This window comes from Malaya genurostris, chromosome 3 (genome assembly GCF_030247185.1).
Source record: "Malaya genurostris strain Urasoe2022 chromosome 3, Malgen_1.1, whole genome shotgun sequence".
In the NCBI taxonomy this organism is placed as follows: domain Eukaryota; kingdom Metazoa; phylum Arthropoda; class Insecta; order Diptera; family Culicidae; genus Malaya; species Malaya genurostris.
The window spans coordinates 225,323,381-225,888,492 of record NC_080572.1 but is presented as its reverse complement, the minus strand read 5'-3'; the positions used below and the strand labels follow the sequence as shown (position 1 = coordinate 225,888,492).

The window sequence follows — 565,112 nt, the reverse complement described above, 5'->3', positions numbered from 1 at the left end:
TAACAAGTAATATCACTACAGATGTAGCATGAAAAATGTTCAATACTTCGATAACAGCAACTCAAAAAGTCCGGGTCGACAGTTTTTTATCGGTTCTGAATAGTTTCTCTTCGTTTATCTATAAATCATCAGCCACGATAAACTTTCATCTCCTGGTATAAAATGATATTCTCATGGTATGAAATGATACCTTAGGCATTTCGACAGTACTGAAAAACAAACAAAAATAACCAGTGATTAACTGAAATCGGAAGATATAGTTAAAAACGGATCAGGGTCATTTCGCCGAAAGGGCTATTTCGCAGAATGACATTCCGCCGAATGGGCCACTTCGCCGATTGCCATTTCGCCGAATGGGCCACTTCACCGAATGCCATTGCGCCGAAAGCCATTTCGTCGAAAGGGTCATTTCGCCGAATCCTGAAATCGTCTTAAAATTGTAATTAGAACGGATTTAAAATAAAGACAAATGAAAGATGATAGCGTTAACGCCCGTTTTGTTGACCTACACTGTACTTCTTGAATTCTTGTACTCTTGAATAAATATTGATTCATGAACCTCAGAACGGAGTTCCCAAGAAAACTTGTTGATTATTAGGTACTAAGCATCAAAGCAATTGCATAAGTCTACCAGGCAAATGTATGTGGTATTTTCCATTTATTAAGTGAAAGTGGAAAAAATATCTAATGCGGCTTCGCCACATCGTTTTGGTACAAGTGCTGTCCGATCTCGCTACCGCTAACTAAAGCAAAGAAACCTAGCTCTGAGTAGACCGGGCAAACGAGGCGGTTACAGGTTTGAATGCAAGAGGCCGCCGCTTCCTCGACTAATTGGGCGAAAATTTGTCTTTTTCTTATTTGTGGAGGGTTCAAATGGATTACAAGTCAAGAGAGAATAGTAAAGAAGTTCATTTTCAAGCTAATGATATTTAAAAGTGAAATAATGTTTCAAGAAGCGATGTTTAAATTTTGCCCACTGAACTGTATTTTAAGCTCTCTCTATTCTCTATCTATATTGAGGTTAGTGGCATCTGTGCCAAGTGTCACGTCAAAATTTTCGTTAGTGTTTAGTATACATCTGTCTTTCTGTAGTATTAAAATTGCAATCGGCAATTTTTACAATGAGTGAAATTATTCAACAAAGAACTTTCATTAAATGTTGTGTGCGGAATAAAATTTCTGATGCCGAGCAAGTGTTTTTTAATGGTACAAGTTGTTCAAAGACGGTCGAAAACGCGTTGACGACGAACCACACCCAGGACGGCCATCAACATCAACTGATCATCAACGGATAAACACGTCAATAAAATCAAGGAATCTCGGTGCTCAAGAATCGACGATTAACAGTCAGTGACCTTACTGTGATCGTTGGAATATCGAAAGGATCAGTAATAACCATTTTGAAGGATCATTTATGCTGAAAACTCTTGGTTTTTGCACCACGATAATGCACCGTCCCATACTGCATTGATTCTTCGTGATTTTTTCGCCAAAAATTCAAACAATATCGTTTCGCAACCACCGCATTCGCCTGATTAAGCTCCGTGTAACTTCTGGCTACTGAGCAAACTTGAACAACCGCTCCGGGGAAACGGTTTTGAGTCAATGGAAGACATCAAATGTGAATCGCTACGCGCATTGAAGGCTATTCCGGAAATTGAATTCAACAACTGTTTCGAGGATTGAAAAAAAAAACCTGTTTTAATCCACCTAGTGGTGTAATGATGCCTACCTCATTTTCATTTTTTCCTGTATATTACAGCATTATTTGGCCCATTTTGTAAAAATGGCCATCAAATCGAAAAACCCTTCCGCAATAGATAATTTAATATGATTAGCTTCAAATTGATGAAACATGGGTTACTTAACATCGATTAAATCCATAAAGTTTGTTAGGTGGCTTTATGGGATTATCAAATTATCAGACTCTCATGGTCGGTAAACTAGAATTATTAACTAGCAAATATAAAGAGGTAGCTTATGAAAAAAAAATCTTGAACCTGACATTTTTATACTAAGCACTCTACCTCCGGAAGTAGGGGTTTGAGCCGAATGAAAATTGGAATATTTTTATGGTATATTAGAACCTCTCATTTGAATCTAAATCTAAGCTTGTCTAAATCGGTTCAGTCATTTTCGAGAAAAGTGAATGATATTATTTTCACATATTTGATGCATATCACCCTGTAATTCCGGAGCCGGAAGTCGGATCCAAATGAAATTCAGGAACTTTGTATGGAACCATTGGACGTTTCAATTGAATATAAGTTTGTGAAATTCGGTAACGCCTTCTCCGAGAAAAATGAGTGAAATTATTTTCACAGTTTCGGTTCATTATTTTCCCATTTTTGTTGCATATCACCCTGTAATTCTGTAGCCAGAAATCGGATTAAAATGAAAGTCCTTAACTTTGTATGGGTAAGTAAAGACCTTCATTTGAATATAAATTTGTTAAAATCGGTTTAGCCAGAAGAGTGAGTGACGAATCTCTGATCATTTTAATGCACGATTTTCAACATCACCCTGTAATTCCGGAACCGGAAGTTTTTGTTGCATATCACCCTGTAGTTCCGGAGCCGGAAGTGGGATCCAAATGAAATTCAGGAACTTTGTATGGGGCCATGAGACCTTTCACTTGAATCTAAGTTTGTGTAAATTGGTTTAGCCATCTCCGAGAAAAGTGAGTGACATTTTTATCACATTTTTAATACATTATTTCAATATTTTTCGTGCATATCACCCTGTAATTCCGGAACCAAAAGTTGGATTCATATAGAATTATGGAACTTTGTATGGGATTATAAGACCTTTCATTTGAATCATCTCCGCCATCTTCGAGAAAAGTGAGTGACATTTTATCATATTTTAATGCATAATTTCCACATTTTTGGTGCATATCACCCTGTAATTCCGGAACCGGAAAATCGGTTCAGCCATCTTAGAGAAAAGTAAGTAACATTATTTTCACAATTTTGGTGCATATCACCCTGTACTTCGGGAACCGGAAGTCGGAGTCACTTGAATTTAAGTTTGTGTAAATAGCCATCTCCGAGAAAAGTGAGTGACAATATTTGACACACACACATACACACACAGACATTTGCTCAGTTCGTCGAGCTGAGTCGAATGGTATATGACATTCGGCCCTCCGGACCTCGGTTCAATAGTCGGTTTTTGCAGTGATTGTATAGACTTTCTATATGAGAAAGGCAAAAATCATTTCAGATAACATTAGATCTCGATATCTTGTGCATATCTAAGGCATCTATCATCAAAACAAAAAACTTCACGGTTTTGATTCACGCTCCAGTTTTCACATCCCATGTTAAGGATTTAGGCTTTTTGCAAGAGCCGAAAGGTGATGGAAAATGACAAAATTTGTTTTTGCGTGTTACGGATGCAAAAGTGTGTCGAAAATTTCAAGTTGAATATCAAGTTTTTTTTATCGCAGCGTTCCCAAGCAAGTGATTTAGAATATAAGGCACAGATCTCGCCATCCAATTGTGGAATGTTCGAAGCCTATTGTCATGTGTTCGAGTTCTTTTCTCGTTTCCGCTTTATGTTAAACCTAACTCGGTTTCCACTCTAGCTGATGTCTAACCGGAATTTCGCTTTAACTGCGCCGAAACCGGCATCGACTTTTCTATCTACCAGTCCCCAGTAGTTTTCAGTTTCTATGATACGAAATCTCATTAATAATTAAAAAAGTCTGATTTTGGTGCATAAAATGTATGATTTAGGTAAAAATTAATAGAAAAATGCTTATGTTCTACTAACAAAAAATATAGTTTTGACTTGTAGAAGGCTTTTGAAAACAAATCGTACTTAGTACACAATCACGTAAAAAAATAAAAGAATCTATTTTTGTTGCTGTGCATGGCTTGAGTGTACGTTTAAAAATGTTGCGATCAATATATTTCCATGATTATTAATAATCGTATTAATTTTCAAAAAGAGATACCGAGAACAATACTATGAAGTTTTGTTTCACTGTGCGAGAAGTATTGTTTTCGAGTTACCTTGAGTTACAATGAAATTTCATTATTTCTTTATGTGACGGCTATATAACAACTACCTTAGGAACAATAAAAAAACAAGACAATGTGTTCGCAATCGCCTTCATGTATACTCCGTTCGATTCATGCATACTAGAAGGGTAAGCTGCACATTTGTATGCTTCCAAACTCAACAAATTATATGTTAACGAGCATACTGGAGAATTTACTTCGTCTAAAATGCTGTCTTTATGAAACGACTTTTTTGGTTATATTTTATTGAAGGATGTGCTAAAGTAATCGATCCCTTCATCAAATCTAACACCATGGATGGACGGAATTAGTCGTTTGCTCTACCTGGTATCCCAGTTTTTTTTCTTCCTGAAGCCCCACGAAGTCTGACGTTGCACAGTGATGCCTCTCCACACAAAAGTTGGCAAAAACCATAAATACGTCGATAAACGTCAGCTAGATGATTTTTTAATAATAATTTGAGGTCTCTGAATAAATTTCCTTCTTGATAATGCATGAAAAAATATTCGATCCACCTAAAAGTGACAAGATGCACCGTTCACTATACGGACCGTAAAATGACGATTTTTTAATAAATTAAAGTGTGTATTTTTATTTGTTTCGTGATTGATTAGGAGCTTTCACTAATGTTCCTGTGTGGAAAATGTATACTCTTAGAAAACAAACTTTTTCCTTATATCTTGAAAATATCACTTTTCTCCAAAAGAGCTTATCTTAATATTTGTATTTTCTGATATGTTGTAACCTACAACTGATGAAGTTTATTGCACTATGGGTAAAGATGGGAGAGTAACAATCAAAAAAGTTTTATTTCTGTTTTTCACAAAAATATAAATATTTGGAAAATGCTCTGCATTTTGCATTTTTAAGTTTTTCGACTTATGAAAGAACACAAACACAAGCGCCCCGGTAAACGACCAAAATGGTTAAAGCCGGGGTAAAATAAACGATAGAAAAAAAAACAAACACAAGTTTTTATTATGTTAAAGTATCTTATTAAACTATGTAAAATGAAAAATGACGAAAAAAATGACCGCTCAGTGTCATAAAGTGGTTTTCGTTTTTCAAAATTGGGTATTTTTTTATATGGACTACAAGAAAGTTCCGAGCAATAGAAAAGTGCATGTGGTAGGATCAACTGGGCGCTATTTATTATTTATTATAAATTTATTTTTTGGATTTCTGCCACCTTGGCATCACTGTGCCGCTGGTTTGGTCTAATTTAGAATATGAACCAGTGCTAGACTAGTACACAAATAGTAATGTTGTTTTTAAATCTCCGATCACGCCGGAGATTTACCCAATGGAAAATGTTGGGGCATTACGAAAGCAAAATTAGACAAATCTCATGGTGTTAAAGAACGTAACAGTGATTGAAAATAGTGCAATATGTGGGCTAAAATTGAATGGACAGTGCCATGCAAGCACTCTGGTAATTGGATATGGAGAATCGATTCTATTAAGAATTTCTTAAAGCAAACTGAAACAATCGTATCCCCAGTAAGCCGTTTTAGTTTTATTTGGCGTTTACGTACAGAAAAAGGGACGAGAGTTAAATTCATGTGGTTCGCACGAGTTTTCGTCTCTAGTCACTTTTGAGGTAATGTTTGCATTGAACAAATTGACTTTTTTCGGATGGTGATAAAAATTGCTAAGACAGATAATTGCTTTCTATAAATCTGCTATGGGAGTGAATTATTTAAGATTAATTGAAAAAAATCTAGTGTAGGCATGTTTTTGAGTTCTTTTTTCGTTTTATCAATTCTTTTTCATTTTTCGCGATAAAATTTTTGTAGTAGATCTTACGCTTCAGGTTGGCACAGAAATTCTCGACGGGACGCAGCTGGGGACGTTGGGCGAGCGTATCCAGTGTCCACAAAATGCCGCACGATACCCGTTTTCGACGCGGCGGAGTGCCGTTCTTTGAACGCCCACACTTCGGAACGGAGTTGCTTCACTGTTTTTGCCCTCACGGTTAGAGTTCGGACTGATAGTGCTATCAAATTTTGTCTGCTGACTCATGTGTTACTAAGATTGATGTTGCAGGGGTAGTTTCGTGGGTGGGGGTGAAAGTAAACCCATGAAAAATCGACAATTTTGTCCCTTTTTTAATGCAAACGTATTATCAATACACGGCAACGCCATTGGAATGGTTTGCATGTGAAAAAATCGATTTATATATTTTTCATAAGTAAACGATGAGTTTTTCGAGCGCACAATGTTATCTGATTCATGTGTTTAAGGGTTTTGAATACATTATAACTACAAAATTCTATAGTTTAAAGCATACTTAGTTTCCTTTTCATTTAAATAACAGCTTAACATAAATCTAAAATTTTCGAGTGCTGATAAACACATTTTCATACGACAATCGATGGCACAATTTTTGAGTGACAAAGTATTTAAAGTTTTCACAATAATACGCACATTTAGAAAATAGAGCATTCGACCATTGAGAATTTCTAACATACATTGATACATAAATTTTAACATACATTGATACAAAAATCAAATATATGGAGTGATATAAAGGTATCATCTAACTGGCAGATGGATTAAGCATTCTTCCGTCAATTTCATTTGCATGGAAATAGAAGTAATACAAACTTTTATTCTATGCATGTTTCGTTTCTATGCACTTTTTGTATTCGGACCCCAAGATCGTTGTGATTGTTTTCTCAGACGTACAGCATGAGTAGATTTTTTTCAAATGCGTACGATTAAATCAAAATTAGGTTTGATAATTTTTTACGGCGATTAGCAGGATGTCTATTTAAAGATTAGAAATTTAAATAGTATTTTCATACTCATATCCATCGATCGACTCGTTAACGATAACAAATATTCAGACATAAATTAAAACTCGTGTTCATCACAGTAAATACGTAGTCGGATGGTTGAATTTACATGTAAAGTCGCAAATTTTTTGAATGCCGTTTCCAAGGCTAAGGAGATTATTCTTGGAAAGACGATTTTAAAGGCCAATCACCTATATCCGTGAGTGAAAATGTATGCAGGTGGCTAACAAATTCTCTTCTTTTTTTTTTTTAAGAAAACCAGTTTCAACAGCGATAACGGACAGCTTTGATTTTTCATACGCGCGATTTTATTATTTGTGACTTTAAGGAGTGGTCGTACTACCAATTGATCGATCGGTTACTGTAAACCGTAGAACGGACTACACCGAAGTAATAGTGTATGTTTTTTCGGAATCACGGCCAACAACATTTTGGGACACCGATGGCGTGGAAAACGAACTGTTTGTAAAGTGTTACTGCGATTGCACAAGGCTCTAGATCTAGAAACAGAACTAGTTTCGACCACCCGGGCACTTAACACTTCATTGATACCTGCAGGGGTTTCGCAGACTATTTGGACTTGAAATCAGTGGTGTTACACTCGAAACGCTTGGATACAAACAGGTTTTTAGTTTCCGTTTGTCGGCTGGTTGACGCTGGATTGAAGAATTATGAGAAGCTCATAGCAACCGGACCGGATGAAAGATGAATGAATTATGTATTAGTGTAAAGTATTAGTAAATTGTATTGACTGAGACCTGAATGTTGTGCGAATCGATATATCTTGGAAATGGATGTTTATTTCTTTTCGAAAATATGATATGAATATTTTGAATTCTAACGATATTTCAATTTATGAAGGGGCTGGATTCCAATAGAAGGTTGATGGTACTTATTATCTTTCTCCGAATAGGAAACCGTATGGAATTCGCCGGCAAAAAATTGTACTGTGTTCTTTCTCAGATGTAGTGAAAGGTCAAGTTTACAGTTTCTCTTTTTCCTAATTTTACTAGTTACCAGAACACATTTTCATTAAACTATCACAGTGTTTTCATTTATTCCTAATCTGCCCATACTTGCATATCAGTCTCATATGGTAAATCGGCATGTCGTGAAAAAGACGATCAAAATTTTATTTCCGAATTTTTTTGATTTATTGTGATGCCTAATGCTAAATGATGATATTATTACATGAAATATCGGTAATACACCTTTGCTATTCCAATATTGCAATAAATGAAATTATTGAAATTTGCACTGAATGGGACTGATATGCGGGTACTTTGCATATGGGACAGGCATGAATTGATAGTTTTTTCACATTTTACAGCACAGACCCTAAACTTTTATTGCAATTTCTGAAAATATATTGAGGATAGATTTGATTCCTCAAGCTAACTTAAAATTGGCGAAAATCGATATGGGACTGATATGCGAGTATGGGCAGCTTAAAAGTAGCTGCCGGGCTGACTTACAGAAATTTTGCCGTGCCTCTGTACGACTGAAGATTTCCGAAGATCCAAATGTTATAATTCGTTATGACATAAAGTAATCATTCACTTAGCATAACTTTTAATCAATACCCAACGAAAGATTCGCCATAATGAAAATGTACTTTTCAGAGACATGCCTCGAGCTTGCATGCCTTCTCCAATCACTGGAATTGTTTCTACCATTTAACTATCCTGGTATGAGATTAAATAAATCTCACATTAATCTTACTCATATGTCCCTATATCGCAAGCAAGCATCTCCAAGCAATATTTGATGTATTTTCGTTCCTATTGTTTACCCGTTAAAGGTACATGACATGATAGCAGAGCCGAATAAAGGCATAGAATCTTTATTACCTAGTTAGTTTTTTAAATTGAAGTGAAAATGAAAAAGCTTGTTGTAGCTTAATACGAATATCAAATATCGAATATTATTAGATGAAAATGAAATTTATGGCCGTTGACTGTCAGCATATCCCTTCTCATTCATTTTACTTTTGATGCCGAAGCTCCCAGAATTCATCGTCAAATGAATAACCGTACCTAGTCACTTGAAGTTTGGCTTGCTCAGTTTGTAGTGCCAAGTAGTCTGCCTGTGTCATTGTCTTCACTGTGGGTAGTGAACAAGTGCGAATGAAAGGGCATAAACATCAAATCGATAACACGAAACTCTCTCAAACCATGATAAATCGAGGGTGGTGGTTCTCATTTGAGTTTTCAATTATCATCAGTAAGTTAAACTCGATAAATTCGACTGTTTGAAATGCATTGGGATGTGCTTCGAAATATCAAAAAATGAAAACTGAAAGAGGGAATAATTAATTCATGTTTATTTTGTAATTGATATTTCAGTTATCATGACTGGTTTACCTTTCATCCATTATCTTGAACCAATTCGAGTGATTACATGAACCGCACTTAAAGGCCGCTATTTTATTTTTTATCCAAATAAAGTACAATACATTTAGCCTATTCCTTCATTCTCGAATGGATTGAAATATTGGGTCGATGTAACACTAACCAGAAAATTTTGCAAAGTTCACATTCTGATGAAGATATAAACGTCTTGACTAGCTTGCCGATTATTCATCGGATGAAAAATTGACCTGTTGCTAAGAGCTGACGTAGACAAAACCATGCGCAACTTTTACGCATTTTTTGAGTACATCTCCAGTATTCAGGTATTGCATAATAACGATTTTGTGATGTATGCCTGTATAACAAACTAAATTGAAAAAAGTTTTGCAGTATTTTTTTCTTCGAATGAAATAGTTGCCGGACGAGAGATGCATCTGAGGTGGTAGCCCTACTGGAAGATGGTGAGCCCAATTTGTCCGCGTCCTTTGTCTTTTTTTCCAAATACGGCGTTTCATCACCAATTAAACTGTTCTACTAGAGTAATGTGCGTGATTTTATTGATCTAGCACACATATATTCCTACTAAATACGTTGTTTTAATGTTCCGTGTTTGTATGACCAACCAGAAATTTGTCCAAAAAAAAAAACGAATTATACGACTTAAGTAAGCCTTGGATACTTCTAATGGCCGAGACTGAATTCTGCTTGGCTCAGACCTCTTGATTGTCTTAGATATTATAAGTTAAAATTGTCTGAGTATTGACAAATTTAAAATTTGTCTTGGAACTGTTGGAGTGAGAGTAGCTACAGAGCATATAGTTTTATTGTAAGACAAACCGGGGAACACTCAAGTAGAGTAGAAGTCGGCAACCTTTTGAGTCGAAAGAGCCAAAAACGCTATTTACAAAATTTCAAGCTTTTCAAAGAGCCACAAAACAGTTGCTTACCAACAGTAAATAGTATTACATAAAACAAAACTTTTGATACTAATTAACTTCATATGGCTTAAAATGGATGTCGTTAATATTTGTGTTGACAGGATTTACTATAAATGTTAAAGTGGTTTTGTAGGCTAAAATATTTGTTAGCAAATTCATCTTCAATTTTTTTCTGTAACAGTGTTGAAATATTTTGAGTCAACAGTTGCGCTAGCTTTCTCGCAATATTGTTTTATGTATACATTCATACTAGAGTAATTTTCCGCTTCGAATATATTCTTAAAAATATTTAACATTATTTCGAACCTAATCAATTCTTGTGAGGAAACATAGGCTGGGTTTACCTTCCTTGCAGTTTTATGACGGGTTTCCTTGAAGAAAAATTGAACCCAGTTCCGACTGCAACTGCTGTCAAATGTATGGTTCGTTTTCGGTTAATGTAAACCCAGTTTAGGACCGAACTACAATCAAAGCGTTTGTTTGAAGCCAGTTTCGTACCTAGTTTCAACACCGTTGAACTGCAATTTGGATTTGGAACTGATATCAGAAAAACAGGCATATTTACGACTGTGTGTAAAATTTACAATGAGCCGCCCGGCGAGCACTTCCAGATGTCGTCACAATCGACACTACGTTGGAGACTGCATTCCCATGATGATAAATTTTCGTTTTGTTTCGGTTGAATTCACATGTGGCTCAAACTACATTCAAATAAAATAAAAAAAAAGTTTTACACCTGTGAAGATCGAGTGAGACGTGTTCCAAAATGGTAATGTGCAAGAGAACTTTGTTATCATTCCAAAACCAAGTTGAACGGCGAACAGTCGAGTAGGTGGCAGCAGTGAGCTCCTTGTTTCTAACGTTTAGGGAATTTAAAGTTTACACAGGTGTTTCTACAATTTTGTATGAGCCTGTATATCTGTTTTCTGGCATTTTTGCTCACATGTGAACCGGATTCAATGTGAACCGAATTCAATTTCTTGAAAATTGTTTGTTTGATGAAACTATCCATGGCCTGTTCCAGGCTATCGAACGAAAACGATTCAGCTTTAGCTACATTGATTTAATTTCGCAGTTCGGTAATTTGCTTAGCGAAAACTTTCACCGATTTTCACAAATATATATTCATATGAAAGGTTTTATGGTACCATAGCCTTGAATATCATCCCGATCCGACTTCCGGTTCTGGAAACACTGGATAATATGCACCAAAAAAATGGAAAAATAATATGCATTTACTTTTCTCAGTGATGGCTGATCTGATTTCCACGAACTAAGATTCACTTGAAAGGTTTTAAAGTTCTTAGTTCTATAAAAATTTCTAGAATACTAAAAATTTCCGACATTCTGTTCCGGAACTACGGCAAGATTTTCATTTTCAGTAGTATTTTTTCATAAGCGAAAGTTAAAACAAGTACAAGTCCTATAAACTGACTCTAGTGGATTGGATTTAGGCTTGACTCCAAACATCGTTTTTCGATACCTATCCATCAAATCCGTTCCGAAAATATCTATATTGTGAGGATTTTCAAGGAATTTCAAACCGGCATTCGCCATCTTGGATGACGGTTCGACCTCAAACATCATTTTTTGATACCTACGCTTCAAATCCGTTTCGAAAATACTCATATTGTAATGGTTTTCAAGGAATATCAATAAACCGGTACCTACACATCAAATCCATTCCGAAAATATCCATATGATTAGGTTTTAAAACATTCACTGCAAAAACTATTTCGACGAACCAAATCCCAAATAACGTAAACGTTTTTACGAGTAAACTCGATTTACGAACCTAACCCTATTGGAAAAAAGAAGTCTGTGTCTTCGTACAGTGAGTAATCTTGGTTTACTTTATTTATAATTTAATGCAATTTCAATAGTCAAATAAGAATGAGTGGAAAAAGTTTAAATGTTTCATTAGAAATTCAAACAATATCTTTTTTCCAAACCTAATCCACACAAATTACAGAAAGGAAATTTAGGTCCAGGTTCAGAATTCAGAATTAGAATCCACACAGAAAAAAAGTATGAATTTTACTGGTGACAGAATTCTACAAACGATACAATTCACAACTACTTAATTTTTCAAATGGCGCAATATTCCACTCGCACAAAATTTTACAATCTCCAAATGTAATTTGCACTCGGCTACTAAGTGCCACTGTTTGGATTTATATGTATCAATTAATTATTCAACGAACAGATATGAGCTCCGTGGTTCAGTCGAGTAACCGATGTGCTTGTGATCTAATGTTTCTCGGTTCAAGTCGCGATGCTGCTAACGAACTCTTGTTTTTTATTTCGATCGCATTTAAGTCATGTAATTTTCAAATCATATAATTTTACATGTTCTTGAATAAAAATTTGTGTGAAATATGACGCTCCGATTATGTGCATTTTATAAGATGTAAAATTACAAGATTTTTTCGAACTGTGCAGGTATGCCTCGGATCGCTGTTGAATTTCTAGAATTCTAGTCAAAAAACTTGTTCAAATACAGAATTAAGGTCCACAATCCTGCTTGCCGGATCAAAATTTAGGTTCAGATCAAAAATTTCTTCAGAAATTCAGATCCGGAATCTAGAATAAGAAATTATGTCTAAAACTGAAATTCAGATCCATGTTCAGAATTCAGGTCACGGAAATCTATGAATCCCTGTCAGGTGTCCAGGTCTAGAATCCAGGTACAAAACTCAGGCCAAAAATTTGAAACCCGATTTCCTCTCAGGAATCCAGATCCATGTTCTGAAACTAGGCCCAGAATTCTAGTGCAGAGTCAAGGTTCAGGACCTAGTTTCAGGCCCTAAAACTCTGTCAGGAGTTCTGGTCCTGAATCCAAATCCGGAATCAGGATTCAGGAACCTAAATCCAAGTCCATGTTGAGAACCTGTTGTTTCAGAATCCAGATCCAGAAACCAGGCTCAGGTAAAAACTCAGTCAATAATTTTGGTCCAGAATCTGGGTCCAAGTTCAGATTTCATATCCATAGGTCAAGAATTGAGGTCCAGCATCTCGTTTCAGAATCCAGGTTCAGACTAAGAAGTCTGGTCCATAATCGAAGCTCCGAATTTAGATTCAGAATTCAGTTTCTGTACTCAGATCTCAAATTCATATTCAGAGGTTAGGTCAAGTTACAACATTCAGGTCCAGATTCTGAATCCAAACAGAGAATACTGGTTCAGGGTCAGAATATAGATCCAAGGTCAGAGGTTTTATCCAGAATGCAGGTACACAACTTAGATTCAGAATTAAAGTCCTTAATCAGGCTACAAAATTTGGACCTAGAATCCAAGCCCAGAGTTCTGTTCCCGAATCTAGGTACAGGCTCAGAATCCAAAATCAGGATCAAGTTCCAGGTAGACGATTCTGGTGCACGTATCGGATCTCTGTCAGATTGTCAGAGTAAAGAAATCTTGTTTAGAATCCTGAATCCTGAATCCGAATCCATTCTCAGAATCCAAGTGCAGATTTCAGCTTCAGATTCAGAATTTTTATGTTTAAATTTTGGTTCAAGATCCATGTCCAGATTCAGTATTAAGATCCAGAAAACTAGTCGGGCTCTGATGTTCAGAATCCTGGTCTAGGTTTAGAATCTCTGTCAATAAGTCAGGTTCAAGTTTAGAATTGAGGAATTCTAGGGAACTCAGGTCTAGAATCCAGTCCAAATTCAAAGTCCAAGGGCAAAATACTGGTCAAGAATCCAGGCACAGAACTCACGTCCACAGTCTAGGTTCAAAGTTTAGTTCCGGAAATTCTGTCAAAAGTTCGGAAAACAAAATACAGAATCCAAGTCCAAGCCTATGCTCGGAAATCAGGTTCAGGTTCAGAATCTCGGTCCCCGTCTTGAATATAGATAAATGTTCCGAATCCAAGTACTGAATTCTGCTTCAAGTTCATTCAAATCCGGATAAAGAATCTCAAGTCCAGAATCCAGGCTCCGATTCAGTGTTCTGATCCAGACATCTTGCTGGATAACAAGATCCAGTGTTCAGGACCAGAATACAGATCTAGATATCGCTTAATTATTATTGAGTGTAAGGCGAGCTTTCCTAACAATCATAGAACCAAATCCTAACAAAAGTAATAATAATTTACATCTTTATCCCCAACAATTAATGTTTGTCTTTATTTCCTCCGTGCAACCTTGTGGGTCGCAAATAAACCGTTTGATTTCAAATGTTTGTGTTCAGTTCGCTTTCACATCTCATCCAAGTCAGTCGATAAAACAAAACCGCTTACGTTCGGGACGGAAGAAACCAAGTACATTGTGTAGTGAATAATAGAACGATCTCGAAATGAGTGAACCAAACGAACAAAAGCTACCGCCGACATGAAAGAATACAATTGTTGTTGACTTCAGGCAGTGCAAAATTCGACCTTCGATACGAGAACTTGAAGATTTTCTTAAGGAGCAAATGCATCTTGACATTAAACGTGTGCATTTACTTCAATGCAATAAGACTAATAATGTTATTTACATCCAGTTTTATAAAGAGTTGGATGCAATTCAATTCGCAAAAGACAATAACAATGTGCACTATGTGGAGCACGAGAACATTAAGTACAACATTCCAAATATATGGAAGATGCTATAGAAGTGCGTGTGCATGATCTTCCCTCAAGCGTCACCGATTCATATATTCGCAAAACTATGTCCCAACACGGAGAGATTCTCTCTATCGAAAAAGAAAAGTGGAAAATTTTTTTCCCCGGTATTCTAAATGGCGTACGTTTGTTACGCATGCACTTGAGGAGGCCTATACCTTCTTATGTGACATTCGGTCAGGATACAAGAATACCGTGCAAATCACTTGTTACCTACGACAATCAGATGGCTACATGTCAATATTGCCAAAAAGCTGTTCACTACGGTAAGCCATGTGATAAACCGGACAAGGAGACAACTATACCAAAGGACAACGGTGCTTCCTTCACGCCAACCCCAAGCAACCCCAGTACACCAGTGACAGCCACCAACAACAATGTGGCATCCCCTTCAACGAATCCATCATCATCCCCTATAGAACAAAGTACACCAGCTGCAGTTAACAACTTACCCTCCAACCAACCAGCAATTGCAACCAATGTACAACAAGGTGCATCTACAGCAACTAGCAACGAAAAGAATATGGAAATCGACAACAATACCATCGATGCGGCAATGGATGACGAGACGAACGAAGTGCCCCTCAATCCTCGTAGGAGGGAAATGGAAGCTCCCCTCCCCCTAGAAAAAGGGTGACAACGAGATCCAACTCAAAAAAAAATTATTTAAAAAATCGGCTCAATCGGCCACGTAAAGCTTGTACGCAAATAGGCCTGAATAAAAACATCTTTTATATAAAAAAAATGTTTGTGTTCTTACAGAAGTAGAACCAAAACCATGAACGACTCCAAAAGTTACTTTTGGGTGAGTACCTGAAAAAAATTCACAGCGTTGTCCACATACGCCACAAGAAAACATACCTGAGGTAGAACTTTTCTCTATTACCCAACGAAAAGACAGACTGAAATTATGACTGATAAAATGAAAAAAAAAAAAACGAAATCCAAAAACTGACGTCATAAACTCTCAGAAAAAGTTACAAATCGAATCGTTTCGGGGAATCGTTCTGCCAACTGAAATACTGTGGATGTGATGATATACAACTCAGAAGTCTCCGGTAGAAAAGAACTTGGTATTTGATCTGACTGTCCATGCAAAAACTCATCGAACCATTCTTCTACCAGTCGATCGCTCTTTATTTCTCCGGTTGAAGAATTGTATGTTAGATTTCGTTGTCTTTATTAAAATGATGATTCGATTGCCGGAGAATTTCAATATTTTTTTCTACTTGGTGGGCAGTAGAACGAATAATATATTCAAAATGGGCATACGATCAGAAAAGTTTGGGAAGCACTGATTTAGAAGCTGATTTATGTAGACTTGTAACTTTTTTGAGCAGGTCGAACAATCAATCAAAAAAGGCCTAGTCCCACATACTATATCCAAACTCACCTTAATTAATTTTGATATCATCATATCTGAATGACTGTGAGTTAATAAACATTGCGTGTGCGGGATTTTTCACATTAATTTATTGCAGAAAAACAGGTTATAAAGTAGCAACAAACGTATTTTTCCTCTTAAATTTACTAGATTTAAACATTTTAAAAACATGTTCACCTTATTCCATACTAATATAAATCAATTGTAGATATTTTCTTTGAATTTCTTGTAACTTCGGATCAGGGTGGTAAAATATCACTTTTAGATTCAGGTAAGCATATGTATATAACAGTGAAAGCAAACCCATTCTGTAATTGGTTCACGGTTGTTTTCAGCTGATTCGGCTGATTGTCTAATCGACTTCCAGCTTTCGGAAACTGCCGATGATGCCGGTGTCCAGATCACCCCGACAGGTGTCCGTGTAGAGTGAGGAAGTTTTCGTGATTTCGATGTGCATTTCATCCATGGCCAGTAGCTGGGCACGTTTCGCGTGGCATCGCTTCTTGAATTGGCTAATCATGTCCGCAATGGGACCGGCGGTTCCTCCGTATTCCTCCGGCAGAATACGCTTATCCATCTTTGCGGCGAAGTCGTTCACGGTGCGGAAGAGCTGTGGAAGAAAGTGGGAAATATTGTGTCTGTGGTTTTATAGTATTTAGCATCACTTCGACCGGTAAAAGAATATTCGCCATCTAAATTCTTTTAAGGATCAATGTGATTTCGCAAGCAGACCTAAATAATTCACAAAACACACTTACATTGATTCGTTTCTTCAGTTTATCACTCAACAGGGAAACACAGAACTCTAACAGTGTCACAGCCGCTGACGGGAGCCCGATGAAGTTAAACGACCTCATCCGGATTGGAATTCCGTTCTGCATACATTCGGCGACCCGTTTTATATCAATCAGGGACCACAGTCCCATCAACTTCAGTGAAAGCTGTCGCTCGTCTAAGCACTGGGTATAGCCGCAAATTTGTGCCTCTTCGTCATCTGCCAGCACCTCCTGGACCAAATAGTGTGCCCGCGTTAGCAGAACTGAGTTCATTTTGTTTATGTGAATATTGCCAGCCACAGAGAGCACCACCTGGCGACCATTTTCGTCCTTCTGTGGCAATGGCACAATATAACCGCCATCAATGACAGCTTCTAGCTCCGGGTCGTCGATGTTACAATTCTGGAACCATTTTGGGTAGGTCTGACGGATGAAGAGATACTTTTCCAACATTTCACAGGCCTGCGAGACGGAAAATTTTTTCGTTCGAAGAAATCGCAACAGAAACAACGAATCCGTGCGGCATTTCTTGATCTGCGAACTTTTGGCGATCCATTCACGCATTTGAGCCAACGATTGCTCACGAATGGCCTCGGTTTCACGTAGCTCGGCTTTGGCCTTTTTTAGCAGCTTATCGCTCAGACTACACCGGTACGGTTCGTACTTGGCCGGGTTCTTGCAGTTGCTATAGACGACGGTGTCAACGTCCATCGTGAGTACTTCAGGTGATTCTGAAACGAAACCAGACGAGAAACGTTGTCAGTTTGACGTCCTAACATTTGTGTTAGACAACGGTAAATATTGAACCGGGAATGGTAAACAATTATATAATTGTTTCTTGTGTGTTGCATGGAGAGATAATATTTGCTTTAGAGTTTGCAAGTTTATTCCGCAATTATCATACCGTTGAGTTCTAATTTAAAACCTTTTCATGCTGGTTGTCCGTTTCGTAAAGATGAATAAATATAGATAGATAATGATTAATAATAGTTTTCAATGATTTCTAATTGTTTTTTCTTCATACGATATTCCCATACCCACAAATTTTTGAGAAAGTTCCCATGTATAGGAGCCCATAGTATTGCACCCCCCTGGGCTCGAATTTTTTTCACCCGGCAGTGTGGGGCTTCAGGAATCAGGAATCAGAACAAATTGGCTCAAATGGCACGTTCCCCTTGATATTTGGAGATTTGTGCCTTGCCATCAATTTGTTTTTAGCATCATTTTCCCGATATATAAGAGGGAAGGATTGAAAGGAAATGGTAAGGGTTGGACTAGGAGGATGGGAAAAATTGACGACACAAAAACACATAAAAGCAGAAGTAAATTCTGCACCCCTAAGGGATGCTGAACAATCTGCTGAGGATCACATTTAGTGGAAGCAGAAGGAAATTCTGAACCTCTACGAGGTCCATAACAGTCTGCTGTTAATAAAACCTCCAACCCCCGAGAGGACCTAGAGATCTTACAAAAGCGACATCATTCTGCACTCCCGGAAGAATGCAGAACGACTCGCAGTATGTAAAAGCAGAAGTAAATTCGGCACCCCCCAAAGGATGCCAAACAATCCGCTAAACCCTATTTAAGGTGAATACAGAAGGGATTCACTCACTCCAGGAAGAACGATGAAGCCTTCCGACTACAGCTCCCTACCACACCGGGTGAGAAACGAGAGAACATCCTTCAATTTCAGCTCCGCATACACAGACCCATGTACGGAGAACCAAAAACCCGGATACGTAGCTGCGTCAATGCGGGACAGTTACATATCAGATGATATGAAGTACCATAATCGCATTCACACAAATCACACGAATAATACTCAGCACGTTGAACAGTAGCCATGTGATAATTGAGTTTGCAATGTCCAGTCAGAGCTCTGACCAGAATACCTCAATGATACCTGGAGAAATGCAGTAGACACCTTGACATTTTCAGACCCAAATCCGGCAGAAACGCTTCTGTCTGAGCGCAAGTCTGCAAGCTGCGCCAGTAGCCGGCATGTTTGGATACAGCCCAAGAACGTATCTTGTGCTTTATCCAACCAGTTGAAAGTGGTAAAGCTGGTTCAGGACCAACGAAATCATTCGTTGCACCAGCTCTAGCCAACTCATCAGCCCATTCACCTCCAGCAACACCAGAACGGCCGGGTACCCACAAGAAGTAAACAGCATTTGAAATGCTGAGGTCTTCAACTTGAGTTCGACATGCGATCACCAGATTCGACCGTGAGTCATTCGAACTGAGTGCTTCTGAGGCTGCCTGACTGTCGGAACAAACATAAACACGTTTACCACAGATCCTCTGCTGAAGTGCCGATTGTACTCCACACAGAATCGCGTAGATTTCTGCTTGGAACACAGTACAGTATCTACCAAGTGAATGAGACTGCTCCAGCCTCATTTCACGACAGCAGACACCAGCACCAGCACGACCATTCAACAGAGAACCGTCCGTAAAACAAACTATGTGTTCATCAAGTTGTCGTTCCAGACAACCATTCCTAACGAAGAGGATAGCTCACATTGAATGTTTTAAAAGGAAAACTGCATGTGAGAGTTAGGTCACTAGGAGCGAGTAAATACTCATCCCACGTAACCATTTGAGACCACAAGCGAGTGTGGCTGGTAGCATAATCTAAGGGGTTACTGTTCCAAAGCCCTGTAACCCTAAGACGGTATGCACAAGATAATGCTTCTTGTTTTAGGAACACATGTAGTGGTTTAATGCACAGTAGCGCCTCTAGAGCAGCAGTAGGAGTTGTCGTGAATGCTCCTGTCATCGCCATTAGGACCATCCTTTGGAGATGATTTAGCTTTGACTGAACTGTCGCGACTTCTCCTTTCTGCCACCATACAAGACATCCATATGCTAAAATTGGTCTAACAATAGTTGTGTAGATCCAATGAATATATCTGGGTTTGAGTCCCCACGATTTTACAAAAGCTCGTCTGCATTGGCCGAAAGCCATGCAAGCTCTTTCAATACTGAAGTCAATGTGAGCAGACCAATTCAGTTTTGAGTCAAGAATAACCCCGACGTATTTAACTTGATCAACCACAGTGACCCCTGAACCAAAGAACTGCAACGGACGAGCTCCTGTAATTATCCTACGATGAGTGAAAAGCACCATTGATGTTTTGCCCGGATTTACAGATAATCCAACCTGACAACACCATTGTTCAACAGATCGCAGGGCTTGTTGCATTAAATCAAAGAGAGTGTTAATGCTTATACCGGTCATCAATATATGATAATCGTCGGCAAAACCATAAGTCGGAAATCCGAGGTTATTAAGTTTCCTTAACAAACCATCAGTGACTAGGTTCCATAAAAGTGGGGATAGTACACCACCTTGAGGAAAAACCCAAGATATTCCGTTCACGACTGCAATGTTTAACCTCCTGCAGCCATTCAGCCATCGGCACGGAAATACACCTTGACTTAGGAGTTCCTATTTTTGTGGCCTTTTACGACATGGAACAGGAAACCAGTGGATCAATTCTTGGTAAAAAATAATTCCGCCGGATGCCACACGGCTTACCTGTTTGGTGGACTTATACCACCGGTACAGGTGGACCGTAGCGTTATTCTTAGCCAGTTGGGAAACCGCTACCGACACTACACGGCTATCTAGGCTGCTCAGAGAGGGAAGTTAACATTGATGGTCAACTTCCATGGATGGCCGAGCAGACGGGCAAAAAGTAAAGATGAATAAATATAGATAGATAATGATCAATAATAGTTTTCAATGATTTCTAATTGTTTTTTCTTCATACGATATTCCCATACCCACAAATTTTTGAGAAAGTTCCCATGTATAGGAGCCCATAATATTGCACCCCCCTGGGCTCGAATTTTTCTCACCCGGCAGTGTGGGGCTTACAGAATAACCTAGCTCGACCGAAGAGTGATCGATAGATTTCTTCAATCCTTTTCGTTGTTATTTTTTTGATCAATGTTGTCCTAGAAAAACCATCAGACCATTATGTTCGATCGGCTCAGCCTAATGTGGGCTAACTTTGAGGAGAGAGAATTTTAAATACTTTTCAACCCATAATTCCAGAACCAGAGAAGTCGGAAATGAATAAAATTTGTTAACAATGTAAGAGGCAATTAGAGCTTTTGTTTGAGCTCAAGTTTGTGAAAATCGTTTTTTCTATTCCGGAGAAAACGAAGTGAGTTCCGTTTATTTACAGTTCTTGACCAACTTTTCCGGTACTACCGGAAACGGAATCCGAAGGCCGGTATTGATTTGTTCGACCATTAACTGGCGAGATTTATATATTAGAATAGTTTCTTGAAACCTTGTGTCGAATGAACTGTAAAAATTTAAAACATATGAAATTCATAGAAAAATCCACTTAGCTCGTAAAATGAGTGTAAAAACTGTGATGTTCATCCATTTGAAATGCACATAAAAACGACAAGGTTAAAAATCTCGAATGCAAGAACCGGATGAAAGCATTTGTTTCGAATGAACCGGTTACGTTTTTGACCGGGTTTTGCATTTAATATTTTTTTGTCCGGTTCTCGCAAAAAAGATGTTTATTAACCGATTCTTGCATTGCAAAATCCGAGTCATTGAGTTTTTGTTCTCAATGTTTATATAAGTCTTTTGGCATTCAAAAATACTTAAACAGGTTAACTTAGTTGCACCTATCCGGCTTTCGCATTAAGACATTCGATATAAGTTGAACAGTGAATATAAAATAACACATCACTTAATACATCGTGTGACTAACTAAAACATTTTCTTATGCTAAAAATCGATTTTATTAATCAATGTAATCTTCTTCAAACGCAAAAGAATCATTTTAGCACTTATCTTACTTCTCAATGCCGTGCTTATATATTGAAACAGTAGGCAAAATAGTCTTCACATTCAGCAATTGCTTCATTATTTCAGTTTAATGTCTTATCGGCGAACTTTTTTTAGAGTCACAGAGGGCCACATATGGATTATACGGTGCATGATGAGGCATTTCGAACTGTAATTCGATCAATTTAACCATCTTTGCCATCGACTTGCGAATCGGTGCATTGTTTTGGTGAAACAGTGTTTTTTTCTTTGACATATGAGATCATTTTTCCTTGATTCTTTCATTCAAACGATCTAACAATGTTATGTAGTATTCGCTATTGATTGTTTTTCCTTTCGCAAGATAGTCGATGAAAAATAATACCATGTGCATCCCAGAATACTGAAACCATAACCTTCTCGACTCACAGTTGAGTCTTTGAGAGTTTCGGACGTGGTTCACTCAGATGATGATCGTTTTCATTCCGAAGTGAAGTGATGGATCCATGTTTCATCCATTGTCACATGTCGTCGCAAAATATCTGATTTATTACTTGTAAGCATGACCAAACACTGCTCTGAATCATCAACACGTTGTGGCTTTTGATCGCCTGGGAGTGAACGCGGGACCCACTTTGAAAAAAGCTTTCTCATGATCAAATGTTCATGTATAATTGTAAAAACACTGCCTTATGATATATTCAAGGCCGCAGTGAAATTTCAATTTACGATTGGATATAGGGTCAGAATTCGTACAATACCCCAGAAAAACCAGACTAATTTTATTTTTGTTCAAATTTTGATAATTTAGTTCTGTATGATCACTGAAATGACTTTACAAAAGAAATGCAGATTGTTTTGTTCAGAAAGTTATTATAAAATGATTTTTTTTGTCGAATTTTCAACAAAACTATGCCATACTTCAACAAATTAACTGATTTGAATGAAACGTGAACAGATCGCTGATTAAAAAATAAACTTAAACTTATTGCAGAAAAAATACGAAAAAAAAATTCATAAGTTTTGAACAAAATTGGATTTTTTCTATGTTCTGGACCTTTGACAAATCGAAAAAAATAGCGTTATATCTCATTTTGTAGAGACCTTCAATATTTTCCATTGAAATATATGCGGGGTAAAACGCTCGATCATAAAAAATTAAATATCATAAAAAACATAAAAAATTATGCGAAGTCACGTGTATCATAGGATTGTCTATAACAACGTGACAAGATTATTTCTGAGAAGGGAAACACAGGACAACAATGTGGCAAAATTAACCCCCAAAAAGCTTTCTATAAAATTTAAAAAGTTTTAGTCTTCTACTGAAAGAAATACACAAACTTAGATTCGAATGAAAGGTATTATGTTCGCATAAAAAAGAGTCGATTTTTTTCTGCGTCCGGCTTCCGGTTCCGGGCTGGTCAAACAAGCCGATTTCAGCTATTCCGGTTCCCAGTTCTCGGTTCCGGAAATAGTGGTCAAAAACTCCAAAACGGAACTTTCTTTTTTTTTCTCAGAGACAGCTGAATAGATTTTCACAAATTTAGAATCAAATGGAAATCATTGGTCTCATAGACTGCTATTGACTTTTGTTCGGATGCAACTTCCGGCTCCGGGACAACAGGGTGAATTGTGTTCAAAATTTATATCGTTATGTTGCGTGAAAATGCAAAAGACGAAAAATTCCTTTCATTTTTTCTAAATAAATTGCTCAAACAAACTTTTTTGTTCTTATTCAAGATTCAAATAAACGTTTTTTGAAAAGTTTCTTAGTATTATTTATGAATTATGAGTTATATGAATTATTTATGTTTATGTTATTTATGAGAAAGACATCATTGCACCACTAGTTTGATTAAAACAGTTACAGTATAACATTTGTAATACTCTAATCTTGTAATTTCAAAACCCGAAGTCAGATCCGGATGAAAATAAGGAAGTCCGTGTGGAACCGTTGAACCTTTAATTTGAATCAGAGTTTGTGGAAATCGGGCCAACTATGGCCGAGAAAACCTACACAGTTCGAAAAAATCTTGTGATTTTACATCTTATAAGATACACATAAATGGAGCGTCGTATTCCATAAAAATTTTTGTTCAGGAACATGTAAAATTGTGTGATTTGAAAATTACATGTCTTGAGTTCGAATGAAATAAAAAAACAAAAGATTGAACCGAGAAACATTAGATCACAAGCACATCGGTTACTCGACTGAACTGCAGAGCTCATATCTGTTCATTGAATAATTGATAAATATAAATTCATACAGCGGCACGTGGTACACAGATAAAAATATTTTGTGAATTTACATTTATTTTCATGCACATATTTGGAGCAGGTAATTGAATGGAAAGTTACATTACAAAACTAAGCGATGTGTAAATATACAGTCTTATTCAATGAAAAAGTAAATGCATTTCAATGTAATTTTACATCAATCATGGTTTTAAGTCAGATTTTCGTTTCAACTGATGTCTGTTTAATAGTACTATTGGTTTACATGTCGTTTAAGTTTCATCTTTTCTTTCTGTGTAACCGAGTGCAAATTACACTCGGAGCATGTAAAATTCTGTGCAAGTGGAATATTGCGTCATTTAAAAAATTAAGTAGTTGTGAATTGTACCGTTTTTGGAATTCTGTCACCTGTAAAATTCATTTTTTTTCTGTGTAGTGAGATTATTCAACACATACACACACGCCTCGGTTCAAACGTCAGTTTTTACAATGAAAAAACCGACGCTCGAATATATCGGTCTCAATTTGCACATTTTTGCCTTACGTCGTTTTCGCATGTCGTTTAAAGTGAAAAACAAGAAACATTCAAGTTTTCGCAATTAAATTTATCACAACTAAATATTTTTAGAAATTTGAAATTTTGCTTTGGTACTCAGGTATATACATTGTTAGCATGTTAGTCAACACACAAACATATAACCTAATGTTAGTCATAGTTCTTGTGTTATACTAATCAATAACAATAAAGATTGAATTAGGATATATTCAATTTGTTTAATAATTACAAATCCATTACGTCTCTTTGACAAGCCAACAAAACATGTGGTTAGCCTACAGTGCTCAATCACTGAAAATATTCCTGGTTTATATGTGTCGGTTTTGCCTGTTATGCTTTGTGTTACGATTCGTTCAACTTAAGCAGTTAAAATTTTGCGCGCATATTTTGGGACTATATTTCACTTTAAGGCAAAACCGACACATAGAAACCAGGAATATTTTCAATGATTGAGCGCAGTGAGCTTACCTCTTGTAAAAGGAACTCTGATTGATTCGTAATACACTTTTGTGAATCTTGCACACTTTGATTATATCCTAATTCAATCGTTATTGTTATTGATAAGTATTACACTAGGACTATGAACTATTAGTATTTACAATTGACTAACATTAGGTTATATAAGTATTATGCATGATTTACCAGCCAAGCAGATATGTGCTTTTGTGGCTCAGTCGACTAACTGGTGTGCTTTGTGATCTAATGTTTTTCGGTTCAATTCGCGTTGTTGATGTCGACTCTTTTTATTTTTTTCCTTTCGTTTTGAAGCCATGTAATTTTCAAATCACACAATTTTACATGTTCTTGAATATAAATTTGTGTGAAATATGACGCTCCATTTATGTGCATCTGATAAGATGTAAAATCACAAGAATTTTTCGAACTGTGTAGGTAAAATTTTTAGTGTTGCTACAATCTGAATTAATATCTATTATATAGTATCACACAACAAAGCAACATCAACGCATTGAGCTAAATAGTGTGGGACTTTACCAGCATTATAAACGTCAGTTAGCTTAGAAAAGGAACGATTTTGTATAACATCCATTTTATTGTATTCAACTCGTTGTTATTACAACACAAAACCCAATGCATGAATTCGTGTCATTTTTTTATATGAAATTTTTGCTCACGATATAACGCTACCGAACCCACTGTGCATTTCTTACACCCCCACCATACAAAACAGTAGCACGCAACCAATACAGAAAATGATGAAAAGTTTATGAAATTCACTTGAAATATTCTCAAATTTCGGTCAATTTTGGTAAAGTTTTATAATTTTGAGTTACCTTTTCTGATTCTTGTGAAATTTTGTCTCAAACAATATTTTTCACAACAGGTCCACAGGCTTCGGCATCTTCAATCAAAACATCACCGCTTCTTACAAACTCAGTGATCCGGCTTCAGTTTACGTCGCAGAATTAGCTGCTATTCAGTACACCCTTGAGATCATTGAAACTTTGCCCAAAGACCATTACCTCATTGTCACGGACAGTCTAAGCTCAATAGAAGCTCTCCGGGCAATGAAGCCAGGAAAGTATCCCCCATATTTCCTGGGGAAAATACGGGAACACTTGAGAACTTTATCTGGTCGGTCTTATTTATTATCCTTAGTCTGGGTCCCATCACATTGTTCCATTCCAGGCAACGAAGAGGCAGACGCGTTGGCTAAGGTGGGCGCATTAGAAGGTGAAATTTATGAAAGACCAATTTGCTTCAACGAATTTTTCAGTGTATCTCGTCAAAGGACGCTCGAAAGTTGGCAAACTTCATGGAGTAATGGGGAACTGGGACGATGGTTACACTCCATTATCCCAAAGGTATCGACGAAACCTTGGTTCAGAGGGATGAATGTGGGTCGGGATTTCATTCGTGTGATGTCCCGGCTCATGTCTAATCATAACACCTTGGATACGCACCTCCGGCGTATCGGCCTCGTGGAGAGCGGTCTCTGCACTTGCGGTAAGGGTTATCACGACATTGAACATGTTGTCTGGGTATGTACCGAGTATTGTGGCGCCAGATCACAGCTAATTGACTCCCTTCGGGCCCGAGGTATATCACCCATGGTCCCAGTACGAGACGTGTTGGCCCATCGAGACCTTCCCTATATGCTGCTCTTATATCAGTTCATAAAGAACATTAACTTACAAGTCTGATCTGCTGAAGGGTTCCACAACATCCTCCTTCAACCTCGACCCTAACATCCGCTCGAACCTCCCCAACTGCCGTCTGTCCACCATCTTCATCGAAAAACTAACAAGATCTTTCTGCTGTCACTAATTTTTGCTCCCCCGTCCCCGTCTCTTCACCATCTCGATGTCAACTAATTAGATCTTATCGCTGACCTAAGTAGTTTCGCTCCCTTACCACCTTTTTCAACAACATAAGCTTCTCTCTGTTTCTTTCCTTCTCTTCCACAAAATTCACCACCACGGAGAGCCGCTCAAGTCGATGATTATGCGGGCCATCAGCCGGCTCCCCGTAGTCGGGGGTGTTTTCCGCGGACCCACACGAACGAAAAGATGCGACCAACAGTGATGCGTACCAACGTCGTGCCAGTTTACTCCAGCGTACAAGATCCAGCCAGCCACTGCCGACCACCCGTTGAAGACTAGATCTCCCAAAGCTCATATGGTGTGAAAATAAAAAAAAATCTAGTTTAAGTAGTTTAAACATATGCCCTCGGCATCTTATAGCTTAACGCAATGTGCCTTAAAATATGTTATTAAATAAAAAAATATTTTTCAGTTTCAAAATCATCGCCGTGGAACGGAATAGAAACTGTTTATACATTTCAATAAACAATTACGGCTCGGTAACGCGAATACTTTTGCGAGTAGATTTTTTTTCTAACTACTAATTCTCACACTTCCTAAGCAATCAACGATGTTTTTAATTAGTTTTCTAAATTTGCGTATATTACTTGCGGTGTTCTAATTTGCAGAGTAGAAGTAGGAAACGAATGTCTTTCTGAGAAGCAAAATAATAAATTTAAATTATGAATAGAAAATTCCAGGAAAAATCACTTCTATGCAATGTGTCAAATTGTCACAAGTTAAACAATTACTTGTTTTGATTAGTTCGTCATTCGTCAAACCAACTTGCCTTCCATGGGCAAAATGATTTATTATGCGAAGCCGCACCACAAACGTCTGTACCGTATTGAGCACCTATTTCCGATTTTCAATGCATTTCTAATTCCTGGCACGTAAACCACACCATTAAATTTGAATAGCGCTTTTCGACCCATAAAAGTATCTAGACTGTGGCACCATCATAATAACGTTTGTGTTTCTGTATTGCAATTATGTGGTCATTCTAAAACCTTCAACCATTACAGTTACCCCAAATAAAGTAATAATTGAACAGTGCTCTAGGGTGTCCCAATCCTTTTCGTGTGTCCCCAGACTACAATCATCGTACAATCAGATGACAGCTGGAACGTCACCAATCTCGCAATGATGATGAATACGGAAACGTTCAGCAGTTACGATGCTGTCCGGGCTTCCTTTTGTAGAGTCGTAGCGTCGCTAAATTGCGTCGTATCCAGTAGCTTCAATTAGCACGCCGTAGTTTAAAAGGGAACAATCCATACTAGACCAATAAATAATTGAATAACCATCAATCGAGTATGTGCTGATCACCTTGGCAGTCGAATAGGCAGTAATAGATCGTAATTTCTCTAGAGGGTGGAATATGTTTTTCGGTTATAAATAAACATGTTTACAAGCTATCTTCGACCCCGCGTTCGACGATGCCGTCTGGTTCAGTTTCCATTTCGATTACCTTTGAAATTAACGCCATCTGGATGCGTGGTAAGATGGTGATATATATATATTTTTTGCAGTAAACTGTACGAAGTTTCTAGGGCGTCTCAATGAAATCCGTTATATGATCATCCTCAGAACGTGATCCAATTTCGATTCAGCCTTGCTCGATGATCACGGAATTTTTACAATTTCATTATTTGTTTCTAGAGAATCTATGTTTATCGGTATAATTATATATCGGGTGTTAATCACTGTCAGCATTAATTTCTATATTTGCACATTTTATAGTCAACCTGTAATGAACTCAAATTATCAAATTAAGCTTTTACGCAGCCTACCTGTGATAGATTCCTAATTCCGGATAGTGGACCTAAAAACTTACGTGATGACCGCAAGGTTAAAACCTCAATAATTGAAAGAAGGCATTATAAAGGCATGCATTGCGATTGATCTTCAGGATCATGTCATTGGAAGGAAAATATTCTACGTAGTGCATGTAAACAATCTCAATGGACTTCTTTGCAACGTACTAGAGTTCCATTCCCAACCCGACACATACATATCCGAAAGTTTTTGGATAACAGTTATGTTAAATACTGTTTAACTGCTTCACAACACAGATGTTCCATTTTCAATGTGTAGGCGAAGGAGGGGAATTTCAGACAACATTTAGATTCTGACTGATGACCCGGACCCGAAAATCAGAATTTTTCAAAATTGAAGAATTGAACTATTTTTTCTGTGGTATTCCATTTTGCGGACCATGAATCGATCTGGAAAATTTAATCGAGTGAGTAGTCTTTCTAGATTAATGAATTTATCCGTTATTTCAAATGTGAGAAATTTCAAAAGTAATATTATAGGTCACCAAAACGTATTTACACATTTATCGTCATTAAATGATGTTCATCTTAGATCAATTCCAATACGAGCAAAGCAAAGCCGTGGTATTACATTCCTGCAGTGGAATTTGACCTTCTTTTGCAACAGACATCGCAGCCGATTCAGAGTGTACAGAATCAGTGCATGGCTGGTGCTACAATTCTACTGACACTACGAATCCTTCCAGGTCGGGGCTCGAACATACGACAGCTGGCTTGTAAAACCAGCGTCCTATGCATTGGACCGCCAGCCCGGGTCTTCATTCCAATACGATATAAAGATAATTGCACGATCCGAAGAAATGGCTTTCGGCGAGATGACCCTGACCCAGCTGTGCTTCATCAATCATCCGACGGGCATGAAAACTAATAAATATTTATGATTAACAGCCAGAATTTGATATTTTTCAAATTAATAATGATATCCGGCTCTTGTAGTCACTTAAACAAGGACTGTTGTTTCCGCCCGACGTTTCGAACCCATGTTTTGATCTTTATCGAAAGAAATATTTTCACGTTTCTAGTCTGAAAACCACCAAAATCAAAATCCGCAGTCGAAACGTTGATCAGTAATACTGCTGTTGATTTTTTGAAATATCGTTTTTTTTTAATTTTATGATTTATACGATATTTTCAGATGAAAAAATTTTTTCCGGTGAAATTCTTCTTTCGGCGATGTGACCCATTCGGCGAAATGACGCACTCCCAGTGCAGCCACATTACCGAAGCTAAGGTGGCTCGGTGACACAAAGCCGCCGGTTGAGTTGGCTACCAACCCGCTATCGGCGGCTTCTTGCATACTAACTTATGGCATTTTTCATTGAGAAACACTGGTGGCGTGGATTGCTCTGGTCTACAATTTCGAGCAGAAATTGCAATGAAACACCGTCAAAATATTGCATTTCTGCTCGAAAGTGCAAAATCAGAGCAATCCACGCCACCAGTGTTCTTCAATGAAAAACGGCATTATAATCGTCTCAATTGCTCGGTCTACTCAAAGTAAGGTTTCTTTGTTTCAGATAGGCCCGAGCAAGCAGTAGCAAGGGGAAATGAATTTGTCTGTCATTTTAAATAGGAGATATTTCATTCATTGTGAATCAATTCCAATACGAAATTAAGACAATAGTTCGATTTGGCAAAACGTCATCGGCGAAATGACTCTTTCGGTAAAATAAATGCTCGATGAAATGGCTTTCGGCCATTTTTGCAAGTATCAGCAGTTAACAGTTTAGCAGTTGAGTGCTATGTTAATGCCTCATCAGTTAGGTTTCATTGGATTCAGCGATGCCTATGACGTTCACTAGTTGAGCTCTTAATAAAAAGATACTGAATAAGAATTTAGGTTGTATAAGAAAAAGTTTTCGTTAAAAAAAAAAGATATTGAAAAATTTATAACAAATACGACTCTTCATCTTTGGGTGAAGTCTTTCACTAAACTTAGGTTTGTTTATTGAGAATTAAACTTCTCATTTGAATAAATTTAAAAACTATCTGAGATCGATAGAGAAATGATACAGATGTGTCATAAAATTTTGTCAAAAAGTATAAAAAAATACTTCAAATATTTAAAAAAAACATTTGTTAAAAGACTATATTTTTTGCCCATTATTTCTCCATCTTAACCTACTGTGCAATAAATTGCATCATTCGTCAGCTACAAAAATCCAGAAATAATAAGAAATACATTTTTTGAGAAAATTGGTTTTCAATATTTATGTTCGAAATTCAAAAAGAAATCTAGGGGAGACTGGGGCGAAACGGTAAATTGTCGAAATTAATAATCTGCATTATGTTTTGATCGATAATTATCTTGTAGGTGTCTCTAACAAGAGCAGTTGAAGAAAGTTGTGAATCGTTCCCTTGAAAATTGAGAGATACATAACCCAAAGTGTATTTTACATTTTTCGCTGCCTATTGTTTTACCTGTAGACCAAATTTTGCGAACGGATTTCACTGACAGTGAGCTTTCAAGCTAATTTGAGGGAGCTAAGCATGAATATAATGGTATTATCTATCTATTTGTACGCATATTGTATGTATTTGCCATAGTTGCCAAAAAAGTGCCATGGACAAATTGGTATACTTAAACTTATTATTTCATGTCATTAGTTTTTCGTGAATTTCTTAGATGCGCAATGAATGAATCGCCAAATCAACCGACCAAATCAACTGTTTCTGGGAAATATATTTTTTTTAAATCTTCATGAAATTTTTACTGGAGCACTTCTAAAAAAATAGGAGTCAAAATGGCAAACTAATGTTGAAAATTGGCTTATATAAAATATGAGACTGATCATAAAAGTCACAGGTCACTTCTCGGAATATGTCTTCGGTTTGAAAAGCTATTTATCGTCCAACCGAAGACATGTTCCGAAATTGGAATTTGTCATGTTGTTACAGTTAAGTTAGTAACTTAAGGTTCATGAGGGGTTTGTGTTAAGCGTGCACGAAACACTCTGCATTAAAACAGAGACAATAGTAAATTACTCGCTTGAAGAGCGAAACGGTACAGATGATTATTTTGAGTACACCGGCCGGACGGAGGAAGAGAATGACAAGTCAGTTTTTTGGGTGAACACGCGCGCAGTGGACGTGTCGTTCGGGCACAGACCCGTCGGTGAGGAAAAATAAAGAGAGACCGCGTGGGACCCTTCTTGGCCCCCGGAGTGATTGAAACCGTTTAGTCCGGAGTGAGGTCGGTCTCTGCCAATAATTGTCACCCGGAGAAATCCGTGTTCGTCGCACGCCAGCGAAACGGAACGAGGTGCTCGAGGTGGAGATTTCGGGAGGCGAATCAATTCCACGGAAGCACGACAGCACGGCGGAAGAGTCACGAGTGGAGTGGTCCATCGCCCTTAGCCTGTGTGATACTTCGGGCGGAACTTCGCGAATCTCCAGGAGGAGTCCTTTATTCATTGGGGAAGACGACGGTAGTTGAAGGAGAGAGCAGACGGTCAGGCTGGAGTAAAACTACATCGCCAGTCAGTGGGATTGAACCCTCGCAGAAAGGAACAATTGAACAATAAGGAAAGGTGGATTGGTGACTCCCAAGAAGGTCCTCCGGCCTGCTGCGCGGCGATCTCGGAACAACTTTGGCATTGTGACGACAAACCACCGTTGATGGTCTGCTTACATGCTCCACATTTGCCGAGGCGGAGATCATCGAGGCAACCGAAAAGCTACCCGGATTGGTGACTCGCAAGAACGGCGATCTGCTGGAAAAGGTGAGTGCACGGCTTGTTTTACTTTTACCTCTCTTTTAAATGAACCGTTATTATTATTGATTGGTGGGTTATTATCGCTTTGGGCTGAGACACCAATGTCCCCCCAACAGGGACCAATGTTTTTCTAACAATGTTCCATCTCTTTTTTCCGGAACGCTCGTCGTGTATCTAACGGAGCTTGGGTTATTTTTAAAATCCTCTAATTGAAATGTTACGTCACTATCACCTGTTGTCATAGTGGAGTTTCGGCCATTGTCATTGAATTACATTTTAAGAGACAAGCGTTAATAGATACTGGATACAACGAGCCACGATTAGTAAACCATACCATACAGAAGATAACACTTTCAGCGTCGGATGCTCGTGGCATGGTTGGGACGCTGTGAATATATCTAATGATTATAAATAGGGCCACTGGAGTCAGTGCTTTCCAAAAGAAATGAAATAGAACTTCCCTGTAACTTCTGTTTTGATAAGCTTTATACAGTTTCAAACTGTCTAACATTCATCTTCAACGTATAGTACCTATGGAAAGGAAGTAATGGGACTCTTCAGAATAACACATGGGCTGAAATGTCCCGGGCCTAACACATAGATGGCACTAGTTTTATTGCAGTCACCTTTTTCAGTTGATACTAACCTTTGAAAGACAGCTGTTAAAATTTCATGATATTATTTTCATTAGTTTGTGAGTTATTGTGCTAAGAACGACAGTACTTTTGATATTTTCAGAACAATGAATCAAAAACAATTTCGGGTTTTAATTTAACCCTGATTCTTGATGGGACAAAATACCGTTCAGTTCGAGCTCGCATCTCAGCCAACACAGCCGAAAATCGTTTGCGGTCGAAGCAAAAGAAACAAAGACAATACAGTGCAGTGAACAACGGAATGGTCAAATACGATTTAACAAAGCCTGAAACTTGGCCAACAAGGCCAAATTCAATTTGTATAGATTTCAAGCGTTGCAAAGTTAGACCAGCAGCAAATGAAATTGAAATCTTACTTAAAGAACGAATGCATCTAGACGCTAATAATGTAACTGAGATTCAATTCAACAAGGCGTCTAACTGTGTGAACATTATGTTTAAACGTGAAAGCGATGCAATTGCATTCGCTTCGGTTAACAACGAGGTGCACAGCGTTGAGTGTGACAACATTAAATACAAAATTCCTGTGCACATGGTGGACAATGCCATACAAGTACGCGTGCATGACCTTCCCCCGCAGTCCAGCGATGAGTATGTTCGGGAAAGTATGTCGCAGTACGGTGAAGTTCTTTCCATCGAAAGGGAAGTTTGGCGGAATTTTTTTCCGGGTATCCGGAATGGCGTGCGAGTGGTACGTATGCAACTACGTAAAGCAATTCCATCTTACATCATTTGTAATCAAGACGGGAAACATCCGTGTAAAACGCTGATTACGTATGAAAATCAACTGGTTACATGTCAGTTTTGTGAACAACCTGCACACTACGGTAAACCTTGCACTGAAACTGCGAAAAGAACATCTTCAACAAAAGACAAGGTCAACCGTTCAACAACGAAAACTAGTGAGCGTAGTACTCCTGTTTCACCATCAAACCAACCAACAACTGCAACCAATGTACAACAAGGCGCTCCTACAGCAACTAGCACCGAGCTCAAGACTGCGAACAACAAGGAAAACGAAAAGAAGACGGAAATCAACAACAAAACCACCGATGCGGCAATGGAGGACGAGACGAGCCACGAACAAAGTGCCCCTCAACCCTCGCAGGAGGGAAATGGAAGCTCTTCTCCTCCTAGAAAAAGTGTGACAACGAGATCGACTTCGAAAAATTGTTTATTTAAAAAATCGGGTAATTCGGCCACGTAAAGCTTGTACGCAAATAGGCCTGAATAAAAAACATCTTTTAAATAAAAAAAAACCGTTCAAGCGAAGCAATGCCAAAGCACCCGAAAGCACAACAAAGGAATCGGAAAGGTTATGGCCTTGGTATTTTGGGATGTGCATGGTGTAATATTAAACGACTATCTTGAGAAAGGGAATCTTGAAACAAAGGCCTATTCTGAGACAAAAGATAAATCGTTCTGCAAAAGTGATACTGAAATGTTAGAACGGCGCTGGATTGATTGCGAGTACGCAAATTATTTCTCTCTCTCTCTCTCTCTCTCTCTCTCTGTGTGTGTGTCTGTGTATGTGTGTGTATGTGTGTGTGTGTGTGTGTTTTGCAAGAATATGCACTTATTTTTCTCGGAGATGGCTCTACCAATTTTCACTAACTTAAATTCAAATGAAAGATCTTATAGTTCTTCCATAGCCTGCCATTTAATTTCATCCCGATCCGATTTTCGGTTCCGGAGATACAGTGTGCTATGCACAAAAAAAAATGGCAAAACATGTAAACTCTATTTTCTCTGAAACGGCTTAACCGATTTTCACAAACTAAGATTAAACTAATAGGTCTTACAGTTCTTAAAAAAATTTATAGAACATCTAATCCGGATCCAATTTCCGGTTCCGAAACTAAAGCACGATAAGCGGAAAATTTTCAATTTCATAAGTACTTTTTCTCAAACGATGGTCCAAAACAGATACAAATCCCATAAAATTGTCTAATAAATTCTTGTAGTTACCGTTTCCTGTTCCGGAAGTACCGAAAGAAGTGAAGAGAAATTTCAAAAGTTGAACTCACTTCGATTTCTCAGCGATGCTTGAATCGATTTTCAGAAATCTTGATTTAAATTAAAGCTCACATTGTCTCCGAAGCTACCGTAAAATTTCATCCGGGCCGACTTCTGGTTCTTCAATTACGAGGCGATGAGTTTTTAAACTTTCAAACCACCGTCAGCTAAAATGACGATACAAATGATGATGGCACGGAAGAAGAAAACACAATACGCCTTTACGAATGATGCACACAGCGTGCTTTGTTTAACTTCATACACGCTATAACGAAAACCAGCACCGAAGCAAAGCTTAGAAAACACAACCGAGTCCAACAGCACCGTAAACACATGACCAGAAGTTTTCAATCGCGTTAAATAAACCAGAATCACGGTGCTGATACGAATGTTAGCTATTGGTATGTGATTTTGGTAAATCACGGTCCTGCAGTTGGGAAAAATCTCTGTGTGTATGTAACATTTTGATGCACTCACTTTTCTTGGAGATGATAAAACCGCAACTTTAAAATCAAATCAAAAAACTCAAAATGCCACAGAAAATTTCAAAATTTCAAGTTCATTCGATTACCGGTTCCGGAATTACAGGGTGACTTATGTAATAATTCGAATTCTGATTACTTACTCACTATCCTCAGAAAAAATGTGACCGACAAACTTAGCAAAAAAAAAATTATTGTGATTGACCCTTTTGAGACTTAGTTCTGACTTCTACTGCGTCCATTAGTTCATCCAATAGCTAAATATGAATAGAAATGATGTGCTGATACAAACAAACTCGAAATAGTTTATGAAATTATCAACAAAATGTATAAAAATTTCAGCTTATTTTATAATTTATAGCAGTTAATCGTTTATTTCAAATAATATGATATTTGAAAAAATAAGAGCAATATGTTTTATTAAATTCAAATAGTTGTGACTATATGAGAATTATATTAGGATAAGAACTCTATTTAAAAGTGATGCTACGGCGAAGAAAAACTGCTGTAAATTGTTTAAGAAAAAAACTATTCCAATCGTAAGTTATTGTTAGTTGACGACCTATCAAATCAACTATTGGTATCCTGGTTTCCGGTTCCGGAAGCACCGAAAATAGTGTTCAAATTCGTCAAAATGGAAGTCAGTCTATTTTCTCAGAAATGGTTTGACCGATTATCACGAACTTACGTTCAACTAGAAAGTCCCATAAAAAAATTCCTGAATATCAGGTTGAATTACTGGGTTAAACGCTAAAAATTTTATACCGCTACCTAAAGCGACGAAACAAAAGAGGGAAAAATTCAACTTATGATGATATAAATAACATAAGAAAGGCATCATTACACCACTAGATGGATTGAAACAGGGTTTTTATACATTTAAAAAATTATAAAAAAGGTAAAAAGATTTTGTGTAAAATGAATTGCATAAATAGTATACCCTATTGGAGGAATTCAATCTGTCATAAAGACCAACTACCTTGTCTAATGTACAGTAAAATCTATGCACCTCCAATCCAACAGGTGATCGTAAAAGCAGTGATCAGCATCATAAAACTATTTCGCTAGCCACAACGATAGAAAACTGACTAACTGGGGAAAATGATTGATATTTGCGGACATAACCTACCATTCGTGAACCTAGATACATAGTCATACTGTGACAGCTCGAATTTTGAAAGCGTGATGCTCGGTTTGTTGAAATTTGGCAACCAAATGACATTTTCGCAAATTGTTCACTGACTTATTCCTATTCGAGCAAAGATCGCAGTAAAGGAATAAAAAAAAACAAAGCAAACTTGAGATGGCCTTACCGTCATTTCCTCTGTTCAAGAAACTGTTCCTCACTCCAGTCAGTCCGCTTGATTGTGTCCTAAGGAAAAAGACCAACAGAAAACGAAGTCACCAAGTTTTCGGTTCCGATTCGAAGGCTGTTCACTTTTGCTGCTCTCTTGAGCAGCGGCTTATGCAATCGGCTAGCAAACATGCGACTTCATCGCTGCTGGCTGGACAGTGATGGTCATTAGTATAGATGTGCATACAGCATGGCAATACTTTTGAAACACTCACTTAGGAAAGTCGTGTATCTTTGTATGTCCTGTGCAGAATTGTGATGCATTCATAAAAAAAATTTTTTTTGATGCACCGCGTACCACTAATGTTATTGTGGTCGATAAACTAATAAGTAGGTATAAAGATTTAATTTTTTTTCAATAATCCAATAAACTCATTTTATGCTTCGGATTATTGAAAGAATGATTTATTGCTGGTGTCTTTTTGGCAACACTGTTTTTGACAGATCACGCGTGAAATGTTCGTTGTTCAGTTTAGTCTTTAATTTAATCATGAATCGACTGTTGAATCATGAATCATTATTCATGAATCGACTGGACTTTGCCAGCGCCCAGTTGAAGGATGATCCAATTTTTTATCAAAAAATTGTGTTCAGCAACGAAACTCATTTCGTCAACATTGTTTGGTGTAGATTATGGGCCGGTGGCATCATCGGGCCGTACTTCTTCAAAGGCAACGATGGGCGGGACGTTACCGTGAATGGCGATCGCTACCGTGTGATGAACGACAAATTTTTTGCCCAAAATGAAAGAATTTGACATGCGGTTTAAACAAGACGGTGCCACATCCCACACGGCACGTTAAACAATGACCAATTTGAGAGCCGCCTCCGGTAAACAGTTTATCTCACGTTTTGAGCCGTCAAATGGCAGCCTAGATCGTGTGGTATAACGCTTTTGGACTACTTATTTTTCGCGGTTTTTTATGCGGTGTTTACGCGGCATTTTGAGCTGGTTTCCGAAGTTACGCGGTTTTCTTGTTTTGTCTAGGAAATGTATGAAACGTCGAGATCTGGTGTTATCCCGAATTTTTTTTGAAGTCAAACATTTTTAGATTATGACGTTTCATGCATTTTTGATTTCGGAAATCTCAAAATTTTACTGAGTTCCTAAGTCGATTTTTTCAAAAAAATTGTTTTTGGTATTACATCAGATCTAGACGTTTCATGCATTTCTAAGACATATGTCATAAAAAAATTCTTCCATTTTACGGTTTTTTTAACGGGGATTTCCGAAGTTACGCGGTTCCGAAGTCCCAAGGTAAAATTTCCAAAAATATTTTTTTCTTAATTAACATCAGATCTGGACGTTTCGTGCTATTCTAAGTTATTTATTTATTTATTGTAAAATCAACAGACACGATGTGGTCCTAATGATTAATTCTAATACTATGTATGAATTTGGTCCTTGTTTTATGCCGTGAAAGATTGAAGTCGAACTCAGATGACACTTTATCGAATGACCGTTGTAAGCCGATAATCGCACCGTTTATCCCGTAGTTAGTGCGGCGTAAAGGAAGTCGAAGAAAAGCGTTCTTGCGGAGAGCTCGAGGACGAACATTGATGTTGACTTCACGGAGCAAAGTGGGGCAGTCGATCCTGTCGTTCAAAACATCTGCTATCATTAAAGCACGCGATAGCTTCCGTCTTACTTGCAGTGTGTCTAGACCGATTAGCAATCCGCTACTTTCATAGCTCGGTTGATGAGGATTGGTCCAAGGTAAACGGCGAAGAGCGAATCGAACGAATCTATGTTGAATCGACTCGATTCTATTAACGCCATTGAGGTAGTGAGGGTTCCAAACAGCTGAACAATATTCCAAAGTAGAGCGAACGAGTGAACAGTATAGGGATTTCAAGCAGTACGCATCCGTAAAATGCTTAGCCATTCTCATCACGAATTCAAGGCAGCGAGAAGCTTTAGCCACAATGTAGTTGGTGTGTTGGCGGTTCAATGCATAGGACGCGGTCTTACAAGCCAGCTGTCGTATGTTCGAGCCCCGACCTGGAAGGATTCTTAGTGTCAGTAGGATCCATAGTATTAGCCATGCAATGATTCTGTACGCCAAGAATCGGCTGCGAAGTCTGTTGAAACAGAAAGGCCAAATTCCACGAAAACAATGTAATGCCAAGACTTTCACTTTGTGTTGCTTGAATGTTAACTGCTCGTCAAGAAAAACGCCGAGGTCCTTGATGCACGTCGATCTACCAACCATGAATCGCTCAATAAAGTATTCGAATTTCAAAGGCACTTTTTTTCTCGTAAACGTAATGATCGAGCACTTTTCTGGATTAACGGTCATGTGATTCAATTTGCACCAATCCGAAAAGATTGCCATTTGTCGCCGAAGAAACGTCGCATCCTCTGAGGTGCGAATAACACGGTAGATCTTGAGGTCATCTGCAAAAGATATGCGCGGTCCTTCCAGAGAAAAATTGACGTCGTTGAAGTAAAGCAAGAAGATCAAAGGGCCGAGATGGCTCCCATGCGGAATTCCAGATGTTGCAACAAATTCTTCCGAAGCACAATCATCAATTTTAACCACAAGATGACGATTTGACATAAAAGAGAGAGAGAGAGAACCTTGCGCATGGGCCTTATAGAGCAGAATCGCGGTCAACATTTACATGAAATCATTTTCAAACATTAAATTATATTTTTTTGTGTTTTACCTTTCTCATATAGAAAGGTTATGCAATCACTTGAAAACCCGATTAGTAAAACTCATATACCATATGTTTGTGTGTGTATGTGTCAAATAATCACACTAGGTTTTCTCGGAGCTTAGATTCAAATGAAAGGTCTTACGCTCTTATACGGAATCGCTAATTTTCATCCGGTTCCGGAGATATAGGGTAAAGTGTGTTAAATATTGTACACCGTCACTTAAACCGGCGAAACTAAATACGCAAAAAAATCCTAACTGGTCTCTAAACTACACAAATCGATAGCCATTATCAGTAGGCAACTAAACAAACAGATTCCGGCTATCCTGACTCCCGGCCTCCGGTTCCGGAAGCATCGGAAATAGTGGTCATATATTCCAGAATGGATCTCACTCACTTTTCTCAGCGATTTTTCGACCGATTTCCACAAACTTAGATTCAAATTAAAAGTCTCACGGTTCCATACGGAATGGATATTATCTGAATTCGACTTCCGGTTCCGGAGTTATAGAGTAAAGTGTGTTAAATATTATACACCGTCATTTAAACCGGCGAAACAAAAACCGTAAAAAGTTTTCTAAACTGAACTCAAAACCGTTATTCCTAATCTTAGGATCAAATGAAAGGTCTTATGGTCCTACCAAAATTTACTGCATATTTTCGGATACAACGGATACGTTCAGAGTACGATGTCAAAATCGTATGAAAACTTCAAAATTTGAATTAAAATTAGTAGGGTTTGATCTACGCTAGCAAAAGCAATGTTTCATTCTGTAGGTTATACTAGTTAATGCACGAACAATCCCTTGGTTTCTCTCCAGAATCGAAGAGAAACATTTTGAATCGAATACCACAGTATGAAAATATGATCTATATGAAAAAGGCATCATTACACCATTAGGTGGGTTAAAACTATCCATAAAATTGATTTTTGCATATAAAATTACTGTAACTTTTGAACCGGAAGTTCGATTTGGATGAAACTCAGTATCACGCTATGGGACCAAGAGACCTTTTATTTGAATCTATGTTCGTGAAAATCGGTCCAGCCATCTTTGAGAAATGGATATTTTTGTTACTTACACACATACAGACATTTCTCGTTCTCGACGAGTCGTGTCGATCGGTATATGACAATCGGCCCTCCAGGCCTCGGCTCAATAGTAGGTTTTCACAGTGATCACATATGAAAAAGACAAAAACGGGTTGCTTAAAATGTTATTCGTGAATTTCGTAAACAGCTGCTAAAGACAAAACTTTTATCCGTTCTTTTGATTAGTTTTGTAGTTATGTTACTTTGTAAGTATTTTTTCATGTTTTCAAAATGCATATTAGTTTAAGGCCATCGTCCAAGTATCATGCGCGCAGGTGGTTTTAGGAAATTTTCGATGGAAATTTTGAAAAAATTGCCAAAACCAAAAGCATACAGACCTATGAAAAACTTTGATCTATCTGCAGGGCAAAAATGGCTGAAAAATTCGGAGTGTTATCAAAAAATAGCTCTAAAAAGGCGTGTTTTTGTGATCTTTCACAATTACTACACACATTCAAACTGAAGCGGATTTTCATTGCAAAATTGATCTTATTTTGTGGAAAACTTAGAAAGCTTTACAAATCTGACATTATTCAGTTTATAAACTTAATTAGCATCGTTGCGAAATAATTTGTATTTTATTTCGTACTTTCAAATCGTCAAAATACAACGGAATCGGTTATATGAAATTCATTGATTTTCCATGGAAAGAGTGGAAAGCTTTTCCAAAAATGTATCTGAATGTAATCCTTGCGGCCAGAAAAAGGTTTATTCGAAAAAAAATTATCATATCATCGCATTATTTTTCCAAAGCATTGTGAAAGATCACAAAAACACTCATTTTCCCGAGTATTTTTGTTAATAATTGAAAAATCCTACAAATTTTTCAACCATTTTTTTCCCTGCAGATAGATAAAAGTTTTCCGAAGTTCTGTATGTTTTTGGTTTCGGAAAATTTTTCAAAATTGCCATCGAAAATTTCCTAAAATCATCCTTGAACTTGAACGATGGTCTTAAAATACGGCACTTCACATGAACGCTACGAAACGAACCGTTCAAAACTTATTCGAAACAGACAGACTTGGTTTAGGTAACCTAATTACTGGACTAATTTCTTGGCCATTCGATGATGTGTGAAAGTGTGTGTGTCAATACATGGGTTTGTATGGGTATATGTGAATACATGTTCGGTTATTTTGTTTTGAATAACAGTTTGAAGTGACGGGAGGTGATTTTCATTAATTTAGTTTAAGTCTAAAGCCTAGACTCAATTTCAACATTGGTTATACACGTTGCTGTATTTACGAGCGTATAATAGGTACTATGTTATATAGCAATTTGCTATAACCATTTCTTTTTCACGCCAAATGAGATTATGTTTTCAAATAAAAAATTGATATCATGTATGTGTATACGTCAACGTATTTCTGTTTGTTAGAATGTAAAATTATTTTAAATTCAGCATTAAATATTATTTTAAATTTGCGCGTTGGAAAAATTCACTTTGGTATTCGAATCGCAACAGATTTCAATAAACTGTAAAACTATTTTCTTCGCCGTTTTAAGATAGCAACCGTTTCACTGTATCCCCTACATTCCTGCTACGTGGATCTACACCAAGTTTTTGCACATTATCTCACAGGTCACCTGGGTGTTGTCGTTACCGTTCACCGGCGGTGTTGCAAGCCGCATCAGCAGCAGCAACAGTACCTCAGATGCAACTATGCTTTTTTTTTCTTCGATCTTTAGTCCAACGCCACGCATGATTGGCACGGTCTAACTCGGATGCATGCCACCGTGATTCAGTGGCACACTGGAGGTTGGCTTAATTTCATGCGAATCACTATGCAACCACCTATGCCTAGCATGAGAAGACGGGGTAGAGCTAATCATGAACTTAATTGAAGTTTCTGAGTGTGATTAGTGCTGTAGGAAACACTGAACCTTCGGAATAGAATCGATTCTCGCTGACCGTTGTGGGGTCACCAAGTGCCCGGATCGGTGCACTACATATTGCATGGTAAAGTGAAACCAAACATTATTACTGCTGCCGTGGTCGATTATCTAACCCGATCCGTGCTAGTGTTCAGGTGACCAATTTGGACCGTGTATTTTAGGCCAGGTAGATTGCTGTCGGACATACGGTTTTGGTGGGACAAGGCAGGCAGGTAGGTAGGTATCGATATTTAATTACAGTACGCTACATACCAGGTCGAACAGATGCCGTGTAGGTGTACTGAACGGATTTTGGGGGGTGAATCACTTTGTTTGGTAAAGCGAACTCCGCCGTAAAATTACTTTCTGGGTCTGGTTTATAGCTGCCGCTTTGAACCGCCGCTCACTCACTCACTCACTTACTCACTTGTTTAGTTAAGAACCGACCACGTTCTGCATGCAGTTAGGTCTACAACGATTGAAATTGAAGAAACGTTAGTTCTACCGCCGCGAACAGGTTTCTTCTAGCGCCTGAATGCTTCCGATCGTCTTGAAGTGTCGCGCGAGACTAAGCTCCGTGTGGTTTGCCAGATTTTTTTTTCGTCAGCGCTCTTAGCGAGGGAAAATATTGATTGCAAATTTTCAAGCTTTTCAACTCTTTCTACAGTCAACCAAGAGCAACAGCGACCGCAGCTGTTTGCTTGTACCCCGCTAGAGCTCTTACATTAGGAGGACAAACACGATCGTGATCTACGCTTTAGAGAAAGAGAGCTCTGAGCGGACACGTGTTGGTTCTGACTGCCTGTCTGGCTGCCTGCCGCCACGGTCTGTACAGTGGGAGAAATGGTTACGAAAATAGATTAAACCCTCAGTACGATCGATGGTTGTCGCGATTGTATGCTGTTTCGGTTAGTTTCTCAATTTATACTTTGGCCACCACCGTACAGTTTGACGAATAATGTGTGAGTAGGAAATGCGACACGGTGCATTTATTATTGAATTATTACTGTTGTTGTCTCGCAATCGGTTTGGGAATTTGCGATTTTTTTGTCAATGAAAATATTTGTTTTCGCTGTTAAAGACTAATCTTTACACTTCTATAGCGGAGATATTTTTAGATCTAGGGTTTTTCAACGACACAGTCAATCAAATCAATCGACTAAATTTTAGAAAACATATCAGCATCAGTCTCACATCAGAATTGCTAGTAGTAAGGAAAGCTAAGATCTCCCGGGACCCACCTGACAATGTGAGCTGCCGGATTAACGTATATTTTGCCGAGCCGAATAATTTGAAAATATTATCAACAAAGTCATCAAAAAGTGCGATAACTAAGTGCTTACAATTGGTCATATGTAGTAATATTCGAATGATTTATTTTTGCCTACAAAGAAGTCCTAATATTGACGAAATGGAAAACAGTAATCATTTTATCATATTGACTGGTCTCAGGCACGTACCCTGAGGGGAGGGAGGCCAAGGGAACCTGGACCCTCCCGAAATGATGTTTTTATCGATTTGCTCTGATACATATTATTTACACATACATTTTTTATACATGTTAAACTTTATGGAAAAAGGTTTTCGTTCTTATAAAAAACATTGTTGGGAGGCAAAAGTTGAATAAATATTTCGGGATTAGTGCACCTTTTTACTCCGGGTTGGCGGTTCAATGCATAGGGCACTGGTCTTACAAACCAGTTGTCGTATGTTCGAGCCCCGACCTGGAAGGATTCGCAGTGTCAGTAGAATCGTAGCACCAGCCATGCAATGGTTCTGTACACTTTGAATCGGCTGCGAAATCTGTTGTAACAGAAGGTCAAACTCCACTACAGGAATGTATACCAAGGCTATGCTCGCACCTTCCGATTACACCGTGAAATAGTGGTTTCGAGAAAGATGTTCTGCCGATGGGAGCCTCACATGCTTATACTGAAATATAAAGACGAATACGAGCGATCATCGAAAGCATATTTGGAGAGGCTAATGCGGATTCGGTTAAAGAGTTGGTTACTGTTGACGAAACCAGGATCCATAATTATGCGCCAGAGAACAGAGTGATGATTGCCTGACTGGACTGGACTGGACTATAAGGAGTGTATCGAAAATAAGCTATCCACATACATTTGTGTTGTACGCATGTATTTGTAATGGTTTTTCATGCTCAGATCGCAGCATGCTGTGCGTTTGGCTGTCAGCTTTCGATTCTTTACTTGTTTGTGCGGTTGAAATTCTGCGTTTTCAAAATGTTGCGTATTGAAAAGGAAGTGGAAATTAAAGTTTTGGACACATGGCTAAGTGAGAAGGGTATTACTATGCGAAAATTGGCGAAACGGTTTGGAATTCATCATACCAGTGTTAAAACCATCATTAATAAGTTTGGGAAACACTATTCTTTGGATGAGCTGTACAGGAAGAGGCAGAAAACCCGGTTTTTCCAACCCGAAACTGGCCCAGAAAGTGGTATCTCTAATCATGAAGAACAAATCAATGTCAATACGTGATTTTGCCAAAACAGCAGGAACGAGTGTAGGAATGGTCCAGCGTATCAAGAGGCGAAATCGCCTAAAGACCTACAAGAAGCACAACATCTCGGAACAAAGTGTAAAACAGAAGAAGCAAGCAGTAACAAGGGCCCGGAAATTGTATTCGCGTCTTATGCAGGGTCTGGATGCATGCGTTTTGATGGACGATGAGACTTATGTAAAAGAGGACTCAAAAATCCTTCCAGGTCCACAATACTTTACTGTCGTCGTTGGGGAGGATGTGAGCGTTGCAGACAGGTCGATTCAAGTAGAGAAACTCGGTCGAAAGGTACTGGTATGGCAAGCAATATGTTCCTGTGGTTTGAAGTCAACAATTTTTTACACTACCGGAATTATAAATGCAGAAATCTATCGATCTGAGTGTCTCCAAAAGAGATTGCTGCTTTTATATAAGAAGCATAGTACACCTCCACTGTTTTGGCTGGATTTGGCGTCGGCTCAATATGCCAAAACCACTCTCAATTGGCTTGCGGAAAAGGGTATACATTTCGTTGGGAAAAATATCAATCCACCATTTGGCCTCAGCTTCGACCCATCGAACGTTACTGGGCAATCGTGAAGAGGGTCTTCAAGAAGACTGGTTAGGCAGCTGGGAACATGCAGGAGTTCAAAAAAGTTGGGCTTAAGCGCCCAAAATATGCGATGCAACATTTGTCCGGAACTTGATGAATAGCGTTCGATCAAAAGTTCGGAAACTCGTGGAGGAATAATTTAAATTTCATCCGGTTTTCTTTATGCTCAACTTTAACCTCGTACAATAAAGGATCAATTTTTAGTTTGAATAAAATATCGTTTTTTATCATAATTTGAAAGAAAAATTTGTGGATAGCTTATTTTCGATACACTCCTTAGTCGGCACGAGTGCTAAATAGGAGTATAGTTTTCAAGGACTAACTCGAAAAAAAAGAAAGACACCATCGACAGTAAGTATTATTAATGTACACTACTGATGCTATTGAAGATCGAAAAGTTCGTTTTTAGACAATGTCTGTTTATAAGAGCATCGCGTAGGATTCATTCTGTAGTTTTCTATTAGTATTTCTGGAACCTGAACCGTCCAAGTAACTAATATGACATACAAATTAGAATAGTTTTGATGTACGTTAAGGAGACTCTTTCTGTTCTTCAAGAGTCGAATCAAGGAAGCCACTTAGGAACTCTCCTTCTCATGCTATTCGTGAATGATTTATACTGTGAACTGTCGTCATTTGAAGTAATGCATATTGATTTAAGAATATATCACATCATCACAAGCCTTGTGGATTGTTGGGCTCTACAGATGAAACTAGAAGGGCTCTTAATCAGTTTGGTTATGTTACTGCGAATGCTTATGCAGTTTTGGAATACGCAGTATTCTGGCATTCTGAGTAACAATCACTCTCATCAACCTGAAGAATAGATGAGTACACAGAAAAAAATATTGCACATATTTGGAGCAGGAAATTGAATATAAAGTTACTCCTCAGATCTTTACTTTTCAATATACTTCAGAAGCAAAACTAAGCGCGAATTAAAATATGTTGTACATTTCATTTAAAAATCAAGGTATTCTAATTTACTTTTACATCGATGAATCAATTGAAGTCTATTTCAAAAAATCATGGAACTACATGCCGTGTAAATTTTATTATTTTTTTCTGTGTATTTTTTTCGCGGATTTTTGTCTGGTCCACTACCTAATAACATCCATTACTATATGCTATTGAAGAAATGCGTATGCAGTTTTGGGACTCATCTATTGCACCATTCTTTTGGATAAAAATAGTTTTAATGTTTTAATGTACACAGTTGATGTTCGTTTTCACCGTTTCAATAGTCTACATTCACAGATGTAGTATTCTTTTGAGAAAACTGAAACTGACCCATGAAAGTTTTACCAAACAAACACTTTTAACAAAAATACCTTGGGTTTGAACTTAGCAACGAGGATTTGAGCAACCCCAACATAAGAATCAGGTTTCAAACTGACTCGATTTTCAGTTCAACAACGTTCAACCGTTCAAACTGGATTCAAACAAACAATTTGACAGCAATTAGGGTGGAAACTGGGTTAGGTTTGACATCAAGCAAAAACGACAATAGTAAGCTGCACGATAGGCTAATTCTGATCGAAGATAACAGAAGATATGACACATAAAATTTTGGATCTCTCATTATCCTGTTCCGGAAACGGATGATATTGTATAGAAATTCTTACATTTATCAAAATCGTCGTAGTCATCTCTGAGAAATCCTTGTGAGCTTTATTCTAGAGTTTTTGACTGCTACCAAGAAGATTATTCTGTTACTGTATCGGCACTTCTAATGACGAATCAAAACTTTCAACACTCATCAGCCAGTATTTCAAGACCCGAAAGTTGGATTATTAAATTAAATAGGGTCATATTCGTTAAAATCGGTTAAGCTGTCTCCAAGTAATCGATGTGATATTTTATTTCGAAATTTTTTTACCATTCTACTAGGTGCTTTCCAAATCGCTATATTTCATTTAAATTTTCTCGACAAATAATAAACAAATTTGCATACTAGCAAAAACATTAAAAATTTGTTGCTTTTTCTTACAATTTTAAAAAGACACTCTTCAAATTACAATATTTAACACTCATCTTTTTGTAATTTCGGAACCGAAAGCTGAATTCGGACTATGGGAATCACAGAACTTTTTGTTTCAATACTTCATAGTTGCATCAAAAATATGGGACTACTTAATTAAATTGTTAATTTATTTCAACTCGAATTCGAATTCTTTTTGCCTTTCTCATATAGAAAGGTTATGTAATCACTGTGAAAACCGACTGTTGAACCGAGGCCCGAAGGACTGAGTTCGTCGAGTCCCAAAATGTCAGGATGTGTGTGTGCGCGCGTATGTGTGTGTATGTATGTATGTAACATTTTTTTTGCACACACTTTTCTCGGAGATGGCTGAACCAACATGAACTTAGATTCAAATGAAGGGTCTTGTAACCCCACACAAAGTTCCTGAATTTTATTCAAATCCGACTTCCGGTCCGGAATTATAGGGTGATATGTGCAAAAAAAAATTAAAATAAGTGCACTTACTTTTTTCAGAGACGGTTGAATCGATTTTCACAAACCTAGATTCAAATGAAAGGTAAAACTGTCTTATACAAAGTTCCTGAATTTTATTTTGATCAGACGTTCCGGAGTTACAGGGTGATTAGTGAAAAAAATCTTATTTCAAATTACTTCCTTACTACAAACTTAGATTCAAATGAAAGGTATCATGTCCCATACAAAACTTCCAAATTTCATCCGGATCCGACTTCCGGTTTCTGAATTATAAGGTAAAGTGTTTTCAAAATTTGATACCGTCACTTGAGGCAGCGAAACAAAACACGTAAAAAGATTTTTTAACTTGCCTTGAAACTATTCCAATCGGTAGTCATTGTCAATAGACTACCAAACAACCCGATTCTGGCTATGCTGGCTAAGCACCAGAAATAAAAATTTAAATTATTTCTAAACTTGCCTCAAACCTCCAATCGGTAGTCATTGTCAGTAGACGGCTAAACATTAATTTGGCTTTCCTTGTTCTTGGGTATTTGAAGAATGGCCGAAGATTGTAGCCATAGACTCAAAAATGGAATTTACTTTTCTCGAACCAATTTCCGAGCTACCGGTTCCCAGATTCCGGTTTCAGAAGTACCTCTTTTCGTTTCCTCAGAGCACCATGCCAAATTTTAGGTCGATCTGAGAAACTATATTTTCGCGCCCGAGGTTTTTACAAAAAAAAATCCGATGAAGATTAACTTATGAACTCCAAAAATCAATACATAACAGTTCGGTTGAAAAGTTCGTATCGTTTAATAGAATTTTTAATTTTTGCCAAAATTCGTTTTTATTATTCAACATAATTGCCATCAGAGGCGATACAGCGATTATAGCGATCTTCCAACTTTTCGATACCATTTTTGTAGTACGATTTGTCCTTTGCCTCAAAATAGGCCTCAGTTTCAGCGATTACCTCTTCATTGCTTCTAAATTTTTTACCAGCGAGCATTCTCTTGAGGTCTGAGAACAGGAAAAAGTCACTGGGGGTCAAATCTGGAGAATACGGTGGATGAAGGAGCAATTCGAAGCCCAATTCGTTCAATTTCAACATGGTTTTCATCGACTTGTGACACGGTGCATTGTCTTGATGAAACAAAACCTTTTTCTTCTTCAAATGATGCCGTTTTTTTTAAATTTCGTCCTTCAAACGCTCTTATAACGCTATATAATAGTCACTGTTGATGGTTTTTCCCTTTTCAAGGTAGTCGATGAAAATTATACCATGCGAATCCCAAAATACAGACGCCATAACCTTACCGGCCGATTGTTGAGTCTTTCCACGTTTTGAGTTCGGTTCATCGCGTGCAGTCCACTCAGCTGACTGTCGATTGGACTCCGGAGTGAAGTGATGGAGCCATGTTTCGTCCATTGTTATATATCGACGAAAAAAATCGGTTTTATTTAGATATAACAGCTCCAAACACTGCTCAGAATCATCAATTCGTTGTTGTTTTGGATCGATTGTGAGCTCATGCGGCACCCATTTTGCACAAAGCTTTCTCATATCCAAATATTCGTGAATAATATGTCCAACACGTTCCTTTGATATCTTTAGGGTGTCAGCTATCTCGATCAACTTCACTCTACGGTCATTGAAAATCCTTTTGTGGATTTTTTTCACGTTTTCATCGGTAACAGCCTCTTTTGGACGTCCACTGCGTTCATCGTATTCGGTGCTCATATGACCAGTACGAAATTTTGCAAACCACTTACGAATTGTTGCTTCGCCCGGTGCAGAGTCTGGATAACACTCATCAAGCCATTTTTTGGTATCGGCGGCACTTTTTTTCATCAAAAAGTAGTATTTCATCAACACACGAAATTCCTTTTTTCCATTTTTTTCACAATAACAAAAGTAGCTTCACTCAAAATGCAATATCTCACAAACTAATAATCAGACAGCTGTCAAATTTATACACGTATCTTTTGAAACTTGGTACTAACTAAAAATGGTATGGATTTAATTTTAGTGGCGCCCTCTCATAGAAACGATACGAACTTTTCAGCCGATCTGTTACATCGTAGGAAATTCAACGAGATAAAATTATTAAAAAATTATTAAAGGAAAACCTGCTGAAAGTCCGAACAATAGTTCATTTCTTAATATATCTAGCACCACTGCTACCAGTGATGGTAATATGATTTAACTTTTTTTCAATGCGCTAAAACTGTTGATCTTAGTTGTTTGATGTCTTCACGATAGTTCTCAGCTTAGAATGAAGATTCTTTTTAAGTAACAAACCAAATATCCAAACCTTACTGTAAAGACACAAAACAGTCATGTAGATTATCGGCATCTATCGTACATCTTTCGTACAAATTCTCTACTCTTCATTATTTTGTTCAAATTCTTGTTGTTTTTGAAAACGATCTCTGTTTTCCGGAGCTCTTTCTTCTGAATCCCGCAGAATATTTGAGTTAAGCGTCCTTAGATCCTTAAATTATCCCAAACGAGATATGATGATTCTAAATATTTGAAAGTTTCCTACAATGTGCTTATTGATGTGTTGGCGACTTCAGGTCTGGTGTCGCGACCATTAGCATTTATTTAGGAAAGTATGTAATATAATTACTCGATTGATGAGTGCCTCTCTGAATACCAACGAAGCGGTACTTTAATATGCACGCTATTTATGTCTATAGGGTTTGGTCTCTCGCCGTACAAAAAGGTGCTAATAATGTGACTTACAATAGTACCTATCTACCTGAAAGAGACAGACTGGGTTTATGATGCATAAGAACTGTGAAGGTCGGCCGGTGGTCAACTATAACTCGAAAATAATGCACAGTATCATCAAATGTTAAATCGACGTTTCGTTAAAACCTTCGGAATTGAATGTTGACTTTTTTAATTATTCCAGTACAATAAATTTGTATCTCCAATGTATTTGACACTATTCACATTGTTGTGCAGTACAAACAACGTATGTACCTGCTATTGTTAATTTTAGTAATACATAATTGCAATAGATAAAATAATTGATTTTAGGATGACTAATAATACATTTAATTGTGATTATAAAAGTTTTCTGAGTATAAAGTGACAATGAAGAATAAGGATTTATTACCGTAGTAAGTCTATTAAATTGTTTAAATGCAGAATGACCATTTGTTCGATTTTATTTTCATATCAAGATCGTCTTCGACTACATCGAGTTTGAAACCCAAAAATTGAAAAAAAAAAAAAAAACATGCATACCATGTAGTAACTGATTCACTGCATAACAAATATGCGTTCACAGTCATGACCCACGGATGAGCCTGACGAAAAGTTGTTCATTTATTGAGTAGATGAAGCATAAGCATTGTTTGTTTTCATGAAAATTGGTAATATACAGTACAATTATCTGAACCAAAACATGGCCAATTTAACGAATTGAATTGAAAATCGAGAAATCACGTTTTAACCAAGTTACACGGAAGTGAAACAATGACAAATAATGACATAATTGCAATTGAATGAAATATAATATTGCAATGCGGTGGTGCATAATCGAATTCATTCTATACATGAATCGGAAAAACTTTTTTTTATAGTTATTTGGTGCTCTAGAGGCTCTGTATTCAAATACGCCTTAAATTATGCATTGCTATAATTTGGTATTAAGAGTGTTGGACGGTTTTAAAATGTAACGTTGAGTAATGCCAATGCCTAGTAAAAGGCTTAACATCTTTTCATTACATATCAACCTACATACTAGCATGTTGTTTGTTGTGCTGGATAATGTCTTGATTACTACAAATTCGGCTATCAAAACAACTATTTCCACAATCTCAGTAGGGACACTAACATTCAGTGAAACAGGATATGCAAAATATAGGAGATAGGGGCGAAAATAGCTACTCGCAATAATTCGAGTACCAAACGTCACATGCCATGTGGACATGTGGGCCCAAACACTAGCTACAAGTTTCTAGTTCCAGAATTTTTGGGTTGTAGAATATAATCCCAAGAACAAATCATACTCGGTGAGTGGTTTTAGCTAGTTAAGAAGCGCTGAATCGAATGGCATTGGTGGTTTTTATGATTAAAAAATTTTTGTTTATGTTATGACTTCGCACATTCGAAACTTAGCATTGGGACAAAAATGCCCACTAGAATTCGCCTAAGTCGTAAATTAGTGAAGTAAGTGAAGCTCCGTGAGATTGCTGTGATGACAGAGATATCATATGGAAGTGTATTTACTATCCTTCATGAAAAATTGAGCATGAAAAAGGTTTTTTCCAAGTGGGTGCCGCGATTGCTTTCGATGGAACAAAATGCACCCTGCCACAAGTCGATGAAAACAATGGCGAAATTGAACGAATTGAGCTTTGATCTGCTTCCCCACCCCCCATACTCGCCAGATTTAGCCCCCAGTGACTACTGGCTCATTGCTGATCTTAAAAAAATGCTCCAGGGAAAAAGATTTGGCTCAAATGAGGAGGTCATCGCTGAAACTGAAGCTTATTTTGAAACTGAAGCTTATTGATGAATAAAAAAAAAATTTTGCAAAAAAAAATTTGTTTCCATTGTTAGTCTCGGGACTTATTGATCCATGTGTTAGCCATAGGCAAAAAGACTTACTAGCTAGTTGTTTTAGTTCATCGACAATTTACATATTGAAACATATACCATAATATTGAGATGATTGTGTAAACATACATCCAACTGATTACGTCCATCAAGCCAAGCCTTGGTATTACATTCCTGTAGTGGAATTTGACCTTTGACTAAATTGGCAGAGGGTCAACGCCAACCGTGCATTTGCGCGAACCATCTTCGATGGAACACAAAGAATTCCAGAGACGTCATCTGGTAAGTAATCTGAGACTCTCCAGCTTCCAAGCCACAACAAGTTTTATTTGTTTTCATATAAAATTGAATTAATCCACGTTCAGCTGTCGGAAACTTCCGATGACACCGCCTTCAAATTCGGCCACATTCGTTTCCTGCCAACACTGAGACTCTTTGGTAATTTCAATGTCCATATTGTCGTCGTTGAGCAAACGATTGCGTATCTTCTGTAGGTGCAGTTTACAGGCGGAAATACAGTCCGCTTTAGGGATCTTCCCCCCGAATTCCATCGGCAGCAGGTTTTTGTCAACTTTACTGTAAAGAGCATCCCAATTCCGATGGCACTACGGTATAGAACATTTTCATATAGAGCTTATTCACTGTTAAAAAATACCTACAAATACACGTTCCCTCATCTTTTCACTGAGCATCTGCAAGGAAAAGTTTGCTATGGTGAGCGCAGGCCCTGGGGTATTGACGAAGTGTAATTCCTGAAGACGAGCTCCGATGCCTTTGCTTAGGTATTGTGCTAGAAGTTTGATTTCCTTCAACGTTACTAAACTCAGCTGGGCCAGTGTCAAACCAGATAGGTCGTAAACCAGAACCAGACCAGCGCATTGCACCTCTGGGATATTAAATAATGCTTCGTAGATCAACAGATGTAGTCGGATAATATGGGCTGCCGTAAAGCTTGTCGGGTCCAACTGAGCGGTGTCATTGATTATGAGAGTCCGACCTTTACTGTCACGCTCCAGCATCGGAAATAAATATCCGGTTTCGAATAAGGCACCGATATCTGAATCTTCGATGTCCAGTCGGCAAAACCAAAGAGGCTGCAGTACCCGACTGGCCAAGTGTCGTTCTAGGGTTTCTGTTGCACTGCTAATGGAGTACTTCCGACTACGGAGAAACCTTAGTAGAAACTGTGCATCCGTTCGACACTTTTTGATGTACGGATGTTTGGCGATCCATTCACGCATTTGCTGAAGACTTTGTATTCGAACATTATCATTTTCTCGCAGTTCGGCCTCTGCTATTTTCTTGTAAAAATCGTTCATTTCTATGATTCGGTCATCATACTTATTTGGGATCTTCTCTACACTAGGAGTCTCGAATAGGTAATTATCTACTTCATACATCTTGACTATTAACACATCGACACACACTTGAGAATTATTTTAAACATTTGATGATGGGAGTCCGATTCTAACTAACTGCATCAAGTGTGCCAGATTCACTATTTAACGAAAATGCCCTTGTCGTAGAACTCATTCCTACTTCGGTTGATGACATGCAGAATGATTACTTTTCGTCGAGAACAGTTAAACATGACGGACGGTCGTTAAGCAGTGCCACTGTTCGTAAAAAATCTCTGATGTTAAAAGTGTGCCTCATGCAGTTAGACATATCTAACTCTATAATACACGATGATTCTACGAATAAATTCAACTGTTAGAATTTGGCCTTATTAAAACGATAAAGATGGCATTTATTTTTTTTTGATTCTATGGTTTCGACCCACGTTCAAATCTAGCGTTTATTGATGGGATACGTTAGTTTTGTTATGCTTTGATGCAGGATCATCTAGCCACACTAAAAACATAATTAACGAGGCCAGAATGATCCGTACAATACGTACACGATGCAGTAAGTTCGAGCAAGTTAAACTACTGTATGTAATATATTTATTTTCTCATTTATTCAAGAAAATCGGTACCGTAATACTTATTGATACTAAATCCTAACAGAAACAGGAACGAAAGTATGACGAAAAAGATTCAAGTGTCTTCGTGCGTTTATTGGCCTGAATGTAGTGAGTTCGCCTTTTTCATTTGTTCCCACGCAGGTCTTCGAAATACACCCAAACCTCTTTTTACGTAACTCTTTTCACGAACAAAATCCCAAATAACGTTATCTTTTTTTACGAACCAAATCCCAAATATCGAAAACTTTTTTTACGAACCTACTTCGTAAAAAGAGGTTTTTGCATACAATGAAAATCATTTCCAGCTCATTTATATTTAATGGAAATTACTACAATATGGATATTTTCGGAACGGGTTTGATGAGTGGATGTCGGAAAACGATGTTTGAGGTGGTTCTGAATTCCAAGATGGCGACTTCCGGTATATTGGCATTCTTAAAAACCACTTACAATATTCCTCAAAACCCCTACAATAACGGGTTTGATGAGGAGATATCGGGAGCGATGTTTGATGTGGTTTGAGTTCTGATTTAGTTCCTAATATGTAGAATTTCGCTTTATTTGGGGCTCTTGTTCAGCGATTTCAACAGTCTTGATAATCTGAATTGACTGGTATTTTAGTATTTTTTACTAAATCCGGCTATGATTTAGATCTGCCGCAGATATTATACTACTGTTTCAAAAATGTAAATGCCTACTCATGAAAACTGTTCCGAAAATATGCATATTGTGAACGTATTCGAGCAGTTCGAGTTATATCGACACATATTGTAAGGGTTTTCAAGGATTATCAATAAACCGGAAGTCACCATCTTGGAATTCAGAACCACCTCAAACATCGTTTTCCAACATGTACTCATTGAACTCGTTCCAAAAATACCCATATTCTGATGGTTTGTAACGAATATCGATGAACCGGAAGTCGCCATCTTGGAAATTGATGCGATCTAGAACATCATTTTCCTTTTAGTTATCCAGTATATTATACATATCCAATAATATACTTACATAAGGAAAACTTTTTTTACGTTGTAAATTCCAAAAAAAGTAAACTTTTTTTACATTGAAAATTCCAAAAACCGTAAACCGTTTTTACGTCATAATTCGATTTACAAAGTCCCGATTGTTATGTAAATGGAGGGTTGGATGTATATTGTTGTGTCGTTTCATCGTTTCTCGGTGAAAATTACACCGAAACCTCCATTTACGAACTAAACGGGGGTTCGCAAACGGAGATAGTTCCAAGCACGTACCCAGAGGGGGGCCCAAGGAGTCCTGCCCCTTCCCGAAATCGGCCATTTTAATAGATTGCAAAAAATTCACTATTTCTTCATTTGTTTTTTATATCAGGTGTACAACTTTGCTTCCGCCGTCCTCGATAAGGCTTAGTTGTGGTTAGCGTAAAGACTGCCCCAGAAAGTATGGATGCAACCAAAAACCGCTGCCATTCCGCAATGGTTCAGAATCTGTCAATTTTTATGGTTGCGTCCTGATGTTTACACTCTTTTCTAACCACTTGTGCAGTTGTTTATACGTTTTCATTAGTTTGTTTTGAAATGCGTGGACTTTCAGCAGAACAACGTCGAAAAATTGTGTACAAATGGTGCACAGAACGCGGACTGTCACTGAGAAAGATATCAAAAATGGAGGGAGTAAGCCGTGGGAAATGCAATCAGGAAGCTCGGTGAGGATAACACCTTTGAGGATAAACCGATAACGGGTTGAAAAAAAGGTCCTGCTAACCCGCAGTTGGATAAACGTATACTGAAGGCGTTCGAGCAAAAGAAGGAGGTTTCAGTTCGGAATGTGGCCAAAAAAGTGGGCACTTCGAAGTCAGATATTCTTCGTGCTAAAGAACGTTTGAATCTTCGAACCTATAAGAAGCAGAAACAACCAAAACGTAGTCCGAAACAAGAAGCATCGATCAGGCCGAGGGTTCGAAAGGGTTCGAAATACGATTCCTGCTGGAAATTTGAACTGCTTAATAATGGACGACGAAACCTACGTGAAACTCGATTACAAATCCTTGCCGGGACCGAAATATTATACGGTGCGTGAAGGGCAAGTGTTCAACCAGTCCGAGACATCAATTGAAGTCGAAAAATTTGGTAAGAAAGCTATGGTCTGGCAAGCATTTTGTAGCTGCGATAAGATTTCGAAACCCTTCATCACCACTGCTTCAATGAACAGCGAAATATACATCAAGGAATGTTTACAAAAAACGACGTTTTCCCATGATTAGAAGCCACAAGGATTCTGTTGTCTTCTGGCCAGATCTTGCTTCTTACCACTACTCGAAATCAACGATAGAATGGTACACTACCAAAAATGTCACTTTCGTCCCAAAAGACATGAGTCCACCAAATTGGCCATAACTTCGACCAATTGAGAAATTTTGAGTATTAACGAAGGCACATCTTGGGAAACATGTCTCGACAGCCGAAACCATTCAACAGTTCGAAAAAGATTGGAAAAAAGTGTCAAAACTTGTCGCCAAGAAGTCTGTACGGAATTTAATGAGGAACGTTTGCAAGAAGGTGCGCCAGCTAGTCTACAATGGCTAAGTAGCAAATGTTGAGAATAATATTCTGTTGTTGTAGTCTAATATTATCAGTATATCGAATAAAATTTGAATATCTAACACTTGTGAATTATTTACAGCGAAATCAAAGTGCGTCCATACTTTCTGGGACAGTCTTTACATTCAGAATTCCTAATACTCAAAAAAATGCACAAACGATTAGTACGAATTACTAGTTATTTCTAAAGAGTTTGAAGAATGTTTTCTACCTGTTTTACTACCATTATTACAGTGGATATCTGGGTATGGCATGAGCTACACAGATAAAAATATTTCGTGAATTTACATTTATTTTCATGCACATATTTGGAGCAGGCAATGGAATGGAAATTTACATTACAAAACGAAGCGGTTTGTAAATATACAGTCTTGTTCAATGAAAAACTAAATGAATTTTAATGTAATTTTACATCAATCACGGTTTTAAATCAGATTTTCGTTTCAATTGATGTCTATTTAATAGTACTATCGGTTTACATGTCGTGTAAGTTTCATCTTTTCTTTCTGTGTAATCTATAGATATTTACTTGAATATAAAGCTTCTTAACACTTTTATCACCAAATGCGACTGAAGATGGGTTTTATTACTGCCAATGAGATAGATATGGATATTTTAAAATTTCTTAGCGTGGTTCAAATTGAACTTTGGCCACTAAACTTATCGGTGATTCTTGGCATATTTTTCTTCGAGTTCAATTTTAAGGGGGAAATAAACAACAACGTGTGACATAAATAAAAATTCCCTGAATTCTTATTGTTACCTATCCATATTAAATATTGGTAACGACTTTCCTAACTTTGAACATATAACCGAATCCATTATTTTGCAACTTTTTTGCTTACCATGTCATTGATAAAAGATAAAACACTTTTTAACAAGCTAAACCATAGATCCATGTGAACTGCTCCTTAGTATTTTTATTATTAAAATGAAAAGCTTTTTACATTTATTATTAACATGAATATAAACAAAACAAACCTTACGGCACACATACATACAACTAACTCAAACCGCAACGATCACACCTCAATCCACTTCCAATTTTCGGAATGTTCCGATTGCTCCACATTCCAGTTCGGAGTTAGTGGATTCCTTCCAGTATTCGGATCCCTCGGAGATTTCCATATCCATTTCGTCATGGGCCCGCAGTTTCGGGCGTAGCTGCCGACACAATTGCTTATAGTTTTCAATCAACTCCGCCTGCGGAATTTTTCCACCGTACTCCTTCGGTAGCAGATTCTTGTCCACCCTGGTGTAGAGCTCCTCCCAGTTACGATGACACTGCGGTGGGAAAACGGTCAGCGGTAAAGACTACAATCGCCCCGAAGGACGCACTCTGCAAATGTATACTCACAAACACTCGATTCCGTAACTTTTCGTTTGCCAATTGAAGAGCAAAATTGGCCACCGTCAGTGCTGCTGGCGGCGTATTGACGAAGTGTACCTCCTGAGTACGCATCGGAGTTGCGTTGTTGAGCACTCTTGTTAGCATGCGTATCTCGTTGAAGGACACAATATTCATGTGGGCGAGTGTAATCTTGGAAAAATCGTAAATAAGCACGAACCCGGCACACTGAACTTCATTGACATCATGCAGCACCTCAGCGGCCAACATGTGGATTCGGCAGGCATGCGCTCCCGTGAACTTGGCCGGATCGACTCCGGATGACTCACTGAACATCAACGTTCGCCCTTTGCTGTCACGTTCGGCTAACGGGAACAGATAACCGGAATCGACCAGAGCTCCCAGTTCCGGTTCATCGACGTCCAGCCGACTGAACCATTTTTTGTGCAGAACGCGCGCGGCAAGAAACCGTTCCAGCATTTTTGACGAATTGATGAAATTGTATTTTTTGGTTCTTAGGAACCGCAACAGAAACGGAGCATCTGTACGGACCTTCTTGATATGAGGATGCTTGGCGATCCAGTCACGGAATTGTTTCAACGATTGCTCACGAATGTTGTCATCTTCTCGTAGGTATTTTTGCGCTAAATTTTTGAAAAAATCATCCAATTCGTCCAAATTGTCATCGTACTTCTTGGGTGCCTTATCCAGACAGGGAGCCAGCACTTCGCTCGGCATCTTAACAAACACACACACAGAAAAGAAAAACAGTTGATTTCACTCGCCACGCGCGCGTTCCTACAAATTAGCGCTAAATTTATTAAACCGTGTTTAGCACTTCTTTTATTTTTTTTCTCCCGACGCGATCAGCCGTAGATGGGCAATTCACGAAAGCAGCTCCGTACGCGATGAACCTCCAATGCAAACTAAACACCGACAGCGAGATGGTTTTCTTTTTTAATAAATTGATGTATGTACGACTTATTACCGGGCCTTTCAGCATCAATGAGATGGCGACAGTGTATTGAGATTTTGGGCACATGTTCAGCATACAATCTCACGCTTAGGTAATTGCACCAATGGCTCGAAATGTAACAACGAAAATAAACTTCATTGCGCGGTGCGTTCCTTGCAGTTTCGGCACAGTTGGAAGGAGCAGTTTGGCTCGCGGCTCGGACAAAATGAAGTTTTGTTGAACTTTCGAGGATAAAAGTGTTGGTGGTAACAAAAAAATAAAATAACACAATACTCGTAATTCGTGGTGGTTGCAAAAAGTTGCAGTACCACCTCCATACAGCCTCGGTAATTCTTTCACTACGCTAGTTTTCTTTGAACAATTTATTTTCGTTCATACGTTTAGTCAGCTCTTCAGTCGTGGTAGCCGTAAACGAAATTTTACTCTTCGATACGATAAGATCATCTTTCTCCAGTCTCAATACGTCACCACGTCACTAGAAAGTATTTCACACCTTTTTTTTAATCCAACTAGACAACTCGACCTGCTTTAAGGATGATACTATTTTAACTAACTTTTGTGTACATTATAATCCGGTTTGTAGAGATTTCAACGTTCTGAATCTTTAAATCGCTACAATGCTAATGCAAATGCTAATTTCATCGTATTAAATCTTCGAATCGGTTTATATGATGTCGTTAAATTACGGAAAAAGTAGAGATCAAATGCTATGCTATTGATACCTAGTTCCAATCAAGCTGTGAAGTTCTGAATGAGATACAGATAGGGTAGACATAGTGGAACGTGGTTATTTTAAAACCGTAAACTCGTTTTGGATGATAATTTCAGTTTAGCAAACCTTTGAATGTTTGTAGGATTTGAATGACACTCTGATAACTGGTTTGGGCTTTCAAACGGATAGCGATTTTGTTTCGCTTTCATTCGTTGTTATGTTGATGCATCGAGATGTTGATCAATCGAAAAATGCTAAAATTGACCCGTAAAATGTTGTATTTATTTATATTTCTAGTCGACCAGTTGAACTTCGTCCCGCCCAGAAAAAATTCCTCGCTGAATGTTTCCGAATGGGCGTTTAAGCAAGTGATAGTTATTCTTTGTTTACCTTTTCTTTCGATTATTGTGACACGATTTTGTCGATTTTCATTGTCTTTCCAGTACAGACAGAAAGTCAAAGATTACAGGTCCGTCTCATTCAAAGAGTTGTTACGTGAACGTAGGAACGGCTTAGTAATTAATAGCTCAATTTCTTAAATGCTAATTTAAAACATTCGCCAAAAATTGTCATATCCAGATTGATTGCTTTCAGTGGCGTACCGTGGAAGTATGGCACCCGGGGCAGATTTGCCGCTCCCATTGTTGGTATAGTGCGCAAAAAAAAAACTCTCTGGCTAAAACTCCATCTTCGGAGAGATCACTTGGGTAAAAAAAGAGAGGTAAATCTGGAAAAGGGCGCCTCATAGTAATTTACGACAAAATCGGTTGACCGGTCTCCTAGAATTACGAGTGTATTTTTTAAATAGTTATGTACATTTTACCCTGTTACTCCCGAGCCAAAAGTTCGATTTGGATAATATTCAATAACAGATTATGGGACCAAGAGACTTTTCATTGGAATCTTAGATTATGAAAAACGGTTCAGCTTTTTCTAAGCAATTGGAGTGATTTCCGGTTTGGAGTACATGAGCACTTTTTTCGATACTTCCGGAATCTGGACCGAAGATTCGGTGTACCCAAAATCAGTCTATTTGGTCATCAACTAACCAAATCTATCCAACTCCAGAATTATACGGCTATTTGAATTTATTTGATTTAATTTTTCGTGTCATGTATAAAAACACGTCCCTGAAAATAAAATTTTTATACCTATTAGTCTGTAATTCCGGAACCGGAAGTGGTATTCGGATGAAATTTGTTAGGGGTTGTAAGACCTTCCATTTGAACCTACGCTTGTGAAAATTGGATGAGCGGTTCTTGATCGCACGTTTTTAGTACATTTTTGTCATTTTACCAGTACAGACAGAATTTTTGTCATTTTACTTCGTAACTCCCGAACCGAAAATCGGATCCAGATGAAATTCAATAGCAATCTATGGGACTGCAAGGCCTTTGATTTAAATCTCAGTTGAAGAAAATCGGTGGAGCGATCTTTGAGAAAATCGAGTGCACTTTCCATTCATTTTTTGCACTTTTTAACCCGTTACTCCCGAACCGGAAGTCCGATCTAGGAAAAAACCAATAGCACACTGTGGGACCAAGAGAGTTCAATTCTTTTTCGTTTCGATTATAGAGATTTTAACCTTAAGGTCATTCGCCTCTTCGGGCCAGAAATTTTCATACTGGGGACATTTTTTTACATACACACATATCCACACAGACATTTGCTCAGTTCGTTGAGCTGAGTCGAATGGTACGTGATATTCGGCCCTCCGAATATGGTTGAAAAGTCGGTTTTCACAGTAATTGCATAACCTTTCTACATGAGAAAGGCAAAAAATCCCTACTGATTTTATTCCAAGTGATTTTAGCAAAGCCTTGGTATTACATTACTGTAGTGGAATTTGACCTTCTGTTTCAACAGACTTCGCAGCCGATTCAGAGTGTACAGAACCATTGCATCATGGCTAGTGCTACGACTCTACTGACACTACGAATCCTTCCAGGTTGGGACTCGAACATACGACAACTGGTTTGTAAGACCAGTGCCCTATGCATTGAACCACCAACCCGGGACGAATCACAACTGATCGTATTTCTGAATGATTTCGATTTTTGTATGATCATGATCATGTGCAGTCGAGATCAGTTAAGATCTAAATTCTAAAAAAATCAGTAGTGAACCGATTCGATCGGAAATAATTGATGTAGAAAATCATTTCTGATGTGATCAGCAAAAATGCACAGAGTGGCGAGTTAATTAACGAAATTAATAAATTTTGCATGATATGAGTATTGAAAGATGATGCTTTCAAACGGTTGAACTAATGTTATGCATTGATAATGTTAGTCAATTTGGATGCACCAATCGCTGGGAATTGAGAAAAATCGATTGAGAAGAATCATTGACTGGTATAACAGAGAAAAGGAAATAATTTCAATCAGTTTATCAGTCGGTTACATCAGAATTCCATGCTCCGTGATGTGTTTGAAATTTTTTCAGCAATACCGTGTTGGCAGAGTAATGTCATCTTTAAAACCCTGTTCTAATCCACCTAGTGGTGTAATGATGCCTTTCTCATATTACTAATATTTTCAAAAATATCACCAGAAGATCTCAATCTTAAATAAAATATGAAACTTTCTTTGGGTATAAACTAACATAACCTTTTCAAATTGTAAACAGTTATGTCAAGTTGATAAGAATTCTTCTTTATTTTGCATCGTCGCACTAAAAGATTAAACACACTTTACCCTATAGTTCTGAAATCGGAAGTCGAACCCGGATGAAATCAAACAGTAACCTATAAGACTGTAGGAACTTTTATTTGACTATTTTTCACCTGGAGCTGTTAGCGGAATATATTCAACAGTTGCACTATTTATGTACCATTTAATTCCACTATTTCACTGTCACGTTATTACACTTTCACAAAGTCACTATACTTTAATGAAGCATAACAAACGTTACAATACAGATACGCGTATTTCGGAATGTTATTTACATCCTTCTTATAAAACCGATACACTGAAGAAGGATGTAAATAACATTCCGAAATACGCGTATCTGTATTGTAACGTTTGTTATGCTTCATTAAAGTATAGTGACTTTGTGAAAGTGTAATAACGTGACAGTGAAATAGTGGAATTAAATGGTACATAAATAGTGCAACTGTTGACTTTTATTTGAGCCTGTTTGTGGAAATGTGGAAATCATGTGAAAATTGAGCGAGTATCGTTTGAAACCTTTTGACTACTACTTCTGGTACTTCTGGAACCAAGAACTTGGAACCAGTATAACCAAAGTCGGTTCGTTTAGTAAGTAACTAATATAGCCTACAAATTGAATCAGTTTTAAGCCAAATCTAGAAGAATTTTACCCACATACATTGCTCAGCTCGATGAACTGTGTCGAATTATATAGAACACTTAGCCTTTCGGGTCAATTTTTCAAGTGATTGTATAGACTTTCTATATGAGAAAGGCAATAAGTGCACTTTTATTGAATAGCATTGTTATCAAGATTTTGTAATAACTCTAACAAGTAGGTACAAATTGAATAAAGGGATTAGAAATTTACATATATTTCACCTGAAAAATATAAATTTTAATGTGGCAACCCTGCTCGCTATACGAAATTGAACAAAGCACGCTGTTAACGTACCCCGTCGCGTACCAGTTTTGCATCGTCATTTTTTTCGATTATAGAGATTTTAACATTGTTGTCATCCACCTCTTCGGGCCAGTAAAAATTTCTGACCCTATGTGCGGTGTTGGGAATCGAACCCAGGTGGGCAGCGTGAAAGGCATCGACTTACCCATCACGCTATACCCGTTCTCCTGCATCATCATTTTGAATTTAAATGTTTTGACACTCATCGTCCTATAATACCGGAACCGGAAGTCGAATGTGGATCAACGTTTCGAGGAATTTTGAAGAATTTCAAGACCTTTTATTTGATTTTTAGTTTGTGAAAATTGGGCACAAAATTCCGAGAAAATTGATTGCATATTTTTTCATAAATTTTCACATATTTCACCGTTATTTCGGAACCGGAAGTGGGATCCAAATAAAACTTAAGAAAATTGTATAAGACTATAAGACCTTTCATTTAAATCTAAGTTTTTGAAAATCGGCTCAGCTCTTTGAGAAACGTGTGTGACTATTTTTTTCATTTTTTTGGTGCATATCACCGTGTAATTTCGGAACCGGAAGTCGGATCCATATGAAACTCTGGAGCTTTGTATGGGATCTCAAGACCTTTCATTTGAATCCAAGTTTGTGAAAATCGGTTCAGCCATCTCAGAGAAAACTGAGTGACATTATTTGTCACACATATATACATACTGTGCCATACACATACACACACACAAAGACATTTTGTGATCTCGACTAACTGAGTCGAATGGTATATGACACTCGGCCCTCCGTGTCTCGGTTCAAAAGTCGGTTTTCACAGTGATTGCATAACCTTCCTATACGAGAAAGGCAAAACAGCAAATAATATTAACATATATGCTGTGATTAATAATCATTATAATGATAAGAAAAACAGATTAAATCAAAACGCATGTTAGGTAGCTGATTAAGTACCACAGAAGTAGCAGAAGTGCAGGTTTTGCTACACCAATTCAAACGCTGTGTCTGTTGTGTGTTGGAAACATACCAAACCCTGTGCTCCTGTTTCTTCTATAAATAGTATTCATGTCAAATAGCGCTTTATTGGGTTTTTTCAAAATAGTGCATGAACATCATTATCAGTGTTCATTTTATTGCGAATCAAACAACCGGTTGCGGAATGGAATACGGAGTGCATCAAATGAAACCATGTGTTGAAACTACGTAAGCTGTGCCATTCAATTCTGGCGTTAAGAAGTGTTAAAGAAGCATTAATAAAAGTTACAAATTGAAATTTTCACCAATTTGAGTACCTTCATGCATTTAAACTGACGCACATCTTTAATCTACATGCTCCTTTGATATTCCTTATCACTCATCAGTAGATTTCCCAGGGATACAACATTGGCAATTTTCCTTGATTTATTAACTTCTTCAATATATGTTTTCACTCAGTCATTGCAAGAACTTAATTTTCCATGATTTTAAAAATCTAATTGACACGCGTTATCCTTAGTTATAAATTCCTGTAGTACATAATTTTCACACCCTTCATTGGGGTATCAACGATTTTCGTCTTACAGGTTACCATGACTACTCAGCGATCCAGTTTTGACAATCTTAAGTGAAGTGTGCTTAATTCAGTCGAAAGGAGATCCATTGTAGAGATGAATACTTGCACCTTGAAGCGCTGCACCTTGAGAACTTTCGAACACGTGTTCTGCGCTTGAAATCTCGTCATGGAATCGTATTCTCTTTCCTCTTTCGCGTGAGTAACTTTTTTTTGCTCAGATTTCTTTTAAAAAACGACTCGACCATCTGTTCGACAAATAATCAACAAATTGTTGCATCGTCACTTATAAAAACACACCCTTGAATTTCAAGGTTTTACTACTCATCACTCAGTTATTCCGGAATCAGAAGTCGACTCCGAACTATATGATAAGAGCAATATGAAAAAAAAGATCCCTTTCCTTTGACACATAGAACTTCTTGGTTCAATCCTTCATTGTCCAATCCAAAATAAGTTACTATTTACCTAAATTGCATATTACTTGCGCTCACGCATAAAAAAGATACCAAAGGCACACCTACACACTTGAAAAAAGTTACATCTTCATAGATTCACATAAAAGGAGCGTCGCCATTCACTTACATTCACAATACAAAGCATGTATAGATATGTCATATCGTTAAATTTACCGTTAAATAAAGCGAACCTTTCATCGATACAGACGTAAAATTTGTGTTTACATGTTGGTAGATGTAATATTGTGTCATCAACGAAGAAATTACGGCATACTTGAATTTACGTCAAACGTAAATTTCATTTTTTCTAAGAGTGTAGAACTAGACACGTAATGAATCATCAGGTAGATGTGTTATTTCTGATTTATAAGCCTCCCGAAACGAAATCCTGGGTACGGGCCTGTGCATGATGCTTAGTCAATTTAGTTGAGCGTCAATCGCGTTTTTTATATTTTCTGATTTTTTGGGCATATTTGATTTTTGTGCATACACTTTTAGAAAAAATGAAATTTACGCTTGACGTAAATTCAAGTATGCCGTAATTTCTTTGGTGATGACACAATATTACATCTACTAACATGTAAATATAAATTTTGCGTCTGTATCGATGTAAACTACAGTTAAATTAACTGTGAAGTTAATGATATGACTTATCTTTACATGCTATGTATTGTGAATGTAAGTAAATCGCGACGCTCCTTTTATGTGCATCTAAGAAGATGCAACATTTTTTAAGTGTGTAGTAACGACGGTCTGCTTTGCACTGACGAGTCTAAGACGAACCGTAAAGAACAGTAATATTTATATATTTTTTAATTTCAAAATATCATAATGTCCAGTTTAGCCTCGGTTTCCCGATGCGATGATATTTAGTCATAAATACATATCACTCATACTCAAGCAGCTAAGTTTCTGTGTTACTAATCTACTTGAAGTTTTCGGAACGATCCGATCGCTCCATCGTCTAGCTTTCCCGAACCATTGGTCCAGATGTCGTTTTGATTGCTAGTTAACTCTATTTCCAACTCATCCAATCCCAGCAATCGTTTTCGCATTTTTTTACACAATACCTTGTAATTGGCAGCCATTTCGGAAGCGGGAATTTCACCACCAAACTCCTTCGGTAGCATGGATTTATCCACCTTGGAGTGTAGATCTTCCAACGATGAGTGACACTGAAAGTAACATAATTTGTACAAAACATTTCTCACGCTCAAGGATACAACCACCTACAAACACTCGGTTGCGAATTTTCTCACTCATTAACTGCAGTACCAGATTGGCAATCGCTCGGGACACCGCTGGTGTGTTTATGAAGTGCAACTCTCTGATTCGGGCCGCGGCTGCCGTATTCACTATATCAGCTAACGTACGAATGTCCTGGATGGTTAACATTCCCAGCACGTTCATATCAATGTTTTCCATATCAAAAATCCACACACACCCTGCGCAAGAGATCTCCTGAGTTTCATAGTAAATTTCACCCATCATGCAGATTGTTTTGATAGCACTGATAATGGTATTTTTATTGGGATTGAAACCGCTGGAACAACTAAAAAATACTGCACGTCCTTCAGAATCCAGCCTTGGCAAGGGAAACAAATATGAAGCGTTAACGAGATCCGCAATCGGCGGATCGTCAATATCTAAATTGTTGAACCATTCTCTGTGTTTGCTTTTAGCGGTCAAATAAGATTCCAGCGTTTTCGCTGTGTTGATGAAGGAGTATTTTTTTGTCCGCAGAAAGCGCAACAGGAACGGGGCATCCGTTCGACAGCGTTTGATGTGAGGATGTTTTGCTATCCACTCCCGGAGCTGTTGAAGACTTTGTTTCCTGGTGAAATCGGTTTCGCCCAATTGCTTTGCGATGTTTCGACAAAAATCATTCATTTCGTGAACCGTATCATCATACTCATCGGGCACTTTTTCCGCACTGGGCACCGTGAAGTAAAATCCCACTTCTTTCGTCATCACACTATTTGATACAGTAAGTTGCACTACCGGATTCGGACTGAGTCAGTTCCGCAGCTTGGGCCAAATATTTATTGACAATCACTAGCCGCTGCGCCAGACTGAATCTGCATTCGGGTTGGTTTTATTGTGCCAGCATCACAACGTTCTTTCTACTTCTGCTCATACATAGTACTTTTAAATTGTCAAGGTTGGGTATCGGGAAAATTGCATTGACTGCACAGTTTTACTTCCTTCATTTGTGGTGGCTCTGAGTTACCCAGTCATCGGTTCTTTAAAGATTATTCAGGATTTCATCAATTGGGGTGAAAATATGATACGTACATACAAAGGTAGTCGGTCACCCGAAAGCTATAAAATGTACAGCTCTGACAATAATTTTAACACATTTCGAATTAGCATCGTAGCTAAAAATTCATTTGACGCTAATGCAAAATCACGTTAACAATGTAATTTCGAAAATTGTCAATTTTTCGGCCTATATTCTCAGATTAATAAAAAAATTTGTTAACAAACACTGTTTGAAAACTATTTATTGTGTACTATTGTATATTCCAATTTACAAGGACCGCTGCAGACTTACTGAGCTGGAACCGAAGTTTGCTCTCACGAACATTTTTCAACGCTGATTGAATAAAATCACTGCTCTGATTTCCTACGGTTCATAAATCCCGATATTCATCGTTGTAGTCTTCCACAGTTCGAAAAAATCTTGTAATTTTACATCTTCTAAGATGCACATAATCGGAGCGTCATATATCACACAAATTTTTATTCAAGAACATGACAAAATCTTGTGATTTGAAAATTACATGGCTTGAATTCGAACGAAATAAAAACAAAAGTTCGTTAGCAGCATCGCGACTTGAACCGAGAAACATTAGATCACAAGCACATCGGTTACTCGACTGAACCACAGAGCTCATATCTGTTCGTTGAATAATTGATACATATAAATCCAAACAGTGGTACTTGGTAGCCGAATGCAAATTACATTTGGAGCTTGTAAAATTGTATACGAGTGGAATATTGCGTCATTTGATAAATTAAGTAGTTGTGAATTGTATCGTTTGTAGAATTCTGTCGCCAGTAAAATTCATAATTTTTGTGTGTGTCGTTCTCATGCATTTTTACCTGTCATTATGTACACAGTAATTGTGCAAGTAATTGAAACTAAACCGATGAATTTAACCATGGTAGCGACGCTCATGTGCTTCATGTAGAGCCATTTCACATCGATTTCGGTCTTAAATACACACCAAAAAAATCTGAATAACACAGTTGACTTAATTCCTCATACGATGTAATTCATAAAGACCTAATTCGTCAAATGATGGAAAATTTCACTTGTATTGACTTAATGTTAGATTAGCTTGAGTTTTACTGGTTTCGACTGTAACTTGCATTATGCTAGCAGGTGCGACTGTATGAATTTAAATGCACCTTTTACCAACCAAGCAGATGTATGCTTCTGTGGCTCGGTCGATTGACAGACGTACATGCGATCCAATGATTCTCGGTTCAAGTCGCGCCGGTTGCTATCAGTATTCTTTTTTTTATTTCGACGAATTTCATGTCATGGAGTTTTAGACACAATATTAAATGTTCTTCCACGTGAATTTGCGTGAACTGCGACGCTCCATTTATGTGCATCTAATAAGATGTAAAATCACAGGGATTGTTTTAAGTGTGTAGCTTCATTAATGCACGCTAATACTGTCTTTTTTCTGATTTGAGGTAGTCTTCCAAAAGTATGCTATGCCGATCCCAGATATCATGATCTTCATGCCGCTTCGAAATAATCGTGCTGACTTCAGTCTATTGTTGGGTAATTATTCTGTTCTCTGGCGTATAATAATGGACTCAGCCAAACATGTACTCGAAGTGCGCTTGCGCTCGTCTTTCTAGCCTAAATAAGTATGTGTGGGATCCAGCGCAACGATATCTTTTTCATCTGCAGAATCTTGCTTTACTTAGTCATGCTCGCACACTTTCTCTTTCCGGTCGTCCCGTACAATTTTATGTATTATTATTATTGTCATTTATTTTACCAAAGTTTCATCCTCCATTTTATGTGGGTTTGATTCTGTTCTGCTTCGTAGGTCCTGCCGCTGCGTGCTTAATCTCCCGTGGAGTCTTGGCCATCACGGAACTCTTAAAACCTCTATTTCACGGTGTAATTTCCAAAATCTTACAAAAAAAGGTGCGCATATAACGATTTGTAACACCTAAAACTTACAAAAGAGCAACCCATGTAATGCTTCGTAACGCATAAAACTTATTTAAAGTAACGAATGTAACGCGTGTAACACTTCGTCACACCTATAACTTACAATGAAATAACACACGTAACGCTTCGTAACGCCTATAACTTACAAAAAAGTGACGCATGTAACGCTTCGTAACGCTTACAAGTTAAAAGAGAGTAACGCATGTAGCGTTTGGTAACGCCTATAACTTACATAAAAAGTATGTACTGGTTTGTAACACCTATAACTTACACAAAAGTAACGCATGTAAAGCATCGTAACGTCTATAACTTATATAAAAATAACGCATGTAACGCTTCTTAACTTACAAAATAATAACGCATGTAACTCTTCGTAATGCCTACAACTTACAAACAAAGTTTGCACATGCAACTTACAAACAAAGTTTGCACATGCAACGCGTATCGCTTTGCAACGCCTACTACTTACAAAAAAGTAACGCATGTAACGCTTTGTAAGGTTTATAACTTACAAAAAAGTAACGCAAGTAATGCTTCGAAACGCCTATAATTTACAAAAAAGTAACGTATGTAACGCTTCGTAACGCCTATAACTTACAAAAAAGTAACGCATGTAACGCTTCGTAACGCCCATTATTTACAAATATAGTAACGCATGTAACGCTTCGTAATGCCTATAACTTACAAAATAGCAACGCATGTAATGCTTTGTAACGCCTATAACTCACAAAATAGTAACGCATGTATCGCTTTGCAACGCCTATAACTTGCAAAAAACTAACGCATGTGACGCTTCGTAACGCCTATAACTTACAAAAAAGTAACGGAAGTAATGCTTCGTAGCGCCTATAACTATATAACGATTTGTAACACCTAAGACTTACAAAAGAGCAACCCATGTAATGCTTCGCAACGCATAAAACTTATTTAAAGTAACGAATGTAACGCGTTTAACACTTCGTCACACTCATAACTTACAATGAAATAACACACGTCTCGCTTCGTAACGCCTATAACTTACAAAAAAGTGACGCATGTAACGCTTCGTAACGCTTACAAGTTAAAAGAGAGTAACGCATGTAGCGTTTGGTAACGCCTATAACTTACACAAACAGTATGTACTGGTTCGTAACACCTATAACTTACCGAAAAGTAACGCATGTAAAGCATCGTAACGCCTATAACTTATATAAAAATAACGCATGTAACGCTTCCTAACGCCTACAATTTATAAAAAAGTAACGAATGTTACGCTTAGTAACGCCTATAACTTACAAAATAGTAACGCATATCACGCTCCGTAACGCCTATAACTTACAAAATAATAACGCATGTAACTCTTCGTAATGCCTACAACTTACAAACAAAGTTTGCACATGCAACGCTTTGTAACGCCTATAATTTACACAAAAAGTAACGCAAGTAATGCTTTGTAACGCCTATAACTTACAAAATAGTAACGCATGTAATGCTTCGCAACGCCTATTACTTACAAAAAAGTAACGCATGTAACGCTTCGTAATGCCTATAACTTACAAAATAGCAACGCATGTAATGCTTCGCAACACCTATAACTTACAAAAGAGTAACGCAAGTAATGCTTCGTAACGCCTACAACCTACAAAATAGTAACGCATGTAATACTTCGCAACGCCTATAACTTACAAAAAAGTAACGCATGTAACGCTTCGTAATGTTTATAACTTACAAAAAAGTAACGCAAGTAATGCTTCGTAACGCCTATAACTTACAAAATAGTAACGCATATAACGCTCCGTAACGCCTATAACTTACAAAATAATAACGCATGTAAATCTTCGTAATGCCTACAACTTACAAACAAAGTTAGCACATGCAACACTTTGTAACGCCTATAATTTACACAAAAAGTAACGCATGTAATGCTTTGTACCGCCTATAACTTACAAAATAGTAACGCATGTAATGCTTCGCAACGCCTATTACTTACAAAAAAGTAACGCATGTAACGCCCATTACATACAAAAAAAGTATCGCATGTAACGCTACGTAATGCCTATAACTTACAAAATAGCAACGCATGTAATGCTTCGCAACACCTATAACTTACAAAATAGTAACCCATCGAACGATCCGTAACGCCTATAATTTACAAAAGATTGACCTATATTACCCTTCCAACACCTATAACTTCCATCAAAGAGACGCTTCTTAGCTCGTGTACCGCAAGAATCTAACCCTCATAACGGTTTTTAACATTCATAATTTTCACAAAACAACTCTTATAATTAGTAACCCTAAATTTAAGAAAATTATCGTTTCCAACGCTTTCTAGAATCTTTAGTTTAACGTAACGCTCCCCATCTCACGATAATATCGAGTGAAACGCTTCGTCAAATGGAGCATTTTTCCAAATTAGGGACGGGTATAGCGTCATGGGTTAGTCGATGCCTTTCACGCAACCCACCTGGGTTCGATTCCCAACCCCGCACATTGGGCCAGACAATTTTTCTAGCCCGAAGAGGCAAATGACCTTAAAGATAAAACCTCTATAATCGAATCAAAAAAATGTAGGACCTGCCGCTGCGTGTTTAATCGGTAGTGGAGTCTTAACCATCACGTAACACTCAAACCCTTTATCTCACGGTGTAATCTATACGATCAACAGCCCCATAATATTTTTCAAACTTTTTTTATTCGTTTCTGTTTCTGATTTCGGGAGGATCTACACAGGGCCTACATAACATATTTTTACTAGAAAACGTGAATATTCTGGGATTAGACTGAAATGAAAAACAAATCAGATAGGGGACGGTTGTAGTGTGATGGGTTAGTCGATGCCTTTCATGCAGCCCACCTTGGTTCGATTCCCAACTCCCGTGTACATAGGAACAGAGATGTTTTTTTTATTGAAGAGGCGAATGACCTTAAGGTTAAAACCTCCAAATCCAAAGTAACATTTTTAATACTAATAAATATTTGTAGCTGTCTTCAATGCTACATAATAAGTTTTGCATTGAAACTTCAAACTCCATGAAAGCCTACTGAAAACCTTTATAAGAGCATATTCCTGCCAAGTGGACCATTCTTCATAAGGTTTATAACGCCAAGTTAAGAATTAGAACAACCCTGCGTTCGAAATGATTCCAAATTCAAGAAAATTTAGAAACCAGCTTTATGATAAACATTAAATTCGGATGGAATGAATTCCGCAAAGGATAAACTTTGTTGAATATGTGTGTGTCCCGTCGGCTTTTAATGCAATCAGTAATCAAATTCAAACATCAAACTCGAAAATATTCGACACGTATTTTATTATTTCAATACGGTACGTGGATTTTTCGAGATATGATTTTTTGAAGTTTCGCGTTTACAAAAAAAGAGCCTTTTTTAAACAGCCTATACTGTAAAATCTAATAAAGATATAAAAATTCGTCCAAGACATGTAATGTGCGTCTTTTCCTTACCTTTCAAATAAGCAATTCCATAAAACAACCTCTAAAGTAAATTTCTTAAAAAAAATTGAAAATTATTAAACAAATGAAACAGTTTCAAACTTGGGCATTTTTTTAGTTGAAAAAAGAAGCCTTCGGGGTTTAATCTTGGCAAAGCTTCAGAGTGGAAAGATTAATACTTTCGGAACAGTGAATTTTTCAATTACGACCCGCACGCGCATGTCGCGCCACTGGTCGAATCCTAACCTTGACAGTTTATTGTTAGCAACGTTTCAGTTAAGATCGCGGTGTAAACAATAAGTTCAAATATCAAAAACATTCGTTGCGTCGAGTTTCTTCTTCCCTTCTTGAGAAATTCGATTGTTTGTAAGTAAATGATGTTTTGTATGCATCTAATGAAACCGTGTAAAATCGGTTGGCTTTAATTATTATTTCAGGGGAAATTGTTTTTCTGCAAAGTTAAGCAGTAACATTCCTCTTGTGGAATTTGGTCTTTCGGTTTCTGTTGTTTTTAGTTTTTACTTCTTGTTCTCGGAATCGCAATAATCATTTTTTCCCACGAGATTCCCCACTTTGTTACGAATATCTTGTTTTCTTACGAATATCTTGATGTGATCATCGTATGTGCTGTTTTACGAATATTCCAGTTTCTGGCAAAACATATTTTTTTTAATTCAGTAAGATAACCGGAAGGCAAATATAGTTCATTTCAATAAGACAATCGATATTTTAGAATTTGAGAAATGCAATGTTACAATGTAAGTAAATGAAAGAATTACTTCTGTATAGTCGCTGAATATAGACACATTGTCATTAGTCTCAGGGAATTCAAAATCTGTGATCCCTATTCCATCAGCAGAATTTTCCCTCACAGCTGAATAGTGAAAATTGCATCATTTCGCAACTTTTCCAAAACTGTACTGTACAATTTTAATACTCACGTAAATCCTTTGCCCCAATTTTACTCGCTTGCTGCCTACACGGTGCACAAAAAATATATATCATTTGCTTTCAAAAAATCAAATTTAATCAAGTCATAAGTTATGAATTATAATCAGAACCATGAGATTTTCGAATTGTTACTTGGGGTGAGGTTTTGCGACAAAGCGATCCACGTGGTTTGCGACTCTAAACTACAACAAAGAGAGATGACTTTTTCAGTACTTTGGGATCGGCAAACAATTCGTCAGTCGTCAGTACCTGTACTGCAAAAACGATAAGATTTGTTTAGACGATCGTATCTCACCCGTGCATCGAAGCGTAGTATCCAATTAGACATCACTAGCGTTCGTTGTTATGAATCAAGTAAGAATACTAACAAGCTCTGGAACCGTGTCAGCTTCACTCAATCTTTCACAAGGTTGCACTAATGACCGTGGAGTTATAAATTCATAAACATTTCATTGTTAAATTTAATAATGATTCAACATATGTTTGTAAACCATAGTAACAACAACAAATCGAAAGAACAACAATAGAGTAAAGAGTGAAAGCCAAACAAAAATTAATAAACAAATATATATGCAACAAAAAGCCAACTGAATTGTGGTTTTGTATGAATATATAGACTCAAATTAATTGAACGATTACACAATTTAATCGAAAAACTGCAGGAACAACCAATACGATTTGAAGGATTCGGTTATTGCACAGTTCTACTGAACCAAAATAAAACACGTTTTTGATATCAGTATTTATGTTCCGGAAGCAGTATTCATCACTGTAGCACTCAAGGCCTTGTAGAATGGAGGAGCTATGGGCATGCCAGTACACGATGTAATTCAGCGGGGAATGACCAGGTAGGAATAACAAAAAAGTCATCCCCGTTGAACCACAACAAGAAACAGGTTTGTCTTGAAGGCCAAACCGAAAAGTACTTTTCCTTTCTCTCGACTGTACTAAAAGTTAAAGTACGTAATTTGTTATTTTGCAATACACCAAAACCGTGTTCTAAATACAGACTCCTTGTATGAGTGCATCGGTGGATCATACAATCACATGGGACGAGGTGCAATCGAAATAACCCTCAAACCAATCTCTACCAAGGCGAACAATTTCAATACGCATCAACACTTTTGGCAGTTCTCGGATCAGCATGTACTCCTCAGTATTTGGCAACCGAGTGTTCGGTGCCCACCTATTTGCTGCCAACTTATTCCAAAACTTCGCCGCGGTTTGTCTTAATTTTGTACAATCGGTGAGCCGGTATTAGGTCTACTACTTCGTAGCGAGCTTCGTTTGCCAAATCCATTGAACCTTAAAGCTAAGACCGTGATTGCTGTATGTGTTCCGATGACCCAATGGCACAACATAAAAGTATGGTAAAAGTCAAACACTCGTAAATAATTACGCCCAATTTGTCGGTTACAACATTCACTTATTGCCTCTGAAACTTATGGTCGGGGAGGAATCGTCGGTAGGTTGTTGCCAGTGGTCAGCCAGTGGGGAAACCGAATCAATGAGCCAGCAATTGACGAAAAAACGTTTTGTGTTAGGTTAAGATCATGCCGTACTTGCATTCAAACGAAAACGAAAATGTGAATCGGAGAAAAATAAATATTGATGCTGTGATTTGTTACGTCGACAGCGCAATGAGCGGCGGTTTTTCTAGAGCCGCAGCTGTTTGACTTGTCTATGTTGGCTAGAAGCGGGTATTTTTGGTGCCCATGTTGATCTTTGCGGCAGCTAACTATCGGCAGTATTTGCTACATTGAACTGACGTTAGTGTACTGAATAAATTTCGGAGTGGCTTGGCATTGGAAAAGGTGTTGCAACTCTCATAATTACGAAGAACCGAGTATATTGAACTAGTACGGTTGACCCTTTGTTAAATCGATTAAATTAGCTTGAAGGTCATTTCTCACCTTCACGGATGAAATGAAACCTTTTTTGTGCTTCAACCAACACCTGGATCCGAATAAAAAAATAAAACACTATTGAATAAACGGTGTCTGATACTTAGATGCCACCAAAGACATCACATTAAAGGGGATAGGGTCTAAACGATGAAAAAAATCATCATTTTTACGAATTTTTTTCCAGAATTATCGTTCAACAAAATAAATTCCAATATTTTGCATGATAAAAAGCATCATTCGAACAACATTTTGTGATTTTTTCGTGGAGAAATATTGAGAAATAAGTCGGTGAAGAAGTATTTTTGAGGACGCTTCTTGAAAATCATGATTTTCGGTGTCCACTGTATCTCAGCGCAGATTAATCCGAAGTGAACAAATCAAAGTAGCATTGTTAGAGTAGAAGTTTTTCTAGACCTCAAAGTTTCTGTTTGATTTTTTAAAAATATTTTTAATTTTTGGTGGTTGTTCAAATTGAAAATTACGATTTTTCACGAAAAAAACGCGATTTTGTAGCTGTTAAACCACATCAAAGTAACAAACAACGAAAAAGTAAACGTTGAGGTCTGTTTTTTTCTATGTAGAAAGTGTGTGCAAAATTTGAAAAAAATTGGTGCAGTAGTTTTTTGATGACGATGGACACGGTCTTTCAAAACCTGCTTTCGAGAAAAACGCGTTCAAAGTTTTTTGTCTATAAAATCAATTGAAAAAAGTTATTACTACAGGGAGCCCGTAGAGTCTAACATTTTCAAAAAAAATTATTTTTTCTGTTGTAATTTATTATAATGAAACATTTCAAGAATGTTTTGTCATTTGTCAATCGAAGTAGAAATTTTGCGCCTGTGCGCCGAGCTCTTGCTTCTTATAAGAATGAGATATCCATAACTTCCAGAGTTTCGTTCCAATAGGCTTGAAAATTCCACAGAATATTCTTGAAATGTTTTACTGTAAAAATATGAAGAAAATAATAAATGATTTTTCAAAAGTGTTAGACCCTACCCGCACCTTAACAAGATATCCAGTTCTCACATTTCCCGAACAAATCATTGGCAACATCATTTTTTGCGAGCATGGCGCCCTCAAGCGAGCCCGCATCCAATTTCGTACATAGAAGAAGGGGAAAGAAATGTCAAATTCGTTCACGCCAAAATAGCAGCACTGCGCACCCATACAATTGACATGATATGTTGAATGTGCGAATGTGCGATGGCGTTACTGAATTGATTTTGCTTCAAGATGACAGGGTCTGATGCCACGCTAGAGTGGATTTCGAAGATATTCAAACGCACACTGTGATGATTAAAACATTGCTTCAGAAAGTTTTTCATTCATGAAGGCTGTTGTAAATCGCTTAGAAGAATTGATCCTCGTCATCGATGACATGAATCCAAAGCAAGTAATGGTTTAATAAAACATTGAATATTTAAGGGAATGTACATCATACCGGAATCCAATCAATTTCATGCAGTAGATTAGCGTTGCGAGTATCTTTATCCCGTGAGAATGCTCTGCGGGATTTCTTGTCACGAATCAGCGTCGAACATTGAACAAATTTGTTCGAAACATATCGCTATATTAGGATTCAATTTTTAGTTGCAACTGATTCCATGCACTTATTTACATTTAAATTTTCTTCGGTTGTCTAAAAGCTGTTTACTAAGATTCCAGTAAGTTGATATCATTAATTTGCTGCTTTCGCTAAAACGACCAATTGCTGGTAAATACGGTAGTTTACATAACCGAATATCAGTATAACATTTTGAATTGCCGAGTAATCGGAAATAATAAACAGAGTACTTTGGAAAAAGCTATCTTAGCCGAAATTGTAATCTCTCTCTCTCTCTGTCTGTGTGTCTGTGCACTCACTTTTCTCGGAGATGGCTGAATCGATTTTCACAAACTAAGATTCAAATAAAAGGTCCTTTGGTCCCATAGTCTGCTCTTGAATTTCATTTGGATCCGACTTCCGGTTCCGGAGCTACATGGTAATATGTGAAAATTGAAGAAAAAGTGTGCACTCATTTTTCTTTGAAACTGCTCCACCGATATTCACAGATTCAAATAAAAGGTCTTACCTTTTTTTAAATATTTCTAGAACATTTCATCCGGATCCGACTTCTGGTTCCGGAACTAAAGCGTGATAAGTGGAAAATTACCAATTTCATTAATATTTTTCCACAAACGATGGTCAAAAACAGATACAAAACCCATAAAACTGTCTGACAAATTCTTCTAGTTTGCAAAGCTTGTTAATTTGTTGGAATATAAACTTAATTCGGTACTACTGATCCTCCCTTTTCCTATTCCGGAAGCACCGAAAGTGGTGGAGAAAAACTCCAGAAATAGAACTCACTTCGATTTCTCGACTATGTTTGAACCGATTTTCACATGTCTTGATTTGAATTAAAGCTCATATTATCTTTAAGGCTACTGTGAAATTTCATCCGGATCCGACTTCCGATTCCGCAGTTACAGGGCGATGAGTGTCAAAGTTTTCAAACCGCCATATAATATGACAATATGTTCAACACCGGTACGTGCAACGTGGAAGAAGAAAACACAACACGAACGATGCGTGCTTCAGTCGTTCGCAACGCACGCGTATAGCTCTTGGCTCCTGGAAATTTTTTCTGGCTACCTAGAGTTTCATTGATTCAAGGCTTCAGTCTTTTTCAAGGCTACCTGAATCTTTTTAAAGACTAACAATTAGTCAGCCTTTCTCAAGGCTATACAAAGAGTGATATTAGATTGACTAAGTGATACAAAGAGTGATATTAGAGTTACTAAGAAATTAATCAACCGTTTTTAAGGTTAGCTAGGAGTCTAATCGAAGACTAATTTAGCCTAGTTAATTTAATTTAAAATTTCATTCACTTCAAAAATGCCTGCGTCCAACCGGAAAGGCAACAAGGCTAAGGCTAAAAATAATTCAATACGGAGTAAATCACAATCCGTTATTCAACATTTTTCTAATAACATTCACGATCTTATAGAATCTGAATGTAACAATAAAAGACAACGGACGGATTTCCCTTCCGTTGATTCTATGCCGTCTAACAATATTTACGAGATTCTTCCTGAATCCGATTGTAGCAACATAGAAGAAAATTTTTCAAACATTCCCAAAATGAACGCTTGTCGTTCTGGGAAGAAACATCAATCTATGCCACCAGTGACGGTGATGATTTCCGACTTCAAAGCATTCCGTACTGAGCTTTCTACTTTTCTCCCGGAAGTAAAAGTCTCGTTTCAAATCGGACGAAGAGGAGAATGTCGAGTCTTGGTTGATGGATTGGAAGATTACAAACGTCTTATTCGATATTTGTCCGAGAAACTTCATAAATTTTATTTATATGATATAAAATCAGACAGACCCTTCAAGGCTGCCTTGAAAGGCTTATCAAATGATCAAAGTATTGATGAAATTAAAAATGAACTAAAAGAAGTGCTTGGTTTTGCCCCTTCCCAAGTAATACTTATGAAAAAAAAAGCGAATGGTACTTCCAAACCACGCTCTGGAATTTCCCATGAACTTTACCTAATACACTTCAATCGAAGTGATGTAAACAATTTGAAAACTTTAGAAAAAGTACGTTTCATTTCCCACATTAAAATTCATTGGGAACATTATAAACGGCATAATCGTATTGCAAACTTAACGCAATGTCGTCGTTGCCAAGGCTTCGGTCATGGAACCAAAAATTGTCATATGGATATACGGTGTTTGAATTGTGGTAAATCGCATTCGAAAGACGTTTGTCCAATGAATGAAACCACTGATAAATTTTCATGTTCAAATTGCAATGGAAATCATAAATCCAATTATTTGAAATGTCCTGTCAGGGAAAAAATTTTAAACGCTCGTTCGCTTCGACAACAAGTCAAATCAACGACCTTAAATTTACAGAACATACCTGAAAATCAAAAAACCGTTACAAATGCCACGCCTAATTCTTTTAAGGCACTGATTTCTTCGAAACAAAAAACAGGTACGCCTGTCAATTCGTCTTCTAACGAAAACAATTTATTGACAGGTAGATCGACCTCGTCATCATCTTCTTCTAATGTCAGTTATGCGGGTATATTAGGTAGAAATCTATCACCTATTTCTTCTAATGTAAATAATCAAAACACAGGACCGCCTTGCAGTTCTTCTTTTAACGAAAACAATTTATTAATAAGTAGACCGGCCAAATCATCTTCTTCTAATGGCAGTCTACCTACAAATATTCCTTCAATGCCATTCGCTTCTTTAAATGAAGTCGATTTAGGCGATATAACTGAAAATAAAATGATCTACCTACAAGATCAACTTTTTCAAATGATCATCCAAATGAATTCGACTTCATCACTTTTTGAAGCATTTCAAATCGGATGGAAATTTGCAAATAATATTATAATGAATTTAAAATTTAACAGTGATGTTAAATAATTATTTGAATATTTCAAATTGGAACGCTCGATCTTTGAAATCGAGTGAAGATGAATTTTATAATTTTCTCAAAGTTCACAAAATTCATATTGCCATTGTGACAGAAACTTTTCTTAAACCAAATGTAAAATTGAAAAGTAATCCACATTATGTGGTTCATCGATTTGACAGGTTTACTGGAATGGGTGGTGGAGTTGCCATTTTTGTCCAACGGCAAATTAAACATCGAATTTTACCTTCTTTCAATACTAAAGTTATTGAAAGCTTGGGAATCGAAGTTGAAACCATTCATGGAATTTATTTCATCGCTGGAGCATATTTGCCATTCCAATGCACCGGCGAACAATTAAATTTCTTTAAAGGCGATTTGCAAAAACTTACAAGATATCGATCGAAATTTTTCGTAATAGGGGACTTAAATGCTAAGAATGTCCAGTGGAATTGTAGGCAAAATAACAGTAATGGTAAAATACTTCATAATCAACTCTCAGCTGGTTACTTCACAGTTCTTCATCCCAGTAATCCTACTTGTTTCTCTTCCGTGAAAAACCCGTCTACAATTGATCTGGTTCTAACAGATCAAAGTCACATTTGTAGTGAACCGATTACACATGCTGACTTTGACTCAGATCATCTTCCAGTAACATTCAGACTTTCCAACGAAGCTATAATTAACCCAACTAGTTCTATATTCAACTATCATAGAGCTAATTGGTTGGATTACAGATCTCACATTGAAAATCATGTGGATCATGAAACTATTTTAGAAAATTTTGCGGGCATCGACACAGCAATTGATAATTTGAATCATTATATTATCGAAGCTAGAAATCTTTCAGTTCCCAAAGCTCAAACTAAATTAAATTCTCCTATCATCGATGACAATCTTCAACTGCTCATTCGGTTGAAGAATGTTCGTCGACGACAATATCAACGTTCTCGTGATCCTGCTATGAAAAACATAGTTAAGGATTTACAAAAAGAAATTAAAAATAGATTTACTCTTTTGCGGAATGAAAATTTCGATAATGAAGTTGAGCAAATTAAACCATATTCTTAACCTTTCTGGAAACTTTCTAAGGTTCTTAAGAATCCTCAGAAACCAATTCCTGCTCGCAAGGAAGGAAATCAAATACTTCTTACAAATGGCGAAAAAGCTCAAAAACTTGCTCAGCAGTTTGAGAGTGTACACAATTTTAATTTGAACGTTGTGAGTCCTATCGAAAATGAAGTCTCACTGAAATATGATCATATTTCAACCCAAGTGTTATCACAAGATGACATTATTGAGACGAATTTTGATGAAATTAAATCAATTATTAGGAAACTTAAAAACATGAAGGCTCCTGGTAATGATGGAATTTTTAATATTCTTATTAAAAATCTTCCCGATGTTGCCTTGAGACTCCTGGTTAAAATTTTCAACAAGTGTTTTTCATTAACTTACTTCCCAAAAAGATGGAAAAACGCTAAAGTAATTCCTATCCTCAAACCTGATAAAAACCCAGCAGAAACATCAAGTTATCGACTAATTAGCTTACTTTCTTCTATCAGTAAACTTTTTGAAAAAAATATCTTGTTGAGAATGATGTCTCATATAAATGAGAATTCAATATTTTTCCAGAGCAGTTTGGATTTCGTCATGAACATTCAACTACTCATCAACTTGTCAGAGTAACGAACATGATAAAAGCAAATAAATCTTCTGAGTTATCCACTGGAGTTGCTCTTCTAGACATAGAAAAAGCATTCGACAGTGTTTGGCACAAAGGTTTAATAGCAAAAATGTCTGATTTCCAGTTTTCTACTTATTTGAGCAAAATGATTCAAAATTATTTAACTGATCGTACTCTTCAGGTTAGCTATCAGAATTGTAAATCTGAATTGCTAGCCGTACGAGCAGGTGTTCCGCAGGGTTCGAGCGTAGCTCCAATCTTGTATAATATTTTCACTTCTGATCTTCCAAATCTACCCGTTGGTTGTCAGAAATCGCTATTCTGTGACGACACAAGTCTGTTAGCCACAGATAGAAATCTAAGAGTGATCTGCAGTCGCATACAAAGAAGCTTAAATATTTTTAGTGATTATCTGTCAAAATGGGAAATTGAACCAAATGCAGCAAAAACGCAATTAATTATCTTTCCTCATAAGCCAAGAGCTTCTTTTCTTAAACTAAACAATAATCACATTCTCAAATTGAATGGCTTGGAATTGACATGGTCTGATCAAGCTAAATACTTAGGTTTAACGTATGACAAAAAACTCACTTTCAAGGATCACATTGAAGGAATCCAGGCAAAGTGTAATAAATATATTAAATGTTTATATCCTCTTATAAACAGAAATTCTAATCTCTGTCTAAAAAATAAATTGTTAATTTATAAACAAATTTTCAGACCAGCCATGCCTTATGCAGTACCAATTTGGTCAAGTTGTTGTTCCACCAGGAAGAAAACGCTTCAAAGGATTCAGAATAAAATTCTGAAAATGATTTTGAAGCGTCCTCCTTGGTTTAGTACAAATGAGTTACACAGACTCACAAATATAGAACCATTAGATGTAGTGTCACATAATATTATAAGCAAATTCCGATAAAAATCGATGCAATCTTCAATTGAATCAATTCGCTCTCTGTATTAGTTAGTAAGTTAGTATATAAGTTCCTTTTCCCCTTTACACAATACAAGTAGGTTTAGAATTTTCCCTACACAAAAATCTCAGAATTGCGGAAGCAAATGATGTCCTCATGGTATCAACCAAATCATATATATATAATAGGGCTGAAAAGTCACCACTTGTGGCTGAACGCCTAATTTAAATCTTAATAATTTAATTTTAACTCATATTCCAATAAATAGTTATTAAAAAAAACGATGCGTGCTTTGTTCTATTTTGTACACGCTATAAAGAAATCGAAACGGTTAGAGATGTCTGCTACTAGTGTGTAATATTGGTAAAAGACGGTACTGCGGTTGATAAAATTTTTATCTATTCTATGATAAGTGCGGCCGAAAGAATAAACGTATGTCAATGAATTCAAATTTATTTGAAAAAATATGAAATTTTCACAGTCGTTAGTGCAGTAATACCGTGCCGGTGGTTTAGTGATGTCAATTATAACAATATTAATAATAATAATAATCGTATTGCATGTTTTACGCTGTTGATTCATGCTGTTTAACTTGACGTACATATGCAAAAGTTACAGAAACGCAGGTTCGCTTCGTTTGTTAGATTTCGTTTAATTGGTTCAATCGAAATAGAGCATGAGATAGTAAGTCTAAGCTTAACTAGGTTCAAACTGTTAGAAATTTGTAAGTCATATTTGTTGCTGGCAAACAAACCAACTTCGGCTATACCGGTCATCTGAATTCGGTTTTTTTTTATTATGTAATTACAACTGGTTTGTAAGATGTTCACTCAAAATATCTAGTTTGTGAAGTGTATACCATGTCAGTATATAAGTGCAAATATTTCACTATTTTGGTTGATTTTTTTTAAAAAACTATAGATACTTTTTGTCCACGCTTGACGAGTGAATATCAATAATTTTCATTTTAGAAATCTTAGGTTTGTGAATATTCTTTCAAATCGCTATACGATTTGTATTTTCGAGGATTTGACAAGAAAGTTATTGAAATTAATGTCATATTAATTCCGAACTTATATTTAGAAATCCTAGATGGCTTAAAACGATTTGTAGTGGATTTTCCAATTTATGAATGAATTTAAACATTGAATTTTTTATTTATTCGGTCTTATCCCCTACACAACGCCGTAATTTTTTGCTTTCATGTGTTCTGCCTCATATTTGTACCGTTACAATTATGCAAGTGACGTATTAAAAATTTTCAATACTCAAATAATCAATCAGCTAGTACGTGCAATTATCGATATTTGAAAGTGTGGAAAAAGTATGTCAGTTTTATTCGTATTCAACTCATCCAGATATGTCTCTAACATTACCCTCCCGCCTTTACTCTATCTTAATATCGAAATTTTCACATCTTCATTTCCGATAATGTTAGTCTTTTACAAATTTATATTTCTACTAAATGTATAGTGATGGTTACTGAAATTCTTTCTTATTTAGTATTAATTTATTGAAAATTAAAAATACTGTTGAGTTCGGCAAAAGAAATTACATTTTAGAGTACACAGACCATGTCATTAAATGTATTGTAACTTTTACAATGCATTTACCGATATTCAGTAGTTCTTTGACAGATGACAATATTTTAAAAACAACATTTTACAGATCGTAGCTAGCAAAAATAATTACCGAGCACCTAAAGCGAAATTTGTGATGCAAGTAAGGCGGCATATCGAGAACTCAATCAGCAATCCAGAAAATGATGGAATTGTTCCGTAGAGAACAATTTGTTCTGATTAGTACAGAAACTGTGTAAAGTATTAACATATTTTGTATGATAATAAAATAAATAACCGTATAGAACATCGTTCAGGTTTACTGTACCGGATGACAATAGTATTTCCTACGCAATTTTTGCAACACATTTAATTTAATATAATATTTTTTATATTTAAAAAAAATAAAAATAAGTTTGCTGGGTCGTATTACACATTTAATACACTCAGATACTGGAAAAATTGTTGAAGGACTTTTGATAATAGTCTCGACACTTTTGCTTCACGCCATCCACGAGAGGATGCTTTGGGAACATGGAAATATCATCGAATCAAGAGATTTTCAAATACATTATTTCAATAAAATAATTCGCGAGCCAAATTTGCTTTGATTTTTTGTTTTGTTATGAAGAATGAAAAAACAATTTTAAATTTTCGGGCTCCCACAAAAAGTCCGGGCCCGGGGGATTCCTTTCTTCTCCCCTCCTCTCTCGGCGGCCCTATCCATTTATTTTGTTCCGATTTACAGGTTCGAAATTACAACATGTGTGGCGCATTTAAAATCATATACCATTATTTAAAAAAAATTATGCAAAAATTATAAAAAAATTGGAAAAAATGCGAGAGCATGTCTTTTTTACGAACAAATGTAACGATTGGAGAATTTGAATATTAGCACGAATATTTCATGCATGGCAATTTACGAAATGTTACGTCAGTTAAGGAACACAGTCTAATCATTCCGATCACGATATAAATTGTATTGCGATATGCATACATTTTGGCGTAATAAATTTTGTGTAGTGCCATAATAAATAACGCCAATCTGAAAACGGGTTTTATTCAATCTGCAGATAATTCAGTTGAATACTTGATTTACCGATTATGTTGTAAAATTTGCAGAATTCATTTAATGTCTTTACTATTAAATCAGCTGTTTTTCGTTTCGATCGATAAAATTTTTAACATTTTTAACAATATTGGTATCCGACCGCTGTGGTGGATATCCCGATCAGAAGGTCATAACAGAATTGTAACACTCAATCATAACAGAGTTTCAACACTCAGTCTCTGTTGAATACATACACCTACACGAGCTTCGGCGAGTTGTACTGGTTGGGAAGGAAAGAAGCAATAGCATTAGCAATAGCAAGTAACGTTCGTTAGCTTGATGTGTAGGTACATTTGGGTGCCACCTTTAATTTCGTAAAGCAGTAGTGCTAAAAAGTTTAAGAACCTAAAAAAATCCCTATGCAAAATTCGAGCTAAGTCTTGAAAAATCACCATTAAAATTCACGATCTAGAATCACCATGAAATTTGCAAAATAATTTTTTTTTATGCTGAATGCATGAAACGTTAAGATCTAGGTCATCTCGAAAAAAATTTGTTTAAAAAATACGTACTGTAACTAAATGTAAAAATAATAAACTGTTCTGATTTATTGAAAGGTGGATTTTTGGTCAAGTGTTGTTTTACAAAATATTTATTTTGAATGTATTGTTTATTTCAATATGAACCAAATTTAAATAGTTCTGACTGAACAGATGTGGTGGCCCTATTGTGTACATGATTTAGTTATTGCCATTAGGACATCATTTGATTCTGCAATTCTGTGATTGTAAATTGTAAAATTGTAAACCTACTTGGGGGAAAGTAACTTATATACTAACTTAGTAACTAATATAAAGAGCGAATCGGTTCAATTGAAGATAGCATCATCGTTTAGAAGGAATATTTCGTCATCTTCAGAACAACATAAAAGATAAAGATGGAGGAATATTTTGTAAAGCAACACTTTACCAAAAAGCTAACTTAGGATCACTGATGCATCCTACTAAAACTATAAACAGGAAACTGTACATATAAAAAGCTGATTTTTAATCGAGCTCTCGATTTACTTGAAACATGCTCTTTTGCTTCAGAACAAACGATGAAGTTAGTATTCATTCTTGAAAGTATCATAGTAGAGCATACGTTGCTTTCAATTTACACGTAGAAAAACAATTCTTCTAAACACGAAATCGTTGAAATACGGAAGCAAACTATTTGTTGGTTGCAATGACCGGTTTATATATTTTGGACATTTTTTTACAAATCGAATGGATTTCAAGAAAATACTATTTTTGAATTTAAAAATCATAAATTTTTTGGTAGCGTCTTCTCATAAATTTAGTTAACACGTGCATCAGGATTTAAAAAAAAAAAGGTTTTTCGTCGTAGTTGGAATTATTAAAAGCTTTTATGCACACTTAGACTCCGTTGTTCGGTAATTTTTTTGACGAAAGCTTCCGATAATCAATAGAAATAACCGATATTTCGGTACACGGATTTTGTTTAACAAAAGTTATGTAAATTTGACGATCAGTTTCTTGCAAGTTTTCATTACTAAATTCTTTTGATAGGTTTACAATTCATACGGTAAATCAGAATAGTCGCCGAGTACGGTTAAAAACATACCGACCTACATAGGTAGAAAATAATTTCATATCACTATGTCCACTTGCTGCGATATGTGTTGGCTTATATGGTTCGAGAGTAATATCTGGTGGACTCGACGGGTTGTACAGTATTCTCGAAGGCGCTCATAATTTCGGTTTTTTTCTCGACTTTTTTTTTCAATTTTCCTTGATGTATAGTGCAATAAAATCGTTACCACGACTGATTCCAATTTTCTTCACTCGTTTCTGTGACAAATTCGAACAAACTAATCCTAAGTTGAAAATTTGTATTGATTTTTAAATCCGAATTGCATTCAAATTCAGAATTTTATCCAAAAGAAAACTATCACAAAAAATACCGAAGCATTCTTTAGATCCGTTTAGCTTACAGTGTACGGTAGTTGTTTGACAATTCCGCAAAAAATTTATTACCGAACGATCGGTAATCAATTTAATTACCGAACGTTCAGCTATTGAAAATTCGGTAAAAAATTACCGAATTCTGTGAAGTGTGTGGATTCTGATAAAATGCAAAAAGACCTTGTCTTTGGGATTCATTATCTCCAGTTCAACTGGACGGATCAATTCCGGTTTTCACACAATTTTCCTTGTTACAAGAGCTTATGAAATATTTCTGAAGTTGAACCGAAGTCTAAGACAAAACGTAAAGATAACTTATGAAATAGCTATTATAAAAATTTTTAGTCTGTCAATTAACTCATTATAATAATAATTCAATTGTTCAAACAATATTTTGACGTTTGACACAGAGGTATGAGCTGGGTTTTCAACTTATTTCCGCAAATTGGAGACTTTATTAGATCGAAAGATATTTAACATTTCCGGCATAGCGCACTCGACGTGCAACGTAAAAATATTATTCAAAAACCTGTTTTAATCCACCTAGTGGTGTAATGATGCCTTTCTCATATCAATCATGCTATCATATATAATACTGTTGTATTCTTCAAAATAATTTTCTTCTATTCTTAAAAAAATAACCGAAATCGGTTTGTTTGACCGTCTACTGATAAAGACTATCAATTGGAAAAGATTTGAGGTCGATTTAGAAAACTTTTTACGGGTTTTCGCCCTTTTCAGTGATGGTATAAAATTTGTTAACACACTTTACCTTATATTTCCGGATCCGAAAGTCGAATCAGGATGAAATTCAAGAATTACGTATGGGACCATAGGACCTTTCATGTGAATCTAATTTTGTGAAAATCGGTCGCGCCATCTATAAGAAAAGTTAGAACACATATTTTCATTTTTTTTTTGCACATTTAACCCATAACTCTGGAACCGAAAGTCGGATCCAAATAATATTCAGGAATTTTGTATGGGACTTTAAGACCTTTCATTTGAATCTAAGTTAGTGAAAAAAAACGTTACATACACACAGACATTTTGCGTACTCGACGAACTAACCCTCCGGGCTTCGGTTCAAAAGTCGGTTTTTACAGTAATTGCATAACCTTTCTATATGAGAAAGGCAAAAATTTAATTACTATTATGATACGTCAATTACCAAATTAAAAATTGTCATAGTAAGCTCTTGTAATAAAGAAGATTGTGTAAAAAAAATGAAATGACCCGACCACGGTAGAACTGGACAAGGCATTTTTGCATTTTATCTGAATTCATCAAAACTTTATAAAATTTCAACTACAACGAGAATTTTTTTTTTCGAAAATGTCGTGACATACGTGTTTAATGATTTATTATACGGAAGCTGGAAAAAAATTGGAACCGAAGTCTAGTCTCGTTAAGAATTAAATTAACAAAAAATTCCAACATGTTCTGTTGGAGCTGCAACTTTTTGTTTTGGAACACAGCTTTCATTTTTGCAATAACACAATTGCATGCAGCATTGCACCCATATTAGTGACACCTTTCAATCAATTTGCAGCTTCCGAAAACTGCCCACTGCCCCAGCATCCGCCATATCAACACTTCGATGGCTTGGCTCCGCTAGCTGTATTTGCATTTCGTCCAGCGCCAGCAACATTTCTCGCTTTTGCAACAGATGTTTCTTGAAACGCTCGTTCAGCTCTTGCAGTGGGATTATCCCACCGTATTCTTTTGGTAGCAATTTGACGTCTATATTTTGTCGCAATTCGTCCACACTGCGATGGCACTGAGAACGAAAACCGAAAAACTTGTTCCGTGAAACTGGTTAGCATTAGAAGCGCTTCACAACTTACGTAAATTCGTGACTTGAGCTTTTCACTGGCAAACGTCAAGCAGTACTTACTAACTTGACTGGCGAAGCCAGGAACGTTAACGAAATGATTCTGCTTGAGACGCGCCGGAACGCTATTAGTGACACTGCGTAGATATCCGGTCAGGTTGTCCATCGACCAGCAGGTCACGTGCGCCATGCTCATATCACTGTTGTCGAACAGGTGTGTGAAACCGGCAATTTGATTGGCCTCATCATCGAACAGCGATTCCGTAACGAGCATATTCAACCGAATCATAGAATCGGAATTGTGCTTTTGGGCGTTGAAATTCCGCACGATTCCAACTAATACTATTCGACCCTCGCTGTCTCTCGCCACCGGCAGTAAGGCACAGTAATTTATCAACTCTTGCAGATCTTTGTCGAGCGGATCCAAATTCTGACACCATTTCGGATAGGTTTGCCTCATTATCAGGTACTTCTCTAGCATTTCGCATGCTCTAAACACCGAGAACTTTTTGACACGTAGAAATCGCAATAGAAATCGATCATCTGTTCTGCAGTTTTTGATGCGATGATTTTTGGCTACCCAAGCTCGCATCTGTTCCAGAGACTGCTGGCGTACAAGGTCATCTTCGCCAAGTTCTCGTTTCGCCACTTGTACCAAGTGGGATTTTAACTCTGGAAGCTCATACAGATACGCTTCTTCTGTACATTTTTTATCCGCCATGCTGCTCACCGCGATAAACGTACGACCGACACGGAGCTACGAATCACACCGTTCGAGATACACGGATGCCACATTTCAACTGGTTGGATTCCAGTAGTGAATCGAGGATGACGTATAGATAATGTTGATTGTTCTTTAAGTGGAATGAAATGCAGTTCCGAAAGGCGTTAGACCGGTACAAAAATTAACGTTTCTGAAAATAGTGCCCCATCAAAGCACACGCCAGTTATTTGCGATTGTATTATTGTTTATTGTTTATACATTCTAATGACGCTTTCGCTTGTAGCAAAACCTATATCAGTTGTCAAATGTATAGATTTCACAGTAGTTGGGATTGAAACTGGGTTAGTTTTTACTTCAAGCGAAATCGACATAAGAATGTTATAATTTCATTAGCTAAGTAAATTTGTTCGTAACTATAGTAGTATATTAAACAACAGTTTGTGAAGGTTTTAATAAATTTCGGAGACTAACTGCTAAAACGTTAATATCGTACTCAACAAAATCAAAACATTCGCTCCGTTCTAATCCAAACTAGATGACAATCACTTTCAAAACTGGAAACAAACCTAGGCAAAAAAAAAACAATTCTTCTGACAATGCACATTTTACACTACTGAATTGTGGGGAATCTAAAATTATCATTTATTTGTAGTTGTGAAGACATCGGATCAGTATTATTGTTTTTTTTTGTTACTACCTAACCGCAACCACAGTGCAGATCAATTGACTTCAATCATGCTCAAGTGATGTCATATGCTTTCGCATAGGGAATAAAATGTGTGTGTGTTCTGCCTTTCTCATATAGAAAGGTTATGCAATCACTGTGGAAACCGGAGGGCCGAGTGTCATATGCCATTCGACTCAATTCGTCGAGCACGCAAAATGTTTGTACGTGTGTATGTGACATTTTTTTTGCAATCACCGAGAAATGATGGCTGAACCGATTTTCATGAACTTAGATTTAAATGAAAAGTCTTGTAACCCCACACAAAGCTCTTGAATTTTATTCGAATTCGACTTCCGGTTCCGGTATGACAGGGTTATATGTGCAAACCAAATGAAAATAAATGCACTTTTTTTCTCAGAGAAGGCTGAACCGATTCTCAACTTAGAATAAAATAAAAGGTTCAATTGTCCTATACAAAGTTGCCTAAATTTTATTTTGATCCGACTTCCGATTCCGACAGTTTCAGAGTGATTAGTGAAAAAAATCTTATTTCAAATTACTTCCTCACTTTTCTCAGAGATGGCGTGACCAATTCAACAGAATAAGATTCAAATGAAAGGTCTTATGGTACCATACAAAACTTTAAAATTCATCTGTATCCGACATCCGGTTCCGGAATTAAATGGTGAAGTGTGTTAAAAATTGGATAAAGTCACTTGAAGCGGCGAAACAAAACATGTAAAAAATTCTTAACTTACCTCAAAACTATTCCACTCGGTAGTCATTGTCAATAGACAACCAAACAACCCGAATCCGGCTATGCTGGTTCTCGTTTTCTGATTCTGAAAGTGAAATAATTTCTAAAATTGCCTCAAAACTATTCCGATCGGTAGTCATTGTCAGTAGATTGTAGAGATAGACTCAAAACTGGAAGTCACTTTTCTCGAACCAACTTTTGAACTACTGGTTCCCAGATTCCGGTTTCAAAAGTACCTCTTTCGTTTCTTCAAAGATGGCCTAACCGACCTGAGTACTGTTTCACTTTGTTGGTTATACTAGTTTATGGACAAACCATTTTGTTTCTTAAGAATCAAAGAAAGTTATTTTGAAGAACACATTTATAAGTGTAACAATATGTGAGAAATGAGAAAGGCATCAATACACCACCAGGTGCATTGAAACAGGTTTTGTATATTTGCAATACTAGGACTGTTTACTTACGCAGGCAGACAAATGTGATTGTATTAAATTCAAATTTCGCCAAATTACTGAAACTTTGTCAATACACGATATTATTTGATTCATATGTTTTGGTATTTCGACGAGAAGCTCTAGTTGTGGGAACTTGAGTTATTTGCAGTGTATGATCAGATAAATAGAATGAAAAACCTTGTAGTAGGTAATGTTAGAGACATAACCGCGAGATTGACGTAGGACTTTTTAAGTTAATCATTTCAATAGGATTTAAGTTCAATTTGTTTTTAAGTCCTGTAAATTGTTTTGAAAGTATACGAGTACATTTAACAATCACTGGATGATACAAAGAGAAAGCATGAAATCACGAATTGTGATATGGATGAGAATATTGATTTTGTTGATTGTACTTAAGAATAGCACCAAATCTTTGGATATTTCTGTTTGTTAGTATTTTGCTCAAAATGAATATGTTGGATAGTTCAGTTAATAAAGCTGCAACAATTAATTACCCAAAAAATAAGTGTTTTAGGAAAATTTCATTAAACTGTTTCAACTAAACATTTTCTTCAAAACAAGCATCTGATCAAAATGAACCCAGAGCTATATTTTTGACTGATATAACCTTTGTCTAAATGTTTTCATATGATAAATAATTGCATGTTATATGGTGATAAGCCTTAGAGAATTCACTCTACTGGCAATAGCGATCGCGAGGAATGTATTATTTTTAACAGAGAGCAACCGGAATAAAAAGGCGGGTGGGTAATGTCAGAGACATAACTGGATGTCGTGAATACGAAAAGAACTGACATGTTCCCTAACACTTCCGAATATCAATTAGGTGATCAATTGTATAAATTATGCAAGCATTCCCCCTTTTCACATTTTTCGCAAAAATAAGAAGGCTTCACTTGATCTCGATAACTGTGAATTTCACACAGCGAAAAGTGCACAAATCTAACCAAACTGTTCTTGATTTGCACTAAACTGAGAATAATTACCTTCGATTTGCGAACAACAAACCCTAATCGTTCTTTAGAAAACTTTTGAGCCATTTGAACGGCTGATTTTGTGAAATGCTCTCCATCGTTGTTTTTTCACCAATGCTAATGACTGGCAGCTGTGACATAATCGCTCTTGTCGAAAGCGAAACTAGCTGTGCAGACGACACAAAACACATCTGCTCGCAGTGGCGATAGAATCTAAACTGATTCAATTTTTGTTAAGAGGTTTCTTTTTATGTGATTTCGTTTGTAGTTTTTTCACTAATGGGCGGTCCTAACGGCTATAAAAATAGCCGCATACAGAATTTTAATGTCAATTATTTTATTTCGGATTTGCATTTCATTGAAAGAAACTATCAGGGTGCTGTACGGGATTCATTCCTGCCTTTCAGAAGGACCAAATTGTGGAACTCACTACGATATTAAACACTGTTCGGAACATTTTCCTCAAACGATTTATTGTACAGCAGCAGATATTTTGTTCTCTTCCTCAGAACGCGTTCTGATTGGCTGGTGTTGATGTGGGTTAAATGAGACAGGTTTTTCAATAGTGTACTATTGAAATACTTCAATGCTTTTGCTATACACGTTTAAGTTGAAAAATTTTGATTCTATTGGTAGTTAGATTATATAAATCATTTCACAGATCACTGAGCTATGAGCTTTAAAAAAACAAGAAAGGCAAACGCGCCTTATGAATTATCCTCTTTGATACTCGTTTATACCAAACATTTCAGAACAGTTTAATTTTAAATTATTTGAGATTATGTCACAAAACTGAAAATTTTATCATAAAATTGTGATCATATTTCCGATGGCATGTAGCAAAAATTATGTTGATTCGTTAGATACAACAATAGATATTCACGATTCAAAACTTATCACTCTCTCAGAGGGTAAATTTTGAAAAGGCACCCCATAGTAAAGTAAGTCGTATTCACGACAAAAGAGAAATATTTTTCTGGAAAAAGAAGCCAGTTGTCCGGTCCTGTCCTAGGTTCTAAACAGCTTTTAAACAACTGAAATTCGGTGACTCATCATTTTCTTCGGTGCAAAACAGCGATGTGAATTAGTGCATGTGCTCATACCCGCATAGCGTTTTGGCTACCTGGGCAGCCATGGCCACCAGACGGCTACCAAAATTGATTCAGTGACGGTTGTCAATACCAATTTGACAAAACAAAGTCGCCTGTATCTAAGTTAGCCGAGCGTTTTCATCTTCTCACCTTCGCTGAAAATGTCAAATATTTCAATGTGGAAAAATCCTGGTGGATACGGTTGTATCGTTTGAGTTGTATATCTGGCAGCGGTGAGGCAGTCGGTCACCAGAATGTCTGCCAGCCATATTTTTCCAGCTGGCAGCGTTTAGTCAGTCATCTGGCAGCCATGCGTATGCGGGTATGTAGAAGCAGTAACAATTTGTTGAATGTTTGGCGATTATTCGTGACCAGAAATCCCCCAGAAAACGGGATAAAGTTCCTCGTAACGCTAATCTACTGCATGAAATTGATTGGATTCCGGTATGATATATTTCTTTAAATATTCAATGTCTTATTGAGCCTTCACTTCCGTTGTATCATAACATAATGTTGAAATCAATAAATCCATGATAACGGATTTTAACTGGAATGTTTGTTTTATATTTAAAATTTTATTTAAATTAATTGTGTAAAATCTCGGCGAGTTGCAAAAATACCGATAATTTCGGTAAAAGTGAAGAAGATCTCGGTAATTTATAGTCTTCCTGAAACCGAAAATATCGGTAAATGCAAAGTACCTGTCAAATGAAAAATAACTAGAATTTCAGGTCTTGGCAAAGTTTTGCCGAGATTCGGGAAAAATATCTAAGTGTGTATGAAATGTTCACATCGCACTCATTATTGTAGGTCCCTAAACTATACGTAGTCTCAGTGAAATTCAGCTATTGAAGATCTGACTTTCCTGTAAAAAATCTTATAGTGGCACCATCTTTTTCGAAACACTCACTTGTTCGTCTGTGGCACTGGGCTAAAACGAACATACCTTGCTGTGTACAGTAATTTGTATGAGGGTTACAAAGGGTTCAAACGAAGATGTTATTTCCCAACAGTGCACAGTGGAAAAAAACGATCAAAAATGCGACTTAAGAATTTTATAAAAATCTAAGCAATTATTTTCAATGTTTGTATTTCTTATGCAAATTTTTCTGTAGAATTTATGGTAGTTAGAAGATCCGCAAAATTCACTGTCATGCCCGTTTTGTTCCAATTCCTCTTTTTTCCGACTTTACTTCGAAAACTAACTGTGAAATTCTGGAAAAAATTAAATCCGACCAATCGGAAGGTATTCATGTTCATGTTCACCATCTTACATGTTCATAAGTAAGATAAATGGAATGTTTTTAATAAGATTGATTGCAAATAACTGTATTCTGTTTTACCCTTCGTCATCTTCTCCCATGAATTTACAGAAAAGAAGTTCTACTGATCGGTGTTTGGACCAGTTATGGTTAAACAAAGAAGTTCTATGTTTCGCATATAACCTCAAAAAATAATTACCAAATAGTCTCCATGATCGCATGCTTCGCGCTACATCGTTTTACCCCAGTTTTCCCATATATATTGTTGAATTAAGATTTACAATCCCGAAGCAGATCCAATATGACCTACAAATATTGGTTCATATTACGCAGAAAACTTCAGTGATCCAAGTACACATAAGTGGAATGACAGTACTAGTTCGTTTAACCCTCTTTACCCCAATGTATGTCATAAGTTGTATCTATGGGTGAACTCTTTTTCGTATTTCGAACGCAGGCTGATTGCGGTTAATGAAAATTGATTGATATTACGAAGAAAAGCGCAATAATAAGATTACAAATGGATTCAATGACCGCACGAATTCTGTTATACCGTTTTACCCTAATTTTTTTTAATTGATCCGTAATATTTTTTCAATTCCGCCTTTTGATCTACCATTCGGAAGCAGATCGTTAATCGTCACATATTTGAATCCGCAAATGCACGAGAGTCTTCTTTGATTGATCTTTATTAGGAACAAACACCGAACACGCGAACCCAGAATATAGACTCTATTTGTCTGGATTTGTTTTGTAGCAGACGAAATGTATGCATCCCAAATGTATGCAATTTTATGTTTGTACAAGCTTGCGATACGGATATCGATATTTAAGCTTCTCTTAGCCAAGCTTGTGTTCAAGTTTTGTATGCAAGCAGTTATTTTTATAGCGTTTCTATACCATTACTACCATTCTGCGATTTCGGTTGAAGCGATAAACTTTTTCTCATTATCAATCGAGTTCATCTTATATAAATTAGAAATAATTCTTATGCACTCAAAATATACCCTGGGGTAGTTGTTAATTTCTCAGGCGAAACGACATAGGGTAAGGGCTCCCTATTTCATCTCATTTGTAAGGACGTCGCCTTCAAACCCCGATTTAGCCACTAAAATCACTGTAACTATTTCATATTACTGCTTCATTCGCCTTGCTCCACGTTGAAAATTGATTCACATTTCTTGAAAATTGAACTAATATTTATAAAACACCTAAAAACACTAATGATGTTTTCACTACTCTGCTCCTAATTTCATCTCAATGGATTTTTATCCATCCTATCGTTGATCTTTTATTCATCCTATAAATTAGCAATGGCGACAGCAATCAAAACAAAATATTCCACTATTACACTCTCACCCGCATTCGCATGGCTGCCAGATGGCTGACTAAACGCTGCCAGCTGGAAAAATATGGCTTGCAGACATTCTGGTGACCGACTGCCTTACCGCTGCCAGATATACAACTCAAACGATACAACCGTGCCCACCAGGATTTTTCCACATTATTATTATTGGTAAAAAAATTTACTCGTTGAATTATCTTTTTAATGGGGCAATGACTTACGGAGATCTAAAGAACTATCTTTTAACATCATTTTATTAGTGAAAACAGATAGAACAGATATAGACTTTCTATGCAAAGTAATACATATTTTCTATGAGAATACCTGGCATCTCTGTGCACAGCCTATGAAACACACACACTTCACAGCGTTATGTTGACGTATAGCGGAATGAAACCAGTGCTACTAGATTTGCCACAATGATTATTTCATTAGTATTTAACACGCTCTTTCTGGTAATATTCGAAGCCAAACCAGTTTTATTTAAATATTAATATCAATAATTTAATTAAACTAATGTCACGGATACCATAAACATATTTTTTGATAATAATTTGAAGAAGAAAAACAATTTATTTTTTGTAACAATATGAGATAACTTGGCAACTTTGCGAAACCAAATAAGATGAAAACAAAGCGCAATAAAGTGAATTAAGTGAAAAACTTTCATCTCATATTTTTAAAGACTTTTATTGTTTGTCGGGAAATTTTTGAAGTTTTACATCGTTAATTAAACAAGTGGCAAGTGAACATTACTAATTATGAAGTCATCCAGCATTCAATGGTAGTGTAATTGTGCGAAAAAGTGATCATGTTTTGAGACGAATCGATTAGTAGATAATCAGAAACATGACGAACTGTAAATCTTGAGACGAAAATGTGTCCTAAATTGAAAAGTGAGTTTATTTTAAATGAAAAAAACCCAACACGAAGAACTTAAAACCATTTCTTTCAATAGGAAAGTGTGACAATAGTTTTTATAATCATTTTAAAACATTTCACAGTTTGGTTCAGGTAGGTTGTAGAATATTATTCATGTTCAAAGTAATGAGGTGAAGGGATGAGATGGAAATAGGAGCTCAGATGAAATAGGGAGCCGTTGCCCTAATATGGAATTTCATCCGATCTTGCATGACACAAGATCAGAGCATATCAATTAAAGCTTCAAATCGTTTTATGGCACTTTTTGTCTCGCTGTCTAGCAACAACCTACCTCTAGCATGCTACGCGTAGGACTGAAACGTTAGCTATAATTTTGCTTATATATATATATAGCTTCGCGTACTTTCAACAGTTTCGCTTTTGCATCGATTGACCAATCAAAGCGATGCTTTCCCTTTGATATATCGCTTACTCCTTCAAAACCGTCGACTATGGCTGGGAAATCCAGTATGCCGAAGAGTTTTTGCAGGCAAAATAGGATACTGCTAGCTATTAATCAACATTTCAATGATATACAATTAAAAATGCATGGCTATGGACATTCAAATCAATACTTAGAAATATTTTCAATCAAATGGTGACATAATATTAATAATTGATACAAAATTGACTGAGCTGTAATTGTTCAAAACCTGACCATATTTCTACTTGTATTTTTCTTGAGTTTCTAATTTGCACCCCTATATAGAAAACAAAAATGTGTTCCACATTAAAACTTCAACGATCCAAATACATTTTATGGTTCATAACTGTCATTGAAGGTTTTATAACAGCTTTGAGGTAAAATTTTTCTGAATCCTGAAAGGAATCTGGTCGAATCGATTATTAATAAAATAAATTGATTATATTATAGTAACATTTTGTTGAAAATACGCATTGGCTTAGGCAGCTCTTTGAACATTTTCGCAGTAACATGATCGATGTACGTTGATTTGAAAAATTATTTAAAACAATTAAAGTGAAAAAAATATGTTTTCATTCTTTGGTTTTTTTGCACAGATAATTATTTCTCTATTTTCTCATAACCACTGACAGTGATTCTACGACAGATTGATACGACTTATGAAATAAATTGGGGTAAAACGGTATAACAAGATTCTTGCGGTCATTGAATCCATTTGTAATCTTATTTTTGCGCTTTTCTTCGTAATATCAATCGATTTTCGATAACCGCAATCAGCCTGCTTTCGGTATGCCAAAAAAAGTTTAAACAGAAAACTCTTTTTGATATAAATTGGGGTAAAACGGGTTAGACAGGCTAGTACTATCATTCCCATTGTGTTTGATTGGATCACAGATGTTTTGCACGTAATATGAATTAATATTGATAGATCGTATTGGATCTGCTTTTGGATTGAAGATCATATTTCAACTAAATATATTAACTAGAAAAGAAATTGGGTAAAACGGTAAAACGAGTTTGCTGCTGTCATTAAAACTATATGTAATCGATTTGTTAGACTTTTTTACATCAGAAAAATTCTATTCGCTCTTCTGCAAGTTCTTCGGTTTTATGTTATATAGTTAAGCTTGAATACAAAGCAGTATAAAAAGGGAACTTGGGTTAAAATGAACATGATAGCGTTTCGTGCGGTCCTACTAAATACATGGAATCGATTTTACTGACCATTTTACACCAAAAAAGTGCTTTGTGGTTAGCTGTATCATGCCTCCAAAATAATCGTCGCGTTTTTGGTCCATTTTTTCCCACTGTGCAGTGGCTTGTGTTCAGCAACTAAAATTTTGGAATTTTTTCGAGGCCTGTATGCTGTATGAACTAAAAGTGTGTATGTGTTAGCTCTCTTTCTCCTCTTTCTGCTAGCATTTTCTGTTTTGTTCATGCTTGCTCAGTTTTGCTCAAAATGCCGGCATTTCTAAGCCATGGTTTAAGCCATATGGGTTGGCAATCAATCAAGATGTGTATCAGAACGAATGTTTGTAGAAAGTTTTGATCACGTTTTTTTCAAAAACATCATGCTGATGGACAATACGTGTTTTGGCCGGATAAAGCGTCATCGTATTTCGCCAAAACACACAATCGTTCCTGAATACCCATTCGATTCCATTTGTACCCAAAAACCACAACCCGATAAATCTGCCTCAGTGTCGCCTAATCGAAGATTTCTTCGGGGTTTTGAGCTCCTTGGTGTACAAAAATAACTGGAGAGCCACGAATTGCCAACAGTTGATTGGTAGAATCAAGAGATGCATTCGCAAAGTTGACATGAAGGCCGCACAACGCTCCTGTTCCGACATCAAACGGAAGCTTCGCCGAACATCCGATTACGGACCGTTTTCAAATGTTCACTAATTTTTTCCAACAATGAACAATGTATCTTTAATTTCAATAAATCAGATCATCTCCAAGTATGTCTGTCTTTTTTTGACAGCTTGAGAAAGAAATTCCAAAATTTTAGTTGCCACCCGTTAGGTTAGGTTTTTCTACATGTTTATAATGCGGAATAGTACATTTGAAGCGTAGAATATGATAGCTTAAATATTGTGATTGTTGAAGGGAAAATGGTTTGTAACGGAATGACTCGAATAGATTCGGGTTGAGAAATCTGAACATATTCAGTGGTGTCATCCTCATGACAGTAATTTGAAAAGTGTGGTCGTTAACAAAGGTATCATTTATTCGCTGCCGAAAACACCGCATGACGATAATGCATTTCTTGTCGTCAATTTTGTTATACAAATGCGATAATTATCGTTAATGTTTTATAATTGCCACGTTCGCTTCGCAATGAACACTAGTAAGAAAATTAGATTTGGTTTCCGAAACCAAAGGTAACAAGTTCAAATTTTGATCTGGAAGAATCCCATGTAAACTAAATCTAGACATTTGCTATGCAACATTATTTGCACGCTGACAATCAACTTTGTATTCTGTTGAAGTAGAAGACTAAGTTTCATATCAGAATGTAGCACTTACAGTTAGTTTTACTTTCGTATGACTAATCGAATGATAGTAAATTCCTCCCACAATTGTAGATGATTCCGTTGATTGTGTGCAAGACTCATATATGGGCATTCGCTCTAAAGTTCTATCATAGCTGAAAGAAATATTACTCCGCGGCAAGTGATGAGAAGGTGCAATAAGTGCGAGAAAATAAATCAGCTGATTAGATGATGTACATATAACAATAGGCTAGGAAAACGTATACACTGTACACTGTAATGAAGTAATTACGTGTAAATACTGTTATTAAGTTAGATTTTTGAGAGACAGAATAATGCTTCACATGTATGACGCATCTGGTTTAATTCTACCAACACAGTGGTAGTGACTGATCGTGTCGTAACTGAACGGAGATTGTAATTAATTTCTTCGAATAAAATTTTAGTCAAAAAATCTTTCGTTTTTTTAATAATACATATTGAACGCAGTGATGCAAAAACAGGTTTAATAAGAGTTGTAATAAATAGAACTTACGAATTGAAGTACTAAGCGTTAGTGTTGCCATTTATTACATTGTGATACATAAATGCTTGCTGATTTGAAATTTAAATGAAACACATGCTAAATTATGAAAAGGCCAAATTTTTTTTATTTATTAGATAATTTCATTGCATTTAAATATGATTTCGGGCATATGGCCGTCACTACTCACAATTTGTCATTGCTGAAATGCGCCAAAATGATTGAAAAAGTAGTCATTCAAACATTTGAGGGCATCTTTCAGCAAAGACATGTTTAATATAGGTTTCTAAAGCGTCAATCGTTGCTGGTTTATCCACATAAATCAATGATTTCACGTATCCCCACCAAAAATAATCGAATGGCGTCGAATCACACGAACGCGGAGGCCAATTCACTGGTCCATTTCTCGAAATAATGTTGTGGTTGAAATGTGCTTTCAATAAGTCGATTGTTTCGGCCGCAGTATGACAAGTGGCACCATCCTGTTGAACCACATTTCGTGCTCATACATATCTTGAAGATTTGACAACAAAAATTCATTGATCGTAGTTCTGTATCCATCTCCATTCACGGTTGTTCAGCCAATAGACCGCACCAAACCGTATATTTATTGGGATGCATCGGTAGATCCTGAACGGAGTGTGTGGATTATTTCATTTTGCTTGACGTATCCATTTACTCAAAAATGCGGCTCATGACTGAAGAAAATTTTGCACTATAAACAGTTTTAATTGAACAATGATTGTGAAAATAATTTCTACGATTTGGAAGCGTTATTCTGGAGTTAACCTATTCAAGATGGTTTGCCAAATAATACTGAGTAGAGACGTCATTTTACACTATCAAAACTACTTTCAGACAATAGAGTTCCCCGATTTTCACGATTACATTCTACTTACTAGCAGAAACAGATTCAAGGGTATATCGGAATTTACCAATAGCCGATTCAAAGATTTCATGAACCAGGAAACATTCATAAAACAAAGTTCGTGTGAAATTTTTGGGATTCATACACAGATAAAAATATTTTGTGAATTTACATTTATTTTTATGCACATATTTGGAGCAGGTAATTAAACATAAAATTACTTTACAATTCTGTACGTTTCAATATAATTTAGATGCAAAACTAAGCGTCCAATGAAAGATACAGTTCTATTTATTGAAAATTCAATGCAATTCAATTTAGTTTTGCATAGACAATGATTTTCAATCAAACTCTCGATTCAACCCATGAGTATTCCATGTTACTATTGATTTATATCAAACCGTGATGCTATTATTTCCAATTGGCACGAAAATTGAATATTGTGCATGGACAGAACTCTAAAAGAGTTCTCTAAGATGCTTTGTTTTCAACTTGATAAAGATTTCAATATTCAATATCAAGGAAAAACAACTGTAAGACAGAAATAAACACGCCGTTCAAATCAAATCTTCAGTTTCATCAAATAAACGGCGGGTGGGTAATGTCAGTGTCATCCGAATATCCGAATGACATGAATACGAATAAAAGGCTTCGTTGAAGTTTTTCGATGTTAAATACTATAGAGTGCTTTTACTTCGAAGGCGAAGGAGTAGTTTGACCTGCACTTGAAATCTGGACATGAACTGTCGACTAGAATTCTATAACTGAATTTTGGATTCCACACTTGGATTCTGAATCCGGAATTCTTGACCTAAATTTTTTACCTAGATTCTGGACCAAGATTCCGATCTTGGATTCTGCATCAGGTCCTAAATTGTAAGCTAGACTAAACCCGGAATTTTGGATTTGGACCTGAATTCTGAACCTGGATTTAGCTCCTGGACTTGAATTCAGCCCCGAGGGTCAGAAGAAAAGAAAATTGCTAAGAGATTTTTGCTATTATCTTAATTTGGAAAAGAAAGTAATTTTCTCTTCTACGTTTTTGTGAGAGAAATCCTGAAAAATTCTTTTAGTGAAAAAAAATCACCAAAAATATAAAAAAAATGTTACGTTTCTTGTTCGATCAATCATCTTTCAATGCGATTCCTCTAAATGATGAAAGAACATTAACAAAACCGGTCCATTTACAAGTTCTTACAACGTGGGGGTATATTGGCTTATATAATATTTTAGCACAATTAACTTCAAACACAACCGGTATCCTTGCGGTACCAAACCCCTGAATAAATAATTAACTTTGAAATTCACAAGAAAATATTTAATGGATAAGCCTACTCTAGATAAATAACATATTTTAGAATCTCATCAATCAACTATCAGGCAAGTAAATACTTTAACCGACAAGTATCTGTTTAGAGAATCTTATTTTGGTTTCGAGCAAGGAGAAAATGTGGCTGAATGATTTTCCGCTGTGTGGCTAATAATTTCCTCTAGGTTCCTTTGATCCACAAAAAAAGCATTAACTCGTTGACTGCCAACTACGAGATAACTCGTATATTCCGTATATTCTGAGAATGGTCGTGGCAGTCAACGTGTTAAACATAAAGTTTTGGTACATATTCGTTAGTCGGACGCAAGAAAAATATACCTAATGCGGCCGGACTTGCATTTTAGACCAGAATTCTAGTCCTAAATTCTGGACCTGAACATGGATTCTGCTTCTGGTCCTAGATTCTGCATCTGAGTTTCGGATCTGGAATCTGAATTAGAATGTGTATTCTGGACTAGATATTTGTATTTGGAATCTGCAGTTACCTGGATACCTGGATTATGGACCAGAATGCTTCACCTGGAGTCTGTACCCTTATTTTGGATTCTGGACCAAGATTCTAAGCCTTCTGGTTAAAACCATGATTCTGGACCCGAATTCGGGTTATGGACTAGTATTCTGGACCAAAATTCGTCTACTGGATTTTCGAACTAGAATTTTGGACTTGAGTATTGTACACCAGGATTCTGGATCTTGTATCTGCATCTGGATCTAGATTCTTCATCAGAACCTTGATTTTGAACTCGAATTCTGGACTGGACTTGTATTCAGAACCAGTATTCTGGGCCTGGAACTTTAGACTTGAAATCTTTCTGGATTCAGGATCTGAATTTGGAACCTGAACTCTGGACCTGGGCCAACCAAAATGACGCACGTATCGTGCAAGAAATAAAACGTCTTGCTTAGTCAACTGTGCAATGAATGAATAAAACAAATATTTTTTTACCTGAACATATTTCTGATGGCATGGGTAGCGGTTCAACTAAGAAATCAAAAATGAGAAATATCAATCACTCGTAATGGCTTTTTGAAAACCACATACCAAAGTTTTTCAATTAAAACTGAGTTGTATTTCAATTGCTTTCTGACTTTCTAATAAAGAAAGAATATACAATATACAATACGTTTTTGAATGTTAATTTTCGATTCGTAGGAAAAAAACATAAAAACGCCAATAACGGCTAATAAACCAGATTTCAACATCCATATTTGAAAGAAATTACAGGCGAGCTATGGAAAACAGCTTTTCTCTATCGTTTACTGTCATGACTTACTCACAGCGAATACCGAGTCTCTCGGTATTCCTTTTCAAAGTGAATGTTGATAGGAGAGTTGTTGGCCGTTATCACAAAAAAAACGCAAGAAATTACCACAATTTCTTGGTATAAAGCTCGCCGCTTGAGAAGCATATGGTAGTGAAGTACACCCAAACCTCCGTTTACGAACACTTTTTATACGTTACCTCTTTTTACGTACCACTTTTTACGAACCAAATCCCAAATAACGTAATCTTTTTTTACGAACCGAATCCCAAATAACGTAAACTTTTTTTACGAGCCAACTTCGTAAAAAGAGGTTTTGTCATTCATCGAAAGCGATTTCCGACTCCATGGAAACTAATACAATATGGGTATTTTTGGAACGGGTTTAAAGAGTAGATTCCGGAAAATGATGTTTGAGGTATTTTGGAAATCCAAGATGGCGACTTCCGGTTTGTTGATATTCCTTGAAAACCTTTGCAATATGGGTATTTTCGGAACGGAATTGATGAGTAGATGTCGGAAAATGATATTTGAGGTGGTTCCAAATTCCAAAATTGCGACTTCCGGTTTATTGATATTCCTTGAAAACCCTTACAATATGGGTATTTTCGGAACGGGTTTGATGAGTAGATGTCGGAAAACGATGTTTGAGGTAGTTCTGAATTCCAAGATGGCGACTTCCGGTTTATTAATATTCCTTGAAAACCCTTACAATATGGGTATTTTCGGAACGGGTTTGATGAGTAGATGTCGGAAAACGATGTTTGAGGTGGTTCCAAATTCCAAAATGGCGACTTCCGGTTTATTGATATTCCTTGAAAACCCTTACAATATGGGTATTTTCGGAACGGGTTTGATGAGTAGATGTCGGAAAACGATGTTTGAGGTGGTTCTGAATTCCAAGATGGCGACTTCCGGTTTGTTGATATTCCTTGAAAACCCTTACATAATGGGTGTTTTCAGAACGGGATTGATGAGTAGATATCAGAAAACAATGTTTGAGGTGGTTCTTAGATTCAAGATGGCAACTTCCGGTTTCTTGATATTCCTTGAAAACCCTTACAATATGGGTATTTTCGGAACGGGATTTATGAGTAGTTGTCAGAAAACGATGTTTGAGGTGGTTCCTTAATCCAAGATGGTAACTTCCGATTTGTTGATATCCCCTGAAACCTCTTACAATATGGGTACTTTCGGAAAGAGATTTAAAAGTAGACGTCGGAAAATTACATTTGAGGTGGTTCTTAGATCCGGGTTTTCAAGGAATATCAAAAAATCGGAAATCGCCATCTTGAATTTCAAAACTACCTCAAATATCGTTTTCTAACATCTACTCATCAATTCCGTTCCGAAAATACCCATATTGTAAGGGTTTTCAAGGAATATCAACAAACCGGAAGTCGCCATCTTGAATTTCAAAACAACCTCAAACATCGTTTTCTGACATCTACTCATCAATTCCGTTCCGAAAATATCCATATTGTAAGGGTTTTCAAGGAATATCAACAAATCGGAAGTCGCCATCTTGGATTTCAAAACTACCTCAAACATCGTTTTCTGACATCTACTCATCAATTCCGTTCCGAAAATATCCATATTGTAAGGGTTTTCAAGGAATATCAACAAACCGGAAGTCGCCATCTTGGATTTCAGAACCACTTCAAACATCGTTTTCCGACATCTACTCATCAATTCCGTTCCGAAAATACCCATATTGCAAAGGTTCTCAAGGAATATCAATCAACTGGAAGTCGCCATCTTGGATTTGAGAACCACCTCAAATATCGTTTTCCGACATCTACTCATTAACCCCGTTCCGAAAATACCCATATTGTAAGGGTTTTCAAGGAATATCAAGAAACCGGAAGTCGCCATCTTGAATTTCAAAACTACCTCAAACATCGTTTTCTGACATCTACTCATTAATTCCGTTCCGAAAATATCCATATTGTAAGGTTTTTCAAGGAATATCAACAAACCGGAAGTCGCCATCTTGGATTTCAGAACCACTTCAAACATCGTTTTCCGACATCTACTCATCAATTCCGTTCCGAAAATGTTCATATTGTAAGGGTTTTCAAGGAATATCAACAAACCGGAAGTCGCCATCTTGGATTTCAGAACCACTTCAAACATCGTTTTTCGACATCTACTCATCAATTCCGTTCCGAAAATACCCATATTGCAAGGGTTCTCAAGGAATATCAATCAACTGGAAGTCGCCATCTTGGATTTGAGAACCACCTCAAATATCGTTTTTCGACATCTACTCATTAACCCCGTTCCGAAAATACCCATATTGTAAGGGTTTTCAAGGAATATCAAGAAACCGGAAGTCGCCATCTTGAATTTCAAAACTACCTCAAACATCGTTTTCTGACATCTACTCATTAATTCCGTTCCGAAAATATCCATATTGTAAGGGTTTTCAAGGAATATGAACAAACCGGAAGTCGCCATCTTGGATTTCAGAACCACTTCAAACATCGTTTTCCGACATCTACTCATCAATTCCGTTCCGAAAATGTCCATATTGTAAGGGTTTTCAAGGAATATCAACAAACCGGAAGTCGCCATCTTGGATTTCAGAACCACTTCAAACATCGTTTTCCGACATCTACTCATCAATTCCGTTCCGAAAATACCCAATATTGTTAGGGCTTTTAGGCTATCTCAAAAAACCGGAAGCCGCCATCTTGGATTTTGAAACGGGCCCAAACATCATTTTCTTGCACTTTCTCTTCACATCCGTTCCGAAAATAAACATATGATGCGCGGTTTTCACAATAATCACACAAAACTTTTTTTACGAAGTAAATTCCAAATAACGTAAACTTTTTTTTACGAACCAAATCCCAAATAACGTAAACTTTTTTTACGAACTACCTCTTTTTACGAACCCCCGTTTAGTTCGTAAATGGAGGTTTCGGTGTACCACATACCAGAACTATAATGAAAACATCACTGAAAGCGCCTTTAGTTATACATTTTTCGGGTACGACAACGTCAGGGATGCCAGGGTTTCAGAATAGTCACTATATTTGCAAATTCCTTATGAGAGCTGAAAATATGTTTTCTGTCTTTTATTACATCAAACATTTGACTAAATTTAATTTGCAGACCTTTGACTTTGCCTTGAATTTTGTATAGCTTGATGAAACTACGTACCTCTAAATACCGCTTATTGATTCGTTGGATAAGCCAATCATTCAAAATTATTAAAGTGACAAAACGATTAGTGAAAGTCCGTTTGTTTTTTATTTATAAAATGCTCCCACGCAGACGCAAGCATATGTTTCGCTACACAATGTTGAAATGTGAAAACAGTGTCACGAACTCATCAGTGCGTGTTTGGTGGTTGCTCAAAGTCAAAACTACGATTTTTCACGACAAAAACCATTTTGTAACTGTAAAACCTCCCCAAAGTAACAAAAAACGAAAAGAGAAACGTTGGGATGTGGTATCTTACATGTAAAAAAGGGTTCCAAATTTGAAAAATATGGACACGGACTTGCAAACCCTGCTTTCGAGGAGAAAGCGATTGGAGTATATTGTCTATAAAATCGAAGGAAACAATTTATTTTTATAGGGAGGCGTAGGTTCTAACACTTTCGAAAAATCATATTTTGTTGTTGTATTTTGTCATAATAAAACATTTCAAGATTATTTTGAACTCTTGGCCCTTCGCAGTATAAGAAAAGATTAAGGCTCAAAATATCCAGAGTTTTGCACCGATAGGCTTGAAAATTTGACAAAACATTCTTAAAACGTTTTACTATAAGAAAATACAAAAAAAAATAAATGATTTTTCAAACCTTCGACTCTACCCGCCCTTTGAATAAACATGAATTTCACCAAATTGTCTGATAAAATCATTGATTTGATTAAAATTTACTGATTGTTTTTGGAAATGTTTACTTAAACTGAAAAATAACGACACCAGAAAAATAAACATATCCAAGCGTCCACCTCTAAAAGTTATGTGAAAGTTTTGATCCGATAGTTCAATCAGAACCCATTCAAAGACACTCCATTGTTAACAAATAAAATATAAATAAATTTTGCATAAATGATCTACCCCGTTCTGCTGCTCAATTCTTTTTAACAGAAAATGTCCATACGATTCTTATGTTTTGTACGAGATTGATTCTTTTCATCATTTCGCTCGCTGGAAATCTGTCTGCCATCTCTGATGGTAATCATTTCCGAAGGATTTTAAACTAGTATCAATGTACTTTCAGTCGTAGAATTAACTGTACACTTCCAGTTTTTTTTTACCATTATACAGATTTTAAAAATAAATTTATTTTTCTTTACTGTAATTGATAAGCTAAACAAAAATATTTCGAGGAAAAAAATGCCAAAATTTCATCAAACCACTTACAAGCTTACTAGAGTGTATACATCAAACATGGTTTTTATTTACGAAACGTTGACTATTCACTCAATTTCGCAATGTAAAAATTCACGATTTTGTGTTAAATGAAGAATTATTTTGTATCTGACTGTATTTTTCTCACCAATCAAACGGAAGCCATATTTTTGTTGGATCATCATGTAATCAAAAAGTTAAAGTTTTTCAAAACAACTGCAGGAAGAAACAGGTAGAGCAAACATAACTCTTCTAAATTAGTGAAATTGACTTTGCTTCAGCACGCCTTGCTTTCGTCACACCGTTCGAGCTAGTTGGCATTGAATCCAAGCATGTTTGTTTCACACGTATGTCGTCATACCGATTTGTTTACAAATATTTGGCTACCAACACAAGCAATCCATGTGGTCTGCACCACCTGTTTAAATCACATTGGGTGTACACTAATTGTACAAAATTCGGTAGTATTTGGCACGACTGATAAGAGCAACAATGAAGTTTTCATAATGAGATTGTTTATTGAAACAATTGGGAGATTCTCTGGTTATACATGGATTGCCATTGTCAAGAAATCAGCACAAATTATTTTACTTTTACACATTCTATTTTGTCACACGCCTTTTCTCGAAAACCTTTACAAATAGCTTATGATAATAAATGTGATCCTAAATGAATTCAGTTTATGTCGCAAATGATCTTTTCTTAGGATAAGTGTGATGTGCTGAGCATACGAAAGTCGTTTTGAAAACAAACAAAAAATAGGAGTGTGCCATTTTGCAAAGCATCGATTTAATATTACATTTAGCCGTCGCCTACCAGTTACGAAACTGCAACCATCATCACCATTCATCGCATTTCGTCACACGAGTTCGATGGGAAACAAAACACAGAAAAATCATAAATTTTCATGAGAAGAAACACGTTTTTGGAATAATCAGCACTCTTCGAACCGCACCAGACTCTGCCTAGACAACCGAAATCGCCTTGTTAGTTTCGGTTAGGGTTCTATACCTGCTGTGTCATAGATGATTCGCGATGGTCGATCGAGCTCGTATAACCAGCTTTCATTATTACACTTTAAATCTTTAATCTATATTGAGCTTTCTAAAACTGCCAACCATGCCGCTTTCTATTTCACTAGCCTTACCACAACCACTGGCCGGATGGTTTTGGTTCCACAGCGTTGTGTATTTGCTGACATCGATCTCCATCTGGTCAAGTAAGGTCAGTTCTTCGTGGGAGTCGTATACCTGCGTGTAGAACCCGGTCGACAGTTCAACCGAGCAGTTAGTTCCATCATATTCAACGGGGAGCAGTGATTTATCCAAATGCTTTTTGGCATCTCGAAGCGTTTTGTGGAACTGGAATGCACGGAAGGAAAAAAAAGAGTCGTTAAAAATCGATTAAAATTCAAGGGTTCAAGAAAGCAACAATGTGAAAATCATTAGGTATAATAAGTCTAACGATGAATAACCTTAACCTTGACACTGAACGTGATGGCCTTATCAGTCTAAAGCTTATCTCTTATTTTACAATGACAGCTTGCGAAAGCGTTTCCGTCATTTGTTTACATCGGATTTCAACGTTTGATCTATTCTGAAAAGCTTCAGAATATTCAATTACTGTCTTGTCTAGAAATGGACAATAATTAAGATGTAGAGAGAGATGCCGGATTACTGTCATCTAATTTACTAATAGCTGTCAGACGATAATAGCTACGAAAGAGAATTTCAAGCAATTCTTGATTTGATGCTAGAAGAAGGGTTTGCACACATGGAAACGGGGAACCAACGGGACTGACTTAAAACAAGGTTTATGCTATGAAACTCACATTATACATTCTCTTTTTGAAGGTTAATATTTGAGTAATTAATATCACGCAGTTGAGTGATATAAGATATTTTTGACAATTTGTAAAGAAAACCGATATGTTCATTGTCAATTGTGTTTGTTTAGTGTTAAAATAAACATAAATCAGTGATACATTTAACGTATCTGGCCAGCATGATGAGATTAAATTGTTTTTATAAACCCTTGCACACTAGCCTAGCAATCAAAACGCTGCGTTTTATTGACGTTGTGTTTTCATAAAACTTCACAGTAAAAAAAATTATAACAACATTTTTAATCGATGTGAAAAATATTTGGATATATTGAACATCAGTCGCAATAATTTTCTTTTTTCATGGAATACTGCAAGTAAATCACACGTTATTACATTGAAACAACGTATTGAGTTTATTACATCAGCTTCACGAAGTACTGTAATCGATTCTGATAGGAAATTATTAATTTTTTCTTGTAATATCACAACCCTTAGAACGAAACCGAAATTGTAGTGATAGTAAATCGTAATCGCTGCACATCAGTAGTGAGTAGTGATTCTATGGGTTGTAGAAATATTACACGAAAAGATGCATCCTATATCCTATCAGAATCGAGTAAAGTATTCAGTACCAAGTCTCAGTTGTAGAAAGTATTATAAAGCGTTTCTGCCCCACCTTCGATTCAACAATATGCTTCGAGTTAAAATATTGTTTTAAGTATTTATAACGGTTATTAAAACAAAATGTAGCCTTAGGAGGACCAAAAATGTTAGTTTCCAATTGTAATTAATTGATTATTCAATTGATTTTTGATGCAAAAAAAATTCTTCTTTATCTGCTTTTCTTCTATATCGACATTTAAAGGGACATATTTCATTATTGTTGTGGGGAGTAATGTCGCTTGTTGTATTATATGGCATATTATATGGTTGCTGGGCCTTATGCCTACGGCAAGCGAAAAAACTGAGAATATGGTCGTTTAATGTGAAATCATTGAAAATTATGTTCCTCAGGCGTATTGCAACGAAATACCTACATTCTCGAAGAAAATATATCAGTACATTAAGAAATATATCAGTACATTAAGAAATATCTCAATGTTTACTTAAGGGGAGCATATTATAACGCTTTACCCTACGTCTAAATATTTTATACAGTGATTGAAAATTACATTGAGGATGTTACAGTTCTTTTTTACTGTGCAGCTCACATGTCCGTAGCTGTTCCGCACCCACATCGTTGCCCGTTAAAACGTATGGATCGCGTTTTAGAATGAGGCCAGGGACATCCCGCCGAAAAACCGTTTCGTCGAAAAACATTTCGCCGTCTTAACATGGTAATTAGAATTGATTTCAAATTTAAAGACAAATTCGTTCTGTTTCGCTCTGTTAACCTACAATCAATCGTATTCAGAAATATCTCATATCTAAAAAAACAAAAAATTTCATTTCCCCAGAAATTCAACTATTTGTTTTTTAAGGTCATTCGCCTCTTCGGGCCAGAAAAGCTTTCTGATCTTATATGCGGGGTTTGGGGATTGAACCCAGGTCGGCTGCGTGAAAGGCATCGACTAACCCATCACGCTATACCCGTTCCCAAATACTACTATTTGATAAAAAATTTTGGATTGATTTATGATCCTCAGAATGGAATTTCCAAGACAACTTGTTGACGTTAAGTTTTAAGTTGGGTGTTCAGTAGGGTGGGACAAGGTTGTATGGGAAGAAGATGAAATGGTTTATTTTATCACTCCACCAAGCCTTTCGTATACCTTTTAGGTCCCGTAAGAACTATGCAAAATTTTTATCTCGACCGGTGAAACAATAGTTTCGCGCCTGAAGTTTAAAGTTTGTATGAGATCGAGTATGGGGAAACTAACTTTTCACAAAAAAATCAGCTAGAGATCACCATATAGACTCTAAAAATCGATGCATGAAAAAAAACCTTCGAAGAGCAAATTACAATCTGACATTTGTAGAAAAAGGTATTGTAGGAAAACCGACTCAAGGTCCGAACAACGGCTCTTTCGTTAATACCCAGGTAACCAGTAAGCACTAATAATGGCAGTAGAACAGCCTTTTATTAGCACCGAAAATTCTTATAGATTTGGATTTAGATTTGCAATTTGGAAGCTCATTTGTTGTAAATCAATCAGAATTTAGCTTACACAATGCACACTTGTCATAAATAAGCATGATCCATAAATAACCGTATATTTTGTCAAAATCGGTCCTAATTCAGTCTCAAGAGCGATTAAAGTGCCAATTTGCGATTATTTGCTGTCAGAGCTAGTGCTCTCTGACTCTATGTGCTTATTGGTTACCTGGGTATATCTAGCACAACTGCTGCTAACACATGGATCAATAAGTCCCGAGACTAAAGCAGAGATGGCGCTCGTAGTAAACCAGTAACCACGTCTTTCTAGAGTACTAACCTTTGCTTGAAACGGGTCAAAATTTTAAGTCGATCCGACCAGACACAGCTGAGTTATCGAGGTTGGAGTAAAGTCGTTTTGTAGTTTGTTTAAAAAATGGAAAGACCGAGTTTCATGTTTTGATAAAACATTGTTTTTTAATGGGTAAAAACACCGTGCAAGCAAAACAATGGATTGAAAAATGTTCTCCGGACTCTTGTCCATCAAAAGCAACGATTTGTCGTTGGTTCGCCGAGTTTAAACGTGGTCGTACCGACACAAATGACGCGGAACGCTCGGGTAGACCTGTGGAAGCCGTTACACCGGAAAATGTGAGTGAAGTGACAAAAATTATAAATTATAAATTGAAGCTCCGTGAGATTGCTGAGATGACACAGATATCATATGGAAGTGTATTTACTATCCTTCATGAAAAATTGAGCATGAAAAAGTTTTTTCCAAGTGGGTGCCGCGATTGCTCTCGATGGAACAAAATGCACCCTGCCACAAGTCGATGAAAACAATGGCGAAATGGAACGAATTGGGCTTTGATCTGCTTCCCACCCCCCATACTCGCCAGATTTAGCCCCCAGTAACTACTGGCTCTTTGCTGATCTTAAAAAAATGCTCCAGGGAAAAAGATTTGGCTCAAATGAGGAGGTCATCGCTGAAACTGAAGCTTATTTTGAAGCGAAAGATAAATTTTTTTATAAACAGTTTCTGTTGATACAAAAGACAATTTATATTTTTACTCAATACAAGTAGGTTTACAATTTTCCCTACACAAAAATCACAGAATTGCGGAAGCAAATGATGTCTTCATGGTAATAACCAAATCATTCATATAATAGGGCTGAAAAGTCACCACTTGTGGCTGAACACCCAATTGAAATCCTAATAATTTGATTTTAACTCATATTCCAATAAATAGGTATAAAAAAATTAAAAAAAAAAACAATTTATAAGTTTCTTTTTCAGTGAAAATTTTAAATATTTTGATAAAATTGGATTGAAAACTATTGAAACATATTGCAACTAATTTTTAAAAACCTACTTTTAATAAAAAATATAGCTTGTATGTTTATTTTTTTTTCATTCTCATAGTGCTATAAGGTGAACCGTTTTTCACATACTTAGATTTAAATGAGAGATATTATGTTTCCGGTACAGGAAATACAAAGTTAAGAGTGTATGAAACTGTAACTCATCATTTAAAGCGACAATGCAAGAAATAAAAGGAAAAATTATTCTAAATTTGGCTAAAAATGATTTCAGGTTGTGTTACTTGCTTCTTCGGTTCCAAAAGTCCCGGAAATAGTTGTCAAAAACGGAACTTTCTTCATTATCTCAGAGAGGGCTGAGTAGATTTTCACAAATTTATTATACTCAAATGATAGGTTTTATGGTCTCATAGACTGCTATTGACTTTTAATCGGATGCCACTATCGGTTCCGCAACAAGTAGAGTAAAAATGGAAGAAAAAAACTTGGCTCAAACCTTTTTATGAATTGGGATGGTTATGCTAGTGTATACTTAAACAAACTTTGTTGTTTTTAATCAAAGTGTAAAAAAAGGTTTTTGTAGAGCCCTTTAGTAATGTTTATGAAAACATGAGTTATATGAAAAAGCCATCATTACACCACTAGGTGGATAAAAAAAGGTAAATCGGTTCAATCGGTTTTGAAATATTTTTCTTTAATTTTCATAAAAGTTTTGCTAAGGCTTTTCTTCTAAGTAAGACTAGTCAAATTGATGAACTCATTGATTGCAAAACTTAAGCGAAATCTAGATATACAAAAAAACAATCGACCCTCGTATTGGGATGGATTTACTCTAGTACAATCCTAAATGACGGGAAGTTCAATGACTGGGGTTATTAAAACGGTAAAATTATGGGCTTCGTTTCAACGATTGAGGTTATTAAAATTTTGAAATAAAATTTTCACTAACATGCGTTTAGAAAGAAAGCTGTTCTAGATTTTACCGATGTTATTGTACCAATATTAATCGAAATTGCCTACTATTGTGCATATATCATATGTCTTTACTAGAATCAGCTTGATCGCCTTGATTAAAATCACATCTATCTAAATTTATTCATTTGGCCTGGTTCACTCAAAGCTGAATTTTATGTCATAGTAAAGTTCAGATCTGCTTGATTGGATGAAACAGCAAGATTGATTGAATGAAACGCAACTTTCAATTCAATTTTAATTCTAATAGTTCGACTGACAACTTTTTAACTCGTTCAGATTATAACATGCTTCGGCGAAACGATCTCTTAGACGATTTAACCTTCGGTTAATAGTTTTATTCGTCGAACTGGCATTCGACGAAGTGCCCTTTTCGACAAAATGATCCGGTATCGTTCGAAATTATACGGTTTTGTAGTTTCATATAATCGCATTCCTGTCTAGAATAACTAACAATACTGCTCCTGTATGAATTCAGTAAAGGACATTAGATTACACTGAGCTCTCTTTTTACGCGGGGGATACGTACCGCGTAAAAAACGCAAAGCTGAAGAAATTTTTGTTGATGCCAAATATCTTAGAAATGCATGAAACGTCCAGATCTAGAGTGATCTAAAACAATTTTTTTTTAGAATAAACGAAAATTTTCTAAGTGTCCGAGAGTTGACTTAGAAAAGGTGGGTTGGTAATGTCAGATACATAACTGGATGACATGAATACGAATAAAACTGACATATTTTTTCCACTTTTCCGAATATCGATAATCGCACGTATTAGTTGATTGATTATTTAAATTTTGCAAACTTTCAATGCTTCACTTACACAATTGTAATGGTACAAATATAATATAGAACACACGAGTCAAAGAGTTGCACTGAAACCATCCAGATTCGCCGATTGCACTGCACAAGTGCTACACTTTTTTTGCACCGATATTACTGGTGTAGCACACATCAAAAGTTTGGTATAGCTTTGTGCAATGGTATTGTTTATTGTAGTCAAGGGTCACTGTCTATGTTTTCATAATTTTCATTCGTTCATTCATGCCTTGGCTTACTGCGCCGGTGTAGTGCAATTTAAAAATGAAAACGCCATAAATTTAAGTTTGGAATTAATATGACATTAATTTTTATAACTTGTCGAACTCGTCTGGAGAATACAAATTTTATAGCGATTTATAAAAATATTCACAAACTAAAAGCCGCTATCTTGGAGCTTAAGAATTCTACAACTGTCGTAAGCCTTATTTCTATGTGTCGGTTTTGCACGATCCGCTTTGTGCGATGAATCGTTCAATTCACGCGGTTGAAATTTTGGCACTGAATTTCACTTTAATGCTCTTTAATATCCAACTTTTTAGAAAACTTTAATTTTTTGGTTATTTCATATCGCTAAAAAACGCAAAACTAAAGAAATTCTTTTTTGATGCTAAATGTAATAGAAATGGATGAAACGTCGAGATCTGGTGCAATCTAAAACTTTTTTTTTTGAAAAAAATCGAAAAGTGTCAGAAAGTTGACTTAAAAAAAATTTCGACGTTTCATGTATATCTTAGACTAAACATATCCGCGTAGCTTCGGAGATCCGCGTAGCCTCGGAAATCCGCTTAAGAAAATCCCGTAACTTCGGAAATTCGCGTAAAAAAATCCGTGTAAAAAAACCTCAGTGTATGCCAGAAATAATAGATCAAAGTAAACCGTTTTAATTTCGAATTTGCTCGTAATTTGGTGAAAATGACATAAGCGAGTGTATAAAATGCTATGCGAAAATTTATGTCACAGAGTAGCCAAATTGAATAATTCTAATTCTAATAGTTCGACTGACAACTGAATAATTCACGTTGTATAACGCAATAATGAGTTATCAAAACTGACTGGTGAGAATGTTTGTTAAAATAATACAACACATTGATTGCCAACCAAATATACAAATTACTTTGCTTCGGATTGATTCAAGAAATCAATACTGAAAGAAACACAGAGTGTTATATTATAATACAGATACATTTTTCAGATATACTCCCCAGGTAACCAATAAGTACATATTATTGCCGAATTATTACAGCAAATAATCGCAAATCAGTTGACATTTCAATCGCTTCTAAGACTAAATTAGGGCCGATTTTGGCAAACAATACTTAATCATGGCTGGTGTGCATTCTGAAAGCTGAATTTTGATTGATTTAACTTTCAGATTGCAGATATAGAGCTATAAGAATTTTTGGTGCTCACAAAAGGCTATTTTACTGCCATTATTAGTGCCAACTGGTTACCAGGTAGAACGTTAGACCAAACTAGTCAATTTAACACATATTACCAAGTATCGATCCTTATGTCAAGTTCCTTGAAATTACGTTTTGCCTTTCTCATATAGAAAGGTTATGCAATCACTGTGAAAACCGACTTTTGAACCGAGGCCCGGAGGGCCGAGTGTCATATACCATTCGACTCAGTTCGTCGAGTACGCAAAATGTCTGTGTGTGTATGTGTGTGTGTATGTGTGTGTATGTGCATATGTGTGTATGTAACGTTTTTTTTGCACTAACTTTTCTCGGAGATGGCTGAACCGATTTTCACAAACTTAGATTCAAATGAAAGGTCTTGTGGTTCCATACAAAATTCCTGAATATTATTTGAATCCGACTTCCGGTTCCGGAATTATGGGGTAAAATGTGCAAAAAATTGTGAAAAAAAGTGCACTAACTTTTCTCAGAGATGGCTGAATCGATTTTCACGAACTTAGATTCACATGAAAGGTCTTGTGGTCCCATACAACATTCCTGAATATTATTTGGATGAGAAAAGAAAATATGTCCTTTAACTTTTCTCAAAGATGGCGCGACCGATTTTCACAAACTTAGATTCAAATGAAAGGTCCTGTGGTTCCATGCGTTATTCCTGAATTTCATGCGGATCCGACTTCCGGATCCGGAAATATAGGGTAAAGTGTGATAAAAATTTTATACCATCACTGAAAAAAGCTAAAAACCGTAAAAAATTTTCTAAATCGACCTCAAATCTTTTCCAATTTTATGGTTTTTATCAGTAGACAGTCAAACAAACCGATTTCGGTTATTCTTCTAAGAATCGAAAAAATCGAGGCCCCCGAGGTCACATACCATTCGACTCAGTTCGTCGAGTACGCAAAATGTCTGTGTGTGTTTGTGTGTGTGTATGTGTGTATGTAACGTTTTTTGCACTAACTTCATGGGGTAAAATGTCCAAAAAAATGAAAATATGTGATCTATCTTTTCTCATAGATGGCGCGATCGATTTTCACAAACTTAGGTTCAAATGAAAGGTCCTGTGGTTCCATACGTAATTCTTGAATTTCATCAGGATCCGACTTCCGGATCCGGAAATATAGGGTAAAGTGTGTTAAAAATTTTGTACCATCACTGGAAAAAGCGAAAAACCGTAAAATTTTTTTCTAAATCGACCTCAAATCTTTTCCAATTGATAATTTTTATCAGTAGACGGTCAAACAAATCTATTTCGATTATTCTTTTAAGAATCGAAGAAAAATAATTTAGAAGAATACCACAGTATTATATAGGTATGATAGTTTGATTGATATGAGAAAGGCATCATTACACCACTAGGTGGATTAAAACAGGTTTTTTTCGATAAACGATATTAGTTAGTCAAACTTCCATAAAAATTGTCTTCAGTCTTCGTTGAATGAGTCGTGAAGTAAATTTAAAAAAATCCGATTATATCAAATGAAACGAAGATAGATATTGCGGAATAAATTATCCCACCGATCATTGAATACATTATTTGCAAACAACATAGAAAGCTCGGAATTCAAAATGATAATATTAATCCAGTTTAAACTAATCGGAGTGTTCAACCTTCAAAATATGAGGAAACGGTCACAGTGAACAATCGAACTTAGATGACTTGCAAAAAAAAAACATCGAATCACGTTTTTAATCACTAAAAAGAGTAACGAAAATAATTTTGTCTACTAGATTTAGTTTCACTTTCAATTAGTCACGTAATTACTGCTCTACAATCTACGCAATTTCTCAAAATAATCCACACATTAAGGTTATCTCGGTCTACTAGAAATGATTAATTAAAACGGTTCGAGATAACTTGACGAGTTTATCGGTTTTTCGCTTCAAGTTAATCGAGCCGTATCTAATGTAAAACGGCTACCAGTAGGCACTCAAAATTACGAAACATCTAAAACACTGCCCTATCAATCATAGGGTCTTTTTTGATCCGAACCACAACCGTCCAATTCGGTTCATATCAGATGGACGCAACATTACATAAATTTGTTTTATATTCATACACTTTTTCTAACAACAAATGATGATGGTGACCCAGAAACCGATCTCTGCGGTCTAATAATCTCTAGTTCAACATAGCAAACAAAGGTACTCACATAGAAGCGATGCTTCAGCTTTGGGCTGACGAAAGTGAACAGAATATCAACCAAGGTCACACTCATCTTGGGCAACCGGATGACGTGTATTTCTTTGCAGCGCACCGGAAGGAGATGGTTGATGTATGGCATGATGTTCTTCATGTCGGAAAGGTTGAATAACGTGAAATGCATCATCGTGGTATCGAAACAGTCTACAATTAACACTATTCCGGCCACCTGGATACGCTCGTCACAGGACAGGATCTCCATGTTCATATGCAGGAACCGAATCAGGTGGATTAAATTGAACTTCTCCACGTTGAAGTTCTTCGATTTGATCAGGTACAGCATGCGACCTTTTTCATCGAAACCGAGTGCCTGAAACACGTCACTCTGTCTCAGATTTTCCATATCGGCCTGATATGGATTCAGGTTCTGGAACCAGTGCGGGAAAGTCTGTCTCATTGCCAGGTACCGTTCCAAGGTTTCGCAGGCCAGGGGAATCGAAAATTTACGCTGTCTGAGAAACCTCAACAGGAACAGTGAATCGGTACGACACCGTCGAATGTAGGGATGTTTCGCGATCCAGGCTCGCATTGCGTCCAAGGCTTGCTTTCGCAGTGTGTCATCCTCTCGTAGTTGCTCCTTTGCCAGCTGTCTATATTTATCCGATAGACTACACCGATACTCGTCGAACTTTTTGGGACACTTTTCTACACCGTAGGTTACAGTCATCTTGACGAGTCGACGAACGAAACCAAACTGCCAAACGACATTGTTTTCCGCCAGCAGCACAGGTCAGGATTGCCTAAGCGCCTAAGCAACCTTAGGTATTAGACGAAAAGAAGAAGGAAATTTGTGATAGTTTCTATTCCACTATGCGTTTGGGCACATCATTGGGTGCCGTACACAGTCCCCACCTTTAACGAAAAACAAAAAAAAAACGTTGAATCGGATGTCAAAACGAGTGGTGATTTTGAGTTGTAGGCTGTTCTGTGAAATGATTTCGTATAGTGATTTAATTGAATAAATGCTTTATTTGTAACGATTGTGCAACGATTCAATAGTTGGTTTTAATCTTAGATTGGAATCGCAAAGTTAAAGGACTAATATATTTGTTATTCATTATCTTGAGACGAAAAATTCGGATTCAGAATTAGTCCGTCCAAGTTCAGGTTTCTGCCAATAATGCAAAAATGGTGACATTTTCACATCACTGACTATTGCAGAAATATATGAAGCGAAAAATTCTACAGTGCAAATATAACAATTAAGAAAATTTTTATTCTGTTCACGAAAATCTGTTATATTCCATAAAATTAATTCTATTTGATTCATAAGGCCTAAGCTTATAAAACTCTTACGTACTTTTTCAACACAAAAGTACAACAAAACATAAGTTTGACGAATTGGATTGCATTTTTTGCAATTAAATTTGGCCATTTAATCAACTAATTTGTCCAACATATATCGCAATTTGAGAAAAACGTGAAAACGGGAATTATCTAAAGATCTAAGGGGCTGTCCATAAAAGACGTCACGCTTTTTTTGACGATTTTTGACTCCCCATCCCCCCTTTGTCAGAAATTGTCACAGAAGCAAAGACCCCCCACCCCCCCTATGTCACATGTCACGAATTCAAAATAAATAAAATTCATCTCAATACATTCTCAATATGTATGAAATGCCATACAAATATGAGAGAAAAATCGATTTATTACATGCTGTCATTAGATTTAAAAATATCCCTAAAACTACAAAATCATCGCAATTATTTTATTAATATCAATTATATAAATTAACAAAAGTATTTGGTTGGAATTGATTAAACATTTTAATCATCTGTTTTATTCCTCCTAGGGGTACACAGATATATTATTGTTTTAGGTAAAGAATAATATTTCCTTAGTGTAGCATACAGGGCTGAGAAAAAAAGACCAAAACCTCATCAAAACGAGATCACTGTCGGAGAATCTTTTCATGATCAGTTTATCAGTGAATTTTAAATCACATCGATCAATATCGATACTGATCTTCCGTCACACAATGGGTAGTGATTTTGAGCTAAAATGATTCTTGATTTATGTAAGTTCAATCATTGGATGATTCGATAAGCATTGATGTCGGTGGAGGAAAATCACATATGATCAAGATAAGACATGACATGATCTACGTCTGGAATCGTTGATCTCCCGCCCTTTTTCAAATGAAGTACAATTGAATAAACTGCATCAGAATCAGATAAGAGAAATTCTTATGATATACTATTATCAATGCTAGAAAATCAAATTACCGAAAAAATTGTCAGTGCATAACTTAAGTTAAACCGTTTGAAGGCATCTTTTTCTTTTTTACTCATAATAGGCAAAATTTATTAATTTCGCTAATTTACTCGTCCCTCCGTGCACTTTTGCTGATCACAACAGAAATGATTTCCTGCATCATTCATTTCCGAATTTACACGAAGAAGCTTTTACATAAACAAATACACGTTTTCCTATAGAATGTAAACGTTTATTGTGAAGATTTTATCAGGAAATAGGGCGAAGCAGTAATATAATTAGGTTTTTCAAAAATGCGCTCATTGAAAATATTGGACATCACATTCCAAAAACCTCCCCCCCTCCCCCCTGTCACAAAAGGTCACGTTTTATGAAACATCCCCCTCCCCCATGCGGCGTGACGTCTTTTATGGACAGCCCCTAATGCTCGTCTCATGTATAACCTTCATGACCTATAACACACTATTTGACTTCATTATTCCTCTTGATATCTTCCAGTTGTTGTTAAATGTACTCATACACTTTCTACATTGACATGAATTAAAATTGAATTAAACTTAAAACTAATCTAAATTATTAGTTTCCGAAAGATGATGTATCAGAAAAAAGTTTAATACTAAACTACATTACCCAAGCAACATTTTTAATTTTATTAGATACCTATAGAAAAACGGAGGTAATTTGGTCACTCTAATATATTTTAGTCCGGTATATTTCTGAATACAATCAAAATGAAGCACATCGTGTCTCGGAATTTATTATTATTTAAAACGATTATTCCATTCTTCAATATATAAAATATGAATATGTACTTCATTTTGATTACCATCAAAAATATGAACACATGGCCAAAACAATTTTGTTAACCCAGCAGTCTCAAGCGTTACATCAGAAATCTATCATTAAAACTTTAAACTCGACAAAATTAAAAAAAAAAGATTATTTAAATAAAAAAATATGATTTTTCATACGGTTTATAAAGCAATATACTCTTCTGTATAAATCTGTGGTCAATCTAACTCTTAATGATTCAAAATTTAGGAAATTTCTAAGATCAGCTGTATGATCAACATTAAATTTAGGCAAATAGAATAAATTCCGTAAAAAACCTGTATTAATGAGTTGTGTTTTTTAATATTTATTTTTGAATATATCCACGACCAGTGCAGAAAAACTTCATTCAATACAATTGAAACCGAATGTGAAACACACTGACGATCTCTCTACTGCAGTAAACTTCACACTCTGACACACACAACGTTCGCTGACGTACCGAGCCGGCAGCATTAAGTTCTTCAGTCGAATATCTTTTCAAATCAAAACTCAGTTTAACCACCGTCAGATGATCTCTTGAAGTAACAAAATAGCTCTTTCAATGGTGTGAAAGTGGCCTTCAAATTAGGTTTATGTAAACATTCAAATTGATTCAAGATGAAAGACAAAACAGGTAGCTGAAATATCAGAATACACTTAAATAATAGTTTCCTCCTTTAGTTTTCATTTTTAATATTTTACTCCATTTATATTCTTTCGAACTTGCTCACTACCAACAGCGAAGACAATGAAGCAACTAGACTACTTGGCACTTGAAACCGAGCAAGCAACACTTCAAATGACTTGGTACGAGATTCACTTTAAAATTGACAGCAAAAGTCATATGAATTTGTATCGATTTACTAACGGTCAGTGGCCATAAACTAAAAGTGGCCATAAAGCAGACCTTTGAGAAAAAACGCATTTATTTCGTAGCGATCAGTAATAATTCTTATTCTCATCTTTTCATTGCTTATAAAAATAAGAATGTCTAAGGTTTTTAAATCCAGAGAAAACCTAAAAAACAGAAATAAAATCTTAGATATTCTTACTGTAAAATTGCACACACATGTCGTTTTTGAAACATTTTACAGTAAGAATATCTTAGATTTTTATTAGGACTTTTAGGCTTTCTCTGGTTGTGAAAACCATAGACGTTTTTATTTTTATAGTGAATGAAAAAAGATGAAAAATAAGAATTATTACTAATCGCCACGAAATAAATGCGGTTTTTTGCAAAAGTCTGTCTCCTTGCGTCAAAACTGGTACTGGTGTTCTGGAAATAAAACATGAAAGTCAATTACATTTTCTGCATTTCGGTTTTTGATTTTTTTTTTTTGGTTCCAATAAATGGCACGGTAAAACATCAAAATGGCGGCCATTATATTTTCCTCAATGCAAATTACTCCTCTCCAAAAATGGAATAAATCTTGAAGCTTATAATAAATGTGTTATAAATTTAGTTCAAAACCATTAAATTTGCTCTGAGTGAAACGGTCATTTAATAATCATGCCTACATACACAAAACTAGTTTTTTGAAAGAATTGAACTGGCAACAATACTTCAAGGGCTGAGGACAGTACCATAAAGTGGTAGATTTTTTTTTGCTATTTTCCCGTTTCAAATTAAATTTTCTTGGAAACAGTGTAGAATGTAGAAAAACCCACCTGACAATGTCCTCAAAATTTAGTTCAGAATATTCCTTGAAATTTTCAGAATGATTCATTGAGATTTTACTGAAAAACTGCAGTAAAATGGAACGCTTGAAAATACATACCTCTACTTGTTCATCGAATATCTCGGCTTTGAAGGCTTGTATCATAAATCTACCGTGACAAAGTCTAGATAATTTAGTTTAGATGCAATTGGTACATAAAAAACATACATGTTATCGCGATAAAAATAAAGTCTTGTATTTTGTTGTGAAACAAAGTCAGTTTCAATGCATCCGCCATTTTTTTTGCTTTGGTTTCCTGATAGCATTCTGAAAAAGGAGAGAGAAATAAAATTGGCTCGACAAGGCTGCCAAACACACAGACATTCTATCTTTGTGAAAGTCGAATATTTTTTCATTGTTCATTGGAATCCATGTAATGTCCAACCCATACGATAGATTAATGTGATAAAACTTCTCATCAAAATATTAAAATGTATGCTGGCAACCCGGTACAGTTTGCTCATATACGAGAGAGTACAAGAGAAATACGATGTGCAAAGGGAATTAAGCGAGCCACGTGGTCAATTTAAAACTCAACACGCGACCCTCTGTCCTCAGACCTTAAGGTGAAATGTAGCGGAATGCGAAAATCGCGTTTTTGATCAATTATTCAAAAACTAGACCGATTTTCGAAAAACCAAAAACAAATTTATCAAATTTATCATAACTAAGTATTCTTAGAATTTTGAAATTTTGCTTTGCCGAGCCGTAATTGGTTTTTGAAATGTATAAACGGTCACTGTTCCGTCCCACGGGGATGATTTTAGAACTGAAAAGTAGTATTTGTAGCAGAATTTCACAAAGAATCTGAAAATGCAACTCAACATTATAAAATTTTAGCGAAAACAACCGAAAATTGAAAAAGTTTTCGTAAACTTTTCTGCATTTTTTTTATTGCTTGCGCGCTGCTGTTTCGTATTGAGGTGGTGTGAGAAATGCACGGTGGGCACGGTGGCATAATATCGTGAGCAAAAAATAGATATAAAATAATGACGCGAATTTATGCAGCATTGGGTTTTGCGTTGAAATAAAAACGACTTGAATACAATAAAATGAGTATTGTAAGAAATCGTTTATTTTCTAAGTAGCTGTCATTTATGCAAACAATGTGATAAACATTGAGGGCCAGCTTCGAGCCAGTCAGCATGGAAAACTTATTGGAATTCATTGGTTTTTCAATTATTATGAATACAATGAATCAACGCTTGATTTTGCTTTCAAAATCGATTGAATAATAAGGAACTACGGAATAACTTTATATTCAATTTCGTGCCCCAAAAATGTGCTTGAGAAAAGATTCACTAAATAATTTTAACTGCATGGTATGATGAACTATTAGTTATAATTGGAATGTATTCCAATAATGTAATCTAAGAAATTATTAAACTGTTGATGATTTCTGGCACCGGAGGCCAGAGGCTGTTTGGTCTTCGGTTCGTTATCGTTGAAACAGACATTTCTATACTCATCATGCTATACAATTCCGAAAGTCGCTTCCAAAAAACTTTTACGTAAATTCTATCTCATCGGCGGGAAGGGCCTGGTGAACGACTGGCAAAGATATCGAAAATACTTGAATGTTCTCTTGTCTTCAACCGTTCTTTTGAAGGAGAATCGATGCTTGCTACTAAAATCAGGCATATACATGGTTAGCAAGTTAGTCAATACATATATATATATATATATATATATATATATATATATATATATATATATATATATATATATATATATATATATATATATATATATATATATAACCTCATGTTAATCATTCATAATTACTCATGATTTATAGCTCTAGTGTAAGAGTAATCACTAACAATGATGATTGAATCAGCATATATTCAAAGTGTGAAGAATTCTAAAATCCATTACGTCCCGTCTTTTTTACAAGCCAATATAACGAGAGGTAAACCCACTGCGCTCAATCATTGAAAAAAGTTCTTGTTTCTATGTGGCCGTTTTTCTTGGTACGCTTTGTGCGACGGTTCGTTCAACTGAAGCGGATAAAATTTTGCGCGCATTTTATGACGCTACATTTCACCTTAAAGATGATTTTTGAAAACAATATTAAAAGTGTATGTATTTGTTTATTCTAGCTTTGTTTGTTTATTTTTGGTTAAATGCAATGCAGTTAAAAACCAATGATGAGGCCAAATTTTTAATCAGTCAAAAAGCCTTTAAAAAGCTTCTTTAATCCATCTAGTGGTGTAATGATGTCTTTTTCGTGTTACTTATATTTTCAAAAACATCACTAGAAGATTCTGTCAAGATATTGTTTTCAAACTTGAATAATATCAAAAACTTTCTTTGGAAACTGCCATAACTTTTTCAATTTGTAAACAGTTATGTCAAATTAATATAGATTTAAATGTGGCAACCCTGCACGCTATACAAATTTGAACAAAGCACGCTGTGTGCTAGGCGGTGGTGTTTTCTTCTTTCGTACCGATTTTGCATCATTTCGTATGACAGTTTGAAAGTTTTGATACTTCGGGACCGAAAGTCAGATCTGGATGAAATTGCACTGCATGTTCTAAGACACTGAGAGCTTTAATTTGAATCATGGTTTGTGAAATTCGGTTTTACCGTTGCTGAGAAGTCGAAGTGAGTTCAGTTTGTGGAGCTTTTCTTCACTATTACCGTGTGCTTTTGGAAGCGGAAACCGGAAACTAGTAGTCCTAAAGTAGATTTATGTAGCCACGAATGAACAAGGTCTGCCAACTAAATGAAATTAGCAGTAAGTTTTATAAAAATTTGCACCTCGTTTCGCCAATATTTTTGAAAAATTCCTCATGTAATTGAAAGTCGCGCTATAATACCGAAACCGAAAGTCGAATCTGGATCAACTCTTCGGGAACTTTTCAAATCATTTCAAGACCTTTTATTTGCATCTTAGTTTGTAAAAGTCAATTGACAAAAAATTCCGGGAAAACTGAGTGCGCAATTTTTCATAAATCTGCACATATTGCCTTGTAATTCCGGAACCGGAAGCCGTGTAAAAATACAAATTCCATAGTGAGCTATGGGACCATAAAATGTTTCGTTTTAATCTAAGTTTGTGAAAATCGGTTCAGCTATCTCTGGGAAAAGTGACAGTATTTGTCACACACACACATACACACAGACATTTTGTGATCTCGACGAACTGAGTCAAATGGTATATGACACTCGACCCTCCGGGTCTCCATTCAATAGTCGGTTTTCACAGTGATTGCATAGCCTTTCTAATTGGAGAAGGCAAAACATGTGCCAAGTTTCGATAAAATTGAAGAAAATCGATTCTGATTTTATCACTTTCCGGTTGTTAATTTTTGAATTTTTTTTTGTTTCAATTATAGAGGTTTTAACATCTTAAGGTCATTCGCCTCTTCGGACCAGAAAATCTTTCTGACCCTATGTGCGGGGTTGGGAATCGAATCCAGGTGGGCTGCGTGATAGGCATCGACTATCCCATTACGCTATACCCGTCCCCGTTTTTTTTTTTTTTTTTGTTCTGGTGTGATAATGCCTTTCTCCTATCATCAAGACAGTCTTATTAAAACATGTTTTGCCTTTTCTATTAAGGTAACTTCTGGCACTAATGTGGGCTCATTTTTGATGCTAATGCATTTCGAATGGAATTGGTCGTTTACGTCACTTATGCCATTATATCACCGAAACCGTTAGTGAACGCCATCTTGAACTTCAAATCTGTTTAATGTACCAATAGTAAGCCCTTGGCACCTTAGAACTTAAGCAGTGTGCCTTCAAAGCTATATTATTGAATAAAGAAAAATCAATAGTAGTTTCCAAACGAACCGAAACATGTTGAAACCGATTTAATTAACCACGAATTGGGAAGAAAGAAAAAGCGCGTCTTGTTGGTTATGTCACTTATACCATTGTATCTGCGGAATCGGAAGTGACAGCCATTCGATATTCTAACAGGATGCACAGCTCAATAGTATCTTACAAACGAACCGGAACTTGCTAAAAACGGCTCAGCCAGCAGAAAAAAGCGAAGAATAGTGTTTTGTCGTTCCCGTTTCTAATACCATTACTTCGCCGACATCAGAAGCAACCGCATATTGATCATTGAACTTGATCAAAAATCGAATAGAAGCTTTCAAACGAGCTTAAATTTATTAAAATCGGTTCAGTCATCTCTTAGCGGTAGACAAAAAGCAACGCTTTTTGTCGTTGACGTCACTTATACCATCATTTCTCCGGAATCAGAAGTCACAGCTATTTGTTTTTCAAATTTGATCAACGATCCAATAGTGGCTTTCAAATGAGCCAAAGTTTCTTCAAGTCGTTGAAAGGACATTTTTCTATCTCGTCGAGTAGGATGGTCTATGTGTCTCACTATGACTCTCCGAGGCACCGTTCGAAAATCAGTTTTCCAATCATTCTATTACCTCTCTTTATAGAAAGGCGAAAATCTAGATTGATGGGTTCGATTAACAAAGGTTAAAACCTCTAGGTTCGATATAAAAAAATCCATAGCTTATAGTTAAATATTCATACTAACATGATTTCGAACATGGTTAAAATAAGTTCTGAACTGCCAAGAAATCGTAATTCATTATTACCTTCTCATGTCTTCTCTTTGTTAAAAATTGAGTACACGACTGAACGGTTCCAATGAGAAAGGATTTTATTCAGCTGAGCTCTAAACCAGAAACACTTCCAAAACGCGCCATTCTATTGCAAAAATAAAACTATCATCTCTGAGAAGCTCTGCTGGTTCACCTTGAGCTAGTTTGAGTCGACAAAATTTCAGTAAGGCAACCGCCGGATGGGTCAGATATCCACTTTCGATATAAAAAGAAGAAGAAGAAGAAGTAAGCGAAACTGGCGACATTTTCAATTGTATAACAAACCACTACAGAAAGGAAGAAAAGCAATTTGGTGAAACCACGAGGAATGTTAGAAAGTGATTATTGACCGTTGCTAACTAACCAGTTTGACGTATAGTATGTTTGGCTACGGAACGAACGTTGAAACAAAGAATTTGCATCGGCTTCAGATTAAAATATTTCAGCTACAATGAACCGGATGGACTGGAATGCAAACCGATTACTAAATACAATGTTTACAAGTCTCTGAATCATACATCCTAATCAAGCTAATGGAAACACACGACCTTCAGGAATTGATTTTATTCAAAATTTTTTGTCGTTCAGATGCGCGAAGGTCAACTTATTCGTCCTAAAAATAAACCCATTGGATTGTGTAGGTGGAACAGATATTTCTTTTCTTAGTGAAATTTGATAGTGTCCAATGCATCCCAATATATTGTACAAATATATTGTTGTATTGCCACTCATATAGGGAATTTAACTTCGCCTACAGACAATTCTATGAACAATTTGAGGGGGTTATATATCTTCCGGCTCGAAACAGCCCCTTGCTATGACGTCATGTAACTGTGGCCAGCATCATTCTGCAAAAACCAAAACAATGAAGAAGAATGGCTAACAAAAAATTGAATATTACAAACTACTTGTTTATTCAGTAGCCTTTACAGCACATCCCCACAAATTATCGATCTGAGTATATTCACCACGATAGGTAAATAAGATTTTACTCGATTTGAAATGCTCCAATGTTTGTTTACTATCCTCTGAGCGCTCTGATTGCCCACCAAATGCCCCAGATGTTGGCTACGATAGCACTTGATGCATCGCCCTATTCTTGCTACCGGGCTGGCTCGAAACGAGACCCGCTTGTGAGAAACTCTGACAGCCGACAGAAGCCCGGAAAGATTTCGGCAGCTGTCAAAATTTTACAGGCGAATTTGCGTCATTCTCTCGTCACGTCATGCTTTTCATTTAAACTTTTAATGAAAAAATTAAACCAAAGGTGTTAAAAATGAAGAACCGATTCAAAAGAGTTCTGAAAGTCTTGTATGGTTAAAATACGGGATAAACTGATCCGTTAATAACTGCTGAAATTCTCTGCCAGAATCGGTTGTTGCATTGTTGCCGGAATCTTGCCGGAGTTCTAGGCATCTGAGGGGGGAATCTACCAGCCACGTGCAAGCGGGGAAGACCATATCTTTCTTATGTAATCTAGAAAAAATGATGATAATATTTTGTCAATTAATTAAAAAACATCTGTTAGTACAATCAAGTCTCCATTTACGAACTAAACGGGGGTTCGTCAATCGAATTAGTTGATAGAAAAAAATTACGTTATCTGGGATTTACTTCGTAAACAAAGTTTTGTGTAATGATTGTGGAAAACTTTAATCATATGAATATTTTCGTAGTGGATTTGAATAGTATATGCCGGATAAAATGTGGTTCCGAAATCCACTATAACAAATTCCGGTTTATTGATATTCTCTGAAAACCTGTACTATATGGTTTTTCTCGGAACAAATTTGAAAGTTTATGCCGACAAACGATGTTTAAGATAGTCCTGAAATCCAAGATTGTGACTTCCGGTTACTATGGGAACGTGAATTCTTCGTGATCAAAGAGTTTTGTTTGAAAGATTGTTTGCGTGATCTGCAAGGTTTCATTGTTCATCAAGCACGATGTTATCTGCAATGTCTATCATGATTCAATCCTGATATACCTATATATCATGAAAAAAGTTGGTTCAATTTATCTATGATCATATTTGTGTAATGATACAACAAAGTTTAATACTTAAATTGACCATATTAGTTTTATTTCTTATAAACCGGAGCAATTTTCCCAGCGTGAATAAACCAGAGCATTTTTTCAAAACAATTATTTGGTGCATAGATCTTGACCGGACTGATGAAGTGCCAAAACATTGGCTACTTATGAAAATACCCGGGTTTGATTGTGGTATTTGAATAATTTTAAGAATTTAAAAACTAGCATAAATCGAAATAAAAGTAGTATCAAAAATTACCTTGCAAATTAATATAAAAGAAATCATTTCGAACAAACAAAAATGTGTGATTATAACAAACAAAAGCGTTACTTTAAATAACGAAATTTATGTTCACTGATTTCAACTCAAAAGTTTGTAAATTTGATGCGCTAAAAAGAATTAACTAGAGTTCGCTCATATGAAACTTTGTCGAAAAATTGCCAGGAACGCATAAGTAAAATATTTGTAATTTTTATCAAAATATCTATTGAAACAAACTAATCCATTGATAAAAATAATTCATCATGTTTTGTAGTTTCAAGCAACAATATTTGCAATATAAAACCAGATTTTCTTTTGTTACTATTCCATTAAAAAACTCGTTGGAACTGATAAAAAATTCGAAACATAACGGAATGACAAAGTCTTTAGAACCCAAATTTAAAGAAACCTACACTTTTCTTTGTTTTTTTTTCTTGCTATTATTAATTGTATGATGTTGTAATTGGAAACACGCTGCAAGTTATTTTTGCGTTTGTGCCTTTCGAAATGATGTTTTGATGAAAAATTTTAAAATCCAATCTGAAAGTGAAAACTTTTGTTTACTAGGTGTAATGCGATTGGCAATCTTTCTTTTTTACTACCTTACGTTATTACCGAGGCCATCATCTTTCCATCTTATCAGAAACAATTTTTGAAAGCATAATGAATTAAGTTATACAAGTTGTAAGAAAAAGTAAGCATAGACAATTCTTTGTTAGCCGATAGGACATCTATATTAACTGTCCTTGTATTTCTGTATTTTACAGATTTTTTCCCTAAATGTGTGACCAAGATTCTGTAAATACAGATTACAGATTTTTGGCAAAAAATACAGATTTTTACAGATTTTTGATAGCGTAGGTTAAAACTAGCATAATGATCGAGTTGGAATATATTAAATTATGGTACTGTTTTTTTTCTCGAAGTAAAACCTTATCCTGATTTTGTGTTAACGTTCATAAAAGAGAATATCACGGACAGTTAACATAGATGTCCTATCTGCTAACAAATATTTGTCTATGCTCACTTTTTCTTGCAACTAGTATAACTTAATTCATTATGCTTTCAAAAATGGATTCTCCCTCCCCTGTCTCTTCACCATCTCGATGGCTACTAATTAGATCTCTGTCGTTTTCAGACATTTTGTTTCCACATCCCTTTTTACCCGTTTCCACAATATTTACTTTCTTTTTATTTCTCTTCCGTAACATCACCATCACCGCCCACGGAAGACCGCTCCAGTCGAAAACTCAGCATGCGGGCCACCCGCCGGGCTTTCGTAGCCTGGGGGTGTTTCCCGCGGACCCACACGGACCGAAGGATGCGGCCAGCGCTAAATATTTACCAACGCCATCTGGAAGACTCGTGCGATATTGAATTCATCGACCACTGCCGATCGCCAGCTGAACGCTGGATTCTCGAGAAGCTAAGATCACATATTCTAATGATACTATTCTAGTTTTAAGTTAGTCGTAAATTAAGATTAGAAAATAACCATGGCATCTTAGAGCTTAAGCAGTGTGCCTAAAAATATATTGTAATATTGAATAAAAAAAATGGATTCTGATAAGATGGATAAGATGATCGGTAACAACGTTAGGTAGTAAAAAGAAAGATTGCCAATTGCATTATACCAAAGACATCATATTAACAAGATATCCAGTTCTCACATCATTGGCAACATCCTTTTTTTCGAGCATGGCGCCCTCAGGAGTCCGCATCGAATCTCGTACATACAAGTAGGCAGACCCTGTCAGCGTGGAGTGAAATCAATCTTCAGTTCAGCAACGCCATCGGACGGCTGCACATTCGACGTATCATGTCAAATGTATGGGTGCGCAGTGCTGCTATTTTGGCGCGCACGAATTTGACATTTCTCCCCCATACTTCTATGTACGAGATTCGATGCGGACTCGCCTGAGGGTGCTCGCAAAAAAGCATGTTGCCAATAATTTGTTCGGGAAATGTGAGAGCTGGATATCTTGTTAATATGATGTCTTTGAAGTAGGGGAGATAAAAGTCAAATTCGTGCGCGCGAAAATAGCAACACTGTGCACCCATACAATTGACATGACATGTTGAATGTGATGCCGTGCGATGGCGTTGCTGAACTGAAGATTGATTTCGCTTTGAGTTGACAGGGTCTGAATATATCTAATAAACAAAAACAATAAAGAACTGCTAGGCACGAGATGGCAGTTCAATTTGAACTGCTTTAAGCACTGACGAGCCGAAGGCGAAACGCAAAGAAAGTTGAAACAAAAGTTCTCACTTTCAAATCGGATTTAAAAAATTTTCGTCAAAACATCATTTCAAGAGGCTCAAACGCAAAAATAACTTGCAGCGCTTCTCCAATTACAACATCATACAATTAATAGAAGCAAGAAAAAAAAAGAGGAAAGGGTAGGTTTCTTTAAGTTTACGTTCTAAAAACTTGCATGGCTAGTACTACGATCTTACTGACACTAATTCTTACAAGCAGAGATGCCATTTATATAGGTTTATCTGTGTTATACAGATTTTTACATGCTCATACACTGCCCATACTCGCATATCAGTCCCATATCGATTTTCGCCAATTTTGAGTTAACCTGAGGTATGAAATCTATCATTAATATACTCTCAGAAATTGCAATAAATGTTGAGGGTTTGTTCAGTAAAATGTGAAAAAAATATCAACGCATGTCTGTCCTATATCCAAAGTACCCGCATGTCAGTCCCATTCAATGCAAATTTTAATAATTTCATTTATTGCAATATTGGAATAGCAAAGGTATATTACCGAGATTTCAAGTAATAATACCATGATTTCGCATTATGTAGCACAATAAATCAAAAAAATTGGAAATGAAATTTTAATCCACTTTTTCACAACATGCCGATTTTCCATATGGGACTGATATGCAAGTATGGGCAGTGTACTCTGTATTAAACCTGTACTTCCCATACTTGCATATCAGTCCCATATGGAAAATCGGCATGTCGAAAAAAAGAGGATTAAAATTTTATTTCCGATATTTTTATTGCAATTTCTGAGTGTATATTGAGGATAGATTTGATTTCTCAAGCTAACGCAAAATTGGCGAAAATCGATATGGGACTGACATGCGAGTATGGGCACTACAGATTTTATACAGATTTCCTCAATTCAAAACAGATTTATACAGATCTCACAAAAAGTAAGAAATAAAAAATTAAACTTTTCTGTCTGAGCTATCTTTTAGTATTTGATTCCAGTGACGAGATAAAAGTCTATCAATCAACGGACAAATTACAAATTAATATGGAAATCTGTTGTGAAATCCATTTACATTATAATTTGAAACCAATTTGAACTGATATTCAAGAAAGTAATGGCAGCATAAAACTTTACTGTCAAACTGAGAGTTGTATTACCCCACTTTACTTGCATATTGGGTGTTGAAAATTCCATGTCAAATTATGAAGTCAACAATTTCAAACTAGATAAATATATGGAATTACAATTCAATTGTTATGGATAACAAAATGAAAAAATACTATGAAATTTCATCGTTGAAAATATTATTGTGAGCACCACAATGACTGATTGAATCTACCATCCTACAACCACAATCTATTGGAATAATATCTTTTAGAATCATTTTGTTGTAAGAATTTCATTTTATTAGTGAATACCAGTGCTTGGAAAACGAATGAACCGAATTAGAGTGAATATCCTTCATACGCTTCTTGGTTCATGAATGTACTAGCAACTGAACCATTCATCATCCACTTCTGGTCTGATCGATTTAGTTCACATTTGTTTGTGTTTGTGAATTAACGCACTACTGGACGTGGAAGGTGAGCGTATAGAAGTGGTATTAGTTGCTCATTCTCTTCCACATAACAAGGCGAAGCTACGAGCGAATATCGTTCGTTCTGCATCGTAAGCAGCCACGGCTTGGAGAACGAATGAACCTCAATATGAAAAGCTCTTTTTTGTTTCCCTCTCACATTCGCTGTATATTGATCAAACTTGGCTCGCATTCGCACTTTTGTTTGAGCTTTAATAGTATCAGGATTGTTGTGATGACTATGGCTACAAAAAGCAAAAAATCGTTCCTCAAAGGGACCAACATTGAAGCAAAAAGTGCTCAGTATGATAAGAGAGCCAATGAGGGATTATAAATAATATCAATCCCACTGCCGCTAATTTTAGTTTTAAGTACTGCTAAATGTTCATACGGCAGATAAATTATTTTTAATTCTGATTCATGAATGTCCACCAGTGCTTGCAAGTGCTTGGTGCTTGCTTTAAACAGCACACGCATTGAAGCAAACCGTATTGCGCAACATTATCGATCAAGCTTATCATCTTCCGAAATGAGAGAAATATGCTTCAGTGCAGTGCCCATTCATTACGAAACTTTCCTTATTCCGTACACTTGAAGGAACACAAGCTCTAACTGACTCAAAAACATGAATTATAGCTACTGGTAGTGAAAGATGACGTGGAAAGTCTATTCTACAGCAGCGTGTAACCTTCTAAATTTAATTTTTTTGTGCTTAAATACTTTAATGATATAAATTATTTTTACATTCAAATTCAACAGTATTCTTTGATGATGAATGGTTCACCAGCGATAGTGTGCTTGAATCACTTATACTACCGATGAGTTATTTGAACGAATTGCCTATATTTGAGAGAAAAGAGAATACTGCATACTCTTTTTCAGAAAGGTTCAATAGTATTAAACGTAATACGGCACGCTCGTCGGCAAGTATGTATGGAATGGTTCGTTCTCCAATCTGCTCGCTCGTGTATATTTCCTGCATCGAAGCCGGTAATTCAGTCTGTTGGTATGAGTGCTGTAGCTGCGCTGAACCGTTTTGTTGCAAGTCACTCGCATTGATGAGTGAATGGTGAAAGCTCTGGTGAATACAGATTAATACAGATTTTAAATACAGAGCAATACAGATATTCTATGAAAATATCTGGCATCTCTGCTTCCAAATCGGGGCTCGAACATATGACAACTGGCTTGTGAGACCAGCGTCCTATGCACTGAATCGCCAACCCTGCATCTAAGATGCACAGTTTAAATACAAGAACATGTTACACTGTGTGATTTAAAAGTTACTTGTGTTGAAATCGTGTTGTGTGTATGTGGTGTGTGTGTGTGTGTGTGTGTGTGTGTGTGTGTGTGTGTGTGTGTGTGTGTGTGTGTGTGTGTGTGTGTGTGTGTGTGTGTGTGTGTGTGTGTGTGGGTGTGTGTGTGGGTGTGGGTGGTTTGGTTGTGTATGTGTGTGTGTGTGTGTGTGTGACAAAAAATGTGCACTCGATTTTCTCGGAGTTGACTGAGCCGATTTCCACAAACTTAGATTCAAATGAAAGGTCTCTTGGTCCCATAGGATGCTATTGAATTTTACCCGGATTGGATTTCCAGTTCGGGAGTAAAATGTGCAAAAATATGAAGAAAAAGTGCACTCGATTTTCTCAGAGACCACTCAACCGGTTTTCTTCAACTGAGATTTAAAGTGAAGGCCTTGAAGTCTCATATGTTGCTATTGATTTTCATCTGAATCCGACTTCCGTTTCGGGAGTTACGGGGTAAAATGTGCAAAATGAACTAAAAACGTGCAATCGATTTTCTCTGAGACCGCTCATCCAATTTTTTAAAACTTTGATTCAAATGAAAGGTCTCACGGTGCCATACGGGATTCCTGAATTTCATCTGGATGCGACTTTCGGTCCCGGAGTTATAGGGTAAACTGTGTTAAATATTGTACATCGTCATTTAAACCAGCGAAACAAAAACCGCAAAAATTTTTCTGAACTAGACTCAAAACTCCACAAATCGATAGCCATTATCAGTAGGCAGCTAAACAAATTCGGCTATCCTGGTTCCCGGTTTTTGATTAACGACGTGAGAAAATAGTCATATGCTCAAAAGTGGATCTCACTCACTTTTCTCAGAGTTTGGAGAACCGATATTTCCAATCTAAGGGTCAAATGAAAGGTTAGGTCTTATGGTCCTACCAAAAATTACTGCGTTGTTTCGGATTCAATAAAAATTTAAACCGTCGTTTATAGTACGATGACAAAATCGTATAAAAACTTATTTAAATCGTATGAAAACTTTTTTAAATTATTATTACAATTTGAATAAATACTATTAGTTTGTACGTCATGTTAGTTGGTGGCCGTACGAACTTAGATTTTACCGGTTCTCGGGTTCCGATGCTAGAATTACATATAAAAATGAACCCACTTCGTTTTCTTAAGAATGACCTACGCGAACAAAGCACTGCTTCATTCTGTAGGTTATACTAGGTGATGCAAAAACAATCCCTTGGTTTCTTTCAAAAATCGAAGAGAAACATTTTGAAAAGAATACCACAGTATTATATATATGAGAAAGACATCATACACCACTAGGTGGATTAAAACAGGGGTTTTTTTCTGTGTACTTATTGCTAAATGGAAACAAGAGCAAACAAAAACGCGCCTTCCCCGTTCAACCGTAAAATGTCAATTTAATAACTTTATCAGTAATACCCGCCCGCACATAAGAATGTCACAAGTTGCAATATTATTGAAATCAACATCTCAATCTACGTTCAGCTGCCGAAAACTACCAATAATGCATTCATCTGCCACTCCATTGTCCTGATTGTTGTGCTTCGTATTTGGCGCCGGAATCGATAAATCGATGTGCATTTCGCACTGTCGAAGAAGACGTTCCCGCTCCTGGAATGCACGTGCCCGAAATCTTTCATTCGCCTCCTCTATCGATTGCTTCCCACCGTAGATTGTGGGAAGAATTGACTCGTCGATTACGCCCTTCAGTTCGTCGGCTGATTTGTGGAACTGTTAAAACAAGAAAGGAAAAACATCATTGAAAAATAATTCAGAATTAATTTTGATATTTTTGTCAGTGTTTCAAACAGAATATGTATGTATTAACACCCTGCACCTTTATTCTTTCCTTCAGTTTGGGCAGGCCTGCTAAGCAGTAATTCGTAATCATGGCTGCCCCTCTGGGTAATTGAACGACGTGAATTTCATTCAATCTCGATGACAGAACATCGTTAACTACCGTCATTAAAATTTTCAGCTCATCCAAAGAAATCATACTAAGATGTTCCAACGAGGTGCTCACAAAGTCTAAAATAAAAACAGCTCCGGCCACCTGGAACAACTCATCATCCAAGTATATTTCGAAAACTAACGCAATAAGTAGCGTTATTAGCTGAGACGAGAACTGACGCGGATTGATTGTCCCGTAGCGAACTATGAACACATGTCGAGACTCCCCGTCTAGGCCCAGCGGAACCATAATGGCTTCCTTCAGTGCCTGGCTCAGCTGCGATTCGGAGGGATCCATCCGCTTGAAATGGTCTGGCATGGTATCCCGGGTAATCAGATATCGCTCCAGTTGCTCACATGCAGCTGTCACATTGAATTTTGTCGAGCGTAGGAATCTCAACAGAAAAATAGCATCCGTCCGGCAAGTTTTTATTTGTGGATGTTTGGCAATGAATTCACGTAATTGAGCCAGCGAAGGGTCCCTAATTTGATCACTTTCATTCAGTTGCTCCTTTGCTAGTTGCAGAATATTTGCAACCAGCTTGCACTCGTACTGATCGTACTCTGAAGGACATTTTTCAATCGTTGGAACGACGACTGGCATCATAGCACAGGGTAATGTTCTCGTACTGTTGATTAATCTATTCCGACTGACTGTAGGACATCATACCGTCACCGTACTTAAATGAAGATTCGTATAGTTCTTTTTTGTTTGCATTTCTTGTAACAAGTTTATTAGCTTTCGGGTAACTGTTTCATACATTGTGTTTGAATTAATGACTCAGTTCAGGTGTAGTTCAACGGACAAATGAAACATTTTATAATCCAGTTGATGATTCAGTTAGGGCAGTATGAACCGTGACATGATAATAAATACAAGCCTTAATAACTGTATTTAAGTATTATTTACAATCTAAGCTAGTTGTCATAACGATCCTGATACACACTCAAAATTTAATTTTGATCTCGGCGGAATAAGACACAGACAAAGCACGACAAAATGATATTTATAACAGCGTGCCAGTGACTGTACTCATAGTTGCAAATTAAAATAGCATTCAAATATATCGATGTGTATCATATCGTTACAACTTTCCTCTATGTTTGACTATTATTCGCCAGGAAATTTTAACGTGCAAAGAACCAGAACGATTTCGGTATTATATATTTTTTGAATACTGAATGTTTCATTGAATTTTTAGCTAAATTATAGCCGGATTCTGATTTTCAACGTGCAAATTCGTGCATATGTTCATTACAGCGGACAATTTTGAGAATTTCCGATTAATTATATTGTGTTACCTACTGGAAATGACATCAAAGCAACATTCATTCTACAGTGAAAAAAAATCTATCATAGTTTGTTTTACATTTCAAATCAGATTTTAATAAATAGCAGAACATATCGGCAACAACATCTATGCATGAATATCCAAAATTTTGGTCATTTATCCTTCCAAAGACGACGAAAATCTCTATAAAGTATCCTGCGACCAGAGCTGGGAAAATCAATATAAAAAACGTGCTTAATCCACCTTGCAGTGAGACGATACCCGGGTTGGCGGTTCAATACATAGGACGCTGTCTTACAAGTCAGTTGTCGTATGTTTGAGCCCCGACCTGGAAGGATTCTTAGTGTCAGTAGGATCCATAGTACTAGCCATGCAATGATTCTGTACACTAAGAATCAGCTGCGAAGTCTGTTGAAACAGAAAGGCCAAATTCCACAAAAGGAATGTAATGCCAAGACTTTGCTAGTGGGATGATACCTTTTTTATCAATCCGCATGTGTTTTTTGCATGAATATTCTTCGGTGTTTCAGTTTTCATGACATTATTCTAATGTCCGTCGTTTTAAGTGGCAATTTTAGATTTTAATCACTCATTACTCTGTAATGTCGAATCTGCAAATCGGATCGAATTTGAATCTAAAAGTATAACAATCGATTAAACATTCGATGATATGTCGAAGCACTTTAGAATTTAGGGTAATTTAAAGTACTTCCAGAGCCGCTATTCAGGAACCAGCATAACCCAAACCGATTCGTATGGCCATATGACGAATAAATTGCAATATTTTTGAGTCCAACTTTAAAGCTTTTCGGGATTCTCATCTTCTATATCGCTTCGAATTTTAAAAATTCATCATTCTACAATTCCAGAATCGGAATTCAGAATTGGATAAAACTGGATTTATTTTAATTTGAACTTTTGTTTCTGAAATTCGATTTGGCTTTTTTTAGAGAAAACGATTGAGCTTTGAAAAACGATTCGATACTGGAACCGGAATTCGAAAACAAATTCAACTGAGTAGCTGTATAGTTTACATTAGATTCAAAATGTTTGAAAATCAATGTAGACATCTTTGAGGAATCGTAGTGCGAATTAAATTTTTGGGTGCCTTCCGAAACGAAAACTGAATACAACCAAAAATGAAATAAGTTTATTTGGTTATCGACTATCCAAATTTGCTAACCCGATAAACCTGATTAATTTATGTGAAATAAACATTTTTATACTAATCACCCTGTGTCTCCGAAACCGGAAGTTTGATCTGACTGAAAAACAAAATGTTTTATGGAATCTTGGAAACTTTTCAATTGAATCTTAGATGATTCTTAGATTTCATTTGAATCTTAGATCGGTAGAGAAAAATGAGTTACACAGTTTTAGTTTCGTTTCACATATCCTGTAGTTCCGGAACCAGAGATCGGAACCAAACATAATTCAGGAACCTTGTTTGGGAGCATACGACTTTTCATATAAATCTGAGTTTGTAGAGAACGGTTGAGTCATCTCCGAAAAAAATTGAGTGAAATTATTTGTCACACACGCATTTGCTGATCTCGACGAACTGATTCGAATGGTATATGGCTGTTATGTTCTTCCAGCATTTCTTGCTGTAAGTAGTTTAAATCAATATAATTATGGAATTGCTTTCAACTCGAAAATTCTGCCATCATCTGGTTTACATGTCATACTCGAACGATTATGTTGCCAAAAACGAACCGTGCTAAAATCGGTCCGAGGCAAAATATCATGCTGTACATAGTTTTTTGGGTACTTAGAAACAAATGTATGCAACAGTATAAAAAACGTGTTTTATGTTGCTCCCAAGCATTTCTTTGCCAGACAGCGCTCAAAACTTCTACTGCTGTAATAAGGGAAAAATTCGCTTGCACAAAATTTTCGATATCTCCGTTAAAAATATACGGATTTTAACAATCTATGGCTTGTTGGATAGCTATTACCGTGCGGAATCTAAATCTGGAAACATATTCTGTTTTCAAGGTCAAGTGTGATACTGTCAAAAAACTGAAAAATTTGACATAAAACTTCGTATAACTCAAAAAATAAATATCCGATCTCAAAACCATTCAATAGCGTTCTGGGTGACGGGGAGACCTTCATTTGCGACTAGTTTGATCGATATCGGTCCTGCCATCTCTGAGATCTCGACCTCTTAGTTGACAACACACATACAGACACACACGGACATTTACTCAGTTCGTCGAGCTGAGTCGAATGGTATATGACATTCGGCCCTCCGGACCTCGGTTTAAAAGGCCATTTTCACAGTGATTGCATAGCCTTTCTATATGAGAAAGGCAAAAACAATTATTTCCTTTTAAAGATCTGTCTTGTTAAGACGTAGAAGCGTATTGAACTAGTTTTGCATTTGATCAGTATCTAACGAGGAAAATAAATTTAAAAAATGATATACGACTACAACTGTGTTATGAAAACCGCAAAAAACGCTACCGCAGAGACGAGACTCGAACCCGTAGCTAGCTCTCATCCGGGGAAATCCCATTCCCAAACTATTTTGGGTCATTCACAAATTACTTTGAAAATTGGATTTCTTGCTTTTTTAATATTGATGTAAAATACTCACCAATTTCTGCGGATGGTTAAATAAACACAACTTTTTTAGCATGAATATTTCAAATAACAAATTATATCAAACAATAGGGGGTCGATTTCTAGACCTCATCGACCCCCATAGTGTAGTGTATGTGTGTGTATGTAACAAAAATATGCACTCACTTTTCTCAGAGATGGCTAAACCGTTTTTCACAAACAAAGATTCAAATGAAAGGTCTCATAGTCCCATAGCCTGCTATTGAATTTCATTCCGATCCGACTTCCGGTTTCGGAGATATACGATGATATGTATCAAAAAAGTGAAAAAAATATGCACTCCCTTTTTCAGAGATGGATGAACCGATTTTCACAAAATTATATTCAAATAAAAGGTATTAGGTCCCATAGCTTGCTATTGAATTTCATTTGAATGTGGCTTTCGGTTCCGGAGTTATATGATAATGTGTGAAAATTTGAGAAAAAGTTTACACTCAATTATCTCTGGAACAACTCAACCGATTTTTGCAAACTAAGATTCAAATGAAAGGTCTTATAATATCCTAAAAATTTGTGGAATATTTTATCAGGATCCGACTTCCGGTTCCGGAACTAAAGCGTGATAAGTGGAAAATTACCAATTTTATTAGTATTTTTCCACGAACGATGGTTAAAAACAGGTACAAATCCCATAAAACTGTCCGATAAATTTAACTAGTTTGCAGAGCTTGTTAGTTTGTGGGCATGAAAATTTAATTCGACACTACTGGTCTCCTCTTTTCCTGTTCCGAGAGCACCGAAAGTGGAGAAGAAAAACTCCTAAAACTAAATTCACTTCGATTTCTCTGCGATGCTTGAACCGATTTTCACAAATCTTGATTTGAATTAAAGTTCATACTGTCTGTAAACCTACCGTGAAATTTCATTCGGATCCGACTTCCGGTTCCGCAGTTGCAGAGCGATGAGTGTCAAAGTTTTCAAATCGCCATATAGAGTGACAATATGTACAACACCGAAAGAAGAAGAAAACACAAAACGAACAAGGCGTGTTTTGTTCTATTTCGTACACGTTGTGTAGTGATGTCAATAATAATAATAATAATAATAATAATAATAATAATAATAATAATAATGATAATAATAATAATAATAATAATAATAATAATAATAATAATAATAATAATAATAATAATAATAATAATAATAATAATAATAATAATAATAATAATAATAATAATAATAATAATAATAATAATAATAATAATAATAATAATAATAATAATAATAATAATAATAATAATAATAATAATAATAATAATAATAATAATAATAATAATAATAATAATAATAATAATAATAATAATAATAATAATAATAATAATAATAATAATAATAATAATAATAATAATAATAATAATAATAATAATAATAATAATAATAATAATAATAATAATAATAATAATAATAATAATAATAATAATAATAATAATAATAATAATAATAATAATAATAATAATAATAATAATAATAATAATAATAATAATAATAATAATAATAATAATAATAATAATAATAATAATAATAATAATAATAATAATAATAATAATAATAATAATAATAATAATAATAATAATAATAATAATAATAATTATAATAATAATAATAATAATAATAATAATAATAATAATAATAATAATAATAATAATAATAATAATAATAATAATAATAATAATAATAATAATAATAATAATAATAAAAATAATAATAATAATAATAATAATAATAATAATAATAATAATAATAATAATAATAATAATAATAATAATAATAATAATAATAATAATAATAATAATAATAATAATAATAATAATAATAATAATAATAATAATAATAATAATAATAATAATAATAATAATAATAATAATAATAATAATAATAATAATAATAATAATAATAATAATAATAATAATAATAATAATAATAATAATAATAATAATAATAATAATAATAATAATAATAATAATAATAATAATAATAATAATAATAATAATAATAATAATAATAATAATAATAATAATAATAATAATAATAATAATAATAATAATAATAATAATAATAATAATAATAATAATAATAATAATAATAATAATAATAATAATAATAATAATAATAATAATAATAATAATAATAATAATAATAATAATAATAATAATAATAATAATAATAATAATAATAATAATAATAATAATAATAATAATAATAATAATAATAATAATAATAATAATAATAATAATAATAATAATAATAATAATAATAATAATAATAATAATAATAATAATAATAATAATAATAATAATAATAATAATAATAATAATAATAATAATAATAATAATAATAATAATAATAATAATAATAATAATAATAATAATAATAATAATAATAATAATAATAATAATAATAATAATAATAATAATAATAATAATAATAATAATAATAATAATAATAATAATAATAATAATAATAAAAATAATAATAATAATAAAAATAATAATAATAATAATAATAATAATAATAATAATAATAATAATAATAATAATAATAATAATAATAATAATAATAATAATAATAATAATAATAATAATAATAATAATAATAATAATAATAATAATAATAATAATAATAATAATAATAATAATAATAATAATAATAATAATAATAATAATAATAATAATAATAATAATAATAATAATAATAATAATAATAATAATAATAATAATAATAATAATAATAGTAATAATAATAATAATAATAATAATCCTATTACATGTTTTATGCTGTTTAGCTTGACTTGCATATGCAGAAGTAACAGAAACGCAGGTTCGTTTCGTTTGTTAGATTTCATTTAATTGGTTTCATCGGAACAGAGCATGAGATAGTAAGTATAGGTTTAACTACGTTCAAAACTGTTCCAATTTGTAGGTTAAATTTGTTGGTAGTAAACGAAGCAACTTCGCCTATTCCGTTCATCTGAATCCGGTTTCGGAAGAATTGGCAATAGTGATCGAAAACTGCAAAAAGGAACTCACTTACTTTTCTTGGAGATGGCCAAATCGATTTTCATACGGAATTCCTAAATTTGTTGTGGATACTACTTTCGGTTCCGGAACTACAGGGTAAACAGGTTTTATAGAGTTTGTGAGATTAGATCCGAACAAATTTTCCTATTTCTATTCAATAATCAGTTGTTTCAGTATTCAATAATCAGTTTGTTTTTTTGTATGTATGTATGTATGTATGTATGTATGTATTGTATGTATGTATGTATGTATGTATGTATGTATGTATGTATGTATGTATGTATGTATGTATGTATGTATGTTTTTTTTTTTACAAGGTGAAATACCTACTTATGTACTTTCCCAGTTCACGCGCTCAGTAGTTGTCAAGCTACCGCTATTGGGAACCAGCGAGTGGGACTGGCTGAACCCTTACCCACTAAAACACCTTGGACATCTTGCCTTGATCCCCCCGGAACTAAGCTAAGCTCAATACTTCGGGGGAGGCTGTGCTCATGCACTTCTTCGTTTGGGAGAAAATGAGCTCCTGAGTTTCTATCTTTATCCCTCTCGATCCACCTTTGGCGCTTCGACAACCCAATGCCGCTACGTCGCGCCGCACTACTCGCCTGATCCCCGACGATGGATCTAGCCTACACCGACTGAGAGTTTCCCCTTTTACGCCACGCGGGACACCCGAAGGAGTGCCGAGGTCTGCTCTGCGATTCCGGTTGGAGCATGGCGTCCGGTTCGCTGATGCCCCGACGACTCGAATCGGTGTTGTGGCGTCTGCTCGACTAGTCCACGGTGATGGATCTAGCCTACACCGACAGAGAGTTCCCCGACGATGGAAGTTCTCCCGAAACCGACGTTTTCGATGGATCGATCCAATGATGCCGGTTGGAGGATGGCTTCCGGTTCACTGGTGCCCCGACTATCTTAACGGTGCTACGCCACGATCTACTCGTCTAATCCCCGATGAAAGATCTAGACTACACCGACGGAGAGTTCCCCGGCGAAAGAGGCTCTCCCGACACCGAGTCCCCTGTTGCACCACTCGGGACACACGAGAGAGTGCCGAGGTCGGTCCGGCGATTCCAGTTGGAGCATAGCTTCTGGTTGGCTGGCGCCCCGACGACACAAGTCGGTGTTGTGGTGGCTACTCGACTAGTCCCCGCCGAAGGATCTAGCCTACCGCGACAGAGAGTTCCCCGACGCTGGAAGTTCTCTCGAAACCGACGTTCCGAAACCAGTTTACGACGCGCCTACACAACTAGCCCACGGTGGTGGGTCTAGCCTACCCGACGAAGAGTTTCCCGGCGAAGAAACCTGTCCCGAAAACCTAGCCACATTCTACACGCTTCGTCCGTCTTCTTAGGGTGCCGAAAACAGTCCGGCATTTTTCGTCTTTGGACCTAGGTCATTTGACGCTGCTCTTCTCGCCAACTCCTCTGCAGTGTGGACATAATCTGAACAACTGTCCGGCTCACCGCGTTCCATTTTCCTTCGTCACTGCACATCCTTTGAACGATGTTCTCCACGCTGACATCGGCGCCAACGATGGCAGTCATTTCGCTACGCGGTTGGATAAACCGTGGGCAGCTGAATATTACGTGCTCCGGCGTTTCTTCTGTTTCCTGGCACTCAACACACAACGGCGACTTTGCGTGGCCAAATCTGTGCAAATATTGCTTAAAACAGCCATGTCCAGACAGGAATCTCGTCAGTTGAAAGTTTACCTCGCCGTGCACTCGAGTTGTCCAAACCGACAGGTTAGGAATTAATCGATGCGTCCACCTTCCCTTCTCCGCGTTGTCCCACTGCTGTTGCCATTTAGTGAGCGTGTTGGCTCTCTCTCTGCTCCGGGCTCGTCCTGTGCCTCGATCCCTGTAGCATAGGCTATCCTCTTCCAGTAGCAGACAGATGGGGATCATTCCGGCTATCACGTGCACAGCGTCTGACGATATTGTTCGGTACGAACTTGTCACGCGCATTGCCATCAGTCTGAAAGTGCGGTTCAACTGGGCTCGGTTCCTTGCTGTTGTCAATGCCATCGACCACGCTGGAGCTGCGTATCGTACGATCGATGATGACACGCTCGCCAGTAACCTCCTCTTGCTACTCACAATCGCGGAATTATTGGGCATAATCCGAGATAACGCCAATATCACCTTCATTGCCTTCTTGCATATGTAGTCAACGTGACTATTAAAGTTCAGTCGATCGTCCAGTATAGCGCCCAGATGCTTGACCTCACGCTTCGAATTGATGATGCACTCACCGACCGAGATGCTCGCATGTTGCACCGCCTTTCGGTTGCTGATGATGACCATTTCAGTCTTTTCATGTGCCAGCACAAGATTCTTTTCCCGCATCCAATTCTCAACGACGTCTACTGCCTCCATGGCAAGAACCTCCACCTCTTCTCGAGACTCGCCGATTACTAAGAGCGCCACATCATCCGCGAAGCCAACAATCCTAACTCCCCTGGGCAGATTTAGCTTCAGCACTTCATCGTACATAATGTTCCACAACGTGGGACCCAGGATGGATCCCTGTGGAACGCCAGCCGTGACAGACATATTTACGTATCCGGCGTCTGTCTCGTATATCAGCGTCCGGTTCTGAAAATAACTTTTCAGAATCTGACATAGGTACTCTGGTATCCTCAACCTGTGCAGAGAGTCGGCTATTTCTACCCAGCTGGCACTGTTGAAAGCGTTTTTCACGTCCAATGTGACCACCGCACAGTAGCGGTTTCCCCTTAAATGCTGCTTCTGGGCCTTTTCCATGGTTTCCATGACCACTCGTATGGCTTCTACAGTGGACCTGCCTTTCCGGAATCCGAACTGCATGTTCGACAGACCGTTCTCGCTCTCAGTGTACTTCGTGAGCCTGTTAAGGATCACTCTCTCCAGCAGTTTTCCGACTGTGTCCAACAAGCATATAGGCCTATATGCTGACGGATCGCCGGGTGGTTTGCCTGGCTTTGGTAGCAGCACCAGCTTCTGCCGCTTCCAGATGTCAGGGAAACTACCATCCTCCATGCATTTTTGGAATGTAGTCCTGAACATGTCTGGATTCTCCAGAATCGCAGCTTTAAGGGCCACATTTGGAACCCCGTCCGGGCCTGGAGCCTTCTTCACCGGTAAGGCTTTCGCTACAGCAAGCAGCTCCTCGTTTGATACTCGGATTTCGTCGCCGCGGACATCCTGTACGTCGTACAGTACTGGCGGCCATATCGTAGGCTCCTGCTTCGGGAACAGGGTCTCGATTATAGTTTTCATCCTTTCCGGGCACCTATCCGGTGGAACTGCTGGACCTTTCATCTTTGCCATGGCCATCTTATAGGCATTACCCCACGGATTCTCGTTGGCGTTGTTGTTCAGCTCTTCTAAACACTCTTTCTTGCTGAGCCTGATTGCCTTGTTGAGTGCGGCTCTTGCTATTCTATAGGGCAACCTTCTTTCCTCCCTTTCGCCGCTGTTTCTAGCTCTCTGCATCCTTCTCCTGGCATGTAGACAACGTGCCCGCAGGTCAGCGATCGTCGAATTCCACCAGTACGCCGGACGTCGCCCATTTCTGGGTTTTCCCATTCTAGGCATGGTTGCATCACACGCACGTGATAGTGTTGCAGTCAGCTCTTCCGCGCTGAGGTTTATTGTGTTGCGCTCGAGCCTCAGTGCTTCCACAAATACGTCCTTGTTAAAGTTCGCTGTTTCCACCTGCGAGTCGCGTCCAACACAATACCGGATCGCTTGGTGATCGCTGTGGGTGTATTCTTCGCACACTCTCCAGTCCATACTCCTTATCATTCCCGGGCTGCAGAAAGTGACATCTATGATGGACTCTCGACCATCCTTACGGTAGGTGGTAGTGGTACCGTCATTGGCAAGATCTACGTTCAGCTTAGCTAGGGCCTCCAGAAGACTGCTTCCCCTTGAGTTCGTGAGGCGGCTGCCCCATTCGACCGCCCAGGTATTGAAGTCACCGGCTACTACTACTGGTCTTCGGTCGGTTAGCTCTTCCGTTAGTTTGTCCAACATCCGGTTGAACTGTTCGATCGTCCATCGTGGAGGTGCATAACAACTACAGATGAAGACTCCGTTGATTTTGGCTATAACAAACCCTTCATCTGCGCAGTGCACCACTTCTTGAATGGGGTATTTTCCCACTGCCCATATCGCTGCTATCACAGTGGTTGAGGTTGATTTGCACTACCTCCACTGGGACTTCGTTGCACTCGCTCGTTTGAAGGCCGGGCATCTGCTACCGCCTGTAGGATGTTTGTTATCCCCCGTCGCAGCGCAAATTAGACATTTCGGAGGCTTCGTGCAATCCTTTGCCTTGTGACCTTCCTCGCCACACCTTCTGCATAGTTTGCTCCTATCCGGCCCTTGACAGTTCCGTGCGAAGTGACCAAAACCCAGACACTTGAAGCACACGTCCGGTAGCTGGGAAACGCTCAGTGGGCACACAGACCAACCCACACATATTTTCTCCACTTTCAACGCTTTATTAGCTGCATCTACTGGCAGCTTAATTGAGGCTACCTTGGTGCCGTCAGGTCCATTCCTGATACGGATGGTCATCTGGACCTCTCCTAGCTCGCATTGCTCCTTCAGGGCTAATTTTACATCCTCCTCCGTAGTAATCTCGTCCAGATCTTTACACCGGAGAGTCGCTTCCGGGCACAAGGCTCTTACTTCCACCTTGTTTCCGAGGGCTTTCTCGGTAAGCTCCTTGTACGAGATGCTGCCTGCTTTGGGGTTTCTTTTCAGCTCGAGTAGCATCTCACCATTACGAGTGCGCCTGACCTTTTGCACGTCTTCCCCTAGCTCCTTAAGATCCGGGTTCATCCGCATAGCGCGTAGGACTTAGGCGTACGAGTCGTCGCTCGCTTTGACGATGAGAGCCTCGCTCTTATTCCTCGTCCTGACGACCTTACGTTTTTTGGGCGGGTTTTTTTGCTCGCTTTCTCCTTTTTTTGCCGACGACCTGCCATTCAGTGCGGCTGTTTACCGCGTCGGTTGCTTCTGGTGGTAGTTTAGCTCCAGTGACACGGGCATCCTTGTGTCTCTTGGGACCACCTGGTCTAACATCTCCAGGCGATGCCCTTGGCCTCTTTGGTGTGAAGAAGGGCGTGGACTGCACCCCAGGGGGGACACTACTCGCCGTGTTGACCTCCCTCGTAGCTGTGTCGGCTTCTGCCCTTTGCATTTGCGCTGCGCGACGTGCCTCTAAAGCAGTTTTCGCCGCTAACAACTCCTTCTCCCCAGCTTCTGCTCTCTGCACTACGTTTTTCCACTCCTTTACAGCAGAGCCAAGAGCGCCTTGGAGCTTAATTACCAAAGCCTTGATGTCTTTGTGCACGTTACTTCTCTTATCCACATACTCACACATGCAGCTTTTTATAGAAGTTCAACAGAGCCCACTGCCGAACCCCACCACATCCTAGGCAGGCCCCCTAACTCGCAGTGGCCATGGGGAGGGGTCGTTAAGCCCTTGGACTAGTCCCTGCTGCCCCCAATGTATGTATGTATGTATGTATGTATGTATGTATGTATGTATGTATGTATGTATGTATGTATGTATGTATGTATGTATGTATGTATGTATGTATGTATGTATGTATGTATGTATGTATGTATGTATGTATGTATGTATGTATGTATGTATGTATGTATGTATGTATGTATGTATGTATGTATGTATGTATGTATGTATGTATGTATGTATGTATGTATGTATGTATGTATGTATGTATGTATGTATGTATGTATGTATGTATGTATGTATGTATGTATGTATGTATGTATGTATGTATGTATGTATGTATGTATGTATGTATGTATGTATGTATGTATGTATGTATGTATGTTTTTTTTTTTTTTTTTTTTGTAATAGGAGGTGAAATCGCCGGATCATCAAGCTATCTCCACATAGCTCTGTATGTAGACAGGATAGCTCGGTATGTGGGAGTCGAACCCACTAAAACACCCCCTTTTCTCCATGCCCTTATCCTCCCGGGACCACCATATAGTATTACTTCGGGAGGGGGCTGCGATCTTGCGCATCTACTCTAGCTCACATTTTTGCTCAGTGATATTCACTGTTTATCCTTATTCGGGCTCTCGTTCCTCATTCTTGACCGTTTCGTTGCTCTTCTCGCCATTTCCGTTGAAGCCATGACATTATATGCATCACCCCTCTGTTGACCGCCTTCCACATCTCTTCGTTGCCGCACATTCTTTCCACTATGTTGTCGACGCAAATGTCCTCTCCGACTACTAGACGCATTTCATTTTGCTCTTCCATAAATCGGGGACAATCAAAGATCACATGTTCCGGTGTCTCTTCGGGTGTCTCTTCGACGTTTACACAGCTCGGGCAAAGCGGTGACTCTGCGTGACCAAATCTATGCAGGTACTTCCTGAAACATCCGTGACCAGATAGGAACTGTGTCAGGTGGAAGTTGATCTCTCCATGTTTTCTCTCTAGCCACGTGGACACGTTGGGGATGAGCCGATATGTCCATCTTCCGTTCACTCCATTGTCCCACTCTTGTTGCCACTTTCTCAGCGATTCTGCTCTAGCAGTTTTACGGATGCCCCGCAGGCCTCTTTGCCGGTAGCACTCGCAATCCTCTTCCACCACTATTCCAATTGGGATCATGCCGGCGATTACGTTTACCGCTTCTAGCGATATGGTTCTGTAAGCGCTTGCCACTCTCATGCTTATTACTCGATACGTGCCGTTAAGCCGCTTCTGGTTTCTTTTTGTCTTGAGCGCCGACGCCCAGACTGGTCCGCCATACCTCATTATTGACATAGTCACACTGGCCAGGAGCCTCTTCTTACTGCTGTTTATCACCGAGTTGTTCGGCATGATTCTAAGCAAAGCTTTGAATAAGCAAAGCTTTGAACGATCTCGCCGCCTTCTCGCACACATAATCTACGTGGCCGTTAAAGCTCAGCCGGTCATCAATCATCACCCCTAGATGCTTTACCTCACGCTTTGAGTTGACAATATGTTTCCCGACCGTAATTTTTAGTTGTTGTACAACTTTCCGGTTGCTAATCATCACCACTTCGGTTTTATGGTGCGCTAACGTTAACTTTTTTTCTCGCATCCAATCTTCCACCAAGTTTATCGTCTCTGTGACAAGAACTTCGACCTCCTCTTTTGATTCACCCACGATTACTAGCACCACATCATCCGCAAAGCCGACCAGTTTTGCGCCTCTGGGAAGGTTCAGCTTTAGAACTCCATCGTACATCGCGTTCCAGAGCGTCGGGCCAAGAATAGATCCCTGAGGAACGCCTGCTGTGACTGTTCTTCTTTCCTCTCCTCTCTCAGTTTCGTAGATAAGAGTCCGGTTTTGAAAGTAGCTCTTCAAAATTCGGCAAAGATATTCCGGTACTTTCATTTTGTGTAACGAGTTGGCTATGGCTTCCCAGCTTGCACTGTTGAAGGCATTCTTTACGTCCAAGGTGACGACGGCGCAGTAGCGATTACCCCGTCTCTGTTGTTTCTGTGCCGCTTCTGCAGCTTTTACCACCGCGTGAATGGCATCCACTGTCGACCTGCCACTTCGGAAACCGAACTGCATGTCTGAAAGACCGTTATCACTCTCGGTATATTTCGTGAGCCTGTTCAGGATTACTTTCTCTAGTAGTTTACCAACTGTGTCCAACAGGCATATAGGTCTATATGCCGACGGATCTCCGGGGGGTTTTTCCGGCTTCGGTAGCAGCACCAGCTTCTGTCGCTTCCAGTTGTATGTATGTATGTATGTATGTATGTATGTATGTATGTATGTATGTATGTATGTATGTATGTATGTATGCATGTATGTATGTATGTATGTATGTATGTATGTATGTATGTATGTATGTATCTATGTATGTATCTATGTATGTATGTATGTATGTATGTATATATGTATGTATGTATGTATGTATGTATGTATGTATGTATGTATGTATGTATGTATGTATGTATGTATGTATGTACGTATGTATGTATGTATGTATGTATGTATGTATGTATGTATGTATGTATGTATGTATGTATGTATGTATGTATGTATGTATGTATGTATGTATGTATGTATGTATGTATGTATGTATGTATGTATGTATGTATGTATCTATGTATGTATGTATGTATGTATGTATGTATGTATGTATGTATGTATGTATGTATGTATGTATGTATGTATGTATGTATGTATGTATGTATGTATGTATGTATGCATGTATGTATGTATGTATGTATGTATGTATGTATGTATGTATGTATGTATGTATGTATGTATGTATGTATGTATGTATGTATGTATGTATGTATGTATGTATGTATGTATGTATGTATGTATGTATGTATGTATGTATGTATGTATGTATGTATGTATGTATGTATGTATGTATGTATGTATGTATGTATGTATGTATGTATGTATGTATGTATGTATGTATGTATGTATGTATGTATGTATGTATGTATGTATGTATGTATGTATGTATGTATGTATGTATGTATGTATGTATGTATGTATGTATGTATGTATGTATGTATGTATGTATGTATGTATGTATGTATGTATGTATGTATGTATGTATGTATGTATGTATGTATGTATGTATGTATGTATGTATGTATGTATGTATGTATGTATGTATGTATGTATGTATGTATGTATGTATGTATGTATGTATGTATGTATGTATGTATGTATGTATGTATGTATGTATGTATGTATGTATGTATGTATGTATGTATGTATGTATGTATGTGTGAAGCCACCATTAGTTCAAGGCATTACCAGTGTATGCGGGTAGACTTACAGTAGATCCGAATTTGATTATCAGATAGCCTTCATATAATTGCTGTTAAGAAGGCCAAAATGGGTTTTGAGGACCCGGCGCCTTCCAGCAAGAACATTCGGCCATATAATAAAAAAATTTCGCTATACCAGCTTAAACCCGCCTGATGGTTTGTTTGTTAGAAGGGTGCGTCTTACTCGTTTCAGACCTTCAGGGAGAAACACAAAGCTTCCCCCACATGACTCAGATTGGAAATCCACTCCATCATCCAGTCATTCACTTGTAAGATACCCTGATGCACTCCCTGCCCCTCCCCGTTGTCGATATACTTGAGCATAATACGATTTAATATAATATAATATAATATAATATAATATAATATAATACAACACAATATAACAACCGAATGACCAACTCTAGAAGAAAACCTCTCCAGCATTGTGTTAAGTTTATCTTTACAAAATTCTAGTTAGTGAGCTTTTTCATCAATTACCGAAAGGGAGAATCACATCTGGAAGCGAAAACATGGCACCTGACATCATTTACGTCGAAGCCATTAAGGAGAGATCTCTGTTCAGTGCATTGACTCAAAGGATGAGATGACAATCTGTGCATTTGTTCGATTTTTGAGTAACAGAAGTATTTCACATTTTCACATCAATTTTTAATGATATTTCGTTTTTAAGGTGAAGGCGTGTCAAATTCCGTTGATTGTAGGTTAAGTAATCAGAAAAATAATGGAGAGAAATATTAACCACTTAGTCGATTAACAATTCTGCTGTCCAAAAACATAAATTCTTACAAATAATGTTTGGGCGAGCCGAAGTTCGACAGGTCAGTTAGTACTATATAATTTTAGATATAGAGTGTAAATATGCTTCCAGTACACCAAATTTATTTTAAACGTGAAGAGCTATTATGGTTCAAAAAAGGTTCGCGATATAAAATGGTTAGGAACCACTGGCGTAATTAGAAAAACCTGTTGAAATCCTCCTAGTGGTGTAATGATGCCTTTCTCATGTATAATATTGTGGTATTCTATTCAACATGTTTCTCTTCGATTTTTGAAAGAAACCAAGGAATTGTTTGTGCATAAACTAGTATAACATACAGAATGAAACAGTGCTTTGCTTGCGGAGGTCATCCTTAAGAAAACGAAGTGGGTTCACTATTATAGGTACTTCCAGCACCGGAACCCGAGAACCGGTAAAATCTAACCTTCTAACCTGACGTACAAACTCTACTAGTTTTTATTCTAATTTTGAAGAATTTATACGATTTTGTGTACAATATTTAACACACTTTACCCTATAACTCCGGAACCGGAAGTCGGATCCGAATGAAATTCAGGGATTCCGTATGGGACCGTAAGACCTTTCGTTTCATTCTTAGATTGTCTAAACCGGTTCATCCATCTCCTAGGAAAATTAACGAGATTATTTGACATATACACACACATACATACACACACAGACAATTTTTACTAGTGGGTTTTTCAACTGATTGCATAACCTTTCTATATGAGAAAGGCAAAAAGTGACTGAGTAGGTTATTAAAAAAAAAGTGAATTGCAAGTGGTACACGCAACTAAAAGAAAACCGTAATTCTGAGTTCATATCATTTAATTCTGTTAATATATTAAATATATGAGAAATAAATCATCCCTTGGTACCGAACCATCACACTAAGAACCCTTCCAGGTCGGGCCTCGAACATACGACAACTGGCTTGTAAGGCCTGTGCCTTATGCATTGAACCGCCAACCCGTAATCTTATGCATTGAACTTCCCCGTAATGGTTAGGACACAAAGTACCCATGTAAATTGCTAATCATATAGAAGAATTAACGTAACTTCTAGAACATCTATACTGGCAATGCATGACAAAAGAACGCTGTCTTACTACAAAAGAATTTTATAAGTTAACTTTTTTTAATGATGTTGAGCATAGAAAAAAGGTGGATGTTCTCTTGCAATGTGACGAAAAGAAGAAAGCGATTTCATTTCTGGCAGCACTGATAATACTATATATCAAAAATGCTTAGCGCAACATGGGAGACAAATATTTTAATTGTCATATCGTTTCGTGTAAACAACCTACCTTAACTCTGCTTCTTATCTTCTCCGAAACACGTTCGATTAGGAATTCCGCGATCATCGCTGCGTGCTTGGGAAGCTGCACCACGTGCATTTGTTTAACCCGGTTCAAGAATAAAACATTATTTATATTCAAAATCACTTTCAACTTTGGTATCGTCCACATTGCCAAGTGATTCATTGTTGTCCCTTGCAAATCTAACACAACAACAACGCCTGTGATCTGATAAATCTCGGTTTCAAAATAGACTTCATGCACTATGCATGAAAGACGAAATTGTTCCTCTGGAGAAACGGTTTTCACATCAAACTGTCCAAGCCGAATACAAACAACGAGTCGTCCCTGACAATCTTGTCCTAGCGGAACGAGAGCACATTGTCGAATAATCGGATCCAACAGAATGGGATCGAGTGGGTTGTAAAACTCCGGATTTTGGTGGCAAGCAACTGTCAGGATTTTAATCAGCATTTCTTCAGCGGCTATCACATTAAATTTGTTGTGTCTCAAGAATCTGATCAAAAACAAGGCATCTGTTCGACAGCGAACAATTTGGGGATGCTTCGCGATAAATTCACGCATGTGCGCCAACGCCGATTCCCGAACTTGTTCGTCTTCGTTAAGTTCTTCTCGAGCCATAGCTAAGTATTTAGGTTCAAGTGTTGTTCTATATTCATCATAAACACCGGGATGCTTATCTAAATTCAGAACGGATGCCATGAAGAACCGATTGGTGAGAAGCTTTGCACTAAACTGAATTGCAACGGAAGTGAATTCTCTTCTACTCTTCTATAATGTGATCCCTTTCATGACCTAATACAAATCGTCTCTATAATGTGAACAGAGTACATATTAATACTGTGTTTACACAAACTAGAAAAAATGTATCCATTAACACGTTGATTAGCTCTAGGGCAAATCACTTCTAATATATTTAATGTATAAACAAAATTGAGTGGCTAAGTTATGATTAACTTAGAGTTGCGTGTATAAAATATGATTCACTTTTTTTACAGTGTGTATCAGATTTAATTAGAAAGGTAATGAGAAAACGTAAATTATCTATCACCTTTTGCGAATTGGCTATAAATTGAATGTGTATCTTCGAAGTGATTTGTCCTTTGATTCAGATTCCGGGTGCTTTTAAATTCAGTGAGAAATTTTATCTGCGTCACATGATATGAAAAGTTTTTTTATTGAGTGATGTTTCCACCATTCTACGCGCAGTAAAAGTCTACTACCAGTCTAGAATTTTATAATAGAGTATCATGATTTGATCACTCAATTGAATATCAACACTAGAAATAGTAGGGAGATTTGGGTAAAACGGTAAATTGTCGGAATCAATAATCTGAATTATCTATCGATCGATAACAGTCGGTGACGTGAATTTTCCAATGGTACGCGAAGTGTATTTTGACAGTAATGTCGCACATTTTTTCGCCGTCGATTATTTTACCTGTAGACCTCATTTTGGAAACGGAAATATAATGGAATACCTAAATTTTCCAAAAATATGTATTATTATATTATTTTTTTTGGGGACGGGTATAGTGTGATGGGTAAGTCCATGCCTTTCACGCAGCCCACCTGGGTTCGATTCCCAACCCCGCACATAGGGTCCGAAAGTTTTTCTGATCCGAAGAGGCGAATGACCTAAAGGTTAAAACCTCTATAATCGAAACAAAAAAAAAAAATATTATTTTTTATTTACGCCGTACGCCGGGTTTATCATATTATGATATCTTTCGCAAAAATGATTAGTAAACATATACAAAAAAGTACGCAATAGACAATTGCAATGGATGTGATCATTGAGGTATCTTCCAACTTTTCCATATTCATTTGAGCTCAACGCTGTTTTGGCCCACTTTATTAGCGTTTTATTTCACGGTGGAGCAAAATGGTGAAAATATTACTTTTCCAAATAATGGCCATAACCTGATTATTTCGAAATATAATCAAACAAGTGGGTGGGTAATGTCAGAGACATAACTGGATGGTGTGAATACGAATAAAACGATTCTGAATATCTAAAATTGCTCGCAATGTGTAATATTGCGTGAAAAGTGCAAAATTCAAATTGTTCTCTTCTAGAATTTTAACGGTGCACTTATACTAAAGTACGACGAATTCACGACACACGGTAAAATAATTTCAGAGGAAGAAGTTCTTTAATATTTAATTTACTGTTATCAAAAGTCATCTGCGCAATATTTCTGAACCCTTCAAGACCCTCACAACGGCATTCCATCCAAAAGCTACAACTATTTTGAAGCAGTTATTAGCTCAATGGAAAATTCTCTCAGGTTTTGTATCATTTGATGGATAATTTACCATCCGCCGCAAATGATTCAATCACTGTCCTGCAGTGGAATTGTCGAAGCATCATGCAAAAACTTGATTCATTTAAAGTTTTATTGCATAGTCAAAAATGTGATGTATTTGCTTTGTGCGAAACATAGCCTACATCAAACATAGCTTTAAATTTCAATGACTTTAACATTATACGTCTCGCTAAAGACTCTCCGTATGGCGGAGTGCTTTTAGGAATTAAGAAATGCTACTCCTTTTATTGATTAAACATTCCTTCTACTTCTAGTACAGAAGGTGTTGCTTGTCAAATGAACATTAAAGAAAAAGACATTTGTATAGCTTCGGTTAATATTCCTCCAAAAGCTCAAGTTAGACAGCGACAGCTTAATGAAATGGTCGAAGATCTTCCTGCTCCACGTTTGAATTTGGGAGATTAAAATTCGCGCGGAATGATGTGGGGTTCCGTTTACAATGATAGCAGATCATCTTTAATATATAATATCTGATATAAGTTTGTCCAGATTTTGTTCCTACGCATAGCATTATTAGGGAATCTTTTCCAAATAATGGTTCCATTGATAGCCCCTTTTCAATGATGGTATTTTCCATAGCACTCATGTCTTGTAACAATAACGCTCTTGGGTTGGACAGAATTAAATTCAACTTGGTGAAGAATCTGCCCGATCTTGCAAAAAGACATTTGTTGGAATTGTTCAACAAGTTTCTTGAGCAAAATATTATTCCACCTGACTAGAGGCAAGTGAAAGTTATCGCCATTCAAAAGCCGGGGAAACCAGATCCCAATCACAACTCATATAGACCCATTGCAATTTTGTCCTGCATCAGAAAATTGTTCGAAAAAATTATTCTTCGACGTCTCGACACTTGGGTCGAGACGAACGGTTTGTTGTCAGATACTCAGTTTGGCTTCCGTAGAAATAAAGGGACGAATGATTGTCCTGCATTACTTTCGTTTGACATCCAAATTGCCTTCGCTCAAAAACAACAAATAGCATCTGTATTTTTAGACATTAAAGAACTATTGATGTTCTCTCATACAAGCTCCATCAACATGGACTTCCAGCGGTTATAAATAATTATTTGCACAACCTTTTGTCAGAAAAACGCATGTATTTTTCACATGGCGACTTGGGAACATTCAGAATAAGCTACATGGGTCTCCCGCATGGAACCCCATACACACTAAGACAATTGACAGATGATGGCGTGGTTTCAGTTACTGGACTCAAAGCTGTTAACTTGCAAAAACCATTGCAAGATATCTTAGATAACTTGTCCGTTTGGGCTGTTCATCTAGCTATCGAACTCTCCGCGGAGAAAACAGAGCTGGTCGTCTTTTCAAGAAAGCATGATCTCGAGCAGCTTCAGCTTCATATGATGGGAAGAATTATCGCGCAGGTTTTGACTTTTTAATACCTCGGGGTGTGGTTTGATTCCAAATGCACGTGGGGAGGACACATTAGGTATCTGATAACAAAATGTCAACAAAGAGTAAATTTTCTTCGAACAATAACAGGATCTTGGTGAGGTGCTCATCCGGAAGATCTAATAAAATTGTATCAGACAATGATACTTTCAGTAATGGAACATGGATTCGACACATATAATGAGTCTCGAAGTTCTGGCGGAAGTTTTCCCATTGAAAGATCGCTTTTGGGAGCTTTCATCGCGACTGCTAATAAGATGTGAGGTACTGAATCCCCTGGTTATTAATAACGTCGAAAGGCTAGTTGAGCTTCAATCTCGAACAAGATTCACGACAGTATAATTTAACCATATGTCACAGGAAATCAACCCTTCAAGATAAAATCCTATCCGTGTCAGCCTGCTAAATGAACTCCGGATCACCTACGCTCGATGGAAATCCCAAAACTATTTACAAGTAAGTTCAGGCATATTGACTCTGAGGAAATATTTTACACGGACGGATCACGAATTGAAGAGGCTACTGGGTTTGGTATATTCAACAATAATGTTTCGGCTTCATTTAGGCTTCAAGAACCTGCATCTGTTTATGTAGCAGATTTAGCAGCAGTTCATTATAGCTTAAGTGTAATTGTCACATTATTTCCAAACCATAATTTTCTCTTCACAGATAGTCTTAGTGCAATTGAAGCCATTCGCTCAAACGCTGCTGACAAAAATTAACCCTTTTTCTTGGGCAAAATAAAACAGTGCCTGAACGACATATTGAATATCAACTATCAAATCACAATAGTTTGGGTCCCAGCTCATTGCTCCATTCCAGGCATTGAAAGAGCCGATATTTTAGCCAAATGTGGTGCTATTAAGGTTGATTATGTCGTTTGAACATGCGTGAAGTATCGTTATGTCAGGTCTCAACTAATAAATTCCTTGCGTCCTCAAGGTAAACTATCCAATGTCCCAGTTCGCGACATTTTTGCACGAAACTTCTTTATCATTTCATTGAGTCCATTGGAGTTCCAATTTAAATTTTATTTTATGTTAAAATCTCTCCTCATCCATGAGTTCAACCAATAGCCAGCTATTTTATATTGAATAAAAGTGATGAACTGATACAAACTGAAATAGTTATAAAATCATATACAAAATAAATGTATTTTATTTAATGTAATTTATAATAGCAAATCGCTTGATAAAAACAGAGTTTAGATTAACTAATGACTACCAACATACTAATGTGCTATTCGAAATGTATTTGGTTTAAAGTAATATGTATTGTTGATGCCACGGCGAAGAAAAACTTATGTATATTACCTATGAAATAAACGTATTTATGAAAAAAAGCCAACTGCGCAGGCTACAATGAATGAAACCTACCCATATGGTAACTCGAAAATGCAATGTCGCTCACTGCATCAAAACCTTTGTCCGAGCACGAGAAAGACAAACAAGCGTCATCATTTTTTTTAATACTCGCTGAAACCAAACATTTCGAAAAACTATATGTTTCAGTTATTAGTGGTTATTTCATACTAGAGGGAATTTTATCAAAATTTGCTGATCATATTTCTTAAAGCATGGAGAAAAAATTATATTGTTAGCTTGAGTACCACAAGAGATATTGACGATTGAGTACTACCCATTACAGTACAGAGTAAGTTTTGAAAAGGCGCCCCATAGTAAAGTAAGTCGTATTAACAACAAAAGGATTCAGAAATTACTTGCGTAATCAACTAATAGGAATCAGGAAGCAACATTTTCGATCCTCCTAACGTGCAATGTGAGCAAATTTCTACTTTTTAGCTGTAAATTTCATATGTCGGGAATAAAAATATGAATATTATTTTGTATGTCGATGTTTTGAAACCCAAAATATCGAAGGCACGCACATTTTCAATAAGTACAATGATCAACTTCACCATAAATATCGAATAGCACTTAGATTTTGAGTAGATATAGTGAGTTTAAAGAATATTGAATTCTACATTTTATGCCAATTTTTAGTCGTAAATGTTAAATGGGAAAAACATCAACAAATTGTAACTTGACACAAACTTATATTTTCTGATTCATTGTGAGTGATGTGCGGGCTGAATCAAATATTCTTTACTGAGAAGTTGTTTGGCAACCCTTGGTAAGTCGCACAAACTCCGCCTCTTACGCTTTTCAGGTTACATAGCAGTTGTAATGCACGTTGTAAAGTCTTCTACTTGTTTCATGAATTTGTGTCACATAAGTTACTGTCATTGAAGTGTAATAACGTGTGCTACTTGGGATGTTTCATGATTTTCACGGCTGGAGGAACATAAGGTCCGCCGTGAGTAGCACTGCTACAACCGTTCTAGGTACGAGGTTATCGAATCGAGGAAATGACTGGTTTGACGGCGAATGTCAGCAGTTGGTCAAAGAGAAGAACTCAGCAAGGGCGAGGATGCTGCAACACCACACGAGAGCGAACGAGGAACCATACAGACAGGCGTGGAACAGACAAAACACGGTTTTCCGGAGGAAAAAGCGCACTAGGAAGACCAAGATCGCGAAGCTGTATCGCGCAAATGACACACGGAAGTTCTATGAGAAGGTGAACCGCTCACGTAGAGGCTACACGCCACAGGCCGAAATGTGCAGAGATACCAGTGGTGATCGACAGGTGATAGCAGTACTATGAGGAGCATCTGAATGGCGAAACACAAGATACAGAGAACGACACAGGAATCAATCTGACAGCACGCTCAGCCGACGGCAGATTCCTAGCACCTGATCTGCCGAAGATAAGTAAGGAGATCGGCAAGCTGAAGAACAACAAAGCCGCGAGCAATGACCAGTTGCCAGGCGAGCTACTCAAACATGGAGGAGAGGCACTGGCTTAAGCACTGCGCTGGATGATTTCTAAGATTTGGGAGGAGGAGATTCTACCGTCTACAAAAAGGGGTGATAAGCTAGATTGTTGCAATTACGCAATTACAACGTACCCACGCATCACCTATTCATTGACTTCTAAGCGGCATACGACACAATCGATCGAGAACAATTATGGCAGATCATGCACGAATACGGTTTCCCGGATAAACTGACGCGATTGGTCAAAGCAACGATGGATAGAGTGATGTGCTACGTCCGAGTATCTGGGACGCTCTCGAGTCCCTTCGAATCTCGGAGAGGGCTACGTCAAGGTGATGTGACTCTCTTGTATCTTGTTCAATATTGCCCTGGAAGGTGTGATTCGAAGAGCGAGGCTCGACACGAGTGGCACGATCTTCCGAAAGTCCGTACAACTTTTTGGCTTCGCTGACGATATTGATATTGTGACACGTAACCTTGAGAAGATGACGGAAACCAATATCGAATTGAAAGCTGAAGCTAGGCGTGTCGGACTGCGAAATGCGTCGAAAAAAAAATACATGAGAGGAAGAGGCTCTAGAGAAGAAATACTACGCCTCCCACCACGAATACTGATAGACGGTGACGATATCGAGATGGTTGACGAGTTCGTGTATTTGGCCTCACTGGTGACCGCCGATAATGACACCAGCAGAGAAATTCATAGACGTATTTTGGCAGGGAATCGTGCATACTTTGGACTCAGAAAAATCCCCCGATCGAGAAAAGTACGCCACCGCACGAAATTGAACATCTACAAAACGCTCATTAGACCGGTTGTTCTCCATGGCCACAAGACCTGGATTATGCTGGCAGAGGACCAACGCGCCCTCAGTGTTTTCGAAAGAAAGGTACTGAGGACCATCTACGGCGGAGGTGCAAATGGAAGACGGAACGTGGAGATGGCGTATGTATCACGGATTGCAACAGCTGCTAGGAGAACCACCCATCGTACGGACAGCTAAAATCGGACGACTACGATAGGCTGGGCATGTCATAAGAATGTCGGACGACAGTCCAGTGAAATTGGTTCTTGAATCAAATCCGACTGGTACAAGAAGAAGAGGAGCGCAACGAGCAAGGTGGATCGATCAAGTGGAGGGTGATCTCCGAAGCATCCGTGTCTTGAGTGGCTGGCGACGAGCAGCCATGGACCGAGTTAAGTGGAGACGTATTCTTGATACAGCAAAGGACACCCCAGGACTATAGCTGTTAGGTAGGTACGATTTCTTAATCATGGTACCGACAATGGATTTTTATCCGTGATATCAGGTGTACAACTTTGCTTCCGCCGTTTTCCGATAGGTGGCTGTACCGGCTGAGGCTGGTCAAAATACATAGTTGATAATGCCTTTAAAGTGAGTGTGTACAGTGCCTAACGAATTGTCATCGCCGTTTCAGTGACAGTTGTTCTTGTTTTCGTATAATTCACGTTCGAAAATGTCTGTTTATGTGCCCATTTGCGGGAAGTATTACTTTTCTGTTACAATTCGAAAAAAAATGCAGCTGAAGCGCATCGAATGCTCCCAGGAACTTACGGTGATGCTGCTCTGAGTAAAATAACGTGTCGGGAGTGGTTTCAACGTTTTAAAAATGGTGATTTCGATGTCGAAGACAAACATGGTGGTGGAAGAGAAAAAACCTTCAAAGATGAACAACTAGAAGCGTTGCTTGATGAAGATTCGTGCCAAACCCAAGAAGAGCTTGCCGAATCGTTGGGAGTGAGTCAGCAAGCCATTTCAAAACGTCTCATGGCCCTGTGCATGATTCAGAAAGAAGGAAACTGGGTGCCGTACGAGTTGAAACCAAGAGACATCGAGCGCAGTCTATTTTTTATGTGAGCAACTGCTTCAAAGACAACATCGTAAGGGGTTTTTACATCGAATTGTAACCGGTGGTTCGATATGATAATCCTAAACGCAGAAAATCATGGGGAAAGCCCGGGCATGCTACTTCGTCGAAGGCAAAACCGAATATTCACGGCGCTAAGGTGTTGATTTGTATTTTGGTGGGATCAGCTCGGTGTGATTTACTACGAGCTCTTAAAACCGGGTGAAACCATCACAGGAGATCGCTAACTAATGCAACTGATGCGCCTTATTCGCGCGCTAAAAAAAAGCGGCCACAATATCAAGAGCGACATGCCAAAGTCATCCTTCAACACGACAATGCTCGGCCTCACGTCGCAAAGTGGTCAAAAGTACCTGGAAACGCTGAATTGGGAAGTCTTGCCCCACACGCCGTATTCCCCAGATGTCGCCCCTTCTAACTTCCACCTATTCCGTTCGATGGCACACGGCCAGGCAGATCAACATTTTCAATCCTTCGAAGAGTTGGAAAAATGGATTGGCTCAAGGATAGCGTCTAAAGGGGACTCCTTTTTTCGAGCCGGGATCCGAAAATTGCCGGAAAGATGGGAGAAAGTTGTCGCTAGCGACGGACAATACTTTGAATAATACATCTGTAAGCACTTTTTCGCAATGAATCTTTTAACTTGGGAAAAAACGGCGGAAGCAAAGTTGTACACCTGATAGATATATTAGCACTACTAAAAGTTAGTTACTAAGTAGCAACCGACCATTAGACGTTTTATACGGATTAAATGCTTCTATGTTATAGTCGAAGTAAAACCTTACATCGAAAAGTTGCCTGATGATATTTTCAGTTTTTTGCCTTTCTCATATAGAAAGGCTATACAATCACTGCAAAAACCGACTTTTGAACCGAGGGCCCAATGTCATATACCATTCGACTCAGCTCGACGAGCTGAGTAAATGTATGTGTGTGCGTGTGTATGTGTGTGTGTGACAAATATTGTCACTCACTTTTCTCGGAGATGGCTGAACCGATTTTCACAAACTTAGATTCAAATGAAAGGTCGCATAGTCCCATACAAAGTTCCTGAATATCATCTAGATCCAAATTCTGGTTCCGGAATTACAGGATGATATGCACCAAAAATGTGAAATTAATATCACTTAATGTCCTAGAAGCTGGTAGTACCGAGTTTCACAAACTTAGATTCAACTTAAAGGTCTCATGGTTCTAAACAAAGTTCCGAAATTTCATATGTATCCAACTTTGATAGAAAATATGGAAATAGTGCATTAAAAATTTGAATTTAATGTCACTCACTTTTCTCGGAGATGGCAGAAGCGATTTTCACAAACCTAGATTCATATAAAAGGTCTTATGGTCTCGGACAAAGTTCCGGAATTTCATTTGGATCCAACTTGAGGTTCCAGAGTTACAGGGTGATATGCATAAAATTGTGAAAATAATGCACAAAAAATGTGAAAATAACGTCACTCACTTTTCTCGGAGATGGAATTTTTTAAGATGTCATAAGAATATCCTAATCTTTATTCGAATCAAACCCCCAGTTTCGTAGAAAGGGTACTCAGTATGAAAGCGTCAATCTCAGAAACACTTTGTTCATAAGCTACTTTTTTATATTGGTTAGTGATTTTTCTCTAGTTTGCAGACCATGAGACTCTGATACCAAATAAACCATTGATAGTCCAATAAAAGATTTGCTAAATTTTGTCCAAGTCCGGTACATTTTTTTCCCACATTTAAATCGTCATAGAGAACCGTAAATAAATTTGTAGTTCATGTTAGTGTATGGTTGAATGAACCGAATGTCACTATGCCGATATCCAGCTTTCGGTTCCGGAAGTACCGGCATAATACTCAAATATGTTAAAATGGAGCTCACTTCACTTTCTCACATATGATTGAATAGATTTTCACTAACTTAAATTCAATTGTATTGTATCGATGTAGTAGTATTATGAAACAGATATCTTCAAAACTATTTTCTGAACTTTTGAAATTGTAGTAAATCGGGGAATTTCTGCTGTAATATACAGGAAAAAGTAAAAGAAAAGAAATCATTACACCACTTGGTGGATTAAAACAGGTTTTTTTCATATTTTCCAGCAAACGACAACTGCCGAGCTTGAATAGCAGAAAGATCGTACGAAAGAATAGTGTTAGTGATAAAACTTTTGTTTTGAAACAAGTTGAAGGGGGCGTTTTGGCCTGCAGTGACGCTTCATAATGCTTTCCCCTAAACGGAGGAGAGATTTTTTGTCCTCGAGCGAGACAAACAATACTCAGTGCTCTCTTAGAAGATCAAACAAAACATTCAATTGTCAACCCGTTTTAGCTGCGACCCTGAACTTGTAAATAGAAGGATCGTCACAATGAGCACTAAAACTAGCACAAAATGCTGCGCCGAGCCATGTCAAAGGAAAGAATAACTATTATTTAGGAAAAAACAAATATGCATTGGTTATTCAAAACCACTCTAGTTCAAGGTCCACGCAACACGTGTATGTGTGCTTTTAATAGTCCACGTCAGATGACTGCTCAAAGCCTCTACAACCAGCGCCAGTGCGTAAGTTTGTCGCGGGTCTCTACAGCCTTTGAAGATCGTTTTACAGGTTACGTAGGAGTTGGTAAGCAACAGAAAATAACAATCGTCACGCTTTATGGATTGAACTGATACCACCGTGATATAATGGAGGATAAATAACTGCGGTCACAGAGGAACTTTTTGTGCCATACAATTTATTTGTGCCATGAATTGTAAGATAGTTCAGTATTAAGTGGTATATTAGTTGAGGCTGTTGTTTTTGTTTTAAGGGCGGACAACCAAAATATGAAATGTTGTTTATTGCGAGATTTAAAATGAAATGAAAGAAAACCAGTTTTTGTTGGAATAACCTACCTTAACTCTCCCTTTCATTTTCTCCGACAACCGATCAAATAAGAATTCTGCTATCATCGCTGCAAACTTAGGCAACTGCACCACATGTAGCTCCCTAAGTCTATACATAGTCATTTTGTTAAATGCATTCAGAACCACTTTCAACTTTGGTAACGTCCACATTGCGAAATGTTCCGTTGTTGCCCCTTGGAAATCCATCACAACCACAACTCCTGTGATATGATAGATCTCTGTATCCAAATAGGTTTCGAGTGCCATGCATGTAAGACAACATTCCTGCTCTGGAGAAATGGTTCTCGTATCAAACTGCCCTAGCCGAAAACAAACAACGAGACGTTCCTGGCAGTCCTGTCCTAGCGGAACTACGGCACACTGCCGAATGATTGGATCTAGCAGATGCGGATCGATATTGCAGAAAAACTCCAGATTCCGTTTGTTGATTGTTATACAATTAACCAACATTTCCTCGGCGTCCGCCACGTTGAATTTATTGACTCTCAAAAATCGTAACAAAAACAAGGCATCCGTTCGACAGCGAACAATTTGTGGATGTTTCGCGATAAATTCACGCATCTGCGCCAACGCCGATTCCCGAATGTGTTCGTATTCGTGAAGTTCTTCTTGAGCCATTGCTAAGTACTTGGGCTCGAGCGAGGTTCGATATTCGTCATAAACAGAGGGTCGCTTGTCTAAATTCAGACCGGCAGCCATGGTGAACTGATTGATGAGAAGTTCCGCACTAAACTAGTTTGCAATTGCATCTGAAGGAAATTTATTCATTTACACTGTTTCGTGATTAATTCTGTTCCAGAAACCGGACAATAGCATGTATCTGTTAGTTAGTATTCCCAGAGTTGCCGGAGAGTCGGTATGTGTAATTATAATCAGTAAGCAAATTGGTACTAACATGTGATTAGATCATATCGTACGATAGGCCCTTGCAAATGCTACAAAATATGAAGCTCATTGCTCGGCTCTAAATTTTCATATACACAATAGTCGATATAATCTCGTAGATGGAAGCTCAATCTTCAAAATCATGCAAAATATGCTTAAAAATCGAGTAATCAGCATTTTTTCGTAACTTTTCAAAGGGCCTATCGCACGATATGCCCTAATCACATCACATACATTATTTTAACAAAATAATTCGCACGTCAATTTTTAAATTTCCGTCAATTTTTTTTGAATTTCCGGGCCCGAACGGGATTCCTTCTTTTCCTCCTCTCCTCTCGGTGACCCTATGGTTATAGTGGCTTTACATCTAATGAAGGTTACTCTGTTCTATGAGAACAGAGTCATGTACGGGAAAAGAAGCTACATGCCTACCATAAGGAACTAAAATAATTGCAAAACGATCCGACGTTTGTGGTAAAAGATTTTAAATGAAAACCTACTGCCGCTTGCGAGGAATTCTTGCAACCGGTAGAAACCTGTCTGGATTTCGGTAGCTGGATTCCGACGCAGGTAGAATTGTGCTGCCGGATATGTCTTGCAAATTAACCATTCCTCAATCTCTTCTATTTGGTTTTATTTGATTTTCGTGATGAATGTGTTCGCTTATATACATAAATGAGAAAAAAAAACCTGTTTTAAACCATCTAGTGGTGTAATGATGCATTTCTCATATCATTTATTCACATTGTGATATATATTACTGTGAAAATCTTCAAAATACTTCTCATTGACTCTTGAATGGAAAAAAGAGATTTTTTTTACCAGCAATTTACATAATCTGCATATTGAAACAGTTTTGAGCTCCATATAGATTTTACTTTACGTTTCTGGCTTTCTCATATAGGGTTACAGAAATCAATCCAAAACTGAATTCGCGAGTTCAGATCCAGTATTCAGCAGTTGATTGCGATTTGCGTCTAGATGAGAGCACGACCTGATTGTTTGTTTAGATTATAAAGGTTTTAACCGGCCTGACCCTATATGCGGGATTGGGAATCAAACCCAGGTGGGCTGCTTGAAGGCATCGACTAACCCTTCACTAGGGATGTCCGATACCGAGTCGATACTTTGAAGTATCGATACTTTCATTCGAGAATCGGGTATTTTTGGTATCGATATTACATCAGAGCGATACTGTTAGTATCGATACTTTAGGTCAGTTCCTCGTCCGGAATCCAGGGCCAGAATTGAAATCCTGAATTCTGGAACTTGAATTTTGAATATGAATTTTGAAATATAATTCTGGATTTGAAATTGAGGTTCAGACCAGAATACAATTCAAAACTCCTATCCAGAACTCAGACTTATAATTCAAGTTCAGATTTCGGAAATTGAGTTCTGAACCTTAAGTTCTGGAACTACAGCCCGAAACTTCGGATCAAATTCAGATCTAAAACTCAGCTTTATTTCCAGAATTCTTTTCAAAAATGCTTTCCAGAACCAGGTTTCAGTTAGAGAATGCTGGTCTAGAATTAGGATCCAAAACTCACTTTTACAATTCTAGAAGTGTGACTGAATTCAGAGACTAAATTCTGAAGTTTACTGAACTATATTCCGGATCTGGATTATACAACTCAGTTTCGAAGCTGAATTATGGATCCGATTTTAAAAATTGAATCCTGAATCGGACGCTCGAAGAATCCTGGTCTCGAATTCAGTTACAGATCTCAGCTTCAGTGATCAGTTCAACAATCTAGATTCAGAATTCAATTCTTGGACTTAGTTTCAGAATTCAGTTCCATAGTCTAGCATCAAAATTGAGTCCACGTCATACCAATACATGCGCGAGCGTGGTGCTTCCGTTCAGTCCGTCCTCGGTACCGTCGTAATGGCAATAGGTATTTTCTTTTAGTGTAGTATTCATGTATCGACATAAAGGTTTTGACATGAAAATTTTTGAGAAAATATCATCATGGCTCCAACACAAAGTGGCGTGCGGATAATCTTTGACATGGACCAAAAGTCGCAAATTCATTCACTTATTTTTTTTTTGAAATGATTGCTGTTCAAGTATCAATTGATACTTACAGGTATCGATACTTTATTGCCTTTTGATACCTTGTATCGATTCCCAAAATTTCGGTATCCCGATACCCTAGGTTTCGATACTTTGCCTTCCGAGTACCATCCCTACCCTTCACGCCACACCAGTACCCCAGATCCGGAATTTGTTTCGGTTCGGTTAGGGTTACTTCAACCGCTAGAGGAATATCAAACGGTGCAAAAAGCTATCGCATAATATCGCATATTTGGTTCGATTTGCGCATCTCTACGGTCGTTCAAGTGATAATTCATAATGTACGAAACTAAAAAAATCACTTGAAAACGATCAACATAACATTTTCTCACATGTTGAAATCGGAAGAGAAAGTTCTAAAATTCGAACACGTACTCGTCTAATTGTGAAACACAACGTTAGATCGCCCATTCTGTGGGAGCGATTTTCATATACGCGAACACACACAACCATACCACTTACTGATGGGCACTGAATACCTTTTCTATGCCATTATCGAACCGCGCCGAGTGCAAATCGGTTCGATACTGAACACCGAAAGCCGAGTCATTGTCTATTCATAAAGCAAATACTTCACCCATCCGGTCTGCATGAAGACAGGCGCTGACTGAGCAAAAATGTTACAGAGCCTATATTTATAGATTCTGTTTTGTGTGAACGTTCATAGTGTGCTTAACGGTGGGGTATTTTTTCATGCTTGACGTGAAGGCAAGAGGATGACATCATTATGACATGCTGTGATTGGCTCGTGAAAACATAGGTCAATTCAAACCGATTTTTCATTGTTGCACTATTGAAGTATCAAATATATATGCTTAAATTATTTTTTCCGAATCGATTGATGGTTAGATTATATTAATTCCATCCACAGATGACTGATCTATAAGCTTTCAAAATTATGAAAATAGAACCTAACGCGGCTTAAATGGCATCCGGAAATTTTAATGCCAAAAATCATCAAACCTAGCAATTGGGAAATTCAGCAAACTATTATGCTCGACAGTTCGAGTTCGACAATAAGATGAACTTTACCGAGATTTCAGAATATTCTGGAGCGTTTGGATTTTTGAACAAACAGTTTAGTGTTGCCGATCTAGTACGGTATTTAAAATATGTCAAGTCCATGGATCGTTACTTTAAAGTATGCTGGTTCCATATCTTATTCAATAGGAAACTCCTCCTTTCATTTGGACCTAATTTTATGAAGTCGGAATTGATTTGTTTGATGTGTTTAAAATAATGTTTTATGTCATATTGGAGTAGTTGTTAGCCGAATTTAGAATATTTCCTGTCGCTTTTTACGATAATTTGAAATTCCCTATGAGACCGTAAGATGTTTTATTTAAATTTATGTTTGTGAAAATTGGTTGGTACATCTCGGAAAAAATTATCATGAGGAAGTATGACCTTACATTTACTGGATGACATTTTTTTACTATAGAAAAATAAGACCTTTCGATTGAATCTAAATTCATGGAAATCAGTCCAGCAATCTTCGAAAAAATTAAGTGCTTATGTTTGTTACGCACATCAATACACATTTTGCGTCATCGACGAACTAATTCGAATAATATATTGTCGCTGCAGCACTAATCTGCAATTCGCTGGATAGTCCAGCGCAGCGACGTTTGTTGAACTGCCATTTTCTATATATCAACTGATAGAATCATGTTACATGTTTGTTGTCTTGTTTATAAACCACGTGCTTCAACATAAATGAATATCACTTTCTGTATGCGCTTTAAGTTGATAATGTATGTTTAGGAATCGATGGGTTTGACACTGAACGTTACAAGCGAGTGAATTATCGTACAATAATGAGTGATTAATATATCGCATGACAGACTACATACCATTGGTGCACAGTGAACTTCGCTGGAGCAACATAATCAGGCGAAAGAGACGTCGCTTCCGATTTTTTTCTGCATGCACAATATGACACTCAGACCTCGAATCAAAAGTTGTTGATTGTACATTCTTTTTGACGTGAATACGTTTTACTTTTATATGGGAGCGCCTTTTCAAAACTCACTCTATACAAGAATGAGTAGAAGATAATCGTGAATAATTTTTTCTTCATTCTATTGGAAATTTGATCAGCAATTTATGGTAAAAATATCAGTAGTATGACATAACCATACAAATAACTCAAAATAAAAGTCTTCGAAAATGTTTGGCACGAACGAGCATTAAGTTGAAATGCTGTGCCAAAAAAGTGCGCGAAAAATTTCAATCGCATGGATTAATCGAATCAACGCACAAAGCGTATAGTGCAAAACCGACACATAGATATACGGAATATTTTCATTGATTGAGTGCAGTGGGCTTATGATACGATTTTTTACTCTCATTTGTTCTGCGTTATTTAATTGTACGGTAGAATATGTTTTTTCGCCAAAGGGCCGTACTTTAGTATACAATTCTAGAAGCGAAGCAGTAAAATTTTGCAAAAATCACACAATCAAGTAATACGAACGATTTTCTATATTGGGAAGTGTGAAAGAAGCATGTCAGTTTTATTCATAATCACGTCCTTTAGTTGTGTCTGTGACTTTACCCACCCGCCTTTTTATGATAAAGGTAAAAAATAATGAAACTATTTAAATATTAGAATTATCCTCTGATTTTGTTATAAAATCAACAACTTCCGACTTAAAAATTGTTGAGCGAAAAGTTATTTTGTAAATATTTGCACAAACAATCAAATTAAGAAATGAAGATGCTCATATATTGATCTTGTGGAATAACGATGTGTGTATTCTGATTGATAGTGCATCAACAATTTCCCTTCATAAAATTCTAATGAAGAAAAAACTTGTAATAGGTACTGTCAAAGACATAGCCACGAGATTGACATAGGACTGCTGTCGACAACGAGTATGTGCACTTTAAAAATGCACATTTATTTTAAAACATTTTTCTGCTAATAAATCATCCATTTCAAGTAAAATCGCATTAGTTCTTTGGATTCTGAACAGAGCCGAAGGTTACCATTTCTACAACATTCTATTTCTAAGAGCAAAATTCCGAACGAATCGGTTACTTCTCGAGTGGCGAAGGGCGCACAAAAAGAATCTATCACTCGCCAGCAATGTCAGATCTACGGAAATCTCCGTAGACAAAATCTACGGAGATTGGATTTTTTCTACGGAAATCTACTGAAATTTGAATTTATCAACGGAGAACTACGGAAACTAGTTTTTTATGGCGAGCCAGAAAAAAAGCTTTCCACCGCGAGAGCTGCCGAGAAAAACTGCCAATCTACGGAAATGACACTACTACTGTCTGACATCGCAGCTGCTTGCTTGTGTACTCTTCCATGCTGCGCAAACATTCCGCACCGAGTGCAAATCGCGGTACCCATACTGAAGTTGAGCGTTGCATGTACATATTCGTGACGATACTTATCCCGATTAAAAGTCGATTTTATAAAATCAAATCAATGAACATGAAAAAATCGAATTAATTCTTTGCTTGATACGATGTGGAGACACTGAAAATGGCCAGGAGCTTAATGATTTGACCGTAGTTGCGAATTGTAGCACTCCCATTTATGGCCCTTAGAAATGTCGATTTGTATATTCATTCCGTTGTATTCGAATTATATTTTCCGCAAGCGAAAGCCGCACTACGAATGGTGCACCCAACAAATCCAATCAATAGATCAAAAGATCAAAATTGTCGAGTTATTAAAAAGATCAAAATTGCTCGTTATTCCATGCCGCAGAAGGCTTTACTTTCTAAGTTCGTCCTGCAGTATAACTGCTCACAGTGCGGATACTGAAGCAATTTTTGTGAAGAGCTTTCTTTTGACGTGATTTTGTTTGCACTTTTTGGCAAATGGGCGTTCCTAACAACCAAATGCTAGCTTAATTTGCAATCGTTTGGTGCGACTTTCGCACAGCAAAAAGGGCACAAAACTAATCAAATTATTGTAGATTTGCACTAAACTGAAGATTTTTACCTCCGAATTGCAAAGAAGTAATCCTTATAGTTATTTAGATAACATTTAGAGTCAGAAACTGGCTCTGTGAACGTCTCGCTACAGAACTATTTATAGTGTCGATTGATTCAGCACAGAATCAATTTTGGTTGAAGGTTATTTTTTACGTGATTTCGTTTGTAGTTTTTTCACAAATGTGGCGGTTCTAACGGCCACAGGTTTGCATATTTCAACGAAAGAACTATTAAAATGCTGTGTGGAAATCATTTCTGGCTTTTAGAAGGGTCAAATTGTGGAAATCTCTACGATATTAAACACTGTTCGGAGCATTTTTCTCGAACGTGAAGCAGCCAAATGCTAGCTTTATTTGCACTCGTGTGAAACTGCAAAAAATGCACCAAGCTAATCAATTTTTTTTATTTGCACTAAACTAATAATTTTTATTTTCGATTTGCAAAAAAGTAATTTTTATAGTTCTTTAGATAACATTTTGAGCCATTAGAAGGATTGATTTTGTATAATGTTCCCCGTCGTTGTCCACGTTTCGTTGTATTTTTCACCAATGCAAACGACCAGCAGCAGGTTGACACAATTGTTCTTGTTGGAAGCGGAACTCACACTGTGAACGTTCCACAGCAGATATGCTCACAGCAGAACTAGTTGCTGTTATTCTGCGTTTAGACTTGATGAACGGAACCTCATGTTCGCCATTGACTGAACCTTACCTTACCTAACAGCTATAAGCCTGGGAATACGTCTCCACATAACTCGGTCCATGGCTGCCCGTCGCCAGTCACTCAACGCTTCTGAGATCACCCTCCACTTGATCGATCCATCTTGACTGAAGCACCAGTTGAATAATGCCGGGTGTAGTTCCACTGTCTTGACGTAGATGGCGGTCTACGCACTCGATGCTCGATGCTAGAAAACGTGCAACAAGGTCTATTCATAGATTCGGTTTATTTTTCTGTGTTTGGACCTATTTTTTTCCATTTTGCCTTTCTCATATAGAAAGGCTATGCAATCACTGTGAAAGACTTGTCATATATCATTCAACTCAGCTCGAGGAAGTGAGCAAATGTCTGTGTGTGTGTGTGTGTAACATCAATATGCACTCACTTTTCTCAGAGATGGCTAAACGATTTTCGTAAACAAAGATTCAAATGAAAAGTCTTATAGTCCCATAGCCTGCAATTGAATTTCATTCCGATCCGACTTCCGGTTCCGGAGATATAGGATGATATGTACCAAAAAAATGAAAAAAAATATGCACTCACTTTTTTCAAATATGGCTGAACCGATTTTCACAAACTAAGATTCAAATAAATGGTATTATGGTCCCATAGTTTGCTATTGAATTTCATTCGAATGTGACTTCCATTTCCGGAGTTATATGGTAATGAAATGAGAAAATTTGAGAAAAAGTTTACATTCAATTTTCTCTGGAACAACTCAACCGATTTTCGCAAACTAGGATTCAAATGAAAGGTCTTACAATACGCTGAAAATTTGTAGAACATTTTATCTGGATCCGACTTCCGGTTCCGGAACTAAAGCGTTATAAGTGGAAAATTACCAATTTTATTAGTATTTTTCCACAAACGATGGTTAAAAAACAGGTACAAATCCAATAAAACTGTCTTATACAATCTTCTACTTTGCAGAGCTTGTTAGTTTGTGGGCTTGAAAACTTAATTCGGCACTACAGGTCCCCTCTTTTCCTGTTCGATAGCACCGAAAGTGGAAAAGAAAAACTCCTAAAACTAAATTCACTTCGATTTCTTGATTATCTTGATTTGAATTAAAGCTAATACTGTCTTTAAAGTTACTGTGAAATTTCATCTGGATCCGACTTCCGGCTCCGCAGTTACAGGGCGATGAGTGTCAAAGTTTTCAGATCGCCATATAGAGTGACAATATGTACAACACCAAAAGAAGAAGAAAATACAAAACGAACAAGGCGTGCTTTGTTCTATTTCGTACACTTGTGTAGTGATGTCAATAATAATAATAATAATAATAATAATAATAATAATAATAATAATAATAATAATAATAATAATAATAATAATAATAATAATAATAATAATAATAATAATAATAATAATAATAATAATAATAATAATAATAATAATAATAATAATAATAATAATAATAATAATAATAATAATAATAATAATAATAATAATAATAATAATAATAATAATAATAATAATAATAATAATAATAATAATAATAATAATAATATTAATAATAATCCTACTACATGTTTTATTCTGCTGATTCACGCTGTTTAGCTTGACTTACATATGCAGAAGTAACAGAAACGCTGGTTCGTTTCGTTTGTTAGATTTCGTTTAATTGGTTTAATCGAAATAGAGCATGAGATAATAAGTATAGATTTAACTACGTTCAAAACTGTTTCAATTTGTAGGTCATATTTGTTGGTAGCAAACGAACCAACTTCGGCTATTCCGTTCATCTGAATCCGGTTTCGGAAGAATTGGAAATAGTGATTAAAAACTGCGAAAAGAATCTCCCTCACTTTTCTTGGAAATGGCCAAATCGATTTTCACAAACTTATAGGTTCAAAAGAAAAGTCTTACAGATTCATACGGAATTCCTTAATTTGTTGTGGATACTACTTTCGACTCCGGAACTACAGGTTAAACAGGATTTGTAGAGTTTGTGAGATTAGGTCCGAACAAATTTTCCTATTTCTATTCTATAAACAGTTGTTTTTTGTGAATTTCACGGTTATATTTAAGATGTTAGGAGTAATATAAGAAAGGCATCATTACACCACTAGGTGGATTAAAATAGGTTTTTCAACAACGTTTACCTTCTTTCATTCGTTTCGTAAAAGAATTAGAGAAAATACTTAAACAGGGAAAAAGTTTTTAAGAAATCAAATCCGGAGCAATTTCGTTATACTTTCGTGTTCTGAAATTTTGAAAATGCATCAAAATGTCTAGCAGACAGTTCGCCAGTGCACCAACTATTGATTTGATAAATGTGCCTTGCAATATATCACTATTGCTACCAGTAGTCAGTAGGAATATGATTTCATTTTTTTTTTGTGTAATGAAACAACGAAGTTATTTGTACACATATACCGGAAGTGGCACTTGTCTGTTTTCTGGTTGATGTTACACTATGAGCTTGCAGACGGAATCGAAAGTATAGAATTAATTGTATTGTAGGGTTATTGTACCAATAGTCATTTCATGAGTAAAGTTACACCACAGACTAACAGACATGACAGTATGAGTGAATTCTTATAAAAATAATTTTTCGTGATGCACTAATTCCACCTATATTGTACTGCGCGAACTATTTACTATCTGTACACCCCTTGTGTTATGTAAAAGTTTTTTTACTAGTTGGTTTCCCCTCGTTTGTCAACGCCGATCAGCTGCTTGCAGGGATGCCTGATTTCATCATAATATTTGAAACTGAATCGTCACAATACATTATTGGATTACGTTGATAATATACCTTATGATAAAAAAAGATCCGGAATTTTCATTTTAAAATTCCCGCGCTTGTCCAATCGGTAAACTTTTATTCTCTCGACGTTGGCAACACTTTTATACACATTCTTTCAAATTTTGACGCATATCGTAAGATTAGTTTTTGTTTGGCGTCTATACAACAACACTTAAATCCATTTGCAACACAAAATTTGATGCACGCACGTTGTTCTAAATTTTCATCCATTATAAAAATCGTCACACGAAAATTTTTCAACTTCTTTGTATAGACGCGAAACAAAAACTTATCGTACGATATGCGTCAAAATTTGACAGAATGTGTATAAAAGTGTTGCCAACGTTGAGAGAATAAAAATTTACCGATTGGACAAGCGCGGGAATTTTAAAATGAAAATTCCGGTTCTTTTTTGATCATAAGGTATTTAACTTTTTCGGGTTGTTGGAAGATAACCATTTATTTCACGCAACGTTGTTCGTCTAGACTATTTTTTATTGTGTTGATAGTTTTCACCCGAAATTAAGTGGCGGCAGACCAGAAGTAAGTAAATGTTGACAAAATGACATATGCGAGTACTGTCCCAACTAAAGGAATATTCGAAATGACCGTTAAAATGATTGAAGAATCTAATTTAAAATTTTCCATCTTACTCTTAAAGTCAAGACAGCAGATCTCACTCTAACTAATAGTTATCGTATATCAGATGACTAATGATGCTGAGATATATCGTTACTCTTTTTCTTTAATAGTGAGGGTAATGAAAAATGATCGCACATTTGCTCTAGACAGTGCAATTATATAAGATAAGTTATCTCTCATAGGTGATTTGAATATTTTCAATATCTACATTTTGTTATTGCAACTTTGTTACTCTTTGCTTTAAAATATTACTCATGTATAAAAAAGTATAGTTTCCCCAACACATTTACAATTATTTCTATCGTCACCTTAATAAAATTATTAGTTCGAGTATCCGAGATCCGATATCTCTGCTCAACTGGTTCAAAAAATTAGTTGAAAATTTGTACTTTCGATTCGACTTTTGGCACCACTATAACAAGTGTATTGTACAAATTGCTTACTAATTTTGCGGTAATATTTGTTCTTTAGGGTGAAGCGAAGATATTGGCACCGATTACATGGACATTGGTGTCTCAACTGATAAGATGACTATTGTTACAATCACCATATATACAAGAATAAAACTGAAAGGTGTTTACATCATGCATTTGCCAATTACCTTTAATTTACCTACGAATGTATAATTAAAAATTTGCTCCAACTCAAGGTCAGTTTGCCACGATTATCTACACCTTTCAAAGATCAATTTACAAGCTCTCATGCATGTTTAAGAGGTTGAGTGAAACGTCGATGTATTATAGTATGAGTTCATAAAATAGAATGCTAGGGCCGTGGTTTAGTAGATGACAAACAACTGATCTTGGTGGAAGTTTTCTCACTATGAAAGCATTTCGTAAGTTTTCATTTTGTTCCGCATATAATTTCAATTGAATGTTATTTTTTGTGTTGTGACAAGAATGCTCACAAAAAAGGATATTGCCAATGATTTGTTCTGGAATTTTTTAGTTTCCCTGAAATTATTTTATTGATCTTTCTCATATAGAAAGCTTTTGCGATCACTGTGAAAACCGACTTTTGAACCGAGGCCCGGAGGGCCGACTGTCACATACCATTCGACTCAGTTCGTCGAGTACGCAAAATGTCTGTGTGTGTATGTGTGTATGTAACGTTTTTTTTTTTGCACTTACTTTTCTCGGAGATGGCTGAGCCGATTTTCTCAAACTAAGATTTAAATGAAAAGTCTTGTAGTCCCATACAAAATATCTGAATATTATTTGGATCCCACTGTCGGTTCCGAAATTATGGGGTAAAATGTGCAAAAAACTGTGAAAATAAGTGCACCAACTTTTTGGGAGATGGCTGAACCGATTTCCACAAACTTAGATTCTAATGTAAGATCTTTAGGTCCCATACTAAATTCCTGAATTTCATTTGGTTGTGTGTTCTACCTTTTCTCTTATATGGCGCGACCGATTTTCACTTAGGTTCAAATGGAAGGTCCTGCGGTCTCATATAAAATTCCTGAATTTCATCCGGATCCGACTTCCGGATCCGGAAATATAGGGTAAAGTGTGTTAAAATTTTTGTACCATCACTGCAAAAGGGCGAAAAACCGTGGAAAATTTTCTGAGTCGACCTCAAATCTTCTCCAATTGATAGTTTTTATCAGTAGACGGTCAAACAAACCGATTTCGGTCAGGCCCGTACCCAGGATTTCGTTTCGGGAGGGGCCCAAAGAAAAAAAAATGTTACTGAAGATTGCTGATGTACCTAATTCTCGGTGTGTCTGGAACTGTTATTGCATTACATATTTTTACTGTCTTATTATTTCTGTAAGGGGCTGTCCATAAAAGACGTCACGCCGCATGGGGGAGGGAGGTGTTTCATAAAACGTGACCTTTTGTGACAGGGGGAAGGGGGGGAGGATTTTGGAATGTGACGTCCAATATTTTCAATGAGCGCATTTTTGAAATACCTAATTATATTACTGCTTTGCCCTATTTCTTGAAAAAAAAATCTCCACAATAAGCGTTTACATACTATAGGAAAACGTGTATTTGTTGATGTAAAAGCTTCTTCTTGTAAATTCGGAAATGAATGATGCAGGAAATCATTTCTGTTGTGATCAGCAAAAGTGCACGGAGGAGCGAGTAAATTAGCGAAATTAATAAATTTTGCCTAATATGAGTAAATAAGAAAAAGATGCCTTCAAACGGTTCAACTTAAGTTATGCACTGTAAATTTTTTCAGTAATTTGATTTTCTAGCATTGATAATAGTTTATCATAAGAATTTCTCTTATCTGATTCTGATGCAGTTTATTCAATTGTACTCCATTTGAAATAGGGCGGGAGATCAACGATTTCAGACGTAGATCATGTCATGTCTTGATCATATGTGATTTTCCTCCACCAACATCAAAGCTTATCGAATAATCCAATGATTGAACTTACATAAATCAAGAATCATTTTAGCTCAAAATCACTACCCATTGTGTGACGGAAGATCAGTACCGATATTGATCGATGTGATTTAAAATTCACTGATCAACTGATCATGAAAAGATTCTCCGGCAGTGATCTCGTTTTGATGAGGTTTTGGCCTTTATTTCCTCAGCCCTGTATGGTATACTAAGGAAATATTATTCTTTACCTAAAACAATAATATATATGTGTACCCCTAGGAGGAATAAAACAGATGATTTAAATGTTTCATCAATTCCAACCAAATACTTTTTTTAATTTATATAATTGATATTAATAAAATAATTCCGATGATTTTGTAGTTTTAGGGATATTTTTTAATCTAATGACAGCATGTAATAAATCGATTTTTCCCTCATATTTGTATGGTTTGTCATACATATTGAGAATGTATTGAGATGAATTTTATTTATTTTGAATTCGTGACATGTGACATAGGGGGGGTGGGGGGTCTTTGCTTCTGTGACAATTTCTGACAAAGGGGGGATGGGGAGTCAAAAATCGTCAAAAAAAGCGTGACGTCTTTTATGGACAGCCCCTAACACATGTCTGAGACCTTCTGAAGCTTGCTTCAGATAGAATTGGAACAAAGACAATTGCCTGTATTTCAGTTATTTATTATTGAATTCAAGATCTGTTTTTATACAAATGTTGCGTTTTCTTCATACTTTAAAAAAAAATACGGACAAAATTATTCGTCACGGTTTCGAAGGAATTCTCGAATTTTTCCTGTAACACGGCTCATTAGGCGGCGCACACCTTCTTCGTCCATCGTTTTAGCTATCTTATTCCACCAGGTCGTCATCTGATTGATGTCTTTGACAACCTTTCCCTTTGCCTTGAATCTCCTCTTCATGATTACCCAATATTTCTCAATAGGGCGGAACTGGGGGCAGTTGGGTGGGTTAAGGTTTTTTCGGAACAAACTGGACCCCTTTCTCTGCATACCATTCTGGAACGACTTTGTTGTAATGACAGCTTGCCAAATCTGACCGAAACATTACGGGATGGTCGTGGGATCGAATGAACGGCAAAATTCGTTTTTGGAGACACTCTTTTTGGTATAGTTCTGATGTCATTGTTATATTTGTAACGAAAACTTTCATTTTTTTGCCACAGCTGCAAATGTCCTGCCAAATCATAAATTTTCTTGCAAATTTGTCGTCGAAAACAAATTTAAATTTGACTGGAACATCCTCCCGAGCCGTTGCGTTTTTGACCTGGTTGCCCGAAGTCAGCCTTGACATAGGTTTCATCGTCCATCAGAAGACACCCGTCTAACTTGATCAGCACCTGGTCATATAGTTTCCGAGCACGAATTTTCCTAGCTCGATACGACTTGATTCCTTCCCGGAGTCGAGTTCTCCTAACGGTACTATGGGCAGCACCAAATTTTCTGGCCAAATCACGGTCCGACAGATTAGGATTCCTCTTAATCGTCTTCAAAATCTTACCACGCAGTTTCCGGTCGACAGTTCCACTAAGGTATTTCTGGGCAATTTCTGTTTAGCTAGCCTAGATGCAGACCACAATGGATTTTCCAAATAACTGTGCACAATTTTTTCACTTCTTTCGGCTACCATGTTGATTGTTTACAAAGTACAGTCGATTTGCGGAATGTCAAAAATCATACGTGAAGCTGACAAAATTCCCGACACGTGGGCGCCAAGAACTTCCAAATCCGTCCACCAGGATCGCCACAATATGAGCCCCTCCTCAAGGTACGTGACTGATATCCGTTATTCTTTCAAGGTTTTATATTAACTATTGCGTAATTTATGCAAGGGCGATTTCAACCCGTGGACAATTTAACAGCTCCCATACCTCGAGAATATAAGTAAAAGTTTCGGTTCTCTGGTTCCACAATGGCTTCGTGAATGGAATAACATTTGAAAATAATGTATCTGTTTTTCGACAATCTGCGGTTTAAATTTTTATATCTAAATAAATTAAATAAATTTTGCTTGCATTTCTTGACATTAATAAAATAATTATGATGATACGATACATTGGTTTAGTATAAGTATAATTTTTCTCTTTTCATTAATACAAGGTTTAAAAGTAGTTCATCGCAATTCAATGAACAATGAACAATGAACGTGTAATTTATTCTACTAAATCTTGAAGAACAATGCTACTAATTTGCAAACCAAGATTAAATCTATGGTTCCTTTATCTTTATCCGAGTCGTTAGAAGATCATCCAACGATAACAAACACTCCGACAAATGGCTACTTATTCTTTGCGTGTTCATTGATAGGACTAAGGCTGTGAATTTAAACTTTAGGTTGAAATCTGACACTCGAGCGGTTAATTTGATGTTGTTAAAAATAACCCTGCTCGAGAGCATGGTTTTTTTGACAGATCGATGGTTATTTTCCGACACTGAAAAAAAATCTTGCAATGAAAATTCTGATATGAATTCTTTAGTTGAAATTATTTCCAGTGCAAAATAGACCCAAATAACTTTCCGTTCGTCAAATTTTGAAATGGGCCGCAGTTTTAGTTAAATTCAACTACTCGACACAAAATAACCACTCAAGTGTCAGATTTCAACCAAAATTAAAAATTAACTGCGAAATGGTTCACAGCCTAAATACGTTAGGTACTCTTTAGTTACGCACCACATTTCAAAAAACACTTCATTTCTAACTCTATCAATTACTATTAATAGTCATCTTTTCAGAACAAAGAGAAAACGTTAGGCAGAGTGAATTATAAGATAGAAACATTACAAAACACGCATGTTTGTAGATTTATGACGGGTGTTATGGATGAGTTTGTTGCTATGCAGCGCTGTTAGAAAAAAAATCGTCATATATTCATTTCATTCAGGAGTTCTCGCGTGAGTCACAATATGAAAATTACGCTCCTTTTGAATATATTGCTGGAACCATACACAGTAACCGTAAATAACGTAATGAAGTACTGGTTTCTCTTGTAAACTTTTTGTTTCGTAATCCATTGCACCCGTTTTGTTTAGGTACACTAGCGCCGTCCTGAATTCAGTGGAACACATATTCATTCCTTTCAGGTTGTGTATGGGTTGGGTTGGGCGATTTACTGGTTTTTGAACGAATTTTTATTATTTAATACGAAAAAATGTAGTTTCATGTAGAGTAAATTATCTCTATCTTTATTGCCCTCATTGAAGAAGTGCTTAGATACATCCAGGAAAAAACATCCTGGCCGAAAAAGGAAATTTCATATTTTTTAATAATGAATGGAGGTATAAAAAAATATCATAAATGAAATTTTGGTGTGAATTTTTCTCCCATTGTACGTAGTAAAAATCTGACACAGTTTACAGTGTCTGTCGAAAGGAGAGAGCAACTGACGACAAATAAGGTCAATATGCATAAGGCAAAAAATTTGTACATGTACTACAAACTTTGGGTACTTTCTGAAAGTTCAACAGCTTGCGCAGGTTTTCAATTATATAACCCAGTGAAATTTGTCGCCTGGAATCGGTCCGATTGTCGAACCGATTGATCACGATCCTTTATCATCACATAATAAAGCAGGAAAACCTTTCTGTAATATTATTTATAGGCGCGTTTTTGCGACCGATGGGCAACAGTTCGTTGGTGCGTTCCAGGAAACGCTCCAGGAAACGCTGGTGCACGACTCTTAAGGTGAGTACGCGCCTGCTGGTGGGGGTAGTTCCAATTACACAGTTGGGTAGTCCTGACACTACTAAAAATTATATCAAAATGCATTAATCTTGTTTTAAATCGACTATTAAAGGCATTTTAAGCGCGTTTTGAAAAACGTAAACTTACACCTTTATTTAATGTGTAAAGTTCGATCGAACAAAAATATGCGCAGATGAAATTGACGAGTTATTTTGGACTGTCGTTGACGATACTGTAAGTAATATATAACTTGTATCGGAGTATAAATTATGAGTATAGAACTATGGTGTTATGAGCACCAATAACAAAGCTGTTCATCCTATTTCTCCCTCACTATGATTCCTGAGCAGCAAGATTCGCTGAGGAATACTCGTGTATTAGTATGCCTGTGTCATCGAGATGTGTGGGTCTGAACTTCCCCGGCTTGGTCAGGATGTACGGTATGCAAGTAAATTGCTAATCATGTATAATAATTAACGAAAATTCTAGAATACCTACATTGAAAATGGATGACAAAGGACCTCAGTGAACGCTGTTTTACTATTAAATAATTTTATGAGTTATCATTCTTTAAAGTTGTTGGGCATAGAGTAAAAAGTGGATGTTTCCTTGTCTTATGTCAAAAAAGATAGCAATTTCGTTTTGGCAGCACTGACAATACTATGTATCAAAAATGTTTAGTACAACATTGGAAACAACCTACCTTAACTCTGTTTCTCATCTTCTCCGAAAGATGTTGGATTAGGAATTCCATGATCACCGCTGCATACTTAGGAAGTTCAACCACGTGCATTTGAATAGTCCGGTTCAGAAGAAAACTATTCAATGCATTCAACATCACTTTCAACTTTGGTATCGTCCACATTGCGAAGAAATCCATTGTTGCCCCTTGGAAATCCACCACAATAACACTGCCTGTGATCTGATAAATCTCTGTATCAAAATAGACTTCATGAATCATGCATGCAAGATGGAATTGTTCCTCTGGAGTAACGGTTTTCACATCAAACTGTCCAAGCCGAAAACAAGAAACGAGTCGTCCCTGACAATCTTGTCCTAGCGGAACGAGAGCACATTGCCGCATGACCGGATCCAACAGGATGGGATCGATTGGTCTGTAAAACTCCGGATTCTGGTAAGCAGCTGTCAGGTTTTTAATCAGCATTTCTTCAGCGGCTATCACATTAAATTTGTTATATCTCAAGAATTTGAACAAAAACAAGGCATCCGTTCGACAGCGAACAGTTTGTGGATGTTTCGCGATAAATTCACGCATGTGGGCCAACGCCGATTCACGAACTTGTTCGTCTTCGTGGAGTTCTTCTCGAGCTATAGCTAAGTATTCAGGTTCAAGTGTGGTTCTATATTCATCATAAACAGCAGGATGCTTATCTAAATTCAGAACGGATGCCATGAAGAACCGATTGATGAGAAGCTCTGCACTAAACTGAATTGCAACGGAAGTGAATTCCCTTCTACTCTTCTATAATGTGATCACTTCCATGACTTAATAGAAATCATCTCTGTAATGTGAACAGAGTACATATTAATACTGTATTTACACAAACTAGAAAAAATGTATCAATATCCATTAACACGTTGATTAGCTCTAGAACAAAGGGCAAATCACTTCTAATATATTAATTGTATAAACAACCACTCTACCAGGATATTCCAAACTTTACAATATGGTATGACGGTTTCTACTGTAACCTTACTTTTGTTTTTGTAAATCGTGATTGTTCTCTATTTATTTGAGTAGATTGGACGAATTTTGGGATTTTAATAATCTCAAGACACGTCGACGATCTCGTTTTATTAAGCGGCTTTATTTCGCGTCCACTCAGAGTTCCTACTCTTTTCCTTCTCACGAACCTCTCTTCTTTCCCTCTTTTCCTTTTCTATAGCTGTACTTTTCCCGGACGATGTGTTGCTAAATCAACCATCTGTGCATCTCCAGACCCTACAGGCGGGGTTGGTTGGCCAAGTTGCTTATTTAGCGTAGAGCAATGTACGCTTTGATATTCGAGAAATGATTTTTTTGTGAGCGAAATTGAATATTTTCCTAATATTGAGAACTATAAGCAAAAATATGCATAGGAGACAAATAATAAAAATAATTAACATGATTAACTAATAGATATAAGAGATTCGAACCGTAAAAAGATTGTTGACATTTTATGATTAAATACCATCAAAACTTTCAGCATTAAAAGTTCCTGATAGGATTTGTCACAGGTTGACTCCAAACGAAACTCGTCCATCAGCATATAATCTGCTGCAAATGTAGGACTCTTTGAAGACAGCAAACCTCACCACAAATGAACGAACTGAATCGAAGGAGTGTCATAAACGCTGATTGATCCAAATAATCCGATTTCCCCATAAAAACAGCATTCGAGGAGGAGAAAAATGACACCAAATGTAAGCGCTTACGCTGGTCGAGAAAAAGATAGAAGAGCTGTAAAAACTCGAATTATTAAAATACTAAAAAGGTGGGTGGGTTATGTCAGCGACATAACTGGATGACGTGAATACCAATAAATCTTCACTCTTCTGAATATCTAAAATCGTTCTCATGAGTTGATATATTGTGTGAATGGTACCTATCTTTTCTTTCACAATTGTATCGGTGCACCTATCAGTGCTGTAAAACTTCATTCAATTCAATTGAAACTGAATGTGGAACACATTGACGATCTCTTTAATGCAGTAAACTTCACTCTCTGACACACACAATGTTTGCTGACGGCCCGAACGGGCAGCATTCAGTCATCACTCGTTTCTCTTCAATCGAGGCTTAGTTTAACCACCGTCAATTGATCTCTTGAAGTAACAAAATATCTCTTTCAATAGTGTGATAGCGGCCTTCAAATGAGGTTCATGTAAACATTCGAATTGGTTCAAGATAATAGATGAAAGACTAAACAGATAGCTGAAATATCAATCACAGAATACACATAAATTAATTGTTTCCTCCTTAAGTTTTCATTTTTAACACTTTACTCCATTTATAATTCTATTCGATCGAAATTGCTTACTACCAAGAGCGAAGACTATGAAGCAGCTAGACTACTTGGCACTTGAACTGAGCAAGTAAAACTTCGAATGACTAGGTACGATTATTCAACTGACGATGAATGCTGGGAGCTTCACTTGGAATTGGCAGCATAAGTCAAATGAATTAGTAGGGATATGCTGACGGTCAGTGGCCATAAATTTCATTTTCATCGTATATTATTCGATTGAAAATGAAATTTTACCGCACTGGCACCTATACTAAATTGCAACGAATTCACTACACACTTATTCTAATACCTAATAATTAACTTACTGATATTAAAAGTCAACTGCACAGGCCAGAATAAATGGAACGTGTCAATTTTTATTTTCTATACCTACCCAGTAGGTAACGCGTAAAGGGTAAATTTTGATAAAAGCGCCTCATGGTGAAGTAAGTCTTATTCACGACAAAATAAGAAGTTTTTTCACGTATTTACATAATAAAAAATGGTGAACGTTTTCCATTGATGCATTCGATGTGATTCATATATTTTATCAAACTCGGCTAACCTACCCCAGCCCTGGGGTTGGTAGACCGATTTTTTTCTTCGCATTTGATTAATATTTTTTTCCATGAGTTTTCTTCATTATTAAAAATTTACATATGAGCTCAAATCTTGAATCTTCATGAGGGCGCAAAACGTTTATCAAAAATGCTAACTAGAATGAGTACCATAAAACCGGAAGCAAAACTATGCCAACACTCTTCCCTATCTTCCCTATCTAAAGTTCATTCTTTAGAATTGATTTTCAATATTGAATATGCTGTGAAATTGTTTCTCAATAAACAATACTCGTTATTTTAATAAAAATCTTGATTCAAACAAATTAATCATCTTATTTTGTAGTTTCAAGAAGCAATATTGGCTATTTCAAACCAGATTATATTTCGATACTATTTTTAAATTTTTTACTCTGAATGATGTCCGACCGAAATGAAGTACTTGTGGTGCGCTGCACATCTTCTTATCATATTTCCGATGGCATAAAGCAGGAATTGTGTAGTAACTTTATACACAATGAAATATATTCACGATAAAACAACTCATCAAACTCCCAGAGAAAAAAAAATTCAAGAGACACCCTTAAGGTGAAATGTAGCGTCATAAAATGCGCGCAAAATTTTATCCGCTTCAGTTGAACGAACCGTCGCACAAAGCGTACCAAGAAAAACGGCCACATAGGAACAAGAACTTTTTTCAATGATTGAGCGCAGTGGGTTTACCTCTCGTTATATTGGCTTGTAAAAAAGACGGGACGTAATGGATTTTAGAATTCTTCACACTTTGAATATATGCTGATTCAAGCATCATTGTTACACTCTTACACTAGAGCTATATATCATGAGTAATTATGAATGATTAACATGAGGTTAAATGTATATGTATTGACTAACTTGCTAACCATGTATATGCCTGATTTTAGTAGCAAGCATCGATTCTCCTTCAAAAGAACGGTTGAAGACAAGAGAACATTCAAGTATTTTCGATATCTTTGCCAGTCGTTCACCAGGCCCTTCCCGCCGATGAGATAGAATTTACGTAAAAGTATTCACCATTAACTTTTTTTCGGAAGCGACTTTCGGAATTGTATAGCATGATGAGTCTAGAAATGTCTGTTTCAACGATAACGAACCGAAGACCAAACAGCCTCTGGCCTCCGGTGCCAGAAATCATCAATAGTTTAATAATTTCTTAGATTACATTATTGGAATACATTCCAATTATAACTAATAGTTCATCATACCATGCAGTTAAAATTATTTAGTGAATCTTTTCTCAAGCACATATTTGGGGCACGAAATTGAATATAAAGTTATTTCGTAGTTCCTTATTATTCAATCGATTTTGAAAGCAAAATCAAGCGTTGATTCATTGTATTCATAATAATTGAAAAACCAATGAATTCCAATAAGTTTTCCATGCTGGCTGGCTCGAAGCTGGCCCTCAATGTTTATCACATTGTTTGTATAAATGACAGCTACTTAGAAAATAAACGATTTCTTACAATACTCATTTTATTGTATTCAAGTCGTTTTTATTTCAACACAAAACCCAATGCTGCATAAATTTGCGTCATTATTTTATATCTATTTTTTGCTCACGATATAATGCCACCGTGCCCACCGTGCATTTCTCACACCACCTCAATACGAAACAGCAGCGCGCAAGCAATAAAAAAAATGCAGAAAAATTTATGAAAACTTTTTCAATTTTCGGTTGTTTTCGCTAAAATTTTATAATTTTGAGTTGCATTTTCAGATTCTTTGTGAAATTCTGCTACAAATACTACTTTTCAGTTCAAAAATCATCCCCGTGGGACGGAACAGTGACCGTTTATACATTTCAAAAACCAATTACGGCTCGGCAAAGCAAAATTTCAAAATTCTAAGAATACTTAGTTATGATAAATTTGATTTCGAAAACTTAAGTGTTTTTGGTTTTTCGAAAATCGGTCTAGTTTTTGAATAATTGATCAAAAACGCGATTTTCGCATTCCGCTACATTTCACCTTAAGGGAAAAACAAAGAGAAGGACTTTTCTGGGGAATCCAATCTCCACAGAGGTACGTAGAAGTTTTTGAAAATTATGAATATTTTTTATGAACAATTTTGTGATGAAAAAATGCGGTTTTATTTTCAAAGGGCTGCCATTTTACAGAAAATCAATTAATTAAAAAAACCCCTGCGTACCTATGTGGAAATAACTATCGAGAAAATTCTGTAAAATTTTTGAATCGATTGGTCAAGATTTACTTGACTTATGTTTCTGGCCGTCAAAATGCAGCACTTTCGCGGAAATACCGTCAAACCGCCATTTTGTTTTTCAATTTTTAAAACTGATCATTTTTTCGTACTTGAATATAGATCTTACAAAATTCGGATTACTCCATTTTTTGGATCCCAAAATAATTCCCCAAAAAAGTCCTTCTCTTTTTTTCTACAGTGGTGTAACCCCTTAAGTTGAGTAACACGTTTTCACGTCAGAAATTATACCAGACGCTAGACGCAAACCCGAAATCTTCTCCAATCCAAGGACATGAACACAACTCCGAAGGAAATCCGAATGAACAAAACCTTATACATGTTCAGACTAGGCACGGTCAATGTGATTCATATTTAATTGATGCTTGAAAAAGATTCTGAAATTTATCCATTACGCAAATCCCTATAACACGTGACGTAATCCAGCTATTTCCCGTGGAAGTAGTTTTTTAGGAGTTGCGAATCGGTTTCATGGACAACTTTGTGTTCTCTTAGCAATTGTTTGTAGCGGACTCAGGCCCGGCAGATAGTATGGGTAGCTGGTTAGTTGTACCCAGTCGGAAATCCTAAAGAAGTTTTCCAATTTACCGCAAAATAATGTGAGCGCGTTTTGTATACTTTCTATACTGTCGAGCAGCATCGTTGAAGGCATATATGTAATGAAAAATAATACAATGCCTAGAGAACAGTAGAGAAAACCATAAAACTGTTTATGAAAATCTATAACACTTAAGCTGGGAACCGCGAATTATTTTTACTTTTAGTTAAAATTTTACAGTCGAGCAGTTATTTTGTCGTCAAAAATAACCCCACTTGAGAGCGTGCGGTTATTTTTAACAGTTCGGCAATTATCTTCCGACATTGAAAAAAATCTTGAAGAGTAATTAATATTTCTTGCTATACTTAGTTCTGTGCAATTTATGTTTATACTTTCATAGAAAATATCCCAATAAAAAGTTTCAATATATTGTCGAAAGTTGAAATGAAGTAAGTTTTCCTCGAAGTGCTTTTTACGTTCTCTGCATTGCAATTTTTATATCTCTCGTTATCATTTTATTTTTAGTGCAAAGTAAACCAAAATACCTTCTATCCGTCAAACTTTGAATTGGGCCGTAGTTTTAGTTGCATTTAACTACACATGTCGAAAAAATCTTGTGATTTTACATCTTATAAGATGCACATAAATGGAGCGTCGCATTTCACACAAAATTTTATTGAAGAACATGTAAAATTGTGTGATTTGAAAATTACATGGCTTGAATACGAACGAAATAAAAAACGAAAGATCAAAATAAAAAAGCAGCAGCGCGACTTGAACCGAGAAACATTAGATCACAAGCACATCGATTACTAGACTGAACCATAGAGCTCATATCTGTTCATTGAATAATTGATACATATAAATTAATACAGCGACACATGGTAGCCGAGTGTAAATTACATTCGGAGCGTGTAAAATTGTGTGCGAGTAGAATATTGCGTCATTTGAAAAGTTAAGTATTTGTGAATGGTATCGTTTGTAGAATTTTGTCATCTGTAAAATCCATAATTTTGTTCTGTGTACTCGATAAAAAATTACTATCGATCGATATCGAAATTACTAATGTATAGATTTGTATTGGCACATACAGATTTCATACAGAATACGGATTTAATACATACACTCTAAAAAAAATGGAATTTACGCTTGACGTGAATTCAAGTATGCCGTAATTTTTTCTGTGGTAACACAATATTACATCTACTAACATGTAAACATAAATTTTGCGTCTGTATCGATGTAAGCTTCAGCTGAATTATCTGTGAAGTTAATGATAAGATTTATCTTTACATGCTTTGTATTGTGAATGTAAGTGAATCGCGATACTCCTTTTATGTGCATCTATAATGATGTAACTTTTTCTAAGTGTGTGCATATAATGGTAGTATTTTGTTCAAAATTCAATTGAGAGAATTTTTTTGGCAAGAAAATTTATTAGAACGATAAAGGAATTAATAAATTTTGTCAGAGATTCGACAAAACGCGTTGCACAATTTAAGGAGTTGCAGATTGATGTGGAAATCGAGCAAGGCAATGACCCACCTAAGTAACCATAAGCCTTAAGTGATAGCACTAAACTGGCATGGAATCAACACTAATACAATATAAATGTCTTATTGTAACCTTAACATTGCGTTTAAGTCATATGTTTGAAATTTAAATGCATAAAAACACTGTAATTACGCAGCATAGTTTGATCGATGTGATTATAAAACGCCAATATAAAATGTACAAGCATTAGCGATTTTATGCTGTAAAAATTAAATAAGTGCCACTATCGAACAAGTTTGATGTTATTTAATACCGATATATTGCTTTCGTATTCTCTGAAAAATATAAACTTAGTTTACCTGACGAAGCATGAGCCGGAAAAAAAATATATTGGGACTAATTTCCTCAAAGTGCAGCTTTTCATTCATCAATCAGGGACGAAGGAATTGCTCTAATTGTACCTTGGAAAATAGCGGACTGGTGAAAAGCAAAACTTTAGAAAACAGCTCCATCGAATTCCTAAAATGGAAGTTTTGAAATCATATTTTCATTTCTCTTGTTTATACGGCTAATTCTACTGATTCCAAATCGAATGTAGTTTAAAATTGAATAATAAAATATTTTGACTAGACAGCACAGCTAAAGAGAAGTGTCTGAACAAAACAGCAATGAGATTAAAATTGAACATATTTCATTACACTCTAATATATTCGGATTGGTCAAGAAGCAAGAAGCAAGCACTTCAACAAAGAAGCAGCTCTTCAACAAAGAATGCCTAGATATTTAGGTTCGGGACGCATCCAACATAAAATAATAATTATAGGAGCTGAATGTAGGGACCTACCCAACGAATACCTTCGAAAGGTATCATTATCACAACAGACATGCCCATTTGTACTGTTCAGATCAGTTATTTGGTGCTTTTCAATTTCAGTTTTGTTAAATATAACGAATAAAAAATAAATCTGGTAAAAGTTTTTTTTTTAACGCCAAACTTCATATGTTTAATAGCATTAGCAAAGCTGTTTTCAGTCTATCAAGTTTGACATTTGAACATTGTGTTTTATAATAACATTACTAGTGGAAAAACCAAGTAATCTACTTCTGCATTATTACAGTTAAATATTTCCCCTTTGGTAGTTTTATATCAGCTTCACAGTAGCGAATAGGACTGATGACATTTCGGAAAACTCAATTGAATGATGAATGAAAGGTTGGTATACAGATTTGGTTTCATTATACAGGTGGGTGGTACGAATAAAATTCCTGAGAAACCTCGGTGAACGCTGGCCGAGGAAAAGATAGAAAAAGGATAGGATTGAGCAGAGATGCCAGGTAAAAATTCCAAATATCTTCAGAGAGAGTTGCAAAAGTGTGTATATCCGAAAAAAAATTTGCAGTCAGCAAGTATATCTTGCTGGCAGCAATTTTTCTTTACAGACAAATCTGCAGATCTGGGAGTGAGAACCGTAAAAACTTCTCTAATGCAGCCGAAACCAAGTCTCGAATTATAAAAAAAAAACACTAAAAAAGTGGGTGGGTTATGTCAGCGACATAACTGGATGACGTGAATACCAATAAAACTTCACACTTCTGAATATCTAAAATCGTTCTCATGAGTTGATATATTGTGTGGATTGACTTTTGCGAGAAGCGAAGCACAGGTTTGTGTTTACACTGCGCAAATGATGTTCTGTATATATCCTGATGGTCTTCTACAAGCTGTAATAAATCAATGACAAAACTATTTATGTGATGAACAATATAAAAGCAGTCGACGACTTTTTTCAAGAGGGCAAACTACCCTTTCGGCGACAAACTACCCAGGACCTGCCGGATAGGCTAGCGGTGCGTGCAATTGTGTTGCCTCAAATTTAATATAATAATGGTAATAAAGTCAATGTAATGACAATGTTGTCGTTTTCTCAATCTTTCGTGTCATACTATATAAGTTTAGAGATAGAGTGTAAATATGCTTCCAGTACACAAAATTTATTTTAAACGCGAAGAGCTTTTATGGTTTAAAAGAGATTTGCGATATAAAAAGGTTAGGAACCACTGACGTAATTAGAAAAAAAAGGTAATTCGTCATACAACTGAAATCTACCAGAGTTATTTAAATCTCTTGTAAACATATCAATTCCTTTAGACATAAATACAAAATAGTGTATGTTTCAATACTAAAAATAATATCAGGACGCAATAATCATGTTTTTAATAAACTATTGAAGATATTTTTAACGTTTGAATGTGGTCTAAAAAACGTAAACGTGCACCTTTTTTGTAAATGTGTAAAATTCGGTCAAACAAGAATATTCGCAGATGAAATTGGTGAGTTATTCTAGACTGTTGTGGACTAATGGTATTGAGATATATTACCAGACCCTGTCAGCATAAAGAGAAAAATTAGTCTTCAATTCAGTTAAGCCATCGCACGGCACGGCTTTTTAAAAGAACCGCAGCTCACCAGTTCACTCATTTGACCCCCCCCCCATCACCACACACACACACACATTTTGCGTACTACATTGGAGACAAATATTTTAATTGTCATATCGTTTCTGTGTAAACAACCTACCTTAACTCTGCTTCTAATCTTCTGCGAAAGTCGTTCGATTACGAATTCCGCGAGCATCGTTGCGTGCTTGGGAAGCTGCACCACGTGTATTTGTTTAATCCGGTTCAAAAAAGAAACATTAAGTGCATTCGAAATCACTTTCAACTTTGGTATCGTCCACATTGCGAAGAAATCCATTGTTGCCCCTTGGAAATCCACCACAATAACACTGCCGGTGATCTGATAAATCTCTGTATCAAAATAGACTCCTTGAATCATGGATGCAAGACGAAATTGTTCCTCAGGAGAAACGGTTTTCACATCAAACTGTCCAAACCGAATACAAATAACATGTTGTCCCTGACAATCTTGTCCTAGCGGAACGAGAGCACATTGCCGAATAACCGGATCCAACAGGATGGGATCGATTGGTCTGTAAAACTCCGAATTCTGGTAAGCAGCTGTCAGGTTTTTAATCAGCATTTCTTCAGCGGCTATCACATTAAATTTGTTATATCTCAAGAATTTGAGCAAAAACAAGGCATCCGTTCGACAGCGAACAATTTGTGGATGCTTCGCGATAAATTCACGCATGTGGGCCAACGCCGATTCACGAACTTGTTCGTCTTCGTGGAGTTCTTCTCGAGCTATAGCTAAGTATTTAGGTTCGAGTGTGGTTCTATATTCGTCATAAACAGCAGGATGCTTATCTAAATTCAGAACGGATGCCATGAAGAACCGATTGATGAGAAACTCTGCACTAAACTGAATTGCAACGGAAGTGAATTCCCTTCTACTCTTCTATAATGTGATCCCTTTCATGACCTAATACAAATCATCTCTGTAATGTGAACAGAGTAACATATTAATTCTGTATTTACACAAACTAGAAAAAAATGCATCAATATCCTTCAACACGTTGATTAGCTCTAGAGCAAAGGGCATATCATTTCTAATATATCTAATCTATAAACAAAATGTAATGGCATAATCACTGAATTATGATTAACTTATAGTTGCGTGTACAAAATATGATTCACTTTTTTTACAGTGTGTATCACATTGAATTAGAAAGGTAATGAAAAAACGTAAATTATCTATCTTCTTTTGCGTATTGGCTATAAATTGAATGTGCATATTCAAAGTGATTTGTCCTTTGATTTAGATTCCGAATGCTTTTAAATTCAGTGAGAAATTTTATCTGCGTCACATGGTATGAAAAGTTTTCTATTGAGTGATGTTTCCACCATTCTACGCGCAGTGAAAGTCTTCTACACGCAGAGAAAAATATTGTAAATGTAACTAAATCTGGGTTTCACGTAACGATTTCTTTTGTTGAAATAGTGACAAAAGAAAAATTGGTTTAATATAGCAAATATTGTTGCTTGAAATAACAAAACTAGGTATTTGCTTTTGCTCAGTGGATTAGTTGGTTTTTATAAATATAAAGTTAATACCAGGAAATATTCTACTTGTGCGTTCCTGTCAATTTCTTGACAAACAATTTCATAGTAAATTCAACTCGCAAAATCAGTTTAAAATGAACTAGTTTTGGGTAAAGGTAATATTTAAAGTATTTTGAATTTATAAACTTGGCAGTTGAAATAAATGATAAGATATCAACTTGAAATGATTAGTATTTCAACTTACGCTTTTGTTTGTAAAAATTATTAATTTTTTTGTTTTTACGAGTGAAATGATTTCTTTCGAAATAATTTGAAGGCTTGTTTTTGGTACATTTTACTTCAACTTATATATTTGTAAGGAATTCCATTTATGTTCCATGCATTTATAATATTTATCTACATACCACAATCAATCCAATATTACTTTTTATAGTATCCAATGATTCGGTACCCTTTCTCGGTGCCCTTCCGGTGAAGACAGAGATAACCTGCATCAAATATATGTTGTTAAGAACACGTGTTATTGCAGTTTCTAATATCATTAACTATCAATACTTACGCTTGGATTGATGATAAGCCCGATGAAAAATATATAAGCAGATAAAATTTTACTTTTGAAACGCGTAAAAAACTTTTCTGTTCATTCACGATTGAAAAAAACAGCTCTGGTTTATAATAAATAGGACTGATACGGTTCTTTTGAACAATAAATTTTGTTATATCATTACAGAAATAAGACAACAAGATACATTTTGTTCTTAACATAAAGATAAAGCAGAATTGAATTAACATAGATATTGCGAATGAAATCAACTCAGCTTTTGTTGATACGCAATACATTGATAAATTATTTCAATAATAAAATCAGCTGGCACAATAATTTTTTTCGTTTGGCAAACCAAAATATTTATTCACATTGAATAGAGATCTTTGTTTATGTTGAAGGGAGAAAATGGTTTAAAACAATCAAATCTACTAATCGATTTGTTATTTTAAACAAGCTCCATTTCTCTGCGTGTACATGTCTAAAATTTTGTAGTAGATTATCATGATTTGATCACTCAATTCAATATCAACACTAGAAATAGTAGGGGGACTTGTGCAAAACGGTAAATTGTCGGAATCAATAATCTGAATTATCTATCGATCGATAACAGTCGCCGACGTGAATTTTCCAATGGTACGTGAAGTGTATTTTGACAATAATGTCGCACATTTTGGCTATAAAAATGCTTTACTCTTCGCTATACGGGGCCAGGTGTCAATGAAAAGTTACAAAAATAGCCGCGTAACCTTTTTCTGTCATAATTTTGAACGTTAATAACTCAGTCATTTGTTGATGGGTTGAAATAATTTAACAACCAATCGATTCGGAAACATTTAACTTAAACTTTTGAGGTAACGACATTTAAATAATTCAATTCAATACCATCGAAAAATCGGTTTGAATTGACCTATGTTTTCACGAGTCAATAACAGTGCATGAATGATGTCATCCTTTCGTTCGATTTGCGAAGCATGAACTATCGCACAAAACGAAATCTTTAAATATATTCCCGAATACATTTCCGCTATAGTTAACCCCTGGCTGTGAGCGAGTATACCTCGTAGGCCGGTGAAGGTGTTTGAATAGTGAGTGGATGATCCACTCGCTGAATAGTCGCTTTTGTATGTGTGCGGCGTGTTTAGTATTGTATAGCAGTATTTTGTTCTGGTAACTATCAGGCCAATTTAGAATTATCGGCGATAGATTTTTTGGACCTAATTTGAAGCACTTGTATCTCGATTTGTTGATGGATTTTCCTCATTTAAATGATTCGAAAGCTTCAATATTGTACGCATAAAAATATTTTAATTTGCCAACGGATCGGTTGCATACTTGAATCTCTATTTCCATCAATGTAAGTAACTAAATATTTTGTGCGGACTGTTTCACATATTATTTACCGACTTTTTCCAAAGATTATCGACGATTTTGGAGAAGCATTAATGAAATTACACTATTACTGAGTTTGGTGGTACAACATTTTTCGGTAAAATATATAAAATCTTCTCTTGTATCGATTAACTGTATACAAAATTAATAAGTTTGTACGCTTCTTGAAAATTATTATCATAAACTAAAATCGTTTCGTTTGCCTTTAGGTTGTTTGTATCTAAAATTGAGCTTTCAAGTAACTTTGAATTCATCATAATTGACTTCTAGTTAAAGGACCTTATTCCGAAACTTAACAATGTAAAAATTTGGGGAAAGGGATCAACATTGAATGACCTCAATTATCATGAAAAAATCTAATTGTCAATTTTGTTATTCGCTTACAATCTAAGCGCTTAAACTAGAGCAAATTTGTAATTAGTCAATTGAACAAGTTTTTAGTTTAATGTATCATCAGCATTATCTTCTTCATTTTTGTATTTATTATGGGAACCCTAGAAATGTTTCATTTTTAATGTAATTGTGCTCGGTTATGTCTTGCATACAACCCTCTAATTTTTTTTCGCTATCGATTCTTTCACCTGTAGACCTCATTCTGAAAACTGATTTCAGTAAGAGTAAGTTTCAAAACTAACTTGAAAATACTCACATAAATATAATGCAATGCCTTCGTTCGATGGGTTCATTATATTATGATATCTTTCACAAAAATGATCCGTAAACATATACAAAAACGTAACCCATAAACAATTGCAATGGATGTGATTCCAACTTTTCCATATTTACTTTAGCTCAACAAATTGGCTCACCTACTTACCATTGTATCCCACGGTGGAACAAAATGGTAAACCTGGTCATAACCTGATTGTTTCGAGATGTTATCAAATAATATTATTAACAGTCATACAGAAGAGACAATACAAAATGAATATGTTTATAAAAGCCATTTGATACCCGAAAAAAAATCTGAAAATTTATCTTTTTGTCCCTGTCTCTCCTACTGTCAAAGCTAGATTGGTATTTTCACTGTCTGCTACGGAGAACTATTTTAGACAATGTTAGAGAATTATCCAAAAACATGTTATTTTAACATGTTATAAAATCGGTTTTCTTTTAGAGACTAAAACAGCTTAGATTTTCCAACATGATTTGTTGGCCAATACAGAGATGCGGAACCGATAATCGGTGTGTCTGAGGTTATTTTAAATACCAGAAAAACAAATTAAAAAGTAGCCACATTTTTTTGCCAAAATTCGTTTTTATTATTCAACATAATTGCCATCAGAGGCGATACAGCGATTATAGCGATCTTCCAACTTTTCGATACCATTTTTGTAGTACGATTTGTCCTTTGCCTCAAAATAGGCCTCAGTTTCAGTGATTACCTCTTCATTGCTTCTAATTTTTTTACCAGCGAGCATTCTCTTGAGGTCTGAGAACAGGAAAAAGTCACTGGAGGCCAAATCTGGAGAATACGGTGGATGACGGAGCAATTCGTTCAATTTCAGCATGGTTTTCATCGACTTGTGACACGGTGCATTGTCTTGATGAAACAAAGCTTTTTTCTTCTTCAAATGAGGCCGTTTTTTTTTAAATTTCGTCCTTCAAACGCTCTAATAACGCTATATAATAGTCACTGTTGATGGTTTTTCCCTTTTCAAGGTAGTCGATGAAAATTATACCATGCGAATCCCAAAATACAGACGCCATAACCTTACCGGCCGATTGTTGAGTCTTTCCACGCTTTGGGTTCGGTTCATCGCGTGCAGTCCACTCAGCTGACTGTCGATTGGACTCCGGAGTGAAGTGATGGAGCCATGTTTCGTCCATTGTTATATATTGACGAAAAAAATCGGTTTTATTTCGATATAACAGCTCCAAACACTGCTCAGAATCATCAATTCGTTGTTGTTTTTGATCGATTGTGAGCTCACGCGGCACCCATTTTGCACAAAGCTTTCTCATATCCAAATATTCGTGAATAATATGTCCAACACGTTCCTTTGATATTTTTAGGGTGTCAGCTATCTCGATCAACTTCACTTTACGGTCATTGAAAATCATTTTGTGGATTTTTTTCACGTTTTCATCGGTAACAGCCTCTTTTGGACGTCCACTGCGTTCATCGTCTTCGGTGCTCATATGACCAGTACGAAATTTTGCAAACCACTTACGAACTGTTGCTTCGCCCGGTGCAGAGTCTGGATAACACTCATCAAGCCATTTTTGGTATCGGCGGCACTTTTTTTCATCAAAAAGTAGTGTTTCATCAACACACGAAATTCCTTTTTTTCCATTTTTTCACAATAACAAAAGTAGCTTCACTCAAAATGCAATATCTCACAAACTAATAATCAGACAGCTGTCAAATTTATACACGTATCTTTTGAAGGTTGGTACTAACTGAAAATGGTATGGATTTAATTCTACGAACTTTTCAGCCGATCTGTTATGTATTTTTAATTGAAATATGAATTATTTTTTTCAATTGTCAAGACTTAAGTTGTGTACTTAAGTCAGAAGTAGTGACTTATCAACCCTTTTGTTGATATTATTTGGAGGTTGAACACTCTAAAATCGGGGCCTTGGGGAGAGGTGGCGATTAGTGCGCACCTAAGATAATCTGCGATAACGTTTCGATTCAGTAAAAAACATTCAAGCGGAGAGGTTATGTCACAGACTAACAGACAGGACACTCAAATTAGATTCTTCAATCATTTTAACGGTCATTTTGAATATTCCTTCAGTTGGGACAGTACTCACATGTGTTATGATGGCGCCACGTTACCCTATCAAAAACATCCTGTCTGTCATCTAGACTGTGTTTATTTTTTTCATTTACCAACAGAGTTGCCATTCATACAGAATTACCTGTAATGTATTGATTTGTATACGTCCATGCGAATTTCATGCAGGATACAGATTTAATACATATTGCCAAAACTATATACATAATTGTGCTTACTTCTCATCCTCCAACGCAATACAAAATTGAACCCGTTTTGTTATAATATTTACTTGCTTCTGGTCTGCCGCCACTTAATTTCGGGTGGAAACTACCAACACAATAAAAAATAGTCTAGATGAACAACGTTGAGTCAAATAAATGGTTACCTTCCAACATCGCGAAAAAGTTAAATATATTATAATCGTAATCCAATAATTTATTGTGACGATTCATTTTCAAATATTTTGATGAAATCAGGCATCCATGCAAGCAGCTGATCGGTGTTGACAAACGAGGGGGAACCATCTAGTAAAAAAACTATTACATAACACAAGGGGTGTACAGATAGTAAATAGTTCGCGCAGTACAATATAGGTGGACCTAGTGCATCACGAAAAATTATTTTTATAAGAATTTACTCATACTGTCATGTCTGTTAGTCTGTGGTTATGTTTCGATTATACTGACTCGTGAGTTAACGGCTGCTATCGAGACAACTATAAGCTGCAGGTAGATAACCTGCCTGTGATAATCGCAAAGGCAATATTCCGGAAGTTTCCGACGGGAAAGCTAGCAACGAAGGCTATCCCTTTCATACGTACAGAGGTGCAGAGACACAAAGGCGCGAACACATAGAAGTGCCAAGTCACAGAAGTTCGATCGCATAAAGGTGCGAAGACAAAGGTATGCAAAAGCACAGAGGTGTTAAGGCAAGCTAGTGCTGATCTACCAGGTACCAGAATTTGTACGCTGCGTAGGATCGAAAGAGACGACATATATCGCGTGGTGCTACACTGCAAGCATCGAATTTAATCGCCACCAAGAGCATTATCACTGTACCTGGGGCCAGGTACAGGCAGCATACGACAAGTTCAGTGGTGACCACAACGACGGCAAAGCAACTGAGATAGCAGAAAACGATACCAAAAGATTGTCAATTGGAAATTATTGGGCGAGCTACACGTCGTTCTTCACGGCAGAGCAGCAGAAACAACAGCAACAAGGTAGATTTTTTTTTCTCTTATAACTGAAATTTTGCTATACATAAGTTTTCATTTTGATATTATTAATTTACAAAAAAAAAACGGTTAAGTTAATGGATGATCTTATGGAAGACCACCCGAATCCGATTCCGGATACTAGTAGCTTAATTATTCCCAGGACTAAGCATCACTCATTACTCTGTAATGTCGAAACAGCAAATCGGATCGAATTTGAATCTAAAAGTGTGATAATCGATTGAACATTTCATGATGTGTCGAAGTAGGAGAGAGGACTTTAGAGTTCACGGTTATTTAAGGTACTTCCAAAGCCCGTATTCAGGAACCAGCATAACCCAAACCAATTCGTATGGCAAAAAAATTAAACATGACGAATAAGTTGCAATAGTTTTGAGTCCAACTTCAAAGCTTTTCAGGATTGTCAACTTCTATATCGGATTGAATTTTAAGAACTAATCACCCTGTAATTCCAGAATCGGAAGTCAAAATCGGATAAGATTAAATAATTTTGTATGGGACCATAAATTAATTCGATTTGGCTTTTTTTTAAGGAAGCGATTCGATACTGGAACCGGAATTCGAAAGTCGGTTTAACCGAAATCAGTTAAATTCATCTGAGGAGCTGTATAGTTCACATTCGATTCAAAATGTTTGAAAATTAGTGTAGACATCTTTGGGAAATTGTATTCTGAGTTAAATTTTTGGGTGGATTCCGGATCGAAAATTGAATACCGCTAAAACTGAAATAAGTTTATTTGGTTGTCGACTATTCAAATCAGCAGACACGATAAACGTGATTAATTTATGTAGCATGGACATTTTTATACTAATCACTATGTATCCCCTAAACCGGAAGTTAGATCTGACTGAAAAGCAAGATGTTTTATAGGATCTTAAAACTTTTCATTTGAATCTTAGATGACTCTTAGATTTCATTTGAATCTTTGATCGGTTCAGCCATCTACGAGAAAAATGAGTTACACAATTTCGTTTCACATATCATCCTGTAGTCGGATCAAATTGAAATTCAGGAACCTTGTTCGAGAGCATACGACTTTTCATACGAATTTGAGTTTGTAGAAATCGGTTGAGTCATCTTCGAGAAATTTGAGTGAGATTATTTTCCACACACGCATTTGCTGATCTCGACAAACTGATTCGATTGGTATATGGGTGTTAGGTTCTTCCAGCATTTATTGCTGTAAAAAGTTTAAATCAAAATAATTATGGAATTGCTATCAACTCGAAAATGCTGCTATCATCTAGTTTACATATGTCATATTCGTGTTTCACGTTGCTCTTAAGCATTGCTTTGTCATACAGCGCTCAAAACTCCTACTGCTGGAATAGGGGGCAAAGACGCTTACACAAAAACGTCGATATCTCCATAAAAAATGGACCGATTTTAACAATCTATGGCTTGTTGGAAAGTTATTACCGTGCAAAATTTATGTCTAGAAACATATTCAGTATTCAAGGTAAAGTGGGACAGATACTGTTAAAAAACTAAAAAATTTGTCATAAAACTTCGTATAACTCAAAAAGTAAACATATCAAAATCATTCAATAGCGTTCTGGATGACGGGGAGACCTTTCATTTGCGACTAGTTTGATCAAATTCGGTCCCGCCATCTCTGAGATCTTGACCTCTTAGCTGACAACACACATACAGACCCACACACACGGACATTTGTTCAGTTCGTCGAGCTGAATCGATTGGCATATGTCACTCGGCCCTCCGAGCCTCGGAAAATTTGTCTAAAGTTTGATCGAATTCTATACCTCCTTTTTATATTTATAATAAAAGGTAAAAATATTTTAAATCGAAGCATATTGCTGAATCGAGAGTGTGGGGCATCATGTCCGTAAAGTGACTCGTTTATCAAAGAAATAGCTTTGTTTATACGGATGAAAATCCATTTATAGTACCATGATCAAGAAATCATGAATATCGCGAAACATGTCTCCTCATGAGATCATGCCTGTTATTAATGATTTTATGAGCAAAACGATTTATGTCATGAATAATTCCATGGGAGATGAATTATTGCTCATGATATAGATATATAAGCACTGCTAAACCTTAGTTACTAAGTAGCAACCGACCATTAGACGTTTTATACGGATTAAATGCTATACTCTATACTCGAAGTAAAACCTTACATCGAAAAGCTGCCTGATGATATTTTCAGTTTTTTTTCATATTTTCCAACACACGACAACTGCCAAACTTGAATAGCAGAAAGATCGTACGAAAAGATAATGTTAGTAATAAAACTTTTATTTAGAAACGAGTTGAGGAGGGCGTTTAGACCTGCAGTGGGCTTCATAAAGCTTTCCCCTAAATGGAAGAGAGATTTTTTGTCCTCGAGCAAGACAAACAATACTCAGTGCTCTATTAGAAGATCAAACAAAACATTCAATTGTCAACCCGTTTTAGCTGCGACCCTGAACTTGTAAATAGAAGGATCGTCACAATGAGCACTAAAACTAACACAATATGCTGCGCCAAGCCATGTCAAAGGAAAGAATAACTATTATTTAGGAAAAACAAATATGCATGCATTATTCAAAACCACTCTAGTTCAAGGTCCACGCAACACATATATGTGTGCTTTTAATAGTCCACACCAGATGACTGCACAACGCCTCTACAACCAGCGCCAGAGCGTTAGTTTGTCGCGGGTCTCTACAGCCTTTGAAGATCGTTTTACAGGTTACGTAGAAGTTGGTAAGCAACAGAAAATAACAATCATCACGCTTTATGGATTGAACTGATACCGCCGTGATATAATGGACAATAAATAACTGCGGTCACAGAGGAACTTTCTGTGCCATACAATTTATTTGTGCCATGAATTGTCAGATAGTTCAATATTAAGTAGTATATTATTGTTACTATTATTATTATTATTATTATTATTATTATTATTATCATTATTATTATTATTATTATTATTATTATTATTATTATTATTATTATTATTATTATTATTATTATTATTATTATTATTATTATTATTATTATTATTATTATTATTATTATTATTATTATTATTATTATTATTATTATTATTATTATTATTATTATTATTATTATTATTATTATTATTATTATTATTATTATTATTATTATTATTATTATTATTATTATTATTTTATTATTATTATTATTAAGCTTGTACAATTCACACAATCTATTAACTAACTGATATTCGGAAGTGTGAAGTTAGCAGTTATGCCTCTGACATTACCCACCCGCCTTTTTCAAAGGAACCTATAGTTTCTTGTTCGAGGTGGAACACATCTTTGTTTTATATATAGGGGTGCAAATTAGAAATACAAGGAAAATACACGCAGAAATGTGGTGAGATTTTAAGCACTAACAGCTCAGCCAATTTTTCATCAATTATTAATATTATTTCACCATTTGATTGGAAATCTTTCTATGTTTCGATTTGAATGTATCAAGACAATCGAAACTTATTTTCAATTATGTATGATTGATATGATTTTGATTAATTGCTACCAGTGTCATATTTTGTCTGCAAAAAATCTCCGGCCTAACGGATTTCCCTGTCATAGACGACGGTTTTGAAGGAGTAAGCGATATATCAATGGGAAAGCTCTAATTGGTCAATCGATGCAAAAGCGAAGCTGTTGGAAGCACGTGAATCTATGAATTTAAGTGTAATTATAGCTTACGTTTCAGTCCTACGTGTAGCATGCCAGAGGTAGGTTGTTGCTAGACAGCAAGACAAAAAATGGTTTGCTTTGATCTTGTGTAATGCAAGTTTGGAGGAAACGCTTTGTTATGTCGCTTTGCAAGAATCTCAAGGTAAATTTTAAGTGCTTAAGACTAATTTCTAATTTAATTAAGATGAACTAGATTTATTGTCGGAATCGCAGAATGGTAGTAATGGTAGAGAACTGAACGCTATAAAAAAAAACTGCACGCATGCAAAACTTGAATACAAGCTTGGTAAAAAAAAAGCTTAAATATCGAAATCCGTTACGCTAATATGCACGTAGGTATAATTGCATATATTTGAGCTACTAATGTAATTTCGGTAATTTAGTCGGATACAAAATAAACACGAATCAAGGCAAACAGAGTCCGGGTTCGCATGTTCGATGTTGGTTCTTAATACACTGAGGTTTTTTGTTACGCGGGAGATACGCACCGCGTAACTTCGGGAATCTGCATATAAAACAGCGTTGCTTCGGAAATCCTCGTGAAAAAGACGCGCAACAAACTTGTTCCACATCGATAGCTCGAACAACCCCATGGGGCTGATCCTTGTAGTTTTTTAAGACGGTTTAGTTTCATTCCACTAACCGCTCAAATTACAAATTTTGTCCTATTAACTTTTCCTAATTCAATTAAATCTTCCATTGTCTTACACTGAACTATGTGGAATTAGCAGAAATAAGGGCTATGCATCCTCAGGAACCACCAGGAGGACGCGAAGGTAAAGCAAATATTGTAGACAAGACCGAATCTTTCGGTACGTACTGTGGCGCAGCTTGGATTGAACTAACAGTAAATGAATCGGTCCAGATGTTGTCGCGAACAAGCCTTATTCTTGTATTTTCAACCCTTTACTGCTACGGAAGAGAATTTTTCGAATTAACTGAATTGGAATAGGCTCCCAGTTTGAATAAGTGCTAATAAACATTGATTTTCTAGACAGCTTTCAATAATGGGCGATTCAGTTCGTGCTCGCATCTCACCCGACGCAGTCGAAAATCGTTTACGGCCGAAACAACAGAAACAAAGACAATACGCCAGTGAACAATAGAGTGTACAGAATGGCTAAATACGATTTAACAAAGCCTGAAACTTGGCCTGCAAGACCGAATTCAATTTGTATAGATTTCAAGCGTTGCAAAGTTAGACCAGCTGCAAATGAAATTGAAATCTTACTTAAAGAACGAATGCATCTAGACGCTAATAATGTAAATGAGATTCAATTCAACAAGGCGTCTAACTGTGTGTACATTATGTTTAAACGTGAAAGAGATGCACTTGCATTCGCTTCGGTTAACAACGAGGTGCACAGCGTTGAGTGTGACAACATTAAATACAAAATCCCTGTGCACATGATGGACAATGCCATAAAAGTACGCGTGCATGACCTTCCTCCGCAGGCCACCGATCAGTACGTTCGGGAGAATATGTCGCAGTACGGTGAAATCCTTTCCATCGAAAAGGAAGTATGCAACTACGTAAGGCAATTCCATCTTACATCATTTGTGATCAAGGTGGGACACGTCCGTGTAAAACGTTGATTACCTATAAAAATCAGCTGGTTACATGCCAGTTTTGTGAACAACCTGCACACTACGGTGAACCTTGCACTGAAACTACGAAAAAGACATCTTCAACCAAAAATAAGGTTAACCGTTCAACAACGAAAACTAGTGAGCACAGTACTCATGTTTCACCATCAAACCAACCAGCAATTACAACCAATGTACAACAAGGCGCATCTAAAGCAACTAGCAACGAGCTCAAGACTACGAACAACAAGGAAAACGAAACGAAGACGGACACCAACAACAATACAACCGATGAGGTAATGGATGACGAGACGAGCCACGAACAAAGTGCCCCTCAACCCTCGAAGGAGGGAAATGGAAGCTCTTCTCCTCTTAGAAAAAGAGTGACAACGAGATCCACTTCAAAAAAATTATTATTTAAAAAATCGGCTAATTCGGCCACGTAAAGCTTATACGCAAATAGGCCTGAATAAAAATATCTTTAAAAAAATAAAATAAAGGGTGATTCAGTTATAATCGTAAAAGATTGGATAAATATCTTTGAAAATGAATGATTAATTGATAGTCTTTAGAGAGGCTGTTAGAGTTTTAGGTGACCTTGAGAAAGACTGATGAAAACGAAAAAAATATCAAGGATCGAGGAATGATTTCAGCCAAATGTTTTTCGTGTGCACTTGTCGTGTGCAACACCGACAGATAAATTTTGAATTAGAATACAATGTTGTAAACACAATTACATGGAAGACAGTCTTCAAAACAGATTTAATTTAATCAGTTAATTAATTTTCTTGTTGCGGAAAAAATCGACATGAAAATCGATCCACGTGTTTCACATAGTGAAATCCATTTAATCGCATCGTTCAATTGATTTCAACACCAACCGAAGATGTAATGGGGTACCAACCGACTGTGAAAAAGTTTACAAAATAAAATGAAGTAATCCCCCCCGAGAGCGATTGATGGAAATCCCACAGATAGCCAAACAATTTCAATTCGGATATAAACAATACAAGCGGCAGTTTTATATAACCAAAAACGTAGTTTACTTGAACCGGCACCGGTTTTTAGTGCACCCCACGATAGTCGATAAAGTCTGCGCAGGGGATTTAATTTGGCGATCGTTACATTCAAATTCGGTTTGCTTTTGGCTACGTGCTGCTGCAGGCGCATAGATAGGTGTCTACCTTTTGTGTGACATAATCAAAACCTCTACGGTTCTCGCTCTATCTTGCACATGTTGCAAAGGGCAACCGGATCACCGCGATGCATTTTGTTGGAACGAGGCCCAGAAACATTGAGTTTTATTGTTACGTTTTCAACCAGTTTCTGGCTGTCAGTGCATTTAATACAGTTAAACTAGAAAAACTGTGCTTACAACATAGTTATTCGATGTAGGTATTCAACCTTGAAATGCGAATAAATTATCCGAAACCGTGTCAAGTCCAGCTGATGCTGTCTTATCTATTCCTACTTAGTTAATCATTAGTCCACAGTTAGCTTCCGAAAGCTTCCAGTCACCCCCGACTCGATGTCTTCGTCGCTGGTTTGATGCCACATAGATCGGTACTTTGTGGCATCGATTTCCATTCCGTCCAGCTGCAGTAATTGGTGACGTTTTTCCGTGACACTTTCAATCAGTTTTCTTTTCAACTCTTGCGGATCTTGGATACCTCCTTCGTAGTCAGTGGTCAATAGTGATTCATCCAGATGTTTTTTTGCCTCCATCATTGATTTGTGACACTGTAAAAAAAAACAGATTGATGATTTTTTCAGAAATTCAGGATGTAATTTGAGATGGTTGTCCTAAAACGAACAAAGGAAAATAATCAAGAGAATCTGGCCACATGTTTTTAGGGAACCACAACGTAAACCATTCGACTCCCTTCGTAACATAAATTGACATTCACCCTCATTCTTGTTTACGGCCGTATGCAATACGTTCGAAAGTATGTCGAAATCGTATTACTGTTTACGTTCGAATCACTTTAAAACATCGTACATACATGAAAACAACGCCAATCCAACTTTAAACTCTCAGTTCTGGTACAGACTTAAGTTGTAATGAAAAATGTTTTGTTATTTGACTTGTTTTTTCGTTGTTTTCGTATCATCATGCTTGTGTACGTTCACGCAGAGAAAAATATTGTAGTAGTAACTAAATGTTGGTTACACGCAACGATTTATTTTATTGAAATAGTGACAAAAGAAAATCTGATTTGAAGTTGGTAAAATTATATTTTACTTGCGCGTTCCTGTCAGTTTGTTGACAAACAATTTCATGGTAAATTTAACTTACAAAATAAGTTTAAAATGAACTCACTTTAGATAAAGGTAATGTTATTAGTGCTTTGAATTTATAAGCTTGGCAGTTGAAATGAATGATAAGAACCTAAAATAATTAGTATTTCAAGATACGCCTTCATTTGTTAAAATCATTTTTGTTTGTCATTATTCTTGAAAAGAGATTTCTTTCAAACTAACCCTCTCAGCAGGCGTTGGTCGTTGAACGTTTGTTGAACAGCATATTGCACGAAATAATCGTTCAGTTTGCTGGCTCGGTTTGTTGTTGTTTTTTTTCTCTTGCAAAAATAGTGTGAAAATTAGATGTTACCTTTATACGGAATAAAAATTTGTTGTTATTCAACGTGATGTAGAAGTATTGTACAGGTATGTAGTGTTAGTTAAAGAAAAAAATAAGTGGAAAAAACGTCGGAAATTCTCCAGTAAAACTAGTCCAACGGGGCTCCAACTCCTCATATTAAAAATGGCTCAACGATGGACCTCTGCCTGCCGGGGTTGTTGAACGAAAAAAATTGCATTCGGTTCAACGGTCTGTTTCAAAATCGTCAAACGAAGGTCCCGTGTTGGCCTCCCGTTGAACGATTGATTGGACTTTCATTGGACCAATGATCCTACGTATTGGACCAATGAAGGACCACCGTTGAACTTTTTTTTCTAAGAGGGAATTCTCAAGGTCGTTTTTAGAACTAATTTTTTATGGATTTTTATCCATTTTCAAATAATTAATTGCTTTCAATAGCAGTTCAATAGCTGGTATATTAATTTTTGTTGTACCATATGATTCGGTGGTCCATCAGTCTGGTCAAGATAGAAAACTTGCATCAAATATCTTCTGTAAAAAAACGTGTTATGTAATGTAATGCAAGATTAGTAATATTTTGAATTATCCATACATACACTTGAACTGTTCAAAAGCCCCAAGAAAACGAAAGAAGCACATAAATTTTCCTTCTAAAACACGTGCAAACTTTTTTGAATATCCACGGAAGAGAAAAATTCTCTGGTTTATAAGAAACAAAACTTTGTTTTGTGAACGAGAATGGAACTTTTCATTAGTAGGAATGATGTGTATTCGAACAACGTATCGTACGAAACTAAAATGACATACATTCTAGCGTATGGCATATGGTTAATCAAGGAAATTGGAGTGATCTCTTCATAACTTAGCAATTATTTGAAGAAATTTACTGAAATTTCAATATTTTGTTGCAAACGGCCTATTCGTGTTCGTTCGAAAGTATGTATTCGTCGAATGGTCGATACAGACGTAAGCAAGAATGAGGGTGATCATGTATGATCTTTGCAACGAACGACTTGTTAAATGAAACACACTGCTAAAACCATTTTTAAATCTTTGCATAGTATAAGTTCGTGTCGGAAAGTAGCCATTTAAGCACTAGCAATACTATACAGGTTGCAAGCTATGAATTTTTCTACAGTGACCTTTCACCGTTTTCGAGAATTTCGAACATAAAATTCCAATAATATAGATTTTTGTTGGATTGAACCACAAACTTTTTGGATAAATAAATAGAACAGTTATTATCAAAAAAATGCAAAATTTTCTATATCTTGTGTTTAAATGTTTACTTAACTATTTTTAACTCCAATTTGAAGTTTTACAAATGCCTTAAAATTGCTTAAGCGTTAATTTCTGTATTTGGACATCATTTGAGTTCTTAGATTCTCATGTTTGAAAATTTCGAAAACGGTTTCTTCTTTAACAAACGTGATTAATCCACCTAGCAGTGAGATGATACCTTTTTTATCAATCCGCATGTGTTTTTTGCATGGATATTCTTAGGTGTTTTAGTTCTCATGACATTATTTTAATTATCGTCGTTTCAAACGGCAAATTGAGATTTTAATCACTCATTACCCTGTAATTTCGAATCTGCAAATCGTATCGAATTTCAATCTTAACGTGTGACATTCGATTGAACATTCCATGAGATGTCGAAGTAAGTTCCACTTTAGAGTTTTTCGTCATTATTTATGGTATTTCCAGAGCTGGTATTCAGGAACTAGCATAACCCAAAATGATTTGAATGGCCATAAATTAATACGCCAAACAATTTACATCTTCTATATCGGTATGAATTTTAAAAATTCATCATCTGTAATTCCAGAATCGGATAAAATTCACCAATTTTGTATGGGACCTTAAGTCCTTTAATTTGAATTTTTGGTTTTGAAGTTCGATTTGGCCTTTTTGAAAAAATGATTAAACTTTGAGAAACGATTCGAAACTGGATCCGGAGTTCTAAGATCCGTGTAGCCGAAATCAGATAAATTCACCTGAGGAGTGTGTAGACATCTTTGAGAAATTGTAGTGCGAATTAAAATTTGGGGGTACATTTCGAATCCAAAAAAGAATACCGCTTAAACTGAAATAAATTTATTTGGTAATCGACTATCCAAATTTGCAAACCCGATAAACCTGATTAATTTATGTGAAATGGACATTTTTATACTAATCACCCTGTATCTCCTAAACCAGAAATCGGATCTGACAAATTTTTATAGGATTTTAAGACCTCTCATTTGAATCATAGATGATTCTTAGATTTCATTTGAATCTTAGATCGGTTCAGCCATCTACGAGAAAAATGAATTGCATTATTTTAATTTCGTTTCACATGTCATCCTGTGGTTCCGAAATCAGAAGTCGGATCCAAATTTGGAAGTATACTAGTTTTCATATGAATCTGAGTTTGTAGAAAACGGTTTAGCCATCTCCGAAAAAATTGAGTGAAATTATTTGTCACACACGCATTTGCTGATCTCGACGAACTGAGTGGTATGGTATATGGAAGTTATGTTCTTCCAGCTTTTATTGCTGTAAGTAGTTTAAATCAATATAATTATGGAATTACTTTCAACTCGAAAATGCTGATATCATCTGGTTTATAAATGCCATATTCGAACGATTATGTTGCCAAAAACGAACCGTGCTAAAATCGGTCCAAGGCAAATTGTCATGAAAAAGGATGCTGTACACAGTCTTTTGGGCACTTAGAAACAATTGTATGTCACAGTAAAAAAATCGTGTTTTCCGTTGCTCCCAAGCATTTCTTTGTCATACAGTGCTCAAAACTTCTACTGCTGGAATAAGAGGAAAAGTCGTTTACACAAAAATATTGATATCTCCGTTAAAAATGGACGGATTTTAACAAACTATGACTTGTTGGATAGCTATTACCGTGCGGAATCTAAGTCTAAAAACATATTCTGTTTTCAAGGTCAATTGTGACAGATACTGTCAAAAAACGAAAATTTTGACATAAAACTCCATATAACTCAAAAAGTAAACATCCTATCTCAAAACCATTCAATAGCGTTCTGGGTGACGGGGAGACCTTTTATTTGCGACTAGTTTGATCAAAATCGGTCCAGCCATCTCTGAGATCTCGACCTCTTAGTTGACAACACACATACAGGCACACACACATACACACACACAGACAGACATTTGCTCAGTTCGTCGAGCTGAATCGATTGGTATATGACATTCGGCCCCTTCGGGCCTCGGAAAATTTTTCGAAAGTTTGAGCGAATTCTATACCTATTTTTTATATATATATATAAAAAAAAAGCTACTTTACATGAAGAACTTTAATTCTGACATAATTTCCATGCAAATTACAGTTTCCGAATTACAAAATTATTATGCAAAAAAGCATTCGTACAAAAAAATAGTCTTGAGCCGAATCGTTCTCTTTCGTGGTTTGTCATGTTGAAGATGCGTGTAAAGATTCATTCAAGTCGATCTTGATTTTGCCACCTTCATTTCTGGTCACATATGCAAATGGCAAACAGGTTTTGTTTGCATTTTTTTTTTTCGATTTGTTCCTCACATAGAAAGGTATAGCCAAGAATTTTTTTTCAGAATTATCGTCCAACAAAATAAATTCAAATGTTTTGCATGATTTTTTTTTTTCATAAATACGTTTATTTCATAGGCAATATACATAAGTTTTTCTTCGCCGTGGCATCTACAATACATAGTACTTTAAACCTAATACATTTCGAATATCCTATTAGTATGTTGGTATTCATTAGTTAATCTAAACACTGTTTTTATCAAGCGAGTTGCTATTATAAATTACATTAAATGAAATACATTTATTTTGTACATGATCTTATAACTATTTCAGGTTTGTTTGTATCAGTTCATCACTTTTATTTAATATAAGATAGCTGGCTATTGGTTGAACTCATGGAAGAGAAAACAATCTAACATAAAATAAAATTTAAATTGGAACTCCAATGGACTTAATGAAATAATAAAGAAGTTTCATGTAAGGAACGTCACGACAAGCAAGAATGTCGCGAACTGGGACATTGGATAGTCTACCTTGGGTACGCAAGGAATTTATTAGTTGAGATCTGACATCACGATACTCCACGCATGTCCAAACAACATGGTCAATATCGCGGTAACCTTCGCCACAAGCACAATGATTAGTCTCGGAAAGTCCAATTCGAAGGAGATGTGCATCTAACGTGTAGTGATTGGACATGAGTCTGGACATCACACGAATGAAATCTCTACTCACATCCAGTCCCCTGAACCATGCCTTTGTCGATATTTTCGGAATAATTGAGTGCATCCACCGACCCAGATCATCTTTATCCCAAGAAGCTTGCCAGCTGGCAAGTGTTCTTTGGCGAGGCGCGCTATAGAATTCATTGAAAGCAATTGGTCTCTCATAAATTTCACCCTCAATAGCACCACGTTTGGCTAAAATATCGGCTCTTTCATTGCCTGGAATGGAGCAATGAGCCGGAACCCAAACTATTGTGATTTGATAATTATTATTCAATATGACGTTCAGGCACTGTTTTATTTTGCCCAAGAAAAAAGGTTCATTTTTGCCAGCAGCCTTTGAGCGAATGGCTTCAATTGCACTCAGACTATCTGTGAAAAGAAAATAATGGTTTGGAGATAATGTGACGATTATACTCAAACTATAATGAACTGCTGCTAACTCTGCTATATAAACAGATGCAGGTTCTTGAAGCCTAAAGGAGACCGAAACATTATTGTTGAACATACCAAACCCTGTCGCTTCTTCAATTCGCGATCCGTCCGTGTAAAACATTTTCTCAGAGTCGATATGCCTGAACTTACTTGTAAATATTTTTGGGATTTCCAACGAGCGTAGGTGTTCCGGAATTCCACGCACTTCGCGCTGCATGGATGTGTCGAAAAATAAAGTTGAGTCAGGGACATTTAGGAGGCTGACACGGATAGGAATATATCTTGAAGGGTTGATTTCCTGTGACATATGGTTAAAATATACAGTCATGAATCTTGTTTGAGATTGAAGCTCAACTAGCCTTTCGAAGTTATTAATAACTAGGGGATTCAGTACCTCGCATCTTATTAGCAGTCGCGACGAAAGCTCCCAAAAACGATCCTTCAATGGAAGAACTCCCGCCAGAACTTCAAGACTCATTGTATGTGTCGAATGCATGCAGCCTAAAGCAATTCGCAAACAACGATATTGAATTCGCTCTAATTTGATAATATGAGAGTTTGCAGCGGAACGAAAGCAAACGCATCCATATTCCATCACTGAAAGTATCGTTGTCTGATACAATTTTATTAGATCTTCCGGATGAGCACCCCACCAAGATCCTGTTATTGTTCGAAGAAAATTTACTCTTTGTTGGCATTTTGTTATCAGAAACCTAATGTGTCCTCCCCACGTGCATTTGGAATCAAACCACACCCCGAGGTATTTGAAAGTCAAAACCTGTTGGATCATTCTTCCCATCATATGAAGCTGAAGCTGCGCGGGATCATGCTTTCTTGAAAAGACGACCAGCTCTGTTTTCTCCGCAGAGAATTCGATACCCAGATGGACAGCCCAAACGGACAAGTTATCTAAGGTATCTTGCAATGGTTTTTGCAGATCAATAGCTTTGGGTCCAGTAACTGAAACTACGCCATCATCTGCCAATTGTCTTAGTGTACATGGGGATACTAGACAGCTGTCAATGTCATTCACGTAAAAATTATAGAGGAGCGGACTGAGGCAAGAGCCTTGCGGTAGACCCATGTAGCTAATTCTGAATGTTACCAAATCGCCATGTGAAAAATGCATGCGTTTCTCTGACAAAAGGTTGTGCAAATAATTATTTATAACCGCTGGGAGTCCATGTTGGTGAAGCTTGACTGAAAGAACATCAATGGAAACTGAATCAAATGCTCCTTTAATGTCTAAAAATACAGATGCCATTTGTTGCTTTTGAGCGAAGGCAATTTGGATGTCAGACGAAAGTAATGCAAGGCAATCATTCGTCCCTTTATTTCTACGGAAGCCAAACTGAGTATCTGACAACAAACCGTTCGTCTCGACCCAAGTGTCGAGACGTCGTAGAATAATTTTTTCGAACAATTTTCTGATGCAGGACAACATCGCGATGGGTCTATATGAGTTGTGATTGGAAGCTGGTTTCCCCGGCTTTTGAATGGCGATAACTTTCACTTGCCTCCAGTCAGGTGGAACAATATTTTGCTCAAGAAGCTTGTTGAACAATTCCAACAAACGTCTTTTTGCGAGGTCGGGCAGATTCTTCACCAAGTTGAATTTAATTCTGTCCAACCCAGGAGCGTTATTGTTACAAGACATGAGTGCTATGGAAAATTCCATCATTGAAAAGGGGCTATCAATGGAACCATTATTTGAAAAAGATTCCCTAATAATGCTATGCGTAGGAACAGAATCTGGACAAACTTTCCTCGCAAAATCAAATATCCATCGGTTCGAGTATTCCTCACTCTCATTTCCTACGTTACGATTCCTCATTCGTCTGGCCGTATTCCAAAGAGTGCTCATTGAGGTTTCTCTTGACAAACCTTCGACAAAATGTCTCCAATAGCTACATTTCTTGGCCCGAAGTATGCTCTTGTACTTGGTTTCTAAAGTCAAGAATTTTTCAAAATTCTGAGGAGTTCCTCCTCCTCGTTTTAAAAACGTCTTGAAGGCATTTTGTTTCGCGTGCTTAGCATCTGAGCACTCTTTGTCCCACCAAGGGTTTGGAGGCCTTCTGTTAGACGATGGACCAAGAAATCGTTTGGTTTGGGCTTGTTCTGCGGCCTCCAGAATCGAACAAACGAGGAAGTCATATTCTTCAAGTGGGGGGAGCTCTTCCATTGAAGTTAAGGCACTTGAAATATTACTTTGGTATTTAATCCAGTCAATATTTTTTGTCAAATCATATGGAATATTAACTGAATTAGCAATGCCTTTGTTACTGCTAATTGAGATGATGATTGGTAAATGATCGCTACCGTGTAAATCAGGAAATACTTTCCAGGTGCAATCTAGTCGAATTGAAGTCGAGCAAAGAGATAAATCTAATGCACTTGGACGTGCAGGAGGTCTTGGGATCCGTGTCATGCTACCCATATTTAGTACCGTCATGCTAAAATTGTCGCAAATATTATATATTAGGGATGATCTGCTATCATTGTAAACGGAACCCCACATCATTCCGTGCGAATTGAAATCTCCTAAAATCAAACGTGGAGCAGGAAGGGCTTCGACAATTTCATTAAGCTGTCGTTGTCCAACTTGAGCTCTTGGAGGAATATATACTGAAGCAATGCAAATGTCCTTTCCTTTAATGTTTATTTGACAAGCAACAACTTCTATACTAGAAGTCGAAGGAATATTTAATCTATAAAAGGAATAACATTTCTTAATTCCTAAAAGCACTCCACCATACGGAGAGTCTCTATCGAGACGTATAATGTTAAAGTCATTAAAATTTAAGGCTATGTTTGATGTAAGCCATGTTTCGCACAAAGTAAATACATCACATTTTTGACTATGCAACAAAACTTTAAATGAATCAAGTTTTGGCATGATGCTTCGACAATTCCACTGCAGGACAGTGATTGAATCATTTGCGGCGGATGATAAATTATCCATCAAATGATACAAAACCTGAAAGAACTGGCCATTGAGCTGATAACTGTTTCAAAAAAGTTCTAGCTATTGGAAGGAATGCCGTTATGATAGTCTTTAGAGGTTCAGAAATATTGAATGCTGCGAAAATCCATTCTACAATTTCCGAAAACTTAAGTAATCCTGTTGGTGAATGTGAAACGGAGCCCACTGGATTATTGTCTTTCCTTGAGCTAGTTTCTGGATTGGTTTGTGAATTTGACAAACCAGGAGGCACAGTTTTTGGTTTTAAATTTGGCTTTTTAGCTTTAACACGGGGATCTTTTTTTGAAGATGTAATTTTAGGTGTCTTTTTAGGTATTTTGTGGTTTGTTAATCTCCTCTTAACAGACCCTTGAGGAGTGACAAACGAGGTATCTTCACTATTTCCGTCGGAGTCAGATTCCTCTGGCTCCATAAGATTTGAAAAACCGTTTTCGGTTTCCAAGGGGGAGACATGTATGACCGTTTTAAGCATTTCTGCATATGTGCGCTTAGACCGTGCTTTTAAAGAAAGCTTCATTTTGTCTTTACGCAACTTAAATGCAGCGCATACTGAAAGATCATCATGAGGTCTCTCCCCACAATAAACACATTTTTCAACATTTTTATCGCAAAGATTATCCTTATGAGGCCCTTGACATTTGATACATTTGGACTTATTACTACAGTAAGTAGCTGTATGCCCGAATTTTTTACAGTTCGTGCAATTCATAACATGCGGTAGGAAAAGCCGAACAGGAAGACGAATTTTATCGATATAGACATGGCTAGGCAACGCAGATCCGGCAAATGTTACACGAAACGAATCTGAGGGACGATACGACTTTTTTCCATCGACAATAGATGCTGAGTACAATTGCTTGCACTCGAGTATCTTAACTCCCTCAAGCATGGAGTTTTTAAAACGACCAACTCCATTTTTAAGTAAATCATCGGCCGTCAGACTTGCTTCAGTCACAACACCGTCAATTTCCACCTCCTTCGATGGAATGTAAACTCGATATTCAACAGAAAATAATTTACAGGTTACAATTTCGTTCGCCTGTTTCAAGTCATTGACAACAACTCGAATTTTATCTCTATTAACTTTACATATTTCTTTAACTTCAGAGAAATGTGATGTCAAATCCTTGGTAATTTGCATCAAATTTAAAATCTTTTCTTTTTTTCGAAGATAGACTATCCATGGCCCAGTGGTACCCTGTGGATAATGTTTAGCCCTCGGAGTATTTAAACTCTTACTAGTATCCGGAATCGGATTCGGATGATCTTCCATGAGATCATCCATTACATTAATTTTTTTTGTAAATTAATAATACCAAAATAAAAACTTATGTTTAGTAAAATTTCAGATATAAGAAATAAAAAATAATTTAAATTAAATCTACCTTGTAGCTGATGTCTCTGTTCCTTTATCGTGAAGAACGACGTGAAGCTCTTCCAACGATTTCCAATTGGCAGTCTTCTGCTGTTTCCAATTGGCAGTCTTCTGTCGTTTACTGCTATCTCAGTTGCTCTGCCGTCGTTGTGAACACCACTGCACTTGCTGTGCTTCCTGTACCTGACCCCAGGTACAGTGCTTTTGCTCTTGGTGGCGATCAAATGCGATGCTTGCAGTGTAGCACCTCGCGATATATGCCGTCTCTTTTGATCCTACGCAGCGTACAAATTCTGGTACCTGGTAGATCAGCACTGGGTTGCTTTAGCACCTTTGTGCCTTTGCACCCCTTCGTCTTCGCACCTTTATGCGATGGCACCTCTGTGACTCGTCACTTCTATGCTCTCGCACCTCTGTGTTTCTACACCTCTGTGCGTATGAACGGGATGGCCTTCGTTGCTAGCTTTCCAGTCGGGAAACGCCCCGAATATTGCGTTTGCTATGGGCAGTTTAACTACCTGAAGCTTAGAATTGTCTCGGTAGCAGCCGTTAACTCACGAGCCAGTACAATCGAAACACAACCTCTTCGCTTGAATGGTTTTTACTGAATCAAGTTTTGCATGATGAAAAGCATCATTCGAGCAACAATTTGTAATTTTTTCGAGGAAAAATATTGAGAAATAAGTCGGTGAAGAGGTATTTTTGAGAACGCTTCTTAAAAACCATGATTTGCGGTGTCCACTGTATGTCAGCGCAGAACAATCAGAAGTCAACACATCAAAGCAGCATTGTTAGAGTAAAAGTTTTCCTAGACCTCAACGTTTCTGTTTTATTTCTTTTTTAATTTTTGGTGGTTACTCAAAGTGAAAACTACGATTTTTCACGAAAAAATCCGCCGTTTTATAGCTGTAAAACATCCCCAAAGTAACAAACAACAAAAAATAAAACCCTGGGGTCTTGTTTTTAATATGTAGAAAGTGTGTGCAAAATTTGAAAAAAATTGGTGCAGTAGTTTTTGAATGAGGACACGGATTTTTAAAACCTGTTTTCGAGAAAAAGCGTTTAAAGTGTTTTGTCTATAAAATCAATGGAAACAATTTATTAGGTAGTAGGGTCTAACATTTTCAAAAAATCATTTTTTTTAATAATATGTTATAATAAAACATTTCAAGAATGTTTTGTGTCAATCGAAGCAAAAATCTTGGGCCTGTGCGCCGAGCTCTTACTTCTTCACAGTATGAGATAAGCAAAGATAAAGGCCCGTAACTTGCTGAGTTTTGTTCCGATAGGCTTGAAAATTTCACATAATATTCTTGAAATGTTTTATTATAAGAAAATACAAAGAAAAAAAGAAATGATTTTTCAAAAGTGTTAGACCCTACCCGCCCATTAAAGTAACAAATATTTAAAAACAAAATAGTTTTTAGTCGGATTATGAATCACTAAAGACAGTACTTATTTTTATACGCAATAAATATCTTATTTGAATAGTGCAAAAAATCATTAAACCAAAATATCCCCGCTTTGTCCCCTCTTTCCCCTATGTCAGATTTTGAGCCTGATCACCGATCTTCAAATCAGACGGAAAATTTCCATTTTTCTGGATATATTACTGTGCTTAGAGATACGTTGAAGAGATGGTGTAAAATTATTGTGAGTTCAATTGCTCAATGTTTAAAAAATAGCTACTCTTCAGTCAGGTCCTTTTGCTGAGTTAAGGTTTTCAAGTGCAGCGAAGTTGTTTTACTTCGAGACTTGATTCACTATAATTCCTTTTGAAAATTCCAGTATAAAGGAAAAGTAATCACGTTCACGGTCTGTCTGTATTTCTAGTGGTACCGTCTAGGGAAGGAAGGTTGTCATTCTTCAGTTTTGTTTTAACATAGCTAGAGCATTTTGTTGGATGATTTCGCTTTTAACTTTTAAGATTATGTTCTTCGTGTGCTATTTTCAGGTCATTGCAAATGTCAAGGTAGTTTTGTAGATTATTAACACTTTTGTTTTTTATATAAGTCGTATGTGCTTTCTGTTCTCTTTTTTTTTCAATTGCGGATTGGACCACACAGACAATTTACTGTTTCGACTTCTTCTTCTTCTTCTTCTTCTTCTTCTTCTTCTTTTTACTGGTACAATTCCCGAAATTATGTTGTTAATAATTAGATAGAATTTTTCCACTTCTTCGTTGACGTTTCCATATATACTCAATATACTTTGCTAGTTTATTGTACATAGTCTACGATTTGCTTATTCAAAATTTGTTTTGTGGTATTCCAACACTTTCTTGTATCTTATTTCGTTAGGGAGAGACTCCCGGTACCGAATTGCAAGGACCGGTAAAGTCAAAGTAAAGTTCGTTCGTTCGGTAACTTACATAACCTACAAATTACAACAGTAAGGAGAAGATTTGAGACAATTCTTAGTCCCAAATTTCTGGCGATTCTTTTTCGCAAATTTTCATTTTTTCGCGGTTCATTCATCTCTCCTTTTTTTTTAATTCACAAATTCAATACTCAAAGTATTGCAATCGTTAGATCTTACTTTTCCCATCATTCTGTCAATTCACAGGTACCCTTTTTGAAAACTTTGACCGGTTTGGCCGCAATCTACAAATCGACTCATTTTTTGACTTCATCATAATTGGAGAAGTGTTAATCGACCGGAACATATAGTTTTTTGGGCTATATGGCGTGTGGGGTACCACTTCCTATTCGAGCAATTCTAAGTATAGAATTCTAAGTATGTTTTTACCAGCTGTGCACAGGGCTGCCAATGTCGCCAGTCACATACAGCCAAGACATCATATAAGCATGATATCTAGCTCTCATATTACCCGAACAAATCATTGGCAAATACATCTTTTTTTGCGAACATGGCGCCCTCAGGCGAGTACGCATCGAATCTAGTACTTAGAAGTAGGGGAGAGAAATGTCAAATTCGTGCTCATCAAAATAGCAGCACTGCACACCCATACAATTGCCATAATATGTTCAATGCAATGCCGTACGATGGCGTTGCTTAATCGAAGATTGATTTCGCTCCAGAGTGGTAGAAAAAGGGTTGTCAGTATCGTCTATAACAATGTAGTTTGATATTGCATGTTTTGTTTTTCGGATCAGCTTTTAAAAATTATTAATTTCAACGGGATTTAAGTTCAATTTGTTTTAAAATCCTGTCAATGTGGAAAGTATACGAATACATTTAACATTCACTGGGCTGAGAAAAGAGAAAGCCTGAAATCACGAAGTGTGATATGGACGAGAATATTGATTATGGTGATTGTACTTGAGAATAGCACCAAATCTTTAGATACTTGTGTTTGTTAGTATTTTTTTCAAATTGTATATGTTGGATACTTTAGTTAATAAAGCTGCAAAATTAATTACATTAAATTTTATTACACTTTTTCAACCAAACGTTTTCTTTAAAACAAACATCTGATCAAAATGAATTCAGAGATATATTTTTGACCGATATAAAATTTGTCTAAATGTTTTCTAATGATAAACAATCGCATGTTCTAGGGTGATAAGCTTTTCAGAATTAATAATTAACTCTACTGGCAACAGCGTTCGCGAGGAATGTATTATTTATAACAGGGAGTAAACAGAAAAAAAAAATTTTTTTTCGAAGTTGTCTGGCTCTGTCCTAGATCTAGTTACGCCATCTGTCAGAAAATGTTACAAATTTATTTATATTTATTACCCACTCTGCAGGTGATTATATATTGTTGGTCTTTGAGCGCTTGTTGAACGACATACTGAACGAAATAATCGTTCAGTTCGCTGGAACGGTTTTGTCGTAACCCAACCTAAGTATCTGGAGAAGACACGTCTGTTCGAAGTAAGCTTCGTTCGTAGAATAAATATAATTATTATTTTCATCGTATCAACAAATCCTCAAAATGTTCGTATACATATCAACGAAGCGCAATTGTTTATTGGTTTCCATAGTTACGCTTCGTTTGATTATCAGTGTTACCAGTTTCATCAACATAAACCGTCACTTTACTTGTTGCAAAGCATTTATAAAATTTTTTTTTTTATTTTTTATTTCAATTATAGAGGCTTTAACATCTTAGGTCATTCGCCTCTTCGGACCAGAAAATCTTTCTGACCCTATGTGCGGGGTTGGGAATCGAACCCAGGCGGGCTGCGTGAAAGGCATCGACCATCCCATCACGCTACACCCGTCCCCATAAAATATTTGAATATTTCAACTGTTCAGTTTTTTCTTGAATTAATATTTATTCATTTTTGTATCGTCCTATTCTCCACAGGTTTATTGTTGTTTTTGTCGTGAGAACGATTTACTTTACGATTGGGCACCTTTTCAAAATTTACCTTGTGAGAAAGTGATAAGTTTTGTCGTGAATACGACTTACTTTACTACGGGGTGCCTTTTCAAAATTAGCCATATGGAAGAATGGACAGAACTTAATCGTGAATATCTCGACTTGTATTAAAGGCAGCAACATAATTCTTTCACCATTTCATCAAAAATATGATCAGGAATTTAGGATAATATTTTGAACAGTGTGAGATAACCACAAACAACTCAAATATTAAGTTTTCTCAAACTTTGAAAACAACGCGGAAAACTCTTTACTTATGTTTGGCTTTTTCGTGCAAGGACGACTATTTTGAGGTAGTCAGGCACATATCTTCAACTGACTGCGTATAAAAGGAGAACCGTGGTCGAAATTCGATAAATTCTTCTTGTGCGTTGGATGCAAGCAGACGTCGTGGGACCAGCAGCTTCGAAGAGTGCACCTTCTGCGTGGTTAAGAACCTCAAACGTTCAGGTCGCAACTCTCATTTGGACTTCAGTCGTCAGGTGGAGCAGTCGGCATTGAAAGCAGATCTTTTGCGTGGTATAAAGCCTCAAACGCTTAGGTCGTGCTTTCATTTGGACTTCAATCGTCGGGAGCGCAGCGGTCGTTAATAATGAGAGCAGTTCTCATTTGCTTTTCAGTAGTCGTAGCGAGAAGTTTCAAGTTTCAGATTTTAGTTCCGGAATTTGGATTTAGAACTCAGAGCCTGTGTGCTGAAACTGGATTCTGGAACTATATTCCGGAACTGATTTCAGTTTCGAAATAATAGTTTTAGAATTGCAACTGATCTCTGAGTCTGTTCTTGGTTCTAAATTTAGTTCTTGAACTCAGGTCCAGTTCCTTATTCTAGAATTCTTCTATTCGGTTCTTTTTAGAACCACAATAATACTCTCAAAGAATTATGCGAAATTTTGCTTTACTCTATACAACCCATTTGATGATCGTGGCGAAAAATCATCTTTAAGTTCCAGAGCTTAGTACCGGAATATGGGTTTAGAATTCAGAGCCTGTGTGCTGAACTGGATTCTGGAAAAGGATTCCGGAACTTAATCGTGAATATCTCGACTTGTATTAATGGCAGCAACATAATTCTTTCACTATTTCATCAAAAATGTGATCAGGAAGTTAGGATAATATTTTGAACAGTGTGAGATAACCACAAACAAATCAAAAATTAAGTTTTCTGAAAACTATAAAACAACACAGAAAACTACTTTTGCTTGGGTTTTTCGCGCAAGGACGACGATTTTGAGGTAGTCAGACCCTTATCTTCACACAATCGATCAACTATCAATTCGAATTCGAAAGTGTAAAGGAATCGTGTCAGCTTTATTCGTATTCACGACATCCAGTTATGTCTCTGACATTACACACCCGTACTTTTTTCATCGTAAATATCTCTTGTTGTATCTTACGAATCAACAAAATAATCTAACTACCAATAAAACCGAAATTTTTCAACTTGAACGTGTATTGCAACAAAACACGTTTTCGTTCGGCACATCAGTATAGACATTGCATTTCGATGCAAAAAAAACAAGTGTTCTGTAAATAGCAGAAACTTTACGTTTGCTTAGCAGTTCAAATTGAGCTGCCGAGTTTTGCATAAAGCAGTTCAATTTGAATTGCTATGCACTGATGAGTCAAAGACGAAACGCAAACATATCAAAATCGGTTATGTGCCCTAGCTCAAAATTTGGCTAACCCCTGAATGAACTTTGAAGTGTTTTAATAGTATACTATTGAAAAACCTGTCTGATTTGATCCATTTCAGCACCAGTCAATTAGAACGCGTTCTGAGGAAGAGAACAAAATATGTGCTGCTCCAGAGATATAAAAGCTGAATATTTCGCTTGTTCTGTCATTTTGTGAGCAACGGTTACAGAAGCAAGACACACACAAGTTAATACACCAGAAGTCTGCCAGCTGAGGTCATCAGTCGTCATGGGAGCGCTGCTCAGCTAGGTTGTGGGAGCAACATCGAAGACTTCACGCTGAAATGCAAGCGAGCGGCAGTCGCAGCTAGGCCGACCACATAGCGAAACCACACCAGAACCCTGTCAGCTGGAGTCATCAGAGTCACGCCAAGAACCCTGTTGGTCGAGACAATTCAAAGCACTTTTCAGTGGTACAGATCATCATGAAGAATCAATTGAATTTTCTCTATTTCGTACCAAAAGGATCAGATTCATCAATATGGAAGTAGACAAAATTTGCACCGTCAGTAAGACATTCAATCACGACAAATGCAATGCGAAAATGAAAGTATTGAAGTAGGACACACCTTTATGCTAGTATGGGTGTCGTTTGGAAATATGCCGTGTGAAACAGGGTTGCCACATGTACAGATTAATGTGTATGTTTTATATTCTGGAAAACACAGATTTAAATGTTACGAAAGGAAAGAATTTATTAAAACCGCTGAAAATACACATTTGTGGATGTATGGAGTGAGCGGGATTCAAAATCCGGTTTTGATTGTAAGCCGACATGGTATGTTCATGCTAAATTTATCTATCCTGCCTGGTATACTTTTCAATATAGCTATTGATTATAACGGTTTGTTTACTTATATTGAACATACTTCTGAAGTTGTTCAAGAAAGTTATAATAATAATAATAATTTATTATTATTATTATTATTATTATTAATATTATTATTATTATTATTATTATTATTATTATTATTATTATTATTATTATTATTATTATTATTATTATTATTATTATTATTATTTTTATTATTATTATTATTATTATTATTTTTATTATTATTATTATTATTATTATTATTATTATTATTATTATTATTATTATTATCATTATTATTATTATTATTATTATTATTATTATTATTATTATTATTATTATTATTATTACTAAAAAAGCGGAAAGCATGCACAATTCACACAACCGATCAAAAAATTGGTATTCGGAAGTGTGAAGGATGTCCAGTTATGTCTTTGACATTACCCACCCGCCTTTTTATCTTATAAAAATAATGTGAAAATTAGGTGTTACCTTCATATAGAAAGAAAATTTGTTGCTATTCTACGTGAAGTAGAAGTATTGTACAGGTATGTAGTATTAGTTTAAAAAAAAACAAGTGGAAAAAACTTCGAAAATTCTCCAGTAAAACTAGTCCAACGTGGTCCAGCTTTTCAAATTAAAAATAACTCAACAATGGTCCTCTGTCTGCCTGGTTTGTTGAACGAAAAAAATGGCATTCGGTTCAACGGTCTGTTTCAAAATCGGCAAACGAAAGTCCCGTGTTTGGCCTCCTGTCGTTCAGATTGAATGGACGTTGATTGGACCAACGAAGGACCACCGTTGGGCGTTTTTTTCTAAGAGGGTATTTACACAAAAACTTTGTAAAAATTTACAGAACTTACAAATATCCTTTTTCTCAGTTTTGTACTCAGACAAGTCATCGCCAATTCTGCCACGGTGACTGCAAACCTGGGCACTCGGATAGCATGGACTTCACGCATTCTGATTGGCAACGAGTGATTCACACAATCCATAATGTTCTTAATATCCGTCAAGGACCAGACGGCCAGATGATGCATCGTGAAGTCTGCATAGTCCAAAATAATCACATAACCACCGATCTGCGTTTTCTCGTCATCGAACGTTATCTCTAAAGGTAACATCATATGTCGTGTCTGCTGGGTCGATGTAAACCGGTCCGGATTAAAGTTTTTCAGCTGTACCAAAATTACAGTTCGACCGCTTGAGTCCTGACCCAAAATTTGAAACTGATTTCCATCAATCAATTCTCGCATTGTTTCATCCTGCGGGTCGAGATTCTGGAACCACTGAGGAAATGTTTGTCGCATTGCCAGATACCGTTCCAACGTTTCCTGGGCTCTAGGAATGGAAAACTTTCGCATTCGAAGAAACCGTAACAGAAACAACGCATCCGTGCGACATGTTTTGATAGAAGGGTGCTTGGCAATCCAGTCACGCATTATCGCTAAAGACTGCTCTCGGATCTCATCTGTTTCACCGAGATCATCTTGTGCTATTTTACGGTACCGTTCGGGCAGACTGAAATTATAGGTATCGTACTGTTCAGGGCACTTGTTCACACTTAAATCTGTTGCCATTTCTGGTCGCCAATTATCACTGAGTGCAATTACCGCCAATTATGAATTGTACGCACGCACAACCTGAACGCTTAATCGTAACTAAAATGAGTGCATTCTTATTGCATAGAAATCTCAGCACATTGCGTTTAAGGCAATTAAATTTTCATCACAAGCTTTATTGTGATGTCCAGTAATTAATTAATATTCCTTATTCAACATTCAGTACGCAGCATTGTTGATTAAGGTAGGAAGCTTATTTCATTTCGTTTCCATTTTATTCACTGGTATAGGTGTTGCATTATTGAAGCTTCAGCCCGCGGCTAAACTAAATCGAGTTTCAATTCCAACTAATGTCAAATGTATGGGTTTGACATCCGTTTGGTTAGTTTCAGTTTCAAGAGAATACGTCATTTAATAATGTTGGTAAAGAACTGTAAAGATAGATTGTAGACTAGCCAGGAGCATGAATGAGGTCAACCATTCTAGTCATTTGATTAATGAATTAGACATCAAACCGACACGACTTATTTATCGGTGTTCTATAATTACATCATCTATAATTACTGAAGGAAATCACAGAGATCTTTCTCAGTGTAGGGTACAATCAAGTGTGAACAAAATCACCGAGAAAACTTTGCTAATCAGGGTAACCGTACCACTATTCATTCCATTTCGAAGACCGTCACTTTTAGAGAAATCTATCATTTCTTTTCTAACCATTGGCTCAGAAAGTCAATTTTTGTTCATCGTACGTCAAGTCAAGTTAACATTGATATTGATTATTTGTACATAAGTCAAAATATTGGGCACATTCTGTTGGTTATAAACCAGAAAAATTAGCATTGTGCCGTGGCTAATGCAATACAGGTACTACTTGTGGGCCCACTCACAAACACCACCAAAGCATGTGCTCATACGCAAATTCAAGCATTTTTTTCTAATTCTTGATCAATATAGCTTAGCCTAGACGATACCAAAGACATCATATAAACAGATATCCAGCTCTCCCATTTTATGACGCTATCAGATGAGCCCGCATCGAATTTCGAACATGGAACTTAGAGCGAGAAATGTCATATTCGTGCGAGCAAAAATAGCAGCACTCTGCACCCTTACAATTGGCATGATATATTCGATGTCCTGTCGTGCGATGGCGTAGCTGAACTGAAGATTTCTCTCTAAGTTGACAGGGTCTGGTTTTATGGAACCAGATTTTTTTAGCCTTATCCAAAATTTCCTCCTGAGAGAGTGATAAGTTTTTGATCGTGAATATCTCTTGCTGTATCTAACGTTGTAGTGTAACGCCTATAACTTACAGAAGAAGTAACGTATGTTACATTTCGTAACCCTTATAACTTACAAAAGTGTACCGCTTCGATTAACATATAGCTTACAAAATTGTAACGCATGTAACGCTTCGTAACGCATTAGCAATGTTACATCTATAATTCACAAAAAAACGCATGTAACACTTCATAACATCTTTAAAAAGTAAGCAACACCTCAACCTTTAAAAAGTAACGCACGTAACGCCTATAATTTATCAATAAAATAACGCATGTAACGATCCGTATCATCCATAACTAACAAAAATGTAACACATGTAACGCTTCGCAACTTACGAAAAAGTAACGCATGTAACAGTCTGTGACACCTTTAACGTACAAAATGTAACGCGTGTAACACTTATAATTTACAAAAAAGTAACGCATGTCACGCTTACGATTTAGAAAAAAATTTAACGCCTTAGCACCTTAGCCTTAGCAAAGTAATGCATGTAAAGCCTATAGCTTACGAAAAAGGAAAGCATGTAACGCTTCGTAACGCCTATTACCTACAAAAATTTACGCAAATAACGTTTTGTAACGCTTTTTTCACGAAAAAGTAATGCATGTACGGATTCGTAATACTTATAACTTACAAAAAGTAACGAATGCAATACTTGCAGTTTTTAAAACGTAACGCACGTTACGCCTCATAACACATTAACCTTAATAAAGTAACGCATGTAACGCCTATAACACGTAAAAAAGTAACGCGTATAACGATTCATAAAACCCATGACTTACAAAAAAGGAATTCATGTAACACTTACAATCAACGAAAAAGTAACGCATGGAATGCCTCATAACACTTCATCCTTAAAAAAGTAAAGCATGTAACTCCTATAACTTACAAAAAAACTAACGCATATAACGTTTTGTAACACCTTTTCTTATAAAAAATAACGCAAATAACGCTACATACCGCCTATAATTTACAAAAAAGTAATGCATGTAACGCTTTGTAACACCTGTAACTAACGAAAAGTAACGCATGTAACGCTTATATTTTTCAAAAAATAAGTTACGTATATTACGCCTCATAACATCTTAACCTTGTAACGTCTGAAACGTACGAAAAAGAAAAGCAAGTACAGCATATTACGCCCCATAACATCTTAATCTTAGAAAAGTTTCGCATGTTACGCTTCGTAACACTTATAACTTACAATATAGTAACGTAAGTAACGAATAGTAATGCCTATAACTTATAAAAAGTAACGCATGTAACAGATCAAATTTACCATAACTTATAAAAAAGTAACACATGAAACGCTTACGATTTACATAAAAGTAACGGATGTAACGTCTCAAAACACCTTTACCTTCAGAATGAAACGTCTCATGTTTACAAAAACGCATGTAATGCTTCGTACCGCCCATAGCTAACGAAAAAGTAACACATGTAACGATTCGTATTGTCTATGACTTACAAAAAATAACACTTGCAAAAAATTTAAGAAGAAATAACGCAAGTAACGGTTGTATCTTACAAAAAGTAACGCATGTTACAGTTCGGATTGTTTTCAACTTAACGCTTAACACTTGTAACGCTTATAGTTCACAAAAAAGTAATACAGGTAACGCCTAATAACACATTACAAGCTAACAAAAAAGTAACACATGTAACGATTCGTATTGTCTATGACTTACAAAAAATAACACTTGCAAAAAATTTAGGAAGAAATAACGCAAGTAACGGTTATATCTTACAAAATGTAACGCATGTTACAGTTCGAATTGTTTTTAACTTAACGCTTAAGACTTGTAATGCTTATAATTCACAAAAAAGTAATACATGTAACGTCTAATAACACATTACCCTTCGAAAAGTAACGCGTTTAACATCTAAAGCTTACAAAAAAAGTAATGCATATAATGTTTCGTAACACCTATAACGTACAAAAAATAACGCTCCATAACGCCTATAACTTACGAAAAAGTAATGCATTTAACGCTTATAATTTACAAAAAAAAGTAACGCATCCCGATCATTAAGCAGTAACAAGTTTATAACAAAAAGTTTTTTTCTTAATAAGTGCTGATATAAGTCTGGTCTCGTTAGTAGTGAAAATATCAAAATTTTCTAACAAGTATCAAAAAGAGAAATAGTTTAGATACGATCGGGATATAACGCCTCTTAACACATTAACTTTCAAAACCGCATGTTACTTCTACACCTTACGAAAAAGTAAGGCATATAACGCATCTTAATGCCCAAAACTTAAAGAAAAGAGTAACGCATGTTACTTTTCCTCCTAATATCTATAACCCACAAAAAGGAAATATACCGCACAAAAAGCAAAGCATTTCTTGATTAATATACTAGGTTCATGCACTCGGAATCTTCTCTGGTAGGTAATGAAGAAATGTTGTGTTGTTCAAGTAATTCATAAGCAACCGAGGATCCTTAAAAATGCGTAATCAATCGTTGTTTCCTTGAATCTTTGAAAATGTCTTTATATGGGGCAATCATGCCATCTATTAAAAATAGAAATCTGTATATTTCGAACTTTAATTTCACTTAAGTTATGATTGCACCCTGACACAATATCTTCGTTGACGTATTAGACGAAAATTGGAAACAGCCCTGTGTTCTTGGAATATTTTTTTTATGAGGTGCTCATGGATGCTAACATCCCTTAAGCGATCATCTTAATCATATCAGACTATTAATACAATTGAAGACACAATTCTACAAGTTCTAGGTTCTAGATTCCTTGTTTGTGAATCATATTCTTCACAGAATATTTTCACTGATTATGATGAACTATTTCTATTATTATATACTTTCGTCGTGTGTTGTCATAATTGATATTGGACTTATTATTATCATACGTATTTTTATTTAACAAAATTTTAACCTGTATTTGTCGTTCTTGGAGATGATTTAAAGGACACAGTTTACGACAACTAGCATTGAATCACAAACCCCGGCGACTTTTACATCTGGTTACCTTTTTTTATTCAATTATCTCTTCATTCAACAAACAGTTTTTTTTTTTCAAAATATTTTCTCATCATTTTATGACAATATGATTTCTTATCTATTTACACCTAGCTTCTGAGAAAAGTTTTGTTTGGTTTCTTCTTCCATGTTATTGCTTGTTTTTCAAGGTTGTAAATTGAACGATAAAAATAAATTATCGCGAAGGTCCGTTCAAAATACAATGCTAATAACAGAGATAACATAGATCGGTATTTTGAATAAATAGCAGGTAAATGATTATTAGTTTTACGTTTCGTCTTTGACTCATCAGTGCAGAGCAGTTCAAATTGAACTGCTTAGTGCTAAACTCGTCAGTTCAATTTGAACCGCTAAGCAGACGTAAAGTTTCTGCTACTTACAGAACACTTTTTGTTTTGCAACGGAGTGCAATGTCTTTTCTGACGTGCCGAACGAAAACGTGTTTTCGACTATTTCTGGCCGATGCAGGTATGGTCATTTAGGGGTTAGCCAAATTTTGTGCTAGGGCACATAACCGTTTTTATTAGTTTTACGTTTCGTCTTTGACTCATCAGTGCAGAGCAGTTCAAATTGAACTGCTTAGTGCTAAACTCGGCAGTTCAATTTGAACCGCTAAGCAGACGTAAAGTTTCTGCTACTTACAGAACACTTTTTGTTTTGCAACGGAGTGCAATGTCTTTTCTGACGTGCCGAACGAAAACGTGTTTTCGACTATTTCTGGCCGATGCAGGTATGGTCATTTAGGGGTTAGCCAAATTTTGTGCTAGGACACATAACCGTTTTTATTAGTTTTACGTTTCGTCTTTGACTCATCAGTGCAGAGCAGTTCAAATTGAACTGCTTAGTGCTAAACTCGGCAGTTCAATTTGAACCGCTAAGCAGACGTAAAGTTTCTGCTACTTACAGAACACTTTTTGTTTTGCAACGGAGTGCAATGTCTTTTCTGACGTGCCGAACGAAAACGTGTTTTCGACTATTTCTGGCCGATGCAGGTATGGTCATTTAGGGGTTAGCCAAATTTTGTGCTAGGGCACATAACCGTTTTTATTAGTTTTACGTTTCGTCTTTGACTCATCAGTGCAGAGCAGTTCAAATTGAACTGCTTAGTGCTAAACTCGGCAGTTCAATTTGAACCGCTAAGCAGACGTAAAGTTTCTGCTACTTACAGAACACTTTTTGTTTTGCAACGGAGTGCAATGTCTTTTCTGACGTGCCGAACGAAAACGTGTTTTCGACTATTTCTGGCCGATGCAGGGCTAACCCCTAAATGACCATACCTGCATCGGCCAGAAATAGTCGAAAACACGTTTTCGTTCGGCACGTCAGAAAAGACATTGCACTCCGTTGCAAAACAAAAAGTGTTCTGTAAGTAGCAGAAACTTTACGTCTGCTTAGCGGTTCAAATTGAACTGCCGAGTTTAGCACTAAGCAGTTCAATTTGAACTGCTCTGCACTGATGAGTCAAAGACGAAACGTAAAACTAATAAAAACGGTTATGTGCCCTAGCACAAAATTTGGCTAACCCCTAAATGACCATACCTGCATCGGCCAGAAATAGTCGAAAACACGTTTTCGTTCGGCACGTCAGAAAAGACATTGCACTCCGTTGCAAAACAAAAAGTGTTCTGTAAGTAGCAGAAACTTTACGTCTGCTTAGCGGTTCAAATTGAACTGCCGAGTTTAGCACTAAGCAGTTCAATTTGAACTGCTCTGCACTGATGAGTCAAAGACGAAACGTAAAACTAATAAAAACGGTTATGTGCCCTAGCACAAAATTTGGCTAACCCCTAAATGACCATACCTGCATCGGCCAGAAATAGTCGAAAACACGTTTTCGTTCGGCACGTCAGAAAAGACATTGCACTCCGTTGCAAAACAAAAAGTGTTCTGTAAGTAGCAGAAACTTTACGTCTGCTTAGCGGTTCAAATTGAACTGCCGAGTTTAGCACTAAGCAGTTCAATTTGAACTGCTCTGCACTGATGAGTCAAAGACGAAACGTAAAACTAATAAAAACGGTTATGTGCCCTAGCACAAAATTTGGCTAACCCCTAAATGAGGTAAATGATTGTTTGTTCAATCATCTATAAATGTTTGGTAAATTGATTATTTTTTTTTCTCAGCCACCGGCTGCCCAGATCAACCTGTGTAACCAAATAACTAGTTTTCGCGGTAAATAATATAATGGAAATAATAAACAATCCAGAGGCACGTGAAGGCTGTTGACCTTTGTTTACTGTTTCAAAATGATTTAATATAATTCATAGAATAATTAATACACGCACTTTATCTGTTAAATAGGGCTTTCACTACAATGAATCAATTATTTTGTCTAAATCCTATTCACTCGTTTATGTTGAAGCAGGTAACTTCATTCAGAAAAAAAATAGGGAAGTTTTTATTCGTTCCGCGATAGCACTTAAAACTTTCCTTCAGATTTCACGAATAAAAACTGTGAATCAAGACTTTCCGAACCTTCAGTATCGGATATTGTTGAAACGTTACGTTCTTTTGGGAAATCCGTGAGTTTTGTGGTGTATCCGAGCATCTTGAAACCGGAACATAATAAATTACGCGCGAATGCTGCGATTACTGAAGTATATATTATCAAATATTCTTCTCCCTTGACACTTGTGAAGTGCGCATATATATGGCCTCTTGCAACAACAAGTATTGGACTAACATCCCTTTCCATTCCTTAGACGATCTACATTTGGACCTGGTTGACGTCGGTACTGATCAACAAACTCTATGCTAACCAGAAGGACATTGAAGGATGATTTGCCAGTCCCAGATCTGATCATCTAGAAATACTCTGTACAATTTCAGCTAATCCCGATCAGTAACGCAGTAGCAACCAGCGATGGTCGCTCAAGTTCACAACACGAAAAACATTGTATTTGAAACACGTTCTAATCTCTTAATCTCATATGGCGTGGTCTTTTTTGTTCTTATCTTACATATCAAAGTATACCTATATTGCCATTACTTACCCCTAATTGCTTTTTCGGATAGCTTCAAATGTCCATACAAATCGCTGCAAACAAGTTAAACGAAACATAGATAACGTTACTAGGTATGAGCGCGGGTATGACGGGAAATTTGTCACGTATTAAATCTGTTTTCCTTAAGGATCAAATGTAAATCATGATTACTTGGGTTGGTAATTTGTGTATTTCGTACATTTTATTTGGTACGTATGTCATAGACTTATGTATTTATATATGTAGGTCAACCAGTTTATAAAAGCTTAAAATAATCTTTTTAGCAAAAATTTTATCTCAAACGAATGTGAAGTCTGACTTTTTGGATGAAATATCAGTTTTGATCAATTTTTCATCAATGTTTGCTGGAAAATTGCTTATATTTTATGAATGTAGATTTAAATTCCCTGATAAAAAATTTAACAACACCGCCTCAAAGCGTTTGTATTAGATAACGCTACACAAAATAAACTAACTAAATATTTGCAGTTTTCCGAAAAAATAGTTTTACGACAACCTTCCATATCCATTGCATTTCGCGTGTTAAATGAAAGATTCCTATTTTGTGGGATTACAAATAGAAGGTACGTAAATCTTTACTTCGCAATAATGTCTGCAAGAGCAAATCCATGTAGGAATGTGTTCGTTGCTAATCAAATGTGTTAGTGTAAGTAAGCTGAAACTGAAATAATTTTTCTCGTGCAGTTTACAGAAAGAACAGTAAAAGCTTTAGACTAAGATTTTTGCTTGTTGCCTTTCTCATATAGAGGCCCGGAGGGCCGAGTATCACATACCATTCGACTCAGTTCGTCGAGTACGCAAAATTTCTGTATGTGTGTGTATGTATGTATGTAACTTTTTTTCCACTTACCCTATTCGGAGATGGCTGGACCGATTTTCATGAACTCAGATTACAATGGAAGTTTTTGTAACCTCACATAAAGTTCCTGAATTTATTTGAATCCGACTTACAGGGTGATATTTGCAAAAAAAAAAGAAAATAAGTACACTAACCTTTTCAGAGCCAGCTAAACCGATTCTCACAAACTTAGATTCAAATGAAAGGTATAATTGTCCTATACAAAGTTCCTGAATTTTATTTTGATCTGAATTCCGGTTCCGGAGTTACAGGGTGATTAGTAAAAAAAAATTATTTCGAATTGCTTCCTCACTTTTATCAGAGATGGCGTGACCGATTTCAACAAACTTAGATTCAAATGAAAGGTCTCACTGTCCCATATGAAACTTTCCATATTCCAGAATTATATGGTGAAGTTTGTTAAATATTGGATACCGTCACTTGAAGCGGCGAAACAAAACACGTAAAACAATTCTTAACTTGCCTCGAAACTATTCCAATCGGCAGCAATTGTCAATAGACATCCAAACAATAAAATAAAAATAAAACAATGTCTAAACTTGCTTCAAAACTATCGGTAGTCATTGTTAGTAAACGGCCAAACATTAAGTTAGCTTTCCTTGTTATTGGGTTTTTGATGAACGACCGAAGATAATAGCCATAGACTAAAAAATGGATCCCAGTCGCTTTTCTCGAACCAACTTCGCTTATACCAGTTCCCAAAGTCCGGTTTCGGAAGTACCTCTTTTCGTTTCCTCAGAGATGGCATAACCGACCTGAGTACTGTTTCACTCTGTAGGTTATACTAGTTTGTCGACAAACCTTTTTTGGTTTTTTAAGAATAAAAAAAAATATTTTTAAGAATACCACAAACTTATATATATGAAAATATGTGAGATATGAGAAAGGTATCATTACTTCACTAAGTGGATTAAAACAGGTTTTTGAATTGCTATTCTAAGCAGAATTAACTGATTTGTTTATTTTTCAACCATATGGGAGATTTATTGATTAAAACCAGGAAAAAAGCGCAGGAATTTGATTCTGCGCACACATTGTTGACAATACTCATACGCTTGCAAAGTGTTTTGCTCCTTAAGCATGTGTAATTTTTCTTTCAAGTAGAAAATTAGTTTGTTAGTGTTTTAGGTTAGAATTTCCGATTGCTACATCGTGTAATTTCCAAAAAAAAAAAACATGAAAGCATAATAATAATAATCGTATATTTTTCGCTATTTATCATTAAAACATAAAACTCAATTAAAAATCGCAATTGTATTTTTTTTTACTTTGTACAGAATAGCTATAACACATACATCATTATTTTCAGTTCAATTGCATTGCGAATATTTTTACTCAACACCAAAAATAAAGCACCAAACAGAAATTGACTACATACCTTCAGGGCTAAGGTACTCTAAACAGCAGGATTCGTCTTAACTTATAGCAAAATGATTCAAGAATTAATCGCTCAAATCAGTCAATCTCCATTCCGAATTCCACATCTTCATCATTGCTTTGGTTCCAGAACCCTGCGTATGGCGCAACATCTATTTCCATTTCATCCAACAGCAGCAAAGTCTTCCTCGCATCATCCAAACGTCGGCGCAGTCTGTCAGTGATGTCCCTAGCATCCTGAACTCCTCCGTATTCCATCGGCAATAGTGATTGTTCCAATAACTTCAAGGCGTCGGCTAAGGTTGCGTGAAACTAACGGTAATAAATAAACATAGCATCATTCATGCTTATCTCCAGCAAACTAAACACAAACTTCAACTCACATGAATTCTACGCTTCATCTCGGCACTAGCGAAACTAAGAATGAGTTCTCCGAGGGCAGCACCGATTCGAGGAAGTCCGATCACGTGTATCTCCTGGACGCGCACTGGGAGCGCAACTTTCAGATGTTCCATGAAATTCCTAATATCGGATAGCTTAAACAGTGTGAAATGAGCCATTGCGGCACCCTCACAATCAATAATGGCCACACCACCACCAATCTGAACCTGTTCATCGTCATAAAATGCCTCCAATGCCATATGGGTAAACCGACCCAGGTGGAAACAACTGTACTTGGTCGGATCGAAGTTTCGTACCTTGACCAGTGCCACCATTCGACCTCGTTCATCCAATCCCAGCGGTAGCGCTCCCTCGGTTACGACCAGTTGTTTCATATATTTATCTGCAGGATCCAGGTTCTCGTACCATATCTTGAACACCTGCCGCATGGACAGGTACCGTTCCAACATTTCACACGCATCTGGCAGATTGAACTTACGAGCTCTCAAGAATCTCAGCAAAAACACAGGATCCGTACGGCACTTCCGGATGTGAGGATGACGTGCGATCCAATCGCGCATTTGCTGCACACTTTGTTCCCGAATCGCGTCATCTTCTCCGAGCTCGACTTTAGCCAGCTGTCGATCCCTATCTGCTAGATGACAACTGTACGGTTTGTACTCGGCAGGACATTTATCAACACTGAAACTTTCCGAACTTGCCATGCTTGGAAGCTGACGGCTCTCTGCGCACTAGTGAACTGTTAATGGTCACTGCGAATGGCGATTTTGTTGCAAAGCAGAAACATTTGTGATGAAAAGCGGCACATAGTTGTGCTGAAAGAAAAAAATAGCTTGTTTATAGTGTGTCAAATGCCGGTACGGTGGAAGTGCTGAAACGAGTTACCCTTGCGCATGCATGCCGCTTTTACTTTTTACTGCGCGCATCGTCTGTGACCGTCGATTTTCATGAGTGATGGATGTATTGTGAAGGCTTGCGCAGTAATTTACACTAGTGACTTGGAAAAGATATCGAAGTACGCTGCTACCTTCGCAGGTTAACGTAGCATGACGGACTCTTATTATAGCAAACATACACAATAAAATATATATTTTTTTCTCATGTTAAAACTTATCATTATGTTCTAAATAGCGGCATAGTAGAGATCTTCCTCATATTGAATAAATTAATGCTATTCAATAAGCGTTGTAAAGTATATAACAAACAAAAACTGAGTTAGGAAAATATATTTATTTCATATCGAGGAACATCCTTAACTCGTACGCTAGTGTTTCATTCTTAGCTGAGCCCTAGGTCTCATACAAAAACATCAGTATTTTTGGTTCACAAAATGACAGCTTATTTTTTTGTTTCGTCGTGGTAGTTCCGAAATGTTGAAAAATGAATATTCTGGCAACCCGACGACACTAAGCATATGCCAATAGTTGTTTTCGGTTATCTGTTAGTATTCATTATTAGTAAACAGAAGAAGAATACTCCCCAAATCATATAAAATTAGATGATTTATCAATAAATCTGCTGTTGTTCGTAGAAACTTTGATTGGTATATGATCGTTCTAGCTTAAATTATCGCTCAAGAATAATAGATTAGCTATCGACTACGAATGGTTCTGAACCTTGTGAAAAACCCTGCTCGCGCTCCGCTGAGTACGGATATTACATTAAAACGTTCGTATATTTACAATAAAATTTGACAAAATCGCTTGGTTTTGGTTTGGTTTTTGCTTTAACTTAGGTCTTTGGTCAAACGGTAAAATCGGTAAATAAAAGCCAATTGTTCTTCTCTTGGCATTTCAGAAGATACGTATACTACGAGACAAAATCTGCTAACCACCAATCCGATACAAGAATTTTCGACGTAGGACTACGTCTTTCATCACCATACTGATCAGGATGATATTCGGCAAAGCTAACACATTTGAAGCGTTTCGAAATAAATCCAGATTTAATTTTCTAACAAGTTTTTCTGTGCTCAATTATTTGCTGTAATCATTTTACATATCACGTTTGCTACGTAAATATTCTAGAAATAGTGAAAAAATAGTGTTTGCTGGACTCATTCGACGTTTAGCTGTGAAGGGTGTCGGTTCAGAGCGATATGAACTGAACAGTAGGTTTATAGGCCAGAGCAGCAGTGAGAGTGAGACGACCGCCTCGGGTGTCAACATCCACGGTGCGCCAAAACATAATGGAATTGGTAAAAATTTGCTGTACAGTTAGTTAATAGCTGCCCTTACACGAGACAATATTATTGTCAATACAAGGAGTATTGACAATACTTTTGATCGTGTAATGGAAACTTCATTGGATTGACGAAAATATTGTCAAAAAAATCAAAACTGCTCATCAATCCAACAATACTTTCTCTCCAGAGAGAAACTGTTAAATATGTGCAATAATCTCTTATCTCTATATTTCAATATTCATTTGCAATATTTGAAGCTCCAAACGCTTGATTTTCTCGAAAAATGCGGACTCCAGTTACCAAGTCAATTGGATTGACGGTATTGACAATACTTTGGATTGACAATAATATTGTCACGTGTAAGGGCTGCTAATCGAAAAAATATTTTTTCCTGAAAAACTAAACTTGATTAAGTTTCAGATTAATATTGTACTGTTACAAAAATCCATACAGCCATTTAGAATACAGAACCGCCTATCAGAAATTAACAGTAATTTTGACAATAGTTGTGTAATTCTTACGTCAACAATTCGAACAAACCCGAAGGACTATATCTTGTAGTGTTTCGTCGTATATAAAATACATCTAGATTTCCCAGTATAAAAGTCATGTAATTGAGCAGCCCGTAACATCAATTCAGCTGTTTTTCAAAGAAGGACGTATCTTACAAAAGTAAACAAATCGAGGTTCTCTCTCCTACCAATAAATGCTTCAAAATCCTACAATTTTGTCTAAAAATTCGTATTCTACAAAAATCTCAATCTTGGTAATACCAAGAACTATAAAAGGCGAAACTGTCATTCCATTTGTTTACGCAAGTTTCGCCCTCCGTGTTCCATGCCAACAAACAGGGCGATATTTCAATTGCTGGTAAGGAAGGGCGAAACTATTTATTTTCTTTATTTTAGATAGTTACCGAACCTTTTATTACTGGAAATAGTAAAAGAGACAATAAAACTACTCACAGATTTGTCTTAGTAGCGAAAACCAGTCAATTTCGTGAAAAATGCGCAAGGGCGTATCTTTATAATTCACACAGGAAGTATAAAAGTAAACAAATCGAAAAAGGGCGAAACTCTTTTTATGTTGATTTATTCAATGGATATAGAAGGAAAGTGGTAACATTTGCGTGCCTTTTGAAAATAAACTAACAATTCATCGACTAATCATAAATTGATCAGAGAATATACGATAATTTCTAAACACGATTTGAAACCGAAGTCGAAACATTCATCGATGATTTTCTCCATTTGCTGTCAATGTTAGATTCGCCGTTCTTTGAAAAACAGCTGAATTAATACTTCTAGAATGTACACTCAAAATAATCATCATGTTATAGTTACGTGAAAAGTTATGTGAATATTTTTCACCCTACTTTTCACGTAGGTTTTAATGGACTGGCATTTGAAAACTGTAATTAAATAACATTTCTCGCAAATATTTACACTACTCACACTTTGAGGGCCACTGTTCGCCATTTTCAAAATCGAGTTTTTCACACTGGAAATTCACGTAGATTGTTTGACGTTTGATCAATTCACGTAAATCTTATGTGATGACTCTATTCATTTTAGTCGATGTTCGTGTAACATTCAATTTCGTACGGTGACACTGACAGCGCTTCAAGTGAGAAACGGGTGTACTTTTTTTTATTAGCTACTTTGGTTGTGTTAAATTCGCAGGCAACTTTGTACGTGCATTTTAGGAGCATTTACGCACCCATTCAACACCAGACGGCGCTTTTGGTGTCACGGGTTGCTCAACTACAGTACTATTACACTGGGGAATCTAGGTTTATTTTATTTATGGTTTCATCCTATGTACATATAACAGACCCTGTCAGCTTGGAGCGAAATCAATCTTCAGTTCAGCAACACCATCGCACGGTATCACATTCAACATATCCACCCCGATTCTGTATTTCGTTCGAATCGTATTGTTTCGATCGAAAACGAAATTTTGCATTCTGTAGCTCGATGTCAATGATATGGGTACTGCACTGTTATGGCGCGCACGAATTTGACATTTCTCTCCCCTGCTTCTAAGTACGAGATTCGATGCGGACTCGCTTGAGGGCGCAATGCTTGCAGAAAAACATGTTGTCAATGTGAAAGCTGGATATCTTGCGTTTTTACTAGGGATGCATACTTATACCTTATGATAAAAAAAGAACTGCAATTTTTATTTTAAAACTCCCGCGCTTGTCCAATCGGTAAACTTTTATTCTTTCAACGTTGGCAACACTTTTATACACATTCTGTCAAATTTAGACGCATATCGTACGATTAGTTTTTGTTTGGCGTCTATACAAAGAAGTTGAAATATTTTCGTGTGGAGATTTTTATAATGGATGAAAATTTAGAACAACGGCTTGCCTTCTAAGCGTCATTCGGTCGATTGTTGTGCGGTTTTGACGTCATATTCATAGATCCACACCTCATCACCAGTTATGATGCATTCGATGAATGTGGGGTCACTATCTGCGTTTGAAATCATCTCTTTGGCCACATCAACACGACGCTGGTTTTGAATGAAATTCAGCTTTTTTAGCACCAGCCGAGAAGCGACGCGTTTCAAACCCAAAGCATCAGTTAAAATGTGTTCGGCTGATCCATAAGAGATGCCCAACAACACAGCAATCTCTCTAATCGGTACAGAACGATTTTGCAACACAATTTGCTTCGCCGATTCAATGTTTTCTTCAGTAACAGATGTTGTTGGGCGGCCAGCGATCTCATCATGATCCAAGCTTGCACGACCACTTTTGAAGCGTTTATACCACTCGTATGCCTGTGTTTTTCCTAGACACGATTCACCGAAGGCCTTTTCTAACATTTTCAACGTTTCGGAACACTTAAATCCATTTGCAACACCAAATTTGATGCACGCATGTTGTTCTAAATTTTTATCCATTATAAAAATCGCCACACGAAAATTTTTCAACTTCTTTGTATAGACGCCTAACAAAAACTAATCGTACGATATGCGTCAAAATTTGACAGAATGTGTATAAAAGTGTTACCAATGTTGAGAGAATAAAAGTTTACCGATTGGACAAGGGCGGGAATTTTAAAATGAAAATTCCGGTTCTTTTTTGATCATAAGGTATCACTTTCATATATACTTACCGCTTCTTTGATTTGCAAAAAATATGTAAAAATTAGTAACGTCTTAATACTCGTCACGGAAATTCGAATTGTTCTTAAATTACATATCTTTTGGATTGTCACTTGTCAAATAAACATTTAAAGAATATACGTGCGGCTCGGCAGAATTTCGCTACGTCCGGTAGCCCGACAAGTAGAACTCCGGCACATTGGACACAGATTTACAATTTTTTCCCCTGGAAAATTTAGTTTGGATTGGAATTGATTGAAATCGCTCATTTTTTAAAAGGGTTAAAGGTGAACAAGGATGCAATTAATTCCTTTAAATTGACAGGTTGCACGAGATACCCACGAGGACGAGACGCTATTGATTTCGACTGAATATCAACATGTGATATATCAATATGCTTAAACTGGGACCCTAATATCACCTGTTGCAGCTGTCTTTTAACGAATTAAGTTTAATACTTTATCGGTAGGGAACAAAAAACTGTGTAGATTTCTAAATCTTTTTGGCTGGGATACATTAGGCGTTTTCACTGAACCGAAGTAGTCGTTAATGTTGATTATACAAAAAAAAACAATAAATAGTTATAATCAATTTTATTCCAAAAACGAGCCCAAATAATTCAAACCCACCTCAGTTACTCTGCTTCACTTCCTGCACTGCATTCGACTGTGTCAAAGTGTTGTCCTCATAAGTTTCCAAAACATCGGCCAAATGTTCGTTATCCCGGGGCTTTTTGAATTGCCGTTTCTTCGCCTGCACCTTCTTCCGTTTCGGAATCATTGGCTTTTTCGGGCCATGGTCCTGCATTGAACGGATGCCCTGCTTCTCTAGATACTCATCAATTTTGGCATCATCCATGGCATCCACAGTTACAGCACGCCATAGCTTTTGAAAATCCTCGTCAATGTGGAAGTTCGCTGTTCGATCATTGTAGAAAAGTACTTTCTTTTTGTCGTTCGGCCGAGTGATAAAAACTATTTCTGAGGCCCGATTTTTCAGAACTTTTTCACAGTGTGGTAGTGATTCTTGCACGTCGTCTAGTAGTACACCTCCCAAACCCTTTAAATCATGCTGCTTAAGTAAACGCATCAAGCTCTTCCCGTCCTTAATTCGAAAGACAGCCTTAAACACGTACCGTCCATCAGGAGTTACTTCTATTTTTGGATTATTTCTAAGTGCTTCTGTTTGAAGCCAACTTTTCACACTGGAACCGATATCCAGTTGATTGGTTTCGTCCAGGATGTCTTCCAAAGTAAGAGGATGATCTTCTCCTTCCTGGTGACGAGACCGCATATGCTTCACTATCTTTGCAAGAACACCGAAGCGGTACTGTGAGCTCCCAGACATAGTTTTGTAGCTAAGAAATATGAATGTTGAAGAATTATTACTATCGAACAATTAAGTCACTTACTTGCTGGCATCCATCTTTGGTGGAGCAATCGACGGACGCGGTTTCTTGACGTCTTTTGGGATTCCATAGCTTGGTTCAGTACGGGCCTTCTTCTCGACGCTAAAATTTGTAACAATGCGAATCTATTTTAAAATACATTTTGGACGTACTACTATTCAATCAAATCAAACAATGATCAGTAAATCAATTCATTTTACACGTTAATAACTGGTTTTTGTACTTACGTTGGCGTAGCCATAGCCCGTCGCTTGAAGGCCTCACGCTCTCGGAGTAATGCAGGATCCATATTGAACTTAATTTGTTAAATAAAAATAATTCCTGTACAAGTAAAATGTATGCTCAAATCTAACAAATTTTTAGACTCGATTGCTGAATAAATGTAAGCTGTCAAAACAATATATATAGAAATTGATATACTATAGGCTGGCGGTTTCTTGAATTGAGTTGTGAGTTACCGCGATGATACACTGAAAAGATTTACAATCAGCGATGCCAATACTACGGATTTCGGTATTTTTACGGATCTACGGAAGTATCAAATGCAATCTAATTAATTAAATAATTGTTTAGATACCAATGGAAAATAATCAAATATTGTTGCATCATCTCCATATATTTTTTTTGAAAATCCGATTAGAAAAAAAATCCTCCGCCACCGATCACTCAGCTCAATGAATTAGAGCTCCAAATACACTTGTAATCAAACTTATGGAGATTAGGGAAAAGGGACATAATTGATTACAATGTATTTCTAACAATCCCAAAATAGTTGAAATTGGGGTAAAATAAAAGGCATCTAATATAATCTAATCTACTTCTAGCAACGTCTCTAAGGTACAAAACAGTTCGTAGTATCCCGCTTGTAAAAGTACCATTTGAACAGTGTAATAAACTATTCTACATATTTTCCAAATCATATTCTTAAACGTTTGATGATATCTAACACAGTTAGTTTAAGGTATTCGTTGGTTGGAGTGCTCGTTAGTACGATATTCGCTGGTTGGAGCTTGCTCCAATTGAAAAACACTTCGGCTCAACAGTGCTTAAAGCAGTTCAAATTGAACTGCCATCTCCGCCTAGCAGTTCAATTCAAACCACTAAGCAGACGCAAAGTTTGCATTATTTATGCAACACTTATAATATTGCACACACCCTCATTGAACATAATTCAAAATGACTGATACGCCATTCAGTTTCATAAAAAGTGCACGTAGTCTAAACTTAACTAAACTATCTACTCATTATTGAGTACAGGGACGAAGCTAAAAAAATTTGAGTATGTCTCAAAAACGTACCACAACAGTACTAGTGACAATATTCTACTAACAGCTCAAACGGAAATCTAATAAAAAAATATTTTCTTCAAAATGTATCACGAAATTTGAGTTCCTTGCGTTCAAAATAAAGAAATTCTTGTTTTAGGTTTATGTACAAGGAATCCATAGGTAAAGTCATTCTTCATTCTTTTAAATGGGAAACGCAAACAAGTGATTCTAAACCGTTCCATTTTGTTCGGTTTGGGTCAAAATTTAATAATTTTAATATACTTCTGTAGGACTTCTCACTTAGCTTAATTGAAACCACAAAATTGATGTAGAAAACATCTATGATTGATGATTCATGGTCTCAAAAGCCGACTCTCGATACGACAATGAAAATTTATTCTAGCAGTTTTAAATTCGATAAGAATGTTCCGAGAATGGCAGGACGACGCGGTTGAAGGTTTTTTATTTTCACCCAAATATTCGAAAACTAAACACTTACTCTAATGTATGTATGTAATAATACTCAAACTCATACATAAATATTGCAATATTATTCCAGTTTACTGATTTGAGTAGTCGAAACTGTTATGTTCAAAGATCGTGTAGATGCAATAGGCAGAGATGGCAGTTCAAATCTTCGCGCCAAGATCATGCGATTATTATTCTCTTACTACTGACACGGAATCGCGTGATCGGATCTCGGCGGAAAGATTTGAATTGTATTTTTCCGGTGTCAGTATCATAGTGTATAAAGAACTACACTTGTTACACAACCATACTTGGGGACTCGAATTTAGTGTTTGACCCCTCAATTAGAAAGTAACATTTATTTCATTTTTCTGATCATGCTTATATGAGCCTCCTTAGGCTTGCTTTTTCGTTCTAAATTTATAACTGATCTAATCTAGAATACCTATCCGACTTTTCATTTCATATCTTTCGTTTTTCCCAGTTAATGCTTGCCGAAAAGAACCAATCAAACCGATATAGTAAACTAGTAAACATTATACGAAAATGAAAACCAAATAACATATACTATTGCATCCTTTCAGGTAGAGGCTCAAACACACACTCAAGCAAATTGAGTAGTAAAAATCATAAGGCAAATCTTATGATGCATCAAAAATCACCAAAATCATAATTTCATAAGATTAATATGAACAATATACCTCTGCAACATACATTTCATCTATCACTATAATAGTTTTCATACGAACAACTTATGAACTCCACAATATATGAGAGAAGTTATGTTTGTTATAGAAATTTCGCACAATATTCCTAAAAAGTTCGTATGAATTTCATAAGGCGTTTTATTGGAATTCCAATTTTCGTGATTTCATAAGGCGGTCTTATTATTCGCTTACGATATTCTTGTGGCTAAAAACCATACGAAATCATTATGAAATTCCATATATTTTTTGCCTGAGTGCACGACAACTGGCTTGTAAAACCAACGCCCTATGAATTGAACCGCCAACCCAGTGGTGATAATAAAGGCCTTTACAAATTATAATGAAAAGGTTCACAAATCTGAGGCGATACACTAGTTCTTTTTATGCGACTTTTTTATGAGTTATGCGGTTTTTTTTAATGCGAAGTTTCAGAGTTATGCGGTTTTTTAATGCGAATTTTCAGAGTTATGCGGTTTTTCATGCAAATTTTCAGAGTTATGCGTTTTTTTTTTATGCAAAGTTACAGAGTTATGCGGTTTTTTATGCGAATTTTCAGAGTTATGCGGTTTTTTGTGCGGTTTTTTGTGCGGTTTTTTTATGCGGTAGGTAAACTCGCATAAAAAAGACTTCAGTGTACTATTATTAAGAAAACAGCAAAAAATTTAATCCTGGAAAATATCAGTCATTTCGATCAGCGAACTCAATACGCTAATACGATAGATGGAGTGTATTCATAATCCAGCTAGCAAATTCCAGTTGTATGAGCATATATTCATTTCAACAATGTCGCTCTCCTAATTGAAACAATGTCCCTTTCAAATTGAAAGGAACTACCTCTTTTTCAATAAATGTTTTCAAGTTCCTCAAATGAGGGCCTATACCAAATACAAATCATAATACGGAATGCTTCGACAAATTTTCAAGGACACATTTTGCATCGTGCGGTACACTGTCATGACACACTGTCAGAGTGACAATGTACTTTAACGAATTTTCTTTAAAACTAGCAACGCTGAAGAGTAAGAACAAGTTCACCATAGTTACTGTTTATTATAGTAAAAAATACGAAAACAAATTAACAAGCGAGATCTTCCAACGAAGCTTTAATTTATCCAATTCGTTCTATATTCAACTATCATAGAGCTAATTGGTTGGATTACAGATCTCACATTGAAAATCATGTGGATCATGAAACTATTTTAGACAATTATGCGGACATCAACACAGCAATTGATCATTATATTATCGAAGTTAGAAATCTTTCTGTTCCCAAAGCTCAAACTAAATTAAATTCTCCTATCATCGATGACAATCTTCAACTGCTCATTCGGTTGAAGAATGTTCGTCGACGACAATACCAACGTTCTCGTGATCCTGCTATGAAAAACATAGTTAAGGATTTACAAAAAGAAATTAAACATAGATTTACTCATTTGCGAAATGAAAATTTCGCTAAAGAAGTTGAACAAATTAAACCATATTCTAAACCTTTCTGGAAACTTTCTAAGGTTCTTAAGAAAACTCAGAAACCAATTCCTGCACTCAAGGAAGGAAATCAAATACTTCTTACAAATGGCGAAAAAGCTCAAAAACTTGCTCAGCAGTTCGAGAGCGTCCACAATTTTAATTTGAACGTTGTAAGTCCTATTGAAAATGAAGTCTCACTGAAATATGATCATATTTCAACCCAAGTGTTATCACAAGATGACATTATTGAGACGAATTTTGATGAAATTAAATCAATTATTAGGAAACTTAAAAACATGAAGGCTCCTGGTAATGATTCTTATTCTTATTAAAAATCTTCCAGATGTTGCCTTGAGACTCCTGGTTAAAATTTTCAACAAGTGTTTTTCATTAGCTTACTTCCCAAAAAAAATGGAAAAACGCTAAAGTAATTCCTATCCTCAAACCTGATAAAAACCCAGCAGAAACATCATGTTTTATAACTACTCGGTTGTGCTACGTTTCAGAAAAATTTTGAATTGTAAGTGAACTAATCGATTTTCTAATAATGTACGGAATGAGATAGGTTATTGTTAATATTCGAGGTTTGAAAAATAGAGAACAGCAGCGATAAACATAAACAAACAAGTTTGTTTTGCACCGTAGCAACTAGCATAGAGCGTTGCCAGAAACGAACTCCTTCCACATTTTCAAACTATCACAATGAAAGGGAAATATTGGCTAGGCTTGCTTGTTCATGCTGGACATTGGAGATTCGTTTGTATGGGACTTAGGGGTATTATTATTTGTATTTGCTTATACTCTCTGCTAAAAAAATTATCAGTGTATATTACAGTTGGTCGATTAGAGCAAATTCCGCAGCTGCACGATTCATGTGGGTGGTCTATAATATAATTGAAACTGAAATAAACGTATCCTCAGAGCAAATTCAGCAGCTGCAAGATTCATATGGGTGGTCTATAATGTAAATGAAACTGAAACAAACGTATCCCCAGCAATTCGTTTTAGTTTTATTTATTCGACCAGTTCTACTGTCAAATTTAAAACTGGTCTACGATGCCGTTCTATTTTTTGTATATTTGAAACACGAGTAAAACACTGCTGGGGCTGCCAGTTTTTCTTGTTTTAAAATCCAGATTTAAATTTTGTAACTGGCACAAATTATGAATCTAGAACTAAAACACTACTGAATATGCCCTCAGCAAGCAGTTTTAGTTTTATTCATTCGAACAGTTCTACTGTCAAATATAAAACTAGTATACGCAGCCGTTCTATTTTTTCTATATTTGAAACACAGATAAAACACAGCTGGGGCTGCCAATTTATTTTGTAATAATTCTTTAGATTTAAATTTTAAAACTGACATAAATTCAGCATCTAGAACTAGAACTCTCCTGAAAATGTCCTTAGAATCCCATTTGGCTCTCTTTTATTTTATTCTCTTTGAACTTGATATGCAAATGGCACTCACAACGGTACTCAGCAGAGATGCCAAGTTTGGAGATTTGTCTGAAAATTTGCAAATTTCTTTGAAAGGATTCGGATTTAGAAAGATTTATCATTAATTCTGCAGTTTTTTAAAGTTTAATTCAGCCTGTTAACATAAGTTATATACTTCTGAAACTAATTCAGCTGTTTTTGTTGGCTCTGTGAACCTACAAAATGGAGCACTTTCCTAGAAGCATTTAACATTTTGCTAACATTTATAAATTTGATCTGGCATCTCTGCTCTGCAGTATCATGATGTAAACAAACAAGGCTTTCGGAACAGGATTTGTTATCCCATTCGCCTTCATAGTGTGCAGTATAATTTAACTAATTATTATTTGAACAGACTGAAAGTAGAATTCACATATTCCTGGTTTTAACTTCTTCTATTTCAAATGAACAGCTTTATATGTCAAGTAGTTTAACCAGTTTTATCTGTGATACTAAAATTTTGTTCCTGTTTTAATTATTCGATGGTAAAGTGTAAATAAAGTCCTCGAATGTCCATTGATCACTCAAACTTAATCGTTCTCAAATTTTCAAAGTAATCGATAACATTGACACGGTAAATAATAAAAAAAAAGACAACGAAGAAATCGGCAAACAACTTGCGCATAAATATGAGCCGAACAAAGTGCGCCCACAACAGTCCGTGAAACGATTGTCATCGAATCGACACGCTTTTATAGCAGACAAGACAGCAACTTCAAGCAGTTCATTGGCCGCCGTTGAAGAAGAAAGTAAAAATTGGTCGGAATTTTTGTGACTCACGAAAAGAACCAGTTAATGGGTACGTACCGATGGCTAAACAAACGAAATCCTAACGTATTTTAGAATGTGGGCGTAACAAACAAGAATTACATGAGTATTCTAATTCGATGTCAGTTTAAAAAAAAACAAATTTTACAATTCCTGAACAAGGTAAAAGATTATGATTTAATAAAGTAAAACTTTTTCATCCTTAATATATTGTAATTACACCATTTTACCCACAGTTTTGTTTTTTGGAACACTTGAATCACATATTTAAAATTATATGAATACTTACTAAATTAATTAGCCAAATTCGAATGTTAGTACTAAAGTGTAAAAAAAACTAGCATCTTGAACTAAATATATTAGTTTCATGGGATTTAACAGTTTTATAAAAAGGCCGGACTTTCGAATATAGATTATGTTAGTAATTTAAATTGATAAAGTTGAAATGAACATCCCTACCAAGGAAAAGCTTCAATATGGTGTCAGCCTTAAATGATCAGCTGCACCCTACTTGCTACGAAAGGGCATAATGTCGCCTATCGATGGTGTTCAATAATTGTTTCCTCCCTTTCGTTGCACACCTTTCCACAGTTTCAGCACCAACTTTCTGATTCAGCAAAATGATTTGAACATGCAAATCGCGATACACGTTGTGATTGATCGATATCAGTCTTAAAGACCGATCATAATACACACCTTTGCTAGTCATTTCAAACATTCGGACAAGTTGATAACACTAATTAAAATCAATTTGGACTGTGCTCTAATAACAGGAGGTCCCATATCTTTTTAGGAATATCTCACACGAATGTCGAGATGAAGGTACGTTTATCAGGAGCTATTTTGGTCTTCGCAAGCTTGATAGTCGCAGCAGCATGGGCACAGCACTCGGAAAGGTAAGATAAGTAAAAATACAATTTAGACACATTACAATCTCAAATAGTATTGCCAAAGAGTGAACACAAGTTTTCATCTATATAGAGTAACAACTTCAGTAGTCATCACATATATAAAAAAGTGGGTGGGTAATGTCAGAGACATAATTGAATGACGTGAATACGAATAACACTAACACGAATCTTTACACTTCTGAATATCGAAAATCGTTCATTTAGACCAATGTTTGTAAATGCTCGAACGCGAAACAAGTAACGACAACGACGTGTTGTTCGAGAATGAGTTGTAGTTGGAAACTGTAAATTATGGTGACTTGTGGAGATATGCAGATTATCATGGACGAACAGTAATGGTTGAACATCTCATACGTTATGGATATTATTAGAGTACAACTCTACTAACGAGATGACAATCGGTACAACAGCTCTATTTTGGAACTGTACGATGATGCATTAAAAATCGTTTTATACATATTTTATCTAAATAAAGAGAAACCACACTGCACTTTCCGATAATTTTTGAACTAAACGTAATGATTCGTCATGACTGACCAGTACACAGGAGCGATTATTCTACAGACCATTCTTAAGAAGTTTAGTTTTGCATAGTGCAACCCGTTTACAATTGGATTAAATGCACATGTTTCTGTTTCCTTATGCGTTCTTGTCACACCGTATGTTTTTTTATATATTCGCCATTGGGAACCAAATCTGTTAGTGTAGTATTGGCTCCAATGCCTGTAGCAGTCAGATTACACTTTCAGCTCGTGATTAGGATTCTTTGTTTATGTTTGCTATATCTAAGCTACTAGGTATCGGTCGTAAACTAGTAAGAGTGTGATAATGGTGGCGAATAAGCTTTATTTGGCACTTGAGTCGTTCATCTGAATGCACTGCTGGTAGTAAATGGAAATCTAATTTTGATACGCAATGAAATCTTCCTTACTGAAAACCAGCATTCTAGTTATATCGCTCACAGCGATCGTTATTACTGTAATATACTTGGGAATTGTGTACTCAAAACCAGGAGTAATCAGCCCGGAAAGGTTTGATGTATTATATTTCTTCAATCTAGAACGTTTTCGTTCATTAGTTCCGTCAAGCTTCATAACTTATATGGAACCATTACTTCAGTTTACACGAAATAGGCTAGGAAAGTAGGCAATTCATTTATTTTATGTGCTTATTCACAGCGCAATTCTTATCTGTCTGGATACTAATAACCGTCCTTTCTATTTTTCAGCAACCCGGTATGGGGCTACCGATGTGTAGACAGTCGTTGCGAAAAAGTTGCTCTGGATGCCAATGATGCACTGCAGAAGGCGGTTAGCCTGTCGGTATGTCGTCTCTACTGTAACGAGATATTCGGTACGCTGTGGCCCCGTCCGACCGGCGAGTACCGTTTGGGGAACAATTTGATCCATATTAATGGGTACGATATTGAATACCAGTGGGATAAATCATATGAAGCATTAAGTAAGAACTGGGACACTAGCGTCGAGCGGTTCCGGTCCCAGTTGATGAATAAAGCTTCTGGCGAGCAGTTGAAATCCGGAGGAAAGCATATGGTAGTAAGAGTGACCGTTGATACAGATTCGCTTGTACTGAACCATGGAACAGACGAGAGTTATAAGTTAGCCATAACTGGGACGGATGCAGGAGATGTGTCGGTAAAGATTGACGCGAAAAACTATTTCGGAGCTAGACATGCTCTGGAAACCTTAGCGCAGTTGATCGTATTTGATGATTTGCGGAATGAATTGCAAGTTGTGGCAGATGTAGAAATCCAAGATGCTCCAATGTTTCCACATCGTGGAATATCATTAGACACTTCGAGAAACTATGTCGATTTGAAATCTATCAAAAGGACGATCGATGCATTGGCGATGGTTAAAATGAACGTCTTCCATTGGCATATTACTGACTCGCAAAGTTTCCCATTAGTCATAAAGTCTCAACCGCTTCTGCATACGTACGGCGCCTACTCACACAAAGAGATCTACTCGGACGAGAATGTAGCTGATATAGTCAATTACGCTTTGGCGCGTGGAATTCGTGTCATTCCGGAACTGGATGCTCCGGCACATGTTGGCGAAGGATGGGAGAAAACAAATCTCACCAGCTGTTTCAACTTTCAACCATGGGTTAAATACTGTGTGGAACCACCGTGCGGCCAGTTGGATCCTACCAAAGATAAGGTCTACGATGTACTGGAAGATATCTATCGCGAAATGAATGATATGTTCAGTAAGTCAGACGTATTTCACATGGGAGGAGATGAAGTATCATTAAGTTGCTGGAACTCAAGCGTTGAAATTCAACAATGGATGCAATCGAAAGGATGGGGCCTGGAGGAAGCAGACTTCCTGAAGTTGTGGAATTATTTCCAGAGTAATGCACTAGCACGACTTGATAAAACCACAGGAGATAAAAGGCCAATAGTGATGTGGACAAGCCATCTTACGGAAGATCCCTATGTAGACAAGTATCTTGACAAAAATCGATACATAATTCAAATCTGGACCACTGGCTCTGACCCTAAGCTAACGAAGCTCTTAGAGAAAGGTTTTCGTGTGATCATTTCCAACTATGACGCTCTTTACCTGGACTGTGGATTTGCTGGATGGGTTACGGGTGGTAACAATTGGTGTTCACCATACATCGGCTGGCAGAAAGTTTACAATAACGACCTCAAACTGATGAGTGGACCCTACTCTTCACAGGTTCTGGGAGCTGAAGGCGCTTTATGGACAGAGCAAGCCGATCAATTGACATTGGATGCCCGTTTGTGGCCAAGATTAAGTGCGTTGGCCGAACGGCTCTGGACTGATCCTCGCAGCGGTTGGGAACAGGCTGACTCACGAATGTTGATCCATCGAGAAAGACTGGTTGAGAACGGCATTGCTGCAGAAAGCTTGCAACCGAAGTGGTGTCTGCAAAACGAAGGAAACTGTCCGATGGATCAAGGCAGAATTTAGTATTCTTTGACACTGTCCATGCAGCTGTGATTTTGCTTGAATAATCCGTCGCTTTCAAAGCTAACAGGCAATGTTCAGTACTTGATAACAGTTTAGATATTGTTAGTATTATGAGCAGATCAAAAATTGATTGTGTAGAATTTACTTTTACCGTATTCTTTTCACATAAATCGTTAAAGCAATTTTTTATAATAAAATGAATTTACAAACTCCGCTATTCATTAATAAACATTATTAACTACTTTTATTATCTTGAAGTTACTAAAATACCTTTATGTCCCTTTCAATTCAACAAATACGCAAATGCGACTTTCAAATTACAATTTTAAATACAGTTGACTAGATGTTTTGTTCTGGAATGAACAGAAATTTCTGTAATGACCATATGCTGCTCGAAATTTTCTTATTCATGGAATCTTATTTTGTATAGTGTATAATTGTTATTAGATAAAAATTATGTCTAATTATGGTCGTTCGCCGGGTACTGGTGTAATCGAACCCCTTTGTTAGTATTTTTTTTTAACTGTTACTACAAGAGTATTTCCTTCGCGTTGGAAGTCCGATTTTATTTTTCCGGTATACAAGGAATCAGATAAAAAAAATGTAGACAACTATCGAAAGATAAAAGATAACATGTCTAACATCAGACCCTGTCAGCTTGGAGCGAAGTCAATCTTCAGTTCAGCAACGCCATCGCACGGCATCACCACAGACTAACAGACATGACAGTATGAGTAAATTCTTATAAAAACAATTTTTCGTGATGCACTAGTTCCACCTATATTGTACTGCGCGAACTATTTACTATCGGTACACCCCTTGTGTTACGTAAAAGATTTTTTACTAGTTGGTTTCCCCTCGTTTGTCAACACCGATCAGCTGCTTGCAGGGATGCCTGATTTCATCAAAATTTTTGAAAATGAATCGTCACAATAAAGTTTTGGATTACGTTGATAATATATTTAACTTTTTCGCGATGTTGGAAGGTAACCATTTATTTGACTCAACGTTGTTCATCTAGACTATTTTTTATTGTGTTGGTAGTTTTCACCCGAAATTAAGTGGCGGCAGACCAGAAGCAAGTAAATATTGTAACAAAACGGGTTCGATTTTGTATTGCCTTGGAGGATGAGAAGTAGGCATAATTCTGTATATAGTTTTGGCAATATGTATTAAATCTGTATCCTGCATGATATTCGCATGGACGTATACAAATCAATACATTACAGGTAATTCTGCATGAATGGCAACTCTGATGGTAAATGAAAAAAACAAACACAGTATAGATGACAGACAGGATGTTTTTGATAGGGTAACGTGGCGCCATCATGACACATGTGAGTACTGTCCCAAATAAAGGAATATTCGAAATGACCGTTAAAATGATTGAAGAATCTAATTTGAGTGTCCTGTCTGTTAGTCTGTGGCATCACATTCAACATATCATGTCAATTGTATGGGTGCGCAACCCTGCTATTTTGGCGCGCACGAATTTGACATTTTTCTCCCCTACTTCTATGTATAAGATTCGATGCGGGCTCGCCTGGGGGCGACATGCTCGCAAAAAAGGATGTTGCCAATGATTTGTTCGGGAAATGTGAGAGCTGGATATCTTGTTAATATGATGTCTTTGCTAACATGGTACAGAACTTACCAAAATTGTTTGAGTTTTTAGTTTGATCATTAAAATGCAAAGCCTTGGAATTACAATCTTTTTGTAGAATTAGACCTTCTGTTTCAACAAACGTCGCAGCCGAATCATAGCGTACAGAATCATTGCATGGCTGGTGCTACGTTCCTACTGACTCCATATGACAACTTGCTTGTACGACCACTGCTCTATGCATTGAACGGCAAATCCGGGACCAATTCTGTATAAAATGTTCAAAACTACGAATGTAACAATGAAAGATTCTCTTTGTTTACTTTCTCTTTCGATTATTACGGTACTATTAGCAATCCTTCTTTCCAAGTATTTACAGATAATAATAACTTAAGCTATCCCCTTTTAATCTGCATTGAAGAAATTCCCGAAAAAGCAAGAATATTTCGCAATAATCTAAAGAGAAAGTAAACAAAGAGATTGTCTCATTGTTACATTCGTCGTTTTGAACATTTTATACAGAATTTCACAAAATGAATGTATAACCGCTTTGCTTTGATTATTCCACTTTAATGACGTGAATTTTTGTCGACGTAAATTTTCGTCGACGTTTATTGTTTGCAAATGATCTAAAAATATATGTTGAAATTCTTAACACTTAGGATGCTATATTTCTTCTACGACAACTAGAGAATTTTGCAGATTGGTGCGAGATCAACTGATTGATTCTGAATCCGAATAAGTACCTCTCAAATTTAATTACTTTGTTGGGGGAATCGCGATAAGCAGAACCACTTGTGTTACAGATTCCAAAAATCATTGTAGATGGTTCTTTCGGCCCAAATAAATTGAAATCGATACTGCAAAAAAACAGGAAAAAATCTTGTAATATTAAATCAAAACTGTTTCGATTTGTAGTCTATGCTAGTTTATGCCCTATTAAACTTTCTCTACTTCTATTCATTGAGCAGTCTACAAGAATACCACAGAGAAAAGTATCATCACACTACTAAGTGAATTAACACAGTTTTTATTTGCAATTCCCCATCTCCATCTCGAATTTACGCATTGTTTGCTAATTGTTTTTTAATTGAATTTATTACAAAGGTTTTGAACCAGATGTCAGAAGCCATTTAAGTCAGAAAAACTTTTTAAAGAGTTAAGAATCGAATCCAATTAGATAGGCCTCCTGAAGAATGATCGTCTTGCCCATATGTCCTCAATTACAGGCCCGTAACCAGGATTTCATTTCGGGAGGGGCCCAAAGATTAAAAAATAATGTTATTGAATCTCGGTGTGCCTTTTACGGCTGTTTTTAACATACACTTTAAACTTTTCCACTGGAACTGATATTTCGTTACGTTTACTGTCTCGTTATTTCTGTAGCACATGTCTGAGACATTTTAAATAATTATATGTTTTTGATTTCGGGAGGGGCCAGGGCCCCTCGGGCCCCCCCTCTGGGTACGTGACTGCTCAATTATGAGTATATTTAATAGCTGTCAGAATCGGTGATTGTGTATCTGATAAGCATGGGGGTATATCAAGAATCCTACAAGGAAGCATAAATGCAATACATCTAGATTCTCCAGTGTAATGGTAATGTAATTGAGCTGCTCGTGACACCAAATACGCCGTCTGGTGTAGAATAGGTGCGTAAATGCTCCTAAAATGCATGTATAAAGTCGCCTGCGCATTTCACACAATCACAGTAGCTAATGGAAAAAAGTACACTTGATGTATGCTACCATAAATCAAATAAACATAGATCTCCGACTGTAGGGTGACTCTAACAGCACCTCTAGTGAGAAACGGGTGTACTTTTTTCCATTAGCTACTGTAGTTTTGTTAAATGGGCAGGCAACTTTATGCATGCATTTTAGGAGCATTTACGCACCCATTCTCCACCAGACGGTGCTTTTGCTGTCACGGGTTGCTCAACTACATTAGTATTACACTGGAAAATCTATGTTTATTTGATTTATGATGCTACTATGGTTGTGTTAAATACGCAGGCAACTTTATACATGCATTTTAGGAGCATTTACTCAATTACATTACTATTACACTGGATAATCTAGATGTATTTTATTTATGATAGTACCTAATGGAAAACAGTACAACGGTTTCTCACTAGAAGCGTTGTTGGTGGCTCCGTATAGTGAGAAATCGAAGTTTATTTAATTTATGAAGGAAGCCATCTCGGACCACTGATATTTTTGCTGTATTATAGCATCGTAACTTTTGTTCTAAAAGTATCACGGCCTTAATTTACTAATGATCTCAAAATTTATAACATAATATGGGAAATAGATGATGCCTTATTCCTGAAAGGCAAACTGTTATTTTTTTGCTGATTTGTGTGGGATCAATCGAATTGTTCTAAATTTCAAGGACTGGTCGATTATTAAATTCACATAAATAAAAATTCCTCGCAAATTATCATTACGACGAATTATAACTTTACATTAATTCAGCTTAAAAAAATTCGCGTAAAATTTGATTAAATGCAACGGAGTTACACATGTTTTTACAATGCTATTATAAAGCTAAAAAGGGCGATTATTAAACTCTTATAGGATTATTACTCTCATAGTTATTATTAATGTTTCGTAGCTCCAAAATATAGCATTGAATGTCGATATATAGCACGGCGGAAGGCTGTTGTAAAATAATGCTCAGTTACGTTTTGAATGCAAATTTAATGCACATTGCTTTAAAGTATTTTTCTTTATGATCGACTTAGGAATTTAAAAAAATTTAGATTTCCGAAATCGAATTTTGTTTGGATGCCAAGTGTCTAAAAAATGCATGAAACGTAGAGATCAGATGTAATCTAAAAATTTTTCGCCTTTCTCATATAGAAAGGCTTCTTAATCACTGTGAAAGTCGACTTTTTAACCGAGGCTCGGAGGACCGAATGTCATATACCATTCTCATTAGCTTGACGAACTGAGCAAATGACTTTGTGTGTATGTATGTATGTGTGTGTCTGTCTGTGTGTATGTGACAAATAATGTCACTCGATTTTCTCAGAGATGGCAGAACCTATTTTCACAAACTCAGATTCAAATAAAAGGTTTTATGGTCCCATAGATCGCTATTGAAAAACTATTGACGCTATTGACTGCACCAAAAAATGAAGAAAATTGTCCCTCACTTTTCTCAGAAATAGCGTGACTGATTTTCACAAACTTGGCTTCTAATGAAAGGTCTTATGGTCCCATAACTCACGAATATATTTTATCTTTTTCCGACTTCCGGTTCGGGATTACAAGGCAATATGTGCAAATCTATGAGAAAATAAGCAATCAATTTTCTCGGAAATTTCTTAACCGATTTTACAAACTAAGATGCAAATAGAAGGTCTTGAAATTCTTCAAAAAGTCCTTGAGAATTTGATCCAGATCTGACTTCCGGCTCCGGTAATACAGTGCGATTAGTGAAAATTTTCAATTTCTTGAATATTTTTTCACAAGCGATGGCGAAACGAGGTGAACATTTTTATAAAACTTACTGCTAAATGCATCTAGTTGGCAGATCTTGTTAGTTAACAAGTATATAAACCTATTTTGGGACTACTAGTCCCCAGTTTCCGCTTCCAGAACCACCAATAATAGTGAACAAAAGCTCCAAAACCGTAACTAACTTCGATTTCCCAGCAACGGTTAAACCGATGTTCACAAATCATGATTCAAATTAAAGCTTTCATTGTCTTAAAAGATTCGGAACTCCGCGTAAAAAAACGGCATAACTTTGGAAATTCGCGTAAAAAACCGTGTCGCTTTGGAAATCTGCGTATATATTTTTTTCATATATTTTCATATATACTTATGAATATTTCCTTATTTATAGATAGAGGCGTTGAGGAGCACTAGAAACATTTGTCTTTATTTTTGATGTTTTTTTGGGGTTTTCTTTTCTTTTTGCATGCTGAATTAGAATAAACATTAACAAAATACTCCGTTTTTTTCTTTTTGTGATAGAGTAAAGGGCTCATCATATTTGTAAGGACGTTACCTTACCTCAGCTAAAAACACTTTTGATATGTTCACTACTGTGCTCCTAATTTCATCTCAAAGGTTTTTTATTCATCCTATCGTTGGTCCTTCATTCATCCCAAAAATTAACAATGGCGACAACAATCAAAACCAAAATATTGCACTATCTACAGTCTCAGGTTCAAAATGTCAGAATTCTTCTTAAAAAGGGCCTAATGCCAACTACGAGACAACACACGATATTTTAAGAAACAGTTTGGAATCATATCGACGTTTAAAATTTTTTTGGTCGTTTTCGTTACCTTTCGTTTTAAATTTAAAATTTTAAAATGGAAATCTATCGTGAAAATATTCGATGATGAGCACTGATAAACATTTATATTACATTTTTGAACCAATTTGAACTGATTCATTTTATTAGTGAAAACAGATAGAGCAGATACATATTTTCTATGAAAATATCTGGCATCTCTGTATTCAGAAACATGACGAACTACACATCTTGAGACGAAATTGTTTCCTAAATTTAAAAAATGAGTTCGCCGGAGAATTTAAAACCATTTCTTCCAATGAGAAAGTGTGACAATAGCATTGTCGTTGTAAAATATTATTCATGTTCAAAGTAATGAGGTGAAGGCATAAGATGGAAATAGGAGCTCAGATGAAATAGGGAGCCGTTACCCTACTTTATTCAGGCAATAATAAAGAAAAATGCTTTCTACGTTCGATTACTAATGACTCGGCAATTCATGATTCAATCCTGTTCACTTCTGCCAAGCTGGCAGTAAGATTGCTGCTGGCAAGTTGGGTAATAATTGACAGTTCACCAATTTAACACTATCGAGTTTCTTAATAATTATATATTTTACTTAGGCGAGTACCGAGCACTCGACTATGCAAATCTCGGCATTTTTTGAAGAAATTCAGCAATAAAATTAAAGTGTTACATCAAGGTACAACAGGTTTTATTTTAGAAAATTTATTCTACATTTTTAAACTATCTTTCGTTAATTTTTGATAAATAGTTCATTTCGGCAAAACAAACAAATTTTTCACCTCGACGTAGACGTTCATACCTCGTAGACTTTCATGCCTAGACAAATGAAAACTTTTTAAGAGACCTCTCCCAAAGACATCATATTAGCCCTCATATTTTCCGAACAAATAATTGGCAAACTCCTTTTTTGCGAGCATGGCGCCCTCATGCGTGTCCGCATCGAATATCGTGCATAGAAGTAGGGGAGAGAAATGTGAAATTCGTGCGCGCCAAAATTGCAGCACTGCGCACCCATACAATTGACATGATATGATGAATGTGATACCGTGCGATGGTGTTGCTGAACTGAAGATTGATTTCGCTCCAACCTGACAGGGTCTGCCTCTCCTCAACCATGAATCATCTTGGTTCAGTAATTCAGGAATCAGTATTTCTGTGAAAAGCAAGGGTGCTTTTTACTTCAGGACTGAATTTTACCCCATTTTACTCTAATCAATAGTGATGGCACAGTGAAGAAAGAAAAAGACGAAGAAATCGTTATATAGCTTGCTCATAAAAATTGAGTTGATGGAAGAGCATTCAGAACAGTCAAGGAAACGGTTGTCCTCGGATCGACTAACACAAGACAACTTTAAACAGTTTGCAGGGGAAGAAGACAACTTTTAGATGTATTTTTAGTATTTTGGGTACGTACCTAGAGAGGGATAAAAAACAGGCAGTGAAATAATAATTGTTATTCTTTTTAGAAGCCATATTTTGATAACAAAATTTCAAGTTTTAAACTAATACTATCGATATTGTTCCTTCATATAAATTTTGTGATAAACTCATTGGAAATGATAAACAAGCACTATAATTTCTACTAAACACAATTGTATTGTTTCCCCTCGTAATAGTTTCCGTCCACATTTTTCACTCCTTCCCGTAGTTTCAGTTCCTACGTTTTGAATATGAAAAGTGTACATCGTAATTTTCCGATATGTTTCAAATAGTTATATTGAACTTAGTTTATTATTAGGCAGCCCTGAAAAAGACACTTTTAGTCATATAAAACATATTCAACTATTCAGCAATTTGTTAACAGTAATTAATATCCAACTAAACTGTCCAATAACACCGATTTTGAATCATTCTAGAAATATCTCACCCGATTGGTAAGATGAACGCACGGTATCCAGGATTGATTTTGGTCTTCATCAGCTTGATAGTCGTAGAAAAAGCATTTACACAGCAATCAGAAAGGTAAGACAAGAAACAATAGAGACTAATTTTTTGACAATTTGTTTTCTATGTACTGAAGAACATTAGTACATTTGGAGAATTAAAAAAAACTGATGAAGAACATCACTCATATGCATCCTCACGTACAGACCAGCAAACACATGCTTGTGCAAAAAGTACCAAAAAAATCTAGCATAAAAGTTCATCAATGTATTCTGAATGTCTTCCGAAATGTGTAGAACGATTATTCCACTATTGGTACTTAAGGTCTATTCACATCTTTCCTACTCGGTTCAGCCCACTTGTACGCGGCGGGCAGATTTCCTCCCAGACGACTGGCTATGTCTGCCAGCCATAACCAACAATGCAACAATGCAACAGCCGTTTCCGGCAGAGAATTTCGCCTAGCGGTTATTAACGGTTCTTTTCTGTCGGATTCTTGCCATACAAGATTGGCAGAACCGTTTTGAATCGGTTCTACATTTTAAGCGTCTTAGTTTTATTTTTTCAATAAAAGATACATATGAAAGGCAATAAGTTATTGTCCTTCATATATACTAATCATGGAAAATGTTATTGCCAAAAATATTGCTTTCTCACTACCAAACATACCCATATTTCAATCTCATTTACCTCGTCTCAAGATTAGTTTTTTGTACGTACATGCGGAGTTGAGGAATATCAAATGAAGTCGAATAAAAAAAAGAAAAAAGAAAGAGGAGGGAAATAAACAAGACACGTAGAGCGAGATAATGACGTAATTTCGCCTGGACAATTTTGACAGCAGCCGGAATGCAGCCAGCCTTCTGACGGTTGCCAGAATTCCTCACAAGCGGGAGGAGGTATTCAATACGAACACTCCCACTTGTCCGGATCTGTGCCGATACGAAACGGTGTTGGACAATGCTGCTGAATGCACGGATTAAATACTTGTGGAAAAATATTAGAGTACGTACACGGCTCCGTGTCGGTACTGAACCGGATTGGAAAGGTGTAGATAGACCTTCAAACTCTTATTTCTCTATAATTAGCGGGAGTGACAATAAATAGATTTTTTTTAAAATGAAATCTTCGAATGCTATGTTTGTGTTCTATTAAGCCTTTATCTAATTAACTACTTGATCTGATACTGTTTCCATAGTTTTCAAAATACAAGTTAAATACCCTAGCGATTGTTTTTTTTTTCGTGCAAAGAGACATTCAAAATGTCTTGAAATAAATCACTTGAGTCAATAACGGATAGTAAACAGAAATCTGATATCAATACACAATGACGCCTTCGGTTATAAAATTTGTCTGTTTGGAATATCGTGTATAGAGATTTCTTCAACTGGAGTATTGTGTATTCAAGTGCACAAGACATCAACCCAACATGGTCCAATGTATTTTATTTCTTCAATTGATAACGTTTTCAAAGTACTAACAAGTACTCTAATTTGAACCACATAGACTAAAGATAAAGACTGGACAATTCGAATATATTTCTTTTAATTTTTTTTTAATTTTTTTTCAGCACTCCAGTCTGGGCTTACCGGTGTGTAAATAACCGTTGCAAGAAAGTTGCTTTGACTTCCACTGAAACGTTGCAGAAAGCAGTCAGTCTTTCGGTATGTCGTACCTACTGTAACGAGATATTCAGTACATTGTGGCCACGCCCGACCGGCAAGTACCGTTGGGGTAGCAAAATGATCCATATTAATGGGGACGACATTCAAAACCAATGGAATAAATCGTATGAAGCTTTAGGCACGTACTGGAACATCAGCCTCGAGCGGTTTCAGGTTCAGTTGACGAATAAAGCTTTCGGAGAGCAGTTGAGATCCGGGGGAAAACGTATGGTGATAAATGTGGCCGTTGATACAGATTCTCTGGTACTGAACCATGGAACGGACGAGAGTTATAAGTTAGCCATCACAAGATTAAACTCGGGAGACGTGTCGGTAGCGCTCAGTGCAAAAAACTACTTTGGGGCTAGACACGCCTTGGAAACCTTGGCGCAGTTGATTGTATTTGACGATTTAAGAAGTGAGTTGCAAATTGTGACAGATGTAGAAATTCAAGATGCTCCGGTATTCCCACACCGTGGAGTATTGTTAGACACTTCGAGAAACTATGTCGATTTAAAATCTATCAAAAGGACGATCGATGCATTGGCGATGGTTAAAATGAACGTCTTCCATTGGCATATTACTGACTCGCAAAGTTTCCCATTAGTCATAAAATCTCAACCGATTTTGCATACCTATGGTGCTTACTCACGCAGAGAAGTATATTCGGCAGAGAATGTAGCTGATGTAGTACATTATGCCTTGGCACGAGGAATTCGTGTCGTTCCGGAACTGGATGCTCCAGCACATGTCGGCGAAGGATGGGAGAAAACAAATCTTACTAGTTGTTTCAATATCCAGCCATGGGGTCAATACTGTGTGGAACCACCGTGCGGCCAGTTGGATCCTACCAACGATAAGGTTTACGATGTACTGGAAGATATCTATCGCGAAATGAATGATATGTTCAGTAAGTCAGACGTATTTCATATGGGAGGAGATGAAGTATCATTTAAATGCTGGGCTTCAAACGCGCAAATTAAGCAATGGATGAAATCAAAAGGCTGGGGTCTTGAAAAGGCTGATTTCCTAAAGTTATGGGTTTATTTTCAAAGTAATGCATTAGAACGGTTTGACAAATCTACAGAGAAAAAACGGTCAATTGTGCTGTGGACAAGCCATCTTACAGAAGATTCCTATGTAGACAAGTACCTCGACAAAAATCGTTACATTATTCAAGTTTGGACCACTGGCTCTGACCCCAAGCTAAAGACTCTGTTAGAGAAAGGTTTTCGTGTGATCATTTCTAACTATGATGCTCTGTACTTGGACTGTGGATTTGCCGGATGGGTTACGGGTGGTAACAATTGGTGTTCGCCGTACATTGGTTGGCAGAAAATTTACAATAACGACCTCCGACGAATGAGTGGACCGTATTCTTCACAAGTTCTGGGAGCTGAAGGCGCCCTATGGACAGAGCAAGCCGATCAATTGACACTGGATGCCCGTTTGTGGCCAAGATTGAGTGCGTTAGCGGAAAGACTCTGGACTGATCCTCGTAGTGGATGGCAACGTGCTGATTCACGAATGTTGATCCATCGAGAAAGACTAGTTGAAAATGGCATAGCTGCAGAAAGCTTGCAACCAAAGTGGTGTCTGCAGAATGAGGGAAACTGTCCGGCTTGAAGATCAAGGCATGATGTAGTATTCTTTGGCTCTGCAGCTGTGATTGTGATGTAATGGTCCCTAAATCAAAGAAACATTGTTGCGCATTTGATAACAGTTTATAAATCGTTGCGAAGTCCAAAAAACAAATGATTCTTTTTGCCAATTTTTAAAATAAATCTATAAACCTGCTGCTTTTTAATAAATCATTTACACTCCTAATTTATTCATTTCGGATCAACATTAGTTTCGTGAATTTCTTTCGCATTGATTGCTTCGCACAGTTAAAATTCCTTGCGAGTTGTTCCATGCAAAGTTTTAAAAAAGCGGGTGGGTAATGTCAGAGATATAACTGGATGTCGTTAACACGAAAACAACTGACATGTTCCTTAACACTTCCGAATATCAATTAGTTGATCAATTGTATGAATTATGCAAGCATTCCTCTTTTTCCCCTTTTTCCGCAAAAACAAAGAAGGCTTCACTTGATCTCGATTACTGTGAATTTCACACAGCGAAAAGTGCACAAATCTAATCATACAGTTCTAGATTTGCACTAAACTGAAAAATTTTACCTTCGATTTGCGAAGAAGAAATCCTAATAGTTCCTTAGAAAACTTTTAGAGCCATTAGAACGGCTGATTTTGTGTGATGCTCCCCACCGTTGTCCTCTTTTCGTTGTTTTTTCACCAATGCAAACGACTAGCAGCTGTGACGTAATCGCTCTTGTCGGAAGCGAAACTAGCTTTGCAAACGACACAAAATACATCTGCTCGCAGTGGCGATAGAATCCAAACTGATCCAATTCTTGTTAAGAGGTTTCTTTTTACGTGATTTCGTTTGTAGCTTTTTCACTAATGGGCGGCCCTAACGGCTATAAAAATAACCACATACATAATTTTAATTTCGATTATTTCATTTCGGATTTGCATAATTCATTGAAAGAAACTATCAAAATGCTGTAAGGATCCGTTTCTAGCATTCAGAAGGACCAAATTGTGGAACTCACTACGATATTAAACACTGTTCGGAACATTTTTCTCGAACGATTTGTTGTACAGCAGCTGATATTTTGTTCTCTCCCAAGTAACAATTCGAATGCCTTATGGTTTTGATTATAATTTATAGGAGTTTTGTAATTGATTTTTCAATCACTACCTGTTTTATGCCAACTATAATAAGTGTCTCTTTTAATCAGTAATATCATAGTTTTCAAAACTTCTATAAAACCCTTTACCTGCATTAAAAATAAAATTAAAATAAAACAATTTGCACTAGAATAAAACCATGCAAACACTCTTAATATTGCTTTCAAACATTTTCTTTAAAACATTATTGTCAGTTAAATTCTTTCATAAATCTAGTTTTGTGTGTGTGCGTGTTCATTCTATGACAATTTCACTCAGAGTAAATTTGAGGGTTCTAAAGTACATTTATGACACATTAGTTGTAGGCTATTTGATTTATTGCTTCTTAGGTTAAGTGTAATTTGCATTAAAAGAAATTTCATGGCCGCCATTATGATGTTCTTTGCGTAGCCTTTATTGACATCAAATAAACTTCGAAATGCAAAAACGAGGAAATATGTTGGACTTTCATGATTCATTTTCAGATCGTATGCACAAGTTTTATCGCCACAGAATAGTTTTATACAAAAATGACGATGAATCACAAAAAATAATTTTCATAAATCATGGAGACTTTCGCAAAAACCGCTATTATTTCAAGGCGATTAGTTATAATTCTTATTTTTATCCTTACATTCACGATAAAAATAAAAGCGCATGAAGTTTTTACGTTCGGAAAAGGTCTCAAACTCGTAATTAAAATATAATATATTGTTACTGATTGCATTCAAAGTAGACATGACACACATAGTCAAGAAAAATATCATCAAAACGACAGTTTATTCATAGCGGAATTCATTCCATCCAAAGAAATTTAATGTTGATCGTAAAGCTGGTTTCAAAATTTTCTTGAATTTGGAGTTTTAAAGCAGGTTTATGCAGATTCTTCATTTTGATTTATAAACCTTATGAAGAATGGTCCACTTTGCAGGAACATGCTCTTATAGAGGTTTTCAGTAGGTTTTCGTGGAGTTTAAAGTTTTATTGCAAGATTTATTATATAGCATTGAAGACAGCTACAAGTATTTATTAATATTAAAATTGTTACTTGGGCTTCCTGAGAACACATTCTGATTGGCTGGTGTTGACAGGTTTTTCAATAGTGTACTATTGAAATACTTCAATGCTGTTGCTATACACGTTTAAATTGAAAAATTTCGATTCTATTGGTAGTTAGATTGTATAAATGCTTTCACAGATCACTGAGCTATGAGCTTTAAAAATACGAGAAAGGCAAACGCGCCTTATGAATTATCCTCTTTGATACTCTTTTATACCAAACATTTCAGAAAAGTTTAATTTTGAATTATTTGAAATTATGTCACACAACTGAAAATTTTATCATAAAATTGTGATCATATTTCCGATGGCATGTAGCAAAAATTATGTTGATTCGTTACATACAACAAGAGATATTCACGATCAAAAACTTATCACTCTCTCAGGGGGTACATTTTGAAAAGGCACCCCATAGTAAAGTAAGTCATATTCACGACAAAACTAGAACATTTTTGATTCATCTGCGAGTTCAAGCATCAAGCGAAGCGTCTAGGCACGAGAACGACCCAGTTACATTCGATCAACCCGATGGCAAAGGAAATGGCGCTTCTGTATTTCGTTTAAATCGGATTATTTCGATCGAACACGAAATTTCGTCTTCTGTATTTCGATCGAGCTTGAGTTTTCCATACAAAAGCACCACTCGATCGAATTACAGAATGCAAATTTTTACATTCGATCGAAATATTCCGAATCGATCAAAGTACATAATAAGGGTAAATATCGAACTTTTGTGTTAGCCATTATTCTTTCAATACAACGTGCTCACTCTGATAGGTTTGCTTTGACTGAATGTAACTAGCTCGCACGCGCGTCTTGACGCTTCGCGATTCCAGGTTTCAATACGTATTCAAGCTTCCTTTTTTGCAACTACGAATTGACGTCAACCTGCCTTGAACTCTTCTTGACGTTCCGCTTGACGACGGTCCAACGAGCTTTGCGTGTTGGGAGGGTTCATGTCCTTGGGCACGTTCTCGATGTTGTTTGCGGTGTACCACTCGATGGATTTTTTCGTAATGGCAGAATGACAATTCCTACCAAAACAGAACGAAACATTTGTTTTGCTTGAGGAACAGACCTTTTTCCAGGCACTCATTACGATAACAACTCTGGTTTGATCCAACCAATGTTTTTTTAAACAACCAACATTTGTTTGGAACAACCGTATTCTAGTTTAAAACAGCATATTTTGTTTGAACCTACCATATTTCGGTTTGGAACAAAACGTTTTTGTTTTTTTGATGGGTAACTAATTGTATTGTTATTTTAAACCAGGGGTTCCCAAACTATTTTGGGTCATGGACCCCTTTACTAAAATTAACTTAAGCCTCAGACCCCCATCAACAAATTCCTTTGAAAATCCAAATTCTTGCTTCGAGGTCTAGAAATCGACCCCCTATTGTTTGATATAAGTTGTATTTTGAAATATTTACGCTAAAAAGTTGTGTTTCTTTAACCATCCTCTGAAATTTTCCATCAATATAAACAAGTTTTTTATATTGATGGAAAATTTCAGAGGATGGTTAAAGAAACAAAACTTTTTAGCGTAAATATTTCAAAATACAACTTATATCAAACAATAGGGGGTCGATTTCTAGACCTCGTCGACCCCCATAGTCAGTTTTTGTTTACGTCGACCCCCGCAAAAAAGATATCGACCCCAAGGGGTCTATATCGACCACTTTGGGAACCCCTGTTTTAAACAATAACAAATGTAGGTTTCATCGTCCTGTACCAAGTTAGCATCCTCATGAACAGCTTCCGAGATCGTACTCAGGCCGACTAATTTACTTGCCATATAACTTCATGATTTCGCTCACCAGACATGCGAGTAGTTCGGGTTTTCTATATATCGAAATCAAACATTACACGAAACCAGAAAACCAACTTATTTTTTAGTACATTCCATCAAATTTTAGGAATTCCATTCGAAAAAGTAAGTTTAAGGGGAAAAGGCTGAAAGGCGCGTACACAGGGAGGGGGATGGATTAATTATTAGGGGAGACAGGGGCTAGACCGGACACGTGGTTAAACCGGACAGCTTAAATATCTTATAAAACTGCTATTATTTCGATTCATAGATTGACTTCGCAAACGCGCTTGGAGATGACGCGATAGATATGACTTGGGTAAAAATCCAGTTTTGTTTAATGGTTTTTTTTTCAATTTCTAAAAAGTGTCCGATTTAGTCCCGGTCTCCCCTACCAGCTTTAAAATGAGAGGTATGCAGGTTTTATTAACGCACAACGATGAAAATGCGCCTAGTTGAAATCAACCGATTTTTTATCGTAACACCCTTTACTTCAAGGTCAGGTTACGATTTATCTTGAAAACATATATCCATTTGTATTCGGATAACATTAAAAACATGCATGGCTAGTACTGTAAGTTTTCTTTATTTTATACTGCAATAATATATACATATTTCGAAATTAAAATATTAGGTTAATATTGCAGTATTATATTACTTCATATTCATAAAATCGTACCTGAATAGCTGACCATCATTCAGAAGTTTGTTCAAGTTCTCTACTGTTCTCATCGAAGATGTACTAATTCAGAGTGTATATTTTCATGAATATGTTTAGTACTTGAATTTCATGTGAAAAATAATTCTATAAATGAGATATCACCGCATTGCTTTCATTCTTCGAGTGTACATTTGAAACATTTCTCATTAAGTAATGAATTCATCGGTGATCTGTGGACAAAAAAATTATCGCATAATCACAAGCACGGATGGCAATATATAAACTAAATTGAAAATGTTTAGAAAATCCCAGCAGCGTACGGATCATCACTATGACGACCAAACTTGTAGATTAGTGATGAGAAGAAAATGAAAATGTTGTGCACCAGGAGGGCGTATCCTGGTCCCTTTTCCAGCTTGTCGTTGTTAGTAGCAAATTCCGCAATCATTATCCAGATGGCTGCAATTATCGAAGCAAAACCAAGCACGAATCCAATGAATAGGAATACCTTAATGCCACTTTCACCCAGTACACCACCAGTGTAGGCTGCACCACCATGAAGCTGTATAGAAGAGAAAAAATAATTGATAGTTTTTTTTAAATTTCTGTATAATTTGCATAAAATATATATTTTTCTGGCTTTAAGTCTCAATTACTTTAAGTACCTATTAAGATAACGACTTTTCATATCTAATAGATAATTCTATTTCCACCTTTCTGTTGCTTTCAATTGAAGGATACAAACTCAGATTAGTTTCTAATAACAAGCAATGTTAATAAAACTGAAATTTTACCGATGAAAAAACCTTCTTTGAAACCTATAAAATTATCAACATATTGACTGCAAATTTGATTCACGTGATACATAATTATCCTATGATCAGAAATGTTTTCTCGCTAAACTAAGAGTTTCCATCAAATTGATTTATCTGATAGGATTTTTTGGTTATACTCAACGAAGAATAAAAACGCTTGTTATAAAACAATGAGTATGACTCACCATCTCATTCGAAATCGAATTGACCATGAAGAAACTTATGGTAGCTAAAATACCACAGATGTAATAGGAGAAATCCCATGATTTGGGATGTACAGAAGCGGTATCGATCGCAATCCACCATCCACTGAAAAACTAAAATCATGCAAATTTAATTCGATTAGTGTAGCACGAAAACAAAATAAACTCCTTTACTTACGAGGAAAGACGCTACCAGAGTCGCAATAATGTTCCGTCTTGGTACGTTTTCGACCCAGTATGATTGTCTGATTCTGTCCATGATCGACATTTTTATGCTGTTCTAGTTTTCTGAATTTGTTCACAAAATGTCCTTATGATTGAATTTATACCTCCAAATTATCGAAAACTGCTCAATATATCCAGTTCAATTGTTTTACTCGATACACAACAATTTTTTTCACTTTGCTCCTTTTTGTTGAATGATTTTTACTTTATTGATAACTTTCCCTGTTTCTTTTTCATACTTCAACCATTTCAACAAGACAATCAATCGAAAACATAATCTTCTTGACGTCAAAGACGTCAAACGTGTGCAGAGTTGCCAGATAAGGTAATTGAAATTTTATATTACAATTCATGAATAAATTTCGAGTGAATTGTCTTTCGTACTAAGAGAGTGATTAAATTTTATTGTACGTTGAATGCATGTTGAACTTCGTACCGGACGAAACTAATCAAATAACAGTTCGTTCAGTTTGTTGCTGTTTTCATGAATATTCTACAGTAAAAATAAGATGTTTGCAGTGGCGTCTCGTGACAAAATTGATAAGTTGTGCACTGCTTATGTGGTATGATAGCAGATGTAACAGTTCGTTGTAAGCGTAAACTTAAGATTGAGCAATGGAGATTCGCTTGTTATTGTCGATACAACAAGATAACGATATACTTTCGGATGGGATTTTTTATTAAACAAACAGATCTCAGAGCTGAGCTAAGTAATTCTTTCTCTTCTTGAATCTGTGCAGTAGCTCATGTGCACGGGAAAGACACTAATACAGCGACAACAGATACTTGAAATTTTATGTCTGATGTATATGAGATGCGTGTAAACTAACGCAATTTCGGTGCGAGTCAACCTGCTTTAATCAAATAAATGAAGATTCCACAAAAATAATTGAATTTGGATAGGGCTGGGGACGGAGTTCATTCCTTCAATTCGACCGGTTGTGCAGTGCTGGATGTTTGCTACAAAAGAAAGGGGAAAAAAATCATAGGTCTATTAAAAAAAACTCACTGTGTTGCAAAATCGAGTCACCAAGGTATGTATTTTCGACGTTGGGTTCGTCATTGACAGCCCGCATGCAAAAGTTCCATCAGACCTGCCTAATAACCTATTCCATTTATCATCCAAACCGTATTTCTTAACGTTTGACGATATCTGGTATAGTTTGTGTATGGTTTTCTGTTCATGCGGGAGGATCTTTGCTTGTTTTGCTCATCAAAACAATCCCGTTTTCAATGGTTTTATGGGATACCTATTATTGCGACAAACACCGTTTCTTGAGAAAATGTCCTGGCAGCTCTGACCACAGTATCTTGTTTCTGAAGGCCATTCACATGAAAATATTAATTATGTATAAAATGTTCAAAACGACGTATGTAACAATGAGAGATTCTCTTTGTTTACTTTCTCTTTAGATTATTACGGCACTCTTAGCAATCCTTCTCTCCAATTATTTACCGATAATAATAACTAAAGCTATCATCTTTGAATCTGCTCTGGACAAATTACCGAAAAAAGCAGGAATATTCCGCAATAATCGAAAGAGAAAGTAAACAAAGAGAATCTCTCTTTGTTACATACGTCGTTTTGAACATTTTATGCAGAATTGTTATTCTGTTTAGAGCTGTGCGCCGCCGCGCCACGCCGCCGCCGCCGATAATTTCGACACGTCGCCAATTTAAGAAAAAGATGATCAGCGCGCCGGTTATCACATTTTAATCGTGCCGCCGATAATATTACATCAGCCGAAAAATGATTTTATCAATGTGGAAAATTGTTTACAGTTTTCATGAAAATTCATTGAAAATTACAGTACAGTTACTTTCCTCCCACTTATACTGAAAATCAGTGCTACCGATGTCAACCGAAGCCAATGTCATTTGATTCAAAGCCTATTTTCTGTCTTTATTTAAAAGTTTTTGAGCTATTGGCACATTATCGGTCGCGACATCTGAAAATGAAAAATGGAACCAAAAAAAGGAGGGTTCTTCCGAAAAAAATAAATAATGTTAGGTTTTTTCCGATTAACATTTTTTTTAGAAACCAGTGTAGTGTTGATTTCTCAGGTACTAGAATGTTTAGTGATCGAGTACCATTTATTTTGGATACTTTATTTGTTATTTCCGGGCATTTGAAAAATGGTATTGAACAAAATTTCATGATCCATTCTAAATAAACGTTAGTTTTCGCACAATAGATTAAGATCAACTTTACCAACTCAAAGTAAAAACATTTTCTTCTACTTCTACTATGACTTTTCAAATGAATTTACCTGTTTTTATAAGAAATCGTTACAAATGTGAAGTAATTAAAATTTGAATTTATTAATTTGATATTATTTTTGATATCTGAATGAATTTGAGCGCCTAATCGATTGTATGTTAATTACATACGTACGAAAAAGATATACTTATTTTTTGTCTTGATAAAACGATTTTTATACATGATAATTATCAACTATGTAAAAAGCGATTTGAAAAATAGTTCCGAATAAAACTTCATATTTCTTGCTCATAATAAACAATAGTCAACCATCTCCAAATATCGCACTTATATTCATCTCAATTTCTCCTCTAATTCGATGCATTCGAAAACATTTACCATCTCCATTCACTACGTTGGCTGTAATGGATCACATAAACATTAGGATCGTTGATTGTAGGTCGACAAAACAATAAGATAGAGAAATTGTCCTGTGTGAATCAATATTAAAATTTTTAATATGTTTATAATTGATTACGCCGAATCGCGCTGCCTCCGCCGCCGATGTTTTCAGGAAATAGCGTCACGCCGATTCGCCGCCGCCGCTGGTCAAAAAGACGTTTCAGCAGCCGATGTTGACAATTTTGATCGGCACACAGCTCAAATTCTGTTTATATTATTTTCTAATATAAACAAGATTTTCAAAATGTAGTGAAAGTGATTTGAGTTAAGGGCCGAAATAATAGGGAAGAATTATTTGTCGGGTAAGTTTAATTAAAAAACAGAGCAAAGTCTTCTTGTTCATGACACGTAGTACCATAAACAGATGACGTAAAATACAATGTTTCGTTTCACTATGAAATGAGATCGAAACGTGGCCAACCGAAAAATGACGAATGAGTAATTTATTATTTCGACAGAAGCGAACACACTCCCGTTAAATAATTATTTGTGATTAATGCAAAACTTGAAAACATGGCAAAATAAATGTTTGATGTTGCATAATCTATGTAAATGATAATTGATACTTTGGTACAAAGTGTTAGAAATGACTAGAACAGAGCTCAGAAGGTATGAAAACAGTTTTTAGTCATTATTGATGACTATATCACTGTCACGTCGCTACACTTTCACTATATATAAAAAACATGAAAATAGGTCAAACACTTAAAAAACTTTGGTTAACCAAAATGACAAACCGGTTGTACCGTTTAATTTAGTGCAACTAATATTTTTTTGCTATTTGAATTAGATCAGTTAATTATTATGTTTTTTGTCTCATAAATAGGGTTTCTTCTATCGATGACTACAGGATGCTAACCAAACATGTCTCCTACGATTCTTCTGTTGCTTAAACATATTGTCTTATTGATCGTCTGCATTGCCGGTGACAAGCTATCTGTTGCAATTCAGAAACCTCACATTCTGAAAGCAGTAATTGATAATGTAACTCACGCTTGGATCGGTTTAATGGTAACCGAAATCGTCGTACGCAACTTCCAAGACCAGATTGGACGAAATGAGAAGTATGCGTTGATAGCTACCGGCTGCGTTATTTCATCTTTAATTGACCTAGACCATTTCATCGAAGCAAAATCATTGAGTTTGCATGTATGTAACAATATATTTAATAATTCAAAATATATATTATCAATTAATTACAGGATGCTACCAATCTGACTGAGCGACCATTCCTGCATAATTCATCAATATTCCTAATACTGTTGATATCAATGATTGGTGCCATAGCCAGTAAAGTTCAATATAGTATGTCATTATGGTTGACTGTAAATTTTATAGCATTTTTCACCCATCAACTTCGAGATGCCATTCGCAGAGGATTCTGGTTTCGAGCCCCATACCTCAACTACAGCACGGCTCCGGTGATCTACTGGGTATATCTGGCACTCACGCAGCTCTGTCCACATGCAACAATTCAGCTGCTCAGTATGCAAAAGGGACGGACTACTGACGATTATTCTGTGAAATATAAATATCTTGAGGTTGTTTAGATATAATATCCCACTTAGAAAAAAACGTTCAACGGTGGTCCTTCATTGGTCCAATACGTTGGATCATTGGTCCAATGAAAGTCCAATCAATCGTTCAACGGGAGGCCAACACGGGACCTTCGTTTGCCGATTTTGAAACAGACCGTTGAACCGAATGCCATTTTTTTCGTTCAACAAACCCGGCAGACAGAGGTCCATTGTTGAGCCATTTTTAACATGAGGAGTTGGAGCCCCGTTGGACTAGTTTTACTGCAGAATTTCAGAAGTTTTTTCCACTTATTTGTTTAAACTAACAATACATACCTGTACAATACTTCTACTTCACGTAGAATAACAACAAATTTTCTTTCTATGGAAAGGTAACACTTAATTTTCACACCATTTTTTCAAGAGAAAAAACAACAACAAACCGTTCCAGCAAATTGAACGAATATTTCGTGCAATATATCGTTCAACAAGCGCTCAAAAATCAACAAAATTGAACGGCCTGCTGAGAGGGATTGGATTTTCATTTCTTCTTCTTCTTTTCTGGTAGACATCACCTTACTTGAGATGACGCCGATTTGAAGGCACAGCAACTAATGCTATATTGCCAGTTAATTTTCGTTTATAGTCCTATGGACTTTCTTTTCATTGAACTACAAGCGAAAATTACGCTGTGTGGCTGCGTCGAGTCGTCAAAGTACGAATGAAAATCCTTTCTTTCTTGCGAAATGCTCGAATTTCCTCCGTACTCATACGATGCAACGATTTGGATTTTGTTTTATCCAAGGTATTATCTGCTGGTACTGAAAGATGAGGAGGTTTTGCGCCCTTTTTAGTAAGCACTAATAGTTGGTCAACTCAAGAGGATTTTTCCCTGCTTCAATAAACAATAAACAACGGACTCACCCGTTGAGAGTTTCACCAGAAGTCGATTTTCATTTCATCATTGCGAAACTCATTGAATAATATCGATAATATACTATATCAATGTTTTGATATATTTTGATGTATGATGATGGATTAATTATAAATTAGTGTCAGCTCGAACCAACACTTTTGAAATTTCGAGAGAAATGATTTTATTCTTCTATCCCTATTCTGTATTCTGATCGAATGCGAAATTATTCTGAAACTCGATCGAGTTCGAGTTTTCCATATAAAAGTATCACTCGATCGAATTACAGAATGCATATTTTAACATTTTACATGCTGCTCAGCATTTAAATATATTTTTCCTGATGCGACGTGTAGGGAGCCATGCAGGCCCGTACCCAGGATTTCGTTTTGGGAGGGGCCCAAAGATAAAAAATAATGTTATTGAAGATTGGTTATGTATCTAATTTTCTGTGCGCCTTTTACGGGAGTTTTTAACAGACACTTTAAACTTTTCCAGTGGATCTTCTAGATAATTATATATCTGTTTTTGATTTCGAGATATGGCCAGGGCCCCTCGGGCCCCCCTCTGGGTACGTGACTGGGGCCATGCAATTATCACGTATACTCTCTGTGGGAGGGGGAGTCTACGAAAGTCTACTTTTGTCTACGAGGGGGGAGAGAGGGGGGGGGGGGGGGGGGGTGATTCAAAGTCTGCGTAGTTTCATTATTTTTATTCAGAATTATTATTTCAAATTTATTATTTATTGCGGAAATCAGTCAACCAAGCCAGACCGTTTGTGTATCAGACAGTGCGGTAAAATTGTATTTTCAATCGAATAATATAGGATGAAAATGAAATTTATGGCCATTAACCGTCAGCGTATCCCTACTAAATCATTTGACTTTTGCTGCCATTTTCAAGAGAAGCTCCCAGAATTCATCGTCAGTTGAATTATCGTACCTAGTCATTTGAAGTTTTGCTTGTTCAGTTTCAAGTGCCAAGTAGTCTAGCTGCTTCATTGTCTTCACTGTTGGTAGTAAGTAAGTTCGAATGAATAGAATTATAAATGGAGTAAAGTATTAAAAATGAAAACTGAAGGAGGAAACAATTAATTGATGTGTATTCTGTAATGGATATTTCAGTTATCTGGTTTGTCTTTCATCTATTATCTTGAACCAATTCGAATGTTTACATGAATCTCATTTGAAGACCGCTCTCACACTATTGAAAGAGATATTTTGTTACTTCAAAAGATCAACTGACGGTGGTTAAACTGAGCCTCGATTTGAAGAGAAAGGAATGATGAACTGAATGCTGCCCGTTCGGGCCGTCAGCAAACGTTATGTGTGTCAGAGTGTGAAGTTTACTGCAGTAGAGAGATCATCAATGTGTTTCACATTCAGTTTCAATTGAACTGAATGAAGTTTTACTACACTGGTATCAATAATAACTGAGAATTGATGACACCTCCCGGTGAACCTTCAAAGTTAACGATATAGGGTAACAGAGGTATTTTGGCCACTTCATATATTTTGGTCCACCTAACAAACTTTATGGATTTAATCAATGTTAAGTAACCCATGTTGCATCAATTTGAAGTTAATAACAGTAAATTACCTATTGCAGAAAGGTTTTTCAAAGATATTACAACATTTAGTGGATATTTTTACAAAGTGGGCCAAAATAAAATCAATCCTAAAGTGGGCCAAAATACCTCTGTTACCCTAACTAAACTAACTTTAAACACAAATTTCTTGTTGAAAAACAAAATTCATCTCGACTACTTATTAAGTATTTCTAGTAACAGTAAGACTGTGAACCATCTCGCGAATTATTTTAACTTTAAATTAAAATTTGACAGTCGACAGTTACTACTCTATTAAAAAATTATTCGATAGTTATTATGTTAAATTACGCCATACAATATGTAGGGTAACAGAGGTATTTTGGCCACTTCATATATTTTGGCCCACCTAACAAACTATATGGATTCAATCGATCTTAGGTAACCCATGTTGCAACAGTTTGAAGCTAATCACATTAAATTACCTATTGCGGAAGGATTTTTCAAAGATATTAAAACATTTGGTGGATATTTTTACAAAGTGGGCCAAAATAAAATCGATCCTAAAGCGGGCCAAAATACCTCTGTTACCCTAGTCTCCATGTTGGGCTTAGTACTGTCATGATATTCACGAAAGGTTAACACAACTTCCCGACTATGTTATTAGTAGCACCTTCTAGTTCTTCCTTTATGTATTTTACAGGATGATTATTGTTTCAATCGTGTTCATGAATTTCCCCATAACTATAGGGAAAACGAGGGGGACGGGAAGATTGTCAATTGCAGTTTTTCGTTTCTTTCTTTCAGTTATCAAATCTTTTCAACGTTTCTTTTAAAAATTACATTACTTTCGTAGAATTTCACGATAACATTTTATCTTATCTATTTCTATCTAGCTTCCGAGAAAAGTTTTTTGTAATTTTTTCTTCTTCATGTTATTTCTTGTCTTGTAAGATTAGAAATTGAAGGATAAAAATCACCTTTGCAAAAATCAGTTACAATACCTTTTGCGGTAAGTTGAATAAAGATCATCAATTGATATGAAAAAATTAAGACGCACTGAACGTAATAATTTTCTGTTTTCGAGAAATATTGAATATAAATCACACGTTATTACTTTGAAACAACGTATCGAATAGATTACATCAGCTTGGCTGAATAAACATAATTTGCACTAGGCTACCAAGTCCTACTGTTTGGATTTATATGTGTCAGTTATTCATTAGGCTGATATATGCTTCTGTGGCTCAGTCGACTAACTGGCGTGCTTTGTGATCTAATGTTTTTCGGTTCAAGTCCCGCTGTTGCATTCGATTTAAAGCCATGTAATTATCAAATAACTCAATTTTACATGTTCTTGAATACAAATTCGTGTGAAATATGACGCTCCATTTATGTGCATCTGATAAGATGTAAAATCACAAGAATTTGTCGAACTGTGTAATATTCCTAGTGAAAATATTATTTTCCGCACTATTTTTTACGCAAGAGCAGAAGTAGCAGTTTTCGTCCCGGTCTTCCCTACTGTTATTCAAATGAAATGTAGTGTAAGACAACAATCTTCAGTTCATTTTTAACAGTAGAGGTGAATTATTGCGATCTATCGATTGACTTTGTAAACACGCAATTTTAATGTGACAGGCAAACTTCAGTTGGCAGAATGACACTGAATCAATTCAGTTTGGTGTCAGTTATGTTCATGTCAAAATGTGCACGTTTTCTACTGATTTTTGTGAAATTCAGTAGAACGGGTAACGGTAAGGGTAACGGCTCCACTTTTCTGCAATAGGTAATTTACTGTCATTTAAAATAAAAAAAAACCTTTTGATAGAGTAAGATCTGCTGTCTCTGTCCGATAGATTTACTTTAGGTATAAGATGAAAATAGGTGCATTCGCTTCGAGTTTTCGCGTCCCTATAACAGCAGTATGAAACAACATTCGAGCTATATTTTCTGCGTATTGCTCCTTAGAGCCGAAGCAAAGATTTTGTATCCGATTTTATCACAATCCATTGATCAAAAGTCGAGTAATCGCAAAGTAATATGGAGACTCCACCTATGAGATGTTGGTACAATAGCCCTATTTGATATCTGTGCATCGTTACGACGTTTGAAATTAAAAACCACTTTTGAAAGTTCATATCGTGTTTTTGATAACTTGGCAAATTAAATTTTTATTGCATCTCGAAAATAAATAAACCGGACACAAAATTTGCCACTTGAAATTTTTAACGGGCTCTTGTAATAAGCCTAAATATTGATCTCTATAGTTCAATTCTATTTTACCTCCCATTTATCATAAATTCAAGCAAAACGTTTTTTATATGTAGCGGAACAATCAACTGGTCTTCAAAATAGAGTCTAAAGTTAGTTTTAGGATATTTTTTTTTTGGTACAGTAGGGTATCAAGATTCGAGACAGTACCTGTATTTTCGGCGAGTAGGATTATGGCACCTCCCTGCTATGGAAGCTGGTTCCTGAAACCGACGCATTTTGTTTTGGTGGCGTTGTTATCAACAATATGTTAAGCTACGTTTATACCATACAATCAAACCACATTGGTGTCAAAAGTTAATTTATTCAAACCCAATATAAATATAACTCTAGTCTAGTATTCTCTATAAAACAAGTAATTTGACCTCTTTTTGAAAAAGAAAAAGAAATTGTGGTTTATAATAGTTTGATTATATTCCATCGAAATCGTTTCCTTATGTTGGTGCAACCGCATGAAGAAAAATGTGAACGTGTGAACACTGCTTAAACACAGCATTTGACAGCGAACTAGAACCAAAGAACCAAAATTTTCGGCTTCAATCCAATTGGCACATTGTCGCAAAGCTGATTTACCGGTGGCGACACCTGCCAATGAAAACTGGAACCAAGAAAAGGAGGATTCTTTCGGAAATTTTCAGTAGTGATTTGCAACATTTTTATCGTTTATTCAATAGTACAAATAGATATCAGCAATAAAAGTACACTCGGAGTAGAATAAAATCGATTTCAAAGTGATTACTACTACTTTACTACTTTTCAGTGTAAACTACGATTAAACATGGAAAATATTCAGAAATGTGTGAAATTGGGTAAGGTTAGGTTTTTTCGGATCAACATTTTTTTAAACAGAAACCAGTGAAATGTTGATTTCTCGAGTACTAGAATGTATAGCGATCGAGTACTATTTATTTTGGATACTTTATTTGTTATTTCCAGGCATTTAAAAAATGGTATCAAACCAAGTTTAAAGGTCTATTCTGAATAAACGGTAGATTTCGCATAATAAACTAAGATCAACATTACCACCTCAGAGTAAAAACTTTTTCTTCAACTTCTACTATGGTTTTTGAAATGAATTTGCCCATTTTCAAAAGAAATCGTTGAAAAGGTGGAGTAATTAGAAATTTTCCTACCGATTTGACAGCTCTCATATCTAAACAAGCAGCGCCTCTACATTTCAGTTTTGCGACAATATGCCAATTGTATGCAGATGACAATCGTGCCACCGGGGTGGATTATGGCTCATAGAGGTATCTTGAGATTTGGCGCCCAACTGTTTTCTTTTTTAATTTAAGTGTGAAAAATTTATAGTCTGGGCACAGACTAACAGACAGGACACTCAAATTAGATTCTTCAATCATTTTAACGGTCATTTCGAATATTCCTTTATTTGGGACAGTACTCACATGTGTCATGATGGCGCCACGTTACCCTATCAAAAACATCCTGTCTGTCATCTAGACTGTGTTTATTTTTTTCATTTACCAACAGAGTTGCCATTCATACATAATTACCTGTAATGTATTGATTTGTATACGTCCATGCGAATTTCATGCAGGATACAGATTTAATACATATTGCCAAAACTATATACATAATTGTGCCTACTTCTCATCCTCCAACGCAAGACAAAATCGAACCCGTTTTGTTACAATATTTACTTGCTTCTGGTCTGCCGCAACTTAATTTCGGGTGATAACTACCAACACAATAAAAAATAGTCTAGATGAACAACGTTGAGTCAAATAAATGGTTACCTTCCAACATCGCGAAAAAGTTAAATATATATTATCAACGTAATCCAATAATTTATTGTGACGATTCATTTTCGAATATTTTGATGAAATCAGGCATCCCTGCAAGCAGCTCCCAACTAGTGAAAAAACTTTTACATAACACAAGGGGTGTACAGATAGTAAATAGTTCGCGCAGTACAATATAGGTGGAACTAGTGCATCACGAAAAATTATTTTTATATGAATTTACTCATGCTGTCATGTCTGTTAGTCTGTGGTCTGGGTACCCCCCTGGCGATTTCTAAAATATTGAATTTTGGGTTAGTCACTTCATCGCGACTTGGTACAAAAAATTAATCTATATTTTTCCAAGACACAAATTGAGAATTGTAGGCTTCATAACGGTATAGATAACTTGGGTTAAAATCTTATTGTAATGAGTGTCCGGTTTAGCCCCGGTCTCCCTTAAACAAAGACGATGAGAAGTTATCTAAAATGTGTTTATATTTAATAAAAAGAATCGGTTGTGAATGATAGACCCATCTCATATCACAGAAAAGAAACATTTTGTTATAACAACACCTAGTTCATCAACGTTTCGAGTTTCTAACACAAACAAATAAGCCAAAAAACAACCATCATTTCACAACAATTTGTCTTCGGTCCCACGTTTGGTATCTTTTCAATGATGTTTATACATCTACTGGTCTTCGTCCGTTGCAGTGTGGACAGATATTATCCGCAAGGTTTCTTACCGTTGACCTAATTCTTCAAAGTTTTTGTTTTGATGCAAGGTGCCATCCTCACTGAATGCGGTAGTTTTATCGTGGATTTGAACGTGCGCGCTCGAATTTCCCGGTGTGGGAATGCGGCATGATAAATTGAAGATGATAAGACGTGTGATAATGGAATAAACTGAAAAAAAATAATTTGCGAAAAATACATTTGTGATCTTCTTGGGTAACGTATAATACAGTCTACTCAGGTCGTAATCCTGATTTCTTCAGCGTAGTGATAAGTGTTCAAGTGAGTCGTTGTCGAAGATTTTTTTTAATTAGTGAAAAGTTAGGAGACTCTACCCATTCCGATGTCATCGACTGTCAACATGGCTAACTGCAATCAGGACGAGAGTAATGAAGTAATTATACCAACGATTAATACCACATGTAATTGTTCTTATCCGCATTCATCGCTGATGCCTAAAATTCAATTTGATTTTGTATAACAAAACGTATGTGTGTGCGGTTTTGTCTTTTAAATTTAGCTCGCGGCCGGGCGTCGCGTTCGCATTGAATGGCGGAAAAGTGGGTGCATTTTCGACGTTTTTCTCACTCCGCAGTAGTGGCGACGAGTGACGACTACGCGACGGCGGCAGTTTCAAATGTTCCGGCGGCGCTCATTTTTGCGCCAAGTGCGAAGCCAAAGTAAACTGCAAAGTGTGCTGCACGCCTATTTTTAAATTTCATCTGCGATATTTACCGTCCCTTGACTATTGCACTCAAACCAAACCGTTCGTCTCAAACCATCCATCCTTACTCATTTATCAGGTCAATTTTATTTAATAAGCAACAAAATTGTATTTCATTCCAACACGGAACGACCGAAATTAGCTCTGCGCCTAATTCGTATTACTGTTTTTGAATTAGTTGATTCTAACAACAAAATTTCCAAAATAACTATAAAATTAGTTGAAATGTAGAATTTACTGTGCTGAAAAAAACTCTTATTTTTAGAGAATGTGTTTAGTTGGCGAATATTCTGGACACAAACCAGCAATATTTCAATCCAACACGAAATTCTCATTGACAACTAATTTCGTTATTAAAATCAGGAACTTTGATTCTATTTATCTATCACCGTCATTACTGAAGGACAGCAGTGTCAAAGCAAAACAATCCATTAAAAAGCTAAAAGGGACAGTCTTGTTGAAACTGCTCGCAAATTGTTTAGATGTTTTTCGCATGTGTTACGATATATCCCTATATAATTTTCTAAACCGATATGTAAAAATGACGTAAACTGTTAGTGGAAAGTGTATTTATTCAGAATTTGTGCGCACTTGAAGCGATTGTGCGTAATAATGTTTTTACGCGGAGCAGTGATGTGAATTTCGAATGTTTCACTCTAATTGTGATGAAGTTTTTTTTTGTATCTTCAAACCTTCCGAGCTGCGCCGTCCGGTGTGCTATTTGTATTCGGTTTTTGTTTTCCGAGTGCTCAAAGTTTTCAGTGAGAATGAAGAAACAGTGATTTAGAAGAAAAAAAATTCAAAAAGATGTTTACGTTTCGTTTATGTCTTTTTCTCCAACACAACATCGTATTTATACCTGCCAATATAGAAAAGACAACCGCGTCTGAATTTTTTTCGGCAGTAGTGTGCCATCTAGTGGCTAGTAGTCATTAAGGTGTTACCGTTTCGGTGACAGGGCGCCATATAGCTGCAGATTGCAGAAGCCAATTCAACCATTCATATTGGTTGAAAACAACATTATATTTCTTTAATTCAACTAAAAAATTAGTTGACTGGATATGAAGTGTGCCTTAGCTAAGAAATGACAGTACGTTTAATTTGTGAATTCAACTAAAAAAATTAGTCATTTTAACAAATATTTTATTATTATTAAGGGAATGAGAATAAAAAATCTAAATCAGCAAAAGTAAGATTTTTTTAGTTGTCTCAAAAAATAACTAACTAAAATCAGCAAATCAACTAAATTTTTCGCGAAAATGCTGATTTCGGTCGTTCCGTGAAGGAATATTTTATTAGCATGACAACCTAAAAATTGATTGCCACGATGATCGCGCCTGAGATTTTAATAAAAATTAAGTGAAATATTTGTGCTGAATGACATACTTTTTTAAATCAAAAATAGTTACGCGCATAATACTCATAAGAAGATTTTTATTGATTTATAAAGTTTTTAGTCCTACACACTCGCACATCCGCACCACAAACCGGGTTGTAGCTTGTCATATGAACGGCTGAATGTAAAAGTCGGATGAATGAAACGTAGTTTGGAGTATTTTGGAATTTTACCTGAGTATTTTGGAACGCAAAAACTTGACCGTAAAAAATATTAATTTCATAATTCGAACACAGATTTTTTTTAATGAAAAAGTCATTAAATAACATTTTTAATACACTAACCGGACAAAAATACTTTGAATACAAAGCCGGATAAAAACTTAGATGGTTCTTTGTGAACAAATTGTTTACATCCGGTTCTGTCATTAACAGCTTGTGGATAGACCGTCGTTGTGGACGGAGCATGATTTGCGTGTTTGTTACGGGCATGCTGTTCGGTAGCGCCAGTCGGCCCAAAAATATTGAATAAAAAATCCGGATGAAAACATTTGTACTAGAGTGTTGGGAAAATCATGATCAGAAAAAGTTCATTTTATTATCACTTGTGAAAAAATCAGTTCGGCTGAGCACTTGAGCTGTGCTCGTGATTGATCGAATGAGTGGAAATGTACAATGAACCAAGAAAATGAAGCTTGGGAGAAGCAAATCATTTTCACTGTACATACCCACTCACTCTCAACTTTTCATTGAATGATCAATTACAACGCCATGGAAGCGAGACGGATATCATCGCAAAAACCCGGCATAGCTCATTTAACATAGAATAAGGAGTGTATCGAAAGTAAGCTATCCACAAATTTTTCCTAAAAATTATGATAAAAAACGATATTTTATTCAAACAAAAAATTGATCTTTTATTGTACGAGGTTAAACTTGAGTATAATCAAAACCGGATGAAATTTAAGTTATTCCTTCACGAATTTTCGAACTTTTGATCGAAAGCTCTTCATTAAGTTCCGGACAAATGTTGCATCGCATATTTTGGACGCTTGAGCCCAACTTTTTTGAGCTCCTGCATGTTCCCAGCTGACTAACCAGTCTTCTTGAAGACCCTCTTCACGATTGCCCAGTAACGTTCGATGGGTCGAAGCTGAGGCCAATTTGGTGGATTGATATTTTTCCCAACGAAATGTATACCCTTTTCCGCAAGCCAATTGAGAGTGGTTTTGGCATAGTGAGCCGACGCCAAATCCAGCCAAAACAGTGGAGGTGTACTATGCTTCTTACATAAAAGCAGCAATCTCTTTTGGAGACACTCAGATCGATAGATTTCTGCATTTATAGTTCCGGTAGTGTAAAAAATGGTTGACTTCAAATCACAGAAACATATTGCTTGCCATACCAGTACCTTTCGACCGAATTTCCCCACTTGAATCGACCTGTCCGCATTGCTCACATACGACAACAGTAAAGTATTGTGGAAGGGTTTTTGAGTCCTCCTTTACATAAGTCTCATCGTCCATCAAAACGCATGCATCCGGGCACTGCAAAAGAAGCGAGTACAATTTCCAGGCCCTTGTTGCTGCTCGCGTCTTCTGTTCTATACTTTGTTTCGAGATTTTCTGCTTCTTGTAGGTCTTCAGGTGATTTCGCCTCTTGATACGCTGGATCATTCCGACACTCGTTCCTGCTTTTTTGGCCAAATCCCGTATTGACATTGATTTGTTCTTCGTGATTAGAGATACCACTTTCTGGTCCAGTTTCGGGTTAGAAGAACCGGGTTTTCTGCCTCTTCCTGGTAGCTCATCCAAAGAATAGTGTTCCCCAAACTTATTAATGATGGTTTTAACACTGGCATGATGAATTTCAAACTGCTTCGCTAATTTTCACATAGTAATACCCTTCTAACCTAGCCATATGCCCAGAACCTTAATTTTCACTTCCTTTTCAATACGCGACATTTTGAAAATGCAGAATTTCAACCGCACAAACAAGTAAACAAACGAAAGCTGATAGCCAAACGCACAGCATGCTGTGATCTGAGCATAAAAAACCATCACAAATACATGCGTACAACAGAAATGTATGTGAATAGCTTATTTTCGATACACTCCTTACTCAATTTTTCTGTCACTCTGGAACGATTATATCGAAAATTGTATATAATTTTAGTTCCTAGCGTCATTTCATCGTGTTTCGTTTAAAATCCCAATTATTATGGGATATGGCAGAAAAATCAACTATCACAAAAATATCAATATCTTCGTGAATAGTTGACGGATTCTTACAATCTATGGCTTGTTTCATTGGGATCTAAATTTGAAACCATATTAAGTTTTCAACGCCACAGTCATTTACTCAGTTCGTCGAGCTGAATCGATTGGTATATGACACTCGGCCTTACCGGTCTCGAAAAGTTTTCCAGAGTTTGAGCGAATTCTATCCCTATTTTTTATACGCCGTAATCTTTTTTTACGCGGGCTATTCGAACCGAAAAAAAATCGTGTAGCTTCGGAAATTTATGTGAAAAAACGCGTAACTTAGAAAATCCGCTTAGTTTGGAAATCAGCGTAGAAAAAAAAGCGTAACTTCGAGAACTTCAGATATCTGCGTAAAGAAAACCACGTAAGAAAAACTTCGTAACGAAGGAACCATAACTACATCAACTATGCAAAGTGTAAATGTATTATGATTGAATAAATCGTGTTCCTTTTGAAATATGTTTAATCTCATCCCAGTATAGTAAAACTGGAAGAGCAGTTTCAGAGATTGAAAACAGGTTTGCAAGTTTGAGTCTTATCTCCGGCAAAAACTTTTTCATTTTTCGCTATCCCAACTTAGCATCTATCTTTATTCTAATCTTTTCTCTCGATAAGCATGGATTGGTAGTTGAGCTAAGTTACGCCATAATGGTTGAACCGATATGAATTTTTAAAAGTCATCGGTCGTACTGCAGCCCGGAAGATTTTTTGTAAGTCCGGCAGCCCGGCTACTTCTTGGCACCACTGCACCGGGCGAGACCAGTGCAAGTGGCAACCCTAATTGCATATAACATTAAAAAGGACTCGAGAAAGGTTTTATTACCTATTGTTGTCACTTCAATCGATTACCCTGGGATTTTAAATTAGTTTCAAACAGTTGGTCCATACATATGTGCTGATTGCAAAAGTCATCATAATCACTATCGGAACGATAGTGATATCTTTTTAATCTAATTCTGGATAGAAACTCAAACCACTCCAACAACACTCCGCTTTCAAAAGCTGTTGCGGGAAGAGGACAAATGATAACGTTTTGATCGTAAGCAACATTAGTTTTTCGATTTCTGTTCTGAGTCGGTGGGTAGAAAGATGAAAGTAGAAACCAGCGCTAATTTATAAAAATCGTCTCCTCTTTCGACCAACACTAGGAGAGTAATGACCACCGAGGAAAAGTTAATAGGATACACAAGCTAGCTACGTTAGGGTGAATGCCGGTAACCTCAACCGACCTCTTTGTCACGTACGGTACGATGCCGTAATTGGTGTCTCCGTCGACATGTTTCCTTAAGCCGGTCGATTCCGCGCCTGCTGGCGCATATATATTTTTCACACACGGCTAAGCACTTTTCCGTCCACTGCAATGCCGTGGGAAATGCTTCCGTATAGTGTGGAAGCCGGGAGGATGTTTGTTCGCTGTTTTTTCGTCTCTATAATCTACGCGCACATTTAACAGACATATCTCTCGACGACAACGACGACGAGTTTCGGGTGTCGTGTCTCATAAGGTAGTCGGGATGAACCCCCCTGCAATCGGTTCGGCGTTCGTCGAGTATCATTCTATCAACGGTTGAAGTCGATCGTAAAACGGGTTTTCGATTTTAATTGATGCGTTTCCGTTTCGAGCTTTGATGGATTCTGCGGGCGATCTTTGGCGAATAGAAATTGTGGTGAACATAACAATTTAATAGTGTAGAATATCTGATGTGACCGGAAGCTCGACGCCACACCGGAGGAAGTCACTCGTTTCCTTCTTGAACAACACTGTCAAGACTGAAGTTTAATGCTCCAGAAAGGGATGCGAGAATTTTTTGTGATCTTAACCGTATTCGTGGTGTTGTAACAACTGTGAAAACAGCAAAGTTTTGTCGGTTTGCAACGTGACTTTTGTAGCGAAAAAGTGGAAGTAAACATTGACCCCAACAAATAACATGGATAAGGAAAATTCGTCATAGCTGTTTAACGAATGAACGTGCTGCTTCCCACGGAAGAGAAATAGTTAATGTAGCAAAATTTTCGTTGACAACGAAAGCGAATTTATAAATAAACAACTATCTGTGGCGGGTGATCTAGTGATGAAAGATTTTATTTTATAACGAACACACAGAATGTTAGAATGAAATTGTAACATCATTGTATGAGGACATATACTACAAAGAAGTGTGTCTCTGCGGTGGGTGAAGTTTAGGGAAAGCAATCGCAGAAAAAGTGATCAGTGATCGTTTATAAGCGGCGAATGAGCGGGTTGTACAATCAGATCAAGGTATTCTAATAAGGAATATGGGTTTGGAATTAACCAGTTCTATTTAGCGATGTAATTAATACTTTTGATTGTCGTGAAATCATTTATGGTTACTAAAATTAGATTGAATGCAGATACTGTACCTTTACTCGAGCTGATTGCTGATTACGGCGATATAGTTTCAAACATATAAAAGTTACTTATGTCGTTTTCGCTTAGAAATTTGTTACTTACCTAGGCTATCTAATCTAATTAAGTTGGAAAAAAGGTGGTAAGGGATGCTAAAAAATCAGCAATGTATATAACGCTCCGAAATTTGCCCTAGAAACAAAAAGACTTTTTTCTGTATGGCAACCGTTGTTTTTATTAGAGCTAGTTTACACTTCTATTCATTAAAGGCAGATGAAAGATAGTTTTGTGAAATAATTGAATTGGCAACAATGTTTTAAAGAGGATGTTTCCAAGTTCTACTTACGATCTCAGGAAAACAGCCATTGTTAAAAAAACCGGTAAAACAGTTTCTTCCCCCACTGCTTGATGGATCTTTAAGGAAAAAAAACCTGTTTCAATCCACCTAGTGGTGTAATGATGCCTTTCTCATATCGATCATACTATCATATATAATACTGTGGTATTCCTCAAAATAATTTTCTTCGATTCTTAAAAGAAAAACCGAAATCGGTTTGTTTGACCGTCTACTGATAAAAACTATCAATTAGAAAAGATTTGAGGTCGATTAAGAAATTTTTTTAAGGTTTTTCCCCATTTTAAGTGATGGTATACAATTTTTAACACACTTTACCCTATATTTCCGGATTATTTTCTTTATTTTGCACATTTTACCCCATAACTCCCGAACCGGAAGTCGGATCAAAATAATATTCAGAAATTTTTTATGGGACCTCAAGACCTTTCATTTGAATCTAAGTTTGTGAAAATCGGTTCAGCCATCTCCAAGAAAAGTTAGTGCAAAAACACGTTACATACACACATACGCACATACACACACAGACATTTTGCGTACTCGATGAACTGAGTCGAATGGTATATGACACTCGGCCCTCCGGGCCTCGGTTTTCACAGTGATTGCATAACCTTTCTATATGAGGAAGGCAAAAACATCAGTTTGTTTAAAAAAAATGTTCCAAAAAAACTGATGTAACTTCTTCAGAATTTCCGCTAAGAAGAAAACTACTGCGTTCTGCAACGGATTGTAAATTGCCCCTGTTTTTCTAAGATTGTACATTGCCCCTTAAAAAAGCAATAATGAGAATATACGCACTGTTTTCTTCTAGCACTAGTTATTTTATTTTTGGCGAGTTGAAATGCAATTAAAAATGAAATGATAAGACGAATATCTTGCAAAGATGTTAGTTCTTGTAAACAGTTTTATACAAGATTTATAAACCAAATCAAAACTATTATATTACTTACTCAGTTCGGTTTTACATCTCATCCAAGTCAGTCGAAAAAATAAAACAGCTTACGTTCGGGACAGAAGAAACCAAGTACAGTATTGTGTAGTGAACAATAGAACGACCTCGAAATGAGTGAACCAAACGAACAAAAGCTACCGCCAATACAATACAATTTTTGTTGACTTCAGGCAGTGCAAAATTCGACCTTCGATACGAGAACTTGAAGGTTTTCTTAAGGAGCAAATGCATCTTGACATTAAACGTGTGCATTTACTTCAATGCAATAAGACGAATAATGTTGTTTACAACCAGTTTTATAAAGAGTTGGATGCAATTCAATTTGCAAAAGACAATAATAATGTGCACTATGTGGAGCACGAGAACATTAAGTACAACATTCCAGTATGTATGGAAGATAATGCTATAGAAGTGCGTGTGCGTGATCTTCCCTCAAGCGTCACCGATTCATATATTCGCAAAACTATGTCCCAATACGGAGAGCTTCTCTCTATTGAAAAAGAAAGAGGAAGAATTTTTTCCCCGGTATTCTAAATAGCGTACGTTTATTACGCATACACTTCAAGAGGCCTATACCTTCTTATGTGATTTTCGGTCAAGATACAAGAATTCCGTGCAAATCACTTGTTACCTATGACAATCAGGTGGCCACATGCCAATATTGCCAAAAAGCTGTTCACTACGGTAAGCCATGTGATATACTGGACAAGGAGACAACTACACCAAAGGACAACGGTGCTTCCTTCACACAAACCCCAAGTAACCCCAGTACACCTGTGACAGCCACCAACAACAATGAAGCATTCCCTTCAACGAAACCATCAGTATACTCTATAGAACAAAGTACACCGGCTGCAGTTAACAACTTACCCTCCAACCAACCAGCAACTGCAACCAATATACAACAAGGTGCATCTACAGCAACTAGCAACGAAAAGAAGACGGAAATCGACAACAATACCACCGATGCGGCAATGGATGACGAGACGAACCACGAACGAAGTGCCCTTCAATCCTCGCAGGAGGGAAATGGAAGCTCTTCTCCCCCTATAAAAAGGGTGACAACGAGATCCAACTCAAAAAAAAAAAAATTATTTAAAAAATCGGCTCAATCGGCCACGTAAAGCTTGTACGCAAATAGGGCTGAATAAAAAATATCTTTTAAATAAAAAAAATATTATATTACTTGTCAAAAGCAGCATTGATTAAAGCTGCCTTGAAACAGATAGTCAGTGTTGAATTAGTTACAGAATTCTTATAAATTACAACCAAAACCTAAAGGCATTCTAATTGTTACTTGATAGTTATACCAGATGTGGCTTGTTGCGGTTCAAACGGTGACTAACATACGGCACTATCAAGCCTTTGTCGTAGAATTAAATACAAATAGTAATTTTGAAAATAAAATCATCGGTTTGTTTATACTACATTCTACTCCTAAAATGACCAGATCAAACCAGTTTGCATTTTTTTAAAATAAAAATGTTACAACCCTTCAATTCTAGATGAACTCAGTTTATCGTATTTACATTCGTTACAAACGACACCGTGAGCTCACATCTCGAACAGTCAACTCGTTGAACTAACCAAATCCACTACAAATTAAAAAGCTATTTAAATCTGCAAATCTGCGATGACTGTATAAATACAATTAGAAACACCGATTCCTTTGCGGCCAGGGTGTTGACCATGATTGCTCGACTGTCTGTGTACTACCGACTTTATGGTAATTGACCTGAATTTCCTAGACAGTGCGTCGGATATTTTGCACAGTTCAGTTGCAGTATGAATCGAAAGTTATAATAATGTAAGGTGTTTATGACCCCTTTTTCTCCTTCAAGAGACTGTACCATATCATTAGCTTTTTTTCTGTGCTCGACGAAACAACTGCGCCTGTTTGAAGATGAATCGCGGAAAAACCTCGATCCACATTCTCTGCTACGGGGACATAACGAAGGAAAAGTCTGCATCCGTCACTTTCAAGATAAAACACTAGCTCGTTCATTAGCAGCGCACTAGTTCTCCGATCCCACTTTAGCAAAGTAACACTGATCAAGGAATTTAATGCGCTGGCTGCAAACCCGAAAGGTGACATTTGACAACACATAATATGACAGAAGTGCAACAGGAAAAAGAACTTTTAATTCACACATAATCTTACATCACAGTTATTCCTTTCATTTTTTTTTCTTCAAAACATCGAAACCTTTCCTCCAAATTAGTTCAATATGACAAAAAGTTGAGATTTTGTTAAGAAGAAACATTGCTGTCACCTTGTTTTAACCAGTGTAACATAAAAACATGTTTGTGCTCTTGTTGTAACATGGTTGGACTTAGTCGTATCAGAACTAGTTGAGGATTGCTACATCTAGGGCACACACTTGGTTGGTTACGTAACTTGTAAGATTCTTTCTTCGGAACGACCTATTTGTACGTGATCGGTGAACATATTATAGTTTTCCATTTGAGCTACATACATACATACAAATTAAATGGAGCTAACGCATTGGATTATCCCTTTTGTTTTGATAATCCTGAAAATTAACCTTATTATTCCCCTAATGACATTTAGATATGAGCATATTCGCGAGTTACACAAGTCAGACGACTTCAACAACTTAAGCAAATACACATGCCGTACTGATTCATATGACTTCTAAAATAAAAGGACGCCATATTCAGCGCACTTTCAGTCCTATTATGGACTACAATACTTTGTATAGATTCGTAAGACACGTTATTGATCTGCACTTAGCTGGCTTAACACCGCGAACATTGCATAAACAAAATTAAATAACAGCTTAAAATATTTACAGAAACGATGCAGATAATGTGCCAAATTTCATATTTTTAGCGCTAGAAACAGAATCCATCTACATACCTATATAGTTCACTACATTTTATGGATGGATGAATTTAACATTCACTTGAAAATCATATATGACACCCCGAATGCAATTCAATTAGTGGCCCTTACACGATCATTAAAAGTGTCATTACTAAGTAATGACACTTCTGCTCAAACGCTCGTCATTACTGCATTACTGTACATCATTACTTTTTAGCATTACACGTTCATTATTAATGATGAGTATTTGTAACTACTCCAGCAATAGCAATATTTTTATTTTCGTTTAGCTGAAAATAAATTTGATTTGCCATTGAAACGTTAAGGTTAATGAACTATTAACAATTTAAATCTACACTTTGTCATTTTTTCGCGTATAGTTCTAAAGATATTCATCACTTCCACAAAAAAATAAGAAGAAGAAATAATGTTGGTAATGATGGAAAATCCACAATTCCATCATTACTGAACTCGTAGACCTTACACGATCATTAAAAGTGCCATTCCTTTTTAGTAATGACACTTTTAATGATCGTGTAAGGGCCGCTATTGCCACTGTCAAAAGTTTACTTTTCTTCATCAATACATACAATATTGACCAAATTTGAACCATAGCAGTACGTTAGGTGAAAAAAAAACACACAATTTTACTTGTTCATACAGGCATGTCTGCCAATCCGATGGCAATATAGAATGACAATCCGGAAGGTGCTGCCAACGCTCGGAGTACCTGACACCGAAAAATAATCTTTACCAGCTCGGTCACAGTCGAATTAAAATGTGTGATGAATCGCATTTGACTTATTGCCAAATTCAACAGTTGGCATGACCACCGCCGATTTCCTGTCAACAGGAGCAAGACGTCCGAGTGCATTAGCTCGTACATTTGAGTTCTAATGCACCTCTAGCATCAGCTGACCAGGTTTTTCAGAACCAGTAAAAATGTATTTGGAAGCAAATAGAACGCTAAATCATGTGTTGTTTTCCATTTAGTCTGATGCAGCACCCTCTATAGATACGTAACCAACCCAATGGTAAAAAAATATCATTTAAAGAAAAGTGAAAGAAGTATTACTGAAAGATGAATGAAATTCGAATTTGTATCAGTTTTAAACATTTTGTCTATCGATATTCTAATTATCCGACGTATTGTAGAAAAAATCATTGAGCGTTTCATTGTAATAAGCAATTTTCAACTGAATCCATTTTAAAATTCTGGAATCGAAGAAATGAATATATGAAACAGTCACAGAATCAATTAGCTTAGTTGGAGATAGATTTTTAGTGCAAAATGTAGCATTGTGTGGACTACAAATCCAGTTGCAATTAGTTGATCACCCAGGTAAATACTAATCAAAATAATAACCTTTTTGCGGCACTTTTAATATATAGGTTGTTTTAAAATTATAGCACATTGTTTTATTAAGTAGCTATTGTTGTATGATTATTTTTAAAAGTTTTTTGTATACGAAAACCGTTTCTTCAAGCTTAGTTATTTTTCTATTTCGATTACAGAGGTTTTAACATCAAGGTCATTAACCTCTCGGGTCAGAAAAACTTTCCCACCCTTTGTGCGGGGTTGGGAATTGAACCCATGTAGGCTGCGCAAAAGGTGATTGTCTTACCCAACCGCTATGGCCTTCCTTGAGTTTTGTTTATATTTAACACACAATATTATCTGGCATTTTTTCTAAAAATAGTGAATAAAAAACAAAAGCAAATAAATCTAATTAGCATCTTACGAGGAAAACAGATTGAAAAGATGACATGCGAATACAACTATGTAATTAAAACCGCGAAATGTCACCGCAGAGACAGAACTCGAACCCGTAGTTAGCTCCTATCCGAGCAAATCGTTTTGCCAATTAAACTATCGTGCATGCGAAACACACGAAGAAACAGTCCAATTGAACAAAAGAACCCAGTATGTTCAGCTGCTCTCGGGCGCCACGGCGTTCATTTGTAGTCGTTTCTCTATAGTAACCCCTCCGCCAGATGTTTCAGCCCTCAATTTGTCTGTTTTTGCGTGTGTTTCACATGCAGGGTAGCTAAACGATTTCACCGAATAGGAGCACGCTACGAGTTCGAGTCCCATCTCTGCGGTAGCTTTTTGCGGTTTTCGTTACACAGTTGTATTCGCATATCATTTTTTTAAGTCTGTTTACCTCATTAGATACTGATCAAATGTAAAACTATCTCAATACGGCTCTACTACGGCCTTAACAAGACTGAACAAATCGTTAAAAGCAAATAATTATCAAATGATTAATTTTCATAATCTCTATTTTTCCTTTTTAGGGCATTTTTATGTTCGACAAAAACTGAAAAATGCTCGTATTATTCATCAAACATTTTTTTAGAAGCGTATGATTCTTCCTGGTTGAGACATTATTTTTTTTTATTCATCAAAATTTTGCTAAATTGTTGTGACGCGCTCTGAACAAGAATGATTAATGAAAATATTGTTGTTTGCATGTACTCACATTCACATTCACATTTACTACGTGTTGTCACTGTCCTCTCTGACGTTTTGTACTACGACAAATCGAAATCCGATGCATTAAAGATTTAAAATTCTGTATTAAATTTTAGTGTGCAAAATACAGTACAATACTGTACAATACAGTACGGATACGAGCATCATGTATAAGTGATACTATCAATTTGAATTCATTTTTTTAATATCGTGTAGAAGGGGTAGCATCAAAGTATTTCACTACTAAAGACTGTCCCAGAAAGTATGGACGCACTTTGATTTCGCTGTAAATAATTCACAAGTGTTAGATATTCAAATTTTATTCGATATACTGATAATATTAGACTACAACAACGGAATATTATTCTCAACATTTGTTACTTAGCCATTGTAGATTAGCTGGCGCACCTTCTTGCGAACGTTTCTCATTCAATTCCGTACAGACTTCTTGGCGACAAGTTTTGACACATTTTTCCAATCTTTTTCGAACTGTTGAATGGTTTCGGCTGCCGACACATGTTTCCTAAGATGTGCCTTCGTTAATGCCCAAAATTCCTTAATTGGTCGAAGTTGTGGCCAATTTGATGGATTCATGTCTTTTGGGACGAAAGTGACATTTTTGGTAGTATACCATTCTACCGTTGATTTCGAGTAGTGGCAAGAGGCAAGATCTGGCCAGAAGACAACAGGATCCTTGTGGCTTGGAATCATGGGTAGAAGTCGTTTTTGTAAGCATTCCTTGATTTATATTTCGCTGTTCATTGAAGCAGTGGTGATGAAGGGTTTCGAAATCTTACCGCAGCTACAAGTTGCTTGACAGACCATAGCTCTCTTACCAAATTTTTCGACTTCAATCGATGTCTCGGACTGGTTTAACACTTGCCCTTCTCGCACCGTATAATATTGTGGTCCCGTCAAGGATTTGTAATCGAGTTTCACGTAGGTTTCGTCGTCCGTGATTATGTAGTTCAAATTTCCATCAAGAATCGTATTGTACAGCTTTCGAACCCTCGGCCTGATCGATACTTCTTGTTTCGGATTACGTTTTGGTTGTTTCTGCTTCTTATAGGTTCGAAGATTCAAACGTTCTTTAGCACGAAGAAAATTTGACTTCAAAGTGCCCACTTTTTTGGCCACATCCCGAACTGAAACCTCCTTCTTTTGCTCGAACGCCTTCAGTATATGTATACCCAACTGAGGGTTAGCAGGACCTTTTTTTCGACCCGTTTTCGGTTTATCCTCAAAGGTGTTATCCTCACCGAACTTCCGGATTGCATTTCGCACGGCTTTTTCACTTACTCCCTCCATTTTTGATATCTTCCTCAGTGACAGTCCGCGTCCTGTGCACCATTTGTACACAATTTTTCGACGTTGTTTTGCTGAAAGTCCATACATTTCGAAACAAACTAATGAAAACGAATAAACAACTGCACAAGTGGTTAGAGAAGAGTGTAAACAGGACGCAGCCATAAAAAATTTACAGATTCTGAACCATTGCGAAATGGCAGCGGTTTTTGGTTGCGTCCATACTTTCTGGAACAATCATTAGATAACTGAATGCATTGTCAATCTCAGTCACTTGAAGGAAATTTGTTTAGACATCTCGAACATAGTTTGCATTTTCATCAGTGCTTACTAAAAAAAACAGACACGAACTCTTTTCTCTTGTCTGCAAAATCGTGAAAACCAACTGTTACTGCGTATCAGGAGTCATCATTCACACCAATCTAGTAGCAGACGAAATCTTATTGTTCATCAGCTCAAGCTGTAAAGCATAATTATTTATTTCAGTTGGAACAAAGGTTTTATAAAGAAGCTTACATATTGGTGTGGTTCTTAAGTGTTAGGTTAAGTTCACTCCTAACAATGAATCCAAAACATTAAATCCTACAAATTAATTATTTGATATTTTATTATAATTTTTCACTTTCTATTATATACCTACGAGAAATCGCTTATTGAATATACTTAATAATCTCCGACCGACAAATGACTCGATATGAGCGACGATGCGGTTATCGCGCTTGGATATAACACAGGAAACTGTCGCCGTTTTCTCTCTCAGCGAATCTCGTTTAGTTGCAGTGTTGTCAGGGTTGCCTGCTTGGTGACATTCCGCCCCCCGTAACACCGCGTTTGCTACGCTGTTTTACCTGAATCGCCGACATCTAAGACGGCCAGCTTCGATACTGGTCGCTTCATTACTCCCGTCGATGTTTGCACGCTTGCTCGACGTATCCTTCCGTCAGTCCCAGGTTGGATTCCGATTACTCGTCCTCGCACCCAGTTGTTCCGCTTGTTGCTATCAGCAATCACGACTATCTCCCACCTCTAACGCCTTCGTGTCGTTGAACCACTTAGTACGCCTACAAATGATTGGTAAGTACTCTTTGAGCCAACGATGCCAGAACAGGTCTAACTGATGACGTATCTGGTTCCAGCTCCCTTTGATAGCTTCTCGATAGTCCACAGGAATCACAGCAGGTTGTTTTACGCCCGTTGAACTGCCAAGCACGAAATGATTTGGCGTAAGCGCCTCTTGCTCTGCTGAATCCAAAGGGATGTAAGTCAATGGTCTGGAGTTGGCAATACTTTCCGCTTCCGCCAAAAGTGTCAGTAACCCTTCATCATTCAGCTTTCTGCCAGTGTGAATACCTTCGATCGCAACTTTTACTGAACGCACCATCCTTTCCCAAGCACCCCCCATGTGTGGGGCAAATGGTGGGTTGAAGTGCCACTTTGTGTTCGCGTTAGTAAATGTGTCGGCCATACCAGCATCGATTTGCTTCCTCAATATTTTCTCGGCACCGTGGAAGTTACTCCCGTTGTCCGAGTACACTTCTATTGGTGCTCCCCTGCGCCCTACGAATCGACGGAAACACAGGATGCAACTCTCCGTACTCAGACTATGTGCCACCTCTAGATGGACGGCTCTGATAGTGAGACATGTGAATAAAGCGACCCATCGTTTTTGGCTACTCCGCCCCACCGTCACTAGCAGCGGTCCGAAGTAATCGACACCAACGTATGAGAAAGGTCTTTCAAAGGATGACAATCTCGCTGACGGTAAAGGTGCCATTCTTGGCACAGCTGGAAGCGATTTGTAGACTTTGCAGTGCTGACATTGCCGAACTACCTTTTTTACAATTGCACGCAGTTTGGAAATTCTGGATAAGCCTCTTGCTGGCAAATCCTCCAAATAACGTTTTCGGCGGCTAACAGCTCCTCCTGACTAAGTCGTCCTAGTTTTTTGCCATCGGGGGCAGCGCGTAGATTACCAATAAATCTCATCGCATAAGCTACTGTTCTATTTAAACTGCTCCATCGAGAGAAACGGTTGAATTCGATGGTTGACGTTAAATTCGCTACATTGTGTACACAACAAGGGCGAAGCTCTTCTTCGGTTGAGAAATATTTAACCTTGCTGGGTTCGGGCCATTTTTCCTCAGGATAGTACAGAAATTTCGGTCCGGTGAACCACGCATTATCGGACGATAGACATCCCGCATTACGCCATTTAGTTGCCTCGTCGGCAACGTTCAATTTCGTTGGCACCCAAAACCATTCGCTACTATTACTCAGCGTGACTATTTCTCCTATACGACAGGCCACATATTGTCTGTACTTTTTGCTTTCTGATCGAATCCATGCCAGCACCGTGCTAGAGTCTGACCAGTAAAATTTTTTTTCGATATTATACGTGTGATTTTGGCTGATAAACTTCGCTACCCGAGCACCTAGGACCGCCGCTTGTAGTTCAAGGCGCTGTATTGAAAGTGGTTTTAGTGGTGCCACCTTTGTCTTCGCCATTACCAAAATGCACGTAACAGAACCATCCATCATGGTGAATCGGAAATATGATGCACAACTGTAGGCTTCTTCACTTGCATCCACTAATGTATATAGTTGCACAGAACAAATTAATCCGGAGTCGAAGCCGGAAATATAGCATCTTGGAACTCTAATGTTATCCACAAGGGGAAGAAAACTTATCCATTTTTTCCAACGCTCAAACGATAGGTTGTCGATTGGGTCATCCCAGTCCACTCCTGATCGCCAGATCTGCTGAATAAGTATTTTTTCATGTACCGAATATGCCGCTAAAAGCCCAAGAGGGTCGAACAGACACATGACACACCTTAATACTTGTCGCTTGGTAGGCTTTTGGCCTCGATTTATAATAGCTGCTATCTCAGCCCGCATTACCGTTGAAAAGCCAATCACGTCATCGACTGTCATCCAGCGCATACCGAGTACTCGATCAGTAGTGTCACCCTTGTCCAAACCAAGATCTTTTACGGGTGTAACCGTCCTATCGCCTAAATGACAGACGACTTCTGGTTTATTGGAAAGCCAGCCATGAATTTTGAATCCGGCGGCTGCATGAATCATTTTGACCTCCTCTGAGACTCTCTTGGCTTCCTCGATCGTTTCAAAGCTATCTAAAAGATCGTCTACATAATGCGACCGGATTATGGTTTCAACTGCTCTTGGGTACTGAGCGACGAAGTCTTCAGCGTTTCTGTTTTTTATATATTGCGCTGAGCAGGGCGAACAGGTAGAGCCGACGGTCGCTACATCCATTAGGAAAATTTCTGGTTCAGTGTCAGGCTCCTCTCGCCATAGGAAGCGTTGAGAATGGCGATCTTCAGTACGAATGCGAATCTGGTGGAACATTTCGGAAATATCTCCACTCACCGCAACTGACCGCTCACGAAAACGAAACAGAACCTCCAAAAGCGGTATCATCAAATCAGGCCCTTTCAACAGAACCGAATTAAGCGAAACTCCGTGCACTTTCGCAGCCGCATCCCAGATCAATCTGACTTTAGCTGGTTTCTTCGGATTTGTCAACTCCAAGCGGAAGATACCAGACTCTTCTCATATCTGCGTTTTCAAGCTCCTCCTTTGACGCACGGTGAGCATATCCTTTACGTTGATATTTCTGGATCTGTTTGTTTACATTTTCTCGTAGTGCTGTATCTCGTGACATTCTACGCTCAAGGCCTTCTAATCGACGAAGAGCCATCTGATAACTCTCGGGGAATTCGAACTGGTCATATCGCCATAACAGACCGGTCTCAAACCGACCCGACACTCGTACAGTAGTTCTAGCGAGAATATTCCTCGCACGTATTTCATCGGACGACTCCAGTATCGGCCCAGCTCCGGCATCCTCTTGCCCAAAGTATTCTTTAACGATTTCGTGTAGACCTTTTTCTGACGTTTCGTGTATATGACAGGAAAGGCCAAATGCCGTTGTTGCACGTAGGCCACCGAATATACACCAACCGAGGCGAGTTTTTGTAGCGACTGGCTCACCCATTTTACCTTCTCTGCTTTTCAATGGTAAGGAAAGATGGAGCTGATCTAAACCGATAAGTATTCCAGGAGACGCATTGGAATATTCCTCAACAGGTAATCCTTTTGGATAGGGGTACTGATACGATAGAGATGCCATGTTCAGTGTCTGTATTGGAAGTTTAAGCTTAGAAACCGTTCTAGCCCGTGAAACTTTAAACATTTTGTCTGATGACGTTCCTGAGATATGAAACGTTACGGTTTGTGAGTTGACTTCACTTCGAGATACATCTCCAGTCCACGAAAGAAGAAGTTCACCTTTGGGTCCACTTTCACCTAGTTGATCAGCAATCGACTGTTCTACGAGCGTTAGTGACGATCCGTCATCTAAAAATGCAAACGTTTTCACCGAACTATTCTTTCCGTGGAGGGTAACCGGCACAACTCGGAAAAGTGTTTTAAAACCTCGCTCCCTGTGGGAATGATTTTCCGCAGAAGAAGTACAGACAGCACTGTTTTCGTTTTTAGAGTGCAATAACGGATGGTGTCTAAATTCACAACCATCGACACCACATTTGTTTGTTAAACGACATCGGCCTTTGGCATGTTGATTGAGACACGTCCGACAAAGTTTCAATTGATGCACTCGTTGCCAGCGACCGTCCACTGGTAATTCCAGAAACTGTTTACATTCCTTCATGAGATGATTGGATTTATGACAAACAAAACAGACTCGTTCATTATTTTGCTTCCCGACTTGAGATTTTATTTCGGCACTCGCATTATGAGCATGCAACATACCCTTCTCCTTTTGTTTCCATTTATTTTTTCTATTTCCTTCGCGATGATCATGGTCATCCTTGACAAAGGTAGTGACCTGACTTGCCGCTGATACCATGTGAGACATGTATTCGGAGAAAGTCTTCAGTGTAACCCTGGACACGGTTTGCTTGTACATAGCCCACTGAAGCTTCAACTGAGCAGGCAGTTTGTCTTCCAATTCTTGTAACAGGGTTGGATTATTCAAGTGTGTTTCCTCTCCTGCTGCTATCAGGTGATCGCATAATCCCTGTAATTCCACTCCGAATTCGATCAGTGTCTCAAGTCGTTCCATCCTAGGTGCGGGTGCCTGCCGTACTCGATTCAAGAGCGTTTTTATCAAGATACCAGGACGTCCATATAACATCCGTAGGGTTTCTATTACGTTGGGTACAGACTCGGGCAGCAACAATCGACTGCGCACCGACTCGCGCGCATGCCCCCTAAGGCATCTTTGAAGCCTTATCAAATTTTCTGCATTACTGAATCCACAGCTCTGAGTGGTGACGTTATATTGACTGAAGAATATAGGCCAATCTTCGGGCTTTCCATCAAACTCCGGAAGATCGCGTGACATGACTCGTCGAGATGCAAATTGCATCTGAGAAGGCTCAAAATTCTCTTCTGGACATGGATTAATTAATGCCGGATTCGGAATCGGCCTTTGCTGCCTAAATGTAACAGATTGAGGTGTCGCCAATGGCGTTTTGGTGATAAAGCTCGGTGCTTTTTCTGGTGGTTTTGCCAGTTTAATGTTCGCTCCGCTATGCTTTTGCCACGGATACGGAAATGGTTCAGGTGCCTGGGTTAGTGTTGAAGCCGATCTTGTGCTTTCGGGAAAATTGTCTTGCGTTGTGGGTACTTGAGACGTAACAGTCTTTACTGACCCCGAATCAATCGGTGTCTCAAGTAACGGATTAGAATTTTCAGCTGTGAGAGGAGTAGTGTCAACATTATTTTCGTTTAGTACAGGAAATTTTGGATTTGGTGCTGTCTCGATCGCTCCGGTCACAGAGCTGTTATCGGGCTTCTTGTGTCCATCATTCCTTAACCAATGGTTTACTTTCTCTACACTCGTTGGAGTTTTGCTCATTTTAGTAATGACGCTTTTTCCATCCGCTTCTTCCTCTCTTTCTAGTACTTCATACTTTTCCTTCAAAAAGGTCTGTTCAAGTTCTTCTTCTTCTAGAATTTTTTTTCGTTCTGCAGCAATTTCCATCTCGATCATCCTTTTCTCTAACTGTTTTTCCCGAAGAAAGCGATTACGACGAATATTCTGCTCTTCTTCGAGACGTTGCTTTTCCAATCTTGTACGGCTTGTCCGGCTGGAAATACTTTTACTAATCAAACTGATTGGAAGGCAAACCTTGCATGACCAATTTCGCGAAGAGAAGGAGAAGGTTACACCGGCACACGTAAAATGGTACCAATCGTGGCATTCGTCGCATTGGACCATATCATCCGCCCAGTCAGGACGGTCGCATTCCGCACAACTGCTCTCGTTATTAGCCATTATTGACCACAATATCTTGAGTTTGTTACTGCGTATCAGGAGTCATCATTCACATCAATCTAGTAGCAGACGAAATCTTATTGTTCATCGGCTCAAGCTGTAAAGCATAATTATTTATTTCAGTTGGAACAAAGGTTTTATAAAGAAGCTTACATATTGGTATGGTTCTTAAGTGTTAGGTTAAGTTCACTCCTAACAATGAATCCAAAACATTAAATCCTACAAATTAATTATTTGATATTTTATTATAATTTTTCACTTTCTATTATATACCTACGAGAAATCGCTTATTGAATATACTTAATAATCTCCGACCGACAAATGACTCGATATGAGCGACGATGCGGTTATCGCGCTTGGATATAACACAGGAAACTGTCGCCGTTTTCTCTCTCAGCGAATCTCGTTTAGTTGCAGTGTTGTCAGAGTTGCCTGCTTGGTGACACCAACCTAGAAAGTAATTCAATGGAACAGAATCTCCCTACAGATTCAGATTGGCACGGCCACTGTGTGTTTCAGTTACTGGAATTCATTCTGTGACATCTTCAACGAGAGAACACTTCACATTCAATAACCAACATCTAATTGACCTTTTATCGTCCAACTGGATGGGAGATTATCAATGTTGTTATCAAATGAGAAGTGGCAAGAAGAATACTCATCGGTTCTCAATGATCTAAAACTTTTTACTTATGGAGCTTCGTAGACTTTTTCAAATTTCTCTTCCTCAAAAAATCTACACAGTTCTTTCAATTTAATTAGGAAATTATAGAAATATAAATTGAGACTACAGTTTTTACAATGAATTAAATTTTTACATAAATTCAGACTACAATTTTTACAATTTGTACAATGAATACAATGCTAGGGGTGTTGTCTAACGGATGAAGAAGACATCATTTTTGTGAATCTTTTTGGAACTATTGCTAAAAAAATTTAAATATTTTACAAAGTACAATGAATCATTCGAAGAACATTTTGTAATTTTTCGGTAAAAAAATATTGAGAAATAAGTCGGTGAATAAGTATTTTCGAGGAAACGTTTTAAAAATCATGATTTGCGGTGTTCACTGTATCCCAGCGCAGAATAATCAGAAGTCAAAAAATCAAAGCAACATTTCTGTAATAAATGGTTTTTCTAGACCCCAGCGTTAATATTATACCGTTTTCGTTTTTGAACCTAGACGCGGGCTACTCTGACTCCGAGTAAAACGAACACGTGATACGCGCCCTAAACAACAACTCATGAAAAAAAGAAAAAACAACAAACTCGGCTAGATGCGTGGTGCGACCCGAGAAAATATTCAGAGCGAAACTACGCGATTGGAGTCCGATCTAGAGCGACCTCAGGTTGCTAAAACAAACATATCAAACGTTGTTTGGGCGACTCTGGGTCAGCTTTCGGGCTGCTCTGATCAATAAACGAAAACGGTATTAGATTCATTAAATTTTTTTAAATTTTTTGTTGGTTGTTAAAAGACAAAACTGCGATTTTCACGAAAAAAATCACTAATTTTGTAACTGTTAAACCTCCCCGAAGTAATCGAAAACGAAAAGGAAACGTAGGGGGGTAGGTATTTTATATGTAGAAAGTATGTGCAATATTTGAAAATAATTAATGAAGTAATTCCTAAATGACGATGGACATTGACTTTTGAAGCGTGCTTTCGAGAAAAACGCGTTTAAGGTTTATTACCTATAAAATCGAACACTTTCGAAAACCTTTTTTTTTGTATTTTGTTATAATAAAATTTCAAGAATATTCTGTCTAATTTTCAAGTCAATCGAAGCTTGAAGAACTTTTGGGCTTATGCGTCGAGCTCTTGCCTTTTTGCAGTACAAGATAGGAAAAGATAAATGCCCATAACTTCCGGAGTTTTGTTTCGATAGGCAAACCAATATTGAAATGTTCTGCTATAAGAAAAAATAAATTATTTTTCAAAAGTGTTAGACCGAAACTGCCTCTTAATATTCAGAAATTATGTATTACAAAACAGCCGGCTGTGGCTAGATTTACCTTCTTATTCATTTCGTGTTTTGGTTTTACCAGAAAAAAAGCAAAATATTCTCAAGATATCGGTTTATTGGACTGCTAATACAACTAAAAATGAACGTCTAGCGTGATGTAAAATGATATTGAAACTTATATTCTAACCTTAACCAAATATTTCGAGAATCGTAGATCAAACTTCTTCCGAGGTTGGTTACTAAATAAATACCAACACAAAGATTTAAAAAAAAATTGATAATACATGGGCTGAAAAGTCCCGGGCCTAACAGAACACGATTTTTTTGGTTCAAAATTTACTTTATTTATCATTTATTCCAGCGCCGCTCCAACATTCCAAATAGGCCTCAGTTTGAGTGATAACCTCTTCCTTTTTTGCCAAATTTCTTACCGGTGAGCCTTCTTTACAGGTCTGCGAACCACCAGTAGTCCCTGGGAGTCAAATCTGGCGAATGCGGTGGATGTGAGAGCGATTAAAAGTTCAATTCATGTAGTTTGCCATTGTTTTGATTGACTTGTGACACGGTGCGTTGTCTTGAAGAAATAAAGATTTTTTCCATTTCAGCCTTCGAACGCTCCAATAACGATAGATAATATTCACTGTTAATGGTATTTCCTTTCTCAAGATAGTCGATAAATATTATACCGCGCACATCTCAAAATACCAAGGCCATAATCTTTCCATCCAACTGTTGTGCTTTTGGGCGCTTTGGATGAGGTTCACCAGTTACTGTCCACTCAGATAACGATCGTTTTGATTCCGGAGTGAAGTGATGAATCCATGTTTCATCCATTGTCACATATCGATTCGAAAATTCCGGTTTTTTACGTTTTAACATTGCCAAACACTGCTCAGAATATCTTTACGATGTCAGCTAACTCACGCAACTTCACTTTTCGATCATTCAAAACGATTTTGTGGATTATTTTTATGAAATACGAAAAACATGCTAAAAATATAGTTCTATGCCAACTTGTTTCAAATTAACACCATATATAAACATTAAACTCGTCCCAACGTAGTCAAACTATCACTGAAATAAAACACTTTGTTCCATTTCCAAACACTTTCATCCGTTTCATACACATCTGGTTGAGCACAACAGAGGCTATTCAGTCTCACTTCAGTTTCAAAGCAACTAGAATACATGAAAGTGCATCACTTGCCTCATTCCACATGTTCAATCCAAACGACTATCAACATTCGAGCTGTCCAATATTGCGTAGCACTTTTTCCTGCGTCTGCTCGTCACTGTAGCCAGTAGAGGTAGAAAAAAAAACATTTCCATCTGGTGTTATACACGGTTCCACTACACGATCCGCATGAACGTTTTTTTTTTGCATCGTTGTTGTTGACTGACTGACGCTGAGCAACGAGGTAGTTTGGGTAATCCGCTCTGAGGGATCAGGATCAGACTTTGTGTTAGCACTTTCAAGCGAGAACACGGGAGCTGTTTTCAATGCATAACTTCTCTTCATCATTTCAAACGACTACCCACCACCCCATTCTGACGATCCTGTGTGCATCGCTGTCTGACATAATGTGTTTATGAAAGTTTCGTTTTTTTTCTCTCGTTTCCTTTCTCTCTATAGATGCTGGGAGCCACGTTGATAGGGCGACGAAAGGTAATTATCTCATTAGCTTTGGAACCTGATCAAACAGCTGATACGGTTAATTTATTTTGCAAACAGGGTACCACATCTAAGGGAAAAGCCTTAACCGAAGAAGAGATTAAAGGTAAGTCAATCGACACAAGCAACGTTGTAGGATAACTTGCACCTATGTTGGTTTGATAAGTATCTAAACAAAAGTTAAATAATTGAACAGGATAAGATTCTAATTAGTTGGTAAACCATCCGATCATGTAATGATTGAACGCTTCATATGCAAATGTAACACGTAACCACGACACGCGAATGAGATATACATTGGTTCTAGGGTGATATGTATGTTAGTTACTATTTAATGTCATTGAACTTGATATCTTTCAAACAGATGATTATTACAGATGATAGGGAAAATAGATTATAGCCTATAGATAGACCTAGAAAAAAGCAAGACGTAATTCGATGGAAGAAATTTTCTAGTTTCTATAGAAATTGATGGAGAGATAAATCAACTTTTTCCAAGCTTCCGTTGTTATATCCGGTTCAACAGCCCACAATCATTTCCTTCTATTAAATGCAATCGATGTAAAGGTCACTTTCTTTCTAGTGAATCCGTACCAGTTGAAGACATGCTTGATAAATCAAGCTGATACGAGTGTTGAATGGCGTAATTGGCTGCCCTGAAGAGATAAAAAGTTGAAAAAAAAATATCGGGCTTTCTTCTTCTCCTTCCACGAAAAGCTGAACCCAGTTTCATATACCATTCGACTCAGTTTGTCGAGTACGCAAAATGTCTGTATGTGTGTATGAATGTACGTTACATTGTTTTGTACTCACTTTTCTCGGAGATGGCTGAGCCGATTTCCATGAACTTGGATGCGAATGAAATGCCTTGTAATCCCATACAAAGTTCCTGAATTTTATTCGAAACCAACTTCAAGTTCCGTAGTTACAGGGTGATTACTTGAAAAAAAAAGTTCTTACTTTCCTCAGAGATGGCATAACCGATTCTCACAAACTAAGATTCAAATGAAAGGTTTAATTGTCTAATACAAAGTTCCTTAATTTTATTTGGATTCAACTTCCGGGTCCGGAATTACAAGGTGAAAATTAATGAGAAAATGCGCCTCCTTTTAACCGATTTTCACAAATTAAGATAAAAGTAGAAATTCTTCAAAAACTCCTCGAAAGATCCATATCTGGCTACCGATTCTGGTATTACAGCACGACAAGTAAATATTTTTCATTTTCATGAGTATTTTTTCGCAATTCTTTGTGAAAAAATACTCATGAAAATGAAAAATATTTACTTGTCGTGCTGTAATACCAGCATCTCCAAAAACGGAACTCTCTTCGATTTCGCAGCAACGGATTTTCACGAAACTTGATTCAAATTAAAGCTCTCATTGTCACTCATTGATACTGTGCAATTTCACCTAGATCCGACATCCGCTTCCAAAAATAAAGGACGATGTGTGTTAAAACTTTCAAACCGTCATACAAAATGACGATGAAAAACCGGCACGCATCGGTATGTGCTGGTACGAAAGAAGAAAACACAACCGCCTTTGCGAATAAAGAACACAGCGCCTTTTGTTCAATTTCGTACAGTATGTACGAGAGAACGAATTTGAATGGAATAGTTTTTTTCGCTGAACATATTATATGTTGATCAAAATGTCTAATAATCGTAAAATCTACGATACAAATATATGTACGAAATTTTCAAAGCAGATTTTATAACTATTTAAGCTTGTAGGTCTGGCGGCTGGACCGATTTTCACAAAGTTAAATTCAAATCGATGGTATTATGATCAAATAAGTTGATGTAGTTTCCGGTTCCGAAATTACAGGGTGAAGTTTGTTTAAAATTGCAACCCGTCATTTAGACCGCGAGAATGTAAAACCCTATTTTAACTCACCGAGTGGTGCAATGATGCCTTTCTCAAATCACTCATATTTTTATAAATATTACTAAGAGATTCTGTAAAAAAAATTTCTTTGAGTGTGAAATAAAAACAAGAAAGTTTGTTTGGTTAAAATAGCACAACAATTTCAATTTGTGAACAGTGTTGAGTCAAATTTAAAAAAGATTTTTTTTTCGTTTTTTGCTTTCAAATAACGGTTTCAGTTTAACGAATAATGATTTGAAAGTTTAATCCCTCATCACTTTGTAATACCGAAACTGGACGTCGGATCCCGAAAAGAGTTATTTATTACTATATTTAGTGCTTCCAAGACCGGAAGCTGGGGACTGGTATAACTGAAGTGAAATTATTTGGTCATCTGCTAACAATATATGCAAACTAGAGGAATCCGCACACAATTTTCAAGCAAATTACAGCTATTCACATGATCATTAATGAGAAAATACCGGTTAAATGAAATTATTCACACTAATTTACTTACTCATTCACGAGGACGTCGATTGTAAAAATCAGGAATAACTTGGGCATTATGGGAAATTTTTCAGAATTTTTCAAAATTTTCATGTGAATATATGTTCAAAATTTTCGAACTCTTTTTTAATTCGCACTTACAATTCTCGTATCACTTTAGATTTTGAATAGATAATAAATCATTTATGAGTACATTACGCTGTATTATTCTCAAAGTTTTAAACATTGTGGACTGGTATAACATTAGACTGTTAAAAAAATAAATCGATCGAAAAACCATGCGTCTCCATGCGTTACCATTAGATGGAGACATATGGTATTTAGTTCTAAAATCATACATCACATGCCTTTAGAATTAAATATCATGCTTTTCCATCTACAACTAGAGTTCAGGGCTTAAGAAAGAATTTTAATGAGGAAGGACTAGTAAGAGAAATATTAATCAGAACTAATGAATTGACAAATATCTAGTATATACGGTTTAAAGATTTTGTTTATGAACTGACAAATCATTTTACATTTATTGTATCAAAAACAAACAAATCAACAAATATACTGTAGTCAAATTTAATCTGACATTTTTATTATATTTAGTAAAAGCTCTAAAGAACACTAAAAATATAGTTGTTTTGTAGAAAAACAGTATAAATTCGAAATTAAGTTAAATCTAAAACAAAATATCAGTTTCAGTATGAAAAGTAGTAGCAACGGCGCCACAAAATATTAAACAACGGCGTATGAACCACAGTTTTCAACAGCTGCTTGGATATCCACCTATCGCACGTACAGCTGAAATTGGAAAGCTACGATTGGCTTGGCATGTCATCAGGATAACGGACGGCAAACATGTGAAAATGGATCTTGAAAGTGGTCATAGCCTGAGCTGTATGGAGACGACTTCTAGATACATAATAAACGGGCTGATACATGAACAAATTTATCATCAGATGGAGACGCATGGTATTTAGCTCTGAAATCATACAACACTGTTGTAAATGTTGAGCAAGTTTGGATCGCTCTTTCGTTCACACACTTTACATTGTGCATTTGCGTGCTTTACTTTCCGCCTGATCGCGTGAATGATTTGAATCTGATCGAACAACACTTAAGTTCTCTTTCATTGATAAGCGATAAATTGAGCTTAAATGACAAAATTATGATCTTAGGTGATTTCAACCAACCTGGTATTAAATGGACTCGCAGTTCTAGTAAATATCTTTATCCGGATGCTTCATGTTCTTCTAAAACTCATACTACATTACGACTCCTGGACGATTACAACACCGCAGGTTTAGTTCAGCTAAATGATAACTATAATAGCAATAATCGCCTTCTGGATCTTTGCTTCGCCAGTTATGAATTGTCGAGTACTTGTTCCATATCCATCGCTCCTTCGCCACTGGTTAAAATGTGTCGTCATCACCCTCCTCTCCAAATCACTATACCTGCATACACGCCAACCGTTTTTAATAACGTTTCTGAAGGCACATATTACGATTTCAAGAGAGGAAATTTCGAGGCAATGAATCAGTTTTTGCTGTCGCTAGACTGGAGAAGCCTGTTTACTAATGGCGATTGCAATTCCATTGCTATGTTATGGTCCCATATAGTTTCGTATGCTATCGATCAATTTGTACCCAAAAATATTCGACGTGAATCTGTCCATCCCCCATGGTCCAATCTGACCCTAAAACGTTATAAGCGTGCTAAACGTTCTGCTCTAAGAAAACTATCGAAGCATCCTTCGCTCCATTTGAGATCGTACTATATGTTCCTCAACAATCGTTATAAGCGACTGAACAAAATGTTATTTCATTCCCACCTCCTTCGTGTACAAAATAATTTAAAAATCAACCCCAAAAGCTTCTGGAACTACGTGAACGAACAGAGGAAGGAATCAGGACTACCCAACCAGATGTTTCTTGGTGACGTTGAATCATCCGTGTTGCCTGCCTATTTAAATCACATTTCAGCAATGTATTCTCTGATGAAACCTTATCGAATGATCAGATCTCCAAAGCTATCATTAATGCTCCTCGCCGTTCCCCGATTGGCCCCCATCCAATCATAACGACAGCTATGATTGATAAAGCGTGTTCTAAAATGAAACTATCTCTAACGCTGGGCCCGATGGTATTCCTTCTCTGGTATTGAAAAAGTGCTCGAACAGCCTTCTGATTCCACTATCGATGCTGTTTAATATCTCACTCAATTCAGGAACTTTTCCGGATATTTGGAAAACATCATATATTTTTCCGGTTTTCAGGAAGGGAAATAAAGCTGATGTATCTAATTATCGTGGGATAGCCGCACTATGCGCTGTGTCTAAGTTACTTGAGAATATAGTTCTGGACTTCATCAAGCATAACTGCAATAACTACATCTCGGAGACACAACACGGTTTTATGCCAAAACGATCAACTACAACGAACTTATTGTCTTATACATCTTTTATAATTCGATCCCTACAAGCACGCCTTCAAGTTGACGCTATCTATACGGATTTCTCCGCAGCCTTCGATAAGATAAACCACCAAATTGCAGTTGCTAAACTCGAAAAACTTGGATTCAGTGGATATTTACTCAACTGGCTTCAATCATATCTTATTGGTCGGAAAATGTTAGTGAAAATCGGTGAATGCATTACAACACCGTTTGCTGTAGGTTCTGGAGTCCCTCAAGGCAGTCACTTGGGACCATTTTTATTCTTGCTCTACCTCAATGATCTCAACTTTCTATTGAAATGCCACAAACTATCTTTCGCAGATGATTTTAAGCTTTATCATCTAGTAAGATTGCCCGACGACACTATATTTTTACAGTCACAGCTTGAATCATTCGTGAACTGGTGTAACGACAATAGAATGGTCCTAAATGCCTCGAAATGTTCCGTTACGTCGTTTACTCGCAAACACTCGCTATTTAGCTACGACTATAACATTTCGCAGATTGTACTGAAACGAGAGTCTACCGTTAAAGATTTAGGTATCATTCTTGATACCAAGTTGAATTTCAAAAGTCATATCGATTATGTGATCTCTAAGGCGTCTAAGCTTTTAGGTTTCGTCTTTCGCATTACTAAGAGCTTTGTCAATGTACATTGTCTTAAAGCATTATATTGTGCTCTAGTCCGCTCGACGCTTGAATATTCAGCTGTTGTCTGGTCACCCCATTATCAAATCGACATAGATCGGATCGAAGCTATTCAACATAAATTTATTAGATTTGCCCTGCGTAACCTACCATGGAGAGATCCTACTAATCTTCCTAGTTACATAGATCGCTGTAAGCTTTTTGATCTTGATCGGTTATTCGTTCGTCGGAATGTCTCCAAGGCAACTTTCGTTGCTGATTTGCTTCAATCACGTATCGATTGTCCCGAACTCCTTCAATTGATTAATCTCGACATTCATCGACGCAATCTTCGTTCCCACCCCTTTTTGAGATTACCTGTTGCAAGAACAAATTATGGTTATAATGAGCCGTTCTCCAGTATGTGCCGAACATTCAACAACTGTTCCAATGTCTTCGACTTTCATTTATCTCGAAACATGATTAAACGATTGTTTCATAGTCACCTGTCAGATTAGGATTTGTCTGGAACCGTTAATATTTTATTTTCATTCAACCCCCATTCCGTCTCTCCATCATCTTCATTTGAAACTAACTAGATTCGCTCGCCTAAATTAACCTGGTCGTTACTTCCTCTTTTTTCTGTCTTCTACCATCCATTTTTATTACTAATTAGATCTACATGCCGATTCTAACCTCGTCGTTTTTTTCTGCCTTCCACTATCTTTTTGATAACTAATTAGATCTACATGCTGATTCCAACCCCGTCGTTCGTTTTCGCTCGTTTAGCACCTCCTCCACCAACCTTTGTTTTCAATTTACCTAATAAATTTTCTCCTCTATCTCACCTTCTAAGTAAGAGTACTAATATTGTTATGCTTGGTGTCATTAACTAGTTATAGTGTTATAAATTTAGTTTTAACTGTTAGTTTTAATTGTAGTGTTAGGCTTAAATGTATCTGTTGGATCATTGTAATCTGTTGATACAAATGATGAGGAGGTTTTATGCCTGCTGGAGAGAGAGATTGCCAAATTTCATCTCCATCGGGCTTTTCCCTGCTCCAAATAAATAAATAAATAAATAAATAAACACTCGCCTTCAGAACTAAATACGGTGCGTTTTTATTAACAACTTGACTTCAGGTCTTGGGTATTGAAGTAATTAATGATGATAAAAGAATTTCATTTCTAATGTTATTTATACACGCCCACACGCCTGACACGCATCTATATACTATATAGCAAGAAAATGAAAATATTGAATCAGAAGAACATATTGTTTATATAGAAAATCATTTATGCTAATTAATACGTTTTTTTTTTTTTTTTTTGGGACTTGCTGCAGACGTTTCGACATGATATCTATCTGGTTTTATAATATTCCTTAGGACTGCTAATAGCTACTAGTTTTTAATAGCAAAGCCTGTTCTTTTTAAAATCGATCCAAAATTCTCGCTGTCCTACTGAAAGTAAAACTTCTCTTAAAGTTTCGTCTGGATCAAAGGAACTCCAGATTATCCCGCAAAATGTTGAAGTTAGAAACTGTCATAGTTTACCAGTCGATTTTCAAGAGGCTTTCTACACCACCTCATGATAAACTGCACTGTTCCATTTTTTCGGCAAAAGAACTATGTTTTTAATAATCTTTAGAGCTTTCACAAAATATAGCAAATATAAGTGATTAAAGTTAACTACTGTGTACTTATCAGGTGTACAACTTTGCTTCCGCCGTTTTTTTTTCCAAAATTTAAAGCTTTATTACGAAAAAGTGCTTACAGATGTATTATTCAAAGTATTGTCCGTCGCTAGCGACAACTTTCTCCCATCTTTCCGGCAATTCTCGGATCCCGGCTCGAAAAAAAGGAGTTTTCTTTTGACGCTATCCATGAAGCAATCCATTTTTCCAACTCTTCGAAGGATTGAAAATGTTGATTTGCCAGGCCGTGTGCCATCGAACGGAATAGGTGGAAGTCAGAAGGGGAGACATCTGGGGAATACGGCGGGTGGAGCAAGACTTCCGATTTCAGCGTTTCCAGATACTTTTTGCCCACTTTCGCGACGTGAGGCCGAGCATTGTCGTGTTGGAGGATGACTTTGTCATGTCACTTTTGATATTGTGGCCGCTTTTCTTTTAGCGCGCGACTAAGGTTGATGTCAGAGTGAGCACGGAACGCGATGCGAAGCGTAGCGGTTCTATGCAATGTACTGTTATCGCATCGCGTTCACTCTGACAGGTTTGCTTTGATCAAATGCAACTAGCTCGCACGCGTACCTAGACGCTTCACGTTACGCTTTCACTCTGACAGCAACCTAAGGCGCATCAGTTGCGTTCGGTAGCGATCTCCTGTGATGGTTTCACCCGGTTTTAAGAGCTCGTAGTAAATCACACCGAGCTGATCCCACCAAATGAAGGTTTTTTCTCTTCCACCACCATGTTTGTCTTCGACATCGAAATCACCAATTCTAAGACGTTGAAACCACTCCCGACACGTTCTTTTACTCAGAGCAGCATCACCGTAAGTTTCTGAGAGCATTCGATGCGCTTCAGCTGCATTTGTTTTTGAATTGTAACAAAAAAGTAAAACTTCCCGCAAATGGCGAGAATTGGGCACATAAACAGACATTTTCGAACGTGAATAATACGAAAACCAGAACAACTGTCACTGAAACGGCGATGACAATTCGTTAGGCACTGTACACACTCACTTTAAAGGCATTATGATCTATGTATTTTGACCAGCCACAGCCGGTACAGCCACCTATCGGAAAACGGCGGAAGCAAAGTTGTACACCTAATACATTGATTGGAATATAACAAATGTTATAAAAATTACTTATTAGTTCAGTATATTAAAAACTAAATATTTGTTAATACATTCGATCTGATTCATGTTTCCTCACTTGTCCTTCCCGTCCACTTTCCCGGCACACATGTTCAATAGTGCATTCTCACATTATTGCTAGGTAAATCGTGTCAGGCGTGCGGGCGTGTATAAATTACATTAGAAATGAATTTTTTTTAACATCATTAATTACTTCAATACCCAAGACCTGAAGTCAAGTTGTAGATCAAAACGCACCGTATTTAGTTCTGAAGGCAAGTGGTGTATGATTTCAGAGCTAAATACCATGCGTCTCCATCTGATGATAAATTGATAGAGACGCACTGTTTTTCAAATGATTTTTTTTAAGTCAGATATTGAACCAGCCCACGTTTTTTTAAGATTTGAAAATAATACAGCGTAATGTACTCATAAATGACTTATTTTCTATGTAAAATCTAAAGTGGTATCAGAATTGTAAGTGCGAATTCGAATAATTCGAAAATTTTTAACATTTTTTTTGCATGAAACACATCTCGAAAAATTTTGAAAAAAATCGAAAAGGCCTAAAATTCTGATATTTTTGCTAGAGAGGTTTTTGAAAAAATCAAATAAAATGAAAATCAGAAGAACCACTTTAACTTCACAATAATGGCAGTTAAAGAGTTAAAATTTCGGGAAAATCATCTTCAATACAAACCTTTTCAAACAGCTTATATCAATTTAACTTCTGTTTAGGGGCAGTTGTCATATGCATATCCGACTACACTCTTTATATTCCTGAACATGTATAATCATGTTATTTGAAAGTTACTTGGATTGAAATCAATTGAAAAAAACAAAGGGTCGATAGCAACATCGTGGTTTGAACCAAGAAACATTAGGTTACAAAGCACGCCAGGCAATTGATTGAGCGACAGACGCAAAACATAACTGCTTAATGAATAGTTGATACATATGAATTCATACCGTGACACTTGGTACTGGTACTTTTACTTTTAGTATTTTTATTATGCAAATAAGTTTTTAATCAAAGATTATAATTAGAAATAAAAATGTTACTGCGAACGGTGAAATCCGGAGTAGTAATTAAAAAAAAAACATCTTTTCTTATACTACTGGACAAAACCTGTTTTATCCACCTAGTGGTGTAGTGATGCCTTTCTTATATATAATATCAAGGGATTGTTTGTGCATTAACTAGTATAACATAGAGAACAGTTCTCTGATCGGTTAGGCCATCCTTAAGAAAACGAACTGGGTTCACTATTATATGCAGTTCCGGCACCGGAACCCGAGAACCGATATAATCGAAGTCGAGTCGTACGGCCACCAACTAACATGACGTACAAACTCTACTAGTTTTTATTCCCTGTAATTCCGGAACCGGAAGTCGGATTTGAATAAAATTTTGTGTACAAACTGGTTCGAATTGTATATGACACTCGGCTCTTCGGACTTGGATTCAAAAATAGTATTTCACAGGGATTGCAAAAACTTTCTATATGAAAAAGGCATAACGGAAATATTCCTCTGAATTTAGATCAAAGTAGTTTCAGTTTATAATTTATTTTAGTTGCTGACCATACGAACCGATTTTGATTGGTGGTCCGGTACCGGTAACAATGGTCAAAAGCTCATAAACCGAACTAACTTCATTTTCTCAGAGACGGCTTAACAGATTTTCACAAATTCGAACTCAAATGAAAAGTAGACTAGGTTATGGAACAACAAGGTCAAGTCTGAAACCATCATTTGAAGGGACATTGCAAAAGTGAAAAAATTCTTCAAATAAACTTTCTTGTACTAATTCAAGATTCTAAGATAAGTTCCCTCAGTAAAAATTTGAGTAATATGAGAAAGGCATCATTCCATTCAAATTGATTGAAATAGGTTTCTATTACTACCTACAATAACAATATTTCAAGTAATTCCAAATAGTACTGCAACCTTCGACATGACCGATGAACTCGATGAGACTATATCCACCTTTTTGCCTTTTCAGGACAGTCTATTGCAATAAGTATGGATATAATTTAATTCGCTTTGATTCCACCAACCGGTCCTTGTAACTCTCAGACCTGGTTACTGGTAGCGAACTCCGGGCGTTTATCCCATTGATAAATGAACATCTGATGTTAGATAAAGCAGAGTGATGAAGAACCCATTGAAGTACTTTCTCAATTAAGAAAGAAATGCTTTGATAGCAAGGGGCTGATGATGACCCATTCGCAATCTTCCGTATTCAACAGTCGGAGGTGGATAGATGAATATTAACGAGCTATCCTAATGTGGTGGCAAAGCTGACACCAGCTGACGACAGGACGCCTTTTTTGTGATGGTGATAAAATGTGACATTCATTTGAAATGGGAGATAAATCTGGGCTGCGCTAGAGTGCTTGTCGTTGCGATGAGGCACATCAATTCGTTTATTACTGCCTCGCTAGATACCGGACGACCATGGTTCAACAGAATTTCGAGTTTGTCAGAGTCAAGCCATGACCCTAGTTTGAAATAAAAATATGTTCTGGTCCATCTATCAGTGTAATGGCCTCCTTACTCATAAACGTACATTATTATCGCATTCCTGAAAACTTACCTATAATTTAAAGATTAAATAACAATTTAGTTATTCCACTATTGATATCAAAATATAGCTCGCGTTTGAACAGAAGTTTGTGGAAATTTGTGGATCCATTTCAATGAAGTGAGCTCCATTTTGGATCTGTATGACGTTACAGATTTGTTATTGCATCATAGCTCAAATGGACATTCCACTGTCGGCCACACTTCAATCGTTGCATAGGAACTAGAATTAGAACTCAAATAAAAATCGATAGCAATCGATTGACTTTTCTAAACCTTAGTTATTCGAAACCGCTGGAACTATCTAATTATCTCCCCTTAGCTCCCGGAATCGCGTACCGGTAATCATTATTGCTTATTATGAACTCGTATCTATATGGACAGTTTTTATTTATTTAGTAACTGAATTACCCAACCTTGCTCAGAAATGTTTCGTGAAGGCCAGACTGGAAATATATAACTTGAATGATTCCCTTTATGATCACCACTGTGCTGTGCAAAAGTATCCCAAGTAACAAATGTTGTTGCGGCAACTTATTACTGACCAGTTTGCAGCAAAAATAGCTTATATTCTCTGTTTCAAACTGGGCACCGCAGCATAACATGTTGGTAGGAATCTGTGCTCATCGAAAAGTATTGATTCTTTCCGATTCCGATCAATTTCATCATACAAGGTTGCTCAAAGTAACCTGTCACATTTTGTTATCCGGTTACACTGGAACCAAGCCCCTAAATGTTTTGCTTGTTTAAACTGGCCAAATTTTTCGTCTTGTAGCAAACAAAAATGTTGCATTAAGGCTACGCGACGCGCATTATTCTCGAACGCGGCCTATTTGGAAAAAATGATATTTTGAATTCTAATTACGATTATGATTTGACCAACATTTAAAAAAATGACGATAACCTTCTTTTTGATCTACAAATTGTTACTAAACCTAGATTAAAAATATGATCCTATTAGAAATAAACGGTGTAAAGCTTATTTTCTATGACCCACAAACGCAAAGCGAATGACTGATTTTATATTTATGTCTGCCGTATTGATATGAATTTAGCAAGGAAGATGAAATGGAGCCGAATAAAGTTAATAGGATCACATCTCAATGCCTATTGCAAAAAAAACAGTGACAAACATTAACATGAGCTGACAATAAGATGTGCACTATTATGTACCGCGCATAGTTACCCGCCTTTCTGCCATTATTAAAAATAAATGGATAATTTCAGAATGCGTTAAAGTGCTTCCATTTACAATTACAATATTTAAGTTTTTAAGATAACTCATAACGCACAACTAGAAGAACTAAGCATCATGCGTTTCCTTCTAATAGAACTATGATGGAGACGCATGGTTGATTATTAATTTTTACCTTTCTCATATAGAAAGGTTATGAGTTTTAGCTCGATGCATGCTAGCTTGCGATATCTCCGATTGAATAAGCAAATCACACTTTTCGACGGTTTTGTGGTTTTCGGCTTTCGATTTCTCTCCAATTCAGTCAGTCTTTCGGGCTGTCGATAAGGGTTCTTTCAACACTTTTTTAGTAGTTCGGATTTTCGCGATGTTCGAGTATAGTTTTGATGTGTGGTTTCGCTAATTTCGATGCCATTTTCTCAACTGAAGCAAAATTGTCATTCAGTGAAAAATATATGAACCTTTAATTTGAGACGAAATTTGTGAAAATCTACTCAGTCATCTCTGACAAAATGACTGTCGGAACCGGGAACGGGGAAATGGCATAGCAGAAATCGATTCGTTCAGTTACAAATTACTGAAGCAGATCCGGAATAAAATTTTAAATTTATTTATTTTAATTGAATCCATGTTTGTGAAAATCGGCCCGGCCGTTTCTGAGAAAATAAGAGTGATTTCTGGTTTGGAATACACGATCAGTTTTTTCGAAGCTTTCGGAACCGGTAAGCAGTGTATTTGGTCATCAACTTACCAAGCCTGTTCAATCGGAGAATTATACGACTTGTTGAAAGTACTTTGGCTTGATTTTTCAGTGTCATGTATAAAAAAACATGCACTGGAAAATTATTTATTAATACTTTTCAGCCTCTAATCAAGCTGCTTTAGCTTTAGTACTAGACAGTAATGGCATTGTAATTTGTGTGTAAGTTCCGTGCCTACAGTGAAGATGTAGCCAGCGAACACCGCACAAAAAAGAAAACGCACTTGCCTTCAATGTCGAATAGACAGATTTTGAGTGTGCGTCAACCACATTCTCCTCGCATGAATCACTCTCACGTGTTCTCGCCCAAACACACCCAAGTGTGCACTGGCGCATGCACTAGTGAGTGAGCACTTCTGTGATTTTTATTCATTTATAGGAAGTAGAGTATGCCTTCCCATAAAAATCATTATTGCAGTAGGAAAAAAACGAAAAATCTGCTGTTTTTTTTAAAGGCGAATCTTACGAAAGTAAACAAATCGAGTTTCTTTTTCCTACGAATAAATGATTCAAAATCTGGCAAATTTTGTTTACGCAAATTCTAATAAAAAAATGCGAAACAGTCATTCAATTTGTTTTCATAAGTTTCGTCTTCAGTGTTCCATGCCAACAAACAGGGTGATACTTCAATGACTAGAAAGGACACTTTTTTAAACAATAAAACGCATAAAATTTGCAAAATCTCATCGGTTCTTTATTTTAAACGTTAGATTGGTACATGACATTTACTTTTTGAAGATAATTTCATTTAAATGTTGACCGCGGCTGCGTCTTAGGTGGTCCATTCGGAAAATCCGCTTTTTTATCGACAAATTTTGTTCAGCGATGAGGCTCATTTCTGGTTGAATGGCTACGTAAATAAGCAAAATTGCCGCATTTGGAGTGAAGAGCAACCAGAAGCCGTTCAAGAACTGCCCATGCATCCCGAAAAATGCACTGTTTGGTGTGGTTTGTACGCTGGTGGAATCATTGGACCGTATTTTTTCAAAGATGCTGTTGGACGCAACGTTACAGTGAATGGCGATCGCTATCGTTCGATGCTAACAAACTTTTTGTTGCCAAAAATGGAAGAACTGAACTTGGTTGACATGTGGTTTCAACAAGATGGCGCTACATGCCACACAGCTCGCGATTCTATGGCCATTTTGAGGGAAAACTTCGGAGAACAATTCATCTCAAGAAATGGACCGGTAAGTTGGCCACCAAGATCATGCGATTTGATGCCTTTAGACTATTTTTTGTGGGGCTACGTCAAGTCTAAAGTCTACAGAAATAAGCCAGTAACTATTCCAGCTTTGGAAGACAACATTTCCGAAGAAATTCGGGCTATTCCGGCCGAAATGCTCGAAAAAGTTGCCCAAAATTGGACTTTCCGAACGGACCACCTATAACGCAGCCGCGGTCAACATTTAAATGAAATTATCTTCAAAAAGTAAATGTCATGTACCAATCTAACGTTTAAAATAAAGAACCGATGAGATTTTGCAAATTTTATGCGTTTTATTGTTTAAAAAAGTTCTCAAGCTCTTAAAAAATCACCCTATACATTCAAATAGCCGTATAATTCTTGAATCTGTCATTTGGTTAGTTGATGACCAAATACATTGATTCTGAGTATACCGGATCTACGTTCCTGATTCCGGAAGTTCCGGTTCCGGAGTTATGGGGTAAAATGTGCAAAAACATGTAAATAAAGACTGTCTCAGAAAATATGGACGCACTTTGATTTCGCTGTAAATAATTCACAAGTGTTAGATATTCAAATTTTATTCGATATACTGATAATATTAGACTACAACAACAGAATATTATTCTGAACATTTGCTACTTAGCCATTGTAGACTTCTTGGCGACAAGTTTTGACACTGTTGAATGGTTTCGGCTGCCGAGACATGTTTCCTAAGATGTGCCTTCATTAATGCCCAAAATTCCTCAATTGGTCGAAGTTATGGGCAATTCGGTGGATTCATGTCTTTTGGGACGAAAGTGACATTTTTGGTAGTATACCATTCTACCGTTGATTTCGAGTAGTGGCAAGAAGCAAGATCTGGCCAGAAGACAGCAGGATCCTTGTGGCTTCGAATCATTGGTAGAAGTCGTTTTTGTAAACATTCCTTGATGTATATTTCGCTGTTCATTGAAGCAGTGGTGATGAAGGGTTTCGAAATCTTACCGCAGCTACAAATTGCTTGCCAGACCATAGCTTTCTTACCAAATTTTTCGACTTCAATCAATGTCTCGGACTGGTTCAACACTTGCCCTTCTCGCACCGTATAATATTTCAGTCCCGGCAAGGATTTGTAATCGAGTTTCACGTAGGTTTCGTCGTCAATGATTATGCAATTCAAATTTCCAGCAAGAATCGTATTGTACAGCTTTCGAACCCTCGGCCTGATCGATGCTTCTTGTTTCGGACTACGTTTTGGTTGTTTCTGCTTCTTATAGGTTCGAAGATTCAAACGTTCTTTGGCACGAAGAACATTTGACTTCGAAGTGCCCACTTTTTGGCCACATCCCGAGCTAAAACCTCCTTCTTTTGCTCGAACGCCTTCAGTATACGTTTATCTTACTGAGGGTTAGCAGGACCCTTTTTTCGACCCGTTTTCGGTTTATCCTCAAAGGTGTTATCCTCACCAAACTTCCTGATTGCATTTCGCACGACTTTTTCACTTACTCCTTCCATTTTTTGCTATCTTTCTCAGTGACAGTCCGCGTTCTGTGCACCATTTGTACACAATTTTTCGACGTTGTTCTGCTGAAAGTCCACGCATTTCGAAACAAACTAATGAAAACGAATAAACAACTGCACAAGTGGTTAGAGAAAAGTGCAAACAACAGGACGCAGCCATGAAAATTGACAGATTCTGAACCATTGCGAAGTGGCGGCGGTTTTTGGTTGCGTCCATACTTTCTGTGACAGTCTTTATGTGAATTATTTTTTCTCAAAGTTGGTGTGACCGATTTTGACAAATTTGTAAACAAAACTTCTGAATTTTATCTAGATCCGTCTTCCGATTTCCGAATTATGAAGTAAATTGTGTTCAAAATTGTATACCATCACTTAAATGGGCGAAAAAACCGCTTGGATAATTTTCTAAATTGTTCCCGGTTTCTGATTCCAGAGGCACCGGAAATAATGGTCATATTTCTCCAAACGGATCTCACTTCGGAATTATAGGGTGAAGTGTGTTTAAAATTTTATACCGTCACTTGAAGGGGAGAAACAAAATACGTAAAAAAATCTAAATCAACATCAAAACTGCTCCAATCGGTAGTCATTATCAGTAGACGGCCAAACAAAACGATTCCGGTTATTCCTTCAAGAATCGAAAAAGTTATTTTGAAGATTATCACAGTATTATATATGATAGTATGATTGATATGAGAAAGGCAGCATTACACCACCAGGTGGATTAAAACAGGTTATTTTTAGAAAGAATCAAATATTGTGGTCGTCCACATTAAGAAAAAATTTGAAACCGAAACACTTTAACGCGTTCCAAAATTATTTATTGCTAAAAAATCCAGCATGGAACCAAAAACGGAAGTATGGAAGAGTAAGTTTCACAATGTTCAAGTATCTTCAATGCAAGAAATACATCTTCAAAAAATTTAAACAAAAATGTAAACAATGCTTACAATACTCCTGATATTTTTCAAAATATTCGGTGAAGTGGTTGCTTTAAAAGCAAATAAATAAAATTTTCTTTGCTTAGACAATGTGACAGTTAAAGGGTTATTTTTTTGGAGTTCAACTTATTTCCAAGCTATTACGAGTGGAGCAAGTCGGATACGTCATTTATACCATTACAGTCTGTTACATAAGAGCGTGGCCACGATTACTCGCGACCGGTGAAGTGGAATGGCGTGATTTCTTTTTTTAACACAGAGGGCAGTAGTGTCCTTTATGCAATGCGGGAATAAATCAGCTGACTATTGTTTACAATTCGATCTCAGCTCGCACCCGAAAGATCCCAAAATGACCCAGACTGCCGCGTCGAAACACATGCAAAAGTCAAAACGCGTTTGTGAGTAAGTGGGTGAATCGTTTTAAAGAGGTGAAAAATGTCGACGACGGCAGCTTGGGTCTTGGCCCTCTGTGTTAAAAAAAAAATCACACCATTCCACTTTACCGATCGCGAGTAATCGTGGTTACGCTCTTATTTAACAAATTGTATGTCTGCAGAACCGGAAATGTTCATCATGTTACCGTTGAATATAGTCAATAAACCAATTAAAACTTTCAAACGGGATTTTTGTTAAAATCGGTTCAGCTATCTTCAAGAAAATTTTGATGTTTAAATTCCCCGTTTGATGTCTAATTTAACTTACGCCCCTGATCATTGCAAGCAAATCAATCTTTCGTTACTATCAAAAAATCTCCTTCCAACCTGACCATTAGCAAATTCTGCATGACGTAAATACATGGCCAAATAGTTGAAATTCAAGATTAATTGTTCCCTACTATAATAAATTCCATCCTAATTGGATGCGCATGCTTTTGAAATTCAACGCTATACATAGTTACACATAATTCAAGTACGAATATGACATCTACTATTTCATTCAACCGTAAATCAGACTTGCAATTAGCGAACATTCAATTGACATTAATTATTTCTGCTCGACAAATACTCCATACCTACCTAACAGCATTCCGTAGCATGTACACACATCCCAGTCAATGAAGTATTCAATTTTTTAATTACCATTTTTTATCAAGTATTGTTGTTTATAGGCCTTCGGGAGATAAATAACCATAATATTTCAAGGTTTAAAAAGTAGACTACGTACGCAGTAGGTGTGAAGATCCATAAATAGTTTAACTTGAGAGACGATTACTGCACACGAAAGCTTAATAAATTAAGATATTAAGTCTTGGGGTTTCAGCAGTGGAATGAAACTAAACCGTTTTAGAAAAAAAAGAAAGTTTCCTCAACTTCCACTGTTGCAGACTTTGAACAGACTTCTACGCTGATACATTGAGGATGAATGCAAACAGCATTCGAAATACTGGTATCTGTCTGTCACTATTACGTTAGTATTATATCAGGAATCAGAAGTAACTGGCTCAAGTGAGAACACAGCACAAAACATGAAGAAACAAATCGTTCTGCATCCCCGAAAGGATGCTGAACGATCTGCTGGTGCCAAAATCCACAGGTAATAAAACCTCCAATCTCCGAGAGGATTTAGAGATTTTACAAAAGCGACACCATTCTGCATTCCAGGAAGAATGCAGAACGATTCGCAATTTGTATGAGCAGAAGTAAATTTGTCACCCTAACACATGGATCAATAAGCCCCGAGACTAACAATGGAAACAACATTTTTTTTGCAAATTTTTTTTTATTCATTAACATAATCACCTTTTAGGGTGATACAATGGTTCCAACATTTTTCCAATTTTTTTTTTATTTTTTTTTTTTTCATCGACTCGTTGCTGTTTTTGTTCCATCGAAAGCAATCGCGGCACCCACTTGGAAAAAAACCTTTTTCATGCTCAATTTTTCATGAAGGATAGTAAATACACTTCCATATGATATCTGTGTCATCTCAGCAATCTCACGGAGCTTCACTTTACGATCTTTCATTATAATTTTTGTCACTTCACTCACATTTTCCGGTGTAACGGCTTCCACAGGTCTACCCGAGCGTTCCGCGTCATTTGTGTCTGTACGACCACGTTTAAACTCGGCGAACCATCGACAAATCGTTGCTTTTGATGGACAAGAGTCCGGATAACATTTTTCAATCTATTGTTTCGCTTGCACGGTGTTTTTACTTAATAAAAAACAATGTTTTATCAAAACACGAAACTCGTTTTTTCCATTTTTTAAACAAACTACAAAACGACTTTACTCCAACCTCGATAACTCAGCTGTTTTTGGTCGGATCGACTTAAAATTTTGACCCGTTTCAAGCAAAGGTTAGTACTCTAGAAAGACGTGGTTACTGGTTTACTACGAGCGCCATCTCTGCTTCACTCTCGGGACTTATTGATCCATGCGTTATAAGGGAAGCCAAACAATTTGCTAAAATCTATTGTGGTCAATACAGAAAGGATTCATTCACTTCAGGAAGAAGCTCCTCTGACTATAGCTCCTTACGACATTGGGTGAGAAACGATAGAATATCGTTTAATTTTAGCTCCGCATACACAAACTCATCTATGTATGGAGAAACCAAAAACCCGGATACGTAGTTGTGTCAAGCGGGACAGTTACATATCAGATGATTTGAAGTACCGTAATCTCATTCACACAAATCACACGAATAATACTCAGCACGCTGAATAGTAGCCATGTGATAATTGAGTTTGCAATGTCCAGTCAGAGCTCTGACCAGAATACTGCAATGATACTTGGAAAAATGCAGTAGACTTCTTCTAATGTTCTTCTGGATTGTGTCATATGTGGATTTGTGTCACCTGTTAATTTCATTATTGTGTGCTGTATACGAAATATTTACAAAGTCTTAAGTCCTAAACATGGCCAACGATCAATTATCTTTCGCATCTCGTAAGATACGGAGTTTAGTGATTTCAGCTATTAGCGGCATGTGATAAAGTCAGAATCTTCTTGCTCGGATTTGGTCAAAACTTTGCCAACGTTTTCAGTATGGCATAGCATTTGTTTTGCACAGATAGAGAAACCAGTTTTACTTCGAGATTGATTTTTAAAAGGGCGAATCTAATCTTTGCATACCAATCATCACAATATTGTCACTCTGAAAAACTTTTCCGAGATTTAAATAGTTTCCGAAAAAATCAAATATCGAGATTATGTACCTTTAATTTCATTTGTAATAGTTTTATTTTGAACTTGTTTATCAGATTAACGTTTAGCGTTGTTTTGATAAGTGTCTTTTTAAAACTGAAAGGATACAGCTAAAACAATTTGAAGGATTTGGAAAACTTCAAGTTGGTCATAAAAATAAATATTTGTTTATATCGCTTATTTTGCCCCGTCTTTAACATATTTGGTCGTATACCGGAAAAAAAATCATTTTAACGCTACTATATGATGTTACAGATCAAAAGAAATGCATAGTGATCTTTCTCCAAGAAAAGCCGTTCTCGAGATATTCATGAAATTCTAAGAAATTATATTTTTATCGTTTGCTTCAGCAATTATTTGCCTATTCTCGTAGCAAGGGTATAGAATTACTGAAAAAAATAACGAACTTTTGAGCAGTTCAACTTAAACTGCTTAGCGGTTTAAGTTGAACTGCTAGGCACGAGATGGCAGTTCAGTTTGAACTGCTTTAAGCACTGATGAGCCGAAGGCGAAACGCGAAGAAATAGAAACAAAAGATATGCTTTTTGCACAAACCAACAAAACCCCTAAATGTAACTCTAGTTGTCTTTTCCCTGCTCCTAAATAAACAAATAAACAAATAAATAAATAAACAAATAAACAAATAAACAAATAAACAAATAAACAAATAAACAAATAAACAAATAAACAAATAAACAAATAAACAAATAAACAAATAAACAAATAAACAAATAAACAAATAAACAAATAAACAAATAAACAAATAAACAAATAAACAAATAAACAAATAAACAAATAAACAAATAAACAAATAAACAAATAAACAAATAAACAAATAAACAAATAAACAAATAAACAAATAAACAAATAAACAAATAAACAAATAAACAAATAAACAAATAAACAAATAAACAAATAAACAAATAAACAAATAAACAAATAAACAAATAAACAAATAAACAAATAAACAAATAAACAAATAAACAAATAAACAAATAAACAAATAAACAAATAAACAAATAAACAAATAAACAAATAAACAAATAAACAAATAAACAAATAAACAAATAAACAAATAAACAAATAAACAAATAAACAAATAAACAAATAAACAAATAAACAAATAAACAAATAAATAAATAAACAAATAAACAAATAAACAAATAAACAAATAAACAAATAAACAAATAAACAAATAAACAAATAAACAAATAAACAAATAAACAAATAAACAAATAAACAAATAAACAAATAAACAAATAAACAAATAAACAAATAAACAAATAAACAAATAAACAAATAAACAAATAAACAAATAAACAAATAAACAAATAAACAAATAAACAAATAAACAAATAAACAAATAAACAAATAAACAAATAAACAAATAAACAAATAAACAAATAAACAAATAAACAAATAAACAAATAAACAAATAAACAAATAAACAAATAAACAAATAAACAAATAAACAAATAAACAAATAAACAAATAAACAAATAAACAAATAAACAAATAAACAAATAAACAAATAAACAAATAAACAAATAAACAAATAAACAAATAAACAAATAAACAAATAAACAAATAAACAAATAAACAAATAAACAAATAAACAAATAAACAAATAAACAAATAAACAAATAAACAAATAAACAAATAAACAAATAAACAAATAAACAAATAAACAAATAAACAAATAAACAAATAAACAAATAAACAAATAAACAAATAAAAAAATAAACAAATAAACAAATAAACAAATAAACAAATAAACAAATAAACAAATAAACAAATAAACAAATAAACAAATAAACAAATAAACAAATAAACAAATAAACAAATAAACAAATAAACAAATAAACAAATAAACAAATAAACAAATAAACAAATAAACAAATAAACAAATAAACAAATAAACAAATAAACAAATAAACAAATAAACAAATAAACAAATAAACAAATAAACAAATAAACAAATAAACAAATAAACAAATAAACAAATAAACAAATAAACAAATAAACAAATAAACAAATAAACAAATAAACAAATAAACAAATAAACAAATAAACAAATAAACAAATAAACAAATAAACAAATAAACAAATAAACAAATAAACAAATAAACAAATAAACAAATAAACAAATAAACAAATAAACAAATAAACAAATAAACAAATAAACAAATAAACAAATAAACAAATAAACAAATAAACAAATAAACAAATAAACAAATAAACAAATAAACAAATAAACAAATAAACAAATAAACAAATAAACAAATAAACAAATAAACAAATAAACAAATAAACAAATAAACAAATAAACAAATAAACAAATAAACAAATAAAGGGCATAATTTATGAGCAAAAACTTATTCTCTGGTAATGAAGTTAAAGATTACAGAATGGAAAGTAGAATTCTAACGAGTTCAGCGATCCATAGCTCATTTTGCGTTGGTTGAAAACGAACTCTAAAGAGTTGTAAAGTTGGTCCAACCAATACTATCAGCGTTTTCATAGAACCATTATCATTTTCCATTCACTCAAAATCATCCCCTGCAGAATCAAATACCTGCTTGCTTTATCACTGTTCATTTTTATTAGTCGATAAATTGTTCGACTAGTGCTATCGGTTCGCCCCGCAACTCCAGCCCATTTCAAGCAATGAAGTAATTTTCGTCTATCGCACCTTCAGTCTGCATACTTTGCTACACGACATCCGGCTAAAAATCTTTCTATGATAACAAAACTTTCCCGTACTCTCTAAGATTTTCTGTATGCCATGGACATAACTTGAAAAGTTACATTCCTAGAAACAGAAGGTAAATGAGCTGAGGGCAGGAAACCACATCCGTTCAATCTGTGGTAAGCAGTTCCTTCTGATGGTGCAGAAACAACAGTTGAAGTTAGGTTTTATGGCCATTGCGTGCTATGAAATTGTTAATTCGTGGTTAACCTGACTATCTCTTTTTATTGCGAGTGTTATTTGAATAAAAAGAGATATCATATCACTCGCATGTATCAGGAAAGCTTTGACGTGATATTTTTGAGACTGTATTAAAGCATATTTTTTTCACCGTTAGAATAAACAACTCAAACGATGAGCATATGAGAACCGTGTTGGTAAATCAATTTGCACTTGACAGCAATAATTAGTTGCATGTCCTCATGAATTGAAGTATATTTATGTCGTTTTCCCTTGAGAAAACTGAAACTGACCCAGGGTAGTTTCATCAAACAAACACTTTTCACGAAACTGTTTTGATTTCGCACTTAGCAACGAGGGTTTGAGCAAACCTTACATAAAAACCAGGTTCGAAACCGACTCGATTTTCAGTTCAACAACGTTGAAACTAGTTTCGAAACTGGCTTCAAACAAACGGTTTGACAGCAGTTAGAGTGAAAACTGAGTTAGGTTTGGCATCAAGCAAAAACGACATTAATCTATGCCTCATTTGGGCTTCACTGACTTTTAAAATCAAAATACAGCAAACCATTTAGATTCATAAAACATCCGATTGATTTTTTCTGCTGCTCATGCATCTGTGCTGAAAGTGCACTCGCACAAGCCAGTTGTAAATCTCCTTCCGTAGACAAATCGCACTTTGATTCCAGTTGATCCCTCGTTCGATCGTTCGACGTACATTCATTGGCCGGAGTGCTGATTTAACATGAATGCAACTAATGGTTCCCCTCCTGGTGCTGCCCGTAGTTGATTTATTACCATTTCCTCTCGCGGCACAGGTCTTTGCCAAGGAAGAAGACGTTCAACGAACGAAAGTCAAAGTAGGGTGCCGACTAAAGTCTGACTCGATGTCGATGTTCATGGAAGTATGAAGTTCTGCAGTGGAAATCGCTTTCACCGCTGTTCCTCCCTGTTTCGCTGGTGTAATCTAAAATCAATCGATTTACTGCTGAATCAGCGGGAAAGCGAACGGCATAGGTTATGCCGGTAGTATACCTCACTGGAAGATCCACTTCTGCCGTTCATGCCGTAATTTGTTCTACTGATGTTTGGGTGCAGTCAATGTAGAACTTGACCTTAAAAACGGAGCGTTCACCTACCTCGTAGCAAGTGTCAAGACAGGAAATGGAAGGCAACTGTAATTTGATTGTAGGATAGTTTCAAGCATTTAAGTAACGACATGACGCCATCAGCGCGCGATTGTTTGAAAATTACGTGTTTGGTAAATGAAACAAAAATAATTGATTTGCATGAAAGTTGCAGTTTGACAGCTTTTGAATGTGAAGTAATGATTAACCAAATGTTGCTAGCACTTCACACAGTTTTGTGGTTAGTGTATAAAACTTTTTTCTTTTTGTCTTGCCGTTTTTCACAGTTTTTTTTTATTTTATATCATTTTATTTTATCGAAAGCTTTCTAACTATACTAAAATCAGTCATCGAAATCATCACTTCCAAATCTATTTATTAAAAGCTCAAATTTGTATTTACTATAAAACAAAATGCAATATTATGGCTGTGAACTATTTCGCGGTTAATTTTAACTTTTGGTTCGAATCTGACACTTGAGTGGTTATTTTGTGTCGAGTAGTTATATATAACTAAAATTTCGGCCTATTTCAAAATTTGACGGACGGAAAGTTATTTGGGTTTATTTTCCACTGGAAATAATTTCAATTAAAGAATTAATATTAGAATTTGCATTGCAAGATTTTTTTCAGTGTCGGAAAATAACCATCGATCTGTCAAAAATAACCATGCTCGCGAGCAGGGTTATTTTTGACAACATCAAATTAACCGCTCAAGCGTCAGATTTTAACCAAAAGTTAAAATTAACCGCGAAATGGTTCACAGCCTAAGTACCTGATCATTGACAACAACCTATGTACATTGATATGTTGAGGTACTATAAAAGTGTGTTAGTTTAAGGAATTACTTCACTCAGAATAAATGACTCTTCGAATAAAAAAAAAATTGGTCTTTTCCAATAATACATCAAGTGATTCGCTTCTAGCAAATACTAGTATTTGCAGTAGAATGTTAATACTATTATTGAAATCAAATAATGGTTTTGTGTGCAAAAGTAGAAAGCAAGAACACATATACTTTCCAGCAGAAATAAAGCAAAAGTGTTCATAGACCACTGCGGATTGCCAGCTGTAGGCTGAATTCTCGAGAATCGACAATTTCAACACCAATACAATATTACAGTTTTATGTTAGTCGTTAACTAAAATTAGAAAAAGCCGGCATCTTAGAGCTTAAGCAGTGTGCCTGAAAAATTATATTATATTACTGAATAAAAAAAAAGCAGAAGTGTTGGTAGCGTTTGTAGGTTAGCTGGTGCACTTTCTTGTGAATATGTTTCTTTACATTAAACACAGACATCATAGCGACAAGTTTTAGAATTTTTTCCAATCGTTTTTTCCTTTCTCTATAGAAAGGTATTAGAATTGCTGGAAAGAACGGAGCCTCGGAAACCCATAGTGTTATATACCATTCGACTCAGTTCGATGAGATCGGAAAAAGTCTGTGTGTGTATGTGTGTGTGCGCACTTTTCGAAGATATTTAAACGCGCTCAATTTTATCGGAGATGGCTGAACCGATTTCAACAAACTTATGCTCGTTTGAAAGCTACTGTCAGGCCATTGATCAAGTTCGAAGATCAAATGGCTGTGACTTTTGGTTCCGGAGATATGATTGTATAAGTGACGTAACCGTCAAAACGCGTTGTATTTTTACGCGCTCAATTTTCTCAGAGATGGCAGAACCGATTTTAACAAGCTTATGTTCGTTTAAAATCAACTATCGGACCATTAATCGAGTTCGAAGATCAAATGGCTGTGACTGATTGTATAAGTGACGTAACCGACAAAACGCGATGTTTTTTACCGCTCTAATGTATATAAGGGTGCCAATATTTTGGGTTCACCTCTAATTTCGTAAAGCGCTGTTGTTCAGAAATTTAAGCTTCTCGAAAAAAGTCCTCATGCTAAATCGGACATGGGAAAGGGATTCTGCCCAGCGGTTAAAGTTTGAAAATTTTCGATCTTGAAAAAGCACCATAGGGGAAAGTGCATAAAATTTTCGAAATCGAAATTTTTTTTGATGCTAGAAATCTTAAAATTGTATAAAACGTCGAAATTTAGTGTAATCTCAAAAAAAAATTTTTTTTCAAAAAATCAACTTTCTGGGATTTTGATGTTTTGATATTCCCAAAGTCCCAAAAAGTTGTTTTTTCAGAATTTTTTTTTTCGAGTGTCATCTTATTAGATGCACATAAATGGAGCGTCGCAGTTCACGCAAATTTACGTGGAAGAACATTTAATATTGTGTCTAAAACTCCATGACATGAAATTCATTGAAATAAAAAAAAAAAGAATTCTGTAGCAACCCACCGCGACTTGAACCGAGAATAATTGGTTCGCAAGTTCGTCTGATAATCGACTGAGCCACAGAAGCATGCATCTGCTTCGCCGGTAAAAGGTGCATTTATAATCATGCAGTCGCACCTGCTAGTAGAACGCAAGTTACAGTCGAAATCAGTAAAATTCAAGCTCATCTAATATTAAGTCATTACAAATAAAATTTTCCGTCATTTGACAAATTAGGTCTTTATGAATTACATCGTATGAGGGATTAAGTCACCTGCGAAATTCAAATTGTTTTGGAGTGTGTACAACTTCTTTTTAGAAATATTTTTTGTAGAATACGCCCTTTTCATTAATAAGTCTTAAGGCAAAAAAACTCTACACTGATACAAGTCGACACGTTGAACTTAAGTGTTTTACACTTAATTTAGCCGCATTTGATTCGACACTTCAAATGCAGGTGTAAATCACTTCAAACCTTGTTCAAATGAAATCACTCGATGGATAGTACACTTTCATATTTAATTGGCTTACAGTCGAATTGTCAGACATAGAACATATAAAAGTCAGACAAGAACATATAAACTAATCGAAATACTTAAATTTTAATAGACACATAATTCTCATATAGAATACTTTTTCGTATGGAAATGTCATCACTTGGACATAAAGAATAAAATAATTTGCTTAATATTCTTTATTTCATTGAAATTCTAATTTAATTTAATGTTATGATATAATTTTGTAAAAACATGTCCTTCGTTATCGTTGGCAGGCACAAAACTCCCGAATAAACTGAACGATGTATCATCACAATTCAATTACCTGAAATCCAAAACATTCAATGAATCATACAAATAAGAATAAAACAATTTTTGGAGCATCAGCAAGTAAGTTTTTTCTTTCTTCACGCTATCTTTCTGTCACTGTGGTGCGATTATAATCGTTCCAACCAGTTCTGAGAAAATAAACAAAGAGAAACTTTGTTAAATTTCTAAGCTGTGATGGAGAACTTGATTCAATTTTCGCAGCGAAGATTGTTGCAGTCATTTTGATCAAAACTTTTTTTATTATATATTCGACACTTAGTATTGCTGCAATTCTTGAGGAAAATAAAGATTATTGGGAATCACATAAACTTTTAACTAACATGTTATGACATTGGACTGTTTCACACAGTTACGAACTTTAATCTTAGGTGCAAACCATTATGTATCAACAAGTCTACACTTTCGATTGAAATGTGATGACCAGTGTTGGTGATTGCCGAAAATTTCACAGAAGCTGCTATATTGCTATCTATATTGTATACAACATTTTCAATCCGGTAGAAGATGCTACAAGAACTTGAGTCTCTCAATGCACGAACCGCGAGAGAATTTTTCTACATTCCTTCGCTCCACTTCATACTCTGAGTATTTCTCGGCCCTTAAAAAAAATTACAGTCTGATAATGATCGTTGCTGTGTTGAATTTCACAAGAGAGAATCGCAAATTGACAATTATCGCAGAAAATCGAGTCGATGATTCAACTTGATGATTCTCATACTAGTTTGCAATATTTCAAAACCCTTGTGTGGAGCACTCACAGACATTTTCATAGACACAACTTATACAAAGATTATATGCACATAGTTAGAATAAGCGGTAATAGTACAATGATTCTATCGCAATTATCAACTGCCTGTATAGAATCGGATCGCGAAACGAGAATAAGCGACCGTTTGTTGCTTCAGAGAGGATCCCCACAGCAGCGTGCTAAGCTTTGATTCTCAGAAATATCATCGAGAGAAATTCGCTCTCGCACTGGTGTCGATTCTATGTTAAATGAGCCATGCCGGGTTTTTGTTGTTGCGATGATTTTAAACTCGCTTTGATGGCACTGATTCAATCGTTGAAGAGTTGCCAGCGAACGTTCTTTGATACGATAAAAGCCATCCTTGGTGATGACATTTACTTAAGCCATATGACGACACACTTAAAATTTATGCACTAAACTTTTGAAGCACGAATGGAACGCATTTGATTTATGAGTGAATCAGAAAATTAAAATGCATTTAGAGAAAAACATTTGAAAAATTTGTCGATTTTTAGCAGTGTAGACCAGTGAAAAATACTTTATTTGCTATAACGACCACACATGCAAAGTTTCATACAAATCGAAGGGGTCGTGGCAACAGGCAGCCGATTCCGCATGAAATTGCTCAAATGTAACTTGTTCAAAATTGTATGTTTCACAATTGTTATATTTATCAGATATGTTTGATAAATAATTTCTCGCATATTTGCCAAGTGCTACAGTGAGATATAACGAATGCTGTGAATATGAATAACGAATATGTGACATAAACGCTGAAGCATGCTTTTGTGAACTACTCCAATCCATCTGAATAAATTAAAATAAGCCCAAATTAGTGTCAGAAATTATCTTAACAATAAGTCAATAAATATTCCAAAGAGACAGTTTCGATTAAAGATTTTATAAAAATAAGGCTAATTTCTCAAAAGTCATCTCATTAGTAGAGTCACTATTTTATTTTATCGATTACTCGACTTTCAATCAATGAATTATGATAAAAAAGAATACAATATCTTTGTTTCGTTTCTAAGAAGCAATACCGCATAAAAAGTGATTCAATACTGCAGTTATAGCGACGCGAAAACTTGAAGCGAATACTTCTAATTTCATCTTACTCTTGAAGTCGATCTATCGAACAGAGACAACAGGTCTCACTCTAACTAATGATTTTCGTATATGAGATGACTAATGTATCTTAGATGAATGGGAGTACCGTCCATATTTTGGTATCCCTAGTTAGAAATCGAAACATTATTGGTTGCAAGTATGTTCCCAGTCAAACTATTGATGCTTGAACAAAAAGATGTTGATATTTTGTAGTTCAAAGAACGATTCCATTCTAATTTTCAGACATTTAAAGAATAATATCATTCCTTGTTCCATTCATCTGTACCGTAACGCATGAGTCAGATTGTTACGCATTTTTATGTACAAAAAACTGTGGAGACTATTTTTTTCGTTCATTATAGTAAAATCTTTTTGTTTCAATCGACTTTTTAGGTTATGTTTCGCCATCAGATATTGAGCATGAGAAGCAAAGAAACCCAAATGCAGAATAAATTGCTTCCAGATCGGCAAAACGGAATTCAGTTTGTGTCTTCCAAACGCACTTGAATATGACCGTTGTTTAAACTGTTACATTACACCGACTACTCGTTCGATTGTGTAGGTAGGGTATCTTTTGTGGGACAAAAATTCATCACCATTCCTTCAGAAGATAAGAGTATACCGTGTTTGGTGCGCAATACAAAACCAGTGAGCTGCAGTCGCAGCTCACTTTGATGGTGACGCCGATGACGATGATGTGTCGCTAAGCTAACGATCTAACCTGACACATGGGAAGATAACACAGTACTGACTTGTTCCGCTCGCGTTGAAAGGCAGAAAGAAGAAAATAAAACAAGCAAGACATTGGACTCCGAGGGCAAACACCTCAATCTGGTAGAAGGTTTTGTTTTCGTTTCCTATCTATGAATTGGCTCCTGACGGTCGATGGTGGTGGATACACCGAAACCGACGGTAGGATGGGAGAATTTCGAAAAAGTGACAATCAACGTGACAATGTAAAAAATTTGAAATTCTTTTGCAAATTTTTACTCTTCACTTTGATTTTCCGTGACAACATTATTTTTTCATTCTGAATGTTTACGTTATTTTCTTTTTTTTTAATTTTACAATCATTTTCACATTATTAATATTAATAAAGTTCTACTAAATTATCAAGCTTCCAGCATGTTCACCTTTTTTACTTTTATCAAAATATTTACGAAACATATTCAAAAAGTAATGGCTGTTCACTTAAATTCCAAATTCGACAAGTCGAAAAACATTTCAACTTGTGCAAATCAATACATTCACTATTTATGCTCCTATTTCAGGGTTAGTTTTGGTTCAGTGGTCATTCATCTATCTGCGCGTACAGTTTTCGTTCAGTTTTCGATATATTGTAGAAAAATTACATTTTTATGCATTTCACTGATTATATTGAAGAAAATCCTAGTTTCTGTGAAACGCTCGCACTTTGGACTTGACATTCTTCATTAAATTCTGCACAGTTACTTTTGTGACTTTCCTGGTGGCAGCTATCCAGTTTTTTTGAACTCCTGCATGTTTTGGGACACTGTACCTTCCTTCCGAAAGTGCCGCTTGACAATTGCCCAATATCTTTCAATTGGCCGAAGATCAGGGCAGTTCGGTGGGTTGATGTCCTTTTCCACGAATTGTACATTATTTATTGACAACCACTGTAGAACGGAGTTGGCGTAGTGGGCTGAAGTCAAATCCGGCCAGAAGAGAGGAGGAGCCTTATGCTTTCTGTACAGTGGCAGCATTCTCTTCTTCAAACATTCTTCTTCGTATACCTTGGCGTTAATTGTGCCCTTCGTGAAGAAAATCGACGACCGCAAACCACAGGTACAAATTGCTGGCCAGACCAATACCTTCTACCCAAACTTTTCCATGGCCACCGTGGTGTCAGCGTCGTTCAGGTCCTGGTAAACCGATTTCATATAATATTGCGGTCCGGGCAGCGCTCGGGAGTCTTCCTTGGCGTAGGTTTCGTCGTCGATCAGGATGCATCCGTCTTTATTCTGTAGAATCCGGTTTTACAGTTTTCGCGCACTTGTTTTGGCCTGAACTTGCTGTACCAGGGACTTTTTCGGCACCTTCTGTTTCTTGTACGTTTTCAGGGAGTTCCGAACTTTGATCCGTTGAATCATCCCGATGCTGGTGTTGAACTGCTTGGCCAAATCCCTCGTCGACGCCGATGGGTTTTTCCTGATGTACTCATCCACCTTTAAGTCTTTTAAGGCCGGGCTGGCTGGGACCCGTTGTCCTACCGGATCGGGGCAAATCCTTCATGGAAAGGGTCTCACCGAACTTCTCGATAATATTTTTGATGCTGGTGTGGTGCACTTTCACCCGTTTTGCAATTTCGTTGTACGTGACACTACTTTTTGAGCACCAAGTGTGCAGAATTTTCTTTCGCGTGTCCGGATCAATTCGACTCAACATTGAAACGATAAACCGTACCGGAACCAATCGATTGCGCAGCTGTTATTGACATGTAAACAAACATGTTACCGCAAAACACGCTGCAAAAAATTAAGCCATTTCAGAGTAATAACTGTTTGAATGTTGCTAACTACTTATCGATACACTCCTTATGCCCAGTTTATCGACATACTATAATGAATGAAGAAACGGTAGGACAATGGTGTCGTGAGTTAAAAAATGTACTAATGTTCATATCGAAATGCGAAGTGGTAGGCTCATGTTGTTTTCGCTTGATGCCAAACCAAACCTAGTTTTCATCCTAACTGCTGTCAAACCATTTGTTTGTAGCCAGTTTCGAATCTAGTTTCTACGCAATTGAAATGAAAATTGAGTCAGTTTCGAAGCTGATTCTGATATCTTCATTCATTAAATATATGTTACATCTACCGTAAAAATGAGTCATTTTTGCCGCTTGTATATGTCGGTCTCAGAAGACGTAAATTTACACGAATTTTTCCAGGTGTGTGGTTAAATTTTCTCACCTTAGACCCTCTACTTTCTACAAAATCATAACGCGAAACCTGGATTAGCGGTGAGTTTCTGTACAGAAGGGCTAAGGATCCCAACCAGTGTTGGTGATTGCCGAAAATTTGACAGAAGCTGCTATATTGTTATCTATATTGTATACAACATTTTCAATCCGGTAGAAGATGCTACAAGAACTCGAGTCTTTCAATGCATGAACCGCGAGAGAATTTTTCTACATTCCATCGCTCCACTTCATACTCTGAGTATTTCACGGCCCTTAAAAAAATTACAGTCTGATAATGATCGTTGCTGTGTGGAATTTCCCAAGAGAGAATCGCAAGTTGACAATTATCACAGAAAATCGAGTCGATGATTAAACTTGATGATTCTCATACTATGTTGCAATATTTCAAAACCATTTTTTTTGTGAATGCTCAACCCTTGTGTGGAGCATTCACAGACATTTTCATATACACAACTTATGCAAAGGTTATATGTACATAGTTAGAATAAGCGGCAATAGTAAAATGCTTCTATCGCAATTATCAACTGCCTGTACAGAATCGGATCGCGAAACGAGAATAAGCGACCGTTTGTTGCTTCAGAGAAGATCCCCACAGCAGCGTGCTAACCTTTGATTCTCAGAAATGTCATCGAGAGAAATTCGCTCTCGCACTGGTGTCGATTCTATGTTAAATGAGCCATGCCGGGTTTTTGTTGTTGCGATGATTTCCAACTCTCTTTGATGGCACTGATTCAATCGTTGAAGAGTTGCCAGTGAACATTCTTTGATACGATAAAAGCCATCCTTGATCCCAACTAACCAAAAGTTCGGAGGAAAGAGACTGATTTGGCTTAAACAGCTTACGAAGTTCATGAATAGCATTATAAGCAGCCTCTTTTCTAAATAATTATCCACACTTGAAAGATCGCGCGATGCAACCGGACGAACTTCTTAGCTGCTTCTAGAATACATTGTTCGGCTTCTATGCAGCGATAAAGTTCACACGGAACTTGTTCTGTTCTTTCAAGTTGCCGAAAGTACCACGCGTACTCTTAAGCATTTCACTAGAGTAATAGACTATTGTGTAAGCGGCATTCCTACACTGTGTATCCAGCCAACGAAACCCGCACAAAAAGAAAAGCGCACATCTTCTCAGTGTCGAATAGACAGACTTTGAGTGTGTGTGTTTGTGGTTAACGAAGTTGGTGCGAGTGTACCACATTCTCTTCGCATGGATCGCTCTCACGCGTTCTCGCCTAAATACACTCAAGTGACCACTGCACTATGGTCCGAAACGGGAAATTAGCGTGACAATAATATTTTCACTATTAAATATTAGTTTTTTTGCAGTTGGTGTCTTCACAAAAGTTGTTTGTAATCAAATGGCGCTCCTTTTGATGAAAAATGTTACTAGGGTGGTCCTCATTTAGATTGAAATCTAACTTTCTAAATTGAACTCAAAAATGATTTTGTTGTACAATAAAGTTGTAGGAAATTTTATTTTGAGCAGCTTTGCTGAGAAAAGACCCTCTCTAGCTTTTCATGTGATCGAGTTACATCAATTTTCCCGAGCAAAAGTAGGATGGCTCCTGAAAAATCACTTTTTTTGTTCTAACTTTTTTGTGAAACGTTCTACGGAAAAGTTGTCTTCAGAAGAGATGTTGAACTAATCATTGCGCACAATTTTACTCAACGAAGCCTTTTCATATGAGCTACCAGTAAAACGTTTTGATTCTTTTTTCATCAAAAACTAGTCAAGCTTAAATATCAATTTAAGAGAAAATTGGAAGGGTGTTATTTTTTTAACTTATTTAAATTAGTCTTAAAAATACCTTCAAAAATCTCAAAAACATTGCATAACTCTTAAACGCCTTAACGTATCAACATATTTCTTTCAGCAAAATAATAGTATCAAATTAGTTCTACAAGTGTTCCATACATTGTTCATTCGAGAAATGAGACACACAAAAACTACAGCCGAAAATAGATTTGTTTTAAGTCAAAGCACTTCCTGAAACCCAAGAAAATCATAAGTTTGTTAAAATGAGTAGAATGCATTTATTCGAACCAAAACTCATTGTGCGTCGTTTTCCGGTTTTTACAGGCTATTCGGTACACAAGTGGATGAGAAAGAAGGGCCAGTGTCATAGGCGACTCGGCACGATGTGCATAAAAATATTTGCATTTTACTAACTTGCACCAGCTTGTTGGAATGGTTGTCGAGATCATGAAAATTTTTGTTCATAGATTTATCATGGTCAACTAGTTCGGAATAACCATATTACACAGTATCTCTAATTCTCAGTTGCTCAAACTCAATTGAAGTAGTTATTTGTTTGTTCTGCAATCTATTTTCCGCCCTAGTTTTTGTGTGTCTCATTTCTTAAAAGGACAATGTATGAAACACTTGTAGAACTAATTTGACACTATTATTTTGCTAAAGGAAGTATGTTGATATGTTAAAACAAAAGAAAAGGTATTTTTCAGGACTAAAATTTCCTACAACTGTATTGTACAATAAAATAATTTTTGAGTTCAATTAAGAAAGTTAGATTTCCGATTTCAATCTAAATGAGGACCACCCTAGTAACTTTTTTCATCGAAAGGAGCGCCATTCGATTACAAATAACTTTTGTGAAGACACCAACTACAAAAAACTAACATTTATTAGTGAAAATATTTTTGTCACGCTAATTTCTCGTTTCGGACCACTGTGCAGTGGCGCGTGTTGGTGAGCGAACACTTCTGTGATTTAATATTTAAATTTACAGAAGGTAGCGCTGGCCTTTCTATGAAAAGCTTTTTCGCAGCAAGGAAAAACTAAATTTCAACGATAAATTGCGTTTTTACTGAATATGAGTGCTCCACGCTTCTTTTATGTACACCAAAATGCTAATCGGCCTGCATACTTCGGTGGAAATATCTGCATCCACCTCAAAGAATTTTAGAGCTCTGCTCTAGCAATTTGGTGTAATCCATTGCTAGAGGTGAAAGAAAATAAACACGCGCTCTCATGATGCGTGCACACTTTAAATAACAGTGATGTGTAAGAATTAAAGAGAAGAGCTCTCGTTATACGAGGGAAGAAATTATACCTGCTCTTCGCCACACAGAGGAGATGGACATCTCTGCTCTTAAGCAAAGAGAAAGTTCACGCGGAACTTGTTCTGAGCTTCGAACTGTCAAAAATTACCACGTGTTTTCTTAAGCAGTGAGAAAGTTCACGCGGAACTTGTTCTGTACTTTCAAGGTCTCAAAAGTTTCGTGTGTACTTTTAAGCAGCAAGAAAGTGGATGTTTCAAGTAATTGTTGAACTTCTATTGTCGTGGAATGTATGGGAGCTGAATAAAACACTTAGAAGAGAAGACGATTTTGAGAAAAAGGGAAGTAGTTACGTGGGAAATCATTTAACAATTTCATAGGATTGAAACAAATTTAAATACAGAATGGCCTTACTTTGCGCATACTACTTTGATTTCCACATGTTTTACATTTCATTTGTAATATGTTTTATTTTCATTCTTCATTGCATTGTTCTTATTATTAAATAGGTACTTTAATTTTATTTGCTTTCAACTTATTTTTTAGGTTTTCATTCACTTGTGTTCTCAAACTATTCTTTACGTTTCGTCTTAGACTCGTCAGTGCAGAGCAGTTCAAATTGAACTGCTTAGTGCAAACTTAAATAGTTCAATTTAAACCGCTAAGCAGACGTAAAGTTTATGCTATTTGAAAAACACTTTTTCAATTGGCACCGAAGTGACATGTCTTTTCTAACGTTCTGAACGAAAACGTCTTTTTCGACAAAAAAATGTTCACATTTAAATGTTTATGTTAAAAAAAAATCGGTTATTTTTGGTTCACTAAATTTTATATTCTGGCAAATCAATTTTATTTTCATGTATTGATTCGCACATCACTAGCATTTAAAAGCTTCAACATACGAGGTTTCATTTGAACGTTTACCGTTGGATTTATTGAATTTATTTCGTTAAATTTTGTCACTTGTGTTCCCAATACTCCAATCCTACCGAGACATCATGACCGTTATTCTGGAATCGTTATTTACTTAGGTCCTTCGAAGTGCTTCAATCAATGTTAACTGATAACAACTTGGAGCCCGATTTGCAAGACCGCAATCTACTTTACTCGAGCGATAGTGAAACGTGTAATCAGAATACCTGGGACAGGTGATAAGAATCAAGACAATAGACAAATTTTTCTGGCTCTCGCACCCGTCGTCGAACAGTGGCAGTTTTCAATTTACAGTTCAACTATGATGAGTAGTGCGGCGGAATCGCCAACGGATATCGAAACAGAAATGGTTGCCGTGACGGATGGCGTCCGTCGTGTGTTGGATAGTAATTTTCTCATTGCAAAAACGGACCGCGAAGGCACTCCTCCGAAATGTTCCAACGACAATAGTTGCGATGAGCTGTCGTCCAGTGTTAAAGTTATTGGCGAGGAAGTGGCTTCCGGTACGGACTCAACTACCGAGGAAGGACCCAAACCGAAGCTGAAGAAACGCATTATCAAACGAATCGTTAAGAAGAAAAAGATTGTTCCCAAGAAGGATGAAAAATTCTGTGAGTTTTCATTTAACTGTGCCCTGCACTTCTGTTGGAAGTATCTAATCGCTAATCATCGGCATTGGTCTGACGTCATAATGCTTGTAGATGTTGTTGTGTGCTAATAGTGTGTTATCAGATAAACGTGGTTCCTAGAGTGGGACATTATTATCAAATGTGGCGATAGTCTGGATGTCTTAAAGTAATACAATTAGGCCAGACGTTTTTGGAGTATTAGCATCGCAAAGTAAATACTTTTTTCTCGCAATGATATAATTTTCCTAAATTGTCAGAGACGAAAAATCAAACTAGTTACAATCAAGTGATTATAGTATGGTAGCTAGAGTATAACATAAAATGCTTCCGCGTTAATCCAAACCGAACTATTTGGGTAACCTACTAAGATCTATTTTCGGAGGTACCACCAAATTTCTTCTTCTGGTTACACTGACTGGCAATTCGCCATGAAACATAAATATTCGACTTTGCGGCACCTGCAAACGCCTTAGGCTACAGGGTGTAGACACTAAACATTATTACATGTTTCGTTAATGTTCCTGAAACTATGGCACACCTTACCGACTCCTGGCTCGGACAGAAAGTAGGTACGACCGGGGGGCTTGAATATATTTTTATACGTTTACAACCGGTTTCAGCAACGAGATGGATGCCAGTAAACTGTCTTACGTCCCTTCAGCTACGCACCACCATAGTTGTCTAGTTCAGGGCTGTTTTATTTTCGGATCGCATCGCATCACCTTTCATTTCAGATGACCGTTGCATTAGAGCCGGTTATGTGGCATGCCATGTTAGACGTTTAATGTTAATATCATAGTGGCCATTCTGCCTGACAAAAATACATTTCAAATTCTGTACTGCAACTTTAATTATAATCACCGTTCCGTCTAGTTAGTAATCAGTTTCTAGTCAAGTAACGTATTGTCATTTTCGCTTGATGCCAAACCTAACCCAGTTTCCACCCTAACTGCTGTCAAACCGTTTGCCAGTTTCGAACTTAGTTTCAACGTCGCTGAACTGAAAATCGAGTCAGTTTCGAACCTGAATTTTATATTAGGTTTGCTCAAACCCCCGTTGCTAAGTGCGAATCCAACACAGTTTTGTGAAAAGATTTTTTTTACCTTTTTTATAAATATAAAAAATTAGTATAGAATTCGCTCAAACTTTAGAAAAATTTTCCGAGGCCGAATGTCATATACCAATCGATTCAACTCGACGAAATGTGTGTGTGTCTGTATGTGTGTTGTCAACTAAAAGGTCGAGATCTCAGAGATGGCTGGACCGATTTTGATCAAACTAGGCGAGAAATGAAAGGTCTCCACGTCACCCAGAACGCTATTGAATGGTTTTGAGATCGGATGTTTACTTTTTGAGTTATACGAAGTTTTATATCAAAATTTTCAGTTTTTTGACAGTATCTGTCACAATTGACCTTGAAAACAGAATATGTTTCTATACTTAGATTCCGCACGGTAATAGCTATCCAACAAGCCATAGATTGTTAAAATCCGTCCATTTTCAACGGAGATATCGTTATTTTTGTATAAGCGACTTTTCGCCCTATTCCAGCAGTAGGAGTTTTGAGCACTGGATGACAAAGCAATGCTTGGGAGCAACGTGAAACACGATTTTTTGTACTGTTACATACAATTGTTTCTAAGTACCAAAAAGACTGTGTACAGCATCCTTTTTCATGACAATTTGCCTCGGACCGATTTTAGCACGGTTCGTTTTTGGCAACATAATCGTTCAAATATGTAAACCAGATGATGGCAGAATTTTCGAGTTGAAAGCAATTCCATAATTATATTGTTTTAAACTAATTACAGCAATAAATGCTGGAAAAACATAACACCCATATACCTTTCGAATCAGTCCGTCGAGATCAGTAAATGCGGGTGTGACAAATAATTTCACTCAATTTTCTCGGATATGGCTAAACTACAAACTCTACAAACTCAGATTCATATGAAAAGTCGTATACTCCCAAACAAGGTTCCTGAATTACGTTTGGATCCGACTTCTGATTGCGGAACCACAGGATGATATGTGAAACGAAATTAAAATAATGCAATTCATTTTTCTCATAGATGGCTGAACCGCTCTAAGATGCAAATGAAATCTAAGAATCAACCATGATTCAAATTAGAGGTCTTAAAATCCTATAAAACATCTTACTTTTTAGTCAGATCAGACTTCTGGTTTAGGAGATATAGGGTGATTAGTATAAAAATGTTCATTTCACATAAATTAATCAGGTTTATCGGGTTGGCAGATTTGGATAGTCGATTACCAAATAAATTTATTTTAGTTTAAGCGGTATTCGTTTTCGGATTCGGAATGTACCCCCAAATTTTAATTCGCACTACAATTTCTCAAAGATGTCTACACACTCCTCAGGTGAATTTAACTGATTTTGGTTACACCGATTCTAGAATTCCAGTTCCAGTATCGAATCGTTTCTCAAAGCTCAATCATTTTCTCAAAATTTCTCGACCATTTTTTCCAAATTGAATTTCAAAACCAAAAATTCAGGTTCCATACAAAATACGAATCCGGATTTAAGGTCCCATACAAAATTGGTGAATTTTATCCGATTCTGGAATTACAGATGATGAGTTTTTTAAATTCATACTGATATAGAAGATGTAAATTGTTTGCCGTATTAATTTTAGGCCATTCGACTAGTTCCTAAATACCGGCTCTGGAAGTACCATAAATGATGACGAAAAACTCTAAAGTGGAACTTACTTCGACATCTCATGGAATGTTCAATCGATTGTCACACGTTAAGCTTGAAATTCGATACGATTTGCAGTTTCGGCATTACAGAGTAATGAGTGATTAAAATCTCAATTTGCCGTTTAAAACGACGATAATTAAAATAATGTCATGAGAACTGAAACACCTAAGAATATCCATGCAAAAAACACATGCGGATTGATAAAAAAGGTATCATCTCACTGCTAGGTGGATTAATCACGTTTTACCTTTTTTTATAAATATAAAAAATATAGGTATAGAATTCCCTCAGACTTCAGGCCGAATGTCATATACCAATCGATTCAGCTCAGCGAACTGAGCAAATGTCCGTGTGTGTGTGTAGCACGGTTCGTTTTCGGCAACATAATCGTTCTAATATGACGTATGTTAACCAGATGATTGCAGAATTTTCGAGTTGAAAGCAATTCCATAATTATATTGATTTAAACTACTTACAGCAATAAATGCTGGAAGAACATAACAGTCATATACCATTCGACTCAGTTCGTCGAGATCAGCAAATACGTGTGAGACAAATAATTTCACTCAATTCTTTTCGGAGATGACTCAAACGTTTTCTACAAACTCAGATTCATATGAAAAGTCGTATGCTCTCAAACAAGGTTCCTGAATTATGTTTGGTTCCGACCTCTGGTTCCGGAACTACAGGATATGTGAAACGAAACTAAAACTGTGTAACTCATTTTTCTCGTAGATGGCTGAAGTGATCTAAGATTCAAATGAAATCTAAGAATCATCTAAGATTCAAATGAGAAGTTATAAGATTCTATAAAACATCTTGTTTTTCAGTCAGATCCAACTTCCGGCTTCGGAGATACAGGGTGATTAGTATAAAAATGTCTATTTCACATAAACTGATCAGGTTTATCGGGTTAGCAGATTTATTGCATTTTTGGTTGTATTCAGTTTCCGTTTCGGAAGGCACCCAAAAATTTTATTCGCACTTTGATTCCTCAAAGATGTCTACATTGATTTTCAAACATTTTGAAACAAATGTAAACTATACAGCTACTCAGGTGAATTTGTCTGACTTCGGCTACACCGAATTTCGAATTCCGGTTCGAATCGTTTCTCAAAGCTCAATCGTTTTCTCAAAAAAGCCAAATCGAATTTCAGAAACAAAAGTTCAAATTAAAGTAAATTCCATTTTATCCAATTCTGACTTCCTATTCTGGAATTATAGGATGATGAATTTTTAAAATTCAAAGCGATATAGAAGATGACAATCCCGAAAAGCTTTAAAGTTGGACTCATAAATATTGCATTTATTGGCCATACGAATCGGTTTGGGTTATGCTGGTTCCTGAATACCGGCTCTGGAAGTATAAGGTAATTCCTATTTACCCTAAACTCTAAAGTGGAAATTACTTGGACATATCATGGAATGTTTAATCGATTGTTACACTTTCAGATTAAAATTCGATCCGATTTGCAGCTTCGACATTACAGGGTAATGAGTGATTAAAATCTCAAATTGTCACTTAAAACGACGAAATAATGAATAGAATAATGTCATGAAAACTGAAACACCGAAGAATATTCATGCAAAAAACACATGCGGATTGATAAAAAAGGTATCATCTCACTGCTAGGTGGATTAGGCACGTTTTTTATATGAATTGCTTGCGGTTTAATATTTCGAACGATTACAACGATGCACTGAAACAAAAGACTAGTGTTATAAATATGATACTTCCCTAGAAAACTGACGAAAACGCGTGGTAAAATTCGAGGGTATTTCAAAACGAAATTTCCAATTTTTTTCGGTATCTGGCACCATAAACATGAAGAGATATCAAGAAAAACTCGCTTTGCCTCCTTCTCCCCTATATGGTTATAATTTTTTTTTCTTACTGCACAGTTCAACTTCTTGACGCTTCAAAATACCCCATGTCGCTCTAATTCCTGAGCAATTCTAGAAAATAACTATCACATAGGTGATAGAATCAAGATCGACGTGCTCCTATTTGGAGCCGAAGAAGCATACGAAATTTCGGGTTGATACTGAGAATGAATGAATCGTACAATATATAATAACTTCAGGTTTGAGAACTTTATCTTAAAATTGGCTGAACAACATGCAAATTTCTTCAAATCGTTGTAACTAGAGAAATGTTACTAACAGCGCAGTTTTGAAATGTCGTTTTGTTGTCATCATATGGCATTCAAAATCTATTCACCTGATATACTTATATAATGAGAACGTTATGATACAAATGCGTCGATATTGAATATTTGGTGAGAACGAGCCTTATTTTTTTCAATTTTAGAGCGAGCAGACTGTTTAAGAGCTATGAAACAGGTGCAAAAGTGTTAAAAATAGGTACTACACGAATTGAATGAAAAAATGATGAAAAAGCCGAACATCAGTTTTGCATCGAATTACTACTGGTGATTAAAAATGGATTTATTTTAAGAATTCTAAACGAAAAAAATCATGGATTAATCCAAAAATTCTATGTGCTTGCTGGATCAAAAAAGTGTGCCATGAGCTTTTTAAAGAAAACCAAACTTTCAATATTACTCGCTACAAACAACGAATGATCAATTTGAACCATGGATTTATCGAAAAACGAACATAATTGGCAAGAAGACGCGGCAAAGTAATTTTGTTACACGACATGGGACCTGCACACAAAGAAACCCCGGCTCAGGAAACAATCAAAACACTTGGTTGGGAATTGCAACTTCACCCATCGAATTCACCAGACTTGGCCCCATCAGACTACCATTTGTTTTCATCGATTCACGTATTGCCTGAGCAGCTCGTTGATTTCTACAAAGAAATCAAAAATCGGATGTCTGATTGGTTTGCTTCAGAGGACGAACTTTTCTTTTGACGTAGTATCCATAAATCGCCAGAAAGGCGATCAAGATGTGCAGAAAGCAAAGAGCAATACTTCGAATTTCTTTTTGTTTTTTTCTCATTCAAAATAAATGTTTCGTTTTAACAACAAAAAAACGCTCACTTTATAGCATAAAGCGCTAATTTGTTACTTGGGGCCTCTTCTTCAAAACGAAATATTTGATTACTTGATTCCAAGCTTGAAACATACTTTTATTTTGTGTCAAACATGTCGAATTTTGAACCAAATCAAGAGCCTTTGCGTCATGTTATGATTTTTTATTCGAACGGTTTTGATATTAATAACTTAAAAACCCTTCTTAATCCACCTAGTGGTGTGACAATGCCTTTCTCTTGCCATTTAAACAGATTTGTGTAATTCTATCCTCGACCATAAGTTCTGTGAGCTTATCAAATGAGCTAATAGCTTTCCAGCGAGTCTAAGTCTTTCGATACCGATTCTTTCTTCTCCGAGAATTTTTATCGCATTGAAAAATACTAAGTTTTGTCGGTTAAGTCACATATAAGATTACATTTCTCGAACCTAAAATGTTCGCCATAACCCTCCTAAATTTGATTGACATTGTTAGCTTTCAAATAAGCCTAAGTTTATCGAAATTCATAAAGTCATCTTTGAGAAAGCTCAGATCCTAAAAATGCGCGGTTAGTCATTTAAATTTCAATAGTAGCTTTCAAACAAGCCTAGACTTGTAGAAATCGGCTCAGCCATCTTTGAGGAAATTGAGCGGTAAAAATAACGGAATTTGTCGGATACGTCACTTATACGGTTATATCTCCGGAAATAAAAGCTACAGTCATGTGCTCTTCGAACTTGATCTACAATTCAATAGTAGCTTTCAAATGATTCTATGCGTGTTAAAATCGGCTCAGTCATCTCTGAGAAAAATGAGCGGTCAAAAAACAACGCATTTTGTCGCGTAAATCACTTCTCTCCGGAACCAGAAGTGGCAGCCATTTGATCTTCGCATTTGACCCACAATTCAACAGTAACTTTCAACCGAGCATAAGATGGTTAAAATCGGTGCAGCCATCTCTGAGAAAATTGAGTGGTAAAAAACAACGCGTTTTGTCCATTACGTCTTTTATACTATTATATCACAGGATCCAGAAATCATAGCCATTTGATCTTCGAACTTGATCAATGACCCAATAAGAGCTTTCAACCGAGCCTAAGTTTGTTAAAATCGGTTCAACCATCCTCTAGAAAATTAAGCGGCATGAAAAATCGTTGAAAGGTGAACCTTTTTCGTCGAACTGAGTCGAATGATATATAACACTATGAGTCTCCGAGGCTCCGATTGAAAGTCGGGTTTTCTAGCAATTATATTACAGTTCCATAATGAAAGGCAAACATGCGGAAATCTACCTTAAAAGTTTGAAGGTGACAAGCCACAATCATTATTGGACGAAAATGACCCACAAATACTACAAATGATGGCGGAGCAGTTGAATGTCAAGCCATTTCCGATTATCTGAGAGCCCTGGGAAAAAATGAATTAGTTCGCAAATGGGTTCCACATAAACTGAACGAAATACAGATGCAAAAGTGAACAACTCTGGTGCAAACTACTTTCTAACGCTTCGGAAGAGAAAGTTTTTTTGCCACGAATTTCGAAATTGAAATCAGTGAAACGGAATCATTTGTTCATTTCTTAGCGCTGACAAAAGTAGTAAAAAAGAAACTGGAAATGACAAGAAAAATCTCGAACCGAAAGACTGCGACACTGACACGAAAAACGTTATCTCTTCAACCACTCAACCAAACAAATTGTTCAAAAACATTTTTTGTCGTAAGACAACTTAATCGCCTTTGAAATGTTTAGTCTGAATAGCTTTGAAATGCTTAGTCTGAATAGCTGTGTTACATAAACCGCTATTTGTACATTCGCAGTACCACTAGTAGAACTTCAAACGACGATTCTTTCAATAGAAAAGTATATCAATCAAACCATGGAGGCAAAATATGCTACTCCCGGCTCCCATGTTCCAAATGGTGTTTCGATTGAATTTATATTCCGAAAAATAATAAACATCTGTTGGGCATTCGTCATATTTGCACTTTGGATTGGTTCATGGTTATCTATTGGCAACATGCCTCCACCGTCTAGATGTTTTTTGTTCGTGCCGGGAAAGTTGAAGAGTTGAGGCAACTTTGGAAACAGGTGGAAGTGGGACATTTTTTTCTTTGATTTATTCGGCACAGACGCGTACCCCGAGCAAAGAGAAGTGCCAGCTAATACATAGTCTTTAACACTTATTTGAAGTGTTCGATTTAATCCCCGTCGTAAATAAACGAAAAACCAATTTTTCCTTTCTGTACTGAGGACACATATGTTGACCGGTACCGGTGCTGAACAGTCCGCTTGTTCATATTTTTCAAAACGTTTATGTAAATTTAGACAAACGTATATGTCAAGACACACATTTCTGTTCTGCTGTTGTCGTGTACTAAATTTGAATCATTACATATTCTTCGCTACTTTTTTTTCCAAAACTAATGTATTAGGCTTCGAGTGTCTGTTTATTCGTTTTTTCTCATCGTGAATAATTTTAGATTGTTCGCAACAGAAAAAAAATCTACATCTGCTGCCAACAATCAAGTCCATATTAGTATATCAGTTCACAGTATGACCTTTGTTCGAAAGAAACTGTCTATGGTGTCATTCTCATGGCAGTTTCGAAAAATTATATTCACAATCGAAAAATAAATAAATTTAGTATTATAACAAGTCCGAAAGAACCATTCAGTAATAGCCGTTCAACCGAGAAGGTTGTGTATAGAAGCGTACAGTTTAATAACGCTGGTTGGTTTACACGCGTTAAATACGACAACGGTTGAACTACAGGTAGAGACCTGTTGGCAGCAGCCGTTAAAACGTATAGTCGTGCTGCATAAGAGAGCCCTAGTGCTGGGCCAAGCTGGTGAAGGAAACAACAAAGGGCGTTTCCCAAACTCTACCCAGGCCGCAATATACAGCCACAAGTGCTGAGCAGGAGAGTGCAAAGGCACATCGAAGAGGAAGAGTGCAAAGGCACATAGAAGCAGGAGAGTGCAAAGGCACACCGGTGCGAAGGCACTTCGGTGCAGAAGCATATCGGTGCGGAGCACTAGGAAGAAGGAGACAAGACAACTCGGTCTTTCCACTGCCATACAACACGCAGGTATACACCGGTGACCTGCGCTGGTTACAGCTGGCGAAGACGAAAGCAAATCGGAATTCGAGTGGTGCTGGATGTCAGGTAGCAGTAGCATCACATCCAACAATCAGCATCCAACAAGAACATCTAGAGCAACGAGGATCTACACGGCAGTGCAACGGAGATAGACAACAATTTCAAGGTAGAAGTTTTTTCTTTTCCTTTTGATTGAGTACTGTGTAGTGTTGGTTTCAAATTTTATTTTAAAGTTTAGTTAAAAATTTTAATGTAATGGATGAATCCATGGACGTAAATCCTAGCATGAATCCGATACCCTCACGAACGAAAAAATATCAGGAGAGCTCTTCTGGGCCTTGGATAGTCTTTTTTAGACGTATATCAAAGCCATTAAACATTTTTCAAATTAATAAAGGTTTGACATCACGATACTCTTCAATCAAAGAGATCATAAAAGTAAATAACGATAAAATTCGTGTTGTGGTAAATAATTTGAAACACGCGAATGATATTGTCTCTTCGGAACATTTCAATAAAGAGTATAAAGTTTACATACCCTCCAAAGATGTCGAAATTGACGGTGTTGTTACCGAAGCGAGTCTTTCGGTAGATGATTTACTCAAGCATGGTGTTGGTCGTTTCAAGAACTCTATGCTTGAGGGTGTGAAAATTCGGCCACACAGCTACTTACTGTAGTAATAAACCAAAATGTATTAAGTGTGAAGGGCCTCATAAAGATAATGATTGCAACAAGGAAATTGAAAAATGTATTTATTGTGGGAATAGTCCTCATGATGATATTTCAGTATGCACTGCATTTAAAGTGCACAAAGACAAAATTAAGCTTTCTTTAAAAGCACGGTCTAAGCGCACATATGCAGAAATGCTTAAAACGGTCATTGATGTCCCCCCTTTGGAAACCGAAAACGGGTTTTCAAATCTAGAGGAACCAGAGGACTCTGATTCTGACGAAAATAGTGAAGGTAATTCGTTTATCACTACCCAAGGGTCAGTTAAGAGAAAGAAGTCTTCCTCCAAATTACCAAAAAAGACACCTAAAATTTCATCTTCAAAAAAAGATCCCCGTGTTAAACAAAAAAAGTCAAAACCAAAGACTGTGCCTCCTGGTTTGTCAAATTCACAAACCAATCCAGGATCTAGTACAGAAAAAGATAATAATCCAGTGGGCTCCATTTCACAGCCACCAACAGGATTACTGAAGTTTTCGGAAATTGTTGAATGGATTTTCTCAGCATTCAATATATCTGAACCCTTAAAGACCCTCATAATGGCATTCCTTCCAATAGCTAGGACCTTTTTGAAGCAGTTATCAGCTCAATGGCCAATTGTCTCAGGTTTTGTATCTTTTGATGGATAATTTATCACCCGTCGCAAATGATACAATCACTGTCCTGCAGTGGAATTGTCGAAGCATCATGCCAAAACTTGATTCATTTAAAATATTATTGCATAGTCAAAAATGTGATGTATTTGCTTTATGCGAAACATGGCTTACTTCAAACATAGCTTTAAATTTTAATGATTTTAACATTATACGTCTCGATAGAGACTCTCCGTATGGTGGAGTGCTTTTGGGAATTAAGAAATGCTATTCCTTTTATAGATTAAACATCCCTTCAACTTCTAGTATAGAAGTTGTTGCTTGCCAAATAAACATTAAAGGCAAAGATATTTGCATAGCTTCGGTTTATATTCCTCCAAAAGCACAAGTTGGACAGCAACAGCTTAATGAAATGGTTGAAGCCCTTCCTGCACCACGATTGATTCTGGGGGATTTAAATTCGCACGGTATTATGTGGGGTTCCGTTTACAATGATAGCAGATCATCTTTAATACAAAACATTTGTGACAATTTTAGCATGACGGTATTAAATATGGGTAGCATGACACGGATCCCAAGACCTCCGGCACGCCCAAGTGCATTAGATCTATCTCTTTGCTCAACATCAATTCGACTAGATTGCACCTGGAAAATACTGCCTGATTTACACGGTAGCGATCATTTACCAATCATCATCTCAATTAGCAGTAGCAATTGCATTGCTACTTCCGCTAGTATTCCATATGATTTGACAAAAAATATCGACTGGATTAAATACCAAAGTAGTATCTCTAGTATTTTGAATTCAATGGAAGAGCTCCCTCCACTTGAAGAATATGACTTCCTCATTTGTTCGATTCTGGAGGCAGCAGAACAATCCCAAACTAAACGCTTTCCTGGGCCAACGACTAACAGAAGGCCTCCCAACCCCTGGTGGGACAAAGAGTGCTCAGAGGCTAAACTCGCAAAACAAAATGCTTGCAAGACGTTTCTAAAACGGGGAGGAGGAACTCCTCAGAATTTTGAAAAACTTATGGTTTTGGAAACCAAGTACAAGAGCATACTTCGAGCCAAAAAATGTAGCTATTGGAGACATTTTGTCGAAGGTTTGTCAAGAGATACCTCAATGAGCACTCTTTGGAACACGGCCAGACGAATGAGGAATCGTAACGTGGGCAATGAGAGTGATGAATACTCGAACCGATGGATATTTGACTTTGCTAGGAAAGTTTGCCCAGATTCTGTTCCTACGCAGAGCATTATACGGGAATCTCCTCCAAATAATGGTTTTATTAATAACCCATTTTCAATGATGGAATTTTCTATAGCACTCTTGTCTTGTAACAATAACGCTCCAGGGTTGGACAGAATTAAATTCAACTTGGTGAAGAATCTGCCCAACCTCGCAAAAAGACGTTTGTTGGAATTGTTCAACAAGTTTCTTGAGCAAAATATTGTTCCACCTGGAATCAGGAATCAGAACAAATTGGCTCAAATGGCACGTTCCCCTTGATATTTGGAGATTTGTGCCTTGCCATCAATATGTTTTTAGCATCATTTTCCCGATATATAAGAGGGAAGGATTGAAAGGAAATGGTAAGGGTTGGACTAGGAGGATGGGAAAAATTGACGACACAAAAACACATAAAAGCAGAAGTAAATTCTGAACCTCTACGAGGTCCCGAACAGTCTGCTCTTAATAAAACCTCCAACCCCCGAGAGGATTTGAAGATCTTACAAAAGCGACACCATTCTGCACTCCCGGAAGAATGCAGAACGATTCGCAGTATGTACGAGCAGAAGTAAATTCGGCACCCCCTAAAGGATGCCAAACAATCTGCTAAACCCTATTTAAGGTGAATACAGAAGGGATTCATTCACTCCAGGAAGAACGATGAACCCTTCTGACTATAGCTCCTTACCACATTGGGTAAGAAACGAGAGAATATCCTTCAATTTTAGCTCCGCATACACAGACTCAACCATGTATGGAGAACCAAAAACCCGGATACGTAGCTGCGTCAATGCGGGACAGTTACATATCAGATGATATGAAGTACCATAATCGCATTCACACAAATCACACGAATAATACTCAGCACGTTGAATAGTAGCCATGTGATAATTGAGTTTGCAGTGTCCAGTCAGAGCTCTGACCAGAATACTGCAATGATGCTTGGAGAAATGCAGTAGACACTTTGACATTTTCAGATTTAAATCTGGTAGAAATGCTTTTGTCTGAGCGCAAGTTTGCAAGCTGCGCCAGTAGCTGGCATGTTTGGATACAGCCCAAGAACGAATCTTGTGCTTTATCCAACTAGTTGAAAGTGGTAAAGCTGGTTCAGGACCAACGAAATCATTCGTTGCACCAGCTCTAGCCAACTCATCAGCCCATTCATTTCCAGTAATACCAGAATGGCCGGGTACCCATAAGAAGTAAACAGCATTTGAAATGCTGAGGTCTTCAATTTGAGTTCGACATGCGATCACTAGATTCGACCGTGAGTCATTCGAACTGAGTGCTTTTAAGGCTGCCTGACTGTCGGAACAAAAATAAATTCGCTTACCACAGATCCTCTGCTGAAGTGCCGATTGTACTCCACACAGAATCGCGTAGATTTCTGCTTGAAACACAGTACAGTATCTACCAAGTGAATGAGACTGCTCCAGCCTCATTTCACGACAGTAGACACCAGCACCAGCACGACCATTCAACAGAGAACCGTCCGTATAACAAACTATGTGTTCATCAAGTTGTCGTTCCAGACAACCAGACAACCATTCCTCACGAAAAGGATAGCTCACATTGAATGTTTTGAAAGGAAAACTGCATGTGAGAGTTAGGTCACTAGGAGCGAGTAAATACTCATCCCACGTAACCATTTGAGACCACAAGCGAGTGTGGCTGGTAGCATAATCTAATGGGTTACTGTTCCAAAGCCCTGTAACCTTAAGACGGTATGCACAAGATAATGCTTCTTGTTTTAGGAACACATGTAGTGGTTTAATGCACAGTAGCGCCTCTAGAGCAGCAGTAGGAGTTGTCGTGAATGCTCCTGTCATCGCCATTAGGACCATCCTTTGGAGATGATTTAGCTTTGACTGAACTGTCGCGACTTCTCCTTTCTGCCACCATACAAGACATCCATATGCTAAAATTGGTCTAACAATAGTTGTGTAGATCCAATGAATATATCTGGGTTTGAGTCCCCATGATTTTCCAAAAGCTCGTCTGCATTGGCCGAAAGCCATGCAAGCTCTTTTAATCCTGAAATCAATGTGAGCAGACCAATTCAGTTTTGAGTCAAGAATAACCCCGACGTATTTAACTTGATCGACCACAGTGACCTCTGAACCAAAGAACTGCAACGGACGAGCTCCTGTGATTATCCTACGATGAGTGAAGAGCACCATTGATGTTTTGCCCGGATTTACAGATAATCCAACCTGACAACACCATTGTTCAACAGATCGCAGGGCTTGCTGCATTAAATCAAAGAGAGTGTTAATGCTTATACCGGTCATCAATATATGATAATCGTCGGCAAAACCATAAGTCGGAAATCCAAGGTTATTAAGTTTCCTTAACAAACCATCAGCGACTAGGTTCCATAAAAGTGGGGATAGTACACCACCTTGAGGACACCCACAGACACTCAGTTTTCTAATCTCTGCTTGCCGAAGCGATGAACAAAGAAGTCGATTGCTAAGCATTGCGTGTATCCAATTTGTGATACTTGAAGGTATGCCATGACCACGGGCTGACTGGAGACAAGTGAAAGTTATCGCCATTCAAAAACCGGGGAAACCAGCTTCCAATCACAACTCATATAGACCCATTGCGATGTTGTCCTGCATCAGAAAATTGTTCGAAAAAATTATTCTACGACGTCTCGACACTTGGGTCGAGACGAACGGTTTGTTGTCAGATACTCAGTTTGGCTTCCGTAGAAATAAAGGGACGAATGATTGCCTTGCATTACTTTCGTCTGACATCCAAATTGCCTTCGCTCAAAAGCAACAAATGGCATCTGTATTTTTAGACATTAAAGGAGCATTTGATTCAGTTTCCATTGATGTTCTTTCAGACAAGCTTCACCAAAATGGACTCCCAGCGGTTATAAATAATTATTTGCACAACCTTTTGTCAGAGAAACACATGCATTTTTCACATGGCGATTTGGCAACACTCAGAAATAGTTACATGGGTCTCCCGCAAGGCTCATGCCTCAGTCCGCTCCTCTATAATTTTTACGTAAATGACATTGACAGCTGTCTAGTAACCCCATGTACACTAAGACAATTGGCAGATGATGGCGTGGTTTCAGTTACTGGACCCAAAGCTATTGATCTGCATAAACCATTGCAAGATACCTTAGATAACTTGTCCGATTGGGCTGTTCATCTTGGTATCGAATTCTCTGCGGAAAAAACAGAGCTGGTCGTCTTTTCAAGAAAGTATGATCCCGCGCAGCTTCAGCTTCATATGATGGGAAGAATGATCCAACAGGTTTTAACTTTTAAATACCTCGGGGTGTGGTTCGATTCCAAATGCACGTGGGGAGGACACATTAGGTTTCTGATAACAAAATGCCAACAAAGAGTAAATTTTCTTCGAACAATAACAGGATCTTGGTGGGGTGCTCATCCGGAAGATCTAATAAAATTGTATCAGACAACGATACTTTCAGTGATGGAATATGGATGCGTTTGCTTTCGTTCCGCTGCAAACTCTCATATTATCAAACTGGAGCGAATTCAGTATCGTTGTTTGCGAATTGCTTTAGGGTGCATGCATTCGACACATACAATGAGTCTTGAAGTTCTGGCGGGAGTTTTTCCATTAAAAGATCGATTTTGGGAGCTTTCATCACGCCTGCTAATAAGATGTGAGGTGCTGAATCCCATGGTAATTAATAATTTCGAACGACTAGTCGAGCTTCGATCTCAAACAAAATTCATGACAGTATATTTTAACCATATGTCACAGGAAATCAACCCTTCAAGATATATTCCTATCCGTGTCAGCCTCCTAAATGTCCCTGACTCAACTTTATTTTTCGATACATCCATGCAGCGCGAAGTGCGTGGAATCCCGGATCATCTACGTTCGACGGAAATCCCAAAAATATTTTCAAGTAAGTTCAGGCATATTGACTCTGAGAAAATGTTTTACACGGACGGATCGCGAATTGAAGAAGCGACAGGGTTTGGTATGTTCAACAATAATGTTTCGGCCTCATTTAGGCTTCAAGAACCTGCATCTGTTTATATAGCAGAGCTAGCAGCAGTTCATTATAGTTTGAGTGTAATCGTCACATTAATTCCAAACCATTATTTCCTCTTCACAGATAGTCTGAGTGCAATTGAAGCCATTCGCTCAAACATGTCTGGCAAGACTGAACCGTTTTTCCTGGGCAAAATAAAACAGTGCCTGAACGACATATTGAACAATAATTATCTAATCACTATAGTCTGGGTCCCGGCTCATTGCTCCATTCCTGGCAATGAAAGAGCCGATATTTTAGCCAAACGTGGTGCTATTGAGGGTGAAATTTATGAGAGACCAATTGCTTTCAACGAATTCTATAGCTCGTCTCGCCAAAGAACACTTGCCAGCTGGCAAGCTACTTGGGATAAAGATGATCTGGGTCGGTGGATGCACTCAATTATTCCGAAAATATCGACAAAGGCATGGTTCAGGGGACTGGATGTGAGTAGAGATTTCATTCGTGTGATGTCCAGACTCATGTCCAATCACTACACGTTAGATGCACATCTCCTTCGAATTGGGCTCTCCGAGACTAATCATTGTGCTTGTGGCGAAGGTTATCGAGATATTGATCATGTCGTTTGGACATGCGTGGAGTATCGTGATGTCAGATCTCAACTAATAAATTCTTTGCGTACCCAAGGTAGACTATCCAATATCCCAGTTCGAGACATTCTTGCTTGTCGTGACCTTTCATACATGAAACTTATTTATCATTTCATAAAGAAAACTGGAGTTTCAATTTAATAAAGGCCCCTTTCAAGACTTAGTTCTGATCCCAGCTGCGTCCATGAGTTCAACCAATAGCTAAATTAGAATAAAAATAATGTAATGATACAAACAAACTCGAAACAGTTTATGAAATTATTAACAAAATGTCTGAAAATAACAGCTTATTTTATAATTTATAGAAGTTAATCGTTTGGTTCAAATAATATTTCCGAGTAGATTTCATAATTAATGACGAGTTACCTAAGATGATATTTAAGTAATAAGAGAATATGTTTTAATAAATGCAAAACGTTGTGACTATGTTAGAATTAAATTAGGATAAGAATATTATGTAAAAGTGATGCTACGGCGAAGAAAAACTTATGTAAACTGCCTTAAGAAATAAACGTATTTATGGAAAAAAAAAAGTCCGAAAGAATATAATATTGCCATCATCTGCTATTTCGTAATAAATAGCGGAAAACAATTCTTGTTTAGGAAACCTCTGTGCTACTAGAATATGCGATTCTCAAAAACGAGAGTATTAATGTAGAATTATTTTAGAAAAATTTCCTAGATACTTATATGAAGTTATAGAAACTACTCACGAATAGTCTACAAAGTGAGTCACAGATGCCGAAGTTTCTTCATCATAAACTAAAACAACCTACAAATTGATAGAGCTGCGAGTCCAGTATGGATCACAGAACCTTCCATTTGAATCTAAGTTTGGCAAGATCGGTTCTGCCATCTTACAGAAACAGAAATTAATCACATTTTTGAGTTTTGCGACTACTATTTCCCTGGCTTCCGGAACTGGTAATAGACAACTTGTGTACATACCATACCATACCAATCAGCCTGACGTACCATACGCTGAATCTGTGCTTTCTTAGAGTCTTCAGCGCACTGAATAAACTACATTCATACCAAAATTTTCATGGACATTAATTAGTTGATTTTCACAAAGAAATATCTTGAGTAGTAAGCAATCTACTCATGTGCCTTAAAGAGCAACATTTATAGCGTGACCGGAACTGTCATTAAGGAAATTTTGTTCATGGGCCTTGAAGAACGTCTGTTGCCTTTCCTCAAGCAACACAATTTTGGCCAGATTTTTTAATTCTGCCATTATATAAAATGACCATGTAATGGAATACCGCGAACAATTTCCAGGAGGTGTCTAGGTACGTTAACTTTCCCTATGGGGCAAGGTCAAGAGAAACTTCAAGAAGATGCGAAAGGCAGTTGTTAGGTTGCTGTCAGAGTGAAAGCGTCACGCGAAGCGTCGAGGAGCGCGTGTGAGCTAGTTGCATTTGATCAAAGCAAACCTGTCAGAGTGAATGCGATGCGAAAACAATACATCGCATTGAATCGTTTCGCTTCGGTCCGCGTTCCGCACTCACTCTGATATCAACCTTAGTTGTTGTTACACTGGCGTTCTGCGGCGAGGAAAATGTCCAAGAAGGCTGAGCAAAACTTGATGGAAACGAAAGGCCCGGTAATTTCCATTCGCTAGGAAGAAAGCTTAAGTGTTTTTTCTTCTTTGTTTGTATTCATTGCACTTGAAAAATCATGTTTGATTTTTGTTTCTCTCTATAGAAAGGTAATAGAATTGTTGGAAAAACTAACATTTGATCGGAGCTCCGGATACCCCTAGTGCTACATACCATTCGGGACAAAATTTTAATTCCACCTCAACCAAATTTTTCGTGTTCCTTTTGGGTCCCATGAGAACTGTGCTAAATTTTATCTCGATAGATGAAACTATATTTTCGCGCCCGAGGTTTTAAATTTTTATGGTATTTAGTATGGGGAAACTGATTTCTTGCAAGAAATTGGCTGGAAAAAAAAATCATTGCGCGTATTATTTCCGTAGGAAATTTTTTTGGAGACGGCTGAACCGATTTCAACAAACTTAAATTCAAATTAAAGGTCTTATGGTCCCATAGGTTGCGATTGAATTTCATCCCGATCAGGTTCCGGAGATACAGGGTAACATGCACCAAAAAAATGGATAAAATATTCACTCACTTTTTTCAGAGTTGGCTTAACCGATTTTCACAAACTTGGATTCAATTGAAAGGTTTTATGTTTCCATAGCCTGCTATTTAATTTCATTTGGATGCGATGTTCGGCTCCGGCGTTACAGGGTAACTGATTTTCACAATCTAAGATTTAACTGAAAGATCTTATAGCTCATCAAAACTTGTTGGAAGGCTCCATCTCAATCTGACTTCCGGTTTCGGAACTAAAGCGAGATAAGTGGAAAATTTGCAATTTCAGAAATATTTTTCCCCCTAAACTCTTCTAGTTTGCAGAACTTGCTAGTTTGTGGTCATATAAACTTAATTCGGTACTACTGGTCTCCCATTTTCTGTTCTGTAAGTACCGAAAGTAGTGAAGAAAAACTCCAAAAGTAGAACTCACTTCGATTTCTCAGCGATGCTTGAACCGATTTTCACAAATCTTGATTTAAATTGGATCAGGGTCATTTCGCCGAAAGCCGTTTCGCCGAATGTCATTTCGCCGAAATGGTAATTTTGTCGAATTCGTCATTAGTCTTAATATCGTTATTGGAATTGATAAAAGAAGACAAATAAAAATAATTATGTTTACTCCCGTTTTGTTGGCCTACAATCGTACTTCTGATATGATCCAGAGACTTGAATAATTTTTGTAGGTTTATTCATGATCCTCAGAACGGAATTCCCAAAATAACTTGTTGACTTCATTAATGTAGCTATCAGGCAATTGTTTGCCGAATTTTCCGATAACTGTGTGCAGATGGAAAAATATCCAATGCGGCTTCGCCACATCGTTTTGTTCGTATGCTATCCGACCTCGCTCGGGCCTAACTGAAGTAAAAAAAAACAGCTTTGAGTAGACCGGGCAAACGAGGCGGTTACAGGTTTGTATGCAAGAGGTCGCCGCTTCCGACGGCGCACAGTGATGCCAAGGTGGCAGAAATCCAAAAAATAAATTTATTTTTTTCCTGCACTGTATTATTTTTTTTGAATTCTCAGATGAGTGAAGGATCACAGTTTAAAGTATAAAAATTTTTGAATAAGAAATAATCTCTCCATATTCTCTCAAAGATTGACTATTGTAAACCTTCTTTTCATCCTCTCATACAAAATATATGGCGCAATGACGATGTTTCGCGATTAGAGTTCTATATAGGTAGGAAAGGGCTGCCACTGTTCAATAGTATTTGATTTTATAGCATTTTTTCTCTACTTTTCATAAAACACTATGCGATCCTGCACATTTCTGCACCTTATAGGTTGTTTCCAATAGTTTTCGGGGTCGACAATAAAAATCACAGAAACGAGGGCCAGACTTTTGTAACTGAAGTCGGTGTCAGTAAAATTTAAATAAACGGTTTTATGATAAAAAAATCAGAATACTCATAACATACATAACATAAAACACTTATATAAATGTCGTTATATAAATCTATTAATAATATATCAGGCGTTGGAATAAACTATTAAAGTTTCATGATTTTTAGTGAGAGTATCATTGCAAAGTATAGTCCATCGTTATATACCACCACTAAGACTCGGATACCACGTTTGAAAAATTCCTTTTCCTCAGATTCGACAAATTAATCGATCTAATTTTTGGTGGTGTCGTAGTTTTTGAAGCTGACCTGACAAGTTATGCGCCATGGATTGGAGCAAATGGCAACCGTATGGAACAATGCCAGGTAAAAAATGGCGGCTTGAGCAGAACTTTTCATTGCAGCGATAAAAAATAAGCTTTTACAACTTTTGAAGCATGAAGTCTTGCATAGCGCCCAGTCGATCCCACCACATGCACTTTTTCTGTTCTCCGGAACTTTCTTGTAGTCCATATAAAAATTCCCAAATTCGAACCACGAAAACCATTTTACGCATGTTTGCTCAGCGTAATTTTTTTCGTCATTTTTCATTTTACATAGTTTAATAAGATACTTTAACATAATAAAAATTCATTATTATTAGTAAAGCGGTAGTGTTCAACCAAATTCTATTTTGTACTTGTGTTTGTGTTCTTTCTTAAAGTCGAAAAACTTAAAAAATGCCAAATGCAGAAGATTTTCCAAAAATTAATATTTTTGTTAAAAATAAAAAAAACACTTTTTTGATTGTTACTCTCCCATCTTCAGTCATAGTGCAATAAACTACATCAGTCGTATGTTACAAAATATCAGAAAATAAAAATATTAAGATATGCACTTCTGGAGAAAATTGATGTTTTCAAGATATAAGGAAAAGTTTTTTTTCTCTGTGTATACATTTTCCCCACAGGTTTAATCATTATTTGAAACATTAGTTAAAGCTCCTAATCAATCACGAAATAAATAAAAATACACAAGTTAATTTATTTAAAAAAAGTCGTCATTTTCCGGTCCATAGCGAACGGTGCATCATGTCACTTTTAGGTGGATCGAATATTTTTCATACATTATCAAGATGGAAATATATTCAGAAACTTCAAATTATTAATAAAAAATCATCCAACTGACGTTTATCGACGTATTTTTGGTTTTTGCCAACTTTTGTATGGAGAGGCATCACTGTGCGGCGGGTCGGCGGCCAACTCAGTTGGCGTCGCCCCGGCGGCTTTGTGCCGCCGAGCCATCTTGGCTTCGGTTATGCGGAGATTTAAGGCAAAAAATATTTTTGACCCTAAAAAAAGACCCTTTCGGCGAAATTACCCATTCGACTTTCGGCGAAATGACCCGCTCCCTTTAAATTAAAGCTCAAACTCACACATTTTGCAGTAGAAATTTCATCAGGATCCAACTTACGGTTCCGCAATCACAGGACGATGAGTATCAAACCTTACAGATCGTTATATTAAACGATGATACAAAACCGGTACGTGTCGGTACGTGCTGGTATGGAAGAAGAAAACATAAGACGCATAAAACATAAACGATTATGAATGTTTGCTACTGGTGTGTTATTTTGGTAAAACACGGTGCTACGGTTGAGAAAAATCTTAGCTATTCTATGATAAATGCGACCGAAAAAAATGTTAATGAATCCAATTTTATTAGAAAAAATAAACATATATCGGAGTTTCGTGCTTAGCGATGTATATGCAATTTTCACATCCGGTAATGCAGTAATACTGGGCCGGTGTTGTCAATGAAAACAACAATTAATATTAACACACATAATGTTATGAAAATTGTTTATAATTATAATAATATAGCAATAATAATAATCATACTACATGGATTTGCTGCTAATTCATGCTGCTTAGTTTGACATATAAAAAAGTAACAAAAACGCAGGTTCACATGGTTCGTTAGATTGTCCACATCGTACGTTACATGTTCAGAAAGTTTCATTCGAATATCTGCTGCCAACTTTCTTCGATTTCATGCGAAATTCGTCTAAAAATTTGTTTATTTGACATTCAAATTCTGAACTTGAGTTTTGAAACTTAACAGAACTAGATAGGTTCAGTATATACAGGTCTACGCCTAATAATTTATTTCATATCGTTCACGTAGACCCGACTTTACACCTAACCATTTCTCTATGCTCCTCGATTGAGTGAAACTGACAGCAATTGGTAGAGTTAAGGTCCTGTTTAATGTAATCCACGCTGCTAAGATAGTACCAGTAATGTGTTTCTCAACTAGCGGCAGTCTAGAACATTTGTGCGCCTTTATGAATGGTAGAATGCGTTTTTGCAGGTAATCTTTCTTAACGAACTGTGAATTCGTAGTCTGATTTTTAACGAACACATGAGTTTTCTAACTACCGCTGCAAATCTCTTTCCGAAAAAACGAATTTATTTCAGAACGAAAAACAGATTTTCTCGAGTCGTGACCACATCAATCTTTTATCCGGGATGCTTCTCCAAATTCCATCACACATTTTATTGGTCAGAGACACGATAAATTTTATCTATTTCTGTTGGAATTGTATTTTATGACAACATCGCCGTCCGATTCAATTAACGTTTTTTGAACCCGTCCTCCCTTGAATCTTCCACACTTTTAAGCGGGACCAATTTTCCAACATTCATATATAGAAACATCCATACCAATAAAATCCTTTCATTATGAGCTCAAAATTATACAATAAACCATGTAGCTCCATTAGAATACAAATTATGGAAGCGCATGGTCGCTATACTTTTTGGAAAACTCGACTCGTATCATTTCGAAGTGACAAGTTCAACTAAGCTATCCGTTTATGATGACTTTGTTTTTCGTTTCAAAGTGACTAGCTCCTGTCTAGCCAAATAGGTGTTCGATTAAAAATTCACAGATCGTTTAACAGCATTTCATGTGTAAATAGAATGTTTCCCCATCAGCTCTACAAACCGATCAAAGAATAGACCAATTGTGCCACCGCGCCTTCCCAACACGTAGAATAACGGTTTTGTTTTCCCCGTTTGCATTATTTTACCCTTTGAACATCCCGTACATACGGTACCAGGCACTGGCCACCCTTTGTTAGGCAACAAATTCCACTTGTTTTTCCGTTTTTACGTCAACCGAACCGATGGAAGCTTGGCCGGTACTCGGGGCCTATACACCGTTAGTCACGAACTAAAGTTCATTGTGCCCGATATCAGCATCGATTGATGATTTTTTATACTGTGTAGGGGGTAATACAGTTGCTTTAGCTGTTTGTTTGCTTTCTACGAGTTTGCTACTACGCAGCATATTTCGAGCGCTACGTGGGGGGAATTTGGTATCAAGTTATTTATCGCTTACTGACTGCGGGCTAAGTATCGAGCGTGTCCATCCATGGTCGCACCAGGTCAAGTCACAGTTTATGCGGTGTGGCACAGTTTTATACTCATTAATATGCATATATTTTATCTGAATCGAACGGTAGTTAAAACAAAAAATAAATATTCATTACACATGAGCAATTTGAGAAATTAACAAAAAAGGTAGCGAGATCAGCATCGACATGCTTCGATTTGGATAAAACTATACCCATATATTAAGTGTCACAAACCATTAGTAGATGTTTTTTTATATACTGTTGTCAATAGTAAACCCTTATTCAGTTTTTTCCTTGTTTTTAAAATTTCGTATCGGTTCAATATCAAATTGAATTCTATTCAATGTCTGCATACTTAGCCAGTGACAAAACAATCAGCATTTTGAGAGGAAAATCTCTCAAAGTTTGTTTTTCAAACTTCTGTATAAATTGTCAAATTAACAGAACTTGTTTGAGTAATCCTAGCAAATGTAAGTGTAACGAAAGTATCATTTTGGTGGCTGCACTTTTTTTTTGCTTGTTTTCGTACACACTTAACTTCGTTCGTTAATTCTTGCATCTTACGCACTGAACTTGATTCGGTAATTTTTTCATCTTTTGACGAGTTTAGAACAGCCGAACTACCGAACAATCTCATCAGCACAAATAAACGATGTAATGATGAAATGTTATTTTTACTGAAAAACTCAGTTATCGTGGTTTAACCAGCTGAGATCGGTAACCGAATTTAAGTGTGTATGACGAGTTTTGAACAATCGAACTTCCAAGTTTTTGTTATCTACTGAACTATCAATACAAATAAATCTCAAGGCTGAATCGAGATTTTACTGAAAACCTATTTTAACTCACCCCCCCTCTGGGTACGTGACTGACTTCTTTCTATAGTTCCGGAAGTTGGACCCGAATGAACTTCAACAGCAATCAATGAAACTACAGAACCTTTCATTTGAGTCTAATGTCGTTTTTCATTGAGAACACTCGAGGAGTGTTTTGCTCGATTCGTGCACTTTTCGTGCAGTCGGGAAATCAAAACAGGTGCACTGTGTTTCATTGATTTGCATCGCACGAAAAAAATGCACTTTCGGGGCAATTCACGGGCAACTATTTTGCACTCGTTTTCTTTTCCGAGCAGCATGCGTGCAAACCAAACTTTACAAAACCGTTTCATTTATCGGCTGTCAGGGCAAAATACTGGCACCGAACGAGTGGAATCAATGAAAAACGACATAAGTTTGTGAAAATCGATCAAATCATCTCTGAGAAAATTTGTTTGTGCTACGTTCTAAAGTTTTTGACCACTATTTGCGGTACTTCCAAAACCGATAACTGGAAACCGGTATCGTCTAAGTCGGTTCGTTTACTATGTAACTAATACAGTCTACAAATTGATTCAGCTCTGAGTCAAATCCAGAAGAATTTCCTTATTTGCATCGTCATTCTAAAGAACGGGGTGCAATTTAAAACACACTTCACCCTATAATTCTAAAACCGGGAGCCGGATCCGGATGAAATTCATTAGCAACTGTGAGACCAAAGCCATTGAGTCTAAATTTGTGAAAATCGGTCAAGCCATCTCCGAAAAAAATGAGTGACATTATTTGACATATATTCACACACAGACATTGCTCAACTCGATTAACTGTGTCGAATGATATAGACAAATTTTTTTCACTTGCCAATTTTTCAAATGATTGCATAACCCTTCTATATGAGAAAAGCAATAACACATGGATCAATAAAAGTCCCGAGACTAACAATGGAAACAACATTTTTTTGCAAATTTTTTTTTATTCATCAACATAATCACCTTTTAGGGTGATACAATGGATCCAACGTTTTTTTTAGTTTTTTTTTTGCTTTCTGAATCATCGACTCGTTGCTGTTTTTGTTCCATCGAAAGCAATCGCGGCACCCACTTGGAAAAAACCTTTTTCATGCTCAATTTTTCATGAAGGATAGTAAATACACTTCCATATGATATCTGTGTCATCTCAGCAATCTCACGGAGCTTCACTTTACGATCTTTCATTATAATATTTGTCACTTCACTCACATTTTCCGGTGTAACGGCTTCCACAGGTCTACCCGAGCGTTCCGCGTCATTTGTGTCGGTACGACGACGTTTAAACTCGGCGAACCACCGACAAATCGTTGCTTTTGATGGACAAGAGTCCGGATAACATTTTTCAATCCATTGTTTCGCTTGCACGGTGTTTTTACAATGTTTTTGATGGGTTCCAATGGACAATGGAATTTTCCACTGAAAAAGTCGCCAATGATTGCTAGATCATTGATAGGTGTTTGGCGCGCAACGAGTTGCATAAGTGCTAGGCCTTCGAAGGAAAGAATACTATATCGTTGAAAAATTTGTTTGGCGCGCAACGAGATGTTTTGTGTGGAGATTTCACATGCATACTTGATCCATGCAATTTGTCATTTCGAGCCACGTGGGTATCGAAGTTATTGCGAAATTGAAAAGATGGTGCGGTAGAAACGATAAGGTTGAACAGCAATGAAATTTTCTTAGCATTTTGCTTTCAAATAAATTTAGATTACTCTGAGCGCACATAATAAGTGGTAAATAAATACCGATGCTTAAGATGATTACCATTATGGATTAAGACTGGCATTTTATATTTTAAATTCTGTGAAATATGTTCAAATTGGTAAAATCTATATCGAATTGAAATTGAAGCGAAGTCTCTACAACCCACACAAAATTCCACAGTAATATTATTTTCGTACTGAAAAAGTTCTGAGTGAACTTTGCTCACTGCTGAACAAGAAGCTGCTTCAAAGTTTGTTCTGTTGTATCGGGCGAACATTCAAGTCTGAATATTTCCTTTAAAACGGGCTGTTTAGAATGCTATTCATTAGTTTTGTATGCTACTTAGGTCAAATCATCTTTCATTTTTACGAACTTTTGGTAACATAGTTTAATACAGATTGTAAATATTACTACTCAACCGAATTAGCAACTCTAGAAAAGAAACTCTCCAACATTATGTTATTTTTTTTTTCAATGCAAAATCCTGGTTCAATACAAAATGCTGCCGTTTTTGTCCATTTAAATAACGGATTGAAATAATCATATTTAAAAGTACACTCTTAGAAAAAATGAAATTTACGCTTGACGTAAATTCAAGTATACCGTAATTTCTTCGGTGATGACACAATATTACATCTACTAACATGTAAATATAAGTTTTGCGTCTGTATCTATGTAAACTTCAGCTAAATTAACTGTGCAGTTAATTGTATGACTTATCTTTAAATGCTATGTATTGTGAATGTAAGTGAATCGAGCCGCTCCTTTTATGTGCATCTAAGAAGATGCAACATTTTTTAAGTGTGTAGGTTAAGTGACCAGAAAAATATTGGAGAGAAACGTTAACCACTTAGTCGTTTGACAATTCTGCTATCCGAAAACATAAATTCGAACAAATAATTTTTGAGCGAGACTAAGCTCGACGGGTCAGCTAGTTCTTTATGTTTTCTGCATTTTTTTTGATAAGGCAGAAAGATGGTGGCCTTGATCATAATGCAAGATAGTAAAACGAAATGATTTCCAATTACATTACAATTGACACTACCTCTAAACAAAAGTAGCAGTCAGATTCGATTTGATGACTTTTTCATTTCGTTGCGCTTTAATTTATTATCATTTTCATATACATATTTTCAATACATAATTTTTATCTCCCGATTCAGATTAATAGATTTTTCTCCTGAAAAACATAGATTTAAATGTGGCAACCCTGCACGCTATACGAAATCGAACAACGCACGTTATATGTGCTAGGCGGTGGTGTTTTCTTCTTCCATACCGATGCTTACCGGTTTTGCATTGTCATTTTGAATGACGATTTGAATGTTTTGACACTCATCGCCCTATAATTTCGGAACCGGGAGTCTGATCTGGATGAAATTCCATAGTATATTTTAAGATTTTAAGATTAGAGCTTTAATTTGAATCAATCGGTTTAACCGTTGCTAAGAAATCGAAATGAGTTCCGCTGTGGGAGCAATTCTTCACTATTATCGTTGCTTTCGGAAACAGAAACCGGGGACTAGTAGTCCCAAAGTAGTTTTATATATTCACTAACTAACAGAATCTGCCAACTAGATGAAGTTATTTATAAAGTTTTATAAAAATATGCACCTCGCTATCACTTGTGAAAAAATACTCATGGAATTGAAAGTTTTTTCACTTATCGCACTGTTATACCGGAACCGAAAGCTGGATCAGAATCAACTTTTCGGGGACTTTTCGAAGAATTTCAATTTTGTTTGCATTTTAATTTCTGAAAATTGATTGAAAAATTTCCCAGAAAATCTTGTGAGTATTTTCTTATAGATTTGCGCGTATTCCAAAACCAGATGCCGGATAAAGATTAAATTCAACAGCAAACTGTGGGACCATAAGCCATTCATTTGAATGCGATCCGACTGGAAAGATGATAACGGATTTTGCACAATACAAACTGATACTCAGTATAAGCTCGTACAAGAATTCTCATTAGCCTTTGAACGGAATTTAAAATTGAAAGAGATGAAATTCATTTGTCATTATTGTTTTCTAGGGGTGACAAATATGACGGCCACGGTGGGATTCCAATAAATCCAATGAAATTTTGTCTTACTGGTGAAAAACGTGATTAAATGGCGAATACATTTTAGTGACCCAATGAATGAAAACACCTCCCGAATTTTTTTTCTGGGTGCGCACCTGGATTACACCCATAACAAAGTACGAATAATATGGAAAAATAAGTGCTCAAATACGTCTTCAGTGCCAGATATACCCGATCAGAAGAAAATAGTTAAAGCATACCTTATTATACCCTTGTCTACGACTAGCGAAAGACCTTAAAGTGATATTCGTTAGGTTTAATTAAGAACTAAAATAGCCAAACAGAATATTTAAAATTGTCACCCGCATGAGCAGAATAATATCTAGTTGAGGTATTTCCAATGCCAAAACAATAGCACAATAACACTGAAATTTAGAATACAGTGACTGAACTTAAAATGTATTTGAATTATCTTTGAGGGAACACGATTGACGGTTTCGATGCATACCAAATGAATGACACAATACAATAAAACTATAAATAACTATTCTACTAAGTTTGTACATTTTATAATCCAAAATTTATTCATGAAAAATTCACACAAAAGTGCGAAATATAATAGTTAGTTCCGCGAAAGCGGAACTAACTATTATACCAAATTAACCGTTGTGCACTCGAAAAAAAAACACCTTTAACCACCCGAATGGGTACCCGGGTACCCATTTTTTTAAATCGCTGTAAGTTGAGCATTTTTCAACCGATTGAAGTAATTTTAGCACTGTTGGATTCAGGAACTTAAGCTCTTTGGGATTGGTACCCATAAAGATGGACATGGTGCTCCTGGTTCCCAGGAACCCGGATATCCTAAATGAGTTCCGACATCGAGGCATTTATACACGGATTTCACGTATTTTTGTAATCTTATCTAAGAATTGCTATATGAAATCAAGTGCTATGCTGAGTTGTTATGTTTATATATTTCAGGGGGCATCCGTTATGTACGTAACATAAAATTTTGAATTTTTCTACCACTCCTTTCCCCCTTTGTCGAGCATTTCTCAATCTTTTCACCATGTATTGTCACGTATTTTTGAAACCTCTCCCCCCTAAACGCGTGACGTACTTTATGTATGTTCCCTTATATACTTCACTTTCTTATCTTCAGTTTGAAAATTATTATGTACTTCAGGCCTATTGCGAGGAGCACGCAATACAATTTTTAATTCTGGCAACAAACATTTCGAAACATCACGAAGTTACTTCCCAAACAGTTTCGTTCTCATTTATATTTCCTTTTTTTCGTTCTATGAGAGTAAGTCCAGAATAGGCCAACTACCCTTTAGATGACGTCATTTTTCTACAAAAGGTTCATTTTGGTACGGCCTTTCTCAAATAGCTGGTTTGGAAAAGTTTCAAATTAGTAAATGACATTTATGGTGGAAAACACAAGTGTCGGAACATTCTACGGAAATCCGGATTAACGGGAACCAGAAGAACCTACTACAGCAATATACACGGCCATCGAAAAGTGGATAAATTTCTGAATTTACCCGTACTGAAAAAATTCAAATCGGATGGAATTTGCCTTAGTTACAAGCATTTTTATTTGTGGGTACCCGGGTACCCATTCGGGTGTTTACGTAATAAAAAAAATTTGAGCCCCCCCATTCGACCCCCCTTACTGTAAAATGAAAAGTCAAAGCATGAGAAGTTATGGTCCAACTAGTTCTTGGAATTGACCGAATTGCAGAATCTTAGTTTAAACCTAACTCAGAAATTTCTTATTTTGAAATTCGAAAAGGTACCCGGGTACCCATTCGAGTGCATAAGGGTTAAAGAATTATTTCAATTATTTCAATAATAAAATAATGCCCCAATAAGCAATGATAGTAAAATAAACTATTATTTTGAAATAAATTTGCTATCGCTTTTTATTCGGGTAGCATCACAATTATTCCATATTAGCTATTCCATCACAATGATTTAATGATTGCTCCGGTTTATCAAGGAAAGGCATTCTCTTTTATTGCGGGATTTTATTTTCTCCATTGCTGCCGGGCGAAAGACACATCCGAGGTGATAACTCTAACTGCCCTTCTTTGACCCATGTCATGGCTGCTTCTATATTTTCGGGTGACCATAGCTTTCGCATTACACTAGCCTTACTTTTAGATTGGGTAAACGTTTGGCATGCTATAAATTAGAAACAAAACATTATGGGATTAATTTTTTGAGAATCAGACGAATGTTACTTCACGCGTCCGGCCTTTCTCCCATTGTTTTGTGCGGCGATTTGTAGGCAAAGACGCCGCTCAATTTCCAATGACGATGAAAACAAACTTTGCCTGTGATTGAAATTACTTGTAGTAGGTAATATTAGAAACATAATAAATAAATTATCTATTTCAAGTAAAATCTCATTAGATCTTTGTAAAATGCTACGAATTCTGAAAAGAAGGTTACCATTTCTCCAACTTTCAACACAGTTGACAATTATTTCGACGAGCAAAATTCCGAGAAAATCGGTTGCCTCTCGTTTGGCGAACGGCGCACAAAATAAATCTGCCATATGCTTGTGTGCCCTTCCGTACAGCGCTAACATTCCGCACCGGGTCGTAGCACCCATGAAGTTGGACTTCGTATGGATTAGTGACGACACTTATTCTGATTGAAAATCGATTTCATAAAATCCAATTAATGTATATGAGGAAATCCAATTAACTCTTTGCTTGATTCTATGCAGAGACACTGAAAATGGCTTGGAACTAAATAATTTGATCGTAATTTCGGATTGTACCAATAACATTTATGGTCCTTAGAACTGTCGATTTGTATATTTATTCTCTCCGTTGTGTTTATACTTCGATGAATTTTACGCATTTGTTTGACGCGAAAGCCGCACAGCGAACGAAGTGAACAACGAACATTCAAAGTTTAAAAGAGCGGTTCTAACGGCAACAAACATGACAACATATAGAACTTTAAGGTTGATTACTTCATTTCGGATTTACTTATTTCGGATTCATTTCAGGCTTTCAGAAGGTGGTATTTTCTACGATAATGATAGGTCATTTGCTGGCTTTATTTGTATTCATTTGGTGCAAATTTCGCACAGCGAAAAGTGCGCAACATATCGAAATATTCTAGATTTGCACTAAACTGATGGTTGAATTGAAGGTAAACAATTTGCAAAGAAAGTAGAATTAACAGTTCTCTAAATAACATTTTGAGCCATTAGAACGGCTGATTTTGTATAATATTCCCCATTGTTGTCCACTTATCGTTTTCTTTTTCTCCAATGCAAACGACCAGCAGCTGGATGACGCAATCACTTTTGTTTGAAGCGAAATTCACACTGCGACTGTCCAACAGCAGATATGCTCACAGAAGAACTAGTTGTTGTTTTTCTGCGTTTAGGCTTGAGGAACGGAACCTCATATTCGCCATTGGCTGAAGCACCAGCTGAATAATGCCGGGTGTAGTTCCACTTTCTTGGCGTAGATGGCAGCCTGCGTACTCGATGTGTCTCCGTTCATGGATTATCATAGACTGAAGCTAGCAAACGTGCAACAGGATGTATTTATGAATTAGGTTAATTTTAATGTTTCTTGTTTGGACCTATTTTTTTCACTATTTATACAATGTATACATAAAAAACATGGTAATAATAACCATCTTTCATCTTCTTCCATTCGTTTCGTGGAAGAATTGGAGAAAAAACTCAAACAGGGAAAAAGTTATTAAGAAATCAAATGTGGGTTAATTTCGTTACTCTTTCATGTTGTGAAATTTTGAAAATACACCCAGGTATTTACTATGCTCATTGTAAAGAAACACGTAGTCCTACGTTTAAATATCTTCTACAACGTTCTATCTGCCACGTAGATAGGTTATTTTTTAGAAAAAGGATTTAAATTGAAATACCATATTATGAGCGGCGCGAAATAAATATTTATTTAATAAAGTCAATTAGCTTTTCTTGAAGTGTCATTCTTAGGAACATACAACAATCTGGAAATAGTTAGGAATTGAACCCAGGCTGGTTCCGTGAAAAGCGTCAATTTATTCATCACGCTATGTCCTTCTTTAACTTTATCTAAAACTCTTTCCCGTTTTGATGCTAATGCGAATCATCTGCATTCAGATCGTTCAAATTTAAAGTTATTTTGTTAAACTAGGGAAAATTAAACTGCCTCCAACAAGCATGACTAGTACAACGGTCCTGTTGACATTAGGAATCCACCCCTTAATTAAAATGTATTCAACATCTTCAAATTGTTTGTGCAATAAAATGCTCATACAGATTTTAATAATATTAACTCTGCTTCAAATTATCCGCCAACTACCCCATATTGATTTACTCACAGTTCTTTTACGTTTGTTATGATTCAAAGTTTGTTACCTGTTAGCTTTTGAATTTTCATACTCTTCCCGACAATAAATTCACAATGTTTCATTCATACCAGAAGGGCGCTTTATTTATTCATTTCAGGCTTTATTAATTAGCGACACTTTATCACGGCAGTGACATTCGTGTCAGAGTTTTGTTTCTGTTAACAAAATAATCTACGACAAATTTCAGACTTCGAAACCTCCTGAGAAACACAAATTTCCACCGATTCATTCAAGATTATGTAAAGAGGAACTACAAAAGTATTCCTTTGTTCTGTCGGTAGCTTCTTTCGGTTTGTTTTCAAAATAGGTAATCCACACGAAATCAGTGCACCAGGTGCGGCGGGAGTTTGGAGAAGCTATCGGGCCTGGCTTTTCCTCTCTCGTTTTGTTCCGAACAGTGGTTCAGTATAGTTGAAAGATCACGTGACACTTTTGCCATGGCAATCGTACTTGTAGAGAAAGAGCATTGTTCCGTGATGGTGAGGAAATGTCGACCCGGGGAATAACAGAACAGAGAGAGACCATGTGCAGTGCCAGTGCCTAAACTGGCTGGTTTAAACGGCGGCGACGACGACGACCGCGTCGCAAATTAGGATAAAGACGGGTGAAAATAAACAATCTCTGACCTTGAACGATGGGAGGGATTTGCTTTACGGCAGCGGATCGAAACAACAACACAGTTGGGACAGTCGCTTGTGGGTGGTAATAGTTTTCGGTTCTGTATAGCTTTTTGCACTGAACGCGGATATGTAGTTTGGATCAATCAGCTAATGGTTCCATTATCCTCTGCCTAGACAGAAATGATTTTTTCTTCGAATGAACACACATTCCGATTAATCGATCTTTCAGCAAACCAGTGAACAACTCTATTCTACGTCACCTAGTATAATTATATTTTTTAACTTTTACAAACTTCGAACCATCAATAGTAAGTGTGTCTGCTGCATGTTTCTGAGTTGATTAATAACATACATTAAATTCGATGAATAAATTTAAGTTTTATGTGTAACATAGTGCACTCTTCGTTGTTAATCAAACAATTAGCTTGGTCTGTTAGAAAAATAGTCTAAAGCGACATTCTAAGGGATACTTTTGTACTTTTTAGGACCAAACACGCAATCCCAAAGACCTCGTTGCAATACTTTGTTCCGTTCCGAATTATATTTCTGCTGCGTATTAGTTCCTACATTATTGATGGCAGTGATTAGTGATGCTAATATTTAAACAGAGTACTTTCACACAACTAGCATTAGTGATGAACAGATTTCCATTATACGCAGCTCGCGTAAGCCAGTTTTGATTTTGTTTGAGGGGTTCTATATACAGCTGAGGGAAAAAATTGAGCTAAATTTGTTTTTTTTAAGGTCGTAGGCAAATTTGATTTGAGCAAGATTTCGAAACTGTTGGTAGTACTAGTCGAAGAAAAAAATAAAGCTAAATTTTTAAAAACTGTTAGAATCATGTCCCATCCCCCGAGACGAGTTTTTGACAGAGGCTTACGGGAACAATTTGCATAACCGGAATCAATTTATTATTTCGTTTCCCAAAAGACAATTCTTTCCAAAGGCTATAGCAGGATAAGCATGTGAAATCTGCCCCCCAAAGGGAATTCATATTGTTATACCACATTCGAAAGGTCATAGATTGGAAACAATTTTCTCAAAGTTTCAACCCTTTAACTGCCATATTGACGGAGCTAGGGTGTTTCTATTGATTTTTATTCTATTTGATTTTTGAAGAAAGCGCTCCTCCAAAAATTTTGAAAAAAAAATCAGGTATGTTTTAGGCATTATGGGGAAAGATTACAATTCTTTTCAAAATTTTTGAAGATGTATTTCTTCCATTAAAAATACTTGAAAATTTTGAAACATATTTTTTCCTCTTCAAATTTTTGCACCACCCTGGATTTTTTAGTGATAAATGAAATTTTTTTGGACATGTTAAAGCGGTATATTTTCTTATTTTTAAAAAATGTGGACGATCACAATATTTGATTTTTTCTAAAAAATAATTAACAGCCGACCATGCGTCCCCATCCAGTTCTGTTGGAAGGAAACGCATGGTGTTTGTTCTAGTAGTTTCTAGTAGTAGTCGACCATGCGTTCCCATCAAGTTATGTTAGAAGAAAACGTCGTCATTATGTATTCTCAGATATTTCCTGGGAAACACGGACCTTTCTACACAATATTAAAAAAATCGATTCAGCGAATTGAGTTTTTAATGGACATGGTCGATAAATGCCTGACTTGAAATTATCCATAAGGTTATGACTCAAAAACGACAAATAACGCATCACTTCTTTTTTAATATCTGTAGTTGTTTCAAATTTTAGAATAGATATAGAATATATAGCGCTATCAGTCTACAAACCATGAAAACCATCATAAAGATATTTGATTGACGTTTTCAAACACAAAACTCCAACTTTATCTTCATAACACATTTTTCCAGGAAACCAAAGACATCCCTCGATAACATATCTTTATGATATCTTGATGATGACACTGTGACGAAATTTTCATTCTTTCTTTCATTATTATTTTATTACACCATCAGTAACACGTGAAAAAATGACACCCGCTTTAGTTCTTGACTACCGTAACCGAATGTATGTATTATGCAAAGATTGAAACTCATTTCCTCCTTTTCGTTACTTTGATTTCTAAGCCCTGCGCTTGAGTTGCATAAACTACTAGAACAAAGCACCATGCGTTTCCTTCTAACAGAACTTGATGGGGACGCATGGTCGACTGTTAATTATTTCTTAGAAAAAAAATCAAATATTGTGGTCGTCCACATTTTTTTTAAAATAAGAAAATATCAGTCGGTGTTGAACAGTCGTTCGCACCGCACGCGTATAGCTCTTGGCTCCTGGAATTTTTTTTCTGGCTACCTAGAGTTTCATTGATTCAAGGCTTCAGTCTTTTTCAAGGCTACCTGAATCACTAACTAAGTGACTAAGTGATACAAAGAGTGATATTAGAGTGACTAAGTGATACAAAGAGTGATATTAGAGTGACTAAGAAATTAATCAGCCTTTTTTAAGGCTAGCTAGGAGTCTAATCGAAGACTAATTTAGCCTAGTTAATTTAATTTAAAATTTCATTAATTTTAAAAATGCCTGCGTCCAACCGGAAAGGCAACAAGCCTAAGGCTAAAAATAATTCAATACGGAATAAATCACAATCCGTTATTCAACATTTTTCTAATAACATTCACGATCTTATAGAATCTGAATGTAAAAATAAAAGACAACGGACGGATTTCCCTTCCGTTGATTCTATGCCGTCTAACAATATTTACGAGATTCTTCCTGAATCCGATTGTAGCGACATAGAAGAAAATTCTTCAAAAATTCCCAAAATGGACGCTTGTCGTTCTGGGAAGAAACAACAATCTATGCCACCAGTGACGGTGATGATTTCCGACTTCAAAGCATTCCGTACTGAGCTTTCTACTTTTCTCCCGGAAGTAAAAGTCTCATTTCAAATCGGACGAAGAGGAGAATGTCGAGTCTTGGTGGATGGATTGGAAGATTACGAACGTCTTATTCGATATTTGTCCGAGAAACTTCATAAATTTTATTCATATGATATAAAATCAGACAGACCCTTCAAGGCTGTCTTGAAAGGATTATCAAATGATCAAAGTATTGATGAAATTAAAAATGAATTAAAAGAATTGCTTGGTTTTGCCCCTTCCCAAGTAATACTTATGAAAAAAGAGCGAATGGTACTTCTAAACCACGCTCTGGAATTTCCCATGAACTTTACCTAATACACTTCAATCGAAGTGATGTAAACAATTTGAAAACTTTAGAAAAAGTACGTTTCATTTCCCACATTAAAATTCATTGGGAACATTATAAACGGCATAATCGTATTGCAAACTTAACGCAATGTCGTCGTTGCCAAGGCTTCGGTCATGGAACCAAAAATTGTCATATGGATATACGGTGTTTGAATTGTGGTAAATCGCATTCGAAAGACGTTTGTCCAATGAATGAAACCACTGATAAATTTTCATGTTCAAATTGCAATGGAAATCATAAATCCAATTATTTGAAATGTCCTGTCAGGGAAAAAATTTTAAACGCTCGTTCGCTTCGACAACAAGTCAAATCAACGACCTTAAATTTACAGAACATACCTGAAAATCAAAAAACCGTTACAAATGCCACGCCTAATTCTTTTAAGGCACTGATTTCTTCGAAACAAAAAACAGGTACGCCTGTCAATTCGTCTTCTAACGAAAACAATTTATTGACAGGTAGATCGACCTCGTCATCATCTTCTTCTAATGTCAGTTATGCTGGTATATTAGGTAGAAATCTATCACCTATTTCTTCTAATGTAAATAATCAAAACACAGGACCGCCTTGCAGTTCTTCTTTTAACGAAAACAATTTATTAATAAGTAGACCGGCCAAATCATCTTCTTCTAATGGCAGTCTACCTACAAATATTCCTTCAATGCCATTCGCTTCTTTAAATGAAGTCGATTTAGGCGATATAACTGAAAATAAAATGATCTACCTACAAGATCAACTTTTTCAAATGATCATCCAAATGAATTCGACTTCATCACTTTTTGAAGCATTTCAAATCGGATGGAAATTTGCAAATAATATTATAATGAATTTAAAATTTAACAGTGATGTTAAATAATTATTTGAATATTTCAAATTGGAACGCTCGATCTTTGAAATCGAGTGAAGATGAATTTTACAATTTTCTCAAAGTTCACAAAATTCATATTGCCATTGTGACAGAAACTTTTCTTAAACCAAATGTAAAATTGAAAAGTAATCCACATTATGTGGTTCATCGATTTGACAGGTTTACTGGAATGGGTGGTGGAGTTGCCATTTTTGTCCAACGGCAAATTAAACATCGAATTTTACCTTCTTTCAATACTAAAGTTATTGAAAGCTTGGGAATCGAAGTTGAAACCATTCATGGAATTTATTTCATCGCTGGAGCATATTTGCCATTCCAATGCACCGGCGAACAATTAAATTTCTTTAAAGGCGATTTGCAAAAACTTACAAGATATCGATCGAAATTTTTCGTAATAGGGGACTTAAATGCTAAGCATGTCCAGTGGAATTGTAGGCAAAATAACAGTAATGGTAAAATACTTCATAATCAACTCTCAGCTGGTTACTTCACAGTTCTTCATCCCAGTAATCCTACTTGTTTCTCTTCCGTGAAAAACCCGTCTACAATTGATCTGGTTCTAACAGATCAAAGTCACATTTGTAGTGAACCGATTACACATGCTGACTTTGACTCAGATCATCTTCCTGTAACATTCAGACTTTCCAACGAAGCTATAATTAATCCAATTAGTTCTATTTTCAACTATCATAGAGCTAATTGGTTGGATTACAGATCTCACATTGAAAATCATGTGGATCATGAAACTATTTTAGAAAATTCTGCGGACATCGACACAGCAATTGATAATTTGAATCATTATATTATCGAAGCTAGAAATCTTTCAGTTCCCAAAGCTCAAACTAAATTAAATTCTCCTATCATCGATGACAATCTTCAACTGCTCATTCGGTTGAAGAATGTTCGTCGACGACAATATCAACGTTCTCGTGATCCTGCTATGAAAAACATAGTTAAGGATTTACAAAAAGAAATTAAACATAGATTTACTCTTTTGCGAAATGAAAATTTCGCTAAAGAAGTTGAACAAATTAAACCATATTCTAAACCTTTCTGGAAACTTTCCAAGGTTCTTAAGAAACCTCAGAAACCAATTCCTGCTCTCAAGGAAGGAAATCAAATACTTCTTACAAATGGTGAAAAAGCTCAAAAACTAGCTCAGCAGTTCGAGAGTGTCCACAATTTTAATTTAAACGTTGTGAGTCCTATTGAAAATGAAGTCTCACTGAAATATGATCATATTTCAACCCAAGTGTTATCACACGATGACATTATTGAGACGAATTTTGATGAAATTAAATCAATTATTAGGAAACTCAAAAACATGAAGGCTCCTGGTAATGATGGAATTTTTAATATTCTTATTAAAAATCTTCCCGATGTTGCCTTGAGACTCCTGGTTAAAATTTTCAACAAGTGTTTTTCATTAGCTTACTTCCCAAAAAGATGGAAAAACGCTAAAGTAATTCCTATCCTAAAACCTGATAAAAACCCAGCAGAAACATCATGTTATCGCCCAATTAGCTTACTTTCTTCTATCAGCAAACTTTTTGAAAAAATTATCTTGTTGAGAATGATGACTCATATAAATGACAATTCAATTTTTTTACCAGAGCAGTTTGGATTTCGTCATGAACATTCAACTACTCATCAACTTGTCAGAGTAACGAACATGATAAAAGCAAATAAATCTTCTGGGTTATCCACTGGAGTTGCTCTTCTAGACATAGAAAAAGCATTCGACAGTGTTTGGCACAAAGGTTTAATAGCAAAAATGTCTGATTTCCAGTTTCCTATTTATTTGATCAAAATGATTCAAAATTATTTAACTGATCGTACTCTTCAGGTTAGCTATCAGAATTGTAAATCTGAATTGCTACCCGTACGAGCCGGTGTTTCGCAGGGTTCGAGTGTAGCTCCAATCTTGTATAATATTTTCACTTCTGATCTTCCAAATCTACCCGTTGGTTGTCAGAAATCGCTATTCTGTGACGACACAAGTCTGTTAGCCACAGGTAGAAATCTAAGAGTGATCTGCAGTCGCCTACAAAGAAGTTTAAATATTTTCAGTGATTATCTGTCAAAATGGAAAATTAAACCAAATGCAGCAAAAACGCAATTAATTATCTTTCCTCACAAGCCAAGAGCTTCTTTTCTTAAACCAAACAATAATCACATTCTCAAATTGAATGGCTTGGAATTGACATGGTCTGATCAAGCTAAATACTTAGGTTTAACGTATGACAAAAACTCACTTTCAAGGATCACATTGAAGGAATCCAGGCAAAGTGTAATAAATATATTAAATGTTTATATCCTCTTATAAACATAAATTCTAAGCTCTGTCTAAAAAACAAATTGTTAATTTATAAACAAATTTTCAGACCAGCCATGCTTTATGCGGTACCAATTTGGTCAAGCTGTTGTTCCACCAGGAAGAAAACGCTTCAAAGGATTCAGAATAAAATTCTGAAAATGATTCTGAAGCGTCCTCCCTGGTTTAGTACAAATGAGTTACACAGACTCACAAATATAGAACCATTAGATGTAATGTCACATAAGATTATAAGCAAATTCCGACAAAAATCGATGCAATCTTCAATTGAATCGATTCGCTCTCTGTATTAGTTAGTAAGTTAGTATATAAGTTCCTTTTCCCCATTACACAATACAAGTAGGTTTAGAATTTTCCCTACACAAAAATCTCAGAATTGCGGAAGCAAATGATGTCTTCATGGTAATAACCAAATCATATATATATATATATATATATATATATATATATATATATATATATATATATATATATATATATATATATATATATATATATATATATATAACAGGGCTGAAAAGTCACCACTTGTGGCTGAACACCCAATTTAAATCTTAATAATTTAATTTTAACTCATATTCCAATAAATAGTTATTAAAAAAAAAAAAATTAGAAAATATATCGTTTTAACACGTCCAAAAAAAATTTATTTATCACTAAAATATCCAGGGGGGTAGAAAAATTCTAAGAGGAAAAAAATATGTTTCAAAAATTTCAAGTATTTTTTAATGGAAGAAATACATCTTCAAAAATTTTGAAAAAAAAATGTAAACCTTCCCATAATGCCTTAAACATACCTGATTTTTTTCAAAATTTTCGGAGGAGCGCTTTCTTCAAAAATCAAATAAAACAAAAATTAATAGAACCACCATAGCATCGTCAATATGGCAGTTAAAGGGTTGAAACTTTGAGAAAACTGTTTCCAGTCTATGATCTTTCGAATGTGATATAACAATATGAATTTCCTTGGGGGCAGATTTCACATGCATATGTTGCTATAGCCTTTGAAAACTTTCTATCAAAACACATTCATCGCTGCGGTATTTTTCAAGAAAAGCAATTCCAAGGTAATCGCGTTAAAAGTTTTGTTCACCAAGTGCTCATAGATGAAACCAGCGTGCTGATAAAAGCTGTCATTTGAAATCTAGTCAAGTAAGCATGTGAAAATTGCACCAAAAAAATTCATGTTATTACACTACATATGAACCGAAGCTCATAAAATTTTTTTTTTTTATTTGTGAAATAATTTTTTACTTATTCATAAAACAATTCAGGGTATGTGAAAATATATGTTTCAATCGGAAGTGTGAAAATATATGTTTCAATATTTTTGAATGCAAGAAATACCGAAACCATACCTGATTTTCTTTCAAATTTTTCTGTGGAGCGGTTGCTTCCAAAATAAAATAAAATGAAAATCAATAGAACCATCAATATGGTAATTGAAGGGTTGACATTTTTGGAAAATTGTCTCTGATTTAAGTTCTTTCAAATATGGTATAACGATAAGAATTCCCTTTGAGGCAGATTTGACATGCTTACCTGACTTTAGCTTTTATGAAAATGCAATAAAAATGTCGAGGTTTTGAGACCCATTACTTATTACTTTATTTACTTAATTTCATCCATATTCTGTTAATTATTTACTTAATTTCATCCATATTCTGTTAATTATTTTCGTTCGAGGGAAAAGTAATCAACATTTTTAATTTTCGAAATTTCGATGATTTAATTTATCTGTTCTTTTTTGGATCAATTTTACGATACCAAAGAAATGATTTCGTTGATTTCTGCCACTGAAATAAACAAATTGGTGCTAAAATAACCAAATACACAAGTTAATTCGTTTTAAAAGCTTGCGATATTGTTTTTCCATTGGGTAGATAAGGGTCATTTGCATTAAATCGTCTAAATTCGAGTTGACGTGATATTAATTCAAATCATTTATTCAAAAGTAAAAAATTATCGTATAAAACTAAAACTAAACTAAACCGCGGGATTGACGTAGGACTACATTCGAGATGTGTATAGATGTTAGCTGATTTGATACCGTTTGACCGTTTAGGATTTTGCAGTCCTGAAAAGGACCAATTTGAGAAGGACTATTTTGTTACGAATTATTACGGTTGTATTCCAGGAAGTAGTGTGCCATTCCAATTCATTTGTAAGTTTTTGCCTTGACCTAAAAGAAATCATTACATAATTATAATCATAACACGAATCGTATAATCGCTTATATATTTCAATATTTCAAATTGTGAAATGCTCGTTTTCGAAACACTTTTCTCGAACGCTATGCAACCAAATTCTAGATTTTTTTAGCGCTCGTTTGGTACGTAAGTTATCAAGTAATCAAATCTGGAGTAATTTCGTTACACGTTCATGTTCTGAAAATTTGATAATGCAGTCAGGTGAGCATAGTAAAAAAAAGGCGTAGTCCTACGTAAAAATGAAATTGCGCAAACTGGCTCAGTAAAGAAGTCAAAGTCTGGTTAAAGATCTAACCGCACATGGCCGATGCTGACATCGCCGATCTTTTCTTCGCACAATTTCATTTTCATTTTACAAGTGACTTAATCTCTCATGTGATGCAACTCATAGAGACTTAATTTGTCAAACGACGGAAAATTCCACTAGTAATGACCTATTGTTGGACCAGACTGAATTTTACTGGTACGAGCGTAATTTTCATTCGACTAGCAAGTGCGACTGCATGAATTTATATGCACCACTAACCGGCCAAACAGATATGTGCTTCTGGGGCTCAGTCGATTAACGGACGTACTTTGTGATCCAATGATTCTCGGTTCAAGTCTCGGTGATCATTGTCAGTTTTTTTTGTTTCAATGAAATTCATATCAGTGAATTTCCCAATCACACACAATATTACATGTTCTTGATTGTAAATTTGCGTGAACTGCGACGCTCCATCCATGTGCATCTAATAAGATGTAAAATCACAGCGTTTTTTTTTTCGAGGAGTGTACATTGAAAATTTTGTGTATAAATGATGGAATAAATTTTAACTATTCGAGCTACACAAGGTAAATCGTTATCGATTATTTTATACACACTAACAACTGGATGATTGTTTCGAAAAATATTTGCTTGTTATTCTGACTAGTGAAGAGCTGTGAATTCATATAATTTACACAAACTCACACTAACTCAACTAACTAGTAAAATTACCAACATTCGGAAGTGTGCAGGATGCTTGCCAGATTTGTGCGTATTCACGTCAATCCGCTTATGTCTATGACAATACCTTCCCACCTATCAAACTCACTCTATGGATGGTTGGGCAGAGATACTTGTGTTTTTTTTTTGTTTCGACATGTTTGAAGCGAATTTTCATCACTGCCATCTGTGGTGAAGCAAAAAAAACCTTCTACTAAATGAATTTTCCTGTAACTTTTATCAGTTAAGTTTCAAATTTACGGCAACTGAGCGCCCTTATGAACAAATAAATCAATCTTTTGGTTTTTTCGTAACGGTGTAGCGTAGCCATGAACTGTTTTTTACACCAGATTGAGAAAAAGAATTTAAGAATTCACATTCTCAATTGGTCAAACCATGTCATTGTTCATAAAAATGGTGTAATGTTGTATGAAAATCTGAGTTTTTTTGTAATAAAAAATATGCAATCCTCAATAAAAAGTCGCTTTTTATTGATCTGTGAAAATCTAAATTTCATTTGTGTACCCGTATGTTATCAAAACAATGCTATTTGAAAAAACTATTGAATTTATTATTTCTTTTTATTACAGGTGAGTACGAAATTTTAACACATCATGTACGAAATAAATCGTGAGTATAATTTCATACTGTTGTCCGAGTCGATAGTTTTGAGCATAAAACGCTAATCTTATAGGCCAATTGTCAGGGTTTCTAGCAATATAAGAATTAGAAGCAGGTCTGTCGAAATATAAAATCAAGTTCCGGGAGAGAGCTTGACGCCAATATTTTCCTTTACTGTATAATCTTTTCAAGTAATTTTTTTTCTTTTGAAGAAAACTAAATGAAGCATAAAAGTAATTGATACGTCGAAGAGAAGAAACTTTTTCTATCCAATCAAGTTCCTTTAACATGGAATCAATTATCTGGATACAATACAGGATGAAGTTTCGTCTGCAGTTTTCTTTAGTTTTCTATATTGTTCTCACTGTCCATTGCACATTGACTCCCGGGAATCCGAGATTCATTCATTTGGGCGAAAATTTTGAAAGCATCAACCGTTGATATTTTAGTGGTCAAGCATTAAAACAATTGATTCGGATAGCTCTCATCATTTACTTGTTACAATTCCATAACGTATAACCCTAAAGTGAATGATTTATACCAGGTATCAAAATTCTGTGGATTTGATTAACTGAACAATTTCTCTAGATGTCTTTTGTACATATGACCAATTCTAGAAATTAACAGCAGAAAAAGTAGCAAAGTCAGGATCAACTTTTAGAAAATTAATCGAGTTGTAGGAAATCAATTGGAAAATACATCGAAAAAAAAAAGTTGAACTTTTTTTTCGAAAAATAATAATTTTATCGTGAAGAGAAAATGAAAAAAAACGTATCTTTTCTCATTTTACATAAACTACACGTAGTTTGGGAATTTTTTCGGTTGGTTTTCTAAAAATAATGCGTTAGTTTTAAAATGTTTTTTTTTCATTCTGACACGAAACTTTAATTATGCTTTTTGCTGCCTCTAATCATATTTTCGCCAAAATCCGTACAAAATAGCTGTACTAAAGAAACTGTGGAAACAAACCCCGTGTAAAAAAATCATAGTCGTAGTTATTGCATCATCATTGTAAAGTTTAACTGTCTAGTATTACTACCTGTATTGACACGTGGCTTACTGGCTTTCTTAGGTGACCAGCGTTCTAAATGCCGTCGAGATAGAAAGTTACAGAAGATAGAATTAGTTTCATTAAGCGTGAGATGGAATTAGTTTCGTTAAGCGCTAGCGCTTGACTCGTACACCGTACACCGGAAAAATATTCTTCCATTATTTTCTCTTGATGGAGAGAATTTCTCCGTATTGCGATGGATTGTTTCGAATGAATTTATCTCCAACTGATTTAGAAAGATCAAGCAAGCGTACTTCGATTTCTCAATCCTACACATATTCCGGTACGTTGTGCTTTACGCTTTCATTTCATTTGTGGTTATCGGCTACGAAACTACTTGAATCGCTCTCATAGTTGAATTAACCAATGCACATTCGTTTCTTAAGCACTCCTTTTTATTTCTAGTGATGAAGGTCAAATGTCGCTTGATGCTCATCAGGACAAGACAATACTATAACATTTTGGTAGCTATGGCTTATTTATATAGTTATTCATATACGAAAAAGTAAACCATGAACAATTATGTCAAATATAATTTTTGGCGTTCGTTCCATAGTTATTTTCTAGAGTTATCAAGACGGTTTTAATTACGTAACAAGTAATCTTCGTTTTTTTTTCTAAATTCAGTTCTAATACAGATGATGTACTTGCAATTAAATCAAATCATCGTCTCATATTTATGGGAATAAAATGAACCGAATTATATGCTTATGATTTGGTTTACAAAAATTATGTATAAGTTCTCAATTTAATGAATAATAGTGAACAATCTTCCTTTTTTAAAGAAGCTTTTTGATGAAGCTAGGTTCCGTTGTTTTCGTCCAGTTTTTCCCATTTTTTTTAAGATCGTACTGCCGCCATTTTCAAATACTCTATTGAAGAGATATAAAATTGTTGCTTTTGTACGGTTTATGCAAAAACATTCAAAATTTCTGAAGAACGAATGAACGGTCCAGGAGTCTGTTTTGCCCATTTCTACTGAAGACGATCATTCAAATCGAGGTATGTGAAGTCTGACGACTTGTAACCCATTTCGGGAATTGCTCCTATGTAACACGAATGTAGATGGAGAAACACCCATCAACAAATTTAAATATCGGAATGGTTAAAATTTTTATATTTTATGAAAAAACGTTTTCTGCGAAATGTATTGCAATGAATAACATATACCATACAAATACTATTTACGAATAATCGTGCAATTTCTGCCACTAGCCCAAACATTCACTATAACCCCCAAGTAACATTTTCGGTATGCTAGCTTATTTGTGACTAGTTTGCAACCAGAAATTTGAGTTATTGTTACTAACATCTAACGACTTGCGTGCCATGAAAATAACTTATTTTCAAGTAAACTAGTTGAATCTTTGTTGCCATCGACATTATAAACATTGAATGAATCCATTATGTTTTTCTATCAACAATAAAAAGACAGTATAGTACTTGAAATTACAAATTTGATACAAGGTACAAATTTCACAACGATTTTAAAACTATCGAGCAGAATTAAATTTTAATTAACTGTTTTTTTTATGCGCCTTCAATCAAAATCTGTTTTTTGACGATATGAAAAATAAACAACGAAAAAACAAACAAAAAACAAAACAATTTAAATTCATATATCATGATAATTGTAATATCACAATCGATGTTGAATCCCTATATAGTTTTCTTCGTTAGTTTAGTGCATAGAACAAAAAAGGACTATTCTGCCTTTCATTATTTTCGCCAAAAAGTAGTTTTTAAAAAGTAACATCCTGGTTTTATTAATGTTTTATACACTTCTTGCGACTCCATAGTGTGATCGCCATATTAAAGCCATTTGCATTCTCGTTATCATTACGTTGGGAAAACCTACCGATAGCTATCTGAAACAATGCAGAAATTGTATGTTATAATCTTCTAATATCTAAGTTTTTGCTACATCAATTAATCGTAACGATTTACATATACGCTTACGTATTTATAATGGTTTCCCAACCTTTTTTCAACTAGTAGCTAAAACTATAGCTGTGATTAAAGATATGTTAAAATCAAGTAACGATAACATACAAATGACAGCTAGTTCAATGTTTAAGTTATAAAGAAACACTGCCGTCACCTTGTTTTAACCAACATAACATAAAAAACATGTTCGTGCTCTTGTAGCAACATAGTTGGGCTAAGTGGTATCAGAATTAGTTACGGGTTGCTAATATTGAAGTCAAATAAACTAATTTTTAATTAGTAGCTAGAAGCGTAGTTGTTATTAAAGATATGTTTGGATTAAGTAACTAAGGCTTATATTTTATAATTAATTCAAAATGACAAAAAGATGTGATGATTTTAAACCTAAATAACTAATTAACGTAACTAGTTATGAAGAAACATTGCTGTCATCTTGTTTTAACCAGTATAACATTTAAAAAACATATTCGTGCTCTTGTTGGAATATAGTTTGGACTTAGTCGCATCAGAACTAGTTACGAATTGCTACTTGGGCCGCATTAGTTGAAGGAAAACTGTAAATGTTTTCCTTCAGTGAGAAAATCGCATCACATTTCGAAAACAGGCAACCTCCAGCCGTTTTCTTTCCACTTGACATTTCACACTCATTGGCTTGTTGCTGTTTGTCGAATCGGCTCTCTCTGGCTCTTGAATTCTCTCAACCACTTGCTAGTGCACACACACACATGTGCATGAATACATGCAAATACATGCCAACGGTTACCAATAATAAAGATTGTTTGTGCTGCCTTGCCTACGTTCGTTTCGATCAAGTGTTTACTACCAGACTCACGAACGGAAAGTGCCAGAAATACTTCTCCAAAACATCGCAATGTGTATTAAACTCTCGAACATAGAATGCAACCACTGAGAGGATATTTTCTTCGATTGTAGCAGACAGAGAGGTAGTTCCGAGAGGTGTTTTCTATCTTTTTGTGTGCCGAAACCGCGAGCGAACGCGCGCATGTGTTTACAACACAAATTATCGATGGAGCAGAGCGGTCATTTGTTGAGGAAAATATGCCATAGAAATGACACATTGGCTGTTGCACAGGCGAACATCAAAGGGAGAGCCGTTTTGAGGATTATGTAATCGAATATGCGGGTATTTTTACTGCGAAAATTCGGTAATTTTAAGTCATTATAAGTTGTTAAATGTATGTTTGGAAAATGCTATCTATCAGTCAACCAACACTTAATGAAGTATTTTGCAATTTAACAAGATGTGTGTGTCACATCCTATTAATAATCTAGTTCCTTCATCGTCCATTTCTTATTGCCAAAGACCCAAAGAATTAATCACGATTTGTTTTTTTTTAATAATTATAAGATAAATAATATTCTCTGACTAATCTAAACACTTTTCGCAGCTATCCGATTGCGCAGTCACTCATTCGAATTTAGCATGACTATACCGACGATTATACCATGGAATCTAGCTTTGGGTAAACTGAATGAAACGAGTCAACTTAGACAAATGTGATTGAATTTTAGGTGGACTGACTAACGCTTACGCAGTGACTGACGCTTCCGATGTCACCAAGACCCAGGTGAAAGGTGTGGCCTCATCGAATTGGCTCTTGACGAAATGATCCATTTGATTGAATGGTTCTGGGTAAAATATGAGAAAGACGAAACAGTTATTCTCAAAGATTTTATGGCCAAATTTTTTCAGAGAATTTCTTGTTATCAATTTCATCTGGGAACAGTTATATTTCCCATTTATTATTTTATGCCTAATGCAAAACTCATCAGTTCAATTTGAACCGCTAAGCAGACGTAAAGTTTCTGCTTTTTACAAAACATTTTTTATTTAGCACCGAAGTGGCATGTCTTTTTTTTACCGAGTTTTGCATTAGGCAGTTCAATTTGAACTGCTCTGCACTGAAGAGTCAAAGACGAAACGTAAAGAAATTTCTTACAGTTTCCAAATTTTTTCAATACTACTTCAATTCCAACTTCTTCGTTCAAAAAACAAAGGAGAAGTATTCTTCACAATTCATTTCATTGAGCTGTCAAGGAAAGATTCATCTAACGAAATTATAGGGAAGACCAGGACAAGACCGGACACGGTGTTAAACCGGACAGCTTCAATATATTGATTTGATTTTACGTTTCGTCTTTGACTCATCATTATTTATATTGAACTGCTAGCACAAAGGGAGAGCCGTTTTGAGGATTATGTAATCGAATATGCGGGTATTTTTACTGCGAAAATTCGGTAATTTTAAGTCATTATAAGTTGTTAAATGTATGTTTGGAAAATGCTATCTATCAGTCAACCAACACTTAATGAAGTATTTTGCAATTTAACAAGATGTGTGTGTCACATCCTATTAATAATCTAGTTCCTTCATCGTCCATTTCTTATTGCCAAAGACCCAAAGAATTAATCACGATTTGTTTTTTTTTAATAATTATAAGATAAATAATATTCTCTGACTAATCTAAACACTTTTCGCAGCTATCCGATTGCGCAGTCACTCATTCGAATTTAGCATGACTATACCGACGATTATACCATGGAATCTAGCTTTGGGTAAACTGAATGAAACGAGTCAACTTAGACAAATGTGATTGAATTTTAGGTGGACTGACTAACGCTTACGCAGTGACTGACGCTTCCGATGTCACCAAGACCCAGGTGAAAGGTGTGGCCTCATCGAATTGGCTCTTGACGAAATGATCCATTTGATTGAATGGTTCTGGGTAAAATATGAGAAAGACGAAACAGTTATTCTCAAAGATTTTATGGCCAAATTTTTTCAGAGAATTTCTTGTTATCAATTTCATCTGGGAACAGTTATATTTCCCATTTATTATTTTATGCCTAATGCAAAACTCATCAGTTCAATTTGAACCGCTAAGCAGACGTAAAGTTTCTGCTTTTTACAAAACATTTTTTATTTAGCACCGAAGTGGCATGTCTTTTTTTTACCGAGTTTTGCATTAGGCAGTTCAATTTGAACTGCTCTGCACTGAAGAGTCAAAGACGAAACGTAAAGAAATTTCTTACAGTTTCCAAATTTTTTCAATACTACTTCAATTCCAACTTCTTCGTTCAAAAAACAAAGGAGAAGTATTCTTCACAATTCATTTCATTGAGCTGTCAAGGAAAGATTCATCTAACGAAATTATAGGGAAGACCAGGACAAGACCGGACACGGTGTTAAACCGGACAGCTTCAATATATTGATTTGATTTTACGTTTCGTCTTTGACTCATCATTATTTATATTGAACTGCTAGCACGAACTGACGGCTCAACATAAACCGCTAAGCAGTCGTAAAGGTAATTCTACTTGCAAAACACTTTTGCCATTACACCGGAGTGTAATGTCTAAACTGACGTCTCCAATATCTTTTAAACCAGCAATTATTTCCGTCCATGGATTGACTTTGTAAATGCGCTTTCGTGTAACTGGCAGACGTCCGTTAGCTAGATGATGCTGAGTCAATTCAGTTTTGCGTAATTCGTGCTCATGACAAAAAAAATACTGAGTTTTTACTGATTTTTTTATTATTCTTTGATTTTTTGGGAATTCTTGATTTGTTTGCTTTAAAAATAGAATGTAAAATTATTATTGTGTTTCGAAAATGGTTTGTCTGTGCGGGGCTAAACCGTACACAAATGTAAGGCTCAACCGGACACAAAATTTTCAACTTGATTCTTAATGGATTCTTGATACATCCTCAAATATTGATATCTATATTCCTATAGATTTGAAAAACGTACATTATATGTAACGAAATAATTTACACAAGCTGCACAACGGTATAGATAACTTTGGTAAAAATTTAGTTGTGTTGGAAGTTTTTTTTTATTTTCCAAGAAGTTTCCGGTTTAGCCCCGGTCTCCCCTATTTGTTAATGTTATTTCTTATCGTGTACTTCTTAAATGATAAAAAATCTATTAACCTAGTGATTCATAATGTGAAGAATTTTTTTTGTTTCAATTATAAAGGTTTTTAACGCCTTAAGGTCATTCGCATCTTCGGACCAGAAAATTTTTCTGACCGTATATCCCGTCCCCTGTCTTTAATTATTTTTTCCCCATTTTTAAATTAAAGGTGGGGCTAAATAAACTATATAAACCATATGAATTATTCTACACTCTTCTCATTTTTTAAATTCAGTTTATGGGAAATTCACAGATCTTTCCAGAATAAATAAACGTTGTCCCGGGTTGACGGTTCAATGCATAAGACGCTGGTCTTACAAACCAGCTGTCGTATGTTCGAGCCCCGACCTGGAAGGATTCTTAGTGTCAGTAGGATTCATAGTACTAGCCATGCAATGATTCTGTACGCTAAGAATCGGCTGCGAAGTCTGTTGAAACAGAAAGGCCAAATTCCACGAAAGGAATGTAATGACAAGACATTGCTTTGTTGCGTAAAAATCATGTTCACATGTTTCAACTGCACAATTCTTCTTAATCTGTCGAAACTTGGAATGATGTCCAGGATTCTACGTACAATACCTATGAACAAATTCCATCTCATAGAAAATATGAACAAACATTTCAACATCTCCGGTAATTTCTGGTCGAATGTTGATGGAACGTTCATTCTAAAAGCTATTGAGTTTGAAGTGGACAGATAGATTGCTAGATTGCGGAACACACTGAATCTGATTACTAGAAGTGTTGGACTGACATCGCGTCCTACTTTTGAGCCGATCTATTGACTGTGTAGTTGGAAAGGTATAAAAGCTCGTGAAAAATAGAAAATACACATTAATTCGGTCCGTTTGTTTTTTTTTTTTTTTTTTGGTTGGAAATGCATTTATTTCTAAATTAAAAGAACTTAAAGTTTAATCAAAGTATCGTCCATCGTCAAAAAATCGCCTTTGACTCGCAAGTGAAAAATCGCCTTTCAATGTCTCTTGGTTTCAGTTCAGAGGGCACCCAACTGCCTTGCTTTTGATTCATTTCCATGTACGATTTTAATCGTACAGAAACTGCTTGTTGAGTAACTTCCAATGACTTTTTCGTTTGACTCGGATTTACCTCGAGTAATGCATCCAACTGTTTGTCTTCGATTTTTTTTTATTGTCCTGAACGAGGTGTATGCTCAACGCTGAAATCTCCATTTTTGAAACGTCAAAAACCATTTCCTATATGATTTATCAGTTGGATCATTATCACCAGAAACATTCACAAGCATTTGATACGTTTCAGCTGCACTTATCTTCCAATTAAAGCAGAAAAATGCAAATGCTGCTTAGTTAACACAAGATTGCTCATAATTAACACAGTGAAAAGCAAGGTTCTTTTAAACAAAATTGAAACAATATGAAGAGAATATTAATGACAGATTTCTAACCTCTTGAAACTATCGACATCAGCGTTCAATATTTATAGTAGCCAGAACCAGTGCTGTAAAATTTCATTGAATTCAATTGAAACTGAATGTGGAACACATAGACGATCTCTTTAATGCAGTAAACTTCACTCTCTGACACACACAATGTTTGCTGACGGCCCGAACGAGCAGCATTCAGTTCATCACTCATTCTCTTCAATCGAGGCTCAGTTTAACCACCGTCAGTTGATCTCTTGAAGTAACAAAATATCTCTTTCAATAGTGTGAGAGCGGCCTTCAAATGAGGTTCATGTAAACATTCGAATTGGTTCAAGATAATAGATGAAAGACAAACCAGATAGCTGAAATATCAATCACAGAATACACATAAATTAATTGTTTCCTCCTTCAGTTTTAATTTTTAATACTTTACTCCATTTATAATACTATTCGTTCGAATTTGCTTACTACCAAGAGCGAAGGCAATGAAGGAGCTACACTACTTGGCACTCGAAACTGAGCAAGCATACTAGGTACGATTATTCAACTGACGATGAATTCCGGGAGCTTCACTTGAAAATGGCAGCAAAAGTCAAATGAATTAGTATGGATATGCTGACGGTCAGCGGCCATAAATTTCATTTTCATCTTATATTATTCGATTGAAAATGAAATTTTACCCCACTGGCCAGATCCATCTTTCAAAAACGGACCGAAATATATCACTGCACTATATGTGATCGGTAAAAGTTTCATTGGAAAATTTTTATTTGTTAAAGAATGATATGATTTTGTTAAGAATGTGACAAAAATTGAACGAAAACTTTTAGAAAAATTTGTGTTAATGGCTAAAAACCGTTTTTGTGCTAAGGGCACATAACAATTTTCACTATTTTTTACGCTTCGTCTTCGACTTATCAGGGCAGAGTAGTTCAAAATGAACTGCTTTGTAGAGATGGTCGGGATTCGGGTTCGGATCGGATATGGGTGATGGTTTTTTTTTTCATTTTTAAACGGTTACGGGTCGAGTTCGGGTTAAAAAATTTGGTCGGAATTCGATTTTTTGAGTTTGAATTGGGTACAGACATAGTTGCCAGTTAGTTTTTTTTTAAATCTGGTGCAACAAAACACAAAAATTGAAAATCGTTCTCATTATGAAAATTGATTTATCGGTATTTTAAGAGAGCATGTCTGTATTACTGTATCGATACAAAAATTTATATAAATATCGATAAATCGGTGTAGTTTGCAGCATTGGATACGTGTAAAGATTTTAGTTTTTATCGGGTACGGATCGCGTTCGGGTGTGGAAGAAAAATTATTCTCGGATTTGGGTCGGGTACGAGTTTTTTACTTTCTATTGGGTACGAGCCGGTTTCGGGTTTGAGAAATTGCTTACCCGGCTATATCTACTGCTTAGTGCCAACTTGAACAGTTCACTTTGAATCTCTAAGCAAACATAAAGTTAACGCTATTTGTCATATGCCAGTTATTTTCATGACAAAGAAAAGAACCAACACTTAAAACACTTAAACAAGAAAAAAATCTGTTTTAATCAACATAGTGGTGTGATGGTATCATTCTCATGCTACCATCACACCACTATTCATAGATAATAATATAGCGAAGAAATAGAATAATATAGCATTTTTAAAAAAGTTTTCCATTGAACCAGTTGAAAAACCAAATTTAGAAGAATTTCTTCCGATTTCTTCATCGTCGCTCTAAATGATGGTTTAAAACATTGTACACACTTCACCCAGTTGATCAGGATGAATTTCAACAGGAGTACCTTTCATTAAAAACTAAGATTTTGAAATTCGGTTCGGTTATCACTGTAGAAATGAAAAGAGCTCCGTTTTGAATTGGTGCTTCCGTAACCGTAAACTGGTATTATTATTTGGTCAGTGAATGACTTCTATTTCCGAAACTTTCGGAACCGGGAACTAATAAATTTATAGGCCAATTACTAACAAGATGTACAGAAAATATGTTTTATAAGGATTTTTTCCGTTTTTAGCTTGTTATTCTTAGAATGTGAGATCATTCATTTCAATGTAGGTTTGTAATCATCGGTTCAGCGATCTGCGAGAAAATGGGGTGTGAATTTTTGGCAATTTTTTGTACATATCATGATTTTTGAACCGAAATTTCTAACTGAGATCAGGATCTTGATTTTAAACCTGGACCCTGGAATTAAATTTGAAAAAGTAAATTCTGGACTTGAACCAGATTTCAGGAACTGAAATTGACGTTCAAACCCTAAATTCAGTTCCAGAATTCCAGTCCGGAATTTAGACTTAGAAATCAGGTACAGAATTCTGAAACTGAGCTCTAATCCAGCACCAGAATTGAGATCTAAAATGCAGCAGTTCAATCATCCAAATCCAGAAATCAGTTTCAGGACATAATCTAGCATAAACATTGAGTTTCAGAATAATCATCCAGAATTCAAGGCTCTGAAATCAGGATGTTTTATTTTTAGATCTGGACCCTGAAACTAAATTTCGGAAATAAATTCTGCAGTTGGATCTGAATTTTTAAACAGCGGCTGAAATTGAGGTTCTAACCAGAATTCAGTTCCAAAACTGTAGTCCAGAATTCAGGTTTAGAATTCAGGTACAGAATTCTGAAACTGAGCTCTTCGGATCCAGATTCTTTAACATCTAAGAATTCGTTATCAAATGTTTTAGCATCCAATTCTAAAACTGAACTCTTCGGATTCAAATTCTTTAACATCCAATGAACTGAATTCAGGTCCAGTTCAGTTTTAGAATTGGATGCTAAAACATCTGAAAACGAATTCTTAAATTCTTGGATCCGAAGAGCTCACTTTCAGAATTCTGTACTTAAATTCTAAACCTGAATTACATAATTCGAAACCGGATGAAATTCGTTCTATGAAAAAGTTTGACCATTAATATGAATCTATGTTTATAAAAATCGGTGAAGCCATCTCCGGCAAAATCAAGTGCATATTTTTTACACATACACACACACACATATATATATATATATATATATATATATATATATATATATATATATATATATATATATATATATATATATATATATATATATATATATATATATATATATATATATATATATATATATATATATATATATATATATATATATATATATATATATATATATATATATATATATATATATATATATATATATATATATATATATATATATATATATATATATATATATATATATATATATATATATATATATATATATATATATATATATATATATATATCTATATATTTTGCGATCTCGAATTACAATGAAATTTCAATGAAACATTCCTCATACCAACTAAGTTGACATTCAAGGATTCATGTTAGATGTGTATACGAATTTTCTATATTTTTACGATTCGTCTGCAACTCATCAGTGCGTTTGCAGCTCATAATAAACTGCATACGCCACATAGCAAACCAACATGAACCAACGAAGTAGACGCAAAAGTTTGTCTGCCACAATGTAAAGTAGTGAATTCCACTGTCCAGCAAAACACTCACCTTCCCCATAGTGCCACCATGTACAACTGTGTTTGAGTTCTCTCGCTTTTGCTCTTTCTATGACTTTTCAAAATACTATCAACTTGGAAAATTGCCATTCTCTCCGAACGCAGCCGTTTCTCTCCCGACGGCTTCCGTTCGCATGTCTGTTCGACGGCAATCGGTCAACAGACAGCTCCTGGCTTCTGTTTTCACCAGTACAAGGTTTAGTTTTTCGGTAGATTTTGACAAATGTAGGCCACACATCCAACCATCCAAACCACGCTCGTACTCCCGTTCAGTATATAGAGTCAGTAGTAGCAGATAGGTCGATCATAACACTCGAGAAAAAAAACGACGAAAGCAACATCGACGCGTTTCCTCAAAAATCCTCCCCCCGGTACTGGAAAGTGTATAGTAACGTCCTAGAGACTATCGCGAACGGCATCTTGTCCCCGCTGGTGTAGTAGAGCGATATTGGTATGCAAAGAGTGGTCAGTGAAGTGTCCATTAGTAAAACTTTCCCGGATACCGTTTCCAGTTCGATTGAAGTCCAACTCAAGAACAAAACATCGTGCATCACAATCAATTGGCCTGTGAAGTAATCGGTATCGGTGGGTGGTGTCGACTGTGGACTGAACGACATAGTTTCTGGTGAAATCGGATGGCAATAAGGAAGTAACGTTCCACCTCACCATCCAGAAAGAAAAAGTTACCAATAATGTGAAAAGGAAAAATCCTGGCACCGCTTTGTCCGGGGTGGTGAACTGTTATGTACGGGATTGGTTTTGAATGACGATCCCAGCACGCTCCCCCACCCACTGGAGCCATACTTTGCTGCTATAGATGTTGCTAACCTGGCTACATCTTGTACATTGTAACGAAATTCGAGAGAACAATTGTGGCGTAACAGCAGTGACAACAACTTGTACCTGGACTGTCCTTCCGGTTTTGGTGCAAACGGACCAAAAATGAGTGATGATTTTGTGGCGCTAAGTGCTGGCTGTCGTTCGAAGCATTGATTAGTGCTCTGGAAATTCGATTTCGGAAGAGCTGCTAATGACAATTAGCATCAATTTGTGATCGATGTTGAACAGCGGTGTGTTTGTGGTTTCGACAACGGAATGAGGGTTTAAATCAAATTTGGAATTGAGTTTAATCACATACTAATCGTAAGAGGATTGACGCTCTTGTTTTGACTAACGAGTTATGTTTTGACAAAGTTATTTTTTGTCATCAAATTAAGTAGTTCAAGGGCGTAATAGAGATAATAGATATTGATGTATTGTAAAAACAAAATTCAAATTTAAAACAAAAACAATAACATTAAACTAAATTTATTTTATGGTAGATGTCTTCTAAATGACGCTGAAGTATGGAATAAGGTTATACTGAAAACGAAAATACTTTGGTTTAACTGAAATCAGTCTTGCGAGTAGTTTAGAAACTTTCACACAAAATTTTCAAAGTACTTTAAATAATAAAGTCTAATTTTATATGATCCAACATCGGAAACAATCTGAAGTTAATACATTGGATAACTTTTTGTGGAGTAAATATTCGCTCAATCGTTTGTATAATTTTTACTAGAAGAACCAAATTAAAAAAAACTGGAATAAAATTTTCATTCGATCTTAGATCGAGCAGTCGTACGTAATTGAGTCTGAAGAAAGAGCATCGCATCACATTGGAGTTGAAACGTCTTCCAAGAATAACCTGATAAAAATTTTTTTGTTGGCAAATATCACAATCAATTTTGGGAAAAAATAAAAAAAAAAACGATCAGAAAAGTTCACTACTGATTTTTACAAACGCGATTCTCACTGAAACTGAAATCAATGATGAAAAGTTCACTAAACAACATTCTCATCGAATATATCTGATATGATTCTCAAACAGAAGATTTTTGGGAAATGATTTTTCATATCCTAAATATCCAATATAAACAAAAAACTAATATTATAATAAAAAACAATTACAAAGTATGTTATGCAGTTGATTTCAAAATAAAGACTGTCCCAGAAAGTATGGACGCACTTTGATTTCGCTGTAAATAATTCACAAGTGTTAGATATTCAAATTTTATTCGATATACTAATAATATTAGACTACAACAACAGAATATTATTCTCAACATTTGCTACTTAGCCATTGTAGACTAGCTGGCGCACCTTCTTGCGAACGTTTCTCATTAAATTCCGTACAGACTTCTTGGCGACAAGTTTTGACACTTTTTTCCAATCTTTTTCGAAATGTTGAATGGTTTCGGCTGCCGAAACATGTTTCCTTAATGCCCAAAATTCCTCAATTGGTCAACGTTGTGGGCAATTTGATGGATTCATGTCTTTTGGGACGAAAGTGACATTGTTGGAAGTATACCATTCTATCGTTGATTTCGTGTAATGGCAAGAAGCAAGATCTGGCCAGAAGACAACAGAATCCTTGTGGCTTCGAATCATGGGTAGAAGTCGTTTTTGTAAACATTCCTTGATGTATATTTCGCTGTTCATTGAAGCAGTGGTGATGAAGGGTTTCGAAATCTTACCCTTCTTATGTCTCGGACTGGTTTAACACTTGCCCTTCTCGCACCGTATAATATTGTGGTCCCGGCAAGGATTTGTAACCGAGTATCACGTAGGTTTCGTCGTCCATGATTATGAGTTGAAATTTCCAGCAAGAATCGTATTGTACAGCTTTCGAACCCTCGGCCTGATCGATGCTTCTTGTTTCGGACTACGTTTTGGTTATTTCTGCTTCTTATAGGTTCGAAGATTCAAACGAAGAACATTTGACTTCGAAGTGCCTACTTTTTTGGCCACATCCCGAACTGAAACCTCCTTCTTTTGTTCGAACGCTTTCAGTATACGGTTATCCAATTGAGAGTTAGCAGGACCTTATTTTCGACCCGTTTTCGGTTTATCCCCAAAGGTGTTATCCTCACCGAACTTCCTGATTGCATTTCGCACGACTTTTTCACTTACTCCTTCCATTTTTGCTATCTTTCTCAGTGGCAGTCCGCGTTCTGTGCACCATTTGTACACCATTTTTCGACGTTGTTCTGCTGAAAGTCCACGCATTTCGAAACAAACTAATGAAAACGAATAAACAACTGCACAAGTGGTTAAAGAAGAGTGTAAACAACAGAAAGCAGCCATAAAAATTGACAGATTCTGAACCATTGCGAAATGGCAGCGGTTTTTGGTTGCGTCCATACTTTCTGGGACAGTCTTTATAACCAAATTTAGCTTGAAAATCATACGCCGAAGTAACAGGAGCGCAGGCTATCGCTAGAACCAATTCAAACGCTGCGACTGCTGTGTTCTTGAGATGTGCAAATTGCTGCGCTTCTGTTACTTCTATAGATCAAATTCATGCTATATATTGACCACCCTACGCGCATCAAATATATCGCAGTCATTATTTCTCAGTTGCGATTAAATTACGATTTTATTGAACAGGGATTTTTTCATTGATGAAAATACAATAATTAAAATCTTGCACGGTAACTTCGATGTTGAACTGAAGCACAGTGAAACTCTGTAACGAAATATCATCAGAGGCTCTTCTCCTTTTCGATTATTTCTTTAGCAATATTTCTGTAGGTGGAAGTTCATCATCAAGTTTCACTGACACAAAAAATCACATGTAAACTTCGAGGTTCAAAGTTTTGTGGATGCTTGTTTCATGAAGGAAAATCTCGAAAGTGATTTTTTCAGTTATTTAATTTTCCAGAAAACCTCTTCAACTGATTTTTTCACGAATGATAATGAAATGAACTTTTTTCGATCAAGATTTTCCCAATAAGGATTAGAGTTTCTTTTTATTTTGTAGTGTGAACGTATTACAATGAAATCTAAATTCATTATTTTTCAATTATACCCCTTTATATTCACAAAATTAAATGATGTAAAGCTTCCTCGAGTGAATTTTAATAATGGCATTTCACTATTCGGCGTTCTTTTCTACCTTCTCCAACTCCCACAGAAAAAATCACACATGACGTTAATCCAAGCATGCCGTACTTTCTTGGGCGATGACAGAATATTACATCAATCAACACGTAAAATTACATTCTGGGACTATTTTGATGTCAAACTCAGCCAAATTAGTACTAAAACCAAGGATATGACATATTTTTTATATGGTTTGAGCAGTAAATCTCGTCGAATTGTGAGTTGTTGCAAAGAATCCAGGTCGTTTTTTCAAAAATCTTCATTCGATTCAAAAGTCAATCTGTGCAAAATCTATTTTCACTTCCCATAAGAACAGTGTAGCTCGGGAACATTTTAGTGCGTATAAATAGGTACCTACCCTTTCAAGCGCTCTGGCGGAAGCACATTTCCACTGTGTTTGCTCTAACAAATTAAAAACTTTTAAAGGCTTATTGTCAATCTGTCATTTTTAAAATCTGTTCAGCATGTTAAGATTAATCTGTGAGCCTTTGACATCTCTGAGTTACTGTTTAAACGGTGTTCACATAGAAATGACGATTCTGAAATGCAATATTGTCCAACTGTTGGTTTTTTCAACTACACAGCAAAAAAATATGAAATTTACCGGTGACGTAAATCCGCATATGATTCAAATCATAAGAACGTGTTTTGTAAAATGACTGAATTTTACAAGAATGATGTTCATATGTGTCAAGCTTACACTACTTTTAATGCAGATGTGTAAATTTACATGCTCTAGCACTTAAAAATATGTCAGAATGCATTAAATGTACTGGATCTACTATGAAAATGAGTCATATTTAACGGTCGTATATGTCGGTCTCAGAAGACGTAAATTTACACGATTTTTTCTAGGTGTGTAACTACATAACACTTACTACTTATGAGAGTTAGTTTGTTTACATATTGAACTGTCAAAGTTTTGGCAAATTTAACTATGGATTTATTAACAACAGAGCAACGCATTTGAATCATTCCTATTACGGAAATGGCCGATCCGTAAGTCTGGAATACATAAAGTTGTTTAACGTTTTAAGAAAACTGTATTTTTGCTTTTCTCATGTAGAAAGGTTATGCAATCACTGTGAAACCCGTTTTTTTTAACTAGGCCAGAATATCATATACCTTTCGACTTAGTTCGTCGAGTACCTCGAAAACTATTCCAATCGGTAGTCATTGTCAGTAAACGACCGAACAAATTAATTTCGGCTTTCCTGGTTCCCGGTTTTCGATTAACGACCGAAAATTGTAGCTATTGACTCAAAAAGGAATCCAAGTCACTTTTCTCGAACCAATATCGATTATAACGATTTCGGTTTCGAAAGTACCCGCAATAGTGGAACTCACTTCGTTTCCTCAGAAATGGCCTAACCGACCTAAGGTGATACTAGTTTTTGGACAAATCGTTTACGTTTGTTTTCCAAGAATCAAGTAGAATTATATCGAAAAGTATCACACATTTATATATGAGAATATTACAGTTATAAGAAAGGTATCGATACAGCCTTAGATGGATTAAAACAGATTTTTATTCATTTAATTGTGCATTATTAGTCATCTCAGAGCTAATTACCCTTACTTAATTTAGGCTTCATGAAGGAACAACGAGCTTTCAAGTTAACACCAGCCGTTTTAGCTGCTTTCTCCGAAATTTCGATTTTTTTCTATTGTTGTCTATATTGAGAGAGTTTTCATTTCAGAATCCAATACCGCTCGATAGGTCGCAACTCTGGGAGGAGGATTCGCGTCTTTCGGCGTAAAAACAAGATGTCAAATCAGGCCAGATTAAAGAACGCTATGGAGAGTGTCTGCAAGAAATCCAAGCTTTTTTGCAAGTTTTATTACTGATAAGTCTGGATTTTCATTGTGACCACAAACAATTCCTTTTCGCCTTTGCTCTTTTTTCGACGTCATCTTCGATCTAAACGCTTGTAGTATCACCAAAAATAGATTTTCTACAATGAACAGATATACGTTTATTAGTCTGCAAAATAGTTCAAGCGTTGATGAAGTATTTCCAGAGATATACGGGGGTGTCCAGATTTTGTCGCGAACAGTTTTACCTAGGAAAGTAGTTTCGATTAACTTAACTTTTCGTTCAAAATCTTTTAGAAACGATGTCAGATCAGCTCATTATTTCAGCAAAATGCTAACCACATACAAGTTTTCGGATTGAGTTTTGTTTTCAGTGCGTAAGTATTTCTGTAACATTTATGATAATGTTTTTATGTCGGCAAGTTTTGCTCTAGTTTCAAACAGGTAATTATTCTCTGCACAATTTGCAAATTTTGAATTTCATGTCATTTTTTTTCTAAAAATAAAGAAAACTGGCCCTCTGATCTGATAATTTATGACACGGCCAAAACTATGCAGACTAAACAGAAAAAAAAACTCTCATTCTGGCTTATCAATTTTTTACCTTCCGGTGAGCATGATTTCACTCGTAGACTGAGATATTTCTTACGAGGCTTTTTTTAAGCGGATTTCCGAAGTAAGGCGGTTTTCCGAAGTTACGCGGATTTCCAAAATTACGCGGTTTTTTTACGCAATTTTTTTTTAAGACAAGTCACACATAGAAAAAATTCGATTTAAAAAAAATCTAGATTACACCACATCTCTACGTTTCATGCATATCTAAGACTTTGGCATCAAAAAATAAATTTGATTTCAAAAAGTCCCAAAGTCGATTATTTAAAAAAAAATATTGTTGGGATTACACCTGATCTGGACGTTTTATGCATTTCTAAGACGTTTGGCATAAAAAAAATCGATTTTGGAAATCTCAAAAAAAAAATTCCATGTCCCAGTTTTTTTTAGATTACACCAGATCTGGACGTTTCATGTATTTCGAATATATTCTGTTGTGTTGCGGATTTCCGAATTTTCCCGGTTCTTTACGCGAATTTCCGAAGTTACGTGTTTGTTTACACGGTATGCCCTGTGTGAAAAGAGACCTCAGTGTATATTTTTCTTCTACAAGAGACCAAAATCACTTGAAAATCAAACCCGATACAATTTGGACAGCATTTTGGAAAATTTGTGAAAAGTTGCACAATTGTTTTAGTTACTTCCTTTTCGCACAACGATGTTGCTCTACGGTGTTTTTTCGGTAGTATTGTGAACAGTGAACAGTGGTAAGTTGCACAACCAATTGTAATATGTTTAAAAATGTTTCTGAACATATGTAACATAAATAACAATTGTAAAACAAATGTAAAACATTTTCAAATTTCAATGAGTTGCATTTGCTTGATTCCCTTGATCAAAAAGTTCCCGAAATTTTCTCAGAAAATTACAAATACAAAATCATTCATCAAAATCGATATTGTCGCTTTCAAAGTACCATCAGAGCCATTTGCGATTTTTCCATAATCTCATCTCGTGTGCTGAAACGCGTTCCACGAAACGGTTTCTTGAGTCGACCGAATAGTAAAAAGTCGCAGGGAGCCAAATCAGGTGAATTCGGTGGTTGCTGAATGGTATTCGTTTCGGATTTAGTCAAATGTTCACAGATAACTATACCAGAAACTGAATACAAGAACTACAATGATCAGCCCTATGGGGTTGTTCGAGCCATTGATGTGGAACAGGGCAACCAAAATTTCTAATGATCAACAATCAAACAGTTCAATCAATCGTCACACTTTTAAATCCGCAATTGCACGAGAGTCTGCTTGGATTGATCTTGATTAGGAACCAACACCGAACATCGTTTGGCTTGATTTGAATCTATTTTATAGCCGACGAAATTACACCAATATCCCGAATGTATGCAGTTATATCTTTGGACATACTTGCGATACAGATTTCGATGTTTAAACTTATCTTCACCATGCTTGTGTTCAAGTTTTTAATGCAATCAGTTATTTTTATAGCGTTTCTCTACCATTCTGCTATTTAGGTTGAAGCGATAAACTTTTTCTCATTATCAATCGATTTCATCTTATATAAATTAGAAATTAATTTTAATATACCCTGAAGTAGTTGTCGATTTCTCAGGCGAAACGACATAACATGAAATTTCATCCGAGCTTGCATGACACAAGATCCAAGAATACCAATTAAAGCTTCAAATTGTTTTATGGCACTTTTTGTCCTGCTGTCTGGCAACAACCTACCTCTAGCATGCTACGCGTAGGACTGAAACATTAGCTATAATTTCGCTTCTATTTAGAGATTCGCGTGCTTCCAACAGTTTCGCTTTTGCATCGATTGACAGCATGGCAGGGAACTCCGGTATGCCGGAGATTTTTAGCAGACAAAATAGGACACTGCTCGCTACTAATCAAAATTTCAATCATATATAATTGAAAATACGTGACTTGATACATTTCCAATCAAATGATGAAATAATATTAACAATTGATACAAAATAGACTGAGCCGTAAGTGTTTAAAACCTGACCACAATTGTACGTGTATTTTTCCTTGAGTTTCTGATTTGCACCCCTATATAGATAATAAACATGTGAAATGTTTTGAGGATTAGATCAAACACTGGCATAATTGTGTTGCAGTCGATGGGAACTTTGAAGGTACTTTGAAGGGGACAATATCGATATAGATGAATAATCTTGTATTTTTAATATTCTGAATAAATTACGGAACTTTTTGATCAAGGTAGTATAGTCAATGCAAAACAAAACCTCGGTACTTGAGATCAATGTGAAACTATCCGTTAAAAATTTCGAAAATATTATTAGGATCAGGTTGGGGACTAAGGAAATTTTCTAGTACTTTAATACTTTACGATCAATTGTAGGTAGAAATGTATTAAAAAAATATTCGTTTCGACTTAATATGAAATATCATAGCACGCTTCAGAGCTTCAAAAACAGACAGTTTCCAACACAACAGTTTCGCAATTTCAAACTAGATTCGCCACTGTGTTATTGGATAGATAAACGTACTACATTATTCAATATGAGAGTGAAATACGAGAAACGTGTTGCATGCACACGTAAAACTTTGAGATTTCCCATGAAAGTGACTCCCATAAAACATTTTTATGTTAAATCTTTGGAGTATGAAGAGCTGTTCCACTCAGAAAAATATAAAACAAATTTTTATGTATTAAGGTCTAGTGTATTAGCACTAAATATACATCATTAAAAGTTTCCTTCAAGGAAAGTTTGTAGAAATGTGTATATTACCATCGAATGCAAAGCACTTCAATCGATAAGAACGTCAACCGAAGCACTCTGTTTCACAAACTCTGGAAACAAACATGTATAAGTCCTATAATTCACTCAGAAACTATACTCGCTGCTACTGCTCGAAATGTAATTAATCAATTTCCTCGCGAATCAAAGTTTTTCTCCCGTTTAGTCAACCTGTCCTTAACCCGGTGTTCCGTAAATACAATTTTTCAGTGCAAAACCTCCCATTCATTACTGCAACTGCAAAAAATCCTAGACTTACGTAATTGATGAAACCCTAACGCAGATGCCCTTAGAGTAGTAGCACATTTGTCGAAAGTGCAGTGAAGAGCTTCCCTACAAAATGCAAAGCGCTGTTCCGTCGATAACCCATCTCACGTTCCAATAGAATCTACGGCACCCGTACCCCGGTGATCGGTGAACACTCCGAACTCCATTCCTAGCGGGGTTTTATGATTCGAAAACACCAACCACCCGCTCAGTGAGGAAAAGTGCACACACCCATTCATCCATTTATATTTCTGTTGACGACGCGGCACACGGCAAAAGAAGCAGAAAACTAGTTACAGCGAGTCAGCTGATCTCCTCGACGCCAAGTGGTCCTCTCTCTGTGCATTCCTTCTGCAACGCGTCGCGGCGGGCTGCATTTACAGGGGAGGTACTTCGGCTTAGTGAGTGTTTTATTTATCTGTACAACGACGGCGGATTGGTGCTGTATGTGAAGGAACCTATTGTGCAACAGAACAAAGTCCCGTGGAAAAGTTAACCTTCAACAAGCAGAAATTCGACAACGATGAGCCAAAATTTCATCAATTTCTCTGAAATCAGAGGTGAGTGTGTAGCTTTAAGAAGTTATATTTATCCTACTTTCAGCGTTGGGAAATACCGAGACGTATTTGGAGATTTTTTTTCTATTGTTAAAACGCTAGTCACATGACGAAGACTTTCTTAAAAAACGGGGTGGTAGTGTTGATAAGTGGACAGACTGAGATCAAAGAAGATAAACGACAGCATGCAAAATGACTGCTGTATTTTCAGCAATGAGAGATGGCGTTTGGTCACGCGCAACTTACAATTGTACTTTTTCTAATTCTTAGTGTATTGTGATAGAAACATTCTAAATCGCCAGACACATAACGTTTACTCATGTACGACAGTCAATCCAACTGATTAAATAACATCAATGCATCAATATTTGCCTCCCCGATTGTGACCAGTAGTCGGCTAAGGCTTTCATGGTATGACTTTTCAGTCCAGGGTGGGTTCCATTTATTATCAATTCAATTAAAAGATATGGTGCCCTCGCGTGCCAAGTGCGTGAATATTGCTACGACAAACACTGACAACTGTTAAATACAATATGCGCAGCTCGGCAGGATTATGGTTCCAGTGCAGTAGTTGAGTCTGATCGATCCGACTGTAAGTTTAGGTGACAGTAAGGGTACTCTTCGTATTACTCATCCAACACTAGAACTGATTAGCACTTATCAATAATAAGAGATTAAACGTTACCACAAAGTAAATATAGTTAAAGTAAACTACAGCAAGGAAATAAACATCATCATTCAATTCTACACACTTCGAAAAAAATCCCTGTGATTTTACATCTTATTAGATGTAGATTTACATGCAAGAATATTTAATATTGTATATAAAATTCCATGACATGAAATTCATTAAAATAAAAAAAATATATGTAATGATAGCACCGCCGTGTGACTTGAACCGAGAATCATTGTATCACAGAGTACATCCGTTAATCGACTAAGCCACAGAAGCAAACACACACACACACCAACCTCTATTCAAACGAAAGGTGTAATTATTTCGCATGGCATTTAATTTCATCGAGATCCAACTTCTAGGTCCGGAGATACAGGATAATGAATGTTGAAAATTTCCAATTGTTACTAAGAGTAACGAAGAAACAAAAATCTTCTCCACTCGACACTTCAAAACTGTCTGGTTTACGGTTCCGGAAGTAGCAGCCAATAATTCCAAAACAGAAAGCATTTAACTATAGATTTACCTGAGATGAATAGGACGTTTTCACAAATGATAGAATCGATCAAACCTGAATTCGGCTTCGGGTTCCAGAAAAATGGAATTTTGATTGCTCAAAATCTGAAACAGTTATACAAGTTTATGTTTCATTATTGACTTCTATTAGAACTTAATGTTTCTTGAGACAATAAACATATGACAATAAAATTGGTGACTGTACCTGAGATTATGTTATTGTATTACATTTCATAACGTTTACGGTCATGCCATTTCTGTCACACATGTCTAACATCATCTAAACGTCCATTCATAGAACACAACAATCCACAAGACTTGTGACTATGCGATAGATTTTAAGACGTGGTCCGAGATTCCTTACTGCGACTCTTGGAGAACGGAAAACATCTTCGAAATTTGTAGGTCATAAGATTTCAGTTTCAGGTTCCGGAAGTAGTAGTTTAAAATTTCAAAACTGAAATCACATCGAATTTTCAGAGGTTCGGTAGTTCGAGGGAGCCAAATCAGATAAACAAGGTTGATGGGCTAGTGATTGGAATCCGCAACCGTTGATTTTAGCCATGGTAGCGATGCTCCAGTGCTTAATGTAAAACCATTTCACGGCGATTTTGGTCCTTAATCGCTCTATTAATGCACGCTAATACTCTCATTTTTTCTGCTTCGAGGTATTCCTCCTGACTATTCAAGAATACCAACATTATGATCTTTCCAACCCATTGAACCTCCATTCCAGGCCCTCGTGGCTCTTGGAAGCACTCGTTCTGACTTCAGTATATTGTCCGATAATCATGCTGTACTTTGGTGTATAATAATGAATCCAGCCAAATATGTGTTTGAAGTGTGCTTGCATTCGTCTTTTTATTCCTTAATGAGTATGTACGGGACCTAGCGGTGGGATGAGTATGTACGGGATCCAGCGGTATGGAATGGAATGGTCGCGCACTTTTTCTTTCCGATCATCCAGTTAAAATTTTATGTATTATTATTACTGTCGTTTATTTTGCCCAGGTTTCATCCTCCATTTTATGTACGGACACTGTCGGTGGCAGTGAAGTGGAGTTGAAAGATCTTATGGCTTTATAAGCTGATATTGAATTTCGGGTCCGTTTCTGGAATTCCATCGTGATATGTGACAAGAATAAAAACAAAACTTGCTTCTACGTTTTCTCTCAACCTATTTGCACATTATTGCATCCAAATGAAGAGTGTTAAGGGAGGGAGGGGAGTGCAAAAAAAATTATTACTGCATATCAGTTAGTTAGGACATCTATCGGAATTGAGTGAGAAGATGCGGGCTGAAATGTCAACTCGTTTTCTTCTTATTCTTTCCCGATTTTGCACGTTTTTTTCTAAATAAAAAATGTATATAAATGAATATATAAATTTAAATCTTCATGTTCTGCCTTCCTCATACAGAAAGGTTATGCAATCACTTGAAAAACCGACTAGTAAAAATTGACCCGGAGGGCCAAGTGTCATATACCATTCGACTCAGTTTACCGAGCTGAGCAATGTTTGGGTGTGTGTGTGTGTCAAATAATCTCACTAGGTTTTCTCGGAGATGGCTGAGCCGATTTTGACAAATTTAGATTCAAATGAAAGGTCACGTGGTCCCATACGGAATACCTGAATTTCATCCGGATCCAACTTCCGGTTCCGAAGTTATAGGGTAAAGTGTGATCAATATTGTACACCGTCACTTAAACCGGCGAAACAAAAAACGTAAAACAAATTTCTAAACTGGACTCTAAACCGTAATTCCCAATCTTAGGGTCAATTGAAAGGTCTTATGGTCCTACCAAAATTTACTGCATATTTTCGGATGCAACAAACATTTAAATCGTAATTTAGAGTGCGTACTAGTAGAGTTTGTATGTCATGTTAGTTGGTGGCCGTACGAACCGACTTTTATTATATTATTTATTATTATTAATTCCAAACTGGACTCAAAACTACACAAATCGATAGTCATTATCAATTGGCAACTAAACAAACCGATTCCGACTATCCTGGTTCCCGGTATCCGGTTCCGGAAGTACCGGAAACAGTGGTCATATATACCAAAATGGATCTCACTCACTTTTCTCAGCGATGGTTTGACCGATTTCCACAAACTTAGATTCAAATGAAAGGTCTCGTGGTTCCATACGGAATTTCTGAATTTCATCCAGATCCGACTTCCCGTTCCGGAGTTAAAGAGTAAAGTGTGGTCAATAGTGTACACCGTCACTTAAACCGGCGAAACGAAAAACATAAAAAAAATTCTAAACTGGTCTCAAAACTACACAAATCGATAGTCATTATCAGTTGGCAACTAAACAAACCGATTCCGACTATCCTGATTCCCGGTATCCGGTTCCGAAAGTACCAGAAATAGTGGTCATATATACCAAAATGGATAATACTCACTTTTCTCAAAGATGATTGAATCGATTTCCACGAACTTAGATTCAAATGGAAGTCTCGTGGTCCCATACGGAATACCTGAATTTCATCCGGATTCGACTTCCGGTTCCGGAGTTATAGGGTAAAGTGTGTTCAATATTGTACACCGTCACTTAAATCGGCGAAACAAAAAACGTAAAACAAATTTCTAAACTGGACTTTAAACCGTAATTCCCAATCTCAGGGTCAATTGAAAGGTCTTATGGTCCTACCAAAATTTACTGCATATTTTCGGATGCAACAAACATTTAAATCGTAATTTAGAGTGCGTACTAGTAGAGTTTGTATGTCATGTTAGTTGGTGGCCGTACGAACCGATTTTTATTATATCGGTTCTCGGGTTCCGGTGCCGGAAGTGCATATAATAGTGAACCAGTTATGCACAAACAATCTCTTGGTTTTTTTCAAAAATCGAAGAGAAAAATTTTGAATAGAATACCACAATATTATATATGAGAAAGGCATCATTACACCACTAGGCCGATTAAAACAGGGTTTTCGGATATACAGAACTAGTAAATAATCAGTTCTTCTTAGAATTCCAGCATAAACTGTTGAAATTTTCTAGAAATTAACCATCACAATCATTCGTTCCTCTAGCTGAAGTGTAATAAAATGGTGTAAGTCGCCTAACTTTTAAACTAACGCATAGATAAAATGAGCGAAATATGAATGGCATTTATAATGTCACTGTCAATCGAGTTGACAGAGCACCCAGAAACAAGCAGTCGATTATGAATTCATTACTCATTCCGTCAATCCGATAATGTGAGCTGTTGTAGAAATGTTCCAACTATCACAATTTGAACACACACACGATTTCCCTAAGTGTAGATGATAACTTTATTTCCCTGTTGTTTGAATCACACGAGATTTCAATTGGAAGAAAACAAAAATAATGACAACCATTTTCAGCAACAAAAAAAAAATTGCGAAAAGTGAATGTAGCACCCAAAATTGTGTCGTGATGTTAATACTGCACACAAAATAGTGTCGATCGCGATGACATCTGCAAGCATTCGCTACACTGAATGAGCAAATTTTACACACAGTTCATGTACGAGCCTGTATATCCGTTTACTTTGCTTATTTCAACCACAAAATATCAGAATAATTCTAAATGTAAGACACCTAATATTCAATTCGCTCGATTTTACATTCTAAAAACTAAGCTCACTTACTTTATTAGGCTGCATGAAGAAACTACGAACTTTTGAGTTTACTCCATCCATTATGGTTTGTGCCGACTTCTCTGCAACCGATTTAGATACTTTTGTCCAAGATATTCGATACCTCTCTATAGTTATCCGGTCACAAATCCGGGCAGTTGGGACGATTCGCCTCGTTCGATACAACATGGACTCAGTTCACTTTATTCCATTCCAAAACATTTTTGACGTAGTGACAAGAATGGTAAAAATCGCTTCTTTATGCATCCTTCACGGTATATATCTTTGTTCACCGTTCCGGTAGTGCTGAACATTACCACAGCTTCATATTGCCTGCCGAACCAAATATTTGTTGTGAAACTTTGCCTTTTTCTTCGTCATGAAATGCTCTTCTACGCCGTTCCATTGCATGACAGTATAAAAAAGACATTCCGGGAAGCTGCTTAAAGTCTTCCTGCACATAAGTTCCATCGTGCATTATGACGCAGGAAAACTTCGTCAAATATTCGCGATACAACTTGCGAGCCCGGATTTTTGCTGTCGCATTCTGTTTACTACTACGGTTCGCTACAGTTTTCACCTTGAACGACTTCATGCCTTGCCGGGGCTTGGTAGTATGTATGAAAATTGACATTTTTATTTTTCGAATCACAGTACGTACCAAAAGATCTGGTCTCTTCTGTCCTGCAAAAATTTTTTCACCTTCGCATTCTCCTGGTGGTTCTTGAGATCCACTTTTGTTTCAGCTCTCAACCTGGTTGTTTTCAAACGTGTTTCGAAAAATTTAAGACCGTATGGACAGTGCTTGCAAGAAATCCAAGTTTTCTGACAGATCCGGACTTGCTCATTTTGTGACGCCATCTTCGATATATCTTGTGATATCATCAATAATTGATTTTACACAATGAACAGACATACGTTCATCAGCCTGCGAAATATTTCATGCGTTGATGAAGTATTTCTAGAGATATACGTATTTAGGGGTGTCCAGATTTTGTCACGAATAAGCCTTAGTGAGTACACTAACGTCATTGGTTAGACATCAATTTATCGACCGTCGCACCAGCTTCTGCTATTAATGGATTTTCAAATACAACATATTAATAAACCGTCTGTTACAAAATAATAAACAAAATGAGGAAATCTTGTAATCATAAAAAAACTTGGCGAAGTGTTTTTTTAGCATAGGTTAATTTTAGACACGAATAACATGCGTCGTTTACGATTAATTGGAGTAGGTTGACGGGTTAGTTGTATCAGAGACAAGCGAAGTTAAATTGTCATCTGTTCTATCATTAATCATTTGTTCAAACCAAAAAAGAATCGCACTACCAACCTGCAATTGCACTGTGCATCCTACGCAGTACAACTCAACAACAAAAATCTTTCTGAAAAGAAGATCATAATTTTCCAACTTAACACTCCCGTTAAGTATAAACAAAATATATCAACATCATTGTAGACTTCATATGCGGTGCTGAAAATCCATTACCGTTTCAACACTCCCCGAACAGTTACAGCCCTCGTCAAGCGCCTTTCAACTGAACTAGATGTTCGAATTCTCTGAATACACTCACTCCTCCCAAGCGGCTTACTCATAATAACGCAAATCGCATCAGAATAATGCCACCGTGTAGCGAGTCTGCGTGGGCTCCACTTGGGGATCCGGTAAGATATTTCTCTTTGCTCAGTGAGGCGCAAATATTCCCGGAGGTCACATCCGCCCTCATCCGTACATGCAAACTGTATGTTTGTCGTCTGTAATGTAAATAATGAAAATTGCATTATTTGTCTACGGGATTTCCGGCTGCACAAACACTCACCACGGAGAAGAGGAAAGGTTCCCGCCGAGCCCCGGATGAGGTCGAGGTCGACCAGATAAATGTACTAGGCATGCCGGTCAACACAGGAATGCTCAAGTTAGCGTGTTGTCATCGGCTCGCACGTTCGCGCTTGCCATCTCATTATACTACGACCTGGGCATGTCTGGCTGTTACGTTACGTGCCAGGCACTGACAATTACACTGACTATCAGTGACATTCAAATCGAATCTGCAGCTGTGGTAAGTCCGGATATCTTCGGGTCATCGCTGCACAGTGACCGTACCAATAGTGTCATTCCAGTTCAATAACGAACTTCGATGTTATTTTTACCACGTTCAATAATATGTGTTGATCATGACGGGTACTGACATTTATTAATTTCATCAGCCTAGATAAGCGTGAAGTCAAATGATTAAATCAAAACATTTAGACTTACCTAAGGTGAAAGTAGTTTTTAAATTTAATGATTGCGAGTTAGTCTGGTTTATTTGTAATGATCTCTATAAACAACATAATACCTGAGATTTTGTATTGTGTCCCACATTCTAAAATGAAAATTTTTTATCTCAGTTTTACGTTACGTATTCAACTCATAAGGGAATTAGCAGTTTATGTTGAACTGCTAACTTCACCTAATGGTTACCTTATTTTTATACCGATTTGAAAAAGTGCCACTGAAACACAAACAGCAATCAAGCTATCTTTATCTACTTGATATTTAACTTCGCCTAATCATCAATAAGATTTTACGCAAAACTCCACACGGTAGTCATGCTCGCAACAATCCGAACGAAACCAATCATTCCGAAAAGATATTTTCCTCCAAATTCCACATCCGTACTGTAAGCCAATTCATCGCGGTGGGTGGTTATTAATGCGAACATCATATCCAAGATTGATTTATCGTCTCCTTTCGGGAATATACCTTATAGTCGGCGCACCGACATTCGCCGCCGGTACACAGACAAAACCACGGAGGACTGCGTTTTTCTTCTCTTCTGTTCGATTCGAAAATACGTTGCTCATAAAAAATGTTCTGCAATAGGTTGCTCTCCGTCGAGGATAAAAAACGCAAAGCAATATCTTTAATATCGCAAGCAGGTGCCGGTGGACGGTGTTGTTGATTCTCAACTTTTGATTACGATTTCTATTCGAAATCATGGCGTGGTGCGAAAATCGCATAAAATTGCGATTGAAATCGCATCCACCCACTACCTCTTCTCATGCTACAGATATTAACTGTCATCAGAACTCGTCGAAACGGAATGAAGTTTATTAGACACGATGAAAATTTTAATAACTTTTTCTATTTCACGCCCGAAGCTTTTCCTGAGTTGTATCTTAATCGGGCTCCATGGAGCAGCGAACGATGAAAAGGTGAGAATCGTATCTACGTTTCAGGAAAGTTTGAGAAATATGTCAAGCGAGTAGATGTCAACAAGTTTGAGAGGGTCGAATTTCGAACATCTATTTTATGAATAGACGAAACATTTCTGGACGACCTTTAGACGCTTAGCATGATCATACACATGCAACATTAAATGTTACCTTCGAATATGAATCGTCGCAGACTAAAACGGAGGCGTTGTCATTCCTGTCGTAGTGTAAGAGCAATCGAGGTAAACATTAACCGGGATGCAACCAAGAAGGGTAGAACAATCGATTTTATCATTCAAAATGTCAGTGATCAACATTCCACCTGACAGGTCTCGTCTCACTTGTTGTATGTAATGTCCAATAAGGGGCTCACGACTTTCGTAGTTTGACATACAGGGTTATCGGAGAAATGTAGAACAAATAAAGTGTGTGCCGTTTCAATTTATCGAATATCGATAATATAATACAAGTTCTACGTCTCGGCATTAGTCGAGTATTGGACGAACGAGTGACTGCAATTAGCAAATATCCATGAAATAATGACCTGCTCACACTTATCAGAGAAATAATTATACCTTGACGGATAGTGAGCGATTGCTAAAGTAAGATTAATTTTTTTTAATTTTTTTTCATCCGTTATTCCAGTACTAATCGATATTTGATTGAACCGTCTTGAAGAACGAAATGATAGGTTCCTTTGAATTCCACTATGAAAAAAACCTATTTCGTTATGGTACTAGCGTAATAGTGAACGACCAGATACCGGTATTTCGAAACGCTTGTTGCGTTCTTCATCAGTGTCTTTAAAAATCTGTTGAATAAATACAAAATTTCGATAGTTAATGATTTCAGGCTTCATTTCATATATAGAGTTTAGAGGTGAAAACAAACAAAGCGGAACTTAATGATCTATTTTTTTTAATTCGCCGTCAATTTAATGAGCACACTTACTGTGTCTCATTATTTCTAAGAAAAACTGATTCAAAATTATATTATAATTTTGATTTGTTTGATTGTTTGATTTGTTTTTGTGTTGGATTCCATAGGGTTAAACCAGGTCGAGCCACCTTTTTTTTGGTCGCAAAATCAGTTTCCGCACTAAATCGATGTTTGATTTTTCGAGAAAGATATTGTACAGATAGATTTTTTCGCCAAATACAGAGTTTTGGAAAAAACAGTTGACAGCACTGCAGAGCAACAAAAGTAAGGAGAGCTGCTTCCTTTGTACACTGATAAAAATCAACACGTTGGACCGAAGTGTTTTACACTTAATTTCGCCGCATTTGTCTCGACACCTAAATTGCAGGTGTAAGTCTTTTCAAAACTTATTCAAATGAAATCATGTCGAATTCCATTGGTAATACACTTCAATTTCACCCACCAAACAGCAGATAAACTGCAAATGTGGGACATTTGGTATTCAATTCGGTTGACACTTACAGTCAAATTGTCATACAAGTGCATATGAACTTATGAGACAGCGATTTTCATAAACTTAGATTCAAATAAAAGGTCTTATGGCCTAATACAATTTTCTTGAATTTCATTTAGATCCGACTTTCGGTTCTGGAATTACATGGTTACATATTTATTAAAAAAATGCGCTCTCAATTTTCTCGGAAATTTCTTAACCGATTTTCACAAACTAAGAAGCAAATAAAGGTCTTAAAATTCTTTAAAAATCTCCGAAAAGTTCGTTCAGATCCGAATTCCGGTTCCGGTATTACAGTGCGATTAAGGAGTGTATCGAAAAATAGTTAGCAACATTGATTATTGAATAAAAAAGCGAAAAAAAACATATTTTGACATCAGTTTTCGATATATTGTAGAAAAATTACATTTTTATGCATTTCACTGATTATATTGAAAAAAATCCTAGTTTCTGTGAAACGCTCGCACTTTGGACTTGACATTCTTCATTAAACTCTGCACAGTTACTTTTGTGACTTTACTGGTGGCAGCTGTCCAGGTTTTTTTGAACTCCTGCATATTTTGGGACACTGTACCTTCCTTCTGAAAGTGCCGCTGGACAATTGACCAATACCTTTCAATTGGCCGAAGATCCGGGCAATTCGGTGGGTTGATGTCCTTTTCCACGAATTGTACATAATTTTTTGACAAACACTGTAGAACGGATTTGGCGTAATGGGCTGTACAAAAAAAAATAAAATGAATGTTTTCTTAATTCTCACCGAAAAGAATCAACAAATCAATAAAATCTAACAAAGTTGCGGTGATTATATATGAATTTTGTAATGGGCTGAAGCCAAATCCAGCAAGAAGAGAGGATGAGCCTTATGCTTTCTGTACAGTGGCGACATTCTCTTGTTCAAACATTCTTCCTCGTACTCCTTGGCGTTTATTGTGCCCTTCGTGAAGAAAATCGACGACCGCAAACCACAGGTACAAATTGCTTGCCAGACCAACACCTTCTACCCAAACTTTTCCATCGCCACCGTGGTGTCAGCGGCGTTCAGGTCCTGGTACACCGATTTCGTATAATATTGCGGTCCGGACAGCGCTCGAGAGTCTTCCTTGGCGTAGGTTTCGTCGTCGATCAAGATGCATCCGTTTTTATTCTGTACAATCCGATTATACAGTTTTCGCGCTCTTGTTTTGGCCTGAACTTGCTGTACCAGGGACTTTTTCGGCACCTTCTGTTTCTTGTACGTTTTCAGGGAGTTCCGAACTTTGATCCGTTGAATCATCCCGATGCTGGTGTTGAACTGCTTGGCCAAATCCCGCGTCGACGCCGATGGGTTTTTCCTGATGTACTCAACCGCTTTTAAGTCCCGGCCGGGCTGGCTGGGATCCGTTTTCCTACCGGATCGGGGCAAATCCTTCATGGAAAGGGTCTCACCGAACTTCTCGATAATATTTTTGACAATGTGCACTATGGTGCACTTTCACCCGTTTTGCAATTTCGTTGTACGTGACACCACTTTCTGAGCACCAAGTGTACAGACTTTTCTTTCGCGTTTCCGGATCAATTCGACTCATCATTGAAGCGATAAACCGTACCGAAACCAATCGATTGCGCAGCTGTTATTGACATGTAAACAAACATGTCACCGCAAAACACGCTGCAAAAAAGTAAGCCATTTCAGAGTAATAACTGTTTGAATGTTGCTAACTACTTATCGATACACTTCTTAGTGCAAATTTTCAATTTCATGAGTATGTTTTCACAAGCAACAGCGAAACGAGGTGCACATTTTTATAAAACTTACTGCTAAATTCATCTAGTTGACAGATCTTGTTAGCTAGCGAATATATAAAATTACTTTGGGACTACTAGTCCCCGGTTTCCGCTTTCGACAGCACCGATAATAATGAAGAAAAGTTCCAAAAACGGAACTCACTTCGATTTCTCAGCAACGGTTAAGCCGATTTTCACGAATTATGATTGAAATTTAAGCTCTCATTGTCTTTATATATACTATGCAATTTCAACTAGATCCGACTTCTGGTTCCGCAATTATAGGGCGATGAGTCTCAAAAATTCAAATCGTCGTTCAAAATGACGAAGCAAAATAGGTACACATCGGTACGTGCGGCTTTACTCCGTTCGCAGCGTACTTGGTTCAATTTCGTATAGCTAGCAGGGTTGCCACATTAAAATTTATATCCAATTCTTTTATTCAATTTGTACACAGTTCGTATTTCACACAAATTAATATCTAGGAACATGTTTATAGAAACACATTTAAAAAAAAGTGTCGATTTTTAGCAGTGTACATGAGTTCATGATCATGAGCACCTACTGATGACTATGCTTCATGATGTTTAGCATTTGGTGAATAGTTCATATGTTAAATATGCTCATAACGAAACTGGATTCATAACCTCTAGTTTCGAAGAATATTAATTTTGAAAGCATTATTTTTTCTTGTTTCTAGTATATAACAGTCCAAACTTCCAAAAGAAAATTCTATTTTCGAACACGGGTTGAAATACAACATATATGTTATTCGATGATCGCAAAGTTTCGACGTCTTACAAGCCAGTTGTTATATGTTCGAGTCCCGACCTGGAAGTATTCGTAGTGTCAGTACGATCGTAGTACTAGCCATGCAAAGATTCTGTACGCTAAGAATCGGCTGTGAAGTCTGTTGAAACAGAAAGGCCAAATTCCACAAAAGGAGTGTAATGCCAAGACTTTGCTAAAGTTTTGACGTGAATACTACGGGGTGCCTTTCCATAATCTGGCAGAGTGATAATTTTTTGATCCTGAATATCTATTGTTGTACCTATCATATGAACATAATTTTTACTACATGCCATCGGAAATAAGGATCAAGAGTAAACCAAGTTAACTTGTGTTGGTAATTTGTTGATTACGTATATTTTATTAGGTACGTATGCCATAGATCTGTGTATTCATGTATGCAGTGCACCGAGTTTATCCAAGTGGATTGCACGATTGAGTTTTGAACAATCGTTTTTCACCATAATTTAGTCTCAATTAAATGTTAAGCCTGACTTTTCGGATGAAATATCAGTATTGATAAATTTTTCACCAACGTTGTGGAAAATTGCTTACATTTTATGAATGTGAATGAACTTGATTTTAATTCCTTAATAAAAAAGTTAGCAACACTGCTTCAATGTATTTGATTGCGCTACACAAAATAAACGAAACTAAATATTTTCTGTTACAAAAGCAGTTTTCCGAAAAAATAAATAGTTTTACGATAACATTCCATATCAATTGCCTTTCGCGTGTTAAATTGAAGGTTCCTATTTTGCGGGTTTACTTATAGAAGGTACGTAAATCTTTTTATCGCAATAATTTCTGCAAGAGGAAATCCATATAGGAATGTGTTTGTTGCTAATCAAATGAGTCAGTGGAGGTAAGCTGAAACTGAAATAATTTTTCTCGAGCAGTTTTAAGGACTAAGATTTTCGCTTTTCTTGAATTGCAGTTTTAAACAGTATGTACCGATTGATTTATTTTTTAACCATATGAAAGATTTATTGAGTAAAATTAAGAAAAGAAGCGCCGGAATTGTTGGTATTACTCATACGCTTGCAAAGAGTCTTGCTCCTTAAATGTATGGTATCAACCAGTATCCGACAGAAAATATCATGACCAGAGTTCCCATATTCACAGATTTTTTTATAACACTACAGATTTTTTATCTATTTTGCAAAACAGATTCTGCGTCACAGAACACAGATTCATACATATTTAACAATATGTCGAAAAACTGACAGATTTGTAGAACGTTTCTAACAGATTTTCAAAGATTGAAATCGAAAATATCCATCACAGATGATTAACAGATTTTTCAATTTAAAACACAGATTTTAAAATGGCAACTCTGCACATGACGAGTGTTTGTCTTTCTCGTACCTGCAACGACGGTTTTGAAGTATAGTAAGCGACATTTCATACCTACACGCTTAGAAAAAGTTACTCAGAGTTTGAGTACTAGTTACTCATTTTCAAATGATACATGGAAACGTCAAAAATTGAGTAGTTATCATCAATGATATTGAGTAACTCCTACTCTAAATTTGAGTTTAACGCAATAACTCGTTTTTTTGTTACTATTCGCAAGATCAGTCTAAAAGTTGTAATAACCATTTGTAGCAACAGGCTGTATATTTTGTTAGTGAGATCGCGTATTTCGAGGGTGAGTCGCTCAACACAAACGGTGTTGTGTCTGCAAAAACCGAAATGATAAACTCCGTGTTGTGCTTTAGAATGGAACCGAATATGCTCAAATGTCATTTATGATGAATAAGTGTATGATTGGTGCCTGAGCATAAACTGACATGTATGTTAATTTGCGATTGACACACTACTCCAAGCAACCACCACTTGATATAGTATTGAGTTCAATTACTTAATATTTTAATACAATACACTCAGAAAAGGAGCAATTTTTTTCCAAATTTGGTATATGTGAAATAAAATTTCAATCAAAATTTGAGTGATAGTTACTCTATTTTTGGTACATGTACAAATAAAGTATTACTCAGTAAATGAGTCGATTTTACCCAAATATCGTTTCCAGTGGAAGAACTCAAATTTGAGTAACTTCGGAGTTACTCTAAATTAGAGTTGTTCCACTTTTTCTGTAGATGAGTGCGATCTTACTCATTTTTGAGTAACTATTTTTAAGCGTGTACATGATTATTTTTGACAGATCGATGGTTATTTTCCGACACTGAAAAAAAATTGCAATGAAAATTCTAATATTAATTCTTTAGTTGAAATTATTTCCAGTGGAAAATAAACCCAAATAACTTTCCGTCCGACAAACTTTGAAATGGACCGCAGTTTCAGTTAAATTTAACTGGGGGACGGGTATAGCGTGATGGGATAGTCGATGCCTTTCACGCAGCCCGCCTGGGTTCGATTCCCAACCCCGCACATAGGGTCAGAAAGATTTTCTGGTCCGAAGAGGCGAATGACCTAAGATGTTAAAGCCTCTATAATTGAAACAAAAAAAAAAGTTAAATTTAACTACTCGAAACAAAGTAACCACTCAAATGTCCGATTTCAACCAAAAGTTAAAATTTACCGCGAAATGGTTCACAGCCTAAGAACCTCACTTCGGTCGCTTCATGCCCATAGCTCTGTTCGAGTACCAAAAACTTCATTCCGGAATATACTTTCCAGCTAGAATTTGTTTTCAGATACAGAATCATGCAATTCAATATTCAGCTGCTTAGAGTTCGAGAAAAAGGCACCGAACAGTGTTCAATATCGGAGAAAATTTCACAGTTTGGCCCTTCTGGAAGTAATAAATCAATTCCGCTTAGCATTATGATAGTTTCTTTTGTTGAAATATGCATATCGCAAGTGAAAATAATCATTTTAGTGCACCATTTGCAGTGCGAACTTCACGCCAACCGAGTGCAGCTGAAGGTATGCGTCGTCACTAGAACATTCAATTACGACGGGCAACGCTCACATGCAATGCAAAAAAGCATCAACGTGGAACATCTTTATACTAGTACGGGTGTCGTTTCGAAATATGCCTCGCGAGAAGGAAAATATACTCGGTTCATGCATTCCGAATCTTCTCTGGTGGTTTGTTATGAAATATTGTATTATTTAGGAAATTCATCCGAGATTCCTGACAAAAGCGTAATTAATCAAATATCAAATCTTTGAAAATATCTTGATATGTGGACGGAACAGGGATGCAAATTGAAAACTACCCTCAGTTCTTCGATTATTATTTTATTTATTTCATATTGAATTTCGAGCCACTTTTCAAATTAAAACAATTAGAAGAAATATTGATGTAAAACATTCGTAATGGGAATAAATTTGAAAGAAAAATATAGAATATAGACCGTATGAATGCCGTATGAATTGAAACCAAGCTACGTTGAACTCCTTTTATTAACGTGCGTACAACTGCTGCAACGGTACAAAAGAAAAGGGTTTTCCATCGGAAGTAACAACTGGCGTTGAAAAGTGGGTACTTGATGATAATCTAAAGCGTCGGGCAACGTATTTGTATTTGGCCAAACCAAGAATATTACATTTTTGTGATTGTTGCGTTCTCGGTGTCCTCTACACTAGGAATCGGTTGCTGTTTGTCATCTGTATATCTCTCTGACGAAGCAAGTTCCGCTCCGGATCGTAGTGCCAAGTTTTTTTTGGACGAAATTGGATTATAATGGAAATTCGTTGATTGTTTGTGCACAACAAGTATTGCACTTTTCATTATTTACAACCAAACAATTTATTTTTTGAGATTTCTCTGTTATCGAGACATTGAAATCATCGATGTAGTCAAGTGTTCTGCACACTCTGATTTTTCTTATTCGCGAACCGCGAACACAGAAACTCAGCTGCAAAATAAACATCGGTAGCAGCGAAACCGCCTACACATTCCATGGCGACGGCGTGGCATGGCGACGCACAGGTCCCTTTCGGTGTGACGGTCAGCCATTGATAGGCAAACGATTTGCGTTTATAAAAACTATCAGGCCGTTCTTTGTTAGCAAGGACACTGACATATCCACTGAAAGCCTTCAAAAAATCCAATTAGATAGCTTCAGTTCGTCCTTCGTTTCCTGGGGATTCTGGGATAATCGATTTATTTATTTGTAATTATACAGTTTTTTTTTATAAATCGATGCTGAAATACATTCCAGAAAATAATTTTTCATAAGATAAAAATCTTAATTTTTCAGTTAACCTAAGACATGGTTCTTACCATAAAAAGTTAATCAGATCCACCGGTGACAAACATAAATGACCCCAGTTTTTCACCCTTTTTCCCCTTTTGCTTTAGAACTTCCGCATTACAAGTGTATTAACTAATACTTGTCACATCGAAGCATGTCGTTATGATTACAACATTCATGCCACTGTTCGAGGGTTTAGTTACGTAATTATGCAAGTTGTATACTACGATAAAAAACAGTAAATGGATCTATCGATATGGCACACAATGGAAGTTGTTTGATGAAAACTGTCTAAAAAGAGGAAAAAGTCCATTGAGACAAACTTTACAACCGATTTTTATCAATCAGAAATACTGCACGGCTAGGCAGGGAAGGTTGGGCCCAAAAGGATGCATTTTGAGCACTTTTTAGCCAACTTTAGCAAATACATACATGTCATTATATTCGATCGGCACCGAAAAAATGTACGACACTACAATTAAATCGTCATTCAGTAAAAACCATTCAAGCGAAGAGGTTGTGTTTCGATTGTACTGGCTCGTGAGTTAACGGCTGCTACCGAGACAATTCTAAGCTTCAGGTAGTTAAACTGCCCATAGCAAACGCAATATTCGGGGCGTTTCCCGACTGGAAAGCTAGCAACGAAGGCCATCCCGTTCATACGCACAGAGGTGTAGAAACACAGAGGTGCGAGAGCATAGAAGTGACGAGTCACAGAGGTGCCATCGCATAAAGGTGCGAAGACGAAGGGGTGCAAAGGCACAAAGGTGCTAAAGCAACCCAGTGCTGATCTACCAGGTACCAGAATTTGTACGCTGCGTAGGATCAAAAGAGACGGCATATATCGCGAGGTGCTACACTGCAAGCATCGCATTTGATCGCCACCAAGAGCAAAAGCACTGTACCTGGGGTCAGGTACAGGAAGCACAGCAAGTGCAGTGGTGTTCACAACGACGGCAGAGCAACTGAGATAGCAGTAAACGACAGAAGACTGCCAATTGGAAACAGCAGAAGACTGCCAATTGGAAATCGTTGGAAGAGCTTCACGTCGTTCTTCACGATAAAGGAACAGAGACATCAGCTACAAGGTAGATTTAATTTAAATTATTTTTTATTTCTTATATCTGAAATTTTACTAAACATAAGTTTTTATTTTGGTATTATTAATTTACAAAAAAAATTAATGTAATGGATGATCTCATGGAAGATCATCCGAATCCGATTCCGGATACTAGTAAGAGTTTAAATACTCCGAGGGCTAAACATTATCCACAGGGTACCACTGGGCCATGGATAGTCTATCTTCGAAAAAAAGAAAAGATTTTAAATTTGATGCAAATTACCAAGGATTTGACATCACATTTCTCTGAAGTTAAAGAAATATGTAAAGTTAATAGAGATAAAATTCGAGTTGTTGTCAATGACTTGAAACAGGCGAACGAAATTGTAACCTGTAAATTATTTTCTGTTGAATATCGAGTTTACATTCCATCGAAGGAGGTGGAAATTGACGGTGTTGTGACTGAAGCAAGTCTGACGGCCGATGATTTACTTAAAAATGGAGTTGGTCGTTTTAAAAACTCCATGCTTGAGGGAGTTAAGATACTCGAGTGCAAGCAATTGTACTCAGCATCTATTGTCGATGGAAAAAAGTCGTATCGTCCCTCAGATTCGTTTCGTGTAACATTTGCCGGATCTGCGTTGCCTAGCCATGTCTATATCGATAAAATTCGTCTTCCTGTTCGGCTTTTCCTACCGCATGTTATGAATTGCACGAACTGTAAAAAATTCGGGCATACAACTACTTACTGTAGTAATAAGTCCAAATGTATCAAATGTCAAGGGCCTCATAAGGATAATCTTTGCGATAAAAATGTTGAAAAATGTGTTTATTGTGGGGAGAGACCTCATGATGATCTTTCAGTATGCGCTGCATTTAAGTTGCGTAAAGACAAAATGAAACTTTCTTTAAAAGCACGGTCTAAGCGCACATATGCAGAAATGCTTAAAACGGTCATACATGTCTCCCCCTTGGAAACCGAAAACGGTTTTTCAAATCTTATGGAGCCAGAGGAATCTGACTCCGACGGAAATAGTGAAGATACCTCGTTTGTCACTCCTCAAGGGTCTGTTAAGAGGAGATTAACAAACCACAAAATACCTAAAAAGACACCTAAAATTACATCTTCAAAAAAAGATCCCCGTGTTAAAGCTAAAAAGCCAAATTTAAAACCAAAAACTGTGCCTCCTGGTTTGTCAAATTCACAAACCAATCCAGAAACTAGCTCAAGGAAAGACAATAATCCAGTGGGCTCCGTTTCACATTCACCAACAGGATTACTTAAGTTTTCGGAAATTGTAGAATGGATTTTCGCAGCATTCAATATTTCTGAACCTCTAAAGACTATCATAACGGCATTCCTTCCAATAGCTAGAACTTTTTTGAAACAGTTATCAGCTCAATGGCCAGTTCTTTCAGGTTTTGTATCATTTGATGGATAATTTATCATCCGCCGCAAATGATTCAATCACTGTCCTGCAGTGGAATTGTCGAAGCATCATGCCAAAACTTGATTCATTTAAAGTTTTGTTGCATAGTCAAAAATGTGATGTATTTACTTTGTGCGAAACATGGCTTACATCAAACATAGCCTTAAATTTTAATGACTTTAACATTATACGTCTCGATAGAGACTCTCCGTATGGTGGAGTGCTTTTAGGAATTAAGAAATGTTATTCCTTTTATAGATTAAATATTCCTTAGACTTCTAGTATAGAAGTTGTTGCTTGTCAAATAAACATTAAAGGAAAGGACATTTGCATTGCTTCAGTATATATTCCTCCAAGAGCTCAAGTTGGACAACGACAGCTTAATGAAATTGTCGAAGCCCTTCCTGCTCCACGTTTGATTTTAGGAGATTTCAATTCGCACGGAATGATGTGGGGTTCCGTTTACAATGATAGCAGATCATCCTTAATATATAATATTTGCGACAATTTTAGCATGACGGTACTAAATATGGGTAGCATGACACGGATCCCAAGACCTCCTGCACGTCCAAGTGCATTAGATTTATCTCTTTGCTCGACTTCAATTCGACTAGATTGCACCTGGAAAGTATTTCCTGATTTACACGGTAGCGATCGTTTACCAATCATCATCTCAATTAGCAGTAACAAAGGCATTGCTAATTCAGTTAATATTCCATATGATTTGACAAAAAATATTGACTGGATTAAATACCAAAGTAATATTTCAAGTGCCTTAACTTCAATGGAAGAGCTCCCCCCACTTGAAGAATATGACTTCCTCGTTTGTTCGATTCTGGAGGCCGCAGAACAAGCCCAAACCAAACGATTTCTTGGTCCATCGTCTAACAGAAGGCCTCCAAACCCTTGGTGGGACAAAGAGTGCTCAGATGCTAAGCACGCGAAACAAAATGCCTTCAAGACGTTTTTAAAACGAGGAGGAGGAACTCCTCAGAATTTTGAAAAATTCTTGACTTTAGAAACCAAGTACAAGAGCATACTTCGGGCCAAGAAATGTAGCTATTGGAGACATTTTGTCGAAGGTTTGTCAAGAGAAACCTCAATGAGCACTCTTTGGAATACGGCCAGACGAATGAGGAATCGTAACGTAGGAAATGAGAGTGAGGAATACTCGAACCGATGGATATTTGATTTTGCGAGGAAAGTTTGTCCAGATTCTGTTCCTACGCATAGCATTATTAGGGAATCTTTTTCAAATAATGGTTCCATTGATAGCCCCTTTTCAATGATGGAATTTTCCATAGCACTCATGTCTTGTAACAATAACGCTCCTGGGTTGGACAGAATTAAATTCAACTTGGTGAAGAATCTGCCCGACCTCGCAAAAAGACGTTTGTTGGAATTGTTCAACAAGCTTCTTGAGCAAAATATTGTTCCACCTGACTGGAGGCAAGTGAAAGTTATCGCCATTCAAAAGCCGGGGAAACCAGCTTCCAATCACAACTCATATAGACCCATCGCGATGTTGTCCTGCATCAGAAAATTGTTCGAAAAAATTATTCTACGACGTCTCGACACTTGGGTCGAGACGAACGGTTTGTTGTCAGATACTCAGTTTGGCTTCCGTAGAAATAAAGGGACGAATGATTGCCTTGCATTACTTTCGTCTGACATCCAAATTGCCTTCGCTCAAAAGCAACAAATGGCATCTGTATTTTTAGACATTAAAGGAGCATTTGATTCAGTTTCCATTGATGTTCTTTCAGTCAAGCTTCACCAACATGGACTCCCAGCGGTTATAAATAATTATTTGCACAACCTTTTGTCAGAGAAACGCATGCATTTTTCACATGGCGATTTGGTAACATTCAGAATTAGCTACATGGGTCTACCGCAAGGCTCTTGCCTCAGTCCGCTCCTCTATAATTTTTACGTGAATGACATTGACAGCTGTCTAGTATCCCCATGTACACTAAGACAATTGGCAGATGATGGCGTAGTTTCAGTTACTGGACCCAAAGCTATTGATCTGCAAAAACCATTGCAAGATACCTTAGATAACTTGTCCGTTTGGGCTGTCCATCTGGGTATCGAATTCTCTGCGGAGAAAACAGAGCTGGTCGTCTTTTCAAGAAAGCATGATCCCGCGCAGCTTCAGCTTCATATGATGGGAAGAATGATCCAACAGGTTTTGACTTTCAAATACCTCGGGGTGTGGTTTGATTCCAAATGCACGTGGGGAGGACACATTAGGTTTCTGATAACAAAATGCCAACAAAGAGTAAATTTTCTTCGAACAATAACCGGATCTTGGTGGGGTGCTCATCCGGAAGATCTAATAAAATTGTATCAGACAACGATACTTTCAGTGATGGAATATGGATGCGTTTGCTTTCGTTCCGCTGCAAACTCTCATATTATCAAATTAGAGCGAATTCAATATCGTTGTTTGCGAATTGCTTTAGGCTGCATGCATTCGACACATACAATGAGTCTTGAAGTTCTGGCGGGAGTTCTTCCATTGAAGGATCGTTTTTGGGAGCTTTCGTCGCGACTGCTAATAAGATGCGAGGTACTGAATCCCCTAGTTATTAATAACTTCGAAAGGCTAGTTGAGCTTCAATCTCAAACAAGATTCATGACTGTATATTTTAACCATATGTCACAGGAAATCAACCCTTCAAGATATATTCCTATCCGTGTCAGCCTCCTAAATGTCCCTGACTCAACTTTATTTTTCGACACATCCATGCAGCGCGAAGTGCGTGGAATTCCGGAACACCTACGCTCGTTGGAAATCCCAAAAATATTTACAAGTAAGTTCAGGCATATCGACTCTGAGAAAATGTTTTACACGGACGGATCGCGAATTGAAGAAGCGACAGGGTTTGGTATGTTCAACAATAATGTTTCGGTCTCCTTTAGGCTTCAAGAACCTGCATCTGTTTATATAGCAGAGTTAGCAGCAGTTCATTATAGTTTGAGTATAATCGTCACATTATCTCCAAACCATTATTTTCTTTTCACAGATAGTCTGAGTGCAATTGAAGCCATTCGCTCAAAGGCTGCTGGCAAAAATGAACCTTTTTTCTTGGGCAAAATAAAACAGTGCCTGAACGTCATATTGAATAATAATTATCAAATCACAATAGTTTGGGTTCCGGCTCATTGCTCCATTCCAGGCAATGAAAGAGCCGATATTTTAGCCAAACGTGGTGCTATTGAGGGTGAAATTTATGAGAGACCAATTGCTTTCAATGAATTCTATAGCGCGCCTCGCCAAAGAACACTTGCCAGCTGGCAAGCTTCTTGGGATAAAGATGATCTGGGTCGGTGGATGCACTCAATTATTCCGAAAATATCGACAAAGGCATGGTTCAGGGGACTGGATGTGAGTAGAGATTTCATTCGTGTGATGTCCAGACTCATGTCCAATCACTACACGTTAGATGCACATCTCCTTCGAATTGGACTTTCCGAGTCATTGTGCTTGTGGCGAAGGTTACCGCGATATTGACCATGTTGTTTGGACATGCGTGGAGTATCGTGATGTCAGATCTCAACTAATAAATTCCTTGCGTACCCAAGGTAGACTATCCAATGTCCCAGTTCGCGACATTCTTGCTTGTCGTGACGTTCCTTACATGAAACTTCTTTATTATTTCATTAAGTCCATTGGAGTTCCAATTTAAATTTTATTTTATGTTAGATTGTTTTCTCTTCCATGAGTTCAACCAATAGCCAGCTATCTTATATTAAATAAAAGTGATGAACTGATACAAACAAACCTGAAATAGTTATAAGATCATGTACAAAATAAATGTATTTCATTTAATGTAATTTATAATAGCAACTCGCTTGATAAAAACAGTGTTTAGATTAACTAATGAATACCAACATACTAATAGGATATTCGAAATGTATTAGGTTTAAAGTACTATGTATTGTAGATGCCACGGCGAAGAAAAACTTATGTATATTGCCTATGAAATAAACGTATTTATGAAAAAAAAAACTACAATTAAATATATGTTGGGTTATGTAGGAGAGACCGGGGCTAGACCGAACACGGAGTTAAAACCGCATAGCTTGAATATCTTATAAACCATCGATTATGTCGATAAATGAAGTGATTTTGTAAACGCGCTCTCGTGTGACAGACAGACGTCAGTTTGCTCGATGACGCTGATCGTCAGTCGTGTTTGTGTCGAACGTGTACGTTTTTCACTGAAATTTTCTGGTTATTTGGGTACATTTATTTCTGTGTAATGCCAGTCTTTTTTAATGCTTTCAAATGTGCTGAATCCAGTGCTTTTGATTACGAAAAAACAATTATTGCACCTCGAAAATGAATTGTCTGTGCGGAACTAAGCCCGACGAAAAAAGTAGGACTCAACTAATTTTTGTTCTTAAATTCTTTACGGATTCTTGAAACATTCCAAACATTGATATCTATATTTCTTTTTTACTTCTTATCACTTATTGAAATCAGATTTACTATGAATTTAAAACAATCAAATAGTCTTCAATAAAGACTGTAAAGTCAGTTACAACATCAATTATGTAGTATTGCAGGGCGTGCATTTTCGAGACAACAAAGTTATCTTAAGATTTGGTGCCCTATAGTCCGCTTTAGCTCCGCAGTTCCTAAATATTGGATGTCACTTTATCGTAACTCGGTAAAAAATTTAATGCATGTTTTTCCAATTCATACATTGGGAATTGTAGCTGAAAATAGAAGCTTCACAACTGTATAGATAAATTAGGCAAAAATCTAGATCTAGAAAGTGTCCGATTTCGCTCTGCAGTTTCGGAAATTTTGGATTTTGGATCAATCACTTCCTCGCGACTTTTAACGGAAACTAATACATTCCAAATTTTGAATTGGGAATTGAAACTGAAGGTTGAAGCTTTACAACGGCCTCTAGACCATGTGATTTAATCTGATGTTGAGTTAATGACTGGAGATGGTTGCGTTTTGAATATTGAAGCCGGAACCAATTCAGAAGGGCTAGGGATTATAACAAAAATTAAGGCCCAGGTCGGGATGCATTGTAGATAAAAATATATATTCGGGTTTTTTTTATAAAAGATATTTTTATACAGGCCTATTTGGGTACAAGCTTTACGTGGCCGATTGAGCTGAGTTTTTAGCTAAAAAATTTTTTGTATTGGATCTCGTTGTCACCCTTTTTCTAGGGGGAGAGGAGCTTCCGTTTCCCTCCTGCGAGGATTGAGGGGCAGTTTGTTCGTGGTTCGTCTCGTCATTCATTTCCATGGTATTGTTGTTGATTTCGATGCTAGTTGCTGTAGATGCGCCTACAACATTGTTTGTAGTTGCTGGTTGGTTGGATGGTAAGTTGTTAACTGCAGCTGGTGTACTTTGTTCTATAAGGGTTACGTTGGATAGTTTCGCTGAAGGGGATACTTCCCTGTTGTTGGACTTCCCTGTAACAGGTGTACTGGGGTTGCTTGGGGTTGATGTGCAGGAAGCACCGTTGTCCTTTGGTATAGTTGTCTCCTTGTCCGGTTTATCACATGGCTTACCGTAGTGAACAGCTTTTTGGCAATATTGACATGTGGCCATCTGATTGTCATAGGTAACAAGTGATTTGCACGGTATTCTTGTATCCTGACCGAATGTCACATAAGAAGGTATAGGCCTCCTCAAGCGCATGCGTAACAAACGTACGCCATTTAGAATACCGGGGAAAAAATTCTTCCACTTTTCTTTTTCGATAGAGAGAATCTCTCCGTATTGGGACATGGTTTCACGAATATAAGGATCGATGACGGTTGAGGGAAGATCATGCACACGCACTTCTATAGCACTATCTTCCATATATACTGGAATGTTGTACTTAATGTTCTCGCGAATTGAATTGCATCCTCTTTATAAAACTGGATGTAAACAACATTATTTGTCTTATTGCACACGTTTAATGTCAAGATGCATTTGCTCCATAAGCAGACCTTCAAGTTCTCGTATCGAAGGTCGAATTTTGCACTGCCTGAAGTCAACAATAATTGTATTCTTTCGTACCGGCAGTAGCTTTTGTTCCTTTGGTTCACTCATTTTCAAGGTCGTTCTATTGTTCACTGCACAATACTGTACTTGGTTTCTTTCGTCCCGAACGTAAGCGGTTTTGTTTTATTGGCTGACTTGGATGAGATGTGAAAGCGAACTGCATTTATTCGGGTTGTTTGGGTACGATTAAAAATCAGGAATACGTGCTCGGGTTCGGGCGGGTACACGTTTTCATAAAAAGGGCTGTTACACGGATGTATAAACAACATATATTCTCGTTCAAGTATGATTTTTCGGGGGTCTTATGGAGTTAAATGGGTGAAATTATAAGTTGATCTCATAGTAAACTATGAAATTATTGAGCCCAAGTTTATGAAAATCGGTTTGACTTTCGCAAAAAACAAGCGAGTTCCGTTTTTAGAATTATTTACCGAAAAAAAAATATAAAATTTGAGATTTATTGGTCACCTTAAGGTGAAATGTAGCGGAATGCGAAAATCGCGTTTTTGATCAATTATTCAAAAACTAGACCGATTTTCGAAAAACCAAAAACACTTAAGTTTTCGAAATCAGATTTATCATAACTAAGTATTATTAGAATTTTGAAATTTTGCTTTGCCGAGCCGTAATTGGTTTTTGAAATGTATAAACGGTCACTGTTCCGTCCCACGGGGATGATTTTAGAACTGAAAAGTAGTGTTTGTTGCAGAATTTCACAAAGAATCTGAAAATGCAACTCAAAATTATAAAATTTTAGCTAAAACAACCGAAAATTGAAAAAGTTTACATAAACTTTTTTGCATTTTTTTTATTGCTTGCGCGCTGCTGTTTCGTATTGAGGTGGTGTGAGAAATGCACGGTGGGCACGGTGGCATTATATCGTGAGCAAAAATACATATAAAATTATGACGCGAATTTATGCAGCATTGGGTTTTGTGTTGAAATAGAAACGAGTTGAATACAATAAAATGGGTATTGTAAGAAATTGTTTATTTTCTAAGTAACTGTCATTTATAATGCTAATAATGTCCAATTCTGTTGAGTTCAATGCATTGATGTTGCTGAAGCAATTAAGCCTGCCTTGTGATATCGTATAACAGGTATTATTTTAGATTGTAGCAAGCTACTGAATGAAATGAATACAAGCCAAGTATTATCGTTCATTAACATGATATACAAACAAAGTGATAAACATTGAGGGTAAGCTTCGAGCCAGTCAGCATGGAAAACTTATTGGAATTCATTGGTTTTTCAATTATTATGAATACAATGAATCAACGCTTGATTTTGCTTTCAAAATCGATTGAATAATAAAGAACTACGAAATAATTTTATATTCAATTTCGATCCCCAAATATGTGCTTGAGAAAAGATTCACTAAATAATTTTAACTGCATGGTATGATGAACTATTAGTTATAATTGGAATGTATTAAAAATGTAATCTATGAAATTATTATTTGATGATTTCTGGCACTGGAGGCCAGAGGCTGTTTGTTCTTCGGTTCGTTATCGTTGAAACAGACATTTCTAGACTATATAATTCCGAAAGTCGCTTCCGGAAAAAGTTAATGGTAGTTTATGGTACTATAAAGTTTGTTCATTTCAATCTAAGTTCTCACAACCCAAGCTAGTGATGTCCGAGAAAATGTGCCGCTTTTTATTATTGCACACACATGAGTCGGCCTCTTTGGCTTGGTTTGAAATTTCTTCGGCTGTGTATGTGAATATTTTATCATACCGGTTGCACAAACTATGCTTTGAGTGCAAGTGTCAGTAGATCAGGGCCGCTTTTACACAGGCCCCGGGTCAATCGACCAAAAAAATAAATTAAATGATATAACCGGGACCTTTTTGCTCTCATCACTTGTTCTCGGGGGTCCTCACACAAATATGGCTTGAGCCCGGACCCATTGAAACGTGAAAGCGGCCCTGTAGTAGATAGATTTTTATTCTTGAAACAAGACGCACAAAAGGAAACAGACAGTTCGTCATTTCGTATTCAGCAATTCAGTTGGTCATATACATATAACCTCATGTTAGTCACTCATAATTACTCATGATTTATAGCTCTAGTGTAAGAGTAATCACTAACAATAACGATTGAATTAGGATATATTCAAAGTGTGAAGAATTCAAAAATCCATTTTGTCCAGTCTTTTTTACAAGCCAATATAACGAGAGCAAAGCCCACTGCGCTCAATCATTGTAAAAAGTTCTTGTTTCCATGTGTCCGTTTTTCGTGGTATGCTTTGTGCGACGGTTCGTTCAACTGAAGCGGATGAAATTTTGCGCGCATTTTATGACGCTACATTTCACCTTAAATGACGGTTTGACTTTTTAAACACACTTCACCTTATATTTCCGGAACCGGAAGACGGATCAGGGAAAAATTTACTGCAGGCTAAGTGACCATAAGACCTTGCATTTTAATCAAAGCTTGCAAAAATCGGTTCAGCGGTAAGCGAAAATTGGGTGCACATTAGCGTTTGAGTCCACTTTCTTAGATTCATTGACATTGTACCTTGTTGCCGGAGTCCCAATCTGGACACAATTCAATAGGACCTTTCGTTCAAAATTCTAACAAAATTATATTCAAATGAAAGGTTTTACGATCCCATAGAAAATTCCTGAATTTCATCATGATCCATCTTCCGTTTCCGGAATTACAGGGTGATTAGTGTAAAAATTCTAATCTCAAATTACATCCTCACTTTTCTCAGAAATAATCAGTCTTATATAAGATATCTGAATTCTATCTAGATGCACGAATGTATTTTGGTGTGTGATTTTTGTTGCGTATTGATGAGGCAAAGACAGAATAATGAAAAATATGTGTAACCTTAATATGATTGACGACACAAAAAAGTACGAAATTTTCTAAACAGATTGTTAAACTATTCGAGCTTGTAGGCCTGGCTACTTAATGGCCCTAAAAACTTATTACAACTTCGAGAATCTCCCGAATTCGGTTCTGGAAACAGTTATTCAAACTCTCAAATGTGAAACTTGCATCAATTTCTCGTCAAATGTTAATGAGAAAGGCACCATTACACCAGTAGGTGGATCAAAACAGGTTTTTCTTTCTTTATTTCCAAACCGTAAATCGGATCTAGACAATATTTAATAGCATCTTAGCATTATATTTATAGCTTCGCTGTAAAAATGAGATGCACTGATTTTCATCCTTTGGCACGTTTCTCCTAGTCAATTCGGAAATTCCGTTACTCTGGAACCGGAAGTTCCGGCAATCCACATAAAATTCAACAGCCGTCTAAAAGGTAACGAGACCTTTTATTAGAGCCTGAGCTTGCCATTCTGAAACGAACACCATAACCTTCCTTCAAAGAATACGAAATACAAACTCATCTGAAGTAATAAACATTTTCTCGAAACATGATACCAAAATGGTATTCTGATTAAATCTCGTTGTTGAAGATATAAAAAATCATTCCATCTTTGTACTAACAAGTACTAAGATTTTAGTTGTCATACAACGACTGACTGAATCCGCTAGTATAAGTCGAAAATAACATTTTCGGTCGGCACGTCAGTAAAGACGGTATACTTCGGTGTAAAAACAAAAAGTGTTTCGCAAATAGTCTACTTAGCAGTCTATATTGAACTGCTAGGTGGCATCAAAGCTCAACATAAACTGTTTTGCACTGACGAATCTAAGACGAAACGTAAAAAAAAGGTAAACACTATTAGTTTTCAGCATACATTTTATGTCAATTTTCAGGCAATTCCTTCGACTTAGACATTGACTAATCGAACATATTTGTATTTCTGCCTCTGGGACCAATCATACGATAATAATTTAACTGATGAATAAGCATTACTGGTAGTGCCTTTTTTGGAATACTTTTCTCTTCCCACAAACTGAAACCATTGGAACGACGCATAAATCACAACTTTGCTCGTTATGACACGCTTTTCAACTTCCATCATCATCTCGAATTCTCGAGTTTTGCTGTCCGTATTTTTTTCCTGTTCGGTGCGTTGGCAGAAAATATATTTTCCGTCAGGGTGACCCTGGAGCAAACAGAGAAACGTGATAAAGACCACAATTTAACCACAGAAGGCTTGCATGCCGAGTAACTGTACTTCTTTGGATGATGACTTGGGGTTTCGCTTTCCGCTAGCTTTTCTTTTCGCTATTTGCGACGCAGAGAAATGTTAGCAAGTAATTAATTTTGTAACACTTCACGAGAAAATAGTTCTAGTGTCGAAATTCAATTAATTGCTGTGTATCGTACTTCAGATGGTACAATGAAATTTTCAAATGATAGCAGGGGAAACCCATGACTCCCAGTTTTGCTTGTTTCGACGTTTGATAACCTGATCCACCATTTCCGTACTTGTGATCGCTTCAGCTAGGATTAAGTTTCGTCCAACGATTAACTTTTTTTTCTACTGATTGCAATGTAAAATGTGACTTATTCTTATTTTTCATTTTGAATACCAAATTTCAACCGCTCTTCAACTAAAAATTAGGTAGCCTTTATGGTTTTCTGTTTATGGCTACCTTCAAAGATTTCAAACAAATTTAAATGTCTTTCATTAGTTTTTGAATGCGCGAAAATATTAATAGAGAAATTAAAATATGAATAAATCATTCTCACGCTGTACACCATTTATTTCGTGCCCGAGCTTACTGTTCAATATATAACGGAATGGCTATTCTTAATGCCAGTCCCTTATTTCTTGATGTGTCATAAAAACTCCAATGTGGAATCAGTGTGTCACTACCGTTCTGGTAATAACTTGAACCCAAAGGAGAACACTCAAAAATAATTGGTCGTAATTTTCCAAAGCCACACAACGTCGTTGGAACTTAAAAAACACACCCACGACTTCCTGACCATGACCGGCTCAGCTGTTCTACTGGATTGATTCCGTCTCCCGGGAAGTTCATGCACGAGCTCAGCGCATTACGCATTTTTTTCCACGAACGACCCTCACAAAACCTGGTCAAGCTCATAAATAGTCCAAAAACAGATTGTAGCTGTCCGGCACGTAATAATTAATTTTCAGTGTCATTCTCTCCACCTTACACTTTTTTTCTCTCTCTCTCTTACACTTTGCAACCAATCAAACGTGTGAAAAACACGAAAAGCGTAGTGTGCTGAAAACTGGCTTTCCCAACACAAGAAACAAACAAAATGTATTATTCATCGTAACGGATATCATCAACACGCAAGCAATCAGTGAATTGCAACCAGTGTCTGTTTTCGGTAAACATATTTTGTTTTCATATGAAGTAGAACCACATTGATTTTTTACTTCATTAAGTGATATTTGATCAACCCCGTAAATTTTTCCTTCTATTTTTTCAAGTGTTTCAGTAGTGTGCGTAAGATAATATTTACATCCCAACAAAAATGTACTGTCAATTTATTTATTTTTTTAGTTCTGTGAATAAGTACATCTGTAATGATTCGAATTTATCATGAAATAAATAGTGACTATAATTTATGGTTGGTGGCATCATTTTCCCTTGAAAACACCACCAGTAGCAGACTATATAAAATGTTAAATTTTACCAGAAGCTACTATGAAATATTACTACTGTGATTAATCGCTGTCCCCTTGCTACCACGGATCGAATGTACAAACGACATATTCGTCGTTGTCGTTGAACAAAGATAAATTACATTGGATTCCTTGATCTCAGAAGAAAACTTGTTGAATCAACTCAGTACACCACCACAATCAAACGAATTTTGTATTCCAAAAAACTCTAGGATGAGCTCATGAAGTTTGTAACAAATTCACTATATTATAATAAAAATGAATTACCTACACCACACCACAGAAAACAGATATACAGACTCACATATGAACTGTGTGTAAAATTTGCTCATTCATCGTGGCAAACACTTACAGATGTCACCGCGATCGACACTATTTTGAGTGCAACATTCACATCGCGACATTTTGTAGGTGTTACATTCACCTAACGCTGAATTTTTGTTTTGCTGATGGTTAAAATGAGAGATTTATTTGTGTTTTATTCCGATCGATTTCGCCTGTGATTTATACGACATGGAAATGATGTTGTCTTTTACGCTTAGAAAAATCGTGTGAGAAGTGTTCAAATTGTTGTAGTTAGGATATTTCTATAACAGACAGGAGAGTTTTGTTATCGTTCCGGAACGTAGTGGTACGTTTTGAAAGATCACGGCGAATTGTCGAGTAGGTGTCACTAGTGTTTCCAACGTATAGCAAATTTGAAATTTACACATAATTTTCAAAAATTTGGTTCGAGCCTGTATATCTGTTATCTGTTATTCCTTGTTAATCGTATTATTCTTCAACCTCGTTGCATTGCTTTTAGACACTTGATATAAATTAGTGTGAGCTAGTGATCCTACAACCAGAGATCAGCGGAGACAAAAATCAAAGATCTGGTAACGAGAGAAACATCACAAAAAATCTGGCACCGCTTGCATTTGTGTGCGAGTGACCTTTTGAATACTCGAGTTTGTTCACTTGTAAAGTATCACACTTGTAGCAAGAAATCTTGGTTGACTTTTCAGAAGTCTGTAAGGGCAAGTGACAGTTCCTCTTTGTTTACTTTCTCTTTCGATTATTGTGATGTGATTATAAAGATTTTCTTGGGTTTCACAATTCTGTTTGAAAGTCGAAAGTGTCGGGTATCATTTCTACTATTAACTAACTAACTATTCGATTATGTTTTTTATTGGTGCGAATAAAGTCATTCTATTAAAAACACAATAAAATTACAAGTATTAAACCACACTCCGTCAGATATTATTTTCTGTTGTATTAGACTATAACATTGATAGTACAATTTTATGAAGAATGATTTGGTATTTCCAAATCTATTGTTAAAAATATTGCTGATCGGCATTGGCGCATAAAAATTGAGCCAATGAAACACTTTGATTGCATGACATTTCAAATTCCATAGTGGAGTGTTGCAGAACCGATCAACTGAGAGATTGATGCTCCAGAACTGCGATTTTATAGTGATGCCCGACTATCAAAGGCTATAGCCGGCTAAACATGTGAAATCTTCCCAAAATTTAAACCTCTTAAAAAGGTATTGTTTTAATTCTACTATATTTAAAATTTTATACTACTTCGCCACTAATGTCACGAAATAATAACAGATACAGATAACAGTATCAAAGTAACGAATAGTAACGACTTTTGAATATAGTGGAATTAAATAAAATTAAGTTTTCTTTTTGAATCAAATCAGAGATGTTTAGGTATTGTCGTGAAGATTTTCATTTTTTTTTCGAATATTCTAGAGATGTATTTCCGACATTGAAAATACTTAAGCATTTTGAAACATATTTTTTAACACTTCCGATTTTGGTCCTCTCTGGATTTTTAGTAATAAATACATGATTTTTAAACTTGTTGAAGTGCTTCGATTTCATAGTTTTTAAAAATGCGGACGACAACAATATATGATTTTTTCGAAAAAATAATAATAATAATAATACGTATCCATTCAAGCTCTAATAGAAGGGAACGCATAGTGCTTTGTCCTAATAGTTATGCACCATGCGTTTCCTTGGAATAGAACTTTAATGGAGACGCATGGTTGAATGTTATTTATTTTGGAAAAACTCAAACATTGTGGTTTTCCACACTTCAAAAATCTGAAATCGAAGCACTTTAACACGTTCAAAAACTATTTATTTATTACTAAAAGATTCAGAGTGGTACAAGAATCGCAAGTGTGAAAAAATATATTTTAAAATTTTCAAGTTTTTTCAATGCAAGAAATACATTTCCAAAATATTTTTTAAAAAAAGGAAAAATTTTCACGACAATACCTAAAACATCCTTTTTTTTTATTTTCCGGTCGGGCGGTTGCTTCAGAAAAGAAATAAAATGAAAATCAATAGAACCACCCCAACTCCATCAATATGGCAGTTAACGAGTTGAAATTTTGGGAAAATTGTCTCCATTCCAAGTTGTTTCAAATGTGGTATAACAATATGAGTTCCCTTTGAGGGCAAAGCTATAGCCTTAGTAATTTGCGATTTTTATCGAAAACTAAACTAAAGGTCATAAGAAGGAGATTTCACAGAATAATCTACCGCTTGTTAACAAATATTTGCAAAAATATCAGTATTGAACAAGAACAGGTTTTAGTTATATATTTTTTTCCCTGAAATGTGCCCATCTTACAATGTAAGGCCGGTTGGCATTACCTATCTAGAGATAAAAATAAATCCAAACAAAAATATGAATCGATTTTGAATGATCCAAATCGGGTTAAAATGTCTTAAAATTTTTTTTTTAAATTCTATGCGAATATTTTTAATATCTTTACTCGAAAATTTGATTAGTTTTGTGCGAGCGATTCATGAAACAATCGTTCAGAGAAAGTGTTGTCAACGTTAGTTCGAGTTGGAAAGGAATTCGGTAATATATGGGATATTAAAAAAATTAATAAGTGAAGTTTAATACTGGTTATGATTAAACATTTTACTTTCCGCTCTGATTTTGCCACAGAACTATACAAGAAAATAAAGAAGAACTGTTAATCAATTCATTCCAACTGGAATTATCAACTCATTCCAACTGGAATGGTCGAATCATTAATGTATAGAACCATTACTAAATTAGACCGAATCTACTTACAAATTATGTTTAATTGGATCCTTGAACGACCATTGTTTTCAGCTTAATTTAATTTATCATTTGGTAAAAAGACAGTGGAAAAATATATTCCCTTTGAACAAGCATAAGTTTTTATTAGAAAAACATCTTCTCATTAAAAGTGCCCATCTTTCACTGTATGAATGGTTGGCAGAAAACTTAATTATCTATCTTGGGATAATATCTCGTCCTAATCAAAAGCTTTTTCTTGTTTTGACTATTCCTAGGATTTGTCATTTTTCAACTAGAGCCATTAAAAAAATGGAAAAAAAAGTTTGACCCTTTTCTAAAGACAGTCTGGATCAATATTCACGATAAATTTAAGTCATAACAAACGAGTTTAAATGCTATGTCGAGTTCCCATGTTATTAAAAACGATGCGGTGTAGCCGCATTAGACCTTTCAAAATCTCAGTTAATTTAGAACAAATGCTATTAAGCAACATGTTGATCTGTTATGTTAAATGACTGTTATACCAAATGGCCATTATGCCAAATAGCCAGAAAGACAGAAACCACAATCAAGTCTGGTATTTGTTGTAATTTTCGTTGTCCATATTCAATAAGATTTCTGAAACACTAAATCCGTACCCAGGATTTCATTTCGGGAGGGGCCAGTTGACTTCACCATCCTTCACATTATCCCGTATGACATTCAATTTCATAGAGACCAAGGTCCAAAAATACTGGGTGATGAGGGTTTTCAAATACTGGGTGATGAGAGTTTCAAATCGTCATTAGAAGGATCGATCACTAAAACAAAAATAATTCTTCACCACTTGTTTCCAAACTGTTTAAGTTTCAAGATCTTGTTAGTTGGTTTTTATACAAAATTTGGCTTTACCGGTTTCCTGTTAACGGTACTGAAAGTCACACATGTCTAAGAGCTTCTAAATGCACATTTATAGAGCACAACAATGCACAAGTCTTATGATGATAGATTTTTGGGCCGCGATAGCTCCCTCACTCCGATTAGTGGAGAACGAAAAACATCTTCTAAATTTGAAGGTAGTATTAGTTAATGACCATACAAATATTTATGCACGCCAATACTTACATTTCTGTTTTGAAGTGGTCCTTCAAGAGTGTATTATGACAATTTCAGAAAAAAAAACATCATGATCTTTCCGACCCATTGAGCCTTCTTTGAGGCATTGAAAGAACTCGTTCTGGCTTCAGTCCATTGTCGGGTAATCATTCTGCTCTGGCATATAGTAATTGATACAGCCAAAAGTGTATTCAAAGTGGCAGTCTAGCGCACTTGCTCTTTCCGATCATCTAGTACAATTTCATGTATTATTATTATAGTCGTTTATTTTACCCCGGTTTGAGTCTCCATTTTATGTAGTTTTGACACTGTCAGTGGCAGATTTCGGCCCCCCCGCTCTGGGTACGTGCCTGACTTGATTGCTAAAATTTTCAAATAATCGCAGAGTCGTTTATCATTTCCAATTCAGTTCTAGGCATGGCTCCACCGCACAAACTGCTATTATAGAACTCGTTGGCAGGAGAATGAGTGAAATTGATTATTTCTTGACCTTGAGACAACGTTTGGCACGTTGGATAATACACATTGGTATTAGGGACATGGACTATATTCTATAACATTTTGATGAATATGTTAAATAGACAACAATGTATATTTTATAGGTGAAGGTAGCAATCTCGCTCTAATAAGAATTCCGTATTCCGCAGGATAGCAATATATGACCACTGTTATTCCTCTTGTAAATAAAATAATATGGCTAACACGAATCTTGCAGAAATTCCGCGATTGTTCACCGATGACACCATCTTATTTCACAATATACATACTATAGCTTATCGTAACAAACAATTTTAATTCTAAATCATAGGTTTACAACGTGCCGTAACTGGAATTTCCAATGCGTTTGTTCATCGCGAATACCTTAAAACGAATTATATTTTTACTGGGATTCCACTTCAGAAAATTGCACATGCTAAAGTTAATAGTTGTAATTTCAGTTTATGTTTTAGTTTGTAATGTTTTGCCAGTATTTTTAAACTTAGATTAGTTACTTCCATAACCAGAGGACGTAACTAATCTCAGTTCAGTTCCCTACCGAAGAGGACGGGTATAGCGTAATTGGATAGTCGATGTCTTTCACGGAGCCTACCTGGGTTCGATTCCAAACCTCGCACAAAGGGTCCGAAAGTTTCACTGGATCGAAGAGGGGAACGACCATAAGTTTGAAACCTCTATAGTTGAAACAAAAAAAGAGTTCCCTGCCGAACTCTATGGTACAGGGCAGTGTGGCTGACATTGGAATAAAATAAATAAAAGGATTAAAACACAGAGAAAAAATAGCACATGAATTCTCAATATAATAATCCATCTAATGACCATGTTTTATCCGATGGTTATTAGATGGATTATTAAATTTAAAATTCAATCAGCAAAGATCATCTATGAAATATAGTACATAGTAAAGTCTTGCTTATCTAATGTATAATATCTAACACCTACATACAGTTCAATTATTAAGTTTTTTTTTTCAATTATGATCAACGGTTTCGACTATCATTTTGGACTGAATACATCGAACCTGATTCCGTCAATCCATCGACTGGTTATGTCTAAGTCGGATTATCTAATCCAATTAGACCAAGTATCACCTTTGTTCTACAGTTGCCACGTTCGGATGAAACGTGTCATTCTGAGAATATAACGAATGTATCGATTTGCATTGCCCTAAATGCACAATAACTATCAACACGGATCTTTACTATCTTCTTCTTCTTCTTTTTCTTCTTCTTACTCTGGTTGGCGTCATCTCGCTCTAGATGACACCGATTTGATGGCACAGCAACTAAGGGTATATTGCCAGTTAATTTTCGTTTATAGTTCAATGGACTTTCTTTTCACTGGACTACAAGCGAAAATCTCGCTGTGTGACTGCGTCGAGTCGTCAAAGTACGGATGAAATTTTTTTCTTTTTTGCACAATACCTGAATTTTCTCCGGACTAACACGATGCAACGTGCTCACCCGTTGAGAGTTTCACCGGAAGTGGATCTTAACTACCAAAAACACAATTACTGATGTTTCCATGTTATCTCTTACACAAATACAAAAATCGTACACCATGAACAACCCAATAAGAATAATGGCTAGGGTTAAAATTGACGTTAATTATCAAACTATCAAACTCAAACTATCGAAAATACTGTGGGGAATGCTAAATTGGTTTCAGAAGTTTACTTGAAATTCTTTCTCCCGTCTTGTATCATGAAATAGTCATAATTTTCTCATGTAATTAGATCGAATCTACCATCGTCTTTTTTGTAAGTGACACGAACAATGCTACCCGAAAAAATAAATCTTGCTTCACATCAACTTTGCTTAGATTTATCAAATGATCAAAAGGATTAATAATTTTGGTTCAGTAAAACTATGAAATCTTCATTAATAAACGTTGTCACAGAAAATCCTTGCCAAATGAAAGATTTTTAGCACCTGATTACGTCCTAGATTTACCCTTCGTCGTGACCTTTAAATGTTCGTACGTCGACGGTAGCACATTTATTACAATTCGCTTAACAACCACGTGTCTTCATGTCTTCGAAAGCAAACTTTTTGAGTTCCTTTCTCTGCCATTGAAGCGAAAAGTTGAAGGTAGTTAAAGCAATGCCAACGGTAGGGCGGAAAAGGCTATCAAGATGGTAACTTTGCATGTCTAGTGCCGATTTACTTCAAGCGAAAACCACAGCCGTGATGGCGAAGGTCGTGTTCCTGTGTGTCGTAGGCTTTTGCTAACCACACTACCATTTCCGAATCTTTCGCCATCTTAACGGCTACGGGTTTCGAACTCCCCCGCACAGGTGGATCACGGCAGCAAATTAATGTTCCTTTTCATAAATTTCGTCTGTTATTTTATTGCCGGCCCTTCCCACCGTTTGCTAGATGCTAGATGATTACTACCGAGTCTATCGTCCACGGGCCGTGTCCAACGACGGTTGCTGTTTCACTTGACACCGACAAAGACTGACCTTGGAAAATCCTTGTTTGCACGCAGAGCCGACGAAGCTTTGGTGGGAGCTTCGATTGACGTGATAAAAACCCTACCCTAAAACAAACGTTAAATGTGTGTTCAGCAATCCTTTCTCGTTCGTTTCTGTCACCAGACCCTACTGGAGACCAGATAAAGTCAACTAAGGGGCTGTCCATAAAAGACGTCACGCTTTTTTTGACGATTTTTGACTCCCCATCCCCCCTTTGTCACAAATTGTCACAGAAGCAAAGACCCCCCATCCCCCTATGTCACATGTCACGAATTCAAAATAAATAAAATCATCTCAATACATTCTCAATATGTATGACAAACCATACAAAAATGAGGGAAAAATCGATTTATTACATGCTGTCATTAGATTAAAAAATATCCCTAAAACTACAAAATCATCGGAATTATTTTAATAATATCAATTATATAAATTAACAAAAGTATTTGGTTGGAATTGATGATACATTTAAATCATCTGTTTTATTCCTCCTAGGGGTACACAGATATATTATTGTTTTTGGCAAAGAATAATATTTCCTTAATGTAGCATACAGGGCTGAGAAAATAAAGACCAAAACCTTATAAAAACGAGATCACTGCCGGAGAATCTTTTCATGATCAGTTGATCAGTGAATTTTAAATCACATCGATCAATATCGGTACTGATCTTCCGTCACACAATGGGTAGTGATTTTGAGCTAAAATGATTCTTGATTTATGTAAGTTCAATCATTGGATGATTCGATAAGCTTTGATGTTGGTGGAGGAAAGTCACTTATGATCAAGATAAGACATGACATGATCTACGTCTGAAATCGTTGATCTCCCGTCCTTTTTCAAATGGAGTACAATTGAATAAACTGCATCAGAATCAGATAAGAGAAATTCTTATGATATACTATTATCAATGCTAGAAAATATTAGGCAAAATTGATTAATTTCGCTAATTTACTCGCTCCTCCGTGCACTTTTGCTGATCACAACAGAAATGATTTCCTGCATCATTCATTTCCGAATTTACAAAAAGAAGCTTTCCATCAACAAATACACGTTTTCCTATAGAATGTAAACGTTTATTGTGGAGATTTTTTCAGGGAATAGGGCAAAGCAGTAATATAATTAGGTACTTCAAAAATGCGCTCATTGAAAATATTGGACGTTACATTCCACAAACCTCCCCCCTTCCCCCTGTCACAAAAGGTCACGTTTTATGAAACACCCCCCTCCCCCTTGCGGCGTGACGTCTTTTATGGACAGCCCCTAATGGCATCGGGTTTCTACTGCAAGATTAGAAATGTTTACAGCACGTCCCCTCCTACCATCAGCGATGAACTTTCTATCAGCGATGTCTAGTTTTTTTTTTTATTGAAGCCATTCAGGTTCAACATACAAGAAAATCGTCAAATCATCCGGAAGAATGATTATTTTCAAGCTAAACTGCGGGATCACGTAGATATTGTTAAGATTTTGTCGCTCAAAACACCACACACACAGATAACAGACATTCAAGATACACTGACCTTTTGAAACCTTTTGACGCCTGAGGGATGTTACCAATAATTTGTTCGGGAAATGTGCGAGCTGGATATCTTGTTAATATGATGTCTTTGAGACTGTGGTAATTAACGTGTGCAAAATCGTACGCAGCGGTAAATTGGACCCAATTTTCACTTTCATGATTTACAATTGTTGATTAAATTTGCTTTTGTGCAATTTTCAAAATGAAATTGAATTTGCAACAACGAGTATGCATTAAATTTTGCGTTAAAAACGGTTTCAATGGTGCGACGACATTACAAATGTTAGCAGAGTTTCTTGGCAACGATACTCTGAAAAAAAAACAATCGTTTATCAGTGGCACAAACATTTCAGTAGTGCCCTTGAGTCTGTGAATGATGATGAGAGAAAAAGAAGGCGCTGTTCACAGTTTTCATCGAGTACAAGGGTGTTATGTATCATGAATTTCTTCTATAGTACCAGACCGTCAACAGGAAGGATTATTGGGGCGTTATAAAACGTTTGCGTGAAGCAATTCGCCGAAAAACACCAGATTTGTGGGCAAACAATTCGTGGCTCTTGCACTACGATAACGCACCGTCACACAATGCCATCGTTATCCGTGAACATTCGGCTAAAAATGAAACGCATACCATTCAGGAACCAAAAAAATCATCTAATTTATCTCCGCTCCGTGAAACGTGTATCGGCAGTATCAACTTTGATTTATCATATTTCAGGCTCTCTCTATAGCCAAACTTTACAGTTTTTCAATATATTGAAAACAGAATGAGAACTTGAATTCGAATAAATTTTCATGCAAATGATGTTTTGGTTTCGTCTTGTCGTTGGAATACGGGTGACGTTGGCATTAATACTCTCTTTTGTTGAAGTGAGAGAAGAAAATGCTTCCTTCCTCTTCGTTTGTTTTCAATGCGATTATTTAAGAATGAGACAGTAAAAAACGAATATGAAGCTGTTGGATTGTATTCTTTCGTAAAAAATACGTAACAATTTCATACTCTGCTTTATAGTTTATTAGCGGAACAGTTGTTTATTTAGATTGACATGATTGATGCAAACGGTGCAGAATTGTCCGATGACGGCCCGATCGCAGCACTACGATTGGGTCAATAGCGTGAGTACGCTACGGCACAACAGAACTCACTGGGTAGTTACATCAAAGCAGATTCTAACTTTTAGTTAAAATTTGACAGTCGAGTGGAAAATAAAATGAAATCAAATGATATAATAATGGCAATACAGAGAACGTAGTCGTTTGACAATGTATTGAAACTTTCTATTGGGGCATTTTCTTTGTCTGAAAGTAAAAGAAATTACACAGTAGAAAGATCTGATATTAGAAAATTTTTACCTGGTATTTTTCAGTGTCGGAAAATAACTTTCGAACTGTCAAAAATAACCATTCTTTCAAGCAGGGTTATTTTTGACAACGACGAAATAACTGCTCGACTGTCAAATTTTAACTAAAACTTAACATAATTCGCCAGATGGTTCACAGCCTTAGAGAGAGATCAGTCTTCAGTTCAGCTACGCCATCGCACGGACCTTTTGACTTCCCTGAAAGGTAAGACATCGATTTAGTGCGACATTTCCCAGAAAATGCAGAAAATGAAGTACCTACAAAAAACTTTTGAGCGCTTCTGTATCTTTTCATTATTCTTAGCCCACATCGAACCTGGATATAATTAATGACTTTTCTATTCATTTAATTTTAAGTTTTCCCCTTTGTTGTTGCATGTTCCTCTGTTATTTCACTGTTATTTCAAGGTCGGATGCCGAATCCGGATCGAAAAATTACATTTTTATGCATTTCACTGATTATATTGAAGAAAATCCTAGTTTCTGTGAAACGCTCGCACTTTGAACTTGACATTCTTCATTAAATTCTGCACATTTACTTCTGTGACTTTCCTGGTGGCAGCTGTTCAGTTTTTTTAACTCCTGCATGTTTTGAGACACTGTACCTTCCTTCCGAAAGTGCCGCTTGACAATAGCCCCTTTCAATTGGCCGAAGATCCGGGCAGTTCGGTGGGTTGATGTCCTTTTCCACGAATTGTACATTATTTTTTGACAACCACTGTAGAACGGAGATGGCTGAAGCCAAACCGGCCATAAGAGAGGAGGAGCCTTATGCTTTTTGTACAGTGGCAGCATTCGCTTCTTCAAACATTCTTCCTCGTACACCTTGGCGTTAATTGTGCCCTTCGTGAAGAAAATTGACGACCGCAAACCACAGTTACAAATTGCTTGCCAGACCAACACCTTCTGCCCAAACTTTTCCATCGCCATCGTGGTGTCAGTGTCCTGGTACACCGATTTCGTATAATATTGCGGTCCGGGCAGCGCTCTTCCTTGGCGTAGGTTTCGGCGTCGATCAGGATGCATCCGTCTTTATTCTGTAGAATCCGGTTATACAGTTTTCGCGCTCTTGTTTTGGCCTGAACTTGCTATACCAGGGACTTTTTCGGTACCTTCTGTTTGTTGTACGTTTTCAGGGAGTTCCGAACTTTGATCCGTTGAATCATCCCGATGCTGGTGTTGAACTGCTTGGCCAAATCCCGCGTCGACGCCGATTGGTTTTTCCTGATGTACTCAACCACTTTGAGGTCCCGGCCAGGCTGGCTGGGACCCGTTTTCCTACCGGATCGGGGCAAATCCTTCATGGAAAGGGTCTTACCGAACTTCTCGATAATATTTTTGACACTGGTGTGGTGCACTTTCACCCGTTTTGCAATTTCGTTGTACGTGACACCACTTTCTGAGCACCAAGTGTGCCGAATTTTCTTTCGCGTTTCCGGATCAATTCGACTCATCATTGAACAATAAACCTTACCGAAACCAATCGATTGCGCAGCTGTTATTGACATATAAACAAACATGTCACCGCAAAACACGCTGCAAAAAATTAAGCCATTTCAGAGTAATAACTGTTTGAATGTTGCTAACTACCTATCGATACACTCCTTAGAAAGAAGAAGAACAGAATTCGATAGTTCTTATCGCGAATTTTCAATAGCTGACCGTTCGGTAGTCAGTTTGAAAGTTGAATTGATTCCCGAGCGTTGAGTGATCCAATTTTTGAAGACCTTCGGTATAACCTAACTCTTTGGTAAAATTAATAGCATAAACTATTTTAGTATGTTTTTGATTTTTTTTTTACTTTTCCATAAATACTAACTAAAAAATTTACAATGATGTGTTCACCAGAGCTATTCGACTATCAGCCCCATACAATTAGTTAGAATGTAAAATTTTTTCCAAAATAATTAAGAAAAGTTTTTACATTCTTCTAGCTCACAGCAACTGAAAAATGTTTGTTGTTTGACAGTTCTTGATTATAAGATTTGGTGATACCAAAGACATCATATTAACAAGATATCCAGCTCTCACATTTCCCGAACAAATCATTGGCAACAACATTTTTTGCGAGCATGGCGCCCTACCCTACCCTTCCCTACTTCGCTTCGAATCTCGTACACAGAAGTAGGGAAGAGAAATGTCAAATTCGTGCGCGCCAAAATAGTAGCACTGCGCACCCATACAATTGACATGATATGTTGAATGTGACACCGTGCGATGGCGTTGCTGAACTGAAGATTGATTTTGCTCCAAGCTGACAGGGTCTGGTGATACTCAATGATCAAAAGTTGAATTTACCAAATTTAATCAGTATCTAACGGGGAAAACGGATTGGAAACTTGACATGTGAATGCAATTATGTAATGCAAACCGCGAAAATGTTACCGAAGAGACGGGACTCGAACCCGTAGCTAACTCCTAACCGGGGAAATTGTTTTACCAATTAAACTATCCTGCATGTGAAAACACAAGTCCAATTGATTAGACGAAACCAAGCATGCTTCGCTGTGCTTGGTACTAGGACTGCAAAGTCAATTAATTTATTAATATATACACATACATACACTTTGCGATCTCGAGGGACTGGGTTGACACTCCTAAACTTGAAAAAGTCGGTTCACACCATGGTTACCTGTATGAGAAAGGCATTTTTTCTTCATTATGAATTATTTACTTCCAGCAATGCAAGGCAAAAATAATTTGAAGACGAATAACAAAGAAATGTTGACTGAAAGCCCGTTTTCAATCCAAAAGAATATAAACAAACTTAAGCGAACTTGAAACCGATGAGACTTTTTTCGATGGGAACCTAAATGTCCGTGGATAAATTAACGCATCAGCTTCATTTTCATAATTGTTTTACAACTTGACACAGCCGTACTGGCTTAGCTATCAATTTACTGCGTGTCCCTTTTGCTAAACGTCACATTTAAATGTCAGGTTCAAGAGCCAGGTCCGCCAATTTACTAACACGACATAGAGAAGATCATTTTAAATTGATTGGAAATCCAAAAATACCCTTGTCATAAAATGGTATAATTGATGTTCTTTGGACAACCGATTCAGTACTCTACATGGTGGTCACTACAGCAAGAGTGAACATAGAAAGTGTCGTGGAAGAGGAAATAATGATGTTGATTAATGGCTACTAATTATTTCGACTTTGTTTGCTTAAGCAAAACGATGAGCGGGAAAAACGGTCAATGGGAAAAAGAATCGAAGAAGTTTTTGAGATGAAGAATATTTCTCCCAAGAAATTTTACATGTCATCGACAGATTTATCGTATTCAACTTGCTGTGTGGCATTACTTATTCTTTTGAAGACGGATGGAGAGCGATGGGTAACACGTTTCCCCATCCGCATCAAAATTTTGTATAAATTGTAAAACAATATTAGTTGAAACGCTGGTCAATAATCGAAAACTACTCCTAATGAACACGTGTTCAGCCACACATCAACTTTAATTGCATCTAAAGCTATATTCTACTCACGTGAAAAGTGTTGGAAGATACTCCTTTCGCTTCAGATGCTTCAATTTACAATTTGATTATGGGAGTGGGTGCCAATGACGGCTGGTTTGTTTACGGTTCCTTGCACATATTGATACATATCGGTCTAGACGGGAAGAAGATTCCGGAGCCTCATGAGATTTCAACTGCTGGCAGAAAACGATCCATGAGGGTAGCAGGAGACGTCAGTTAGTACATCTTTGGAATTTTTATGCTAATGCAAAGCTTTATCAATAAGATGGAGAGCGTAAGGTATGTCACCGTCATCCTTCTCGAACCGGTGATTCAATCGATTTTTTTTATCATGTGGAAAGCATTTTTCTACACTCATTCATTCCGAGAAGCTTCACACTCCGTGTAAATCCATTGTGAACTCGGAGGAATCCGTCTTCTGGTGAATGTGCTTTTTTATCAACTCAACCAAACCAACCTTTCGGCTGGTCCTTTCATTGAAACCATAATCACGTTCACTCACTACCTTTTACTCGTACAGATGGTTCTAACTTTCTCTGTATTTCTCTTTTCTGCCTTACAACACACAGATTTGCGGACAGCATTTGACCTATTGGACCGAGATCAAGATGGCCACGTGACACCCGAGGAACTGCAGTTCATGCTGCGGAACCTGGGTATTCACGTGCGCGACGAGCTCATTGACGACCTGCTGCGGGAAGCCAGCCGAACAGGTAAGTTCTATAAGCAGAAACACTCAGGGGACACCTAAACGAGATTTTGGATACACATGCTATTCATTACTGCATTGCAAATCTATCTGTGTATCGTTTCTCATGGGGAAGACCAGAACGATTTCACGAACGGTAATTAAATAACAAATCGGTAGTAACATGTGATTAGGGCATATCGCACCATAGGCCCTTGCGAATGTTACAAAATATAATGCTCATTGCTCGGCTCTACAACCACCATTTACACAATAATCGATATAATCTCGTAGATAGAAGCCCAATCTACAAAATTGTGCGCAATATGCTTGAATTTCATGTTTAAAACTTGAGTAATGAGCATTATTTTTCGTAACTTTCAAAAGGGCATATCGCACGATATGCCCTAATCACATGTTAGTACCGAAATATAAAAAACTGGGCTGTCGTTAAGCGTTCTCCTTCGCCGAATCAACACTTTGTCAGAGTCCTTTTTGTCACTAATGAGCAAACGGGTTTTTGGTGAATTGTGTTTCGTTTTGGGCATTTGTTCTAATTATATTAATAAAGTATTATCTTTATCGCATTAACCGGTATGTTTACCCTCCCATTTTTCACGGGACAATGATTTTAGGGAATTCTATCAGTTGATTTCATAATAAGATATACTCAGGAAATGATAAACTCAATTATATTATCATTCCAACTCAAATCTTGAACAACACGATTCTTCAGAACAAATGGGCTCAACTGGCACGGTCCTTGCCACTCAAGGCACAGAAACTCCATAAATCACCATCCACTTGAACAATCCACCTTACTCGCTGTGCTCTTCTTTTTTTTATGCCTACTGGATCAGATTCAGGAACCATTTTTACTGATTTGCCGTCCTGAGTCCCGATGGCATGCCAAGCTCATCATAGTCGCCCAACTCTTGCTGAACGTATGATAGGTTGCTTCTCCAAGAAACTGTTGCAATTCGTAGTTCAGATCAATAAGCGTATTATAGATGATCAATTTCATGTGGTGGCGGTGGCGTTTACTGGATCCAAAGGTTTTTTCCTGAGTCAAAAGTACGCACGATTTCCTGCTAAAATACGTTTTTGTATTTCTCTGAAATCAGCGATCACCAGTGATGTATTTAGCCTTGGCAACACTAAGTGTTGCCCACTGGATTTGACGTTTTCATCATAAAGTTTGACATTTTTAACCATTACCAACTTCAGAACATTCTGTCATTTGAGCGCTGTTTATTTTATTTACAGTGGTTTGAAACTTTTACCTCAGCAAAAAAAATGAATTGAATCGTGAACGTTTTCGTGCAATGATTCATTACGATTTTCGTCGTGGATTATCAAGACAAGAGTGCTCCAATCAACTTAGTTCGACTTTTGCCAGTGTAGCACCATTCTGAGCGACTGTAACTGATATAACGAACCGATTTGCCGTTTGTCAATTAATTCAAAGAAGGTCATCCAAAATCAGTTGTTTTGTCAGAAAACATTGATGCTGTGAAAAATCTGATAAAGGAGGATCGCCAGGTGGCGAAACAGGGATTTACTCATGTGAGCCCGAAACTAAACAGCAATCGACTGTATGGGTGTTCCAAGAAGAACCAAATCCAACTTTTGTTGCGCTCGAAGCACTTAAAAAAATGATCACTTGTTTTTTCGGTATAAACGGACATACCTTTGCTACCTTTGCTTTAGAGGATCGTAAGACCGTAAATTCTGATTGTTATACCACCATTTGTTTGCCAGAAGTTTTTCGTGAAATAAGAAAATAAACACAATACGCAAAATCATTATTCAACTCTCACACATCGGCTCAAACAACCGAATATTTGAGCACTCAAAGCGTCAAATTGATGGGCCACCCGCCGTATAGTTCTGACTTGGCCCCTAACGACTTCTTTTTGTTCTCTTACGTGAAAAATAAACTGGGTGGAGAGCGATTCAATACTCCCGAAGAAGCTGTTGAAGTGTTCAAAAACCATGTTATGGGGGTACCTCAAGAAGAGTAGACAAAATGTTATGAAAATCGATTCAAGCTTATGCAAAATTGTACTGATCATCTAGGGGAATATTCTGAAAAACAATAAACCCATTTCCGATCAAATATAATACTGTTTTCATTTCTAGACTAAATACATAAGTAACAACCTCGTATTCGTGGTGGGATGCGTAGTGTTTCTGTACAAACTTTTTTTTCGCTGAATCACGGCAAAATAATTACCGAGATTTGCACTGCCGAGTACTCGGTAATTATCTCGGCAAAAGATAAAATTGCAGAGTCTCGGCAACCTCAAGTTTGACAAACCTCAGTTATTACCGAAAATGTCAGGAAAAAGTTTACTGTCTGTTCGGCATAACCATTACCGAATGTTTGGAATAAAAAACAACGAAGTGAGATTTACAAATTACTGAGCTTTTAGCAATTGAAGGTAAACCAAGAATACGTTTTTTTTTTGTTGTAAACATTCAGTTGGGGATCAAGGTTGCAATTTATTTCCGTATAAACATACAAAAAATATACATTACATTACCTATGTACGAGTACTAAGCCCCGAATATGTTGATTGACACGTCGTAGAAGTTCTTCGACATAAGCTATTATGAAGAAAAGCAGGATCTGGAAGAAAAAAAGGAAGCTTTCTTTACATAATCACCAATAAATTGTAGTTACTATACTTACTGAATAGATCGTAGATCCTCCCATCTTCCTTTTAGACAAATGGCCTAATGGCCACCGGAAATTTTCTCTGGAATATTTTATCAGAAAATAACTGCGTAGTGTCAAGCGAAAATGTAGAACGTAAATGACAGATGTCTAGCCGAATTTAGGCAAAAGCTAACACATATTATGGCAAACGCATTTGTTAATCTTGGGATAATTGTTAATCACCGATGAGTTTAGCAGAAAATTTTGCCAAATCTCGGCAAAAAGATGAACTTTGCCGAAATATCAGTAAATCTACTGAACGAATCTATAATACTGATTACTGAGCAATCAGAAAAATTGTGTATTGCCGGTCTCTCTCGGTATTTTACTGAGCTCAAGAATTGGGGTTAAGTGTGTCCGGACTAAAATGGCAACACTTTCAAACGTCCGCAACTTTGTTCTTATTTTCAATAAGAATGTTGGATGAAGCTAGTTCAATGTGTAATGTAACCATTGAGTAAGTAACAGTAGTAGTTTTGCAATCGTTGCGAAGTTAGAGTCGGAAGGACAGCAGCGGCATAAAATAAATAAATAAATACGGTAGGAAAATCACATAGCAGACTTCCGGTAGCTTCGGGGACTCCTATTCTTCGTTGTCCATCATGAGTTTCATGTCTCAGAAGACGTTAGAAACCAGAAGATGACATAGTTTGCCAAAAAAAATGCATGACTTAGTAATCTATTTGCTCATGTGGAAAGCGGAGCATCCCATTTGTGAACATCGATACGATCAATAAGCACAATCGTGCCGTTATTCGCAGGATGGTTTGAAGTGGTACAAGGCTAATGAATTCAACTTCGTGCTGAAAGTCTGCAATCTCCCGAACGCACCGGAAAGCGGTCAATCGAAGAGGGCCATCATGAAACAGGCATTTCAAAAACATGCGAAGGAAGCATAATCGGATGAAAATATGAAGAAAACTCTGTTTTAACCCATCTAGTGGTGTAATGATGCCTCATGTTTTCTCAAATATTGCTAACGGATTATTCAATATACTTTTCCCCGAATTTTGTATAAGAATATAAAAGGTTTGTTTTGTATACACTAACATAACATTTTCAATTTATGAATTTATGAGTCATTTTTATAGAAATTTTCCCTTGAATGACAGTTTATATTTTTGAGCACACTCAACATTGTTGTTCCAGAACCGGAAGTCGGATCCAAACAAAAGTCAATCGCAGTCAATGAGACCGTTCATTCGAATCTAATGTGTGAATATCTACTCCGACGTCTCTGAAAAAATGAAATGAATTCCGTTTTTTGTGCACTTGATAGTGATCCGAAATCGGGAACTGGGAATCAGTATTACCAGAATCTACTCGTTTGGCCACAACTAGCAAAACCTATGAATCGAAACAATTTTGAGCCTAATTTAAAAGAAAAATATATAGTATAAAATGTCTGATTTTTGTATTACTATATCGGAATACATTTACACCGAAACCTCCATTTACGAACTAAACGGGGGTTCGTAAAAAGAGGTAGTTCGTAAAAAAAGTTTACGTTATTTGGGATTTGGTTCGTAAAAGAAGTTTACGTTATTTGGAATTTACTTCGTAAAAAAAGTTTTGTGTGATTATTGTGGAAACCACGCATCATATGTTTATTTTCGGAACGGATGTGAAGAGTAAGTGCAAGAAAATGATGTTCGGGCTCGTTTCAAAATCCAAGATGGCGGCTTCCGGTTTATTGATATTCCTTGAAAACCCTTACAATATGGATGTTTTCGGAACGAAATTGATGAGTAGAAGTCAGAAAACGATGTTTGAGGTAGTTTTGAAATTCAAGATGGCGACTTCCGGTTTGTTGATATTCCTTGAAAACCCTTACAATATGGGTATTTTCGGAACGGGGTGAATGAGTAGATATCAGAAAACGATGATTGAAGTAGTTCTGAAATCCAAGATGGCGACTTCCGGTTTCTTGATATTTCTTGAAAACCTTTCCAATATGGGTATTTTCGGAACGGGATTGATGAGTAGATGTCAGAGAACGATGTTTGAGGTAGTTTTGAAATTCAAGATGGCTACTTCCGGTTTGTTGATATTCCTTGAAAACCTTTACAATATGGATATTTTTGGAACGGGATTGATGAGTAGATATCAGAAAACGATGTTTGAGGTGGTTCTGACATCCAATATGGTGACTTCCGGTTTCATGATATTCCCTGAAAACCCTTACATAATAGGTATTTTCAGAACGGGATTGATGAGTAGATGTTAGAAAACAATGTTTGAGGTGGTTCTTAGATCCAAGATGGCAACTTCCGGTTTCTTGATATTCCTTGAAAACCCTTAGAATATGGGTATTTTCGGAACGGGATTTATGAGTAGTTCTCAGAAAACGATGTTTGAGCTGGTTCTTAAATCCAAGATGGTAACTTCCGATTTGTTGATATTCCTTGAAACCCCTTACAATATGGGTACTTTCGGAAAGAGATTTAAAAGTAGACGTCCGAAAATTATATTTGAGGTGGTTTTGAAATGCAAAGCAGTGACTTCCGGTTTATTAGTATCTTTTGAAAGTTTTTGCAATTTTCCTTTAACTTGGTATTCCTTTAAAACACTATACCGTTCCGAAAATATCCATATTGTAAGGGTTTTCAAGGAATATTAAAAAAGTCGGAAGTCGCCATCTTGGTTTTCAGAACCACTTCAAACATCATTTTCCGACATCTAATCATCAATTCCGTTCCGAAAATACCCATATTGCAAGGGTTTTCAAGGAATATCCATCAACCGGAAGTCGCCATCTTGGATTTAGGATTTAAGATTTTCTGATATCTACTCATTAACCACGTTCCGAAAATACCCATATTGTAAGGGATTTCAAGGAATATTAAAAAACCGGAAGTCGCCATCTTGAATTTCAAAACTACCTCAAACATCATTTTCCGACATCTACTCATCAATTCCGTTCCGAAAATACCCATATTGCAAGGGTTTTCAAGGAATTTCAATCAACCTGAAGTCGCCATCTTGGATTTAAGAACCACCTCAAATATCGTTCTCCGACATCTACTCATTAACCCCGTTCCGAAAATACCCATATTGTATGGGTTTCAAGGAATATCAACAGACCGGAAGTCGCCATCTTGGATTTCAGAACCACTTCAAACATCATTTTCCGACATCTACTCATCAATTCCGTTCCGAAAATACCCATATTGCAAGGGTTTTCGAGGAATATCAATCAACCGGAAGTCGCCATCTTGGATTTCCAAAATACTTCAAACATCATTTTCCGGAATCTACTCTTTAAACCCGTTCCAAAAATACCCGTATTGTAGAAGTTTCCATGAAGTCGAAAATCGCTTTCGATGAATGACAAAACCTCTTTTTACGAAGTAGGTTCGTAAAAAAAGTTTACGTTATTTGGGATTTGGTTCGTAAAAAAAGATTACGTTATTTGGGATTTGATTCGTAAAAAGAGGTACGTAAAAAGAGGTAACGTATAAAAAGTGTTCGTAAATGGAGGTTTGGGTGTATATTCTATTCATACTGGCAAAAACAGGTTACAGCGTTGATTTCATGTTGCAATCAACTTTTTTCAACTTACTTTTGTTATAAAAACCGTGAAAGTCGGGGTCAATAAACGATATATCAAAACCTCTTCTCGTTTTTTGGTCAGCAAAGTTTGTTATGAGAACAATTTTAAATGTTCAAATTCCCGGGCCCCCTGAAAAAGCCCGAAACCAGGGAGACTTTCTGAACCTATTTGCAGGGTTGGGGATCGAACCCAGATGGGCCACGTGAAAGGCTAACCCATTATGCTATACCCGTCCCTCCGATTGAAGAATTATACTGATAGTTGAATGTATTTAACACGTTATTGAATGTGATTTTTTTATACTTATCCGGTCGTATCCGGGTAAAATTCGGTTAAGTTGATCGGAATTCTAAAACCTTTCATTAAAATGATTATTTAGGAGTTTGGCCTAAAAGCCATTTTAGTGATATGGGCACATAACCGTTTTCACAATCCTTTATGTTTCGTCTTCGGCTCGTCAATGCAGAGCAGTTCAAATTGAACTGCTTAGTGCAAATTTAAACAGTTCAACTTGAACCTTTAAGAAGACGTAACGTGTGCCCATCGCACAAAAATGGCTTTTAGCCAAACTCCTAAATGATTAAAATCTGTTGGCCGCCCGTTCATATCCTTCGGGACGTCACGAAAAACATTGCGCTTCGGCGCAATTTAAAAAAAGTGTTTCGCAAGTATCGTTAAATTTACGCCTGCTAAACGGTTCAAGCGGAACTATTTAAGTTTGCACTAAGCAGTTTAATTTGAGTTGCTCTGCACTGACGAGCCGAAGACGAAACGTAAAGAATTTCTTTCATTTAAACCTAAGTTTGTGGAAATTGGTATTTGAGTCTTTGAGAAAATAGAGTGCACTTTATTTTATGGCTTTACACATTTTACCCTGTTACTCTCCAACTGGAAGTTCGATCTGGATAAAACTCAATAGCAGGTTATGGAACCAAGAGACCTTTCATTTAAATCTAAGTTTGTGAAAATAAGTCCAGTGATCTCCGAGAAAATCGAGTGCACGTTTTTGTTACATACACACGTACTACACAGGCATTTTGCATACTCGACGAACTGAGTCAAATGGCATATGATACTCGGTCATCCGAGCATCGGTTTAAAAGTCGGTTTTCACGGTGATTGCAAAACCTTTCTATATGAAATAGGTAAAAATGGATTTCCACGTAAAAAAATAATGTTGGTCATAACATTGTACAAAATCTTATGAGTTGTATTAGTAGAAAGGTTTGTACATTAAGATATGGTATTGAAATTGATATCTTTGATTTGAATCCCTGAAAGTTTAGAGATCTGTTGAATAAATGAGTTTTACCGAATATTTTCATGTCATGCAATTTTGAGTCCGTACTCTCTTTATGTTGTTTTCGATGCATTTATTACCATTCCGATGCGCCTAGCTTCGACTTTCAGTCCGATGTATGTTTCCTTCATCTTAACAAAGTTACGTATCACAATACCAGCTTCGTCAGCGAAGCCAAATCGCGTCAGTTCATCCAAAAACCGTATTCGTACATAATCTGCCATAGCTGTTCTCGATCGATTATATTTCAAAACGCTTTGAAGTCAAGATGAGGCGTGTCTTATCACGAATATGTGTTCCGTAGTGATGCGGGCTCCAGTAAATCCCGCTGTAGCATTACAAATACTAATTTTTGGCGGTGTTCAACGTTGCGCTGTAGTTTTTGAAGATGGGACTTTTCGTCTCAAATCTTAGAAATTCAGTTAAGGACTCTAGCTAGTATCTCTCATTCATATTTGAGCACCTCGCTAGGCAATTGGCCATTAAGGTTGGAAAAATTTTTGATCTCAGCTTCACCAGTTCGCAAATAGTTTTCAATTTATCGCGGAAATCAGTATGAATGCACGAGTGCTACAATTTATGATTCATACATGGAGAGAAGCGGCAAACAATTCGAGAGGGAATGAAACTATGATTGAAAGCTTGTTCGCGACCAAATCTGGACAGATTAAATTTGGAAGTTGGATAATTCAATCCCAGATGCATTTTTTTATTCATTTAATTGTGAATTATTAGTAATCTTGAAACTAATTACAGTTACTAAATATGGCTGGATGAAGAAACTACACGGACTTTTGAGTTTACTACTGCCCTTAAGGCCTATGCAGACTTCAATCTAGTACGGACAGAGAGTACGGACTTCAGACTTCAGAGTACGGACTTCAGACTGCAATCGGTTTAGCTGCTTTTGTTCCACATCTTCTTCTCTCTTCACTAGAGCCTAATGCAGCTCGATAGGTTGCAACTGCGGGCAATTAGGAAGATTCGCCTTTTTCGATACAACAAGGACTACACTCGCTTTATACAATTCCAAAACATCTTTGGCATAGTGACCAGAATAGCGAGGGGGAGTCATGACTGCGTAGGAACGATAACAATCGCTTCCTTAAGCATTATTCGCGGTATATTTCCTCGTTTACCGTTTCGGTAGTGATGAAGCTCGGCCAAAGCTACATATTTCTTGCCTAACCAAATGTTTTTTTGCGAAATTTGGTCTTTTTCTTCATCCTGAAATGCTTCTACGAAATTCCGGGAAGTTGCTCAAAGTCTTCAAGTACATAATTTTCATCGTCCATGTTCACTAATACACCCAAACCTCCATTTACGTAACTTATATATGTATATATGTATTAAAATACGTACACATGTGTGAAATATTTGTATCTCTTAATACATATAAATATTGGTGAAGTAAAAGCGATCATTTGTATGTATAAATATTTACACATATATGCAGACGAGTGAGTATGTAAGCCTACATTTAAGGTTCGTTAAAGGAGGTTTGGGTGTATTCACATTCTGTTTATCATTATGGTTCGGTACAATTTTCACCTTGGACGATCCGTTTTTTTTTTTTTTTGTATTGAAAGATTTAAAAGCATCATGAACAGCGCTTGCAGGAAAATCAAGCTTTTTGGCAAGTTTTCTTACATTACGCGCTTTCTTTTCTTTCGACGCCATCGCCAAAAATTGATTTTACACAATGAACAGACAACGTTCAGTGTTCATAATTCTGCGAAATATTTCACGCGTTGTTGAAACATTTCCAGAGATATACATACGTATTTAGGAGTGTCCAGATTTTGTCGCTAAATCGATGAAATTCAAATAAACTCAGTTCAGAGTTTACGTGTACAAAATTTCGCAACAATCGGTCAAGTGGTTATCGAGGCGGCTTCCAAATATGAAGTGATTCGATAAAAAATTCGGTGGCACGTTTCACCTGAATGCTGTAGCCAGGAAATTGTACCGCGAGTGGTTGGTGCAACAGAAATGCATCATAATGGTCGATAAGACATACATTAAAGCGAACACCAATCAGATTCCAGGCCTTAACAACGGCCAGATGTTCCGGAAAAGTTCTGCAGAAAGAATATCGAATATCGGTGTGGCAGGCGATCTGTGGGTGCGGCGAATTCAGCAAGACGAACATAACAAACGACACCATCGACGGCGAAATATACAAAGCAGAATGCCTCCAAAATTGACTGCTGTCCTTCTTTCATTCCAATGAAGTTGCCACTCTGTGTTGGCTTAATTTAGCATCGTGCCCTTTCGTTAATCCGGCCATCGATGTTGAGCCTAAACGTTTATGAAGGGTAAGCTCCGGAAAACAGGAAAGGTCTTCAAAAATGACAAGGATTTGATGAAAAGAGTAGATAAAAGAGGAGTCCAAGATGTCATGAATATTGCCCAGGATTTGATGGGTAGAGTTCAGTCCAAGTTGGGGGGCATTTAACCTAGAAGAGCAAGTTGAATAAACCAAATTCGCAAAAACATAGCTAATATGAGTTTATATATGCTCTAAAAATACCATAAATACATTTCGGACTGAAATGAGTTTTTGGTGATCATTTCAGTTGCATTTTTTTAGAGTACAGTATTTGGAACAGGTTTGCCCATGATTAATGATTTAATTTTGTACTAATTGGATGTGCTTAAAAATTAATTGGATAAATTAATCGTTTAATGAAAATATTCAGCATAGGATACCATATGCCACAACTAGAACAATGTTCTGTTTTTAGTCACGTGTAAGTCATTAAACCGATAATAGTTAGTAAGTATATCGTGCCCACACGCGCACGGACGTAACTTCCGAACCAAGTGTTATTGAATGAAACCACCGCTCAGAACAATTGGTTACTTTAGTATGCCTATACCTAGTTATATGTGAGCACGAATAGAGCAGGCAACATAATTCCTATAGTGGCGGTCTGTGACAGATACAGAACAACAATCAGCTCATGAAAATGTTGCCGACAAACCTTACACGGGGTGGTAGCTTTGGTGAAAAGAGTTGTGCATTCTAGAGAACCAACAGGCACGTAAGCGAAGAATGCAGGTCACTGAAACATGTATGTACCTGTACAGAATCAATCACGTGGATTGAAATGATGTAAAGGTTACAAGAAATGGTTCACGATTTATTAGGTAAATTGTTCAGTAATTTAGAATAGAACATTCATTCGCTCGAAAGATAACCTTTGCTGAAGGTGACCGAACTCACTTTTCTGGAAAATGCTAGAATAGATTATACTATCTTTGACAAAAAAATTGGTTCTTCTTTGTTAAATTCAATTTGGAGACTTCCGATAGCTCGAGCAAGAAGCAAAAGTTTCAACGCACTTTTGTCAATTGCTTCGTATATTTTGTAATCAGAACTTTTGCTTCCTCGAAAAATAATATGTTTACCTTCTCTTTTAAACAGAAGAAAAAAATAAACCCAGATCTGTCAACAGCACGGATAACCGCCGGATCCAAACTGGTCCCAATCGGGCAATCGTTATCAAAAGACCCTCGCCAGTGCGGAAGCACGAAGGCGTAAACCGGAACGATGAAAATTAATTAGAAACAAATCCAATTAAATTAAACGGGAACCACTGACTGGGGCTTTCAACATGATTGATACTCCTGCATGCAGTCATCAGTCTCGTACGGTTTCATAGAATCTGCACCACAGTTCGTAATTGTTTGCTGACAGTCATGGTTATAATGAAATATGCGGCAATAAGCTTCACTCGACATGTGCGTTCGAGTATCTACTCAACCTTAGCTGTCAGTTGACATCTGGATGTCTGATTTTATATTGATTAGAGATTGGGTACTGTAATGTAAAAATGAAGAGTTGATAATCTTTCGCTAATATTAAATTATTTACTATTTCCAATTCAAAATTCTTAAAATAACAATTCAGGGTCATAATGTGATTAGGGCATATCGTACGATAAACCCTTTTGAAAACTACAAAAAATAATTTTCATTACTCCAGCTCGAAGCATTCAAACATTATGTACTAAACTGAAAAACAACCATAAAAATGGCGCAATGAATCTGAATATTGGCGATCGGGGGTTCCCATTTCATTTTACCCTGAGCTTGTGCAAATCGGTCACACCAGTGACGTGAGAAACGTGAGTACGTAATATGAAGTAGTATGAAATTGAATTGTTTTCCTTCCCAATTTCACAAAGTTCTGGTTAACCATAGAAAATAAAAAAAACCTATTCTTAATCCACCAAGTGGAGTGATAACGTCTATCTCTTTCATCGACACAGTCTCATCAAAATATTGTTTACCTTTTTACTGAGATAATTTAAGACACTAATTGGAAACCATTTTTGCCACAAATTTATTCAGAATTAATCGGTTAGTTCCCAAAAGCATGCTTTAGCGTTTATGTCACATATTTGGCCACATTTCTCAGACCAATCATACCTTTCCTGAATGCAAGACGCAGAACGAATATGTTTATTTTTGTTTTGTGTTGTATCCCACCCCTTCACAATTCCCTTCAATGTTCCTTTTAAGGACTATTCACACATACCACATACCCGGTGTGCGCATTCACACCTAACCGGCACCGTGCCGTTTCAGCGCAGCTCACCGTAAGTGTAGCGTCCGTCCGGCAAACTCAAATTCGTCGTCATCGATATTTTTTTATTTTCACTGAAGTTGGTATGTCACTGCATTTGCTGTGCCGGAACGGAAACGGAACAGAAGAGTTCATACAAAAAAAGAACACCGACGGCGTACCGAAGGCACTTTCACTGAACCGTCACGGAACTGAAATGTGTGAATACTCCTTTATACTTCCCTTGACATCAGCAAAATGATGAGAAGTCATGGCAAGGATCAAATCTCCAAATATCTAGGTGAACGTCAGTTTTTGCAATGACTGAGCGGAAACATATATTGGAGAAACCAAATGAATGAAAAACTAACAGAAAGGATGAATTTTTGGAAAAAGATACGCTCAGAGACAGGCCTCGAACCTGCGTTCTTATGCATTCCGTGCATACGCGCTACCATTTCGCCACTCTGAATCTTGTTTTAGTCACTATAAAACGCCAGTCAGACACAATAGCGCGTATATCGAACATGGTCTACATCCTGGCCGTCACCCGATCGATACCTTATATCCAAACATCTTCTCTGTCCATCAAACGCTAGTCTTCTCGCTTTATACCTATTTCTCCAATCAAGCATTGAGTAGGAGAGTGTATTCATAATCGCTTGTCACCTTCTTTAATGGTGCCAGTCGCTGGCTGGACATTGTCAGCGACAGACCCCTATGAAGGTAGTATTGATTGTCTGCCACTTGAGCCAATTAGTTCTAATTCGAACAGAAAAAAATTATTTTGTCGATTAGGTCAGTTATACGATTATATCTCCGATATTTGAAATATCAGCAAAATAATCTTCAAAATCGACCCTCGGCCCAATTTTAATCGCGGACGAGGCTGAAATTATTGATATCGGTTAATCCATATACAAGAAGATTGGGCAGTAATGAGTTTTAACGTTTATGTTACTTATGTCATTATATCACTGGGTTCCGGTGATTTGGAAGCCATTTGAATTTTGCGATACGTCACTTATATCAGCATATCTCCGGAACCAGAAAAACACAGCCCTTTGATCTTCGAACTTGATCAATAACCTAATATTTGATTTCGCACAAGCCAAAGTTTTCTGAAATCGGTCCATCAGTTATTTCCGAGAAAGTTGAGTGGTAAGAAACAACGCATTTTGTCAGTTATAACATCATATCACCGGAAGTAACAGCCATTTGATCTTCAAACTTGATCCACCATTCAATAGTAGCTTTCAAACGAGCCTAAGCTTAGAGAAATCGGTTCAGCCATCTCCGAGGAAATTGTGCGGAGCCGAATGGTTTATAACACTAGGAGTCAGTCAATGAACATCAAAATAAGCAGTTTTGTCGGTTACGTTATACTTATTATACTAATATGTCTCCGGAATCGAAAATCATAGCCATTTGAACTTCGAGCTTGATCAACGACCCAACAGTAGCTTTCAAATGTGTCTAAGTTTGATGAAATCAGTCCAGTTATCTCAGAGAAAATTGAAATGTAAAAAATAAAGAGCGTTTTATCGATTACGTCACTTATACCATTATTTATTCGGAATCGGAAGTGACAGCCATTAATTTTCGATCCAATAATCCAAAAGTATCTTTCAAACGAACCTAAGTATGGTAAAATCGGCTGAAACATCTATGATGAAACTGAGCGATAGAAAAACGCGTTTGGTCGGTTACGTCACTTACATCATTATATCTCCCGAACCAGAAGTGACGGCCATTTGAGCTTCAAACTTAACTCAAAATGCAATAGTATCTTTCAAACGAGCCGAGACTTGGTAAAATCAGATAAGTCATCAAGGAGAAAAACAACAACGTGTTTTGTCGCTTATGTCACTTGTCCCATTATAAAGGGTGATTTTTTAAGAGCTTGAGAACTTTTTTAAACAATAAAACGCATAAAATTTGCAAAATCTCATCGGTTCTTTATTTTAAACGTTAGATTGGTACATGACATTTACTTTTTGAAGATAATTTCATTTAAATGTTGACCGCGGCTGCGTCTTAGGTGGTCCATTCGGAAAATCCGCTTTTTTATCGACAAATTTTGTTCAGCGATGAGGCTCATTTCTGGTTGAATGGCTACGTAAATAAGCAAAATTGCCGCATTTGGAGTGAAGAGCAACCAGAAGCCGTTCAAGAACTGCCCATGCATCCCGAAAAATGCACTGTTTGGTGTGGTTTGTACGCTGGTGGAATCATTGGACCGTATTTTTTCAATGATGCTGTTGGACGCAACGTTACAGTGAATGGCGATCGCTATCGTTCGATGCTAACAAACTTTTTGTTGCCAAAAATGGAAGAACTGAACTTGGTAGACATGTGGTTTCAACAAGATGGCGCTACATGCCACACAGCTCGCGATTCTATGGCCATTTTGAGGGAAAACTTCGGAGAACAATTCATCTCAAGAAATGGACCGGTAAGTTGGCCACCAAGATCATGCGATTTGACGCCTTTAGACTATTTTTTGTGGGGCTACGTCAAGTCTAAAGTCTACAGAAATAAGCCAGTAACTATTCCAGCTTTGGAAGACAACATTTCCGAAGAAATTCGGGCTATTCCGGCCGAAATGCTCGAAAAAGTTGCCCAAAATTGGACTTTCCGAACGGACCACCTATAACGCAGCCGCGGTCAACATTTAAATGAAATTATCTTCAAAAAGTAAATGTCATGTACCAATCTAACGTTTAAAATAAAGAACCGATGAGATTTTGCAAATTTTATGCGTTTTATTGTTTAAAAAAGTTCTCAAGCTCTTAAAAAATCACCCTTTATATCCCCAATCAGGAATTACAGCCATTTGATCTTCAAACTTGATCCACAATTCAATAGGGGCTTTCAAACGAGCCTAAGCGCGTTAAAATCGACTAAACCATTTTTGAGGAAACTGAGCGGTAAAAAAAACGATGCGTTTTATCGGTTACCTCACTTATACTATTAAATCTCCAGAACCAGAAGTGACAGCTATTTGATCTTTAAATTTGGTCCACAAATAAGACTGTGCTGATGATTTTTTATGCAGGGAATGCGCATGAAGAAAAATGAATAAAAATAACAATTAAAAACCACATTACTTTGGAGATCCCCAGAAAAACGCTTAACCTCGGAAATCTGCATTAAAATCGCATACACACTTAGAAGAACATTTTATAGAATTAAGTAAGTTTTTACAGAATTCGATAAGTTTTTACCGAAAACTGATTGTTTGGTAGTAGGTAGCATTTACTGACATCAAATAAACTTCGAAATGCAAAAACGAGGAAATATGTTGGACTTTCATGATTCATTTTCAGATCGTATGCACAAGTTTTATCGCCACAGAATAGTTTTATACAAAAATGACGATGATTCACAAAAAATAATTTTCATAAATCATGGAGACTTTCGCAAAAACCACATTTATTTCAAGGCGATTAGTTAATTCTTATTTTTATCCTTACATTCACGATAAAAATAAAAGCGCATAAAGTTTTTACGTTCGGAAAAGGTCTCAAACTCGTAATTAAAATATAATATATGCTTACTGATTGCATTCAAAGTAGACATGATACACATATAGTCAAGAAAACTATCATCAAAACGACAGTTTATTCATAGCGGAATTCATTCCATCCAAAGAAATTTAATGTTGATCGTAAAGCTGGTTTCAAAATTTTCTTGAATTTGGAGTTTTAAAGCAGGTTTATGCTGATTCTTCATTTTGATTTATAAACCTTATGAAGAATGGTCCACTTTGCAGGAACATGCTCTTATAGAGGTTTTCAGTAGGTTTTCGTGGAGTTTAAAGTTTTATTGCAAGATTTATTATGTAGCATTGAAGAAGGCTACAAGTATTTAATACACCCAAACCTCCGTTTACGAACACTTTTTATACGTTACCTCTTTTTACGTACCTCTTTTTACGAACCAAATCCCAAATAACGTAATCTTTTTTTACGAACCAAATCCCAAATAACGTAAACTTTTTTTACGAACCTACTTCGTAAAAAGAGGTATTCTCATTCATCGAAAGCGATTTCCGACTCCATGGAAACTATTACAATATGGGTATTTTTGGAACGGGTTTAAAGAGTAGATTCCGGAAAATGATGTTTGAGGTATTTTGAAAATCCAAGATGGCGACTTCCGGTTGATTGATATTCTTCGAAAACCCATGCAATATGGGTATTTTCGGAACGGAATTGATGAGTAGATGTCAGAAAACGATGTTTGAGGTAGTTTTGAAATTCAAGATGGCGACTTCCGGTTTGTTGATATTCCTCGAAAACCCTTACAATATGGGTATTTTCGGAACAGGGTTAATGAGTAGATGTCGGAAAACGATATTGGAGGTGGTTCTTAAATCCAAAATGGCGACTTCCGGTTTCTTGATATTCCTTGAAAACCCTTACAATATGCATATTTTCGGAACGGAATTGATGATTAGATGTCGGAAAATGATGTTTGAAGTGATTCTGAAATCCAAAATGGCGAATTCCGGTGTGTTGATATTCCTTGAAAACCCATACAATATGGGTATTTTCGGAACGGAATTGATGAGTAGATGTCAGAAAACGATGTTTGAAGTAGTTTTGAAATTCAAGATGGCGACTTCCGGTTTGTTGATATTCCTTGAAAACCCTTGCAATATGGGTATATTCGGAACGGAATTGATGATTAGATGTCGGAAATCGACGTTTGAAGTGGTTCTGAAATCCAAGATGGCGACTTCCGGTTTGTTGATATTCCTTGAAAACCCATACAATATGGGTATTTTCGGAACGGAATTGATGAGTAGATGTCAGAAAACGATGTTTGAAGTAGTTTTGAAATTCAAGATGGCAACTTCCGGTTTGTTGATATTCCTTGAAAACCCTTGCAATATGGGTATTTTCGGAACGGGATTGATGAATAGATGTCAGAAAACAATGTTTGAGGTGATTCTTAAATCCAAGATGGCGACTTCCGGTTTTTTTATATTCCTTGAAAACCCTTACAATATGAATATTTTCGGAACGGTATAGTGTTTCAAAGGAAGACCAAGTTAAAGGAAAATGGCAAAAACTTTCAAAAGATACTAATAAACCGGAAGTCACTGTTTTGCATTTGAAAACCACTTCAAATATAATTTTCCGACGTCTACTTTTAAATCTCTTTCCAAAAGTACCCATATTGTAAGGGGTTTCAAGGAATATAAACAAATCGAAAGTTATCATCTTGGATTTAAGAACCACCTCAAACATCGTTTTCTGACAACTACTCATAAATCCCGTTCCGAAAATACCCATATTGTAAGGGTTTTCAAGGAATATCAACAAACCGTAAGTCGCCATATTGGATTTCAGAACCACTTCAAACATCATTTTCCGACATCTAATCATCAATTCCGTTCTAAAAATACCCATATTGCAAGGGTTTTCAAGGAATGTCAACAAACCGGAAGTCGCTATCTTGAATTTCAAAACTACTTCAAACATGGTTTTCTGACATCTACTCATCAATTCCGTTCCGAATATACCCATATTGTATGGGTTTTCAAGGAATATCAACAAACCGGAAGTCGCCATCTTGGATTTCAAAACTACCTCAAACATCGTTTTCTGACATATACTCATCAATTCCGTTCCGAAAATATCCATATTGTAAGGGTTTTCAAGGAATATAAACAAACCGGAAGTCGCCATCTTGAATTTCAAAACTACCTCAAACATCGCTTTCCGACATCTACTCATCAATTCCGTTCCGAATATACCCATATTGTTAGGGGTTTTAGGCAATCTCAATAAACCGGAAGCCGCCATCTTGGATTTTGAAACGAGCCCAAACATCAATTTCTTGCACTTACTCTTCACATCCGTTCCGAAAATAAACATATGATGCGCGGTTTCCACAATAATCACACAAAACTTTTTTTACGAAGTAAATTCCAAATAACGTAAACTTTTTTTACGAACCAAATCCCAAATAACGTAAACTTTTTTTACGAACCAAATCCCAAATAACGTAAACTTTTTTTACGAACTACCTCTTTTTACGAACCCCCGTTTAGTTCGTAAATGGAGGTTTCGGTGTAATATTAAAAATGTTACTTGGGTATAATGACCTGTTTTATTAATCAAAAAGAATTCTTCGTCAGTAAAAATAGACAGAAAACTAATTGAAGTGCATAAGACCTCCATTTTATCCACGTAGTGATGTGATAAGAGGGAATTTTACTCATTTGCCTTTTTCTTGTCATTTAAATAGTCTCCTTAAAACATTTGTAAGCTCTTATCCTCGACCATTAGTATTAGAAGCTTATCAAATAACCTAATAGTAGCATTCAAACAACTCTCAGTCTTTTGTAATCGATTCTTTTATCACTGAGAGATTTTGTTCCCTTGAAAAACACAGGGATTTGTCGGTTACGTCACATTGCATATCTCGAACGGAAATGTTCATCATTATCCTTCCAAATTTGATTGACATTATAAGCCTTCAAATTGTCTATGTTTATCGAAATTTGTTAAATTATCTTCGAGAAAATTTAGCCGATGAAAAATGTGGTTATGCGGTTATTCGTTTACGTCACTTATACCATTGGTCCATAATTGAATAGTAGCTTTCAAAAGAGCCTAGACTTGTTGAAATTGGCTAAGACAACTCTAAGAAAATTGTGCGGTAAAAAACAACCCGTCTTGTCGGTTAAGTCACTTATACCATCATATCTTCGGAACCAGAAGTCACAGTCACAGTAGCTTCCAGAGGAGCCTAAGCTTGTTAAAATCGGTTCTGCCATCCCTGAGAAAACTGAGCGTTAAAAATATCTCCCAGAATACATCCGAGGCTCCGCTCCGACTTTCGAGCAATTCTGGTTATTTTGTGCATTCTCATTGATGAATGTATACAAACAATTTTGTGGTTATTCGTAGACGGGTATAGTGTGATGAGAATGACGATACCTTTAACGCAGCTACCTGGGTTCGATCCTTAATCCCGTAAATAGGGTTAGACAATTTCCCTGTTTCTTGAGGCGAATGACAACAAGTTTTAAACTTCCATAATCGAATCAAAACATAAAATTTATGATTGTTTTATCTCTTTATTGATATCCCCCCCTGTCTGTCTGTAGGTCTTAAGTAGTATACAATATTTCATCAGTTTTGAATGTTTTTCTTGTGATACCATCAGATCGTACTAGTACCAGTTCAGTAATAATCTTCATTTTCTCCACGTTTAAATTTGGTTAATTGAAAATATCAATCAAATATGTCTGTTTCATGATGCCTTACTATCAACTTTCGAACATTCAGTTCGCTTGCATGTCTCGTTCCGAACAGTCAAATACTGTTATTAATATTGATAGCAATCCAGTATCAGCATATAAGCGCGGGCAACCAAGGTCGATTCCAAAACTACTTAGACTTAGAACTGATACACTGATGAAGGCTCTATGACAAATTTGAACTAAATCGAATATGAGTAATCGCCCGGCGGTTAAAGTTTGAAAGTTTTCGATCTTAAAAAATTATCAAAGTATGTTACATGAAATTTCCGAAATCGAAATTGTTTTTATGCTTCCGTGGCTCCAAGCAAACCAGATCTGTGTGAAGAAGTATAGCACAGTAAATCTCCTTACATCGAAACTCAATTTTGATACTACGCCATTTACGTACGTGATGTGCATCGTTAGCAGAACTTCCACTCAACCACACACATGACCTACATAATTGAGATTGCGGATCCAATCACATTTGCGACATTCAGCAGCTCAAATTATACATAATATTACTCCAAAATTAATTCTAGCAAGAAACGTACATTTTCAGATGACTATTTGATAAAAAAGATTATCTTATTTTTACCTATATTAATTTCCGCAGGCAGTGGACTAATAGATGAAACCGAGTTCCTTCAGTGGGTGGCGCGAATTCAAGCTCTAAAGGAAGACAGCAGCACAAGCAGCAGCAGTAGTAGTAATAGTGCTACGCAGGCGGCCGACGATGACCTCACCCAGGATCTGGTTGCTGCCTTCAGGTTAATATAATCTCAAGAAATCATTGGAAAAGATAAATTCTGAAATGTTTACTTCAATATCTAGGGTGTTTGACCGAGACGGAAACGGATATATCACCCGAGATGAGCTCAAATCGGCGATGGATATGATTGGGGAAAATGTGACGGAGTATCAACTGAACGAAATGCTAGAACTAGCGGATGCTGACAAAGATGGCAGAATCAACTACGAAGGTACAGCTAGCTGATTGAATTGAATTTGTTTGCTACCAGGCGCTCATTCCTGCACATTATTTCATCCAAATGTGACTCACGACTTCTTTACTGTGCATCTATAGGGAAAAAATCTCAAATTGTTACAGTACGTTCCTTGTGAGCAGTTGTGTCATACATGTGCTGTAACCGGTAAATTGATTCAGATATCTTTAATGTTTATAAATCAGCATGTTAACATTATAAGCAACGTTCATTAGTAATTCATTCATAAGTACTTGTAATTTTCATCGGAGAAATCAGTTAATTCTGTGAAAAGATTCGTTCAATTTAAAAATATTTCCGTTGTTCAAAATAATTTTTAGTTTAGTATCTTAAAAAGTTTTTAAACTGCCTGTTGGGGCGCGTTCAATTCACACACTCTTATTATTTCGTTAAATTGGTACGGCTCCTTGAGTGAGCTATACGAAGTCGATTTATCACAACAAAACATGGAAAAAATAGTGATAATGTTGTTGATCATTTTTAAGCAGAGAATATGACATAAAATATAAAAACGGATGAACTATATGAATCGATCATTTAGATAGACAGTGGTTCAACATGTTCATTCCAATTTGAATGCGTGTAATTGGGTTTTAAAAAATGACATCATATTTGGTTTGTTACCGTCACTGCTAACCTCAATCGGATGAACACATTTTGACAGTTCAGCGGTACTGTTTGTAAACAGAGTTTTTTGTCGGTTTACAAACGGATGAGACCGTTCACGGTTCATAACGCCTAAATAGAGTTTCAAGATGTTTGGTAACGATTCGACACGCCCGTAAAAAAATAAACCATTGATTTTACAGCACAACAATTAATTCACAAGTAGATCTATTGGTTACAATACATTTTATTGTATTTTGACAATATTTTTTTCATTTTCAATGATTCAATACGTGGTGTTTCAAACAATATGCAAACTGTACATTTGATAGTTTTCCAAGAAAACATGTATGAGAAAAATTTATGATTTGAATTGTTATGATACTCAACAACAACCTATACATTACAAGTTATTACATTTTATTTGATTTCAATTATGAAACTTTCGATCTTACGGCCAATCGACACTCGAATCAAAATAAAAACTTTAACGGCGGATCTAGAGAGTAAGGGTTCACCTTCGTTCTAAAAAATGCATGTTATTTATATCAATATTTATTCTTTTTAAGCGTTTTTCAAAACTGTTTATGTACAGCTTTTGAAAGATTTTTGATTACTTCTTTTCATTAATAAGCTAGTTCTTGGACTGTTCCTCATGTGTTCTTCCTAAGTTTCTACACAAGCTTGTTTGCAATGTTTCTAGACGCACTTGTCCAATCTCATTTGAACTTTTCTACTGCATCACAACTTGTTTACGAAGTGCCCACAATCATTCAATAGAACGAATTTCAAGACGATTCGGAGGATTCGTCTGCTTAGGTATAATTAGGTTTTGCATGATGACGACACAAATCAAATTCATCATTGACAACTATCAGACATTCAGATCATAACTCGCCTACTTTCACACCAATGTTTTCCCGTTCTGTTAACCTTCTTTGTGAGAAGCCTGGAATAATGCAAATTCCCATGAAACTTTGCTATGAGCTAAACTCGAATTGAGTGTAAAAACGTAACTCGTCATGTTTTGCAAAATATGAAAATATGTACTATTGCAATATCCGAATGTTATATAATGTTGATATAACGAATAGTTGTCGGGAAACAATGGTTTAACTGGATTCAGAATCCAAGATGGCGACTTCCGGTCTATCGATATTTTCTTGAAATCCCTTACAATGTGGATATTTTCGGAACGAAATTTATGAATGGATGCAGGAAGACGATGTTTTAGGTAGTTTCGAAATCCAAGTTTATTGATATTTCTTGAAACTTATTCTAATATGCGTACTTCGAAACGGATTTGGTGAGTAGATGTCTAAAATTTCAATAAACCAGAAATAACTATCATGAATTTCGGAAGAACCTCAAACATCGTTTTCCGGCATCTACTCATCAAAATTTCCAAATGAATTCCGAATCAGATGCATCAACCAATTGCTACTCGGATGGGTTGTTGTCTCGGATTCGGAATTCATTTGAAAATCATGCTGATTTCCGAATAAAATTCTAGATTATTGAACTGGGTTGTTGTGGATTTTTGTTTGTTTGTCTGTCCATTGAAGATCCATTAACTCATAATTATAAATACTACATTAGTATCATTCTCAGTTCATCATTCCTGTCACGCGGTGAAAGTTTTTTTTCCATTAGTGAGTAGCCTTACTCATTGCCCTGCTGTAACATTGGATATATATGTATACCATTGGTTCATTCTGGGACGAAATATTATGTGTGCCCATCGGATTTCCGTGCTCCGCTACAACGCTTAGCTGCAACATTAGCTCCAATAGCAAAAGTTTCTCTAAACCAATGCCTCTGCTATCTATCCCACAGACTTCCAGAACTTTTTCCTAAACAATATCGACACGTTCGTGCAGAATGGACGAAAGTGAAATACGGGATGCACCGCTCGGATTAGCGCGAACTCCGTATCGCCAAAACCGTAAAAAAAACTGTAGTAAGAGTGCGAGTGCTAGCCAGACTGGAAATGTAGCTTATACTAAGATTATATTATTACGTTTATTATACCCAAACTAGTTTAGAAACATGTGATCCAGTGCTACAATGATATTCAAATGTTCAAAACGGATACTGTGGTAAAGCTCGATTTGTTTATTGTCTAGGTGATTTTCTATGGACAAAGGACAAAGATAACGATCAGGTTTGATTGTGTGTCAAAACACGAGTATGCTAATAGCGGAAATCCTATAATAAATTCATTATCTCGTGCAGTTTGTTTTCCTTTTTTTTAATTCGCGACATTCAATTTATATTCATTGATGTTGCGGATATCATCATCATGAAATTATGCATAAAACAACATTGTTCATCCGGTTGAAAGCATGTGAATGGATTTGATAGCTGTGAAATATAAAAACAATGAGTAGTTGCATGTTTACTGAAAAAAGGTCTTGGTTTATGTGTACTACATCTAATCTTAGATATGTTTTACTCGAAACCGTAGCAATACTTACAACCAAATCTACAATATAAATGAATATTACAAATCTGCGTTTGGGTTTTCAGATAACCTTTTTTCAGATTTCAGATTTTTTGCGAAGAAAATATTCTATTTTTTGTTCATTCTGGTTGGTGTCTTGAAAGGACGTAGGTTGATGTCAAAGCTACTAGACTATTAGGTTTTGCACGAACTTGCCATAACCTCACAAAAAGTATTTTTTTTGACAGTCGACGTGTACTTGTTTACAGTTTAAAAGTTCATCAGAAGTTCATCGTTCGAATGTAAAAATTGCAAGTCGCCTCACACTCAACAGATTCATACATAAATCGCTCCTTGATGCTGGAAACACATACAGGGCAATCTTTTTAGTTATTTTCACTGTGGATACCGTTTTTAACAGGAACTTTTTCGTCATTTTTTAATTTTTAACGTGCAGTCGCAAAACAAAACAAGTACACGGCAACTGTCAAAGATGAACTTGATTCATCGGCAGTTCATTTGTGTCCTCATCGTGCAAAATCTAATATTGTCAGTTATTTTTTGGTCTTAGCTCAATAGGCTTTACTTTCACCGAACTATCGATGATAGCCTCGCGGCACCGCAACACTGATATGTAAAGGTTCAACTATCCAAAAATTCTTAAAACTATTGTCTAACAGAGCAACAAAAAGACTGTGCTTAGCTGGTCTTGGGGTAAAATTATCCTCAAAAATCTTTGAAATAAGTTTCAGCAAAATCGGGCTCATTCGGTCCGATAATCGGACCGATGCGGTTCAATAAGTTCACTGGGACGGAGAGGAAATAATACACTGAAAATAATTTGAACGCTAGCGTCATGTGCAAAACATTTGAACTGTCACTCAGCGCTGCCAACCCACTTAGAAAAAAACGTTCAACGGTGGTCCTTCATTGGTCCAATACGTTGGATCATTGGTCCAATGAAAGTCCAATCAATCGTTCAACGGGAGGCCAACACGGGACCTTCGTTTGCCGATTTTGAAACAGACCGTTGAACCGAATGCCATTTTTTTCGTTCAACAAATCCGGCAGACAGAGGTCCATTGTTGAGCCATTTTTAACATGAGGAGTTGGAGCCCCGTTGGACTAGTTTTACTGCAGAATTTCTGAAGTTTTTTCAACTTATTTGTTTAAACTAACAATACATACCTGCACAATACTTCTACTTCACGTAGAATAACAACAAATTTTCTTTCTATGGAAAGGTAACACTTAATTTTCACACTATTTTAGCAAGAGAAATAACAAAAACAAACCGTTCCAGCAAATTGAACGAATATTTCGTTCAATATATCGTTCAACAAGCGCTCAAAAATCAACAAAATTGAACGGGCTGCTGAGAGGGAACTATACCGATTTCTCGGTATTTATACCGATTTTTGGACTCGATACAAGAATACAGATATGCTCTCTCAAAATACCGATATTTCAATTTTCATACAAATAAATACCGATTTTCAGTTTTTGTGTTGGATTCCATAGGGGTAAACCAGATCGAGTGACCTTTTTTTTTGGTCGCAAAATCAGTAGTTTCCGCACTAAATCGATGTTTGATTTTTCGAGAAAGATATTGTACCGATAGATTTTTCCGCCAAATACAGATTTTTGAAAAAAAAAAAAAAAGCAGTTGACAGCACTGCTATCACTACATGTAGAACACATGAAATTCATGAAAATATACACTCAACTCATAAAATGAGTCTAAAAACTGTTGATATTTAGTGTAAATCACATCAAAACGATAGGATATACCGTTAGCTCTGATAAGATAATAAATATTACATTGTTTTCCATATAGATTTCAATTGAAACACGGTTGAAAGAATCAAGTGTTTTGCACACACATTTGTGCTGTACTCATTTCCACTAGAAAAAGAAGTGTTCATCACATGTATTTGAAAAAGAAGTATTTATCACATCGATTTAATAGCAAAGCACATCACATCCAAAGGAAAAACACATCAAAGCTAAGTGAAAAATAATCCAATCTCGCATCTTAGAGAATTTGCACATGAAATCTCAAAACAAATCGCTTTGGGAATGTATTGAAATGAAAAAGCATATTGCAGTGTTATTTACATATGAATCGATTGTGCAAATTTCTATCAGTGTTCTAAGCTACCCAGTAAATTCGAACATCAGGCGCATCGTACACGAAAGCTTCTGATTACTTTTCGAACAAGATCAAAGCTAACATTGTGTATCGCTTGAAAAAAAAATGTTATACTCAGCGGACGGGATAAATCGAGGTTGGATTTCCAACCCCGAACATTGGGCCAGAATTTTGCTAGCCCTAAGGGACGAATGATCTTAAGGTTAAAGCCTCTATGATCAAAAGATAATAGAAGTCCGATATTTTTTATCAACCTAACGAGAAGACGTCGGCTCGAAAATGCCTCGTTTGGTGTCTCTTCGATCTTTTGCTCTAGCGATACACAATGAAAGCGTAAAGCTTTTCCAGGTTGACGCGATTGGTGCAAATGGTGCAGAATTGTCCGACGATGGGCCGATATCGTGCTCAATCACTCCGTTAATCAGGTAGATGATCGGACCGATGCGGGTCGAAAAAAACCACCGGGTACTTTCAAGTTTTTTTTTATGTCGCCATCAGCGCCCAGTTAACTCGTCTGAGATTTGATTCGGAATTCTATATGATTTCCAATGAACGTCCAATCAATCGTTCAAAATCTAGGTGTTACCTTCATATAGAAAGATGATTTGTTGTTATTCTACGTGAAGTAGAAGTATTGTACAGGTATGTAGTATAAGTTTAAAAAAATAAGTGGAAAAAATTCGGAAATTGTAAAACTAGTCCAACGGGGCTCCAATTCCTCATATTAAAAATGGCCAAACAATGGACCTCTGTCTGCTGGGTTTGTTGAACGAAAAAAATGGCATTCGGTTCAACGGTCTGTTTTAAAATCGGAAAACGAAGGTCCCGTGTTGGCCTCCCGTTGAACGATTGATTGGACGTTCATTGGACCAATGAAGGACCACCGTTGAACCAATGAAGGACCACCGTTGAACGTTTTTTCTAAAAGGGGACCAAGCAAACTGAACGAATATTTCGTGCAGTATGTCGTTCAGCAAGCACTCAACGGCCAACAAAATAGAACCGCTTGCTGAGAGGCGTACTTTTTTCAGTCATCTGAAACCGATATGTTTGCACCAGCCATTTGAAAATACACCGATTACGTTACGCCCCTCGCGATTCGGGCCCTAAACACTGCTTTGATACTCATCGCCAGGGATGCCAGGTTCACAGATTAATCTGTGTTTCACAGATTTTTAACTTTCTGTACAGATTTTTAAAATGGCACAGATTTTCACAGATTTTCACTGATTTTTGAAATCGATGACAGTTCAGCACCAAAAAAGTACAGAGCGGTTGAGTAAAAAGGTACAAAGCGGTGTTGGTAGTGAAACCTTTTTTTTTTTTGCTCGCCAAAATGATTCCGATCTGCTATTATGGTACTGGAAACGTGAACAGAACAGATTTTCACAGACAGGTTTTTGGCTTGATCACAGAAAAAATGACCTGGCATCCCTGCTCATCGCGAGTCTCAAGTTGTGAAAATTACCTCCACTTGATGTCACAAAACACTATCTGCTGTATTTTAGGTAAACTGATAAGTTATTGTAAGAGAATCGATCCGAACTCTAATTTGCATGCAATAAACAAGGTAAACGGCTGATGGTTGTCTTCTTAAGATGGACACTAGAACCTGAAATCAAAGTTTGTTCGTAACAAATTTAACAGAAACTATGTTTAATAAGCCAGATCTTGCATTTTCAAATACCGACATAGATTGATTTTTAAAATTTATAGGATTGTACCCAACAAAGGAACAAAGAAACAACTGCGAAGTCTAGTAAATCAGAAGGTAAAATTTCGCATTGGAATGTAGTTACGGCTTTACTTTAAGTCATGAATTTGCCACATTTAAACTTAAACAATCATTCACTTGTATATGAATTATTACGTATAACCTTTAAAACAATTTAAAACGTGCGAATCTAGGTTTGAGGAGTTATCGAACAGCGTCCAAGAATGTTTTAGAAAAGAAAGTTTCATAAACATTCGTTTCGAGTGATCGTGTAGATGCAGCCGTGTATCGGCTGCCAAGTCTGTTGAAGCAGAATGGTAAAATTTCACAAAAGGAATGTAATACTTTGCTTTGTATTTCTATACTAACTGATGAGATCTTTATACCAGCTCTTCCATATGAAATTTCGCATCGAATACATCAAATGTCTTTATGAATTGAATGTTAAGGTTATCGATTGGAATTGAAACGTATTTAATCTTTCGAAAATCACAAATAGTCTGTAAGAAAAATATGTTTGTTCTGAAAAAAATAAAATTTGCGCCTGGAGTCGTTGGATGCAATCATGTGCTGGAATCAAGCATTTTCTTCTGTTAAACGCAGCAAACTTTCTCGAATTCGATAAGCATTATCTTATTCCATTTCAGAGTTTGCCCGATTATTACTGTAAAATGATTGGTTCATTACTGTACGTTAAGGACAAAAGAGATGGTCCAAGGACACCAAGGCAGAGGAAAACCAACAGTGACGCCGCTGCAACAAACCTGGACATTCTGGTCATTTCCCGAACCCGAAGTAGACATAGATGAAAATTAATAGCATTTTATTTTTTGTTATTTTCTGAACACCGCTTGACTTACTTAGATACGCTTGACTTTCAGTGAACTATTGTGCATCTCGTATTACATACATTTTAGCTATATAATATGAGGATATTTCTAGTTATTACCAATTATACCGGCGAAATCTGTAATAAGCAAATTTATGGTGGTACACGTGAAACGAAGAAAGAATCGTGCTTAGTTTACAATGAGCAGTTCTTTAAATGATGATAGCTGCAAACCAAACAAGAGTGTATGAATAGTTAGCTTAGCGTTGTAATATTTATATTTTGTTTTTACCTTTTGTTTGTTTGATTGTTGTTGTTATAACCAAAACCATAATTGCAGCTAAATGCAATATAAATATCCCATAAGTTAAACTAATAAGAACAAATCAAGATTATCTAATTATAATCGTTAAAATATCATACCCATACAAACGAAACATGAGGTTATGTTTAAAAAATTTTGTACAAAAACTTTTTTTTCCATTTCTTCCAAAATATTTCTCATGACAATTCTGTACGACTAACCCACACATTACATCTGTCGCACTGATAGTTCATACTGGCCACATCTGTTTGTGAGTGAACTAGTTAAGTTCAGTTTTTCATTCAATTTTAACCTAAAATGGAGCAAATGTGGGAAAAGCATATACGTTTACTGCTACTAAAGTATAATTATATCAAAAAATAATGAATCTAACTCATAAGACACAAATACACCGGGTTATGTAACTCATACGACAAACAAGAAAATGTAACGGAAGTGCGCAGAGCAATAGAATGCTCCAGGCACCAACCGCACAATATTATTGAACGGAGTTTTTGTTCCTGAATTCCATCATTGTGATTGATGCTATTGTCCTGCTACTCGGTTCGTGAGCATTTGGTTCATGAGAAATTATCAGCAATGAATACGTGATGAATAAAAGTGAAAACGACTAGCTGATTCGAATGCTTTTTAATGTGACTGATCTGTCAATGTGGTTTACTTGTCAGCTGTCAATATTGTTTCCATTGTTTTAATATGACCAAAATGTATTCCACAAGACGAAATTTCTGTATCACGTCTTGATTAATGCAATATAACTCATACGAACTACAATAATTATCAACGAACATAAAAATTTGAAGCTTCAACTAGAAAAATCTATTTTATACGGTCACTATAATACATTTTATAAGTTTCATTCCTAATAAATGATTCAAATTCAAATGAAAAATTGATAGTGTATTGCATACACATTTTTTTGCACTTGGTCAGCTTCCCGATCACTAAAATAAAAATAACAGTCTTAAAATGCTTGTTACGCCTGATTATTTCTTGTGAACCATGTGTTTCACAAATCGAAAAGAGCAGCCTATACCCGCATACGCATGGCTGCCAGACGGCTGACTAAACGCTGCCAGCTGGAAAAATATAGCTGGCAGACATTCTGGTGACCGACTGCCTCACCGCTGGCAGTTATACAACTCAAACGATACAACCGTATCCACCAGGATTTTTCCACATTGAAATCTTTAACATTTTCAGCGAAGGTGAGAAGATGAAAACGCTCGGCTAACTTAGATACAGGTGACATTGTTTTGTCAAATAGGATTTGACAACCGTCACTGAATCAATTTTGGTAGCCGTCTGGTGGCCATGGCTGCCCAGGTAGCCAAAACGCTATGCGGGTACTTGCTATTAAATAATGCCTAAACATAACCTCACTGATAAAAAATATTTTAAATCCAAGTAAAATAAATGCATCGTTATTGTACTTCCAACTTTGACAAACACACATAAAACCAACTGTTTAGTACTCAAACACAAACAAGATTAACAGTAAACAAAGCAACAATTAGAGGAACTTGGCATCATGACATCAAATGCCAAAACTCCACCAAGAAATGCTAAACAAGTATGCAAACAGAAAAATGTGAACAAAACACTAAAATAATATTATATAAAGCTAGTTGCTGTTGATGAAAGAAGCAAAAGAATAAATAAAATAATATTCGTGATCGTTATTATTGAATAAAACTATATTTTCAGCTGATGATCGCTTTTTATAAACGCGTGTAGTTGAAAAAAATACTAACAGATGACGCCGGGCCTACACGATTGAAAAAAATCGCGGGTGCTCAAACAAATCGCAATCAAGAAAAAAATCGAATTGGGTTTCAAAACAATAATACATAAACAAACTGATTAAATTGACTGATTTTTAAGCGTGAAACAAGAGAATAAAATTTTTTAATGCGAGATGAAATATATTATCGAATGCAGTGAACAAGACATAATAAATGTCACTGGCATATTTTTAGAGAGATTGTTTTAACGAGCTTTTAAAATATTAACAAATACGTGAGTTTTACAAAAATATTAATCTGAACTCTTCAACATAAACCTATTTCTAGAAACCAAGCACTTCGAAACAGCATTGTCTGTTAAGCAGGCCATCACTGTCGTCAGTCTTGAATGGCATGATTTTACAACGCATTGCTTTGTCAGCGTGCGTTCCATATTTTTACAAAGATCTGCTAGAGTTCACCAGATATGCACTTCCGCGCTACCCACCCCTTGTAAGCGAAAACGTCCCAAGTGAAACAATCTCTGAAAAGATTAATCAGCCTGGGTAATTGCACTGAAAAACTTGATACATCCATAATAGGGTTTCAGATCTGATTCATCATTTCAATAAGATTGTTTTATCTCTTAATCTAGCATAAGAATTGAAGTATCTGAACAACCACCAAGTATAGGCAAATATATTAACCCATCCATACATTATGATATTACCATAACCTTGAGGTAACATACTATTCCGAGAGTTTTTAAGATACAGGGTGGCGCAAAAGACACCAGGCAAATATGAGCAAAACCGAACACGGCATCGAAAAGTAGAAGAATGACGGCTTATTTTCATCTAGTAGTTTAGTTTAATTATAATTCGTTTTTGAAGAATAAGTCGTACGTTACAACTATCCGTGAGTTAAAAAAACATTTTAAATCAAAGCCGAAAAAGCGGACTTTCCGGACACCAGAGAATGTTGAACGAAAGCACACAGGATGGAGCCACGTGCCATACCTCGAGAGAAACGTTGGCAGTGTTGAAAAAATACTTCCGCAAGCGAATCACTCCCAGAAAAACTGATTTTCCTTGAACGCCGCGATCGCCTGACTTACCGAGTTATAACTTCTATATATAGGGCTATTTAAAAAGTAAAGTTTACATCAACAATCCTAGGATTTTGTACGATCTGCGGGACAACATTCGGCGTTAAATTGCCAAAATTGATAACGACTCGTTAGAAAAAGTGGCCAATATTTTCTTAAAACGGCTCGAAAATTGCATATCAAGTAATGGATATTATTTGTCAAATATTGTTTTAAAAAAATAAACAGTTGTAAACCTTCATTCTTCTGCTTGTTATTGATGGTTAGTTTTTTTCGTTTAGCCCTTCGGAGCATTTGTCAGTTTACATAATAAATATGTCAGGCTCCTTTGCGCAACCCTGTACAGGTTCTCTTCAGGTTCCGAAATATGGAATCCTTTATAACACTTGTTGGTTACACGTTACAGTTTTTGAACATGTTTCAGAACATTACATGTAAAATTGGAATGTTTTGGAATAATCTGTCAGAATAAATCTGACAAAATGTCAGAATAATTTTATTATGAAAGTGTTCCAAAAATGTTTGAAATTGGTGATAATTTACCTCTCAGTAAAAGCTGCACAATCATCAATACGTCATCATCGACTATGTAGCTCCTGAGACTAGATGCGATAGAGATCTAAACGTTTCATGTTTTAATAATCAAATAAATGTTAAAAGACTATGAATGGTTAGAGTTTTAATTGTCACACTATGATCAATGTATTATGGCGGTAAATTCAATTATGAGTTCATAGTGCAATTACCAGTAATATAAAAAAACAGTTTGCGTATGTTAAACTATCATCTGAGTTTTTCCAACCAAGTTTCATTTTATCGCAAAATGTTATACTATTACCGTCCTATATGAAAACATAAAACATTTCCGTTTCGAGCCCCAGAGTAGACTTGAATGACTTGTGCAAAAAGACATACGATACACTTGTATTTTTTGGAAAAATTTTCGTGTCTGACTAAACGTGTATTACGTTTCTAGCTTCTATTAAATGTCTATTCAACACTACAAGCGCATTAAAGTATATCTAAATAAAAAAAGCTACGTTTACGGAATGCAGCAAATTTAGTAGTGTACTGAACAATGTTATCTAAGAAACCATATTTACATTATTATGAAACTTCTTTCGATGCCTACAAATCAGCAAATGTAAAACTTGGCACAAATTCCTTTGGTTGGTTACCTTTAAATACTGGCTTCGAATGAATCGAACGTATTCCTTGGCGTTAGATACAACAAATCACCGCAAGATTCCGCCTGTACGATGATCCCAAAACTAAACCCAAAACGAACGTCATCCAAAATCTAAAACATAATAATATTGTGGCCTTTTTTATCAGTCGATGCAACACTGAATCAAGCCAAGCTGCACAGGAACAAAAAAAAAAAAAGAAACATATATTATCAAATTATATTATATTATCGCAGCGTTTTCGCCGGATAAGTTTCGTTGAATCCATTTTTATGCGATTTTAATAGAAGTGTGCATACTGATTGAATGATTATTGTCGGTTTCAGTAATGATAATTTCTCGAACTAATATGAAAATACACACTTGTTGTCGACACCTATTTTGAGAAATAAATCAAAACTTATTTAGCAAATGATATGCTTTTTTTGCAAGAGAACATTAAAAGAAGCAAAACAAACATAACATATAAACATAATATTTAAAATATTGGTTACAGCAGTTACTGTTGAAAATTGCAAACATGAAAAAGAGAAACAATAAGTAAAAAATGTCACCAAACTGTTTTCTCTATATGCACACAAATGCAGTGCTATCGCATAGAATAACTCTGTGGATACATCGCGGAACAGTAACACATGAAGTCCAAATGAGAGGAACAGTCATAAATAAATAAAGTTATTTTGAACGTTATTGCTGTTTCATTATATCCGAAAAAGAATACAAACCCGTCAGAATGAAAAAAAATGTGTTCACATGATAAATACGGTAAGTGCTACTTGGAACTGTCCAACACTGAAATCGATGCGAATGGTTTACACGTGTAACTTTAGCCAACTTGAAAATAAAAGATAGAAGGTCCGAGTGCCCTCGTAGCAACTTGAAAATACAGAACAAGTTCCGTCTGAACTTTTCATCTAAACTTTTGGCACAGACTAACAGACATGACACTATAAGTAAATTATTATAAAAATGAACTGCGCGAACTATTTACTATCGGTACACCCCTTGTGTTATGTAAAAGTTTTTTTACTAGTTGGTTCCCCCTGGCTTGTCAACACCGATCAGCTGCCTGCAGGGATGCCTGATTTCATCAGACTTTGTGCAATATTTGAAAATTAATCGTTGCAATAAATTATGGGGTTACATTGATAATATATTCAACTTTTTTAACGATGTTGGAAAGTAACCATTTATTTTTCTCAACGTTGTTCATCTAGACTATTTTTGATTGTGTTGGTAATTTTCACCCGAAATAAAATGGCGGCCGACAAGAAGTAGGTAAATATCATAACAAAACATTCGATTCGGTTCGATTTTATATTGCGTTGGAAGAGGAGAAGTAGGCACAATTCTGTTTTTAGTTTTGGCAATATGTATTAAATCTGTATCATGCATAAAATTTGCATGGACGTATACAAATCAATACATTACAAATAATTCTGTATGAATGGCAACTCTGTTGGTAAATGATAAAAATGAACACAGTCTAGATGCCAGACTAGATGTTTTGATAGGGTAACGTGGCGCCATCATGTCATATGCGAGTACTGTCCCAACTAAAGGGATATTCGAAATGACCGCTAAAATGATTGAAGAATCCAATTAAAGTGTCCTGTCTGTTAGTCTGTGCTTTTGGTTACTTGGAATCTTTCATCATATTTTGGTGTATTTTCGCTTATTGAAACGTAATTTGAGCGCTTTCGAATTATTTTGTTTTTTTTAATCACTTAGTATGAGATAACCATATTCCTTTTTAAACAGTATACCCCATAATGAGACTTCTTTTTAACGCACGCCTTATTCATATATCCATGGTATTCAAAGACTTGTTTTTCCTCCGATATAGCTTCTTAGAGCCGAAGCGAAGATATTATATTCAATTTTATAACAATTCGTACATTGAAAATCGAGAAATTTGCAAATTATTATTAATTAATTATTTAATTAGTGAAATGAATTCTTAATTTAGTTATGAAGTCAAGAAACAATCAAACCGCATTGTAAAATCCAGAAAACTCTTCTACGATCGCTGCGCTGCTCAATAGACGAGCTTCGAACCAAAGATAAACTCAAAATAGGTTGGTCTATGCTTTTTCATGTGCCATTCAAATAGGCCTCTCGATAAAGTCGGTTCACCGTCAGTTCCAGTTCAATTATTATTTGAAACAAAAAAACAAGCGGTAAATCGCTACATGCGTCGTAACTGTGGTATCCTGAATTATGTGATATCCACATTGAGTATGATTGGGTTAGCGTGTAGCAGTGGGTGAGAGTGTGGAACAACGGTGGCGTGCGTTGAGTCAAAGGTCGTGTCAAAAATATAAGTGGATATCTACGGAAAGGAGAATATCACATTGGCGATCCTGCGATGATAAACTGAACTGTAGAATCTTAAATTCATTTTCATCGTAAGTATGATTAAGACGATTTACAAACGACGAGAAAGCTGAAAAAAAGAAAGAACGATGGTAAGCTTTTTTTCAAGTGTTGCCAGAAATGCGCAATGAGTGAACCAAGTTTAGCTCATGGCAAATAAAATTAAAAATAATCAGCAAAAAAACAAAAAAACGATAAGAGATGCGTTGGGTTAAGCAAATAGCCAACATGGAGTACATTGCACCGAGTAAAACTCATGGTCAATGTTGAATAGTAAACAAAAAAACAAATTGTTGCGTAGGGTTAAGCCCATGGCCGATGCGAAGCACATTGCACCGAGTTAAGCTCATGGTCAATGTTTGGAAATGAATAGAATCATAGTTGCGTCGGGTTAAGCCCATGGCCAACATAAAGATCATTAAACCAAGTTTAGCTCATGGTCAATATTAAAAGAAAAAAAAAGATTAACTGTTGCGTTGGGTTAAGCCCATGACCAACATGAAGTATATTGCACCGAGTTAAGCTCATGGTCGATATTGAATAATTATAAGAGAAACTGTTGCGTCGGGTAGAGCCCATGGCCAACATGCAGTTCATTGCACCGAGTTAAACTCATGGTCAATATTGGAAAATTCAAATCACAAAGAATTAAGTTCAACTCAGAGTTCAGAAACGTGCGAAACAGGACAAAAGCAAAAAAACTGTCAACACTGCTTTGTTAAACATATGGTTGATTGAAATGTGAACGAGATAGAGTAGCAGCTGATGTCCTTTGGATAACTTTCGGTACCGAAAAACACACATGTTTATTCCGTATACAAATAAAGTAGTATAAACTGCTTCCGTATACGTTACATACACGTAAAATTTATAAATTGATTAGAATATGGCAACAGTGATTTGGTTTTCGAAGCGTGGCCGTGCTGGTGTTCAGTTATGCGAGTGTCTAGTGTTATGGAGTGCTTGCGGATTCAAGTAGCGTGTGCGAACGAGTTTCACCCGCTGGTATTCGCACTCGTTCTTATGTTTGGTGCAATTTATCGAGAGGAGCGCAGGACGGTTGCTGTTTTCATTCGGTGCTTCTAGAGCATGTACATAAGCTGTTTGTGCGCGGTGGTGCCATTTTCATATATATTATGGACAACCACAGATTCTATAATCCAATATGCTACACATATTTTGTTCTGAAGTGTCGAGTTTTCTGCAGAAATTTTTGAATTGTTTTTTTTCTGGTAAAGCAGGAAGGGGTTGAAGGATTGAAGTATAAATGGAGGCAGATGTTGAAGACTGGCATTGACAGCTTATAAGACAGATAACCGCGGTTAGCATCAATCAAAACTACGCTTAGGTCTCTGTAGGTGGACTACAAATATATCTCGGTAATTACAATTGTTAATAACTGATATTTATTAATACTGTTGTTGATGGGGAGGATGTGGTATCCTGAATTATGTGATATCCACATTAAGTATGATTGGGTTAGCGTGTAGCAGTGGGTGAGAGTGCGGAACAACGGTGGCGTGCGTTGAGTCAAAGGCCGCGAACGGGTGCCTAGAATATAAGTGTATATATGCGGAAAGGAGAATATCACAGTAACCATGACAATGTTTGTTTATGTAGAATTAATCTTAAGTTGCAATGTGAAAGAAATCACGGTATGTTGCTGCATATCGAGTGGATCTTGAAACAAAAAGCAAAAATCAATTAGAATTATTACTAAGAATCTATTTAATTTGTTATACTTTTATCTAATGAGGCATGAGGGTGAATGGAAGTAACAAATTTTTATGCGATATGTTACATACGTTAACTTTCTTCCAAACGTGTATTGTTGCTATGAAATTTTACCATCGTTCTCCGATATTTATCGATGCTTATTAACGAAGGTTGCATTATTACTTACTTACTTATTACTACTTGGTTCACGGTTACTGATCAGTGATGGCTTCTAAATTTTCATCCATTATAAAAATCGCCAAACGAAAATTTTTCAACTTCTTTGTATAGACAAAAACTAATCGTACGATATGCGTCAAAATTTGACAGAATGTGAATAAAAGTGTTACCTTCGTTGAGAGAATAAAAGTTTACCGATTGGACAAGCGCGGGAATTTTAAAATGAAAAATCCGGTTCTTTTTTGATCATAAGGTACACAGCAGATAGTCATTATAGATCTAAGTATAGTTACGTTGAACTATTTAGGGGCTGTCCATAAAAGACGTCACGCCGCAAGGGGGAGGGGGGTGTTTCATAAAACGTGACCTTTTGTGACAGGGCGGAGGGGGGGAGGTTTTTGAAATGTGACGTCCAATATTTTCAATGAGCGCATTTTTGAAATACCTAATTATATTACTGCTTTGCCCTATTTCCTGAAAAAATCTCCTCAATAAACGTTTACATTCTATAGGAAAACGTGTATTTGTTGATGTAAAAGCTTCTTCTTGTAAATGCGGAAATGAATGATGCAGGAAATCATTTCTGTTGTGATCAGCAAAAGTGCACGGAGGAGCGAGTAAATTAGCGAAATTAATAAATTTTGCCTAATATTAGTAAAAAAGAAAAAGATGCCTTCAAACAGTTTAACTAAAGTTATGCACTGACAATTTTTTCAGTAATTTGATTTTCTAGCAATGATAATAGTATATCATAAGAATTTCTCTTATCTGATTCTGATGCAGTTCATTCAATGCAGTTTATTAAATTATACTTAATTTGAAAAAGGGCGGGAGATCAACGATTTCAGACGTAGAACATGTCATGTCTTATCTTGATCATATGTGATTTTACTCCATCAACATAAAAGCTTATCGAATCATCCAATGATTGAACTTTCACTGATCAACTAATAATGAAAAGCTTCTCCGGCAGTGATCTCGTTTTGATGAGGTTTTGGTCTTTATTTTCTCAGCCCTGTATGCTACACTAAGGAAATATTACTCTTTACCTAAAACAATAATAGATCTGTGTAGCTCTAGGAGAAATAAAACAGATGATTTAAATGTTTCATCAATTCCAATCAAATACTTTTGTTAATTTATATAATTGATATTAATAAAATAATTCCGGCGATTTTGTAGATTTATGGATATTTTTTAATCTAATGACAGCATGTAATAAATCGATTTTTCCCTCATATTTGTATGGTTTGTCATACATATTGAGAATTTATTGAGATGAATTTTATTTATCTTGAATTCGTGACACGTGACATAGGGGGGATGGGGGGTCTTTGCTTCTGTGACAATTTGTGACAAAGGGGGGATGGGGAGTCAAAAATCGTCAAAAAAGCGTGACGTCTTTTATGGACAGCCCCTTAACAAACATCCATGAATATTGAATGTCTGGAAGTGAAAATGTCTGGAAGTCATTTTTAATATGTTCGAACACCAGCAAGCCTTAACGAAGACTTCTATCCGATTAAACTAAATGTTAATTCCACTCGAGGCAGTTTGTTTTGTTTACATTTCCCAAGTCTCCAACTGTTATTTAATATCAATAATCTATCAACTTGTGTTGCCAGTATCAATAGTTTTTTAGGCGATTTCGTTTTGACATTACCAGTTACTGAGGGGTAGTTAAACTTGCGATACAGTTTCGATAGACGAGTAGCAGGCCGTGTCGTCGATAAAACTTATTATAAAAGAAAATTGTCGATCAGCTGAAAAAAAATTCTTGTATAAAACAGCGCCGCTTTTACGTTATCACGGGCCCAGGGCAAAATTTATTTGTGTGCTCCTAACAAACTGAATAACCTTTTGTTTTTCCTCGGTGGGTCTAGTCAAGGCCCCCATGAAACCGTGGGCCCGGGGACACGTTGCTACACAGCCCCTCTGTAAAAGCGGATCAGTGATTGCTAGTCATAACAGTAAACGAGAAAGAAAAGTTTACTCTTTCGCCTGGTGCGAACATTAATACTCTATTTGCAAAGGTTCACCTGCGGTTCCTCTTTATAGTTAAAGTTGACAGATGGTTTATTCGCCGTTATCAGTAATAACGCGACATACTTTATGATCAAAAAAGAACCGGAATATATACATCGAGTTATCTGACCACACTGTAATCAATACGTAACTCAACCAGTATAAGTATTTTTTTCAGCAAGGATAAGGAATAAAAACAAAATGGCGAATAAATGAAAAGGCAATTATCAGGTCTTGCATCATCAGTTAATGATACTTTTAAATTACCTATTCAAGGGTAATATCAGTTTACGGTGCATAAGTTGAATAAAAAACGTGAGCCCCTCGTGCATCAAAGCAAACAGCGCGAAACAGCCAGAAAACTTGTTTCAACTGTGGCAAACAAACTTGTCCATTCAAGTAAAACCGAAACCATAAGGTGGTAATGTTTTGTTTTGTTGTTAAGTTTTGTTGCGTATTTCGTTGAAAACAGTTGTTAGCAGGTGTTTTTTTATGTTACTTCGCGATCACTTCAACCTTTCCTAAGAAAAACCTACCATGGATTGTCAGGTGAGGTAATGCCCAGCTACCGACGATACAAAAGAAAACTAAACATTTCTCTAATCAGATGTTCCTCATTGTTGGTGACGATCGACACCGGCTCAAGGAAGGCATTACACTTATTGGATCGGAAGAAAACGATCGGTACAGTGTTATCCATGTACAAGATGGGGTGAGTAGTATGATTTCACTTTAAATTCTAGTTTGTTGTTTCCGGAAATTCGACGAAGATGTAAACAAATCGTCAACACCTTAAGTACATAAGTGATTATTATAGCAAAAACCGCTGTAAAATAATCGATCATTTACTAATTCATCCGTACAATGAAAGCCTCTTTTTATTACCGTACGTTTATATCGTCCGTGTTACGAATTGAATTAATATTATGTCATCCTACCAACCGCTTAATAGTATTCATGTCTTTGTCAATGAATCTTCTTAGAATTTCTTACGGTTTTGACCCTTATCCATGTCTCAAGCGCTACGAATGATTATTACTTAAATGTTCGTAAATTAACATATAAATGTTAATATATATAAGCTTTACTTATACTTATCTTACTAAAGTACTCTAATTGTTTCTATCTTCGTGAACGTTACGAGTCTATGTCGCAATGTTAGAGAAAAAATATGGTCCTTTCAAACCACCCCGATCCGAGAGGATGCCGGATAAACAAAGTCACCGAAATGTCAGCACCGGCACCAAACAGGATCGGAAATGTTTGAAGATTCTTTTATGTATTCAAACGGGACAGGCTGATGCTATACAGGAATAGCAGTCTCTGAGGAATATAGATCAATAAAGAAATAACTACGTGTTTTCGTGTCCAGTAACCAAAACGTTCTGCTCCAGTTTTATTACTCTCATACCTTCGACCCTTTATTCTTACACTCGATCACTCATTCGTTTAACGAGAGGGTTCATGCATTTTACCGAACGTATTTTAAATCGAATCATATAGTATCGTATACTACAGTCCTTCCTTCTCAAGAACTGTTTTACATATTATTAAACAAGTTGGAAATACTTTTTCAATCGATTATACCTCAAAAGTAATTCATGATCAAAATATTTACAAATCGATTGCATTACATGCATAAGTTTTCATTAATCAATTAAACATTTTTCTTGACAATTCGAGCCCGACTCCTGGTCATAATCAGGCTATCGCTCGTTTTTCGATATTTCATTTGACTGGGGTTTTGATCGCCTATATCTTCTGAGAATCCTAAAAATGGTCCTTCCTCGACGTCAGATCCCGTACAGCCCCGAAATTCTTCCGACTCTGCACGACTGCGTTTCCTTTGATTGACTTCCGGGAGTAAAACCATCGAGCTTCGAATCGGAGAATGAGCCAGCTTCAATTGGTTTCTGTGGGCCATGATCGTAGAGCTGTGAAGTATAATTTGAAATGTATTTTTAGAGAGCTGTTTGATGAACTTCGCCTCGATCCATCTTTGAGGATCGGTTTTCTTATAGTTTTTGTAATAAATTTTATCACCTGCAACTAGTTTTTTAAATGGGTCTGTTTGAGGAAATTGTGGCGTTGGCGAATTTACGAGACTAGAATTTTCTAAAAATTGCTTATGTTGTTTCTTTGGATGAATCAAATCAATTAAAACTTTTGGTTGAAAGGATAAAATTTTGTGTGATGGTGGAGTCCCTTCTTTAGTAGCAATTTGGTTACGATAGCTGATAAGAAAATAGTTTATTTTACTCGTTAAATCTAACTGTCGCAATTGAGGATCCAGCAAAAACTTTTTAAAAGAATCTTTTACTACTCTTACTAGACGCTCTGCTTGACCGTTACTGCTTGGATTGTAAGGAGGGCTTTTCATTACCCTCACACCATGTTTTTCTAAAAATACAACAAATTCTTTGGAATTGAAGGGAGGACCTCCATCTGTAACCATCACATCAGGAAGGCCGAACCTAGCAAAAAGAGTCGTGAGTGATTACTCGTTTTGCGTCTGTTCCGTGTAGCATAACCTCTACTTCTACCCATTTTGAGTTACTGTCGACGACTAAAAGAAAAGTTTTTCCATCGAAATGAAAGAAATCTGCATGCAAACGACTGAAAGGCCTTGACGTTGGCAACCATTGACCATGGTCAGATTTTGAAGAACCCGTTCCCATTTTGATACCTGCCTCGCACATCTTTACAAAATTCTCTATATCAGAACTAATTCCTGGCCAGAAAACTTTATTACGTGCTAACTGTTTCATCTTGACAATGCCGATATGATTTGCATGCAAGAGCGTGAGCACATTTCCCTTCAATATTGATGGAATTATTACTCTATCTTGGTAAAGAAGGCAATTTTGTACCACTTCAAGATCTGCCCTGATTGAGAAAAAATTCTTAACCGAACTATCCGGATTTTTAGGCCATTCAGTTTCTACAAATTGTATCACTTTATTTAAGTATGGATCTTTTTCAGATTCTCTAGCAATTAAGTAATAATCCAACGGAAATACCTCTGAGAAGTTTAAGCTGTTTATTTTCCCGATATCCAGGCTTTTGGGAACAGGTTGTTTTAATGGAAATCGCGAGCAGAAATCCGCGTTTCCCATATCTCTTGATGCTCTGTAGGCTATTTCAAAGTCGTAGATTGATAACTCCATGGTGTATCTCTGAAGTCTAGTTACAAATAGCGAATTGTTACCAGATTTGCCAAATATTCCCACCAAAGGTTTATGATCAGTGTACACCTTAAACCTTTGGCCAAAAAGAAATTTATGAAATTTCTTCACTGTACAAACTAACGCCAATGCTTCTAAGTGAAGGATAGGGTATCGTTTTTGAGCAGAATTTAGCGAAAATGATGTGAAACAAATAGGTCTTTCTAATCCATTAATTTCATGGGCTAGAACACCTCCTAATCCGCTTGAACTAGCATCCGAGACAACAATTAACGGCTTACTAGGGTCGTAGAATTCCAGTATATCTGCGTTTAATAAAGCATTTTTGCTAGCCTGAAATGCCTTCTCGCATTCCTCTGTCCAATCAAAAACTGTATTATTTGCTAGAAGAGCGTATAAGCATTTTAATTTTGTAGATAAATTAGGGACAAATTTATTGTAAAAATTTATCAACCCAAGAAATGCTCTCAGCTGAGTTACGTTTGTCGGAGGTTCAGCTTGACTAATCGTCGAAACTTTTTCAGGAGAAGGTGAAAGTCCCTTATCAGTTACCAAGTGTCCTAGATATGGTAATTGTGTAACGAAAAATTTGCATTTTTTTAAATTCACTTTTATGTTTGCTTTGAAAAGTCGTTCAAGCACTGAATCTAACGTTTTTGTGCATTTTTCAAAATTTTCAGATGCAATGAGGACATCATCTAAATAGCAGTTTACACCTTCTAGTCCGTGTAACACCTTGTCCATAATTTGCTGAAAAATTGCCGCAGAGCTTGATGCCCCTTGCGGAAGTCGATTGTAGATGAATAACCCTTTTACTGTGTTGATAACCGTGTACTTTTTGGAGCGCTCAGATAAAGGAACTTGTGTATATGCTCCTGCTAGGTCCAGGCAACAAAATATTTTGCAGCCCGCCAAGGAAGCGAATATGTCCTGTGCTAGTGGTAGAGGATATGTATTAGGTACTAATGCTTTATTTATAGAGACCTTGCAATCTATTACTAAACGTATATTTTGATCCCGTTTAACTACCACTATTACAGGTGACGCCCATTCACTAGCCTTTATAGGTGTGATTACCTTTTGTTGTTCCAGTATATCCAAATGTTCCATAAGCTTGTCTTTCAATTTGTAGGGTACCGTGTATGCCTTCTTAAAAATGGGTTGTTGATATTTCAGGATCAGCTCTCCCTCATAGCCTATGATAGGTTCTGAAAAATCCTTGTCGAAAATTTTCTTGTATTTTAATTTCATATTATCAACCACGTCATCTATACTTTTATTGAATTTCAAATTATTTATTAACGCTGTGTTCAAAAACCCAGATCTCCAACCAGAAAAGAAACAATCCAGCCACGATCGTCCAATCAGAGGAACAAAGCTGTTGCCACATTTCAACACAATCAAGTTTTGTTGCATTTTTAACCCATTTAACTCTACTTGCACAGAAATTTCCCCCAGAATCCTCAATCGAGCACCATCAACAACAATAAGCTGTCTACCAGAGCTACGTATTGAAATTGATTTGAAAAATTTCCTATAATCGGTCTCACTGATCACGGAAACAGCTGACCCAGAATCAACTTCCATCACCAAAAAACTGTCCTCTATCTTTGCCTTAATCATGCACGGCTCATTCAATTTGTTTACGGCTGAAATCATTAGGCATTCAACATCATCAGTTTCTTCCCCTGAGTCTTCATGCACACCTCTTTTAAAATCGTAGCTCGTATCATTATTAACCTTTTCTATGTGATTCACCAAATTTCGATTTCTCAAACTGTAACAGTCTCTCCGCAAATGACCTCGCTTTTTGCAATAATTACAAATTGCATTAGCATACGCATTACGTCTTCTGATTTCCGATGGAGATCTATCACGGAATGTAACTCGCCTGTCATTCCAATTTCCGCTTCTACCTCTGTATGGTTTGTCTCGTCCATAGTCTTTACCACTATCATTAATTTTTCCACCTAATCTATTCTTAACTGAGAACACTTCATCATTTCGATGATCACTATTACTTATTGCTTTGGTCTGTTTATTAGCTACTTCACTACTGAGTATTTTTTTTTCTATGGCTTCTAGTGATAGAGTATCCGACATAAGTAAGGTTTTTTGCAACTCCCGATCATGTAGCCCCATTATTAAACGATCTCTAATGGCAGTTTCCTTAAATTCTTGAAAATTGCACAGCTCTGCCTGAAGTTTTATAGACAATATATAACTTTCGGCGGATTCGTCTAATTTTTGAAATCTGTTGTAAAAATAAAATCTCTGCATCATATCAGGATCAACTTTGTCGAATCTCTCTTTCAGTTTTTTTACCATATCTGCATAATTCAGAGTAACTAACTCAACTGTCGGAAACATAAGTTTTAATTCATCATATACCACTGGACCGGTAAGAGCAATCAACACCGATTTTTTATTCTCTTCCGACCAACCATTGAAAGAACTGAGATGCTCTAAACGTTCCAAATAATTTGTGAAGGACGTGCCCTTCACGTAATGGTCAAGAGTTCCAAATGAAGGCATGCTGCTATTGCAGAACAAAAGTAATAAAATATTAAATGTCACTTACTTGAAAACTTTCGCTCACCGAGAATGAGAAAAACTCTTGTTTTTGCTTTACACTAACGAGTGGTTCTTTCCCACAACTCACTGTGAGAGCTCTTTATCTTTTGAGGGTTTCTCACCCGGAAACTCACAATTATGAATTCTACTATCACACAGTCACTCACACTGCTACCAAATGAGTGTCTCTTTCTATCTCTCTCTGTGTACCGAGTCTTGTTCGATGATTTACTAATTCTCTGAAAGATTGAACAATGCCTCTTTTGTATAGATGACAATAGCCAAATCAAGGAACCTCTGACCTGCGAATAATCATAAAAGGAAACAAAATGGCCTCAGTAAGTGGAATATTTAATCAAAAAGGAAGCCTAGCTTCGAATGTATAATATGCACTCTATTTCTATATCAGCTTTATTAATTTGATCAAGGTGTGACGACCTCTTCCAATTGATTCAAACACAGCACAAGTTCTCTAGAGCTTACCACTCCCCAAAAACTTTACTTTATCTTACTTACTCAGCTCACTCTGAAATTTCCTTGCTACAGGAGTTATTTCGTTTGAGGAAGAATAAAAATGTTTCCCTCGTCGCCAGCTTTTATGTATTCAAACGGGACAGGCTGATGCTATACAGGAATAGCAGTCTCTGAGGAATATAGATCAATAAAGAAATAACTACGTGTTTTCGTGTCCAGTAACCAAAACGTTCTGCTCCAGTTTTATTACTCTCATACCTTCGACCCTTTATTCTTACACTCGATCACTCATTCGTTTAACGAGAGGGTTCATGCATTTTACCGAACGTATTTTAAATCGAATCATATAGTATCGTATACTACAGATTCTTTTACGATTTACGGACATCAATATACGCTTATTCCTGATAATTTAAATATGTGGATCTATAAGTCCCGGGACTAACTAAGAAAGAGCATTTTTTTATTTAGATAGTGTTCACTTGGGCCATATCCGATAAATCGGTAGTAACATGTGATTAGGGCATATCGCACGATAGGCCCTTGCGAATGTTACAAAATATAATGCTCATTGCTCGGCTCTACAACCATCATTTACACAATAATCGATATAATCTCGTAGATAGAAGCCCAATCTACGAAATTTTGCGCAATATGCTTGAATTCCATGTTTAAAACTTAACTTTTGAAAGTTATTTTTCGTAACTTTCAAAAGGGCATATGGCACGATATGCCATAATCACATGTTAGTACCGAAATATTCATAGTTCAATTCATGCAACTTCACTATGGTAGCAAGCGACTTGTGACACGATGCATTGTTTTGTCTTTCTCATATAGATGAGATATGCAATTACTGTGAAAGTCGAGGTCTCGAGGTCCCCACACTTCCATGTCGTAGACTGTAGCTGTCGGTATGTCACACGCAAAAGCCCCCAATCGCAGAACAACTAAAATGTAGTGCGGTCTCTTTTTCTTTTCTACTGAGCAATTCCGCCACAAATGACAGATTTTTTTTAATTTTATGTTTGTATATTTTGATTTGGCTCAACCTGTAACAACCAACAGGTACATTTTTATAAGGTCAGGAAAAATATAACAGGCTTAGCCTAGGAAAATAATAGGTATGTTTGTATCAGAAAACAGAGAAACATATATTCTGATTCTTCATGGAAAATAGATACACTGTAGTCTTTTTTTATGCGAGTTTACGTACCACATGAAAAAAGCCGCATAACTCTGCAAATTCGCACTAAAAAAACCGCATAACTCTGAAACTTCGCATAAAAAAACCGCATAGTTCTGAAACTTCGCATAAAAAAAATCGCATAACTCTGAAAATTCGCATAAAAAACCGCATAACTCTGAAACTTCGCATAAAAAACCGCATAACTCTGAAAATTCGCATAAAAAAGTCTAATAAAAAAAGACCTTAGTTCATTGCCTTTCTCATATATATTATACATTCTAATATTAGAAAGAAAACCATATCATGGAATGAATTGTTAAGCTTTTGCTTAACAAATTCTACAGTTTCAAGAAAGTTTGCTTCTATGTTAGCAAGATTCTCTTCCAAATTCGTTACAAAAATAAAAACTTCCCGAAATTTTGTTTTCAAACCGCTGTATCTCGAGAACGGTAGCAAATAGCTAAATTATGATTAACTTCTTTTTATTGGAAATTTTTTCTTGCATAAAATTTTGGTGAAAAATATTGAAAAAAATTTTAATTTCCAAACAATTTTATTTTGAAAATATGTAACTTCTTCAAATATTCTTTCTCCATTCTAAAAACTCGACAGTATTTTATTTTGGACTTCAGCTGCAATATATCCAAAAATAAAAAATAATTTTTTTGAGATATTTGAATTTTACGTATTTTTAAAATAAAAATAAAACAATGTAATTTATTTTTAACAGTACAAAGTTTTTATTAAATAGTCATTATAGTTGCCTAAAACAATGCAGAAGACAACAAATCGATCGAACCCACCGTTTCTGAAATACATATTATTGAAAATTTTCAAGTGATTTTTGCTTAGTCCCTTCTCAAACGTAAGGCTAAGGATAAAATGGCAAACTTGAGCCAAATCAGAACACACCAGAAAAAATCTACCTTAGATTTGGTATAGAATTGCTCAGCCAATTCTATCATAAGGCAAATACATGTTTCGTAGTATACTAGTGTTCATTTGGGCAACATAGCCTAGTTCGTCCGGTATGGAAAGTGTGGAGCTTTGTAACTTCCACCCTCGGCCTGAGTAGTCCTTAAAAGGAAATAAATAAATAAATAAAACGTAATTATAAGTTGGAGTGAGAGCTCTGCTCAATACATTGTCCCAAAGGATAAGATGAAAATAGGTACTTTCACCTTAAAAATATGGTGTCATTATAGCAGATGTATGGCTCATTGCTCACCCTAACTATGCTTGAAATTAGCGGAGAGAAAAATACATAAGACCATGAAAGAATTGACTAAATGAAATGATCCAATTTAGTCCACAGATGTTTACTGTTTAATTATTTTTCGATATACTCCCAGTTTGGGATGCAACTATTATTTCAGCGATTTTTCAACTTTTTGATCCTGTTCAAAAAGTAATTTCCCAAATGATCTGATAGATACTCTTTCTGATACTAGATGAAGTTTTACTTGGTAAGCTAGCTGTTAAGGCTTAGGAACAGTTTTTAATCGACACCAAAATTCAACCTCATTCCATCAGTTTGATAAAATACGCTGCCGAAGTGCGCTCGCGTTCGTACTGATGTTCCGGAGTGAGCATGTGTGGCTCCTAGTGGCTTGTTTTTTTTTCTACGAAGAATTTCTTCCAAAAAATGGCGCTCAATACTAATCATTGTGGCATCTACTAGTGCATCCTTACATCAAACGACTTAATTTCATGTATTTTCGACGTGAATACGTCTTACTTCACTATGAGGCTCTCGTTTAAAGATCGTCTTGTGTAAGAATGGGTAGGACTTAATCGTCAATATCTCGATTTGTACTAATGGAAACAACATAATTCATTCTTCATGCCCGCAGATATATTATCAGCCATTTATGATTTAAATTTCAACAGTTTGAGATAACCATGAATAACTCCAAAATTAGGTTTTCTCAAACATTCGATGAAATGAGGAACATTTATCACGCTAACTTGTCATTTACCAACAATATATTATCAGTTAACGCATTCATCTTCTGAATACTGGATCTGGATTCGTTAACAGAATTTGTGTTGTATTCTGGAACGGAACTTCAATACCTAATTTTGGAACTTTTTTCAGAACCTGGATTCTGGACAATCAGAACATAATTTCAGGCTTAGAATTTATTTCAAGAATCCTGTTTAAGATTTATTTCCAGACTCAGAATGAATTTAAAACCAATATTACAATGATAGTTTCGAGAACTAGATGTTTTCCGTGCAGTGACAATGTTTGCACGGACAAGCAGTGCGGACCCTAGGCCGCTTTTACAGGCGCAATTGGGATACGTGTCTCCGGGCCCGCGGTCTTAGGGAGCCCTTTGACTGGACCAACCGACAAAAACAAAGTCATTCAGTTAGGGGCACAAAAATAAATCTTGCCCCCGGGCCCATTAATAAGTAAAAGCGGCACTGCGTGGATACGCTTTAATTTACGAAACAGAGTTTAAGAGTTCGCTGGTTTACCAAAGGCAAAGGTAAAATTGAATTAATCCAGGTTTTGTCCACTGTCACATATAGATGCTAGAAATGCCGGCGAAACAGCGCTATGATTCAACGACACGCTGTCATTTTTGGTATACCGAAAGCAAGCGTGGCACCTGCAACAGCATCTTCATAGGCAAATCAAAGAGAACAGATATTGGAGCTAGTACAAACTGTTTTTATAAAAGCTATGTAAAGCATACAAGTGGAAATTCTTCAAACATTTACGATGTTGCATGCATGAATTTTCATTGTATGCAAGCTCGAACACAAGAGACCATAAGCAAAAAAATCATATTAACAAGATAGATATTCAGCTCTCACATTTTCTGAACAAATCATTGGCAACATACTTTTTTTAGCGAGCATGGCGCCCTCAGGTGAGTCCACATCGAATTTTGTACATAGAAGTAGGAGAGAGAAATCAAATTCGTGCACGCTAAAAAAGCAGCACTGCGCACCCGTACAATTGACATAATACAGGGTGGCAAGTGACCGGGAAAATCGGGAAAACCGGGAAAAAGTTGGGAATTTGGTTTTACCGGGAAAAGCCGGGAAAAATCGGGAATTGTAGTGCAAATCCGGGAAAAAATTTACTAACCCTAATCTTAGTAACGATTATCAGCGTCATGATTTTCCTGATACAACAAATGAAAAAATGAAGGCCATTTTGTATTTGAAGTAGAAGTTCAGTACAAGTTTTGATACTTCTTATTGTCCCCCACAGGTTCAATGGTGTACAATCCATTGAAAATGGAGCCAACACCGCAGCAATTTTAAATCAATAAGAGCTTTCTTAGTTGTCATCAATAACAGCATAATCAATGCTCAAAATAAAAGATAAGGATGATTTGGATGCTTCTGCTGGATTTCTATTAAATCTCGACAAATATTTGAAAAGATTCCAAGTGCAAATGACAGTTTCTCTTTGTTTATTTTCTCTTTAAATCATAATGTTTAACAGCAGATCGAAAGTTGATAGTTTCAGTCGTTATTTTATACAAAGTGTAAGATAGAAGGATTGCCTATAGGACCGTAATAATCGAAAGAAAGAGTAAAGAAAGAGGAACTGTCATTTGCACTTAGGACCTTTTCCAGCGTTTTTCTTCCAATTTCAGAATAAGTATGCATAATGGTAAAAGTAACATCAGGTAACATGTTTGATAAATTTTTTAAGTATTCTTAGGGGCCGTGTTTTTAGTTGCCAGCCCCCCATTTCCCCAATTTCACCAAAATTTGTCTTAGTAATGTCAAATTGTGACAATACTTGTTTAGTAATCTTGGTATTGATTTCAATAGGATTCACAAAATCGACAAAGCTTTCGACTTTCATTTTATCCACCGTTTGTAAGGAATATGTGATTTCCTTCTTTGATAGCTGGAAATTGTTTTTCAGAGTTCGTAAAAGCTTGTTCAGTGTCGATGATAAGAGAGTCAAATTTAGATCATCTCAGTCACTAGAGGCATAGATTGTTGTTGTTTTTCCAAAGTGACAAGCGCACATTTTAAGAATTCTACAAGGATTTTGTTCTCTCGCCAGAACCCAACTCTGAAAGAATATCGTATATGTTGTTAGCAATGACCTCTCGCCCTCATGTGCACCTCGTTCACTGCACAACTGGTCAAACAGGCTTTGTGAGAACTTGTATGCACACATTCAGGAGAGTCTTCAGTGGCTTATGCTTATGGCAGTTGAAAACAAATTGCTGTCTCAGTTGCAACGTCGAAACGGTTCTTATATCATACCATATAGGCAGTGCGCAACCCGTAAATTTTGTCACGAGACGCCACTGGTTGTTAGAAGTAATCGGGTTTGAGGGAAGAGTGTTGTGCTTTAGTTCATTCATTTTTAATTTTTAACCGTATACTATACCAGGCTAAAAAAGTATTGGAATATACTAGAGATGGTCAGTCCGCGTACGGTCCAAAAGAACTAGTTTTCCTCGAAGATTAAGTGTACTGGAGTTCTTTATTGAAGAACGATAGCTCTCTATACTTCTCAATAGAATAGTCTTTCGAAACGTTTGCTGGTTTGAGGAATCTGGTAGACGTTCGCGAGCTTTGAAAATGTTTGTTAGAGAATGATTATTGATAGAACACATGCAAAAAGACTTTATTATTATTGTATCTGTTTACTGTTTATAGCTCTCATATTATTTTTGAAGAAACATATAAGTTTCAGTACAACTATCAAGTTCTTTGAAATGAACGGTTTTGTCCATTTCTAGAATACACTCCTAACTTACCTAAGTTTTAAGAAGGACTGATTTTCCAGATAGCCTTTAAAAGACTGATTCAATGGTAGTCTTGAAAAAGATTGAATAGTTCGAAAAATAATTATTTTATTTTAATTGTAAGACTTTAAATTCAATTTTTCATCATTAGGCTTTCAAATAGCTGATGATATTTCTGGAAAACTACAAAACACCACCAATAATCATCTAATATGATGTGAAAGCTGCGCTTAAGAGCATTATTGGAAAAAGCAAGAAGTTTAAATAAATTGTTTTGATTTTTCAAGAAAATTGCAAGAATTTTGATGCTTCATTCCTTCGTGAAATTCAAGACTGATCACTTTCATCACCGTTGGCCAGATATGTTTCTTGTTTTTTTGATAAACGTTTGGACAAACTGTGGATAAGAGTTTTAATCGTAGTTCCAAGGAGATACCCGAAAAATACTTATTTCTCAACTCTCGATGTTTTATTGGACATGTAAAAAAACCGGGAATTTTTAGTCTTGCGCACCGGGAAAACCGGGAAAAATCCGGGAAATCGAAATCGCTAATTCACTTGCCACCCTGATAATACCTATGTTGAATGTGATGTCGTGCGATGGCGTTTCTGAACTGAAGATTGATTTCGCACCAAGCTGACAGGGCCTGCCATAAGTGATTGCTGAACTACTTAAAGTGTCTCTGTAGGTAAATTGCTAAAATAAAACAACCGTTGAATTTCTTACACACATTGAAATCACTACTTGGATATCTGTTATCTGTGGACAAATGTTCATGCACACACACTGCCGTATGATCGCCCTTATTCTGAATAACGTAGTATAAATTTTACGACCGTATTTCATTTGTATTCTTAATAACACTAGCAAAGTCAAAGGTAGCTAGGATTGGATCGAACCACATTCGATCGAAAAATCAATACGTCGTTATTCAGAATAAGGGTGGATATCTTTAAGTTGTCAAGTTCTAATAAAGTTTTGTGGACCTCGGATTGACAATTCAATGCATAGCGCGCTAGCATAAATCAAATAAACATAGATTTCCCAGTGTAATAGTAAAGTAGGTGAGCAACCCGTGACACCAAAAGCGCCGTCTGGTGGAGAATGGGTGCGTAAATGCTCCTAAAATGCATGCATAAAGTTACCTGTGCATTTAACACAACCACAGTAGCATAAATCAAATAAACATAGATTTCTCACTGTACGGTGACACTAACAGCACCTCTAGTGACAAACGGGTGTATTTTTTTCCATTAGCTACTGTGGTTGTGTTAAATGCGCAGGCAACTTTTTGCATGCATTTTAGGAGCATTTACGCACCCATTCTCCACCAGACGGTGCTTTTGGTGTCACGGGTTGCTCAACTACATTACTATTACACTGGGAAATCTATGTTTATTTGATTTATGACAGTAGCTAATGGAAAAACGTACACCCGTTTCTCACTAGAGGTGCTGTTAGTGTCACCGTACAGTGGGAAATCTATGTTTATTTGATGTATGGCGCTAGTCTTACAAGTTCGTATGTTCGAGTCCCGACATGGAAGGGTTCTAAGGATCCTAGTACTAGCCATGCAATGATTTCGTGCGCTAAGAATCGGCTGCGGAGTCAAATTTCACAAAAGCAATGTAATGCTTTGTAAGACTTTGCTTTGGTGGACTTTTTTCACGGTTTTCTATGTAGTTACCTCATTGGGCCAGACGACGCTTTCAGCATCTTCAGTGTCAGTACGAGTGCAGACCACCAACAAATGGTAACTTCTTTGACTTGTTTGACTTCCAACTTCTTTACTTTTCAGTTTTTGTAAGAATCAAGGGGGTATGCGCCCTTAGGCTCTACATCCAAAGTCCAGGAAAAATGAACAAACAAGTACAATGAACGTAGCGTAACTTTATACCCAAAAAAAGTATTTTATTCAGACGAAAAACAAAACTGTAAACAGCGTCAAAGTTCGTCTTTCTTAGCGATATCTACTGGATAGCCATCTCCAAAGTCGATTTGATTCCAGAAGTCCTCATCGCTCAGTTGATCTTTCACTTTTTGCTCGCTTTTCGGGTAATTCACTTCTAGAAAACGTAACACATGCTTGTCTTCCATCCGTGGAATAATGTATTCGCCAAACACAGGCACGTCATCTCGTGCGAAATTTGCGTACATTTCAATAAACAAATTGGCAACCGTTAGCTCTTCCTCGGTGTATGGCGTCGCATCCCGCATTTCGGTTTTGAACATCAGCAGAACATCTTCGCCATGAGCAACACCGTAGTTCTTTGTCGAGTTAGAGAGATACTCTCCGAGGCCGTACTTGCATTTATAGTTCCCATAATACAAGTAAACCGGTGTATGTGCCTGCATTAACTTGGCAGAACGTGTTACACCCGCAAAGTAGAGTCTGTTTGAGATCATCTGAAAAAAAATCGTTTTTTTTTTTAATTTATATAAAATCATAAAATATATCACTTACCAGTATCAAATCTTTGAAACTATTTTTATTCAAGCTCCTTTTACCCAAATAGCGTTTCCTGATCGTTTGGCTTATTTCATCGCGTCGCTTTCCGTCGTTTCGCAGCGAAGTTCGATAATCCAAAATACTCGGCACCAACTGGTTCCAGTTATCATTGATTGCTGCCAGATACTCTGGGCTGCTAACGAATTCCGCCCCAGGATAGAGCCCTTCGGCTTCGCTTAGTGAGAGCAGCAAAGGCACACGGTAAAATTTTCCTCTCTCCATCAACTTATACGGGTGTTCAACCAGGAAAGGTTTCGGATTGTTTTTTGTTTGCCTTTCAACCACTACCCCAAGTGGCGAAAACGGATTGTACAAATAGTCGAAAAGTGGTTTCACAGCTCGCACAATATCTCGAGCAGGTTTCCCCCTTAAACATTTCAGCATTTCTTTACTGGAAGCTACCGAACACCCTACACCGCTAGCGATCTGTTTCGCCTTTTCCGCCGAATTCTCAACTAAAACCCAAGGGTTCAACACTGATCCACTATGACCTATACCATTTTTGAACAATCCTCGGCTCATTGGTGATAGATAGTGTAGCTGAACGCTGGCAGAACCAGCCGAATAACCAACAATGGTGATATTGTCTGCGTGACCTCCGAAGTGACCGATATTTTCCCTCAGCCACTTTAGTGCCGTCGTTTGATCCTTTAATCCGTAGTTTCCCGGGATAATATCATCCTCCGTGCTTAGGAACCCTAACGGTCCTAACCGATAGTTGAACGTGACGAGCACTAGTTGTTTTTGCAATAGATTATCGGGTTGATAATAATCTCCTTGACCGAACATGAAAGCCCCTCCGTGGATAAAGAAAAAGGTGGGTAACGACTCTGATCCACCCAACGCCGAAGTGTAGATGTTCATGAACAAGCAATCCTCTTCGCCTGTACTCTTGTCATCATCATTCACAAAATGACTCCACTGAAGGCAAGCCGGACCGGACTGGATGGCGTCCCGAGGATCATCCCAGTGCTCATCATTTACTTGTGATGGTGCGAACCTCAGCTCTCCCAACGGAGCCTTGGCGTATGGTATTCCTTCGAAGACATAGTAATTGCCACGTTTTTCTCCTCGCAGTGGACCATTTGTCGTATCGACCGTGACGAATTCTCTGGAAGCTGCAATCGCCACAGCACTAATCAACAAAATGCCCGAAACTGCGCCCAACATATTCGACCGAACCATTCACTCGGTTGAGCGTTACTGTGAGACTAATCGCTATCGTTGAAGTTTTGGTTTCCACCACGTTCGGAGTGGCTAATTATCTGATTCATACAATTACAAAAGGTTTACTGATTACGGTCCGTGAGAGATAAGAGTGACACAGCTACATTTACTGCACCCGATTCACGTTCGTTTTACTTTCATTGGCGAATGAGCCACTTTGCAGATAATATACAATCGTTTTCTGTGCATATATAGGTAGCCTTCAAATTAACTAGATTAACTTCTAGATGAATAGCCGAGACAACTTGGAGAATAGACGGTAGACGATATATGATTACATATTTGTCGTATCAACCAAATTGATCTCTATTAATAAACACAATGTTATCACTAATTGACTCGGTAATGCTATTTTATTTTTATTTCGTTGGTGAAAACTACAATAATTTTAATAGTTCTGAATTGATTCTTTGTTATCCTGAAGAGGTAATTAGCGACAAAAATAGTCAACATGTTTCGAATTATTTCAATCGTGCATCCTAAATCATTTGAATACATCTTGATGGATATTCGAGTGAGTTTATTTCAGATTGAATCATTGAAGGGTGTTGCAATTCCAACAGGTAGAGAAATTTATTTTGAATTGATACATATTATCCTTTAAAATAAAGTATGTTTGGCTTTGGTTCTGTACCTAATTTTATTCAAATTTATTTGATATTTACGTCAAAGTAATATCTGTTACTATAAAAATTAACCAAATAATATGTTGTCATTAAGATTCAATGATTGATTTTTGCCTTTTTCCTTTAGTAAAGATATAGCGTTGCAGGAAAACCCAACCTTTGATAGAAGGAGATCCCTAGTGTTATATACCATTCGACTAAGCTCGACGAGATCGGAAAATGTCTGTATGTGCTCCTTTCAAAGGTTGTTCTCCGTTCAATTTTCTCGCAGATGTCTGAACCGATGTCAACAAGGTTGTTTCTTATGATACGAGGGTTATTACCTATGTATTTAGCCTAAAAATGAAAACAGTATTATATTTGATTGGAAATGGTTTTATTGCTTTGCAAAATATTCCCCTAGATGATCAATACACTTTTGCATATACGGTTAAACCGATTTTCATAACATTTTTTCCACTCTTCTTGAGGTACCCCCAAAACATGGCTTTTGAACGCTTCAACAGCTTCTTCAGGATTATTGAATCCCTCTCCACGCAGTTTATTCTTCACGGAAGGGAACAAATAAAGCTCGCTTCAGATAGAATTGGAACAAAGACAATTGCCTGTATTTCAGTTATTTATTATTGAATTCAAGATCTTTTTTTATACAAATGTAGCGTTTTCTTCATACCTTCAAGAAAAAATACGGATAAAACTATTCGTCACGGTTTCGAAGGAATTCTCGAATTTTTCCTGTAACACGGCTCATTAGGCGGTGCACACCTTCTTCGTCCATCGTTTTAGCTATCTTATTCCACCAGGTCGTCATCTGATTGATGTCTTTGACAACCTTTCCCTTTGCCTTGAGTCTCCTCTTCATGATTGGCCAGTATTTCTGAATAGGGCGGAACTGGGGGCAGTTGGGTGGGTTAAGGTTTTCGGAACAAACTGGACCCCTTTCGCTGCATACCATTCTTGAACGACTTTGTTGTAATGACAGCTTGCCAAATCTGGCCAAAACCAGGGATGTCAGGTTCACAGATTAATCTGTGTTTCACAGATTTTGAATTTTCTGCACAGATTTGAAAAATGACACAGATTTTTACAGATTTCTGAAAATGATCACAGATTTTCACAGATTCTTCAACAAATCAGAGATTTTGGAAATCGAGCACAGTAGCGGTTGAGGGAAAAGGTACAAAGCGTGTTGGTAGTGAGACCTTTTTTTTTGCTCACTAAATTGATTTTGAACTGCTATTGGGGTACGGAAAACGGTCACAGATTTTCACAGGCAGGTTTTGAGTTTGATCACAGATTTTTGAGAAAATGACCTGACATCCCTGGCCAAAACATTACGGAATGGTCGTGGCATCGAATGAACGGCAAAATTCGTTTTTGGAGACACTCTTTTTGGTATAGTTCTGATGTCATTGTCTTATTTGTGACGAAAACTTCGTTTTTTTGGCCACAGCTGCAAATGCCCTGCCAAATCATAAATTTTCTTGCAAATTTTCTCGGCAAAAACAAATTTACAAATTTGTCTGGAACATCCCCCCGAACCGTTGCCAAGTAAAATTTTTGACCTGGGATTTGCCCAAAGTCAGCCTTGACATAGGTTTTATCGTCCATCAGAAGACACCCGTCAGCACCTGGTCATATAGTTTTCGAGCACGAAAATTGACCACACTATACTGTTTTATGGTCCAATTTGGCTGTTTGCTAGCTCGATACGACTTGATTCCTTGCCGGAGTACGACTTGATTCCTTGCCGGAGTTCTCCTCACGGTACTATGGGCAGCACCGAATATTCTGGCCGAATCACGATCTGACAGATTAGGATTCCTCTTAATCGTCTTCAAAATCTTACCACGCAGTTTCCGGTCGACAGTTCCACTCCAACGATTGGCTTGAGGCTTCCGAATCGTCGTCAATGTTTCCTTATACCGTTAGCTGTTTAGCTGCCTAGATGCAGACCACAATGGATTTTCCAAATAACTATGCACAATTTTTTCCCTTCTTTCGGCTTCCATGTTGATTGTTTACAAAGTACAGTCGATTTGCGGAATGTCAAAAATCATACGTGAAGCTGACAAAATTCCCGGCACGTGGGCTCCAAGAACTTCCAAATCCGTCCACCAGAAGCGCCATAATAGGAACAAAAGTTTGTTCCAATTCTAAATGAAGCAAGCTTTCGAAGTCGTTAGGTGCCAAGTCAGCACTATACGGTGGGTGGCCCATTCAACGTTTTGGGTGCTCAAAAATTCTGTTGTTTGAACCGATGTGTGAGAGCTTGCATTATTGTAATGAAGAATGATTTTGTGCTCGCACCCGAAAGGTTCCGAAATGACCCAATCTGTCGCCGTCGACATTTTTCACCTCTTTTAAACGATTCACCCACTTACTCACAAACTGTTTCGACTTTGGCATGTATTTCTCCGCGGCAGCTTGAACCATTTTGGGACTTTGTTGTTGGGTTTTCGGGTGCGAGTACAAAAAAACTACTTCGAAGCGTACGCGGTATTCATTTAGGCAAAAAGCTGAGATCGAATTGTAAACAATAGTCAGTTGATTTATTCTCGCATTGCATGAAGGACACTACGGCCCTCTGTGTTAAAAAAATCATCAAATTTGACTGACTGTTTATACCGAAACAACAAGCCCCTATTTTCTTAGAACTACTTCGAGTACGAACAACTTTTGTTGGATTTGGTTCTTCTTGGAACACCCATACAGTCTGCTGTTTAGATTCGGACTCATGAATAAATCCATGTTTCGTCACCTGTGTAGATTTGTTTGCTTGTTATAGTCTTTGTTTGACAGTTATAGTCTTAATGAATCTAAGGTCAAGCTATTAAATCGTGGAGTGATACACTTTTTGAACAAACTTATGCGATGAATCATCCAAATTAAATAAATGTTCTACTAGGAAGATAGTTCGAACACACGCGTTGGCTCCAAACGATGTCCGATGAAATCTTCGTTGAAGCAAGCCTGTTGAGTTCGATGAGAAACATAATCTTTGGAGAGTCGATTTCACCGTTGATAATCTTCACCACAAACGCAGCTTGTTGAATCTTCCTTCGTCGTTCCAAGATGTTAAGACCTAACAGGCGACATCGATCAGGGAGATCTCTTAGCGCAAACCGAATAAATCTTTTTTGAACACGCTCGATCCGCAAGTTCCAAACGAGTTGATGTGGACTCCATACCAAACTGGCATTTTTCAGCAATGGCCGCACTAAGGAACAGTATCACGCCTTCAAACAATGTGGATCCTTGAAATCTCTGCCGGTTTTAGCTATGAATCCGAGCTGTTTCATTGTCTAAGACATTAAAGCAAAACGATGCTGATTAAATGTGAGTTTTGAATCCAATACAACACCAAGGTCGTTAACACGATCAACTCTAGTCAACTGATCACAAGATGGTTTCGTCGATACCATGCGACAAATTCATCTAGCAGTTATTGAAGATGGACGCAGTCCTTTTAGTTACGAAAGACTAAGTACAGTTTCAAAAACAGTGCGAACAGAAGGGGACCCATATTACTGCCTTGTGGAACTTCTGATTTATGCGTGAATGGGGATGAAAATGAGGTTCCCAACGTAGAACGTAGAACTCTACCACACAAATAGGAACACAACCATTCAACGAACTTGTGTGAAGTACCAAGTCGTATCAGTTTACGTAATAGAGTTTGATGGTCTATACGATAAAATGCTGCTTTTAGATCAGTGAACACTGCGTCAATTTGTACCCTTTCCTCCATCCGCAAAAAGCAGGTCGAAGTGAAATCAAGCAAATTTGTACTAACGGATCGTGTTGGCATAAATCCATGTTGATCGGTTGATATAGAACTTTTCATACGAGAGAGAACAATAGAGCTGACAACTATTTTGAATAGCTGGGAGGCAGCAGATAGACTCGTAATGCCACGATAATTTCTAACGTCTTTTCGATCACCATTTTTGTAGATTGGAAACACGAACGACTGCTTCCATATCGACCTTGCTTGAATGCGTTATATCAGTTTTCTACAGTCCCATAGGATGATGCTATACTGTTAAAAGTCGAACTAAGTTGATTGAAAAATTTTCAACTCACCGTAAACAAAACAAATAGCGCTCAAATGACAGAATGTTCTAACAATGGTAGTGGTTAAAAATATCAAGCTTTACGATGGACATGTCAAATCATGTACCATAAAGGACTTTCCAATTCAATTCGAACTGTTCCCAAACATCAGTTCACGGATCAGTTCGCTCTCACATCGCTCTAAGTCAGTCGATAAAACAAAACCGCTTACATCGGGACGAAAGAAACCAAGTACAGTGAAATGAGTGAACCAAACGAACAAGAGCTACCGCCGGTACGAAAGAATACAATGATTGTTGACTTCAGGCAGTGCAAAATTCGACCTTCGATACGAGAACTTGAAGGTTTGCTTAAGGAGCAAATGCATCTTGACATTAAACGTGTGCATTTACTTCAATGCAATAAGACAAATAATGTTGTTTACATCCAGTTTTACAAAGAGTTGGATGCAATTCAATTCCCAAAAGACAATAATAATGTGCATTATGTGGAGCACGAGAAAATTAAGTACAACATTCCCATATATATGGAAAATAGTGCTATAGAAATGCGTGTGCATGATCTTTCCTCAAGCGTAATCGATCCTTATATTCGTATGTCCCAATACGGAGAGATTCTCTCTATCGAAAAAGAAAAGTGGAACAACTTTTTCACCGGTATTCTAAATGGCGTACGTTTGTTACGCATGCGCTTGAAAAGGCCTATACCTTCTTATGTAACTTTCGGTCAGGATACAAAAATCCCGTGCAAATCACTTGTTACATATGACAATCAGATGGCTACATGTCAATATTGCCAAAAAGCTGTTCATTGCGGTAAGCCATGTGATAAACTGGACAACGAGACAACCACACCAAAGGACAACGGTGCTTCCTTCACATCAACCCCAAAGCAACCCCAGTACACCTGTGACAGTCACCAACAACAGTGAAGTATCCCCTTCAACGAAACCATCCAACGTAACCCCTATAGAACAAAGTACACCAGCTGCAGTTAACAGCTTACCATCCAACCAACCAGCAACTGCAAACAATGTACAACAAGGCGCATCTACAGCAACTAGCAACGAAATCAACAACAATACCACGGCAATGGAGGACAAGACGAATAACGAACAAACTGCCCCTCAATCCTCGCAGGAGGGAAATGAAAGCTCTTCTCTCCCTAGAAAAAGGGTGACAACGAGATCCAATACAAAAAATTTTTTAGCTAAAAACTCAGCTCAATCGGCCACGTAAAGCTTGTACGCAAATAGGCCTGAATAAAAATATCTTTTATAAAAAAAAATTAGTTCACGGAAGTGTTCAGTGATCGCTTTACGGTGATCTTAGGCATCAGTCACGATGAAAGGTGTTGTAAAGGAAATTCGTCCCCATAAGTGGAATGAATTATGAACATGAATGAATGATCGTATTATTAACAGCTGGATGTTGACATTTACATTCTTCCGAAGCGGTACGTTTCTTTCGGGTCCACCAGAAACCCTCCGACCTAGTCTTTTTGTGATATCTGGAAATTTGTTTCATATCTATGATTTTTATTATTACAATTCAATGCTTCGATAGCACATTAGAAAACTTAAAAAGAACATTCTGTGGTGCGTTAGGTCTGTTCACGTTGAATTTTGGACTACAAAAAAACAGCTGTTAAAAAAAATACACTGAAGTCTTTTTTTATGCGAATTTACGTACCGCATAAAAAAACCGCAAAACTCTGAAAATTCGCATAAAAAAAACGCATAACTCTGAAACTTCGCATAAATAAAACCGCATAACTCTGAAACTTCGCATAAAAAAGACCGCATAACTCTGAAACTTCGCATAAAAAAAGACCGCAGAAGGGAAACCGCATAACTCTGAAAATTCGCATAAAAAACCGCATAACTGAAAATTCCCATAAAAAAAGTCGCGTAAAAAAACCGCATAAAAAAAGACCTCAGTGTACACATAATTCAACGAAACCGGTTCCTTATTACAGACAGTTGATTAACACGTTTATTCTTCTTTCTATGAAACTCTTTAACTTTTGGTGGTTTACCCGCCATTAAGTTCCGTACAGCATCTTCACCCTGGGTGACGATTCTTTATCTTCTCTTGAAATCATCGGAACCATTTACTTTCGTCTTAGTTTTGAAGAGCTTTCGCATAATTTTTAGAGCCCAGTACTTTTTTTTATAATAAAATTTTTATTTGGCTCATTTGCTTTAGCTTAACGTGGCCGATTGTCTTGTTGTTATAGGAAAAGAAGGGACGCCGTATTAAGGGGGCGGCATACTCCCCTAGAGTTAGTAAAGGAATGTGAGGAGGGTGGGATTTACAAAATATTGATTTTGAATTACAATACATCATTCGTTTGTGGCACAAATTTTTTAAATTTTTTTGGATTTTTACGTTCTTCAGATTGTAACGAGGGAGATTATCCTTGACTGGAATGCTTTTTTGGTGTGCTCTGACGTTGATGTGGCGTTTTTTGGGTAGTTTTCAGCAACTCAGTCAGTTCAAGGTAGGTGCATGCTCCGAAGCATCGTTTACACAGGTCATACTGTCAGCAGCGTAAAGAAGAGTGCGATAGAGCTGTAGACGAGAGAGAAATAGGGAGAGCACTAAATTTGGGTATTGATAGTTTTTAAGAAGTTATAGATGAGAGTCATATAAGGAAGATTTCGAGTTGCCAAGACGTCGCGGACTGGTACGAAGGGTGGTATACCTCGGGCCCGAAGGGAACCTATGAGTTGGAACCTGGCATCACAATACTCGACACAAATCCAAACAACATGCTCGATGTCATGATAACCCTCACCGCAAACGCAGACACCACTCTCGGCGAGCCCCACACGACGGAGATGCGCGCTGAACATATAATGATTAGACATGAGCCTTGACATTACACGAATAAAGTCACGGCTCACGTCCAACCCCCGGAACCAAGGTTTCGTCGATACCTGTGGGATTATTGAGTGTAACCATCGTCCCAGAGTTCCACTATTCCATGTATTTTGCCAGCTGGCTAGAGTTTTCTGACGACAGCAACTGAAAAATTCATTGAAGCAGATTGGTCTTTCATAGATATCACCTTCTAGTGCGCCCACCTTGGCTAACGAGTCCGCCCTCTCATTGCCCCGTATGGAACAATGTGAGGGGACCCAAGCCAAGGTAATCTGGTATGATTTTGCAGATAAAGCACTCAATTGTTCCCGTATTTTCCCCAGGAAATACGGTGAGTGCTTTCCAGGCTTCACTGAACGGAGAGCCTCAATGGAACTGAGACTGTCCGATACAATGAAGTAGTGATCTGTGGGCAGAGTGTCAATGATCTCAAGGGTATACTGAATTGCAGCTAGTTCTGCGACGTAAACTGAAGCTGGATCACTGAGTTTATAGGAAGCGGTGAAATTTACATTGCATGTACCGAAGCCAGTGGACCCGTCGAGATATGATCCGTCAGTGTAAAACATTTTATTACCGTCGACTTCTTTAAATTTATTATTAAAAATTTTTGGAATCTCTTGAGGGCGTACAGGATCCGGGATTCCACGAATTTCTTTTTTCATGGATGTGTCGAAAAACACAGTAGAATTAGAAGTATCCACAAAATGAACACGATTGGGAACAAACGAAGAAGGATTTATATTCTGAGCCATGTAGTCAAAATACAAGGACATAAAACGAGTCTGTGAATTAAGCTCGACAAGCTTTTCAAAGTTTTCTATCACCATCGGATTCAAGATGTCGCATCGGATTAGCAGTCGATATGAGAGATCCCAGAATCTGTTTTTCTACGGTAAGACGCCCACCAGCACTTCGAGACTCATCGTATGAGTTGATTGCATGCAACCCAAGGCAATACGTAAACAACGATACTGAATTCTTTCCATTTTAATGAAATGAATATTCGCAGCGGAGCTAAAACAGAAACATCCATATTCCATTACTGACAATATCGTCGTTTTGTGCAACCTGATCAGGTCTCCTGGGTGAGAGCCCCACCAAGTTCCGGTTATTGTACGAAGGAAATTGATTCTCTGTAGGCATTTTCGTTTCAGATACCTAATGTGACATCCCCAGGTACCTTTGGAGTCGAACCAGATCCCGAGATATTTAAATGTGAAGGCCTGAGCTATGGTTTCACCTCTAAGTTGAAGCTGTAGTTGTGCTGGTTCTCGCTTCCTTGAAAATACAACCAGCTCAGTTTTCTCCGTAGAGAACTCGATACCCATTTGAAGAGCCCATGTTGACAAGTTGTCGATGGTATCTTGTAATGGTCCTTGGAGAACAGAGCCCAGTACTTCTGCAATGGGGCGAAATTCTGGGCAGTTTCGTGGATTGCCTTGTTTTGGTACGTATTTGGCCTCTTGTACCTTATATCATTCCAAAGCGAATTTCGCATAGTGACAAGAGGCCAAATCTAGCCAAAACAGAGCTCGAGAGTCGAGGCTTCAGATAAACAATTCTTCAGAAAATTGGACACCTTCTTTGTCCTAAAAAGCTCAGCAGCGGAAAACATATGAGAAAACATATTTGAAAAATAAACATTTATCTGATCTGTTTTATCTTTCGAGTGGATGGAAATCAATCGTTGTAATCAAGATTTCGCGTAAATATTCCATTTCCAGTCGGTATGTCCTAAACATGCAGCCATACGGTGTTCTCCAACGACACGCGACGCACACGTGATGGATCTGTGCTCACATGCAGGCATACTGTTAACAGATGATCGTGTTCGAGGCAAACGAATACCACCCTTGGAATGGCATAAACTTTACGGTATCAAAGCCAAAATTTCCTTTGGTGCTGTCGTATGCCAGCTGGAGATATGCAATGGAGATCGAAAGTCCAATGTCAGCTCAGTTTCCTTTTTCGACGGGTCTATCGATTCAATCGATTGCAGTCTAGAGGTAAACTATATAGTTCTTTGCGGCAATTGAATTATAAACGTGTGGTATTTGTTTTTAGGAAGCTCCCAAAGCACGATCGCGACATGCTACAAGCAAACAAATTAGCAGTATCAGTACAGTTGGTACAAGTGGAACCAGTGCCATACAGGAACATAGCATATCGACATCAGCCAAAATCTTATCCATCACCCAGAACAGCTTTACTGTTCCTTCGACGCAACAGATTGCCGATCAAACCAGTGTCACGTGTAAACCTCAGCCAACTCGAGAAGATGGAAACAGTTTAAGGCCGTCTAGTGCAGACGAAGACGACGATCTGTTCGACATACCGGAAACGCAAGAAGTGATTGACCAACCGAATATGTCGGAAATCATCGACCCAATCAGTAATACTATCGGCCAGGGGGAAAAGGAGGGCGATTTTTTCCAATTCGATACAGAGGAAGATAACCATACTGGTGATGGCATGTTCAACAATCCGTACGTTGAACAGTCTCAAAGTGTACTGGAACATTTGGGCGAGTCGAATAAAGTAAACACAAGTGGACATCGTAAATCTATTCAACCAGATCGCTCCGTCGATTCAATATCGTTCCGTGGAAAAACGGGTCCGGAGGATACCGATGATGATCTGAGTAAAATCGAATGGAACGACTCGAAAGCTACCAGTTCCGATAAAGTTGGTGAAGCAGATCTGCGGAAAGGATCCGTCACTCCTGATTTAGTGTTCGACAAACCGGAATCGGTTCACGCAGAATCTGTAACACCTGATCTTGAATTTGATCGAATAACTCCTCAACAGTCTGATCCAACCACAACTAGCAAGCTTTCGCTTCGAAAGCACTCAGTGGAAAGCCTTCAGGAACCTGTTTCGGACATGAACAATGAACGTGTCGAATCTGTTACACCCGATCTTAATTTTGATGAGAATGTCCCAGAAGAAGTAAGTATTTTTATACGTGTTCGCTTTAAGTACTCAATTTACGCGTTGTTCATTCCAGATCGCTTGTGCTGATCCTTATCTAGCCGAAACACAGTGCTTAGATGCTGAGCTTGATCCGAATGAACATGCATCAACCAGTGTCTACGATCTAACTACACAGATAGATCCTTTAATAAGTGGTGCAGATTCACCTGCATTTAAAGTTCCTTCCGCTTACGATGCGCTCACTCAGAAAATTCCGGATAAAGAACTCAAATCTGCTTGTTCTTTACGCAAACTGGCCATTCAAATGTCTGACTTGAGACATACGAAAAACGACATTTCTATTCGAACCAATAAAGAAATTGAGCTAGATCCGTTCATGGTCGCTACTCAGCCTCTATCCGTAGATGACCTACAGAATGCATACGATCTTCAAACACAACCGCTATCGAAACATTCAGAAATCGGACCTGTAGTCGATGAAGATATCGAGAATGACACGGTTCCACTGGAATTACTGGGCACATCACCATTACGTCACGAAGATATTTACAATTTGCAAACGCAACCGCTGACTGCCAAATGTTCCTACGGCAGTTTGCCCGACGAGGATCCGGAAATGAGTAAACTTTTCCGACCACCTGCCAACAGTACCTGTCGACAATCTATGCTAGTGAAGCAAATTGAAGCACAGGAACAAGAAGAAGAGATTGTGAAGACTGATCTGCTGAATATTTCTCCATCTTCCAACAAGGAAAATCAGGATGAAATAAGCCAGCAGCGTACAATTAAGGCGAATGAAGCCAGAAGAAAAATGTCAGTCTCAACACGAAGCAATGAAGAAACCGTTGATCTTAGTCCATCGGATGAAGAGTACTGTTTGGCAGAAACTATGCCCATTGCAGATTCTGGTAAAACGAGGTAAATTTGTTTGAAATCTAATAATTTGAATTTCAATTTTATCAAAAATGTTATACTATGTCATTTGCAGTACGGAAACGAATCCTCCTATCAAGAAGCAGTCGCACAACAAAAGTAAAACCACCTCCGAGAAGTCCGAATCTGCCTTCAAAGTACCTGATAACCGTAGTATAACTTCCAGTACTAAAAGTTCCAATACCAGTGCACCAGAAACTCCTCGAACACAGGAGGGCTCTGGTTCTGAGGCGTTCGATTTCAATACTCCGGAACATCCGTTCTTGAATGTGGTAAAAAAGGAGAAAATTCTGGCCGTCTCGGATATGTTAAAAAACCGTACAACGGAAAGAGTCGATAATGTAGCGCGCAGGTACAAGTACATTTTTGGCGATAGTTCAGACGAAGATCATGAACCAAATGAACCGGTGTTCAAGAAAAAAGACAGCAAGGTACAAGTAATGAAATACGATAAAACGGAACAAGACAAAACAAATGATATCAAGAAAAAGACCGTACCGGAAAGACGCTCGAAGCGAGACAAAAAGAAAACCAATCGATATTCGGATGATGAACAGGAGGACAGTAAAAGTGTTGCTTCGTCAAAATCTAAGTCAAGCAGTGGAGGAAGCACTCGCAGTACCGCCACTACTAGTAGTAGTAGTACTTCGAGGTCGAAAGTAGACGTATCAGTCGACTACAAGCCAACAACCAAAGACGAACAGTCAAGTAAAACCAGAAAAAGAAAAGTGGCTACTGAACATTGCACAAGTGATACCGCACCATCGGATACCACGGCTCCTAAAGCAAGTAAATCAAAAAAGAACAATGTTGAGCCAAATGAACCAAAGGCCGGTCCCTCAACATCAGCAGAACAGCCAACCGTAACGAAACGCTCGGGTCGACTTCGCCGAGCTGTAACAGAAGAAATCAAAGAGCACAAATCATCCAAAGCAGCTAATCAAGCTGTGCCTACCGTAGAAATGAGTAAAAGCACGAAACCCGAACGTTCTGGGCGCGGACCATCCAAACAAACGGCAACGACAGCCCACGGTAAGCTTCCTACTGATGCAGATAACGATCAATCGACATCGAGCGCATCGGAAGCAATGAACACCAGTGCCTCCGGTTCCGAGTCATCCGGAACTCGCAAGTCATCTCGGTCCATCAAGCCGCGACTTATGTTCACCAAGATGAGTCCAGAACCGTACAAGCGGATGGTAACACGAGCAGGTAAGTTTGATTCAGTCTTTTCCTTCGGCTGGAGCAAGCACTGTACACGGATTAGCGGTGAATGTTCAACCTTTAGAATCTATGAATAGCTTTCCGATCAGAAGGGATTACAAGAGGGAAAAAGGTTATTTGTGCTAGGTGCATATAACCAAAAATCAAACTATGTTTAAGCACTAGAAAAATATCTTTTCGTTATGCTCGTGATCTGTTTGACACTCCCCTCATCATAACAGTGTACAGTGTTTTATCCTGGCTGAGCGCGTTGTGTTCGATGTTTGAAGGCGTCTCCTATTACAAATCATTAGCTAACACTATTTTTCACTTACTCGGCAGCGTCTCGAAAAATGCAACGCTAATATGTATCATCCGCCTAGCATTATAGTACCAATGGATATGAATATCGTCATCTCATAGTGTGTAACTGTAGATAGATTTAATATGTTTGGAGTTTTTTTTTGTTTTTCCTATCAACTTGAATTAGGCATATTTTGATTTGTTCGTTTAGTGATTCTGTAAAAAAAAAAAATAAATATAAATGCCTTTCCTAAAACGCATGCGTGAAACTGTACATGATAAAGTCCTGATTTGTTCTATAATTTTCGAAACAACAGTTAAAATAAGCCGCAGTTGTTGCATGACGCTTCAATACTTAAATGTTAGTTTTGCTATCAGGTAGTTCATTTGTACATCATACCCAAAAGTAAATGGCAAATTATCGCTGTTTTATTTTTTTTCTTTCGTTAATAACTCATACGTTAACTTTCTAACTGTTATTATGTGAAATGGCACCTACAGTATAAACAGGAGCTCCTAAATCGTAATGAAGTTTTGGTCCAATGACTGAATACCTTCAGGAGCATAACTTTATAAGTGGTCAATGGAATATATTGGCTCTTACACTTATATTATTCCACGTACGCTAACGAACTAAAACAAAGGCTATCACGTTTGGAATAACTTCGTTTGGCATAATACCGTTTAGCATAACGTCGTTTAGCATAACAGATCACTTACCTTAGCTTACCTAAAAGCTATAGTCCTGGGGTGTCCTTTGCTGTATCAAGCATACGTCTCCACATAACTCGGTCGATGACTGCTCGTCGCCAGCCACTCAAGGCACGGATGCTTCTGAGATCACCCAAGTGGACCCCCGATCCACCTTGCTCTCTGCGCTCCTCTTCTTCTTGTACCAGTCGGATTAGATTCACGAATCATTTTCATTGGGCTGTCGTCCAACATCCTTATGACATTCCCAGCCCATCGTAAACGTCCAGTTTTAGCTGTCCATACGATGGGTGGTTCTCCTAGCAGCTGTTGCAATTCGTGATTCATACTCCATCGCCACTGAGGGCGCGTTGGTCCTTTGTCAACATAGTCCAGGTCTCGTGGCCATGGAGAACAACCGGTCTAATGAGCGTTTTGTAGATGGTCAATTTCGTGCAGTGGCGTACTTTTCTCGATCGAAGGGTTTTCTGAGTTCAAAGTACGCACGATTCCTTGCCACAATACGTCTCTGAATTTCTCTGCTGGTGTCATTATCGGCGGTCACCAGTGAGTCCAAATACACGAACTCGTCTATCACTTCGATATCGTCACCGTCTATCAATATTCATGGTGGGAGCCGTAGTGTTTCTTCTCTAGAGCCTCTTCACCTCATGTATTTTGTTTTTGACGCATTTATGGCCAGTCCGATACGCCTAGCTGCAGCTTTCAGTCCGATGTAGGTTTCCGGCATCTGCTCAAGGTTACGTGTCACAATATCAATATCGTCAGCAAAGCCAAAAAGTTGTACGGACTTTCGAAAGATCGTGCCACTCGTGTCGACCCTCGCTCTTCGAATCACACCTTCCAAAGCAATATTGAACAAGATACAAGAGAGTCCATCACCTTGCCGTAGCCCTCTCCGAGATTCGAAAGGACTCGAGAGCGTCCCAGATATTCGGATGTAGCACATCACTCTATCCATCGTTGCTTTGACCAATTGCGTCAGTTTATCCGGAAAACCGTATTCGTGCATGATCTGCCATAGCTGTTCTCGATCGATTGTGTCGTATGCCGCTTTGAAGTCAATTAATAGGTGATGTCTTGGTACGTTGTATTCACGACAATTCTGGAGTACTTGTCTTATCGCGAATATGTGATCCGTAATTGCGTGGACTCCAGTAAATCCCGCTTGGTAAGGCCCTAAGAAATCCTTAGCTATTGGTGATAGACGACGGCAAAGGATTTGGGAGAGTACCTTGTAGGCGGCGTTCAGCAATGCGATTGCGCGGTGTTTGAGCAGCTCGCCTGGCAACTGGTCATAGCCCGCGGCTTTGTTGTTCCTCAGTTTGTCGATCTCCTCACTTATCTCCGACAGACCAGGTGTTGGGAATCTGTCGTCGGCTGAGCGTACACCCAGATTGATTCCTGTGCCGGTCTCTTCACCTTGTGCTTCGCCATTCAGATGCTCGTCATAGTACTGCTTCCACCTGTAGATCACCTCACGTTCGTTCGTGAGAAGATTACCACTGGTATCTCTGCACATTTCGGCCTGTGGTGTGTAGCCTCTACGTGAGCGGTTCACCTTCTCATAGAACTTCCGTGTGTCATTTACGCGGTACAGCTGTTCCATCGCTTCGCGATCTTGGTCTTCCTGGTGACGCTTTTCACTCCGGAAAACCGTGTTCTGTCTGTTCCGCGCCTGTCTGTATCGTTCCTCGATCGCTCTCGTGCGGTGTTGTAACATCCTCGCCCTTGCTGCATTCTTCTCTTCGACCAACTGCTGACATTCGCCGTCAAACCAGTAATTTCCTCGATTCGATAACCTCGTACCTAGTACGGTTGCAGCAGTGCTACTCACGGCGGACAGATAACATAACAGATCAACATACTGCTTAATAAAATTTGTTCTAATTTACTGTGATTTTGAAAGCTTTAATGCGGCTACGCGTAATCGTTTTTAATGACTTGCTGTCCGACCTCGGACTAAACTGAGGATTAGCCCCTAGCTTTGGGTAATCCATGCAAACGCCCGCAGAGATGATTTCTGCGGGAGCATTCCATTCGAATCAGTTCGACAATATCAACAGTTGTCTGTATATGTGTGTCTGTGGAACTCTCCACAGGACTACCCAACTATAACTGAAATTCACTCGACGATTTGCTCTATAACCGCCGTCATACTCGGTAGAGCTACGTCAGGCCCCGACTCCTAGGTCTACGATGGGTCCGCTGTTTCGACGAACAAATTGCTGTCGTTTCTCTAGCTACCACTGTACTCTACTCCTTCGCACCCGTTATTTCTCCTCCAACAACTTTTTGCATGGGAGGGTTGGCTATAAGCACAGAATCGGATCAGCGTAAATCAGGTAACGTGCACCCGGATCTACTTTCATCGATTTATCTCAACCAAATGCCTGAAAAAAAGACGTGTTAGACAGAGGGAAGCGACAGCATTAGCGCCTTTTCAAATCGGTGTCACCCTGCTATACTGAAGGAGTAGAAAACCGCTACTTCCAGTCTTAACGTATGTTCCGGTTTTCGCATCCGTGGACAATCTCAGTCCCAACACTAGGCTTAGAATCGTGTGCTTTGAGCGGCACATGTACGCTTTGGGACTTGCTTGCGGATACATGCTGCTTTCCTAGACAAGCCCCACACCTCACAGTGGCCTGAGAATTGGTCGTAAAGCCCTTAGACATAGTTCCTGCTGCCCCATCGTGTCGTATATATGTGTGTGTGTATATGTAAAATTGTTGAGTATTCCATTGTCCCAGATGTGGGTGGATCGATGAAAGGTCTTGCGGTCCCATATAAAATTCCTGAAATTCATCCGAATTCGATTGCCCGTCCCGGAATTACAAAGTGATATGTGCAAAGTAAAATGGAAATATGTGCACTAACTTTTCTCAGAGATGGCTGAACCGATTTTCACAAACTAAGATTCAAATGAAATGTCTTCTTTACAAAATTCCTAAATTTTATCTTGATATGACTTCTGTGTTTGGAATTACAGGGTGGTTAGGGTAACCAATTTGAATATAAAGATGTGTTTTCATACATGACTACACAAAGAGCTTCAATTTGCTTGAAAATTGTTAATAAATTTCTCTGGTTTGTAGATTTTCAAGCAGATGACCAAATAATTTCACTTCAGTTATACCAGACCCTGTCAGCTTGGAGCGAAATCAATCTTCAGTTCAACAACGCCATCGCACGGCATCACATTCAACATATCATGCCAATTGTATGGGTGCGCAGTGCTGCTATTTTGGCGCGCACGAATTTGACATTTCTCTCCCCTGCTTCTATGTACGAGATTTGATGCGGACTCGCCTGAGGGCACCATGTTCGCAAAAAAGGATGTTGCCAATGATTTGTTCAGGAAATGTGAGAGCTGGATATCTTGTTAATATGATGTCTTTGGTTATACACTACTATGTAAAAGTTTGTGTACGAGGCCGTGACTTATACCGTTGTATCTCCGGAACCAAAAGTGATAGCCAATTGATCTTCCAACTTGATTCTTCATATCCAAGAAATTTTAGTGGAGAGAACAATTCTTGAAAGGTGCACATACACATACATATTTTTTTATCTCACCGTGGTTTCTTGGAGCTCCGGTCAAGACTCGATTTTTCCAGCAATTCTATTAACTTTCTATAGAGAAGTCCAACACATCTTTTAGTTTTCAGTTCTGGAAGTACCGATTATAGTGATAAATAACACTAAACAGGCACGGTGGTAATTCGCTTTTTGTCGATATGGCGCTTTAAGTGCGATTCAGGCGGTATGTCTCCTTCCGTCACCGTCACCGGAACGTCAGCGTCCGTCAAAATTAATTGAATACTTTTTTTACCGGAACGTACACACGCGCCGGTCGTCAAGACGTTCCGTGACGGTGACATTGAATGTCTCCATAAGAATGCATGTAATGATTTTCTACGGTGATGATGACAGAGGATGACGGTGACGGAGGATGACGGATCGTCTGAATCATACTTTAAATCATCATCGCTAAGACATATTAGTATTGTTTGTTCAATTTGTCAACTTGGATTGCACGGACACTAGTTTCATAGACATTTTTAATTTTTCTTTTAAACATTTCTAAACTAAATATGTTATGACCAGCGTGCGTGTCAAGAAACGCACGCAATAAGCCAACTCTGTAAAATTCTTGTGTGTTCTCTATTTTTTAAAGCTTCATATTAAAGGTCACATTTCACTTTGTATTGATGCGTGACTCGTTTTCATTTCATGAGCAATTTCTTTCGCCGAGCACGCTGGATTCCCTTGATATTGTCAGTATCTTTTAAACGTTTTCTGATCCCGTACACAAATAGTGTAATAAATTTTAAATGTGATGGTTCTGGGAGTCGTTGTACACCAATAGCTAGGAAGTAAACGTAAAAATTGATTAGATATAAACAGAAGAGCTATTAAACAAAGAGAATCTGTCATTGGATTTTAGGCCCATTTGGAATGTTCACGTCACTATTTCAAACAGTGACATTGGGCTCTGTAACGAACTTACAACTATCCAGTGGAGTATCTAGAGGAGAAAGAAAGGGGCTTTCATTCCGGGAGCAAAGTTTTTAGGGTGACGGCAAACCAATCCTTGAGACTTGATGTTTTAAATAAATTGTCGCGATTCATTAAACCAGTTATGGATAGAGCGACCGGAGAAATTGTTCAGTACAGCTTGGCATCTGTGCAGTGTGCCTAAAATTATATTATACTATTGAATAAAAAAAAGTACAGTACAGTACAGTATTTATTGTAAATTTTGAAACTTACCTGACATTTTGTTCTAATACCTTAAGAAGAAACAATTTCACTTTAATTCAGTTAAAATTGTTTGGAGTTTAATATCGGAATGATGAGCTTATTCTGCCAGAATCTGAATCTATTGAGTCACAATAGCGTTGAAACGAATGCTGTTAGAAGCCAAAGTACAGGTAAGTGTTTTTAACTCGAAGCTATTCTTTCGTAGAGTGCCCTGCTTTTTACTCACCACAGGTATTCATATCCATTGCGCATTTCCCATTATTTAGAAGCAACACCATCATTGTCAAAATTTCTTTCATTCAGGGGGTCTAATAGTGGACATGCCAGAGTTGGCATCCATTCTCGTATCGGATCGAGTTTACCGGACGTACAAATTTCTTTGTGCCATTGCCAAGGGCATTCCGATCGTCGGACAGAAGTATCTAGAACAGGTAGAGATAAGTGGTGATTTCGTTGATCCGTGGAATTACATACTGGAAGACCGTGAGATGGAGCGACGGTTCAAATTTAATTTGAAGAAATCCTTAACGATGGCTCTGACCGGGAGAATTTTCCAAGATTACTCAGTGATTGTTACGACCAGTACTAAGCCACCCCCGGAAGAAATACAGTGTAAGATATCCGTCTAATTAGTACCTAAAATAAACCGATCATGTGGACATTTCTCTTTTTTCAGTGATCGTGGCCAGTGCAGGTGGACGAGTTATAAAATTTCCCACTCAGCAGCCGAAATATGCAGACAACATGTTCGTCGTTTCGGACCAAAAAGATAAGGATACGTGGCCTAAGCTGCGAGAACGATTTCCAGAGATCGAAATCATAAGCACCGAGGGTTTTATGCTGTCAATTATGCAACATTACAAAAACTTCCGCAGCTATCGACTAGTATGACATTTTTATGAGTAGCCTCAAGGAAAGCGCTTCATTACATTGTCCAAGTATGACCATCACAAAACTAGATAATGGTTGTAGGATTGGAGTACGCTACGATCCGTGTTCACCGTCGCAGTGTAGGTTTACGCTTTTTTTTGTTTGGCGTATGCTACCTTTGTTCGAAATGTAATCAGTTTGGCAGTTTTAGTTGATAACGATTGAAATAAAATAACTTTTATTTAAAATCCTTTTTTTATTAGTTTTTGTAAGTTTATTCAAAACTTAAATCTAATTTCGGTATAAGTATAATTTTTAGCAGGTGTACACAAAATTATTATGTATTTATCGGATAAAAATCAAACTTGTAGAGAAATTTTACTGATTATTTATTGGAGGTTGCTCTGTAAAACCCCGGGTTGACGATTCAATGCATAGGGCGCTAATCTTACAAGCTAGTGTCAGTAGGATCGTAGCACTAGCCTTCAATGATTATGTACGCTATGAATCGGCTGCGAAGTCTGTTGAAACTGAAATGTCAAATTCCACAAAAGCAATCTAATGCCAAGACTTTACTTTGTTTTTGTAAAACACACGACACTAGCTTCACGTCATCTATAGGATTATGCACGATTTGTTTTTGCCTTTCTCATATAGAAAGGTTATGCAATCACTTGAAAAACCGACTAGTGAAAATTGTGTCAATACCATTCGACTCAGTTCATCGAGCTGAGCAATGTCTGTGTGTGTGTGTGTGTGTGTGTGTGTGTGTATGTGTGTGTGTGTGTGTGTGTGTGTGTGTGTGTGTGTGTGTGTGTGTGTGTGTGTGTGTGTGTGTGTGTGTGTGTGTGTGTGTGTGTGTGTGTGTGTGTGTGTGTGTGTGTGTGTGTGTGTATGTGTCAAATAATCTCACTAGGTTTTCTCGGAGATGGCTGAACCGATTTTGACAAACTAGGATTCAAGTGAAAGGTCTCGTGGTCCCATACGGAATTCCTGAATTTCATCCGGATCCGACTTCCGGTTCCGGAATTATAGCGTAAAGTGTGTTCAGTATTGTACACCGTCACTTAAACCGGCGAAGCAAAACACGTGAAAATTTTTCTAAACTGGTCTCAAAACTACACAAATCGATAGTCATTATCAGTAGGCAACTAAACAAACCGATTCCGGCTAACCTGGTTCCCGGTATCCGATTCCGGAAGTACCAGAAATAGTGGTCATATGTACCAAAATGGATCTCACTCACTTTTCTCAGCGATGGTTTGACCGATTTCCACAAACATAGATTCAAATGAAAGGTCTCGTGGTCCCATACGGAATTCCTGAATTTCATCCGGATCCGACTTCCGGTTCCGGAATTATAGGGTAAAGTGTGTTCAATATTGTACACCGTCACTTAAACCGGCGAAGCAAAAAACGTGAAAATTTTTCTAAACTGGTCTCAAAACTACACAAATCGATAGTCATTATCAGTAGGCAACTAAACAAACCGATTCCGGCTAACCTGGTTCCCGGTATCCGGTTCCGGAAGTACCAGAAATAGTGGTCATATGTACCAAAATGGATCTCACTCACTTTTCTCAGCGATAGTTTGACCGATTTCCACAAACTTATATTCAAACGAAAGGTCTTTCGGTCCCATACGGAATTCCTGAATTTCATCCGGATCCGACTTCCGGTTCCGGAATTATAGGGTAAAGTGTGTTCAATATTGTACACCTTCACTTAAACCGGCGAAGCAAAAAACGTGAAAATTTTTCTAAACTGGTCTCAAAACTACACAAATCGATAGTCATTATCAGTAGGCAACTAAACAAACCGATTCCGGCTAACCTGGTTCCCGGTATCCGGTTCCGGAAGTACCAGAAATAGTGGTCATATGTACCAAAATGGATCTCACTCACTTTTCTCAGCGATGGTTTGACCGATTTCCACAAACTTAAATTCAAATATATGGTGTTTCGGTCCCATACGGAATTCCTGAATTTCATCCGGATCTGACTTCCGGTTCCGGAATTATAGGGTAAAGTGTGTTCAATATTGTACACCTTCACTTAAACCGGCGAAGCAAAAAACGTGAAAATTTTTCTAAACTGGTCTCAAAACTACACAAATCGATAGTCATTATCAGTAGGCAACTAAACAAACCGATTCCGGCTAACCTGGTTCCCGGTATCCGGTTCCGGAAGTACCAGAAATAGTGGTCATATGTACCAAAATGGATCTCACTCACTTTTCTCAGCGATGGTTTGACCGATTTCCACAAACTTAAATTCAAATATATGGTCTTTCGGTCCCATACGGAATTCCTGAATTTCATCCGGATCTGACTTCCGGTTCCGGAATTATAGGGTAAAGTGTGTTCAATATTGTACACCTTCACTTAAACCGGCGAAGCAAAAAACGTGAAAATTTTTCTAAACTGGTCTCAAAACTACACAAATCGATAGTCATTATCAGTAGGCAACTAAACAAACCGATTCCGGCTAACCTGGTTCCCGGTATCCGGTTCCGGAAGTACCAGAAATAGTGGTCATATGTACCAAAATGGATCTCACTCACTTTTCTCAGCGATAGTTTGACCGATTTCCACAAACTTATATTCAAATGAAAGGTCTTTCGGTCCCATACGGAATTCCTGAATTTCATCCGGATCCGACTTCCGGTTCCGGAATTATAGGGTAAAGTGTGTTCAATATTGTACACCGTCACTTAAACCGGCGAAACAAAAAACGTGAAAATTTTTCTAAACTGGTCTCAAAACTACACAAATCGATAGTCATTATCAGTAGGCAACTAAACAAATCGATTTTGGTTATCCTGGTTCCCGGTATCCGGTTCCGAAAGTACCAGAAATAGTGGTCATATATACCAAAATGGATCTCACTCACTTTTGTCAGCGATGGTTTGACCAATTTCCACAAACTAATATTCAAATGAAAGGTCTTCCGGTCCCATACGGAATTCCTGAATTTCATCCGGATCCGACTACCGAATCCGGAGTTATAGGGTGCGTATTAGAAGAGTTTGTGTGTCATGTTAGTTGGTGGCCGTACGAACCAACTTCGATTATACCGGTTCTTGGGTTCCGGTGCCGGAAGTGCATATAATAGTGAACCCATTTCGTTTTCTTAAGGATGGCTTACGCAATCAAAGCACTGTTTTATTCTGTATGTTATGCATAAACAGTCACTTGGTTTCCTTTAAAAATCGAAGAGAAAATTTTTGAATAGAATGCCACAATATTATATGTACATGAGAAAGGCATCATCACACCACTAGGTGGATTAAAACAGGTTTTTATTCACTTTTTAAGCATTTGATTGATTAAATGATTATAAGGTTTATTTCGCCTTGCATTTAACCATCAACTTTTTCAACGACAGAAAACGTACCAAAACGACCGGAGACCGTAGTTTTAATGCAGCCCAAGAACGAATCTTCTTTTTTATCCAACTAGTTAACAGTGGTAAAGTTGGTTCTGGCCAAATGAAATTAGGTGTAACACCAGCTCTAGTCAACTCATCAGCCCATTCTTTTACAGTAATATCTGAATGGCCGGGTACACATAGGAAATAAAAAGCATTCGAAATGCTGAGATCTTCGAATTGAGTTCGAATTGCTGAGATCTTCGAATTGAGTTCGAAATGCGATCAATAACTTCGACCATGATTTTTTCAAATTGAATGCTTTTGATGCTACCTGGTTGTCGGAACAAAAATCAATTCATTTAATACAGATTTTCTGCTGAAGTATTTTCTCATAAATAAATAACTAGTTGATTCTTTTACAATTTATTTGGGATTGAACTACTAGTAACAATATGGTTTCATTTTTATGCATTCAAAAAATTACAAAGAACAAAAAGCCATACCGCTTCAAATAGAATTTCATATCAAGTGTGACTCTTGCTTTGACTTGGAACTTGTAGCATTTGAAACTAGTTCCACCAAAAAAAACCTAACATTATTTCTCCAGACTACCAGGAAACAAATTGCGAGTGGATTATCGTGCTGCCATTGGAGGCATTGAGGGCATTCCACCTGGGCCGGCGCCAACAGCCGATCCCGGACCAAGTAGAACCTGCTTCTGCTGCGTTTTTTGCATTTCTTCCATCTGGGCTCTTTCCACCTCGAATACGACCGGCGCGAACAAAATCATTGAGCTGGTGAAGAAGATCCACGATGCGTTACAGGTGAGCTTGTACAATGTTTTCACGCTGGCGACAGATAAATCTGTAACGGCTCCACTAATAGTTCGTACCGGTTGTGGAAACATTTCTGTGAGACCCCACAACCGCTCGGCTAGTGTCTCGTCGGGTTCCTAAAAAGCAGTAAAAAAGAAATATGTTCAAATCAAATTTAACATTACCTATAAACATTCAACGAAGTTTTTCATCACTGTTAAAGAAAACCCTAGTTTCTACAGTATTTCACCAATAGTGAGTAATTCAAATCAACTGAATTACTATCTTCTATTTTTTCGAGGTGAACATCCAGCCAAATGTTTCCTTTAGCTTGAATGAAACGAAACAAATAATAAGCAATAAGTGCTCAATGTGTGTTCTTAACCACAACGAAAGGCATAGATATTGAACTTGTTAGAATGCGATAGCACTACTTACGTCATCATAATCATCATCCTTGCTTTTGCTTACGGCAGATGTGGGTTTGGCTGACGTCTGAGGCTTGGTTGCTGCATTCGAACCCGATGCCGGTTTCGGGAGCTCGACCTGTGGTAAATCTTCTAACTGAAATGATAATTACCCACGATTTATCTTGTTGCATAACTGAATACACCGGATTCAAAACACAAAAACCATTTAACTGGAATCGATCGATTTTTCGAACTTTAGTAAAATCATATATTATAACCAAAAAACAAATTTTCCCGGTTGCTACAACCTACCGTGGCCTGTTTACGTTCCGGAGTGTCGTCCTTGCTGTTTCCAGCCGATTCCATTCCACTATCTTTATCTATCGAAAGTTCGTCTTCGTCCACTTTATCAACCAGTACAACTTCTGGGTCGGAATCCATTCACGAAAATGCTATGAATTATATCGCAAAAAACAGGATAACTAGATCGGTGTCTATTTTTGTTTCTACAATCAACTGTACTTTTAAAGTTTATCTGTTGCAGTATATTTATTTAACTTTAAGGTTCGAAACAAAATTCGATTCAACATTAGAGAAAGAAGTTTCAACGCACTTCAATCTGAAAACACATGCAAACGCAAGATTAAGGATGAAATCGATTCCGCAGCAAGGTATTTCGATTCTAAAGGTTTGTGTTTTATGGCATGTCAATTTTTTATGTCATGAAATGTTCCATCATTTTTCTAAAAGGGCGTGATCCCGCTCGACGCTACCCGCATACGCATGGCTGCCAGATGGCTGACTAAACGCTGCCAGCTGGAAAAATATGGCTGGCAGACATTCTGGTGACCGACTGCCTCACCGCTGCCAGAAATACAACTCAAACGATACAACCGTATCCACCAGGATTTTTCCACATTGAAATCTTTGACATTTTCAGCGAAGGTGAGAGAATGAAAACGCTCGGCTAACTTGGATACAGGCGACTTTGTTTTGTCAAATTGGATTTGACAACCGTCACTGAATCAATTTTGGTAGCCTTCTGGTGGCCATGGCTGCCCAGGTAGCCAAAACGCTATGCGGGTAAATCCGACAGAAATGTGTTGACCAGCGTTGTCAGGTCATTTTTCAATTGTATGAATTATGCAAGCATGCCCCTTTTCCACATTTTTCGCAAAAACAAAGAAGGCTTCACTTGACCTCGATTACTGTGAATTTAACACAGCGAAAAGTGCACAAATCTAACCAAACTGTTCTAGATTTGCACTAAACTGAGGATATTTCCTTTCGATTTGCGAACAACAAATCCTAATAGTTCTTCAGAAAACTTTTAGAGCCATTAGAACGACTGATTTGGTGTAATGCTCCACCGTTGCTTTTTCATCCATGCAAATGACTGGCAGCTGTGACGTAATCGCTCTTGTCGGAAGCGAAACTAGCTTCGTCGATTATTTTATTTCGGATTTGCATAATTTATTGAAAGAAACTATCAATATGCTGTAGGGATTCGTTTCTAGCATTCAGAAGGACCAAATTGAGGAACTCACTACGATATTCACCACTTTTCGGAAAACTGAAATTGCCATCTCGTGCCTAGCAGTATATCTATACCGTTAAGCATACGTAAAGTTGACACTATTTATGCAATCCTTTAAATGATATTGTACAAGTGCCATATTATTTCTGACGTCTCAGGCGTAAACGATTGACGGCTTAATACTGACCGTCGCAAAATGTGAACATTTAGGGGTTTTATTGGTTGTGCAAAAAGCACATATTCTTGGACATATTTTGTTTCTATTTTTTCGCGTCAGTGCTTAAGGCAGTTCATAGTTTCTGCACAAACCAACAAAAACTCCTAAATGAAAGTATTTGATTGCAGTGACGAGATAAAAAATAATCAATCAACGGACTAAAATACATGTATAATTTGAAACAAATTTGAACTGATATTAAAGGAACTCATGGCATCATGAAACTTTGTTAGACTGAGAGTTGTATGACCTGACTTGACGTTGAATATTGGACGTTGGATTCCATGTCAGCTTATGAAGTCAACATTTTCAAACTATTATATTTCGTCCATGAATTGTAAGCGCGGCAATGACTTACGAAGAATTAATGCTCATTAAATCTCATAATCTATTGGAATAACATCTAGCATTATTTCATTTCATTAGTGAATACAGATAAATACAAATTTTTCCGCAAAGCAATACAGATTTTCTATGAAAATATCTGGCATCTCTGCTGCTGCGTCACTGCTAACCTCAATCGGATGACCACATTTTGAGAGTTCGGCCGACGACATGACCTGCCACTCGCTCTTTGAAACTGTATCACAAATCCAACTACCCCTCAGTAACTCGTAATGTCCAAATGAAATGATTTCAAAAATGTTTGAAACTAGCAACCCTGGTTGTTTTCAAAACAGTTACGATAACCTTGACTACGTATAATAAACATACAAAACCAGAAACGATATAATTATATTAACTTGATAGGCAAAATGATTTCAACGGTTTGGATTCATAATTTTCTGTTTCGAAATTGATGCAGAACAGAATTCATTGTTTGTAGATTTGACAACGCGGGATAAAGATCTTATCAATATCATTTCAGGTACTTTATTCAAAAAACTGAATGAATTTTCCCTAAAAAATGGCTTGCATGTGGTGAAATCTGAAGGCAGCAATCATTGGCCAATCCAACGCAGTCATTCTAGGACTAGATTTTTTTATTCATTTATTTTTCTCTGATGCCCAGTACGCTATGTATGTATATTGATTGACGTTTCAATCCGGAGATGATCCGATCGTTTTGGAGACCGAATCCTGCAGAAGTGTTGAATTAGAGTGCCTATAACCAGACTGACGGCATCTCATCCGTAATATTGGAAACAAGTCAAAACATTTTATTCAAAATTTTGGAAGTTTCGTTAGCTTTGACAGTATTTAACAGGTCATTTTCTCGTTTGGAACAAAGCTGTGATTCCAAACGAACAGTTGTCGTCACTCTGGTTATAGACACTATATGTTGAATGATTCTGATATACCACTCACTTGAATGTAAATCAACTACAAAATGTAATTTCAAAATCTTGTAGTAATGATGTAATTTGCAAAATCTCGCAAGCAAAACTCTTACAAATAATGTATCATATTAGGTCAAATATAAAAAAAAATATTCTCTGCAACAAAATGTGACACTCAAGTTCGTCGCTCTTTATTCCATGAAATTCGTTCCATTGACTCACTACTTCACGACTAACTTTCTTTATTTGAGACTTGGATCTAAGCTTCCTCCGAAAGTTGAGTTCCTACCCAAGCATCAATGCATCCGCAGTGCTACATTTCCTAGATGATCATCAGTAGAATGCGACAATACAATACTCTTTTCGGTCTCGAGTCATCAGTTCCCATTGTTCCCATGAAAGCAAAGAATTCCTTCAATTTAGCAAACTGTTTATTTAAGTTAGGGTTTCTTGGCAACTGGTTAGTAACAACTAGAACAGTGTTGTTCGAAATGATTATTTTTATCATTTTCAGGGGGTTGCTCAATGTTATGGTAACTGATGGTGATTCGTTAGCGAACAGTTTTCAGGGCAAATTTTCTTCGAATTCTCAGGTCGTGTCGTCGGTTCGGCAGTACTGTTTGTAAACAGAGATTTTTTTGTTTATCTGTTGATAAATTGAATGAGAGCATTAACGGTCCATATCGCCTAAATAGAGTTTTAAAACATTTATTCACGATTGTATACGGTTTGTTTTTGAGATTTATTAAACATAAGTGACTAGTAGTAAAGTGTAAAGATGATTGTTTAAAATGTGTTCTTCGATTTTTGTTTAAGCTTGTTTGTAAACAGCACCGATGAACTGTTATGGATGTATGCTTGTTCATTTGTGAAGTCACGATAAAAAATCTAAGCAAATTGGTTTCTACATAAATACCAGGAAATTATCACCAAGACTCATTTAGGTAAGCAAAAAAAAGGTCCCACGACAACCTTTTCTCTAGAGTGACTATAATCAGAGTGGCGACAGCTGTTCGTTTGGAATGACAGCTCCCAGTTCCAAACGAGCAAACGACCTGTCAATTCAATGTAAAGCTAATGGAATGTTTTGAATTGTTGCCAAAATTACGGATGAGATGTCGTCACTCTGGTTATAGGCACTCTACTTTTCTCATGTATATTCAAGCTAAAACCCAAAATCGGTATTTATCTGTATGACCCGTGAATTATCGGTATTTTGGGAGTGCATACCACGCGTTTAATTTTTTGCGATAACGGCCAATAATCCATCTATCAACATTCACTTTGAAGAGTAATTTCAAATGACTCGGCACTCACTGAGAGTAAGCCATAATCAACGTTGCCAGGTATACCGATTTATCGGTATTTATTCAGATATTTGACCTCTATACCGCAATACAGATATGTACTCCCAAAATACCGATAATTCACGGATCGTACAGATAAATACCGATTTTCGTTGATAGCATGAATGTTTGAAAATTTCATTATCGGGCCCAGTATAAAATGTACTTGTAGTCATCTAAGCTGATTTTGATTGTGTTGGTAATTTTCACATGAAATTAAGTGGCGACAGGCCAGAAGCAAGTAAATATCGTAACAAAACATTCGGGTTCGATTTTGTATTATGTTGGAAGATGAGAAGTAGGCACTATTCTGTATTTAGTTTTGGCAATATATACTAAATCTGTATTCTGTATGAAATCCGCATGGACGTACAGAAATCATTACGATACTGATAATGCTGCATGAATGGCAACTCTGTTGATAAATGAAAAAACAAACACAGTCTAGATGACAGACTGGATTTTTGCCTTTCTCATATAGAAAGGTTATGCAATCACTTGAAAAACCGACTAGTGAAAATTGGCCCGGAGGGCCAAGTGTCATATACCATTCGACTCAGTTCATCGAGTTGAGCAATGTCTGTGTGTGTGTATGTATGTGTGTGTGTGTGTATGTGTCAAATAATCTCACTAGGTTTTCTCGGAGAACCGAATTTGACAAACTTAGATTCAAATGAAAGGTCTCGTGGTCCCATAGGGAATTCCTGAATTTCATGCGGATCCGACTTCCGGTTCCGGAGTTATAGGGTAAAGTGTGTTCAATATTATACACCGTCACTTAAACCGGCGAAACAAAAAACGTAAAAATTTTTCTTAACTGATCTCAAAACTACACAAATCGATAGTCATTATCAGTAGGCAACTAAACAAACCGATTCCGGTTATCCTGGTTCCCGGTATCCGGTTCCGGAAGTACCGAAAATAGTGGTCATACATACCAAAATGGATCTCACTCACTTTTCTCAGCAATGGTTTAACCGATTTCCACAAACTTAGATTCAAATGAAAGGTCTCGTGGTCCCATACGGAATTCCTGAATTTCATCCGGATCCGACTTCCGGTTCCGGAGTTATAGGGTAAAGTGTGTTCAATATTATACACCGTCACTTAAACCGGCGAAACAAAAAACGTAAAAAATTTCCTAAACTGGTCTCAAAACTACACAAATCGATAGTCGTTATCAGTAGGCAACTAAACAAACCGATTCCGGCTATCCTGGTTACCGGTATCCGGTTCCGGAAGTACCGAAAATAGTGGTCATACATACCAAAATGGATCTCACTCACTTTTCTCAGCAATGGTTTAACCGATTTCCACAAACTTAGATTCAAATGAAAGGTCTCGTGGTCCCATACGGAATTCCTGAATTTCATCCGGATCCGACTTCCGGTTCCGGAGTTATAGGGTAAAGTGTCTTCAATATTGTACACCGTCACTTGAACCGGCGAAACAAAAAACGTAAAAAATTTCCTAAACTGGTCTCAAAACTACACCAATCGATAGTCATTATCAGTGAGCAACTAAACAAACCGATTCCGGCTATGCTGGTTCCCGGTATCCGGTTCCGGAAGTACAAATAGAATAACAATATTATATGTTCATGAGAAAGGCATCATTACACCACTAGGTGGATTAAAACAGGTGTTTTAATATGGTAACGTGGCACCATCATGACATATGCGAGTAATGTCCCAACTAAAGGAATATTCGAAACGTGTGTTAAAATTTTTAAAGAATACAATTTGATTGTCCTGTCTGTTAGTCTGTGGCTACTCTGTCTTTGGCTGTTGTTTGATATTTTCGTAGCGATAAGACAATTGGCTTTCAAACACTAAACTCAAATCAACTCCGCCCCTTCAATATTTCACATTCGCCCTTATTTTGAATAACGACGTATTGATTTTTCGATCGACGTTATTCAGAATAAGGGCGATTATGGACCAAGAAAACGATGATGTTAGCAAATTATCACATAGAACAATATTCCTATATATCGAGTATTAAATTCGGAAGTAGTTAATAACATAGTAATTTTTCTTTAAACAAACCTACGGAATGGGTAAAACTTTTGCATGCATTCAACTTGTGCATAAAAAATAAACCTTTAATTTCTTCAATACTTAACTATATTTAGATATTAATTCTAAATGAGGTTATGTCATCAAATGGAATGGTGAAATAAACGGCCAGACCAATTATTTCAGAGCGGTCAACATTTAAAGTCAATAAAGCTTGCTTCATTTAGAATTGGAACAAACTTTTGCTCATATTGTGGCGCTCCTGGTGGACGGATTTGGAAGCTCTTGGCGCCCACGTGTCGGGAATTTTGTCAGCTTCACGTATGATTTTTGACATTCCGAAAATCGACTGTACTTTGTAAACAATCAACATGGAAGCCGAAAGAAGGAAAAAAAATTGTGCACAGTTATTTGGAAAATCCATTGTGGTCTGCATCTAGGCTAGCTAAACAGCTGAAATTGCCCAGAAATACCGTATGGCGCGTTATCAAATGGTATAAGAAAACATTGACGACGATTCGGAAGCCTCAAGCCGATCGTCGGAGTCGAACTGACGACCGGAAATTGCGTGGTAAGATTTTGAAGACGATTAAGAGGAATCCTAATCTGTCGGACCGTGATTTGGCCAGAAAATTCGGTGCTGCCCATAGTACCGTGGGGAGAACTCGACTCCGGGAAGGAATCAAGTCGTATCGAGCTGGAAAACAGCAAAGTCGGACATTAAAACAGAATAGTGTGGTCAAAATTCGTGTTCGGAAACTATATGACCAGGTGCTGATCAAGTTCGATGGGTGTCTTCTGATGGACGATGAAACCTGTGTCAAGGCTGACTTCGGTCAAATCCCAGGTCAAAAATTTTACTTTGCAACGGCTCGGGGGGATGTTCCAGCCAAATTTAAATTTGTTTTTGATTTGGCCGGGCATTTGCAGCTGCGGCAAAAAAACGAAAGTTTTCGTTACAAATAAGACAATGACATCGGAACTATACCAAAAAGAGTGTCTCCAAAAACGAATTTTGCCGTTCATTCGATCCCACAAGCATCCTGTAATGTTTTGGCCAGATTTGGCAAGCTGTCATTACAGCAAAGCCGTTTAAGAATGGTATGCAGAGAAAGTGGTCCAGTTTGTTCCGAAAAACCATAACCCACTCAACTGCGCCCAGTTCCGCCCTATTGAGAAATACTGGGCAATCATGAAGAGGAGACTCAAGGCAAAGGGAAACGTTGTCAAAGACATCAATCAGATGACGACCTGGTGGAATAAGATAGCTAAAACGATGGACGAAGAAGGTGTGCGCCGCCTACTGAGCCGTGTTACAGGAAAAATTAGAAAATTCCTTCAAAACCGTGACGAATAATTTTATCCGTATTTTTTCTTAAAAGTATGAAGAAAACGCTACATTTGTATAAAAAAAAAGATCTTGAATACAATAATAAATAACTGAAATACAGGCAATTGTCTTTGTTCCAATTCTATTTGAAGCAAGCTTTATTATCAATCTGTAGGTCATTTTGAAAGCAAAAAACTTAGATTTATTCTCAAGCGGAATATTAAAAATATTGGTTGAAATTCTAATCGATAGAAATTAATGGTTTTTCCCTAATTAAAACAGAATATTCTTTGATTATTCGAATTTTAATTGCAAATAAATAAAAATTCCTATGTATTTTGACAGCTTTATTTGAAAATATCATCGTTTGTACAACAGCGCCATCTACATGTCGACCTGTCGTTAGAAAGCCAATTGTAAACGTTTACAATATATTCCTTACTGACTAATTGGCACATTGTCGCAAAGCTGATTTACCGGTAGCGACACCTGCCAATGAAAAGTGGAACCAAGAAAAGGAGGATTCTTTCGGAAATTTTTATCTCGGCAGTAGTGATTTGCACCATTTTTGTCGTTTATTCAATAGTACAAATAGATATCAGCAATAAAAGTACACTCGGAGTAGAAGAAAATTGATTTCAAAGTGATTATTACTACTTATTAATGTAAACTACGATTAAACATGGAAAATTTTCAGAAATGTGTAAAATTGGGTAAGGTTAGGTCGACGACACGACCAGGCACTCCGAACAAAAATCTGAACAAAAAGTGTTCGAGAGTGATTTACCGCCAGTTACCATAAATATAGCGACCCCTCGATAATCATGAAAATAATCTTCTTGAGCAACACTGTTTTAGTTGCTATGAACTAGTTACCAAGCAGCGCTATAATAAATAAACAAATTATTTGAGAAAGTTGTGAAACTTTTATATAAATTTAAATTTTGTTACAACGTACTTTCTAGATTTGCGCCGACCACAATAGTACAATAACCAAATCTAGTACTAGAACTAGTGTTGCGACAGAAAGGCGTCATCCTATATCGTCCACAACTACCCATTAGCTCTATCTGCAGTGTATTCATCTAACACATCCATGATGATGGTCTTTCTTTTTAGTAATATCCAGTCGAGTTTCCGAAACCCATGACTTTTGCTTAATATACTGTCAACCAAACTGGAAGTTAGTACCAGTCTTCACGAAACGAAAATGAGACTTCATCGTTAAATTGTATCCGACACTCTTCACATTCGACTACTTCAACAAGTTCCAGCCGCCTTACGGTAGACTGTAGCTACAGCAAACACAAATTATTTGTATTATTTGTATTTGGTTACAGTCTGTTTGAGACACAAATAATCAAATTATTTGAAGGAGACCAGTTTAAACTGGAGGCTTTCCATGTGCACTTCAAAACCTATAATTTCAATCAGATCTAATTTCCCGAGAAATTTTCGAAGATCTTAAATGACTGAGAGTAGAAGTAGAGGAGTTTCCAAAATATGACAGCGCATTGTTTCACAACATGTATGCTGATTAGCAACGAGGGTTGAACGATTTTAAACATGTGGCGAATTGAAATGAAACTTATTTACATAGCAGATAGTCATTATAGATTTAAGTACGGTTACTATTTAACAAACATTCATAAAAATTGAATTGTCTGGAAGTCATTTTTAATATGAGCACCAGCAAGCTTTAACGAAGACCTCTATTCGATTAAACTAAATGATAATTCCACTCAAGGCAGTTTGTTTTGTTTACATTTCCCAAGTCTTCAATATGCAGTAACCAAGGTTATGGTAACTGTTATTTAAAATTAATAATCTTTCAACTTGTGTTGCCAGTTTCAATAGTTTTTCAGGCGATTTCGTTTTGACATTACCAGTTACTGAGGGGTAGTTAAATTTGCGATACAGTTTCGATAGACGAGTGGCAGGTCGTGTCGTCGGTTAGGTTTTTTCGGATCAACATTTTTTCAAACAGAAACCAGTGTAATGTTGATTTCTCGAGTACTAGAATGTATAGCGATCGAGTACTATTTATATATGATACTTTTTCCAGGGATTTGCAAAATGGTATCAAACCAAGTTTAAAGCTATATTCTGAATAAACGGTAGATTTCGCACAATTAACTAAGATCAACATTACCACTTCAGAGTAAAAACATTTTCTTCAACTTCTACTATGATTTTTCAAATGAATATGCCCGGAAAGGTCTCATCTCATCTCAGTTTTGCGACAACATGCCAATTATGTATTGATGAACATCTATATCAGCCCTTTTGAAAAATTACCCGAGAATTCATAACTCTCGGTTGATTTTTCATTAGGGCGTATAAGCAAGTGACAGTTTCTCTTTAATCACTCTCTCTTTCGATTATTGTGATGTGATTAAAAAGATTTTCTTTGATATCACTATTCTGCTTGAAAGTCGAAAGTTTCGGGCTAAGACAAGACCTGACAACTGGGGGGGCTGCTTTTGTTCCAAAATGGACCAGTTTCTGATTGGCTGATTTTGATGTTGCTACCCGCACATTGTGAAAAGAAAAAATTCTTTGAAGGTACGCGAGCAATGATGCCAAGTATGAAGAAAATCAGAAAACCAAGTTTATTAAAATGTACAATTTTAGCTCACCAATGAAAGTAAAAATTTTCAGAGAATGTTTCACTTTTTTCAATCTCATTTGTAATAAATGTTTATAGTGGCAGCACTGTGTAATTAGAATCAGCATCAAGCCGTTTTTCTTTTTAGTGAATTAAAGTGTAAGGGGCTGTCCATAAAAGACGTCATGCTTTTTTGACGATTTTTGACTCCCCATCCCCCCTTTGTCACAAATTGTCACAGAAGCAAAGACCCCCCTTCCCCCCTATGTCACGTGTCACGAATTCAAAATTAATAAATTCATCTCAATAAATTTTCAATATGTATGACAAACCTTACAAATATGAGGGAAAAATCGATTTATTACATGCTGTCATTAGATTAAAAAATATCCATAAATCTACAAAATCATCGGAATTATTTTATTAATATCAATTATATAAATTAACAAAAGTATTTGGTTGGAATTGATGAAACATTTAATTCATCTGTTTTAGTCCTCCTAGGGCTACACAGATATATTATTGTTTTAGGTAAAGAATAATATTTCCGTAGTGTAGCTTACTGGGCTGAGAAAATAAAGACCAAAACCTCATCAAAACGAGATCACTGCCGGAGAATCTTTTCATTATTAGTTGATCAGTGTAAGTTCAATCATTGGATGATTCGATAAGCTTTTATGTTGGTGGAGTAAAATCACATATGATCAAGATAAGACATGACATGTTCTACGTCTGAAATCGTTGATATCCCGCCCTTTTTCAAATTAAGTATAATTGAATAAACTGCATCAGAATCAGATAAGAGAAATTCTTATGATATACTATTATCATTGCTAGAAAATCAAATTACTGAAAAAATTGTCAGTGCACATCTTAAGTTAAACTGTTTGAAGGCATCTTTTTCTTTTTTACTCATATTAGGCAAAATTTATAAATTTCGCTAATTTACTCGCTCCTCCGTGCACTTTTGCTGATCGCAACAGAAATGATTTCCTGCATCACTCATTTCCGAATTTACAAAAAAAGCTTTTATATCTACAAATACATGTTATCCTATAGAATGTAAACGTTTATTGTGGAGATTTTTTCAGGAAATAGGGCAAAGCAGTAATATAATTAGGTATTTCAAAAATGCGCTCATTGAAAATATTGGACGTCACATTCCGAAAACCTCCCCCCTGTCACAAAAAGTCACGTTTTATGAAACACCCCCCTCCCCCTTGTGGCGTGACGTCTTTTATGGACAGCCCCTAACCAAAAAAGATTTGTTAAATTAGTATAAACTCGAAAGTGTGTTTAGTTTTACGAGAAGAATGAACTGTTGTGTTCCACACTATGGTCGCACTAAGCACTTCTATCCAAACTTGACTTTTTCCGGTTTCCAAAACATCCGGTAATACGTCAACAAAGGATTCGATTTTGCGTTCAACATGAGATATTTCGTGTTTTGTCACCAAAGCTCAATAAATTGTTTTTAAGCGTTAATATATAATAAAAATGCATTCACCAAAACATTTTTCATGTTTATTTAGAATCAAAAGCCGAGTCTGAAAATTTAAATTTAATCAATTTTTTTTCTTATCATAAAGTTATCGAAAAATCTGTAAATATGGCTACACTGTAGCCGATACGTTGGTATTTATCCCACAGGGCGAAAATGACGAGAAGGATGATTTGGAAGAAAGAATAAGAAGCCAGTTGTCAGGTCTTGTCTTAGGTTTCGGGTATCATTTCATGCAAAGAGTTAAGTGATAAACGTGGAAACCGCTTGGTAATTAATAGAAGAGAAAGTAAACAAAGAGAAACTGTCACTTGCTTATACGCCCTTTTGAAAAATTAACCGAGATATGTGAAATCCTTGAGGCATGCTGACAACACTGTAGTGGCTGTCAAAAATTTTAAAAATTGCTTTTGTTCAATTTGTCATTCATGAATTAAATTATAGAAATTTTTTTTATCAACTCACGAGAAAATACGCAGAAAAATTCTCTAGCAGTAGCATAAATCTTCTAGTGCTGTCTAAGTGCTCTGAATATTTTATGTAGCTGTTCCTAGTGATATTTATCTAAAATGGAAGACATTGGTCGAATGTTATCGAACGTAAGTTGGCTTGTACTCATTAGAAATTGAAGTAATAAATCAGTAATGATTTCATCTCGCTACGTTATTAGTACACGGACCCAGTAACTACAAAAAAAGATGTCAGCGACTGTTTGAAACAGTACAAAGCCCTTGGTTATCATTTGGAATCATACGGTGAGTCAGAGTTTTATTATGCTGTGATAATCTTTCAAATGGCAATAAAAATCACCTCCAATTGTAGTGTTCAACGATGGAACAGTCAAACAATTGCTCAATCTGCAGGGAACCATTCCGGTTCGATATAAGGGTAATACCTATCATATTCCCATTTGCATCTGGCTTTTGGACACTCATCCCAGATATGCTCCAATTTGCTACGTGAAACCTACTTCGGATATGCACATCAAGGTTTCTATGTATGTTGATCATAATGGAAAAATTTATTTGCCATATCTGCACGATTGGAATCCAGTGCAATCGGATTTACTAGGACTCATCCAGGTGATGATTGTCACCTTTGGAGAATTCCCACCGGTGTACTCGGTGCCGAAACAAGCAAAGGCAAAAACAACACCCTATCCAACTCGTATGATAGATCACATTTTGCGGATGTAGCCAGGAATTAATTGATTAATTATTTCAGAGTCTTTCATGCCACAACCACCAACAACAAACACTCAAAGTCAGTATAGCCCATATCCAGCACAGCAACCGTATCCTCCGTATCCAGCAACAGGCGGAGCTTACAGCGGCTATAATCAACCGGGTGCCATCGGGAATTTTCCTCCCTACATACCTCCTGGAATGCCAACTGCTGCCGGCTACAACACCGGATATGTAAATCTTTTTTGTTTTTGTGAAATCTTGTTATTGTTTAGCCGAATGTTGTATAATTGTTTCAGAATCCATCCGGGCAAGGTACAGGAACTATCACCGAGGAGCACATTAAGGCCTCATTGGTTAGTGCAGTCGAGGATAAACTAAAGCGCCGTATTCAGGAGAAGGTCCACCAGTGTCAGGCGGAGATTCAAACATTGAAACGCACTCAACAGGAGTTGAACGAGGGGCAGTCGAAAATCAACGATATTATCTCTCGTCTAGAGCGTGACGAACAGGAACTCACCAAGAGCATAGCAGTGTTGAAGGATAAAGACCAAGAACTGGAAAGAGCACTCGAAAGCCTGGAAAAAGTGGACGGTATCGATGTTGATGAAGCAGTAACTACAACGGCTCCACTTTACAAACAGTTAGCGCATATAATTGAATAATTGAGGAAAGTTCTGTAACGGATTTCTTATTTTCAGACTGCTTAACGCGTACGCAGAAGAAGCGGCTATTGAAGATGCGGTTTATTTCATGGGCGAAGCGCTGCGCAGCGGAGTGATCGATCTTGAAGTGTTTCTCAAAAATGTGCGACAACTTTCGCGGAAACAGTTCATGCTGCGCGCATTAATGCAAAAGTGCCGACAGAAGGCTGGCCTTTCCGCCCAGTAACCTCTGATCTGCCTTCATTATTAAACGTGAAAGTCGTTATTTTAGCTAGACGATGGGGTTGTATATAAGTTGAACAATACGGAAGTAAGAGGGAAGAGTTTTCGAGAAAAGGCAAACTGTGCTAATATTCCTTTCAATCCTACATCCTCTCACATAGTGTCACCAACCTGCGTCTTGGATGTAATGATCCCACATGAGAATTATAACATATGAACAATGCTATTTTTATTATTACAAACTATGCACGTTTATGTCATGTAAAATCTGCAGAGCAATTGGTTAAATATATAAGAATGAAACCACCTTCAACCAAATATTTTGTCCTTTGGCTTTTATTTTTGCATTATTGTTCACTTGCGCCACATATTTTTTACATTCATCTTCTTTAATCGCACCGGGTCATAATACGAAATAAACCCTACGATTCACAGAAAAGTAATAATTCAACCCCCATTTATTTTCTGTGCTATAGCTGTGGACAACAAACCATTGCGATGTTCTGGGTCAATTTGGATTTCTCTATTTTTTTCATAAAAAGATCTGCTGTTGATGCCTACATAGACCAGTGTTGTATTAAAATTTAGTTTTCAATCGTTTTATTATTCTCATCAAATTCTTTTTTTTCGGCAAAACCACGTGAAATTTAAGAAATTGATTACTATTCAGTGCGTTGGCATGGAATACATAAATTGATTGAAACGGCTCACACTGGATTGGACCATTCACACGCTCGATACATACAGACATAGAAGTGTGTTAAAGTTAGTAGCAGATCCTGGCACTGCCAGTGAATGTAGAAACATTCACACGTAAATTCCTACCGACAGCAGCAGAAACAATACACCAAATCCGAGGAAAATCGAGGCAAACAGCGATATTAGCAGTTCCTTGAAAATGACGCCATCTTTTCCACCTAATTTTGGCCGCGACACTTCAAACACAAAAAACCACGCCGTGAAAAACGTTCCAATGAGCAGCAGCACACTAGCCAGATGTGGGAAAACGGCCGGATTGACCGGCGAAATGTAACGAACCATGGAATCCATTTGTCTGGAAAGATGGGAGACACTCGATGTGAATACTGTTTTCGGGGTTTTCGGAAGATTCTAATGTAGAAATTATTTGTAGATAAAAGGTTGATTGTTGAACGTACAGTTATTTGCAGCTTTCACAATTATTTGCAATTATCAATACAGATAACAGCAATAGTTAATGTAATTCGTGTAATTTCTAGCTTCCCGGCCGCGAACGCCTAAAAACAACATACAAAATTACGTGGCGAAAGATGTCATCAACGTATTCGATTCTGACAGACATTCCTCGTTGAAAACGAAGCAACAGGGATGCTAGATATTTTAATTATTTGACACTGAGAAAAAAATCAGTAACCGTTAAAATAAATACACGCAGAAAAATCCCAGTTTTTAAAACAACAAAACGATAAGCGAAATTGTTCGAGCTAAGATAATCTCAAGATTAGGGTAACAGAGGTATTTTATCCCACTTTAGGAATGATTTAATTTTGGCTTTGAAACCCCCTTCCGCAATAGATAATTTAATGTGATTAGCTTCAAATTGATGAAACATAAGGTAATTAACATCGTTAAAATCCGATGAAATCGATAAAGTTTGTTAGGTGGGCCAAAATATATGAAGTGGCCAAAAAACCTCTGTTACCCTACAATGTTCCTTACGATCCATTGAAAAATGTTCGGGCAAAATATAGGGATAGGGATAGTGTTTCAAAAACAACAGATACTTATTTCCGTTTGCGGAAACTGTTGTTTTAAAACAAACATTTTCCGACCTATACTTCCAGTCTCAATATATTTTTAAGCAACATTGTTTTCTGTTTTATTTGAATCAAAATTTTGGTCTAGTCAAATAAAAAAAAATGTTTAGTCCTATATTATTGTTGAAATAAATTATCTATTACATAGTCATTAGGCAGTTTTGGTACCTTAAGGGAAGTTTCTTGAAATAAAACTTCAACTGATAAACTATTCTAACAAGCTATTCTGTTTTTTTTTTTCAAAGTTTAGAATATAAATAATTTATGCAAAGAACAGATATTTTTTATTTTTAGCATATTTGATTAGTGTGATCTCAACTTTCATGTTTTATCGTATAATGAAACCAGACATTCCGAACTTTGGGCAACATAATTGTTATAAACAGAAACAAAAAATGTTATTCTAAGAATGTGAGTATATTCTTCAACCAAATTATGTCATTTTGCAGCACGCATATCATAATTCATTTTGTTTTTTGTATAAACGCATAATGTTTCCAATGAAACCATTTTCATATGAACATAAAGCAAATAGCAATAATTCTAGTCTTTTAATCATCAACTTTTGCTATCCGGGAAAATTTGTCTTGTTTCAATTTCAAAAAGAACTCGTGTCGAACCAATTTTTTGTTTTACTTTAATAACTCGCGTGCTAACAACAACAACTGTGAAGATTAATGTCAATGAATTAAATTCTCTCGGAGCGATAGTCAAAACCGGGGTCAACGAAAAAAAGTTCACCGTTCCGTCTGATGTTAAATTCTATGCTCTATTTGTCATAATTCACCTGCATTTCCTTTCAAAGTAAATGTTGGCAGATTACTTATAGGTTTTTATAAAAAAAGTGAGTTATTTTCCCAGTGCCTGGAAAATATGTTATCACCTCTTCATCGTGGTGTGTTGGGATTTTATCGTAGCTGTGAACGTACTTCGTTTTTATTTATGAACACGCACCGTACCATGAAATAATGTCAAATGAATAATCGACAACGTTTGATATTTCGCGAAAGTTTCTGAAAATACATTATAATTTTTGATACATAAGGTAACTATTCAATTAGCATGCTTTAAGACGTAAGTAGTAGGCTACAGAAATGTTAAATTCCAGAACATCCCGATGTTCCCGTCAATCCCTTTCTACCCTGAATAGTGCAAAAAATTATCGTATTTCCTGGATACTTGGAAGGTTGTCACACTAATATATATTTTTCTTATAATTTACTTCCAACACACTGAACAATAACGGAAATAGAAAGTTTCATTAACAAGCTTTCCTGTTTTCTGTGCTAGTACGATGGAGACACCCGGGGCTCCTTCAAAGCAGGTACAGAGGATTGTACTATTATAGTCTACAAATCGTGCTTCCTTTTCTAACTTGCCTTTAGGTCTAAATTAGTTCGCTATTTTTCATTTCAAGATTGGAATGCATGCCTTTATCCGCAACTCTAACTAAATTTATGTTTTTGTTTTGCTGTTTTGAATCAAATTTGCCATACAAGCCTAATATAACGAATTATTTTACAGAAACGACGCCCCCGAAAGTATAAACCAAAGCAAGCTTTGGTTCAAGAAGCGATCGTGCAGCAACCGATTTCTCTTCCGACAACACCTACTCAAAGTCGATCCAAGTCAACTACGACGAACAAAGAAAACATTCAGAACACAACACAGGGTAATAATAACGCAAGTAAAAGGCGTCGCAAACGAAACAAAAACAAGAGTACAGAGTCCACAGTAGAAACGGTTAAACCAATATTACTGGAAGATATTTTTCCTGCTTCGCACATCTATAACTTGGAAAATCAAGCAATACCAAGAAAGGGTACAGTTGGTTCAGTTCAAAGCATCGTAATTCCCAAGCAACAATATCGTCAATCAGTGTCAACCAAGGTTGCTGTTGTTGATATTGCCACAGAGCTAATATTTCCCAATTCAAACGAAGCACAATTCGAAACTAATACCTGCTCTGTTAAAAATATTCCTGTGAAAGATATATTTCCCACCTCATCAGTGTATGCCTTTACCGATAATGCTATTCCTAGAAAACTGAAATCAGCTAAGATTGAACAACAAATAAAGTGCAATAAACCTTCAATCACATTTCCAGGAATAGAAAACATTTCTGTAGAACAGATTTTCCCAGCTCTTCAGAAACAAAATCCGCTGTCTGTTGAGAACACTATGGATCCTCCTAAGACGGAAAAGACCCGTGAGGAAATCATGGCCGAGCGTGAAGCCAAGAAGGCTGCTAAAGCTGCAGCAAAAGCTAAAAATAAAGGAGACAAACCGAAACTGAACGATCCCGCCTCCACTTCGCTACAAAAATCAAACACAGACTCCAGTTTGTCCGAAAAGTTCTCAAAAATGCATATCACAGAACAAGGGCACCCAAAATCGAACGATACAAAATCTCGCAACGAGAACGACACAATAACTAGAAAGTCTGATGAAAAAGCACAAACTCCGAAATTGGTATCTGATAGCGTAAAAGCTGAAGTCAAAGGGCCACTCAAGACAGGAACAACAAAAGCCGAACGGAGGGCTCTACAGGAAGCACAGCGGGCAGCCAAAGCAGAAGCTCAGACGAAAAAAACGGTTCCATTAGTTAAAGAAAAATCCAATTCTGAACCGATTTCCGTAAAGGATTCCACACCCAAGGTTAGTTCTTAAATAAGTTTCCGTAATAAGTTTCAGCAACAATCATTTTCAGAAAATTGTAAAAAAATCCACGAAAACGACAGACGTTGCTCAACAGCCCCACATGGTTAAATTGTTTAATCACCTGTACACGAAAAAAATCGCTGCTTCTGAAGTTGTGAATTCAACTCAGCTCCATCCAGCCATCACCAAGCTTGGGCTGCAGTATGCTGATGGTTACATAGCTGGTTCGAAGGCTCGGTGTCTAGCATTCTTGAAAGCATTAACGCAAATGATTCAGGATTATGAAACACCTCCGGATAAAGAGTTTTCCCGAGGCTTCGAGGAGGCATTGATCCCGAACATTGCGCATCTACAAAAGTGCCGTCCGTTCTCCGTTTCGATGACCAATGCTCTCAAGTATATCAAAATGTATTCGCGACAACTGAACTCAAAGGATCCCGATTCCGACGTGAGAATACAAAAATATACCCATTTTGTTGATTTCAGTTTACTACAGTTAGAAATAAATGTTTCAGCAAAAGGAGTTTCTTCTAGATGCCATCGATACTTACGTTCGGGACCAGATAGAAAAGGCCGAGGAGGCAATTAGCATATCCGTGCAGGAGAAAATCTACGACGGTGATGTGATTCTCACCTATGGCTGCTCTTCCCTGATAAAACACATCCTCGAAGAGGCCAACCGCCGACAGAAAACCTTCCGGATCGTCATCGTTGATTCTCGTCCTCGCAATCAGGAGCACGAAATGTTACGCCAACTGGTGGCACAAGGAATCGAATGTACCTGCGTACTTATAAATGCAATCAGCTACGTAATGCCCGAGGTCACGAAGGTTTTACTGAGTGCCCATGCTCTACTGGCAAATGGGTGCGTCATGTCACGCGTCGGAACGGCACAGATAGCACTGGTGGCCAAATCCTGTAACGTTCCGGTGCTGGTGTGCTGCGAGACCCACAAGTTCAGCGAACGCGTGCAGACCGATGCATTCGTGTATAACGAAATTGGTAAAATCTACGGTTTATGTCGGTAGCAAATTTTTTACATTCATTTCGTTTTTACAGGTAATCCCAACGATCTGATATTGAACTCAGGCACACGGGAAAATAGGCTACACAATCCTCTTGCGGAGTGGGAGTCGATTAGCAATCTGACACCGTTGAATTTGCATTATGACGTAACACCGCCGGAGCTTGTGACTGCCGTCGTGACAGAGGTGGCCATTCTTCCTTGCACTAGTGTTCCGGTCATATTACGCATCAAACCGTCGGAAGTCGGATACTGAAAAACTAAAAAGTAGTTTTTCGATCCCCTTACAGATAAATCCCGTACTTATAGTTTATGAAATTTAGGCAAGGGATGTCTGATGCTTTTGGTGAAAAAAATGACTTTGAAAATAAAACTTGATTTTCGAACATGTTCATAATTTATTCCTAGTATTTTTCATATTTTAATATAACGGATATTCATTGAAGTATGTGTGTATTCCATTGTCCGATATCAAAGATATCATATTAACAAGATATCCAGCTCTCACATTTCCCAAACAAATCATTGACAACATCCTTTTTTGGCGAATATGGCGCCCTCAGGTGTCTGTACGAGGGGCTGGGGTCCACTAGGAGATTGATAGTACCTATTAGCTCTCTCCGGACAGTACCAGCCTAGATGCCGTGTGGAATCCGGCGGAAAAAAATGAACCAAGAATAGATCCACTGGGTTCCTGCTTCCATGTCGTAAAAGGCGACAATTGCAGGAGTTTCTTGTTCCTTTTAGTTATCAGATATTTTCAATGTTTCACTTCTGATTACTCTATTTTACTAAATTATCTCTTCATTCAATCTATCAATTTCCGTCTAACTTCGAAAAAAAGTTTCATTTGGAATGTTTTCTTCTTTCATATTATTGATTGTCTGTCAGGATTGTAAATTGAATGATAAATAAATAAATAATCTATAACTATTGCGCAAATCCGTTAATATTACAAAGTTAATAACAGAGATAACATATATCGATATATTGAACACGTAGTAAAAAACACTTGATATTAATATTTCAAACAATAAATTAATATTTTTCTCGGTAGCCGGCTGCCCAGATCAACCAATATAACCAATTAATAATTTTAATAAGTAATTAAAATAATAAAGCGGAAATAATAAAGATTAATAAATAATAAATAAAGACGCGCGTGAAATATGTTGACCTTTATTTGGTGATTTAAAATGATTTTATAACAACTGTTTAGAATATGGCAATGCAATGAATCAACTATTTTGTCTAAATCCTATTCACTCGTTTATTTTATATAACGTAATTTCATTTATAAAAAATAGAGAAATTTTTATTTTTTACGCGATAGTATTGCAAATTTTTCTTCAGTTTCCTCGAACAAAAGCTGTGAATCAAGACTTGCCGGGACTTCAATATAGGATATTGTTGAAACATTCACTCGGGAAGTCAATGAGTTTAGTGGTGCATCCGAACACCTTGAAACCGGAACATACCGGAACCGGAGTCGCAGGCGAATAATACCAATACTGAAATTTTTACTAACAAATATCCTTCTCCCGTGACACTTGTGGAGTGCGAAGTAGTATATACGGCCTCTAGTAACAACAAGTGTTGGACTATAGGACACTTAAAACCATTTCTTGAGCTCGGCATAATAAAATGCCGAAACTGATCAGCAACAAGTAAATTTGCTGATTGCTCAGTAATCAATACGCATGTTTCTGAACTTCGTTAAATGCATTCACTGATATTTCGGTAAAATGCTTCACTTTGCCGAAATTTGGCATAATTGCTTGCTGAATTTATCAGTAAACAACAGATATGCCGACATCAGCAGAGACGTTTGCCGAGATTTCGGAATATGCGCTAGCTGTTGCCGAGATTCAGCACGACAGCTGTCATTTATTGTCGCGTTACATTTTTGCTCCGCATTGCGCGATTATTTTCTGATGAAATTCTCTAGTGAAAAAATGGATAATCTTCGAAGAAATGTGGAACCACTTGCAAGTAAAAATATTGAATAAATATAGTGACATGTTTCGCTTTATAAAAAGCGACTTTATCAGAGCACTCGCGATTATAAGGGAAAAACACCCAACACGACAAAACTTTGAGGGATATGCGAAAAAATAACCCAATGCATGGAATAATTCAATAGATCAAAGTAAGTTTATTTGAACAATACCGTATATGCATCATTAAATATTGAAAATCCAAAAATCAATATATATATATATATATATATATATATATATATATATATATATATATATATATATATATATATATATATATATATATATATATATATATATATATATATATATATATATAAATTAATTTTTATTTACATATTTCCAACTCGACTCAAGCTGGCCGCATCCGGAAACGCCGCTGTTGGTAGTGATATCTGAGGAATTTGGCGAAGGAGACTGCTCATTAATTTGGAGAGATGTAATAATTCCCATAGGACCGGAAATACTGTCAGCATTTGAAACTCTTTGCATGGTTTTTACAGTATTCGGTATCAAATGCGAGCCTTCCGACAAACTTTTTTCAAATTTTTTTATGCTACATGTTTTCAGGTAGAGGTTTTAAGCACTATTGGCAACAAATTTGTAAGCCTCCTTTAAGTGCTAATAAAATGAATTTTTGATCCTGAATTGCGTGTTTATAATGTTGAGAAATTACAAACAAAACTAATTGACTAGATTTTTAATTACTGGTGATTCGGTAACGTCAATCGATTCGAAATATTCCGATCGAATGTGCAATTTCCATTCTGCATTCCGTTTATACAAGTGTGACGGTTTCATTTACTAAGAAATTAATAATATGAATAATATAGAACGTGTAAGTAGTGTTGACAGCATTGATGGTTAGTGTTCGAAATTTCAAGTGTTCCCGAACGAGAGTCGATCGAATCATACAAGTCGAACGGAATGAAGAATGCAAAATTCGAACTCGAACGAAAGTGTAGACTCGTTCGTATCACAAATCCGTCGGATTGCAGAATCGGGGTGGATATTCTAATAAACAGGGTCCGCCATGTAACTTTTTTTTAAACATGCAATAAAACACAAACGGTTCATTCAATTACAAAATTTATTTCTTCATATTAAAGTACAATCCTTCCGGTTAATTGTAGAATATAATTTCATTCATTTGCCTCGGCTGGCCTTGCAGTACGCCATACAGTCGGTCCAGTTTTTTAATACATTTTCGATTGTATGCAGCTTTATTTCAGCTATGGCTGCACGAATGTTGTCCTTCAAGGCTTGAATTGTCTCTGGCTTGTCCACATAACACTTATCTTTGACAGCCCCCCAAAGATAATAGTCTAACGGCGTCAAATCACAGGTCCGAGGCGGCCAAACGACATCCGAATTTCGACTGATAATTCGATCTTCGAAGACTGTGCGCAGAAGATCGATCGTAGCGTTGTCAGTGTGGCACGGAGCGCCGTCTTGTTGGAACCAAATGGTATCCAAGTTTTCCTCTTCAAGCAACGGGAAGAACCAATCGCTAATCAGGACGCGGCAGCGCTTGCCATTGACCGTGGCGGCAGCTCCCGCATCATTTTCGAAGAAAAATGGCCCAATGATGCCGCCAGACCTAAATCCGCACCAAACCGTCACTCTCTGAGGATGCATCGGCTTCTCTATGATAACGTGCGGGTTTTCCGTCCCCCAGAGATGACAGTTTTGCTTATTAACATACCCGCCGAGATGAAAATGTGCCTCATCGGAGAAGATGATTTTTTGGCACACATTCCGAAACATTACCATGATTTTCAAAGTAAAACTGCACTATTTTCACACGTTCCCCAAGCGTATACACAGCCATTTTCGTTCAGCGGAAAGATAAAACTAAGTTTCTGTCAAATCAGAAGTGACATTAAGGTTACCAATGTCGAAATAACCGCTAGTTAAAAAATAAAGTTAGATGGCGGACCCTGTAATTGCACTATTGAAATTTTCGTAATGTACTGTGCTTTGATGCAGAATCCCACCCAGTAAATCCGAACATCGAACTCATCGTACACGAAAGCTTTTGATTGCTTTTCGAGCAAGATAAAAGAAACGAGCCACTTGAGCCCATTAATTCTGATTCCTAGAGATCAAAGCTTACATTGTGTATCGCTAGAACAAAAGCGTATAGATATACTATAGCAAGAAGCAAGACGAATGTCTGATACTCAGGGAACGGGATATATCGTGGTTGGATATCCAATCCCGAACATAGGCACGAGTCGCGCGCAGAAGAAAATGCGATGCTCTGAAATTTCAAGCAGTACATCCCGTTTCTATGTGCTCGCTACGCGTCTCGTACACGCTTTTGGTTTGCTCTTTTAGTCGGCGCTCACGCTCACAGGATATATATGCGACACACACATTTTCGGTGCACTCTCGCTGTCGCATTTGTGCACGCATGAGCATTCGGAAGGCCTGTGCAGGATACAGATTTAATACATATTGCCAAAACTATATACATAATTGTGCCTACTTCTCATCCTCCAACGCAATGCAAAATCAAACCCGTTTTGTTATAATATTTACTTGCTTCTGGTCTGCCGCCACCTAATTTCGGGTGAAAACTACCAACACAATAAAAAATAGTCTAGATGAACAACGTTGAGTCAAATAAATGGTTACCTTCCAACATCGCGAAAAAGTTAAATATATTATCAACGTAATCCAATAATTTATTGTGACGATTCATTTTCAAATATTTTGATGAAATCAGGCATCCCTGCAAGCAGTTGATCGGTGTTGACAAACGAGGGGAAACCAACTAGTAAAAAACTTTTACATAACACAAGGGGTGTACAGATCGTAAATAGTTCGCGCAGTACAATATAGGTGGAACTAGCGCATCACGAAAAATTATTTTCATAAGAATTTACTCATACTGTCATGTCTGTTTGTCTCTTATTTTGCCCCGGGCGCCAAATTTCCTCTGTACGCCACTGTGTATGGTGCAGTAATAACGAATTTTCTATAGCGGGCCTTACACGAACATTAAAAGTGTCATTACTAAGAAGTAATGTCTTTTGTAATGTACGTGTAAGGGTAAATGATAAATCGACGACACGACCTGCCACTCGACTATCAAAACTGTATCGCAAATTTAACTACCCCTCAGTAACTGGTAATGTCAAAACGGATTTGCTTGAAAAAATGTTGGAACTGGCAACACAAGTTGGAAAGTTATTGATTTTGAAAAACAGTTACCAGTAGCCTTGGTAACTACATATGGAATGTAAACAAAAACAAGGTATTCTCACTTGAAACGAAACCACTGAGTGTAGTTGGCCCGCTGCAAAGACATCATATTAACAAGATATCCAGCTCTCACATTTCCCGAACAAATCATTGGCAACATCCTTTTTTGCGAGCATGTCGCCCTCAGGTGAGCCCGCATCGAACCTCATACATAGAAGTAGAGGAGAGAAATGTCAAATTCGTGCGCGCCAAAATAGCAGGGCTGTGCACCCATACAATTGACATGACATGTTGAATGAGACGCCGTGCGATGGCGTTGCTGAACTGAAGATCGAGATCGCTCCAAGCTGACAGGGTCTGCCCGCTGGCAAGTATTAAATTTATTCTTTCAAAGAGTTTTGAGTCATTTTTGCTCATTTGTTTTAATTTGTATCTTTTTATAGCCAGGCAGATACCTCTAGCTTCGGCTATCAGCTCGATGTTTCTTTCCATAATCTTCTCAAAGTTACGTGTCACAATATCAACATCGTCAGCGAAGCCAAAGAGCTGTACGTACTTTCAGAAGATCGTGTTGATCCGCGCTCTTCGAAGCAATATTGAACAAGAGACAAAAGAATCCAAAACCTTGCCGTACCCCTCTCTGAGACTTGAAACGACTCGAGGGCGTCCCAAATACTTGGACGTAGCACATTACTCATCGTTGCTTCGACCAACTACGTCAAATTATACGGAAATCCGTATTCGTGCATAAATTGCCATAGCGATTGTACGCCGCTTTGAAGTCAATGGCGCGTTGCATTCTCGACACTTCTGGAGTACTTGTCTCATAACGAATATGTAATTCGTAGTGACGTACCGTACCGGCAACGCAAATTATTCACTACCAAAAATTTGATTTCGGTTGTTTAAGACAATAAAAAACTTCTCGTGTGTTATCTTCAGAGGGAATATATTCATCTAACAAAGCATTTATCACTTTCATAACGTTCCCAGAATTACATCACTAGTTCAAAGTCACTAGTTTGTAATTGCCCTTGCTGGATTGAACTTTGAAGTGCCGATTGGGCTAGATCTATGTAACCGGTAACCAGATTTCAGAGGTGATTTCAAAGCATTTATGAAGTCTTGTTCCAATCAACTAGATTGCGTTCCATTCGAACGTCGAATGCACTTCCGAATAATGAAAAATACATCATCCAACATGCTGGAGCATTGCTGCCCCGTTTCAATGCTGTCCAAAATTATCGCTTTCAGGATGATTTCTTCCATGAAATAACGCTCAAAAAGTAAATATATCCCAAGAATTTCCTGCATTTGCGTATTCAATCGGGACTTTTCAATCAACTCATTTAAAAAATTTGGTTCCAGAGAACTTTTTTTCGAAATCAAACTAAAAAACACAAAGCGATTAGAAATCCATTTATACGAAGATAAACCACTCACCAAGAATCGGCGTTTGACCAATTTTATATATTATAATTAAGCCCTCGAATGAATTATTGTTATTCCACCAATGAGGGCATCAATGTCTTTCGCATTCAGTTTATCAACCGATCCTCCACCAGATGTTTTCCTTGATCGTGCATTCCAAGTAAAGAAACAATTTTGAAGAATCGTTCTACCGATGCCAAATTATCTTTTTTGATTGCATCATCAAACTTTTGACAAACGACGTCGCGGATCTGTGTCGTATGTTGTTCTAGTGTAGAAACAACTTTTCGAACGGAAGCTATCGATCCAGACACGTCATCAGCAATTTTTTAATAATGAAATGTGGAATTATTCCATAACTATTTAAAACCGTTTGTTTATTTATTCTGGTGCTCCTTGGTAACTAGTCCATAGCAACCTAAACAGTGTTGCTCGAATAGTTAGTTTTTGTCATTTTCAAGGGGTCGCTATATTTATGGTAACTGTTGGTAAATCGCTCACGAACACTTTTTATTCCGATTTTTCTTCGGAGTGTCTGGTCGTGTCGTCGGATAAATTCTCCATACAAATTCATTACTTTAGTTACCATTAAAGATGACATAAATAATTCTCGTGTAAGGGCCGCTTTACATAAGAATTTTTTTTGTCATTTTTAATGATGACTAAGCAATGATATTTCAAATTTGCATAGAAAACTCGTCATTACTGCACCAAACACGTTCATTAAAATGATATTTTTTTTAGTAATGACACTTTTAATGATCGTGTAAGCAAATACAAATAATAATACCCCTAAGTCCCATACAAACGAACCGCCAATGTTTGGTTCACAGCCTGAACAAGTAAGCCTAGCAAATTACTCCCTTTTATTGCGATAGTTTGAAAATGTGGAAGGAGATCGTTTCTGGCAACGCTTTATGCTAGTTGCTACGGTGCAAAACAAACTTGTTTGTTTATGTTTATCATTGCTGTATTAAACTGCAACAATCAGTCTAAATATCACCGGCACTAGCACAAAAGATGAAAAATGAACACAAACACCCACGAATCTACAAATATCAATACAGCTAGTAGTATATTCATGGTGGCTTACACACTTAAAACCATTTCTTGAGTTCGGCATAATAAAATGCCGAAACTGATCAGCAACACGTAAATTTGCTGATTGCTCAGTAATTAATACGCATGTTTCTGAACTTCGTTAAATTCATTCACTGATATTTCGGTAAAATGCTTCACTTTGCCGAAATTTGGCATAATTGCTTGCTGGATTTATCAGTAAACAACAGATATGCCGACATCAGCAGAGACGTTTGCCGAGATTTCGGAATATGCGCTAGCTGTTGCCGAGATTCAGCACGACAGCTGTCATTTATTGCTGCGTTACATTTTCGCTTCGCATTGTGCGATTATTTTCTAATGAAATTCTCGAGTGAAAAAATGGATAATCTTCGAAGAAGCGTGGAACCACTTGCAAGTAAAAATATTGAAAAAATATAGTGACATGTTTCGCTTTATAAAAAGCGACTTTATCAGAGCACTCGCGATTATAAGGGAAAAACACCCAACACGGGGCTCAAAGCGTCCTCGAGACAAAACTTTGGGGGATATGCGAAAAAATAACCCAATGCATGGAATAATTCAATAGATCAAAGTAAGTTTATTTTTTGAACAATACCGTATATGCCTCATTAAATATTGAACATTTTTGTAAGCCAAAAATCAATATATATTTTTATTTTCATATTTCCAGCTCGACTCAAGGTGGTCGCATCTGGAAACGCCGCTTTTTTTATGCTACATGTTTTCAGGTAGAGGTTTTAAGCAGTACTGGCAACAAATTTGTAAGCCTCCTTTAAGTGTTAATAAAATGAATTTTTGTTACTGAATGGCGTGTTTATAATGTTGAGAAATTACAAACAAAATTAATTGACTTGATTTCTAATTACTGATGATTCGGTAATTTATTTTTTCATTTTTTCGTTTTATTGGATTGCCGAATATTCAGTGAACGTTTCACTGAGCAAACAGTAAATCTTATGCTGACGATATCGGCAATATTTGACGTTTGTCAAATTTGAGGGTGCCGAGACGCTCAGTAATTTTATTTTTGCGAGATGATTGCTGATTACTCGGCTGTGCGAATCTCGGCATTTTTTTTGCCGAGACTCAGCTAAAAAATTTAAGTGTGTAACTATTCTAGATTGTTGTTTAACTTACATTTCGCTTGTGATCTTGATTATCAGATAAAAACTGTTTGTTTATTTATTTTTCACTATAATAAACAGCACCTATGGTGAACTTGTTCTTACCCTTCAGTGTTGCTAGTTTTATAGAAAACTCGTTAAAGTACATTGTCACTCTGACAGTGTATCATGACAGTGTACCGCACGATGCAAAATTTGTCCTTGAAAATTTGTCGAAGTATTCCGTATTATAATTTGTATTTGGTGTAAGGTCCGCTTATGCAAATTTGAAATATCATTACTTAGCCATCATTGGAAATGGCAAAAATAATTCTCGTATAAGGGCCGCTATTGGAATATTTACACTCGCCATGCCTTCAATGTAATATCGTACGTCCGAGCAGAGATGTCCATTTTACTACTGTAATGAAAATTTTCGGAGTAAGGGCAACTCTCCACTTAATAAAATATTTAAGCAAGAGCACATAGCGGCTTAAATTGATTCACGATCATTAAAAGTGTCATTACTAAGTAATGACACTTCTGTTCAAACGCTCGTCATTACTGCATTACTGTACATCATTACTTTTTAGCATTACACGTTCATTATTAATGATGAGTATTTTTAACTACCCCAGCACGGGGCTTGTAACCAGAAATCTTTCTCTCAGCAATTAAAGAATATTAGCAATATTCTTGATCTTCGTTTAGCTGAAAATAAATTTGATTTGCATTTGCAACGTTAAGGTTAATGAAACATTAATAATTTAAATCTACACTTTGCCATTTGCAGAATTTTTTTTCGCGTATAGTTCTAAAGAGAATGTTTACTTCATGGTTGTCAAATTTTCTCATCTAATACAACTGACGATATTCAGCACTTCCACACAAAATAAGAAGAAGATGAAGTAATGTTGGTAATGATGGAAAATCCGGAATTCCATCATTACTCGTGTCATTACTGAACTCGTAGACCTTACACGACCATTAAAAGTGTCATTACTTTTTAGTAATGAAACTTTTAATGATCGTGTAAGGGGCGCTATTGACAATGGTAGTTCAGATAGAACTGCTAATGCACTGATAAGCCAAAGGCAAAACGCGAAGAAAATGAAAAGATGAAAAAAACAAAAAAACTTATATGCAGTAAGCGAAATGCTTCCTTTACATAACTCAATCAAACGAGACACAGCACATATAGAGTACAGACTCTCCGACATCCATTCAAGAGGACTCCTTCCCTGTCAGCATATGATCAAAGCTTCTCCGTGTTATGTATAACTGAAAGTGTTATTTTACTCAGTGCATTTTAGAGCACTTTCGATATAAAGAAGAGAGAAGAAACAGAGAAGAATAAACGTAAATAGGAAGCTGGACTTCACTTCAGTTTCAAACCTAAAACGTTAAAGTTGTACTTAGTGTCTGATCCGAAAATCTGCTGCTTGACTGGGATATCTGCCTTGGCTTCGCTCCTCGTTGGTGAGTCTGGAAAGAAAGAAATAAAAAAAAGATTAACTAAAACATAAAAGTGGCGACGAGAATAAAAACGAATGAGTGCATAATTCACATAATCAATTTTATATTAACAAAAAAAAAAATCTTGATGAAACTAATTGGGCCTCGAGTTAAGTTTTTTTCTTTTTTTCCTTAGTTCGAAAGATTATTTTACGTACCGGTTACACATAAGTGAACAGTAAGTAGGAAGAAAAAAAACGGCCTAGTGAATTTAAGGAGTAGATTTTATTATAAAATAAGTGAGTGTGGCAGATTTTTATTAGAAAAGCTTCACTTTAACGCCATTTTGATTGGTGGCGTCAGTCTTTTGTTTTTGGGTCTATTGTTCATCATAATAAAGAAACGATTGTCTTTGCAACAATAGTAACAATTCTCTATTTTTTTTAGGTTGTTAATTTTGTGATCTCGTGATTGGAGATAAATATATGAAAAAAAAAAGCTGCCAAAGGGTGGACGGACCGACGATTGTTGGAAAGGAATCTAATACATGGACTTACACAGCTTAGTGGCTAAGAATTGATAACAGAGGGGATATTGGGGTAAGCTAAACCAATTCTTTTTTTTTATAAATATTACAGTGACAGTGAAAATAATTTTTCAGTGCAATTTCGATTTTAAATTTATTATTCATTGATTTTTATATTTTTTCCGCATATATATAAATATTTACTTATTTCGGTTATATTGGAAGTTATTTCATTAATTTTATTGTGTATCTCGGAAAAAATAATATAATTATTCTACGTATATATTTTTTTGAATTTAAAATCTATATATTTTGAAAGTTTGAATGGCACAAATGAGCATTACGATCGAACCTTTCCGTAAAGGATGTTCTTTTACGGAATGGGCGGAACGTTTGGATTATTTTTTCATAGTAAACAAAGTGCCGGAGGGCGACAGAAAAGCTCATTTTATTGCTTTATCGGGGCCAGCAGTATATAGTGAATTAAAGCTGATGTACCCTAATGGAAATTTGAACGATGCAACCTTTGCTGAAATAATTACGAAATTAAAGGCGCGTTTTGATAAAACGGAGTCTGATCTTATACAACGACTAAAATTTAACAACAGATCTCAGCAGCCAAATGAATCTTTGGAGGATTTTGTGCTTGCTTTAAAGTTACAGGCTGAATTTTGCGCTTTTGGCAACTTCAAAGAAGCTGCTATTATAGACCGTATAATCTCAGGTGTTCGGGACAACGGTCTAAGGAAAAAATTAATTAATGAAAATATGCAAACGTTGGAAGCAACCGAAAGATTTCTAACGACTTGGGAGATGGCGGAGACAAACGCCAAGAATTTTGTGGTAAACGCACCTGTCGGGGAAGAACGAATTGCATCTCACAATACGGCATTTAGAAGTGGTTCGCAATTGAACAAATTAAAACATATATATGAATTGGCTATGAAACAAAATCCTTCTGTTGAGCGAAGATATGAATCCCCGAGAAGTAATGTAAAAAGCAGGTTAGGATACAACTATAAAAACAAATTTCCCTATTATAAAGACGATCGTTTCAAGCCTACGGAATGGCGTGATAGCAGGGAAAGAAGCAAACCTGACTATTCAAAAATGACCTGTGATTATTGTGGTGTCAAAGGGCACATCAAGCGGAAATGCTTCAGGTTAAAAAATTCACAGCGTAATATGGTAAAATTTGTAGATGAATATGAGCAAGCAGGACCCAGTCAAGTATCCAACTTAAATAAAATATTTAGCAGGATGCGAGCGGACGATTCGGAGAGCGATGAGGAAGATCGCGACACAGGTGATTTTGTTTGCATGCAACTTTCCTCTATTAACAGCATAAACAATCCTTGCATAGTTAGTATTGAAATAGAGCAGAATATGATCCAAATGGAAGTTGATTGTGGATCTTCGGTTTCGATTATGAGCAAAGCTCAATATTATTCTTGTTTCACAAATACACTTTCGAAATGCTTTAAACATTTAATAGTGGTTAACGGGGATAGGTTGAAAATAGAAGGGGAGGCAGACGTTTTTGTGAGGGTAGGAAATAAAAAAGCTAAGTTAAAACTATTGGTTCTAGATTGTGACAATAATTTTATTCCCTTATTGGGAAGAAATTGGTTGGACGTATTTTTTGATGATTGGAGGCAATTTTTCTAAAAAAATGAAACTATAAACAATATAATTAACAAGGATGAGGCTGAAATCACAATAGATCTGAAGAAAAAATTTAAGTCTGTGTTTCTAAAAGACTTCTCTGAACCTATAAAAGGTTTCGAGGCCGATTTAGTATTAAAGGAGGAGGTTCCTATTTTTAAAAAAGCGTATGAGGTCCCATATAGATTGAGAGACAAGGTTGTGGAATATTTAGATAAATTAGAGAAACAGAAAGTTATAACACCAGTAAAGACAAGCCAATGGGCATCGCCTGTAGTGGTAGTAATGAAAAAAAATGATGAAATCAGATTAGTCATAGATTGTAAAGTGTCCATAAATAAACTGATTATCCCTAATTCGTATCCTTTGCCGACTGCACAGGATATATTCGCAGGTCTGGCAGGATGTAAAGTCTTTTGCGCATTAGATTTGGAGGGAGCTTATACTCAACTATCCCTATCTAATAGATCTAGAAAATTTATGGTCATTAACACATTAAAAGGTCTTTATACATACAACAGATTACCACAGGGAGCCTCTTCTAGCGCTTCTATATTTCAGCAGGTGATGGATCAGGTTCTAATAGGAATGAAAAATGTCTGTTGCTATCTAGACGATGTCTTGATAGCAGGTAAAAGTCTTGAAGACTGCAAAGAAAAGCTTTATTTAGTAATGGAGAGGCTATCCTCTGTTAACATAAAAGTAAATTTGGAAAAATGTAAATTTTTTGTATGTAAACTACCCTTTTTAGGACACATTATTAGTGATGAAGGGTTATTACCTTGTCCAGATAAAATTTCAACAATTCAAAACGCAAATGTACCACGGAATGTGACAGAACTCAAATCCTTTTTGGGTTTAATAAATTACTATAACAAATTTATGCCTAGACTATCTTCTAAACTAGTTTATTTATACAATTTATTAAAATCTAATACAAAATTTAATTGGGACGAAAATTGCGATAGAGCATTCAAAGAGAGTAAAAATATGATTTAAATGCAAAAATTCTAGTATATTTTGACCCTTTAAAACCCATAGCAATAGTGACAGACGCGTCAGGCTATGGCCTAGGGGGAGTTATGGCACATATTATTGATGGAATTGAACAGCCGATATGTTTTGCTTCTTTTTCTTTAAATTCAGCACAGAAAAACTACCCTATTCTTCACTTGGAAGCTCTGGCGTTAGTATGCACAATAAAAAAATTTCATAAGTTCCTGTATGGGAAAAAGTTCTTGGTTTATACAGACCACAAACCTCTTGTAGGGATTTTTGGAAAAACAGGCAAAAACTCGATATACGTTACTAGACTACAACGATTTGTTTTGGAACTATCAATTTATGATTTTGAAATACAATATAGACCGTCTTCTAAAATGGGGAACGCGGATTTTTGTTCAAGATTTCCATTAGAAGAAAAGGTGCCAAGGGAATTGGATGAAGAATTGATAAGAAGCATAAATTTTGGAAGGGAAATTCCTATTGATACAGTAATGATAGCTAGCATGACAAAAACAGACGATTTTCTTCAGGAAATTATAAGATTTATGAAAAATGGTTGGCCAAAAAAAAATTGACAAACGCCTTGTTAATATATTTTCTAATCAGCATGATTTGGAAATAGTTGACGAGTGCTTGTTGTATCAGGACAGAGTAGTTATACCGCAGCAATTACAAGGCGGGACTTTAAAACTTTTACATGCCAACCATGCAGGAATAGTAAAAATGAAACAATTAGCTAGAAAGTTTGTTTACTGGTTTGGAATTAATTCCGACATAGAAAAATATGTAGCGGGTTGCGACGTTTGTAACAGCATGGCTATCGTTTATAAACCAAGCATAGAGTCCAAATGGACTCCAACTACAAAACCTTTCAGCAGAATACATATAGACTTCTTTCATTTCTCATCTTATAATTTTCTTTTAATAGTGGATAGCTTTTCAAAGTGGGTGGAAGTAGAGTACATGAGAAGGGGTACGGATTGTGCTAAAGTAATAAAAAAATTAATATCATTTTTTGCTCGTTTTGGGTTACCGGACGTTCTGGTATCGGATAATGGTCCACCTTTCAATTCACATAATTTTGTGGAATTTTTGGAAAATCAAGGAATAAAAGTAATGAAGAGTCCACCTTATAACCCCTCGAGTAATGGACAGGCGGAAAG

At 36.7% G+C, this 565,112-nt stretch overlaps 22 protein-coding genes across 52 annotated transcripts in view; 8 read left to right on the top strand and 14 right to left on the bottom strand.

Annotated features, from left to right (window-relative positions):
* Positions 1–16,213: 16,213 nt before the first annotated feature.
* LOC131435803 (clavesin-1-like) lies at positions 16,214–43,077 on the bottom strand. 2 transcript variants are annotated; one of them, XM_058604012.1, is made up of 3 exons: positions 42,767–43,077; positions 16,866–17,614; positions 16,214–16,717 (listed from the first exon to the last, which is right to left on the bottom strand). In XM_058604012.1, the coding sequence occupies exons 2-3, from the start codon at positions 17,592–17,594 to the stop codon at positions 16,460–16,462; spliced, it is 987 nt and encodes a 328-aa protein (XP_058459995.1). In that variant the 5' UTR covers positions 17,595–17,614; positions 42,767–43,077; the 3' UTR covers positions 16,214–16,459. The 2 variants fall into 2 exon arrangements, with proteins under 2 accessions (XP_058459995.1, XP_058459996.1); XM_058604013.1 differs by having other exon boundaries at positions 42,921–43,073.
* Positions 43,078–52,942: 9,865 nt separating this feature from the next.
* LOC131435952 (clavesin-2-like) lies at positions 52,943–54,027 on the bottom strand. Its single transcript, XM_058604261.1, has 2 exons — positions 53,287–54,027; positions 52,943–53,232 (listed from the first exon to the last, which is right to left on the bottom strand). Exons 1-2 carry the CDS (start codon positions 54,025–54,027, stop codon positions 52,978–52,980), a joined length of 996 nt encoding a protein of 331 aa, XP_058460244.1. The 3' UTR covers positions 52,943–52,977.
* Positions 54,028–58,199: 4,172 nt separating this feature from the next.
* On the bottom strand, positions 58,200–63,158 carry LOC131435954 (clavesin-1-like). Its single transcript, XM_058604263.1, has 2 exons — positions 58,530–63,158; positions 58,200–58,456 (listed from the first exon to the last, which is right to left on the bottom strand). Exons 1-2 carry the CDS (start codon positions 59,256–59,258, stop codon positions 58,202–58,204), a joined length of 984 nt encoding a protein of 327 aa, XP_058460246.1. The 5' UTR covers positions 59,259–63,158; the 3' UTR covers positions 58,200–58,201.
* Positions 63,159–66,582: 3,424 nt separating this feature from the next.
* Positions 66,583–67,868, bottom strand: LOC131435953 (clavesin-1-like). Its single transcript, XM_058604262.1, has 2 exons — positions 67,031–67,868; positions 66,583–66,972 (listed from the first exon to the last, which is right to left on the bottom strand). Exons 1-2 carry the CDS (start codon positions 67,766–67,768, stop codon positions 66,718–66,720), a joined length of 993 nt encoding a protein of 330 aa, XP_058460245.1. The 5' UTR covers positions 67,769–67,868; the 3' UTR covers positions 66,583–66,717.
* An 18,702-nt stretch (positions 67,869–86,570) lies between these two features.
* LOC131436108 (retinaldehyde-binding protein 1-like) lies at positions 86,571–90,540 on the bottom strand. The gene is made up of 2 exons (XM_058604603.1): positions 89,734–90,540; positions 86,571–89,666 (listed from the first exon to the last, which is right to left on the bottom strand). Exons 1-2 carry the CDS (start codon positions 90,439–90,441, stop codon positions 89,424–89,426), a joined length of 951 nt encoding a protein of 316 aa, XP_058460586.1. The 5' UTR covers positions 90,442–90,540; the 3' UTR covers positions 86,571–89,423.
* A 19,261-nt stretch (positions 90,541–109,801) lies between these two features.
* Positions 109,802–120,533, bottom strand: LOC131438717 (alpha-tocopherol transfer protein-like). Its single transcript, XM_058608923.1, has 2 exons — positions 119,801–120,533; positions 109,802–110,554 (listed from the first exon to the last, which is right to left on the bottom strand). Exons 1-2 carry the CDS (start codon positions 120,515–120,517, stop codon positions 110,279–110,281), a joined length of 993 nt encoding a protein of 330 aa, XP_058464906.1. The 5' UTR covers positions 120,518–120,533; the 3' UTR covers positions 109,802–110,278.
* Positions 120,534–137,665: 17,132 nt separating this feature from the next.
* On the bottom strand, positions 137,666–139,559 carry LOC131436337 (clavesin-2-like). The gene is made up of 2 exons (XM_058605004.1): positions 138,413–139,559; positions 137,666–138,306 (listed from the first exon to the last, which is right to left on the bottom strand). Exons 1-2 carry the CDS (start codon positions 139,130–139,132, stop codon positions 138,046–138,048), a joined length of 981 nt encoding a protein of 326 aa, XP_058460987.1. The 5' UTR covers positions 139,133–139,559; the 3' UTR covers positions 137,666–138,045.
* Positions 139,560–208,883: 69,324 nt separating this feature from the next.
* LOC131438232 (retinaldehyde-binding protein 1-like) lies at positions 208,884–227,982 on the bottom strand. Its single transcript, XM_058608106.1, has 2 exons — positions 227,203–227,982; positions 208,884–209,577 (listed from the first exon to the last, which is right to left on the bottom strand). Exons 1-2 carry the CDS (start codon positions 227,917–227,919, stop codon positions 209,320–209,322), a joined length of 975 nt encoding a protein of 324 aa, XP_058464089.1. The 5' UTR covers positions 227,920–227,982; the 3' UTR covers positions 208,884–209,319.
* A 9,256-nt stretch (positions 227,983–237,238) lies between these two features.
* Positions 237,239–238,916, bottom strand: LOC131438315 (clavesin-2-like). Its single transcript, XM_058608231.1, has 3 exons — positions 238,718–238,916; positions 237,814–238,647; positions 237,239–237,742 (listed from the first exon to the last, which is right to left on the bottom strand). Exons 2-3 carry the CDS (start codon positions 238,534–238,536, stop codon positions 237,509–237,511), a joined length of 957 nt encoding a protein of 318 aa, XP_058464214.1. The 5' UTR covers positions 238,537–238,647; positions 238,718–238,916; the 3' UTR covers positions 237,239–237,508.
* Positions 238,917–243,712: 4,796 nt separating this feature from the next.
* On the bottom strand, positions 243,713–252,124 carry LOC131435580 (general transcription factor IIE subunit 2). The gene is made up of 4 exons (XM_058603621.1): positions 251,999–252,124; positions 244,770–244,863; positions 244,546–244,644; positions 243,713–244,491 (listed from the first exon to the last, which is right to left on the bottom strand). The coding sequence occupies exons 2-4, from the start codon at positions 244,829–244,831 to the stop codon at positions 243,765–243,767; spliced, it is 888 nt and encodes a 295-aa protein (XP_058459604.1). The 5' UTR covers positions 244,832–244,863; positions 251,999–252,124; the 3' UTR covers positions 243,713–243,764.
* On the top strand, positions 250,188–254,806 carry LOC131435578 (chitooligosaccharidolytic beta-N-acetylglucosaminidase-like). 6 transcript variants are annotated; one of them, XM_058603617.1, is made up of 4 exons: positions 250,188–250,416; positions 250,486–250,730; positions 251,493–251,595; positions 252,839–254,806. In XM_058603617.1, the coding sequence occupies exons 2-4, from the start codon at positions 250,727–250,729 to the stop codon at positions 254,571–254,573; spliced, it is 1,842 nt and encodes a 613-aa protein (XP_058459600.1). In that variant the 5' UTR covers positions 250,188–250,416; positions 250,486–250,726; the 3' UTR covers positions 254,574–254,806. The 6 variants fall into 6 exon arrangements, with proteins under 6 accessions (XP_058459600.1, XP_058459601.1, XP_058459599.1 ...); XM_058603618.1 differs by having other exon boundaries at positions 250,188–250,423; XM_058603616.1 differs by having other exon boundaries at positions 250,188–250,730.
* Positions 254,807–261,749: 6,943 nt separating this feature from the next.
* On the top strand, positions 261,750–265,793 carry LOC131438836 (chitooligosaccharidolytic beta-N-acetylglucosaminidase-like). The gene is made up of 3 exons (XM_058609166.1): positions 261,750–261,860; positions 262,311–262,416; positions 263,909–265,793. The coding sequence occupies exons 2-3, from the start codon at positions 262,334–262,336 to the stop codon at positions 265,626–265,628; spliced, it is 1,803 nt and encodes a 600-aa protein (XP_058465149.1). The 5' UTR covers positions 261,750–261,860; positions 262,311–262,333; the 3' UTR covers positions 265,629–265,793.
* A 4,377-nt stretch (positions 265,794–270,170) lies between these two features.
* LOC131438252 (transmembrane protein 50B) lies at positions 270,171–271,790 on the bottom strand. Its single transcript, XM_058608125.1, has 3 exons — positions 271,461–271,790; positions 271,265–271,396; positions 270,171–270,826 (listed from the first exon to the last, which is right to left on the bottom strand). Exons 1-3 carry the CDS (start codon positions 271,548–271,550, stop codon positions 270,563–270,565), a joined length of 486 nt encoding a protein of 161 aa, XP_058464108.1. The 5' UTR covers positions 271,551–271,790; the 3' UTR covers positions 270,171–270,562.
* A 2,528-nt stretch (positions 271,791–274,318) lies between these two features.
* Positions 274,319–275,725, top strand: LOC131438008 (transmembrane protein 267). Its single transcript, XM_058607747.1, has 3 exons — positions 274,319–274,471; positions 274,996–275,318; positions 275,372–275,725. The coding sequence occupies exons 2-3, from the start codon at positions 275,034–275,036 to the stop codon at positions 275,717–275,719; spliced, it is 633 nt and encodes a 210-aa protein (XP_058463730.1). The 5' UTR covers positions 274,319–274,471; positions 274,996–275,033; the 3' UTR covers positions 275,720–275,725.
* Positions 275,726–282,925: 7,200 nt separating this feature from the next.
* LOC131438010 (calcium-binding protein E63-1) lies at positions 282,926–485,672 on the top strand. Of its 17 annotated transcripts, none has more exons than XM_058607750.1 (9): positions 282,926–283,293; positions 307,456–307,488; positions 307,555–307,600; positions 336,500–337,018; positions 343,100–343,612; positions 452,360–452,503; positions 472,504–472,657; positions 472,722–472,870; positions 475,337–475,734. In XM_058607750.1, exons 5-9 carry the CDS (start codon positions 343,303–343,305, stop codon positions 475,393–475,395), a joined length of 816 nt encoding a protein of 271 aa, XP_058463733.1. In that variant the 5' UTR covers positions 282,926–283,293; positions 307,456–307,488; positions 307,555–307,600; positions 336,500–337,018; positions 343,100–343,302; the 3' UTR covers positions 475,396–475,734. The 17 variants fall into 17 exon arrangements, with proteins under 17 accessions (XP_058463733.1, XP_058463734.1, XP_058463735.1 ...); XM_058607751.1 differs by lacking the exon at positions 475,337–475,734 and adding an exon at positions 480,457–485,672 and having other exon boundaries at positions 282,928–283,293; XM_058607752.1 differs by lacking the exons at positions 336,500–337,018; positions 343,100–343,612 and having other exon boundaries at positions 282,948–283,293.
* A 5,966-nt stretch (positions 485,673–491,638) lies between these two features.
* LOC131434402 (uncharacterized protein DDB_G0284459-like) lies at positions 491,639–526,734 on the top strand. 5 transcript variants are annotated; one of them, XM_058601069.1, is made up of 8 exons: positions 491,640–491,828; positions 491,887–491,991; positions 516,490–516,771; positions 516,830–517,714; positions 517,773–518,617; positions 518,688–519,844; positions 525,920–526,228; positions 526,293–526,734. In XM_058601069.1, exons 1-8 carry the CDS (start codon positions 491,817–491,819, stop codon positions 526,505–526,507), a joined length of 3,810 nt encoding a protein of 1,269 aa, XP_058457052.1. In that variant the 5' UTR covers positions 491,640–491,816; the 3' UTR covers positions 526,508–526,734. The 5 variants fall into 5 exon arrangements, with proteins under 5 accessions (XP_058457057.1, XP_058457052.1, XP_058457053.1 ...); XM_058601070.1 differs by having other exon boundaries at positions 491,640–491,833; XM_058601072.1 differs by lacking the exon at positions 491,640–491,828 and adding an exon at positions 501,931–502,354.
* Positions 505,314–507,173, bottom strand: LOC131434403 (venom carboxylesterase-6-like). The gene is made up of 2 exons (XM_058601075.1): positions 505,903–507,173; positions 505,314–505,844 (listed from the first exon to the last, which is right to left on the bottom strand). The coding sequence occupies exons 1-2, from the start codon at positions 507,130–507,132 to the stop codon at positions 505,383–505,385; spliced, it is 1,692 nt and encodes a 563-aa protein (XP_058457058.1). The 5' UTR covers positions 507,133–507,173; the 3' UTR covers positions 505,314–505,382.
* A 3,530-nt stretch (positions 526,735–530,264) lies between the features above and the next one.
* Positions 530,265–531,760, bottom strand: LOC131437644 (mitochondrial import receptor subunit TOM22 homolog). Of its 2 annotated transcripts, XM_058607121.1 has the most exons (4): positions 531,605–531,760; positions 531,395–531,534; positions 531,111–531,236; positions 530,265–530,809 (listed from the first exon to the last, which is right to left on the bottom strand). In XM_058607121.1, exons 2-4 carry the CDS (start codon positions 531,521–531,523, stop codon positions 530,492–530,494), a joined length of 573 nt encoding a protein of 190 aa, XP_058463104.1. In that variant the 5' UTR covers positions 531,524–531,534; positions 531,605–531,760; the 3' UTR covers positions 530,265–530,491. The 2 variants fall into 2 exon arrangements, with proteins under 2 accessions (XP_058463104.1, XP_058463102.1); XM_058607119.1 differs by having other exon boundaries at positions 531,395–531,744.
* An 11,553-nt stretch (positions 531,761–543,313) lies between these two features.
* Positions 543,314–545,302, top strand: LOC131437773 (tumor susceptibility gene 101 protein). The gene is made up of 6 exons (XM_058607331.1): positions 543,314–543,518; positions 543,590–543,674; positions 543,742–544,086; positions 544,144–544,337; positions 544,403–544,746; positions 544,805–545,302. The coding sequence occupies exons 1-6, from the start codon at positions 543,489–543,491 to the stop codon at positions 544,992–544,994; spliced, it is 1,188 nt and encodes a 395-aa protein (XP_058463314.1). The 5' UTR covers positions 543,314–543,488; the 3' UTR covers positions 544,995–545,302.
* Positions 545,303–545,540: 238 nt separating this feature from the next.
* On the bottom strand, positions 545,541–546,306 carry LOC131436188 (transmembrane protein 258). Its single transcript, XM_058604760.1, has 2 exons — positions 546,148–546,306; positions 545,541–546,044 (listed from the first exon to the last, which is right to left on the bottom strand). Exon 2 carries the CDS (start codon positions 546,038–546,040, stop codon positions 545,798–545,800), a length of 243 nt encoding a protein of 80 aa, XP_058460743.1. The 5' UTR covers positions 546,041–546,044; positions 546,148–546,306; the 3' UTR covers positions 545,541–545,797.
* Positions 546,307–547,727: 1,421 nt separating this feature from the next.
* Positions 547,728–550,916, top strand: LOC131437190 (translation initiation factor eIF-2B subunit delta). 2 transcript variants are annotated; one of them, XM_058606368.1, is made up of 6 exons: positions 547,728–547,831; positions 548,039–548,110; positions 548,311–549,444; positions 549,497–549,895; positions 549,963–550,449; positions 550,507–550,916. In XM_058606368.1, the coding sequence occupies exons 2-6, from the start codon at positions 548,081–548,083 to the stop codon at positions 550,725–550,727; spliced, it is 2,271 nt and encodes a 756-aa protein (XP_058462351.1). In that variant the 5' UTR covers positions 547,728–547,831; positions 548,039–548,080; the 3' UTR covers positions 550,728–550,916. The 2 variants fall into 2 exon arrangements, with proteins under 2 accessions (XP_058462351.1, XP_058462352.1); XM_058606369.1 differs by lacking the exon at positions 547,728–547,831 and adding an exon at positions 547,842–547,860.
* A 9,657-nt stretch (positions 550,917–560,573) lies between these two features.
* Positions 560,574–565,112, top strand: part of LOC131436780 (uncharacterized) — a 5,848-nt gene continuing 1,309 nt past the window's right edge. The window contains exons 1-3 of one of the 3 annotated variants that reach the window (XR_009230665.1): positions 560,574–560,777; positions 561,201–561,352; positions 562,536–562,585. Coding sequence is in view for 1 of the 3 variants with exons in the window: in XM_058605687.1 (XP_058461670.1) it covers positions 561,604–562,585 (982 nt within the window). In the remaining 2 variants the exon portion in view is untranslated. Of the gene's footprint in view, positions 560,778–561,200; positions 561,353–561,481; positions 562,586–565,112 lie in introns of those variants that run through there. The other 2 variants (XR_009230664.1, XM_058605687.1) reach the window with 2 other exon arrangements.

What these genes read in the sequence shown, in the direction of transcription:
- LOC131437773 (XM_058607331.1), top strand. Translation starts at nt 543,489, where the DNA reads ATGGAAGACATTGGTCGAATGTTATCGAAC. An exon ending in TTGGTCGAATGTTATCGAAC is followed by an intron (nt 543,519 to 543,589) that starts GTAAGTTGGCTT and finishes CTACGTTATTAG; the next exon opens with TACACGGACCCAGTAACTAC. An exon ending in AACAACACCCTATCCAACTC is followed by an intron (nt 544,087 to 544,143) that starts GTATGATAGATC and finishes TAATTATTTCAG; the next exon opens with AGTCTTTCATGCCACAACCA.
- LOC131435803 (XM_058604012.1), bottom strand. Translation starts at nt 17,594, where the DNA reads ATGGACGTTGACACCGTCGTCTATAGCAACTGCAAGAACCCGGCCAAG. An exon ending in AACTGAAGAAACGAATCAAT is followed by an intron (nt 16,718 to 16,865) that starts GTAAGTGTGTTT and finishes TTTCTTCCACAG; the next exon opens with CTCTTCCGCACCGTGAACGA.
- LOC131436188 (XM_058604760.1), bottom strand. Translation starts at nt 546,040, where the DNA reads ATGGATTCCATGGTTCGTTACATTTCGCCGGTCAATCCGGCCGTTTTC.
- LOC131434403 (XM_058601075.1), bottom strand. Translation starts at nt 507,132, where the DNA reads ATGGTTCGGTCGAATATGTTGGGCGCAGTTTCGGGCATTTTGTTGATT. An exon ending in GTTTCAAAGATTTGATACTG is followed by an intron (nt 505,845 to 505,902) that starts GTAAGTGATATA and finishes ATTTTTTTTCAG; the next exon opens with ATGATCTCAAACAGACTCTA.
- LOC131434402 (XM_058601069.1), top strand. An exon ending in ATGAGAATGTCCCAGAAGAA is followed by an intron (nt 517,715 to 517,772) that starts GTAAGTATTTTT and finishes TGTTCATTCCAG; the next exon opens with ATCGCTTGTGCTGATCCTTA. An exon ending in GCAGATTCTGGTAAAACGAG is followed by an intron (nt 518,618 to 518,687) that starts GTAAATTTGTTT and finishes TGTCATTTGCAG; the next exon opens with TACGGAAACGAATCCTCCTA.
- LOC131435578 (XM_058603614.1), top strand. Translation starts at nt 252,526, where the DNA reads ATGAAATCTTCCTTACTGAAAACCAGCATTCTAGTTATATCGCTCACA. An exon ending in ACACGAAATAGGCTAGGAAA is followed by an intron (nt 252,753 to 252,838) that starts GTAGGCAATTCA and finishes TCTATTTTTCAG; the next exon opens with CAACCCGGTATGGGGCTACC.
- LOC131436337 (XM_058605004.1), bottom strand. Translation starts at nt 139,132, where the DNA reads ATGATGCCAGTCGTCGTTCCAACGATTGAAAAATGTCCTTCAGAGTAC. An exon ending in AACTGAAGGAAAGAATAAAG is followed by an intron (nt 138,307 to 138,412) that starts GTGCAGGGTGTT and finishes TTGTTTTAACAG; the next exon opens with TTCCACAAATCAGCCGACGA.
- LOC131438315 (XM_058608231.1), bottom strand. Translation starts at nt 238,536, where the DNA reads ATGGCAAGTTCGGAAAGTTTCAGTGTTGATAAATGTCCTGCCGAGTAC. An exon ending in AGATGAAGCGTAGAATTCAT is followed by an intron (nt 237,743 to 237,813) that starts GTGAGTTGAAGT and finishes TATTACCGTTAG; the next exon opens with TTTCACGCAACCTTAGCCGA.
- LOC131438252 (XM_058608125.1), bottom strand. Translation starts at nt 271,550, where the DNA reads ATGTCGATCATGGACAGAATCAGACAATCATACTGGGTCGAAAACGTA. An exon ending in CTCTGGTAGCGTCTTTCCTC is followed by an intron (nt 271,397 to 271,460) that starts GTAAGTAAAGGA and finishes GCATGATTTTAG; the next exon opens with TTTTTCAGTGGATGGTGGAT. An exon ending in ATTCGATTTCGAATGAGATG is followed by an intron (nt 270,827 to 271,264) that starts GTGAGTCATACT and finishes TCTTCTATACAG; the next exon opens with CTTCATGGTGGTGCAGCCTA.
- LOC131437190 (XM_058606368.1), top strand. Translation starts at nt 548,081, where the DNA reads ATGGAGACACCCGGGGCTCCTTCAAAGCAG. An exon ending in CCGGGGCTCCTTCAAAGCAG is followed by an intron (nt 548,111 to 548,310) that starts GTACAGAGGATT and finishes ATTATTTTACAG; the next exon opens with AAACGACGCCCCCGAAAGTA. An exon ending in CAAAGGATCCCGATTCCGAC is followed by an intron (nt 549,896 to 549,962) that starts GTGAGAATACAA and finishes TAAATGTTTCAG; the next exon opens with CAAAAGGAGTTTCTTCTAGA.
- LOC131438010 (XM_058607750.1), top strand. Translation starts at nt 343,303, where the DNA reads ATGATGAGTAGTGCGGCGGAATCGCCAACGGATATCGAAACAGAAATG. An exon ending in GCGGGAAGCCAGCCGAACAG is followed by an intron (nt 452,504 to 472,503) that starts GTAAGTTCTATA and finishes TAATTTCCGCAG; the next exon opens with GCAGTGGACTAATAGATGAA. An exon ending in TGGCAGAATCAACTACGAAG is followed by an intron (nt 472,871 to 475,336) that starts GTACAGCTAGCT and finishes TCTATCCCACAG; the next exon opens with ACTTCCAGAACTTTTTCCTA.
- LOC131436108 (XM_058604603.1), bottom strand. Translation starts at nt 90,441, where the DNA reads ATGGCGGATAAAAAATGTACAGAAGAAGCGTATCTGTATGAGCTTCCA. An exon ending in AGCTCAAGTCACGAATTTAC is followed by an intron (nt 89,667 to 89,733) that starts GTAAGTTGTGAA and finishes TTTCGTTCTCAG; the next exon opens with TGCCATCGCAGTGTGGACGA.
- LOC131435580 (XM_058603621.1), bottom strand. Translation starts at nt 244,831, where the DNA reads ATGGATCCTGCATTACTCCGAGAGCGTGAGGCCTTCAAGCGACGGGCT. An exon ending in CGGGCTATGGCTACGCCAAC is followed by an intron (nt 244,645 to 244,769) that starts GTAAGTACAAAA and finishes TACAAATTTTAG; the next exon opens with CGTCGAGAAGAAGGCCCGTA. An exon ending in CCAAAGATGGATGCCAGCAA is followed by an intron (nt 244,492 to 244,545) that starts GTAAGTGACTTA and finishes CATATTTCTTAG; the next exon opens with CTACAAAACTATGTCTGGGA.
- LOC131438717 (XM_058608923.1), bottom strand. Translation starts at nt 120,517, where the DNA reads ATGACTGTAACCTACGGTGTAGAAAAGTGTCCCAAAAAGTTCGACGAG. An exon ending in AGCTGAAGCATCGCTTCTAT is followed by an intron (nt 110,555 to 119,800) that starts GTGAGTACCTTT and finishes CGTGCATTCCAG; the next exon opens with TTCCACAAAACGCTTCGAGA.
- LOC131438008 (XM_058607747.1), top strand. Translation starts at nt 275,034, where the DNA reads ATGTCTCCTACGATTCTTCTGTTGCTTAAACATATTGTCTTATTGATC. An exon ending in CAAAATCATTGAGTTTGCAT is followed by an intron (nt 275,319 to 275,371) that starts GTATGTAACAAT and finishes AATTAATTACAG; the next exon opens with GATGCTACCAATCTGACTGA.
- LOC131438232 (XM_058608106.1), bottom strand. Translation starts at nt 227,919, where the DNA reads ATGGCAACAGATTTAAGTGTGAACAAGTGCCCTGAACAGTACGATACC. An exon ending in AACTGAGAAAAAGGATATTT is followed by an intron (nt 209,578 to 227,202) that starts GTAAGTTCTGTA and finishes TTTTTTTTACAG; the next exon opens with TGTCACAAATCAATGATGGA.
- LOC131437644 (XM_058607121.1), bottom strand. Translation starts at nt 531,523, where the DNA reads ATGGATTCCGACCCAGAAGTTGTACTGGTTGATAAAGTGGACGAAGAC. An exon ending in CGGAACGTAAACAGGCCACG is followed by an intron (nt 531,237 to 531,394) that starts GTAGGTTGTAGC and finishes TTATCATTTCAG; the next exon opens with TTAGAAGATTTACCACAGGT. An exon ending in AGGATGATGATTATGATGAC is followed by an intron (nt 530,810 to 531,110) that starts GTAAGTAGTGCT and finishes ACTGCTTTTTAG; the next exon opens with GAACCCGACGAGACACTAGC.
- LOC131435952 (XM_058604261.1), bottom strand. Translation starts at nt 54,027, where the DNA reads ATGTATGAAGTAGATAATTACCTATTCGAGACTCCTAGTGTAGAGAAG. An exon ending in AGATGAGGGAACGTGTATTT is followed by an intron (nt 53,233 to 53,286) that starts GTAGGTATTTTT and finishes TCTATACCGTAG; the next exon opens with TGCCATCGGAATTGGGATGC.
- LOC131438836 (XM_058609166.1), top strand. Translation starts at nt 262,334, where the DNA reads ATGAACGCACGGTATCCAGGATTGATTTTGGTCTTCATCAGCTTGATA. An exon ending in TTTACACAGCAATCAGAAAG is followed by an intron (nt 262,417 to 263,908) that starts GTAAGACAAGAA and finishes ATTTTTTTTCAG; the next exon opens with CACTCCAGTCTGGGCTTACC.
- LOC131435954 (XM_058604263.1), bottom strand. Translation starts at nt 59,258, where the DNA reads ATGCCGAGCGAAGTGCTGGCTCCCTGTCTGGATAAGGCACCCAAGAAG. An exon ending in AGTTACGGAATCGAGTGTTT is followed by an intron (nt 58,457 to 58,529) that starts GTGAGTATACAT and finishes TTCCCACCGCAG; the next exon opens with TGTCATCGTAACTGGGAGGA.
- LOC131435953 (XM_058604262.1), bottom strand. Translation starts at nt 67,768, where the DNA reads ATGACGAAAGAAGTGGGATTTTACTTCACGGTGCCCAGTGCGGAAAAA. An exon ending in AAATTCGCAACCGAGTGTTT is followed by an intron (nt 66,973 to 67,030) that starts GTAGGTGGTTGT and finishes TGTTACTTTCAG; the next exon opens with TGTCACTCATCGTTGGAAGA.